The sequence below is a fragment of the Pleurodeles waltl genome, chromosome 4_1, assembly GCF_031143425.1.
Source record: "Pleurodeles waltl isolate 20211129_DDA chromosome 4_1, aPleWal1.hap1.20221129, whole genome shotgun sequence".
Classification (NCBI taxonomy): Eukaryota; Metazoa; Chordata; class Amphibia; order Caudata; family Salamandridae; genus Pleurodeles; species Pleurodeles waltl.
The window spans coordinates 638,831,823-639,374,639 of record NC_090442.1 but is presented as its reverse complement, the minus strand read 5'-3'; the positions used below and the strand labels follow the sequence as shown (position 1 = coordinate 639,374,639).

Sequence of the window (542,817 nt, the reverse complement as noted above, 5' to 3'; positions counted from 1 at the left end):
AATTAAATAATATAAAGAGATTAGGTTCTCAGCTTTAAGTAATGACTCAGAGGGGGGTCCCCAGATTCCAATAATGATTCAGCGGGGTCCCCGGGTTTCAGTAATGATAAAGTGGGGGTCCACAGAAGTCAAAAGGTTGGGAACCACTGGTCTAGAGAATTGTCACTCCTGAGTGATAATGTTTAGTTTATTTCTTATTGTAGGATTTCAAGAAACGTATTCACTTTAGATGGTTTATCATGTTATTGTGAAGTGATGAAGACCAATGTCTGCTAATTCCATTTTTGTGGATTTACTTCTGTCAATCAATCAAAGCATTTGTAAAGCGCGCTACTGACCCGTGAGGGTCTCAAGGCACTGAGGGGGGGAGGAGAGGGGTTGCTAGTGCTCGAACAGCCAAGTCTTGAGGTGTCTCCTGAAGGTAAGTAGGTCCTGTGTCTGTTGCAGGTGAGTGGGAAGAGTGTTCCACGTCTAGGTGGTGAGGTTGGAGAACGATCTGCCACCAGCGGTCATTCTGTGGATGCGTGGGATGGTGGTGAGGGCACTGTCTGAACTTCAAAGTTTGTGGAGTCCTTTCTCATTTTTTAAAAATAATGTTGAGATTTGAAACACTCCTATAGAGGTGGAGTTTGTTGATTTTTAGTACTCTCATTTTCTCTGGTACTACACCTGACAGTCAGAAGGTTCCTCTTTGATACTTGTCCTTAATTATTTTCAGGAAGGCTGCCTAATGTATATAACGCCATTGTTGTTCAGTAAGTTTGCTAAACATGAAAAGATTTGAAAGAACAATGACAAAAAAAGCACAACTCACAGTCCAGGAGGGGACATTTTTCTCAGCGGAAGCTACATGTCCTATGTGCCAGCAGGATATCTTTACAAAGGCATTTTTTTTGTTATAAGCTGAGTTTCTTTTTCATTCAATGTTTCAGTAATGTGCCGGCCTCTTTAGACTTGCATTTCTGAGATCCACCTGCAGTAAAGAACTCTGCCCTTGTAAGGAAGCATGTTAACGGAAAGAACATTCACATTCACATTCACATTTGCAGACTGGTTCCTGCGTGCTATTTTAAACCCCAGTGGCTCCCTTGGCTGGGAAGGCACTGTGCTAGGCCCATTCACTTCACCACCATTCCCATTCTTTTTGTTAAAGCTCCCTTTGTTACTTACAACATTCATCAACCTCCATCAACAACATTGAAAACCCCGCTTTGAAGAGATATTCTTCCTTACATTCCTTGGTCACACGCTTGAGATTTCACACTTTTCCATTGCTCACTCTGTTATTCAATATTTCTATTACTTCCTCCGGTTCATAAAATTAATTCTGTCCTTTTATCACCTTAGCTGTTTTCTTAACACAAATCCAATCCCCAACTACAATGTTGGTTGGTTTAACCCTGAGAAGCTCATCATAACGTTTTTTTTCATTTCAGAATGCTTTTCTTACATCCTGTCCTGAACTGATTCCAGAGACCACTGTACTATATTAGGCTGATGAAACCAATTTAGATTGTACTTGGTCCTGGGTTCCCGTCCCCTCATTATTACAAATGGTGACAACTCAGTCACCTGTTTCCTCTATATGCCCATACTGCCTTGTGCAATTGCACCTCCCAATCCATACCACTAGCAAAAGCCGATTGAATAACTCCCTTTAGCACCCTGTTGAATCTTTCCACCATGCCGTTGCAACTAGGATTATAAAGGGATATGGTTTTATGTTGCCCACCAATCCTTTTAAAGTAGTCTTTAGATGCTTTGGACAAGAATTGAACCCCATTGTCACTTAACACTGCCTTGGGTAAACCTTCAGACACAAAGACCTTATCCAAAAATTCCAAAACACATTTTGTGTCTGCCTTTTCCACAATTTCTAAAACAGGTCATCTAGAAAACAAATCCATCCTAACAATTACATATTTTTGTTCTTCACCTGTTGGTCCAACAAAGTCTCGCTACTAATTCCCACGGTTGTCTTGGTAAAAACTGTTCACACAGTGGTGGTCTTAAAGTTTGTAATGTTTTATCATCATTAGAACACTTAAAACAATCTCTCATGTACCTTTCAACCTCAACAACCACATTTGGCCACCAGAATAAACTCCTTGCTACACCTTTTGTTTTTACTATGTCAAAATGTCCTTCATGGCATAACTCCACAATCATTTTCCTTAAACATTTAGGAGGAACAATCTGTTCACCCCTCATAATTGTACCATTCTCCACAGACCACTGCAGCCTTACTTCCCAAAAAGGCTTAACTTCCTCCTACAATTTACATTTATCTGATCAATTTCCTTGCCTGAATTTCTTAAATACTGTCAGTACTTCGTCCTTGTCATATTCAGACATCCACTCTTCCTTGCATACAGCATGACTTCTATCTGCATGTACAAAAACTACTTGAAAATTATTCCAACTTTCATCCTCAAATTCTTCCAACTTGGTAGGCATTCTAGGTAGACAGTCTGCTACTTGATTGTCTTTGCCAGGTAAATATACCAGTTTATGTACATAGTTCTGCATCCTTATTGACAGTCTGGCAATCCCTGCTAAGGCATTTACCGAACCTTCTGTTGTCAATAATTTCACTAGTGGCTTATGGTGGCAAAAAATTGTTAGATGTTTACCCCATACAAAAGCTGTGAAGTGATCCAAAGCCCAAGCACATGCTAACGCCTCCCTCTCAATTATGGGATACCTTTCCTCGGTTGACGACAAGGCTCTGGAGGCAAAATATATTGTAAATTCTCTTCCTTCCTTGTCTTTCTGGCTTAGCATCGCACCCAACCCTTTACTGCTGGCATCGGTTGTGATACAGCTATCCAAATTCGGGTCATAACATTGCAATTTCATCAATTTCTGAAGTGATGCTTGCAAATTCCTCTTGGTACTCCTTAGAACTTTCAAATTTAACTTTGTTTTTAAACAGTTGCCTCAAATGAAAACGTTTGTCAGCAAACCATGGAATAAATTTAGCGCAGTGTTCGACTAATCCCAAGAAAAGTCTGACATCATCCTTAGAACTCGGAGATGGGGTTTCCTTAATAGCGTTCACAAGAGATGTTTTTGGACTGACTCGTTGAGCCCCTATGTCATGTCCCAAATAAGTGACACTGTCCCTAGCAAATTTGCATTTTGAGATTCCCACTGTTAATCCACTGCTTTCCAATATCTTCATCACATCTTTCAAACTTGAATCATATTCCATTTTGTTTTCTCCATAAATCAGGATGTGTTCCTGGAAAATTTTGATACCAGTTTTATTTCCAAACAACTGAAACATAAGTCTTTGGAAAACTGTGGCAGCGTAAGCCAACCCAAAAGGCATCCTGTTAAACTGGAAACACCAAAAAGGTGTAATGAATGCTGTGTACTTTGTGGAGTCAGGTGTAAAAGAAATCTGATGGTAAGCAGCTGACAAATCTATTGTAGAGATTATTTTTGCACCTTTGAGAGACATCACCATTTCATTTATCGTTGGTAGAGGAAAATGGTCAATAACAATATTATTGTTCAAATGACGCAAATCCACACGCAGTCGGATCTTACCATTACTGCGTCTGGCAACCACCAATAGAGATATCCATTCCGAAGCTTCAATTGATTCTATCACTCCCAACGTTACTAACTTATCCAGCTCCTTTGACACTTCGACCCATATTTATACTTTTTTTGCGCCGCATTTGCATAATTTTTGTGACGCAAAAGCTGTGCAAACGTACAAAATATAATTGTATTATGTAAGTTTGCAACGCTTTTTGGTAAAAAAATTAGGCAAATGCGGCGCAAAAAAAGTATAAATATGGGCCTTCATCTCTAATCATAATTGGAACGTTCCTAAACTTGTGTACCTTTGGAACAGCATTGTTTTTCAAAATTATACAGTGTTTAAATCCTTTCAAAGTACCCAAGCTTGTATTTAAAACAGATGGAAAATTGCACATCTCTTTAGCAACATCCAACTCCTCCTCCACAACTTTGACTTGTTCATCACTGCTAGAATCAAGAATAATGTGCAATTTTCCCTGATCAATCCAACCTAGTACTGGTGGCCCTTTCTTACTTATGTATAATTTGGCCCGTGTACACCTATTTTTAAATCTAAAGGTTAACCATCTATAACACAACATGTCAGTCTTCTCTCCACTATACCCTTGCGGTTGTATATCTGGCTCACATAGCTCCTCACCAATTTTTTTACAAATTTATCCCTCCACATTTCTTCATTTACTATAGTATATGGAGAACCAGAATAAACTAAATTTTCATTTGAACTCCACCAATGCTTATTCGACATTCTGGTTTATTTTTTATATTCTATTCATTAATATTTAGAATCAATTTATTTGAAGAGCCCACAATGTTATCAATCCCATTCTCATCACACTCTCCATCCTTTGCATATACCTGCTCGGTGTTTTCAAATATACACTTAACATTACTTTGTTTTTTCTTACAAACTTTTGCAAAATGACCGATTAAACCACAGTTACTAGGGCCCATATTTATGCTGGGTTTGCGCTGAATTAGCGTAATTTATTTTTTAACGCTAATTCAGCGCAAACCTAACTCCATATTTATACTTTGGCGCTAGACATGTCTAGCACCAAAGTAATGGAGTTTACCTCATTTTCTAGAAATGGAAACCTACCTTGCGTCAATGAGATGCAAGGTAAGCGTTCCTGTGCAGAAAATGACGATATGGCCTTAGCGCCATATTTACCCCCGTGCTAAAATCTAGCACGGGGGAGGGACGCCTTAAAAAATGGGGCTAAGCTTGCTTAGCGCCATTATTTAACACCTGGGTCAGGGCAGGCATTAGGGGACCTGTGGGCCTTTTTCCAAGGTCAGAGATCATGGAAAGAGCCTACAGGTGCCCATCCCTGGCCCCAGGGACATCCTCACCCACACCAGGAAGACACCTAAGGATGGGGGGGACCCCATCCCAGGTAAGAGGAGGTAGGTATGGGTGAGTATTAATTTTTATTTTACGAAGTGCTATAAGCCTAACTTGGGCCCCCCTACATGGCATTGGGACCTAAGTCTCCTGGGCATGGCCATTGGGCTTGGGGGCATGACTCCTGTCTTAACTCAGACAGGAGTCATGTCCATGGGGTTCTAACATCAGAAAATGACGCTAGTCTGGACAGAGGCATTTTGTTTTTGCCTGTGCCCATACTAGCGTCATCCTCTGAAGCTAAACCCCCTGTTCCCCCCTATGCCTCCCCCACCTGGCTAGTGTCCTTTTCTATGACGCTAGCCGGGCATTACTGCCGGCTAGCGCCATACCATAAATATGACGCTGGGCGTCTTGGTATGGCGCTAGCCGGCGGTAAACTTTTTGATGCTGAACTACGTTACTGCAGTTCAGTATCAAAAAGTATAAATATGGGCCTAAATTTCCTTTGAAATGCTGGGCAAATCTTGCTATACGCAAGGTGATCTTTGCTATCGAACTTGTAACATTTATTTTTATCTTTAGAAGAAAGCTTTAATTGGGCATTGAAAGTCTTACTTATAGGTTTGGAATTCACTTTCCAGACTATTTCAGTTCCTTTATCCTTTGACAATAACTCCTTGGCTCATCTACCAGAAACCTCTGCTTTACGTACAATATTCACAACATCCTCAAGTGGTGAATCACCGTTTACCCATTAATGTTCTTGAATACTCTGGTTATGGACATGGGTTATTAATTGGTCCCTAATTAATTCATTCTGTAATGCCCCAAACCTACAATCAGTAGCTATTTTTTTAAGTTCAGCTACATAATTGTTCACTGATTCACATCCTCATTTTGCTTACGTTGGAAACATTTCTATCTAGTAATGCCAATACAATCCTTTGGTGTAAAGTAAGTGTCAAGATCTTTTAATGCCGCCTCAAAGACATTTAAATCTCCTACTACTGGGCCCTTTAACATTTGATTATACACTTTTAACGCATAAGGACCCAAGGAAAGTAACAAAATTATTTTCTTCTGTTCAGCTGACATGGTGCCAGAATCATCACAGTTGCTATGTAATTAACAAAATACTCCTTCCACTTCATCCATTTAATAATAGTAAGTTCAGTACCTGTTGGCCAAAATGCATGTGGTGGACATATGCTGAAATTCTGTGTTGCCATTACACTGGTCTTCCTTCTAAAACTTATGCTCAAAACAATAGTGCTTGAAATGTGTTCCATTGAAAAAACGATCCTTCCAATGCTGTAGGTAATTATTATTATTGTTTATGCTCCCCGTAACAGAACGGAGCCAGACAACTACTTAAACACCATTGTTTCTATGATGGTCTATGTGAATTATCCCAAAGAATAAAGATGGCTGCCTTATGACGAGAGACATTGATTTCTAAAGGAATTAGACCTTGTAACATCAATGTGAGGAACAAAGCTTCAATTTGTTTCCAAGGGCATTAGAAGTAGAACAGTTACGTGAAACACTGCGCTTGGTAGTCTCATAATACTTGCGCATCGCTGAGTTGCCGCATGTGTTTTCACTGTTGATTGAAATCGGCATTAGCAGGTCAAAAAAACACTCCTATAACGGTGAAGATTTTCCACAACGTAATATTCCTTTTTCTTACGTTTGCTGCGCAAAAGTTGTCCAATAGATTTTTATGAAATACTGTTTTACGTTGCAAATGGGTCTCTATGTCCTCGGCTTCAAAGCAATGACTTCGAATACCAAATCTCCGGTTCACATGGATTCTTGGCTCCACGCGCTTTTCGCCAAATTGTTGTGTTAATGAATTCACGCAACAATTTGTAAAGTACACAGCTTTATTGTCTGGAATCTGCGCATGCACATCCTCTCCAGTCTCTACCCGAGTGTTCCATACAGTGCAAGGTAATGGTAGAACACATTTCATTATAAACACTACATACACTTACAACAATCCAAGACTATTGGCTTTGTCAATAGTTGTTAGTTGAATAAGATAAACAGGCAACAACAATGGCTTTGGTGTATAAAGTGTTGAAAATGCTTCAGTTCTGAAATGGTGAGAATGTGAAATAACTATAACGAGTCCCCTTGAAGTTACATCAAAGGCAGAGCAGGCTGGTACTGCTATATAGAGTTAAGATTTGTTTTCCTATAGGGACCCATCTTAGTACCTGCTTTTTAGAACTGCTGGTGCTGAGCACCATCCAGAACGCCGCTGCCGGACTCATTTTGGACCTCCCCTGTCGAGAACACATCTCCCAACACCTGAGGACCCTCCACTGGCTACCATTCGAGAACCGAATCACCTTCAAGCTTCTCACCCACACGTACAAGGCCATACACAACGCAGGACCAGCCTACCTGAACCACTGCGTCTCCTCCCACACACCCGCCAGATCCCTCCGTTCCACACAGATGGCCATGGCCACCATCCCTTGTATCCGCAAACCACTTCCGGAGGACGATCCTTCACCTACACTGCAGCAAAGAGCTGGAACAACCTCCCCCTGCACCTCAGACAAAGTCCGTTACTCACTATCTTCAGGAATAACCTCAAGACGTGGCTCTTTGGATGAGGCCCCTCCCCCAGTGCCTTGAGACCCTCACGGTGAGTAGCCGTGCTTTACAAAAATTGATTGATTCATTCATTGACCAGCAGGACCCAACCCACTTAAAGCCCTGAATAAAGCCATTACTTTGAAGGAGCAATCCAGTGCAGAGAAACCATTTCCTATTCCTTTCCCAGTCCTGCTTCTCTATCAATAAGCTTTCCAGAATGCTCGTTTGTTTCATGATGTCAGCTTGGGTTTTGAGGTCTATTGTGGTGTCATCCACTTGAAGGCCTGTTTAAAGGCAACACCATTTGAAACCATTAGAGCCACATTAGATGTAAAGCACAAGAACCCAGCATAAGATTCCTCTTGTATCGTTACTGTGTTCCCCCTATAACTTGAAGTGGTGTCTCTTCCAGTGAAGAAAACACCCTTGCACCAGCCATGCCCATGAAGTGACTCCAAAAGCCACAGTGCTTCGCTAGAACGAGCTTGCAACTAGACAGTTCCTTACAACTTCGCATTGCTTACAGTTTATTTAAATGCGGTCATGGTTCGCATTTTCACTGAGCGACATTGCAGTCAACTTCCGATCTTAATCCCTCTTTCTCAGATTCCATTTTGTTCTTCAGCGATCAGGAGCAAAAGTAGAGTCTCTGAAGCAATGTAAATAAAAAAATAAAACACATGGTACAATTCATTAGTTGACAGTGAAATAGTGTGACCAGACTCCCCGGAGTATTGGGGCAGTCGTGGTTTTCAGAGGACTATTGCAGTGTTCTAACACTTTTCTTAATTTCAAATACATATCCCGGTTTTGAGACAAAGGTCAAGTCAGCCTGCAAAGGACAATTGAAAGGTATACTACCATTAAGAAATTTCAATCAATAAACTCAAATTACGAATAGTGCAACATCCATTAAGAAACTACCATTAAGAAATTTTAATCAATTAACTCAAATTACGAATATTGCAACATCTTTGTGCCATTCAAAAGAATGATATGACGTATGCAATGGCTAAGCATATATGGGATAATCATGAAGGAAAGAGTATGGGTTTGTGTTATTATGGGATACATCATGTAAAGAAAGCTCCTAGAGGTGGAGATCGAGAATGTGCATTACGACAGTCAGAATCAAGATAGATCATACTGATAAATACAGAGCTGCCCTGGGCCTTGAATTCAGATGCAGAATTACATGTATTTTTTCGTTACAGACTGTTTTGACTGATTATTAGACAGTGTATTGGATTATAACATATAGGTTTTAGGAAAAAAATACCCTGTACTATCAGTATACTGAGCTACAAGCATTAGGTGTAGCATAGTGATGTCAACCATTAAAGGATTTATATTTGTTGAGATTGTTTAGGACTGTGAGTGATACTCTAAAATTTCCATCCCTTCTCGGGTTTATACACAACAAAAAATGAGGAATAGCTGTCAACCTTGAAAGGATTACTGTTACCCTTAAAATGGATTACAACATATGACAATTTCCAGGAGTAGAATGAATCACCCTAACAAGTATTTTTGTATAACTTTTCCTCTGATGAGAGTGAGTTCTGCCAACAAACTTTTCTTTTTGGTAAGAAGGATGTTAAGGTGCATGAAAGTATATACTTGGCTAAATTACAAGTGATCAATGTCAGACAGTAGCCTAAAATTGGAGAACTATCTCCTAAATAAGTATTTCTAGCACCTTGCACTTTTTTCATATTCTATGGTCCTTAGGACCTATGTTAATTGAATCTCTTTAAATTCGGTCAATATAAAGACCTGGGAGTATTTCTACTGTTATGAGAACTTGTTTGCCATTTAGGAATTTATTGGCAATGATAATCAGATTATTGAGTGTAAAAATGTTAGGATTGCCATTGTTGGTTGTAGGCATCAGTTATTCCATCAGTATTGTGTATTCTGTGACTGTTGTACATGTTGGTTCAGGAGCACTTACATTTTCATGAGCATCATTTTAACACTTGAGGAAATTATGGGCAGTAGTATCATATTATTAAGTGCAAAATTATAAGGATTGCTTATGTAGGTGCTAGACAACGTATGAGCATTGTACATCCCACTATTGCTTTATATGATTACTCAAGAGTACTTTGACTGCTATGAGTGTCTGTTAGACAGAGGTGAATGCTGTATTCCGACAGATTCATGTTAAGTGCAGTATTACCAACATTGACAATGATTTAGGTGGGCACTGGTCACTTTATTATATTTGTGAAGGTAGAACTATGTTATTAAGTATAACATCATCAATACTGTTACTGGACTATGTTGGCACCATTTTCTTTATCACATCTTTGCTATGAGCGTCTGTTTGACAGAGGTGAATATCATAGTCTGATAGAATCATGTTATCAGGTGCAATACTACTAGCACTGACAATGATTTACATAGGCAGTAGTCACTTTATATTTAAGTGCAATACTAGCAGCACTAACAATGGTTTACGTAGGCACTAGTCACTTAATTATATTTGTGCAGATGGAATTATGTGAAGTGCAAAATCATCAGTACTGTTACTGGATCACATAGGCACTAGTCACCTTATTACATCTGTGCATTTCTGTAATGCTTAACATGATGACTTAAAGGCACTCTTCCTTTTATGGGCATCTGTTTGACATTTGTAACTACTTTTTGTAGTCATGAGGATGACACTACAGTAGTCATGAACATGATAGTTATTAGTACTTTTATTGATTTTCATAGGCACTTGTCACTTTATTAATATTTTGCACGACTATCGCCCTAGAAGAAAACTTAATAGTACTTTAACTATGGCTTGGCAAGTCCATGAGGAGGAGCAATCATAACTTCTGGACGGATATAACTAAACTTGTGACAATGCTTTTATTGAAGATTTAAGAGCATTTCTAATATGAGTAACACTATTGAAAATCGTAGTGATGTTACTAAATGCAATATTTGCTTTGTTATCAGCTTTTACAGGCATCAATTGCTTGTGTCACGTTAGGATGCAGATAGCTCATTAATGTTTGCCACTGTTACCTCACTTTATATGCACTCTCAAAACAGAGAAGCAACACATAATATTAACCATGCTCTGATGTGTCATGGGAGGGGCAGTCAGCCTCTTTTGAACACAGTTGCACATAATCAGTTTCATGGCCAGTTGAAGGCTATGGCTCAAACGTGTCACCATCAGTGGTGGCTGTCACTGAATGGGGGCGGCGGGCGGGACAGGGTGGGACGGGTTAAAAAAATAAAATAAAAAAAAAACACCTTAGAAGGGAGATGCGTTCGTCTCCCCTCCGTTTTTGTCCTCTTCCTGTTCCCGGGTGCACACAGGCTCCCAGCCAATCACGACACTGTTGTCACCAGCATGACAGCAGCGTCGTGATTGGTCTCAATGGCCTGCTTCGCCGCTCAGACTGGGAGTTGGGAGCCTGTGCTTGTTCTCCATTAGGCTGTGCAATGCACTCGGGTAGAGAATGTGCAAAGTGCGCAAGTCTGTTTGGCCGGCCCAACATGGCCGACCAAACATACATGCACACATTGTGGTGCATAGCCCTTCTCCGGCACCCTCCCTCCAGCCCAGCCCTTTATGCCCAGGAAAAATAAAATGATAATAACGTAGCGTACGTTATTATCATTTTCTTTATTCAAAAATCCAGGAGGGTGACGCTCCTCCGCCTTAGCGGAGGAGCTTCCCTTGGTTGCCATGTGTTTTTGGATGGCACCACTCACACAATTTCGTAAGAAAGAATAAAATGATTAAAACTGCACCTGACTGTGCTGCTTTTTCTCTTCTAAGTTGTCCTGGGCCCGTGGAGTATGGATGGGCCAGAGAGTAATGACTGAAGGAGGAAGACTAATTATATATATCTAGCTATCTATCAGAAGCAATACAGTCTTGAAAGCGGAGCACTCTGGCTGCTGGTGCTGGTGTTAGGGTTAAGACCACGACCCTCATTATATCATCACCAAAGAAAAGAGACACGAACTCCAAAAGATTAAGCTGACAGGTTGATGTAATGACAGGCATCAACGCTCAGGCAATATTCATTAGACACCACAACGCGTTTCAACATTTCGTATTTTTCAAGTGGCTTTAAGTCTGTCTCCATGCTGTTGTTGGTTGCCTGCCTTTTCAGTGCACAGAGGCATTCTGGGATTTATACTCTCATGTCCCACTCCTGGGAACTTCTTCATCCTGTGAGCATTCTCAATTACATAACAGGCAGCACGAGTCACGTTGATGCATTATAAGTGGATGAGTGCACATATCACACTATTAATCTTCACGATGCCAGTAAAAATATTAGTCATTTAGATGATTTAAACTCACTGCATTCAAACGTTTGTGTGTATAGTTCAAGTGGGATCACCCACTCGAGAGACTGTGGCCTTGCACTCCCCAGGACCAAGTACAGGGCATGTTGCCCCCTCCAGAGCATGGGGGCAAGTCACCCAGTCGAGGGACTGTGGCCTTGCACTTCCCAGGAACAAGCACAGGGCATGTTGCCCCTCCAGAGCATGTGGGCAAGTCACCCACTCGAGAGACTGTGGCCTTGCACTCCCCAGGACCAAGCACAGGGCATGTTGAACCCCCTCCAGGACCAATGGTGTTGTTCATCTGTCGGCTGAGGTGCCCCCCCCGTTCCCCATCCCCCTGAGCTGCCTGCCTATTTTCCAACTGATGCCCCTGCAGTGTTCTCTCTGTGTTGTAGGAGTCAGGTGGGGCCTTGGACTTTGTGATGTGGCCCTGTGGCCCACGAACATTGAAGACTGGGCAGTTTCCCTTGATTTGTAAATATGTATATACTTTTAGGTTGGATGCACGTATTACTACTTTATTTATCTTATTACTCTCACTTTTATCTATTCGTGTTGTCCTTGCATTTTCCCTGAGGGGTAAGGAGTGTATATGTTTTATTACTGCACCTGCTTGTGTGTATGGTGTGTGGGGTCTGTGTTGTGTGTGTGTGTGTGTCACTCTTTTTCCTCCCCCCTCCCCTGTATGCTAGGCGGCTGTACTCACTGTCGTCGTCTTCGCCGTTGTTGGTGTGGCAGCGTGAGGATGGGGCTCCTTCCTGCAAATAAACAATCTAACCCCTCAACGCCTCGCACTATGGTGCAAGGATGTCTGCGTTGGTGTAGGCAGCTTAATTCAGCACTGGGGGAAACGCAGAGGTGCACCGTATTCCTGTAAATACGGCGCATCCCTGTGTTTCAAAAGTCACGCAGCGCTGCTATTTTTGGCGCAGCACCGCGCTGCACCACTTTTGAATAAATCAGGGCCAAAGTTTTCAATGTTATACCTCCCAGAATTAGGCTCAACAACTGGTGCATGATGACTTGAGTCGCACCAGACAATCATTGAGCACACACACAAAGGATTCCAATTCCGTGCCTCCATGGAATGAGACACAATGTCTGGTGTGTGATGACTTGATTTGCACCAGACGATCCGGCCACACACACAAAAGACGCAAGTTCAGCAGGGCTGCACAAGGTAGGATCCGGCACTGCTCTTGGGATGCCCACACATCTGAGGGTTACCACCTATCAAGTGGACACCACACACAATGAGCATGCAGTCAGGAGTCGCCTGAGAGAAATGCGACACACTTGAGAAAGGCGGGTCACGGGGGGGTCTGCACAGGTGAATTTGCTTACAACAAACATGCCGCTTATGCATGTCATGGCCCCATGATGAAGGGCCACACTCCTTGAAATGTGGGCAATACTTTGAAGGAACCGCACCAGGCAAATCCTGTCTCCAAATAGTATACTTGCTTCAGCGCTCTCATAGCTGCTGCCTGATGAAGTCCAGCCGACTATGCAAATCCTTATGAGGGCACCACTTTCCAGATGACTTTGTTAGAAGGTGTAGCTCCCTCACGGGAGGCCTTTGATGTCCCTGAGACCTCCACAAGAGAACAAGGGGCACGCCGTTGTACCCTTGGAGAGCACACTTCAGAGTGCCACACTGTAGCAACCAGTATTCCCAGGCCAACCACAGTGTTGGAACTGTGGGCGGTCTCTTCCTGGGGGGGCAGTAAATACTCCTTGTGCACAACAGATTCCTTTGGCAGTGTGCACCACACCATCCAGTATCTCCATCCATCGTTCCTGCAAGCGTAGCCCTAAGTTGCGAAGTGTGATACCACAAGATATACTGAAGTGTGCCTTTGAAGTTGGGGAAGGTTCAGAGGGTTCCCCTTTGAACCACAGATGTCTCCCCTAAATTTCAGTCCTGTCTCCCAAAGGGACATGGAATGCTAATTATTATCTTTAGTGGGGCCATGATCTGGCTCCAAGAGGCCAAATGTCAAAACCTCTCCCTCCAGTCTACCCAGCCAGGCCCTCAACTGGCAGAGGCCTGTCATTTTGGGTGCTCAAGTTTTATGGCTGTTGCTGGGGAATGCACAGATGTGCTTTCCCCACCCTTCAGTGAAATGGATTGAAAGGAAACCAAAAAGAGGTTTTAGAACATAGAAATGTCCACTTCTTAGAAGTGGCATTTCTAGAGCATTACTGACAAAACTGCCTTTACTATAGGAAGGGGTGTGTCCTTGTGAATCCAATGATAGTAAACACCATGAGGCTCTCCACTGCAAACCACTGTTGTAGTTCAGGACCAATTGTAAACTATTCCCATGTTAACCTACGGGCAGAGCAGCTGTCGTGTAGTAAAAACACACATGGGTATTCTTTTACTATGTGGGCACATGTGCCCTGATGGACGTACAAGCCTGCAGGAGCAGGTTGGATACAAGTTTAAGGACATCACACAGGTGCAAGTGTGCCCATTCAGGCGTGCTGTGACAGGTTAAGTACATAGGGACACACCAGTATACATATGTGCTCATACTGGTCAGCACCACTTTCCTGGCATAGGTAGGATGGCGCGCATGCTTTCATACTGAATTCAAAGTGGGAAAGTGCCTAGGGCCCCAAAGGCACTTTAAACATCAGTGTGCAACTGCACACTCACTGACCTGCTGTGTCATGATCAGTGTACATTTAAACACCATTGTGCAAGTGTTCACTAACTGGTAACCAATGGCAGACCCAGTCCCTTATTGGACACCATGGGACACGTGCGCACATACAGACCTGCCAGGCCAGGTTCAGCACATGCCAGAATACCATTGCTAGTGTGCCCACTCTGGCCCTCAGTGGCACGTCCAGTACACACTGTTTAGTGCCACTTCCCATCATGTGTGGAAAGGGTGCTTGCACTTCCACACTGTACTCACAGTGGTACAGTGCCCGGGCCTGAGGCCACTCACAGGGGATCAGGAAACCAGTTGGAGGGGCTGACCCTCTAGGTAGGGAAAACCCACATGGGTGTTCTTCCTTCCCTGGGCAGGGAACACCCTGGTGTCCCTGCCCTATGCCTACCACCCTTTCCTTCCTTCAGGGGTCGCCATAGGGGTAGCATATGGCGTGCTCAGGGTTGGTCGAAGTATGAGAGGTGTCACCCTGGGCGCAGATGCACCTGCGCCTCCACAGACCTACACTGTCAGACCTGATACATGTGGGGCACGCTATTCTGGTGGATGGCACACTTAGTGCAGCTCCCCACTAGTAGCCAGGTCTGTACTGGCCCTGGGTATGTTGTGTACCTTTTTACAGGGCACTCCTGGGCACAGCACCCCAACCACCCACGTAGCGCCTCTTCCTGGCATATGTAGGAAGAACACATGCACTTTCTCACTGCAGTATGGTGAGAAGGTGCACAGAGTCCTAAGGCTACACCTAGAGAGTCAGCAAAAAGCCTAGATGAAAAAGCAAAATGTTTCAGGGAAATCCCCCTAACAAGGCCTTGTCCAACAACTATGTTTACTCTGAAACAGAAATGTGACTACTAACATGTTGTAACACATATGGCTTTCCCATTCTTCTGTCATTACTTTTACCAGAACCAATATTATCTTCCCAACACACCACAACAGAATTGGTGAACCTACAGGATTGTGCATCATTGCTAGTAAGTTTAGCCTGTTCCTCCAGCCAAGCAAACATTATTTATTTTTCCAGAAGCCTTTAGCAGCAATCAACACTGGTGAACCAGAAATCTCAAAAGTGATAGTTTTTGAAAACTTTGATTTCCCTTTTTGTCATCTTATTAAGGGATTTAATGAGAACCCAATCATCAACACTAATCTGAATGTACTGTACGCACTATGTTTGATACAGAGCTGCCTTTCACAAGTTCCTTTAATCATAGAATGTTCAGATGAATCTGCTAACCACCCAGAACACAATATAGTTAGAGTATATATTTTCCTCAATAAACTGAAATGTGGAACTCCTATGGTGTGGCGGTATAGTTCCAAACTTTTTGTTTGAATATTCATCCAACTGATGACCACTTGCTTAAGCAGTTTGCACCCCCCTCTTTCAAGAAATGGCTGGCCCTTTCCACAAGACCATTATATGATAGACTATGCAATGCTACTTGGAATTGTTTGTCATTTAAAATCAACAACCTTTGCATTTGTTTCTATACAAAATGTGTTCCTTTGTCTGAGGCATTCTCTTTTGGTGCCCCTTACATTGGGAAAAAAAAACATCAAAAGTGTAAACCAGGTTATCAATATTGGCTATTTCAACAATTGAAAAATATATCTACTTAGAACAGTAGTCTGTAAAGACCATGCTATACTTTGAATTCACCAACAAGAGATTAAAAGGACCAGCAAAATCGAATGTAACATTTTCCATGGGGCTCCAGGAACTATGCCGGGTGTAGAGACCTTTCAGAAATATTCCAGCATTCATCTAATACTAGGCAATCTGGGCGACTCTTGATCCACTGTATCACTTATCCAACGAAGGCTACCAATGAACTGTACCAGTTTCTTGCAAGTTTAAATGAAATCTAAATGTCCTTCATATTCTATTTTAATTAGCTAGTCTATTAACAGTAACGGTGGAATTAAAAGATCTTGTCTCATGAGACCACTACGTACAATAGAAAGATGAGGAGTGATCTGAGCATAGTCTAATAAAAAGGCAGGGAGGAGAGGCAGCTCTGACATTCTTACCACCCAGTAAGTATTTAGTAATAAAGTTGTATTCCTGCAACTTTGATAAAAGCTTTACCAGTCTTGCAGAAGCTTTTCCCACACTCTTTCCATCCAACCAATTGTGATCTGTGAAAATGTCAAAATGTACACTACATATCTACTTCTTGAATTTTTCAATTGCACAAGAACAGGTTAATGCTACCCACTCAATTGTACCATAGTTAGTTTCGGGTTGTCTCAATACCCACAAGGCAAAGGTGATCTTGTCGATCAACAGTTTGACTTAAGACCACATTTACTGTAATGTTGCACTGTTTCCCAACCATAAAATAGGAAAATGGCCAGTGCTTCTACTCTCATTTGCTTTACTTTTAAAAAACATTTTCTACCTCTGGGGTCTGAACAAACTTGGATACTTTTTTTTAACAGTATTCTCAAGGTCTACACAATACCAGCATAATTGTGATTAGAACACACTCAGCCCCAAGAAACTCCTCAAAGCATGTTTATCTACTGGATGTTTCACATCACCTCTGGTTTGAGTGAGACTAAATGTGGGCCTGATACAGAAACTTTATGCCCCATTAATCTAGTTCTTGATTGAAAAAATACAGTTTATCTTCCCTAAGTGTCAGACTTCTATCTTTAAGAGTTACCAAGACTATTTCCAGAATGCTGCTGGAAAATGCTTGATCCTGAAGCAAGTCCAAAAGGCAACTGCACATATTAAATTGCACCATAGGGTGTGACAAAGATCGTTTATGTTTGAGATTCAGATGACAAAGCAACCTGGTGGTATGCAGAATGTCAAACCATTGTAAAAAAGTTACTTGGCACTGCCAACATTGGCTAGTAAGTCTTGAATTCAAGGTAATGGATGACAATCCACTAAAATGTTACTGCTAAAGGTCCGTAAATCAGCATTTAAACTAATTTCACCTGACTTTTTTCTGTGTTATGACCACAGGAGAAACCCAGTCAGATGAATTGTAAAATATCCTCTACACAAAATTTGTCTAACAAAACTTTCAACTCTCCTCTAATACTCAAGAGAATTGGTCTAACTGTATGAACAGTAAGGATGCCCTCACCTGTGAGTTTTATATGGTGCTCAAGCCCTGCACCTTTACCCACATGTTTGTCAAAAACCTGTAGAAATATTTTTGCGTCCTTGCATGATCACTATTCAAATCACAGTTCATGCTGGCAATAGGTATGTCTCCAAAAACAACAGGGTTGTCAGCACCAGGTTTTTAAAAAAAATCCCATTTTGGCTAAATCCTACATCCTACAATGTCTATACTGTTCAAGGCCACATAAATTATAGTATTGATTTTTCTACCCAGACTTTCAAGTGAATTAAGACTTTTTAATCTGAAAGAACTGTAGTAGGTGATTCAGAGTCCTTCATGAGTTAAAGTTGTATTTCATCCATCTTTACTTGATACAAATGATCCTTAGATGTCCTACCCACTACATAGACATACACTTGTATGGGGAAAAATGAAGTTATCTAACTTTGCACAACACGCACCTTCCCGTAAATCAATTTTGTTGACTTATATGAGGTACTGTACTCCTCTTACTGAGGAAAATGGCAAATTTAGTTTTTCATATGTTATAACGTATTCCTTGAACAGGACAAGATGGATTGTTGCCCATAGGCGATTTAGAGCCACATCATTAGCACACTCCCCAAATCTTTCTATTATGACTACTGATCATTTCATCCTTATTATTAACAGCACATAGAGTAGCATTATCATTAATACCCCCAACAGGAGAGCTACCAGCTTCTGATGCAAGTACTTTTGATGAAAACAGTGAATGTTCGGCACCATGAGCTAGACTGAAGGTTTCCAAAAAAGTAGGGTTCCTAAAGCTTAACGACCCTTCTTGAATCCTTCTTGAAAAACAATTAAACACAAATTGCTCATGTATATACAAGCATTGGCATTATCCTCAAAACAAACAGCAAGTTGCAGCCACAATATGTAAAGTTGCCATGTGCTCTTCTGCACTTTAGTCACACTTTTTTGTTTTCTTTTGAATAAATGATGACAGCCCAGGAAAACACTAGGTTCATCCGAATACTATTTTTTATAAACTTTCTTAGGCTTCTTGGTACTCATCCTGTATCCCAAACTGTCCCGAAGGAGCAGCTTCTGGTAAATTATCAAGATTGAATAGGAGTGCTGTTTTCCCACGAACATAATATTTAGGATAATCTATGGCAACTAGGTAGTTTTAAAAAACTGTGATCCACTGTTTCCATTTAAAGGGCTGCCTTCCTGTTCCCTCTGAAAATGGAGGTGGCTGAATACCCATTTGGGAAGAAGTTGTAAAGAATGTTACATAATAGCAAATGTACCAAAGGTCACAATAACTAATGCAAACAGGTCTGTCACCACATCTCAGACTTGTGGAGTTTTTTGCCTCAGTCAGTAGTTAGATTGAAAGTTAGTGCTTCCACTAGTCTAATAAAACTTCCTCAAAAAGCAATCTTATCCTTTAGTGGTAAGACTTGTGACCACTTACTTTGAAAAAATGTAAGAAATAAACTTTTTGTTAGTGAATTGCTGCACAGAATATTGGAGCTTCAGGTGATCCCTTTCACGTATGTTATATTATGTGTTACAGTTGCCCAAAATATGGCCGCCAGTGCTAATGCCAAGTGTGCACACGTGTGAAAGGCCTTGTGGGGGCAAGGTGCGTATGATTAGAGAAGCATGTGGATTCTAGCTGCAGATATTGTCCACTTAAAATACAATGCGATATGCATACGGAGATCCACAGTACAAATTCAAATGCTACCTCTCAGTGAAGATGGTATTCTCCACCATCCAAAATTCCAGACACACCTCGATCTCATTGGCAAGGGAGCACTCTGTCATGAGAGCACCACCACAGGATCCGGAACTGACAAGGAGCTCGACACAGATCCTGTAAGGATTGAATCAGGACCAACTGAGATGTTGGTGGGTCCAAGAGAAAGCAGTGCAACTATCAACAATATGTTAAGTGGAGTAATGACGCAGACACCAGGAAACTGACTCCAAAATAGTGTATTCTTCAAGTAGGACCGATGACATGAAAGCCCTCTGATATGAGAAAACTGTCATTGTCAGCTCTTGCAGGAAGAACTCCAAGACCGAGGCTTCAACGTAAATCACGCTGCATTTGATGATAGAGCACAATCATAGATAGAATTTACATAACAAATAATCAAAGCAACTTACCACAATGACATTCTTGATTTATCTATAGTCGTAAAATTATTATTGTAGTGTCTAAAATTTGGACTGGTACATATCACAAAGAATACCTCCTTCGCTGGTGTCCAACAAGTGCAGTGGTTTAACAAGAATTATGACTATGCTCTTAACTGCTGTTTGCCAGGTCTCTGCACGAAGAGGACATCTAATGCAGGTTTATTTCTCTGAAATCTGGGCTTGTAGGTGTGGTTTTATAAAGCAACTAAACAAACCTACAACTCCCAGAATTCAAAGAAAAAAACTCGACTGCAGCACTGATCCCACATGGGCCTGGAAATCTGGGAGGGCTGAATGCTGGACATGGAAACAAAAAACTTCAGAAATCCACAAACTATCATCAAGGGTTTGTTTTCATGTAATGTGGTGCAGTAAGTTAATGGGTTTGTGGCAGATATCCTCACCGTCAAAAACCTATACTGTTTTATCATGCACAGATAACTGTCATTACACACACAGCCACCCACAAACCCTACCACAGAAAACACAAAGCCCTGCATGTTCTGTACCGAGAGTGAGAGAAAAGTCTTAAACACTTTCAGATCATAATTTATCTGTTCTCAACTTGTGAAGTGTCACTGTGAAAATGACTTTGTTTTTCCTGGTTGGGTGGTGAGTTTAGTAACAAAGTGCCAGCGTTCATTATGTGCACCATTTGACCTACAACATCTGCTTCCTGCCAGGACACGGTTCAGATGAAAGAAATTGATTGAGCAAGGCTGTGCTAAAGATGAAAACAGCGCCCCGTGAATTGTATGCTGCAGCTAAAAACGCATACAAAGTGTGAGATTGCCAATGCATGTCTCCCAATGTTGACACATTGCACAATCAAGGCAATATACCGGTCCAACCTGGAAGCTAGTTTCCGCTGAAAAGTAGCTGCTAGAATGAGAAGCCTGCTGCTTCCTGCTCGATTCTAGTGCTGTTTATGATGGATTACCAGCAACGTCAATATATTTCACTGCTGGAGCTAGTATCCATTACATTTATCCACACAGTCACACAACCTCACTCTGTCCTCCATTTACACACAGCAGTCTGAAAGCTATCATCCAGAATCAAGACTATTGCCGGTAGGTCACAGGAACAGATGGTATGAGCCAATCTCTGCTGACACTGAAGCCTACTTAATTTAAACATAGGTGCAAGCAGGCTTAGTGGACCTGGATGCAGTGCTCTATAACTAGAGAACATGTAGGCAGAGCCTAAATAGATGACTGTACCCTTGAAGGACCCTCCCGCAGGACACATTGCATTGTATTTTAGCATCTATGCTGTGCTTTCCTACCGCTTAAAAGATCACAATGTGCTTTCTGGCCAGCGACTAACTTGCTACTCTGTATTGCACATGGCCAGAAGAGTGTTATTATGTGTGACCTACAAATAATGTTTTGGCGTTGTGCATGAGGCTTTGAGTTGTGCTACAAACTTGCTGTGGTGGTATGTAGTAGCGTCTTAAGTCTGAAGAAATACAAAAAGAGCGTTAAGGATCAATTCACAGATTGAGCACATGGTACACCACCAGCACCAGTGGATGAATTATTGTGATACAACAATATTGTGGCTTATATACTGAGTACCAAAATATTGTGAAGGTAAGTATTCATAAGTAAATATGTTTCCTATTCTTACTGATATATATGTAAGTAGACAATATAATGGTCTTCAAGCTATTTGAATTTAAGATAAGCACATCTATATTTGCAATCCATCCTATACAGTAGTTACATTCATAATATTTTGTTTTTAGTATTGTCGCCAAGATATTTTTTGTTTGACAGTATTTCTGCCCTCAATAGTCTGACATAAAACCATACGTACAACCACTTATACATTTTATCCTGAAGCCATTGACTTCAGGAAATTATGACTTGGGGAACAGCTATGTATTTATTGCTTTGGTAAATTCTAGGTGGAATATAATAGCCCTCATTCTCTTTGAGATTGTGTCCCAGATGTGGCAAGTCTGTACAGCGAAAGAGTTTCCAGCACTGAAGGATTTCTTGAATGAAGGATTGGTGCTTTGAATGTACACTGTTAGTTTTAAACTGTTAAAAGGTCGGTCCTGTTCTGTGGCTAGCCAGTGAACAATGCATAGGACTCTCACGCAGACCGTAAATGCAAGGTAAACTAGTCAATGGGAAACACAGTCTTTTACATTACGACACCCCAGACAGCCAAATAAATGAATCTTCATTGGTGCAGTGGGGAATAGTGGCTTGTGTATTTATAGTGCTGTGATGTCCCACCTGTACCAAAAACACTATGAGTATCTTATTTTAAAATTGTGTTACACACTCACTGATTAAGGGGCATAATTATTGGAGCTTTGCGTCATACTTGCACCAAGCAATGTGGTACATGCGTAACGCAAACCTCTAGGTCAGTCTTTTGAAGCCACGCAAAGGCCCTTTGTGTGGCTTAAAAATATGGATTAATGCAAAGCAGCGCAAATCGCTGAGTTGCATTACTATGCGCAAAGGGAGGTGTTCCATGGGCATTGTGTGGGTGTTCCCATGCAAAACTCATGGTTTTTGATGCATTCCTAGATTTACCAAACTAGTAAAGCTGGGAATGCGCCACAAAGATACAACTCCCAGGAGAAGCATAACAAGGAGAAATATCTTTATTTTGCAGCACACATTGAGGAATATGCCTCTAAGGATTGTTTGAGAGCAGGAAAGTGCCCCTTCCTGCACAAACACAATCCTGTGCAGGGGAAAAGGACAGGAATGTGCTGTATGCCTTAAATATGGCACATTCCTGCCTTCTCCCAGTGATGCAGTGCAGCGCAGCAAAGTGAAATAGAAGTGTCAAATTGCCATTAGAATTTGTTTATGTGCAGGAAGGAGCACCTTCCTGCACATAAACAATCTGTTCCCTCAACACTATGGTGCAAGGATGCCTGCTTTGGTGCAGGCAGCTTAATTCAGTGCCGGCGCAGGGTGAAACGCAGGGGTGTGCCGTATTCCTGTAAATACAATCCATCCCTGCGCTTCCAAAGTGGCACAGCTGCGCTCCTGTTTTTGGCCCAGCACTGTGCTGCATCACTTTGGCAGAAATCAGGGCTTCAGTGTTGAAGCTAAAACAAGTGTTTTCAATGTGTACATTTTAGTCATAGGTAAGCTATATAGGTCAAACATGTTTTGCTGTCCAGAACTCAGCTGATAACAACCTTAATTTTTTTTCTCACAAATAATAAACCTTTGTCACCATAAACACTCAGGTAACTCCATTGATTAAAGCCTAGCCTGGCTCCAAAGCAGCCTTTGCATTTGGTGATTAGCCAGATACACACATTTACATTTCCTTCCGGTAGCAGGCACCCTTGTGAGAATGCCTGATACTTCCTCAGCTGCTTCTTCTCCATAACACAGGAGACCCCAGACACGCTTTTCACTTTCACCCAGAGGCATCTCAAGGTCTGCATTAACTACTGAGGGAGATTTTTTTAAACAAAAAGAATGGAAACTGTTTTTGTACAGTTAAAAAAGCATGATCGGGTCGGTCCCCATAGATTCCGCCCATTTTGACCTCTGTCCAGATGTCCTTTCAGGTGAGTCAATGGGGACGACACCAAGAAGGAGTACAGCAGGGTCTCATTCACGCTCAGAGCCCTGATAATCTGGACCCTTCTGGCCTCTTAGTAATGTCCCAGGAGAAAGAGGACAAGAGCAAGATCACTTCACCTTTGCATCGCAGGGAACAAGGCCCAAGTAACAGGAGACGAAATGTGGCGGTTTTTTCCCCACATTTGTTTTTACACAGAGGAGCAGGTCGCCTGCTTTGGGCCTAATGCCTAGGCGAAATGGCCCAGTCAAATGGCCTCAGGGAGGGGGTAAAGCAAGATGAGGGTACTAGCCTTTAACAAATGGCAGAAGAGATTGCCCACTTGGCAAAGTAAGATCTGTCATTAGTGGAGTAGGTGCAGTGGCACTGGTGTCCAGGGATTGAGAGGCCCACTGTATTACTGTACAAAGGAGCACAGAGTCTCATTTACATGCTAGCATTAAGGTAAAGGGCACTTTGACTGCAAAGAGGGGACAAGATCTTTATTTTTCTTCTTAATGGGGGAGAGAGCAAATTTCAAGATTGGAGTGATGGACAGGTACGGTGGGGAAGAGGTGAAAGAAAAAGAGGAGACAACCTGCTACTCAGAGTTGCAGCTATTATTAGTGCAACAGTTGTTGTTGCACTGCAGCCAAGTGGGCTCACAACACCCTAGTTATGGGCAGGATTTTTTTGGTAAATTTTTTTGTTCTTTTTGTTTGCTCTTTTAAAAATCTCACATTTAGTATGGATTATGAGCTATAGAAAGGGTTCCCCTGAAATGATATTTTAAGACCCATTCCCTGCGCTCATATCTGACTCTCACACTCCTCCAATTCAATTCTTGACATAAACTTTTAGGGGGGGCAACTTAAACACTTTACTTAGGGGGCTCAGAGCAAAAAAGTTTGACGACCTCTGGCCTATTGCCCTGAGACAGTCATTGAGGCCAGTGGTGTCCTGATTGGAGAGCTTTGCCAGTTTTAAGATAACCTCTGTATCATTTTTTTTTTTAAACCAGATTTTATTAGGAGTTTTACCTAGTCATTACTTCTCATACATATGTTCCCTCTCTGAGGAAGTTCTTATTAACAATTTATCAGTAGAACAATTCTATCATACATTCTGGCATGGCATTATCTAGGTATTGAAATAAGATTAATACTAATATCAGTACAAACAATCCCCCCTCCCAGTCCTTCCCTATACCTCCCTTCCGAGAACCCTTGTTCAGATGTTGGTATTGCTCTCGAAGTGTCCCATGTAATGCTTAAGTGTGGTTTGATATATTGGGTTGGGAGTGGTATACTACTCCTCCGTCTTAGTTTTTGGATATGAGTTCCGGGCTCTAATTAATGGGTGATTGCTATGACCCCTTTCGCCGTGTGTTATCCTACCGGTGGTATTACCATCTGTGGGAACCTTAGGTTGTGGTATCTGCTCTAAGTGAGTCCATAATTACTTCCCAACCCTCTGCCACTCCGGGGGGTATAATCCCTCTCCTGGATTCAAGCTGGAGAAGTATTCCCTCCGAATTTGCCCATTTAAGTAGTTCATTCTTCGATGTTGGTTCCCTGGGGCCCCTGGGATTTTTCAAATTAGATGCGATCTCCCTTTTAGCCAGGGATAAGGCCAAGTCCTGGAATCTATCTGTGATTTTGTGTTTAGCCGAGTGAGTAAAGGCGTGTAAGAGACAATTAGCCATGGAGCAGGTTACTTCCTTACTCAGGAGATGCGCCAAGGTCTGGCACACCTCCGACCAAAAGGGTTCTAGCGTGGGACATTCCCAGAACATGTGGCTGAACTCAGAGCCGATCAACCCGCATCTCGGGCAACACTCTGTTACCTTACCAAAGTATTTGTTTATGCGGGCTGGGGTCAGGTAAGCTTAGTGCAGCACGTAAAAGTTTATAAGTTTAAACCTAGCGTTTCGAGTCGCTTTGGGGAGGTTCCTCAAGATGCGTCCCCATTCTTCTTCGGGGATATCCCGGTTGAGATCTTTTTCCCATTATTGCTTGAGGGAGGTCAAAGGCGTTATACTGTCCGTTCTCATCAGCCCATAAAGTATTGAAACTACCTTAGATTTGTCATCTGGGGAAGTCAGATATGTCCAGATCGCCTGAGAGGGGGGCTCTGTCCCCTTCCCTCGCCAGTGCTTTCGTATGTTGGCCTTTAATGCCCCATACATTAAGAAGTGTCCCGCTGGGATGTCAAATTCCGTCCTAAGGGTCTTGAAGGACATCAGTTTGCTATCCCTAAAGAGGGTGCCCACCGTGTTAATCCTGGCTTCTATCCATTCCCCAAGATCAATCCGAGTGCCCCCCTGTGGTATTGCATGTAAAGATAGAAGGCGAAGCTCTGTAGAGGAAGGAGTCTCCACCTTGATCCTGCGTAAAAAAGTCTTTCAACACTGATTCAAGATCTTTAATTCTGGAGAGTCCAGTTTCCCGTCAAAGTATCTCAAACAGCCTACTTTCCTGTGGGGTGGTTGCCCTCGCATTCGTTTTTGCATTTAATTTGTCTGAGAACCATTGCGCCAACCACTGAAGTTGTGCCGCTAAGTAGTAGGTCTCGAAGTCAGGAACTGCCATGCCTCCATCTGTGGGTTGTCTTTGGAGCTTTGTCAGGGCAACCCTCCTCCTACCTCTTCCTCATATGAATGAAATTACCATGGTGTCCAGTTCCTTAAAGATGGTCCTAGGAATCCAGATCGGCAGCACTGAGAAATGGTATAGCAACCTCGGCAGTACAATCATTTTGAGGATCGCTATTCGCCCAGCTACCGATAACGGCAGTGTCTGCCAGAATGCCATACAGGTTTTTATGGAGCGCATTGTGCTCCCGATATTACCATCTAGGATGTCCTGGGAGTCGTGGTAAACTTTCACTCCCAAGTAGGGGAGTCCATTCGGCACCCATCTGACCAAACCCAAGTTCAGAGATGATGACTGCTGTCCCTTCAATGGAAACAGACCTGTTTTATCCCAATTCATTTTTAATCCCGAGTGGCCCTCAAATCAGGAAAGCATTAGTTGTACTAGGGGTAAATCTCTCTGGATGTATTCCAAGAATATTAAAAGATCGTCTGCATAGAGGGCTATATGGTGTCTCTCGCCTACTGCCAGTATACCCGGGCCCCTCCCTCCCGCCCTGGCTGCAGCAGCCAGTGGCTCCATTGCCAAGGCAAACAGAAGAGGGGACAGAGGGCAGCCCTATCTCGTTCCACGCTGAACCCCCATATCTGTTGGATATTGTGTGTCCTGTGCGGACTCTGGCCGTGGGATTGGCATAGAGTAATTTCACCCAAGAGGAGTACTCGGGTCCAAGTCCGAGTTTGGACATTATTGTATAAAGGAATTCCCAATCCAAGCTATCAAAAGCTTTTTCTATGTCCACTGCTAAGACACCTGAAGCCGTGGCATTGGGGGCCAGGTCTCTCATGATGGCTATTAGTCGACGGATGTTTCCAGCTGTACTTCGCCCTGGAATGAACCCTGCCTGGTCTGGGTATATCAAGGAGGACATCAGTGGGAGGAGTCTGGTTGCCAGGATCTTACTAAGGATTTTATAGTCAAGGTTCAGCATGGATAGAGGTCTATAGGCTCCTACCTTTGTTGGGTCCTTGCCCAGTTTGAGAAGGGGAACTATAACTGCCTCGCGGGTGGATTCAGGCAGTAAGCCCTGGTCTTTAGAGATTTTATATATATTTTCTAACCTCGGGGAAAGTATATCTGCAAAGGTAGCATAAAATTCGATGGGGAACCCATCTGTGCCAGGCTATTTTCCTCTGGCCATTCCCTTCATGGCCTCACTGATTTCGGCTAGTGTGATGTTCCCTTCTAATGGTTCTGTAAGTTCAGGTTCCAATGATTTTAAATGCAGTTCCGTTAAATAGTCTTCAGTTTGTTCTCCAATGTGAATGAATCTTTTTTTATATAAACCCTCATAAAATGACATAAACAGAACATTTGTTCTGGTTCGTATAGGTGGGTCCCTAGGTCCGTGGTCAAGTCCATAATGGGGGGGGATCTAACGGATTGTGAAACCACCCATGCGAGTAGACGGCCTGCCTTATCCCTCTCTCCATGTGCCCGGGTGAGGTAATTTTTGTAATCAAAGCATCGAAGGCGTTCAAGGCAATGAGTTACCTCAGTCCTAAGGTCTTGCACTGTGTTTTGTAATTGAGGATTTCCAGGCCTGTTTTTCTCCGCCTCCCGTAGTTTGTCTTCAGCCCGTTCCGTGTCTCCCAGTAGTGTTGTAATTTCGTAGCGATTAGATTAAGCATTAGCAGAAGACATCTTGTATTTAGCAACTATTGTCAACATTTCACGGAATCCATTTGTATTCATGGCAGCCATTTTCTCTGCCACATGCTGCCATGTGCTCGCCATGTGCTCTATCCTACCTTCCTGTTAACTACTCTTGAAAATGTGTCTAGTGACAAGTTATATTTAGCATCTCCCACTTTGCACATGCCCAGTAAGGTCTGCAGCTGTTAGTAATTAGTAACCGACAGTAATGTGTCTACTAGTCCTTGAAAACTGTTAGCCCCTCCTACCTGTCGACTGTGCGTTTCCATATGACCTTATATGTATATAAGTCTTGCTTCTATAATTGTACCACCTTCTTTTAGCCCCTGCATGGGTATAAAAGGACCATGCTCTCTTAGATCAGTGTGCTACTTCAAACATTACCGAAGGGTGCTGTTTGAACTGTGGTACCACCTCATGAGGTTTAATAAACTTGGGGCCGTATTTATACTTTTTTAGCGCCGTTTACAATGGTATTTTGCAAGTTTGCGCCGTTTTTGCGTCATAAAACGACGCAAATGCGGCGCAAAAAAGTATAAATACGGGCCTTTGTCTTTTATTTCAGTTTCTGTGACAACTTCTTCCTATATGGTCTGAGGACTTTGTGCAGAGAAGGGCGAACCCCTTGCACTAGTAGGCCTTGCTGAGGCTTACTTTGACAAATTGGCGCCCAAACAGGGACTCATTGGCGACTCGGACGCCCGACGGATTGGTTGCGACGAAGGATTGGGATCTCGCTGCGGACGATCAATGCCTGAGGAGACCCGAGTCTTGGCAACCACGGCGTTTTTCCCTTCTTTCTGATTTGACCATCCAGGTGGCGCCGGCCCTCGACTGAGATCCTTTTTGTTCATTCGTCGTGCAGTGACCATTTGGTCGATTTTAGAACTTGGCAGTTGGAACCTGGACGCCCTGTGATTGGTAAGAGCCGTTTTACGGCACTTGCTGTGGGTTTTGATGCCTTTGTTTCACCACTTACTGTGGCTCTCATGTTTTGGGTGACTAGTCAATTTGTGTCCTTTGAATTGATATATTAATTGCAATTTATATAGGCAGGTAATGAGGAGAATTTTCCCCAATTTAATTTTGATTTGAACGTCACCTTAAGTGTTACTTTGATTATAATACTGCATATTCTGCACTATTTTTGGCATGCTTGTTTTTAGCGCACTTCGTAGGATGTGTTGCTTTTGTAATGCTACCAATTTGAGACTGGAAAAATCGCAACCGCCACCCCCAGAGGGGACGCCCAATAGAGATATGTATGTTAAACATGGTCTTTCTTCTATAATGTACAGCACATTATGGAATAAATACACTAGTGCGGATCCTGAGTTATGTTGGCCTATGCATGGGTCATTTGATTTGCAAAAGATTGAGTATGTGGAACAATGTATGTGTAAGCGAAGGTCTAGGCAAGATATGTTTGACTGTGTACGAATGTGGGAGAAAGAAGTGCGTGGATGAGTGAAGCGTGAGCATGCCTTGCTTGAGAAAGAGCAGCGGAAGAATGTATATGTGAAAGCATTGGAAATGAGAAAGAAAGAAATAAACGATTTAAAGGAGATAGAAGAGAAAGAACGTAAATTACAGGTAACTGGCCAATACACTGTTCGGCAACCTCTCTATCCTATCCTTAATAAACCGCACGATGATTTTTTGTTACTAGATCGCCCTCCACCTCCGTATGTCATTCCTTCTGCCCCTCATGAGTTAGCTGAGGTCTTCTATAATGTACCGCACATTATGGAATAAATACACTAGTGCGGATCTTGAGTTATGTTGGCCTATGCATGGGTCATTTACTTTGCGAAAGATTGAGTATGTGGAACAATGTATTTGTAAGCGAAGGTCTAGGCAAGATATGTTTGACTGTGTACGAATGTGGGAGAAAGAAGTGCGTGGACGAGTGAAGCGTGAGCAAGCTTTGCCTGAGAAAGAGCAGCAGAAGAATGTATATGTGAAAGCATTGGAAATGAGAAAGAAAGAAATAAACGATTTAAAGGAGACAGAAGAGAAAGAACGAAAATTACAGGTAACTGGCCAATACACTGTTCGGCAACCTCTCTATCCTATCCTTAATAAACCGCACAATGATGTTTTTGTTACTAGATCGCCCTCCACCTCCGTATGTCGCTCCTTCTGCCCCTCATGAGTTAGCTGAGGTCTCCAGTACGGAGCAACAGAAGATACGAGACAGTCGCTCTATGTTGCCTGCTGACCGTGCGTCTGAGCTTAGACTACTGCTCGTAAAACAATTTGTAGCATTGTCTCTGCTTCTGAACTTTTAGACAACATGAAAGGGTGGAGCAGCTATATTTTACTGAGGCATTTGGCACAGAAGTTATTGAACTATTTCGGAAATATTCTGATGAGTTGGAGCCCGATGATGTAGCAGCTGATCATAAGCAAATGCATGATGGTCTTTTTGTTTTCTCCCAGGTGGCTGATGCAATCAGGCGTTTGGTGAAATTATGTGTTACGGCAGTCCGTCTGCAAGAGGAGAAAAGGGCCGTGGACGTAGTTGCACGGACATCTCAGACCAGCGGGGTGCAAGCTTCCATCTTTGGAACAGATAAGACTATGATAGTTCACGCGAAACCAATGCGGGAGGCCGCGCCTTTGTACGTTCCTCCTAAAGGATCGGGTACAAGTGATGATAAAACCTCTGCTGATGCTAAGGGTTATTTTATTTATAATTGGGTGTATACTCCTTGGAATAGGGCAGATGTAATGGCACTTAAAACAGCATTACCTGACCCGCGGAAAAATCCAGCCGCCTTTTATGAGGAAGTTGAGGGAGCAATTAGTTCTTGTACTATGACTTTGGCTGACATTGATTTATTTTTCGGATTGATATTACCGCCAGATATGTGGAGAACTGTTCGTAAAGTTGATGATCGTGTAGTTTTTGGGGCGTCATGGAAAGAATTAGAACAGATGGACGGGGATAGGGAACCTGCGAAAAAGCTGTATCAGTTTATTCTAGATCTTCCCGCAGCCATATTAGTTAAGTTAAAAACAATTATTCCCCCTAAAAAGATAGATTGGACTGTTTTAGCGTCTTGTAAGCAAAAGGCAGATGAATCGGTCTCTGATTTCTTTACAGGCTTTGAAGAAGCATTTCATGATTTTAGCAGCCAGTTATTGTCAGATGATACGGGCAGACATTTTTTTGTCGATAAATATGTCGCAAATCTGTTACCAGGAATAGCTAGTCGTCTAAAATCTAGTGAAAGTTCATGGACTACCTCTACTCCGGTTTCTTTTTTGACTATGGCTCAGTATTATGAACATCAGGAATTAGAAGCAAAAGGTAGCAAGGATAAAAAGATTAAAGAATTAAAGGGGAAGGTTATGTTGGCTCAAGCTTATGGTCCGCTTTTTAGAGGTAGTGATAGAGGTGGACGTGGATCTTATGGTTCTTCTTACACTCGTTCAAATTTGTCTGTTGATCAGTGTGCATATTGTAAGAAATTTGGGCATTGGGCTGCCGATTGTCCAGCACTACGTGTTCAGCAGTGTTCACGTGGTCGGGGACAAATGAGAAATCGCTCACGATATTCAGGGCCTAGAAGAAGCACGAATGATCATGCTAGGGTTGATGCTAATGTACGAGGGCAGGATGGGTTTAACACTTTTGATAGACTGAACCAATACCAGATGTCTAACTATGTGCAGCCTGATTTCCAAGATTCTGCTGATGCATAGGATTGCCTAGGATGGGGTAAGGAATCAGTTGAAGTTCCAGTAGATCAGAGGGGTCCCTTCGTTAAAGCACATGTTTTGGGTTCTACTGATCAGTTTCTGGTTGATACAGGAGCTACTCATGGCGCCTTGTCTAAACAATTGGTTCCAAGGGCTCCCCTGTCTGGCCTAACCATTACATTGATAGGCTTCGATGGAACACCTTCCCCTAGCCAATTGTCACAACCACTTGCATTTCATGTTTATAAATTTACTGCTCCATGTCCGCTTTTGCTTTCTCCAAATACACCAGACAATATTGTGGGTCTTGATATGCACAAGTATTTCAGGGCTACAATACGATGCTCTCTTGAAGGGGTGCGTGTTATTTTGAATGATAATCATCCTGTGATGGAAAGAGTTTGACTTGTTAAAGAGGATATTGCATTAGCTTCACTCCCTAGTACTTTGTGGGCTACTTCACATACTGATGTGGGACAAATGATTATTCCACCGGTACATATTAGTGTCAAGGAGGGAGCTGTATTGCCACGTTTGCCTCAATGCAAAATTTCACAGGAGGGTGAAGAAGCACTCACATGAATTGTGCATGATCTTATTGCAGTTGGAGTTGTTGAGGAAGTTCTGTATAATGTTTGTAACAGTCCGATTCTTCCTATTCTGAAAAAGGATACTGATACTAGGATTTAAAAATTCATTATTGATTTACGAGAAGTGAATAAGATTGTGGTACCACAATATCCTGTGGTATCTGACATCACAACACTTCTTACTTTGGTTCCCCAGACAGCAACTACGTTCTCTGTGATAGACTTGAAGAATGCTTTCTTTTCGATTCCTATTCATCCTGACAGTCGATATTTGTATGGTTTTACTTTGAATAAACAATCATATAGATTTTGCAGAGTTCCTCAAGGCTATACTGAGAGTCCTAGTATTTATAGTCAAGCGTTAAAATGACAACTTGATTCTTTTGTTTTGCCTGAAGGTGTGGCTCTCATAAAATATGTAGATGATTTTTTGTTGGCAGCTGATACCCCTGAGCAATGTGAAAAGTGCACTTTGTCCTTACTTTATTTTCTTGCTTCACACCATCAAAAAGTGACACGAAAGAAATTGCAATATTGTAGACCAAAGGTAACCTATTTAGGTCACCTTTTGTCTAAGGAGGGCCGTCCACTTACATCAGATCATATTAAAGCAATTTTAGACACACCAGTACCCTCTACTCAGAAAGATGTTCATGCATTCCTTGGTCTTACTTCTTTTTGTAGGCAATGGATATTAGGGTTTTCACACATTGTCAAACCTTTGCTAGCACTTTTGACTAAAGATACTCCAATGCCCCTCCCATGGACAGATGAATGTGAGACTGTTTTCTGGCAGCTACGACAAGCCCTTTGTTCAGCAGCAATGTTAGGTACTCCAGATTACATGAAGCCTTTTGCACTTTACGTACATGAGAAAGATGGATGTGCATTGTCAGTTTTAGTACAGACACATGGCGATAAGCAGCGTCCTGTGCATATTTTTCAGCAGTACTTGATCCTGTCGCTCGAGCGTTGCCTGGTTTTCATTCAGTTGCGGCAACAGCTGTGTCAATACGTCAGAGTGAAGGGATTGTTTTGTCACATAAGCTGTTGGTGTTAGTACCCCATGCATTTGATGCTCTTTTAAATCAAACAAAGACGCAACATTTAACTAGCGCTCGCCTGGTAGGATATGAATTGACATTACTGGCTCCTCACATTACACTGAAGAGATGTGCAACACTAAACCCAGCCACTTTGTTGCCATATCCGGTGACTCAGCCTCAGTCACAAGAAACACATGATTGTATATTCCTTACCGAAGAACAGACAAAGGGTCGTATTGATTTGCAAGATACGCCCCTTCCAGATGTAGATGGGGAATTGTGGGTTGATGGGTCTTGTTTGAAGTTGCCAGACGGTACGACCTCAGCTGCATATGTAATCACCACAATACACATGGTAGTGGAGACAGCTCGTATACCACAGAAGTCAGCTCAAGCAGCTGAACTAATAGCTTTGACACGAGCATGTGAACTTAGTATTGACTTATGTGTGAACATTTATACAGACAGCCGCTATGCTTTTGGAGTGGCTCATGATTTTGGTTTGCTTTGGAAGGAGAGAGGCTTTCTCACATCCCACGGGATGCAGATAATGCACGGAGAATTAGTTCATAACCTCTTGACTGCATTGACATATCCAAAGAAAATAGCTATTGTGAAATGTAGTACACACAAGAAAGTGTCCGATAAGATGGGGCAAGGTAATGCTCTTGCGGACTGCGTAGCACGTGAGACTGCGATGCAGCAAAGTACTACTTCTATGTATGTAGTGAAGTCACAAGCTGAACGTTGGCATAATGCTAGACAAGACGTATTAGATATACAGAAATCTGCTTCTGTGAAAGAACGTGAGCAATGGTCTGAAGAAGGAGAATTGGATGACGAGGGCTGTTGGCGGAATAAGCAGATGGATAAATGTAAATTGCCTATAGCTTTTGTAAAACCTATGGTTCAGATGGCACATGGGCTGGCACATGTTGGAGCTTCAACAATAACAAAGTTGCTTATGCAAGTTTTGAGCATCCAGAAATTTCCAGTACAGCTAAGAGAGTAGTACAGTCTTGTTTGATCTGTTTACAATACAATCCTGGAAAAGGGACACGAACTCCTGCGGGAGGGTTTGCTACACCAACTGCACCTTTCGAAGTTCTACAAATGGATTATATTCAGCTTGAACGCTGCAACAATTTAAAGTATGTCTTGGTGGTGGTATGTGCCTTTAGTAAATGGATAGAGGCGTACCCCACAAAGGATAATACTGCCATTACCACAGCAAAGGTGCTTTTGAAAGAATTTTTCCCTAGGTTTGGTGTTTGCAGACTTTTATGGAATGATAACGGACCTCATTTTGTTGGGGAAGTTATTAAGTATGTCCTGAAAGGATTAGGGATCAAACAGAAGTTCCATGCGGTTTTCTACCCACAATCAGCAGGGTTGGTGGAAAGGTATAATGCTACTTTGAAGCTGAAGTTAGCGAAGATACAGGCTTCCACATCTTTAACTTGGCCGGATGCATTGCCGTTGGCATTATTGTCCATTAGGTCAATGCCAAACTCTCGAACAGGCCTTACCCCCTATGAAATAGTATTTGGAAGGCCAATGAACATTTGGGGAGTTCCTAAGCCAAATTCTGTATATGATGTACCTTGTGTCCTGATGAATGATTATTTGGCACAGTTAACCAACAATGTGGTTTCTATTCATCAACAGGTTTGAGAAGCACTTCCTGACAGATCTACAGGTGAAGGCCATGAACTCCAACCTGGTGACCAGGTGATGATTAAGTCCTTTGAAAGATCAAGCAGCTTGGAACCAAGGTGGCGAGGCCTAGAGCAGGTGCTCCTTGCGACAAGGACAGCAGTTCGAGTGACGAACCGAAAGAATTGGGTCCATAGTACTCACTGCAAGAGAGTGCTACCTACCATGGTGGAACCTGCTGTGCTGACCGATCATCGAGAGATTTTGACTACGGAGAAAGGCCATGCTATATCATCTGACGAATCTGCAGAGTTCTTCCCGGACCATACAATTTCTGGAGTATCGCAATATAATTTGAGACCGAGGAAAGACCCCGTAGTGCTGGAGAAAACTGGTTGAGCTACAGTCCTGGGTTAGTGAAACGGAGAGCCAATGTGGCTGGGGGGGGTATCAGCCATGCATTAGAGTAGTGACACCGGTCTTGGCCCGTGGTGAAGAAATCAGCGGCTGCCCAGGGATAAGAGCTCCAACGATTGTTTTTAATTAATTTCTGAAAGGGTCGATTATCACTGTTGCTAAAATGAATAACAAAGTGATCATTAGTACTATGGGGTTTGTTGTTGTTTTGGTGGTTACAGCAATAATCACCTGGTTTGTTGAAAAGATGGCTCCTGCTCGTGAGTTTTTTGTTGCCACTACTCCAGTACCAGAGGATCACTATTACTTTACGCTTCTCTATCAGGAGCAGAAGCACAGTCAATCGTACTTCAATAATACTTTCATTCAGATGTTGCATCATACTCATAATACTACAAATACTACTAACTGTTGGGTATGTGGAATGATACCTGCGCATCAAAAGAAAGGAGGAACACCTTTCATTTCTCTTCCTTTTTCACACAATGGTTCTTGTCAAGCTTAGTATATGCTTTTGTTTGCATCTGGAAAACGTACAGAGGGTGGACTTCTTTTTCGCCTTAATAAACTATGCTACCAAGACAAAGATGGGTATCCCCAAGCCAAAGGAACTAAATGGGAATGGGAAGAGTATCAACTGGACAATGTTTCAATACCATATGTCTTAACAAATATAAGAGACTCTGACAAGAAAGAACAATTTGTGATTTCTGTTACAAAAACTAAAGCAGATTTATGTATATGTAGCATTGGGCGAATTCCAGTGGGGACAAACGACTGTACCTTGATTTTAACCATTGAGGGTGTAAATAATAGTAGTTTTACAGCTTCACATAATACACATTTTGTTTGTGGTAACTATGGATATTACCAACTACCTGTTGGGTGGGCAGGTATGTGTTATGTATCTTTTCTATTACCCCCTCTGTTTTTGGCCCCTGCATCATATCACCGAGATTTTAAACTGTTCAATGACATCATTAAAAATAGATATAAAAGGACAATAAGTACAAATGAGGTAGACCAAACGGACACTAGCCTGCAACAATATGTTGATTTTAATTTAGGGTTGTTCTCCTTTGTGGGTGCTGCGTTAAACAGTAGGAAAGTGAGACGATTGACTAGGGTTGTGGAATCTGTTACCAATCAGGCAGCTCCGACACTTGGGAATATTACCAAGGAGCTCCAAATTGCGAGGAATGTTGCGCTCCAAAATCGTATGGTACTAGATGTGATGTTAGCTGATCGAGGTGGTGCATGTCGCATCAATGGTAGTAGTTGCTGCGTTTTCATTCCAGATCACTCACCTTCAGTATTTGATGCAATATCTAAATTGCATAAAATTGCTGCTGAAATTCACACAGAGACTAGTACTTGGACTTTTTCTGGATGGTTTTGGGCTCTTGCTTCCGCTTGGGGCTGGAAACTAGTGACTATCCTGTGTGTAATGATTGCAATATTTTTCACACGCTGTATCTGTATTCAGTATGGTCCAATGTTCTGCTCCATGTGTATTACTGCTTGTATGCCTACCAAAAGAAATATTACAGAAATGAAAGCACAACACATGTTAGATAAGGAAATAGCTGAAATGATGAGCATAAATATATAAGATGAATATTTAGATTATCCCAGAAAGACGAATGTCTTCAGCTAATGCTGAAAGGGTCGTCTGTTGTAATTTAGTAGCGATTAGATTAAGTATTAGCAGAGGACATCTTGTATTTAGCAACTATTGTGAACATTTCGCTGAATCCATTTGTATTCATGGCAGCCATTTTCTCTGTCACATGCTGCTATGTGCTCGGCGTGTGCTCTGTCCTACCTTCCTATTAACTACTCTTGAAAATCTGTCTAGTGACAATTTATATTTAGCATCTCCCACTTTGCACATGCCCAGTAAGGTCTGCAGCTGTTAGTAATTAGTAACCGACAGTAATGTGTCTACTAGTCCTTGAAAACTGTTAGCCCCTACTACCTGTCGACTGTGCATTTCCATATGACCTTACATGTATATAAGTCTTGCTTCTATAATTGTACCACCTTCTTTTAGCCCTTGCGTGGGTATAAAAGGACCATGCTCTCTTAGTTCAGTGTGCTACTTCAAACATTACCGAAGGGTGCTGTTTGAACTGTGGTACCACCTCATGAGGTTTAATATACTTTGTCTTTTATTTCAGTTTCTGTGCCAACTTCTTCCTATATGGTCTGAGGACTTTGTGCATAGAAGGGCAAACCCCTTGCGCTAGTAGGCCTTGCTGAGGCTTACTTCGACAGTAGTGTCCTGCGCACACCCACCGTGTCCACTATACATCTCCTGCGCATTACCACCTTAAAGGCATCCCACTCCACCAGAGGGCTATTAGTGGTTGCATCGTTGTCCTCAAAGCACTGCTTTGGCGAAGCCCAGCACGAAAGGGGACATCCTCTAAGAGTTCGGGTTTGAGCCTCCACGTGGGGATACGAGGAACAATGGACCCTCATTTCAGGGTCAGCAAAAGAGGGTTGTGATCAGAAATTGTGCGGGACAGATATTCCGTGTCCGGAACTTACGAGTATATATATGGCGAGCAGAGGAATGCGTCCAATCTAATGTGTAGTTCATGTAGGTGCGAGAAAAAAGAGTAGTCTCTAATAGTGGGGTGCAATCTACGCCAGGCATCAACTAGACCCCAATTTGCTTGCCATGTAGTGAATTGTCGAGCCGTTCTCACTAGGGGGGAGCTGTGTAAAGGAGGGTGGGATCTCTCCATATTAGAGTCTCCCACACAATTGAAATCCCCTCCCAGTATCACTGAGGATTGTAGGTATGGGGCTAGTAAAGTAGTTAGTCGTGCCAGAAACTCTCCCTGATCAGTGTTGGGTGCGTATACATTAATCAAAGCCAAATCCCTGCCCTCTAATCTGCCCCTGACTGCCACAAATCGCCCTTCGAGATCTATAAAGTTGTCTTTCATTTGGAAAGGGACTCCCGCTCGGATTCAAATCAGGGCGCCTCTCGAGTATGCGGAATAGGAGGTATAATATGCCTGCCCTCTCCATCTTTTCTGGAGAGCTCTACCCTCTGTCTGTGTTAAATGGGTTTCTGGGAGCAAGGCTATCTGAATTCCCCTCCTCTGTAGGTATGAACAAACTTTATATCTCTTAACCATTGAGTGCATGCCCCTGATGTTCCACGTGAGGAACTTGTAGGATTTTAGCATTGTCATGTTGGAAATTTCCCCCCCGGTTTCGGGCGAGCCCCAGGAGGTAGAGGCTCACATATCTCGCCATCATGTTATTGGTTTCCATGGGTAACTCGGGAACTTATTTAAACCTATAACAAACACCCAAACTGTGGTTACCCAACTTCCCAACCCCAGGACAAAAGTAGAAACCTCTCTCGCCCAAACTAGTGAAGAAACTTTAACCAGTCCATCAATGTGGGGGGTGCTCTGTGGTGGATCCGAGAGCATAGTGTGGTGTCCTCTCCCAGTCCATCGGGAGTCTATCTGACGGAGATTTCATAGCCCCAAATCTGTATTATGTTCAGTTAGATTCAGACTGTTGGATTACACCGCAGGGATGTCAGCGTTCATTGACTTGGTTACAGGCCAGGCACGTTTTTCTCCTCAGGTTCCCGTGCCCCCACGGCTGTGATTATCTGACATTCCCTCAGATTATGTTATCCAAGGTCCCCGGTGTCAAATCTGGACCCTGTTTATCTGATGTGTGTGAGAGTTCCAATTCTTGCTCTGATTCAGAATGTTCTAGGTCGTCCTGGGATTGTTTGGGGGATCCATGATCTGACCAGTTTAGGGAAGCAGCTGCTTCCATAGCTTTTTGTCTTTCTTTCAGAATTTCTTGTGGGGACGGGCTGTTCAGTCTACTGGATTTATTCTGTTTGTTTTTCCCCTTGCGGTCCGAGCGGAGATTATCAGGACTATGGTCTCTGTCCCCTGTCGTCTGTGCATCGATCCAACGCCAGGTCTCCTCTGCTGTGATGAAGAATTGTGCGCCAGATTTGGTTATTATTCTTAACCTGGCTGGGAATATCATCCCATATTGGACCCCCATTTTACAGAGTTTTTGTTTGGCTTCCCTAAAAGAGGCTCTCTGCTTCTGCACTTCTTTAGAGAAATCAGGGAAGATACGGATCACGTGGTTGTCAAGCATACAGTCTCCTTTCTTCCTACTTTGACTTAGTAGGTAGTCCCTGTCTCTGTAGTGAAGCAATCTGGCTATTACTGGTCTAGGGGGGGCTCCTGGTGGGGGTGAGCACGCCGGGACCCTGTGAGCTCTTTCGATTGCAAAGAATAAGCCGTCATCCGCTAATTTTCAAGAAAATCCACCAAGTTGGATCCTTCATTTTGTTCTGGTAGCCCTATGACACGGATATTGTTTCTCTGTGATCTATTTTCGGCATCCTAAGCCCGTAGTTCTAGTTCTCTGATTCGTTTCTCCATTTGGTGTGTTAATTTAGTATTGTCTTTTATTTCAGGCCGCAGTTCCTCCAATTGCTTGTCCATGGTGTTCACTTTTTCTGCAAGGGGAAAATGGTCGTCCCTGAGCACCGTTAGGTCAGTTGCCAAAGCATCTATTTTCCCTTCCAGGGCAACTCTGGAGGCTGTCATGGCTTGCAGCACATCTTGGAGGGGGGGATCTTCTTTTTCTTTCTCCCCCTCCCGATCAGTCATCGCCTTGGTGGGAAGGCCAGTACTGCAATCTGTGTTGCGGCGTCAGCCCGTTTTGCCCATTTTGCGGAGCCGTAGGTGTGCCCAATGTGGGCGGTTTCTCTGCAGGTCGCTGTTATTTGCCCAAGAGATGGGGAAAGGTTTGGAGTTACTTTCAAAGCCCACAAGCCACAGTTGGGGTCGGAAATAAACTGGGTGGGTTACTTTGGCTCTTATTTGGTCCCGGTGCCCCCCTCTTTGCGCAGAGTTTTGGAAGTAGACCCCTCTGGGATCTGAATCGCTTTATTTCCCCTAGGTGGTTTTCAGTGCTGGGGGTGTTTCTCTTTATTACCGGGGGCTTCACCCAGGTGTCACGTTTGAATTGCCTTATTTTCAGGAGTCCCCAATGAAGTTCTGCTGGATCCACGAACGGGGGCCCTCAGAGTCTATTTTCCAGGGACCCCTGGTCAGGGGGCCCGACAGCTTCATTCCCGGCTCCCCGCGGGGAGCTAGAGGCACGCGCAGCTCACCTCGGCGTGGCAGGGTCAGTCGGTTCTGGTCCTTCTCGGGGGCCCCCCTCTTTGCGGAGAGTTTTGGAAATAATACCCGCTGGGATCTGGATCGCTTTATTTCCCCTAGGTGGTTTTCAGTGCTGGGGGTATTTCTCTTTATTGCCAGTGGCTTCACCCTGGTGTCACGCTTGTACTGCCTTATTTTCAAGTGCCCCCAATGGTGTTCTGCTGGGTCCACAAACGGGGGCCCTCAGAGTCTATTTTCCAGGGGCCCCAGGTCGGGGGCCCCGCCAGCTTCGTTCCCGGGCCCCCCGATCCGGTCGCCGGCGCTCCGCTCTCCTTCCCCCAGCGGGGAGCCAGAGGCACGCGTAGCTCACCTCGGTGCGGCGGGGCAGCCGGTTCTGGTCCTCCTCGGGGGCCCATCTACCTTACGGGCTTCGTGGTTCCTGGATGATGACTCCAGCGCGGAAGGCTGGAGATGCGCCGGAGCTCTAGCACCGAGCGCGGTGCTGGCCTCTCTTTCCCCTCGCTCTATGCTTGCGACGGGATTGCAAGAAAGATCGCGGCCGCCATCTTACGTTCTGCCATGAAACCGCCTCTCACCAATTCGGGGCTCACAAATTAGATTCCCGGATGCCGGATCTCATGTTGAAGCGGCCGGGGGGGGGGGGGTCTCTACACCTTCCGCGCCTAGCTGTTTCAATTTGGGGCAGATTTTTACGACGCAATCCAGAGGACGAGGAGAGTAGAGCAGGAGCCTCACGAAGAGGCTGCAACCGCCATGGCGTCAGGCCACGCCCCCTCATAACCTCTGTATCATATGCATATTTGTTGGAGGTGAGGGAGCGTAGCACCTATACTCAAAATTAACATGAAATGTTTAGGAACTAATGCATAATAATGCCGCATAGAAAATGTATTAATGTGTTATTGCTAAAAACACGCTTGAAATGTGCCCACGGGGAGTGGCCACCAATGTATACAATGATTAATGAAGCTGACTAATAATGAAATAATAATATGTTTAATGTATGATTTTACACTGATATTAAGAGTTATATGTTAAAGTTCTGCTAATAAATCATTAGGCCTTAGTTAGCATGAGCCGAGGCCTAGCTGCCCGGTTTTCATATTAAATGTGTTTTTCTAACGTGCAGTGTGTTGACTTGCTGAAGGACATGTACCCGTACTTTTCCAAAGCTAAAAGATGAGTGTAACTGTAGTAGATCCGTTCTCATGAAATTCGACTTGCTCAAGGAAACATTTTTGCCGAATGCAACACTGTAGACTAGTTACAGGTACAAGGTCGCCTGAACTGGTACAGACAATGGACCTCCTGACTGAAGATGCGAGAGGACCACAAGAGTATGAAATCATACCGAACATTCTGCCCGCTGGAGACGTCAATCACAAGAACCAATAAACTACGTGAGAACTGTTATGGGGTGACAAAATTTTATACTAACACTGTAAACCCATTGGATGGAGATAGTGGGGTGCCAATCCTAACCAATCAGGAATTAGGGGACTGTACAACGGAAAAGGGATAAAAACCTTTGACACGAGGAGCCATTAGGCCCAGACACTTTGTCACTCTGCATAGAGACTTTGCTGTTTGATTCTTCAAACCATCCTTGCCTTTATCTTGCCCGTCCTATACTTTTCCTCCTTATGAGGGAAGTGTCCCTTCTTACCCATCTTGCTGAATTCCCTGGCTGATGGCGAATCAACTGATGTCCTGAGGACGAAGACTGAATCTGTATGCTGACCCATTACGAAGGGTAACTATATGATGATGAAATTGTGATTGTCCGATTGCCTTTCCTTTCTAGGTACCAACTGCTTCTTTTGACAGAGACCATAGTCAGATGTTTTCCAAATTAGTGTTACCAAATTGTTTTGCATGAAGCCCAACATGCCAATGCTAATTCGAGGTTAGTTAAGGGGTTCACTAAAACAGACGCAAATAGACAAATGACTGGTTCAATGCTTTGTTGAATAATGCGCTAATGATACTCTGCTAAGGTTAACCTATGTTGACGTCATGCTATGTTCTAATGTTCGTGATCTTTGCTTTGATGAAATCTTATTCGAGTTGCCATATTATGACAATGCTGATGTGTTTCATGGTTTTGAGACTAATAAACTTGCTAGTAGAATTGTAATCAATAGGGAATAAACATCACAAAATCTTGCTAAACTGGTGTGGTTATTCATGACTGAAAGGTCATGGTGGTTTCTGAGTCTAATTGATGACGTTATTGACTTGTTGATTGACATGTTGATCAGTTATCTCGTCCTAAGGTGTCTTCAATCAGGGTCAAAAGATTAATTGGCCTAAAACGAGTCCCAGAGTGAATAAATTAACTAAATTGGGATGCGTTAACAGTTCTGGGAGCAGAGCGACGGTTTCGGCCCTTTGGGGCCCTAGGACGAGGGACCATTGTTTAAAAGTGTTTTTCGAAATAATGCAAATTGGGGGTATGATGTGTCTCTAAATTCCCCATGACTCTCCCCGAATCTCGGAGCTTGCCTAAGTGAGTTGGGTATGTTCTCAGCGTTTTAGTATGCATGGTGTAGGATTTGCGCTTGCTCAGCTTATGCATATTGCAGGTGATTTGTGAAGTTTGTATGAAATTAGGCCAGGTAATGTTGTTTTAGTAGGAGTGGGCGTACTCCACGGTATGAGAGTAGGGAAGTCGGCGAACTTCATGTGAGTGTGGCGCTTTGTGCTCAAAATTGTCCACGTACTTGTTGGTAATGTACGGACCCGGCGTGGTCTAAGACTCCGGAGTATATTGACAAGTGTAGGAGACCCTTGGTTTATGTTGTAATTTGTGCGGTTTAATAGGTCAATCGGGCGTGGTTGACAAGTCGAGTTTGAGTCAAATTGTGTGAGTGAAACCTTCGATGGAGATTTGGTAAGCTCTAAAGTGCACTAGAATTAACCATTGACAAGTCGCGAGTAGGATTTGCAGGTCGAATTCTGCTTGCGAGTGCGGGAGCTGAGAAGGAGAGAGTAGCGGCCGAGGCTTCAAGTGAAATCTCTGTAAAGTTATGAAGCGATTGTGTTACCCTTCCTGTAGTAAACCGGCAAATTTGGGTTTTTGTTGTTAAAGGTGCTCGCAATACATTGCATTAGTTTTGTGTGAGGAGGACAAGCCGCAAGACTTTGTCAGCCGCAGTGTGTGTGAGTGTGACGTCATTGGAGCCGCGCTGGGATAGGTCAGTTGCTGAGAGGGGTCGTGCACGGATTGGCAGCCGTCCGTAAAAGGCAATTGGTTGAGAAGGTAGGCGAAGTGTTCTGGGGATTAAAGTCACTTCCTGATTAGATTCTAAACAAAATAAAAGACGCAAAAATTAGGTTTTTCAAGGCTCTAAAGTGTGCTTTGAGGGGAGATACATACATTACAGCGAGTGTGGGGGAGCCTACACCGCCTGAGGGTACTCCAGCTTATATCGTAATGGAGGAGTCGCGCCTTGTCTTTGGTTAAAGCAGTGGTGCAAATTGACAGAGAAGGAGGCATGTTTGGTGTTTCCAGAACACGGAACGTTTAATATAAGAATTTTGGAAAATTTGCGATTGATGTTAAGTGTACAAAAACCGCCCCCAAGACCAGCTCAGTATGAGGCATTATCGGTCTGGGATTTAATGGCCATACAACAGAGGCAGCAGAAATTTATGAGGAGAATGAAAAGAGCAGAAAATACTTTAGCGGAAGCTAAATGGGATAATGAGGCCAAAATGTGGAGAAGGGGAATAGTTGACGGAATTAAGATGTTTCCAGCAATAACCCAAGAAGATGAGACACAGGGAAAGAAAGCCACTTGTAAGACAGACAAGGGCTCTAGTAAGCCGAAGGAAACTCAGAGGTCTTGGGCAGATGTAGATGATTGAGACGATGAAGAGTTTCTTAATCAGTTGTTACATGATCGCCCGCCACTATATGCCATAAATGATAATGTACAGAGCACTAGTGTGGATTCTGAAGACCTGGCACAAAATAAGGGAATCACGAGTACAGTGCAGACAAGTGATACAGTTTTGATACAGAATGGTGTCAGTGTACCCACTGCGCCAGATACTCAGATACAGTTGCAGCCACCACAGATTCAGAGGCTTTATCCTGATGTTCCAGTATTAGAAACAACTACGAGTTTGATGGTGCCGCCTGATCCAGTATACACGAAATCAAAGTTAGTGCAGATTGAGCCAACTCCGCAATTGCTGTCCCAGCCGCAGCAACAGGTGGTTCCGAATTACACTTCTGTTGCAGGACCACAGTCAGTAGCTACAGCACCCATGATGAATCAAGCTATGGGAGTTAAGGCTCCACAGGGTTTGGGAATTGGACAGCCACCAGCTGCTATATCATTGCCAATTACTGTTGGTCCACCAGTACCGCTGTATGCGCAAGGTAAGCCTGGCGTATGTGACCAGGGAGTAATGACCCAAGAGGCAATAAGAGGAGGGTCTACCGGAAATTTGCAGGGAATGACACAGGGAGGACAGACAACTGAAAGGTCTAGATCCTTGTTGGACTTTAGTCCGATTGGGGTTCCTTTGGAGACGATGAGGCAAGCAGGGTTGGGAACACTAACCCCACAGGTAATTAGTACAAATACAACACAGATACCATTGATGCAGTCTGAAAATGTCTCGTTGCAAGGCTTAACAGCGCAACAATTGAACAAGTGGTTAGATAAGCTCAACACTCCACAGACTACTACAGTGACCGCAGAGAGGTCAGAAAGGGAAGAATACCTGAATTTTGTGAGACTGGGTGTAGAAGCCACGGAACTAGTGGAAGGAACAATGGGGGTGAACAGATTAGAATCATACACGGAAGCAGAATTGAGGTATCTGTGCCCCAAAATAACAAAGAAGTGAGCAGGGTGCATCAGAGGTTGGCAAACCTAGCAGACAAATACGGCATAGACATAGAGAATACTAAGCACTTGAAAAGGAGCTATAGGTTAGACTTTGAGCCTAAAGATTTCGATCATATGAGATCTACTGGAATGAAGGCACATCTCAAAGGGATACTGCAGAGTGCTCAAATTTGGGGAGCATTAGAGAAATGGGAAGGCAGATGGGCAAAGAAGAGAGATAAAGAGAAAGGTGATGGCCCGGAACCAAAGCAGGCGAAAGCTGCACCTGACACGGGGACAATAAAAATGTTACCAATGAGAGAGACAGCTGGAGGGGTTCTAGTCCATGTACTGTGGTCCAGGGGTGACATCCTGTCATTCACAAATGATTATCCCAGGTTGAGGGAGAAGCCGATAGAATGGTACCAGCAGACGGACAGGTTTGTGAAGCTTGCGAAATGTCTCTGGGAGGATTTGAATACCCTGTTTGAGATTATAGTTCCCGCTGACTTATGGCTTGAGTGCAAGAGGGGTGTGGATTGGCTGACAGAGGAACCGGCCAGGGACAAGGTTACTGGAGCACCGTCTTCTGAAGTGATGAGGTATTATCATAAAGTGATTGAGTTTTTGAAGCAGAAAGTGTCACCGAAAGTGAGTAATTGGCAGAAAATTGATCGAACATTCCAGGAGGGCAAAGAGGAAAAACGCGCTTATTATGAGAGGTTGTTGAAGGCATTCAAACATTACAGTGGCACTGAGGTCATAGAACCGAAAGATATGAATCACCTTGTCTTCAGGTTTGTTGAAGGGCTGAGACCAGAAATTAGCCAGATGTTGGCAAGCGAAGCCGATTGATGAGGTGTTGCAGTATGCGAAATACTGTAGTGACGAGATTGAATTGAAGCAGAGAAAGTTGAAGGAGAAGGTGATGGTGATGCAAATTAAGGCAGCGCAAGCAGGGATGCAGGGAAATGGGACACAGCAGATGGTACAGCAGCAACCGCAGGGAACTGGAGTGTTTCAGGCACAACCAAGAGGTCGAGGAGGTTTTGTGAACCGTGGTTCAGATATTAATACTGTTGTGGTTCAAAATGATTTTCGAGGGATGAAAAAGGTGTCACCATGTCACACGTGCGGGGTGTGGGGCAGTGGAAACGGGAATGACCAATGGTGGTGCAGGATGGTGTTGTTCAACAAAGTAATGATATCGGTACATTTTAAAATGTGAGGGGTCCAAAAGTGAGTGGCCAAAATCCAAATTTCCAGAATAACATGGTGCAGATGCAGGGTCTCCAACCCATGCAACAAATGCAAATGCCACGTGTTCAACCAGCACAAATGCAGCTGGCACAACAGCAGATTCCCATGGTACCTAGACAGCAAATGCAGATACCATTAGCTCCAATGGGACAGCAACAGATGATGCTTCCTCAACAGGTCACAGGTCAAGCAATAAGTCAAAATAACACAGTACAGCAGTTCCCATTGCGTGGTGAGGATGAAATAAACGATGAATGGTTGGATGATTGTTCAGATAGTGAGGAGTGCAGGCTTGCAGCGTCTGTAGAAGTAGATCAGAGGGGACCTTATGTAGAAGGAAAGGTGATGGGTCATAAGGTTTCATTCCTAGTTGATACAGGAGCTACATGCTCTACAGTCAGAAGTGCAGAGGTTCTGAAATTGCCACTTTCAGGGCGTACCATAAGGGTGGTTGGAGTAGCAAATCAGTTCCTGACAAATGCGATTACAGATCCAGTCCAAGTCGAGATTGGTACTTTCCAGGGATTACATAGATTTGTAGTCTGTGACTTGAGTCCCGTATCCCTACTGGGAAGAGACTTAGGGCCAGATGTAGCAAAGGGTTTTACCCATTCTGTGTCTATGGGAAAATGTGTTCGTACATATGGCCCTTACAGTGTAAAACAAGGTGTTTGATTACCTGTTCCAATGAAGGGATTGAGGTGCAGACAAACAGTGATGATGAAGGGGACGATGGTCAGATCTCAGAGTTAGAGATGGAGACCGCAAATGAAGAGTACCCTTTGATAACCCTATTCCCGATGTTCACAGTGACTGACTTACCAGCCGAATTACAGGGAACAGTGACAGAAAAGGTGTGGGACCTGACAGGAAAAGAAGTGCGACTAATAAAAGGAGCAGAACTGGTCAAAGTAGAGGTAAAGCCAAATGCAGTGTTTCCCCAGGTACCGCAGTACCACATGGCACAAGATGTCCTTATACAGGTGACGCAGATAATTGCAGACTTTATAAAGCAAGGTGTTCTAAAGGAAGTGATGAGCAGCCCGTGTAATTCACCAATAATGGGTCTGAAAAAGCCTTGTGGGAAAGTTCGAATTGTTCAAGACTTGAGGAAAATAAATGAGATTGTGGTAAAACGTTGCTCCATAGTGCCAAATCCAGCCGTGATCATGTTTCAGGTTCCGTGTGATGCAGAGTGGTTCACAGTTGTGGACCTGTCTCAATCATTCTTTTCGGTGCCTCTTCATGAGGACAGCCAATTTTTTTTCAGTTTCAAATTCCTGGACAAGGTTTAAAGTTGGTGGAGAATTCCTCAAGGGTTTTCTGAATCACCCTCCATCTTCAATCAGATTTTGAAGAAGGACTTGGAAGCATTAGAATTGCCTTTCAGTTCGACTCTAGTACAGTATGTTGATGATTTGTTAATTGCGTCCAAAACAAAAGATGACTGCAGGTATGACACGATTGCCTTACTGAACCATTTGGGAAAGAATGGACATAAAGTGTCCCCAAAGAAGCTGCAATACTGTCAGAGAGAGGTGAAGTACTTAGGTCACCTGATTGAGAAAGGGTCGAGAAAAATATCCAAAGAAAGGGTGACAGCCATATTACAGATGAATCCACCAACAACTAAAAGAGACGTTAGGATGTTTTTGGGAATGGTGGGCTACTGTCGTCAGTGAATTCCCAACTTCTCGATTATCTCTAAACCTTTGGTGAGATTGACTGTTAAGGAAATTCAGGATGGCCCGGGTGCCATAACCATGTCCGAGAAAGAGATGAAGGCATTCATGGAACTGAGGGAAAGCATGTGCAGGGCACCAACTTTAGGTATGCCTGATTACACAAAGGCTTTTGTACTGTTTTGTCATGAACGTGATGCTTGTTCTTTGTCTGTCCTGATACAGGTCCATGGAGGTGCAAACCGCCCAGTAGCATATTTTTCAGCTACTTTGGACCCAGTCGCAGCAGCCTTACCTGGTTGTTTGCGTGCAGTTGCAGCAGTTGGTCAAAGCCTCACTCAGTGTGGAGGTATAGTGATGGGACATCCTTTAACAGTAATGGTCCCACGTTCAGTTGAAATTCTGTTGACCCGAACCAAGACGCAGCATATGACAAATGCGAGACTTACTAAGTACGAAACAATTGTACTGGGATCACCGAATATGTCACTAAAAAGGTGCACTGTGTTGAGCCCGGCAACTTTACTTCCTATTGAAAATGCAGACATTGATGATGCTGAGGAGGTGGAACATGATTGTCTTGAGGTAACAGATCTATGCACCAAACCGAGACCTGATATTAAAGATACCCAACTGGAAGAAAATGATTACATTATCTTTGTTGATGGTTCATGCCTGAGAGACGCAGTCGGAGTACTGAGGGCTGGATATGCCGTGTGTACAATCACTGGTATCTTAGAAGCATCCTGGCTCGAAAGAGTATACTCTGCTCAAGTGGCTGAATTAATTGCTCTTACTAGAGCATGCCACGCAGCTGAAAACCTGAAAGTCACTATTTATACTGACAGCAGATACGGATTCGGAATTGTACATGATTTTGGCCAGTTGTGGTCACAGAGGGGTTTCCTGACCTCTTCTGGTTCACCCGTGAAAAATGGCGAGAAAATTAAGGACTTGTTGCATGCGCTTCAGATACCTCTTGAAATTGCCGTGGTGAAATGCAATGCTCATGTTAAGTCACAAGACTTTGCATCAATGGGAAATGGATATGCAGATCAAGTCGCAAGGTTCTGTGCATTGAACTGTATATCGTTTCAAGACCAATGGGAATTTACACCTGAAACTGAAAATGAAACATGCTCAGGGTATGCATTAAGGGTGGTTGACACACTGGATGAGCTAAAATCATTGCAGGGACGTGCCAGTAAAGAGGAGAAATGTTCCTGGCAGAGAATGCAATGCGTACAGAGATCTGATGACTTATGGGTTTCAGAGGAGGGGAAAATGTTTTTGCCAAACAGTCTTTTGTCACAATTTGCGAGGTTTTACCATGGTCAAGCACATGCTGGGAGAGACACAATGATCAGGTTATTCAAAATCGATTGGTTCAATCCAAAATTCAGACAAGCTGCAGAAGTCATCTGTCACCGGTGCATCATCTGTCAGCAGATGAATGCTGGGAAAGGGACTGTGGTGAATTTGAGCCACGTTGGGAGAGCAGGAGGTCGATTTAGCAGAATGCAGATGGATTTTATTGAGATGCCTGTGTGTGGAGGTCTGAGATACGTGTTGGTGATTGTGTGCATTTTCAGTCACTGGATTGAAGCTTACCCTACACGTAGGAATGACAGTCTCACAGTAGCGAAGCTGCTGCTTAGGGAGTTAATACCACGTTTCAGGTTTCCGATCTCTTTAGAATCAGATAGGGGAAGACACTTCGAGAATGAGGTGATTAAGCTCTTGTGTGCTGCATTAAACATTGAACAGAAGTTGCATTGTAGCTATCCCCCTGAAGCATCAGGACTAGTGCAGCAGATGAATGGTACCTTGAAGTCGAGAATGGCAAAAAAAAGTGCGCAGCTACCAATTTGAAATGGCCAGATGCATTATCCTTAGTGCTGATGTCAATGAGAAACACACCCGACAAGAAAACAGGACTGTCTCCTCATGAGATTCTTATGGGTCGCGCTGTGAGATTGCCCGCAGTGCCTGCAAATGTTCTTGTGAATATCACGGATTATATGGTGTTGGACTACTGCAAGGGTCTGGCTGACGTGGTCCGCTCTTTCTCTCACCAGGTGGAAGCTACCACATTGCCACCGATAAGTGATCCAGGTCACACCCTGAAAGCCGGTGATTGGGTTGTTGACAAGAAACACGTGAGGAAGTCATGTTTGGAGCCACGTTGGAAGGGTCCATAACAAGTAATACTGACAACTACTACTGCTGTGAAACGTGCAGGTCTTCCAAATTGGATACATGCCAGTCACACAAAGAAGGTGATGTGTCCAACTGATGAGGAACTTGAAGTGTCCAAAACAACAGCTGCAGAGAAGGAAGTCTCAGGGCCGGAGAGTAAATCAAGGGGAACTGAGACTGAAGGAGAGCTCGCTGAGGACGGCCTAATCACTCAAACAGTAAACGAGATGGGTGACAGTGAGCCTATCTCAGCTGAGGTAACACGGGAACCGGCACAAAGAGAGGTTCTCCCAGAAGCAGACGGATACAGGTTTAAAGTTGAGCCCATAACTGGCGAAGGAGGTGAGGTGGAAGGAGGTCAGAGTGTTCAGACTCCTCCTGAGCCACTTGCAGACCCATCAAGAGAAAACACCATAGTACAAGAGGAGGGCAGTGTTCAACGTCCTGAAGGACCGAGCGGAAAGAAAACACTTAAAGGAGATAACTGCCCGGAGCCACAAGCTGCAAAGGAGAGAGTGATTCCTAACGAAACAATAGAGGAAGAAGTTGACACAACCAGGAAAGAAGATCTCAGTGAAGGAGAGTTACAGGGTGATCGCAGACTGAAAAGAAAGAGAGTTGCAAACAGAAGATACGCAGGTCCTGAATGGGCGTATGCAACATCAGTCGAATGGCAACAAGAATTTTTGGCATTCTGTTTTGATCGAGAAATTCCAGGTCAATACTATGTCACCTGAATTCAACCATAGAAAAAGACTGTGTTAAAATTTGAAAATTGAATAAAGAAAGAAATCTGAGAAAAGAGACTGATAAATTACCGGATGTGACACTGATAACCTGAATTGACTCTGAAAAACCGATTATGACAAGCTGCTAACCTGATTTGACAAAGGGTCCTGGGAGTGAGTGAAGCGCTGTAAATACTTGCTAAGCGAAAGAGACTTTGCACAAAGAAAAAAAAATAGCTTTTGGTCTACCTCAAAGTTGATTGTTTGTTTTATCCTATTCTGCTCTCTGATTCTTTATAGATCATGAGTAACACTAGAGATAATGATAGGGGTAAGATGTGTGGTTGGTTGAGTGCTATTTTGGGTATTGCGTGCCTAATAGTAATTATAGGTGTGATTGTGGGAATGCCTTTGGTGGATCAGAGTGCGATTAACAATGCTTCAACTCCTGAGACTGCTACACTAACACCATGGGAGAGGTTTGAGCAGGATACAAAGTACTTGCATGAGGGAACTAATTCAAAAAGGGAACTATCTACTAATGTCTTCTATCGCTTGTTGAATGAGTATGTTGACACAATGGATGCAAAGAATTGCTATGTGTGCACAAAGATTCCTTCGTCAGTACAAGAAGGGGTTACTTACCATAGTCTGCCACTTACATATGGAATAAGCTGTAGTTTGCTATTAACGAGATTCTATGATCAAGAACATGTTCAATACTTCTACTCTAATCTAGATGTAGTGTTTTCTTTTGTGCCTGTAATTGAGTTTCTAAATAAATTAGCTAAAGAACATAATATAAAAATAGTTAGGGGTTTCTTTGAACCGACACTGACATTTGGGACAGCTTATGCGCACCGCAATAATCTAACCTGCTTACTAACACTTGTAGAAAAGAGCTTCTTAGATCACACTGATGATAGAAGAAAAGCATTAAAGGAAAGGCTAGAAAAGGGATTAGAGAAACGAACGTTTGCAATTGATTATGCTTATAGTGCAATAAAGACACAGGGAAAATTAGCTATAGATGCATTAAACGTAGGAAGGCTTTGTATATGTAGGCCAAAATCTGATCATGACACTTTATTTGTGGGAACGAGTGAATGCAGGCATGTGTTTTTGTTTCAGAGTAAATGGACATTCATGTTAAATGGACAGGATCCATTGATCCCTGGGATCTATTATATATGTGGACTTAATGCTTATTACCGTCTTCCAAAGGGATGGTATGGGACATGTTACTTGGGAATAGTTTTCCCAAAGATCTACCAAATTGATGACTTAAAGCAACTTCCTAAAATGTCTGAATTACAATATACTAGACAAAAGAGAGAGACAGCAGCTGCTGTCGTAGGTGACATATTTGGAGCCATAATTCCTTCAGTGGGGGTTATCTTAAACTCCATAAAGATTCAAAAGTTGTCTACTATTGTGGATAACATGCTGACAATCTTCACAGGGGCTATACTCCTGATGGATACTGAACTTGCTGCCGAGAGGGCTATGACTCTTCAAAATCGGCTTGCTTTAGACATTCTTTTAGCGAAGAGTGTCGGAGTCTGCAAGATGCTTAATGAGCGCCACTGTTGTGCAGTCAATCCTGATAATAGTAATAAGATTAGAGGTATGCTTAGTAACCTAACAAGAGATAATGCAGATTTGAAGGAGCTGAAGGAACCTGGGCCCATATTTATACTTTTTGACGCTAAAGTGCGCTAACGCAGTTTAGCGTCAAAAAATTTAGCGCCGTCTAACGCCATTCTGAAGCGCCATGCGGGCGCCGTATTTATGGAATGGCGTTAGCCGGCGCTAAGCAGACCGGCGCTGCCTGGTGTGCGTGGAAAAAAACCACGTACACCAGGCAGCGCCGGCGTAGGGGGAAAATGGCGTTAGGGCGTCTTAAAATGGGGCAAGTCAGGTTGAGGCAAAAAAATCGCCTCAACCCGATTTGCGCCATTTTTTTCGACGCCCAGACGCCATTTAAATGACTCCTGTCTTAGTAAAGACAGGAGTCATGCCCCCTTGCCCAATGGCCATGCCCAGGGGACTTATGTCCCCTGGGCATGGACATTGGGCATAGTGGCATGTAGGGGGGCACAAATAAGGCCCCCCTATGCCACCAATTTTTTTTTAAAAATATAAAAAATTATACTTACCTGAACTTACCTGAATGTCCCTGGGGTGGGTCCCTCCATCCTTGGGTGTCCTCCTGGGGTGGGCAGGGGTGGCAGGGGGGGTCCCTGGGTGCAGGGGAGGGCACCTGTGGGCTCATTTTGAGCCCACAGGCCCCTTAACGCCTACCCTGACCCAGGCGTTAAAAAGTGGCGCAAATGTGGGGTTTTTTGACCCGACCACTCCCGGGCGTGATTTTTGCCCGGGAGTATAAATACGACGCATTTGCGTCGCCGTCATTTTTTTAGACGGGAACGCCTTCCTTGAATCTCATTAACGCAAGGAAGGCGTTCACGCAAAAAAATGACGCTATTTGCCCATACTTTGGCGCTAGACGCGTCTAACGCCAAAGTATAAATATGGCGTTAGTTTTGCGCCGAATTTGCGTCGAAAAAAACGACGCTAATTCGGCTCAAACGGAGTATAAATACGGGCCCTGGAGTTTGGGAAAAGGTTGGAAAAGGAATTACTAAAGTAGGGAATTGGTTTAGTAGTATTTGGAATGGGGTACTTGCAAAAATATTAGGGGGTACATTGATTGTTCTAACTTGTTTATTTGGACTATGGTTATCATGCAAAATTAAAAAAAGAATTAAAAGAAAATTGGTAAAACGCAATAAAAGAAAAGAGGAAAGGAAAAAGGAGAAAATGTTCAAAGAAATTTGGGAGAAATCACACAGGGGGGAAGAAATTGAAATGCATGGCCTAAGAAAGTGAAAAGTTGTGAAGGGAAAGGTTTTGTGTGATGACAAGTGTCATCAGAGGTGGGACTGAGGGAGCGTAGCATCTATACTCAAAATTAACATGAAATGTTTATGAACTAATACATATAATGCCGCATAGAAAATGTATTAATGTGTTATTGCTAAAAACGCGCTTGAAATGTGCCCATGGGGAGTGGCCAACAATGTATACAATGATTAATGAAGCTGACTAATAATGAAATAATAATACGTTTAATGTATGATTTTACACTGATATTAAGAGTTATATGTTAAAGTTCTGCTAATAAATCATTAGGCCTTAGTTAGCATGAGCCGAGGCCTAGCTGCCTGGTTTTCATATTAAATGTGTTTTTCTAACGTGCAGTGTGCTGACTTGCTGAAAGACATGCACCCGTACTTTTCCAAAGCTAAAAGATGAGTGTAACTGTAGTAGATCCGTTCTCATGAAATTCGACTTGCTCAAGGAAACATTTTTGCCGAATGCAACACTGTAGACTAGTTACAGGTACAAGGTCGCCTGAACCGGTACAGACAATGGGCCTACTGACTGAAGATGCGAGAGGACCACAAGAGTATGAAATCATACTGAACATTCTGCCCGCTGGAGACATCAATCATAAGAACCAATAAACTACGTGAGAACTGTTATGGGGTGACAAAATTTGATACTAACACTGTAAACCCATTGGATGGAGATAGTGGAGTGCCAATCCTAACCAATCAGGAATTAGGGGACTGTACAACGGAAAAGGGATTAAAACCTTTGACACGAGGAGCCATTAGGGAGATGCCATTGCGAACTTTTGTTATGACCCAGACACTTTGTTACTCTGCATAGAGACTTTGCTGTTTGGTTCTTCAAACCATCTTTGCCTTTATCTTGCCCGTCCTATACTTTTCCTCCTTATGAGGGAAGTGTCCCTTCTTACCCATCTTGCTGAATTCCCTGGCTGATGGCGGATCAACTGATGTCCTGAGAACGAAGACTGAATCTGTATGCTGACCCATTACGGAGGGTAACTATATGATGATGAAATTGTAATTGTCCGATTGCCTTTGCTTTCTAGGTACCAACTGCTTCTTTTGACAGAGACCATAGTCAGATGTTTTCCAAATTAGGGTTACCAAATTGTTTTGCATGAAGCCCAACATGCCAATGCTAATTCGAGGTTAGTTAAGGGGTTCACTAAAACGGACAAATAGACAAATGACTGGTTCAATGCTTTGTTGAATAATGCACTAATGATACTCTGCTAAGGTTAATCTATGTTGACGTCGTGCTATGTTCTAATGTTCGTTATCTTTGCTTTGATGAAATCTTATTCGAGTTGCCTTATTATTACAACGCTGATGTGTTTCATGGTTTTGAGACTAATAAACTTGCTAGTAGAATTGTAATCAATAGGGAATAAACATCACAAAATCTTACTAAACTGGTGTGGTTATTCATGACTGAAATGTCATGGTGGGTTATGAGTCTAAGTGATGACGTTATTGACTTGTTGATTGACATGTTGATCAGTTATCTCGTCCTGAGGTGTCTTCAATCAGGGTCAAAAGATTAATTGGCCTAAAACGAGTCCCAGAGTAAATAAATTAACTAAATTGGGACGTGTTAACAGAGGTAACCTTAAAAGAGCTTATGAGAACCTGAAGTGGCGTCTCTTCATCCAAACCAGACTTTTTAGTAAGTATGTCAGTACAGGCTGGGGCTTGTAGTTTTGAACTTCCTCTTCAAAGAATATTCTTACAAGCTGCAGCTTGCAAAGTACTGGTGGCAAAATTCAATAGGTGGCCAAAAGTCAAATGTGACATGGGGCCAGGTGGTAATTACTGTGATCTTGGAAGTCACATAATGTTCTTGTCTAAATGAGAGCCCACCTGGTGGACATAAGCATCTGTCGCAGCAATTTGTGTTCCTTTTGGAGGTCATGGTTCAAATCCTAGTAAGATAGCTTGGACGAATGTGTTCTTGTCGCATAGAGTTGCATGTGTAACATGGATCTCACAATCATTAAATAGGGGAGCAGGTTAGTGTACCGCAGCATTTATCTGTGTGTAAACTGATTTGAATCCAACAAATAATGCTTTTGTGCACAAAATTATAGGATGGAGCATGCCAAAAAAGGACCACGCCTGTTGCATCAAAATATCTAAGAGGCAATTGCATGTTTAATTATGCATAAATGACCCGTCATACCAGTTTATAAGGAAGTTCAAGCATGTACCACTGGAATGAAGTCCAGAGAAGCAAATGGGGCCCAACATCTGCTGGGTTCACCTGCTGAGGAGAGTTTTAAAAACCAAGCAAAGTAATGGCAAAAAGCAATAGGCCTTCAGTGGTAACTTCAGTCTATATATACACGAATGTTTTATGATTTGTGTTACATTGACCTCATAGCTCATTCGATGCTTTAACGTTCTTGTACTGCATGCATATTGCTGATGTTCATTTGTGGCACAGTTGCTGGGGAGCTCCATGACCTCTATTAGCAGTCTTTACTTTTTCTTTATCTGCAAAGAACCATTAGTTGGAAGGCTACCTTCAACAGCGTGGACTCTGTCCTCTCACCTTGCTGGTGGGTCGCTTTAATTGGAGGCTCCAGAAAATGTTGAAATATAGCATCCAAATAGCACAAATTAAAGACTCCTTCAGACCCTCCCTGGCAACCCTATAACCCCCAAGCGTGGGAAAACGGGGCCCTTCGAACCTAGCACCTCTGTGACCTCAGGGAATGAACAGAGTAGCTGGACATTCCAAGAGGAGCTTCTTTGAAGGCAGGTGTGTCCTATGAAGGTACAGGAGGGCCTGACTGGGCCTGACTGATGTCATATTTGCAGAATATCCGCATATGGTAAATTTGCATACAATGAATCCCAAAGAAACTAATTTGTACATGCATTGTTTATCATAAAAAGCTCGTATGTCAACAAACATGAAACCTTATTTTGTAATAATTCGCACTACCACAAAGTTCTGTGGCCTCTTCTGACCAAAGCAGAAGTTGCTGCGTGAAACTCTTTTAAATTGACCACAGCGGCTATGGCTTAATGACCGTTACATTTACCTCTCTTCTTGGCACAGAAAGCCATGTCTCACTGTGGTCTCGAACAGAGAAATGCTCTTGCTTCTTGAAAGTGTCCTACTCTCATGTAGAAGTCCACTGAAGGAGGAAGATAGATCTATTGTAAGGAAAATGAAACTGTAAAGGACCCATGGAAGCCCAGCACACCTAAATATGTATCAGAACTGGGGACCTGTAAATATGAGTAAAGGGCAGTCTTAAGCGTGTAGATCTGTGTGACAAAGTGACAAAGTAATAGCTGGACAACCGAGAGGCAGTTTAAATAAGTAAACTGTGTAGAGAAATGGCCCTTGTTGCAGCTAGCCCCCTCCCACCACTTTTTTGCCTGATATTAATGCTGACTTGACTGGGAGTGTGCTGGGTCCCTGCTAACCAGGTCCCAGCACCAGTGTTCTTTCACTAAAAATGTACCATTGTTTCCAAAATTGGCACACCCCTGGCACACAGATAAGTCCCTTGTAAAAGGTACCAGTGGTACCAAGGGCCCTGTTACCAGAGAAGGTCCCTGAGGGCTGCACCATGTGTTGTGCCACCCTAAGGGACCCCTCACCTAACACATGCACACTCCATTGCAGATTGTATATGTTGGTGGGGAGAAAAAGGCAAAGTCGACATGGCATCCCCCTCAGGGTGCCATGCACACAAAACACTGCCTTTGGCATAGGTAAGTCACCCCTCTAGCAGCCTTTAGGCCCTAAGGCAGGGTGCACTATACCACAGGTGAGGGCACAGCTGCATGAGCAATATGCCCCTACAGTGTCTAAGTCCATTCTTAGACATTGTAAGTACATAGTGGCCATATTAAGTATATGGTCTGGGAGTTTGTCAAAACGAACTCCACAGGTCCATAATGGCTACACTGAATATTGGGAAGCTTGGTATAAAACTTCTCATAATAATAAACCCACACTGATGCCAGTGTTGGATTTATTAAAAGATGCACACAGAGGGCATCTTAGAGATGCCCCCTGTATTTTACCCAATCCTTCAGTGCAGGACTGACTGGTTTGTGCCAGCCTGCCAATGTGAGAAGAGTTTCTGACCCCCTGGGGTGAGAGCCTTTTTGCTCTCTGGGGCCAGAAACAAAGCCTGCACTGGGTGGAGGTGCTTCACCCCCCCCCCGCATGAACTGTAACACCTAGCGGTAAGCCTCAAAGGCTCAGGCTTCATGTTACAATGCCGCAGGGCACTCCAGCTATTGGAGATGCCCAGCCCCCGGACAAAGCCCCACTTTTGGTGGCAAGTCCAGAGGGATAATTAGGAAAAATAAGGAGGAGTCACCACCTCAGCCAGGACCACCCCTAAGGTGTCCAGAGCTGAAGTGACCCCACTCTTTGCATTGCAGAATCCTCCATCTTGGTTTGGATGGTCAGGGCCAATAGGGATAGGAATGTGCCCCCCTCCCCAAACGGACTGGGCACAGGAAGGGTGTAGCCAGTGCTTAATTTGTAAATAAAAACGTGCCGGTGCCCAAAGCCCTCCTCCTAAACATGCAGTTACTGCAATTAAATCTGCGAGCACGGAATACTGAGACGGCGTAATCCTGAAGCCACCCATGGCCTCTTCAATCCATATAAAGCCACTTCCTGCCCCTTCAGCTCACTCTTGCAGCTTTCTGCTCTCTCCCTTTGTGACGCTTTTTCATTTTTCCCTTCCTCCATCTTTCCCATATGTCTCTTTTGCTCGCAGTAAATGCTTGAGGCAGAAGAATAAGCCCTGGCCCTCAAAAATAATTGCTGGTGCTCAGTACCGGAAACAACAAGCACAAATTAAGCACTGGGTGTAGCCACCCTCAGAGACAGTAGCTATTGACTACTGCGCTCTGATCCCTAAAAACGCCCTTAAATCTTGTATTTAAGGGCTCCCTGAATCAAGCTAGTCAGATTCCTGATGACCTCACAAAAAGAAGAAGGACTGCTTAGCGGAAACCCCAGCAGAGAAGGAAAGGAGACAACAACTGACTTGGCCCCAGCCCCTACCGGCCTGTCTCCTGCTTCAAAGAACCTGCAGAAGAAAAGTGACGCATCCTGCACGTCCAGCAACTTCTGAAAATCCTCCAGGGGACTGCCTGCACACAGAGGATCAAGAACTCCTGTGGACAGCGGCCCTGTCCAAAGAAGAACAGAAGAAACAACCTCTCCTGAAGGACTACCACCTCACTCCAGAAGCGTGAGTCCTAACCACTCTGCACCAGACTCCACGGCCCAGGTCCAGGCGGCCCAACTGACCAGAGAGGACCCCCAGGCAACGGTGACCAAGTGCCCTCCCTGGGTTGACCTCTCCACCCCTCGACGACGACGCCTGCAGAGGGAATCCCGAGGACCCCCCTGACCGCGACTGCCCTGGACGAAGATAACCGACGCCAAAGGACCCATAGCACCCACGGTCCCCAGGCCTTGGAGAAATCGACACCTGGTGCAGCAACGATCAACAGGTGGCCCTCTTCCCTGTCCGACCGCTGGTGTGCCCAAGACACCCTCTGGACCTCGCCTGCAGCGCCTGAGTGACCCCCGGGCTCCCCTCATAGAGTTTTATTGGAAACCCGACGCCCTGTTTGCTCCCTGCACCCGTTCGCCCCAGTGCCGCTGAGGGTGTGGGATTGGTGCATACTTGGGACACCTCCAGTGCTCCTCCAATCCTCCCTGGTTTGCCCTCTGAGCCGCGGGTGCTTACCTGCTGGCAGACTGAATTCTGAGTACCCCCTGTCTCCATGGGATCCCACGTTAAAATTGCTCAACTTTGACCTCTACACCCGGCCGGCCTCGTGTTGCTGGTGGTAGGTGTTTGGGGTTGACTTGAACCACCAACGGTGGACTACCTATAACCTGGAGACTGGAACTGTAAGTTGTGTACTTACCTCTAAAACTGTACTTCATTTTTTTCCCCCAGAACTGTTCTGAAAATGCAGTGTCCACTTTTAAAATAGATATTCTCTGTTTTCTTAAAAACTGTTTACTTGACAAAAGTGAAACACAATTACATTGATGTCTATGCTAGGTACTTACCTGCAACAGTATTTACTTCTGAACTGAGTCCTGTGGTTCTAATAATAAAGTAACAAAGATATTTTTCTATATAAACTCCTATTGGTCTGGAGTTAAGTCATTGAGAGTGTGTTTCTTCTATTGCTTGTGTGTGTACAACAATGCTTAACACTACCCTCTGATAAGCCTAACTGCTCGACCACACTACCACAAATAGAGCATTAGTATTATCTATTATTCCCTCTGTCAAGCCTCTTGGGGAACCCCTGGACTCTGTGCACAATATATCTCATTTTGATATAGTGGAATCAGAGCCAGCTTCCTACAAACTGCATGTGTGGTAGGGCAACATACACAAGAAGAAAACAGAAAGTAACCAAGCAGGAGCACTTCTGGGATCAGGTAGCTCAGTCCAAGTAGGGTGCATAAATTAAGGTTATTGAGTCCAGTAAGAATCAGGGAGAAAGGGAAGCAACAACTATATCCCAGCTTTGAGCTAGGTTTTACAAATCAAGAGGAAGCAACGCGATACAGCGACAGAGAAGGCACTGAGTGCCTCATTACATGGGTGCCAGCATTCCTTTCAGGTTACATTAAAGGTGTCATCTCACCCATTAACACCTAGAGGAAAACATGGGTGAAGAGAAAGAACCTTGCGGCAACAAGAGGATTTTGTGGCAGTGCCTGCGCCTAAATCAGGGTTTGACAATTTCACCATCAAGCATTCAGAACCGTCTGCTCCACAAATGCCAGAAAAAGATTTAGAAATTGCAGTTTAAGAGAAAGGCCTTAAAAAAATCCATGTCAGTTCTCATCATAGCACCAAGATGGGAAAGACACCAACAGATTTATTTTCTAAACCAGATACAGGTTCAGAAGTGGTAGGTTGTGCTAGTATCCAAAACTATATGCAGTCACAAGAAATATCTACTCAATAGCTCCAAACCACACAATAATGATCCATATCAGTGATGGGACTTGAAGGAGATCAAAGTACCGTACAAAAGTATAAAGCGGGTATAAGAAGGTGAAAGAAGTAGACTAGACACAATTATAAAAAAAGCCTATCATAGCACCATCACTGGAAATGTGAATTATGGTGAATTTTTGAACAAATGCAATAGCTTGCAACATGGTTGTGTTTTACAGCAACATATCACAGGCACCCAAGCTTTGATTTATCAGGGCATAGGACTCTCAATTTTTTAACAGCATGGCTTACTGACAATCTATCAAACCAACATCAGGTATACAACATAACCATATTTGAGGCACTTGGTGGTTTTCTCTGATCGTTATGTGGAAATTCTGGGAAAATCAAAACTAGTGTAGCATACATCGTTTTGGAAAGTATGGTGCAGATTGTTCAAAGAGGGCATGTTAACTTCTTAACACCATTATAATACTTGTTCAGCGCATGTTCAGCCCACCTGATTGAATGGACAACCCTCACCAGAAACAACACAGCGGCAGTCATGCAGACCATCCACACAGGGGCACAATGGACCAATGCTTCCACCAGATCTACAACCTGGGAACATCACCAATCAGCACCAACTTGACCATCATAAACACTTCCATCATGTCAATCACTTTCCCGAATTAATGGAAACTTGCAGAAATCAATGCCCTCCTCAAACAGCCCACAGTTAACCCTAATCAATGAAGCAACTTCTGACCAATCTCTCTGCTCCTCTAGCCAGCCAAAGTGATTGAGAAGGCTATTAACAAGCAACTCACAACCCACCTTGAACTTCACCATCCTTTAGACACACAGGATTCAGAAAGACAAAAGTGTCAACACTCCACTGACCTGGTGCCCTGGATCTGCAGGAGCAAGAATAGTCTTTTCAGTACCTTCAAGGGATCAGCCCCGGCACATGATAATAACAAGTGCCAACGGTTCTACCCAAGGACAACAAGAGATTAAGAGAAAGGATGGGAAGGAGAGGAAGATAGCACTACCATTGTCGAAACCACCACAGACACAAATCAATCCGAGGTTTGAATCTCCATATGACTGGATTTCCATAAAGAGGATACAGGGACACAATTAGGTGTTGCCCAACAGAAGACAAATGCATTTTACCTAAGTCCTGCTTCACCCTTCTCCCTGTGGCAAAGGCTCAGCTAAGAAAGATAAGCAAATCGCTCCAAAAGTCTTCAAGCCATAAGTTGCAAACATTTGGAAGTCATAAAAGGTAATAGTACAGCTTTTCCTCCAACTGGCCACACACCTGAGGTGACAAGGGTATAAGTCCATAGTTTGTTCTTTTTATCCAGAGACTGAGTTATCAATGCGTTATGATCATAACGTTTGAATGTCTTGCTGAATGTCTTTTATTTGTGTGGTTATTGTAATGCATTAATTGTTGGAGCGGCAGGCTCGGTGCACTGACCTGTTTAGTGATGTTTGTTGTTGCTTTCTTCTAGGTGGTATATATTTTGCACATGAGATGCCAAAGATGGAGGAACCCAGGCGCTGGGAAGAGGAGCCATCCTCAGGAGTTGGAAGGAAGGTAAGTATCACCAAGAGGAAGCTGCCACAGTAACAAACACTGTATGCAAGGAGCAGGGCACTAGAATCTCAGTGCAGGAGTTGAAAACAGGGAGGGGAGCAACTGGACAGGGAAACAAAAAACACTTTGGTTGGGTGCAGAAGAGAGGAGCGTAGTCTCCCATACACTGGTTTGAAGCCAAGCATAGGATGCAGCATGTGAAGGCGCTGCGCCCAAGATGGCTGCCTGATTACGCCTGTTGCGATGTCTCTCGCACGATCTCTACACACATCCAGGAAGTGACTGGGGGTGGAAAGGAATGCATATGGGGTGACCCCCTCAGAGGTACAGGGTATAGTAATGTTCATTTGGGGAGTAGTAGGGGCCAAAAGGGACACCCAATGCAGAACCAAGTTACCTCATGACAGAGCGCTATGACCCTCGCATCACGGAGTTGCAGGTCATGCGTGGTGCATCACAAAGCACAGACAAAGCAATCATTGTGGCCACCAATGACATTCAAAACATCCTGGACTGAGGAAAAACAGCGGCCCTCATCTTCCTCATCTTACTTGACCTCTCCATGGCCTTTAACAGTCTCCCACAGAACCCTCATTAGAAGGCTCCATGTTATTGGCATACCAGGAACTGCTTTCAAATGGATCAGATCTGCTTTCAAATGGATCAGTTGTTTCCTCACAGGAAGAACCCAAAGAGTCAAGCTGCCACCCTTCGCTTCAGAGACCAAGAAATAGATATGTGGAGTCCCACAGGGATCGTCCCCCCACTGTTTTCAACATACACATGACACTGCTGGTCAACATCATTAGTTTGCAAGACATCACTGTCTTCTACGCCGATGGCATCCAACTCATCCTCTCCCTAACGGACAAGATAAACACTAGGAGAGTCATCTTCATCAGATGCATGACCATGTTACCAGAATGGATGCAAACCAACTGCCTGAAGCTCAACTGGTCTCCGGCAACAAGACCTCTCCATGAGATCCCACCTGGTGGCCGTCGGAGTTAGACCCAACACCCACTCCCACAGACCATGCAAGAAATCTAGGGATCATGCTAGATAACAAGCTCAACATGATGGCTCAAGTCAATGCAGTGTGCACCTCCTGCTTCCACAGCCTACGCATGCTGCGAAGGAGCTTCATATGGTTGACCCAGAACCCTACACGGACCTTCACATAAGCACTCAACACCAGAAAGTTGCACTACGGCAACACACTCTATGTCACAATCTCCAAACAACTCCTACACAGACTCCAGACCTTCCAGACTCATACTCAACCTCCAATGACATACATTGATAAGGGTCCAAAGCACATCTTAACAAAACAGAAGCAATTCACTGAAAATCTTTCTAAAAAGGGAAGTCATGATTATTTCCTCACATCACAAAATGAGTTGTAAAACACAAACTTAATTTATGAGACATTAATGTTAAACTTCAGAAGCTAAAATACCTAGAAATTCACCAGTAGTTATCATGAGCTTCGATTCCAACTTTTTGGGAGGGAAACCTCAGATGTTTCTGGCAGATAGCCTCTAACGTGCAAGTCTCCAAAGCTTGTGCAACATAATTTGAAATGACATTTATTTTGTACTAGGTTTTACCACAAGGACATTGTTCTAAAGTTAAAATCAAATTACTAAACTCACCATACTTGTCAATTGCGTTGATAGATTATCAAATTATATACTTATCTACATCAAATTGATTGTGTTTCCTGACTTAAAAAATATCTTGCTGCTTTCTCAGAGCAAAACATATTTCCGGCCACTTCTGTGGTATGTTACACCTTAAAATAAATCTCATAAGGGCTTAATTTTTGTATTTGACTCAGCAACGCAGAGATGTAAAGGAAAAAAGGGTGGACGAGAAAAAAGACAACATACAAACAAGTTGTAATTATTCAAGTAATGTTTGTGTTACATATATTAATAACTTAACTTTCTTCACAGCACTTGTGCATTGTATAAGTTGAAATAATATTCGTTATAAACTCAAAGGCAGATTCACTTATTTAATACAAATCAATAACCAGAAGTCAAAATAGGATATCAGAGGGTTTGTGCTTAACAATATTATTATTGTGACTTCTAATTATCAAAGTCCTACCTTCTCATACTATTTCATTTTTTGCAATATTCATATATTGTTATAAGTGAAAGGGATACTATACAGAATATAAGTACACTTACATCATGGTGATACGTATCTTAGCATATGACCTGTCCCAAAGTACTTTGTATATCCTGGAAAACATGGAGTGTGGCATAACCTATACAGGTTATTGTTTCCAGGGAATATCAACAATGCATGCCACTGATAGTAAACCACTAAACCAGTAAAACAATCAAGAAACATTTAGCATTTAGAACTGCATGCTCTAATTGTGAAGGAGTGCATCGGGAAATGAGATTAAGAAGGGATCTAGAACAGTGGGGGAGGTCGGAGGAGGAAAATGGGGTAGCCGGGGAGGGAGATGAATCGGGGTGATATAGAAAGAGTGGGGAAGAAGTTGAGTGGTAGGACCTCTCGAACAAATGGAGGCATCAGCAGTACTCTATTATATTCTGCACTGAATGACTACAAGCTGGGTTTCGAGGAAAGGCTAACAGTCGTATCATTGTTCCAGGAGCAAACGAACTAACAATACAAGAATAGTAAACAATAACAAACATTTTGTAGACAACCATGTAAATCAGTGCGTACCCATGGTTACGAGGATTAATCTTAAATCGTGTATCATGGAACTTGTGATCCATGAGACTAAATCATGGGAATGGCAATGGCTTTAGCCGAATGATGCTGCTCAGGGGAAATAAAAGAGAGGGAATTATTACCGGTCATGTGTGTGAGGAGACAGCATGAGGACATGGGGGGGGACTCATGGGGTAGGTAATAAAATATTTAGGGTGGGGTGAGCATTCCCATCTTCCATATGTTCGTTGTGTAAAGCTGCATCCTGTTAGTGGTGGAATCAATGCTGCATGTGTATTATTTCAGCAGTACTGCCATGTGTCCCTGTCTTGTTTGTCTAAGAAAGTTGACCATGGCATATCAAACACTTACACTTTGTCATTCAATTTGTATGATATTGTATTGCAGTGTGTGATCCTATACATTTTGGTCAACCATTTGTGGGTTGAAGCTTTATGTAAATGGTACAAGATGCAGAGTTTGGCTGCAGCTAGAGCGTCAGACGTGCCACGCAATGTAGCTAAACATGGAGACACGTGTATGTCAATCATACTGGGTGTCTGTACTTGGCCTCAGATGTCCTTCCATTATTACCCCAGGGCAGGCCCATAAAACGTGATGCAAGTCACAACGTTCTGCTTTGCATTCCATCCGTGGTCATGAGCCAGTAGGCTTTCCCTCTTCAATCTATAGGGGGCCCAGAACCTGTAATTTGAGACTGTCAAGAAATAGAACTTCACTTTTGTCTCCCTGAGCATTCCATCTTGGTCTGCAAGTAGTCTCTCCAGGTGTAAAAGTCTGGTTGAGTTAAGGGTAGGTCATGTCATGAGTTCCTTTTAGAGCCTAGAATGGGCACCTTTATTTTAGCTTTAGGCCCATAGCCTGTGCCTTTAAATACACATACACGTTTTATTCACTTTTATTAATTCTGTTATATTTTAGCACAGCTTGTTTTTCAGCTTGTTGTTTTTATTTTATCAGCTGCCTTTCTGAGACAACATAGTTGTTCATGTTTCACATTTATTTGTCCTTTGCATGCATTTCACTCTGTGCTCTGCACAAGGCTGTCATATATGTACACAATAGTTTACCCAGTATTGCCACTCAAAGAGTTATGGAGTTATCACTGAAAACATAGACATATCATGAAGTCAGGCCTGTTGTTAGAACACGTTTTGTAATCTAAACAACACACAGGCCAAAGTTGGAAAGAGGGCATTCCAGCCATAGCCAACGGTTGCTGTGCATCGTTTTTATTGACAGCTTTGCTGATCCTGGCCTTGGCTTTCCAGCCAACTGGGAGGATTGCCTGCAGAACAACAGGCAGACCCTTGCCGTCTTTCAGGTATGGGGTCAGGGCTTCTTCCATAGACTGGGACAGGTAGAAGGGCTAACACTGCTACGCTCTCAAGTTTCAACATTAGGGTGGAGGTATGAATCACTAGATTCATGATTATGTCAGGATGTGGGGACTGTTTATATCTTTTATTCGAATGGTCTCAGTCATCTGTATATTACTTTCCATTTACCTCATAATTACAGCTCATGTTTTTTATCATTGGATGCAATTGCTTCTATAAATATATTGAAATTCTCTCTTTTTCTGCCTCATCATGTGTGACATTTTATGTAACTGAGAGGGAGGGGTATGATCTGTTCCACCACGACTTCCCTGCAAAGTCAGAGTGTCATGTTTTTAGGCTGCCACAAATCACCTTTACTTTCTAGGTTTGCGTGAGGTGCTGCTAGCTAGCCGACGAGGTCAGGCTGACAGCTTCAAGTCACGGTAGGACTGACTCAGTCACCCACACATGGTGGGTGCTGTCGCCCTAAACAAAGCAACAGTCTAGAGTTTAGAGAATTTAATGATGATCCCATATAATCCTGAAACCATTCTCCTATAATCGGCCCCATATTTTTAAGTATTGATTTATTGGTGATGGTTCAAGAACTATTGGGGGTCCCAAAGCCTAGAACAGAGGCAGTGTGCTAGCTGTCAGTATTTCCAGTGGTGCAAATCTTGCAGGTTGAATTCCATTTTTAATTCAGTAAATGGCTTGACACAGCTTCACTTAGGAGATGGCCAGTTATCTTTAGGCACCCCGCATGCCCATTTGGCCAAATAATTGTTTGGCCACTATCTGTATGGAGGAGATATGCTGCACTGTTGCTGTTTTGCTGGTCAAGTACAGTACTCTAAGCAGGTTGTATAATGTTTTCCAGCCAGTTGTAGTCACTTTAAGGAAAGGGCTAGTCACCACCATCAAAGGTGTACTACCCAGATTAACTGGGGATGCTAGGCCATGCCTATCCAGATGGCAGCATTCTAAGGGCACCCAGAGCAGTGCCTCCTTGGTCTCAGGTGTAATAGCTTTACTGGGGTGTGGTGAAAAACTAGTCTGTATGAGAACATATGAGGCAAGCTCAATCCACCCTCTGTGCTGTCAGCCTATAATCTAGTCTCCTTCATTTTGTCTTGCGCCCACTCCAAACATAAAACCCGATGTCAGCATGAATGTCTACAATAGACTCTTGGGGCTTTGTATGGGTGACATATCAAAAACATAGCTAAAGCATGGACTATGGTTTTTTTGAGCGAGTGCCTCCCACCCCACAGTGATACATCCAGATATTTTTCCATTTTACATAGTATTTGTTTGGTGTGGGCAATCCAGGTTATGAGATTGTCTTTGATCATTATTCTGTTTACTCAGATTCCAGAATAACAAAGAATAGCTAAGACCCTCTGGGATCCATCTCATATTGTAGCTGGGTTGGCTAGCCTTCACCAAAAAAATGGGACATCAAGAGGCCTCATACTTGCCCCAAAATGTATCTTGTACCCAGAAAATTGTATGAATTGGCCAAGAATGGACATGACAGCTGGAATAGATTCCCTGGCATTGTTAAGTGGAAGAGGATTTTGTCTGCACATAGAAATGCTTTGACCTCCTCTGCAGCAGTGTGGATACCCTGAGCATCTCAGGAGCCTCTGATCACTGCCGAGAGTGATGCATGAAAAGAAGAGGTGGGCATCCCAGCCTAGTGCCTCTACCTATCCCGATTGTCCTGGATAATTAGCGCCTACAAATGTCATCTGCTGTGGGTGAAGTGCACAGAAGACATACTTTATTAAAGAAATCCAGTTGAGAACGTCAAAGAGATACCATTCCACTTGGTCAAACACCTTCTTGTTTTCAAGTGAGATGGATAAGGATTCACCAGGGTTGTTTTTGGCCTGCCATAGCATATGTGCCAGTCATTGGAGACAGTTATAAGAGGAGCGGTTGATATAAAACCCACTGTGATCCATGGACCAAATGAGTAATACATTTTTACAAATGTCTCCCCAAACATTTGGCTAATATCTTAATGTCCACATTAACAATGATATGGGGTGGACAATGAAACAATCCAGTGGGTCTTTTCCTTCCTTGGCAAGAAGAGTGATTGTCAGTTTATTAGGAATGCCCCACAGAGCCATCCTATACTATTTCATATAATAAAGGTCACTTGAGGGGGACCCATTATATTTTTATCAAAGATTTAGTTGTGAACAAATCCTGTTAGGTAAAATTACCTCTGTTGTTAATTATTCAAAGGTACTTTTTCTCACAGAACTATAATCAGGTATTCAAATAGTTAGGATATCTATAGATATTACAAATACAGTTTTTATGATATTGTGCAACTTTCATTAAGTATCTTTTGTTCTTAAATCAAATAAAAATGGTTGCCTAAGTTTGACCACATCCCACCGGGTTTGCAATTGGAATATTATTTCAGGCTACCGCATCAGTAAGCAGTCAGTGAAAGTTCCTGTTAGAACTGTGTGAATTAAGAAATTGTTTTTGGTTTAATAAAAAATCACATGTTGGATTGATTTAATAACATTTTTTAATACCAGAAAGTGTGTTGAGTCCCACCTTCAAATGTCTGGTAGGTTAGCTTTAAACACCATGTATCTCATCAGATGTGTTATTTATGTGGCCAGTTTATATACAAGTCGCCATCTTGTTGTCAGCACTGGGTGCCAACGGTTTCCGAAGACTCTGTGGTCTCATCAGCAGATTAAAAGCCTCATGAGATACGTTTATGCATTCAGCTATTGAATTGAATGTGATAATACAGAGGCTAATAGCTCTGTAATAATGTGTGTTACAATATTACCTATATTTTTAAAAAAAGCGTCATAGTATAAATCAATGGACAGACTAGCATAGAGACTGCTCAGAATGGCAGAAGAGTCCAAGTGTAAATCATACAGACTGACATAGAGTCTGTTCCCAAAGAAGATCCAGAAAGAACTCACTCTTAGTCCAAAATAAAACAACTTGTGTAGTATTTCAGGCTACAAAAGAAACTTACATGGTGTGATAGGACAAAACAGGATTGGACTAGCAATGTTGTAAACAAATCAATATATTAGTAAACAACACACTTCTGGATGGATTGGTAAAGACATACATAACTAATTAGGGAAACAAATTGACAATTTATATTACACAGCAAAGAAATGGTATATTCAGCTAATGAATGGTAACACAGAACATCGGCAGCCAACCTTAGAAAATTTCAAACGAAAGAAACATCCTGAGCATTGTGTCCTCCAGAGAACACACATATTACATTTTATACTCGTATATACACCACAGATGAGGTTTAATTTTGGATGACTGAAAATGAAAATCACTCAAGCACAGACAGAAAAAAGGATTAGTAATATGAAATAAACATACATTCATACTCTGCAAATATGAATAGCTGGCAAACCAAACTGACTGCTGCTTAGTCATGATAACTCTGGCACGTTTAAATTTGGAATTATTTTCAAATTTGTAAAACGGAGGTCTTCGAACTATGGGCTGTGCTCACTTGGGGTCTGTGGCTGTGTTCCTAGGGGGCACAAATGCTTCTATAATGACTTGTAAATGAAGGTGGCCTGGAAGTGCAACTTTATTTATCGTGCTTCCAGGCTGTCTTCATTTGCATCCAATGGTTAAAATGCATAAAAAAGTATGGCAACTTTTATTCAGAGTGCTGTGGTGGAAAGGTTAAAAATGTGGCTAAAAATAACAAATCATTCTAAAAGTATTGTGTTGTTTTTTTCATCTTTCTTCAGCTGCATACGAATGAATGCAAAACCCTAAATGAAAAATAAATGCAAGTTAAACTAATTATTGGGAATACTTTATTTTATGGGATGAAACCTCCAGTGGCTAATGTGATCACTGCAGATGTATGCTTATGAGACCAAAAAGTGACAGAATTGATTCCTGGTTGGAATAGTGTGGAATAGTGACTTGTGTATTTATATGCTATGAAGTCAGAACCTGAAATATAAAGCACTGTGAATAGGCAAGAGTGAATTATGCAGCAACAAAAGGCAAAATATGTGACTTAATGTGGCACTTTTTGTGATAGTATTACTTCATAATTCTTCCAGTTTTGCACATGCTAACACTGTATGGGCAAAGGTTTAATTTCATTAATATCACTTTAACTCCACAATGCAGCAATAATCAACAGAAAGGTGACAAATAAACCTTTGTGATGGGCCTTCCCTTGCGCAGCGACATGCCATTGCAGTTTTAGTAACTTATTAATTGTTTGAGTTAGTCAAGTTTTTTTGTTGAATTCTACAGATTGTGCAGCACATGATGGAATATGTAGCAAATCCATAACTATGTGGAAAATGCAGCAGCAAAATCACATAATTCCAATGGTCCTGTGTATAAGATAAGCTGCCACACAATGATATAGTGTTTAAGATAAAACAAGTGCTTTCAAAGAATACGTTTTAGTAATAGGTAATGATACTGTACATAGTCCAAACATTTTTATGTCAATTAAAATTATGCTTTCCAAATCTCAACACCGTTGAATTACATCTTAACAATATTACATCATCACCATTGAGTTTCAGTAACTCCATAAATTAAACCCTATACTCGCTTCCCATCAACCTTTACATTTCGTGAATAACCAACTGCACACATTTACATTTCTTTTGGGTAGCAGGTAAACTGGTGAGAGGACATTTTCTCCTATAGCTCTCTGTCCCTCCATCGGCTTCACTTTAGACGACCTTTCACATTCACCCAGGGACACCTCATAAACCCCATTAACCATTCAGGGATGGTTGTTTTTATCACAAAGTATGAGAATATGGGAACTGTTTTTGTGAAATTAAGACCTATGTCCCCACACCCTTTGCCGACGTAGACCTGTCTTTACATGCAGATATCTTCTCAGGTGAGTTGAGAAGTGGCAGGGAGGAGGACAGCAGGTTAGAATTCAAGCACAGAGCCCTGATTATTCAAACCTCAAAGGCCTCAGCGTAGTAATGGAACTGGAAAAAAAGGAAAGGAGTGACATCGACGGATCCAGCGTTAAAGAGATGACCCAGAGGAGGGGACACTATGTGGGGCTGATTTTTTTCATTTACAAATGGACTGTGCCAACATCCTCATAGAGATGCCCAGAGGAATGTGGAGAGAGGTGTGGGTTTATTTTTCTTAAATGACCATTACCTCCATTAGTGCAGCAGATTCAGTAGCACTTCGGGCAATGGTATGGGTGTATGCAGAAAAGTGATGGATGCAATGCTTGAATTAATCTCATTTATCAGTAATTATTGGGCCCGCATCCCAGTCCATTGTTATTTTGCACATCATTCCACCTAAGTTGAGAGCTAGCCGTGTGCAAATTAGACTTGACCAGGCTCCAATGGAAACAGTCCAGTCCAAACTGCCAGGCCAGTACCAACCTGAACCGGAACACAAGCAACCAAGGACCAGTTTCACCATTGTTAGGGCTCATCAGTTGGTAAAGCTTGGTTCTAGAAGCGCAGTGCACAAAGGACCCACATATGAGCATACGAGTTCCACCTATGCTGTTGCAGTAAAGTGTCCAAAAATAGTGATGGGTGGAATGATTAAATTAATCTCAGCCACTAGTAATTACTCGGGCTGCATCCCAGCCCACTGCTGTTTTGCACATCACTTCAGCCTTATGCACATCCATCTTGACCCTCCTCTAGTAAGAACAGTCCAGTCCGAAATGCCAGGCCCTCTCTGAACCAGAACACACAACCCAGAACCGGTTTCACCATTATTAGAGCTTATCATTCAGTACAGCTTTGTTCCAGTAGCACAGTGTACACAGGACTCACATCTGAGCATACCTGTCTTATCTAGGGCTTCGCATTGAAGTGTACAAATGGTGATGGATGGAATGCTTGAGGTAACCTCAACTATTTGTAAGTACTTGGGGTTGCGCCCCAATCCGTTATTATTTTAAATACCATGCCACCTCAGCTTAGACCTAGCCAAATGCAAAACAATCTTCATCCTGCCCCAGTATGAATAGTCCTGTCCAAACTGCCAGGTCAGGTTCTCCATGAACTAGAACACAAGCAAATCAAGACCGGTTTTGCCCACATTAAGGCTCATCAGTCAGGTGTAGCGTGGTGCAGTGGCACATTGTGCACGGGACCCATGTCTAGGTATGACTGTTCCACCTACAGCATTGTACTGAAATATACAAAAAAGTGACAGATAGAAAGTTTCAAATAGACTAAGCTACTGGTAATTACTCGGTCCGCATCCTAGTCCATTGTTATTTTGCATGCCATGCAACTTCAGTTTGGACACCGCAATACTGCCATGGTATGAGAGACCACAGCATCCTAATTATAGCTGTGTTACTAGCAAAAAGGTGAGTGGGGGGGCATTTTCCTTGTTAGTGTTAGGGAGCAGGTCAACCATGCCGCATAGGGAACAGGTCCCAAGTAACAGGGTGGTGAGATGTGGGAAATGTTCCCCCTTTTCATGCAAATGGGCAGACAGCATGTTTGGGCCTCAGGCCTTGAAATGATGGCCCAGTGGAGTGGGCAGAGGAGTAGGTGTCAATTATGCTTCGTATGCAGTGGCACAGAGGCTTAGGGATGTGAGGCACCAACTAAACCCCAATTAGTGGTGTTTTACTATCCTTCATTGCTTAGGGTACAGTGCACCATTGCTGTGCAAGTGTTGCTTTGGGCCTCCAACCAATGCCACAAGAGAGAGACAATTGAGGCAGAGAAGACACTTCAACGTATTTCTCGCACATATGGTAGAGTCGGTGATAGGGCAAGACGGAGGCCCATGTTTTCAACAAGGGGCAGAATAGACTGCCAGCCTAGCAAGGTAGTCATTCTCATTTGTGAAGCAGGTGCAGTTGCACTGGGGCCCAGGAGCACGAGGGGACCACTGCATCACAATTATGATGGTCTTACATTACAAAGGAGGTATTATTTTCTCAGAGGTTAATTTTCCTATCGTTAGGACCAGTGCTTTAAACGGGCAGGTACTGTTCGGTATGGAGTACCTGCACTTCTTTAAATTGAAAGGTAGAGTACCTGCACTTTACAGCATTGCTGCAATACATTTAATGGAAGAGTGCCAGCACTTCTCAGGAGCAAACAGGTGCTCTAAATAGTGAGTACCTGCACTTCTTTATTTCCATTTAAAACACTGATTAGGGCTGAGGGCATCCTTACTGCAAAGATAAGAGCAACACAGAGCTCTTTTTGTTCTGAAAGGGATAAAGAATATGTTTCTAGATTGGAGTGATGGCCGTGCATTGTGGGAAAGGGGTAAAATAGACATGGCATGCTACGCAGGGCCGCAGCTACAATTACTGAAGCAGGTGCAGTTGCACTGGGTCACAGCAGTGTGAGGGTCTGAAAACACCACAATTGTAATCCCTGAGATTATCTCATAAGCTCTGCCCCTGCACTCAGTTTTTCCCCTTCTGCTCTCCCATATAGTGCCAGAAAGTTTGGAGGGGGCCGGCATCAAAACATTTTGCTTAGGGGGGCTTACAGCAAAAATGCTTGAAGACATCTGATGTAAAATCTCACCCACGCTTTCTATGCCATATGTCCCCCCATATACATAACAATATGTATAAATGTGCACTGTTGCTGATAACAGAATTGAGTTTTGTATTTTCTACCTATACTGTATGACATTACAACTCATTCATTCATTCACATTCCAGTGTCTTGTGCACTGTCAAAGTGGTTATTCATTGTGGTGAGGACACTGGTGGACTCTTGGAGGTCAGCAACATTGGGTTACTGGATTCAACATAGCACGTGTGCTGAATATACTGACATGTTAGTCCTTTACTTCAGCCTTCCCAGTGCTTTAAATGGACAGGTACTGTCCGTTACTGAGTACTTGCACTTCTTTAATCTGGAAAGGAGAGCTCCTGCACTTCTTATCATTTCTGCAGTACATTTAATGGGAGTGTACTGTCACTTCTCAGGTGCAACCAGGTACTCTAAGTAGTGAGTACCTGCACTTCTGTATTTCTAGTTAAAACACTGAGGCCCTCATTACAACCCTGGTGGTAAATGCCACCTACCGCCATGCTGACTGCCGCCAACATACCGTGACCGCGGCGATATTTCGCTACGGGTATTATGACAAACACCAAGAAATCTGCCACTATACAGACACCCACACAAGTCGGTCCGACCAAAGGTCAGTGATAAACTGGCAATAGCAAAACCCACACCGTTACGCCAACTGGAATACACCCACAGTATCACGACCCACGAATCCTTGCGGCGATCTTTCAACCGCGGTAAACCATTGGCGGTACACACCGCTGTGCTCAAAATACACACACACTAACAAAACTGCACCATATTGGACAATTCAAACTATACACACCTGACACACACACACCACACCCACACACCCACAACACTATAAAACACACACCCACGTTACCCACAACCCCTTACAGCGGAAAAAAAAGATAGCAAGCAGAGAGAGACAAGGCAGGAGCACCCACTCAATCAGAGGCAAAATACATCATCACCCATACACCATCCACGCACCTCACATTACAACACCCCACACATCACCCCACACATCCTCACACATACCACTCACACCACATCCATGGCACCCCAAAGACACCCCAGGTTTTCAGAGGAGGAGCTAAGTGTCATGGTGGAGGAAATTATCCGGGTAGAGCAACAGCTGTTCGGATCACAGGTGCAGCAGACGTCCATTGCAAGGAAGATGGAGCTATGGGGGAGGATCATGGACAGGGTCAATGCCGTGGGACAGCACCCAAGAACAAGGGTTGACATCAGGAAGAGGTGGAACGACCTATGGGGGAAGGTGCGTTCCGTGGTTGCAAGACACCAGATAGCTGTACAGAGGACTGGCGGTGGATCCCTCCCCCACAACTAACAACATGGGAGGAGCAAGCCTTGGCAATCCTGCATCCTGGGGGCCTGGCAGGAGTAGCAGGAGGATTGGACTCTGGTAAGTCAAATCTTTACTACTTTCACCCCCCTCCCTGCATGCCATCACATACCCCCACCCTCACCCTCACTCCCATCACGCCACCACCTGCCAAACACCCCACCATCACAATCCACCCATCCCAGTACCCAGCACTGCATGCACCACCAATGCATGGACACCACTCACAGACCTGCATGGACACCCGTCACTACAGCATGCACACTAGAGAGAGTCACCTAGCCCACAAAATAACTATTCACACAAGGCAAAGCTCACAGGGCACTCACAACCATACAGGGCAACACACCCATGCACAAGATGTCACACGCAGAAACAATAGAACTACATTTACATTTCCACAGGTCCAACACCCAACATCACCGGAGAGGAGGTACCAGCAACATCCAGTCCCCCCACCGAAGAGGCCCACAGTGATGACAGGGAGAGCCTCCCCCTTCAGGAAACACCAGCACAGCACCCACTCAGCAGGCTCATACCTCTGTCCGCCGGACACGTCAATCAGCAGTGTGTCCACCACTACAGGGACCCCAGGCAACCCCACAATTAAAGGACGATCAGGAACCTAGGGTCAGTGGCAGTGGGCACGCGGTTCAGGGGACAGAGGCACATGACAACAGGGAAGCTGGGAGGACTGCTGTGTGACAGGGGGAGGACAAACCCAGGGAACCGACTCTCCACGAGGCACTCACCAACATCCTGAGAGCATACCACCATTCCCAGGAGACAATGGGCCAGATACTTGTCAAGCTGCAGGAGACCCAGCGGCTGCAGGAGGGACAGTACCTGGGCATCAGGAAGGACCTGAGGGACATCCACACCACCCTTGTCACCATTGCAGGGGTGCTGGCAGACATGGCCAACACCATGAGGGAGGCAGTGGCACACCAACGAGCCCCTGACACTAGCCACACCGATGAACAGCCCTCCACCACTGCTGACTCTAGTGGACAGGAGGCCCCGCCACAGGAACAACAGGCCACCAGCACCCCTTCCCCTGCAGAAGGAGAACCACCACGCAAAAGGTCCCAGCGATCCAGGCAGAAGCCAGTGAACATTGCCAAGCCCCCCGCCAGGAAATAAGACTCCCCTGAATGTCACCCTTGTGTCCCACTATGTCACCCTGTCCACCTTGAACTGCCATTGCTCCACTTCCTATGCCCCCTTGGACAATGCACCTGTGATACGTATAGACTGGACTCTATCCTGGACATTCCTCCACCATCACCCCAGCCCATTGCAATACCTCCTACACTTATTATCACAGAAATAAACACCCTTGGAACTAATACAAGCATGGAGTCTGTCAATTGATTGAAAAATGTATTACTTTACAAGCTGTAAACATTGCAATTCAAATGTACAGATATATATACATAGGTATGACCTGTAGTGGGCAGCAGTAAACACACCAGGAGCCAGAGTGGGGCACATATATCTGAAAGTAGAGATGCCAAAAGGTACAGTGAGTGGCCATAGATATAGGGAAATCAGGCTGTCATGTACAATGTCCAACAGAAAACTGAAAAGTAAAGTGAAGTTACAGTCTCTTACCTGTGTGTCACTGGAGGTACTGCTGTATTATATTGCTTCTGTTGTCAACATCTACTTCCTCTTCCTCACTGTCCACAGGCTCCACCGCTGCCACAAGACCATCTCCAGGCACATCCTCCTGCAGAAAAGGCACCTGGCGTCTCAAGGCCAGGTTGTGCAACATGCAACATGCAACATGCAACCATGATCTGGCACACCTTCTTGGGTGAGTAGTACAGGGATCCATCAGTCAGATGGAGGCACCGGAACCTGGCCTTCAGGAGGCCAAAGGTCCTTTCAATAATCCTCCTTGTACGCCCATGTGCCTCATTGTAAATTTCCTCTGCCCTTGTCCTGGCATTCCTCACTGGGGTCAGTAGCCATGAGAAGTTGGGGTAACCAGAGTCACCTGCAAATATCGAGGGACAACTGTTAGACACACACTAACCCTTACGAGGGACAACCCCATACCCAGACACCTACTTATACTGTGTGGGGTCCTTGGGCTCACCTATTAGCCACACCCGGTGCCTCTGGAGTTAGCCCATCAATTATGGGATGCTGCTATTCCTCAAGATAAAGGCGTCATGCACAGAGCCAGGATATTTGGCATTCACATGGGAGATGTACTGGTCCGGCAAACACAACATCTGCACATTCATAGAGTGACACCTTTTTCTGTTCCTGAAAACGTGTTCACTTCTCCGGGGGGGAGGAGAGGGAGACAAATGCCACATGTGTACCATCATTGGCACCAATGATGTTGGGGATATGTCCCAGGGAAAGTCAGCTTTCACTGTGGCCAAATCCTCCACCTGGGGGAATACGATGTAGCTGCGCATGTATTTCAGCAGGGCTGACAACACTCTGGTCAACACGTTGGAAAACATTGGCTGAGACATCCCAGATGCCATGGCCACTGTTGTTTGGAAGGAACCACTTGCCAGGAAATGGAGCACTGACAGGACCTGCACTAGAAGGGGGATACCTGTGGGCTGGTGGATATTGGGCACACAGTTCTTGGATTGTGGCACGATCAAATCTGTAGGTTATGATAATGTGTCTGTCCTCCATTGTCGCAAGGTCCACCAGGGGTCTGTACACCGGAGGATGCCACCATCTCATATTCAGCATCAGCGGTTGAAGCCTATGGAAGAAAACGGTGAGTAGATGGTCATATTCACACACTATTGCACTAATGATGATTTTTTTTCCTTTACAGAACCAGTATGTGAATCCGACAATCTGTTGCTGTGCCAATGCCTGCTGTGACGCAGTTAGGTGCCATGCCCTGTGCCCCCCTGAAATGGCGGCTGCCTGACCTGTGAGTAGGGACAAGTGGAAATGAGGTAATTCTGCTGGTGCTGTGAGCCGTTGCGGTAGGCAGTCGAAGACTGCCGCGCAACTTCGCATTGGTTATCGTTGGGCCCTATGGGTTCCAGGAGCCAATGGCGATGTACGCCGGCGGTGACGGTACTCACCGCCGCGGACATGACCGCCATTTTCTATCTGTTCACTCACTTGCTACCTGACCTTCAACAGGAGAGGATCTCTACTGCAAGTGCTGCTGTGACCTGTGTCTGGAAGGGACAATGGCTCATGTGTCTGGGGAAAGGGCCCCTGCCTTCACTGTGGAGGAGTTGGAGAAACTGGTGGATGGGGTCCAACCCCAGTACACGTTACTCTACTGTCCTCCAGACAAACAGGTGAGTACACTGTGAGCATGATGCATGGGCCATGAATGTATGGAGTGCGGTGTGTGTAAGCCACATGTAGGGGGGGCAGAGGCGTCCTGGACAGAGTGCTGCATGTAAGGTGGTCAATGTATGTGGGTCAGGGGATGGGAGGGATCTGGTGGGCCATGAGTGTGACGGTCTGGACGGTTGACTAATTCACTTTTCTGCTATCTTTTCCATGCAGGTCAGCACCCACCAGAAAAAGGGTATTTGGCGTGCCATCGCCAAGGAGGTGCGGACCCTGGGAGTCTTTGACAGGCGGAGCACCCACTGCCACAAAAGGTGGGAGGATCTGCGCCGCTGGGCAAAGAATACGGCGGAGGTCCAGCTGGGGCTGGCCTCCCAACGAGGAAGAATTGCCCGTCACACCGTGACCCCCCCTGATGTTGCGCATCCTGGCGGTGGCCTATTTGGAGTTGGATGGGCGTTTGAGGGCATCACAGCAGCCACAAGGGGGTGAGTACAGATTCAGAATCCTGACTTTGCGCACGTTAAGAGTTACCTGGGTGGGGGATGTGGGCTATGGATGCCCCTAGGCCAGGGCAAAGATGGCAGGGTAGGTCCCTTGTTGGGCAGGCTCTGAAGCACTCCTACTCCAATAGTGTTAGTGAGCATCTACTACTGGGCAGGGTCCTGTGGGTTTCAGGTGTGCAGCTAATGGCGGTAGGCATTGTACCCCATGGACTGGTGACTATCTTAGAACTGGTAGTGCATGGCCTAGTGCATAGGGCTGCTCCCTGTGTGTTGTGTACCCCAACGGTAGTGTTGTTGCTGGCATTGTCCAAGTGTATCTTCTGTCTCTCCCCCCCCTTTTTGTTTTGTCACCCTGTCCTTGTGTGCATTAGCATCATCTGGAGGAGGAGCAGAGGCACCGGCGATGGAGGGAGATGCATCCCACATGGGCCTGGAGGCCGAATCCACCGAGGGTGAGAGCACCAGTGGGACGGAGGGCGAGGGGAGCACCACGACAGGTACAGGAGGGGAGACCACAGACAGCGGCGACTCCTCCGATGGAAGCTCCCTGGGGGTGGCGGACACCTCTGTGCCCACCCCAACAACAGGTACAGCCGCCACCCCGTACCAGCACTGCCCTCCCAGCAGTCCCTCAGCGTGTTTCCCGTGCCCACTCACCCAGCAGGGCGGGTATCTCCTTTGCCCCAGGCACCTTAGGCCCTGCCCCAGTCAGCCCTGCTGCCCTCATTGAGGAGGCTATTGACCTCCTGAGATCCCTCACTGTTGGGCAGTCAACCATACGGAATGCCATCCAGGGTGTCGAGAGGCATTTGCAACAAACAAATGCATACCTGGAGGGCATTCACTCTGGCGTGGCGGCCCAACAGAGAGCATTCCAGGCTCTGGCCTCAGCACTGATGGCAGCCCTTGTACCTGTCTCTAGCCTCCCCCCTCCAACTTCCTCTACCTAGACCCAATCCCCTCAACCCCAGCCTATCCCAAGCACACCTTCAGACCAGCATTCACCCAAATCAACACCCAGAAGTGTCTCAGACAAACACAAGCACACACTTCATCTCACAGGCACTCACACAAGCACCATCCCCATGCAGACCCACCAACATCCACTGCCTCCACTGTGTCCCCCTCCTCTTCCTCGTCCACCTCCCTCCCAGTAGCGTCTCCACTCACACCTGCATGCACTACATCCTCATCCACTACCTCCATCACCAGCACGCCCATCACAACACACCCCTCACTAGCAGTCACCACCCCAACATCCATTCACACATCCCCTGTGTCCTCTCCCAGTGTGTCTGTGACCCCTCCTCCCAAAGTGCACAAACACAAGCACCCACCCACCCAACAGGCATCCACCTCACAACAACATCCAGCCCATGCACCTTCACCCAAACTCAGCAGACAGACACCTCCTACAACCACTCCCTCTTCCTCCACTCCCAAACCCACTCCCTCTTCCTGCCCCAGTGTCTCTAAGAAGATTTTCCTGGCAAGCATTGACCTCTTCCCTACCCCTCCCCCGTCCTTCCTCTCAGGCCAGGGTGTCCAGAACCCAGGCCAGCACCTCAGCCACCAAGTCTACGTCCGCTGTGGTACCTGCAACTCACAGAGGCTCAAAGGGAGCACCCATCAGGCCAGCGAGTGTGCCACCAACCCCTGCAAAGGACAAAACCATTCTGCCACATGCCAAGGTGAAGAAGGGGACAGCATGCAGCAAGGAGCATGAACCACCCAGAAAGGCCTCCTCAACAACTCCAGCTGCCAGACCCAAGGTCACACCACCATCTGCCACGGTGAGGAAGGGGCAGAAAACACCAGGCAAGGCACTTCAGCCGTTGGAGGCTGCAGGTGAAGACCTGGTGGCTACCAGCACAACCGCCAGCCCCGCCACCTGCACCACGGCCAGCAGCCCCACCGCAAGCACCGCCACCTGCACCGCCACAAGCACCGCCGCTAGCACCACTACTGTCAGCAGCAATAGCCTCAGTGGGCAGCCGTCCGAGGCTGCAGGAGAAGGGCTGGAGCCTCCCTCCACCACTGGCAGCACCGGCACCTGCACCACGGCCAGCACCGCCACCTGCACTGCTGCTAGCACCGCCGCAACTGCTGCCACCTGCACCGCTGACAGTAGGACCACTACCAGCAGCAGCAGCCCCAATGGGCAGCCGTCCGAGGCTGCAGGAGGAGGGCTGGAGCCTCCCACTACCACTGGCAGCACCCCCACCAGCACCGGTACTACCACCAGTTTGCAGCCTTAGCCGCCGCAGGATGGAGTCTAGCCCTGCCTCAATGGACTAGCGTGCAACCTGTTCCCTGCTAATCACGTGCCACAGACACCCAGGTGAGGGAATGTGAACTGCCACACCCCAAGTGTTGCTTCACTGGGCACAAGGCCACCTCCAGAACCAGTGGAAGAAAACATACACTTTAGAGACTGTGGCTTTGCACTCCCCAGGACCAAGCAGTGGGCAAACCACCCACTTGAGGTACTGTGGCTTTGCACTCCCCAGGACATCGCTGTGGGCATGGATCCCCCTCCAGGAGCAGTGGCGTTATTCCATCTTCCGGTTGAGTTGCCCCCCATTCCCTGTCCCCCTGTGGTGCCTGTGTGTTTTTGACCTGATGCCCCTGCAGTGTTCTCTCCGTATTGAGGCAGGAGGGAAGTGTGGGCTTGGCCCATGATTTTTGGCCCAGTGGCCCACGGACATTTGGAAGGGACAATGTACGGCCTTAGGATCATATTGTATATTTTTGTAAATACTGTTTTTCTATTCATTACTTATATACATATTGTATATTTATGTAAATACTGTTTTTTTATTCATTACTGATATCTGCCTATTTCTAAAATATCACTAATTTAACTCAATTCCTTTTGTCCTTGGGTTCTTCCAGGGGGTTACGGGGTGTAAATGTAATGTTGATGCATGTGTTTGTGTGTATGGTGTTGTGGGTGGGGGTGTTGCGTGTGTGTGTCACTTTCTTTTTCCTCCCCCTTCCCCTATGTGCTAGGTGCAGTACTCACCGTGGTCGTTGACGCCACCTTTCGTATTCCTGGTGGATGCTGAGATAGACCAGCATGGGCAGGACCTGTAGCTCAGGCTCCATGGCATCCTGGTTCTTCGTTGAGTGTCAAGAGGTGAGTGGTTTCTCTTCCAAGTCCTGTTTCTGCCGTGCTTTCGATGGCGTTGGTACCGCCCTGGAAAAGCTGGCAGATAGGCGGGTTGTGATGGGGTGGGCGGTACATTGTTTTCCGCCTGTCTGTTGGTGGTGACCGCCGCGGGGTTTGTTGCTAGCGCCGTGGCGGTCGGAGTGTTAAAGTGGCTGTCTGTGTTGGCGGTTTCCGCCGTGGTCGAGATCCCATTTATTTTACCGCTGGCCTGTTGGTGGCATTACTGCCGCTTTAACACTGACCACCAGGGTTGTAATGAGGGCCTGAGTCTTCCTATACCAGTACATTTTTCCAATATCCAACCAATACCATTAAATTATTGAGAAGCAGGTAATTTCAAATGTTGGTATTTTAATATTTTTTTTTCAATAACAAAAAATAAAATACAAACCAAGCGGTGTTGCCCTAAACTCTCATTAACCTGTAATATAACTGAAAAGACAAGTTTCGAAATTATCAGGTTCTCTTGGGACATACTCTGCAAAAAAGAAATTGGGCGCGTTCAAGAGTGCACTCCTATTTCTATGACTCAAAGGTGTCATGGGATCCAGGGTAAGAGCATACCCGACTCTACCTCCCCTGATCGCCATACCAAAACATGCTTTACTTTAGTGCAAGTAATTATGTGCTGTGCTTAATGGATCAGCCCAGCCACACTCCCATGGCTATAAACCTCTTCATCACATTGGAGTCTCTACTTTTTTTCAGTCACATCAGCCAGATCTGGGAAAGTAGCACCTTTTGACAATGATATTGCAGGTCTCTCTTGGTTTATGCAGGTGTCAGAATGCTCTCCCTACACCAGCAGTCCCTTGAAGTGAAGTATCAATGTGAGCCGACACCTAACAGATCTGTTTCTGACACACTTTTCCACACATATTGGGTCTTCTGTCACTTTCAGTTCTGGTACCCATGTTAATCAGTACGTATTTGTTTGCCAATAATTCTTTATTGTAATGTTCAAGTCAAACACAGCATACCCACAAAAAATGGTAAAAACATGAAAAGAAGACGAATAACACTGCATTAACCCCTTTGCTGCCAAGCCTTTTTTTGGCTATTTGGGGTAGTTCACGCTTAGGCACTCATAACTTTTAGTCAACATAAGCTATCCACGCCAAATTTGTGTCCTTTTTCCAACATCCTAGGGATTCTAAAGATATCCAGAGTTTGTGGGTTTCCCTGGAGGAGACCAATAAAGTAGCCAAAATACAGCAAAAATGTGTTTTGTTTTGGGAAAAATGGGAAAAAAGTGCTTTTTTCTCTGCAAATGACATCAACAAAGCGTTTGTGGTGCTAAAGTCACCATCTTCCCAGCTTTCAGGAACAGGCAGACTTGAATCAGAAAACCACATTTTCAACAAAATGTGGGCATTTTACTGGGACATACTGCATTTTTACAATTGTTTGTGCTTTTAGCCTCCTTCCAGTTAGTGACAGAAATGGGTGTAAAACCAGTGGTGGATCCTGGGCAGCTAAATATTTCTGTAAAGTAGACAAAATTATGAATTCAGCAAGGGGTCATTTGTGTAAATCCTTCAAGGTTTTCCTACAGAAAGTAACAGCTGAAATAAAGAAATATTGAAATTGAGTTGAAAAAACCCAGCCATTTCTGTCTACGTTATCTTCTGTAACGTTTTCCATCTAATGCAGATTTTTAAAAGCAATATACCATTACGTTTGCTGGACTCTTTTGTTTGCGAGCATATATAGGGCTTGTAGGTTTATCAAGAGCCTTAGGTGCCCAGAGCCAATAAATGAGCTGCACCTTGCAATGGGTTTTCATTGTATACCTGGTATACAGCAATTCATTTGGTGAAATATAAAGAGTGAAAAATAGGTATCAAGGAAAGCTTTGTATTTCCAAAATGGGCACAAGATAAGGTGTTGAGAAGCAGTGGATATTTGCACATCTCTGAATTCGGGGGACTCCATACTAGCATGTGAATTACAGAGCATTTCTCAAATAGACTTCTTTCTTCAACACTGTCTTACATTTGGAAGGAAAAAATATAGAGAAAGACAATGGGCAATAACACTTGTTCTTCTATTCTGTGTGCCCCCAAGTCTCCCAATAAAAATGGTACCTCACTTGTGTGGGTAGACCGAGTGCCCGTGACAGGAGACGCCCCAAAACGCAACATGGACACATCACATTTTTACATTGAAATCTGACATGTTGTTTGGAAAGTGCCTAGCTGTGGATTTTGGCCTCTAGCTCAGCTGAGGAAATAGGAAATGCCCCAAAACACAATGTGGACACTTCACATTTTCACAAACAAAAAAACAAACGTTTTTTGCATAGTGCCTAGCTGTGGATTTTGGCCTCTAGCTCAGCTGGCACATAGGGAAACCTAGCAAACCTATACATTTTCTAAAACTAGACACCTTGAAGAATCCAGAATGGGGTGACTTGTGGGGCGCTCACCAGGTTCTGGCACCCAGAATCCTTTGCAAACCTCACGATTTGTCTGAAAAACACTTTTCCCTCACATTTCGGTGCTGCAAAGTTCTGGAATCAGAGGGAAGCCACAAACTTCCTTACCCACAGCATTCCCCCAAGTCTCCCACTAAAAATGGTACCTCACTTGTGTGGGTAGGCCTAGTGCCTGCAATAGGGAAGAAGGGTCCAAAACACAACATGGACACATCAAAATTATCTATTACAATACTACCTGTTTTTGCAAGTGGGGCATCTGTGTTGTTGGTTCTGGGCTCAGCAGCCATCTAGGGAAACGTACCAACCCCAGACATTTCTGAAAACTAGACACCCAGGAGAGTCCAAGGAGGTGGGACTTGTGTGGATCCCCCAGTGTTTTCTAACCCAGAATCCTCAGCAGACCTCAAATTTAGCCAAATAAAATGTTGAAATTGAGAGGGAACCAAAGCGGGTTAAAAAGGGCAGTTTGAAAAAAAACCTTTTTAGGCTGACAAGTGGGGCAGACTTTTTATCAGTATAGATGTGACTATGTTGGATGGTAGGAATTTTGTGGTTCCATCACAAAAATGTAGGGAAAATGTGTGATTTCAAGCAAAGTTGGAGGTTTGCAGGGCATTGTGGGTAAGAAAATGGTGTGGGGTGCATGTGAAGCACACCACCCTGGACTCACCCAGATGTTTAGTTTTTCAGATGTGTCTACGTCTGGTAGATTTTGCTAGGCGGCAGCATCCCAAAGCCCAAAAAGCTCTCTTAGCCAAAATGTAAAATCAAACCCCAAAATAATCAAATGTCCTCTTGCTTACCGTTGGGATAAAATCCTTTAGGTTGCAAGGGGGACTGAAAGCCTGTTACTCCTTTCAGTTGGGGTGGGGGACATAACCATGCCCATACTGGTTGGCAGCCCAAACACCTCTATTTTTTTTTATTCCCTGGCATCTAGCAGGCTTTCTGACCCCACCGGTGGGCAGAACAAAATTGTCCCCATTTATTTGGGGTGGAGGTATGGCCATTCCCCCACCCTCTATTTTTAAAATAAAATTATTTGTAGTGGGCTTTCTTCCCCCCTTGGAGCAGAGGGGCCTTACAAAAATAGGCTGATCTGCCCCCAAGAGGGACAGAAATGGGCAACAGTTATTTGCCCCCTTGGGGGGTGACCCTAGCCCAAGGGACTGCCCCCCCACACAACAAAAAACTGAAAACAAAACAATCTGTGGTGCCTTCATGGATTCTGCCCCCCCCTCCCCTTGTGGGCAGATGGGCGTAAAAAATATGCCTCTGCCAACCACCACCTAGGGGAAGGACTCACCAAAAACAAGTCCTTCTTTGACGTGCTCAAAGCAAATGCTTCCAGCGCATCCTTGGCAGCATCTGATGACATTGGCGTGTCACCAGATCGCCGAGGGGGGGGGGTTGGGTGTCAGGGGAAGCGCTTCTCCTGCCATCCTTGACCGGGGAGTGTGGGTGGGTGACCCAAGGGGGAAGCATTAGCGCTCCCCTTGTGGACCGATTGCAGGGCAAGCCGGACTTGTCCTCGGCACACGAGCACCGTAGCCGGGGACAAGACCGGCTCGTCCCCAGCACCCAGGGGGCTAAACAGATCGCATACTACATCAGAAAGGCAAGACGCAACAGTCATAGAAAATACCCTGAGTCCAAAGAGTGGGACGAAGGGAAATGCAAAACAAACTGTAGGCCATCTAGGTAGGTAGGTTTTGAAATAAGTATGGAAAATCACAATAGAAAACGATTTAAACAATGCAGCATCATAAGCATGGAACGATCTAACCTGAGCAGTGGAATGCTGCTGCCTGAGGTCCTGGGGTATCAGCAGATCGGGTCAAGACAACATGCCCTTTGGAGGGTGAAAGGGAGAGTGGAGGTTGGGAATCTAAATGAGGGGAGAGAAGTAGAAGGGGCATTCCAGAGAAAGGGGACCATATGTCCACGAAAATGTCCAGCTGGTCTTGGAAGCGATAAATGGTTTGTTTGTGGGATTCAGCTACCACCATGTCGCACATCCAATCTGTATGCGTTGGAGGTAAGTGTTGCTTCCAACATCTCAGGATGGGTATGGTGGCTACTACAAAAATGACAAAACTCCAACATACACAAGTAAAGATACAATTTTTCAAAGATTAAATCTTAGTATAACACTTAGAAACACAATAGGTTCAACTGGGGCTATCACTGCGTCTTGACGGAATCATTCATACAGTCCAAAGCCACGCATGAGGGAGTGCGGGCCGGTCATGTAGTCACATGGCCTCTAGGTACAGCACCTTGGAAAACAATGAGGAAACAAAGACTTTGTCTGGAGTCAGAGAGGTGAGGTGTCACAGGATTTAGTGCAACATCTGTTCCTTACTGCTTTTGGGGAGGTGAGGTGTTGGTTCCTTACTGCTAGACAGAGAAGGTGAGGCGTTGGTGCCTTACGGTTGCAGGGGAGTTGATGCTGCATCAGTGGCGAGGCATTGGTTTCTTATGATCCAACGGGGTCAATGAAGCCAGCAGGTGAAGACGCGAGGTGTCAACTCGCACCATGGGACTACAGGTACTGTGCAGAGTCGGAGCCGGGTGCCATGGACGTCGGGAACATGGCGCTCTGGAATCACACTATGGCCGGACTTTGGAGGCACTGTGGTTCACATCAGTCACAGTCGCTGCACTCAGCTGGGACCATGGTTCTGGTGCAGGCAGCGGCATGGAGTCAGACATCGGCGGTGGTTCTGAAGTCGCTCCGGAGTCGATGTGCTTGGTTTCTTCCTGATTGTACCAAAACTCACTCCTAAGGGCCCAGGAACTGGATGTGGCACTACTTGGCAAGATAGGACTCTCAACAAGAGAGCCCAGGTCCTGGCACATGAAGTCTTTGATGTCCCTAAAACTTCTTAACAGGAGGCAAGCTCAGTCTAAGCCCTTAGAGAACCTTTGGATGCAGGATTTAGAAAGCAAAGTCCAGTCCTTTCACTCCCAGGACATAAGCAGCAAGCAGCAGGCCAGCACAGCAAAACAAGAGGCAGTGTGGCAGTCCCTCTTACTGCATCTATCAGTTCTTCCTGGCAGAATGTCCTCAGTCCAGAAGGATTCTAACTTTGCGGGGTCAGAGGTTCAATACTCATATCCATTTCTGTCTTTGAAGTAGGCAAAGTTAATAGAAAAGTCTTTGTAGTGCACAAGACCCTGCCTTTCCTCCCCTGTCCCCAGACACACCCAATGGGGACTGGAGACTGCTTTGTGTACGGACAGACACAGCCCTTGTCAAGTGCAGGTGTCAGCTCCTCCCACCACTCTAGCTCAGGAAGACCCATCAGGATATGTGGGGCACACCTCAGCTCCTGACCCAGACATGTATTCCACAGACAGACAGAGGCACACAATGGTTAAGCAAAAAAATGCCCACTTTCTAAAAGTGGCTTTTTCAATTTACCATTTAAAAAACACCTTCAACAAGAGATGTAGTTTTAAATTGTGAGTTCAAAGACCCCAAACTCCAGATCTCTATCTGCTACCAATGGGAAATTACACTTGAAAGATATTTCAAGGCAATCCCCATGTTACCCTATGGGAGAAATCTGCCTTGCAATAGTAAAAAACAGATTTAGCAGGATTTCACTATCAGGACATGTAAAACACACCAGTACATGTCCTACCTTTTAAATACACTGCACCCTGCCCATGGGGCTGCCTTTGGGCTACTTTAGGGGTGACTTACATGTAGTAAAAGGGAAGGTTTGGGCCTGGCAAGTGGCTGCACTTGCCAGGTTGACATGGTAGTGCAGAACTGCACCCACAGGCACTGCAGTGCCAGGCCTGATGCAGTTGTGCAGGGCTACTCATGCAGGCCCATTAGTAGCATTTGATTTACAGGCCCTGGGCACACCTGGTGCACTATATTAGAGACTTACTAGTAAATCAGACATGGAAATCATGGATAAACCAATCACCAATACAATTTAGACAGAGAGCACCGGCACTCTAGCACAAAACTGCACAATATTGCTTTCCTCGATAGACTATGTGTAGTTTCGGGGTATGGCAAAATGACCAAGACAGGAGACGGTTGAGAAGAGACTGGAGTAATTTATTTATAAAGTCCAAAAAGTGAATACCCGCGGGCAAGACCAGCTGATTGAGTGAAAGGTCAGAAGAAACTGCTGTTTTACCTAGCAACTGAAGAAGGAGTGCTACAAGAATGTAGAGCATAGTTAAACATTCTGAACATAGATAAAGCAACAGTAATACACAATAGTAAAGCAACACATTTTAACACTATAATAGATAAGGTAAGTATCTGTGTAACATACTACACCATGCCACACCCATTCACCTCAAATGTGCGAACACGGCCTCCTAAAAACGACATAGATTGTCTTTATACAACAGCGTCTGGGACCAACCCAAAAATGCTGATCTACTAACCTCTTATAAACCCCATTGTACACTTTTTAGGAAAACGTACAAGATGTGGCCATATAATCCGCTAGGCAAAAAAAATATTAAGCCCATTGGTTTTCACAAACTGTACTTTTAAATTTGCTACAGCTAAAAATTACCCAAAATAGTAATAAATGTACTCCAGCTCAGAGTACCATACATGACTAATCACTGGTACTGCAACACCTGGTTATAGACAATAATGGAGGAAGGGACTTGAAATAGAACCCCATCGGAAACAATGTTAAAAAGGGTTGATTTATTTTGACTTTTTAAAAATATATATAAATGTAATAAAAGTGGTAAATTTACTACAAAGAGTACAAGTAAGTTCACATTTGTAGATTTACTCATGCATCAATTGAACTTTGTGGATAGGCCTTGATGTTTTTGCAAAGTAAGAAGTTTATACGGCCATATCTTGTAAGTGTTTGTATACTGTGTACTATGGGGTTTATACAGAGGTTAGTAGACCAGCATTTTTGGATTGCCCCTCCCCCTCAGACCAATGTCATTCATTAGGTAAGCCATATTTGCCCATTTGAGATTAATGCGCGTAGCATGGTCTCTAGTGAAGCAAGGCGGCCAAGCTCCGCCCCTCCTCTTCTCCTTCTGAAGGGCCATTGTTTTCTGATAATCCAAACACTTTGCCCTTGCACTACACACAACTGAGATTCCCACAGTAACGGCGAACAATTCCTCAGATTCGCACACCTAAATTGTAGAGGAAAGGGTTAACATTCAGTTCTATTTGTTTAGTTGCCAGTCAGGAGCCCCACCATCATGCCTCCGTGTGCCTGAGTCCTCCCTGATCCAAGAGCATGTCACAGGATACCATGTGAATAATTAAAGAATCCCTCCTCTTTCCCTGAGCATCTCCTACAAAAGCAGCAGAGCTGCTCCAAACAAATACTTTCAGGGTAGAACTCTTTTGCAGTCTCAGTCCAGTGACCTCTCAGTGGTGACCCCACTGCCAAGCAAACACACCAGAGTGGGCCACTCAAGTTTACATATATTAAACCAATTCACAAACCTTTGAGCTAATATTCATTTCATTTGAATCCCCTACCTGTCAGGTGCAAAATGTACTGAAATTTACTGTGCAATTTGCAAAGAGGCCCCAGATATGTTCAGTAAATTGCTACAACCTGACATGTCCAACAAATGAAAGATTACGTTCACTGGATGAACTGAATTCATGAATAGAAAACAATTTATTCCTTTGATGGAGCTAAGAAGCAACCTTTGGAACAGTCCCAAATCCAAGAATTATGTGACCTAAAAAGCTGTGTAGGTAAGAAATCCTCCTATCAGGATCCCAGTTTACCCAGTCTCCAGCAGACAGAAGGGCCATAAAAAAATCTTCAAGATAGCTTTCTCAGAAAGCTCAAACGGAGTTGCTTATAGGCCAGACAGAAGAGAGAATAGTCCTAAGAATGAACACCCACTCACAAATTTAGACGTCTTTGGGAAAATTCCCAGAGAAGACATGAAACAAAGGATTCCACAGCCTGGGAAGGTTCTCATAATTCTTGAATAGCAACCTACTGTACTGTGTTGGTGAAGATGGAGCCAAGTGCTGACTAAAACCTTCCTCAAGTAACTGCTGAACTGGAACAGGATAATGATATCTAGGGTACATTTTTTCTTTTGGTTATTTGACTGAAAATACTCCCAAACTGTATTATATGATCCCAAGGTGGATTACCAGTGAGATGCCTGTGCTCCACACACCAGACCACTGGAACCACAAATTGCTCTGGACCCAATGATTTAACATTAAACCAAGTGATGCAGATTTCTCAGCATGGTTGAGTCATGGCATGGGATGGCTTAGTAGGGAAGATGACAGGAGAACAACTCATTACCTAGCCACCATTACCATTCATTTAAAGGAGAACTATGATGTTTGTTTCAAACAAGGACCACAACCTCCACCAGGGTGCTATGCCTCTTTACTCAACCCAGAAACTAAGGAGTCAAAAAAACTCATACATACATTTTGAGGTCAGTTACAAAGAAAGGCATCATCCCCCAGATACTCTCCACTTGGAGCCTGGAAGAGAACCTTAGACATGCAGTACTTCAGGGGTGAAAGAAAATACCTGGTGAGTCCATTCACCACCACACAAACATTTTTCTCTTGGTGATTTAAGTATATCTTTGGCATCTGTATTCCTGACTTATACCAACACCCGCTTGCCCTTCCAGATTTGGCTGTTGAAGGGTCATGAGGACCACGAGTATAGTTGAAAGTTCCTTCCACCTTGAATAGCGGAAATTCTAATTTTCTTACCACAGACAGAGGATTGACAGAAGACTGTGGCTGCCACCCATCTGTAACCAAACTCATTCAGAATTCAGTTTTTAAGGGGCAGAAACCCGACATAAGGCGCACTTATTGCAGTGACATCTTGATTTTGCCTAGCAGTAGAAGCGGTCATTCAAAGAGCCAGGATGAAGGCACCACCAGTGCAAGTTATGCCTCACCAATGGACCCATGTAAAATGAGAGGAAGGAGGTGGGAAATCAGTGATCAGATCAGTAATCATATCTTAGACTTCTGCTGGGACATTGCCCTTCCACCAGAGAGCTGACAGTCCTCATGTGGAGATTTGCCATATTGCCAGTGAAATTCAGCCAAAACCTGGCTGACACATTCTGTCTTGCTGATAGGCAGCATCTCAGTGTGTCTGACTGGATCACTTACAGGGTCATTACCCTTCCCATTGGCAACAAGTACCTATGTAATTTAACTATAGTACCTAGAAAAGAGACATAACTTCAGATTGATGGGAACCTATTAGGAAGCCAGAGAATTGCACACATTCAAGGAACAGAGATAAAAGACTCTGTTTCTTTAAATCTGACAGTATTTGACTGGTGTACCGGGGGTGCCATCAGGCAGTCCCTAAACCTGCCCGCTAGGTAGCCCCTCCCCTATCTCCCACTCTGCTACGTGCTTTGGGATGGCATGCAGCTGTGTGGATACTGTGGTCAAGGAAGAACGGCTTGGCTCAGTGTTTTGTACTGTCGCTTATTGAACTGCCGCTTGGTTTTCGTCGGTTACGCCAGATTTAAATACATACATTGTTTAAAACTTTAACCTCTGCAAATTGTGTAGGACAGAGGTTCCCAATCTGTGCGCCGCAGCACCCTGGTGCGCCTCCAAAACTACCCAGCGGCGTCGTGACGTAATGCCTCAATATTCCCAATGCAATTTCTTTCATTTTTCAAGCTGACTTTTGAAAATATGTTTTGCTAAGATGAAACTCCCTCTAATACCACTAGATGGCATTGCGACATGCAAAATAGCACAGGAATTGATCCTATCTGTCAGATAAGTTAACACAAACTATGAGCAAATGCAGAGATATAACACAGGCACGTGTTGGAGTTAAGTATGTACGATGTCACTTTTAAGGAAATTGTGGTATTTTTTTAATAATATATTTTATTTAATCCTGAAGGGCACTGTTTTAGTCTTGTTTATGTTAGTTGGTGGGAAGACTTTTTTAATCTTTTGTAGTGTATGAATAAGTTCTTATAACTATGATAGTATGCATAACCGTGTTTTAATTTTTTGCTATGGTGTTATGTGGCCCTCCATCGGAATTTTGTACTATAATAAGAACTGAAATGACATGAACTCTGACACACGACTATAGTGAGAAGGAATCAGAGACTGCAGACAAATACTGAGGTCTGAGACAGGAGAGTGCAATGACTTCATCAGACACTAGAAGAGACAGAAGCAGAGTTAAGATGATGGTGGCTGCTGGAACATTTAGTAAAGTACTTTAGTTAAGTACTTGAAAATGAAATAAAGTAGAGCTGATTAGTGGAGCTGCATTCTTATATGTCAAAATTGGCTCCTTGACAACTAGAATGACCTGAAGGAGAGCTCCCTGTGCTGGAGGCAATTGTTAAGGAACAAAACATAGTTTTAAAGAAAATCCATATGCAGACCACAGTGCTGAAAAGCACTGTTTCTGTTTAACCAATGAAAGGTTTTTGTTTATTAAACAACTGTTAATTTTTTTTATTTTGCTACATCTATGATTATAATACCTTCATAGTTCATACCAAGTAGGGAATAAGATGGAAGAACTCCAGAGGCTGGGCTTACAAGCCCCCCCTCACCTTCTCCCCACTCGCCCAAAAAAAATAACACAGTGGGGAACCGCAACCAACTGCCAATAGGTCAAGGACGCCACGAGTCGAAAAAGTTTGGGAACCACTGGTGTAGGAGTCGGCAAAGGTCACTAGGGGAGTGATGGAAGGATGGAAGAGAAGGCTAATGTGGGGGCTGACACCCTCCCTCACCCAGCCAATCCCCTGAGGCTTCTCGCAAACTCTTTCAAACAGCTGGGATAGCAGAAGAAGCTGCAAGAGTTTGTGCCTACACACTACCTGGCTGAGTGCCTGGAGAGCCTACAATTCCTGGGGGAGTAGGTAGAGGCCAATGCTGTAATTCCTATTTTCCTGATATTGGCATCAGGTCTGGCACAACAAAAGGCAGTCCCATGACTAAAACACTGCTTGCTTTCATGTTGCTATTCATGCTGCTCTCTTGCTCGCAAGTAACATACTGGCTGTTTTCATTCACAGACTCTGCTCCCTTTAACTTCCACCACCCAACTCCTGAGGCCATTTGTGACATTGGGAGCTAGGTCTATCTCTTCAATATGCAATTAATGCCTGGTAATGGAATGTATTAGTTATGCGCTATCTGAGGTGTTGTGCATGGACTTTCAGTTCATCAGAAGTAAAGTCAACTGAAGAAGAAATTGTGGGTGAAACTAAATGGTAAAATCCCTGCTGAATAAAGTTCCTCACAGTAACAAAAATATGGCCACAGCCTTACAGAAGAGGAAAAGATGAGGAATCCAGGGAAAGTTCTGGAGAAAGCAATCTGCAGCAAAAGGTGAAAAACCATCCCCAGTTGGCCTCCTGAAAACTGCCTTAATTAGAGTAAATCTCTTTGGGAGCAGCTAAGTACGGAAAGCGACACAAACCCAATTGATTCTTACCCCCTTTCCTTTACAGAAGAGTTAGGGGGTCATTACAACATTGGCGGTAAAAGGCGCTTACCGTCGTGCAGAAGACTGCAGGTAGACCGCCACAGCTATTATGACACAAATCTCAAAATCCGCCGAAATTCAGACACCCACACAACACCGCCACACCAAAGGTCAGTGATAAACTGGCAGAAACAAATCCTCCACCTCCACGGCAACAGAAACACGCCCATGCTATTACGACCCACAAATCCACGTGGCGGTCTTTCAACCGCGGTATTCCATTGGCGGTACACACCGCCGCGCTCAAAATACACACACATCTACAAAACACCGCCACATTGGAGAATTACAAATACACACACCTGATACACATACAAACAACACTCCCACACACCCAATACAATATAAAATACACACCCACATCACCCACAAACCCCTACGACCAGAAATTCTGAATGAAGGCCAGAGAGACAGCCCAGCAATTGACAACCCCATCACACAGAGGCACACAACACCATCACCCACACAACATCCACGCACAAAACACCACAAACCACTACACTCACCACAGCCATCACCACATACACCACCCCACACCTCACCCACACCACCCCATGGCACGCCAAAGACACCCCCGCTTCTCTGAGGAGGAGCTCAGGGTCATGGTGGAGGAAATCGTCCGGGTAGAGCCACAGCTATTCGGATCACAGGTACAGCACACATCAATAGCCAGGAAGATGGAGTTATGGCGCAGAATAGTGGACAGGGTGAACGCCGTGGGACAGCACCCAAGAAATAGGGAGGACATCAGGAAGAGGTGGAACGACCTACGGGGGAAGGTGCGTTCCATGGTCTCCAGGCACAACATCGCGGTGCAGCGGACTGGCGGCGGACCCCCACCTCCTCCCCCACAACTAACAACATGGGAGGAGCAAGTCTTGACCATCTTGCATCCTGAGGGCCTCGGAGGAGTCGGTGGAGGATGGGACACTGGTAAGTCAAATCTCAACTATCATATCCCCCACCCTACCTGCATGCTATCACACACCCCCTACCTCACACCCTCCCCTATCACTCAAAATCCTCACTAATCTAGCCATAACACTAACCACCCATCCCAACACCAAGCCCTGCATGACATAACTAAGCATGGACACCCCTCACTAAAGCATGCTCACTGCACATACCCAGAACAACCCCCCAACCATCATCACACAAGCCCCCACACAGGAATGCTTGCACTGGGGTACACAAACACCCACCCATTGCACACCATTACACACACACATGCAATAATCCCTGCAGGAACCCAAAGGACCGTTACCACACCAGAGGGTCCAGACAACACCACTCCACCCACAGAAGTGGCCCACAGTGACGAGAGCAGCTCTGCCCTACTGGATCTTGATGACCAGCCCGGACCATCGTGGGCCTCAGGACAGTCGGTTCCCCTTGCACAGGCACAGCCCAACACCGACCTTCCACCCTCTGGTAACACCAGCACAGCACCCACTAAGCGGGCCCAAACCTCCCTACCCAGGACAGGTCAATCAGCGGTGTGTCCACCACTACAGGGCACCCAGGGTAACCCACCACCCCAACAACAACAGGGACCTGGGGGCAGTGGTAGTGGGAACACGGTCCAGGGGACGGAGGCACAGGAACATAGGGGAACTGGGAGGGCTGCTGTGCGACAGGGGGCGGACAGGCCAAGGGAACCCACTCTCCACGAGGCCCTATCATCCATCATGGGAGCATACCACCACTCCCAGGAGACGATGGCCACGGTCCTGGACAAGTTGCAGGAGACTCTGCGCCTGCAGGAGGAGCAGTATATGGGGTTCAGGGAAGAGCTCAGGACCATCAGCTCCACCCTGGGCACCATCGTAGGGGTGCTGAAGGACATACAGCAGACTTTGAGGGACACCGTGGCACTCCAGGGGGCCCCTGACACTAGCCATGACGATGAACTGCCCACCACCTCCGCCGGTGCTAGTGGACAGGACGCCCGCCACAGGACCACCACACCAGCACCCCATCCCCTGCAGACGGACAACCACCACGCAAGCGGTCCCTGAGATCCAGGAACAGGACAGAGCAAGATGGCAAGACCCCCGCCAGGAAATAAGACCACCATGATTGTCCTCCCACTGTCCCACTTTGTGACCCTGTCCATAATCGAACTGCCCCAGCTCCACTTCCAATGCCCAGATGGGCAGTGCACCTGTGAGACTAATAGACTGGACTCTGCCATGGACATTCCTCCACCATCCCCCATCACCATTTTACAATCCCCCTTCATTGTTTTGAGCACTTAAATAAACACCCTTGAAACACAAAACAATCTGGAGTCAGTCTATGATTTGGTACTTTGTATTATCAATGACAGTGTCATAATGGCTGTACCATTGTAAGGCTAACATACCTATGTCACACATCACAAGCCCATGAAGGATGCAAACAGTTGACATGTAGGTTACCACACCTGTGAAACTGAAATTGAAGGGTACAACTCAGTTAGCAAATAGTGATTGAAATGGAGGAACAGGATAGAGGTAGACGTGTGAAAGTTAATGTAATGTTAAACCTGAAAATGTTCTCACCTGTGTGTCACTGGAAATATTGCTGTATGACTGACTCCCTGTTGTCGTTTTCTTCTTCCTCAGCTTCATCCTCATCACTGTCCACAGGCTCCACGGGCTCAACAGCTGCTACAACACCATCATCTGGATCATCCTCCTGCCGAAAAGGTACCTGGCGCGCAATGCCAAAATATGGAGCATGGAGCAGGCGATGATGATGTTGCACACCTTCTTCGGTGAGTAGAATAGGGATCCACCTGTCATATGGAGGCACCTGAACCTGGCCTTCAGGAGGCCGAAGGTGCGTTCGATCACCCTCCTAGTCCGCCCATGGGCCTCATTGTACCGTTCCTCTGCCCTGGTCCTGGGATTCCTCACTGGGGTCAATAGCCAGGAAAGGTTGGGGTAACCAGAGTCCCCCAATAGCCATACACGGTGCCTCTGGAGTTGACCCATCATATCAGGGATGCTGCTATTCCGCAGGATGTAGGCGTCATGCACAGAGCCAGGAAACATAGCAGTTACCTGGGAGATGTACTGGTCTGCCAAACAGACCATATGGACATTCATCGAATGATAATTCTTCCTGTTCCTGTACACTTGTTCACTCCTGTGGGGGGGGACCAGAGCTACATGGGTACCATCAATAGCACCTATGACGTTGGGGATATGTCCAAGGGCATAGAAGTCAGCTTTCACTGTAGCCAAATCCTCCACTTCAGGGAAAATGATGTATCTCCTCACGTGTTTCAGCAGGGCAGACAACACTCTGGACAACACGTTGGAAAACATAGGCTGGGACATCCCTGATGCCATGGCCACAGTAGTCTGAAATGACCCACTTGCAAGGAAATGGAGCAATGACAGCACCTGCACGTCAGGGGCGATTCCAGTCGGATGGCGGATTGGTGACATCAGGTCTGGCTCCAACTGGGTACACAGTTCCTGGATTCTGGCACGGTCAAACCGGTAGGTGACGATGACATGTCTTTCTTCCATTGTCAACAGGTCCACCAGCGGTCGGTACACCAGAGGATTCCGCCATCTTCTTATATGTCCCAGCTGACGGTGCCTACGAAGGACAACAGCGAAGAACCAGTCACTATTCCTCCAGGTATGTACCCACAGTTACACACAAGACTACACCAGACACAAAACCCTTCCTGTATGTGTGTTGAGTGTAGGCCTAGCTATGTGTGACGCAGAAGTTAATGAAGCCATGTGTGCCCCTGAAATGGCGGCTGCCTGACCTCTAAAGTGGGACAATGGGATTGTGGGGTAACTGCGCTGGCGTTGCACACCGTCGCGGTAGGCGGTCGTAGACCACGGCGCAATGCTGCATTGGTTAACATTGGACCCTATGGGTCCCAGGAGCCAATGAACAGGTGCCCTGGCGGTGATGATGCGCACCGCCGCGGACGTCACCGCCGCGGACGTCACCCCCATTTTCTATCTGTTCAATCACTAGACACCTGACCTTCGACAGGAGAGGACCTACACTGCTAGTGCTGCTGTGACCTCGGTCTGGAAGCGACGATGGCTGCTGCGTCTGGGGAATGGGCCCTTGCCTTCACTGCACAGGAGTTGGAGAAACTTGTGGATGGGGTCCTCCCCCAGTACACGCTACTCTACGGTCCTCCAGACCAACAGGTCAGTACACAGCGAGCACGTTGTATGGGCTAGGCCTGGGTGGAGAGGGCTGGGTGGAAGAGGGAAGGGGGCAGAGTTCATAGAACATTAATGCATGGGAATGAATGGGCCACATGGCCAGAGTAGGGAGGAGGCCACTCACAACGACGGTGCAGTTGGTAATGACTGTTCCTCTTCCCTTGTGCATGTCAAGTAGGTCAGCGCCCACCAGAAGAGGGACATTTGGCGTGCCATCGCCAAGGAGGTCTGGACCCTGGGGGCCCACCAGAGACGGGGCACCCACTGCCGGAAGAGATGGGAGGACATTTGCCGCTGCAGCAAGAAGACGGCGGAGGCTCAGCTGGGGATGGCCTCCCAACGTGGGAGGGGTGCCCGTCGCACCATGACCCCCCTGATGTTCCGGATCCTGGCGGTGGCCTACCCGGAGTTGGATGGGCGCTTGAGGGCATCACAGCAGACACAAGGGGGTGAGTACAACCTCATTCTGCGGACTTGTCTGCTGTGCAGTGTAGGTGTATGGGTGGGGGAGGTGTATTCTGTAGGTGTCCCTAGGCCAGGGCGAGTTAGGTTGTCAAGGCCCCTCCGTAATGTAGGCCATGTGGCACTCAACCCCACCTCAGCAGAGTGCCAAGTCGAGGTATAGTTGCCCCTGTGGCATCCATGTGCGCAGATGTCCACCATTGCCATGTAGGCCATGACCCAAAAATTGCATGTGCAGAGTGCAGGCGCACGGCGTTATGCAGGGGGCTGCTGCGTCTGTCTTGTCCGCCAACGGTAGCGGAATGCCATGCACTAAAACTCTCTTTCTTCTGTCTCCTCCCCCTTTTCCTGCTCTCTCTGTCCTTTTGTACATCAGCATCAACAGGCGGAGGTACAGTGGCACCGGAGCACGAGGGAGCTGCATCCCACATGGCCATGGAGGGCCACACCACGGACTCTGAATGCACCAGTGGGACGGAGGGCAAGGGGAGCTTCACGTCGGCCACCGAATCACCAACCAGCGGCACGGACTCGTCCGCCGATGGGAGCTCCCCTGTGGTGGTGGCACCATCTGTACCCCCCACTTCAACAGCTACAGCCTCCACCTCCCCTACCAGCACTGCCCTCCCAGCAGCCCCTCAGCGTTCGCCCCGTGCCCGCTCACCCAGGAGGGTGGGCATCACCTTCGCCCTAGGCACCTCAGGCCCTGCCCCAGTCACCCCTGCTGCCCTCAGTGAGGAGGCCATTGACCTCCTCAGGTCACTAACTGTTGGGCAGTCTACCATTGTGAATGCCATCCAGGGTGTAGAACGAGAGTTGCAACACAGTAATGTATTCCTGGAGGGCATTCGTTCTGGTCAGGCTGTCCTTCAGCGAACCCTCCAATCTCTGGCCTCAGCACTGATGGCAGCCATTGTCCCTGTGTCTAGCCTCCCCCCTCCAACTTCCTCCACCCAGACCCAATCCCCTGTACCCTAGCCCATCCCAAGCACACCTACAGACCAGCATGCACACAAAAGTATCTCAAGCAAACATAGGCACCACACATCCCACAGGCACTCACACAAGCATCACACCCATACAGACACAGCAACATCCACTGTCTCCACTGTGTCCCCCTCCTCCTCTTCTCCCTCCCAGTCTTGTCTACACACACACCTGCATGCACCACATCTACCATGCACCATGAGTCGCACAAGGAGACCCAGCACCCCATGCCGCTCACCTGCACTCACCACCCCCACTGCCATTTACACGTCCCCTGTGTCCTCTCCCAGTGTGTCTGTGACGCCCCCTCCCAAAGTACACAAACGCCAGCAATCACTCACTCAACATCCATCCACCTCACAACAGCCTCCAGTACCCGCACCTGCACCCAAAACAGCTAAAGTGACACCTCCTACAACCACCTCCTCTTCCTCCACTCCCAGACCCCCTCCAGCTACCCATCCCAGTGTTCGTCAGAAACTGTCCCTCTGTAAAATTGACCTTTTTGCCCCCACCACCCCTCCAATTCATCAGTCCCGTCGTAGCGCCTCAGCCAAAAAGCCTCCAATACCAGTGGTGCGTGTTCAAGGCTTGTGGAGTGCACCGGCCACTAGGGCAGGCAGTAAGACCCATAGCCAAGGCACTGGCAGCCCACCCCCTGTAAAGGCTCTCAAATTGGAGAGTGGACGACGGGACCGTGTTAAGACTCCTGGTGGGAAAACAACTGACATGGGTTCGAAGGGGATTGGTGAGTCAGCTGTGACTCCAACAAAGGTGGGGAAGGTCCAGAGGAAGTCTGCCCAGCCTCTTGTGAGTGTAACTGCGGAGGAGTGCGCCATCATTTCCGGCGGACCAGACACAACCGCCAGCACTGTCATCACTGGTCCAGAGACCACCGCCAGAGTCACAGCCCAGGAGGGCCCAAGTATCGTCACTGGTCCAGAGACCACCGCCGGAGTCACAGCCCAGGAGGGCCCAAGTATCATCACTGGTCCAGAGACCACCGCCAGAGTCACAGCCCAGGAGGGGCCAGGATGCCACAGCCCCGCTGGGCAATGAAGGAACGTCATGCCACACACCAATGCCCAGTGTAGAGAACATAATGCCACACACCAATGCCCAGTGTAGAGAACGTCATGCCACACACCAATGTCCGTATCAGAACCGCCATGTCAAAGCACCGCCGAACAGGGCAAAGACCACCATGGCAAAGCACCGCTGAACAGGACAAAGACCGCCATGTCAAAGCACCGCTGAACAGTCCTGAACCGCCATGGCAAAGCACCGCTGAACAGTCCTGAACCGCCATGTCAAAGCACCGCTGAACAGTCCTGAACCGCCATGGCAAAGCACTGCTGAACAGGGCAAAGACGCGCCATGGCAAAGCACCGCTGAACAGGGCAAAGACTGCCATGGCAAAGCACCGCTGAACAGGGCACAGACCGCCATGGCAAAGCACCGCTGAACAGGGCAAAGACCGCCATGGCAAAGCACCGCTGAACAGGGCACAGACCGCCATGGCAAAGCACTGCTGAACAGGGCAAAGACCGCCATGGCAAAGCACCGCTGAACAGTCCTGAACCGCCATGGCAAAGCACCGCTGAACAGTCCTGAACCGCCATGTCAAAGCACCGCTGAACAGTCCTGAACCGCCATGGCAAAGCACCGCTGAACAGGGCAAAGACCGCCATGGCAAAGCACAGCTGAACAGTCCTGAACCGCCATGGCAAAGCACCGCTGAACAGGGCAAAGACCGCCATGGCAAAGCACCGCTGAACAGGACAAAGACCGTGTAGGAATGAAAAGGCCGCCACATCAGGCATCCTTATCCCAAGTGCAGCTGGGACAGTGACAGGACATGAACTTTCACGGGGAGACTCATCCAGTCTGGGCACCAGTCCCACACAGTACCAGTAGAGAACTGCATCTACTTGAGAGACTGTGGCTTTGCACTTCCCAGGATGGCACAGTGGCCAACCCACCCACTGTAGAGACTTGTGAGACTGTGGCTTTGCACTCCCCAGGATGGCACAGTGGGCAACCCACCCACTGTAGAGACTTGTGAGACTGTGGCTTTGCACTCCCCAGGATGGCACAGTGGGCACTCCCCAGGATACCTCAATGGGCATGGAGCACCGTCGTGGATCTGGCTTCGCATTCATCTGGTTGAGGTGCCCCCCCTTCCCTTCCCCCTGAGGTGCCTGTAGTATTTCGATCTGATGCCCCGGCAGTGTTCTCTCCAATAGTGGTCAGGTATCGTTTGTGGGCCTCGCCCATGCATTTTTGGACTGTTGGTGCACGGACATTGTTGTGTACATATCTGCACTACTTCTCGTATTGTATCTATAATTATGAGTGAATTTGAAATATAGATCTGTATATTTTTGTATGACATGTATATTGGCACATTACATTGTTTGACCGAATTTCGCATTGTCTATTCATTCTTCCGGGGGAATTGTGGGTTATTACTGTGATTTTTTGTGAATGCATTGGTGTGTATGTTGTAATATGCGAGGGTGGGGGTGTTTGGTGGGTGTCCCCCTAACTTTTGCCTCCCCTATGTCGTAGGTGCAGTACTCACCGGTGTCTTCGGTGCCTACGTAGCTGTTGGTCGTAGAGGAGCAGAAAGACAAGGGCAGGAAGTATTTGTAATTCCGGCTCCATGGTGTCCTCCTTCCTCGTGGGATGTGTTGAGGTGAGCGTTTTCCCATAGCAAAAGCTGTTTCCGCCGTGTTTTTATCCACGGTGAATCCGCCCCGGAAAAGGTGGCGGATTAGTAGGTTGTAATACTGTGGGCGGTACATTGTCTCCCGCCTGTCTGTTGGCGGTGACCGCCACGCTGTTTGTCTGTACCGCCGTGGCGGGCGGTGTGTTAAAGTGGCTGTCTTTGCTGGTGGTTTCCGCCAGGGTCATAATTCCCTTTTTTTGTCCGCCGGCCTGTTTGCGGTATTACCGCCGCTATAACACCGTCCGCCAGGGTTGTAATGACCCCCTTAATTCAACTGATGAACTAATGGCTTTGCCTATGGGTGGACATATGGTCGAAGGAGACGGACAAGAGCTGGGTTAAGATAAAGCCCCCCCAAGGTGTTTCAACATTGGATGCTCCAGTAAAATAATGCAAAAGTCAGGACCTCATAAGACAGAACCCTCAGACAGAAAACTGACATAAATACGGCTGCATTAAGTAAAGAGGGCAGCATAACAGAGTATCCCCTCTTTTCAAAATCATCAAGATCAGCTGAAGAGTAAATTCAGCTGGAGGAGAGCCATACATCTGACTCCTGCAAATAAGTAAACAACAGTGCCACGAAGAAGCTGGGGTCCAAGTCTTGCACTTTGCTCAAATGTGCCTGAGTCTCAACCTGAAGGTTACCAGTATACACTAACCACAAATGCCCGGGTAGGTGGGGATTCGGGGGAGAACAAGTGTCAGGTTGAGTGCAAGCTCAGATACAGGTTTAGGATCTAAAGGGCCTAAATCCATGACAGATTTACTGGAAAGCATTCTTAATGAGATAAGAGAAATAAAGAAAGTACAGAGGGAGGAAATTGCCACTCTGGGTCTCTGACTTACGAAAATTGAAGACACCTTGACTCAACTTCTTGGGATACTTTGGGAGGCTGAACAAAGATTTTTTATGTTGGAAGATGAGATGCAAGCACAGGTAGCTGACTTAACAATAGCTCAGAAAGAAATCTGTTAGCTGTCAATCAAGATAGAAGATCTTGAAAATCGTAGTAAGCATTTCAACTTATGCTTCCTGGGGGTCCCAGAGGGAGAGGAGACTTCTGACAGCCACTCTGATCCAATACAGCTATTGTAAAAGCTGATGAGAACGAACATTCTATCAGGCTTTGATAAGGACTTGATATTTATAAGGGCGCATCGAGTATTGGCTCAACGTACCCCCAACATGAAATTTTCACAAACCACCTTAGTGAATTTTAATTATTATAAGATTAAACATCAGATCCTGGCAGCCACCATTAAACATAAAGAATTATCTCTGCAAATCTGTGTATTTTAGGATATGTTGTACCAGTTCAACAATTTAAGTAGACACAACCCAGCTTGGTACTGATTTAATTCAGAAGAGTTTGGCAATATTTGTTTGTATGAGTTTCCTCAGAAAGTGGTGCAGAATTTTGAGCCCACGTTCAGCCCTCCATTGTATCCAGCCAGTTAACCAGGAGTTAATCTTGTCACAGGGTTCTGTTTTCCTGTGGTGTAGTTTTGAATCTGGTAGGAATGAAACCACATTATGATCACTTGAAAGTGATCTCACTCAATGCTAATGGCTTGAATAATAAATGTAAAGCCAGAGCAATTGAAGACTGGGTGAAAGGATATTTACCAGACATTGGGGGTCATTCTGACCATGGCGGTAATTACCGCCATGGCGGAGGTCGGCGGTAGCACCGCCAACAGGCTGGCGGTGCACCGCTGGGCATTCTGACCGCGGCGGTTCAGCCGCGGCCAGAAACGGAAAGTCGGCGGTCTACCGCCGACTTTCCGCTGCCCGTCTGAATCCTCCATGGCGGCGGAGTGCGCTCCGCCGCCATGGGGATTCTGACACCCCCTACCGCCATCCTGTTCATGGCGGCTCTCCCGCCATGAACAGGATGGCGGTAGGGGGTGCCGCGGGGCCCCTGGGGGCCCCTGCTGTGCCCATGCCAATGGCATGGGCACAGCAGGGGCCCCCGTAAGAGGGCCCCAAAAAGTATTTCAGTGTCTGCCCAGCAGACACTGAAATACGCGACGGGTGCAACTGCACCCGTCGCACCTTCCCACTCCGCCGGCTCAATTCTGAGCCGGCATCCTAGTGGGAAGGGTGATTTGCCCTGGGCTGGCGGGCGGTCTTTTGGCGGCCGCCCGCCAGCCCAGGGCAAATGTCAGAATCACCGCCGCGGTCTTTCGACCGCGGTGCGGTGTTCTGACGGCGGTACCTTGGCGGACGGCGTCAGAATGACCCCCATTGTGTTAATTCAGGAAACACATTTTCAGGAAAAAAGGGAGCTGAATTATACAATGTTTAAGCAGTGGGCGGGGTACAAATGTGTTTCAAATGTGAAGGCAGCTTACAGAGGAGTTGCAATTTAAATAAATAGACATCTTCAATATCATATTAGCTTTTCCAAACAGACAATGATGGGAGGTGGGCCTTGACAGTGGCTTAATTAACAATGCTAGAATAATTGTTGCTACCATTTATTCTCCAGTTCTAGATGACCCAGTTTCAAGGTCGAGCTTGTCAGCCACTTTTAACTATTTTGGGGAAATTGATTTTGAGCTGGGATTTAAATTTTCTTTTAAATCCAGAACTTGATTCCTCATCAAATACCCATAAACAGAACAAGCCCCGAGTGGCCAGAGCCATGTCGGAATATATGAAGACTAAATTTGGCTTATCTATAGCCACTAAAATTCCCAGCCAGGAGCGAGTATTTTTGCATTTTGGAAAGGTATAAATTTGCAGCAAGATTAGATTATCTTTGCTTATCATCTGACCTGAGCTTAAGCAGTTAAAGTCATGTCGCAAACAGGTTTTCAGATCACTCCTTGGTAGAGATGGAAGTGACAGGGATGAAATTAGTTAGACAAACTGGTAGATGGACTTTCAGCCAAGTGAAATTGCAAGACGATACTTGGTGCAGTGAGAAGCAAAATGAGATTTGAAACTACTGTGTGGACAATGTATGGGAAGTGTTTAAAGCCACCATCCGTGCCTGCATAACCTCTAGTGGTATTATGGAAACAAGATGCCTAGGCGAGCGCAGTGCAGGGTTAAAATCAGCTTTACACTAGGCTAATGCGAAATTTTAAAGAATTAAGGGCCAGATGTAGCAAAATTTTGCGAGTCACAAATGGCCCGAATCGCAATTTGCGACCCCGCAAAATCGGAAATGGGATGCAAAAATCCCATTTCCGTAGTGCAAATTGCGATGCGAGCCATTACCGACTCGCAAAAATTGCGACCTGATTTTGCGACCCGCAAATAGGAAGTCGCAATTTGCGAGTCGCAAACCATATGCAAAAGCCACTCGCAATTTGCGGCTAGTCGCAAAAAGCCCATTTTGCACACCCAAATTACCACTAAGTCAGAGCAGGTGGTAACCAGAACCAAAGTATAAAAGGAGACCCAGAAGGCATCTGGGTTACTCAAAATGGCTAAAATATATGTGATAGCACGGAGGAGGAGAGTCCACGCCGCCCAGCAGACGAGGAGGAGGAGGAGCCAGAGACAGGAGAGGATATACAGAACCAGGCAGACACTTTTCCAACAAACTGAGGAGGAGATTTATGACAAATACAGACTCAGCAGTGCAGCAACATCAGAATTAATTGAACTACTCAATCCGCAGCTTCAACGCCAGACTATGCGCGGCAGCGCCATCCCCACACATGTGCAAGTGCTATGCTCACTGCACCTCTTGGCTTCGTGTAGCTATCAGGGGGTGATTGCTGTGGCAGGTGGGGTATCTCAAAGTGCACTCTCACGTTTCTTCAGATGTTTCCTAGATGCCATACTTACACACATGTCCAGATACATATACCTACCCAGGAATGAGGCAGAAATTAATAGCACCAAGTTGGAATTCTACAGAATTGCCATCTTCCCCCATGTAATAGGGTGTGTGGACAGGACACATATGCAAATTTGCCCTCCTGCAAATCTGGAATATCTGTTCCACAATTGGAAATGTACCCACTCACTGAACATCCAGGTGGTATGTGACGCCCATTATGTCATCACTGACATGGTAGCCAAATTTCCAGGGAGTACACATGACTCTTACATTTTCAGGCACAGTGGGATACACCAACGCCTAGAACGTGGGGAGGTTGGAGACGGATATCTCTTAGGTATTGCTGAAGAAACCCTGAAGCCATACACACAGGTCACTGTAGAAACCATCCGTGCCCTGCTAACATTGCTTATTTTTGCCAAACAGGTGACAGTGCATATGCGCTACGACCATGGATACTAACCCCGAACCTAACACCCAGCAATGAGAATGAGAGGCGATATAACAGTGCACATAGGCGGACCAGAAATGTCATAGAGAGGACCTTTGGACTGTTAAAGGCAAGATTCCGATGCCTCCACAGAAGTGGAGGTGCGCCCCAGTATGCCCCAATAACAGCATTCAAGATAGTTGGTGCATGCGCAATACTGCACAACATTGCCACCAGACGTGGGCTACATCTCACCCCTGCAGACCCAGATTCGGAGGATGACGAGCAAGAGCTACCACATCGGCAGCCTGGAGATAGAAGCTTTGCAAATCAAGGCAGACAGAGACGGGACCACATTGCAAACCAATACTTTGGAAGGTACGTGGCAACAGACACCACACTCACCAATGTCACACACAAAGAGCCCAGTTGTGTAGTGGATCAAACAAAACATTTTAATTAGTGAACCTAATAACAAAAGAACATAACTCTCCGTAAGGGGCTGCACATGTCCACCCTTAATGAGGACACATTAACTGCATGTGCCTCATGAATCCTGCTGTGTTTGTGCCTAACTCCTCCTCCTGGTTCACCCAGCATGGCTCGTGCCAGGTGGGTCAGCAGACCCCTGACGTGCACTGCCACTCCGCAGTACACGTGTATCTGTGGCAGATACACTGCTGATAGTGGACCCCTCCTCACTGTCCTGAGGGTTCTCACCCGTGCCACTTGCCACCTGCCTGGCCTCCAACATGTCCACAGCGTGGCTAATGCGGCCCAGTCCCCGCACCACATCCCCTGCACAGTGGCCCAGTTACACCTGCAGACTCACGGTCCGTCTTGACAGGCCTGTGGTGTTCATGGCAAGACGGACAATGGACGCTGGCATGCGGTCAAATCTTTGAACTAATTGGCGCTCACGGCGCCTTGCGCTTTATCTCTCAGCCACCAGTTCCGTCACCAGTTGGCGGATTGATAATGGAAGGTCACTGACATTGTCATTCAGTCTTGTGAACTGTGTATTCACATCAGCCAAGCCATGTGTGAAATTGTGTTCCATTCTCTGCATTGCACCTGAGATAATCCTCAATTGCCTTGTTTGCAGGCGCTGACCGGAAAGGAGGGTTGCGTCAACTGCAGACCTGGATGCCTCCCCTATATCCTCCTGGGCCACCGCTTGGACTTGGACTCTGCGTCTGCGACGCGGTGGTGCTTCTGGCTCTTGCTGTCTCACAGTGTGGCTGGGACCAGGTGTTGTGTCTCCTTCCTCCATGTCCTGTACTTCATCTGGAGGGGACTGTGGTGGTGTCGTGCTGGGCCCTGTATTGGCTGCTGCAGCTACCTGTGGCCTGCTGTCTTCACCCAGGATGGTGTTGCTGGTGGGGGTGTCTTGTGGGAGACCTGTCGGACATAGGGAACACACTGTCAGTTTTTAACATCTGTTGTATGCCTCATAATAAACATTTGCCTATATGCTGCCTACTGTACTACATTGCCCATAATGCACCATTCTGGTGGTTGCTAGTCTGGAATGGAGCTAGTCTGGTTGTGCATGCTGCTGTGTACTGGGTGAGTGTGGATATAGCATTTATAGGTGTATATGCATGTTTCATGGTATTCACTTTTGGATGTCCCTGGCGCTGACGTGTCCAATGCTCCCATTCCTGACACAGCCTCAGGCTCTAGTGTCTGCTCCACCAATTCGTCCATGGCTGTGGGGGGTGGGATGGTGGATGGGCCTCCTCCTGTGCCCCTCATCTCCCTGAGGCGCTCTGCCACCCTCTCCTTTGTCCTGGAGCACGGGCCGTACCACCTTTTTTTTATTTCATCAATGCTTCGGTGGCTCACCCCAATGGCATTGATCCTCTCCTGGATTTCCTGCCAGATCCTCCTCTTCTCAGTGTCTGGGACACTCAAGGCTGCCTTGCCAAACAGCTGGTCATGGTGCTGGCAGCATTCTTCTGTCAGCACCTCAAGTTCTTTGTCTGAGAATTTTAATTTCCTCTTCCTTCCTGCACGGCTTGTGTCTTCCATGGTAGCAGCTGTTCCTCCAGGTAGTTGCTTAGCAGTTTGAAAAGGGTGTGGTCCTCCCTCCTCCCAGGTGTATTTGATGTCTTCCTGGCTCTGATGTCATCAGCAAGAGCCAGGAAGTATTTTTCCAACTGTTTTGCTGCACCTGCATGCAATTTGCGGGCCAGTCGCAATTTGCGACACCTGACTCGCAAATTGCGAGTTCACTTTTAGCGAGGTCGCAAAAAACGACCTCACTAACAGTGGACTCGCAATCTGCGGTGCAACATCATTTGCGAGTCGCAAATTGATGTCGCTTTTTTTTGTTGGATCCCATTTTGCGAGTCGGAAATTGCCAGTCGCAATGACTTGCAATTTCTGACTCGCTAATTTTTACCTTCCTACATCTGGCACTAGCCTCCATGTAAATAAATTAGAGCTTAGAAAAGCTAAACAGCAAATGCAGAGTTATGACAAAATTCACAAAACTGGCAAAGTCCTCATAACTACCACTCCTATCACAGAAATAAATTAAAGTATCTCTTTTGGTACAAAGGGATCTGGGAGGTTTACCAGCCCACCCTCCCAACATCAGTATCCATAAAACAGGGAACTTATCACAATAAATTGTTCTTATGCATTTTGAAAAGATTTTTCATTAGTCCTTCAAATTTTAAAAAGCAATATCCTTTGAATCCTGTAATCATTCTTATTCACAAATATGTTTTGTAGCCTGCAGCCGACGCATTTCGTTCTATGTAAACTTCATCAGGGCTTAATGTTCTAGACAGGCTTTCGCAATCCAATGTTTCAAGTATCTGAATGTGGTATGATCACCATAATATCTCCCATCCACTGGCGTTTCGCTGCCCCGAATGGGCACCATGTGTGGAGTGCCTTTTAACACGTTTCATTCTTTGTGTACTTCATCAGAGATACAAGAATATACACACCATTAACCAATCTTATTAAAAACTATTTTCACCTAACAAATTAGTTCTACTACAATTAAAACCATCAAATACGTTTGTACACCCTACTCCCCCATTATAACCAATTTCTCCATTAAGCCCACAGTTTCACCAATTCACTGGTGATCAACGTACAGCAATAAATCACAATTTCTCACAAGTTCCTCATAGTTCCCCATTTACATACTTATTCCTTTGCATAAGCCTTTGTTTAATAATTCAACTGTCCAAAATATCGTTATGTACGAGGTTCCATTCCAAATATGCGCTGTCTAAGCAAAAGGCTGCAACATAGATCAACACAACAATAAGATTTTCAATACAATTTTAATTCTACCTTAATGTCCCAGAACGGATTTTGCAATCCAGTGTTTCAAGTATCTGAATGTAGCATGGTCACTATAATGTCTCTGTAATTATAAAATATATTAATTAGTGTATGTCATATAATTGTTTTGCTGCTATACTTTCTAGTCTTGTAATGTCAGCTTTTATCAATCTTTGTTCACAATACACATTCCAATTCCACCCGGTCTTCCATATATTATTCTGTATGTATAATGTCTCTTTTTTTTTTTAATAAATTTTTTACAAAAGCAGATAAACAGATACAGTATACAATTAGACCTTCTTCGATTGGGGGGATCAATACATTTCCTCCATGTGTCCCTACACAGGAAATCATAACAAAAGGGAATATCACTTTAGTACATCAATCATTAACCATGAGCCAGTTCCGAAATTGGCCCCAGACCATGTTCCCTTTTCTTCTGGTCAGTCTTCCCTTCCGCTCATACAGGGAGATCTCCAAATAATATACTGATATTAACCTGCCCAGCCACTGTTGCCAAGATGGTGGTAACCTGCTCAACCATACAGAGGAAATACATAAACGATACACTGCCATAGCAAGAAAGATGAAAGCCCTCTGTCGTCCCCTTGTTTGTTCTGCCGTCGCTAGAACCAGAATTTCTGGGGTAAGGGCCACCTCGTACCCTACAATTTCTTTTATTACAAGTTACATCCCATCTATCAGTGCCTTTAATTCTCTACAGGTGGCGAACATATGTAATACATCTGTTGCGTGATCCCCACGCCTTGGGCAATTGATTCCTCGTGATCCCCCCACTTAGCAAGGTGGGCTGGTGTATAATACAAGTTAAACGCAGTTTTATAATGTTTGCCTGTAGAGACGAGGATAACTCAAGTTAATTAAAAAAATTGACGCTTCCATCGGCCAATTTTCCGCTCCACCGTTCGCTATGCTTCTCCAGATCGTCAAGTTGCTCTGCCATTAACAAGGAGTAAATTACTTTGATAGTTAGATTCGATTCTCCCAGGATGTGTTCCAACAGTTGGTTACTTTTAAACCCCTGTGACCCACCCGTCTTCCTACTCAGAAAGTCTCGTACCTGTAAGAATTTTAAAAAGTCCCTTTGTTCTAAAGCAAACCGTTCTTGGAGACTCGTGAATGTTTTGATTCCAGCATCATCAAAAAAATCCCCTAACCTCACTATCCCTTTGGAAGCCCATTTTGTCATATAGCCGTCTTTAAAGATGTCGGGAGTGACGGGTTATTCTTGATTAAAGTATAGTAGTTAAATCTCCCAAGCCCATTCTTTGTTCGCTAAGGCCGCCAGCATTTGAAAACCGCCTCTAGTACCTTGTACCGTGTTTTCTTATAGTACCCTGGCTCGTGAAAAGTTAGCAAGCACCCCTTTGAATCGGAGCCTACAAGTAGTTTGTATATATTAGGGATGTAAGGGGTACTTTCCCCCTTACTCTCCCCTGGTCTTTCCCCCCATAGTGGGCGCATGTATTGGAAAGCAGCTGCCCATTGGTATAGCTTCAAGTTAGGCAAAGCCCACCCCCCCTTTCGCGAGGTAAGGACATAAGTTTGGCCGACCTTCTGCACTTGCCATATGCCCAGATAAATCTCATGATCATCCGTTCTAGGTCTTCAAAGCAAGCTTTTGTAAAGATCAGAGGTATGGTCCGGAATAAGTATAATAACTTGGGGAGAAGAATCATTTTGACCATATTACATCTCCCTATTATGGTCATGTGCAAGTTGTTCCATCTGTGCATATCGTTTCTAGCTTTAACCATTATTGGATCCAAATTCATGCTAACAATTTCTCCTACCCTTGGTGAAATACTAATACCGAGGTATATTGCCTGCTCCACCCTCCGATTATCCTGTGATTTCGTAAATTGATTAGCCAATAGCTGGGTTTTGGTCCTATTTAAAAAATACCCAGAGAATGATCCAAACTTAGTAGTAATCTCTTCAATTTCTTTCAGTGCTGTATCTGGATTGGAAGTTATAATGGCAATATCATCTGCATAGGCCAGGACTTTTGTGTCCCACCCATATCTTTGTACCGGAATAATCTGCCTATTTTCTTCAAGCTGTCTGAGCAGAGGGTCTATATATAGGGCCAACAGCAGCGGAGAACAAGGGCATCCCTGCCTAGTGCCTCTCCCCATTTGGATGCAATCGGACTGCCCTCCCATTAGTTGGATTCTTACTCCCGGTGACTTATACATGGCCTTTATTGCCACTATAAATTGATCTCTGAAGCCATATTTCCCCATAACCTCCCAGAGGTATCTCCAACTAACTTGGTCAAATGCTTTCTCTGCGTCAAGTAGGGCCACCGCCATAGGTTCCTCCGCTACTCCTGTTGCATCAAACAGCGCAATAAGTCTTTGAATATGCTCTGCCGTATCTCTACCAGGGACAAATCCGTGTTGCTGGGGCGTTACCAATTTCCTAATTACTAAAGATAAACGTGCAGCCAATATTTTAGAATATAATTTGGCATCACTATTAATTAATGTTATCGGCCGGTAAGAAGCCGGATTCTGCGGGGCCTTCCATTTCTTAAGGAAGACTACTATATTAGCCATTCCCCAAGAGGGCGGAGTCTTCCCACCACTCTGTACCTGAATAAACAGCTTGAGCATCAGTGCGTGTAACTCTAATTTGAACGTTTTGTATAACTCTAATGGGATAGCATCGGGACCGGATGCTTTGCCGGCGGCTAGATCACTAAGTGCCTTATCTATTTCTAAGCTGCCAATCTGACCCTCCAGTTGCGAGTTATCTTCTTCTGAGACTGTGTTAAACCTGATGGGGTGGAGAAATTCCAGCATCTCTGTAGCCGAGAATCCAGCTGTATGCTTATATAGATCGGTATAATACCCCTGGAACACTTTCCTAATACCTTCATTATCTATCACTGTTTGTCCCTGTTGGTCTAGAATCTCTCGGATCGCCCCTGCTGTGGCCTTATGACTTGCCCTTACTGCCAGAAGGTGACCAGTTCTTTCACCATACTCGTACCTCTCAGATCGTTGCGCGAGATATTTCCCGGCTACTCTATCTGCATTACCCTCGTTTATTGCTGCTCTTGCTATAACAATTCGCTCCTGAATATTCTTCGTGTCTTCCCCCCTCTCTATGACTGTAATCAGTTGCATTTCTAGATCTCTAAGCTTCAGATGAGAATCTCTAATTTTCCTTTGGGCCTTTCCTTGTTTACTCAGACTGAAACTTAGGGTTGCTCCCCGTACCCCTGCTTTCAAAGTATCCCATACTATTTCTATGGGAGCAGAGCCTCTATTAAACTCAAGAAATTCCACTAACCAATTCCTCATATATTCCAGATATTCAGAGTCACTGAGAAGCCCCCTTTCAAAGGTCCATCTCCTGGTTTTATGTTCTAGACCATCTAACTCCAAGTCCAATACTAATGGATTATGATCCGACATGACTCGTGGATATAACTCCATGCTAGCCTGCGATAACCATTCAGATGATATCAGAAAAAAGTCTAATCGGGCCAGTTTCACATGGGAGGCGGAGAAATAAGTATACCCCGGATCTGGATCGCACATCTTGGCCCAAGCATCCACCAGTCCTAGCTCTTTTTGCAGTCCTATCATAGCCTTAAGAACACGAGGCTTCCGCCCCTGATATCTCTTCGCTACGGGCACTGAGAGATCCTGTAGCCCGCCCCAAGACCCATTGAAGTTAAAGTCTCCGCATAGAATATATGGGGTCGGCCAGCCAGTTAATTCTATGGCCATAGTGTTAATTACCGTTGGATCGTCTAATACTGCCCCATATATAGAGCACAACGTAAAGCTACCTTCCCTATATAGACATTCTACAATTACCCATCTTCCATTCTTGTCCACCTTCTGCCTCGCAAATTTCACTTTATTGCTCTGGTCCAATATCGCCACCCCTTTAGTTTTCACCTCTTGTGTTGAACATGCTATCACCCTCATGCCAAGTGATCCTAGTATCCCTCGATTCCTATATTCTACATGCGTTTCCTGCAAGCAGAAGATATCTGCCCTGAGAGTTTTTAGCTCTTCCATATTTCTCCTTCTTTTCCTGGGATCGTTTAGACCACAGATATTGATAGAAGCAATACGGAGTCTGGTCAATTTAAGTTCTTTCTACCCTCCCCCCACCTTCTCCACCTCCCAGTCTTCCTATTTGGCCTTTTACTCCAATTGTATATATTCTTGCGTAGACCTTACTTTCTCTGCTCTCTCTGGTCCTTTTATTCTGTTTCTGTTCCAATCTTTTCGTCCCTCCCTTCCCCTTCCCCCCCTCCTTCCCACCTCTCATCCCCTCCAGGCCCCCCACCCCACCACACACCCGTCTGCCCCCCTCCCTCCCCTCAAGGGGTGGCTGGGGGCCCTCCCTCTCAGCCAGCCCCCACCTTTCTTGTAGAGCAATCGAGCCTCTAGGCTCGAGTGTTGGCGAAGTGTAGATGCAGAGTGCTCCGCCCACCACCAAGACCTTTTATATCTAAAAAAAAGAACATCATTATTTCAACTCCGTCAGGTATTCCTTTGCCTGAATCTCTGACGTAAACCATCTCACTTTCCCATTAACCACCGTTTTCAGCCGAGAAGGGGAAATCAAGTAAGCCTCTCCTCCCTTATCAAAAAAGGGCTTGATCAGCTGTCGGAGCCGCCATCTCCGCTCCACAGTTGTATGACAGAAGTCTGGTCGCGTCAAAAAGGTAACCCCTTCTACTTGTCGCGGGGTATTAGGGCGTGCTTTATCAAAAACTGCCTGACGCAGTAAAAAATTCCCAAAAAACACCAAAATGGCTCTAGGATATTTTGAAGGAACTGGGTGCGCCCCCTCCCTCCTGGTCGGGGGAAATCTATGTGCCCGCTGTATCTCATTGTTCCAATCCCAGTGGTTCAGATCGGGAAAGGCTCTCTGCAAAAGCTTGATCATGTAGTCCCGAATGTCATTTCTTTCCAGCCCTTCCTCTATGCCCAGGAAGCGTAGATTATTCCTTCTATGCCGGTTCTCCAAATCTTCCAGTTTCCACATCACGTCAGTCATTTGGCTTTCTTGCGTGGCATTCTGTTTCAACAAATCAACATCCTCTTCGACTGCTACTATCCTCTCTTCCATTGTGCATAGCTTAGTTTCTATCTCAATACATGATTTGGCCACCTTACGCACTGATCCTTGCAGCCGTTTTGTAGCCATTCTTTCTCGGCGACTTTCTACCCGAGTTTCCGTTTGGAATTCTTTAATTGAGTTAAATATTGATTGTAGCATCCCAGAGTCTGTGTTCGCTGCGCATATATCGCTCTTTGCAGCCTTGATATTATCTCCTCTGTCGTTATTCGTTGGCGACTGCTGATCGCTCATATTTGGTTTATTCGTTGTGCAAGCTACATCTGTTAGATTGATACTGGAGTAATCCCACTTCATAGTCCTGCTCCCGCTAGAGGCGGAGAATTCAGTACCCTTCTGTAGATCTGACCTCATTTTGATGCACTTACTCTGGCGGTGCCTCTGCCGCACTGTGAGTTCATTATTCGATGAAGCATTCCCCTCCTCCGAGGATATGCTGCTGCCAGAGTCATTAAGGCTGTGCCCCTCAGTACTACTGAGTTCTGATTCCTCTGTTAATGAATACATTTTATCCCCAGTATCTTTTGACCAGTCCAAGTTCTTAATCTCCTTCCCATTGCTCTTATCACTTTCTCCTAAACTCTGTGGCCTGCCTTGCTCTTCTGCGCTGCCCCGTGTTTGCTTTATATTACTCAAGTCCTTTCCTTGTATTTCGGGCACATGCTGCAGCGTCAAGGGAGTCTCCTGCCATTTCTCCATTGTGCCACTGTCAGACCTTATAGTTCCCGGTTGGGATAATCTTTCCTTTCCGGATTTTTCGCTGGAGGCCCCCTCATATGTTCTTTCTGTAGATATTTGTTCCCCTCCCAGCATGGGGGTTAGCAGGGTAGTTTCATTTTCTTGTGCCCCTCCTGCCAAGAAAGAAGTGATAGTGGCCTGAGTTTTGCTCTTCCCCCTATTTTCCGCAGGGGGAGTTATGTTATCGCTCAATTTAAGATTGTTACTTTGGCCAGTTGTACTTCTCCCAAGTTGCCTCCCCACAATTGAGGTGGGCTGTCTGTTTGCCCCAGCCAGGTCCCCTTTGTCTTTTCCTGAACACAATGATTTAGCATTGTCAGTCTTATCTCCAGGGTTCCGATGTATTTTAGGCGCCATCCTTACTTTTAAAAAATGGGGGAATAGTTTCACCAAGCTGGTTAACCCTACTATTGCTGCTATCAAATCATGTGCTATCCCATATATCGCACTTCTAATAATGCTCTTAGTAGTCCAGGGATAAGTACATGAGTGAATAGTATCCGCCTCCGTGATTAATAACATTGGGGAAGCCCTGGTTTGCAGATGCGGCTCACCATAGACCCTCTGCCATCCAGATTTACAATCATAAATACCTTAAGATCTAATAAAGTTATCTCCCCATTCCTCTTTTTTTTTTTTTTTTTAAGTTTAAGACGGGGAGTGTGTTTCAACTAACGTGTTTTCTGGAATTTCAGTCAATCATCGGACCACTTTCCCCCCCTTAGCTTACTTGAAATTACTTGGGGTTACTGCTCCTCCATCTTGCAGAGTCCATAGTTGAAAGCGCAGAGCAGGCAGGCAAAATGGAAGACTGCTTCCTCCTTTCTTTTCCTAGGTATTTTTTCCTTTACCTAGGTATGTAGCATGTCGTAAAACTGCAGGGAGCGATTAGATGGAGGTAGCCGTCAGGACTGCTTCCATATGTCTCCCCCTGCTTTTCCAAACATTTCCTGGGGGAGGCCGATGCTTCCCCCCCACGTTGTTCTCACTTAGCACGCTTGGTTAAATCCGTGACCAAAGCCAGCAGCTGAGAAAAGAAACGTCCTTCGGTTCCAGTAATGCCCTCGGGGGCCGCCCCCGGAGTGCTCGTCTCGGCCGTCCCAGGCTGCGACATAGCCTGGAAGTACATAGAAAGGGGGCCTCCCCTCTCATTGCTTCCGCGCTCGTAGACTCGTCCTCACTCCTCGGCGTCCGGAGTTGGGGTGGGCGTGGCCGCAAGGCTGCGTCCGCTCTACGGCTCCGCCATCTTGCTCCCCGCCGACCTAAGGGTCCTGTATGTATAATGTCTCATTGGTTAGCTACGGGCAAACATCCTTATATACGAGCACCACTTTAAATGGGTACCAACTCCCAATTGAATCCACCATTATGGTGTGGTTTGCCAGTATTATATCAGAGTCCACATTTCTTAAGATCCCGAAGCATAACGTCCAACCCAACAATACATGCAATTATTTATGCGCGGTAAAATACTCCAGAATCCGAAAACGTGGAGCAGCCTAATTATATAGATGCAGATGCAATCCTGAATACGTAGTGTCACTTGCCCTATAAAATTAAGCATACATTCAATTGTGAAAAAGAGCCTGCAGTCGCAACATCCCCAAGGGCAAGCAGATGCCTGTCTGAGAATCTTACACACCACACTCAATGTACATTATAGATATTACAGGTTCTATTTCACTATAGTTTATTTTAAACATGCTGGGCATACTGCGCACAGTTATTCACAAGTCTATCCAACGATTCCCATACCATCTTACTTATGGGAGCACAATTGATCTCTGCCACATTTAAATAACCACTATTCCCTACAGCCATATACTTACCTACTTCTCCACCACTTGCAATCTGTATCAAAAGAGGACTTCGTTATAGGCTGAATCCTTCCTTTAAACCAAAACTGTTACTTCCAATCTAGTATTCTATGGAAATATTAGGGTGTACTCTACATGCTACCTCTGTCATACCTTATTTATGCTTAGTAAATGATTTTGTCTGAAATGACAAAATATACCATAGTGACACCTACGCTATATCTGGATTGCTTCCAATCCAAATTTCTATGGACATATTAAAATTGAATCCACATGATATTTATGTCATGCCATATTTCTTTACAGACTGATATTTGGGCAGATCGTATATGTACAGGCTGATTGTAATATATCATCATAACCAGTACACTAATTTCATATGTCTCACATAATTTTACACTTTTAATGTCTCTTCTTTATCAGGGAAGTGGCCATTTCAAACTACTTACTCTATAGACAATGCTTGCTGTTGACTAGGGCAAAGTCATTCTTATACGAAATACTCTCAAGCTTACCCCAAACCTCCTAACCGGTGGCATAGGCGGTATAGCACAATGAGAAAAGATAAACTTTTTTGTGCAACCTATGCCCAGACAAATCAAATTAGGCCAGCCATTACTTGTAAGGGCCATTTATACTAATATATCCTGGCAACAGACTCACTCTATTGCTTCGATCCATTTACATTTCCCACTAGGCAATGTATCCTTCATCCGGAAAATCATTCCTTTACAACCATTGTACTCAATGATGGTGTTCGCAGTTGGGTAGACCCATCTCGTTCTTTTAGAAAATATCATCTGTCTCAAAGTCAAATCCTGCCCCATGCTTAACGACATGAGTCCAACTACACAAATGGAATACTCAAAACTCCTACTGTGCGACATCCACTAGGACACATCCAATACAATTCAATGCATTGTATCTCCTAAATTGTTCAATTACTTCTGTCACACCAGACATCCTATGTGCACCTGGATAGGTCATATTTCTCAATTATCCGCCTGTGTCAAATGCTACCTAACTCCCAGAAACCCATTCCAGGTCATACCCAGAAGCATCTGCATATCCCATATAATGAACTCCTTAATGGTGTTATGTCCAAACTCCACACTACTGAGCCATGTTATCCACCTTGCTTCTGTCTGTCTTACCAAGAGTTCTTGATTCCCACTCACAGTTTTGAACCTGTTCTAACAAATGAAACGAAATTGTGTGTTCCCCCACAAGTTTCTCCTTCTAATGCAAAGACAGGGGGCAGTCGATACTACCATTGTTGATTACTGTAATGTGCTCTTGCATGTGGAGCTTCAAAGGCCTTATACTGCTTCCCCCATATATGTGTTTATCACACAGACCATGAAGGTTGTATCACAGTTCATGAACTCCTGTATCATATAAGATCTCTTGGTCTTATATGAGGACATCTGTATCTTGTTTTTACTAAACTGGCACACATTGCAGGCACAGACAAAACAAACCTGGGTTTGTTTGTAAACCATCCCATTGCCTTATTGTCATTCGATTCACTTCTCATATAACTGGGGCATAGGTGGCTTTTGATCATACTACTTTTACAGCACAAAACACAGGGTTAAGGTGAAATGACATCCTTCTGCAAATAAATTGTATGTAATTGGTCCCAATGTTTTCCTAGGATGTTGTAAAAATGTGCACTATATTGGTTATATTGGGTGACAAACCTCATTAACTGTTCATCCCCTATCCCCACGTTCTTCCATTTACCTGTCTTCCCAATTTTAAAGCCCTCTTTTCTGCCCTTTTCAAGCAATACCAAGAATGGACTCTTTTTTAAGATGAAGCTTCGTCTCATCAATTATTTTATGGAAATCCATGTCCAGACTGCAATTGAGGTGTGCCCGCACCATCTCCCCGTACAGAATAGCTTAGAAGATGGTCTTTGGAATGCAGACTCACCACATGCAATAAGCTGTTGCAAGCTGCCTCCTTCCCATACATATCACTGTGTATAGTTTTGCCTTCCACATAAAGCCAAAGGTCTAAGTATTCAATCTTGGTAGTGTCATATTTCAAGGTCAATTTCACATTACAGCTGTTATTGTTCAAATCGGTGAAAAAGTCAGACAGCTCTATTGTTGTTCCTTCCAGACGACCAGGATGTTATCTATAACTCTTGTCCAGAAGATAATATTGCTCATCCAAGTTTGTGTGCCTGGGCCTCAGACATGCTGCTGTTCGTACAAACCCATAAACAGGTTTGCATATGGGGGAGCTAACCTGGAACCCATTACAGCCTCGCGCTTATGGGGGTACCAAACCCTATCATGTCAAGATAATATTTGCCATTCCTAGAAGTATCTCTGTATGTTCAAAGTAACTTCTGCTTCTAGTGAATAGAAATGCTTAAATGCCAACATACCAATATCATGTTCTATGACAGGCTTGTGACATCAAGCATGGCAAACATCATATGGTCATCATCCCTGAAAATTAATTTACATAATGCATGCCTGGCAGGTCCCACACCAAAGGATGTAAGTACACAATCACAAATTGTGACATATTCTCCGTGGGCATAATACTATGTGTATTTGACCACTGACTCCATCTTCACCAGTGACGACTCCATTTTGTGCTTAGCTTCAGGTGCTGTCACAGTGGCAACACAGGGTTTTTCCACACTGAGCTTGTTTTCCACACAGAATGGGGGATGCGGATACAATGAGAGAGTATTAGGCTGGGAATGTTTTCATCAGGGAAAAGTAGAGCTCTGGAATGGGCATTGGGGCCTGGCCAGTTCTTTTGCGTGTTTTTGACACAAACCAGGTACAGACAGCATTTGAATTCCATACCAGATGGGGGGTGGTTACTAGAATCTTTCCCTTGTGTTAGTTTAAGGTATATAAGTTGGGGAAACTTGGTGCTAAAGCAGGAACTCACCTGTGGAGTGGATGCACTGCCCAGGAAATCCCATTTGGGGAAGGTCTCCTTCCTCAGCTGTTTGAGGGTTCCCCGACTTGGCGCTGCCAAGAATGATGGATTTAACCCTCATGATGATGCATTTTAATTCTTAATTATTTAGCTTATGTATATATTAACTGATGATGTAGTGCACATTTTTGCCTGTGATAGTTTAACTGCTGTGATTATTCTGGCATATACATGTGTTTCACTTCATTTGAGTTAAATGCTCATGTTCATATATTACTGTGCTTTTATTTGATATCTAGGAAGTGCCTTAACAAATGAATTACTCAGACTAAGAGTGCTGCATTCTTTGGTATTGTTGCCTCTTAGTTTAAACAAAAGCAACACAGTGGGTGACCCATTGCCATTGATAATGAGTCTACCCAGAGAAAGGCTCCATCTTTATGGATTTTGGGCAGAATGCAGATACATGGATATCTAGGATCACATACTTTCAAAAAAGCATATTCCGTCTCCGAAATGAGTTCACATTCCTTCCACTCACATAATCTGGCATTAATACTCCTTACAATGGAAGGAATATGATTTTCCTCAATACTTTATAGGTGTCCGCCTCCTGTAACTGTCACATTATTTTGTCCATGTAATCCCTCCTATTCATAACCACGATGTTGCCACCTTTACCTGCCTCACGTATGACAATGGATGGGTCATTTTGTAAGCTCTTCAAAACTGCTTGCTCCTTTCTAGTAATATTATAATTGTGTATGCAGTTGTTCTTACAGGATTGTGAGTCATCTAGTTTGTATAGATCTAGGGTGACTTTATGAGAAAATTCTATTTTGGTATGTATCTACCCTGGTGGCACAGGTTTTAAGCTTCATTCCACTATCAATAGTGGGGCCCTCCTTAATTCCTATATCCACTGCTATCTGCTTCATATCATTCACATGCTCAGTTTCATCCAATGACAACAGAGTGTCTAACCTCCAAACATCCGTAATAGACAGACTAGATGGACATTTACTTTGAATTGGTGGCACATTACACAACCTGTCAGTTTTGAAATATTCCTTTCATCTCAGTTTTCTCAGAAATTTGTATAGTTCTACATGTATTTCCACAAAATCAACAGGAGCAGTAACACAAAAATTCAAACCCTTTATCCTAACCGGAGTTTCATCATCCTGTAACGTTCGTGAGGATAAATTAACAACATTAAATTCCTTAATCGAAAGATCATTCATTGTGCCTATACCCTTATCATCCCTTTGGAGGGTGATTTCACTGTTTCTCAATATTTTGTCTGTCTCTTCCTTGTCTGCTGCCTTGTTTGTAAGCCCAATTGTGTGCTTTTGTCCTCCGCTTCTTGCCCTACTTTACTTTTTTTCTAGATTTTTCCTCTTGTTTTCAATCCTGTACCTTTGCACTTCCTCTAAAAAAGTAGATGGTGCTTTGTTTAAAGATCCATTTGCATTAGTGCCCTCTACAGGGTTACTATCAATGGATGAGAGCAAGGTACTGCTGGATGATATTATAGTATTTGTTTTCCGGATGTCTGTTCCCCTATGTTAATATTGATGTCATCATATTTACTAGCAAAGGTGAAGATTCTTCCCTTTTCATAATCCTGTCCGACTCTCTGTATTTTCTGCAATTTCAATTTGTTCTCTTTAAGATATAACTGATAACCTGGTAGCTTATTTTCCAACATCTCATAGTTCTTGGTTGTGGGATTCACCAAATTCAGGACCTTCATTTCTTTCTCTAGAGCAGCAATTTCCTCTTTCAATTTTGTAACCTTCTGCTCACAATTCTTAATCAGAATCCCCATCATCGTATACAAAGTCCTTCCTCCCATTCTTCCAGTAAGTCCCTGTCCAGGTCTTTGAAATTTGGAAAGATTCAAATTCTCAAGCCTCTGGGGATCCTTTTGTTTTCTATGTATTTTTTAAGGTGGCCCCGTCCCACCAACTAGCAAGCTCCTGTGTTTTTTGAGCGTCTCCAGCCTAATTCATGTATCCTTCAAACCCTCCATCCTTCCAATTGCAGCTTGCTCAGTATGAGAGTTCGTATTCGTTTTTGGAAACAGGTCCCCCATCAATGTGTCTCTATCATCATCAAGATTCATCCTGAGTTTTTGGGGTGATTGAGCTGTCAAAGCCTGTATAAGCACAATTAATAATTCTCAAAACTGGCAAAGGCTGTGTGACTGTCACTCCTGTCACAGAAATAAATTAAAGATCTTTTTTGGTGCAAAGAGATCTGGGAGGTTCGCCAGCCCACCCTCCCCACAGGAAAACTCCCATTTAATACACGTCTCAAAATAGATCCAGCACTCCCAACATCAGTATCCATAAAACAGAGAACACATCACAATAGACTGGCATTATGTATTTTGAAAAGATTCTTCATTAGTCCTTCAAATTTTAAAAGGCAATGTCCTTATTGATTGAAGATTTTTCATAACATGAATCCTGTGATAATTCTTATTCACAGATATGTTTTGTAGCTTGCAGCCAACGCGAGCCAGGCCCATCATGTCTTTCAGGCAACTTTTAGGATCAGGTTTTGATGCATCTTAATCTGCCTAGTCAAAAACTGACAATGCCAGCCTTGTCTCAAGACATTGTTGACAAGAATTAATTGAATCATAAAAGTCTATGACAGCTCCTCCTGGAGTAAGCCGCACCTCTCCTTCACACATGAAAGCGTACTCATCAGTGCGTTTTGACCTAAGAGACACCGTACCTCTGTCCCAAATTCCAGTAATTAGGGCAAGGTTCGGAGAAAAGTCTGAGAATTACCACAGTTATAGGATTAATACTTACTCGTCTAATGCCTGAAGGTTTGAAAAAATAGTTATACCAGGCAGTCTTGGCACCCACTGTCACATTTAAGCACTCCCTGTGAACAAGTGAGGGAGTAATTCTCCTGATAGTGCAAGCCCGTCAGATGTTCACTCACTCGCAAGAAGAAAATTATAGCCTAAGTATGCCAGTCCATTCAGCAGTACCTTTTGAACCCCCTCTACTCTTTCTCCGTTTTTTCTGCCAGACGATTCCCTTAATTGTCCATGGACCCTAGATTCCCTTATAGATATTCCACTCCACCTCATTGCTCTGTTGGGAACACCAACAGCTTCCTTCAAAAACGCCCAGCAGGTCCTAGGGAAGGGTCTCCATATGATACCCTGAGGGTCCTTCACACCTCAGAGGCCTGGTTAAACATGCAGTCCACCTATGATCATAAGTGGCTCCCCACTTCGCTTCAGCCTCCGTTCCTTCTATGGGTCATAAGGTAGGAATAAAGTAACAAGCATTTGCAATGCAATGGGTCTCGCTTTTGTTCAAGTTAGAGCTATTAGCGTTATAAATTCATAACTGAACTTTTCCTGCCACATAAAATAAAAATGAAAAGTAAAACAGTTGACATAAGCGAGCCGATTCAAAGCGCCATGGTCGCCATGAGTGCGGAGAGACACAAATGGAAAAAGAAATAAGCTTGCAGTCAAATGTTTAGGCAAACGTGCGATTATCCATGTAGCAGGGTTGATGGCCACGGCGGTAACAAAAGTGCCACAAAGAGGGACAAATGTAAAGCATTTACAAGTGATAACAAAGGACTTTGGAAAGGCAAGCTCAAGAACACGTGAGAGTGATGGGCATTCGGTGGGCGTGGTTAAAAGCCCACAGATAGATTATAACAGGTCAGAGCGCTTGCCCTAAAAACGGCAAAACAAGAGAGAGTAAAAGATGGGCTACTTTTAGATCCTTTCTGAGGTCTGTGAATTTTAATAGAAATTATGAATTTAATAGGTTGTCAGAAGAAGGCTTGCCTGAGGGGGTGGATAAGCCTCAAACTAGTGGGGACAAAGACGAGAAAGGCGATGAGGTATTGAATGAATGAATAAGCCATTCATACAGCCCGCAGCTGCCAAAAATACGTCCCCGGCGATGAAATAGCTAGAAAGGGTAAGTTATGAAAGGCTGCTGAATATTAAGTATTGTTTAATTATACTATAAATGGCAGTGGTTCTGGAACAATTTTCAGAGAAGTGTGATGGCTATCATCATCATCATTAACATTTATAAAGCGCGCTACTCACCCGTGCGGGTCTCAAGGCGCTATGGACAACACCTGCCTTAAGTACCTTGGCCGTACCTTCCGAGTCGCTGGCATATATTTTTGTAAAGCCAGCACTTGTCAGTATTAACAAATGCGTCACAAAACTTCCTGAGTACTGTATCTTTCTCCTTCCTCTTGAGTCTCCTGCAAGGGTATCACTGGTTAAGTCGACAAAAGGCCATAGGTGCGCATTCGTGCAACGTGCTGTTAAAACAATTGGCAGCACTTCACGAAAATGCCTGCCACGATACAGTTCCTAATTTGTTCCAGTGTTTGCCGGTGCTTGCTATGGGCATTTATTTCTCGTAACTCATTCCTGACAGTTACCACATGGCGGAGCTGTCTATCCATTTTTTACAGAATATATGTAATGATTACAAATTCAATACGTATTATGCTCTAAATAATATTACTCCGAGTAGGCCATTATTACAGCTTTGTGTGACACAGAGCATATGGACACTAAAGGCAGAGTGAGATGGTTGGTAGGCAACCGTGGCACTGGCATTTGGCAGCTGCTGGTGCAATGGAAGCGGTGAAATACCCTGAACTCTGGCACTTATTTTATTTGATAAATTAAGCATTGACTTGAACATACAGTAAGTGCTTGAAAACTAAGAAATAAATTAATCTTCATTGCTAAATCTCATCTAAACTCCGTTAAGGATATTTGTGGGCGTTGTATGTTGCATTTCATGCACTTCTGCTTTCAGCACCGCTGACAACTTGAGAGTAGTGAGTGAAGGGGCGGGAAGTACTAGCGCAAGCTGGATAAATGCAGTAAAATAGATTGGTCAGAGATCAGAGACTATTTATTATCTCTGCTTTCCAGATTGTGCTTCGTAGTCAAACTAGATGCTGTGCGAGGAGAATACATGTGCGGCGTACGCATGCAGAAAGAAACATGCATTCATGAGGCTTTTAAGTTCTTCATAGCTCAGTACAGTGGCTGTGGTCTGCTCCCTGTTCTTGCATTACGTTGGCGCCATCTTGTGGCCATAAAACATGAAATCTAGGTCTTCAAAAAAATTGTATTATTGTAGTAGAGCAGTGGTTCCCAAAATTTTTTGACCCACGCCTCCCTTGACCTATTGACTATTGGCCACGGCTCCCCATTATGCTATTTTTTTTGGGGGGGGGGGGCAGTGGGGGGATGTGAGCCGGGCCTCAGGAGTACTTACATTTTTAACGCTGAAAATAATTGGGATAACGCCAATGAAGGTATTATAATCATAGATGTAACAACATAAAAATATAACAGTTGTTTAATTAAAAAAATATATAATTGGTTAAGTCAGAAACAATATAAACTATGCTTAGAAATCTGTACTAAGGGGAATGTCTCCAGTACTAATCCTATGCTAGACAGCATATGCTCTCCTCTGCACTCTGGTGTTTGACTGTGCGTCGCACAAAGCAGCCTATTTGTGTGCTAGATCTGGGAGTGACACCAGCAGCATGCAAAGTTTTGCATAAATGGTGCTGCACTCTGTTTTCTCTTTAATGCAACAATGCACAGCAAAATTTGAAGTTTAATCACATTGTGTGAAATCTTAGTAAACTTGAGCCTGCAGGTTTTTGTGAATAGAACTAGTGTGTACTATAATTACTACCACTAGATGGTGTTTGAGGATTAAACTTCAAGGCCCTTCCTTGCTGTATTTCAATTTCTCACTCGAAATTCCACAATCACGAGCTGTGCACTCTAAACAAGGAAAACGGCTTCTGACTTTTTTTAATGGAGGGGATTATCTAAATTCTAATATGCAGCTGCAGAATTAGGTCACTGCTATCGGTAATGATGCAGCTCATGGCGCCCCTGTCTTGTTTTGATGGCGCACCTGGGCGCCGTGGCGCACAGTTTGGGAACCACTGGTAGTAGAGGGTTTGAGAAGATTAAGTACAATATGTTGGTACAGATTACAAAAGGAAATGTTGTTTAAAAGTTGAAACTGATGTGACCTTTTGGGTGTGCGTCGATACAGTTTTACAGATCCTTGAAATAGGATTGTTTCAAGGTGGAAGAGTTTTTGAATCTGCAGCTGTCTTTCTCGAGTAAATCGTAGTTTGAGAGAGCTCCTGGGATTATTGCCCTGAGGGAAACACACATTAGTTGAGCTTGTCACTTCTGAGCGAAGCATCCTACAAGGTATAGCCCACTATGTGTACTGCTCAAATCAATTCACTATACAAGGGATAAAGTACCCGCTGCGGTACATTATACGGATATTGCTAGTCACCCAGGAGTTCCATAATGATATAGAGGAACGACGCTGAGGGCCTTAGGTCACGGTCGGACTGTCACCAATCAGGCAATCCAACCACCACATTACGACCACGGCGGTAGTGCTGCAGTCAGACAGCCAGTTTTTCCTCTGCAGGACAGTCTGGCAGTGCTGGTGGTCCTAATCCATCACGACCCCCCTCTCTGCCAGCGGTTTCATGGAGGTAAGCCCACCATGAAAAAGCTGGCGGAGACGGGGTGCAGGGTGCCCCGGGGGGGCCCCATCCCAAAGTTCACTGTCTGCTATGTTTCCCCCTGCTGACCCAGTGGGAAACTTGTAATGAGGCCATCGGGGAGGTGGCTGCACTGGCGGACCTACCCATCAGGACTTTGTCAGACAGGCTTTTCCATCCGCCGAAGTTGTAATGACCCCGAGTCCCTTTATAAGGTTGTGGAACTCCGAGGTGAACTGCAATATTCTTATTATGTACTCTAGGGGGTACTTTATCTCGTATAATACAAGGTCACACCATCACCTTTGCCACAAATCACTTAAAACCTTGGTACCTGTCTCTTTGATATGATCGAGCGACCATGTTTGCAAACATGAAGAATAAAAATAAAACCTTGTCAGTTATTTGTTGCAAACAGATATTAGAAATAGTTCAATAGAAGTCACTTAAAAAATAATTAAGTACTACTTTCTAATGGATTAGCCTTAAAAGAGATGTGTATAATCCATCTATTATACACGGGAGTCTGTAATCTATGTCACAAGTCGCCCATTATAAAGAAATATACAGCCTGGTGTTTATGCATAGATTACAGACTCCCGTGTATAATAGATGGATTATACACATCTCTTTTAAGGCTAATCCATTAGTCAACTAATACAATCAATCTAAAGTAACTCAATAAATATAGGAACAGTCTTGTAGTGTGCTGGATCAAACTCAACACACTGAGTAATTTTCATTGGAAAGTAGGGCCAAACACAGAAGAAAAAACACCTGCTTATTCTGTACACTGGTCCTATACTTTGACACAGTGCCACATCCAAACCCAAGCGACCTTTTTGAAAATAAAATAGGAGGAATTACCTATTGCCTCAAAACTAAAACAATAACATTTCTAAAATTAACATTAGCCAACTTTTCTTGTAAAAACAAACCATTCTAATATGAAACACTAGTAAGCTCTGGGACAGGCTAACCCTGTTGGGCGTGGATCCCCACATTGTGGAGCTGCTTCGTTATCTCCACTCAGAAACCAATGCAAATGTGAGGGTTGGGCAGCAGGGGGAAAGAACGGAATTGTTTGAACTAAACAGGGGCATGCGACAGGGGTGTGTTTTGGCCCCTATCCTTTTTTTGTTATATACTAATGGGTTGTATGATTTTGTTAGCTGAAAGATGTAAGGACGCTCCTAAAATCAATGGAAAAAGAATCCCTGTACTGAGTTACGAGGACAATGCTGTTCTTATGGCCCACACTATGAATGGATTACGTAAGGCAGTTAGAGATGAGGAAATATTTATGTCAGCCCTAGACTTAGAGATTAATTGCAGCAAATCACATTTCATGGTTTTTGGTAAGCCATTGAGTAGGGTGGGTGCGCTGTGAATAAAGGAGCAGGTAATTGATATAGTACGATTTCCAGTATTTAGGGGTAAACTTTGAGGACAAGAGCTCCTGAAAACCTTGTATCTCTAAGAGAGGGAGGCTCTTTAACTCCACTGTAGGTGCCATGTTTGAGTTTGCGGCCAGGGAGGGCAACAAACCTATTAAGCCCTTGCTTGAGGTCTATAGGCATAAATACCTGCCAGTTTTGATGTATGGGGCCCCACTCTGGGGCTATACGGATAACAGGGCCCCTGTGATTGAGGAAAATCGGTTTTGTAGAAGACTACTAGGGGTGGGCCAAAATATTCTTGGGTTTCGCTTGCATGTTGATTGGATTTTATAGAAGATGCCATTAAAATAGCTTCCCTTCTATTGTGGATTTCAATCTGGACTAATGAGTTTGCGCCCCTCAACAGGGAAATCCTGCAGGATTGTCTGTTATGTGATCACGCAAAGGAAATTCCCTGGCTGGCTTATGTAAGAAAGGCAGCCAGTGCACTGGGGTGCGCAGATATTTTTGATGCTCCAGAGGGTCTAACCTGTGCGGACAAACGGTGGTTGAAGGAGAACTTCCTAAAAATTCTTGGGGCTGAAAGGGAGGAGGTAGAGCTAAGGAAACAATCAGTGAGGGATTTAATTTTGATAAAGATGTGGGTGGGCCCAGAGGCCTACCTCCTGGAGGTCACAAATGTGTGGGAAAGGACCCTTATTACGCAATTTCATCTGGGAGCAATTAGAAATAATTTGTGTTTCTGTTAGGGCAGTTTGATCAAAATTCCATAAAACTGTGCCCGTGTGATGGTTTATCCCCACAGACCTTAATTCATTTTACTATGTTTTGTGAGTTTTATGCACCTTTTAGGAAACACTATCTAGTCCCTATCCTGAGGGACAGGGGTTTCGTGCAATATCGCCCATCCTTTATGTGGTTGTGTATGACTTCTGATGCGTTGGTGTGGCAAGGGATATGCTCCTTTTTAAAGGGAGCTATAACCTGGAGGAATAGTGTAAATTTTGTTAATTTCGTTTAGTGCTTATATAATTTTCTTTTTTTTTATGGTTGCAGCAAATGAGTATTGTAATTTTGAATGTAATTGTCTTTTTAACTGTTTTTTATGTGCTGTTTATTTATATGTTCTTATGGTTGAAATGTTTTTAACTGAATAAAGTGAGTTGATGATGATGAAACACTTGCCAAATTATTTGCTCCCAAAATAGATTGAAATAAGGACACTGTGAAGGGTTTAAGAATTGGGGCAAAGGGTACAAGGTGTAGAGGTTAAGATTTTGGTGTTTGCCTTAGAAATATAGGGTTAAAGGTATGGGGGTAAGGGTTGGTGGTACAAGGTTAAGGACATAGAATTAAGGATTTAGGGAACAGAGCACATAGTATAGGAACATTTAGTTAGGAATTAAGGGTGACAGTTTATGTGTATATGGTTAAGAGTTTTTGATGTAGGATTAAGAACTTGTTTCATAGAATTAAGGGTGTGGAGTTAGAAGTGTAGGATTAAAGGTTACCTTACATAGGATAAAGGGCATGGTGATAAAGATTTGAGGTACAAGTCTTATTTGTAAGGATTAATGGTTAGTGGTATAGGGTGGGTATATAGGTCATAGTGGTTAGGGGTATGGTTGGGGTTAAGAAACTTGGATTTAGGGTTAAAGGTCTGTTATGTAGTGTTCTCGGTGTGGGGTAAATGTTTGAGGTAATGTGGTTTAGGTGTTAAGGGTATAGGATGAAATTTAAATGACAGTATAGGAGTTTTGTTATAGGGTAACAACAAAGAGTTAAGGATATAGGGTTAAGGGTTTGATGTATAGTGTTAAGGGTTGGAGTAAAGGGTTAACCATTATGATTACATTTGTTTAGTGACAGCATTGGAAAGGCGTACAAGGTGTGTTAATGATTGTTACAATAATTTTTATAACAGTTCAAAATAAAAAATGAAAGTGTTGCTTTTTATAGTAAAACTGCACCAATTTCGTGTCAGTTAAAGACACTACAATTTCACAGTGATGCATTTAGAAGTGTTAACAACATAATTGATGACATTTCTCAGTAAAAATAAACTAACAACATGCAGGTAGGAATTTCTTCATCAGAGAGAAGTAGATCATTATTCACAATTTTGAGAAATAATATTAATTGCTGTAATCCACACGATTACCTGATTAGAAGTTGCCTAGGAGAGGATTGTTACTGGTGTACTCTAGCTGCCACGGTACACATCTTTCAATAATCTTTGAAAGAATAGGGAGGTTTGAGACTGGCTTGCAGTTTTTGATCTGTGTTTACATTTGATTTTGTAAGCAGGGGATGAACATGCCCTAATTAGGGAGGAGTTGATCATTTGGAGCCAGGAGTGAAAGGGCATCAGAGTGATCTTTGGCAAGAGGACGTTTTAAATCTTTGACAAACTTCAATGGCTTTGTATTTGCAAATGGTAGTTTTCAGCATATCTGGAATAATCAGTGGTGAGGACATTCCAGGTGGCCATGGGATTTTTCTTGATGACACCTGGCTTTTCTGTGTCAGAAAAAGGTGATTGGTATTATCTCTAACCTTAATGATTGTGCTTGAAGATTGTTCTAGTGTGAGGCTAGATCATTTAATGTGGATTTTGTAATGTGAGGTCCGGCTTCCTCTGTTTGTTGCTGGTTATGCGGAATAAAGTTTTCTGCAGTAGTTTGAAACATGTCTGAGAGTAGATCTTTAGAAGGAATATTTCACATGGTTTGTTGTACGTTTATTATATTTGTTGTTCATCTGAGTTTAAGGCGATGGACAGAAATGCAAGATTTTATTCTATCTCCTTTTCTGTTTCTATAGTTTTTTTGTATCTTGTTCACCTCATCATTATACTACTTAAAATTTTGGTTGGAGTTAATTTTTTGGTGGGGCTACATTGTTTGGTAGGGGCTAGATTGTTTGGCGAGAGCAAAATTGTCTATGAGAGGAAGAATCTCACATTTGTATTCTGCACTAGCAGTGAGCTCTGCTGGTAGTTTGACTGGGTGGATCTGGCAATCAAGGACATTCCTGTGGGTGTGGTTGAGATCTCCAGAGTTTCCCCAATCTTCCCACTCTGGTTTCAGGTTTCGCATGCAGGGGAAAATTTGAGGTGGAGATTAAGAAAGGAATGAGAAGATGATCTGCTCGTGCAGTTGAAGGGAGAGTGCAGCAACAAGTAGGTGCTTCTCAGCAAAGTTTAGGTCCAAGGTGACCCCATTTGGGAATTTTAGAGATGCAGCACTGGAACAGGTTGTCAGGTAAGAATGACTTTAATGTAGATGAGTAAGAGGCATTATCATTTCCCCATTGCGGGGTGAAGTCTCCAAGGAAAAAGTGGTCACATAAAAAGATGAGTTGGCAATGCTGCATTAAAGAAAATCTTCTGCAAAGCCTTGCTTCTTCCCAGAGGGTGGTAAAGGATATTCAGCCTTGGCAACCATGAGGCACTGGACAAGGGAGGAATGTGGTGAACTTGCTACTTTGAATTTGAAAGGTACTTTGTGTATGAGGAGGCCGCCTTCCCTCTTCATTCTCCATTCTGTCAACGTGGATAATGTTGAGGCCTGAAAGTACTAGGATATCAAATAACCATGAGGAATATGGGGTGAAATCATGGTTCAGGATGAGAGCAGATATGTATGTGGCATTTGAAACAACAGATCTACAGTTTAGGAGGAGAATAATGATGTGATGAGTGGGTGCAGTACAAGAGTGTCTGATGTTCTTGAGATTGCTTGAGCAAACAGATCTTGATTTCTACATTGATCACCTGGTTCACAGGGTGGTAGTAATGTTACATGCGGGGTGATAATTGAATTTCTGTAATACTGTGAAGTGGTGCGTTTACTTGAATGGAAGGATGTACAGAAGAACTGAGGTGGGCGCATATAAATAGGCTTAAAATTTGGTGGGTTTGACAAGCCAATTGGGGAGGGATCTAGGAGTCTTTTTGAGAGAGAGAGAGAGAGCATATATGGTTTGGAGGTCTTACATTTTTTCAGTTAGATGATCCATCTAAGGGGATATAATATTAAGTTCACTGGAGTGAAATGAGAGTAGATGTGTATTAGGGTTGATAGCAGGTGTTTGTAGTGTAGTAGCCGGTGATAAGGCACATTTCACATGGGAATCACGGCCCGCATGGTGAAGACCTCTAGCGGGGAGTCCCTCTCAGTACTGCTTCCTTGGCTTAACCTTGATGAGTTAAGGGGCGGGTTGGTAGGAGGTGGTGAAGGATGGAGTTATGGGAGATACAAGAACTCTATGACTTGGGGCAGTAAAGTCATTGAGGACAGCTATCTCCAAGTCTGTTGAGAGGAGACTGTTAATGGGAACATTTCCTGATGTCTATCAGTGCAATGATAGTTTTAGGTTTTGGTGCGGAGATGCTGGTCACACACCATACGGGCAAATAAGTGAAGGTGAAGGGGTCACGGGATGGTAGACTCTGAGGTGGTATTATCACAGACAACACAGGATGTGTTGGGACTGTTCTCCTTGTGTTATTCCTAGTTCCTGACAGAAGCTTTAAAACACCTTGAAAATGTCAAATAGTGTAGTGCAGATGGGCAGGTTTATGGACTTAATTGTGATCTTCCCATTTTTATTTAATTTTACATGAAGGTTACATACTCGATTTTGGTAACTAGTAATGGTCAGTTAGTTTCCTGTAGGAATTTTACTATTTTGTGACACAGAGAGGAAAGAGCAGAGAGTACCTGTCCAGAAGGGTATGTTGTTTCGGGGTTTACGGTCAGGGTTGGTGTTTGTGTTATTTCATAGTGTTATTAAGACATGTAGGGAAGAGAATCTCTGAGGTATTATTTCCAACAGTCTGAACTGATAGGACAGTCTATTCGTTTTTTGTTGATGTGGCATATATAAATTTATTGTGGGGTACAAAAATTACTAAAGAGAGAAGAAGCACACTGAGAGTAGATCACATGAAGCAAAATGATATGGAGAACATCACACAGAGTAAATGACATGGAATAATACACAACAAAAGTTAATGGTGCAAAATGATGCAGTGAACAATGCATGAGGCAAATCACATGCAGCAAATTATTATGGATCAAATCACAAAGAAAAATGAAATGAATCAAATCACATAGGGAAATTATATTTGAGAGCAACAATATAAACACCTCCTAAAACAGACACACAAACACAGACGTCTTTCTTGACCACGCCTAATTGTGCAGTAGTAATGCCGAACTGTGACAAATAACAAATGAATATTTTAAAATAAACTTTATTTAAACGATAATAAATATAAAGCAATATAAACATATAGAAATGTTCCAAAATTCGTTTCACTGTGGAATTTGTTGACACAGTTCACATTATTTTACAAACAAATTATGAAAAGTTGATTACATTTTTTCCTAATACATATAATAAAGTCAGGGTACATTTTGTATTCCAGAAGGATGAAGAGTGCTGTATATTGACCTCTACAACATAAAAGTTATAAGTCATGCTTTAAAAATGGTGATAAAAATGATCAAACTTTCAAGAAGAATGTAAACATGAAGGTTTTCATACCATTTTTATGTTTGAACATAATTTTGATCAACACGTTGTAGATATAGTGGTTTATACAGTGGCTTTATTTAAAATAGTTAAAATGTAATTAAAAATGCAAATAGTGAAGCTCAAATATACCACAGATATTAGGTATACCACGTTATTTACCACATTATTTACCACAGTACAAGGTTGCATCGTCCAGTGCTAGAGAGCTGTATGAATGGCGGAAAATCAAGTGGGCAAGTGAGCCAGAACCTAACTGAGGGGCATGAGCTTGAAAGAAAGAGACAGTGAATTCTCAGCAAGAATAAATGGAGTTTTTGAAAAATCATTATGCATATGTGAATGACCGAACAGATGTTAAAGCTCGTAGGTAACAGATTTCGCAGTGTTTAGCAAGCGGTTTCTTATAAAACTTTTATAGAACACTTTATGGTCCAAACCAGTACATTTTGCATATATTCTTTTCTATTAGCATGATACAACATAGTTCACTTACTGTACGAAATATCAGCATTCTGTTAAGTTATATTGTCTGGTTTGATTGCATTAAAACATCTCCATGGATATAAAAAAAACAGTCAACAGTTCCTGGATTACTGTGTGCGAGGTTAAGGGGTTCTGTGGCAGGACCCCATGGACAGACTGTGTAGAGGATGAAAGGAAAGTATCCCACTCACACGCCCGATTGATTTTTTAGGGGTTTTCACCGTTTCTCTAATAATGCTTATCTTTGTAGCTGCGCCCCCCAGTAAAGAGAATGGTTGAAGGATGTGAACTCCACAGGCTGCCTCAGCTCTAGCACCTTCCAGAGGGGTGTGCTCGATGTGTGACAAATAAACCATTCAGCTCTGGTCTCCTTCCTGAAGGGCACCTGTCACAGGTCAGCTGTCAGAGTGAGGTTGCAATCAAAGGTTTGATGACGTTCTAGACACTGACTGTGTGCAATAACCTATTTCAGACCCTGTAGCAACAACATTAACTACATGTATCACACACAGGGGCATCTATACAATGGAAATACTCAGATTCTGCTGATTTACATGAGAACATTAAATGTAGTGCTAAATAGACACCTGCGACAGTGCTTTTTATATATATATATATATATGCATACATATATATGTATATGTGTAAATATAAACTTATACATACATACAAATGCATGTATTTAATATTGTATGATTGTATGAACAAAGCATCTAAATACATTTAACAAGTAAGGCAAGAAAGGCAATTATTATTGGCACAGAATTACACTATTTGGTTCAATGTGAATGCTGGGATTAGAAGGCCGGTCTCCTGTTCCAAAGCCAACGATTAAGCCATTGGACAGCATCTCATGTAATGCCTTAGAATATAGGTTGGCACTGTCCTTACAAATCCCTATTTTTAAGTAGGCACTGTCCTTACAAATCCCTATTTTTAATTTGATTCTACCAATAAATGCTACTTTCAACTTATTAAAATAGTGGGAATGCCTAAGCGGCAAGAAGCATGTCAGCATAGGTGGTCCCTTTCATCACTTCTCTCCCATATATTATTCATTCCGCCCCTTTCAGGCAGTTGTCACAGCCAGCTGGATTCAAGTGCACAGTTATGAGTGGTAACAGAAGAGAGGGAATGTGCCTTGAGGACCCTTTTCTATAGTTTGCTATAAGCCACCGGTAAGAGCTTTTCAATGTATTTGGCAACACCAATAATACTTTCTTTCCAAAATTGTCCTTTCAACCAGTAGCCTTGGTTGAAAAGAAAATACAGTATTTCTAATGATGAGCATTGCAAATTGCAAAATTGTATAGTACTGTTAGATTCAGCATTATATTGGTTCCTTCATCTGCAGACTGATTTTCTGTACTGTAACCTGTCCAATTGTAAGGCTTGAGATTAAAGAGCACTGTGATTTACAATATATAAGAGAAAAATATAATTGGCAGAGCAATGGAAGATCTTCCGCATATAATTCTTGCATTGTGATACATCTTTAGATCCATATGTTCAAATGACTTGACGGCACATTTCTATCAATTTGGTAGAATTCTGAGCTAATCAAGAACTTTCAGGTTAACTTGAAGAAACATGAACAAGGAAAATATATTCCTCAAAGCAGATCCAGTCTAGAAGTCTGTGGTGTTCCATGTGATGGGGTCCTTTCTCTGCTTTTGGAATATATGGCGAGAAAATAGTTTACTGTAGTTAAATGTATGTTTCAAAGGCCATTGGTGTGCACTTTGATTCTGAAATGTTTTCATTGGGATCACATTTTGAACGTTCTGAGTCCAATTGAGCTGTCAGCTCCTAATAATTCTAGTCACACTTTTGTCGTGATGTGTCACCAACTCCTTTCAAGATTCTGTCAGCTACCTTTCCCATCTTATTTTTCATGATTGTAAGATGACTCTCATGCAAGAGTTTTTGCCTCAGGTACTTCTCTCTCTTGATCTTGTCTTTGGTTTCCTTGGAGGTGTCTGGAATGATGTAGGCGATGATGAACTTCACAGAATATACAACATGCTGACAAAATTAAAGAAGAGATTCTAATTAGTCACTGAGTAATAAGATACAATAATTAAGACACAAGTGAAGTGCATCGTAAATCAGAACTATGCAACATGGAATTGGTTAACCTGGCTGATAGGCTCCCATCCGGAGTGAGACATTTGGTGCTATTGTGGAGCTCACGTCCAATGACTCATGCATGGCTGGCCAGGTAAATCCTGTTTCGTTAGATGCTGGTCTGATTGTATATTCCCATGACTGCATAGTTTTCATGTCTTGAGGGGTGCACAAGGGAAACGTTTGGATGGGTAGGACTGAATCTCAGTCTTGTTTCTTAGATTCCATAGAATGGCACGATGCATGGACAGCAGTAACAGAATTACAGATTGTGAGGAGTCTGAATTTGGTGAAGAAGGAAAACCTGTGTCATCCTAAGTATTAGGGAGGCCAAACAACTATTACACATGTGCTTTGTTGGAATAATGTGTGGTTTAGGGATTGAAAAGGCCTGACACTTGTATACCTATAGGAATGCACCGAGTGTGGCAGCACATACCAGCAGATGTAAACATATGAGGAGTCCAGAGATCTGCCCTGGTTTGGAGTGTAGGGACCTTTTCCAGATAAAGTAAGAGAGATTGCACAGAGTTTCCAGGGAGACGAGGTCTCCTACCTCAATAAATTTGCATTAGAATACAGTGCACCTGCACACCTGCACTGCCAGTGCTGCCACAGCCAGTGTGGTCAGTACTGATAGGTTAAACACAGAGATTAGTTTCAGTCACTAATTACTCTGGGTCACATTCCATCCTATCAGTTTGTAGCTCATCTATCCTACTGGAGGCAGGGACCAATCACATGCAAATCAATCTTCGACCTGCAGCAGAAGGGATAGTCCAGCCTGAACGGATAGAGATGGACGTAACCTACTAGGAAGGAAGGATGAATGTTGTCCTCGCCCATGCGTGAGCACGAAGTGACAGCACTTTCCAGTGCACGTGAGTTGGTGAGAGAGGTGAAAGTGTTCTTTCAGAACCTAGAGGATTTCTCTAAGATTGATGCTAGAGTTCAAAGCTTGTATGCGTGCCGCTCTGAGGGCCTCCCTGCAGGGGTCTGGTTGGTTCTAGAACTCCTGGCATTGGGCCAAGAAAGGGAAGGTCTTAGCATCAAGTGGTATGTTTTGGAAGGTGGACAGAACTTATGGGGACACATGTAAGTATTGTAAGGTCTATCACTAGGCAAGATCAGAGGCAAGAGTGGACAACATTACTAAAAGATATTGACAAAGCCAATAGCCCTTGCATTTCCAAGACTGACTGGCTTTGCCAAAGTTGCTTTAATATCCTTCTGCTCAACTTCAGCCTCTTCACACAGTTTGACTGTAATGTGCACCCTTAGTAAGAACCACTATTGTCGAGGTTGTGTTAGTTTTTTTATTTTCCTCTCACAGATGGAATGTGATGCACACAGACTTTACAGAAGGCGGGGGCCTGGATGGATCTGTCACTCTGCTGTGTGTTTGTAAGGGTATTCTTGTCTCACAGTCTGTGGTTACTCTGTTGGCAGCAGTTGTGACTCCTTCAGTCTCCCACCTTTTTATGTGGTATGAAACAAAGGTCTGTAGAAGGAGGTGTGCCCATCACACCCAGACTACAGACAGCTATCACCCCACCTCCCTTACCAGACTTTTGGATTTGAGGGTCACCATTAGACTTCGATGAGAGGCTTGCTTAGTTTTAGAAGGGCGCCGTTACACCTCCAACTAAGAGTAGTGCTCTTACTGTCAAGTAGGAAGTGCCTGTGAAGTTCTAGCATGGGTATCAGCGACAAGGCTTGTTAAGAGAATAATTGTTTTCTACACTGCTTTAAACACTACCGCAAACAATAAGATCTAGGGCCAAAACAAGGACAGCAGACAAATTAAGTGGTTCTTTTTAACATCTGAACCATAAGTATGGGACTCTAAACCTGAACTGACGGAGGTTAAACTGCATATTTTATCAATTTATAAGGAGAGCTCTTTGCTGGAATTTTCCAAGTTCTGCTTTAGGGCTCTGTTTATAACCTGACATACACCTCATATTGAAACAAGCAGTGGCAAAGCTAAAACGATGCACCTTTATGAACTACTGACTTTTGTTTATTCTGTGCAGCATGCGCATTACTAAGTAATGACGTACAATTTCTTAAATTAATCAATTCGGATTGGTGAACAAAAATAAAATGAAATTGAAGCAGCACAGAAGTGTTTCAACGCAGGGGAGAGGAATGCAATTGGCTGGTTGGCCTTCAAAAAATATATATTAAAAAAGACAATGGGGTGCAGGGACAACAGAAGAGCAGATGGGGGACCAATCAAATACAAATACAGCTGGGTGGAGTGGAAAAGCAGCAACTGAGGAAGAGAACAACACGGGTGGGGGAAGAAGCACATGATGGTGGCAGCAACATAGTGGACATGTAGAGAAGTACTTGAGGGAGAGAGCGATGTGTGGTATGGGGAGTCTGGTTGGGGAGCAGCACACAAGCAAGAGAAAAAGATGGATCAGGGGGAGAAGAACAGGAGAGAGAGCAGAAAAAGACATACACCCTCATAGAGTACTTAACCAAAAAAAAACAAAGGTGGTTTCCTAAAAGTGAGCAGGGAAAGTATACAAGTCGGTCAAGCAAAAGGATGGTAAAGAGGCTATGCCTCAGGGAGTGGACAAGCACAAGTAGAGGATAGCAAGCCAACAAATAAGAAGCAAGCAAATGAGAGAGACAATGAAACCAACCATTGGTGAGCAGTTAGTGGCCTGTAAGACCACCATACATTCTTGGTAAGCACACAATAGGTATTTTTCAACCAGACAGCTTGCTCTATCTGGTAAGGGAGACTTACAACAAAGTAGTTCACTGATTGTAAGAAATGGAAAGAATACCAATCCAATAAAAAAACATGGCAAAACCGCTACGCTACAGGGGAGAGATGAACACAGGAAGAGGAACGGACGTAGCTGAAGAAGAATCAAGCAAATGAGATTGCCAAGAAACTCGAACCAGTGATAAGCAATGGGCTGACCCAAAACCCACTTTAAATATTCAGACAATACACAAGTGCTAAGGTTGTCTGTAGGTGAGACATAAAAAGCAACTACCAATCCCTAAATTCACAGTGCTTTTGGATGCCAAAGCCAGGACTGTCTAAAGATGTCACATGTTGTCTTCCATTTATCACATGTTTGTACACTTCAGTGCAATGCCCTAAATTGAATGGGATATGCCCACAAATGGGTCCTGTGCACAATGTGCCACTGGAACCAAGCTACACTCAACTGATAAGGGTGTAAGTTATCTTGGGTTTCTTATGTTATGGTTTAGGGAGGAATTAATGTTGCAGTTTCGACTGGACCTTTTGGAGCAATGACATGAATGATTTGCATATGGATGGGTCCAAACTGAGGTGGCATGGGGTACAAGATAATGATGGACTGGGATGTTAACTGAGTAATTACTAGTGGCTGAGATTAAATCAATCATTCTATCAATTACTTTTTTCATACTTGAGTCCGACACCCTAAGTGAAAGTGATAGGCCCAGATGTGGACACCGAGCACCCTGTGCCACTGAAACCAAGCTATACCTGATACCTGCCTGATATGAACCCTAATAATGACAAAATTGGTTTGGGGTTTCCTGTGTTCCAGTTCAGGAAGGACCTAGCTGGCAGTTTGGGTAGGCTGTCCCTATTGGAAGAATACTGGTGGGTGCAAACTGAGGTGACATGGTGTGCAAAATAAGGATGGGCTGGGATGCAACTCCCTGGTATTTACCAGTGGATAAGAATAATTCAAGCATTACATCCTTCACTTTTTTGTATACTTCTGAAGGGGGACACTGAAGCACCTGCCTCACATTTTTTCGGGTAATCTCAGATTGGAGCTACAGTGTGGGCCAACACACATATGGGCACACTGAGCATCATAGATCCATCCCAAATGTACCTTATGCACTAAAATAGGGGCAGCCAATGTAGTCCACATAGCTATTATCTGGTTCCAGGTTAAAACGCTTTCAGCAAATGCTTTATCTTTCTGCTGACATTTACCAAGCAGGGACTTGTAGATACACTTTTTCAATGAAAAGTCATGATCTACAGGTTTAAGCATGTTTAGAGCCGTTGTGTGCAAAAGGGCAGACTGGTAGTTGCCTCTGGCATGTCTTTCATTTAAATTGTTCTTCTCTATTTGCACGATGTTCATGTCAGTATATGAGTCATTATAATGCACTTACCTATCAGAGGAAATTGTCTTATTTTTCTGAACTCTAGTGACAGCAGAAGACCCAGTTTCCTTGTGCATCCAACAGAACTATCACAAATCATTACAACAGTAGACCTTTAATTGATTCTACCATGATAACACAAAGGATTGATTAGTACGGGTTCCCTTTAACTGTATGCTTAATGTTTAAAGCTGCGAATCCTATCTGGTGTAGAACTCAGGAATAATTAACCTTCTCAAGCCTATTGTCGGGGATTAGACAACCTTCAGCTTTTAAGGTATGAGCTGGATCAAGGCAAGTGATAAGAAGGTCTCCTTGGAGCCGATTACTCCACAGAAATTATTGCAATTCCTCGAGATGAGTGGAAAACATCATCTGAGAGCAATGGAGTGCCTGATAGCACACCCCAGTAGGTAATACTGGCATTAAAAAGGGCGATTCCCAACTTCTTTTAAGTAAAATGTGCAAAGGTTCTGGAGAAGAAATATACATCTGTAGTAACTAGTTATTTGGTTTACCATAAGGACTCAGTTATCCCTTTAATAAAAAGTGCTGTTATCACCAATCCTTTTTAACTGTACTCATTTTACCACACATAAACAGAAGAAAAGTGGAGTAAATCATACCAAGCTGTGCACTTGCAACCGTTCTGCAGGATGTACCACGTACTATGCTTTCTGTGCGAGACCTAATGATGACCTTCCCTAGCAGTCAACTAATAAAGACTTTAAACAAAAAATAGAAAGCAATTAGAATGTAATTAATATTTTTAGAATGCTGTAAGAGTTCCTGCGGATTTAAGGAGACAGCTGAAGTAACTGATTTTGTTCCTCTTGGACAACTGTTCAAGAAGTCTTTGTCATTTCATCCCACTGATAAAGATAAAAGGAGTAACAGTCTGTATGGTCCCAACACTCTATATGTTTGGTAAGTTGGCGGCACATATCACCAGAAATTACTATAACATCTTCCACTGCACATAACTATTTCCCTTACTCAAGACACTGGAGGCGGATCTTACTTTCGCGGAGGTACAGACAGCAGTCTCCAAACTTAACTCGGGGAAAACACCGGTACCCAGTGGTCTACCAGTGAAAGTTTACAAAAAGCAGGCTGACATTCTGGCTCCCAACCTATTAAAATTATTCCAAACAGCCCGAAAGGAAGGGATTCTTCCTCCAGAACTATGTAAAGTTGTTATATACAAAACAGGTAAGGAACCTACTGAATGTAGCTCTTATCGGCCGATCTCTTTGCTCAATAGAGAAATAAAAGTGCTAGCCACTATCTTAGTCACTCAGCTCCTGCATGTTTACTCCCCCGTGGTCCATAAAGACCAATCAGGTTTCATGCCCAAGCGATTCACCAGGGGGTAACCTCCGCAGGCTCCATAACTGGATGTCAGAGGTCCAGTGTTTGTTTCTCTTGATGCCGAAAAGGCCTTTGATGCGGTACACTGGCCTTTCATGACGCAAACACTGAAGAGTATGGGGTCTGGTCCGCAGTTCCTGTCCTGGGTTAACTTGCTTTATAATGAGCCCATAGCGGAGGCAACAGTCAATGGCATCCAATCTGCAAAGTTTCCTATAAAGAGGGGAACTCAATAAGGCTGCGCCCTGACTCCCCTCCTGTTCACCTTGACCCTGGAACCACTGGCATGCTTGGTGTGCTCACACCCAGACATAAAAGGATTTCATGTACGTGGTTCCCCGATTCCGGAAGAAAAAATATCCTTTTATGCGGATGATATCCTCTGGTATTTGACCCAACCAGAGCTATTGCTTCAGACGGTCTTCCAGGGTATACGATAAACTGGAGTAAATCAGTTCTCTTCCCCACCAGGGGTTTTCATGACCAGACAGGGCTCCCAGGGCAACTACGGGTAATGCAAGGTTGATTTCAGTATTTGGGAATATATCCTAAGCTCGAACAAGGAAAATCCATTGACTAGGAAAGTACTGGCAGGCTTCCATACAGATTCTGACCATTGGACAATGCTCCTCCTTACCATACTAGGTAGGGCTGCGCTATTCAAAATGATCACCCTTCTGAAACTCCTATATTCTCTACAAAATACCTGCTACCAAATTCTGGACGACATTTTTGTCAAAATTGATGATACACTTGTGGAATACTGCCCACCCTAGGATAGCCCTGCATATATTACAGCACAATTCCTGTAACAATGGGATAGCCCTCCCAGATCTCCGGGCCTAACATTGGACCTCCCACTTGATTGCAATAAATGAATGGAGCCACCTAGGAGGAGACCATCCCACTTATGCATTATAATACACACAATTCCAGGTACGCCTGTATCATCAGTATCTCTATGGAGGGAAGGGAACAAGCAACTTGCTCCCAGCCACTAAAGTAGCTATCGAGGCATGGCGTAAGACCACTAAATGTCTGGGATGGGCACACAGGGTCACTCAGGAAGCCCCATTGTGGATGGGAGGGTTCCTCAAGGAAATTGGGAAACAGAGTATTTGCAGCCTGGGACTGTATTGGCATTTCCAAGGTAGGGGACCTCCTTGAAGGTGGAACGCTGATGCCTTTCTGATCCCTCCAGAGATAGTTCCAACTTAGTGAAACAAAGCACAACTCACTTATGCCTAGACAGAGGAAAATATTCCCATAGCTCCTCCAAAATATTCCCCACTAGAGGGTAGACTTCAAATGGAGGAAATAATGGGAAAAGCTGTCTACGTTGTTTAGAAAACCACTAACAATAATATTCCTGACACGCTCCTGAAACTTAGAAACAGGTGGGTGACTGAAGTAGGTGTATTTGATGATCTGGACCTGGGATGCTGCACTAATATTCCTGTGGAAGGCGGTGATAAAATCCAGGCTGAGACTTATCAGTATAAAATTTTACACTGGATCTATTATGACAGAACTCGGATTCACATAATGGGCAGGGTGACTTCCCCAAAATGTCTGAGATTCAGAGAGCCGTGCGGTGATTTTTTCCATACGGTGTGGACATGTCCCTTCATACACACATACTGGCATAAAATATTACTAGAAGTTTGTACTCGTAGGCATACCTAATGACAGACTTCCCGCGGATGAAACTAATATTCTGTAACCTGGGCCTAGTGATTGTGAAGTGAGATCTGGTTAAACACTGAAGGGCCCCTAACACACCTACAATGTCTGAATGGAAAACAGGCATGGACCTTTACATGGTTGTAGAAAGAGTTACCTACAAGAGTAGGGGATGCCCCCATAAGTTCCGCAAAGTATGGGGTAGTTGGATTGATTACTATGGTCTGGATGTGCAATATGTTGTTGATGATATGCCTTTTTTTCAGGATCATTAATCCAAACTGTCTGACTCATTGTATAGGTCGATTTAATGCAGCATTATTATTATCTCTTCTATTCACTGTATTAATGCATGACAAATTATTTGGTGTGATGATGGACTTCCGTTTTGTGTCCTTTATTGATGTTGAGCACTGGTTAGTGTCCCTGTTGTTCTATTTCATAAAATCAAATAAAAATATTTAAAAAGAAAAGCATTTCCCTTACTGGTGTGTTGGCATTTCATATTTTTATAAAAACCTACCTTGCAGATACAAAAGGCAGGAGTAACAATATTTCTCTATAAACTCTGAAATAGCAAATCACTTGTGTGAGGAGGTTGCAACTTGGGTTAGTTGCATGTAATAAAAGGAGTACACCTTTCCTCTAAGAAAATATATATTATGATATGCACAGATCTGTTTACATTGAATAGCAAATGATGCAGTGTATATGAATACAAAAGATGCATGAAAAGTTGCATTGTCTTTGGACTGTGTGAAGTGCAGCTTTTCAATATCATCACTGGCAGAGTTTCATGGACGTGTGACTATAGGGACTACACCTATACTGTAAGCAAGGTGCTGGTATTATATGGCAGGGGCGGACCAAATTATGTGGCAGCGTTGACTAAATTATGCAACAAGAAAAGGAAAATTATGCGGCATAAGGCTGTACATTTTGAAATACTATTACTTCAATATTTTGTCATTTTTACACATTATCACTGTCCGAGCAAAGGTTTCACATCATTAGCATCAGTTTGACATCGAAATACAGCAATAAACAAAAGAAAGGTAACCATTCATCATTCTGAAGGGCATTCCACTGTGTGCCAACACATGTAACTGCTTTCTATGGTCTGAGAGAGCACCTGTCGCCTAGCAATTATGGGACTCCCCAGGAAAGGGGTTTTGATGCGCCTGCATGTTGGTAGTCAGGAGTACATGTTTTAATTGGGCAGACCTTGTGTGCCTCCACAAAAAAAGTTCTTACCCCATACACAGCTGTGATCCTTTGTTTTATTTATCGAGCTGTCTGTGCTTGATTTTTCAGGGGCACACATATGCCTTTTTAATGCTTTTAAAGTGTTTTATATAACTAGATAAATTATGTTGTTTTTCTCTGGCAGCAGCACAGATGGGAGAAGGGCAGTCATTAAAGTATATGGATTGTTAGGTCTTGCTTGACAGTGCATTCATGAGCCGGACCTATGGGCATTATGAATGCTTGTTTAATAACATTTGATGCGTTCGAGCCATAAACCATTTTTTGTGTTGAAATCTGCAGATTTTGCAGCAGATGATGGAATGTGTGGCAAATACGTAAAATCTATACTTATGTAGAAAACCCTGCAGCTGCGTAATTGCATCATTCCAGTGGACTGGCTTTAAGCACTTCCCAACACACTTTGAGATTTTTCTCAGGGTATAAAAGATCATCAAAAGTTCAGGACTACCAATCCGAAGCTTGTTTTAATTGTTGATCAGAAAATGAGGAGATTTAAGATCTAACCCCAGTGTTGCTGAATAAGGCATGGCCAAGGTAAGTCTCTCCTTAAGTAGGCGGAGCTATAGTGCTGTTGTCTAATAGTGCAATTGTCCAAAGAGAAGGTCATTCTTACATATTATCTCTCGGATACCAAATATTTGACAACTCCGGCTTCCCTACTTATTAAAAACGTGTGATCCTGGTTGCATCTCTTAATTTTGAGTCTTAGCACTCTTATCTGGCAACATAGTGAGCTTTGTCACACAGACGGAGCTCCACTAAGCATTTATTGTTAAACAAATTGTGCAATAGTTGGAGTGCTTAGTTTGGAGTGTTGTGATTAAATATGTCCTCCCTCATTTCTTATCCTGTTCTTTTCTCTGCAACAATACTGAGAATCATTTTTTAAAAGGGACAGTCAAAATTAAACAAACCACTTGTGTTCTCCCAGAAAGTCTGAACTCTGTGCATATGTAGTCACAAAATAACAGTCCCTTAATTGTATCTCTTCACGGTGTTGTCTGGTGGGTGCCTTACAATGTGTTTGACACGTTTTGGCCAGTTTGCTCTAGGCCTCTTCAGGACTGAGGAAGGGTATGCACATTAACTAATGTTTTTGCTCATTTTAACAAGGTCTTGTTTGTGTGACAGAAGCTCTCATGAGCACTAAATGGTGCAAACAAGGGATGCACCTATGGTCAAGCTTGTAAGAGACTGGCGACCAGCCTGCTAAATCTTCTGGCAAGGGGTAATATATCCCGTTGAAGTAACAGCTCAGCCAAACAGGCTGCATCTTCGTGTTGCTGGTAACAATAGAAAGGTTACTACTGGGTGACTTATGTGCTGAATCTGTCCTGCTAAAGCCATTTGAATTTTATATGTTTTGTATGTAGACTAAGCTCTAGAATGGTATATGGGCTCAACCCTACTATACTTTAGTTAATGTCAAAATGGTCATCAGATTTAAAAAAAAAATAAGTTGGCGCACTAGGAGCACAGTAAAAATAATAGAATTGCCCGGCTACACTTAGCTGCTGCTGGCCAAAGGAAAGGAATACATAAAATGAGAGGAGAGAAAAGCAGCTGGGACTGCATTATAGATCCTTTCGGGCAATTGCAGTTTCAAGAGTTCCCGTCTGAGAAAGGAAAAGCAGCAAAATAAACAAAAGCATTCTATAAATAAAATATATTGAAAAAATGCAACTACATTAAAGTACAATTAAAAACGTTTTTAAAAAGGATTACTTTTTAATGTAGTCTACATGCGCAAAATGCAATGTCAGCTGATGGACAACTCTATCAACCAATGATGAAAGCTCAACAGTGGGCAATGGCTGAAAAAGGGACTGTCTAGAGCTATATATATGTACTATGCATGTATTTAGGTGTATGCTGTATGATGACACAAGGCTCTCACCAGACAGCTAAAGTATTACCCCCTTTTCTGATTTCATTAAAGGACCCTGCCCTTCTACATGCCCCTCTCCTATAGAAGCATAACAGGATGGGACGGAGTGGGGATTCATGTACAATTTTTTAATGTCTGTAACAACTGGTATTTCTATATGTGTACTGGCAATTCCAACCACACCCCGTTCTTTTTACATGCATTATCAGAGCAAGGAAAAACAAGTTACTTTTATAGCTTTATAAAAGTGGAACAGATCAGTGGTGGCAGGGCGTCATGCTCTGATTAACTGAAGAAATACAACAGTTTAAAATGATTATAACAGTGCATGCAAGATGGCAATCATGGTGGGTTTTACCCTCCTGCCACAAATTACCCTCTTGAGATTATTTCCTGAGACATTTGGTAACCTATTACAACAGAAAAAGGTCCCTTACCTCAACAACAATAAGAAAAGACAGTTTAGCTGCGATCACGTGCCAGTAATACATATTGTGCTCATATTCATACTGGTGTCCAGGAGGGTAACGGAAATCGCGGTACCTGAAAAGAATCAGAACTAGAGTAGTCAGTATGTATACATCACTAAGTGATTTCCAGTAAAGAGCGGCGGCTGGCATGCATGCGGGGGGGGGCAAATGTGGTGTTGGTGAGTGCACGCATGCAAGGTGATGGGTGTGTGCAAATAAAAAGAAATAACACTTCCCTTGCTTGCTGCACGATGTCCCCCGTAATCCTCGCTCCAGTCTCAAGCAAATTCCCTTAAGCAATCCTGGCGCTGCTTTCATGCTGGTAACCAGTATGAAAGAAGCATCAGGATTGGAGAGAGCGGCCTCTCAGCACTTTTAAGAGCACTGGAGGCCTGTGCTTTCTCTAACCTAGCTGCCTTCATGCAGCTAGGTTAGAGAAGTTTAAAGTCTGCATTTTGGGCTGGTCGTCGCAAGACTGCCGGCCAAAAAGACATGCACACTTTAAACTGTGCACAGCTCAATGCTGCCGCTGAGCGCAGTGTCCATGCCTCGCCTTAAACTCGGTTCAGGACGGGAGGTTGGAAAATAAAATGGTAATACATTAACTTAATTACCATTTTATTTATCCCGGGAGCGGGGACAATTTAGACATAGGGGTGATTCTCCTCTGCCCTAAAGGAGGAGCTGCCGATGCCAGTAAATAACACTTTTATGGAATATCAGCAGCCTGAGCCATTGAAATTGCTTTGCGGTATAGATTTTGAATTGCAGGCACACAAGTTTTAATCCCTGCAGCACCAATTCAGCAGCCCATCCTCATGATGTCAGTAACTAATTACCATTACATTTGGTAATAATAATAATTGTTGTGTAGAGAGCACTTGAAAAGGTAATGGTAACAAGGGGAACCTGAGTAGCACTAGGGACCTGAGGCAATACACAATGCTATGTAATACAATATATATATATGAACATAGATATTCGGAAGGTGCCAGTGACAAAAAACGTGCTTGGTGCTCACTTTAGTGCAATACACACTAGTGAATAAAGTGATCAAAATGTGTATCATATAAACAAGAACACTGCCCGTTTGATTCAAATGCAAAAATGTTAATAGGGTCCCTATTATAAGTCTTAATCACATGTTGACCTTAAGAAGAGCATTGTCGTTACGTTTATGATCTCACGTATTAGGGACGTTGTGGTTCTATACACAACACATGGAAAGGCAGAAATGTAGTATGCAGAACCATATAAAAAAAAATATTACCATTAACAGCTGCAGCAGTACTTATAAATCTTTTTTAGAAACTTATTGATTACGTATTGATTAAAGTAAATCAAACACATTTCACATAGTTTCCCTAGGCAGAAATGACCACAAAGATACACAGTGTCTGCGTGAAATGATGCCATTAAAGCAACTTGCCTGCAAGTAGTGACATCGCCCAACCAGAGAGGAATCGTCGCTGGTCTGCTTTGGCTCTTGAAGTCCGATACATTGAAGACTGAAAGTGTGTTGTTTATGTACCCCTGCATGGTATAGCTGCTATGGTTCCCATATGGAGGGACGGAAAATGACCAGTAATACACCAGTCTGGGGATCATATCAGAAGTAAATGCAATTATCATAGCCTAAAGAAAATTGTAAAAAAACATGTTAATAAATCTTCAGTGCAAAAAAGATGGCATACAACTACAGAGTTTTTCCACAAATCACAATAGATCTTCTGTTACGATTGTAAATCCTGCACCATGAGATGATAGTAGAACGCTTTATTTAGGTGGGAAGATGGATTTGGTGAAGGAAGAACAGGCAGTCACTATGCTAATAGGCTATATTTTTGTTGTGAAAGGTTTTTGAGTGAGCATACAAAAATACAGCACGTGGCTTTGTAACACTGAGGGGGTCATTAAGAGTTTGGCGGCAGAGGCCACCCGCCAAACTCTTTCCACCCTCAGACCGCCTGTGTGGCCTGAACCCCATCGGCCCTAATAGGACTTCACCGCAGGGCTGATGGGCGGAAACAGTGTTTCCGCCCGCCGGCCCTGCAGTGAACAGGGCCTTAATATTGACGCCGGCTCCATTGACGGTGCAGGTGGGTCCCCTGAGTCCTCCATTCTGCCAGCCTTTCCATGGCGGTGTCTCGAAAGGCTGGCGGATAGGGGCTCCTAATCCCCAGGGCAGCGCTGCAGGCAGCGCTGCCCTGGAGGATGAGAAACCACTGGGACCACCAGGCTGCCGGCTTGCGGTCCGTTGGCAGTGGGGCCGCCACTGCGAGTATGGCAGTTATGCGGCCGCCAGACTCAGGATGACCACCTGAGTGTTTGAAAAAGGCCTCCATGCTTGAATGAAGTTGTTTTGCCATTTGGTACAGAGGGATAGTGCTTATTCAGAGCATGATTTTAGTTTCTGAAGACCTACGAGTGACATATTCCTTTGGTGAAAGGGATGGTGGACTCTCATGAGTATATTAGGTTGGTAAAGAGGGGCAGTGCACATGATATGACTGCGAGACTTCCTTGGTTTAGCAAGGCTGCTGGGTCCTAAGACTGTGGTATTGTTTTGTTGAAGAAGTGTGGTGCACTTGCTATGAAGGTTATATTAGCTTGTGGAAGGTTAGCACACTGGCTATGAGTGTGATATATGTTTTAGCTTAGGGCAGCAGCAGTGGCTCCAGAGGATGGTTGCTAGCACAGCCTCTCTACATCTTTTGAACTGAACCATGGACTATTGCTTCTTGTGTGAGGTGCCTCCTTGGGAAAGAGAGTGCAGCTGTTGCAAAGCAGCACTGTTTTCACCGTAAGGGAATGGCAATTTTCACCAGTGAGAGAATAACATGGACACACCACCACTGGCAAAGGAAGTACCTGTAGGCTTTTACATTTAAGCTGCACATACTCTACTCCTGTTTAGTACACCGATTCCAAAACAGAGGTGTTGCTTTAGTAGCCCATATCTTGTGTTTCATAAAAATCTTAGTTGACTGCCTTCTCCTGGCCAATACACTTATTAGTCACTATTTATAAATGCACTTGTTCTCACCAGGGGCGGGTCCTCCATTAGGGTGGAGGAGAATCGCCCCCTGCCCCCCGCCAGCAGCAGAAGTTGCAAAACATTTACAAGAAAATGATAATGAACTATGTTTATTATCGTTTTCTTGTAAAGGGCTGGGCCACGGGGGTAACGAGCAGTGAGGGGGAGTGCAAAGCACTCCCCCTCAATGTGCATGGATGTTTGGGCAGCTGTCTTGGACCGGCCAAACACACATGCACAGTAGGCTCTCTCCGGCCTGGCACTGTGTTACCAGGCTGGAGAGAGCATGCACAGGCTCCCAATCTGCCTGGGAGTGCCCTGGCAGGGCTCTCCCAGCCTATCCTGACACTGCTCCGAGCAGCGTCAGGATTGGCTGCAGGACATGCTGGGAGCCTGTGCCTGCAGCAGAGGAGTGGCATGGTGTCAGCGGCGGTGATCGAGGTAAGTGTTTTTTTTTATTAATTTAATGTTTATTCCCCCCTACTCCCTCGCACCACACCGTCCCTTCCGCACGCCGTGTCTGGTACTCACATTTGTCACCACAGCAAGAATCGCTATTCCTTGCATGATGGGCTGCCATGCTCCTATGTCTTGGGCCTTCTCTGGGGTTACTCGTCTGAACTGCGTGACAAGTTTCCAGGCATCCACTCGTATTTCCAACAAATTGTTCACAAGGGCAAGCAGGGGTGCCAGTGGGAATGATGCCACAAACAAGGTAACAAATCCAAACTGAATCACTGGTAAAAAAAAATATATATATATATATCCATGTCATTGTGAAATTTCACAGTCCTTATCTTATACAGTATGTGTCACCAATTTATTATTGTATCCAATGAAATTACCAAGGCTCCACTGTCTTTTGGCTAGGTTTGAGCTGCACTGCAGAACTACAATATACATATGCTTTCTTTGTATTGACACATTCATATATGAACCTAGATGGGAAGCAGTGGAGCACTTAGGCGAATGATTTACCTATCAAGAAAGGAACAGACATTTGGTAGACTCTTCAAATACAACAGACAAAATGAGCAGCAGGGTTCCTCAATTATGGGGGAAGGTAGCAGCAGGAGCGTCATTTCTTCTGACTGCCAGGTGTAATGTAGTAGCTTACACCTGTCTGTATGCTGTCTCATTCCCTCACTGTGTGTTTCCGCTCCTCCACAAGAGGAAAGAAGAACACTGTCTTCTTTAGATGCGCTCACAAAGCAACAGAGGCAAGAATGAGTGCGCCTAATGTGGGCCAAGATGCTATTCCATATCCTACATACTGTCAGAAGATTTGTCTTCTGACTCTTTCTTCTTCACACCACTTGATTTCATTCTGACAATGTCAAGGCTTTGTATGCTGCATCTTTGAGGTAATTCACTATCTCAGAACGAACTGAGTGTGAACCAAATTGGCCTGAAGCCTGTGCTATAAGGCTGGTTGCCTACTTCAAAATGAGGGGAATTCAACTTTTATCATTAGACTTGGATTCTAGGGACAGGATTTAATTAATATTAGCCACTCAAACTATTGGAGAAACTCTTTTAAAGTATAACTACAGAAATCTTGGCTGTTTAAGAGCTCATGTCATCTACTTTTCAAAGTAAGTAAGTAGTACAGATATAAAGTGGGCTTTGGGTCTGCCCCTCTAAGCCATTCTTAGATCTTACCACATTTTCTTTAGTCTTTTTCTATTAAGAAACACGATGGTCAAGTTGACAGGCTTTCAGCTGATTTACTTTTAATGCTTGCTTCAATCTGAGCTTAATTGTTTTTACAATTGTTACCACCTGCAACCAGCTCAACCGTTCACTGTTTATCTGCGGCTCTATGTTCTGCAATTTCACTTCTTATTTGAACTTCCTGAAATACAAAAAATTGCAACAAAGAGCCTCTTGCAGTATGTCAATATGGCTACACTGATATTAGTGCCAGAAAAAGATAAGCAACGGGAACTCAATCCTGGTATATATGCATTATTGTGCTCATAGCATGCAGTTACCACATTATTTCATTCACTGTTTTAGCAATGGGCAGTAGTTTAAACAAATTATTATATATATAGCTGTGTTTGCCTTTTAAGTTCACCACTGGCACAAACATCATCTACTGACTAATTTTAACACTCTTCAGTGTGGGTACAGCTTAACGCCACTAAGGCATTCCGCTCAGCAAAGGGGCCCTATTCCCAAGATGTTACTTCATTATAAAATGTCCTTTGTAGGACAGGTGGGTGCTCCAAAGACCTCTTCTAAAAATAAGTCAGACCTATTGGGTTTGCACAGAGCTTGTTTAAATTGTGATATTTTATCTGATAGTGGAGTGGATTTCTTTTTTAATTGGATTTCTTTTTAAATTACCAGTGTTTAATTATTGCTGCCAAGTTCCTTACTGTTATATCTTTCTACGAATCACCAGAATATATGTACTAGAAATTAGAAGGGAGAAGGTTACTGGCATGAAATAGAAAAATATGCAGATGATATGGAATAATAAACATAAAATATGTAAAAACAAAAAAACGTTGTTTCCATATTTCCACAAATCAACTAACCGTGGCAGTTGATAATGTGTTATAGACACAGGAACTATATAGCATTGTGATTTAAGATTAAACTAGCCTGACAATATTAGCATGTAGTCAACTAAATAATGACAAATAATGACAAACAATAGGTAGAAAAAGTAATCACAATTTTACATATATATCTATACAATATATATATGTATGGAAAATGTCACTTACCCAGAGTACATCTGTTCGTGGCATGTTCCGCTGCAGATTCACATGCTGTGCACTGTTCCTGCCATCTAGTGTTGGGCTCGGAGTGTTACAAGTTGTTTTTCTTCAAAGAAGTCTTTTCGAGTCACAGGACCGAGTGACTCCTCCCTTTTGGCTCCACTGCGCATGAGCGTCAACTCCATCTTAGATTGTTTTCGCCGCATAGGGTGAGGTAGGCGTGGTAGAATGAGGATACTAAAGATGCCCATGCAATGGAGTAGATATGTATGTACATAGTTTGTGGTAAAGGAATATTTATTTACATTTATACAATTTAAATGCAACTAAAACGGCTACAGGCTCCCGGGGAGGTGGGAGGGCGCATGTGAATCTGTAGCGCAACATGCCACGAACAGATGTACACTGAGTAAGTGACTTTTTCCGTTCGATGGCATGTGTAGCTGCAGATACACATGCTGTGCATAGACTACAAAGCAGTAATCCTCCTGAAAGCGGTGGTCAGCCTGTAGGAGTTGAAGTTAATGTTCTTAATACAGCCTGTCCTACTGTGGCTTGTTGTGTTGCTAACACATCTACACAGTAATGTTTAGTAAAGGTATGAGGTGTAGACCAAGTGGCTGCTTTACAAATCTCTGTCATTTGGTATATTACCTAGAAAGGCCATTGTTGCTCCTTTCTTTCTAGTGGAGTGTGCCTTTGGTGTAATGGGTAATTCTCTTTTAGCTGTGAGGTAACAGGTCTGAATACATTTGACTATCCATCTGGCTATGCCCTGTTTGGTTATAGGGTTACTAGCATTGGGTATTTGGAAAACAACGAACAATTGTTTAGTTTTATGAAATGCTTTTGTTCTGTCTATGTAATACATTAGCGCTCTCTTTATGTCTAATGTATGCAGTGCTCTTTCTGCTACTGAGTCTGGTTGTGGGAAGAAGACTGGGAACTCAACTGTTTGGTTTAGATGAAACAGTGATATGACTTTTAGTAAAAAATTTGGATTTGTACGGAGAACCACTTTGTGTTTGTGTATTTGTATGAAGGGTTCTTCGATAGTAAACGCCTGTATTTCGCTAACTCTTCGTAGTGAAGTGATGGCTATTAGAAAAGCTACCTTCCAAGTTAAGAATTGGATTTGACAAGAATGCATGGGTACAAACGGTGGACCCATGAGTCGTGTAAGTACAATATTAAGATTCCACGAGGGTACTGGTGGGGTTCTTGGAGGTATGATCCTTTTTAGTCCTTCATAAAGGCTTTAATAACTGGGATTCTTAAAAAGTGACTTTGTATGTTTAATCTGCAGGTAAGCAGAGATTGCAGTGAGATGAATTTTGATGGAAGAAAAGCGAAATTAGCTTTTTGTAAGTGTAGTAAGTAACTCACAATATTTTGTATGGAGGCCTCTAACGGCGTGATTTGATTTGCTTGGCAGTAGAAAACAAACCTTTTCAATTTATTAGCATAACAATGCCTTGTTGTCGGTTTCTTTGCCTGTTTAATGACTTCCATACACTCATTTGAAAGGTTTAGATAGCCAAATTCCTAGACTTCAGGAGCCAGATTGCTAGGTTGAGCGATGCTGGGTTGGGGTGTCTGATCTGTTGTTTGTGTTATGTTAACAGATCTGGTCTGTTTGGGAGTTTGATGTGAGGTACTACTGAGAAGTCCAACAGTGTGGTGTACCACGGTTGGCAAGCCCACGTTGGCGCTATGAGTATTAGTTTGAGTTTGTTTTAACTCAGTTTGTTGACTAGGAAAGGAATGAGCGGGAGAGGGGAAAAGCGTAAGCAAATATCCCTGACCAACTGATCCATAGAGCATTGCCCTTGGACTGAGGGTGTGGGTACCTGGATGCAAAGTTTTGGCATTTTGCGTTTTGTTTTGTTGCAAACAGCTCTATGTCTGGTGTCCCCGAGCGGTAGAGGTAATCTTGTAGAATCTGGGGATGTATTTCCCACTCGTGTGTTTGCTGGTTATCTCAACTGAGATTGTCAGCTAACTGATTGTGAATGCCTGGTATATATTGTGCTATCAGGCGAATGCTGTTGTGAATTGCCCAGTGCCAAATTTTTTGTGCTAGGAGACACAGTTGTGATGAGTGTGTCCCCCCTTGTTTGTTTAAATAGTACATTGTGGTCAAATTGTCTGTTATGACAAGAATGTGTTTGTGGACTAGATGGGGTTGAAAGGCTTTTAGTGCTAGAAAGACTGCTAGTAGTTCTAAGAGATTTATGTGAAGTTGTTTTTGTTGACTGTCCCATTGACCTTGTATACTGTGATTGTTGAGGTGTGCTCCCCACCCAATCATGGAAGCGTCTGTTGTGATAATGGCGTGAGGCACTGGGTCTTGAAATGGCCGCCCTTTGTTTAAGTTTACAGGGTTCCACCATTGAAGCGAAGAGTGTGTTTGGCTGTCTATCAACACTAGATCTTGAAGTTGACCCTGTGCCTGCGTCCATTGTTTTGCTAGGCACTGTTGTAAGGGCCGCATGTGTAGCCGTGCATTTGGGACAATAGCGATGCATGAGGACATCATGCCTAGTAGTTTCATTACAAACCTGACCGTGTATTGTTGGTTTGGTTGCATGCTTGACCTTATATTTTGAAACGATTGAACTCTTTGTGGACTTGGAGTGGCAATTGCTTTTTGCATGTTGAGTGTGGCTCCCAAGTATTGTTGTATTTGGGATGGTTGCAAGTGAGATTTCTGGTAATTTATAGAAAACCCTAGTTTGTGTAGAGTATCTATTACATACTGCGTGTGACTTTGACACCGGTTTTGAGTGTTGGCCTTTATTAGCCAATCGTCTAGATACGGGAATACGTGCATGTGATGTTTCCTTACATGAGCTGCTACTACAGCTAGGCATTTTGTGAATACTCTGGGTGATGTTGTTATCCTGAAGGGCAATACTTTGAATTGGTAATAATTGCCCTGTATTACAAATCTGAGGTACTTCCTGTGAGATGGATGAATGGGTATGTGAAAATATGCATCCTTTAGATCCAGTGTTGCCATGTATTCTCCCTGTTTTAGTAAGGGAACTACATCCTGTAGTGTGACCATGTGGAAATGATCTGATCTGATGAAGAGATTTAACGTTCTGAGATCTAGAATTGGCCTTAATGTTTTGTCTTTTTTGGGAATAAGGAAATATAGGGAGTAAACTCCCGTTCCTTTTTGATGATGGGGTACCAGTTCTTTGGCTTGTTTTGCTAGTAGTACTTGCACCTCTATTTGTAGTAGGTCTAGATGTTGTGTCGACAGTTTGTGCGTCCTTGGGGAAACATCTGGAGGGATTTGGGTGAACTCTATGCAGTAACCATGTTGGATAATTGATAGAACCCATATGTCCGTGGTAATGTCTGACCAATTGTTGTGGTATTTTGTTAATCTCCCCCCCCACTGGCGATGTGTGTTGGGGGAGTGTGACATTGAAGTCACTGTTTGCTACTAGGGGTCTGCTTGGCAGGCTGAAATTTTCCCCTTGCTCTTGGGTACTGTCCCCTGTAGGAACCACAAAACCCCCCTCTCTGGTACTGAGACTGGTAAGTGGGTTTTGTTTGGGAGGTGGATGGCTCTGAGGGTTGGTGTCTAAACCCTCCCCTAAACTGTGGCTCCCTAAATGTACCCCTATACTGGGAAGAATAGAGCGTGCACATGGCTTTGGCCGTGTCTGTGTCCTTCTTCATTTTCTCTATTGCGGTGTCCACCTCCGGCCCAAATAGTTGGTGTTGGTTGAACGGCATATTTAATACCGCCTACTGTATTTCTGGCTTAAAACCAGAACTTCGTAGCCATGCATGCCTCCTGATGGTAACTTCTGTATTGACAGTCTGTGCTGCTGTATCAGCAGAGTCCAGTGCAGAGCGGATCTGGTTGTTGGTGATGGCCTTTCCCTCCTCCACCACCTGTTGAGCACGGTTCTGATGTTCCTTTGGTAAATGTTGGATAATATCCTGCATCTCGTCCCAATGTGCTCTGTTGTAACGGGTGAGGAGGGCTTGTGAATTGGCGATATACACCACTGGTTGCCCGCTTGCGATGCCACTCTTTTTCCCGCCGCATCGAACTTACGGCTTTTTTTATCAGGGAGTGGCGCATCCCCTGACGATTGAGAATTTGCCCGCTTTCTTGCAGCCCCCACTACAACTGAGTCCGTAGGGAGCTGTTGTGTAATAAACACAGGGTCTGACGGGGGAGGTTTATATTTTTTCTCTACCCTTGGTGTAATGGCCCTTCCTTTCACTGGTTCCTGAAAGACCTGTTGTGCATGCTTAAGCATGCCCGGTAACATTGGCAGGCTTTGATACGAAGCATGTGTGGATGCCAGTGTGTTAAAAAGAAAGTCATCCTCCACTGGTTCTGAGTACATAGTGACATTATGAAATGTCGCTGCTCTGGCCAATACTTGTGTGTAAGATGTGCTATCCTCTGGAGGTGAAGGCTTTGACGGATAACACTCAGGACTGTTGTCCGAAACTGGTGGGTCGTATAGATCCCAGGGATCTGTATTGTCGTGTGTCATCCCAGTATGTGTGGGTGACTGTACCATTGGTGTGCCCACCGGTGACCTTGTCTGTTGTGGCGAGTGAGGTGGGGACGTTTGTGGTGAGAAATGTGGGAGTGGTGACCTTTCTCTAACCACTTTGGCTTTTGGTTGCTCAGGCTCAGTCTCATGAAAAGCCAGTTTTCTTTTAAACTTGAGCGGAGGGATGGTTTGAATTTTCCCTGTGTCCTTTTGGATTTGTAGTCTTGGTTGAGCCTGATCAAGCTCTTCCAAATCCAGTTCCTGCTCAAACCTGTGCCTCTACTTGAGTTGTTGAGAGAGCCCATGTTCTTCCGTATAGGAAGTCTTTTTCGGCTCCGAAGCCGGTTTTTTCGGTACCGAAACCCCCATGGATACTGTCAGTCTCGGCTCCGAGAGGCTCTTTCGAGGCTTGCTCGATTCGACCAATCGATGTCTGCTCTTTTCGGTGCCGGTTTCTCGACCCGAGTCGGAAGACTTCGACACTATCTTGGCCTTTTTCAGTGCCGAAGATGGTATTTGGTCACTGCTTTTCTTGTGGGTCGAGCCATGGCCTTCCGGGGCCTTCTGTTTCTTTAGTTGACTTTGTGGCTGGGTCAGGGCAGGTGTACTCACTTTTTGTACCGCCGACAGTGGCTGGCCCCCATTGGAGTCATCCGATTCCGAACCTTGGATCGAAATTCCCATTTCTTCCTCCTCGACGTCGAGGTGTTGTGTTGACTTTGATGCCATCTGCAAACGTCTTGCGCGTCGATCTCTTAAGGTCTTCTTGGATCGAAAAGCTTTGCAGGCCTCACAAGTATCCTCTCTGTGTTCTGGCGACAAACACAGATTACAGACCCAATGCTGGTCTGTATAAGTTTACTTGGCGTGACACGTCAGACAGAAATGGAAGGGGGTCTGGTCCATGAGTCTTCGAAGACGGGTGTGGTCAGGCCGACCAGGCCTCGGTTAAGTGCGGAAGCGCCGCCGAAGCGGTTATGTCATCGGTGCCAATGTATCTATACTAAACCGGTCCCGAACGCAAACAATACAGACGGATTTCGATGTTTTTCTAAGTTTTCCCGATTCGAATTACGGAGTGAAGAGGAACACGTCCGAACACGATGGCGGAAAGAAAACAATCTAAGATGGAGTAGATGCCCATGCACAATGGAGCCGAAAGGGAGGAGACACTCGGTCCGTGACTCGAAAAGACTTCTTCGAAGAAAAACAACCTGTAACACTCTGAGCCCAACACTAGATGGCAGGAACAGTGCACAGCATGTGTATTTGCAGCTACCCATGCCATTGAACATATATATATATATATATATATATATATATATATATATACATACACACACACAAACACACCTTCCCTCCTTTTGGGCATGTATCCGGCGCTCTTCCATGTCCATTTTGCGTGGTGGTGCCGGTCCACGGCCAGGCAAGCTGTTAAACTTTCAAAATATACGATACCCCATTCCCGGGGAGGAAAAGATTGCACTCAAAGCAGGCTGTGCAATCCTGTTAATTTCCAATGAAAATCAGCAACAAAGTCTAACGCGTTTCGGTCTGCAAGACCTTGATCACGGGCTAACATTTGAAAAGTCCTACCTTTATGTTTATATTCCACATTAACATATTTTAAAAAGATATATTTATGCATTCCAATGCGTTCCTTTCTGTTTCTCAAGTTATTCACTCTGTCCGTCACATAATTATTCATGGCATAGCATGTTACCATATATTTTACTATTTCTCCCACATGTTAACACTGATTCGATGTAAGCACTTGCTGATGCATTCTGGTACTCGTAGTGTGCAGTGATCCACTTCATATTCACTCACTTTTTTTTACTTTTCTTTTTTTTTTTTTTTACTTTGCATGTGCCTGTAGACTGTCCTTTGCATGCATTCTCATAGATTCCAATGATTCCATGCTTTTCAATATTCAAATGCTCAAATTCCCCTGCTTTAAAAAATGGTACGGTTCGAACCAGTTTCTCTCCACCATGAGCCTCATCTTCCATTCATACTCCAGCCATGTGCAACCATAGCATTATGGTTCAGGTAGTGTCCGTAACACGAGGTATGACCTGAAAATCCCTAGATGACCACATTCAATGGGTGAGCCTGTGACCTTTATATTCCTTTTTTACTGATCACTCCTATTAAGGCACACATTTGAAAATTCTTTCTATTGTTTCTCCCCTTTGCGTACCATATTCTGACTGAATCACTCTTATCCTGCCTCTTTGTATGCAAAATAATACACACCAACTCAACTTCACACTCACGCACCAATCAACCAATTGCGGGCCCCAGTGCCTTTTTATGGTCCCAAGCAAACAGGCAACCTTAATCGCTTTCTCATGGCCCTCACCACAGAAAAGTTCATCCAGTGAATGCTAAAAATCATTGTTCCAGGACCTCCAACATGCATTCAGTCTAAATCCACCTTTATACCTAATTCAAAACCCCAAGTAATCAGGTATCCATCACACTCCTCCAATAGTTCTGGGCTCTAGTGTCCTAATCAGCTCTTCCATCCCACTGTGTGTACTAACTCCCCTCATTAACAATACATCTATGCCTGAAATGCAAGGCAAAACGCTCTATCTAGCCAAATAAATTAAAATAGCTCCCCTACAATACTCCAACTTAAAACAAGGTTTGACAACCTACCACCAGACAGGCCCACCTATACATGACATTTAAAAAAATGTTTGTAAACAATTATACTCAAACATGTGAAGACCCCAAACACTCCCTCTTGATTACGTCCTCAATTAGAAACAATGGCCACCCCCATTTTGTTGTTCCACATCATTACACAACACGTCTATTCAGCACTCAAAGAAGTGCTCCCTCTCATAAATGTACGTGCAGTTCTTCGTCCAGATTCAAACCCTGAGGGGCTAGGGAGTGCATCTCCAAAATATATCTGGATTAGTTTTGACTCAATATTTTCTCCCCGTCTCCTCCACGCTTTGATTTACGCACATGGTCAATGGCATATTTCATTTGCTGCCAGTTGCTCTTATGTGCCCCCTCCATATGTTTGGCTACAGCATAGCTCCTATCGCAGCTAACCGTCACGCTTATGTGTTCCAATATCTGTTTTTTGGTTTCACACACTGTGCTTACAACATATTTCAGACTGCACAACATTCTATTATGCAGATCATGAACCTACTTCTGCATGTGATGTGTTGTTTAATTTTCCTGCACTGGCCATTGGCAGTTTCATAGTCCATTTTATTTATGCCAATTTTTGACGCTTTACAGCTTGTGTACTTCCAAAAGCCTGGTTTCTGCAGCCATGTCTGCTTCTGGCTGCTATAATGACTCTTCACCAATTTATGCCTCAGACTGGATGCTCTTCTAAAAGTAATTTGAGGCTGGTCGCCCATCAAATGTCCAACTATGGGATAAATTTTTAATACTGTCCAATGTTTAGACATTATTTTCCGCAACACAGTAGATTCCCTTCGAGAACGTCGTAATAAATTGGATTTTTGAATCTCCTTGTGCAATTTCCCTTTGTTTATAAACCAAAGATGACCTGTCAGTGCTGGGTATTTTTGCCAGTGTCTTCTTTATACATTGAGGGGGATATTTGCATGTTTCAAATCTCCTTGGTGACTCCTGCAAGTTATTTGTTAATTCATTGGGCTCTGAACAAATTATTTAAATTCTAATGAACTCACCCTACAGGATGATCTGTTTGGTACATCTTGGATGAAAACTCTGCATGAAATACTGAGTTTGTGGCAGTATTTTTTCTACGAAGGGTGCTCTGGACATGATTCTCACTGATGTAAACTTCTGTATCTGTTGTTTAGTATCTGAAAATATTCTTTAAATTCTCCTTCAGTACTATACCAAATCACAAAGAGATCATCTATAAATCTCTGCCAGGAAATCACTTGTTGTACATACTTATCTTTGTCAGTAGACCATGCTATTCTCTGTTCGAACCAAGCCATGGTAAGATTTGCAATGCTAAATTTGGAGAAAATGAAAAGCCCATGGCAGTGTCCTTTACTTCCTGGTACAGTAGGTTATTGAACAAAAAAAAGTTGTTCTGAAGGCGCATTTGGATCATTTCTATTAACACTGTATCATGTTGTTGGTATTGGACGTTGCATTGTTGTAGAAAATATTCACATGCCTGCATTCCAATTATGTGCTCAATGCTTGTATAGAGAGCAACTATGTCCATGGTTATCAACTTGTATGAGCTTTGCCAAGGAATTCCCTCCAAATGTTGAAGAAAATCCCCTGTATCACGTAGATATGAGGTCAGAGCTCTATCCAATGGGGCCAGAAATAAATCAATATAATTTGACAATGGTTCCATCAGAAAGCCCTTAGCTGAAACAATCGGTCTGCTGGGGGGCGTTTAATGCACTTTTATGCATTTTCGGTAGGAAGTACAATGTCAGAGTTCTTGGATGTTTCACCGTCATATATTTGACTTCATCAGAGTCTATTAGCACCAACTCTTAACATTGTGTAAGCCGCTGTTATATTATTTCCTGCATACCCTCCAGGGGATTTGACTCCATTTTCAAATAAAAGGTTTCTTCAGATAATTGCCGAGCTGCTTCGCTCTCATAGTCTCTTTTGTTGAGGATAACTGTGTTACCCCTTTTGTCAGCCGGTTTGAACTCTACCGTTGTATCTAGCTGTAGATTTTTTAACACTTTTCTCTCCTCTATTGATAAATTGTCCTGTCATTTCCTTCGTTGCAGATCATCCGCTGCCAATTCTGCATACTGATCAACTTTGCTACCTGGTGGTAGTATGGGATAGTATACTGATTTGTTTTTTTTCCCTGTTAAGCTGGCTCCTTGGTAAGTGATCATATCCTCCTCTCTCAAATCATTGTCCACCATCCTTTCTTCACTCAAGTTAACCAGAGTCATAAAAGCCTCCTTGTCTATAACCGTGAGGTCATACACTGGTTGTGATCTGCTAGGTTGGTCTCTTTGTTGATTTTCTGACTCTGCAAATACTTTGGCCAGCTTAATTTTTAGAATGTATTTTTACAAATCAATTCTGGTTTGAGCCGCATCTGAATGTATTATTGGACAGAAATTCAATCCTTTCATCAAAAAGGAGCATTCCACCGCCATCATTTCTTTACCGGATAAACTGATCACATTTAGTTCCTGGCAGTTGTTCTCCCTTGTGCCTTTGTCCTTTCTGGTCTTGCCTCTTTGTACCCTTCTTGTACTTCTCTTCTCTTCTTGCGCCTCGCACTCTGCCTCTTCCCCTTCCCCTTGTGGCAGTGCTGCTCTTGTCTTTATGTTGCTGGAGGATCGCGAGGTGCATCTCTTTTAACAGCGTGAGGTTTCTTAATCCTGACTGCATTTTAGCCGTTCCTTCTCCTTCCTTTAGATCTCTGTCTGTTTATAATGATTAATTGCTGGACTTCACTGATGTTCATGTATCTATTTGAGCCTCTTGTCTCAAGGTATTATATCTTCTTGCAAATGAGAAAATGCGTCCCTCCTCATAATTCTACCTATCACACTGAAACTTAAATTGTTTTCGTGCCTTCACTGTTTCTTCATGTTTTCAATTTTAGCATTGATTTCCCTTTTCAGAAAGCGTTAGTCCTTCTAATTCATCTTCCAAAATTTTCAACTGACCCTGAATCTGCACTAAAGCAATTTCTGCATGCTTGATTAAAATCACTACCAGGCCCATCAAACTGTCTTCTGATGACTACGCATTATGGATATTCGTAATCCTCTTGGCACCCTTTTCACTTCAACATACTTTTTGAGGGAATGCACTTTCCACCATTTATTTATTTCCTTGCACGACAGTCTTTTCCAGTCTCTCAATTTACTTCTGATGTCCATTTTTTTTTTACATGTTTGAGGGTCCCTATTATCACTTGTTGAGTTCCGAACATTTTCTGACTCCATGAAAACACTTGCCAGCATGGTATTCGGCTACATATATATTTATCCACGCACACACACACACACACACACACACACAAAGGAGCACTCATGGGAAAGCAGTTTGAATAATTTTAATAGAGCTGTAGAGAAGGCACATTTCAGGAGAATGGACTTTGTCAAGGGTAACAACCCCCCAACTTCCCACAGAAAGTTAAGCAAACATTGAAGTGCAAAGACATAATAAATAGCCCACATTATGGTTGATAATCCATGTCATGTGTTAATTGATCAGTGAGCCTAAAGTTCCTAAAATAATGGAAATGCAGAAACAAATCTTCACAAGATACATGATTAACATCACAGCATGGATTAAAAAAAGAGAAGTACTAGCACTAAAATGTAAATGTAGCCTATATACATACACTTACATGTGTAAATAGTAGCCAGCCACTAGTCTACTTTTCCTCTCTACCCCAAAAAGCCTGAAAAACTTCTAAATTAGGCAAAGCTTTTTATGCTCCCTAAAAAATAAAGGTGTGTCCTGGAGCATCATGGCCTTGCATTGAGTCTATTACCATGTGTAATAACATTTAACAACTAAATGATTTTATTAAGGCCTCTGATACTTCTTGTTGAAATACAGTACAAAACCACAGGAGACACAGAGATGGAAATCTACGTGACCAACTAATGTAGTAAAAGTGCATTTTTCACGACAAGCTTAACAGCATTCTTGAGTCCATTTCCAAATACCAATGACCATTTCATTAATACAACGCAATGGGCTAGATGTATCATTTTATCCAATAGCGATTACCCAATTGAAATTTTTTGCGAATCGCAATTAGGTAATTGCTATTGGAATGTATGAAACTCCAGGAGTTTCATACTGCAATTCGCAAGGGCTTGCAAATGGACCTACCTCATTAATATTCATGAGGTAGGTCGCAATTTGCGAGCCATTGCGAATGGCTACAATCACAGGGATGGTGGCCTGCTGGGCTCAGTAGACCACAATGTCTGTGAATGCTTTTCAATAAAGCAATTTTTTTTTTTTTTTAAATGCAGCCCGTTTTCCTCAAAGGAAAACGGGATACATTTAAAAAGGGAACGCTGCCTGCTCTTAAAAAATGTTTTTGCATGCATTCACAAAGGGGAAGTGGTCCCTTGTGGACCACTTCCCCTTTGCGCATGGGTTACCACCAATTTGAAATTGGTGGTAACTGTGATTGTTTGGCGACTGCATTCACGGTCACAAGACAATCATACAAACCTCTGCGATTCGGTATTAGGAAGGGACGCCCTTGACATGCCCCTTCCGAATACCAAATTGGTATGTAAACGCAATTCCAATATGCGATTCGGTAACAAGTTACCGAATCGCAAATTGGATTTGTTACATACTAAAAAGCAGTTTTTGCGATCGCTAACGGCCCTTTGGCAAAGCACTTTGATACATCTGCCCAAATGTTTCTTTCTAGCCACCCCTTCCTACTCACATGCCCCCAGCTTTCAATGAGTCAAATCTCTATCACAAAATCATGCCCAGCAATACTTCTGCACTAGAGGAATCAAGGATACAATGGAAAATAACAAAGCAACACATCCTTAGCGTGGTATAAGAACAAGGATTAACGTACTGATATTACATCATGTAATAATTAGTAAGAATGATGAGTGACTATAATACAGTGATGGAGAATTACTTTAAGTATGGCATTTTGAGTTAATTAATCCTATCAAGCAGCAATGTTTCAAAAGTAGCATGTCAATGTGAAGGAAAGTCACTGAATCAGAAGTCCCAGTCGAATGTGAGGGAGAGGGATCTCCCCCAGCACCTTCGGAAACTGAGCTGGTGGACTGGAGTTCTGTGATATAGCAGAGTCCCACGCTTCCAATAGGTCAGTAAAAACCCAATCTTGCCATATAGTGCTATTCTACCCTTGAGTTTGGGGAAGGTGTGGAGGGGTGCTGAGGGATGTAGCATGACATATGCCACCCTCCTGCATGGCATGAAAAAAATCTTTTATTTCAGGACTGTAAATCTAAAGTGTGAGCACAGATACACCCTGGTGTTCTAAAAGTCCACCTTCCCATCTAGTGAGTACCTTTCAAAATGGCATCTCATACCCTGCAATGTAAGAGTTTTGCAAAGAAGGGAGCACGAGGGAAGTGAGGTTAGGTCCTAGGAACATGAGGCCAGTGACTTTGTTGGATCATGTAGGATGGTCCAATAGCACCTGCACCAGATAATTTCCCACTCATCCCTCCTCAACCATGTTTCTTGACCTCAGTATGTGTATATTAGTGTCTAGAATGGTTCTCCACATCAGTCTTTGATTGAAATATGGACCCACAAATAGGGAATTACCTACTCAAGCTGGTAATTGAATCCTCGTGTTGGGGATAAACGGACCATTGCAATAGAAAGCAAGCTTGGAATTTACACGTTTCAACAGTAAGCCACCCATTATGCAAGGGATCAATGCCATGGTCTCAGCTTACACTTTTTAAAATCTCTCTATTCTCATTTTGGGACTGTTTTTACATTTGGTGACACACTTGCTGGTGAATGCAGGGCTCATAACAGGCTCCTGGACATAATCACTCAAAGCTCCCTTTTTATGCAGTGAATACTGCCAGCTTTATTCCTGTGTGCAAAATGAACTGATTGGGTCAAAGCTGGCTTTGAATGTAGATGTTTTCTATCACATACGTAGGAAAATCTTTTTATCCAAATATATTATTTGGTATTGTTCATGGAATTTCAGCCACGGTTTGTTTAATTTAAATGTGCACAGATTCTGAGACGGGTGAGCAGTGGGAGTAACAGGCATTAAGCTGTTTTTAACAAAATTATATTTCTAGTTCTATCCACAGCTTATGAAAGTTGCAAGCTATTGCACCCAAATCCATGAAACTCACCCCAAAAGAGGTCAAAGTAGAGAGATGCCTGTTATGAGGATCTAGAAACATTTAGTTGTACCTCATAGCCGTGTTGTCTCTCCTACACTATCTGGCAGAAACAAACCCTTGGTCTCAGTGAACTGGGATCACACTGTTGCCTTATGTTCGGTTTATGATAAACATTATGTAATGCCTTCCTAACAACAGATCATTGATCTGATTCACGTACACAAGTCAGTCTGGAACGTTTTGTTACTGTTCTCCAGCAAATGTGAGGTTCGTCTAAAACGAGGTATTAATTCCAATTAGTTTCTTACCCATTTCAAGGTACTCATAAAACAATCCCAACTTTCCCATGGGTTGTAGATGGTAGTCCTGCTCCCATCGAGGGATAATCTTCTCGGACCCTACAGCTGTGCATCTTCCAATGAGATTTTTAATCCAACTGAAAAAAGAAACATTGTGTGTTATACCATATATGACAAAACAGAAAAAAAATAAAAGTTTGTTTGACCATATTTGACATAACTGAAAAAAGCAATGTGTGTTTTACAATAAGTGACATGCCTGCAAAGGTTTTATTTTATTGCTATATCCTTGTTCTGAATATACTGATGTAGATCACTGCCTTCGAGGAGCCGCTTCAAGGGTGAAATGTGATATCACATTATACTCTCTAGATCCTAGATTTCTGCTGTGACAGTAGAAACCAGCTCAACAGAACAGGTCGGAACCCACAAACACAGTTTTACATAAACGCTGGGCATTTGGCTCAGCTTTCATTCAATTTCTACAATCCGCAATTCATTTCCAGCACTTTTATTTGTGTGTATGCATATTTTTTTTCTAATGTTACAATATACGTCATGTGTCCACAACCCATGATTATGCATCAACTGATGCATGGGGGTGAAGGGAGGGTACACCATCCTCCTCTGGTTGTCAGAAGTTTATTGTTAAAAATAAAATAAAGATGGAAGCCTAAAAAATAATGATTCTCTTACAATGTTAATGTAGGGTTCTCAAACTTTTCATTGGCATTAACTATTGATCTTTAGTAACCTTTAGTAACCCAAGGTTGAAGTGTTTAAGTCCTGCTTGCTCCATTTTCAACATTACTTTGTTGTTTAAAGATTTAATTTGATAGATCTGGGCCCATCAGTCACACATTCCCAGTTATTAATAATAAAAAATCACTACCAGTATTCCACCTTGCTGGTTTGATAAAACCCCGGTATGCATTTGTGTATTGGCTAACCAAGTAGTAATAATAACCTGATGTTTTTTATATCACAATCAGTGTTTTCCATCTGGCCGACACTGTATACCCTCTAATGTTATCAATGTTTACTATTTCTAATGAAACGTTACCTTACCGCCAGACAGGAATGCTCTTTAATCACAATGCACATTTTCTTAATAGGAACCACAGACTTTGAAGCAAACTGCCCGAGAAACAATGCTTTCAATGATCCAGCAAAAATAAGCAATAGTTAATTTATAAACACAAAACAGCCAATATAGAATGAGAAAGGGCAACTACAATTCTAATATACTGAACTCCAGTATGTAGGCTTCTCAGCAGCAATTATAGACAAATGCCAGCAAAAGGCGGGTAACAAAATGAGTAGATCAGCAGTGTTAGAAAAATACCTTCAATCATGAGAACTGCTCCTAGTGTTAGACCTTTTCACATTCTGCGCATTGTCCATTATCACATTTTAACCATATATATTTTCATAGTGCAGGACACCCTTTAGAGGGCCTGAGCAAAATACACCTTAATGTCTTAAAATAATAATTTTGAGATAACCACTTACGGCACAAGTACTTCTTGAACGTTATTCCAGATTGCCTTGCCTCCCATTATAATCATTAACTGAGTGGTAAGTTCCAGGAGGCAGCCACCTGGATCACACTTTAGAGGGGAGATAAAAAATTGTTAGAATGTTTGTCTCATGCTTTGGACAAGGGTCTTGCCCATATCAAAACACAATGTGCTGTATAACAAAATATGTAACACGTTAGGACACTATAAAACAATCTTTAGAAACAAATGTTAGAATAATCTTTTTTTCTATACCTCTTCATTTCTGTATCTCCCCAGCCAATAAACTGGATCTCCAGGATAGCCAACAAATTTGCCTTTAAAAAAGGCAATATAGAAGCAAGCCGAATAGTAGTTGACAAACTGGAAAAGGAACATCTTCATTGTCAGACTGTTCTCATAATCGGATTTGGTCCTTTGTAGCTCTAAAGAGGGATAGAAAATGGACATGTTTGCACCTTATTTCACTCCAGTGGCCTTCACAGAAAACACATGCCAGAACAATGAGGTTTTAATATAAAACTTTTCTAAATCTGGCTTTGATATCTAGCAAACACGTTTGTGGATTGTAATGAGTATTAACATTTATTTACGGTTTGGATGAAAATAGCTGAGATCGTTAGACTGTTTGTTTTGGTAGTGAACCAGTCCAAATGTTTATTCATTCTGTGGTAGGTAAAACCACACTGACGTTTACAACAATGATGATGTGCTTTTTAAGTACTGGAAAGGTGTTCCTTATTGATTGTGCTCTTTAGAACTCCACTGTCTTGAAAAAACACAACACCACAAGGCAATTTTTCTCACAGCGCAATGGAGGTTGTTCTACACTTAAATTGGCAAAAACATTATTTAGGTTGGGGGAGGGTACAAAAAGTATTTTAGTGAAAGATGTTGAATATATTTATGAATTAGTTTCCTTTTGTAACCATGCACTGCTGCTACCCTAATCAGTGCATAAAAAGTACATTGTGGAAAGTATGTAAAGGATAATTATCTGCAAGATTAGGCATGCTTTTTAACAATGATGGCCTCCAATAGTATATTCCAGCCCCCCCCCCCACTCACCAAGTAAGATGTTTCTTCTGTAGATTGGTAATTTAACTGGTTACCTTCAAGCTACATAGTGTTAGATTGAATCACACCAAGTAATAAAGGATGAAACTATGAACTTCCTTTAAATATGGCTAAATTGTGCGTTTGGTTAGGCTAAGGAACTGCTGAAATTGTGTAAAGGCCTTTGCACTGCATTGGGTGTATACCTCTAAAATCCACTGACAGCAGGAGCCTGGCTAGAGCAACTGAAGACAGCCTTTTCTACTGGTTCGGTGATCAGAATCAAAAGACTGCCTTGGTTTGTGTATCCTCCGATGGAGAGGTGTGGACTACATAAATGAGCCACAACTATTTATGTAAACCTAGTGTGCGGATTGGTGACACACATGGTCTGCCTCTGTGTTGGAGGTAGGAACGCTAATGGATAAAGAATCACTATGCTGGCCATCTCTTTTCTTGAAGGAATTCTGAATTACAGACTACTGATGGTTTTTAGTTTAGTGTGACAGCTTGAAAAAGCTGCTACAGGGCTCCCCGATTATGCATATTGTGGGCCTTATGTCGCAGTCACCTGATTAGGGTGATAGGAAAATGTGTGAGATAGGGGTCTATGGCATGTTTTCTGAATCATTTGGAAATGAGTATGTGACAATACACACATTCTGGATGCATAAGGACATAAGCCATCAAAGGTGCTTATGTGCTGATTTTCCAGGTGATGGAGATTTAGGATAAGTTGGGATGGGAATGTCTTCTTTATTGTGTAGAGTTGTGACCACTGTCCTGGGTGCCCAATTGCAAGTATTTGGTATCCTGGTTTTCAGATTTTGGCCCCAGCCACTCACCCAAGCTTGTGAATAAAGGCCTAGGCCTGTCCGTGACTTACAAGTGTTCTAGGGCCTGTCCTGGACCTGGAGGGATACACCAAATCAACTTTCAGTAGCAATAAGAGGACTACTGTCCATGTCACAGGTTCATGTGTGTGACATGGTGACATACGTCTTTCGTAGTGACAATAATAAGCCAATGCCTTTTTATTTGTGCCATTGTTAACGATGAGCCCAGAATTCTAGCACTGACATTCAATATGGCTGAGTGAGTGCATGGATGCTAGTGGAGTTTGATATGTGTTGCATGATGGCCTGAGTGCACCAGATTGACACAGGCCTGTGAGTTCAGTGTTGAAAGCCCTTGGCATGTTTTTTGTTTGTTTTGTTTTTACATGAGAAGAAGGTGAGTTTGCTTTCGCAGACAGCAGGAGTATATTGCTGACATGCCTTACTGAAGCGGCGATAGAGGAGACAGGCCTTCCATTAGATATTTAATTAGGTCCTTTCTGATATAGTGGACTGCTGATTAGTCTTCCCAAGATCGCCACTTGATGGCTGGTAGGGGTGAGGGATGGGACTGCAGTTTGTGTGTCAAAGTGTGAAGGGTCCTATAGAATGGCAGCCACCCTTTGTCTCTCTTCCCAATCACAATCAAGGGTAGCTGGTGGTAGTCAGGTTTGGACTGCTCACATCTATTTTGTGCCTCTGACATGGGTGCTCCAACCTGTAGGCTACCTCACTGTGAAGATCTTGACTCAAGAAAAAGTATGAAGCTAGAGGATAGACTGAATAGGACACATGGAAAGGGAACTGACTTAACTGGTTCAACAAAGAGAGATAGAAAATCCACATTCCTTGTCCGCTAACTCTGTATAGATGTCAGAGCAGCTGATCCAATTATTATTCCAGTGCCAAGTTTTCTCTGACTAAGGAGAGGGTGCTTCACAGAGTACCCAGGGGATTACTGTGTCACCAGGGCTAGTGCCTGCCTGACCGCCAACTTTTCACAGTTAAGGGGACATCACTTGGGAGTTCAATCTGACTCGTCCTATGAACTAAATGAGCTGTGCTTGAGCAAAGGGGAAGGCGTGAGCCTAACCTGCAGCAGGAGCTGAACATCGGATGGGGGCTAGAAGCAATTGTCCCTTGTGTAGGCATCTGTCCCACCAGAGACTTGCTGACTGTGTGACTGTCATGATCAATGTTGCAGATCAATCCCACAAATCCTCGAAGAAACTGTAACACTTCTGAAGTGTGCCCAAGTGGCCTTTCATGTCATCCCAGTCATACACTTGTTTCATTGTAGCATTAGTGGCAGTAAAGTTCTGGAGCCTTATAGACATCAAAGTAGAAGAACATTAAATAAAGGACATCAATGAACCTGCAGTGTGACCAAGCAAAGAATGAAAAGGCTGGTTTTCCTAGAACTATAAACAGTACCTCTTCTTGATAAAAATGCAGACCTAGAAGTCCAATCTAACTGGGAAATATTAGGTCAAAGGAAGTTACAATAAGTGATAAGGCAACAATCCCAATCTATTTTTTGCCAAATATGGTTGAACAGAGCTCACAGAGTGGGGGCAGTTGAGAGAAAAAACTGAAAATCACACAATAATTATTGTAAACATGAACTCTGGCTTATCTCTTTAATGGTGTGGATGTAAACATGACTCCAGGCATTTCCTAAATCATATTACAAAAGAGAAAATGAAATCAGCGACAAAGACTTCAAAGGTAGGTGATACCTCACATTTAAGAAAATGTGCACATACAAGGCTAACATACACAAAAGAGAATACCTGACCAGGGGCCTGATTTATATACTGGTGGAGAGGATACGCCATAGCAACGTAGTTCCTTCCCTATTAATATAGTTGTCTGCTCGCCAAATTTAATTGTGGGTGAACCTTAAGTCTGACCACAGTGGAGACTACTTTGTCTCCGCTGTTGCCAAACTTCTCTGATGGCCCTTGGAAGTAAGGGCTTTCGGAGAGATGGCTACATATCCGCCTGCCTAATTTAGATGGCAGACATGTAGTAATTTTTTAGTTTCTTATCACCAGGTAAAACATGATGGTAAGGAACAGTAAAAAAAAATTATAATATTGGTTCCCCACTATGGGAGAAGACTACCATGGCTAGGGAGCATTGTATTATATTTTTTCTTTACTAAAAGAAATCCCATTTCAAAAATTTCTATTTGTAGAGAAAAAACAACTACTGTGTGCTACAAGGTCATGGTCTGCTGATGCAGCCTTGTAGCACCGATTTATATGCCTTGACAGCAACTACCATGAAGGCGGCTGCTGGCAATGTTTTTTTTTTATTTTTTGTAAATCACTGGATGCTTGGCGTTCATCTATAAATTGGTTGGTCAGCCTCTCCACTGTGTGGGCAAAGTAATTTACTCTCTCCCCATGGCGAGAGGAGGGTAGTTGACCTAGAAATAAATCAGGCCCGAATTATCAAATCAAACAGTGCTCTGCTCTCACAATTTCACTGTATATTACGGGAATCTCTAATAGACACTCACTTCTTTGAGTGTTTTTTTCTTATTTACATAGTCTATTTCTTCATTGTCTCACATACTGCTTCAACTACTTCATACCACTTAGTAATATCACTCCAAATCAGATTACGGATGATGAAATTCCAGTGATCAAATACAGCCAGTTTTCCTCTTAAATCAATTGTGATCCACTCATAAAAATCAGACATGTCAAAAAATAAGGGAACACATGCATTAAGACACATCCTTTACCTAGAATTCTATGTTAAAAGAAAACTGGCACCATATGAGAAAGACCTTACTTCATCTTGGACTTGGGTCCTTTGATACCATTCTATGGATAGACCTCCATCTTGGAAGCAGAATATTGTAAAGTTAGACCAACGCCATCAGTCTGGAAATCATGGTGTTTGAATAGTAAGTGTAGAAGAAGCCTAAGTTTGAGATCTTTCACCAAGCACTGTATTCCGTGATTCCACTGTTGACATTTATGGCTGTACTTCAGATAACTTGGTGAAGTACATTCTGGGTGGCCGTGAGCATAGAAGCACCAGGGCTGTCCTAGAAACACGAATGATCAGCCATGCGCTGAGCGTGCAACATATCAGAACACTTTGCCTAACAAGACGAATAATGCTCCTTCCTAATTTGCCAGCACTAGGCCCTCTCAGTTCCATTCTAGGCAAACTGTAACAACGGGTTCACAAATGTTTTGGGGAATAAAAAAGAGAATTTTGGCCAACACATTCATCTTTACAGTGTTAATTTGTGTCCAAAGGCTTAGACTGAATGTAAGCCACTGATCAAAGTCGGAGATCACATTTCTTATAAGATTTTCAATGTTTATTGTTTTAATATGATTTACCTCTCTTGGGATTGATTATGTCAATGTGCATAAATAGTTTTACCTCCCACTGTAATGGCCAATTGACATATTCTTATTGTTGACCGGTTTTGGCATTATGGTTCATTTAGTTCATTTTGTAAATTGAACAGGAGTGTAAGATCTCACCAAATTAGGTGACCCTGCCACTAAATTCTCATGGGAAAAAACATAAATTGCTCATTACTTGAAAACATTTATGTTTGTCTTGAACAATTTTGCCTTGTCTCTTTGTGCAGGTTGATCATTCTAGATCATTACAACTCAAATATTTTCCCAGAGGCAACAAAGTTTGGTCTGTGATGTGGCGGAGAGACGCATTGATGCAATCAGGGTGGAGGTCAGGGTTTGGGGGACTGCAGGAAAGTGGGTGTAGGGGAAGCCAAGCATATACATCTAGTGTCTGAATTGCTCCTAAAACGGGATTAATCCCGGCTTCTCCACCTAACTAAATTTTGTGATCCTAGGCTCCTTTTTCAGTATCACATATGAGGATCTTGAAATACATGACTTCAGAATGTGTGCTGTACTAGCACTTTTTTAAAAATACTTCTCAATGCACTTATATAATCTGATGTACTAAGGTTAAACAGTTCTACATGTAAATGATATACACTTTTTGAATTTTAAGCAGACTTTGTCATATATTTACACTTTAGCTGCATAATGTCTTTAAAAATAAAGGTGTTTCTAAATTTAGGCTGTGCAGAGCACCCTAGTTACTTCCTTTCTTTAACTTAAATTAACTTTTAATTAAATGCTTGTCAATTTATTTAACCTCTTTTTAATGTTAAACAGTGCTGAGTTGATTCCGATGCTGCTGTTGATCAAGATATGCCGAGACGTGAGTCCCGTGCTCACTGCGCCACTGGATTCAAGCTAGACTGGCTGATGAAGGGTGATACCCTGAAACCGGTCCTAGTATGCTTGATCCGGTCCAGGGAGGACCTGGCTTTACAGTTCGGGCTGGACTATTCCCATGGGGAACAGGGACAAGACTGATTTGCATATGTCTAGGTCCAAACTGGGGTGGCGTGGTGACCAAAAAAACGATGGATTAAACCCAGATCTTTGTGACGGGGGTGAATGTTTGCATTGTTCAGTATTCCGTCCATCATCTGTTCTTTTTGCTGTTGACCAGGAGGCCACATGTAAAGGTCGAGAGGCCTGCATGCGGCCCCCAGGCCGTACTTTGAGTATCACTGTTCTAGATAATGTTAATGCTAAACCAAAATGGCATAAATATCTACAGGATCCTACAAAAGAAAGCATTAATCTACAAAATGTTTTGTTGCAAAAAACAAATTAATTCGGTGATGGGTCTATTGTACACCTCAGAAACCGGAAAAGCCTGGTGTTCTGGAAGTGGAAAGTGTTGGAGATGCCTAACAAAACATGCAGATTATACCCATATGTTTTTTTTTCACTGCCCCGTCATTCCAGTCTAGTGGAAAGTGGTAAATGTTAAAATGAGCATGTTTTTTAAACAGAAGCACAGAGCTGTCAGGCAGCAAATGCCATAGCAAACTGGTCACACTTGGGATCATGGCAACAATTGTGATTACTACCCTGAACGATGATAGCTAAAAAATAAAAAGTGTTAAAAATGGGAAATCTATCAGTAAATTGCACGATGACACATGGATTTTCAACATGTGAAATCTGTCACAACTGGAAACATTTAATTTAATCTCAAAGGTCAAGCTGAGAGTTAAAATTATATTTAAAGATTTTCTGGATCTATGTAATTTCCACATAACGTTATCTGTATGATACTGAAACTATCTCCCAAACATAACATATTTTGGATGGGCAATTACTTATTACAGTTAAGATCTGTCACCTGTGTTTGACAATTGAATTGAAGTCATGGCTGAGCTGTATTTAATAGATGATTTTTTTCATCCGGAACATAATTCGAATCGAGTTTTACAATTGTTACTGTTACTACCCACATTTCCTCGCAGTGGACATTTTATACATGTTTGTGAAGACCATTTCACCTATATTAAATGTAAAAGCCTGTGCAAGATTTATTTGCTTTGGGCTGAATATGTTTTTGAGAAGTTCCACATGTCGGAGGTCCACAAAAAAGTTCCATTGATGTTGGTTTTACTGGCATTTGTATTAAGTAGCAAGTGATTATTATTTTCAGTGATTGCACAATATCAATGGCCAAATTATTTATAATAATTGTATTGATATTAGTGGAATGCAAATGTGGTAATAGTTGTCCTAACAAAGATTGGTTCTCTATATATACCTGCTTGGAAATTGGCCTGGCCAGATAAAAGAGCTCATTACGGGGGGGGGACACCAGTACTGTAGTAGAATGGAGGCAGTACCCAGCAGTTTAGTGTAGTTGTCATGCAAAGCAGTCTGGCACCATAACCCTAAACATGAAGCAGGAAAAAACCTACTCCATTCATATATTTTTGTATTGTTCTTGTATTCATTTTTTTGCAGAACATAAATTTACATGTGTTGTTTACGCGATGGTACTCACTTAAGTTGTTTTAAAAAAAATGTTTTTAACCAGGACTGATTTCACAAAGATAGTTGTTTAGCAAGTGGCCCAGCAAGTTTAGCTCCCGTTGCATAGCTCAATGTGTCATGTGCCGGTTACAGGCCCGAATCCTAATAAAGATCTAACACTGAGTTCTTTATAACAGCATTAATAAAGAATGCACCAAGTAACAGTTAATTTTGCCATGTGCAATATACAACTAGTAAACTGTAAACTTCGTACTTGTATAGCGCACTACTCACCCGTTAGGGTCTCAAGGCGCTGTATGCATACCGCTGTGGAACCCCTCCTGGCTTTTCCCTGTGAGGTGCCCACTCCTGGGCAACCTCCAAGGTGAAGCCAGGCATCCCAGCGATGTTGGGGCCGTTGTGGAGATTAAGCAAGCTATTGCCCAGAGTTACAGAGTGGGACCCATGAATTAGATTAGGCACCGATGCGAGAATTATCAGGTCCGAGGAAATTGAGCCCAAGACCCGCCGAGGCGGGAATTGAACCCTGGTCCCGGGCCAGATTTCTGCATCAGGGTCTGCCGCTGTAACCATTGAGCCACACTACTCCACAACTAGTCATATTTTATCCACTTAATCACGTTAACACAAAAAAGCTTACCAAAGTCTGTTATCCAGATGGCCACTCTTTCATAAACCATGTTCAAAATCATGATTATCACAAAATTAATGATGGAGGCGGTCACTGTGGTAGCGGTCTGTGGCGTCAGGTACTTCTGGATTGCTTCCGTTCCGTTGATGTGGCGCGGTAATGTTGACGAAAACACCAGGAAGACAGAAAGTCGGTAGACGATGATCCCAACTACAGAGGCGATAATCAAGAAAACCTGAAAAAGAAAGCGATAAAATGCATGTCACCCTTCTCCTATTCTCCTACAGGTCAATGCATTATTCATCGTGAGACTGAGATGCTACGTTAAATATCTGTATATTTGTACATTAAAAATTGTTTTTTTTTGTGGTGTAGGACAAGGTGGTAGGATTAATGTGATAATATCGTACACAATTCTACAATCAAAGAAAATCTCATAATAAGCCAAACCATTAAAAGATTGTATGCAATCCTTTCTGTTCTTGAACTTTAAAAAAAAAAGTCCTGATAAACTGCTTTTATTCTGTGTTTTAACTCTTTATCAGCTCTTCTTCCTCCTCCCAATGACCCTTTTTCCCCCTGCTGCCACACCAGCACCCCCAAAAACAAACAACTTGGCAGCAGTGAGTGACTCGGGTGAATTGGAGGTGGGCGGTAGGGCGTTTGCGTTCTGAGGCCAGTCACTGCTCGGATGTGATCTTTCAGGGACTGGCATCTGGAAAACAAACGGGGCCTCCGGCTGCATCATTTTATTCATCAACAGCAGCGGCCAAGGGACCAAATGTCTTTCTGTGCAGGGAGAAACCAGAGCAAGGGCCGGCTCAGTCTACTGAAGACGTGGGGCATGAAGAGGTCATATCCTGTCCCAACCAGCGAGCAGTAGGGAAGGGACACACTTGATCCCACCCAAACAATTATGAAAAGGGATAGAATAAAATCGATGTAAAAATGCTGATTTAAATTAACAATTACTTTTTCTTTATATTTGTCATAGACCAGTTAACATGCTGTTTTTCTATGTGAACTCTCAGGTCAGGCTGTTATGCTAAAGGACAACTAGCTGTCAAGTCAGTTATTGCAAATAATAATATGTCCTTTATTCATATCATGTGTGCTATAAAAGGCACTTAGTGTGATAGTTTGCAATCAGCTGTTGTAATAAACAAGTCACAGGCCATTATAAAAACAAAAGTAGCTTTACCCAGAACAAAACAGCACTCGTGCAGAAGGTCATCCTCAGGCACTTTCCGCAGGTGGTGTATGGCACGTGCTCTTCTTGCTGTGAGGCGGCAAAACGTAGGGATTGAGCCATGACATATATGGTATTTGTCAATAACTCTGAAAACGTCGACAGTTTAAACACAAAAAACAATAAGAGAACATGGTAAATTGGTGAACCGTTGTAGAGGCCTCTAAATGAACCCCTTGTCTTTGGCGCGTACTCTCAAGGCTCAGATCTGTGGAGCCTTAAGTTGCTTGCAGAGTGGACATTCAAGCCCTAGTTACATTTAGAGAGAGGCCTTTTAAGCAGGAGGGGACTCTCGCGCCAGTAGCATTGACCCACGTCTGGAGCAGGAGGTGAAGAGTTCAGTCGTGGCAGGAGGAGACGCCATGGGCAACACAAGGGATTATTGTTTCGCACAATGCATTGTGAATTCATAAAGCTGCTCAGACAGCAACACAACTAAAGAGGCTTGACAGAGGCACGGCCAAGCGTGTGCAATTGGCGGGATAGCATTAAGCTGGAGGTACACAAAGCTTTAAGGAAAACATAAGAAAGCTGCTCGAAAAAGTGGGTTCTTCCAGGTGTCCACATTTTATCGATATTACCTGATTCCCATTGTTGCCTTAGAAGGAGTGTCATTACTTTGCGTTTTTAGGCTGCTGTTGTTGTGTTTGGCTCTTGAATTTTCAATAAATGGGGATGTATAAATTACTAAACATAAATACTTCTTCCTTGGGTTAAGCGGAGGATTAACACTACACCAACATGCCATGTGAACTCCACGTAGGATTCACGCTCATCAAATTATGAGGGCACCATCCTGAGGTCCTCTGAGCTGCTTGGGCAGCGGGGTGTCCTGACTCGCATGCCTTTAGGCACACGGAAACAAATGATCCAGGAATAAGCGCACACTCCACACTCCAAAATCACTGAAACACCACTTGTCGATTCATGTTTTGCACTGCTGAAAAGTACAAGGTAATTAACAAATTGTTCGGAAGCTGAGTGAGGTTAAACTCTGAATTAAAGTTTATTCTTACTAAAAATAGGAGCCCACAGCGTAACAACCTCTTCCTGTGCCCTCCGAGTGAAAACTGTCAATTTCACATTCGGAACGCACAGGGAGTTAAACACCACGAGCCAGAACACATATTCAAACAATTACAAACATGAAAGATAACAACAGGAAATTCTTAACATGCACGTGCATGTGTACATGACCTCATACGAACCTTGACTGTGTATTACATTACATCTTCTTTCCCTTTTGCAAACAAAACATTCTGTTTTATAGCACATTAGTACAGAAAGAAATCTTTGTATCTTGACGGTACAGAAACATTACGTGATGTCCTGCAAGCTTCATCATGAGGGTGAATACTTTCTTTGGCAACCTGTGAAGACTCTGCAACAGAGCGATTAAATTCTGAATCACAAGAACTTGAGTCTAAAATTTCTACACCATGCTCTAATGAATGAAAAGCTTCCGAACCATTCAGTACATCAACACCTTGCTTATGATTAAAAAACAGATGAGATGTATCTTGTAAACCATCTTCCTGGATGTTTTTGTTATCCAAAATCTTTCTTGCTTGTTCATAAGACAGTTTAACTACACATCTTTTACTCCACCACCCCTTTTTATCCAATAATAAGGACCCTTTAGATACCTTCAATATGCGTACTGGTGAAGAATAAATAGAAGATCCTTTTTTAACTCTAACAGGACTTTTGATTAAAACCCAATCACCCACTGTAAAACTCTGTTCTTTTACACGATGCGTGGCATCAAAATGACTTTTCTGCAAATTTTGTTTGGTTGTTGCATTAATTCTCATTCTATTTGAATCTAAACAAGAATAACATTTTGGTTGCCCTGCTAAGTTTTTAATCCAATCAGGACAGAGTACAGTCCTAGGATCCCTTTTCCGTAACAGCCTAAACGGAGAAACCCCTGTAGTGGAATGCGGGGTGATCAAATAATACCAAACCTTTTTATTCAGAAAATTTTCCACTGAAGTATTAATAGCAAGCGCAGTTTGTATCCCCTCCTTCAAAAATCTGTTCATTCTTTCTACCAAACCATTTGAAGAAGGGGAATACAATGCAACTCTGAGATGTTTAATGTTATGTGAATCTAAAAAGTTTTTCATTTGAGTTGAAGTGAAATGTGAGCCATTATCAGTAACCAATTCTTTTGGTGCCCCTTCAATATTAAAAATCCTGTGTAAAAACTTTATCACAGAGGCTGTGTTGGGCGTATAAGTGAACTCAAAATAAACCCATTTAGAATAGTAGTCAACCATTACCATAAGAAATCTTTGTTCATGGGGTAACAAATCAAAAGGACCTGCAATATCCAATGCAATTTTGTTCCAAGACTCAACAGGGACCGGAACGCAATGTAATGGTGTCTGTGAAGTTTTCCAGTGTTTATCAGATAACAAGAAAGTTTCACATTTGTCAATCCATTGAGACACCATCTTATCCATTGAAGGCCACCAAAAATATTCTTTTAAGATTCTACAAGTTCCTCCAATACCTAGGTGCCCTTGATGAGCAGACTCAATTAAACTACTGCGTAAAGATGCTGGTGGAATACAAAGGTCTGCACGCATCAAAACTCCTTCTACTAATGAAAGTTCAGCTGAAATTTGGGCAAAGGGTTTTAAAGAGTCAGGCAAAGAGTGTTCTTTTGGCCACCCTTCTCTTACATAACTTATTGCTTTCTGCAAAACTGCATCCTTTTGAGATGCATCCATCCAATCTTTATATTGAATACTACCCACAGAGTCCAAAACATCCTCAATGATTGCCACAACTGCTTCTGTTTCATCATTATCATCATCTAAACCAACACTTTGTAGTGGCATTCGGGACAGGCAGTCCGCCCTGACATTTCGACCTCCAGAAATATACTTAATTTCAAAATTGAACTCTTGTAGCCGAGAAAGTAACCTAACCAATCTGGAAGACGCTTTACCAGTTCCATTTCCATTTAACAAATGTAATAACGGTTTATGGTCTGTAAAGATTTCAAATCGAGTACCCCAAATAAAAGTTTTGAACTTTTCAACAGCCCAAGAACACGCAAGAGCTTCTCTTTCAATTGTACTGTAGTGAGATTCTGCCAGCTTTAAACTCCTGGAAGCAAATCCAATGGTACGTTCCTGCCATGACACCCACTGACAAAGAACAGCACCCAACCCTTTTTGACTAGCATCAACAGTGATGGTACATTTATGACCCGAAATATATGATGATAAGACTGGTGCCTTTATAATCAATTGTTTGATATCATTGAAAGCTTGATCGCAAGAACTGTCCCAAACAAAAGATATGCCCTTTTTAAGCAAAGACCGTAGAGGTTGTACTACTTGAGCATACCCTGGAACAAATCGTGAATAATATTCTGTCATGCCCAGAAACGACCTAAGTGTATCTTTATCTTTTGGAGGGTCAACTTCAGTGATGGCTTGAGTAAGTGATACTTTAGGTTTGATGCCTTCTGAAGAAATGGAATGACCTAGATAATACAACTCATTAGTTAGAAATTTACACTTTTCAAGTCCTAAAGTGATACCAACTTTTTGGAACAAGTTCAAAACTTTTCTTAGAATGACAAAATGTTCAGCAACAGAGTTTTAAAAAATGAGTACATCATCTTGGTAAGCCTGCACTCCCTCAATTCCTTTCAATATGTAATCCATACATTTTTGAAAGACACTGGCAGCAGAAGCCAACCCAAAAGGCAATCTCAAAAACGTATATGCTCCAAATGGAGTCACAAACGTAGTGAGATCAGTTGACTCTGGTGCTAAAGGTATTTGGTGATATGCTGATTTAAGATCCAATAAACTAAAATATTTTGCAGTACCAATATTTGTAAGAAGATCTTGAATCTTTGGTAAAGGGTGACAATCAACTAAAATATTCTTGTTAAGAGATCTCAGGTCAGCGCACAAACGAATCTCGCCACCCTTTTTGCGCACAAGAACAATAGGACTGACCCACTCAGAAGCATCAGTGGTAGTAATTATACCTTCACGGATCAAATCATCCAAATTTTTTTTTAGATCCTCTCTCACACTTAACGGAACAGCTCTGACCTTATGAGCTACAGGAATAACATTCTGCTTCAATTTTATCACATGCTCAAACTTGTCTATTTTTCCAATTTTAGAGTTAAAAACATCTTGAAAATCATCTAGCAGTGATTTTAAAGCACAATCATCAATAGTATCACCAATGTAAGAAATCTGAGTGTCATTGACTTGTACAGGTTTCTCAGAACCGGGAACAAGTTTCAAACCCATCTTAGCTAGGTCTTGCCAGCCCAAAATATTTTTGCCTTTGACAGCTACATAAATTTTAGACGTAATTTGTCTACCCAAACATGACAAGGTTTCAATGAAAAATCCTAACATATCGATATCATTGTCCCCATATGCCTTTGGAGAAATATCAGTTTTATGCAAGTGAAACTTATCAGACCATTGAGCGTAATAAAGCTGATCCGAGATAATAGAGACTGGTGCACCAGAATCAGCCATCATACTCAATGTGTAGCAATTAGCAATGATAACTTCACAAAAAGGACCTTTATACTTGAAACCTGGTTGAATAGAAACAGCAGACTCAATGGTTAAAATCATCTTATCAAAATCATTTTGCAGAGTGACGATGTCATCATGCATTTGAACACTACTAACTTGAAGTACACTCTTACCTCTACACACAGATTGAAAATGACCTATTTTGTGACACTTAATACATTTTTTTTCCTAAAGCCGGACATTTAGGACTGTTGCCTACATGCGAAGTAGAACCACATCTGAAACATATTAAATTTGTTTTTTTATATACCGGTTTGACAAAGTTATTTTTGAGCACAAGCGCATTAATTGAATCAGAACCTTGGATGGAATTAATCACACAGTTACTAGAAGACACAGAAGAAATACATTTTGATGAAACCATTGCTCTTTCAATGCTTTTCGCCATATCAATTACTTCAGAAAGAAGAGGATCCCTGCAACTTAAAATCCTCTCTTGTATTTTCTTAGAGAAACAACTGTACACAAATTGATCTCTGATGTAGGTATCTAGCGCTGAACCAAAATTACAATTTGCAGCCAAATTTCTCAGAGCTGAAATGTACTCCTCCACAGTCTCGTCCACTTCTTGTTTCCTTTTCATGAAATTGAAACGCTCCAGCATCACGTTTGGCTCTTCCAGAATTTTTTTATTTAACCTTTCTACTGCTTCCGTATACACAGACCAATTATCTCCATCTCCAGATGTAGGTGTCACAACAGGTAAGTTATCAAAAATTTGTTGACCTTCTGTGCCAAGATAACCAAACAATACTGCCAGTTTTCTTTTAGGAGTATAATTTTCAGCATCAATAGCAATTAAATAATTTTCAAATGAGCGATACCAAATTCTCCATGGTATTTTAGGTTTCCCAGGTAGAGGTAAAAATGAAGGAAGTTGAATAACTTGTTGAGAAGAAGCCATAACTACAACTATATAAATATTTATAAAATCTGGTTTAAAAAAAATGTAATGACTTCTTTAAAAAAAAAAAAAAAAAAATAATAATTGAAACTTCTTCTTAATACTGGATCCAATGTAAAATGGCAATAAACATAAGCGTCACAAAAAAAAAACGCTTAAAAATGGAACAAACTCGCATTTGCTGATTCCTTGACATTTAAAATCAGTCTAAACCACTTCACCAAATGAATACTCCCTCATCCAATATGGCCGCTAAAGTTGCCTCACGATGCAGAGAGGAGTAAATCCCTTAATCCAGACAAATATATTGAAAATCACCTCACTTGAGTCCGCAATAGATCAACCGAAGCACAGGCTCCAACAAAGGTGGACAAAATCCTTGAAGCAAATGAAGTGAATCAACACCGTAGAGGAAAGAAGGGCTGGTGGGCTCCTGAACATTACCAAGTACCTCGCTCGTCACCAGATGAAAAGTACAAGGTAATTAACAAATTGTTCGGAAGCTGAGTGAGGTTAAACTCTGAATTAAAGTTTATTCTTACTAAAAATAGGAGCCCACAGCGTAACAACCTCTTCCTGTGCCCTCCGAGTGAAAACTGTCAATTTCACATTCGGAACGCACAGGGAGTTAAACACCACGAGCCAGAACACATATTCAAACAATTACAAACATGAAAGATAACAACAGGAAATTCTTAACATGCACGTGCATGTGTACATGACCTCATACGAACCTTGACTGTGTATTACATTACAACTGCGTAATGCAAGCAACAAGCATGCGACACCCAATCTGCCCTCCCACAAACCTGGAAAGCGAGCATCAAGTCATTAAACGGCAACTCAGCCAATGACGTCACTTCTCTATTGGTAAGGCTGTCATCACTTTATCTTAGTGTCCTTCCAAGCATTATTGCTGAGGATAAACTTAGCAATTAGTATTATATATGCACATAAATATATGATTTACAACAATAACCACACATTCAAATCCACCTTCCCACAAAAACCTATATTTAAAAAAATAAACACGCATCATTAAACAGTCTGTCATCCCTGCCATAAAATAAAATACAAGCTGGAGAAAGAAAATATCGCTCTCAGAAGATATGCACGGTTCTCATCCTCCAAGTTATGAACTCATCAAGAAATATCAGGTTGTTGCAGGTGGGGCTTATCGGCACTGACTTCTGGGGACCAGCACTTATTTTTCACAGTAAGAAAAAAAAACACAAACAGAGGAAAGCAGGTGGAAGAAGGAAAAACAGTGACAACGGGAGAAAGTGGGGATGAAAAAGATCTTATAAAAGTGAAATAAAAAGGCAGGAAGAGGATGGGGTGGAAGGAATGAGATTAAATCAAGACTACGCAGCTTTGGTAACTGACAATACCAAAGTTTGTTGGTGCTGGCCGCAGGGGGTGTGTGAAAAACTTTAGACACTAGCACTACTTATTTCACCACTTAGCACTGCTTATTACGTCAAATGTGCATATTTGTAACACTAAACTGAACGTGTGCTTTGGCACATGAGTAAGGCTTAACACGATCCCAGACATTTTGATCATGTTTATTGTCATAAATCGAAATATTAATTTAACATTTATTTCACCTTTTCTAAATCACAGGCATATTTTTTACGTTAATAGAAACTCGAACGTATAACTCCCTCAAAATGACATTTTTATACAAATGAGAGTAGATTTTGTTGGATCATGCAAATGGCACATTTTTACAAGTACAAGAAATAGAACAAGCATTTGCAATGCAACCGGTCTTGCGTTTGCTTGAGCTTGAGCAATTAGCATTGTAAACTTCTAACCGGACTTTTCTTGCCACATAAATTGAAAATGAAAATAAAACAGTTTCACATAACTAACTGGACTTTTCTTCCCATATAAACTGAAAAGTAAAAGTTTCACATAAACGAGCTGACAGCCGCCATCAGTGCAAAGCAGACACACAAACGCAAATAAAAGTTCACTTGCAGTGAAACCTATCGGCAAAAGTGCAATTATCCATGTAACCGGCAAAAGTTTAATTATGTACGTAACCAGCAGAAGTGCAATTAACTATGTTACACAGTAAGCGCACAACTTCTGCCCAGCGAGATTGCACTGCGAAAAAACCCAGAAAAAGTAGTCCAGAAACCGGATGGAAAACAGCGAGCCTCGTATGTTTTCAGTACTTGGTCGCTGCGCTCGAGGAGGGCTAACCACCGGAAAAGGCATGACGTATGCATGCCTTCCACTAATGAAAGCAAGCAAATTTTAAAAGGCAAGCCCACGAACCAATGAAAGACACTGATGTGACATGGGTGTGGTTTGAAGCCCAAAGAGAGATAGCAACATGGGACGGAGCGCTTTGGGCTCGACTGTAAAAAGGAAAGAATGAAAGAAGCAGTGACAGATAAAGTTGAACAAACAGCCACCCCACTGCCCACCTAAAATTAAAAGTAAACTGCAATGGCCCGTTGCCCACCCCAAAAGAAAATGAAAACTGCCATGGCTCTTCTCAGCGAAAGCTCCCATCACCCCTGCAATTGTAGACACTATGGGGGTCATTCTGACCATGGCGGTAATTACCGCCATGGCGGAGGTCGGCGGTAGCACCGCCAACAGGCTGGTGGTGCACCGCTGGGCATTCTGACCGCGGCGGTTCAGCCGCGGCCAGAAACGGAAAGTCGGCGGTGTACCGCCGACTTTCTGCTTCCCGTCTGAATCCTCCATGGCGGCGGAGCGCGCTCCGCCGCCATGGGGATTCTGACACCCCCTACCGCCATCCTGTTCATGGCGGCTCTCCCGCCATGAACAGGATGGCGGTAGGGGGTGCCGCGGGGCCCCTGGGGGCCCCAAAAAGTATTTCAGTGTCTGCCCAGCAGACACTGAAATACGCGACGGGTGCAACTGCACCCGTCGCACCTTCCCACTCCGCCGGCTCAATTCTGAGCCGGCATCCTAGAGGGAAGGGTGATTTGCCCTGGGCTGGCGGGCGGTCTTTTGGCGGCCGCCCGCCAGCCCAGGGCAAATGTCAGAATCACCGCCGCGGTCTTTCGACCGCGGTGCGGTGTTCTGACGGCGGTACCTTGGCGGACGGCCTCCGCCGTCCGCCAAGGTCAGAATGACCCCCTATATTTGCAGTGCTGCTCCATCCACAGTTCCAGAGTAGACTGCCCCCCCTGGATTTAGATATAGCCTGATGTGCAGGCTCACAGTGCACAGTAACACTACAGCTGCTTTGGTGTTAGGCTGCCTGCACTAGCACAGTCGCAGTCCCCGTTAAAATTATGCCCCCCCCCCTGAAAACATGTCTGCGAATGCCCATGGATATTGATGGCAAGATGTGAAGAGTAGGCTGTCTCAGGCCAACAGGAGATATTCAAACCAATGAAAGGTGAGAGAGTGAAACCAGTAAGTGACAACAGTCCCGTGCCTTATCAGGAAAAAAATAGCAGCCTTTAGAATGCAGAAGCATGAAAGACACTCAGTCCAAACTCCTGTAAAAAAGAAGACTCTAGCTGTAGAACAATTCAAGCTTGTGTCAGACACCCAGTTGACTATGGAGACCTCAAAGAAACAAGGACCTCCAGAAGGGGACCTCCAGAAAAAAAGGGAGGAGTTTGCATAGAAAACATCAGCAATACAGAAACCTCCTGTAAAAAAAGAAGAAGCTAGCTGTGGAACAAATTCAAGCTTTTCTCATACACCCAGTTTACTATGGAGACCTCAAAGAAACAAAGACCTTCAGAAAAAAAAGTGAGACGTTTGCATAGAAAACAGCAGCAATACATAAACCACGCAATAGGAGAACTATAATTAAGGATTACTTTATGAACTGCTGTGACAGACATGCACGCTCATTGAATTCCACCCAAAGGAACATCAGGGGAGTGGAAGAACAGCTGCAGAACATGAAAGTGGAGGCCACATAGACAAACAAGCTTGAATTTGCTGCAGTTAAACCTTGGAGCAAGTGCTTGCCAAGGAGCCCCTTCCACTCACCTGACAGTCTGCAAGGAGAACATTTGAAAGTGTTACAAGAAAGGCTGCAGTGGGCTGTGGAGAATGGGAAGCAGTGGGAGCATCCCGGTGCTGAATAGAATAAAGGCGGACCCCCGATGGGAGTACAGAAGGGAGTCTGTTGACAGACAGTCACAAACAGGGGAGTTGTGGTTTGAGGTGCTCTGGGTATATATTGGCTGGAATGGGGGTCAAACCACCAACAGTGAGAATTCAGGGCTGCTTTTAGGTCGCAGCCTATCAGTCAGTGCAGTTGTCTGGTTTGCTAAAGACATCTTGGGGACATTCAGAAAGGTGACCTAGGAATGTGTTCTGCCTTCTGCTTGCCACTGGCTTTGTGGTTTGCAACACTCATTTTCTTGCTTTCTATTTGCTGGCTTTATTTGTTTTAAGCTGTCTAGCTTGATTTCTTACCTTCCCTTGCCCAAACGTACTGACAGTATCCTTCCTAGTGCTCCTTTCTGTAAACAGACCTATAAATCTTGTTCTTATCTCATCACATTTGTTGTGCATTCAAAGGCTGAGGTCCAGTGTCAGATGTTGTCTTCCAAGGGTGCTCGTTTACTTTACTTTTCTTTTTCTGACCTCATAGTGAGAGGATTTATGTGACAATTTTGCTGGATACTCACGGTAGGAAAGAGTTTTTGTTACAGCACACATCATCATTTAAATTAATTGTGTAGGTATTTCAGAATATATCAGAATTAGGAAAAAAAATGAAGCATATTTTGTGTTATTTCTGGAGTGTAGTGGAAACATATACTTTAATATGATCAAAACAAATCATTACATTAGGTGATGCAATTTCTATACAATTTCGATTGTGCACTGTATAGTGTTTTTAGCAAAAAATGTATGTCTGTACAAATGTAGTGGTCATTTCAATTGAAAATGCATTGTCTGTAATGGCAGTGTGTAATCACAACTGAATAATTCACTCTACGCCACTCCACTTTATTCTGCACCATTCTACTTTACACCATTCCATGCCACTGCACTCTACCCCACTTCACACTATGCTTCTCTATTTTACCCTGTACAACTCTACTCTATGCCAATGTACTCTACGCCACAGTACTTTACACCATTGCACTCTTTGCCACTGCACTCTAGAGCACTCCAGTCTAGGCCACACCAATCTACTCTGCACAAATCCACTCTACTCTTTGCCACTGCACTCTGTGCCAATATATTCTACACCAATGCACTTTACCCTGTACCACTGAACTCTATGCCCATGCACTCTAAGCCAATCCACTGTATACCACTCTAATATACTCTGAACCACTGCACTTTATCCCACTGAACTCTGCACCACTTTACGTCATGCCACTCTATGCCACTCTACGCAAATGCACTCTCTCCTGCACCACTCCACTCTATTCAAACCATCTACTCTACACCACACTAGTCCACTCCTCTCTATGCCATTGCACTCTACACCACTCTACTCTTAGCCACTGCAGTCCACGCCACTGAACTCTACTCTGTCTCACTGCACTTTATGCCACTGCTCTGTCGCCACTCTACACCACTGCAATCTGACACTCAACTCTGCAACACTGCACTCTTTGCCATTGAACTCTAATCCACTCCACTCTATGCCACTGCACTCTACGGCACCATAGTTTACTCTGCACTACTCTTTATTTCTCTACTCTGAACCACTCTATGCCGCTGCACTCTATGCCACTCAGCTCCTTCCCACTGCGCTCTATGCTACTTGACTCTACTGTGTGCCACTACCCTATCACTCAACTCTGCACCACTGCCTTTCGCATCACTCAACTCTACGCCACTCCACTCTGCACCACTCTACGCCACTCTACTATACACCACTCGAATCCTCACCACTGCATTCTACGATGTTGCACTGTACGCCGCTGAATTCAATGCAACTGCGCTCAATCTCACTGCACTCTATGCCACTATACTCCGCAACACTCTACTCCAATGTGCTCAACACTAGTCCAATCTACTCTATGCCACTGCCGTGTATGCCACTCTATGCAACTCCACAATATGCCTCTCCAACACACCACACTTTCTGGCACCCCACTTTACAACACTCTACTCCACTCTTTGCCACTGTGCTCCACGACACTCCATGCCACTTTCCTCTGGGACACAATTTTTTTTTAGCAATGCTGAAAAGCAGCCACCCTGGTGTACAACTTGGCTAAAACACATTGATAAAGCCAATAGCTCTCGCATAGGCGAGACCTATTGGCTTTGCTATTGCTTGTTTTTTTTTAGGTGAGTGGTGGGGTGCCTGTCTGGGAGATGCACATACCTCAGTTAAGTAAGGACGGGACAATGAAGTGGATAGAGACGTAAGGTACGATTTATTATCATTATATGGTGCAGAGGGCCATACCTCACTTGACCCTGTATCCCTCACTTACTAGTAAGCATTTGGATGATATTTCACTGCTTACATTGCACACATGAATAAGTGAGGATTTCTGAATGAAATACTATACTTCACTGCTTCCCAGAAAAGCAGATCAGTTTTGGTCACATTTGTTTTGCTTCTGTTTTTAGGTAAAACCCTGGACCCTAGTATGTTAGAAATAGCAGTGCATCTCATGGCTTATCTCATAGCGTTTTTGAATTCATTGATTTTTGTTGCAGTGCATGGAAGATGTATTTGGCATTTAATTAAGACTGTACATATGTTGATAGTAGCACAGTGCTGTAAGTGGGATGAAAATGATGGGTGGGGGGTTGTCTAAAAGTGGCATGGCCAAAGAAGCATTAACTATCAATCCTTTCCAATAAATTTGTCTGTGTAATTAAAGGTGTAGCTTGAAAATCCTGTGCTTCACACTGAGTGCCACCTGACTAGTATTTGTAGCTATGGTACGTTTTTAATACTGCATCCAGACTTCAAACAGCTGAGTACCTCTTTCACACTCTTCTGCTTAGAAATACAATTACAAGTGGCACATATGAGACCATCTCTCTGTGCACTCTGCAGAGAGGCCAAAGACTGGATGTGCTTGTAGTCTAAAGAACTTTATGACCCACTGACAAGCACTGTGAAAAACGGGCACTGCTCCCAGCCTCAGCTGCAAATCATGCCGTCATAAACAACCACTCTCACCCGGGACTCACCCCAAAACATGGAGGTGACTCAGTTCATCACATCCATTATTTAAGAGTCATATGTTGCATGAAAAAACTACAGAAACAGAACATCTAATGAAAGCAAATACTCTTAGATAAAGCAAGATGAAGTAAAACTCATGAAAAGTAAAAAGTAACTATGTGGCTGACATGAATTACCTTATGAGTTTTTTTTCCTGTCATTGTTGAGAAATTAGTCCAAATGTTTGCCTATAAAGTTAAGGACATGAATGCATGGGTCGCTACGGACTAGTTTCAAACAGTTTTTAACTACTGCGGAATCTGAGCCTTGGAAGGTCTTGCTCCACTTTAATTCCTGTATTGGATCATTGCTATCTGCATTAAGTTGAGGGTTTGGATCAATGAGTCAGGTTTAGGTGAGGGCCAGCTGGAGTTAAGAATTATTTATGGACACAACTTTGGTTGTTGGGGTATTTCTTCAATACTGGATTGGCTGGTAAGGAGAGCTCCAATGGAAAGATAGTGAGAATCTTTAATTTTGGGTTATATGTGGAGAGCCTTTGATCTATGGGATGCAAAATACGTCTGAATGGTGGTCTTAGTCAATATGGCTGGGCACGGGTATGTTGAAGTGCCAAGTCTTAAGGTTATCAAATTGCTGTGACCAGCTTTGGTGAGGGTCAGCCCATGTCAATATGAGGATTGTTATATTGAGTGACTGGAATCATTGTTCAAAAGCAGCCTTATTGTGGTGATTGCCTAATGCCATTTATTTTGCCACTGGTGTACATGTTTAGTTTCAGGAATGTATTCTTGCCCCCAAGTCAATGAGATGTCAAGCGCCAACCTCCTTGAATAAAAGTATATAAACATCTGAAAGACACTGATTCGAGAGAGTGTTCTGAGCATGATGTGCAGTTTCCAAACAGAGGGTTGTGTTAAATAGATTGTTCCTAGTGATCCACCAGGGGGGTTTCTGGGTACACTCTGAGAATGTCTATCTTGAACTATTTTTCTGTCTCTTTGTAGACGCATAATTTACAAGTTGCAAACCTTTCTTGCAAGGGCTGATGGGGTGATCTGGGGATGGATCGCAGCCTTGATTAAAATAATACATAATAATACAAATGTATCATTTATGAAACGCTTCATAATGGATTCCTGCCTTTTGTGAGTGATGTAAATATCAGTTGACAATTTATTTCCCAATTTTTGCTTAATTTTAACAGATTGTTGCAGGAAGTGCTTGAGAAGTGGGCGGATTGGGAAAGGGTGCATGGACAGTGGTAACCAGAAATGCCTGCACAGTGTCCAGAAAGAGAATCATGGGGGACTGTTCAATGGGGGTTAGAAGCAGACTGCAACTAGGATGAGAGCAGCCATAAATGCTTTGTCTCTCCGAGGGACTTCCCTTCAATCTCACTTATTGCTGCTAGCATGTCATCAGTTCTCACTAACTCTAATCACTTTCCCACCTCATCACATTCATACTCAGTAATCCATTCGACTGTCTGGTCCCTCTATTCGGGGCGTAGCTTTGTCAGTAACATTGGGGGAGTGTGACCTTCATATTTTCTAACAATCACATTGGTTAAGATACATTATATGAGATGCAGGGCATGGGGGGTGGCTTAAGGAGCAGTGGAAAGGGAGAGGAGTGCGGATTATTTGGGGTATCTAAAACTCAATAAGACGTTTAAATAGAGACAATAGTGTGTGTGTATGTGTGGTTTTCTCTGTGTGTGTATGGGTAAAATCTCAAGAGAAAATCAACAAACACCTCACCATACCGACCTAAAGCACCTGTCCAAACTATTTACTGGAGAATACATTTATTTGAGGGTGTAACACCCGAAACACCAAGCACCCCTCCTGAAGTTACGCTCTATTGTTCTTTCCTTTAATAAGGCAGCCTTTCAGAATCTCATTTTGTATCATCAATATTGAAAGTGAAGATTCATCTCCTATAACACAATATATTGGCTAACCCGCACAATATGCCTGGAACATTTGTCTAGTATTCTCTCCTGTCAAAAGACAAAATTATTCTGTGCTTCCGGCAAACACGGAAGTGTTGCTGGGTGCCACTGTTGAGCTATCTCACCCTGCACCTGAGCCGCGCTTCCCTCGCGTGTTAACATTATGCAGAGGAGAGGTGGGAAGGAAGTCACTGACCTCTTCCCCCTCCTTCCTCATTCTTGTATAAAGGCATTGTGCCCTGAATGCAGATTTCAATTTCGAGGCGTACATAAAGGAAGGAAGGGTGTGGAGAGGGCGGGTTCTTTGCTGGCCGGAAACCTCTTATCTGGAAGAGGTACATCTAAACTAATGACCCTGCAGATGTCCCATGGGGTTCTGAAAGGTATTGCTATTTATTTATTTTTTATTAAACAGTGAGGCTTCCACTCTGAGCTCTACAGAGAATAAAGTTTGTGGTGAGCGAAATACAACTGATCAACACATAGTATAGTAGGACACGATCGCATAGAGCATCTCATTTTTATTTTTGAGTTAATGTGTTTCTTAAAAAAATAAATAAAAAAAAACATAGAGGGGACAGTGTATCTTCGGGAGCATAAGGAAAGTTACACGAGCTGAATGATACTACTACTAATCACAATAATATTAATAACAATAATGTGTTTCCAAGAAGCAGCTGTTACTAATACCCAGTTTAGGCTACGACCATGATGGAGTCACACCTTGTGGGTGCAAATTAGGGTTTCCCACCTCGGAATGATGAATGATGAGTCAATATCGTTACTCTCCATTTTAGGTGCATTCACAGGGCGTGTGTGCTATTTGTCCAATTGATTCTCTGCAGGTTTCACCTGCTGCAAGTCACAGAAGCAAACATCTGCGATCTGAACCCACACTGCACTCCTCTTATGGGCATGAGCAAGAGTTTGTACCCAACACAGGATTACCTCAACCATGATGGTTGGAGCCTGTGCAGTTAGTAGTCAGAGTGCACTTCTCTACTGTTCCGGTGCGCAAGAGGGCTGAATAAACCTAAGAGGTCTGCGCTGAGGTTCAATTCATGTGCCACAAGCCTCACATGCCACTCACCTGTGTGATTGGATTCACCACCACATGGGTGCATTTTGCTTCATATTCTGGGAGAGGTTGTTCTTCTTGATCCAGGAACTCAACAGTGTCCCATTCGTACTCCAGCTCTGCCTGTCTCCGTTTCCAAAACTCCAAAAACAGAGTAACTGAGGAGGGAAAAACCAAACAAGGGGTAAATTGGTGTGAACAATTGAAACCTCACCTGTTAGGAAGATATCATTTTAAAGAATGTACTTTACTCCAAATATTACTAGAATGATATTATAAAAATCAGGGTAGTTTGGTAGATTTATGTATCTGTTACAGAGACATGTCTGTAACTTGTAGGTCGCTGGTTTGAATCCTGGTATGTTTCCCTTTATCACTCTAAGGTTGATAAAAACAGTATTAAGAAGGTTAATTTCCAACTTTGTAAGGTGAGAGATACTCTGGAAGGCTACTGTTCGCTATATAACTTCAAAGATATCAGTCATTGTTTCCCTCTTCTTGCATCAGTTGTAGCAGAAGTAATGGTTTTATAAAGTAGTAGTGTTATCTATTCATGTTACTAATAAATACAAATACTAATATTCTTCCCGATACAATAATAGTGAAACTAAAATACAGCAGAGTGGAAGATCTTACAACTGTAACTGTAATATAGCTAGCACTACTTAAAAACGTTAGCTAAGAAGCAGAGGCAGGAAGTACAGAAAGGCATATTAAAGAGTCGCAGCCAACACAAGTGTCAAGAATTACAAATGCCATCTTACCCCATATCCCCATGAATACTGCAAACACTAGAGTTCCAAAGCTGTCAAATATACAGAGTTTCTGAAAGACATAAGTACATTTTTATGAGGAACAGCCAAGTGACTTCATATCAAAAAAATTCACATTTCCATTGGCTCTGACACTTTTTATAAGGGGGTTGATATATGGAGACAAAAGCCTATCAGTAATTTTCTCGTACAGAGCTTGGTCAGCACTCAGAGGCAACTGGTTGTATTGAGACAACTTTTGTAAGTTTATCATAAAAAAATATATTTTTACGTGCGTATATATGTTATTTTGATAGGTAAGTAAGCCCTACTTTTTTTTAAGCTAGTGTTTCGTGTTAGTGGGTGAATGGAAGTTTGTATCTTTATCTGCTAGTGGTAGTAGTAAGGTAAAAAAAAATCAAATTGAATCTATGGTGACACCGTGTAAAATGCCTCTCTGATTGGAATGGTGGAGCACTGGCCCAACTTTCTGCACACTCGAGTAGCGTAGGACATGTTTATTTTATTTGGAGTCTTTATGCATTAGCTCACAGTGGTTAAAAGCTACTTCAGAGCGCTAACTGTGCTGGTGTGAGATGCAAGGATGAGAGGAAGGAAGACACCCTTGAGGTCATTGTGATTAGGATGGATGCTAAAACGAAAGTTGAATACATGAGCTTTTCGCTTCTTTGACAACAGGCATTTGGTAGGGAATAGGATCCAGAGTGCTTTGCCTTGTATATGGAGGGATGTTTTTACAAAGCATATGTTTTCAGCTGGACAGATCAGTGATAGCTGTGAGAGGCAGAACAAGCTAACCAAGGCATCACGTCCTACATGAGGTGGACCATGATAATGGCTTGCCATAGTGGGTAACAAAATATTTGGCATCACAACTTTTCCATTACTTGAAATCCAAACGCCATCCTCATCTTGTTTGACACATCCTGATCTCATCCAACCCTTCTGTTCATCTTCTGACACATCTTTCTGTAACCTCTTCAGCTCTTCCCATGTATCTGCAGCAGTTAACAATAGATTGTAATTTGTCTCATCGGAACCTTTATTACAATATTCATCACTGAACACTCTGGAATTTAAGGCAGAGTATCCAGCCACCTCATCAGCATAATTAATGCCAACAGTGACATAATCATTACCTTTGCAGTGGGCCGGACACTTAATACTGGCAATTTGTGCTGACAATTGTAATGTATTCAGTAAATTATAGACTATGTCTCCATTTCTAATCGGAGATCCAGAAGAGGTCATAAAACCTCTCTGGGACCACAACTGTCCAAAGTCGTGAACCACACCAAAGCTGTACTATCAGTGAAAATTCACCTTCAGCTGGTCTGAAACACAGTATGCTGTTGTAAGGACAATCAGTTCAGCCACTTTTGCAGAAAAGACTCCTTGAAGCCACAAGGCTTCGACCACACCTGAGACAGAACAGACTACGTAGACAGCTCTCAGGTTTCCTTCATGACCTCTCAAACATGAGCCTTCAGCAAACATCACATGATCTGGTTCAGCAAGTGGTGTAGCTTGTGTATCAGGTCTCGGCTTAGTGCACAGTTTAGTGACATCTAGACAGTCATGCTCAATTTCGTCATCATCATTCATTTCCACATTTAAATATCCAGGTGGGGGCAACAGATTAGCATGATTCAATGTGGTACACCTACAAATGTTTAAATTGGGTGCAGCCAAAATGGTCTGCTCATATTTAGTTAACCTCCTGCTGATAAGATACTGAGTCTTGGTACAGGTTAACAATATCTCAACCGAATGGAGGACAAAAGCATTCAAAGGATGACCCATAACTGTGTCTTTGCACTAATCAATGCTGACACCTACAGCACCGAAAGCCAGGCAATGCTGTAGCCACTAGGTCAAGTATGGCAGAAAAGTATGCAACAGGTCTGTGTGTGTCAGCACTGAGAAGGCAAACCCCTCCCCCTCACCTCAATACACAGTTAAACATTTGCTCCCAGAGCAGGGGCACAGCAGAGACTTTCTCTCAGCTCTGTGAAGGCATGTATGCAGTTTTTTGTCAACACCAGGGCAGTGCGCGCTCTATTGGTGACTAGAATGCAACAACCCAGCACTCTCAAAACAATGTAATTTATGCATTGTGCTGATATGTTGTTGTTTAACCTTTTGCATTGCAGAGTTTAAACCTGAAGACTTATTTTTAATGTGTTTACAAATACTGTTAATTTGCAATGTATTGCTGCAGGCTTTCAGAGTGTGTTAGGGTGTGTTCCCTTTCCAGGGCCTTCCGGAGACTTTTCCTGCAGCATGCCTGGCTGTGGTTGTGGGCTGGGCCAAGACTCTATAAAAGGGAGCCAGCCCAGCTCCAAGTGCTCACTATTCAGAGGTCCCGGTGCAGAGCAGCAGCTACTTCCTGAGCTCCTGTCCCGGTGGCCTATTTGATCTTCCAGGCCTCTGCCCTTCATTCTTCATTGGTGATCCTTGCCCTTCATTCTTCATTGGTGATCCTTGTTCTGGGCGGTAAGACAGTGGTTGGGCTCACCTCCCGACGCCGTTATCGAGAACTTTCATATTCTTGGCCTAATTCTTTAATGATTAACAGATTACTTTGCGCGTTTCTTGACATTTGCATGGTGGCTTGCGAATCGGCAAGACGCGCGATTCGTTTCATGCTGATTTGATCTTGTTATTCATTGCGCGCTACCATTTCTTGACATTTATATGGTGGCTTGCGAATCGGAAAGACGCACGATTCGTTTTCATGATGATTTGGCTTTGTTATTCATTGCATGCTACCATTTCTTGACATTTACATGGTGACTTACGAATCGGTAAGACGCACGATTCGTTTCATGATGATTTAACTTTGTTGTTCATTGCGCGCTACCATTTCTTGACATTTACATGGTGGCTTAAGAATCGGCAAAAGACGCGCAATTAGTTTCATGGTGCTTTAATCTTGTTATTCATTGCGTGCTGTTATTTCTTGGCATTTACATCGTGATTTACGAATCGGCAAGACGCACGATTCGTTTAATGGTGATTTAACCTTGATATTCATTGCGTGCTACCATTTCTTGACATTTTACATGGTGGCACTCGAATCGGCAAGACGCACGATTCTCTCATCGAGCTTAATTCATGTTGTTCATTGTATGCCACTATTCTAAGACATTTATGAGGGAATATTCGAGTTGACAAGTTGTGTGATTTGTTTCCTGAATCCATATTGTGTTATTCATGGTGCACAATCCTTTTAAGGTGTTTACTATATATATGAAAATCTGCAATGTGCGCAATTCGTGTTGAAATATTTCAAGAGAATACAGAAGGCCAGAGTTTCTAGATGCAATATTGCATGGTCCTAGTATGCATTCTCAAAAAAAAAAAGGATTCATATGACTGGTTTAGAACTTATTCAGAATGTTTTCCTGATTCTCATGTAAAGGAAAGTACTTGAATTTGAAAGTTTCATTTAATCCATCTTGATTCCCTTACAGGTATCCGGCCATCTTGAAACTTAGTCATTTTAAGCCTAATTCTTAGATTGTTCATGTTTTCAGAATGACTAGGCTTAGAGTCACAGTCTAGTATTGATTTCATGAGATGTAATTTTCATATTGTGTGTTTTATCCTTTTTCTTACTACAGGTCTCCTTCCCAGCTGTTCCCTTCCTAATCCCCTCTTCCCCTCTTGAACTCTCTTAGCCTCTGTGATTTATCTATCAGAGTCTTGGAGATGTTCAGTGGTGAACGTGTTGGGAACGTGCGCAGACCCCGAGGATCTGGTGACTCTTACAGTTTTTATCCAGTGGTACCGGATCAGACACATTCTTGTGTGTCAGCGTCTGTAAAGGCTTGGCCAAAAGGGAAACGTTTAGAATCCACTGACAACAGTAGCCCACCATTCCCAAGAACATCCTGACTTCTTTCTGAGTTGTTGTGGGATTCATTTTCAGAATTGGTGAGATTCTCTTGTGACACCTTCCTTGCACCTTTCTCAATGTGATGTCCAAGGTATATGATATCTCTCTTACAATACTGATAGTTGGTCCGGGATACTTCATGTCCATTCTCAGCTAAATGGTTCAACAGAGCAATTGTGTCATACTTGCAAGCTTCCTGAGTATTTGACATCACCAGTAGGTCGTCAATATACTGTATCAAGACTGAATGAAATGGCATCTCTAGAGACTCAAGATTCTTCTTCAGAATGAATGACTGAAGATGGAAGGGCTCTCCATATACCCTTGTGGGACTCGGCCCCATGCCAAAACACAACTGCCAAACCAAAACTCAAAGAGAAACTGTCTCTCCTGACGCAACGATATGGAGAAAACTACTTGGCATAAGTCAATCATAGTGAACCACTTGGCTTCACATTGAATCTGAAACAAAATCACTCCTGGATCCAGTACCAAAGGAAAACAAGGAATCATAATTTTGTTTATTTTTCAGAGATCCTGGACTATGTGCTACTTTCCATTGGGCTATCGCACTCTCATAATGTAAGAGTTACATGGACTCACTATTATCTCTTTCAATACTTTCAATATCCCTTTCTCAATCATGGACTCAATTACTGGGGTAATTCCTGCCATCATTTCAGGAGTCAAATTGTATTGTGGGGTTCTTGAATTTAGAGCATTTAGTTGAACTGATATCCTTACAGGCTCAACACCTTTATTGAGACCCTTATCTTTTTCCAGAAAAGTCCCATACATAGGATAACACAATTTCTTCCAAATCTGTGGGCAAGTTTTCACATGTCATCATGGGATATAATGTGGCATTTGGGGTTTGATTTACCATTTGAAATGCAACTTCTTTGTCATGCTTCTGTATCTCTATGCCTCTTGGAATACAACAGATGGAACAAATTTAACTTACACAGTAAGTCACATTCAAGCAGACTCACAGGACTCGAATCGCACACCACAAACTGGTGTTCATCTTCAAAGGATCCTATTTTCAAAGTTGTAGCTTCTGTGACTGGGCTTGTTAACTGTTTGTTTGCAACACCTACAACTTGAATTTGTTTTCCAGAGAAAGGCAGGTTGGAAGTCTCTGTTGTTCTCAAAGTAGAGTGGGTAGCTCCAGTGCCAATCAGAAATGACACATGGTGGTCATTAATGTCACCATGAAGGTATGGTCCACTTTGGTCTACCTCTAAGGATTTACCAGGCATGCATTCCTCCTGCCCCCGGGAACCATTATTGTGATGAATCCGAGAAGTACTCATCATCCACTAAGATCATGGGGTACTGATAAACAAAGACATTGGTATTTGCATTTGAAACTTACTTTTAATTGGGTCTGGGGACATTTGCTCTTGGCTGTGGTATCGGGGCTTGTGTAACTTGCATTGTCTGTTTCTGAGGTACATTAAAGTTTTGCATTCTCTGTCCCTGCTGGGTTTGAATCTGATTATTTCCCTGTGTCTGCATAAGCCCACCATTATACCTCTGATGACAATTAGGATTAAGGGGACACTCCCTCTTCCAATGGCCCTATTTGCCACACACGTGGCATGGGTTAGTTTTCTTCAAGGTCATTACATCCATACCTGTCCTCAGGTCATGGGGAACACCACATCCTCTATCATATTGCAGAAATCCATTACCTTCCTGCATCATCTGAACTGCCTTTTGAAAAACTCCCTGCATTCCACCAACATTCCTTCCAAACTGTGGATTCTGACTCCTCTGTGCAGTCTTCATCTGCATTATAATCAGCTTCTCCTTTAACTTTTTCTACTTCAATTCCAGTTCATTGCTGCAGAACATTGCATACCACAGGATCTCATCAATCTGTTTGTTCTGCCAGCAAATCAGATGCTGCTGGATCATATTATTTATTTCTGGCTTCAATCCATGTACAAATCTGAACACAAAATGTCCCATACCCTTTACCTCAATAGTCTCTCTACACCTGTAATGTTTGAAAGCCTGCAACAATCTCTCATAATAGGCATGTATCGACTCATTAGATTCTTGAGTCAGTCTGACAATTTTCAGCCAATCAATATCTTTAGGGGACCACCTTTCTTTAAAAAATGCAATCACCTTATGATACTTTGTCATTGCAACTGGAGACGGAGCCTTTGTCAATGGATTTGTCAAAGACTCTTTGTCAGGCCAATCAACAACCAATATGCACTTGGCCCAAAAATCACTTGGAACAATGTCAAACTATGTATTCAAATCTTCCCACAACACATTCAAATGTTTCACAAATCTCCCAGTCTCTATATACCATTCCTCAGGTTTCTCTGTCAATTTTGGAAAATCGTTTGTGAATGACAGAATGTTACCTCTACTCCAGGGTACATGAACAAATCCTCCACTAGGAACTTCTCTCATAGGAAGCATGCCTCACTCTCCACTGTGCCAGTTAGAGGCACTTCTATCCTTACCTTCTGTTGATCCTTCTTGTTTGCCCATCTTCCTTCCCACTTATCTAATTCACTTCATTGTTTAATGCAACCAAGTAATTCCTTAATTTGTAATTTAATTCCTGGGGCTCTCATGCTTGCAATGTCTCTGTCTGTGAACTGAAGGTGATAATTTTTCTGTGATACTTTTGACTTTTCTAAATCAATTTCATTTTCTTGACTAAACCAGCTAATCTCTCATGAACCTGTCCTACAAGTTTTGTAATGACTGTGCATGCAAACTGTAGCTCGTCCTCAGTGTGTCTAATTGTTCTAAATCAAGTGTTCCTAGTATCATTTCATTCAATTCTAATTTCAATCAGGACATATCCAGCTTCCTCTCCTTCTCTGGGTCTTGAGATGTTCTTCTGCTGAGTCCTGAGCTTCTTGCTTCATCTTGCACTTTTAGATTTCTAAGCCAATAGTCTAATTCTTGCGAACTAAAACCACGTATTTCTGCTGGTGTGTTAAGTATTAACTCCCCTCTAGAAGAGTTTGAATTCACATGATATGAGGTATTTGCAATAGACATTTCTGAATCTGACAAATCCATGGGTAACCTTCTGATACGGGTAATACAGCCAGCATTTGGGGTAGTAATTGTAGGAAGTTGGCCTGGTGTGTGGTGGACACCTATGGTGTTTGCACCTTATACCAGGTACAGGCAACCCCTATTATTTAGTGAGACAGAGTCTAGGAAGCCAGGACTCTCTAGTGGTAGATGTGGTGAGCAGCCAAGACTCCAGGAGAAGCACTTGCAATACCGCAATAGTCACACAATAACTTATCTCACATAAAAGGAAACACACAGTGTTGCAAAAAATAAAGGTACTTTATTACAAACTGAACTAGATGACTTATAGGCAGCCCCACAACTGGAGGTAAGTACACAATATATATATATACACAGTGAGTGTTAGTTATAAGCATACAAAAATAACAAGCATTGGCAAGAAATAGCAGAAAATTGTTAGGTCCCTATAAAGGGGTTGGGGGGAGACCATATACTAAAATAGTAGAATGTGAAGTTAGGTGCCCCACTCACATCCTTGGGTGGAGCACCTAACTTCACATTCAACTATTTTAGTTAGAAAGGAGCTGGAAGAACTCGGGACCCCAAGAGGTGAGTACCTAGATGACCCCCAGTGACCAGGAGAGCAGAGGTAAGATACCTGGTCTTCCCAAAGACTAACAAGGGGACTTCAAAAGGAACTTTGCAAGAATAGGACCAGTCAAGTGGAAACCAATGGCAGATTCCCAAATAAGAGGACATGGAAAAGAAAGTGACAGAGTCCAATCCATGCAGGAGTGTCCAGGTGGGGCAGGAGCCACTGCCCTCCCTTCTGTGGGTGAAGATCTGGGCCGATTGTGGAAGATGAAGATTAGTTGTGGAGTCCGGGAGCTGCAGAGAGGTCCCTGAAGTTGTGCAGAAGATGTCCCTCGCCAGTCGCAGATGGGTCAGTGGTCAGGAGGACTACCAACAAGCCTTGGCAAGTGCAAATCTGGTCAGAAGGGGATATGCAGAGAAGAAGAGGACCAGCAAGGTCCAGGGGACTCGACCCTTGGGGGGTAGTCTGGGCTGACCCTCAGCAATTGGGAGAGCCAGCAGAAGCAGTCATAACCCCCACAGCAACCCACTGACAGCAGCCACAGTAAGTTGCAGTGAGGCCTAGTGAGAACAATTGGAGAGGAGTCCCACATCGCTGGAGCAGCTGAGGGGAGACTGTCCTTGCAAGGACGAAGTGCTGGAGACTGGGACTGCTTGGATACTGAATATCCATTGGAGTAAGAGTCAACAAGTCTTGGTTGCTGCAAGAGTCACAGTGCAGAGGGGTTCTGTCCTGCGAGGGGAGGCGAGGGCTCACCGTCTCCCAAGTTAGATAGAAGGCAGAGAGGACCAAGGGGACCACTCTGAACCACCGCCTGTGTTGAGGATCCAGGCAGTTCCTGTGGAGAGCGGATCCCAGCAGCCGGATGTCAGTGCCTTAGGTGCCTGCGAATGCAGGGGAGTGACTCCTTTACTCCAAGGAAGATTACTCCTTGCTTCTTTGGTGCAGCTGATGTCTTGATGACCCCAGAGGACGCACAGCTTGGGGAATATTGCAATTGCTGGAAGGAGCCGGAATAACAATGTTACAAAGCAAAGTCGTGTCAGGAGTTGCAGGCTTGTTTAGTTCCTGTGAAGTCCAGCAGCGGTTCCGGGGGCAAGGAGCAGAAGAGGTCGATGCAGAGGAGTCTTGGTGGAGTGTTGCCTGCTGAATCTAGGGACCCACTCGCAAGGGCATCCCTAAATAGCCCTAAAAGGGGGCTTTGTCACTCTGCAGGGTGACCACCTATCAGAGGGGGTAACTGACGTCAGATACAAGTCCTGACCAATCAGATGCTCCCAGGGGCCTCTGCACATCTTGTTTCCAAGATGACAGAACCAAGTGGTCACCTAGAAGAGCTCTGGGCACCACCCCTGGGTGGTGATGGACAGAGGAGTGGTCACTCCCCTTTTCTTTGTGTGGTATCAGGCCAGAGCAGGAACCAAAGGTCAGTGGACTGGTGCAAAGCAGATTATGCAAGGAGGGCACCGAAAGTGCCATTCAAAGTAAGCCAGTGGTTGGGGAGACTATCCCTCCCCAGCCTTGTAACACCTATGTCCAAGAGAGAGGGTGTTGCATACTCTCTCCCACAGGAAATCCTTTGTTCTACCTTCCCCTGCTTTAGCTGGTCAAGTAGCAGGAGGGCAGAAACCTATCTGAGGGGCTCCAGAAGCGTGGGCTGCTCGCAAACCCTGGAAGACTGGTAGGAACAATACTAGGGGTCCTCTAAGGAGCCCCCAGAGTTCATGAAAATATGCCACCAATACTGGCATTAATATTGGGGTGTGATTCCGACATGTTTGATATCAAATATGCCTGGGTTCGGAATTACCATTATGTAGCTGGACCAAAGGTATGTGGCCAGTACACAGGTAAAATGGCTTCCCCGCACTTACGAAGTCCAGTGCATTGGAACTGGTGTTCGTAGGGGCACCTCTGCTCATGCAGGGGTGCCCTCACACACAGGAACCTGCACCCCACCCTTTAGGCTGAAAGGGCCTACCATAGGAGTGACTTACAGTGACCTGGTGTAGTGACTAGCAGAGAAAGGGTGCATGCACCTTTCCACACAGGCTGCAATGGCAGGCATGCAGACACAGTTTACATGGACTCCCATGGGTGGCATAATACATGCTTCCGCCTTTGGGGACCCCTGGCACCCCAATGCCCTGGGTAGCTAAGTACCATATACTAGAGGACTTACAGGGGTACACCAGTATGCCAATTGTAGGGTGTAAGGTGTACCAAAGCCACCAAAGTTAGAGGGATCCCACCAAGAACAGTCAAAACATACTGATAACAGGCAAAAAGTGGGGGTAACCATGCCAAAAAGAGTGACTTTATCTTGGGGCAAGAACAATGTAGGAAATCCCTTAGGAAATCCTGCATTGAGAGAAAATCCTATTTGACTTGTAATCTGGTTTGCATTCAAAGTGTATCTGTCTCGGGACCGAAGAAAGTGCTCTGATAGCTTAGTCATTTGGATTAATCTGGCTAACTGGGGTATTGTTTCCCATGGGAACAGTTGGACCTGCTAATGAATGTGTATTATTTCCTGTCATTCCAGGACCATACAATGGAACAATGGGACCTATTGTCACTGGAACTGTCAGTGCATCTGGAGTGGGCAAAACATTAGATTTTTGAGGAACAGGCATCCCTATATTCTGTCCTCTCCGATTTGCATTTGGTTCTACTGGTGTGGAAGGCATGCCAAAAGTCTAGTTTTCCCTTGCCTCAGTTGGCTCTGCTGTTGGGACAGCATTATGTGGTGGTGGATGATTCAGCAGTAGCTGATTTATGAAAACATCCTCTGAATCACTCTCACAATTTTCACCCCTTTTTGTCCCTTTTCGACCAATTGTGGTCCCTTTTTCTTTGGTCTGGGCTTTCTCTCATCTTTCTTGGTTAAAACAGGTCTGGAATGTGGTTTCATCTCATGTAAAATGAATCTTAAATTTTCAATAATTCTCAAATTAAATGTTCCATAGTGTGGAAATGCTAGTGCACCCTCTTTCTCTGTAACTTTATGCCATTGTTCAAGCCACAAACATGCATGAAGACCTACGTTTTGCCGACATGTTGACCTGGCGTAACTTTGGGTGGAGTCTCCACTCCCTCTCCAATGGGAATAAATGCGTAACCTTTCATTAAGCTTTCTAAGGCCTTAAAGATTTTCATTTTTCAATCAATAAACCAAAATTTACCTTTTGTTTACAAATCAGGAAGTAATTTTCCACCCAATTCTCTGCTCGATGTTCACAACCAATCCCATCTTAACACTCTGTGACGTAATCTACTAATACCGGCGTGGCTTTACACCAACCAACCTGTACCAGCGTGGCACAATATGACGTCAATCTCACTCCTTGAAGCAGCTCACTCTACTTTACAATTTCACTCACAACCACACTCTCACTCAAACCTAAAAGCAAAAATATAAAAGGCAAGCATTTTCAACAACAACAACCTTGTCTGCTCTACTAAAGATTCAAGACACTCATTCACTTTGAAACAGTATGGAGCTACACTTTCTGACCTATTTTCACATTCACTCACTTTCAAATGAGACAAGACCAGCGGACCTCACTTGGATTGATACAGTTCCTCCATGTCCACTCAGGATTCAATTATACCAACCTCTCACACAAAATAAATTTTCTTATTTCGCCGCAAGCAATGCAAAGCACAACCCTGTTAATATTCACACATCTGCTGTATTAGAACAACAATATAACTCCATTAATCCTCCGAACAAACCATGGGCTTAGAATTTGGGTGGGACTAGGCAAATTCTCCAATGGGGCACACCTAAATTCCATCTCTCTATCTCCCTGAGAACCAAACAGTACCTCTGCTACCAGTTTTGATGGACCATTAACCTGTTATGCTGTTAAACAAGGTTGACAAACCTTTTGATCCCTATAACGGGAGGCTCGAAATAGGGAAAATCATTCAACATTAAATTTTAGACAGTGTAGCCAATGTGGCCACACACTGAAAACCTAAGTCTGAAATAAAGTTAAAGGGTTTTATTACAAATGAATACTAATTTTAATGTAGACAAATCTCAAGTACGTACTATAAAGATTCAAAATAGCAATTGGGTACCCAAACCTCCTGAAGTAATAAAGACGAATCGACATAAGACATACAAGAAATTCCGAAATTGCAGCACAAAATGATAGTAAAAAGATCTGGTGCTCAGAAAACAAACGCTCATGCAATCTAATGTACATAGGTGCAACATATTGTAATCTAACTAAATTAGCTACAGACCATCAGGATTCTACGAAAGGAACCTAAAGAATGCATATGTCGAAATCTGAAGGACACAAGAACAAAGAGCAGAAAGCCAAAATAGGACAAACATAATTTCGAAAAATGTAATTGGGGCAAAAGCAAAACAACAAATTAAGGCATAAATTGAGAATAAAGTGAAGGTGTCAGCATATCAGAAGTTGAGTCAAGAGTCTTCTTTGAGGGTCAAGTGCTAGTCTTAGCCACACTCAGCAAGCAAGGGGAACGGGGAAGCCAGAGGTGTGTTCCTCTCAAAGTCCAAGGGAATCTGCGCTAACATCAGATAGTGAAAATCCTAGTTAAAACAACAGTTCCAATCAGGAAAGTTCCAGTTCCATCCTCTCACAGGGTAATTTGCAACAAGTTCATTCCTTCCCAAGACCGTCCTGTAAAGGTATCTGTCCTTGGCCTTCTGTATGACTTTGCAACATGGATGAAAAGAGGCAGTCACATTTTCTCCCAGTCTCTCTTTGTACCTTTCCAAGGCTATGTTCTCAGGCTCTCAATGAATAAGTCAATAACATATCTAACATTTCTCTGCACGAAATGCCTAGAAGAAATGACATGTTTGCAGAAAATGGAAAACAGTTTCACATGTTATAGAAAAAGCAGGCCTAGTCATGCTAAGTGTAGAAATAATTCAAATGCACATTTAATTCATATTAGTTTCAAATGTATTGAATTTCAAAATGACAGTTATATTTTGTCAGTATTAACTCCATGTTACAGTTAAATGCAAAACGAAATAAATTGTTGACACATGTAAATGAGTATGATAGGGAATTACATTTCTTCAACGTTAATCAATGACATTTAGTATAAATGCAGAATAAGCGGTTATCGTTTTAGGGGCAAACACTTTCAAGCCAGAAAATGATGGTTTCAGAACTACCTAAAATGAATACATTTCAAGTTATAAAGTTATACCACACGGTTTTCATCACCATCACTACAGTGAATGCACCTCCTAAAGACATTGGGCCTGATTCTAACTTTGGAGGACGGTGTTAAACCGTCCCAAAAGTGGCGGATATACCACCGACCGTATTACGAGTCCATTATATCCTATGGAACTCGTAATACGGTAGGTGGTATATCTGCCACTTTTGGGACGGTTTAACACCGTCCTCCAAAGTTAGAATCAGGCCCATTGTGACAACAGGGGTGATAGCAATGTACGTCATTCCACTATGATTAACATTATCAGACACAGCTATGGGTAGAGTAAGGTATATTTTGGTATTTGAATTTGAGGTACTTACTTATAGAGAGAGTCGAGCCCTGAAGGTGAAGAGCCTCACGAGTCAAACACAGGGCTTTAAAAAATATCTGTTTCTGCACCGGCAGCCAGTGAAGGGATCTCAAACCTTTTCTGACAGCACATAATTGTGGCCAAGCCAAAACAAGGCATGGAGCCGCATTCTGAATAGTTTGGAGCTTGTTCAGTGAGAGCTTACTGATGTTAAGATATAAGGCATAACAATAATCAAGGCAGGGCGTGATCAGTACAATGACAACTACTATCCTGAGCTCTTTGGGGAGGCAAAGCAAGATTTATTTTCAAGGGCTTATTAGTCCAGAAGCAGGAGGTAATTGTCTTGTTAACCTGGGTGTCGAAGGTTAGCTTATCATCAAAGATCACACCCAAATTTTTGACTGCGGACAACGGAACAGGTCTCCCATCACAGGTATCAGGCCGCCAGCAGCTGGACCAAATTGCACTGTCCATTCCGAAGACCAAAATCTCTGTTTTCTCTCCATTTATCTTCTAACAGTTATCTTTCATCCATCTACTGACTTCTATCATGCACATCCTGAATCTGTCTGCCACCTCTCTCCAGCCATTGTCGATGGACACAATGATCTGGGTATCATCTGCACAAGAGGACACTTGGAACATTAAAGAGCACACCAGTTTTGCTAGAGGGGGCCCCATAAGAAATAATGGGATTTATATTTTAGCGGACGGAATATCGGTCACCATTGCGATGGAGTAACCCATCCGCCAATATCTAAATAAGGCCCTTTATTTTTTGCCTAAGAAGCTAGCAATCACCAGTCTTGCTACTGTACATCACCTTCCATTTTCCTAAGCTGTATCAATATGTTAGAAAGGAATATCCTCTCCATTTCCCCATTCCGCCTCTGAGGTCTCTTTTCCGTATTTTTTTCTCCCACATTGTTCTTTACAAGAACATTCAATCTGGTAGCAATAGAAATAATAACTTGTACAATGTGCAATTAAGAGATCAATACTTCAGATCCAGTCAGGCACCTTATCCCCTTTTCAGTCAATGCCCTTGTCATGCTTTACTTAACATTGAAGTCGAGCACTGTCTGCCTGACACCTTTTATTTCTATATGGCCCTCAAAAGGTCTAACAGAGTCCTTACCAAACAAGTCATTTTATAACCTCTCTTGTATAATCAGGTAACCATTACTCCATTCCTAATCTGGTGTGAATCCCGGATTCATCAAAATTAAAGCTGTTGGATATGTAGTCCTCCACTCTTTAGTTGTCGCCACAACCCAAGTAACCCTGAAGAGTTTAATTATAGGATTAATAGAAACTGCATAGTGTCCAAATTATTTATGCAACTAAACCACATCCTACACAGGCTGTCCTACTAGAGACTTTTCCATTAATAACCATCTATTTTTAGAGGCCTCTCGTACCCAGAAAACGTAATTTCTAATTGCGTTGCTTGAGAATTATGTTTCAGCATCCCACGCCATTCTTTTTTGGGCCATAAGTGGCATCTAACTCGTCCTTGCTCGTCCTCCCACCAGATTAAGGTTGTTAATGCTTTCTGTATTCTGTGCAGTTTTTTTTTTGCAAGCACAAAAAGCAGGGGTGAAAATTGACACCCATCTCATTTCTGTCTGGAGCTGGAATAAGTCTGTAAGGGCTTCATTGATCAGTACTCTAGCTCTCTCTGCGTGCTGTATAATTGGCCAATATCACTTACCTCCTGCCTGCAAATAGTCCCAATTTATCCTGTATGGTGTTTTTTTTCCACATTCAGGTAGAGTGCTGGCCTCCCTTTTAACTTAGTTTGGTAAAGCAGGTGCTCTACTTTTCTTGGTGTTTTCACATGCCCGATACGTTTGAAGGAACCGCACTTGGTCAGGTTCGTCCAGACATGGCAAGACCTTGTTGAGTCTCATTGTCAAGGTTTTAGTAAACAGTTTAGTGTCCACAACAATTACAACAACATGCCTACAACAAGTGCAACCTTTTAGATCTTCCCCTGGTTTGGGAAGAACTGTTATGCCTTTTTTTTGCCACTTTCCCCATTTCTAAAAATGAGTTAAAAAGTTTTTCCAGTGGTGTAATCAACATCTGAGAGATTGTTTTCTCAAATCAGACCCCTGTAATCATCCAGCCATGTTGTCTTGTCGCTCTTTTATGATTTTGATTGCTTGCAATTTTTTCCTCCTTTATTCACGCCCCATTTGGTAAAGAACCTAAGTACCATATTACTGAATCTTAACAGAAGTGAGATGGAAATCTATGTCACTGAATTAAAATCAATGCGGTCAACATTTTTTACTGGGCTTCAGAAATAGCAATTTGAAGGAAGATGTTTTTCATTCAACTTCTATGCATATGTTCTCAATCTGCTTGTACTGAGCTGTATGTGTTGATTTGTGTACTGGACCGCTGTGCTGCACCAAAGCCATAAATGCAAGCTTGGGGCTCTGTTGCAACATGGTAAACATGCCGATTTGCTAAGGCCCATTTCATAACCATCCTTTCTTTGCTGTTAAATTACGAAAAACACAATTATATTCATGATAACAAAAGCAACCTTTCTGAATGTATCTTCAATACAATTCTGTAATTCGTCTGTACATCAGATTCAATTAGCCAAAATGTTTCCGTAAGAACAGGACTAGGATGCAGAAAAGACAACCACTTTTCCCAGGCTAGGAAAAACCGTCCCTATCATGCACAAAGCTGGTTAATGACATTGCCAAGTTTGGACTCAGGGAAATGTTACTGAAATACATACTCAACCAATCTCTTTGCTGCTCTTTAATGACAAACTGCCCAGCATTGGTGGCTGTGGTCTCTACCACCTTAGTCCTAAAATATGGAATGCTCTTCCTCATGACGTGCACAAGCAAATTAACTGCTTTCTATTCCGGAAAGCACATGTCTTCTCTTAGCATTCTTTTTCCTCTCCCTTGCAGTTCTTCACAGGCTTTTTCCCTTCAGTGCCATGATGCTCCTGGGGTTCTCAGGAGCTTTATTATTACAGAAATAAACAAATATGGCCTGGAAAACGCTATTTTCAGAACTAAAAATATTGTTTAATTCACCAATATATTTTATGGCATGATAACAAAATGTGTGGAAATGTTATTTTAAGATCACACTAGTTATAAAGCAACGGCAAAGCAAATAGGGTTGAAGTTTGTATGGTATATTATTGGCTTTGCTATTGCTTGTTTGTATACTGCAGTGTGAGTGCAGACAAAAGTTTTGGAAAAATGGATGCTACAGAAACAAGCAAAATCCGTAGACCTGGTATCAATGAGCCAACACATGTAAACAAAAGCATTTTCAAGTGCTGTTTACCTGTGTTGAATGCAACAATACTGTTTATCACATGGAAGTCTGGACTGATGACTGCCAAAGCAGAGAAAAAGTTGCAAAGTGCAAAAAAGGATTGCCTTCTGTATGGAATTCATAGGTGATAAAGAAATAAATATAACAAATAGAGAGAAGATTGGGTGTACTTTTCAGATGTAAAATCGTGCCTTTTACATTCCAATGGAAGCACAATAATGCACCAAATAGCTAGTAGCATGAGGTGAGAAAGCAATATATCTCTTGGTGTAGCCAAAGCTCACTATGTGTATATTAAAAGAATGTCAACAATATTTCCTAGAGCTGTGCTGTCAAGCCAGACCTAAAAAGGGTTGCATTATTTTCTGTAGCATCAGTTGTTCAGATGTTTACTTCAGCATTAGCTCTCTTGTGCAACTGGGTCACTTGTAGATGTGTTGAGTGAATGTTGGATTTGTAAAGTGAAAGATAACGCACCAATCTATAGCTCTTAGATTGATGCGGTAACCTATTTAAAGCAAATTTATGTAAGTCACTTTCAAAATTGGCTTAGGTTTAGAAGGTGTGCTAAGCTAAGGATAGATGATAACAGTATTTTTAGTGAAAGAAAAAAACAACTATTCCGTTGTTGAACTGGCAGGCAATTTTTTTGCCCAGCAAGCTGCTTTTCACATCTCACACTTTTTTTTAGATATCTCTAAGGAATGGCAAAACACTGAATCTGAAGATGCTTTTTTATTGCTTTCATTATGTACAGCTATGTATTACATGTGTTTAATTGTGTTTTATATCATATTTTTTATAAAGTACTGCTCTAACAGAAGGTGGCAAATTGCTGCACATGTCAACAATTGAGATTTCGGGAATCCCTTATAGAGAACTGTCAAATTTAGAAAAACAACAAACAAACAAGAAAAAGATCATAGATATCCCCATCTTCAAGACAGACGGGATTACAGAACTGTTTAAACTCCGTGTGCTGGTGAGGTAAGATAGACATAAAGGCAAGGGAAGAAAAGTATAATCTCAAAACTGACAGTACAGGAAATAGTGATTAGCATGCAATAGGTAGAGAATGGAGGTTAGGTGGTATGGACTGGGTGGGAGAGAAATTACAGTAAGCGTTGACAAATTCAATCCAGTGAGGCAGTCTAGGTGACAGGTGAAATATGTACAAAGACAGTATGGAGGAATGGGGGTGAGTGACAAGAATACTCAAGTAGAGGAAGAGCAAAGACCACCAGAAACGTGGGACAAATGACAAATTAAATGGATGCTGAACCTATTGCAGGTAAAGTTTAAGGCAGTGCATTTTCTGCCTTTTGCAGAATGGAAGCAAAACCGTTGAATGTTTCAGGTCAACTGGGAGAGTTAGATCCAAAGAGCACAGGCTTTATCATTTGCAGACTTTTGAGCTATAAATTTGTTGGTTCCAAGATTAAAATTTCAGATTCTCCTCGAGTTTTTTTTGCTACTTAAGAATTTGATGGACGCACTTCAGATGTTGAAGGTGAAGAGCTTTAAAAGTAATGCATGCCAGCTTTATTCTGTTCTGGGTTCCACATTTGTCTGTACAGTATGCAAATAGCTCACTAAGATTTCAACTATTTGGGGGCGTGGTCACGAAGCCAAAGATGGCGCACGCTTGATCCGTCTGCTCCGGAGGGGCCTAAACTTCTCCTGTTATCCTGGGCCTCCCCCCGGGGCAAATTGACGGGGAGCGAGTGCGGGGACCCGTGTGGGCGACCCGAGCACCGGTGGAGCCCAGAACGAGCCCGTCGGAGGCGGCCGGCAAGCCCCTCGGCCTTGGGTCTGTCCCCGCGTTTATGTCGGGAGCCGGACTGAGCGAGTGAGCGGACACGCAGCTAGGCGTGGGACCGCGCGCCATTTGAGGGGGAGCCAGCCGACCGCGGCTGGGGAGACGGGGCGGCCCCCCTCCTGCCTGGGGGTTGCTGCAGGGCTGTTCGTGGAAAGCCTTGTGTTCCCGAGACCGCGGAGAACGGTGTGACGGCGACTGGAGGTGCGTGCGGGCCCTCCGGCCCCACCCTTGCAAGTAAGGAGAAACGACCGGAGCCCCTGGGCCTGACGGGGGGCCCGGCTGCCGGGAGCCTTGCTGTGGCGCCGCTCCTGCATGCGGCACGCTGTGTCTGGCGGAAGGGGCCTCTGGTGTAGCGGACACCCACTTTGAGCACCGGCACACTCCTGCGGAACGTGCCGGGCCCCGGGAGGGCCGCCCTTGAGGAAAATACCGGACCCTCGGCCGAGCGAGACGATCTGCAGATAGGGGGACCCCCTGTTGGATGGTCGTGCCCGTGGTGGCCTACTGCGCGTATGGGGCGCTGGCCCCTGAACTTAGAACTAGCATGGAGGGCCCCGGGCCACAGAGCATGAAGGATCGCCCAGCTGCATCTGGGGAGATGAGAATCCCGGGGTGACCCCGACTGGAGCATGCCAATCGAGGAACTGAGTAACGGCGGACGGCCGATGGCCCGGGGGTAAGGCACAGAGAAGCTGTGCTTTTCAGCACCTCCTTAAGAGTGGATGAACTGCCTGGCAGGGCTCGCCTGCCGAAACGGGTTGGGAGCGGTCCGCGGTACTCCGCGCGGTGGCCCACCGCGGGGGATGGTCGATAGTGGGCGCCCTGCCTGACCGGACCGGCCCGGCCCCTGAAGTGGCGACTACTGTGATCGAACTGGTGTGGTGCCTCGTGTCCTGGTGCAACGCGCCCCGAGTCCACGGGGATCCAGAGCGAGAAAGCTCGGGTCTCTGGTGCTGATGAGATTCTGCCTGGCGGCCCCTGCAGGCCTTGAACTGCGCTTGAGACGGAAGTCCTAGATGGGGGATCCCCTGAGCTAACGCACTGTGGTCGGATTCGCCACTGGGGGGGGGACGATCTCCTACGTAATCGATGTCCCCTAAGAACCGCCACAGGGCTAAAGTCATGGACGGCACAGCGGCCCCCGGGCGCAGGGGGGGGGGACGTGCGGGGTCCATCGCAGGTCGATGTACAGGACACCCTGGACAAAATATTGGGTGCGATAGAAGACACTAAGTTAACACTGCAACACGACATCAATCAGGTCGCGGTTGAACTGGGCCTCTTGAGGGCTGACCATCACAAATTATCGGACAGAGTCAAAGAGACAGAAACCACACTGGCCGACATCGCACCAAAACAAAAAGACCTGCAGGCCGAAATGTTGCATCTCAGAGATAGAGTGATGTGACTAGAGCGAAGAGCTGAGGACGCAGAGGGGAGAAGCCGGCGGAATAACGTGCGAGTGGTGGGCCTCCCGGAGGGGGCAGAAGGATCAAATATGGTAGAATTCCTGGAAAAATGGTTGAGCACGGTAGTGGCACCGGGCCGGCTGACTTCATTCTACACTCTGGAGAGAGTGCACCGCGTGCCTGCGAGGCCCCTGGCGCCGGGCAGGCCCCCCCGAGTGGTGATCGCAAGATTACTGCACTATAGAGACAGGGACATCTTGCTACAAAGGGCGCGTGAAGAGGGCCCATTTAAGGTAGCAAATGGCGAAGTCACGCTGTTCCCGGACTTTACAGTAGAGGTACAGAGTAAGCGTGCCTCATACATGGCAGTCAAAAGGGCCCTAAGGGACGAAGGTATACAATATTCGTTGCTGTACCCGGCTAAGCTGAAAGTAATGCTTGACAGTAAAACAACATTTCTTCAATCCCCGGAGGAGGCATGGGAATGGCTGGAAACTCATGGGACCCAGACGGAGCGGCTCAGGAGGGGGGGCCCGACCGGGGGTGGACCGCGCCGGCCCCCCAGGGGAAGACGGACCCGAAGTCGCCCACTTTTGGCGCCATCCCGGAACCAAAAAGAAAGTGGCAGAAGAGCAGCTCTGGAGGCAGCGGCCCGTGTGAACGGAGAGGGGACCCCCCGGGAGGACTCTGGCGGTGAATCTGACGAGACTGTGATGTCATCGGCGGGGGGCTCGAGCAGCTCGGTGCAGGCCCCGGTAGTGACCCCACAAACTGCAGATGACCTCTGAGGCCCAGAGGCTTACCGGATACCCCGGGGCGGGCGCAAATGGTGCACTAATAGCCCCTCCGTGCAGGGCCACCCCCCTACTGGAATCTCGCCTGTACAGGTGGACTGGCGAGAACTGCAACTAAAAGATGAAACATGCTGCACTGTTGCACGGGTGTTTTTTCTGTTTTTGGGCAGCCTACTGTTTGAGAGGTGCCCTGGGGAGGGGGAGTTGGGATAAGCAGTTACAAGTTAGGATGGCAAGGGGTGGTGAATGGTTGCGTAACAACAGTGCTTCACTAAGGATCAGGGGACAGCAGACGGTAAAAGTAGCAAAGAGTAGCCAATGTAAATTTAAAAATCACCAACATGGCAGAATACAATTTCTTAACGTGGAACGTTAGAGGGATGGGGTCACCGGCCAAGCGACACAAAATACTGGCTTATTTAAAAAGGAGGAATATACAGGTAGCAATGCTACAGGAGACCCACCTGGCGGCTGGTGAACCTGAGAGATTGAGACGTAGGTGGAGGGAGCGGGTGTTCGCAACAGAGTACTCAGCGTACGCAAGGGGAGTAATGATCTGGATCCGTGCAGGGGTTCCCCTAGAGATAGAAGCTTCCAACATAGATCGTGAGGGGAGGTTCGTGATTCTGGAGGGGCGGCTATCCGGCACACCGATTGTCATGTGCTGCATGTATGCCCCAAATCAAGACCAGATCCCCTTTTTGACGAAATTATCGAGCCACCTCACCCGCCAGAGGAGAGGAGAGCTTTTGGTTGGAGGGGACTTCAATAGTATATTAGATGTAGACTTGGATAGATCCTCCCCCCCACTACAGGGTGCAATGTCAAGTAAGATAGCTGGGAAACTTAGTGAATGGATGAGCTACTGGGGGCTAGTGGATATATGGCGGGAACAACACTTACACGACAGGGATTACTCATATTATTCGGGCCTTCATCGACTCCACACCAGAATCGACAGGGTGGGGAGTACGGCTGACCTTGCACATGGGATGGTTCACTCAGAATATCTGGGCCGTACACTGTCCGACCACAGCCCCTTATTGGTAACATGGAGGGCAGCAGAGATTAGGCCCCCCATTCCGGCCTGGAGATTGTCCCCTACAGCACTTGAGGACCCAGCATATAGAGACGCCCTGAGACAGCACCTGACTGACCATATTCAATTTAACAGTGGATCCACCACCTCTAGATCTACGGAATGGGAGGCCCTCAAGGTGGTGACAAGGGGTTTTTGTCTTGGACAATCGGCCGGAGTGAGACGCACACTTGAAAGGGAGCTGACTACGCTAGAGAAGATAATACATGAGGGAGAACTTACTCAGGGGACTGGCACACTAGTAAATGAGAAATATACTCAGGCAAAGAGGGACCATTCCCAGATTGAAGAACAACTTAGATGTCACAGCACACAAAAATACTTTGCCTCCCTACAATCTGAAGAGGGTAGGTCTGGGAAAATGTTAGCCTGGTTGGTGAGGCCGGGTGGAGAGGCTGAGCCCATCACAAATGTGCTGGATAAGGAAGGGTCATGCAGAAGTAGACCAGGCCCTGTAAATGATGCATTCAAGGAATATTACACCTTTTTATATGGAAAACCGGCTGAAATCAGTACGGAGGTCTTTGATAATTACCTACAACATATACCTATAACGAGCCTGATGGCTGGAGACAAGGATAGGCTGGGGGGCCCAGTGACGGTGGCGGAGGTCAGTGAAGCTATAGCTCAATTAGCCTCAGGGAAGACCCCGGGAACAGACGGCCTCCCCATGGACTTTTATAAAAAATTCGAGAAGCAACTGACCCCCCAGTTGGTAGAGATGTATACAGAATCGCTACAGAATGGGATAATGCCGTGCACCATGAGAGAGGCAATGGTAGTCCCACTCCCTAAGACAAAATCTAGGCAACCTTCGGTGACTGACTTCCGCCCCCTGTCAATGCTAAACAGTGATTTTAAAATACTAAGCAAGATCTTGGCCAACCGTCTACTCCCTCTTGTACCAACTCTGGTACATGTAGACCAGAATGGTTTCGTCCCGAATCGCAGCACCTCCTTAAACCTGAGACGTCTCTTTGCGATCCTGAATATGCCTAGCGACATGAAACCTGCAGCAGGGGTGTTGCTCGCGGTGGATTTTGAGAAGTCATTTGACTCGATCAGATGGGACTACTTGAGAGCAGTGATGCTCCGTATGGGAATGGGTGAAGATTGGGTCAAATGGGTGGACTTGTTGTACACGTCACCGCTGGCAAGAGTGAGAACAGGTAAAACAGTATCCGGAACTTACCCAATTCACAGGGGAACCAGACAAGGTTGCCCATTGTCCCCACTTTTATTCGCCCTGGCCATCGAGCCGCTGGCGTCCCAGATGCGGCGGGAGGGCGTGGGTAGAGGAGTGGAATGGGGACACCAAGAACATATCATCTCGCTATATGCTGATGATATACTTGTCTACCTTAGGGACGGAGAGAAGGATCTCCCATGGGCGCTGGGAGTGCTGGAGAACTATGGGAACATATCTGGACTTTGCCTCAACCGTAGCAAGACTTGCGTGTTCCCTATGGCTCCGGGCGGCGAACGCCCGACGACATGCCCTGGGGATATGATTTGGGCCCCTCGAACCTTTAAGTATTTGGGCATACAGGTGTTTCACGACAGGGCAGACTTGCGCGAGGGTAACCTGGGCAGAGCTCTACGATCTCTAAAGTCCTCGGTGGGGTTCTGGCGGTCGCTGAAATTAACGATAATGGCCAGAGTAGCATTGTCCAAAATGGTCATGCTGCCCCGGCTTCTATACTACTTCGCTAACCTGCCCCTTCTGATTCCAACAGCGTGGTTTCGTGAACTAAACACCCTACTCAGGGAACTTATATGGGATGATGGCCGTAGACGCACCTCGCTCCAGATACTATGCAGGCCAACTAACAAGGGGGGTCTAGGAGCACCAGATTTTGAAGCCTACTACCTGGCATCCCAGCTGCAATGGGTTGCCGGGTGGCTCACAGGTAAGGGTCACCTGGAGAGATACGCCGACCAAGTAGTGGAGGACATAAATCAGTTCATTGCTCGAATGACAAATAGGAAGCTTAATCCCCACATGCACAGCCTGATGACAAAAGTGGCGTCAGCATGTTGGAAGAGGTGCGTGAAAAGGGATGGCACTGTCCCCCCGTACTCTCTGGCCCTACCCCTGGCGGTACTTACGATCGAGGCTGGTGAGAGGAACCTGGGAGGCATGAGCCTCGGAACCTGGAGAAGAGCAGGAATAGAAAGGGTGGGAGACCTGTTTCAGGAGGGAGTGTTGAGGTCTTTCACTAATCTTGTTGACAGTGGAGTCTCCCCGGGTCAGTTCCTTATGTATCATAAACTGATACATGTGCTGAAAACGCACTGGATCACGGTCAATGCGGAACCACCTACCCACAGGGTGCTGCATCTCCTATTGACATCAGGAGACGAGTCCCATCTGATATCTAAATTATACCGAGTTCAAGTTGAGGATGCACTAGATTCCCTGCGGCCACTGAGAGAGAGATGGGGGAGGACAGTCGGTAGGGAACCGTCAGATGCGGAATGGAACAGAGCTTTGGCTTACCCCCGGACCGTAGCTCGCAGCACGCGCCTGAGATATATACAATATAATTACCTCCACAGAACGTACCTCACCCCACATCGGCTAACAGTAATCTATGGGGGAGTTCCTAGGGTGTGCCCCAGATGTAAAAATGTAGACGCAAATTTTGACCACATGGTATGGACCTGTCCAGAAATCCAACTGGGGTGGGAAGAGGTGATGTCCGACCTATCGAGACTCCTTAATATGAACCTGACTCCGACCCCTGACAGATGTTTGATGGGCTTTGGGAATGGGTTGCCGCGGGGAAGAGTGGAGAACCGATTTCTGAGTCTGGCACTGGTATTATATAGGAGACAGATCACAAAGAACTGGAAGGCACAGTTTCGGCCCCCCCGGGGTGGGTGGAGACAAGACGTTACAACATGGGCTAGAGCCGAACTCCAGGTCCTGAAGAGCGAGGAGGGGAGGGGACTGCGTCGCCACCCTATAGCACAGAAATGGGAAGTAGCAATGACAAGCTGGGACAATATATTGAGAACAGCGGACGCAGACACTCCAACAGGAGTGGAGACTGGATAAACATAGGAAGGGAGGAAATGTTGCCTCGCCCTCTAGGACATGATAAGGGAAGACACGATAAGGCCGAGATTGAACAAAAGGCGGACAACAGGGGACCGAGCCCATGACATTGATTAACAGACAGGCTGAACCCGGTAGACGCCCCACCCACCTGAAACCAAACAAGTCTATGAGTAATGACACCATACATACTGGAAAAGCCAAGAAATGGCATCCCCCTGCATTAGCAGCCTCCACCCCCTACTTTGCCTTCGTGTTTAAGTTTAAGTTAATTAATGTTTGAAATGAGTTATAGGGGTTGTATAATAGCTAGCAAAACATGACTCTGCTACACTAGGCCAATTGGGCAACCCATACGAGAAGAAGCGCCACTATTGTTCTATTCTTGCATACGTTTAAAGTATAAAGGTTATCGAATAATTAATGAAGTAGAACATTCAAACAATGTAGACAGTAGTGATATTAACACTGTTATGCACTAACACGAAGCAAACAAGATGGTGCTGTAAATATAATACTGTTTATTGAATGATAAAATGTTAATAAAAAAATATTTTTTAAAAAAAAGATTTCAACTATTTCAATCTTCTAACATTGTAAATGTTATCTCCCTTCTATTTTTAATCTGGTAGCCTGAGCTGCCTGCAGCTTATGCCTATGAACCCGTAATCAGTAGAGTGTACACAAGGTCTATCTATGTGCTTTTATTTTTAGAGCATAATAATGACAAGCATTATGGAGTTTCAAAGCAACAGGATTCTTAGGATCCCCTCCTTCATTTAGCATGGACAGACATCCATTTACTTTGACCGTAACAGTGGTTTGGTAAAGCCAGTTGTAAATATAGCATTATAGATCATGGCTGAGGTATATATCGGTTGTTAATGCTCATGGACCCTTGGCTCAGGCCGAGGAAGGGGACCTTTAGTAACTGTTATAGACCAAGGCAAAATGGCTGTATTGCTATTAGAAGATTCCATCTGCTGAGGGTAGAATATTCTAAATTAAAACATTGAAATGCTAGAGGAGATGACTCTTACCAGAAGGCTTATGCCAGACATTATTGGTCTGAGCCACACCACTGACAAAGCTGTCAACATTCCAGAGTTCTAAAATAGCCTTATAGCCTTCTGTTGCAGGCTATACCAGCCATTAAAGGCCTGCTCCAGTGTTAAGAGAAAGGGCCTTTGTTAGCCGGTATAATCTGCTATGGCAGGCTATAATGCATTAGAACATTCCACCCCACAAGGGCAGAATGTCCTAATTAAAAATCAAAGGCCTCCTGGAGACTGAGTAGGTGGAAATCCTCTGCAGCTCCAAAGCTTTGCTTCACAACTGTTGCTGTCAATGTTCAACCGTTAACAGCTGGATGCAGCGCCACTGTTGTGTGGGAGCAAAATTGTACACAAAATATACAGACCTCAAAAACGTACCTAGATCAAAACTCCCACATTTACCAGATCGGAGTTGGTGTTGAACCTCAAATTCACAAGTCAATATGTCCCCTCATTAAGGCACCCCCTCACCCCAATCATCAAATTAACAGAGTAAAACAGCTCAATAAATAATAGGTTAAACAAATTGAATGGTCCCTACTCAATAACTGAGTTCTAGGTGACTGAAAAGTTAAAGGATATTAATACAAACATTCAAAGTAAGTAGTACAGAGTCAATCTCATTAAGGCTTTAAGATGCAAAGTTATACAGAGGAGGCAAAAATCTGAAAATAGCCAAAGTTCGAATGGGCAGCAAAATCATTAGAACATCTGGTACCATCCCTAGAAGCATAGGAAAGCTCAGGAAAATCTCTTAGTCATCCCCAAAATCAAGAAGTTTTCATGCACAATTATAGCACATGAAATCAACAGTTCTTCAGTTTTATTGTTGTGTGAAATTTATAATTTCTTCAAGAAATAAGAGCACATAGAGAATAAACATAATAATGCCTTAGCACCCAAGCACCAATTGATTGCTTAATAATTATTCAGCACCCTCTATGCTAATATCATCCACAAAATAGGCAACATTGGCAATAAGGCTTTCTTCTGTGACTAGTATCGAATGAAGAAACAGAAGATGTGGTTATGTGTAACAATTTATTTCTGCAATATGGAAAGGTAATTGTGAGCAAAACAATATAGCAATGAAAATAAACTAATATGAATCTCAGCCTGAATGTATGCTGCGGAGTCTGTGGGGAGAGCATGTGCGTGGAGGGGTGTTGGGGGGCATGAGTGACAGGAATGGCATCCATTTTGTACAAGATGGAAAATTTACAAAGAAATGTGGTATAACTAAAGCACATTCTTAAACACACTTCTACACATCATTGGAAGCTACGCAATTACACACTAAGGGTAAGTAGATGTAAAATTGTGTGTGAAAAATGCACATTACACATTGTTAATGATAAACAAAATCTAAAGCTGTTAACTGTTGAACATTCACAGCAATAGCTGTAAATAGAGGCTGAAGTCAGCCCCTAGTTCTCCTTGTGCTCGGCTAAACTGCTTTTCCTCATTCAGTCGAGGCAGGGAGACTCCAGAGACACTGTGAGCTACGGGAAGAGGGAGGGGTGAGATGGGATGGGGTAAGGCTCCCTTGCTTTCCCCTGCCAATCCATACATTTAGGAGCAGCAGGGGAAAAGGAAAGGTAGAGGCTGTGTATTGGGACATTAGAGGCTGTGTATTTGGACTTTCAGGTGTTATAGCACGCTGCTGCTTCAATGTGTTTAATGGAGATGTCGACATTTAAAGTGTTAATTCTGAATATGTAATTTAGGCATTAAACAGTAAAGAGTCCACTACGTGAAAACATATCACTACCTACACAAAGCCTGCTCTAATCAGTGTTGGACAACAAAACAGATATATATATATATTTAGGGTTTATAAATTACATCATATGCTTGCACCAGATGCAATAAGGAAGAGAGTTCTTTTGTCATGTATTTTACATTCCCTTTACATCAGTTTATATTACAAGTCTGTCAAAGACTGAACCATTTCTAATATAAACACATTACAAATATTGCAGTGTCGATTTTCAGAAAATAATCTCTGCCAACAAAATAGATGAAATAAGTTACCTTTGATGAACTACATGTAATGGTGAGATTCCAATAAGTGCATTCTTGATCACACTGGGGACACATAATAATGTTGCCTCCGATTTTGGGATCACAAACTTCTTTGCTTAAAAATAATAGAAATCGTCTAAAGGTTATGTGCTTTTCTTTACACATTTTTATTTTTTATTTCCTAACACATTTTCTTTTCTGATATCCAGTTCTACTTCCCCTGTCATAAAACAAACCGTTCTTCATAGTAGGAGCAAATCAGTCCTAAACCTGGACAATGTGCATGTATATTTATGTGCTTCTACAGTTAATCCACCCCTCAGGCCAGGTTCAGGGAGCATGTAAGGGATTGCTTTTACAGGAGCACAAGGTGAAAATCAAGGTGCGGCGCAAAGATGCACTGGGACAACACCCTGCTGCTTGGCAGTCCGACAAGTGGAAATGGTGGGGTTTTATTTGTGTACTCTAGGAGGGATTGTACTTTGTGAAAGGGAGGGTATTCAACCAAGTGAACCTTGTACAGTTAATCCTTAGTCACCAAATCTCTACATTTTTTGTTGTGACAACTAGCTGAAAGTTAGCTTTCTGCAGACAGGAGGGCCCCTCTTAATGCCAGTGTGCGTGTCTTTTTCAGAAAAGAAGTTTGGCCCTTCTTCCAAACAGCCCTGTGGGTAAAATATCGAGCCTTGAACTCAATGGCAGTGGAGAACAGGAGAGAGAGAAGGTTCTTACTGGAAGTAAGATGCATGCCCACTGGCAGCGTGTGAGCATGTATGTAGAGTTCTGTGTAAAGTGTGAGTGCTGGGGACTGGAACATTTATGTGAGATTCCTGAGGGCTGAATGGATTTGAACCTGTAGGTAGGGTTCGATGTAAAGGTATAGGGCTGCCAGTACGTCAGTTGGTATGCGAGGCATTACGGACGGTTCTTAAAGGTTGGCTGAAAATTTACTTTTAACTAACGCTCTTGAGGCCACGCTGTATGCCTGCTTGTGGGCAAGTGGTTGAGGGCTGGTTGTGTGTCTACTATGTTTGAAAGATTCTTGTTCATTTACTGTTTGTGTACTTGTAGGTAAGCTTTATGTAAGGCACTTGAGGGTCTGAACTATACAACACTATATAGTATTTTATCAATCTACTATATGATATTTTATCAATCTACTGATTATCTAACAGGTACGGTTTACAACACTCTTATCACCACTGTGGATGTAAATATTCACTAGCCAAGTGACGTCAAAGAAGAAGGTACACAAGTCAGAAACCACATCTTAGATTAGAGTCAATTTATCATCCGTGACAGGGTTGGACACTCCAAATTCTCTAGATCATTAGAAGACTTTTGTTTGTTGTGTGAACTGATTTTTCACAATCTACAAAACACCTAACTCAAGCATGTCCCATAGAACAAAGGATTGTAGAAAAGATAGGAACATCATCTAACAGTTCCCTGGCCAATGTGTAATCTATAATTCACATTTGTTCCCTGAAATCTGAACAAAACTACATTATAAAAATGCTCATGCAAGGAGACATGCAAGGTTCCCATGGCTTATATATCAATGTTGCTAATGTACGTATGATCCTAAACAAGGTTGATATCTCCGGTCAAAATACAATTAAACCCTAAGCCACACTCCACTTCATTTATCTTTGCTATCTCTGCATTCATTTTAAATTACAGTGCTCATAAGATGACAGATATAAATATTTGCTAAACCTGTTTTAAATGGTATAATGCATAATATCAGCATGCAAGAATGCAACTGTACAGTTTGTACGATACCTCCATGTGCAGGTTTCCTGAGATTTGTATCCATAAAGAAAACAGGCAAGTCCCACGACTGCTGCAAGGACCAACATCCTTGTGTAAAAACCAAGCCAAGCAAAATAAATTCCAATTTTTTCGCCGTAATATTTCCTGTGTGAAGTAAAAGCTTGTGTCAAGCACTGCACTATTTACTTTTTTACAATATAACCATGTAAACATTCATATGGTGTTTTAGGGTAGTTTTATTGTAGGGTGGAAACATTTGGGGACCATGAAAAAAAGGGTATTCATTTATGTATGATTCACTTGACTACTTTGATATTACATTTACCAATATGTTATATGAAAAACGTCTGGGACATATTATCGCCAGAGCTGAAGCTATGCTTTCAATAACAGTGGATGCAATCTAATGTGTTTGTTCTTAGCTTTTTGACTTCTGCTGAGACCTACATAATCATTACTGAAACCATAGGACCTCCACTGAATCATTATTGGTATCCATGGCCCCCGCTGAATCATTACTGAAAGCCAGGGTCCCCGGCCTCAGCTTTTTTGATGATCTGAGCTGCAAAGCAATACATTAAAACACAGAAACAAGCTTTCACCAAACAAATATACAAATAAGGAAATATTTTATTTATTCACAAACAAATATAAACAAGAGTCAACATTTTACTTTTAATGGGATGGTTGGAGCTTTTCTAAATTCAATTGAAGCCACTCATTGCCCATACTATATTATGTTTGATGCATGTGTACTGTCCCCATGAATCAATCTTAGGATAGTGGCTAATTTTAGGTCTCCAATTTCAAATTAATTCACATTTATAGAATGTTTTATAATTTTCAATTGTGATCCTTTATTTATATACACTGTATTAATCTGTTAAGATTACTTAATTTTCTAAGATGTTGCAGGCCCCCTGATTAGGCACCGAAGGCCCTCAGGTGTCTCCAGACCATAGGTTAAGAACCAATGATCTAGTAGTTAAGCTCTTAGTTAAAAACCAGATGTGCTGTGTTTTTTTCACCATAACACTTCCCCCAGTTTTTGCCGAGCTAGCGCTCCTACTACATCACATCGTTTCATCAAACCAATTTAGGACATTCCAAGAGAAGAGCTACAGGAAGAATCAACTGTCATATACATCTATAATCCACTACTGTGCCCATGGGATTGTGGCTGGAGGCCTCAGTGTTTGCTGTAGAGTCTCTCATTTCACTTTCACTCAACACGTAAGCTCTTTTAATAGTCTCAGGAGGTAACATCCCAAACCAAATGAAAGATAGTCCATCTTATCTACTGGCCAAATTCATCTTCTCCCTTATAAAACGTCTGCAAAGAGGTTGGCCTGCATAATGTATAAAGAGAGATTCTCTCTTCCTTAGCAATTCATAATATGCCTACGATCAAAATCAGGTAACATCTCCCTCCCTCACTGACATACTCCAAGAGAATATCTCAACACCCTACTAAGGGACATCCGTTACAATCTCAATAGTAAGAATTTAGCTTCTCCATCAACTGTGGTTTGCATAATTGCAGATCTGCAAATGCAATCCACACATTAATCACAGATAAAAATCGAAAAGCTCAATGTAGATTTCCTAGTTTTCACTGATACAAGTTTAAACACTCTAAATCCATCACTTGGTTTTTCAGCACCTTAACAGATCAGGACAAATGCCTTTTAGGAGTGTGATGTTAGCCATAATACTTCAGAACAAGTAAATACAAGTGCCCATACATACATTTGAATCTTTAAAACTAACCAGGAAACTAAAACAAAATGGAACTCTAACAAAAGATTCCTGTGTGACTTACAGGATGCCAGGAAATAAATACAATCAAGAAATCACTACCCCAAATACCTCGTCATTTCAAAACAAAATCCAGAACTCACTAAACAAACTAAAAGAACTATTAGAAATAGTTAACAACCTGAAACCATGCCCCAGGTCCTACCCAGTACACACCAAATTCTAAATGTGAAGAGTTACAATAATTCTTCGTCAGCAAAATCAGTTCAAGGTGGATTTTAATCTGGATCACATCCAACAGAAAAACATCCTGTACTGTGTTCATAAAAATACTGTATAATGAATGGGCTGAATTAAATTTAATCCCTGAAGACAACCAATACAAAATCATCAACCAACTAAACCCAACCACTTATAATGAAGATACCACCCCAGCCAAAATCCTAAAAAAAAACTTGGGTCACATCATCAGACAAATTGCAAGGGCATCAAATTTCCTCAGACTCAACTCTAAGAAAACCAAATTCTTCTAACAACACAACAACAAATTCAATACAGAATGGTTAAAGTTTCAACCCCCTCCTATGATCTGAAGTAAAACCCTTATTCAACTAGATTTATCACTTCCTGTTAATGACCTCACACATCAGCCACACATCATAGTTAGCCAAACTGACACTACTCTTACCAAAAAAAAACCTTCATATCACCAACAAATGTCCTTCTTGTTGCCCCATCCCTGCTAATCTCTCAAGGTAATTATCAACGTGCTTCTGTCACCAGAGTTCCCATTCTCCACTTCCCCTGAAGGCCATCATCCACTCAGAGGCTCACTTAGTCTATGGAACTTGAAAAATGCATCTACATCACCACATTACTTAGGTAACTGTGCTTGATCGTCATTTTAAATTTGCTATCATACGTTTCAAAGATATTACCCCAGCAAAGCCATATTAGCAATGTCAAGAGGAAATAAACATCCAAGAAACAAGACATCCTGACACTTGAATCTAAAAACCTGAAAACACATGCCAGCTGTTGACAATCCTTCCCTGGAGATGCACCATACCTCTGAGCTCTCTTCTAGAAGAAATGGGATACCAAGAAGACCTCTTAACTGTCTGCATGATACTGAAACCTTTACATTCAATTGCTTGAATTGATTGTCTCCTCACAGACACCCCCTGACATTCATCTGCCACTCCAGCCTTGGCTTTCCTCCATTGGCTTCCGATTGAACAACGCATTATTTTTAAAGCTGTGTGTTTTATTCACTGAGCCCTTCGAAACAAGGGTCAAGTCTTCCTCAGACGAATGATCACTCCCTCTACACCCCCGGAGAATACTCAGATGTTCTTCAGCATTTTTAATTAACTCCTTTCATGCCAAGAAAGTTAGATGGGGGGGTAGATGCTTCGCCTGTAGAGCAGCTAAGATCTGGAACTCCCTCCCCTTGTAACTTCGTCATGACATGTCAGAATCGTCTTTTCGTAGAAAATTGAAAACTGTACTGTTCCCTGTTTAGGTCTGTTTCTCTTACCTAGTGATCCTCCTCAGCACTGGGATGCCTTTGGGTAGCCATGCGCACTACAAATCCTCGAAACTAAACTAAACTAAACTAAACCAAACTAAACCCTGAAATAATTTATCCTGCAAAGTGATTGTTAGACCACACAATGCCTTCCCTTATCTTTATGTACACAACTCTCTAACTACCGCTGTACTTTACTAAGTTTTGCTGCTTCTCCTCTAATCAACTTCATTTCCTCCCAACTCACTCAATTTATATGATTCTACACATGAATGCTGTATTTTGTTTTAGTTCTGCTCTTTATGTGCATATGTTTCATGTAGTTTGAAACAATTGTGTTCCATGTTATGTTGCACTGTAATGTGCACTGACAGCTGCCCCGAGTAGAGTGGTACGATGGATACATTTCAAATAAAACAAATAATTCTGTATTCTTTCTTGATCAGAATTATTAGGCAAGTTGTATTTTTGAGGATTAATTTTATTATTGAACAACAACCATGTTCTCAATGAACCCAAAAAACTCATTAATATCAAAGCTGAATATTTTTGGAAGTAGTTTTTAGTTTGTTTTTAGTTTTAGCTATGTTAGGGGGATATCTGTGTGTGCAGGTGACTATCACTGTGCATAATTATTAGGCAACTTAAAAAAAATATATATATACCCATTTCAATTATTTATTATTACCAGTGAAACCAATATAACATCTCAACATTCACAAATATACATTTCTGAAATTCAAAAACAAAACAAAAACAAATCAGTGACCAATATAGCCACCTTTCTTTGCAAGGACACTCAAAAGCCTGCCATCCATGGATTCTGTCAGTGTTTTGATCTGTTCACCATCAACATTGCGTGCAGCAGCAACCACAGCCTCCCAGACACTGTTCAGAGAGGTGTACTGTTTTCCCTCCTTGTAAATCTCACATTTGATGATGGACCACAGGTTCTCAATGGGGTTCAGATCAGGTGAACAAGGAGGCCATGTCATTAGATTTCCTTCTTTTATACCCTTTCTTGCCAGCCACGCTGTGGAGTACTTGGACGCGTGTGATGGAGCATTGTCCTGCATGAAAATCATGTTTTTCTTGAAGGATGCAGACTTCTTCCTGTACCACTGCTTGAAGAAGGTGTCTTCCAGGAACTGGCAGTAGGACTGGGAGTTGAGCTTGACTCCATCCTCAACCCGAAAAGGCCCCACAAGCTCATCTTTGATGATACCAGCCCAAACCAGTACTCCACCTCCACCTTGCTGGCGTCTGAGTCGGACTGGAGCTCTCTGCCCTTTACCAATCCAGCCACGGGCCCATCCATCTGGCCCATCAAGACTCACTCTCATTTCATCAGTCCATAAAACCTTAGAAAAATCAGTCTTGAGATATTTCTTGGCCCAGTCTTGACGTTTCAGCTTGTGTGTCTTGTTCAGTGGTGGTCGTCTTTCAGCCTTTCTCACCTTGGCCATGTCTCTGAGTATTGCACACCTTGTGCTTTTGGGCACTCCAGTGATGTTGCAGCTCTGAAATATGGCCAAACTGGTGGCAAGTGGCATCGTGGCAGCTGCACGCTTGACTTTTCTCAGTTCATGGGCAGTTATTTTGCGCCTTGGTTTTTCCACACGCTTCTTGCGACCCTGTTGACTATTTTGAATGAAACGCTTGATTGTTCGATGATCACGCTTCAGAAGCTTTGCAATTTTAAGAGTGCTGCATCCCTCTGCAAGATATCTCACTATTTTTGACTTTTCTGAGCCTGTCAAGTCCTTCTTTTGACCCATTTTGCCAAAGGAAAGGAAGTTGCCTAATAATTATGCACACCTGATATAGGGTGTTGATGTCATTAGACCACACCCCTTCTCATTACAGAGATGCACATCACCTAATATGCTTAATTGGTAGTAGGCTTTCGAGCCTATACAGCTTGGAGTAAGACAACATGCATAAAGAGGATGATGTGGTCAAAATACTCATTTGCCTAATAATTCTGCACTCCCTGTATAATCCTGGGCAAATCATTATTAGCCAATGCTTCAGTTCCATTTTATGGAAACATGGGCAGAGCAATGAGCTAGAGGTAAATGAAACACTTACATATATTGTTCAAGCTAGGATACCCGTCATGATGGCTCTCAATCTCCTGGCCTTTTCCTTGGTCATACGGCAGTACACAGTTTTACAAACCATGGGTCTTTCAATATACTAGAGCCAAACATTATCAATGAATTAATTAGAGTGTGTAGGAAATCAGGTTACTGTCTGCGGGTTTAGGCGGGGGCTCTACTCAAGCAGCAACCACAATTCCTGTCAGGGTGAAATCACAAGCAAACCCCAAATTAACCTGTGCCCAGCTCTTTGGTAGCTAGGCATAAAAGCAGCCAGGCTTCACTTAGAGGCAATGTGTAAATTATTTACTATAAACAGTAATAAAGTGAAAACACAACACAAGAAAAACCCCAAACCAATTTAGGAAAATTGAGTAAAATTGAATAAACACCAAACCAGCAATAATCAAATCAGTATAACTGGAGATTTGCAATTAAAGAATTAAGTGAGAATAGTACTAGAAGAACAAAGCACTAACTGTGGTTATCTGGTCACTCTGGACCAGGGCAAAGTCACAAGTTCAGACCAACATCGATGGAGAGTGCGTAGGATGCATCCTGCCAACACCTAGTTTCCCTTTGTCCTGCTGTTGAGGAGCAATATACAAAGACCAGCTGCCAGCTACATCTAGTCATGTGACCCAGGATACAGTCTGCAGGCACAAAATAGTTAGGACAAGAAAATGCCAACTTCTAAAAGTGGCAGTTTCAGAATTATGACTTAAAATCCAATTTTACCAATAAAGAAGGATTTAAATTACAATTCTTGGACACCAAGTCCGGCATTTGCTCCCAATTGAACATTATCACTTATTAAATGCAATAAGGTAACCCAGTGTTATTCTATGGGAGAGGTAGGCCTTGCACTAGTTAAAAATTAGTTTAAGAGTTTTTCTCTACCAGGACATGTAAAACTTAAAAGTACATGTCTAATTTTTTTTTAATACACTATACCCAGCCCAATGGGTATTTTTCCGTATGGGGTGACCTATATATACATTAAAAATGAAGGTTTAGGCATGGCAAAAGGTTTATTTTGCCAGGCCGAAGTGGCACTGTAAAACCGCACACACAAGCTGTGATGACAAGCTTGAGGCATGTTGAAAAAGGCTAACAAAGTCGGCACAATCAGTGCTTCAGGCCCACTTGTAGCATTTAATTTTAAGGTCCCAAGTACATGTAGTACCATTATACTAGGGACTTACAAGTAAAATAAATGTGCACAAGCATCTTAGCACTGGTTAGCAGTGGTAAAGTGTGCCAAGTACTAAGGTCTTCAAAAAACAGGAGGGTTGAAGGCAAAAAGTTGGGGGAAACCCACACCAAGGATGTGAGGTCCAATATAGTGGTTTCTTTTACTCACATACAGATAGCTGATGGTTATGAAGGACACTTCTGACTGCCAAATCTTTTGACTGGTAACCTCAAGTCATTTTTATGCACAACATCTATTTACATCACAAATATCATGTCTCAGGCATATTTTTGGTTGTAAATTGTCTTAATCCATGTAGAAAATAAACAGGCAGAAATTCTGGTTCACTTGTTATAAATGTTTTTACTGGCTCTAGTTACACCATCTGAGGTTTCAAACATTGGATTATATGTGTCATTCAGAAAATAATTGAGAAATGTTAGGAAAGTTTTAAATCTTAAATAAAAATACCAACTGTAACCAATAGACACCAAAATCTAGTACCAGGAAACATTTGTGCCCCGATATTTTGTTAGTGGTCTTCGAACTTTTGCAAATATTTCTGTTTCTACCAGTTGAAACGCGTACTGAAATCTACGTCTGGGTATAATTCCTATCTATTTTCACTGATGTCAAGGGAGTTTAGTACCTTGTCAGTCACTTTGGTGTTAATCTTCATCTCCAATTAGGAGCTACAAAACTGTCAAGGATGTTTTTTACCTTTTGTGTTTCCTACTTCCTAAATGTGACACTCAGAGGAGTCACTCTCTCCTTGGCCACTCAGTCATTGACAGCAATTCATGAGCAGGTTATGACTGTGTACGTGTAGGTTTCCCTTCACAACTCTGTCCACCACAAACATTCAAGAAACTTCAATCTATGGCCACTCAAAAAACCAGTAATGAGCATCATCAAGAATTCCCTATTTTAAGGCACCTTGCATGCAGAACTCAAGATATCTTACATACAACAACTGATCAAGAGGAATAATCTTAACTCAGCAGTCCTGGGTAACTGCAAAGAACGTTCAAAGTGCCTATTTATTGGAAAGCTGATAAAAAAGAGCAACCTTCTCTGAGATCTGCAAGTTCCTTAAAGAAAATAAGCTGGTATTGTACCAACACACTCCATATCCTACCTTGTTCATACAACTCTCAGCCAGGGAATTTGTTAAATCTGTGCTGAAAGTAGAGCCAGGAGCAGTACCGAGAGCCCACTAGAGGCAGCATGTCTTCTGAAAAGAATGGAGGGCTCCATGTGGTACTTGATAGCATGTAGTTGGACGCCATACTTGTCACATGACTTGGCTTCTTTGCCATGTCAACTGGTTGGTATCTCCCTGCTGACAATCATCAGGAGGGGTCTTCTGTGAGCTGCCTAGAAAGAAATGAATGAAAGGCGGTGGCAGGACTGCAGTATCCAGCACAGTGTGAAGGATGTCAAACATCGACTGCTTTATTTGCCAAATGATTGCCATGAATTCCAGGAAAAGCATAGATTAACCTTCAAAGCAGCCATTTTGAAGGTGGTGGTCTGCCCACAGGATGTTAGCTAAAGTTCCTAATCAAGAATGAATTACAGCCTTTTCTTGTCAGACCCAGTATGAATCATATGTATTGCAGTCAATGACAAGAGGGAGATGTGTCACAACCTGCTTGTGCACTGATTTTAATTCGAGTTCTTCATCCATTTTCTAATTGTATTCTTAATGACTGCTTCTAGCAGTTGGAACTTCTACTGGATTCTATTTCTGGATGCTATGCTTGGCACTTTTTTCCTTCCCTGATATCAGAGGGAATTTGGTACCATCCTAATCACATAGGTTTACTCGTCATTTCTAATTTAAAAAAACTACACAACTGCCAACAAGGGTTTTACTCCTATCTTGGACCCTCTTAAGAAGACTTGTGGCACCTTTCTTTGGTGATGCTGTCAAAAGTGGGAGGAACTACCTTTTCCACTGGAAATCAAGAAGGGGAATCTAGTCTTTGACAGCATTCAATGATGTGGTCACAGCCAGTGTAAGCTTGCGTTTAGAATCCTGCCCACCACAAACCTTCAAGAACATCTTGCTATCTAAGGCTACTGCAACACTAGCAATGATCATCATCAAAAACTTCCTATGTTTAGGGAACATCTATGCATAACTCAAAATATCTTAAATACAGCACCTCATCAAGAAGAGCAAGCTGCACCAAGCAGTTGTAGAACAGCTATAGAACAATCTTAAATGGCCTACATCTTGGAAAACTGATGTAAAAATAGCAAGCTTCTCTCAGATTTGCAACTTCTTTGGTTGGTATAGCACCAGAAAACTTGCTAAGCTATCGGCCCAAAATATCCCACATCATCACAGAAACACCATCACCAAATTTTCATGACTGTACTGGAACAAAATGTCAGAGTATTCTGGTCTTCAGAACTCCTACACCACGGACCTCAACACAGCAATAACCTTCCTGATTCTATTTCCAACTTCAATGCTTGGATCACTGCCTACCCAGATACCCTGGCTCCTCTCAAAGCCAACAAAGCCACAAGAACCAGACAGCAAGCAAGCTGGTACATGGAAAAGCTCAGGCTCACCAACTGCCAGTGCAAGCAACTTGAAAGGAGATGGAGACAAAGTCAGAACAACACCAACAAGAGCACTAACAAATCTACCCTCAGATGCTACCATCAGCAAAATTGGAGTCATCAAACGATCTACGCTCACTAAATGAATGGAAAGTGACACCAACAGCGTAAGGAAATCTTTGAATAGTGAAAGACGTCACCTTTTCAGCAGCAAGCTCCACCAGCGTAATCCCCTATCAGGGCCTCTGCACCCACCTGTCCCTATTCTTCAACAACAAGATTACCAGCATCTACGAAAACTTTGAGCCCCAACCGGACACTTTCACTCTTGCTGCCCTCCCTACACATCTCTGCCAACACCCACAGAACAACCTTAACCACCAAAGGCCACCGTCCACACGCAAAAAGCTGCAACAGCCATGCAATCTATTCCCTCCGGTGCACTCTTGAATTCTTTCCCTCACCACATCCCCAAGAAACCCTCAGCAGACCCAAAGACACTAACCAACTAATAGCCTATATCCCTGCTATGGCACCTGGCAAAAGTCATAGGAAAAGATGATAAAAAAAGCCTGTTCACCCACCTCACTGACAACTTGCTCATCTACACCACTCATTCCGGGTTAAGGCCCATCCACAGTGCAGAGACCATCCTCATCATCGCCATCAACAACACCTGGATGACCATGGACAGAGGTGACACTGTGGCCCTCGTCCTACAGGATCTTTCCACACCCAGTGACAGTTGCCCACCCCATGCTTATTCAATGACTGCACAAAGTTGGCATCCAAGGTCCTGCACTTTATTGGATTTGCTCCTTCTTGGCTGGCCACACCCAGTCGGTCAGCCTGGCCCCCTTCACCTCACATGCAGTCAACCTCATCTGTGGAGTTCCACAAGGATCCTCACTCAGCCTCACTCTGTTCAACACCTCCATGACACCACTTGCCAGCATCATTCACGACCACAGAATCAACATCGTATCTTATGCTGATGACACCCAGCTCATACTCTCCTTCTCTGAGAAGACACCAAACACCAGGATCAATTTCTCCACCTGTATGACTGAAATCACCTGATGGGTGAAAATCAACTGCTTCAACCTCAACACAAACGAGACAAAAGTAGTTGTTTTCTGCAAAGACATCTCACTCCGGGACTCCAATTGGTGGTAAGCTGAACTCACCTCCTGGCAACCCATGCAAAGACCCTTGCAATAAGTAATAAACAACTATCTCACCATGACATGCCAAGTGAATGCAGTCACCATCTCCAGCTTCCCCGCACTTAAGATGCACAAAAACATCTTCAATTGGCTCCCCACCAACACTCGCAGAACAGTCTCCCAAGCCCTCATCATGAGCAAGCTGGACCAAGGCAACACACTTTATGATGGAATCAACCCTCAAATGACCAGAAGACTCAAGATCATCCAAACCTCAGGAGCCAGGCTCACCCTAAACCTCCCACCTTGCACCCAAATCACCCCACACCCCAAAGAGTTCTACTGGCTCCTAATCTATAAAAGAGCACTCATCACACTCCTCACACTCACATACACACACATACAAAGCCTTACACAACATTAACCCCACTTACTTCAACAACTGCATAAACTTTCACGAACCTACCAGACACCTCTGCTCAGCGGCATTCCTAGTCGGACCCTAGGCTCTCACCTAACCCCACACATGCAGAATCAAATCCTCTAGCCGGGCTTTCTCCTGCCCCTCTCCTAAATCCTGAAACAACCTGCCCCTGTGCACAAGAGCCTCCTCCTCAGTTCTTGAATTCCTCAAGAAACTGAAGAATTGGCTCTTCACCCAGCCCAGAACCTGGCTTGACCCAAACAGCTCCTGCTCCAGCACCAGGATACCCTGCAGGGTCCACTGTGCACTGTATAATTGCACATACCAAAAGTGTTACATCTTGAATAGTCTGAAAACCACTGGGGATAGGAATGTTGTTGCACCGCTTCTAGTGGACTTGTCAACAGCTTTCAACAATGTTCACCACCACACCGTCCTAAAGAGGGTGATCTTGATAGTTCAAGACTAGACCACTGTCTCCAGACACTTGACCAGGGGATAACTAATCATGTTAACCTCACCATTTCCAAAACCAGGATTTTCACAAATGGAGACTTCAGACTCTGATAGTCTGGCCTTGGGAACTTGGAAAACCTTCAGTGCCAGTAACAGTGTGACTAACGTAATAGTGACCATACATTCCAGCCTTTCCCTGGCTCACAAGTGAAGTCATGAGGAGTACATTTTCCACCATGCAGGCACCAAAACAAATCCTAACTCATCTAGGATTCCCAAAGGTGATCATTTCCCTATCATATCATAGTTTGACTATCCATCCCTGCTTCAACCCACCTGTCATATCTAGAATTGTCTGCTAATCATTTTTTACAATTGGTGCTTATTCCAAAACGCCAGGAGCTCTTTCACCAAAATCAAACAATGCGAGCAGTTTCATTGCATCATGAGGGGCACCATTTTTCTATTTCCAAAGGAAAACCCTAAGAAGGTTTTCTTTTTGGAAAATAAAAAATTAATACCACCGGACCATTGAGATCTTTCTCTCCATGCTTAGAGGACATTGTTGGCTTTTTGCTGTCTTGTAGCAACATGTTATTAATGTCAGAAGAGGACAGGAAAAATATAGATGGCACGTCATTCGAAGACTAAGCCTAAAAACCTTTAAATTCAAGAGCACATGTGACACACTTTTAATAAGGTCATGTGGAAAGGGAATTACCTAGATAATGGAGACCCTGATGTCTTTGTTATCTCTGTGTAGCAAAGACCCAGGAATTACAAAATAATTTTGAGGCAGGATCCCAGGAAACATTAGACGTTGTAGTTCTGCTGCCTTCCCTTTGGCCTTTCCTCCGCCCCTTGGTGTGTCACCAAACAACCACAGACATTTCCCTCATCATCTACCTGGATCATATGGTCCTGATACATCACTCTGCAGCCACTCTCTTTCGACATTTAGAATTGACAGTCTACCGCCACCAAAGTCTAAGCTTCTTGGTCAACTTAAAAAAAAAAGTCTTGCATTCCATTTGAGAAAACAGATTTTCTGGATTGTTTAGTGGACACAGTCACCTGAACGCTCAAACCTTTTGGCAAAAACTAGGTCCTCATCAGACAGGAACTGAAAGCTGCCTTGGCAGTCTGCCTCTTTCCTCTGATGTACTTGACTCACCTCATCGGCCCCTTAAGATCCTCTATCCAACCAGTCTTTCCAGCCCCACTGCACTATCAAGCCCTTCAATGCTGGAAAACTCATGTTTTTCGAGGTGGGCTCTCTTACATGGACCTCATCCTTCTGGATGATGAATCTTGCATGGCAATACATTGGTGGCTTTTAAATATGAAAAACAGGAATGACTGGAGCTTCTCCGGTTCTTCCCGAGACTTGTTCGCCAATTCAGATGCCAGCAATCTAGGATGGGGTGCCAGCTCCGAATCTGTGTCAACTGGGCGCCTCTGGTTCACAACCAAAAAGAGGCTCCACATCAGTGCTCTGGAGCTAATCACAGGCATCTTTGCAGTAAAAAGCTCACCAAAAACAGGTCCAACTATTTCATTCTGCTCCACATGGACAATATGTCAGTAGTACGGGATGACAACAAATTGGGAGGTGTAAGATCAAAGGCCCTACCAGACCTTTCCCGAGATCTTTGGGAAAATCATATCCTCAACAATCAGTGACTACAAAACATCTTTCAGGTCTTTTAAACTGTATTGCAGACAGGTTCGCCATCCACCTGAGGGACTCCAGAGACTGGAAACTAGATCCAGCAATTTGTCCATCTCTGACGTTTCCCTGGATATAGACTGCTCACCTCACACTTGAATCTCCGGCCTTCATGAGCTGGTGCCCTGATCTAGAGACTTGTGTGGTGGATGTCTTTCTTCAGGACTAGATACAACTTCGTCTTTCCAAAGTTAGCTCTTCTGCCCAGGATTGTTCTATTCACAAGATGGCTCCTATGTCCATTATCACCCCTCATTGGCTTTCTAAAGCACATTTGTCCAGGTCCTGGATCTGGCCATAGGTGTCCCTTGACTTTGCCTCTCCTTTAAACTCCCTTCTTCTGAACCCAGAAGGCCAACCTCATGAGCTAATCCTTCAAGGTCTTCTTCTGGCATGGGAAAATTGAGGAACCTTGAGTTGTCCAGACCATTCAAGATTGCTGTAGACCTGGTTGATGAATCCTGCACCCCGGGCACTCATTGAGCCTACAATACTGGCAGGACGGTCTGGCTTTGTTGGTGCTTGTGATGGAACTTGGATCCCCTTGCTTCCTTTGCCACTGACCTTGTCCAACTTACTTGTGACACTTTTATCCAAAGGCCTTTCATACAGGGCTATTTATGTCTACCATTTTGCACTGTGGCTCACCTTCCTCCGCATTATACTTTCTCTTTGGGAAAAGATTCCCTTGCCTGCCGTCTTATGAAGGACATTTGCCTTAAGAGTTTTACTTCACTGTGTTATTCCTCTGCCAGGTGTTCGTCCCTCATTTTTTCCTTTCTTTCCTCTAAATTCCCAAATTTCTCCATCTCCTAGAAAATCCCATCTCTTATAGTGCTATGCCTCAAAAGTGTTTCTGATGTCAGAGCTCTCTCCGTGTCAGGCCTGGACTTCACCTCAGTTGGAACGATGTTTTAAATCTTGGCTCATAGCAACACTGCCTCTACATCTGCCCTTTGCTTTGCTGCCTTCCCTGCTACTTGTGTAGTCTCTTGCCTTCAGGAATACACCTCTCACAAATCATGTCACAATCCAGTTTCATGTGCTACTTTCGCCCACTGGGTCAGGTTAGCCATCATTGCAGTGGGCATTGAAGCCAATTCCACTTGCAGAGCTAAGGTCCCTAAAGCCTTTTGTCGCTGGCTTGACTACATCCTTAGAGCATCCGATTGTTCGTTCTCAGGCTGCACCCTTTAGGGCATTTTACCTTAAGTCTCTAGATCATATTGCAATCCAAAACCTCTCCAACTTGCACACTGTCTTATGATAAAATATGGATTTTCCTACCTTCAGTGAAGAGTAAATCTATGATTTTATTAAAGACAGTGCAGAATAAATAATATCATACCCTTCTGCTGTAGGATAAGGTTTATGTTTAATGCTTCTACATTATTATTTATATGTTTTTTGCCTTTTATAAATTCATGCATGGTGTTACTGGCTTCTCATGCATCTTCTCTTTTAGGCTGTGCTTGAACCTAATACTTCCCAAGACCAGCTGTTCTGTTTCACCTCCAGCCGAGGTCTGGTGGAATCCTTCCACCCTGTCCCTGCAGTATCAGTTTCCTACCTTTTCAACTTCATACTGTTGTCTGGTAAAGTCATTTAATAAGAGAGAGGAATGACTCTTGCACAGGCTCCAATACAGGGTTATATAGTATGAGTATAGCATATTGTCAACTTTCATTGGTGTAGCTAGGACAGTGATTAAAGAAATATTGTATATGTCACATGCTTCATTGTCTTTAGCATAATCTTACATTTCCTCCTCATTGAAGATAGGAAAATAAGAAAATCCCCTTTGGCCTACCAATAGAACTAACATAGATAAATGGGCAAGATTCTGCAAGATGCAGCACTGGCTTTTCAACTAAATAATATCTTTATTCTCCATAGCTTTCTGTGATAATTGCATGCTCCTTACCACACTCAAATTACTTATCCCTAATTAGGTAGCAGGAGAAGGAATGGGGTGTTTTAAGGTGCATGAGGGGCTTTGTTATCTCTCACTTCACACCCCATGGAACTTTAAATCCTATAAAAGAGGATCTAAACATGGTAAGCCCTAATGTATGGTACACTTCTATAAGAACCCTTCAGCTTACACCTGATACATAATGGCATATGCTTAAAAGAAAGGTCTCTAAATTCTCAAACAGGTCTCCTGGTGTCTTTAGGAAAATATATTGGCTATTCACCAAAGTAGCTACCTTTTTTGTATAACCACAATCCTCTTGGGACTTTCCTGGGACTAGAAAGAATTTCTGGAAGTCAAATGACCCTTAAAAAAAACAAAGCGCAAGAAACACAGATTTATGTAATTTGGGATAAGTGGAAGTAGTAGTATAAAATATTTATTTGGTTGTGGAACCATAAAAGCAGACTGAAAAAATCATTGTATCCAAAAGAAAATCAAATTTATATATGTAATTAAAGATGAACAAATCAGCATTTGACAGAACAATTCACCAATTCTGTGAACAGTCTCAGCACATAATATCATACATATGGGGACATACCAATGCCAGGTATAGCAAAGTGGTAGCGATGGAGTAAAGTGCATATGTGCAATAAAACTAGTACTGTCCACTGTGTATATGTATAGCATGCCCCCAAATCTATGCACTATAAGATACTGTAACCCTAGTCAGAGACTAATACATACAGGTACTTGTGGCTCCACAAAAGGGCCGTAAAAAAACAAGCACAACAAATTAAAATGGCAGTAAACAGAAAAACAAAGTGCAGCATAAAGTAAAACTGATATCCCAGTCATGTGGTTCACGTTCCACTGTAACTACATAAAGTTATGTTCAGGTTCCACTGACGCTACATACAGTTATGGGCCGCAAATAACATTCTTTAAAGGTATAATATTCAAGTAAGGCTCAAAGGGGTACAACAGTGTCAGAAGTAAACTAGAGTGCATCTACCATCAGACTGCAAGCAAATGTACATCATTCACCATCAGTAAAAGGCAGAACATTCAAAATAGCCACTGCCAAAGGAACCAGTTTACATTTGATAATTATTACTCCCCCACAATTTTGAGCAGCATAACAGAGGATGAAATTAACCTTTAAAATGTATGTGATACCAGATTCCAAGCAAAGAGGCCAGTATGGGTTTCGTTAGATCGTCCTATAAATCACAAAAAAAGACAAAATGCAGCTGTGATTGGGTCGTTTTTAGAGTCACAAAGTGAGACTGTGATATCTTTGTCACAGTAGGCGTGCGATGAATAGGAGACCAAGAGATGGTCCATACTTAGGTGACATCTTAGCAAGTAATAACTCTCTTTCCTAGGAATGATGAGCAGATAGGGTTCTATACAATGGTTTCTCTCAATGGGGCGTAAGCCTCCACAAGTCTTTTGTCACGCTCCCGCACCTCTCTACTGGCTGCCATAAGAGCTAGCAGTTCCCTTTCAATGAGTGCTTTAGAATGACTCGGTAAGGTCTGAGGGCTTGCAAAAAAATCTTGGTGACCAATTGAATATAGCTATGACTTTACATTCTATAACCACTGAAAATGGAATGCCTTATCTAGGGCCAGGCAGTCTGTAATCACTGCTTTGAGTGTGGTTTCTGGTCTGCACCAGATAGAAATCCAAAGGAATGTCAGGGCTGTCTTGATGGGATAAATACTTTATTCCATAGAAAAGTCTTTGTTTGCTTCAGCTATTAATGAGCTCAGAAGAGGAATGGATTTTTAAATGTGTATGCTGAGGAGACTTCTGAATCACTAATATCATCTGAGATGATGTCTGATATAAATAATGAAATAAATAGATGCCTATGTCAGATGGCTCACAGCAATGTATTTACACAACTAGGCATTTTGTTACGTGTAGAGGATTTAATCCTTCCCAGTTCAAATCAGAAGCAACTTGGGATCTGTGCCATCATTGCTCGCTACGAGAGTATTTTTCTTTTTATTACTTGCCATTAATCAAGTCAATTTTCCTTGTCCTTTGGGAGGGTCCACTTTTCTGTTCTGTTGGTTTTTCAGGGGTTCAGTGACTCCATTCTAGACTGAATTAACTGAGGCATGTTGATTCGATTACGTGGTACTCAAGTGCCACATTACTGGGCATGGGAACAGGCTTGCTCATAGCTCAGTTACTGCAAAGAGCAGAAATGATCTTCCTTGATGCAGTAAAAACAAAAACCCTATAGCTTAAATTGACAAGTCACACTGTGGATGCTGGTCCACTGAAACAAAAACAAGCATTTACAATGCAATGGGTCTCGCGTTTGCTCGAGTTAAAGGTGTTAACGTTGTAAATTCCTAACTGGACTTTTCTTGCCACTTAAATTTAAAAAATGAAAAGTAAAAAAGTTGACATATTAAAGCCGATTCAAAGCGCCATGGCCGCCAAAAGCGTGAGCGTGAAGGAGAGACACAAAAGGAAAAAGAAGTTCACTCGCAGTCAAACGTATCGGCATTGTGCAATTATCCATGTAACAGGGTTGGTGTCCAAGGCGGTAACAAAACCGCCCCAAGGAGGGACAAACGTAAAGCATTTACCAATGATAACAAATAATTTTTGAAAGGCAAGCTCACAAACGAGTAATAGTGATTGGCTTGCGGTGGGCGTGATTAAAAACCCAGATAGAATACAGCTGGTCAGACAGCTCGACCTAAAAAGTGTGCACTGTCATTTTGATCCCTCACACTGAGTAGTTTACAGAGCAATAACTCTGGGTTATTTGTTTGATTATTTCTATATTTTGTGTGGATCTAATTCTATTGTTAATGGTTATGTAGCAGTGCTTCTTGAAAGCTTTCCAGTTATCTTTTGCTTTTTCCACCGGACATTTCTAAAACCTGTGCATTCCATGAATTCTTGAAAATGTATGTTAATTCCGTGTTTGTTTATTATTACAATTGCCATTCACCACTGATGGAGTAGATATTCTAATTGAAGATCTTTCTAATGATTAATGTGTGCTTATTATTGAGAAAAACGTGTAGAGAAATTAATATTAGAAAATAACGTGTATAATCGAAAATGTGCCCACGGAGAGTGGTCACCATGTGTATTAACAGATGCTAAATAATGAGATCTATATAAAACGTATTAATATATTATAACTGAATGTATAACCTATGTTTTATGTTAATTCATGTTCTTAATTTAGCCGGACTAAAGGCCTGCTTTTGCTGGGCCCTGCTTGCTCATAACGTGGAGACTTCGAAAAGCTTTTTCGAGGACTGGTAACTGGAAGAAAGGACCTTTAACTGTTCAGAGTTCAGACAGCTCAGCTAGAACATTCTGCAATGTACCAGCCGACAGGAGATGATATAGAAAATTTGATACAATTATGTGTAGTGTAGGCTAAATGTACTTTCCCAGGGCTCGAACAATAGAGGCACTGACTAAAGACTATTTATGCAACAATTTTGTTACCTGAAGAGCTGGATGATCACAAGAAGGACCAATCAAATTTATGGGGCCTGAAGCCTATGCAGAAGTAGAGATTTGATAAATAAAAACTATAGGTTAGAGTCATAACTTCCGATAGACGGACCAATTAGCAATTAGTGGGATGGACTGGGTGACCCTAATAAAAAGTCATGACATGGGGAGCGAAATCAGAACTGCGAGGGGAAAGTTGATGATGTCAGGAGATGCTGTCGGAAGTGCTGATAATTTGGCTTATACTCTGTGAGCCTGATACTTAGCTGACTACTGATGACCTGGGGACGAAGACTGACTCGTTGCTGATCCATCCTGGATAGGTAGCTATGAAAATGTGACTGACAAATGTGCCTTTTCTTCTAGATGCCAACTGCGCTGTTTCTGAATAGATTTTCTCTCTTAGGTAGATTTTTCCAAAATAAAGTTTTTCCCCCAAATTGTTTTTGCATGAAGACTCCCATGCTAATGTTAATCTTGGTTAGGTAGGCTGTTAGGGGTGACGTGGACAGTGACAAATGACTGACGAACTTTATTGCTGAATTACATTATTAATGCTGATATTCATAGCTTATGGTGTTGCTTTGCCGCATATGTTTTCTTTCAAGAAATAATGGGCCTGATTCCAATTCTGGCGGGCGGCGGAGGCCGCCCGCCAGAATTCCGCCCCCATAATACCGCTCCGCGGTCAGAAGACCGCGGAGGGTATTATGAGTTTTTCCCTGGGCTGGCGGGCGGTCTCCAAAAGACCGCCCGCCAGCCCAGGGAAAAACTCCCTTCCCACGAGGATGCCGGCTCGTAATCGAGCCGGCGGAGTGGGAAGGTGCGACGGGTGCAGTAGCACCCGTTGCGTATTCCAGTGTCTGCAAGGCAGACACTGAAATACCTTGCGGGGCCCTCTTACGGGGGCCCCTGCTGTGCCCATGCCATTGGCATGGGCACGGGCACAGCAGGGGCCCCCAGGGGCCCCGCGACCCCCCCTACCGCCATCCTGTTCATGGCGGCTTTCCCGCCATGAACAGGATGGCGGTAGGGGGGGTCAGAATCCCCCATGGCGGCGCAGCAAGCTGCGCCGCCATGGGGGATTCTGAGGGCAGCGGTAAACCGGCGGGAGACCGCCGGTTTACCCTTTCTGACAGCGGCCAAAGCGCCGCGGTCAGAATGCCCTGCGGGGCACCGCCGGCCTGTCGGCGGTGCTCCCGCCGACCCTCGCCCCGGCGGTCGAAGACCGCCGGGGTTAGAATCAGGCCCAATGTCTTTTCACTGATGAATTAATAAAGAACTGATTTGAATAAATTTTGAACTAACAGATGATTAGAATTGTAAGCAATAGGGAATAAAACTTGTTAACCCTTTTCCTGAGTAGTGGTTATTCTTGAGTATTATGGTTTAAGGTTGTTTTCATAGGATGTATCTTAATTGATGATGTCAACTACCATTGCGGTGGTCACTACATGGCTAGGATACTCCATGCAATTCAAAAGGTTCATCGACCTATACTCGTCCCCTTGTAAGTTTATTTACTAAGGACCGGGCGCACTAGCACCACCATATTCAAAGAGTTCTGTAAACAGCGCTTTTGAGTTTTCTCTGCAATGCTAGTATAATATATTTACTTTATTTGCCAAACTATTAATCGTGCCACATTTTTCTTACCCCTCAACTCTTATTATTGTGATTGTGCTCTGATAATGAGCCTGCTCTTTCCTTCCTTCAGCTAGTATCTGACTGCCTTCATCAATAAAAAGGCATGTCTCTTTCAATGTAAACGTTGCTTTGTTCATCCCTTTTACCACGGTTTGCATAGTACGAACTGTAGGTTTATTTTCTCCAGATATGTTTGATCCCACCACAGCTTGCTGATGCTGTACATCAGCACCAAAAGGCATCAACAAAGCCAGATAGTCCCAAAGGCGACGTCTATAAGATTTGTCAATGTTTATGTTTATTAAAAACAAAAAGTAACAAAATTGGTCAAAGAAGTCAGAGTGTATTTTGTGCATACGGAAAATATTTTAGCTCTATGTCTAGAATTGGACTTTACCCTTACTCAGCAGAAAAAAAGAATCACTAATAGTTTCTGATTTGAGCTGATGAAGCTATCGAACCCACCCATTAATAACCGCTCTCTTCTTTAAATAAAATTGCCATTGTGAATCAGATCCTTAATACTCTGGGTATAATTCACAAGACTATTTAGGAGATGTGTTTTTCATGGTACTACTTAAGATGAAAATCCACTTTTTTCCAGTTTCAAGTTAATGCTGATAAAATCAAATGCTGATTAAACATTAAGTCCATGATTTAAAGTTTGGTGGACAGTTTCCTTCATGACAAATGCGACAGAGTACCATGTCCATCAAACTCTCAGTAAGCCTACCCCATTAGAGATAGGCTGACCCTTAAGGTTTCCATCAATGGAGCTAACGGGGGCTTCCTCTGATGAAGTAGGGGCTGTTGGAGAAAGGGCATTACACTGCTTGGCCTATTCAGGGTGGACAGTATAATGTCATTTTTTCTATTCATTACTACTAGGTAGAATTGGATGATGGAGGACAGAAAAAAAATAACCCCTACACCCTGAGAGAGAACTCCCGGGATGCAAGACATTCTTTTTGGTATTTTCAGAAATGAACTCCAGCTTTGGGAATTTATTTCTGATGAACAAAAAAAAGTTCAAACGTTTAGCAGATGGCAGTCAAAACTGACAGTGGCCATCCACAAAATGTTTTGTACCTTGAAGAACAACGCCATGATGGCAGCTCCTTTCAAGGTACAGAGGTGAATGTTGGGCTGCTGGTCATCTCTACATTTGGTAGAAGGTACTTCATCAAGGAGATGGAAGTAATGTCCTCTGCCACCCCGATGGATGGAGTACCAACTGTTAAACCTTAAATCACACCCTAAGTCTCTATTGAAATGGTTTAGAGTGAATGACAATCTGCAAGGGTTTACCAATAACCTAAACATTTCAAGTTTTTAAATAACTATGAAATGTTAATATCACCTTCCAAATACAATTTAATTGAGAGTTCGCCCTTACTGAACAGACATGGTTCAATGTGTCATTTGAATCCACTGTGTTCAGTCTTCGCAGATACGTTTAATCTATTAAGGGTGTAGGGCACTATCTTTGGGGAGGCCTGTCTCAGTCTGTGGCTATGATTCCCTATGGAGGATATGTAATTTCCAATTTTAGCTAAGGAATTGTGTTCTTAACCAATGCTGGGAAGGAAATGTGGAATCATCAATGTACATGGATGCAGGTACTAGACAACGTGTTAGTGGAGGGCAAGGGAGTATGATTTAAGAGACTGGGTAACCTGGACACAGAAACAAGAGAAGAGGGAAAGGTAGTATGAGGTAAGACTTGATACACTGGACATAGAAACAATAAATACTGCAAAGGGGCCAGGCAGAAGAGGAGGGATTGAAGTCTAGTTAAAGTTAAACATTGTCTTGAAAGATTTAATGCTTGCTGAGAATAGGGGACAGGTGTTGCTCCCCTAGTGACACACCAAGTGAGAATCTTTAGGTTACTTGGTTACATCATACTCTTCATCTCTAGCTACTAACTGCAAACAGAAAGTGTGGAGTAGGAGTTTTCATTGACTGAGCACTAGATTACTTACACAATTTAACCTGGCATCAGTAAAGAGGCTACCACTGTAGTGGGGGGCTGCCTGAGTAGGGACCCCCTGAGTATAAATCTAGGGCCTGATTTAGAGTTTGGCAGACAGGGACTCTGCCCCAGAGGTGACAGTATATCCTGTAGCCAAACCTCTCTGTCTGCCTGCCTCATTTAGAGATGGTAGGACCTTACGTTTTCTGTCAACTAAAAGCTTTTTCCAAGTGCCCCTGACAAGTATGGCTCATCAGAGGAAGCATACTCCACTGCCTGCACTATTTATGGTTGATGGTGTAATGTCATTTTTCCTGTCTGTCACTGCCGGGAAAACCCTGGTGGCAAGGGACAAGTAAGAAAATGACAGACAGTAGTGTGTCAGCATGGAAATGTAATGCAGTACCACCTGTCAAACCAGGCCCCTACTTTCCAGTCTATGTTCAGCTGTCTTCTTCCTCTCATTTATTCACCGTTTGGCCAACATGTGAGCTCAGCACAGATGTGGGGAACTCCATGAAGACTTTTTGCTATTTTGAAAACCAGGTCACACTCACTAACAATGCATTCCTTAATCATGTCCAGTTTGGAAACACATTGATTATAACGATTAATGTGCTTTTTTGGCCACCAGAAACCGAAAAATATGTCTGAGTCACACAAATGCCATATTATTCTTCAATTTAGTAAATGGTATGCTCTGCCCACCTAACAAGATCCAATGGCTGGAGTTTTAAACCGCTGCGAGGGTGAGCCCACTCTCTGTATAGAAGATAGCGTTCATTGGGACAGTTAGAGTCTTCAGAGATGTAATTAAATCTGCACTGGGAAACAAAAACAAAATATGTTCTTTGACTCTCATGGTATTGGTTTCATAATTGATATTGTATATGATACATAATGTCCAAGAATAAGTCATTTATTCAATCTAGAGTGACATTTATTTTTCCCTAAAGTCAGTATGCAGTTCAGTCAACCTTTATAGGGAAATGAGCCAAGCATTCTCTTATACTCACGTCATGAAGAGGAAAAGCTGCCTTGTAGACCCCTGAGTCAAGCAATTTGTTGATCCCAAATTTTTTCACATTGTCCCGAATGGCATATTCAACACGAGACAGAATAAAATGAACCTGGAAGATCAAAACATTCATTTAAAGCTAGTTCATGTTGATCAAAATGAGGAAAACAAATCTCTGGGGATCATATCAGTCCTTAAGTAACTAATAATTTCTATGAATGAGCTCCCACAGTTTCACCACCTTGGTCAAATCGGTGGTACCACAGAACAGCTGAACCCGATTCAGGAGCAGACACTGCAAGAAGCATTACTGCTGCTACAATTGGCAGGTACACCAAACAGGACCAAACCCTGAAATGAAAGACAGGAGTAGATTCTAAAATAAAATATCTACTTAAACTTGGAAACACTGGCAGCTCGCGCAGAGCACTGATACTTGAATAATACAAAGTAATCGTCCGGGGGCCCGATTCACAAAGGGACTTACGACTCCTAAGGTTACGAGAGAGGAGTATCTGCAGTCGGGTTGGAACACACTGTAATGTATGGCTTTTTGTTGTTTATTTAGCAATCACTCTAGCTTAAATCTATTCGTACTGATAGGCATTCCCAATGTTAATAAATTGCAGAACATCGTTATTTTTATATTCAGAAACATTCCTCTCAAGAGAGTATCATTTCAAGTTAAATTCAATTAGCCTACTTAAAATACTATTCTGTGAGATATGGAAATTACAAAAAAAGCTTTAGATTTTTTGCAAAACATTTTTTAACTGGATTTTAGAACCATTATAACTTTAGGATTCTCAATAATTCTAGTTAGTTTTGGGAGTCTCCATCTATCTTGGTATCACTGATATAAAGTTCATGGACATACATTGTAAGACCTAACTACACTGGTCACAATGATTGAAAACAGTGTGCCAAGGGGATTTAAATTCAGCTTTCTACAGATTTGTAACAACTATATACACGCACTCAGGAGTGTCTGTTTATGGAGAAGGTATTTCCAACAATCCCAAATATGGCTTTAAGTTATGTAAAGATTCAGAAACAAAGTCAGAAATTTCTTATAGATCACCTGAAAATGTTTTTACTCTTAATTGGTCGTTGGTTAGTATCCCAGCAATTGCCAGTAGAGAAATGTATATAGTGATTTTAATGATAACAATGCGTTTTACTCCTATATTATCCTATTACTCCTCAAACACACCTCTTATCATAAACTGACAAACAAATAATTTGGAGCAAGAACAGATTTTAATATGTGCTTTAGGGCCGAATGTAGCAAAGGGTTTTACCCATTCTGTGTCTATGGGAAAATTCATTGGTACGTATGGCCCTTAGTTCTGTACCCTGCATCCAGAGCCCTGTGTTATAGTTCTATCTTCTGCACTTGACAAATCTTGTTTGATTTTATAATCATTACATTAGCTCTCAGAGTCTAAAACTGCAAACAAGTAATGTAACATTCAGGTTTGCAAATATATAATGCAGTAAAAAAAAACGGTTCACTATCTCATTCAGTCCCAAGAACATGTTAGTTCTAATCATAGTTTAGGTATCAAAATACATAGTGCATTTCTATGTACATCACCTTGTGTCTGCGCAGCTATTACTGCAATATAAATATTTTCTCAAAAATACTGCACTGCTTCGAGGAGCTAAGTAAGCAATATATATATCAAATACCTAAAAGATGCATTCATGCATACTGACTGCTAATGAGGAAAACTATTTCTAATTTGATTTAGGCCATTCTCCTCCGGATGACTCTAGCTTCTTTTTAGCAGCTTGAATTTATATGTATACTGTAACCGTCACTGTTTAGTACTACAGGGCTTGTTATATATGGAACATCAACATACTTTGAAGAGGATGTGTAATCCTACATGTGGCACAATTAATAGTCCTCTATAAACAAGAAGGTATTTTAGTATTCTGCACGAGGTTGTCTCACTGTTGTTAGGAACTTGTTGGCACTAATAAAAGGATTAGAGAACCCAATGTTTGGGGCACTGTGGATGCATTAAAGAAGGAAAACACTTGCCAGTTACACAGCATATTAGAATGAATCTTCAAGTTCTCGAAAAAGTTTATCAACTGCTAGTAGAACATAACCAGAAACTATCCACAATACTGGTGGACTGACTGTCTTGGAGAGCGCCCAGTTTAGTTTCTGATCTACAGTAAATTCAATATACACCCCATTTTTGGACATTAAATGCATACTGTGCAGCCTTAAAGCTACCAATGTATACCAAAACAATGATGGGTGGAACACTTTAATTAATCTGAGCCACTTGTAAATACTCGGGCCACATGCCAGTCCATCGTTATTTTGCACACCATACCTCCTCAGTTTGGACCGAATCATATGCAAATCATTTTTGAATCAGTCTTGACCCTGCTCCAATAGGAACGTTCCATCCTGAACTGCCAGACCTAGTCCTTGCTGAACTGGAACACAAGCAATCCAAGACTGACTGGGGCTTTTCATTCAGATGCAGCTTTGTTCCAGCAGCACAATGATCACAGGAAACTAGAGTATACTAAAGTATAGAGAAATAAATGATGGGTGGGTGATTGACTAGGATGCACCCTGAGTAATTACAGTTAAATACCAGTAGCAGAGAGAAATTCTAGCAATCCACCCATCACTTTTTGTATACTCTAGTGTGTCACCCTAAGTGAGATGGGTATGCCCAGACGTGGGTCCCATGCACACTATCTCACTGGACCCAAGCTATACCTGGCTGATAAGCCCTAACTGGAGTGAAATAGGTCGTAGGTTGCTTGTGTTATGGTTCAGTGAGGGCCTGGCCTGGCATTTCAGGCTGGACTGTTTACACTGAAGTAGGACCAAGACTGATTTGCATACGGCTGGGTCTAAACTGAGGTGGCAGGTGAAAAATAACGATGAACTGGGATGCGGTCCAGAGTAAGAACGAGTGGCTGAGATTAATTCAAGCATTCATCCATTACTTTTTGTATACTTATACTTCATTATGTCAAAGCCATTAGATAGCTGTCACCGGTGTTTCTCCTTTTCATCTGCAGAAGGATGTGAAACTACAGAGATAGTATGATATCTTTTGTATTTTCGTTGATAAATACAGGATCAGCTGATAAAATCGGACACTTCCGAGTGTCATTCCAAGGTAAAAATGCCAGTTTGGGCTCCTTTGGTAACAAAGGTAATTCTAGCAGCTGCTTTTAATCATTCCACCCAATTTTAGAATTGTGATTCTAAAAATAAAGGCCGGATTATGCCACATTCCAAAACACTGTAAGTCAGGTTTACCATAGAATGAAACAGGAATATTGTCCTTCTTCGCCTTTAAAAACGTCCAGTTAAAATGTGCAAATCCTCAACTTCTTATTTCACCCGCAAGTTGCCCAATGTCTGTATCTTTGATAATTTGTGTCCATATACCACCTACTCGATTTGTAAATCTTTGATAAATGTTTTTCTTTTGATTTGTGTCTATTTCAAGGTAAATTAAACCGAAGTCACTCCGTGATGCAGTGGAGTGTAAGACAATTTTTTGATATGAATATTTTTGTGATCCAAAATGAAGACAATGAGATTACATGAAATCCATTTCAGAAAATATAAATTAAAATCACTGTTTTTAGGCCAGTCACCTTTACACACATATCCATTTGAGTTTTTGGTTGTAGCTGCATGAGACTACATCAGCGGCAAATTTAGGCCTCCACAAAAAAATCCCAAGTTTATAGTACATTATAATTTCTGTAAAATGAACAAGAGAAACTACACATATACTGGTGTGGGTTACATAATTATGTATAGGTATGTAACAAAAACATCAGCATGAGCATTTACAGACTTCAAATTTGATTTGGTTCATAGTAAAGTTTAACTAACTGTCTTTCACATAACAACCTGCAATGAGTTTTCTAGACTTTAAACACAGGTACTCCCTCTGGCTTATCCCACTATAAGGACATAACACACGGGCTATCAAAATAAAAACTTACAATTCGACTTCTCGTTGATGGGTTAAAAAACTGCTCTCTGTCAGGAATGTAGAAGTCCTGTAGTCGGTCTTTCTCAAATGGAGCAGTGAAAAAATCTTGCTCTGGCTTGATAATATCTGCGCTGACTTTGAAAATGTTTGTGAACCAACTGAAGGGTGAGTCGGGTACTTTTAAATCATTTGGTTGTAAAGGGAGCTTGATGTGCATAACCTCAGCATACGTACAGAGGACTTCCCAAGGAGCATGTACTTTTACAAATATCAGCTTCTCATCTACAACCTGCAAAAGAAGAATGCATATTGTCATGAAAACTAGTTTTATATTTTATTTTAGCGTCTTCAGAATAATAGGTACTTTTCATATTGTATAAATTGTTGCAAAGTAAACTTTCATGAAATATATAAGATATGATCATTATGATTTTTTTAAAGCGTTTCCAATTTTGAATTGAATAGTGTGCTCAAGTAACAGTATTTAGCCCCGTCAATATAAACCTCCCATAGATGTAATCAAAATCTGTAAATTGTGATACTTTTTCAAAACTATAAAAGTGCATTTTATTATTTAGGACAGGAACCTGTTTCAGGGCTTTTTACTACTTTAGGAAAGCTGTGTGGTCGAACTCGATTTTTATGGACTCTATCTTTTTGCTGGTTATAGAATGATGTTCATTTTACCCCTGCTAACCAGTAGTAAAGGTCCTGTGCTCCTCCTTTAACCATAATTAATTGTATTTATTCCTTATTTGATTATTTAACTTGCCTGTAGGTCCCCAGTATATGGTGTAAAATGTACACCCAGGCCCTCAAACTTAATGCATCTTGTGGACTGCAACACCTATTATTCAATCCACTATACTAGAATTGGAAACACTAATATTTTGCCTGCCTGCCGTGTGTAGTCTGACTGTTGCAGTGTAAACCTGCAGTATGACCCATTAAAATAACCCCTTCTGACAGATAGAACCCTCCATTTTAAATATTAGTCAGTCTCCCCATGTAGGCCTTGTAGCCCACAATGTAGGGTGCATTGAATTTAAAAATGAACATGTAGAAAATTAATGTTAATATTTCCCTTCATTGACAAGACCCTAAGAGCTATTTGCACTGTGGCAGGCATAGCAAGTATAGACCCAGAGTATAGATTAAAATATAAATAGTGTATCTCATGAATGGGGCCAGCTAGAAAAATATTTAAACCACTATTTCTATTCAATTCCATTGTGAAGGAGGATTTTTAATAAATATTAAGGAAAAGTTACATTTAGAACGTTTCCCTTACCTGACTGAACTTTCAGCCTTTGCTCAGCCTTCAATAAGTGTGAAATGCCTCAAAGAAGCAAACAAGAGGCTGCCCTGAATAGGCAAAAATGACTCATCTGTGCTCCACAGAATATGTAGGGTGGTGGCTGTGTCCTTCTTTCAAACAGCATAAAGTGAAATCCTGTTTTTGCTACCTGACCTTTGTCTCTGGGTTTTTTGTATTAGATGTGAGAGAACATCTTGGGATTACCACAGTACAGACCCCACATACTCTCAGTCAAAAGGTGTAAGCTGAGCATGTGCTGGTAATCAAATTTAAGGAATCTCCAGTTGGTATAATCCAAATTAATGAGTCCCTGTATCCTGTAGTAATAGGCATGTCTCAAGTGATAGATGAGACAAATTCCGGACCATGACAAGTCCTGTATCAGCGAGTAACAAGTTCTACTTCGTGTAAAAGCCATGGCTTTCACTGGCATATGTTAACCTTACACTTTTTGGGCTCACTCGAGCACCTTTGATTACTGGTACATGTTCACCTTACATATTTTGGGCTTCCTCATGCACCTTTGAGAGGATTACAGATTGTTAACTTTGTGGCTCCTTTTGGACTCTTGGACTCTTCATGTTTCAATTGAAGATTGATTCTCTACGTGATACTAGCCTTGAAAAAGTCACTGTCATGATAAAACACGTGTCGGCTGTTGTGTAGGAAAATGGAAGATTTGATTACGATATATATAATAAAAAGTTTTTACTTCTTTTGGCATCTACATATCCTTACCACAGAGAGTTTTGATACGTTATTGGACTCTGGTGTGCACTTGGTATCTTTTGGACACCTTTGTTTATGTGCACTAATCAGAACGTTGGTGAAAAAGTAGCAAATCTGCACCCAAACACAGACGCATAGCTACTTGTGCACATTTAGTTTTTTATGTTGAAGAGTCCTTTGTTTCCCCCCTCCATATCCAATGTGAAGGTTCAAGTAAGAAGCTAAACCTTTTCTTTTTGATGTATGCATTTGATGCAGTTCTAGTCATCACGCCAGATGGGCCACTTTGACAGCTATTAGCTTTGCGTAATATAGAATAAAGCAGATTGAAATTCAGTTTCCAATGTCTCCTGTCTTTACAACTACATCTTCGGTTTTAGAAGGTTGGGGGCACATTACAATGGTTTGTGTTAAACAACTATTATCAACACAATGGAAAGGTGCTCAGGTTTAAAAGCTACTTTCAAATGCTGATGGTTGATGTACCTGTAAACAGGACTTGTTTTTCTGATACTTTTTAATGATAGTATCAGATTTGAAGGGAAATGTATCGTCTTCCTATCTTCTTAGCTTTCAGGAAACATGTTTGGTTTCTGTTTACCTCTGAGGGAACAAGGGGCATTACAGAGGCCTAGCTAATGCGGAATTGCTCACATTGTGCTGTTGCTTGCAAGCCCTGTAGGTGCTTTGCTATCCGTCCTTTTTAACCAATGTTACTGATATTTTTTAAGCAACCATATATTTACTTTTTCTTTGCTTTCATAGCTGCTGTTCTTGTCCATGTTCAGTCTCTGTTCCATACCACTGGCGCCACTTGCCAGTATGACATTCAACATGGGCACCAGCGCTTCAAGGGAATTGCATGTTTGACTTAACTGGGTTGTGTGGACCAGGCCAAGGGCCATAATTCCTTGGATACTCTCATTTGCAATTTATCACATGTTAATTATGACTTCTACGTGTTTCTGCCTAGCAATTCCCTCACTCCCCCATTTCACGTTGCTACCCTGTCCCTCACCTCTGTGCCATTCAAAGTTGTTTTTCCTTATATTTTACAGCACGTTCACACTTGCACTCTTTTCCATTTGGATCTCTTTTTTCTCTGCATCATTGGAACTTGGATTCCTCCATGTAGTGTCAATACTTCTGCTTCTCTCTTCTTTATCTGCTTTGTCCTCCCACTTTTGGCCTGGAGACATTAATAGTATTCTCCTATTTTCCTAGCTTGATACCTGATTTACACACCATGTTCTCCTATTATCCTTCCCTATCCTTAACGCATGTTAGCTTTACTTTCATTGCCTTTATTCCAATTCCTTTCCCTTATCAACTGACCCCTGGTCCACTAGACACTTACTGTGAAAATCGTAACCTTCAGGTCAGTTCCTTCTCCTGTCAAGCTTCCTTTCTCCAAGGTGAATTTATTCTATAATGCTTGACACTTCACCTCTCAGCCACACCCCCCCATTGCAGCTACATATCCTCACTAACTCACATCTTCTCCAATTAACTCTGCACCAGTGTATTTGCAACTCCTTCTCCAAATGTTGATTACAGCCTCATCCTTTCTCCCACTCCTTATCAATCCTTATTCCTCCTAGCCATTTTTGTGGACTCCCTGCTCTTTCATCAGTTGCCTTGCTGCTGAAGTTTGTATTCATTTCTTCAAATATCTTTGTTTTATGTAACGGTAGGGACCATTCTGGCTCTGCTTCTTCAATTCTTATTCACACTTATTTTCAATGTTATTTCTTGAATATCTTCATTCCACCTTTCAAACACTCCATCAAGCGGATAGAACCTGAACACGATCCCAATTCACATCAGGACTTTCATTATGCAATTAACTTAGACTTCCGTATCTACTGTACGACCTATCAAGTAATTCTGCAATTTTGGACAGAGTAGCTCTGAGCTCCGTCCGAAGTTTGCCCAAACCAGTAAAGTACTCTGCTAAGTAGGGCCAAATAGATGGCTCTTATTTGTGTGGGTGAATCCCCCCCAATGCAATTGTGACTCACCCTCTTTTTCTGGCAGATTTGTACTGTAAACTGGCACTACAGACCTGGTAGAGAAATGGAGAGGGACAGTCAGAATAAGAGTGCCCATTTTCCATTCTTACTTCGGTTTTCTAGAGAGGGGCTACCCTCTTTATGGCCAGATGATTTTCCTGTGCCTGCCTCAGTCCATAAAGAGTTGCTTTTGGAATGCAGTATCCAAGCTCCTATCCAGAACCCGTTCACTGACCTGCATCACTTCAGTGCTTTGAACATTATATTGGTCCATTGTGAAATGTGTACTAAAGATTGGGCTCAATGCTATGTCCATCAGAACTCTACAGCTGGAAGTTTGTTTTCTTTGTACTAAATGACGCATTAATGAACGTGCTAGCAAGCTCGATTTTCAGGGAGATCTGGACAAGTTCTTGAATCTGCTGTTTAAGTATCCGTCCATACGTCATCTGGAAGACCTCATGTGGAATAGCTTTCCATTCCATTCCCAGAAATAATGGCAATTTTTTCTACTTCGGAAGAGGGGGGGAGATTGTGAGCCTTGATAAGGTCATATGTCCTGCCATAGACAGGAACAAATTTACATAGTTGTACAGGTGGGAAATTACCTGCAAACTCTCACTGCCAGAACAAGCTAATTTGCAAGTTATTGTTGAAGAAGATACAAGGGATCCACAAGGGACTGGATTATGCTTCACCCACATTGATGAAGGTAAAGCTCTCTTCACCAGGCTACGAGGTATCACCGAAATTTCAACAACAATTTCCATGCTGCAACCCCACCACAGATTAAGAGACTGCAATGACTCCCTCTCCTAAAAAGAATCCAGCGTAAATGTCTGTACATAACATACTACAGAGCACAAACAGCCAGAATACCTTGTGGACAAGGTTTCAATACCTAGCAGACCAGAACTGAGAACAGAAAATTGTTCCATATTCCCAAGGGCTTTATCAATGCACTTCTAATATTTAATGTTCAGAAAGAACCTATACCGCAGTGGTTTTCAAAATATAGGGCAGGACATGCCTTGGCGGATGCAAGAAGAAGAGGAAGAAGGGCTTGTCTGAACTATTTCACAAGACATCAGTAGTACTTTATCAATGTGATCGACAAAATGTGCTTCTGGAAAGGGAAGCCCAACACCATAGCACTTTATAGTGTTGGATGTTAAATGTGTTATCATGAGAAACGAAAAGGTAGAAATGATCATTGATTGTTGCCAAAAGTTCTTGGAAGAGTTCTCACCCCTCGAACCATTCATGAAATGGTTGTCTTGACTTCAACATTTCGCATTGCATATTTTTATTAAGATAAATTAGTATTTTTTGGCTTGCTCAATAGATTCATATTCTGCATATTATTTGTTAGAAAATGTTAGCTGTAACGTCATTTAAGGGGGCTCAAACAAATTATTTTAATTTCAAGAGATGCTTTGTCACTGAGGACAACAGCAACATCACGATTTATTAGTAACTGATGACACCAAATTCTACATCATTTTATCATTGGAATACCTGATCCCTCATCAAGATCCTTCCACAGCCTCATCAGATTCTGAGTGTCTTCACTACACCGCACACTAAACCCAAAAACGTCAATTTGTTCTTTTGAGTGGGAGAACTCACACAAAAGCAAGGATAATGCTTTCAAATAATGCTTCAGAGACACCCACTCTTACTATAGAAAATTCATAAATTTTTATATGGATTTTGATCTCTTGTTCTAAAAATCTTCATAGCCAGGAAAGTCCAGACTGCCTTGTACTGGTTGTGACTACGATCATCTTTTGCATGCCAGTGGTGCCTTTGCACTTTTCTATGTATGATCAACTAAATAGGCTACTAAATTTCACCCGTATCACTGAGGAGGAAGCCCTCCACACTGCTGCAAGATATGCATGCTAAATCACTCATAAGAGGTAGTTTTACCTAATCACTCCCATCTAAAAAGCTGCACAGTTTCTCCCTTCCAGCAGAGATCAACATCAATATTTAGATGATCTACAGTGACTTTCGCACTAGTACACCAGCCTACCGATCTAGTGATTTCTAGCAGCCAGAAAGTAACTGAGAGCCTGACAGACCCCCAAGTGAAAATAAAAAAGTCAGCAAAGAATGCACTTGAAAACAAGCATTTTCGGGCTACGCACCCAATCTCTGGAATGGGCTGTCTTTGCATATAAGACTTTCCTCATACAATTCAGGAAAGAACTACCAATTCTAGTTCTTGATATTTTGGTGCACTAGGTTACCTGCCACAGGTTGCTCTTGGGACCCCCATTATAATATCCACTCTGGCGACTCCTGTTGCCTCGACTGAATGACTGAAGTGGAAACTTGAGTATCAGTGAGAATTTCTGTGACCTATGTAAATGTGTGAAGTGTTCATCCTAATCTCGCTTGCTTTGTAAATACATTTAACAGCAAGCATTAGTTTTCTTTGTGATTTGACATGTTCTTTTTTTGGAGGAAAGCTGTACAAAATGTGCAGTAGATGTTACTCTTCTAGTGGCATGCAATAAGAAAGATGCTAAATGGGAGGGTTCATCTGTCATATCTCTCTTTACTATCTGCGCATAAAGCGTTTTACCCATGTGTAACACTGGCCCACTTTAAGGTAACAAAAGAATAACCTTACTGAAAACTATTCTGTCACATAACTTTCAGTGGGTATTGTTTTAACACACTATTTTCTACAGATACAGGCAACATGTTAGGTGCAAGCTTCAATAAACTCACTAAATAACAAGACATAAAAGGCAAAAATAGGCAAAAAACATCCAAAGATGTTACTTACAGATCTTGTTGCTTCCAACTGCAAACCATTACTAATCAGGTTTGATTCATATGCTTGCCGTTTTTTCTGCAAAATACATTAACAAAACAACTGAATTAACACACAATACCACAAAGTAGTACAAATTGTGATGCAAGTAGGGGAAGGTTTTACAATGGAACGTTCAATTAGTAAATGCTCTAATCTTCACCAACGTTTGCAAATTGTGTCCTTCACATTTCGTGGCTATCAGGGCAATAGGAAATTTTCAGCTTCTTTATTCACATATCTTGCAAATTCTCCAAACCGTTGTCCAAGAGGAGACTGATTGGAAAGATTGAGTGAGAGTTCTTACAGGATTACCTGTAGTGGAATTAATATTATGAATTTCAAATATACCTTTCATACTCATATGATAATAATGAGTGAGGAAATGTTGGATGACATTGGGATAATGATTAGTGATTTTCTACCATAAAACCATACTGTAAGATGGTGTCCACGGAAATCGTTTCAATCAAGGCTCTGCGTATGGTGAACGCAGTAGTATAACAATGGGAAAGGTTTCAAGCAGATAAAATAACGATTAGTGAATATATTCGTATTTCAAGATGGGGTTTGTATCAACTTAAGCGTTGTGGATAGGATAGTTTATTTACTTGAGTAATGTTAACAGGAAAGATTTGCAAGGAAAAGTTGACTGTATGTTCAGTCCAATAGAGTAAACGCTTCGCTGTGGAAAAGTTTGATTTATCTAAGACAATGATTTGTGATTATGCATCATAAAAACATGTTCCAGGGCAGCGCCTGAGGGTTTGTATTAACTTAAGCCTTGTGGGCAGAATGGACTATTCACCTGTATAATGTGTATTTGGAAAGATTGGCCAAGAAAACTTGACTGTATGGCAGGGTCTTCATACTGGCTCAAATGACCTCAGGATCTGGTCAAAAGAAGCATTATGCTGATAACAGGGCTTTGTTTTAAGCTGCACCAAACCGCTCTGTAATGAGCCACCACTAACATTTCTTGTCATTTATATCCAAGCTGCGAGTAAGTGTCAAAAGGGAAGGGACTCCAAATACTATTCACCCCCCACCCAATAATCACACTGTGGATACTTTTACATGGTAGCAAGGCCTGCCTGAGTCTAAGGGAGTAAACATTGCCTTTATGATCGGTATGAGATTGATATAAAAGGCACAGGTTGGGTGTTAGGATGTAACAATAATTAAGTATTCGACTCATAGATAAAATAACTAGAAGTCACCTACAACACACTTGGCCTGGTTTGATAATATATAATGACAGCTAAGTAATTGGAGGGATTAGATCAAAGATGATTGGGTTTTGCATTTTGATGATCCATAAAGCATATGAGAATGTGTGGTTAGTATAAATGGAGTAAGTATATGTTCCAAAATGGTGCCTATCGAGAACACAATTGGGCGGGCTGCACAAAAAGGTTGGGTTAAGTGACGCCATGGGTGATGTCTCTAAAAGGAGGAATGTGAGTGCTATTGTCGGTGGAATGTGCGAAAGGTTTTCTAGTGCCGAACGATTATCCTGCAAACGGGTAAGAAGCACTTAGTTAGGTAACGGAGCCCTGTGTTAATATTGGTGTGAAGAATATAGGCAGGAGGACTTGCTCAATTAAAGTTAGCCGTGTTGCTTGGGAGAGACCCTGTGTACTATTGGGTGCATAGAGTGGGAGTTTGGTGATGTTTAGGATGGAATTCAAGTGAGCATTCTGTGCTATGGCTGACTGCTGTGATTGCTTTGCCTTAAGTAACGGCATAATGTGGTGAGGGGAGATGCTGTTAGAACCAAGTAAGTGTTGAAGCTTTGTAGCGGAACTGTTTTTTCTAACTGTTATGCATTTAAAACTTGGCTTATTCCCTTGTAGTTATTTTGGTGTGTGCACTATGGTGGTTAAAGATGAATTTACCAGATACTGTTAATTTATTTGATGTGTGATCTTCTGAACCATATTGCAAGTACATAAAATAACTGCTTTTGATTTGAAAGATCTATATTAATGATGATCCGTAACAATGATTAGAAGGCTATGACTGTTGATGATTTATACAACTAAGAGGATTTGTGTTCTCTTTCACTGATTATGACGACTATGGAAATAGACTTAATGGTTGACTCACACATATGTGATTGATTTGGCTTATTAACTTTTCATTGTAATATTTACATTTAGGTGTTTTCAGAAATGTATGTGATAAAGTAAAGGTATGTTTTTTATCAACAGTTTCAATATGCATTGACACATGATGATGTGATGTGACAATTGATGAATGTGATTATGACCATACTTGTTGTAAGCAGTGCTTGACAATGTTGTGATATTCTCTATGAAATGTACCATTTTCAATCCAGGATGTAATGTTATATTTGAGACATGACGTGTTAACAATGCTGACTAAAAAGCCAATTATATTTTTTCATGGAGGTGTAGAAGGATGTTCAAAGGGGCATTTAAGTATTACTGCAGTAATAGTAATGGCATCCGTTTGATTAATTACGTTGGGAGTTGAATTTGTTTTTAATGTTTTTAGTGTCAATATAATTATTTTTGATTATATGTATGCATATATTTTTATAGGCCCTTTGGAGAATTTGCAAGATATAAGAATATAATAGGATATGTGAATAAAGAAGCTGAAAAGTACCTGTGCTTGGACATTTTATTCTTTTGCAAACTGCTTTACTGAATGACTCCTGACCATCCTATTTCGATAAGTTACTTTAGAATCACATATTGCCCTCCCTTTCTAGAGGTTTGATAACTTAATGTTGTTAGAGGTTTCATGGAAGTCGGACCTCGGGGAGTGTGCTTATTGAGGAATAAAATGAGGTACCGACTAGTGCGGTGCATTGGTACCACAACTGCCTTTGACGTTGAGGAATTCAACAGCTTTGATGCACCTGAGATTTCAACTATCAGGAAAATATTCAAGTTACCTTTAAGCCCAGAGTACAGAATCGCAAGTGCACCACACCCATTGCAATCTAGGCCTGTGTACTCTACACTGCAAGGGGAAGACACATGCCGCCTAGTTGCAGGTCTGGCATTGGAAGCCATACTAGCTCTAATGTGAGTCAGGCTGTTAACGAAAAATTAAAATAATCTGTCTTTCTTAAAACTACCATAATTGCAGATGTCACTTTAAATATCCTGCTAACGTGTATTATCCCATAACACTGTGTTATGTGCAAAGTCTTGCAAAATCTCATTGCCATGTTGGCAGTGGGAAGCGTGAAACCTGAAACAGTTACTCACTTCATGTTTTTATTCTTGTAACATTTTGGAGGCCAATACAGCCCCTCTTTACTTTGCTTCCTCCTCTCCAGAGAGGGGATACTCATTCAGAACTGTGGCACATAATGTTTAAATGTATACTTACAAATTAAGTTAATAATTAACGTAGCAATACTAATGCTCATAAAAGAAGGCAACGCTCTGTCACTCTATTCTGAAAAGTCACAAAATAATAAAACATGTCAGACTTCTCATGGCCCTTTTCCTTCAAAAAGGGGACTATCCTGCGTCCATTACAATACGGAGGAAAACAACTTGGCCACGTTTTCATACTGTTTTTTTTTCTGGGGTTAATACCTTGATTTAAAGGATTTTCTGACCTTGCGGGCCTTAAAGTATAGAGATCTTCATTGGTTACTGGGAAGCCAGCAGAAGGATTTCACTCTTGTTGACTATTGTGATTTTTTTCACAGCTGGTGCCATGGAAAGGCTTGACATGGTCAGTGCTTAGGTTACCAGATGGAAGCGCCAGATGCCCCTCCAAAAAATATCAAATAGTGCCCCCTTGCGGGAGATAGGTGACAAATGTTGACCTCTGGCCAGAGCATCATAATCCGCAAACCATCATCAAATTATTTGGTTTTGTGAGAGAACTGATTAAAAAACAAAAACAATATTATAATGAAAAAGGCATGAAAATCAATTAAAAACTCCCAATTGTAAAATGTAACTGTTCAGATAATAGGACTGTAAAACAAATTTCATTTCTACTATCTGACAAATCAACAACCTCTTTTGGAGATCAACAACTAGCCCTGATTTATAGAAAATAATCTTTGCCTATTGAGCCCAAAAGATAATTTCAGTAAGTCATTCTATTTTCTCCCAACAGACGTCAACTATTGCAGCTGGTAGATTTGTAAGGGGAAATCTGTACTTGGTGGCTTCTTAAAGCTATTTGTTTTCATCTGCTGCAAGTGCTTAATCAAGGAATATATTGCAGGCACCTATATCACGCAGTTTATCAATGCGCACCTTCTCAGACTTTTCTACTTAGAAGCACATGATGTATAGTCCATTCCAGGTCACAAAAGGGTTATTACTTTGGACTACTGTAGTTCTTAGGTAAGCAACTTCTCTTTATCTTTATAGATTCACTCAAATAAAATGCTAAGAGCTATTCAGTGGGAAGATGGGACAGAGGCAAATTTCTTTTTGAAAAACAAAAATGAAATACATCATGTACTACATAAATATTGGTGAAGGTAACGCTATTTGCCAAAAGTGTGAAGAGAAGATCAAGGTTTGGTCTTACAGCTGTCTACTGAAAGGAGGATCTTCAGAATAACACCGAAGTCCCCTGGAACTCCTCAGAACTGGTCAGACAACAGGCCACTTGGCTAGGCAGCATTTCAGTGACACGCTGATGCTTACATAGGAATTCTGACTTTTTGCACCAATGAGGGATCAATGAGAGCAAAATTGGTCTCTTTTGGAGTGGTCCATGCTGCAGTATAAAGGTGCAAGAAGCCATAATACTGAGCACCCTCTGGGCATTATGCAGTGCTGGTGAGGTGTGGGAGGCCATAAAGCTGACCATCCTGGGTATTGCAGTGGTCTTTTCCTTGAAGTAACCAATCTTTGCCCACAAAGTTGACGGTCTCTCCGGAGAATGTAGGAAATGTCCCACATGGTTATACGTTTAACATATTCTATCTACTTTGAGAAACATCACAGGTTACTCTCAGATAAGAGAAAGCTTAAATAGAATAGCACTCTTGTCAAATGAGCGGCATTGGTCCCTCTCGAGGACTGGCCCAAGAACTAATGAGTGGAACTGATCCCTCTCATGGACTGGCCCAAGAACAAATGAGTTGAACTGATCCCTCACGTGGACTGGCCCAAGAATAACCAACTATCCAGGGAGATATGGACGTGTAGCCACTGATCTCTCAGAGACTCCACCTTCTTCCATGACTAGGGCACATGTTCTTGGAAAGGCTTCTATGTTTAGGCAGATACCTCACCACTTGAAGCGTTGGGAGATAACTGACTACACATGTGCAAAAGATAACTTATAAAACTGCAAAGTGTACCGGAAACCCAGCACCAATACTAGGCCTGAAACATGCATCCCTAAAGCCTGCACCCATGCCGAGAGGCAGGATACTCTGGTAATTCATTGCTAACAGAAAATAATCAGAATTTGACAGAGCTGAGTCTAAAGGGGAAAATTTAAATAATTTAAGTAACGCTGACGAAATTGAAATTTCAGAGAACAGAACATGGCTGAGGCTGTAGTTAGAGGCAGAACTTTACATTACAGAGCAATCCAAACATTGGCAGAGTTTGTGAGTTCATCTGTCATAACATGTTTAATTTGTTTTTGAAACACACCCCATACCAGTGATTATTTAAATTGGATTATGGAAGCCTTCGAACAATAGAGCGAAACCTTTATTTAGCAAGTGATTTAACTGGTGACAAATATTGGACTAATTATCGGGGCATAGCTTGGTCAGTAGGGTGGGGGGAGTGGGGGTGGGGTGTAGATTTAGATTCAGATTTCCCACCAATCAAGCTGGTTGAAATACATTATACGAGAGGCAGGGCGTGAGGGTGGCTTAAGGAGCACTAGGAAGGGAGAGAAATGCGGATTGTGAGGGGAACTTATAACGGAATATTTTATAAAATAATCATTCTTCAGACCATTAAGACATAGACAAGTGTGTGTGTGTGTTTCGTCTGCATGTGTAAGTAAAAACTCCAAATTAAACCTGACAAACGCCTCAGACTTAAAGCACCTGTACTCAACTATTTACTACAGAATACATCATGGGGGTGTAACACCCCAAACATCACAACCCGAAGCCACGTCCCTGCTAATCATATTAAGTCTTTGGCCCGTCTATCTTAAGCGTCCGACTCCTCGGAAACAATTCGTACCAAAGTAAGTACATATCCCTGAACATGCCAAGCCCACAAGGCACAAGTGCTTTTCAAAACTACATTTTTTTTGTTTGTGATGTTAAATGACCATTGCTTTAATGCAACCATTCTTGGTGTTCAATTCAATTACACATATTCAGAAAAAAATGCACATTGACAATTTTAATTTCCGTATCTAAAACCAGAAAATACTCCGTTTTAAAAATGCAGCAGTGGATTGAAGAGTTGTGGAGCAGCTAAGATGGCCACTCGATAGCAACTCTCCCGAGCTGCCGAGGACGTTTTTATATTGGAGGGAGACGTTTTTGACAGCTGGCTGCTTTTTTTCCCCAGAATTGGATGTTGGAACAAGCATTGAGCAGTATGGTGAGTTTTTTCTCTTTTAAAACTCTGGTGTTTTACAGAGTTTAATCTTTTTAACCTACTGCTCCCTTTCTGACAGGAATGCGGCCGCCATTTTGAGAGGATTTTTTTTTTCCTAACAAATATTTTCTTTTTTTGTCTTTTGGCTACTCGAATTAATGTGGAGATCTTAATACTTTTTGGACACTCTTGGATGCCACTCTTGAAGCTGTTAAAGTCATTTTATTCTGGATTTTCTTCTAAACATTTTAACATTTGTCCTCTGAGGTGACTTAATTGGCGTTACAGGAACATTAACTAAACTATCGTACCAAATATATACTGTGTGGCTGAAATGGAAGCCCCTCATACTTCCAAATTATCTGTATCCTCTGTCTCTAACTCTAATGGTCGTAAAGACTCCAGGGGCCACAAAAGAGTTAAAAAAGACCCATCCTCTACTAACTAAGAGGGTCATTCTGACCCTGGCGGCCGGTGGCCGCCAGGGCCACCGACCACGGGAGCACCGCCAACAGGCTGGTGGTGCTCCAATGAGCATTCTGACCGCGGCGGTTCAGCCGCGGTCAGAAGCGGAAAGTCAGCGGTCTCCCGCTGACTTTCCGCTGCTCATTGGAATCCTCCATGGCTGCGGAGCGCGCTCCGCAGCCATGAGGATTCTGACCCCCCCCTACCGCCATCCAGTTCATGGCGGGAAAGCCGCCATGAACAGGATGGCGGTAGGGGGGGGTCGCGGGGCCCCCGTAAGAGGGCCCCAAAATGTATTTCACTGTCTGCCTCGCACCTTCCCACTCCGCCGGCTCGATTACGAGCCGGCATCCTCGTGGGAAGGTCGTTTTCCCCTGGGCTGGCGGGCGGTTTAACTGGAACCGCCCGCCAGCCCAGGGGAAAACTCGTAATACCCGCCGCGGTCTTTTGACCGCGGCGCGGTAATTTGGAGGGCGGGATCCTGGCGGGCGGCCTCCGCCGCCCGCCAGGGTCATAATGAGGCCCTAAGTCTCCATTGCCCCTCACATTGGATGACATTATGGATGAGCTCAAGCTAATAAAGCCTTTTGTTATGGAGACGAATATTGCGCTACAGCGAATTGAGGAGAAATGGTCACGTCTGGATTCTAGACTTTCTGAGGTGGAACAGAGGATTAGTGACATATAAGATACTACTACTAAAGTTGATACCTTGACTAAGGAAGTCGAACTACTTAAAAAACAGACAGAAGATTTGGAAAATCGCAGAAAATCAGCGGAATAATCTTCACATTTATGGCATTCCGGAAGGTTCAGGAGGCCAAGATTTTATAACATTCTTGCAAACTCATATTCCAAAGATTGTTGGTCTTCAGAATACTACTGCTCTCAACATCCAGAGAGCCCATCGTGTTGGTCCCTCTTCTCCATCAAAACCGAGAGGAATTATCGCCTACTTCCCACAGTACTCAGATTTAATGACTATTTTGACTGCCGCCAAACAACGTAAACAACTGTAGTGGTCGGGCCAAAAGATTTTCTTTAGCCAGGATGTGGCCACGGCGACCGCCAAGCGAAGGAAGGAATTTCAGGATCTCCGACCAGCCTTAAGATCTATGAATGCTAGATTTGGCCTAATTCACCCTTGCTTTTTTAGGGTCACCTTCAGGGACAGAACAACTACTTTTGAAAATCCCTATGATCTGAAACAGTTTATATATACTCACAAAGGGGAGGCGATGGAACTCTTGACTTGATCGGTTAATGTGAAATTCTTAAATTATTTATTTCTTCTTTACAGATATTGGAACCATTGAAATCTCAGGTTGAGAAAGTCCCCTTTCCGATTGTGTCTATATTCCTGTATATCTCGACATCATAGTGTTCTTTCCCTTGTTGGTAAGTCATGTCGTCAGTTGTTCATATTGTAATGTATTTATTTTGTTTCCTCGTCTCTCTTCTCTCTTGTTATACAATCATTGTAGTTCCTCAGGGGTACTGTTGCTGATTGGCATCTATTTCTTTTCTTACTCCTCCCTTTCTCCCATGCAAAGTATTTTTCTTGTCTTTAAGACAATTATGACTGAAGTTTCTTGGCTTCTTGTCATCTTTTCTTTCTTTTATCAATGGGGTGCTTTTGCTACCCTTTTCTTTTTCTCTTTTTCTGTCTTTTTCTCTTTCTACTTTTCTTTCTACCTTTATTATTTCCTACGTCCTACAATGCAAGATTGGCATCAACACGCAATCTTATTTAGATATATGTTCATATGTTTCCTTTCCACCTTCTTCTATGATTCCCATGTTATTTGTCTCTTGGGTTTTGGTAAGGCTTTGTTGTCTAAATGTCTTCTACTAGTTAAATGAGCAGTCTTCGAATCATCTCATGGAATGTTAAAGGTTTACATAATCCAGTTAAGAAACAAAGAGTGCTCCAGCATCTCTCTAAATTGAATTGTCAAGTGGCTCTTGTACAAGAGACCCATCATAAAGAGCAGGATTTTAAAAGTTTGAATAGAAATTGGGTTGGTCATGTTTTTGGCTCCACTGCAGCTAATAATAAGAATGGGCTAATAATATTGTTTCATAGATCTTTACAAGTACAAGTTGTAGAGGAGACTAAAGATGATATAGGAAGATGGATTTTATTGACAGTTAAGATTTGTGGTTTGCTGTTTTCCATTTGCAATGTTTATGGTCCAACTGGAGTAGAGCCTCAATTTTGGGTGAATTTTTCTTCTTTATTGTTATCTTGCAACTCTGAAAATCTTGTGGTAGGAGGTGATTGCAATCAACTTATGGATCCTTTTATAGAGCATTGCTCCCAAACTCGTTATATCCCTAATAAAATGCAAAAACATTTTATCAAGCAATCTCCTCCAGAGGTCTACGTGATGTATGGAGAATTGCTCACCCAGATGTACTAGAATTCACGTTTTATTCTCCAGTACATCACTCATATTCTAGAATAGATTATATATTTGCTACACAAAATGTTACACAAACAATTTCACATGCTGATATTGGGTCTATTCTCTTATCAGATCACGCCCCAGTAGTAATTGATATGAGCCTTCCAGGAAATTCCTCCTTTTCTAATCGCTGGAGGTTTAATAACACCTTATTGCAAGATCATTTATTTATTGAACAATTTACAATGTTTTCTAAAGAATTTTTTATGCTCAATTTACCTTCAGAAACTCAGATTAATTTTATATGGGATGCATTTAAAGCTACTCCTCGAGGCTTTATTATAGATTATGTTGCCATTAAAAAGAAAGAAAAATCTAAAGTTTCCTCTCTACTGCTCACACAAATAAAATGTCTTGAGCATGAATATTTCTCATCTAACAAACCAGACACCTTATCCAGGTTGATTGATGCTAAACTACAATACAATAAGCATTCCTTGGAAAGTGCATGTGGAACTCTACTCAAAATAAATTCCAAATTTTACGGGGGAAAAAATAAAGCGGGTAAACTATTGGCAAATTATTTAAAGATCAAAAAACAAAAGTCTAAAATTACTGTTATCACAGACACATTTGGAAATAGACACACTAAAGATTCAGAAATCCTGGAATGCTTTACTGACTACTATACCACATTATATACTCCCGAAAATACTCCTAATATGACTGAAGTGGATGCCTTCTTCCACTCTATTCCTTCGAAACAAAAAGTAGATTTGTCACCATTAGACTATGACATATCTGAAGCAGAAATTAAAAATGCCATGACCAAGCTTCCTAAAGATAAGGCTCCTGGCCCAGATGGCTTTTCAACAGAATTGTACTCAACCTTTGCATCTATTTTAGTTCCTAAGCTATTAACACTTATACAATATTTCATATCAAAAGATCAAGCAGAGGGCACTTTTTCTGAAGCTATGTTGTGTTTGATTCCTAAAAAAGATAAGGATTTATCCAAATGTGGTAATTACAGACCTATATCCCTTATTAATGTTGATTGTAAAATCTTTGCAAAAGTCCTAGCCTTACGGATTAATCATTTTATCCCTGACCTAATAGACATTCATCAGTCAGGTTTTGTTAAGGGGCGATACATATCAGATAATTCTAGAACTTTTCTCAATATTATCCATCTTGCCTTTAAGTCCAGGGATCCTATAGCTGCCATAACTCTAGATGCTGAAAAAGCCTTTGATCAAGTTTGTTGGGATTTTATGTTTGGAGCATTAAAATGGCACGGTTGTAGTCCTCATTTTATTAAAATTATTAGACTTTTATACTCTTCACCCTCTACATCAATTTTAGTCAATGGTAAACAATCTCATTACTTCCCTCTACACAGAGGTACTAGACAAGGTTGTCCTCTATCACCTTTGTTATTTATATCAGCCCTTGAGCCCCTTCTAGAGAAAATACGTAGGTCATCTGATTTTTATGGTTTTAAGCACAAATATACTGAGATTAAATTCACAGTTTATGCTGATGATATTTGACTTTTTATCTCTAATCCTCACAAGACTATTCCGGATTTTTTTTAAATTATTACAAGAATACTCAAGTGTCTCAGGTTATAAGCTTAATGTAGATAAATCAGAGGTTTTGCCATTAAATGCTTACTGTCTACCAGACATGTTTAAAGATACTGGGTTTAAGTGGAACTCTAAGCATATCAAATGCCTGGGCATATCCTATTCCAACTCTCTTAAAGACACTATTCAAACTAATTTCAAAGAGGTAGAGTCAAGGATTGTGAAATTACTTGATAGATGGTATCCTCTTTATTTAACTTGGGGGGACGAATGGCCACGATTAAAATGATGTTGTTGCCCATATTAAATTTTTATTTATCTATGCTTCCCGTTAAACTTCCTTCTAATTTTTTTAAAATTATAAATGTATTATTTATGAAATTTTTATGGAACAAACGAAAATCTTGTATATCTCTAGTCAAATTGCAGGAACCTAGAGACAATGGAGGTGTAAATTTTCCATGCCTTAGAAGATATCACTCTGCATTTGCTTTAAAACAAATATGGTGGTCCCTCTCCCCCACTTTTCATAAAGGGACCTCTCTATGGAGTCAATTGGAACACTCACAAATTACACCATTTACATTTAGAGATGCAGTTCGGCTTTCAAAAAACCCTAAATCTCTTTTCTCTCTGATAATAACTCAGTCTATTTCTATTGCCAGGCCATTATTTCTTGCCTCTCACTCCTCATATGAGAACCTTAGGCAAACTCCTATATGGTACAATAATGATATTAAATTTCATAACAGAACTTTGGTATGGAAAGAGTGGATGCACAAAGGCATTATAACTTTAGATCAGTTCATTCTAGATAATGCTGTACTTGAATTTCAAGATATTCAACGGACATTTCATATCTCCACTTATTACGCTGTGAAATATCAAACTCTCTAAGCTATCCTCTATAACTTATTGTCTCAATCTTTGGAGGCTCCCTCTTCTACACAGCCTAATTCCCAACCTTATAATTTTTCCTCACAAGTCCCGGCGTCTTTTATATACAGAACCCTTACACATACCACTCTTCTGAGACCAAAATCTAAAATAGAATTAGCATGGGAGCAGGATTTCAATCAAAGCATTTCTATATCTACATGGAAAAAAATATGGTCAAAACTCCATACAGCATCCTGTTCAGCATCTACAACCCAAACGTTATTTTATTTTTACAATAGGTTGTACTATACTCCTGTAGACCTTTATAAATTTAAACTTACTACAGATAGCAAGTGTTGGTCGTGTTCTAAACAAAACAGTCATTATATGCACATGTTTTTTGAGTGCCCTGCAGTTCATACTTTTTGGGAACAAGTTTGGGATAAAGTTAAACAGATTTTCTCCATCAATGTACCTTTCAATCTATTACATGTGTTTTTGGGTAGTACTTCATCTATTTGGTATTCCCAACCACTGCTTGGTAAATTGGCTGATTTGCTCATTGCTGGTGCACTGCAAATTATAACTTCTAATTGGAAAGATACTATGAAAATATCTGTTGTAACTTGGTGGAATCTGAGCTGTTATAATCACAGAATGGATCGAGCAAATGCTAATACTACTCAATTGTTAATTAAAAGGGACATGCTTTGGTTTCCCCTCACCTCTTTCCTTTCGCAACACAAGACTTTACATACTACTGTTTATACTTAATGGTTGCTTTATTGTAACTATGTGATTTTTGACTTGCATTGTTTTACTTTTTCTTTCTTTCCTTTCTCTCTTCTCTTTCTTTCTTTACTAAAACATAACAAAAAATGATATTATTCTACGGTACAATATTACAGTCTGGTTGTGTATACAAATTGTTTCCTATAGATATAATTATCTTTATGATTATGATTAATCCTCTTTTTTTTTTTATTGTTTTTTCTTCTGGTTGCAAATGTATTTTTTCTACTGTACCAGTGTATGCTAACTTATTCAATATAGCATTATTAAACTAAAAAAAAAAATGCGGAAGTGACTAGGCCAGTTTTATTTATTTTTTATCGATCGGAGTGCACGAAAGTCTGGAACATAAAAAATTTCAACAAACTTAATGCAACACAAAGAAAAATTCTTACAGGCCATTTGTCTAATTAATCAATCGCTTAAATTCTGCTCAATGTATTTACTTATTTGATGGATTTCCATAGCTCATTCCTAATTTCAGAAATGAAAGAGTTGCTGTGACTGCATTTTGTTACCAGGAAGAGTAGTTTTATTCATAAGTATAGCTTTCCTAAATGAATATTCTATTTTGGGGCCATGAGTGCATTGTGGGTGACTCGCAGGATAAATGGTGCGGAGAGATGCTCATGGGTGGAATGCATACGTTTACTATGTACCCATCTAAATTACCCTTGTTCTCAATCCCACTTCAGTGTCACACAGTATGTGTATGTATGTATTTATTATATATACAACACATACCTAGCCAAAAGAGGCAGTGGAGTGCTGTGCAATACTAAAGGCAAGCATAAAAGCTAAGAGTGCTAGGAGAGGTAGCAGGCTATTGGACTGTAGCTGCCTTGTGATGTAATTTTAAGTGCATTTATATTTAGTGCTTATTACCCCTGACAATGGGTTGGAGCACTTTACATCAGGCAGCAGGCTGCTCCAGAACCCATGGATAGTGGGTAGTCCAGTATTATTGGTTATTGTAGACTATTAGGATTAACCTTGTGTGATCACACAAACCATTCCATGCACTCACTCTAGTTTCTTTGTGGTGGATTAAATGAACAATAGTTTTTTGTGATCATAAGTCGGGACGGTGGGTATGTGACACATGAATACTGTTGGTGGTATTAATAGATAAACTATAGGAGGTTAGGCATTGTTAGGTTGCAAGTGTTTGGCTTACGGAAGAGAGGATGTGATCTTGTACATGAGCTATGGGTAATAAGCAGAAATATGATAATAGAGATTAAGGCAAACATGCACAATACTGACATCACTTGGGCCCCTCTGCTGGTCTTTTTAGGAGTACACATTGAATGAACAAGGGGAATACAGAGTGTGAGAGCAGGTGTATCTGTCCTGGGGTTGTCAAGATTTTGCATGAGTACTTTTTTGTATCACGCAAACATTCCAATTGCAGAGGTTTGTGTGAATTGTGTTGTACTGGTGGTGTTGAGGTGGTGGTGTGTTGCCATGGCAGTTTTTTTTGTTGTGTTTCAGACGTGTCAAATGTTTTGCACTTGGGTATGTCGCATCTTGTACATTTTCTGGCTTTGATGGGCATGGTATAGCCTTTAGGTTTGCTGACTCAGTGTGAACCTAGTCTCCATATTTGTAACATGTGAACTGTGGCACAATATGCTATGAGGGGACACCGACTGTCTGTCTGTTGGGTGAGGTGTCAATAATTGTGGTAAGGTGTGCAGTGGTATATATTGTGGGACACCACTCTGTGATTGGTGTTATCTTATTTTTCTGTTTTGGTTGCATGCAGATGCAGTGCGAGAAGTTATACACATATTAAAGACCTAGAGTATGGCTAACAAATTGAAGGTAGTCACACAAAGACTAGTTTACTGTTCACTACTGCACTGATTTGTTTGAGTTGTGTTCTGTGTGTCTAGTACATATGTATGAAGTGTGCAATTAAAATATCTATGCATTCTGATATCTTATTTTGGTTGTATACATGGCTAGGTACCTGGCGTTGGAGCCATGCAAGTTCAGTGTGTTTGCATGTTGGGTGGGTTTCATGCATGTTTAGGTTCAGCTTTATTGGTAGATTGGTAGATGTGTGCAATGGTGCAGCTGGCAGGAGACCAAGTAATTATTTTTCTGTTTTTTTCTGTGTGGATGGAGAAGTTTGGAGAGGGTGGTGGGCTAGTTTGCAGGAGCCAGTTTTTTTTTTCTTATGTGACTGGGGGAGTGAATCTGGTGGAGGGAGGAGAGTGTTTTCAGAGAGTGGTGGGGATAGGTGACAGGAGGTTAGAATTCTTTAAACTTTATTTTATTTGTTACTTAGAACTCCGATTACGCCGCTGCCCCTGCGTATATTTTGGAAGCAGGGGCAGATGATTTGGTTGGGGGTGGCATATACAACATAAAGTTATAGTTGGATTAATATGAATAATGGGGATTTTTTTAACCTCTGGGTTCTGAGTGACATCTCAGACAACTTGAGCTCTCCTCTTGTCTTCATGATGTCACGCATGCAGGAAATTGTGATTTTATACAAAAGTTTTGCATAATCTTCAGTAGCAGGGCAGAAAGAAGCAGAGAAATTACTCTAATGGTGTTGCTAAGGGGGGTGGTGCAGGTGGGGCCGATGCCACATCTGTACCTGCTGTGCCCCCCAGCCTCACCGCTACCATGTCTTCCGCCCCTGTACCTCATGACCAGATACTGCCCTCTCAGCCTGGGAACAGTAATGCTTTTTATGTTTACATTTCATGTTTTACTTACTCTTGAACTACATGAAAGTATTTGTGTTTTTCCAGGTTGTTGTGTTTCTGAAGTTTTTTCATCTAACATATTATTCATATACGATGTACACTGTGAAAATATTTGCCTCTTTGTACCTGTGGGCCAGATGTACATAGGTTTTTTTTAGGTTGCAAATGGCCGTATTCACAGAATTTGGCCTTTTGCGACTGAAAAAAAGTATTTATGAATGCACAAAACCCTATTTTGCAATTCGGTAACCTATTACTACATCGCAAAATGGGTTTGTGATTCGGTATTAGGAAAGGCCATGTTAAAGGGGTCCCTTCCCAACAGCAACTCTCAGTGGTATGTGTGAATGTTTTGAAACTGAAGTGCGGTCGCAAAGCATTCAAATTTTACTGACTCCTTAAAGAAGGTGGTAACCCAGTCGCAGATGGGAAGGGGCCCCTACGGGACCCCTTCCTCTTTGTGAACGTGGGAAAAAACAGTTGTAAAGAGCAGACTGCTTGCTCTTAAAAAATGAAAAGAAAACGTTTTTATTTTTTAAACGCAACCCATTTTTAACCTATGCCGTGCGGGCAGTGGACTTGAGTGTCGGATGACTCCCATTCAACGTAGCACCTACCTGTTGGGGCAACACTGGGGCTCCCTCTGTGGGCTGCCCCTTCCCGTAAGGATTGCTGTGGAAGCGCTTCCGCTGCTAACCCCGCAGCATCTGGTGATGTCAGTGCGCACTGCACAGTGACATTATTAGAAGTCACGCTGGACGCCATTTACTTCCAGCGTCGAGAGAAACAGGTACGTTTCTCCTGGGGAGGGTTTTTTTCTTTCCAATAAAGAGCCATCGGGGGAAAGGAAAGGGTTTTCCTTTCCTTCAATGTCTGAGCATTCGCGATCGTGCAGCAGGAATGCCCACTAGACACAAGGTATTTGTTAGGTTACTGTAGGGGAGTGGCCCCTTGGGCTGGGGTCACTCCCCTTTGGGGGTATGTTATTTTGGCAGTTTCTGCCCCCTGTGGGGCCAGATTGGCCTCTTAATTTCAGGCCAATCCGCCCCCAAGGGGGCAGAAACCACTATACTTCAGGGATTATCTACAGCACATTATTTGTTTGTGTGGGGGAGCAGCCCGTGGGCAAGGGTCACTCCCCTTTGGGGGAAATGTATTTTGGCAATTTCTGCCCCCCTTGGGGGAAGATAGGCCTCTATTTTACACCCACCTGCCCCCAAAGGGGGGGCAGAAACCACTAGACACCAGGGATTGTGTTTGTGTATAGTAGGGGAGCAGCCCCCTGCGCAAGGGTCGCTCCCTTTTGGGGGAGATGCATTTTGGCCGATTCTGCCCTCCTTGGGGGGCATATCGCCCTCTTTTTTTGGGCCCCATAAACGACTAGTCCCCAGGGATTTCAATAGGAGCATTATTTTTGTGTTTTGGGAGTGGCCCCTTGAGGAAGGGTTGTTCTCCTTTGGGGAGCACTTATTTTGGCCATTTCTGCATTAGTAATTTTTTTTAGGCCCATCTGCCCCCAAGAGGTGAAGAATACCACTAGACATCAGGGAATGTTTCTGAATGTTAGGTGGTGGGGGCTTGTGGACTGGCACACTATTTGCATTTGTGATCATAATGGTTTATTTCTCCTTTTTATTCTAGATCAACAAAGCTGTTGACTTCTTTGCTTGCGGTTTTGGCATTGGTAAACCTGCAGTTTGCGTAGTTGCATGTGTTTGGTAAGAAAAACATTTTGTACTGTTTATTCCAAATGAGTATCATTGCCATGCATAAATGAGTTTTTTTGTAAACGGTGTAATAATAGCAGCATATTTAGCTTATGTTTTATTGTGTGTGAAATTGTTCTTCGATTTGTGCACAATGTGTATGTACTGTGTTCTCTTATGTGTAATTTTATTTTGCTCCTCCTTTTTAGTGGGATATTGTTGGTGCTTGCTGTGTCTGTGCAGAATAGGTGCTGGTGAGTCAAGCTGTATCTGGCAAGTGAGTGGTATTGTTTTGGAGTATCTAGGTCTTTGTGAACAAGCCACACTTTGTTTATTTCTTTTTGTTTTTCTTACACAGTGTTGGTTGTTGTTGACATACTTGTCAAGTTACTTTTATTAGTAAGGATCATAGCTAGCCACAGGATTACTGCTCAGCAGGTTGTTGGTATGCTTTTTTAATCGTCCTCTGACCATGATAATGAGACTCACTCTGCATCTGAGGCAGAGCAGGAAGCGCAGGATTCTGGTAGTGAATTTTCTGTCTGAGAAGAATCACCTGATGATGAAGCCTTTCTCAGTGTAGATGAAGCGCCTGTTTTTGAGAAGGACACTGATGTGCTGATAGTGCAACAAGAAGCATCTGGTTTGCAGCCTGGGGCTGCGAGGCTTCCCATTAGAAGAGCTGAACTCTGGGTTGCCCCAAACATGGTGCAGCCAGCTTTGCCTGCCTTTACTGGTGACGCAGGGTGTAGAGTGAATACAGAAAAATGTTTGCCTACAAATTTCTTTCAGTTGTTCATGGGCGATGTATTTTTGTGTGAAATTGTTGAACAGACTAATTTGTATGCTGAACAGTATTTGATGGACAACAGTGCCAGACTTAAGCCCCGATCTAGTAACCAGTGGACTCCCACAAATCTGAAAAAGTTGAAAGAGTTTTCGGGTTTAACTCTTTTGATGGGCTTGATAAGGAAGCCATTGCTGTCTTCCTATTTCATCAGTCCCTGGATGGCAACGGCTATATTTCCTACAATCATGAGTCGTGATTGGTATTTGCTTCTGCTTCGGATGCTGCATTTTGTTGATAATGCTTTAACTTTGCCACAAGATCACCCTGAATGTGACCGTCTTTTTAGGATTCGGCCTGTCCTTCATCACTTTGTAGTTCAATTTTCAGAGATCTAGGTTCCAGGGAAAGAAATCCCGGTGGATAAGCCGTTGGTCCTGTTCCAGGGCAGTTTGGTTTTTAGGCAGTACATTCCTAGCAAGAGGGCACCTTATGGAATTCAGTCGAATATGCTGTCTGAGAATAGTATAGCATATGTCTATAATTTCAACGTGTACACTGGTAGGGATTCCACTATTGACCCCTGTGGTTGACCGCCCACTTTCGGAGTTAGTGAGAAAACTGTGTGGGAATTTGGTAGAGGACGTTTTAACAAAGGTCACCATTTGTACCTAGAAAACTTCTACCTTGGCGTGCAATTGTTTAGGTAATTGTTCAAAGTGAACAGTGTTGCATGTGGCACAGTCCACTCTTAACTGTAAAGGTTATCCAAAGGAGTTTGTGTGTAAAAAAACTTGAGAGGGGACAGTGCAGTGCCTTGCGTAGTGATGAACTGCTAGCTGTGAAATTTGCAGACAGGAGTGATGTCTACATGCTGACTACCATCCATGATGAAAGTACTTCACCTATGTCTGTTTGGGGTCAGGTTGTTGAAGTGTGCATTTTAGACTGCAATAAGCACATGGGTCGTGTAGATAAAGTAGATCAGAGGTTGGAACTTTACAATGCTGTTCATAAGGCTTACATTTGGTATAAGATGTTGGCTATCCATTTGTTTAATATAGCAACCTTCAATGCTTTTCTTGTATTCAAAGATTGTTCTCCAGAGTCAAAGCTGACCTCTGTTCAGTTTCAGGAGTCTGTGATAGGCAGCCTTGTTGTAGTGGAACAGGCAAGTGTTCCTGGAGTTGGAGTGGTGAAGGATGTGGCTAGATTTAAAGATCGCCACTTTGCTGATCACATTCCTCCCACTCCCAAAAACAATCCCCATAAGAGATGCAGAGTCTGTATGTGAAGAAGCAAGCTGAAGGAGAGTTGTATGCACTGTGCTGATTGTCCTTCTAAACTGGGCTGTGCATGTCTGCTTGTTTTCCAATTTATACCACACATAAAACATTTTTAGGAGCACTTGTGAGCGCAGCCTGGTCTATATCATTTTATATTTTTTGTTACGTTTCACGGTTGGCATTATTATGATGTATTTAGTTAGAGCTGGTATGGTTGTAGTTTTTTTTATTTACTTACAGTTGGTATGTGTTTTCTTTTTTGTTAAAAAAATGTGATGGCAGTGTGCGTGGACTTTCGCTTGGCTGGCAGTGTGCGTGGACTGGGGCTTGGCTGGTGGTGTGTGTGGGCTTGCCCTTGCCTGGCAGTGTAAGTGAGCTGGTGCTTGGCTAGCGGTGTGTGCGAGCTGGTACTTGGTTGGTGGTATGTGTGGGCTGGCACTTGGCTGGCAGTGCGTGTGAGGTGGCGCTTGTCTGGTGGTGTGTGAGTAGTGACTTGCCACTGGTCACTACACACACTACTAGCCAAACGCCACTCCACACACTCTGTCAGTCAGTGTGATTGTTTTGTCAGGCAAATGGGTGTATGAAAGTGATGGGCCCTTTGATGGTGCTTGAAAGTGATAGGCCCTTGAATGGCGTTGTCTGTTGATGTGAATTCTGTAATGTGATGGGCCCACGGCTGAATGTGTGTATGATCTTGTGTGTCACCTATGAAAGAAGTGTGAATGGCCTGTAAAGCAGTTGGTGCCTTGCCGTGGCTTTACAGCTCACGAGCTGTGAGTCATTGGTTCAGTTTTTTGACCTATCAATAATTAAGAGTGCATTTCATTTATGTGAAATCTTTTGTTAATCCAATTTGGTCTATTGAACCATCACTCACCCTCGTCCCAAATCCAATCAGTACGTATGCATACCAGTGAAGAGAGTGAGAAGAGAGAGCTTGCTCATCTTCTCAAATCTCACCTTCCCAAATTACTATCAACAGCCACAAGAAGTGGGCACGCTAACAAGTTTCTTACTTCTGTAATGTCCCAAACACTCAAATTATGAAAATCATTGTTTTTAACCTTTGCCCAAGTTTACCACAACTAAAAGCACACCATATTGGTGGGTAATTACAAAGACAATTTCATTGCACTTCTCCTCTCAGTTGGGAATTCAACTCACACAAAAAATCAGCTTACTGTAATCAGACGTCGAAGCACACCCCTGATACGCTAGGTGGGTGAGGGATCTTTTTAACAAAACCTAAGGGCTTTTTTTTCACAATTTGACTGTTTGGGACATCACAGAAGTAAGAGACTTGGTATCGTGCTCGCCTCTTGTCTAGAAGAAATCTACCAACGCTAGATATGTTTGAAAAAAAGACACCCAGGGGAGTACAGGGTGGTGTGCCTCTCATGGATTCCAAAAAGCTTTCTTACCCACAATGCCCTGCAAACCTCAAAATGTGACAAAAATCATATTTTCCTTGCATTTCTGTGCCATATTCTTCCAGGAACAGAAATAAATCAGAAAATTCCTACCATCAAGCGCTCTCCTCGGTCTTCTGATAAAAATGCAACCTCATCTGTGTGGGTGGGCCAAGTGCCCGCAACAGAGAAGGGCCCAAAACATGTTGTGGAGATATCAAAATTATCTATCACAAAACAACCTGCTTTTGCAAGGGGGAACCTGCATTTTTGGTCCAGGGCTCAGTGGCCATGTAAGGAAACCTACCAAACCCAGACATTTCTGACATTTCTATGTGGGATCACCACACCGGCACACATTTCCTTCCGCCTAGCATTGCCCCAGACTCCCAATAAAAACGATACCGTATTTGTGTGGATGCCCAAAGCAGAGTCACCCTAAAGATGTATTAAAAAAAACTGAACATGCTTTGGTGCCCCCTCAACCTCTACATGTTTTTGGCTCTTCTCTGTCACATTCAATTGGCTCACCCACACAAGTGCAAAAACATGTTGTTTTGTGATAGATGATTTTGATGTGTCCATGTTGCGTTTTGGGCCGTTCCCTGTGGTGGTAACTTGGCCCACCCACACAATTTAGCTAGCATTTTTACTGAGGGAATGCTGGGTGGAAGGAAATTTGTGGCTCCCTCAGATTCCAGAACTTTGCATCACCGAAATTTGAGGAGAATGTGTTTTTCAGACAAATTTTGAGGTGTGCAAAGGACTCTGGGCAACAGAACCTGGTGAGAGCACCACAAGTCACCCAATCCTGGATTCCTCTAGGTGTCTAGTTTTCAAAAGTGTACAGGTTTGTTGCATTTTGGGGCGTTTCCTGTCACGGGCACTAGGCCTACCCACACAAGTGAGGCACCATTTTTATCGGGAGACTTGGGGTGAATGCTGGGTGGAATGAGGTTTGTGGCTCCCCTCAGATTCCAGAACTTTGCATCACAGACATTTGAGGAAAATATGGTTTTAGACAAGTTTTGAGATTTTTAAGGGATTCTGGGTAGGCAAATGTTATAGAAGCCACACAAGTCACCCCATCCTGGATTCCCCTAGGTATCTAGTTTTCAAAAAAGGTACAGTTTTGCTAGGCTTCCTGAGGTGCCGGCTGAGCTAGAGCCCAAAATCCACAGCTAATCACCTTGCAAAAAAAAGTCAGTTTTCAGTGGAAAAATGTGATGTGTCCATGTTGCATTTTGGGGCATTTCCTGTCATGGGCGCTAGGCCTACCCACACAAGTGAGGAACCATTTTTAATGGGAGACTTGGGAGAATGCTGGGTTGAAGGAAGCTTGTGACTCCCCTCAGACTGCAGAATTTTGCATCACCAAAATCTGAGGAAAATGTGTTGTTCAGATAAATGGTAAGGTTTGCAAAGGATTGTGGGTGACAGAGCCTGGGGTGAGCCCCACAAGTCATCCCATCCTGGCTTCCACTAGGTGTCTTGTTTGCAAAAATGTACAGGTTTGCTAGGTTTCCTTAGGTGCCGGCTGAGCTAGAGCCCAAAATCCACAGCTAGGCACTTTGATAAAAACGCATCCGTTTTCATTGGAAAAATGTGAAGTGTCCACGTTGTGTTTTGGGGCGTTTCCTGTCACAGGCACTAGACTTACCCACACAAGTGAAGTACCATTTCTATCGGGAGACTAGGGGAACACAGAATAGGAGAACAAGTGTTATTACCAATTGTCTTTCGCTGAATTTGCGCCTTCTGAATGTAAGATAGTGTGTAAGAAAGAAGTCATTTTGAGTAATGCCCTCTACTTTACATGCTAGTATACGTACCCACAAATTCAGAGATGTGCAAATAAACGCTGCTTCTAAACTCCATACATTGTGCCCATTTCGGAAATACTTAGATTTCCTTGATACCTTTTTTTCACTCTTTATAGTTTACCAAATGAATTGCTGTATACCTGTTACACAATGAAAACCCATTGCAAGGTGCAGCTCAGTCATTGGCTCTGGGTAGGTTGGGTTCTTGGAGAACCTACAAATCCTATATATCCCTGCAACCAGAAGGGTCCAGGGGAAGAAAGGGTAGATTGCTTTTGAAAATCTTCCATAGTTAGAAGTTACAGATGAAAATGTAGACAGAAATTGCGTTTTTTCCAACTCAATTTCAATATTTCTTCATTTCAACTGTTACTTTCTATAGAAAACCTTGAATGATCTACACAAATGACCCCTTTTCTGAATTCAGAATTTTGTCTAATTTTCGGAATTGTATAGCTTTCTGGGATCCACCATTGGTTTCATACCCATTTGTGCCACTAACTGGAAGGAGGTTTGAAAGCACACAAAAAAGGAAAAATGGAGTATGTCCCAGTCAAATACCAAAACTGTGTTGAAAATTTGTTTTTCTGATTCTAGTCTTCCTGTTCCTGAAAACTGGAAAGATGGTGACTTAGCACCACAAATCCTTTATTGATGCCATTTGTAGGGGAAAAAAACAGATGCTTTCTTCTGCAGCACTTTTTTCCCATTTTTCCCCAAACCCTAACTTTTAGCTGTATTTTGGCTAATCCTCGGTTAGGGTAATCCACAAACCCTGGGTACCTTTAGAATTCCTAGGATGTTGGGAAAGAAAGGATGCAAATTTGGTGTGGATAGCTTATATGGCCAAAAAGTTATGGGGGCCTAAGCGCGCACTACCCCATATAGCCAAAAAAAGGCTTAAGACGGGAGGAGGAAAAGGCTTAGCAGCAAAGGGGTTAAAGAAAATGGGCTGCATGTTTAAAAATATGCTTTATTGAAATAGCAATCACAGTCGTGGTCGTCTGCTGACCCCAGCAGGCCACCATTCATTCCTGTGATTTTTTGCCATTCTCAAGGAGTTGCCAAGCAAGACCTACCTCATGAAAATTAATGAGGTAGGTCTATTTGTGACCCAGTGGGAAACGCAAAATGTGTTTAAAACACATTTTTACATGGGTGTTTGCGATTTCCTAATAGCGAATTGCAAAAATTCACAATTAGGAAATCGCAAACACATTTTTTCATGCATCTGGCCCTATGTGAGTTCAGCTTGTAGCACGGTGTTTATAACGGGTGTTCATTGAGAGCTGTAAAGTACAGGCCGAAAGCAGTACAAATTTGTGACAGTGCCAGCCAAGGGTTAAAAAAGAGATTCAGAATCATCAAATCCTTGGCTTCTCTGGGACGCGCACAGAGCAATGACCAGGTGTTACAATTTTGATTTTATTCAAAGTTGTGTGAAGGAGGTACACATCTGTTGAAATATTGACAGAGGAAAAGAAAGAAAGCAAATGCAGTGTTTACAAGCGAGTAGATGAAATGACTGCGTGGGAATGGATGAAGTAAAGGAGATGGAATTAAGGACATGCAGAAGAGGGTGAAAAGAGAGTGCTGAAGAGGAAAGAAATTAGTTTTGAGATATCCAGATAAAGAGTTTTTGAAACATAGGTGGAGCAAAAGACTGAAAGCGTCTGAGAGACTGTGGAAGAAAGTGGTGTGAAGAGGCGCACGGGAGAGATTGAGACACTCCCAGGGCCGCTACCCCTTCCCCTTCCATTGATTTTAGTAATGTTTCATCAATAGTCTGCTTAAAATGTTTAAATGACTTTGGGGCCTCTTTAGACTGTGGAGGATGGTCTATACTGTGTCACGGCAACTGAGTTAAATATTTCATCACCCTGATGGAGTACCTGTCTTCCGAATCTACACAACTTCTACATTGGCAGGAACGTCTGTCATTGCGGTTCCTGTCTACGTATTAAATATTTGACTGACAAATCAGTCAACATGACGGTAACATCCATCAAACCTTTAGCCCATTTTTTTATTTTCAAAAACAAAAAGGACAGCAGCATTTTGTTTTGCAAACATTAAAAAAAAAACTAATGATCCCCACACCACGGGAGTTGTCTCCCTCCCTGACCTACTGTGCTACCACTGTGCCTGTGCTGCTGCTGCCTCATCTCCCTCCACCCGGCTCCCCATTTTCCATGAGCTTGCACTTGGTTCTCTTTTCTTTCCTGGTCTGTTGTGCTGCCACGGCCCTTGTGCTGAGACTGTCCTCTGTTGCTGCCCCTGCCATTTTGCCCCCTCGATCTACATGTGCATGCTCCTGCCAGCTCCCAGTGCAGATCACTTTTCCCTGTGGAAGCCTAGAGAGCACACACTTGACTACGCCTTGGTGAAGAACAAGATTTAGGATTGTTTTGACATTTACAGAAGTGGCGCTCCAACTGGGATGTTTATGGTTTGTAAGCGTTTCCGGTTGAGGTTTAATTTCTGTGAATTAAGCATCTGTGCCACAATGGAAACTTGCCTGTATTTACTTATCGAAGAAGAGTCAACAATTCTGCATCACATGACCACCCAACAGGAGTTCTTCACCTTTTTTAGAGAAAGTATTTGCGGTACCGGCATTGATACCCTGGTACCACTTGGGCTGCCCTAGATACTGTGGTACCAGCTGTTTGGTACTGTTGTACCCTTCACCCAAAATATTTTTTTTCTCTTAGGAACAAACACCCTCTCCACGGTCAGGGTGTCCCTCTCTGCCAGATATGGGCTTTTTACAAAAACAAATTCAATACTCCGGTACTGAGTCCTCGAGCTTAGGCTAACCAGGTTCAGGCTAGGTCACCCTGTATACAACAAACAAAAGTACAATAAGTGTGCCTAGTTCTGCATGTTTGAAATTAAAAAGTAAAAAAGGGTACTGATAGTCAGTGTATCTCAATTTCCACTTCGGATACAGGCCAAAGAGGGCCTTGGGTAGCTTGAGAGTGAAAGGAAGAGACCCACACTTGGGCACACAGTAGGGTTGTTAACACATCGCAGAAGAAGCCCCACACCCACAGGACTGTTAACATGCATGCAACGTACATACAGACATAGGTTTATGGACATGGAGCAACAGCGATTAAAGAAACACAAAATTCTGGCATGCTGCACTGAATTTAATATCGGTGTACATACGAAAAGCTCGAAAGTGGCAGCCATGCGGGATCCAGGGGCCCCACCACATTGACCCTCGCAAAATCAATTAAAGGCTGCAGGCACTTCCGGCGCCTCAACTGAAGAGTCATTCCAAACAGTCATTGGCGAAGCCAATAGGTCTTGCAGTGGGTTTGCTTTTTTTTCATTTTATGTACAAATCGAAGAAGAATTGATTAAAAAAAATGTAGCACAAAAGATTTTTTACCCCAGTGGCAGTAACTCACGTGGGGAGAAGCAACACGAAGGATGCGGGTGGGGAATGAAGCATAACAGGTGTGAAGTAACAGGGAGGGCAGGGGGCAGAAGCATCATTAAAGGCACAGGGGGAAGCACTGCGACAATATAATTATGCAGTGACTCTGAGGCTCACCCCAGATATCTAAAACCACCATTTTCAGATGGAATCTGACAGCCACAGAACAGATTATGTTCCAGTTAACTCTCAACTAAGTGCTCATGTGAAGCCATAATGGAGAGTGTGACATGGGGCGTATATCATTCGAATGGGGAAATATTTAAGGTCTTTAGGCGGATAGGTCTTCTGAATTTACCATGCTCCAGTTGGGCTAGAGCTTTGTACAGTACAGTGTATCAATGGCATCTAGTGTTATAAGCAAGTTGTCTGTGGCAAAGAAAGTAAACATGTTTATGCCTGTTGCTCGAAAAAGTACCCTCTTGAGAAGGACTTCACTAAACATAAGCGAGAGTAACGAGGGCCGACCATGTCAGAATGTCCTTTTGAATGTAACGTAACATATATTCCTCCATGCAGCGAAATCAGAGAACAGTGTGTGTAGGCAACGGCGAGAGACTCTAATTTTCAAACTCTAGAAAATGTAAGAGGTTTAACCAAAAATACTTCACTATTTGTGGAAGCTTTGTATTACTGACATCAGTTTTATTGTTTATCAACTGCTTGTCTGTTCAGTTAATAAGGGTAAGTCTAAAACCCACATGTCACAGCTGGATCCAGTCAAAAGCACTACATTTTAGAGAGACTTAAGGTACTGCAACTAAATCTTGTCTTCCCCATTTGAACACATAGGGTGCTGTTGCACAAATCACTGTATCTCACTGTACCTCAGTCCTTTTAGCAACAAACGATTTGGAGCAACAAGTGAGGGCTCACTTCGCAGTGTGCAAGAAAATAAATTCATTCACAAGTGTTCGACTGCAAATTCTCCTATGGAACACACTGGTTTTAGGAGCAGGCGCACACCCTACTGGTATATTTTGCAAGCAGTTGTAACGTGAAAGCGCCAGCATAAAAGTCATCTTATTACCTTTGTCCAGCAGAAATTTCACACTCCCAAAGTCCACAGTGCCAGCCCATCCGAGAACTAAGCCAATTCTGCCTGAGGACATGTTGTTGGGCAACCAACAGCAGCAGCAAGTGACTGGGCAGCAGGATGATCAAGCGCTAAGCTAAATGTGCAATACATGCCATTTAGTACCGGGTTGGTCGTTTGTCTGTGGCTTCCAAACAGATGTCTCTACAGCCCCATGAACCCATGACCCAAGCACCGCCTCCACTGCTGGACCACACCTCCATTTTGGGCCAGGATCCGCCAGCCCAGCAATCGGCATCCCATTTGGGGCTAGTCTGGCATTGCTGCTGCTGCTCCCTGCTGACAATTCCTCTGCTCCCTGAAGCAGCAGCCTTGCAGCATGAGCAAGCTCCCTCTGCCCTAGGGTGTGTGCGCGCATAGAGCAGGCCAAGAGAGCCACCTCTGCTTCCTGCTGCTGGGGCCCCACAGCTGTCTCCTGCAGCTTTCCCTAGATGAGCCCCCGCTGAATGCTCAAAATGGCAGCAGCACTGCTACCTGTGCAGCACAGAAAGAGAGCAGTGACTGGCATCATAAAAACATCACAGAGGAGGGAAGGTCCCCAGTCTGGAGACCGGAGGAGAGCCCCAGCCTGGAGATCGGTTGATAAATAAGCAACGATGAGGGTTGGCGGGCTAATGACGATTGGGTGCAAGCAAGGATGGTGCGTAGGGGTGGGGAGATGTGGGAAATGAAATACAATCAACAGAGAAGCACAAGAGTCTGTGATGTTCAGAGAGGAGTGCAGCAAGAACATACACTCCCATCATGCAAGCAGGAGATGGCTGGACAACAGTTAAACAAGCAACAACAAACAGGAGCAGGAAACCAAGAAAAAAGTAATCCCCAATACGAACACAAACACAGGAGTTTAATGATACCAGTAATTGGGTTGTGCTCCACGAGAGGAAACAAAACACAACAAGCATTTGCAATACAATGGGTCTTGCATTTACTTGAGTTAGAACTATTAGCGTTGTAAATTCCTAACTGGACTTTTCTTGCCACATAAATTGAAAATGAAAAGTAAAACAGTTGACAAAAGCAAGCCAATTCTTAGTGCCACGGTTGCCGTGAGCACGAAGGAGAGACACAAAAGGAAAAAGAAGTTTGCTCGCAGTCAAACGTATCGGCAAATGTGCAATTATCTACATAACAGGGACGATGTCCAAGGTGCTAACAAAACTGTCGCAAGGAGGGACAAACGTAAAGCATTTACCGATGACAACAAAGGCGTTTTGAAAGGCAAGCCCATGAACAAGTGATAGTGATGGGTGTGCGTGGTTAAAAGCCCACAGATAGATTACAACACGTCCGAGCGCTTGCACGCTCTACCTAAAAAGGATGGACAAAGAGGGAGAATTCACCAATAGCAAGTAAGCATTTTTAAATGACAATGGAAGGGATGAATAAAAATGCAATGGGCAGGATATAAGCTCACAAACTATATACAACATGTCTTAAAAGAGGCAGCGTAAGCACTGTCTAGGCTCGACCTGAAAATAAGGTGGGGCATGCCTAGTGTACATTAGATGAAACAGCCTTTCCTTATTTGCCATTTACATGATTAAACCATTAATATGTGATGAAATGTTTAATGAATACTATCAATCAGCAATCCAATCATGGTACTTGCCGTAACTGATAAGTAGCTTGTTAGGAGGTTTACTACTGTTAATGAGACGACAGCAAAACGTTGTGAATATTTATTATGCTTGTTAAGATCATGCCGTTGATGGTACAAGTAAATAGCTGATTGATTGCTAGGTGTGGGGCATTGCTGCCCAGGGCGTATTGTGTTACCATGACTTGTTGTTCTAGCAGAACTTGGGGGATGGGGAGTTTTTTTCTTGGTGGATTAACATTTTCATTGCCAAGGTTTAGTGTTTTTGTGACATCACATGTTTATAACCATGTATCCATTCTCTATTTTGGTTTACTTTTAAATAGCAGTCTGGTGGTCGTACCTGCAGCTGAATAGCACAGCATTTCACCAGTTTGAATGTCTGCACTGGTTGTTAAATGTATTATAATTATGATGTTTTAATACTGCCACATAGGTCACCAAACACACCTTGCATATCAGTTTTTCTGACCATGCAGTCTGGCATTTTAATATTCAAATTGTGATTGTACGTTGCTGCACAGCATAATTTAGCACACTTTGTTTTCGATTAGATGGATTTACAAAGGTTTCCATATGGCTTCCGCTGTGAAAGTGGAATTTTCTTGATTAGCTCCAACGTTTTGCTTGAAACAAAGGGGTCTAATTGGGGATGAGGAAAAAAGTCTGAGGCTGTTTATTTACTCACAATAAGCAAAAGTATCTGGGATGCTGGCGTCACGATCTCCGGGCCACCCTAGTCTTTAAGGCGTAGGCCCCAAGACAGGAACTCTCGACGTCACAGAACGGTTGAGGGACCAAGTGACCCTCACTTTACCAGGGGCTCCCAAAGCACGAGCTGGCCATTCCTTTCTTCCTTTTATCACACGGATGCAGCAAATGCAACAGCAGGGCAGCGGCGAGTCACGTGAGAACTTATATAGCACCTGCATTAACAACAGAAGCTTTCCTCCGTGAGCTTTTCCGAGTTTTCCTCTAAAATTATTCAAAGGGCTACACAATGTGACATGACTGCAGAGAGGGCAAGAGGAGGAAAAGGAAGGCGTCTCTGTTATCAGGCATAAATTGTAATCACTGGTAACGTCTCCAAACCAATAACTGGTTTAAACTTTAGTCACGGTATTCATGTGTCATAACTTCTCAACCACAAGCTGCCTCTCTGTTTGGAGTTTGTCATTCGGGGTTTGTGTTTACAGTGAGGTGTTTACTTCAAGTTGCAGAGCACCTCCTTTGGAGCTAGATGTCACTCCCTTCAGCTTGCAATACCACCACACTCACTATGAAATGTACCGATGCTCTCTGCACGAGGCTTACTTGCTGCACTTGGTCCTGCTTTGGTGTACTTGGAGATGCACGTGTCTAACGTGCAGTGGCCGTGCTCATGGTGAGAAGCCAAACGTCATTAGAGTTCCTCCTTTGCCTTTAGGTGTTACCGTCTTTAACTAGAGGTGCCACACCTATCACTTTGATATGTATATACGTTTGCAGTGTTGGCACAATGTGGTAAAGGTAAACACCACACTGTGAAAGTGTATGCATGAAATATCCCCACCCATTACGGCATATTAATTGTTCCACCTAACCACCGCTATACATCATCAAGCCACCAAACTGATGGGCACACGTCAGCTTTGACAAGGCGCTGGAAGCCTCTAACAGGCATAAAACGTCTGACCCTCACATACCATGTTGCTTCTGCTACTCTCCTGTACACACTGTTGGGAGGGATTTAAATCATTTTAACAGCTGTTGGGTTTATGACAAAAACACATTCATGTTTTATGCACGGGGAGATTAAGGGAAATGTTCAGAATCACAGGATGTTCAGCCGAGACTCGAACCTACTTCCCCAGTTCCAAAGTCTGCTGCTGTGCCCGTAATCACATCTGCCTGCTTCCCCCTTTGAAGCAAAGCCCTTAGGACAGTTTTACAGGTAGCAACATATGCTGTTTTATGTCTCCTTTGAGCCAAACCAAATACCTGTTAAAGTAAATGAACCACTTTTTATAACAGCCATTCTGCAAGCTACTAACAATACCACTTAGAATAACTTCAGCATCACTGATAACTATCCAAAACACCGCACTGCTACTTTCACGTACATGTAAAAGAAGGATGGTGTCTTCGTTTAAAAGCAAAGTTACACACTTAAAAGAAATTGGCAAAGGCAGTAACTCTTGCATAGACAAGATCTAATGGCTTTGCCAAGGCCTGTTTAAAAAATGGTTCTGTGGGACCTACTGATCAGATATCACTATCTTTTCAAATCCTTCATGACCACCTTAGCACCTGTTTAAATGCATATTTCTCAGGATTTACACGAAATAATGAACAACGCACTTTCTGAGTAAAGTTGTAACTTCTGGTCAAATTTGGTGTAATTTCGTTCAGTGGTTTTCTTCTGTATCACTCCCCAAACCTTCTTATAGGAATTAATATGGGTCATCAATATTTTGAGAGCCTTTGCCTTTTTCATTGCCCCTGCTTGACTGACCGTCATGTAACCTTCCATATAGGAACTTAAGTGAATGAACTTTTCTCATTAAAATTATTAACGAAACAAAAATACTCTTACTATCAAAACTCTGACCGAACTATAACTCCACAGTGGTGACAGGCACTGTGTAAAATATATACTTTGTTTTAATTACACACATGCATAATCTGCACGATTGCCCATTGTGGTTGGCCCCACAAGTTTTTATCTGTAATTCTTCTAACCCCCCTCTAACAATCACTTCTATAGATCTCAATGAATGGCTCAAACCCATACTTGGGCTTTGGGGAGCTCACATGGGGAAATTAAAAAGTTGAGACGGCTAGGTACACCAATTTTGCACCGAGACAGTGTCCCAAAGTTTCACGGGTAGAGTGTAGGGAAATAACGGGTTATCTGCTTAATTCCAAAAACATTATGGTCACTGGTTTGTATTCATCATGCCACTCATATTTATAAGATAATTCATAATTTTTTTAAGATTTGTTTCGGGCAGAGTAGCGTAAGAACAGGGAACTTTACAAAAGGGCAATTGCTCCATTGTTTGTGTCATTCACTATATATCATGTACTGTACATGCCTACTAGAATCTAACACTCACCCTGGGGTACACAGTCATAAGAGATTATGAGCAAGCAGAACCCACCTTTACACACTTGTTAGGGACACCAAAACGTTTTTTTGTTTTTTTTTAAACATGACATCTGTAATGAATGTAGTTAAAGCTTACCCTCTGCTTCAAAATCGTGCTGCTTTTGGTGCCTTTAGTCTGAGCCTTCTTGGTCTCATCTTCGTACACAAGGACATAATCGATCCTTCGCTGACCATCATTAAAGAACAAAGAATCTGGATTATGATCAAACTCCACCTGTAGAACAACAACATCATATTTCATGGTTTTGTTAGTGACTCCCCTTAGGAAATACATACTGTGCTGACCAGCATTTCAGCCAGACTACACTGAGATATCTGTTCAGAAGCACGTCACATATTACTCTTCCTTCACATACTAGGTCATAAGGTGTGTTTTTAATCCAAACCATCCCTTCCACATTGAAGGAATCTACCCTTCACCAGGGTGACTCTAAATTACTCATTGAATTTCTAGATCTAGCTTTGCACCTCAGATATAAACATATAGCACATAAGGAATTGGAAAAGGCAATCGTTAGGGAGGCAAACCTTATAACAGGCCCGCAGCAGATCCCATCAAAAAAGTGGATACATTAGGATTCAGTTCAGCTGCTAGAAGCCAGACACATGAAGAGGATCACACACAACATAATATAATACCCATACCACTGCAACATCTGAAATAATATCTCATCTCAAATTTTGACACATAATTCCATTCCTCACATTAGGCTCAAGGAAAAACATCTCTTAACCGAGATGCCTCTAAAAGATAAGTGAAACGTCAATTGTAGTTCAATTCAAAGCAAAGGGGCACATATCAAGAACCGAAAACAACCCTGGTAGCATCACCTATACAGTGGACCAACATGACCAACCTGAACAACACTTCTGTGGCCAAATGCCTCCTCCCAGATGAACTGAAACATATAGTCATTTTCTACTTGAGAGGAGACCTTGGGTGTATTCTCTCATACTCATGATCTACTAAACAATTTCCTATACTCCAGCAAAATCCAGGAAAGACTGATCACAAAAAGATTATTTACCGCAAAAGAAAATTATTCGACCCCTCCCCCACACTTTGGGGCAGGTGGTGGTGGGAGACGCGGGAAACAAACTGAATCGACTCTGGCAAACATTATTGAGGGTCTACTCTGGAACAAAGTTAACAAACACCCAATCCTTATTGATCCCTATGCAGGATATGACACTGAAGAAGAAGATATTATTCTGTCCAGGCTAAAGGAGTAAGCAGGTCTATTCAACAAAGCTTTAGATTGAATCTACGTATTCCTTTGTGACCACAGCCAAGAGCTCTGGATCTGATCTACTGGGTTTTCCATGAAAAAAGTGTCATACGGTGTGCCTCAGATGTCCTCCATTTCTGCCGTTTTTCTTACGAGCTATTTGAACTCTTCTGAAGAATAATAAAAAAATAGCAAGTGCATTTCCAGAAAAATATGCAAAACCTCCATAGCCATCGAGAGAATGAAAAAGGGAGTCAGGCTAACATCAACAGTCTATCCCTGGATAACAGACGGCTCCTGTGCCTGAATGGAGCCAAATGTTTTTACTTGGCCGTACAGACTAAGGCCTTCAACCACTACATCACAGAAAGGTAGAAATAATATTTGATTCAAATCTCACTTGTACTCATCAAACCAATGTTGTGGTGCTTAAAAATGCAAGTATCTATTTTGAGAAAAATTAATTCTTACACTCTTGAAATTTGCTTACATTTTACACCTGCTGAGATGGTTACGTATGCGGCCCATAGGCTACTCTGATGTGGTAAACACTGGCATTACAAAATATTTGACAGGCAAGCAGCAAAAACGTGAATGTATTTAACCATTATATGAAAGTTAGCATTGATTAAAGAGACTTCGTGGGCAGTAGATTAATCGAGGTAGCACCATTGAAACAATGACCAAAGAATATTGGATAGGTGATCTCCTTCACATTCAAATGGATTCTAACTATCCTATAACAATTAGTTACCAATTTCCCCTCTTTATTGTCTTTTTTTAGCTCATTTATATACTGAAGCATTTGAATATCACTATACGTATACAGAAAGCACAGGTACAAAAACACACAGCTGTTGAAAGGTTACATAATAATAGTCAATCGATGTAAGGTTGTCGCCCTGAAACTACTAACACATCATAAATGAAGAATTTATTTAAAAGCAAAATAAGGTTAACACACAGTTGTTAAATTAACTGAAGAAATGCAAACATAAAAACTAAAGGAAGCTGTCAGATAACCCTAGGCATGGTATTAGAACTGTCATACGCAAAGAAGTCCAAGTGACCCATGACTGTGCCTTGTAATGCTGAATCTCTCTGAATTAAAATTTTAGGAAAGGTGGGCACAAAGAAGCTCCCAGTGGTGTTTATCACATTGTTCAACCTGACCAATCAAGTTTGATGCCCTGTCGCTTTACCGGGCCGAACCTTAGTGAGATTACGTAACCTGCGGGGCAGACAAGAGAGTATGGAGGAGCCCTTAGCTATCGTTTCCTGAAAGTTTTTTTAGTTGCTTATTAATTAATCATATTTAAATAGCTCCGGCACAATCACATGTACTGCGAAGCACTTTACATTTAAGAAGAAATGCAACAAAAACAAACGTTGATCATCCTAACTGTATTGTAGCATAGAAATCCTAACAAAGAGGACCAATCAATGTAGCGGAGGAGAAAGGCAGTGGGGTTAAAGTAATGAGAGTTCATGGAGGTGGGATTATAGTCTTAACAATAAGAGTTGAAGAGGGAGGTCTCCAGGTTTCTTCTTAAAGAAAGCAGGGATTCATTGAATGATTTCTTCGGGAAAACTGTTGCAGAGTCTAGGCCAGACAAGAAAAGACATTATTCAGTCTTTTAATTTGCCTTATTCTTTGGATCGCCAACATCACTAAAGATTTGTTTCTGGTATTTCCTTTCTCATATGGTGAACAGAAATTTTTAAGAATGGTAAATTGGATTCGGACATCCATGGCAAGTCAGTGGAGGTCTCTCAAGAAAGAGATTTATATGGTCCAATTTGTTTACACCTATGACAAGCCATGCAAATTCATGTAGGAAGGCTCTGAGTGGGCTTAAACATTTTTAGATAATCCCTGATAATGCATTGTCCCCATCTTGGTGTGAGAATACCAGTGCTTCAGCAGGATACATGGTTTGTTTCCTTAGCCTAAACTGGGCCGTTTTGACCACATTGAAATAGTGTGGTCATGGTGATATTCTAATCTGCATGAAAATCCAGAGATTTTGCTGAAGGGAAATATTTGGAGTGAAGCTCATGACTTTTAGATTTAGATTTGTAACCCAAAAGATCCAGAGAGAGAGAGTGTGTGCGGTAGTATAGTATTGATCAGTATAACTTCCTTAAAGTACGTTGAAGAGTCATAAAAGTACTTTAAACCTGCCCTATATGAAGGGAATTTTTATCATAACCAGAAGGGACTTCTGGCACTAATCGTCTGACGTTTCTGTAAAATTTTGCCTGGTTGCTTGTAAGAAGGTTTCAAACCTCTCACCCAAGTAAGTGGCAGGTTTCATTATAGGTGTTCACTCCTCACTAACAATAGAAGTTGCAAGGTGGACTCTCCACTAGCTGTTTTGCTTGCATTTCTGTCCCTCCACCCTGCTCCTGTTGGCACTGCACATTCAGCCATAAGTGTTCTGGATTAGAGTGGACCCCTTAGTAAAAAAGGGATTTAAATAGTGAATTGTGGTTGATGACAAAATATCATTGTATGTGAGCAATATCCTCCTCTATAGCAGATAATATCACTAGACAATACCAAAGCTTCTAATTATTTTTCAAAGATTTTAGGAAATATTCCAGCTGTAGGATTAAATGGTGAAAGCCCATGCTCCTTCTGACTCACTTCTGGAACATAAATCTCTTTTGCATGTTTGATTGCAAGCATATCGATTTAATGCATATTGTGACTGAGGTTACAATTGGAACAGGTGAAGTTTTGGGAGGATAACTTTGATTTTGTCTTGGTTGGCTTCAGAGAGAATGTGGAACACTGGTGTGAAACTTCCTCTCTTGTTGCTGGGAAAAACAGTCATCTTCAAAATTATATCTCTGCCCATTTTCCTTTATAAACTACAAAACATTCAGTATTATGTTATGTGGAAGATACCTTCTTCTGACGGCTCATAAAGAAATTCCAATCCCTTCTGTGGCACAGCAGCCATTTACAGGACAGTCTATAATGGAGGCATAGCACTGCCCAAAGTCCAGAATGAATACTAGGATTTTCCTTTTATACTGGGCATATGTGCCATTTGTCGAACCATCAGCCAGACTGAAAAGTAACTCATGCACATAAAATTTACGATGGATGGGGTGAGAGAGTGTCCCTTAATACATTAGCTGGCGTGACCAAGGTGTAGAATTGCCATGATGGCACTTGGGTTGAATGGAAGACTGATTGAGGTGGCCCTCCATATGGGAAGGATAGGCAATGGAGAAAGTGACCCAGTTGAAGGGACTCTGGAATGGCATTTCTGCTCTGTTGACATAGTTTGAGTGGACGATGTAAAATAGTTTGCCCAGGTGCAAACACATCTTTTGTCAGTAAATACCTCCGATATGCAAAACTTTGTCATGCAAATTTGGCTCATTCTTTGGACTGATGCAAAATACCTAGCACTGTACCACTGAAAAAATGGGTGTTTCTGGAAGAGTTGTAATAGTATCCATAACGAATGGGACTCTCTGTAATAACAGACCAAATGGACTGCTTAAGCTCAGTTTGAGTTAGAAGGGTTTTAGGTTTGGAGATCCCTGTGTTGCCACATCCTATACATGATGACCACCAACAAGAAGAAGACCTCCTACAGTTCTGGAAAAATTAAAAAATCTACCTCTTTAGACCTCATCCTGGTCTATAACTTCATTTTCATGGCTGTCCTGCCCCTCTTCCTCACTGGTACATCGTAGCACCTAATAGAAATGGAATCTTTACCCTCTGGGGCATGGGAGGATGCATGAGCAAACTAGACCTCCATTACGGTTGCCTCCATACACCGGCTGCACCTCAGCCAAGGGAGATCAATGCAAAGGGGCACAACATAAAGACAATACTCCAGAATTCCTATGGCAGAGATAAACTGAGACCGAACTGGACACAGAGCACATACACAGATAGAGGTCCTGTTGTTGTAGTAATTGTCATTATATTGATTCAGTTGCGCTGCGCGTTCGGCTCAGGGTGCGGTTGCAGTTCATGTTTCTGGTGGCCGGGTGTGGCACGCCCCTTCTGTTTTGTATTTCCTCGCAAGAGGCCCCAAAGTGGGCATGGGGCCTCAGCGAGTTCTGGGCGCAGCGGGCCTCGACATCAGGCATGGGCACCCACTCCCCCAACCCCTCACTTATCTGGTGCAGCCTGTTCCTTTCTTCTTTTTCTCGTTTCTCCTTTTCTTCTTTCTTTCCTTGTTTTTACACTTAGCATCCATGTTCTTCTTTATCCCAGCATGCCTTTCTTTTTCCCTGCATGCTTTAGAACCCTTTTCCAAAATGGCGCCTTTCTCTATATTCTCCTATGGTTCTTTCCCAATCCAATATGGTGTCTTGTTTCTTCCTGTTGGTCACTTCCTGTTTTAGGGTAAATAAGGAGTGATTCTTGTCCTCCTTGCGCTGCAACACTTACTTTGGTGTTGATCTTCGCTCTGGTTGTTTTTTCTCCAGTTTTTTCCTCACTTGTTCCAGTTTCTTCCAGTATTGTTTTCTTGTTGGAACACTTACCTTTTTGCACATTTTTGTTCCAGGGAGTTCCTGCTATAGAGGTTTTTCTCTTTGGGTTTTTTTTCTCTGGGACTCCTTCTGGAGGGCACGGACTGCATTTGGCGTTCCATCGTCAGCAGCACTGTGTCAACCAGAAAGGCCCGCCCTTACCTTGGTCAAGGCAGAACCTACAAGGATCAAGACCACTCTGCAGTTCCAGTTGGCGAGAGTCATAAACGACGAGTAGCCCATGACAGATTCTTCCACTGGGTGTATTTGTCAAATATATATTTATGTTTTACTTCAATCGAGTAATGAGCAGATTAATCTTCATTGCCAACATATTTCATTGGCTAACATCATTGTTTCATAAAACTATGCAATATGTGACATAACATGGCCTTTGGCTTCTCAGCAAACACTCTTAAACAGAGGGATACCTTGATTCACAACATGGCTTTAAATATTACATGATATTGTGCAAGAAGCTGAGGAATTTATGCAAAGTGGTTTTGTCCGAGGTTTTACAGTTGTCAATCTGCTAAATTTTGTAGACAATTTAAATGTAAAGGTGTAACTCTTTAAGACCCCAATGTGAACCAATCAGAAGGCCACAAGACGTTTTGGTGACTAAACATGCATTCCAGTTTACAATGAGGTCCGAATCCAAAGATATATTTATGATTACTGTTAATATTTATGAAAAGATATTGGCCCTGATGACGAGGTAGTTTCATGTATGTGCAGAGACACTATGTTTTAAGCAGGTGGTAAATGTGGGGATTGGGAGGTGAAGAAATGGGGAAGCTTTAGGAAAAAGCAGAGGCTCTGGTTGGCAAAGGAGAGCTTTCCATGCTGCCCTGTGCCATGGGGAGGGGTTTGGCAGGGGATCTGGGCTGAGGCCATGCTGCACTTGCTGCCCGAATCAAATTTGAATTTACTGGTTGGATTTTCCAGGTGTTAAACTCTGGTCCCTTGTCACCGAGCTGATTCAATTTTTGCACAGTAGTAACTACCCGGTAATACAACTCCTCCAATTTTATAATCTGCAACCATTGGACTTGAATGATACTTCCCATGAAAACATCTATTTTTATAGCTTCATCTGTTGTTGATCTCTTTAATGGCTAGACTTCTCTAGCGTCTGCCAAAACTATTGCTTCAGTTACTTAGACATGGAGTAGTTGCCGTTGTAAATGGCAATATCTTTTACCCTTTCACATTTTTTTGACGTTTGACTTTTCAGTGCTGCTTCCCTTTCTAAACAGATATATTGGGAGACTGGTATAAGAGCAGAGTGCTGAGAGAATACAGTACCGCTCTAGTGCGGTCGGCTTCCCTTACTTGAGATTGGGTGCCATGTGGGAGGACCTTGTCATTTATGTGGCTTTTGCTTCAGAAGTTCACTAAACTGTAGCTTCTTACACCATTTCTTGATAATGCTGTTTTGGTTAGTGTACCAACATGGCTTCACCGGCCCTTTATGTGCAGATTATTTTCCACCACTGATTGTTTTTTATGTCTTATCTATAAAGTGCAGAAGTAAAAGCAGTCTATTGGTCCTGTAGACTAAAGCATCTTCTCTATTAATCCATGTAGAATCTCGTCAGGTCACTCAGCTGTCATCTGCCTGAGGATGATACAATGAGTGCCACTGGGCATGGTAATTGTAAACACCAATTTGTCAGTAGCTACAAAAGACCCCCTTAAGGGGGGTGGAGGTTTAACTGCGCCCCACAACCCTATGATGATTGATGTTAGAAGCGCTTTGGGTAGTGTCTGCACAGCAAGTTTTTTGTGCGCAAGTGGATATTTAGCTAGACAGAGCTGCGGTGTCAATCCCAGGATTCCATTCTTCTTCGTCATAATTTAGAGCATTCCCTCACTTGATGATGTAGCAAAGTTCGCTGAAGCGTTACTTCCAAATACATGTGCAGTGCTCGCAATTGACACTGCAGCCAGACTGTAAATGTCAGAATTTCTGTGTATGTGCCACTAGAGGCCAAATATTTACAGTGTATGTATCCTCTAATTACCCATCCAGTCTACTGCTGCTGGTTCTCCCTACGGGCGCCGTATGCCGCTCTCACACTTATGTGTTCCTTGATATCCTCCCTTACGCCGGTTCCAACACCCCGTGGGTCCTTGGTTCCCGTGGTTACTACCGGAGCACATTACATCAGAATCCTTCTCTTTCATATTCCCATTGAGAAATATCTGTGGCTGGAAGGGAGAAGTAGAAGGGATGCCTGGCAGCTTGCGAAACAAAACCAAAACCAGAAAGGAGGAGAGAGGACGCTGAAACAGGAGGAAGCATTAACGTACTGTAATGGCCAACAAAAATGTTCTCTTAGTGAAATCACCTGAGAGGGAATTAAGCACACAAAGAAGGGACATTTAGAAAAATGCACCAATAGAAAGGAAGCATTTAAGACAAGCACAACAAAGAAAGAATGGCAAGAGTGGGCGTGGTTAAAGCTCATAGAGCAAATACAGCATGTCTTGCAGACAGCCCTACTGGCATCCTAGGTTCAACCTAAAACGATGCCCATAACCTGAGAGAAACATCCCAGAGTGTCAGAATCATTTGTATTTGGTTGCCACAAATAAATTCCTAGTTTGGGTGTTTTGATTTGCAGACATTAAAATTGCAGAGTGGCTGCATGAACATGGCTGCCTCAGCAAAATTTAATTGCCTTCCGAGAAGACTGGCTTCCCACCAAACTATAAATCAGGCCATTCATTCTTACTTCATAAAGTTCCTGTGATCTCCAATTAAACCCCACATGTGCTTATGACACATGCCTCTATCTCCCCAAGAACACACAGTTTTCCCCCAGCAAATACGTTTCCTGAAGAAGAACCAGGCCCACCCCATACCTCACCTCTGGAGGATCTGAGATACAATACCTCTTTTCATCCTTCTCTCCAACCCATCAAAAACATTCCAGGGGAGGACTTTATTTGGTCTTTCTGCTTCTGTATGTCAGTCCTCCACTGAGCAAAGAAAACCATGGATTTCTTATTGATACCCCAGCTCCACTCCAATGTGAGGAGACTAAAACTCTCCACCCCTTTAACTATCCCTAAAGACCCCAGCCCCCTTTTCCCCCACACTGTTCTATACAATAGCTTCTCAATCGCCAACATAAATAAGGAATTTTTGATCCTAAATTTATGAACATGCTCCATCTATAGCTAGGAGTTGACGAATTCTGCATTAAGTGCAAAATACTACTTAAAATGTCTATATTATGCAATAGAGCAGTCTGTCCTATTATTCAAAATGTTATAGCAGTCCCATTTATCAACTATTTATAACAACTTGTCCCACGCCTTGCCAAAATGCATTATACATTGGAAAACATATCTAAGACATCTGGTAATTATGTGGCGACCCTGGTTCAGATTTGTTCAAATAATAGGAATACTATGGACTGTAACAGTAGATATGCTTAGCACATTTTCTCAGCCCTCTTCTGTATAACAGAGACACTGCAGTCTTTATACAAAATAACAGCATGTTTTTATCAGATAAAGAGTGCACAAATATACTCTTCAAAGAATATCCTGCAGGGCAGACAGAGGTCGTTTGTGATTTTTATTATTCATTACATTTGTGAATCGTTAACTCATAAATGTTCCTTATGCATATTTCTAGGGTGTTCAGTTATACAGCTCACTTATGAAGGTTTTATATGATTGCACATTTGCCACCAACAACTCTACTACAGCTGTGCTCTTCTGTTTATGTGGGGTCTGCTACTACAACTGTGCTCTTTTGTGTCGGTGGGTTCTGCTAGGACGTTTCATAACATGTACGTCGCTTTGAACAAATATACACCACAGTGGGATCTACTGTGATTGCTGCAGATAGCTTTGTTCAACCTAGAGGTAAAAAAATTCACATCCTGACCGCTCTAAGTATCCCTCTATCATTTGAATATTGATAAAAAGTATCACTATTTTAATGTGTTATTTACAGAGTTACAAGATTATAAGCTGCATGACTGTTTGCAGTGCCGAACGCAAGTCCGTCTGCACCTGAACCGCACTCAGAGCCAGAAACCAGGGTCCTCCTCCCACCCAATAACCCTACAGCATTGCACCACCCACCAGACACAACATTGCCACCAACCTGCAACACACACTGTCCAGGGAACATTCTGCTGTGCCTCCTGAATATGCTCATGCACACACCCGACCAACATCCATCACAACCGCACACACTACTCATAACACACTCAGATCCACACACTTCCACTCACTCACTTGCGTGCTCCTCAAAGACAGATCACTTGCCAAACACCACAGAAGTATGGGACCTGCTACACAAACACTCCCTGGATGTGCTCTTCCTCACAGAATACTGGCCGAGCACCACTGCAGCACCATTCATTGCAACCACCTTATTCCCTCACCCTCTGGCTTCAAGATCGTGAGACAGGACAGGCAACACAAACCCAGGTGAGGAGTAGCCATTATATATAAAGACAACCTGAGCTGCACCAGCTCGACAGAAACCACATTTAAGTACATGGAACATCTCTCTTTCAAACTTCATATTACAGCCAACTTCACATTTCACGGCACTCTCATATACAGACCTCCAGCACCTTGTATCAATTTCCATAACGATGTAACAGACTTCATCGCACCCCCTCATCATCAACGCCACTATATACATTCTCTCTAGAGATCTTAACTTCCACACCGTATACCTCACTAACCCTAACTTGACAGCCACTGAACCAACAAGTAAAAACTGGAAAAGAATCACTGAAGCAGACTGGATATCTGTTGTCTCCCCACACCAACCTCACCACAACAACCACCTGCGGAATGACATAAAAAACAACTGGATCACCGATTGAGACAGCATGCTGGCCCCCTGAAACGGAACACCACAAAGAGATCCCAACCACATGCTACCTAGCATATGGAAGAACTCAGACTGACTAAGAGTTACTGCAAACAACTTGAACTTAAATGGAGAACCACCTTAAACATTACAGACAAAACACCTTTAAGTCTGCACTAAGACACTACCACCAGGTGATCCAAAGCACCCAACGCTCAAAGACTGCAAACAGCATTCATGCCTGTGTGAACATTAAGGAAAGCTTCACTATTGCCAAGGACTTCACCTCTCCCTCAGCTGCCGCAAGCAACATCATTCCCTCACAAGACCTCTGCAACAGAATCTGTGTTCTTCAGTGACAAAATCACCACCATCTTTGACCAACCAACTATGACCCTCAACTAGACAAACAAATCATAACAATTTGGTGCCCCATCACCACATACTAGACCGCATAAAATCCACCAATTGGGTGGCCCCAGGCAAACACTATCCACACCACATCTTCAACTTCACAAGATCAGTGAAGTGCTGACACCGATACTCAACACTTTCATAACTCATACTCAAGACACCATCTGTGGATCCCTTAGAAAGTTACCTTTTCCCTGTCTAACGTTTTCCTGTCTAAAGTTACCTTTTCCCTGTCTAATGTTCCTTGTGGCTACAGTTGCATTTGTTGTCCCGCTTCTGCCAGCCAGTAATTAGCATTTCAATAGGTGTATAAAACATGCTGAGTGCCTTCCAGGAGCAAACAACAGGCTGACCTGAATGGAAATGTCATGGGAGCCACTTAGCAGTTTCCACTGCTCCTCCTACAGGGGTTTTCCTGGCTGGTGATGTGCAGTGAAAACTGATCTGTCATTCCGCCCACCTATACTAGGTGGGCGGAATGACAGGCCAGCGTCCGATGGGCAGTGCTTAATTTGTGCCAGTGTTTTCCGGTGCTTGGCATGGCACTTATTTCTGAACACCGGCACTTATTATGGGCTTTCATCACATGGTGGCACTGCATGTTAATTCTTCAGCTGAAGTCACCAGTACTGCGTTTCTTTAAAAAATTGTAAAGCTAGCACATAGGCAATTGTAATACTTGTATCCTGCAGCAGTGGCAGGGCTGTAGGTGGTGCCAGCTGGAGTGGACCCCTATGAAGTGCCTTGGGCCCCAGCACCTAATTGTTTTAAAAATTATATATTTTTTAAAACAAATTAAGCACTGCCGACAGGTCTAACTCCACAGGGCCTTTGAAGAAATTTAGCCACGCCGGAGAAAGAAGTCTCCACCATGGCCAAACTTAAGGTCCGCCCACTTATAAATCTGGCAGACAGACTACTAAATTGGGAGGGCGGGAACTCCGTTACTGTTGCAACAGAATTCCCTTCTCGACAACATATAAATCTGGCCCAAAGTTAGAAGGCGAAATCTTTGACTAGGAGGAACCTTGTTGATGTATCCAATCGCCGCTTCATTGTATTCAGCATCAAATTGTTTCTAGGTTCCAGACTACAGAAATCATTGACTATCAGAGGCATTTTATGCTTCTTGGCACCATTCTGTTTCCTAAAGGTTACTCCTCCTTTTTTACAATTCAGTTTGGGATTTTTATTGTGTTACATTTTTACTTTATTACTTCGTGTATAATATACACATTGCCCTACGCTAAGTCTGTCAGCTCTGTGCCATACATACCAGGGCACTGAGCTCAGGTTAATCAGGTAACAATAGGGTTCACCATGACCAGAGTTGTGATTATTCCTTGGGATGGGTAGTCACCACCCAACCGAAATAACAATCAAACTTCTTACAGACACGATTCCATAATACTCCTGTAGTTAGAGTTTTTTCACTAGTTTTGGAACACCAGTAACAAGTGGCAGAGCCCAATTACACAAGGAAACATGATATTTCCTCAGCAGATGCAAAATGGGCCTAGGTGGCATAGTTCTTAGTTTTTTGGATAATTTAGTGATAAGCGAGGTTAAGATCAATGTAAATGGCAGCTAAAATGACAAAAAAGCAAGATGAGTTAAAATCTGGGATAGTCAAAGTAATGAAGACTTTACTTTAATCCCTCATTGCTCCTCTAAATTGGTGTGCCTTGGGTAAGGTCACAGAGGGGATGGCAGGGTGGAGGAGGACTTAGTTTGGATAGGATTGGGGCATGGGTCCTGCTTCAGAGAAAGCAATTTGGGCTCTTATTGGGGCTAAGCTTTTTGGGTCATCTATGTGTTTCCTCCAAAGTTTCTCCTAGTCTATTTCAAGGCAGAGCAAGTCACTGAGGCACTTAGTTAATGACTGCACTTGGCTGGCTAATATGTTTAACGCTTGCATCCCTTGCCATTGGCTGCAGTGACTGTACAGACAAACCCAAACAAGCTAGAGGCGTAGGAGCCACCCGATAACCACGAAACAATGGTCTTGGAAATGACCGTTTCTGGGAAAACGTAAATTGCGATAAAATCCTCTAGTCATAGTTGAGTTCGTATGAAATCCATGCATCTAACGAAAAGGCTTTCATCCTCAAACAAACAAACTATTGCCTTCACTCCTCTTTGAAACAAGCATTTGCAAAGCCAATAGGTTTGGTACTGCAGCCTTTTCGGATTTGTCAAAGCTTGTTTTGTGACATTTTTTGTGAAACATTAATTTCTCGGGAGATGTTGGGGCCTCACCGCTCTAAAAACAAAAATATTTATGGGCTCAAAAAGTGCACATTGTTATAATAGTCAGTCGCAATCAAGGGCATAACTTTCTGCGTGCTCCATGGGAAAGGGCTGAATGTATTCATTCACAGTGATATAAACCAATAACTGAATTGGGGTGACCCACTCTCCCATGCTGTAGTGGGTAGAAGAACAATGTATGACATCTACAGACCAATGGATGAAGAGGGGTGGTTGAAAGCCCCTGCAAGTAAGTATATTAAATGCCAAATTTGAAAAAAAAATCAAACGGTCTTGGCTAATGCCATACCGAGAAAGGTTGCTTTGGATAGCCTGGGATTACATAGGAACAGCATAAAGAAATGCTTGAGTCCCATTTTTTTTCATGTGCTCAGAAACAGTCCGTTCAAACCTTCATGCATGTTGTTTGTGCTGATGAGGTTCTTTGATGTGCATCCTGAGTGGTAGTGATGGACTGATTTTAGTTTTATAATTGTTCTGAGATATACATTTTAGTGCCCATTCTATGCTGGATGAAGAAAAACTTTCAAGCAAATAGTTTGTAAGCTCTCTTCTCTGGCAGACATCATACCTACAGTCGCGGCTCGCGACAACCACAAGGGGCGGGGCAGCGCACGCAGGTGGAGGGGGGATAAATAACAAATACATTTTTAAACCACTTACCTCCTCCACCGCGTGCCGCTCTGCTCCTTCGTCTCCTCGCTGCAGGCACAGGCTCCCAGCCTGTGCTGCGGCCAAACCTGACACTGCTCAAAGCAGTGTCAGGATTGGCTGGAAGCGCCCAGTCAGGGCGCTCCCAGGCAGACTGGGAGCCTGTGTAGGCTCTCTCGAGCCCGGCAACTGTGTTGCTGGGCTGCAGAGAGCCTACTGGGCATGTGATCGCCAGCCCGGGACAGCCAGCCAAACACACATGCGCTCTGAGGGGAGTGCTCTGTGCACTCCCCTCAAGTGCTCGTCACCCCCAATGCCCCACCCCTTTTCAAGAAAACGATAATAAACACAGGTTATTATCGTTTTCTTGAAAAGGTTTTGCGGCTGCCGCTGCTGGCGGGGGGGCAATTCTCCTCCGCCCTAATGGAGGAGCCGCCCCTGCATATCTATCTTTCAATAGTCTTTTGTCAAACTGCCCCTTTGACTCACTTTTATTAGTTTTTCTTTTGTACTGGGTTATGTATATCTAATTTGTTTATATTTTATTTGCTCCGTTAATAAAAATCATTACAATACGACTGTTGACCTTGAAAATGTAAGCAAATTGTATTTGTTTTTATCTCTTTTTAGTCAATACACTCTAAGTGGGTGATTCACAATGGTATTTATCAATTTTGAAGTAGTACTGTAGAAATACTCTTTATTGTACTCCTACTTGCCATGACTCGGTCCGAAACGTCCACCACCATGTTAGAAAAAGTGTAAAGAGAGCACACTGCTTGTACGAATATTATTTTATTTACATTTTTGAATTCTTCGGGCCAATCCACAAAGGCATGTAAGAGTATGTGAAAAAAGTAGAACACAAGTTCTACTTTGCGTACTGCAAAATGCCTTTGTGAATGGGTTCCTGTAAGTCATATGCAGCCCATATGCATTTAATAGAACAAAACATGTTGCAATTCAATTGCATTTTGTGTTATTCGTATACAAAATGACATTAAAAGTTACTGAAGAGTGGCAATTATCTAAATGACTCTCTGAAAAGCAGCTGGCATTATTTCAGCAAAAATAATTTTTACCATCAACAGCATTTGTAACACTTGGCTCCTATTCAATATCCTCATCCAAATTGTCCTTGAAAGTGAAAGTGAAAACCCAGAATTTCTTGGAGTGGGTTTGATAAACCAAAAACCTTTGTGACTATTCTGGAAGATATATATCTATATACAGATATATATTCTGGAAGATATATACTTTTTTAACTGTTCAAACATTTTAATGTAGAGTTTTAAATGGCTTAACTTTGTATACATAAATACAGTAGGCATGAATAAAAAGATGGTTGAATTAATACATAAAAGAAAATAACAGAATGTATTGATTATATATTATGACAACTGCATACTGCAAATAATTTCATGCATTCACTATGACTTGTACATAGTGATTATTGAACTCTGTTAAACCATACATAAGTCTGCCAACTTAGTTATAATGATTACTGAAACTAAAGTGGTGAGCAACGGAAAATGTCCTCCCACTCTGTATGAGGTAAACCAAAGACTATCTTCCAGCCAGGAGAATGCTTCACAAAGGGAGTCTTCAAGACATGTACATCTACTTCAGAATGATTACTCTTAAGTTCGGAGTATATGTCTGCCCTTTATGGGATTCACAGAGAATCCCCAGAGTACTCTGAGACTCAACAATAGTTGTAGATTTGGTATCCAACTGATACATAGTTCCGAAACCTTACATGTAAACAATATGTATCTGAAATGTTACCTACCAACTCTGCAGTGCGATAGCTGTCCTGTAGTTGCACAGATCCATAGGTCGGAACAATCCTTTGTTCCATACAGTCCAGCACTGAAAAGCAGTACAAAAGTAAACATGTAAAATCCTTGACTTGACTTGTAAAGCAATTATATGATCATATGTCAGGTTCTTAGCATCATCAGGCTCTCAGTTCATGCGCTCCTGATTTATTTTTCACGTCCTTTTGGCCACCTCAGAATCGACCATGAATGAGACACCATTCCAAACGCACATCAGAGTGGTACAATAGATTCGTACTTTGCAGACGAGAAATACAAAGAAAACAAGTAACGACTTATCTAAGTGAAATGTATGACTTGCAGACTATAGCTGGCCCGGTATGTAAAAAGCATGACTATGAAATATTGAAACACAGAAATGTGAGTTAAAAAAACTCCTTGCAAGAGTAGCGATCCTAAGCACTTATATCATATGCAGTTTGATAGACGCATACCACATAATCCCAGTGGTGAAGTCCTTGATATAAAATAGACAAGTCATCTGCCCTGGGCAGTACAAGTTGGGGGAGATTCTGGATACTAAGGCAATCTTCTAAAATCTCAGACCCTGTTCACCTTAGCTTTGACCAAATGGTTTCGAAATAGGCTGAAAAGCAATATTTGTTTTTCAGCACCCATATTTACTTCTCAGCACAGAAGCTTTTTCACGACAACAGCACTTCCGGTCATGACACGCCATGCACTAAGATCTGACAAAAGACATTGAACAGAATTCCTAACATATATCAAGCAAGGCCCAGACACAGCATATCGTTGTCTATCACAGTACCAAATAGAACTCACCGCCAAGAAATGCCCCACACGAGCCCCTCTCCCTCTTATGGGCAGTAAGCCTGTCTACTGACCTAGAAGACAGCTAAGCAACTGCCAAAAACCTGTAGCATTAACTTTTAAACAAGATTTTATAACCGCACTACAAAGAATAAGACAGAGCCACTTAACCAAGAATAAAATAAAAACATTGCGTGAAACATATCATCTCAAGCTGAATCAAATTCCAATTGGCAGTGCTAACTCCAAAATCGTGGACAGTTGTTGTACTGCGAAACATGTTCCTATACAACTGACTATAACATAAAATAACATTATCATAAATTTAACATTAGCTACCATATCCTAACCACCTTTTGGAAAGGACATCATATTTTTTCAAATCTATTCTATTTCTATTCATTCACTGATAAGCCCTCAGAGGGTGCTGGATATCTTAACAACTTCTGTACTCCTTCAGGTTTTCCCAATGAGGGTCATTGAACATTGTGTATCTTCTGGAATCATTAATCACAATGAACTCAGACTTTTTTTAAAAAACAAATTGACTTCCGACAAGAGTGTAAAAGAGACAGTGCTGCTCAATGATGTAATTGAATCATCTTGTATTCCTGACAATGAAGATATGTGTCTACTTTTTTCTCTTTGTTCTATCTCCTACCTTCCACACAGCTTTCCTTATTAACATCCTGATAGACTTTATGGGCATTGATGGTTTAGCCATAAACTGGTTTGAATTATACCAGAACAGCACTCACAGCTGGTGAGGAACTGAGTGTGCCTTTTCAAGTCCTGCCAACCTATGTCAAGTGTGCTACAAAGTTCTGTGTGGCTCCATCGCCACAATGCTATCACAATCACTGAATGATGTGATGGTCAGTTATGTCATCAATGATGTCACTTGTTATCCGTAATGTTATTTAACATGCCATGAAAGATCATATGCAGTGCAAGACGGGGGCAAAAGTTATAGTTAGCTTAGTTAACTATAACTTGTGAATTTAAATATTATCTTGCCTTTCAAATGTTCATTGTTATCTCATTTTGTCTCCTAACTATAAAGTCACTTAAACCTTTGTTTGTTTCAGTGAATGTCTGGCAGGTATTAACTTAAGCAAAGATCTTTTTACCATACCTAACTAGAATGTTGGGGAGGGGGTTAGCTGCAGGGCCTGTCATCCGACTAGGCCCGGTGGAAAACCCCACTGTGGGTGGCCAAACCCCTGCTGTGCACTGCCAACCTATAGCCAACACCCCTACTGTGCATGGCAAAAGCATGGAGTTCATCACAGAGACTAGCCTCTGGCAAGGTTCTGAACCTAACCTGTACAGCCTTTGACCAGGCCCTGTGCCCAACTCACCCTCCTCCCCTTTTCAGGCACTCAACCCTCTACTGTGCACAGCCTTGAGCTGTGTGCAGCTGTGGGTTTACTTGTCGCAGAACAGACTGCAGGTGGCCAACCCCCACTGTGCACGGTCCATGGCCTATACAAGAATATTTTTGTATTTGCCTTAAAAGAGGGCGGGGGCCTTTGGGACCATCTCAGCCTTTTGCTGCCAGGGTCAGGGTGTCAGAGTGTTGCAACTCCATTATGGGCTTTTTACATTTTTTTCAGTACTCGGTGACCAAGTTCCTGAGTCCTATAATGGAGGCAACAACATTTTCTTCAGAGTTGTGGCCAGCCAATCAGATCACTCAGTGCTGGCACGGGTGCTGCAGTACTGAAATGGCAGACAGGAGTAAAAGCTCCCTTGGTCAATCAGAAAGCTGTATCTTTTTGAATTTTTCCCATTCACTGGACCCCCGGCGGTCCTGTGGGACCAACTATCCAGATTTTCCTCATACTTGTTCTGTGTCCTTCATGCCCAACTCAAGCCCCTCGTTAACTTCTAATTTCTCAAAAATGGCTGAATGGATTTATAACAAATCACAAAAAGCATGTTTTGAGTGCAGTTCTAACTTTATGACAAATGTAATGTACTTCTGAACAGCCGTTTTATCGGTAACAGGCAGCAAAGGTTCCTATAGGAATTAGCATGGGGTGAGAATTAACATGGAAAATTGTACTTTTGTGCCCCCCCTCCTTTTTTTAGCCACCATATAACAGATCTATGCAAAACGTTCAGTGATAGAGCTATGATGGATGACCCTTCTTTGGGAAAGTTTCCTGCAGATTCGTTCAATGACACCAAGATTATTAGCAAACCGAAAACACAATTTTATGTCATCAACATTTCATGAGTGATGTCATATGTGATTTAATAAGCAATGCATGGTGGAGACACAAGTTATAGTTGGCGCGGTAAACTATAATTGATGAATTTCAGTTATTTTCCTTTTCAAACAGTTTTTATGTTATTTGAATAGTTCATTATAATGTCACTTGAACCTTTTCTATTGACTTTATATATACACATACACACACACGTTGGGTATATTTACTTTTTTAAGTTACTAGTACTTACCTGCAAAATTGTGATTACCAATGTAATTGTAGCAAAATTTACCTGCGATGCAGACTACCGGCGTTCAGTGGCGGCTGCCACTCAATGGGGGTGGCGAGCCGGGGGGGGGGGAGAGGGTGACTTTTTTTTAAAAAGCTTACCTCTGGAGGGAGACACTTTCGTGTCCCCTCCGTCCTTGTCCTCTTCCTGTTCCCAGGCTCCCAGCCAATCACGATGCTGCTGTCACCGGCAAGAGCAGCGTCGTGACTCGTCTGAGTGGCCTGCTTTGCCGCTAAGGCTAGGAATGGGATCCTGGGCATGATCTCCACTCAGCTGTGCTATACAGCCGGGTAGAGACAATGCAAAGTGTGCATGTCTGTTTGGCCAGCCCAATACGGCAGGCCAAACAGACGTGCATTTTGTGTGCACATACCCCTCCTCTGGACTCCTCCCTCCAGCCCCGCCCCGCCCCTTCTCCAAGGAAAAATAAAATGATAATAATGTAATGTTATTATCATTTTATTTTTTCTTTCCCCACAATCCAGTGAGGCAAAGCTCCTCCGCCTTAGTGGAGGAGCTGCCCCTGCTGGCGTGCTGAATGTAATCTAATGACTCCTATTACAACTATCATGTAAAAAAGTAATAAATACACCGTCTCGAGTAGTTTTGCTGCATAAAGAGTAAAATGTTTGATATCTGCAATTGTTTGATGATTTGCCAAATTTAAAGCCAGATTGCCTACTGTGAAGCGTAATGATCCCCTCGACAATATACACATTATGCTCTGGGAAAAAAAGTTAAAATATAAACGTACGCTTATGTATTGTCTTAGCTTTTAGCACTTGCGACTGCATGCGACCATCTGCCACAGCCTACTCGATCATAATGTTACATATGTAAGCTGAGCGTGCATTCAAGAGCAGAGCAATGTAATTAGAAATTACTACTGAAATTCAAAAAGCTAATGCAATGCATTGCACTTTGGTGCCCTGCTTCGCATTTGATCTTAATTCAATCTTGGGAGCGGGTAGAAAGCCGATTTATTTACATATCTGTCTCTTGCTACACAATGTAATAATTGCTAATACATTCGAATACACGTTCTCCTTTCCCTGTCTCAGTTTTTGCGCCCTTGTGTTTTTCCTTCTCCTCCTCCAACAGCCAACAAGATTTAAACGCAACTTGCAGTATCCATTGATAGAACCTCGGGGAACATGGTTTGCGGGAGAGACAGGAAATGTGTGAACAAAAGCTCTGTGCAGGAAGGAAATCGTTCAATCTTATTTAGAGAGAACAAACTGCTCAGCCTGGTGACCAATTGAAAAGCATTTGTGTAACGCAATGCACTGGAAAACGACCTCATGCTTGATGAATCGGAAACAAAATTAAACAAACTATCCATAATATCACAGCTTATTATATCAGTGGAAACATAATGTAATCAGTCTCCCTGAAAGCTCAGGTTTGGTAGTATCCAATACATTTTTTTTGTTTAGTTTTTCCATTTACGGAGCATGAGAAAAATGTCAATATAGTTTCAATACTTTTTTTTTTTTACATTTTCATTGGTAGATATAGGGCTATAAAATTATAATGTCTGAGGACATTGTAAATACATTGTGAGGGTTCAGAGCTTCTATGAAGATTGTCTCTCTGAGTTATATAAAGGTTGTGTGTCATTATCTTCAGTTTGACGGAATAAAGAGTGAATTGCCTATCCACGTGTGACCCTCCTTGAATGTTTGCTATATAAACGTGGTTGTCTGTGATGAATCAAGGTATGACTGGACAGTGTCTATCAATTACCTGTGTGCTGCTTTGTCTATAGGAGAGTGGAAAAATGGAAGATCAGTTATAGTTAGTTGTTGTATAGCTATTTTAGCCATATTTTAGACAGGTTAATTTAGCAAACGAGGCCTGCCGTTGTGCACTTTAGCGCAGTTACATTTTATTCAGCATCTAATTAATTTTTTTAGCAATAGCCACATTTGTGGTTTTGTTTTATTTCTCTCTATCTAATTGTTCTTTCGCCTAGGAAAACATTACATTTTCAGCAGGACATTCATTTCACTTTGTGCTTTCTTCAAGGCTGCAGTCAGCTAGGGTTGCCGGCAAAAGTGGTACGGTGTGTCTCCAACATTCACAGAAATATACACACTCATACATGGGAACCATTTCTTGGAATGTCTACATGAGGACGGTGTCTTTCTAGACTGCAGGCTTCCTTACTCAGGTATGAGGAATGGTGTTTTCACAGGGGGAAACCTGAAGGGTGGATGAGGCTTATTATGCTGTGCTCTAACATAGCGTAGGTAGGAGAACTATATATCACTCCAATCAATCAATCAGTATTTGTAAAGCGTGGCTATTTGCCAGTGAGGGTCTCGAGGCATGGGGGGGGGATGGGGGGGTGGGCCTCATCCGAAGAGCCACGTCTTGAGGTCCTTCCTGAAGATGGTGAGCGACGGGCTTTGTCTGAGGTGCAGGGGAAGGTTGTTCCGGCTCTCCGCTGGAGTGTAGGTAAAAGATCGTCCTTCGGCTGTGGTTTTGTGGATGCGAGGAACGGTGGCCAGGGCCATCTGGGCGGAGCGGAGGGATCTTGTGGGGGTGTGCAAGAAGATGTGGTGGTTCAGGTAGGTTGCTCATGCGTTGTGTATGGCCTTGTACGTGTGGGTGAGAAGCTTGAAGGTCACTCCTAGTGACAGCATGGTGGGACTGTTTTTATGTTTCACTCGACTTGTCACACTCTTGCTTTTATTGTGTTTTATCCTAGTTATTGCAATACATGACATTTTATCTAAGATGCAGTTACTTCAATAAACCCTTACTGAACTATATTCTGCCTCTGTTGTCTTTGCCTGTGTGAGACTAATGTAACTGAGGGAAAGGGATGAGATCTGATCGACCACGATTCCCCTGAGTCTTCCTTGTCATTCACCAGGTTGCCACAATCATCCCTGCTCTTGGGTAGAGATGAGGCGCTGCTAGTTAGCGGGCAACACGGATTAGGCCAACAGGCATCACATGGTGTGGAACTGTACTTAGTACCCCACAATCTATGTGATTCTGCCACCCAAATCCAGTAGCCTCATTAGGATAATGAGAACCTACACGACATAGTCACATGGGGACTGAGAAGCCAGTGGTATTCTTGATTCAGAGTCTCTGAGAAGATGTCTGTATGTAGGGATAGTTGTGTCACAGTTCCGAGAAGCTTCAGAAACTGACGAATAGAGCCTGCTGACATTTCTTGTGGTTTTGTGTTTGCTTTCTGTTTCAGCTTGCACTTTGCTGGATTCTCAAGGTCTAGGAAATATCAATCGTCTTTTACAACCCAAGCCTGACGTTTTATTTGGTCAGTTCAAAGGTAGTGAACTTGTGTACCCTTCCTGCAATCTACAGGTGAGGTTAAATGAAGCTGCTGACCAGTGAGGTGATGGCTAGATCTGAAGCAACATCTTGAGGAGCAGGGTTTCCTCTATCAATCCTTAATGAAAATTGTATTCTATATCAAATGTATACTACACCTTTGGGGGGCTTTCTATTGCAGCTACCCCTAAATCATGGACTGCTTTATACTACTCATTCTCTCAGTAGACAGGGTGGAAGAGTGTCAATACAGGGGAGGTCACAGTTTGTTCTGTTCCCTATGATGGAGTGGACCTACTTTTCATTTTTATAAATAATACCCGCTAAGTAGAATTCCACTTGTAGAATTTTCTTTTCATATTACAGTGAATCTCCTTGATATGTCAACACACCACACCACACCAGAGTCTATGGCCATATGGAAGTCTGTATTCTTTGTAGTATGGTCTATCGGGAATAGCACCATTAGTGGTAGAAGCACATACACCAATCCCAAAGAGCTCAAGAGCTTCCTCATCACTGGAGTAAGAGAACCTTGTTCTCTTTCCAAATACCAGATAGTGGCACACCAAAACAAAAGAGATGCAATAGAAGGAAAATCATTAGTCCATCCCCTAAAATCTAGGCACCAACTACAACAGATGGTAAACTGTTTAAAATAGATCTAAAATATAACAGAAGGTAAAATCATATTTAACTATTCACTTTCTGCATAAGAGTAGCATTTACCAAACGTAAACTTCTTATACAGGAATTATGAGGCTTGGGCGACTCATGAGCAATACTACTTATTGGCTCAAGTTCAATGAGTGACGCAATGGGTTGCAGGGAAACACCTCCCACACACAGGGCAATCATACATATATAGATGACTCAGAGGTTGAACTCTCTCGCAAACCAATAAAGGAGACGAGAACGCTGGGTGTAGGCCTGATACTACTTCTTACAGTGCTGAAGTGTTGGAACAGAAGTAAAATACTGGCCAAACATGAACCATTTTATGCACCCCCTCTCTTACAAACACCCAAGATCACTTTAAACTAAACAACTAGAGCAATGGATTTCAGTGTGCATAGCAAAAGTAGAAGAGAAAGATGACACATCAGCGGTCTAATTTGTAAAATGTAGATTGCTTGTTAGAGCAATATAAACACAATGGAGAATGGGTAAGGAAGAGACACAAAAACCACAAGCTACTGAACACAATTCTACACATTGGGACAGTGGACACCTAGACACCTGGCTTTCAATAGCAATATGGTCTATGACCAAAAGAAGCATAATAGACCTGAAACATAAATGGAAATGATATGTAGAAAAGGATTTAACTGACAAAATTCATCCACAGATACCCGACTCAAATATATTCAATTTAATTATACACAGAAATTATCTAACCTCTAAATGACTAATTCATATCCACAGGAAGGCAACCTTGTTGTCCTATGTAATTGTGTAGGACTGTCTCATCATCAATAGCTACTGCAAAGGCTTCACAAATACTCCTGAAGACTCTCTAGAACACAACAACCTGCTCACACCCACACAGTTTACTGGGGTTGTTTAAATGTCCCATACCCCAAAAATCTGTTAAAAGATGTCTAGCATTAGTACCATTCATAGTGAACAGAGCAATAGCAATGCTTTGGTGTTCGGCATTGGCTTCATCACTTAGCCATTGGCGTAAGGAGGGCAACAACTGGGCCATAAGCTAAATCAATGCATTGCATAGCGAGGAAAAGAGTACTCAGAAAAAAAGGCATATAGTACATCTCTGGGATGAACTATTAGTAGCTTTCAAATCTATTCCCATTGGAAGAGGCACTACAAATATGATTTTTTTAAATGACCTAAAATCAATACAGAGTAACATTGGAACATGCAACAAATTATTGTAAACAATTAGGTAAATATCATGAGCTCAAGCCCTGAACAAAGATCATAAATCCTAAGTGGAATAAACTGATCATCTACACATGGAAATCGATATCAGAACCATTATTCACTTATACAGTAGGAAAGCGTACTGGACCCTACAACACTTCAGTGCACACACCCATTTGAGGTCACCCAGAAAATTGGCCTGCGACCCATATTGGTTTTGTTGTTGTGTTTACTACCCAGTAAGTGTTATGACTGACAGTTTGCATTCCAAACATTACAAATGTTGCTTCAGCCACTAGAAGCCAATGAACCGAACAATATCAATTAATCACTAAAATCATACATAAACTATTGTTCTATATGTAAATGTTCAGGAAATACAACGTTGTTGGAATGAGTCTGTAATGTATGTTAAAAAGTACGAATGCCAATGAAAAATCGTTTATAAAAATAAATATTCTTAATTTAATTAGGAACCCCCCCATTGAACACTCAATTACCTAAAGACACAGTTATGGGTTCAAATCCCCCACAATGTTTATGATGAATTGGCCTGAGGAAGGGTAAAACTTGCATTAACGAGCTGCACACTTCGGTCTGGGATCAGCCATGTTAGATGCAGGACATCCTTGCTGCAGCGATGGCACTTCTAATTAAATGGATATGGAGTTGGTTTAGAGTACATCAGTCCAACCCTCCCTTTAGATTTACTGTGTAAGCCTTAGGCCTTCTTTCACTAATATTGTCCAGGTGCGGCTCGCAGGAGGGAGAGGCAGGGAGGGTGGGGGGCATCAAATAAAAAATATATATATATATATATAAAAAAATAGAGAAAAAGAGTAAAACTTACCTTTATCCGACTGCGCCGCTCCATTCGCTCTCCTCCGTCGCTGCAGGCACAGGCTCTCAGCCTGCCCTGCAGCCAGTCCTGACGCTGCTCGAAGCAGCATCAGGATTGGCTGGGAGCGCCCAGCCAGGACGCTCCCAGGCAGACTGGGAGCCTCTGCCTGGTCTCTCCAACCCAGCAATGCAGTGCCGGGTTGGAGAGACCCTACTGCGCATGTATGTTTGGCCGGCCCGAGACAGCCAGCCAAACATACAAGCACATTGAGGGGGAGGGCTGTGCACTCCCCCTCTGTCCCCGTCACGCCCGTGGCCCCACCCACTTTTATAGTAAAAACATAATAAACAAGGTTTATTATGTTTTTACTATAAAAGTTTTGCAGCTCCTGCTGCTAGCGGAAGGGCAATGCTCCACCGCCCTAGCGGAGGAGCTGCCCCTGATGTTGCCTACATACTGTCTGCCATTCCTAGGATCTTATTTCCATTACATGTTAAGTTGCTGGCAAACTCTGACGTCACCTTTGCCTTGGCATCTGTCAGTTCCACATATTATTTGTGCATACTTTTTAATATACAGGAGAGGTGAAGAATTGTATTTATACCGAAAGCAAAGATGTCTTGGAACTGGTAATAAAAACAGCAGAAAATCTTTACGGATGCAAAATTGGGTGAAGACGGGGAACTTTGAAAACAGTGCAAATTGCAACATTTGTCAAATTTCCCCAGCTGTGAAGATGAAGTTAGGAACCTGGTCCACACATAGATATTGGATTTAAAATATACTGATAATAAATCTGTAGCCAGCAAGCTTTCTTTTCAGATTGTTTTACTGTTGATCTGAGAGATTTGATGCATGCTTTTATCAGTTGCTGTGGCATTTTTTTTAAACTACCTTTTGCCCATGAACACAATTTTCTAAAGTGCACGGGCTAGCGGAATAGCACTTGAAGAAAGGAACCCGCATCTCATCATGAAAGAAGGAAAATGACTTCATTGTATCTATTTGTGAATTGGTTAATATGACCATGCTGTAGGTCTGTAGTACACAATACATGTTAAGGGTGTTGCAATTTATTTTATGGTCTTAAACTTTCTACTCGATGAGGCTGCATCGTAAACAGTTGGGAAGTTCCTGTTAACTGCTGGTGCTGTGTCTCAAAAAACAGAGGACTACATTTTCAGTTTTTTTTTTATAGACAACGCACAATTATGCTCTTATTGCGGTCAGGTATGTCTGTAGGCCTTGCTAACCCACAGCTATAACTACACCACTCAGAAAACATGCTGACATGGATTCCAGAGCAAGCTGTTAGACAAAGGCGTCTACGCAGACCATGTTGGGATGTCTGTAGTTCTTCTGGTTTACTTCTTCTCTACATCGCCTCCTAAAAGTTTTAAATTGAAGGTGTAAGGTGCTCTTGTAACACAAAATACTATAATTCCATATTTCAACTGTGACTCTGCTGTAATGCCGTCGGCAGAAAAGAACCCCACATGCTTCTCAGTCTGTTTATCAGTTATGCACGAGAACTAGTCTCAGGTTTTGATTGACTCTTCAAACACTCCTTTCCTTAAGAAACGGGCTTCGAGGGCAGTATTTGAATCTACACATGTATAGTTTCTCACTAGGAGCAAGTGTACAATTCAGACGTCAGAGCTCAGACAACTAAAATGCTTGGGACTTTTCTGTGCTTGAGTGCCCTCTTGTAGTAAGTCCTTCTTATGCCTGCGTCTCACACTTAGACAAGTAAAATGCTTGAGATTTTTCCTTACTTGAGTGCCCTCTTGAAATAGCTTCTTTTTATGACTGTGGTGACACATGAATTCGCAGGAATAAAAACCCGAAAAGGTTTCGTGAAAAAGAAGAAGTCGTTATTTCCAGCAGTTTTGAAGCACATTTAAACGCAGGGTTTTTTCATGCTGCAGGCACAAGCCCTTCCCGTTTCATATAATGGGGGCATTATTAAAAGTGAATGAGGAGCAATTTGGTCTTCAGTGCTGGAGAGGCTTATGCTTAATTGTTTTCCTTTAAAGTAGGATAGATAGGAATGCTTTCTGTCTAATGTGAATCTCAGGTTTTAGCTCACCATCTAGAGATGACTGTAGCTGTCTGTTGGTGAAAACCTATTGTCTGCTATATACTACAGATAGTGGGCTTGGGGCAGCCTCCTTCTCATGACTGGGTGGCTTCCTTGTCTATCTCAGTTCCTTGTTCCTTATTCGTTGGCTTTCATCGAATTGCTTGTGTTGGTCCCACTACTGGACACTTCTATTTACCATTTTTTTCTGATTGGCTATTTTGTATCCTTCCACTTCTGAATGAGGAGCCATAGCAGTTCACCAGGATGGGCAGCCAAGGCACTAATTGGCGCAACAAGCAGATGCGTTGTACTCTGGACAGTTAACTGTAACCAACAAACTGTCAGCAGCACAGCCCTCTAACTCACAGATTAATCTTTTTTTTGATCTAGCAAATCAGGGGAGTGGGAACAAAGGCTATGCTAAAATCTAAAAAAGTATTTTATGTGAGCTAGGGAAGCATTAAACCAAACCTCTTAAGGCCTGGGAATGCCAAACCAAACAAAAGTGGGTGGGTGATCCAGCTATTGGGAAGATTAGGATGTGTACTCCCTAAGCCTTGAACATGCACCAGTCAGCTTAGGAAAACTTCCTAGACAATGTCATGTTGGTTCAACAAACTCGGTTGTTCCCATAAAAGCCTCGGAGAGGAAGGTGCCCTGATTCACAGGAGAATATGTATAAGAGCTGATCTCACTTGCACTACTTTCCTCCCTGAAGCCTGAGCAGTGTACCTGGTAGTTGTGGAATCTAGAAGGAATAATGGAGTCAAGAGAACCAACAGAAGTAGTACGAAGAAGCTTTGGAGATGTGTTTTCAAAGCTCTCCTTCTAAGTGACTGTGAAGTTCATGCAGTGAGTTAGACAAATAACTAGAACCTACTCAAGTTTATGCTCCTTTCGGAAAAGAAGTGGTCTTGGATGCATTCCAGTTCAGCATGTCAGTGTTCGCTGCACCATGTTAAGACCGGGGTCTTCTGTTTGTCCAAGTCACTCCTGTGCCTTGTTCCGACGAGACCTGGTAAGAGGTCCTTTAGGTTATCAGGCAGCACAGAGCGTGGAAATTATAATGCCTCCAGATTGCTGTATGGCATATGGAATGTAAAACTTAGACTTCTTTGTGGATCACTAACACACGAGTTACCATTTCAGGGTGTAATGCTTCCAATCCAAAATGGTGGTCTGAACTGCCCAATCTAAGTTGTGTCAGAGTCTCTTACCCAGAGGTCAGTTCCTGCTTTTGGCATAAAAAGGAAGCACTTGGAAAGGGTCGATGTGTTGCAACACATTTCGTTCCCTGTTTTTTCATTGTACTCATCTTTGTTTTGGTGTACATTTTAATGCATGGTTTTCTCAGCAGATTTGGATCTTTCATTGTGTATTTTTAGGTGCAGGCGCCGCTTTTCTGATGTGTTGGTATGTGTCTGGGCTTTTAACCACGCCCACCCCATACACCCATCACTATCACTCGTTCCTGGGCTTGCCTTTCAAAATTCCTTTGTTTTCATTGGTAACTGCTTTACGTTTGTCCCTCCTTAAGGCAGTTTTGTTACCGCCTTAGCCATCGCCCCTGTTACATGGATAATTGCACTTTTGTCGATAACTTTGACTGGGAGCGAACTTCTTTCTCCTTGTGTCTCTTTCTCCACGCTCACAGCGGCACTTTGAATCCTCTCGCTTATGTCAACTGTTTTTTTTCCATTTTTTGTGGCAAGAAAACTCCGGTTAGGAATTTTTCTATTTTGTTACCGGTCTAGTTTTTGCTATTTCTGCTATTTTCCTCTAAATATTATTGGATCAACTTAGTTGTAAATCATAAGAGACTTGACCTATTATCCCCCTTAGCCCTTTTCTCACTTCTGATATTGTGGTAGTTTTGGTGTCTTGATTACTGCCACCAGTGCAATCTACATAATCAATCAAGAGCTACATAGTTTTCTGAAGAAGGTGTTTTTCTTGTGTGTTTTTTTCCTAGCTCTGCCCCTCTCAGGCAGGCACCTACCACAGTTGGTGTATGTCCTTCAGTGCATGGTAGCACTCTGACTACTGGGAGCAGTCACCCTTTCTTTGGACATTCTAAAAGAGCATTAAACAGATCCGTATCACGTCCAGTCTTTTACACTGACCCACAAGAAGTCTGATTTGGTGTTAAGACAACTAGTCAAAGGAAAACCCTAAACAGATCCCCTCCAATTTAGGGATTCTTTTTTAACATTATAAATCTGTGGAAACTCCAGTTTCATTATTACAACACCACAGACCATGAAGTAGACCAAGCCTCCATGCCTACAGTACTGTTTCATTCAACATCACTGCCACTGAGTCCCATTCAGTGATGTTTGCTCAACTCAAAGACTCTTCACTGGGTGTTCCGGCACGCTTGTTTCAATGTCATGAAAATCATGGTGGCATCTGCCAGCAGCTATCATCTAAAGAAGAGATCTAAACTTCAAGAATTCTGAAACAAAATAACTGACCAAGCAAATCTTCCCATCGTTTCTGACAACCCCATGTCTGGTCTCAGCCGCCTAAGGTGTGCTTTAGTTCTCAGAACTTTTCTTGACTGAAAAGATTCTTCACTGTAGCTGTTTGACCCACCAGACACAGCCCTGGGATGATGGGTTCTGAAGAGAATAGAGCTGCAACACAAACCTTCATTTATGCCTTCATTTATGCCTTTATAATTTATTTCAGATTTTTGTCATTTAAAAAGTACAGGAGATTAAGCATTTTCAATGTCTTAAGTACAGGGACGTACAATTACTTGGCAGCTTAGTTATGTCTTGTGTAGAGGATTGGTACAACTCCATACATTTAGACATACATAATTAACAGTTAAATAACTCAGTATTACACAGCAGGTTAATTTTGGATTTGTACAGTCAACCCCTAATCGAACTCTATATAACCTGAACATATGACGATGCAACCGCCCTGTAATTATGACCTTGCAAATGCTTGATGCCCTCCGCCGTCCTTGTGATTGGTCGTCGAGTAGGCGGAACAGCAATGTCGCCTAACATTTAGAGGTTACAGGGAACGTCTCTAGCGTTAGTCATCTTTATGTTTACTTTATGAACTTTACCTGTTGCTAGGGCTTTTTTTGAAGTAACATCCCTTTACATTATTTCAAAAGCCAGGGACAGCCAACCTTTTCCGACAGGGTGTCCATTTAGTGACCAGGAATTCATTAGACACATTCTACTTAAAGGTCTCAGTGTGGGCAGAGCGTGACAACCACAGGAACAAGTCCATTTGCACTGGGTGTTTTGTCTCTTTCTAGGGGCGCCCATGAAGTGCTGACTTCATTTCATTGCATGCTGTCGCCAATTAATCCTCTGGAATCACATCAATAATTCTTTAAACAACAGCAACAAAATATCAAGGCCTAGTTTCATAGAAAAATTTGAGATTTATACACGGCCATAATAACAAAAATGGGGTCATGGTTGTCATTGGTGAAGCAGGTGAAGGGGCATTGGAGACCGAGGGGTCCACCAACCTGAATATCACTAGGCGGGGGGAGGCCATTTACTGAGCTCCATTAGGGTTCGTGGCACCTTTGCTACTCTACCAAAAACCAAAACCCTCCTATCAAAGCTCCGCATATCTAAATTGAGAAATGTATAGTGGAAATGTGGCTTGTCCACAAAACAGGGCAAAGGAAGTAGAGGGAAGTATTCAATTTTCCCTTACCATTCTACATGTATCAGTATAACGTCTTTACTGAAAAAAGCAATTAATTGTGACAAAAGACAGAAGAGAGCAGTCCTAGCTTCATAGGAGAGGGCTCGCATTATAACAGCACATATTTGAAACTAAATTTAAGTTGCACCTAAACCACAAGAAACAGGAACAGCAACTCAAACCACCAGCTCAGGCAAAAAAAAAAAAAAAGCTGTGCTAGTCAACCGAGACTGAGAAATCTGGCTGAAAAGCTGGTTTTATGTTTGTTTTTGAAGTATATCATGAAGGGATGTGGGGGCCTTCTTCTCGAGTCTGTTATTAAGGGATGTTGGTGCCTGCTTCTTAAGTGTATTTTTAAGGGATGTGGGTGCCTCAGAGGCACAGGGCCTCCGCCTAAAATGCACAAAAACTTGCTGAATGTGGTTTGAAATTCAGGGCACATGTTTGCTATCCACAGTGACGTGATGCACTAGTTATTTTCAATGTGCATTCGGCTTCTTTCGAGCTTTTCATGCAAAGTAGAGTATAGTCAAAATAAGTTAAGATCTGGTCCGATGGACTTGTAAGCTTTTGAAACTCACATGAATATGCATCCTGTCTGTAAAATTTCCAACACATTTTACATTTCATTAATTTTTATTTCACCACAATATCTTATACATGCCAAATACCTGAGCAAAGGTCAAGCTGCGGCCTTCACTCAAGTTTCGCAATCCCTTTAATGATATTTCTTGATCGCTTTATTTAACAAAAACAGTCTCAAGTGTGCTCTCAATTTTAAATGCAGGTTTGATAAGCAGAAGATGAGAATAATTTTGGGCCACATGTACGTACAATTTTGCACGTCGCAAACGGCGAATTGGGCCGTTTGCGACGTGCAAAATGCACTGTCCCATGTACCAAACCATTTTTGCGATTCTGTAAACATTTTACCGAATCGCAAAAAAGGATTGTGACTCGCAATTAGGAAGGGGTGTTCCCTTCCTAATTGCGACTCGCAGTCCCATGTATGATTGTTTTTGTCACAAAACAATCACAGTTAGCACCAGTGTCACACTGGTGCTAACCTATTCGCAAACGGAAAGGGGTCCCAATGGGACACCTTCCTCTTTGAGAATGTCAGTCAAAACATTTTGAAATATTAAACGAAAACGTTTAATTTTTTGCTTTTGAAATGCATCTCGTTTTCCTTTACGGAAAACGTGCTGCATTTTAAAAAGAAAAAAAAACTGCTTTATTTAAAAGCAGTCACAGACATGGTGGTCTGCTGTCTCCAGCAGGCCACCATCCCTGTGAGGGCCGCCATTTCCAAGGGGGTCGCAAATTGCGACCTACATCATGAATAGTCATGAGGTAGGCATTTGCGACCCCCTTGCAAGTCACAAATAGTGTCATTGACACTATACAACATTCAGTTTTGCGATTCGCAAATTGGGAGTCGCAAAACCATAAGGTTGATACATGTAGCCCTTTATCTTTTACTTTGATGCACTTTGCATCTTAAAATCAAACCTTGCATCGGATTCCCTCCAGATGTCCATTGCTTGTGGGACGCAGTAATGAGGTTTATCACTGTAGATGGCGAAATGGTGTGCAGAGAGACACACCTTTATGTACCACTTGTGGTGTCCACGGGGATTTTATTTATCTGTCTTCGGGCAAGAGATCCCATATCAGGAACGTGTTACAATGCAAAGTGGTGGATACCAGGCACAGAAGTTATAGTGGTGTATGCTACATGGGGCCAGTTATGTCTGTTTACACCCTGTTCCAGAGAGAGAGTATCAGGTACAAGGCAAACTAATATTGGCTGGCTACGGGGATTAATCTCATTGTGATGTTAAACTGGTAAACTCTATTGCCATCCTTTCACCTACACTAGCGTCTCCCTCTCTGTACTCGAGCTCAACACACACACACAAATATCTATTTTGTTACACGAGTACCAGATCAGAAATGTCAAGGAAACAATGCCAGGAAAATGTACTGCTATTTCCGTAACTGCCTAGTCTTGGCAAGAGCGTGCACAGCTACAAACCTCTTTGACTCCGGAATGTGCTGTGCGAAACTTTTCAGGCTGTTTATTTTTTTTCCCCAAGGGGGTGAGGCAAATGATTTGAAAAAGAAACAGTTGGATACCAGCCAACTAAGATGTAAACCTATAAATGTTTACAGTGTTGATCAACTCATGTGAGGAAAAAGATAGCGAGTGCTCCCCGGGAAGAAAAGTAACTTTTTATCCATGGTGTTCACGTGAGAACACTGCTGAATAGTCTCCCTTCTCGGTCCTTCCCCTGACCCTTTGCCTGGCTTGATGCCATGTACAAGACATCAGTCAGGAGCAGCTCAGTGAAGCGGGGGTGGGGCCTGCTATTATCGCGAGCAGCGGCCATCATGTGGAAGGAATTATCCCGATCCTTGCTTTTCTTTCGAAATTCACAAGGCTATATCAGAGCAGGAGAAAAGGACTGTGCCGAGAATGTAAACACTAAATCATGATGCAACTGTCTGAGCTGCTTCCTTCTAAATACTCCCAGCAGAGGGCAGCATGTAAGGACCACCAGGATTCACTCAAGAAATGGAAATCTACCTACTTCATGTGGTCTACAGGCTGCTAGAGATTTTAATAAAAATACAATCTATTTAATAACCTGTGTGAGTGAACTATAGACCTAACTAAATGCTGCATTTTTAACATGCAAGTTCCTTTCTAAACTCTGCATGACCCACATTTGCTTGATTTGCTCGACTTGCCAATGATAATTCCAAACTGCTTTCCCTCAGCAGAAATGTTTATTTTGTGACTTTTGCACCGCTTTCCATGACACAAACTTCCTATGCTAACAAAGAAAGTTATATATTCTTATTCATTAATAACCGTTTTGCCTGCATTGGAATCTAAAAATTAGCTAAACTAATCTTAAAACATGTTTCTTTATTAATAGACTTCTATTGTGAATATCGTGAGAAAGGAGATGACTTAATATGATCATACCTATAACTTACATAAATGTTCTTTCTTTCGGAAACCCAAGTGGCTGAAAAAATAGTGCAATATTTCACTGTAGGTACAATTTTTACAAATGTATCGTGTGTTTAGTGCACTCTTTGTTAGAACTTACCATCTCGACGGAAACTGTTCCTGGTCTCAGGGACTTCTAGCTTTTTTTGTGGATGTTCCTGCATATTATCTAAAGAATTGATAAACTTTTGTGGCATTACGCTATGCATAAGACTTGTCCCAGAGAAAGAAAAAGTAATAATGATAGATTTAAATTCCACTCAGATAGGTTCAGACATGCTTTACACAGCTTTGTGAAGCCTCAAACTATTCTCTCTTTCTTGCTTCAGAGGCTGGTATTTTTCCTCTTTATGAGTTCTGATAGCTTCAGTGGGTAGACAGTCTCTCAGATGCTTGTTCCTTTTTGCTATTTTTAGGTTGAGCGTGAGTGTACAACCTCTTGAATACTTTTAAGTATAATTCTTCTATGGGCTTACAGCTATTTTATTTGTTAGTTTCAGTGTCATTTAAAAATCCTGTTTGCTAGTGGTGAGTCATGCCTCTTTGTCCCTCCTTCTTCTGTGTGGGAGCAGGGGCCAACTACTATATAATTATGCTTTGTCCTGTTTATCTGGTCTGTAGGGGACTTTTTTTAACTGTGTTTCCTGCTCCTGTCTAGGGAAGTTTCCCTTTTCACTTGCAGAGCATTCTTGCTTTGAGCTTAGCTGTAAACAATGCTATAAATCAGGCTGTTACCTTGATCACATTTGGTCTTTGTGGGCTCTCTGCACCCTCTCTCAGCTGCCTGGCTCACGCCCTTCCTTGGCTTGGATTTTCTTTACCAGGTGTGCCTGCCTGTGGGGTGCTAAGCGCAAGGCCGGAGGATCACTTGTAATTGCTTATAGTCTAGGCACCCAGCTCTACCAGGGCTCCGCAATCCTTTGAGACAGTGACCCCTTCTGTTCCATACTGGGATCCCACTCGCAGCTCCATCAGTGCAACTCAGTTCACACACTCCAAGCCCTCAACCGTGCCAGTGACAGGAACCCCACATGCACTATCTGACAGAGCCCCTCAATTCTTCCAGTCAGTACACTCTGCTGCTCCAGTAGTGGGGCCTTGGGCGCAGCTCCATCAGAAAACCTCAGTTCACACACTCCAAGCCCTCAGCCGTGCCAGTGCCAGGAACACCATATGCGCTGTCTGCCACAGCACCTCAGTTCTTCCAGTCAGTACACTCTGCTGCTCCAGCACTGGGACCTCAGGCACAGTCCATCAGTGCACCTGAGTTCATACTATCCAAGCCCTCAGCCATGCCAGTGCCAGGAACCCCACATGCGCTGTCCACCACAGCACCTCAGTTCTTTCAATCAGTACACTCTGCTGCTGCTCCAGTACTGGGACCTCGGGTGCAGCTCCATCAGTGCACTTCATTTCACACACTCCAAGCCCTCAGGTGTGCCTGTGCCAGTGTCAGGAACCCCACATGCTCTGTCTGCCACAGCACCTCATTTTTTCCTGTCAGTACACTCTGCTGCTCCAGTACTGGGGCCTCGGCGCAGCTCCATCAGTGCACCTCAGTTCACACACTCCAAGACCTCAGCCGTGGCAGTGCCAGGAACCCCACATGAGCTGTCTGCCAGAGCACCTCAGTTCTTGCAGTCAGTACACACTGCTGCTCCAGTACTGGGACCTCGGGTGCAGTTCCATCAGTGCACCTCAGTTCATACACCCAAAGCCCCTCAGTTGTACCCGTTCCAGAGTCCCACTGCCAAGCCAATACTGGACCCAAAAGAGCAAAACACAGCTCAGCCAGTGCACCTCAAGTCTAACATCCATCGCCACTGTTGATGGAAACCTTCCCAGCACCGCCAGAATCCATCATTTCTAACATTCAGTGCACATTTCTTCTCAATACACTGATAAACCCTCTTACAAACCTACTAGATGCATTCCTTAATATTGCTCACACACAAGAGCTGAGAGGATGCACCCTTAATATTGCATTTACACACTGATTGCCTAGGAGCCCAATAATAAACACCTGCCCACTTTTAGTTTATGACGTAAACCCGAATTACGTTTGGCAAATGCTGCTTGCTTTTGGTGCGTTCATACAAATAACTGCATTACGATGTGTTGCTTATGTTTTATGTATTATGATACTTTGTTTTTAGTTCCTATTTTCAGTCCATATAATGTGTACTGTTGTAGCTTATGCCTAGTGGTTTAAAATGTAGACTACTATAGATAAGAAGTACCAGGTGATTATTTTCACTTTACATCACAAATCACTAGTTCACTTTCTCATGAGAACCTGTGAAACACTACAACTAATGTGTCTTAAGATCTCTGAGACAGAGAGGTGCATTTCCAGTATTCAGGGACCATGTTTCTCCACCTTCAAGAACACAGACTGATAACAAGCTGGTTCATACAGACAAAGTTGGCCTTGCACGCCTCTGGCAGCCTGCCTACTATAAAAGGTATGTGATGATGCACTGTTGCCCTCTTGAAGGCAGACTATTCATTGCTATGTTTCATTAGCAAGGACTTAGGGGGTCATTGTGAGTTTGGTGGGTGGCACCCGTCGCACATTTTACTGCCTGTAATTCAGGCAGAGAAATGCACACCGGGGCTGTGCATGGGGGCCCCTGCACTGCCCATGCCAAGTGTGTTGGCAGTGCAGGGGTCCCCAAGGGGGCCCAAGTCACCCATTCCGCCAACCTTTCCCTGGCTGTGTAAACCGCCCAGAAAAGGCTGACGGAATGGGGCTCATAATCCGCAGGGAAGCGCTGCTTGCAGCGTTGCCCTGTCGGATTAGAAATGCTGAGTCCGCCAGGCTGCCTGGTGGCGGCAGCCTAGCGGTGGCGGTGTTTCCACCATGGCGTCCCCGCCACGGTCATAATATGGCGGACAGATTGCCACTACAGTTGCGGTCCACCCACCACCCTGAGTCTGGCGGTCCATGGACCGGCAGACTTATAATGAGGCCCTTAGAAGGAAAGCTAACTATATTGGCTAACAAGTTTTATTTACTTTCTGCTCATTCTTCCTTACCACATTTCTTGTGATGTTTGCTGCTATATTTTTGATCTATTCTGCATTAGCTTGGTTTCAAATAAAGCCTTCTAATATATTGTCTGGATTTCTTGTGTCTGCTGACTTTGGGGAAAGGGGAAAAGGAACCCGTAATAAAATCTGTATCTCTGGAAGTTAATGTTCGTCCCTCATGTGCGTTCCTTCCAGGTAAGTGTGGGGGAGATTCATGGGACACCAACTAGATATTCTCTCTGCTTCATATGGTAAGCTGGTATAATTGTACTACCTTGGGGCCAGTTCTAGCCTAGTCTGCAACAATTTCACATTTGTAGAACAATAGGCACTCAAAGCTATGGTGTTTCTTTGTTGAACAAGTAAGAACAAACAGAAGCAGTGGACACTGAAAAACTAAGTGTGTGTAATGGCCTACATCACATTATTAATTAGTGATAAACATACACGCATTTTCGTACACATCGCCTCTGTTAACTGTAAAAAAAAAATGATCATACTATTGTTTTTAATTTCGACTATACATAGCCCATATTCTAAGTTTTCTGACAATTACATGTTTGTGATATCAGGAATTCTGATTGTTCCTCCCCATGATATGGCAATAATGTTGCAAGATGACAATACAGAAATATGTGTTGGTGTTTAGCCATTATTCATAATAATGAATACTAGAAAACAGTAGTTTAGAGATTACCTCCATCTAAGACCAGTTGAATGATACATTGGCACAGATGTCAATGATTTGACACTGAAGGGTTTTTATTAAATACATTAGTGTTCAGAATGGCTTTTGGCTTAAATTAAAGAAGACAGTCTATGATGAAAGTACACTGCAGGGGGGCTTAGTTTTCATCCTCTATGGTTGATGAGTATCCACACACTGGGATCATTCCAAGGAACATTTTACAGTCTACTCCAAATAGGAGTATACCTTAAGCCATTAGTGATCTGCTCTTTTGGAATATGTTTCCACCACTAGGTATAAGAAAGACTGATGCACAACATCACGGCTTGCAGACATGGATGCACCACTGTAACTTTGGTATTCATTGAGAGACCACTTAAAGGTTGATTTATAACGGCACCTCAAAGATTTTCTTAATTAGTTTTACAAACAAACTTCTTAAATCAAACTTATGGGAAATATCTAGTATAAATACAAAATAAGTTATTTACTGTATTGGAGCAAAATGACCTGTTTTCATCATTCAACTAACCAGGATACAATCTCCTGTTGCAATATGGTTAGTAAGTATGACTTGCTGATGCTAACAAATAAGGGCACAATATTATTTTTGCATGCAATAAAAAAGTTAGTAATGGATGCTAACGCAATCAAACTGAAATGATACATCAGCTGCATTATATAGGCATTTTCGTGTGACTCCTGAAAGTACAGGTAAACAATTTTGGAATTAGCATCCTGCCACTACCATATTTTTAGTTACAGTGATGCTCTTTATTGTGTGCAACACTAACAGAATTAAAGAATGTTCTCTGTCACTCTGTTCCACACACTTTTGTCAAGCACCTGCTCTTTTCAAACACACTATTTTCTATCTAAATCTCTTCTTTTCTTTTTATTAAGAGTGATGTCGGATGGACAAGAATGAAATTCCCCAAATCTGCACAAACTAATTTCCTCTTGAGTAAGTGATGCAAGGATCGTGTCTTCCAGCGCAGTTACCTCTTTTTCATTTCAGTCTGAAGATGTGTTATTCAACATGTAGCAAATGATGAATTGCTGTTGCATCAAATGCATGCTTCTAGCATGTGCTTTTATTCTGTAAATGTATAAATAATATCTCTGATAAGCAAGATCAATCAAGAAAACATTCAGTGATAATATAGTTACTACTTAGCTTACAAATTATTCTGTGAATGCCATACAGTTTATGACTGTTTCCCTCCTTAATTCTATTATTTTATCTATTTTAACCACTTGCTTTTAGGTTTCTTTCTTTTAGTTTTATGTTCCTAAACACATATAAGACAGGTTCAATTTTAGCTAAAAGCTCCATTTTAGTTAGCCTGTCCAACTTGTTTATACCTTTGGTATAAACACTGCTAACAGTAATGTCGTCCGCCCTTATCATCCTTATCATGCATAGAACAGAGAGAGTGTCAAGACATTCAGATAACAACCTAAAAATAACACTTGATGCAACACCTAGTCTGGGACAAGTGTTCACCAAACATAGGGGGTCATTCTAACCCTGGCGGTCCAAGACCGCCAGGGCTAAAATGACGGGGGCACCGCCAACAGGCTGGCGGTGCCCCGCTGGGCATTCTGACCGCGGCGGTTCGGCCGCGGTCAGAAGTGGAAAACCGGCGGTCTCCCGCCGGTTTTCCGCTTGTTTTCCGCTGCCCAAATGAATCCTCCATGGCGGCGCAGCTTGCCATCCTGTTCCTGGCGGTTCTCCCGCCAGGAACAGGATGGCGGTATGGGGTGTCGCGGGCCCCTGCAGTGCCCATGCCAGTGGAGGCCCCAAAAAGAATTTCAGTGTCTGCTTTGCAGACACTGAAATTCGCGACGGGTGCAACTGCACCCGTCGCACCTTCCCACTCCGCCGGCTCAATTCTGAGCCGGCGTCCTCGTGGGAAGGGTGTTTTGCACTGGGCTGGCGGGCGGCCTTTTGGTGGTCGCCCGCCAGCCCAGTGCAAAACCCAAAATACCCTCAGCGGTCTTTCGACCGCGGAGCGGTATTTTGGAGGGGGAAGTCTGGCGGGCGGCCTCCGCCGCCCGCCAGACTTAGAATCACCCCCATAGTGTCAAGGCCATCAAAAGAACATCCATAGATAAATCATCAAAAAGATGTAGTCTGAATAGACATCCCTTCATTTCCCATTTTCTGAAAGATGTGTCTTAAACACTTTTCCTGGTTCCCGCAATCTGTACCCAACATTCCTGAAACTATGTCAAAGGTTTTCATCCCTGATAATAATTTAGTATTTAAAAACCATTGCTTGTCCCCCTAAGCAGAGAGACACTTTGCTCAGATCACAGACGCAGATCAAGGTGAGCACAGCACCAGATTCCATCTCAACATAGGAAGCCTCCATCAAGACTCCCTGGGGTTCTGTGAAGCACTCCATTCTGCCTTCACGAACTGGTGCCAAGATTGTTTTTTACCACAAACACAATTTCCTATCTCTTGGCCTTGTGCTTGAAATAGCTGACAAGCCATTCCAAACAGACAACAACCCTGTTGTCCAGGCATGGGCACTAGCTCCTAAACTCAGGCGTATAATGAATTCATTTGCTAGAACTAGCATAGTGCTTAGAGACAGCACAGTGAGAATGTAAGGACTATGAATTGTGTGTTATGATTTTGCCTATTTTCACGGTTATTGGAAAGCTTAGCTGCTTTTAAAAAAAAATATATATCTTCTGTGATGTTACCCACATTATGTGTACTAGATCTCAGCATTGATCTTGAGTGCGTAAATCATTAATGTATGATTGTTTGGATTACCACTGCTCCCTATTAGTAACCCAGTAGCATTGGCTCTACCTCATTTGCGTATTAATGGGGCTCAGGGGGGCTACAATAACCTGCTTTTCGCATTCAGCACTGGTGGACTGAACTAAGTTCACTAGGTCACCCTGGGTGTGAAAACAAACCCTGTAGAGCTGAGCTAAAGACTCAGTTTACAGAACATAAGGGTTATCTTAGAACTGAGTTAACTAGTAGTTTGTCACTTGTTCCATAGTGCTGCTTATAATCAACAACTGACACCTGATAACTGGTGGCAAGTTGGCTCCAGGAGATAAGCTCTCACCATTTTCATCTTGTATGACCCGACAGCCAAAAGTTTGATATCACAGAAACATAGGACCTTATTAAGAGTCTGGTGTTCCAAGCACCACCGGACTCAGGGTGGCGGTCAGACCGCTGCACTCTAGACGGTCTGACTGCCACATTACGACCCTGGCGGTCGGACTGCTGGGAACATAGTTCCCGACTGGCTGATGGTGGTCAGCCATGGCGGCGCTGAAGTCAGCGCCACCGTGCTGATTTCTACTCCTGTTTCCACCAGCCTTTCCATGGCGGGGACCCTGCCATGGAAAGGCTGGCAGAAACACACTGCTGGGAGCCACAGGGGGGCCCCTGCACTGCCCTTGGCCCCTCTGCCCAGCACCCCAGCTTTGCAAACAGTGCAACAGTATTGGCCTTGGCTCCCTTAAGGGAGCCGATCAATACCGTAGCACTGTTCCCGACAGGTTGACCAGCGGGAACATCGTAATACAATGTTCCGGCCGGTCAACCTGGTGGAAACATTGTAATATAGCAGGGGTGAGGGAGTCGGGGTGATGGCTGCCTCATCCCTGTAAGTTTGGCAGTCGGATCGTCTGACCCCCAAATTAGTGATGGCCCCTTAGACTTTTATTTTTCCACCCTCAATTAACAGAATACTGCTTAGTTGCCATATGTAGCATTAAGAAATGGTAAAAACATTGGTGATATGTAGTCTATATAAAACAAGGTAATATTATTACTAATGTGTCCATTTGTTTGTCCACATTAAAGATTTGACTTTTCCCTCATACAAAAGTAATGTTGTCATAAATAAAGTGCTAGTAAAGCTGCTATGTTCAGATTTGCTCTAACATGGTCAAGGTTTTTAATGTTAATCGCTTGTATACCCTTTTTTCAGTTCTGGCCTAGGGAAAGTTTTAGCTGTCTCACCAGCTTCATGCATTAAAATACAGATACATAGAGGGTTTTTTGGTCAGCCCTCTTCATCCTTTGGTCTGTTAGACTGCCATTCATATTCTGCTTCTGCCCACTAATGCATATGGGGCAGTCAACTATAGCCATTGACTCTCTTGCAATGTGAGTAACAGCATTTCATGTGATCACATGTTTACATCCGCCTAAAATGTAGTTCCTTTCATGGCCAATGCTGTTGGGGCAATCTCTTTAATTTTTTTATGTACCTTTTTGATTTTAAACTTGTAATCTTTATTGCATATGCTCGCAAAATTAAATAGGTAAATGAATTGCATGCATGCAAAGGGCAGACCATTAACTTTACCAGTACTTATTTATCCTGTGATCACGTTACAGAAACTGCATCAAAACCGCATTAAACGATCCATTTTTAAATATGACATCAGCCAAGACCTTTTTATTTTACTAAGATTAATTTTATAATATACTTACTCATAGTGTCTTTCAGCACGCTCCCTTTATCAATAGGTCAGTTATTGCATCATTCATATTTTTCTTCTGCCCACTACAGCATAGTGCATTGGGCAGTGAGCCAGCCTACTTCAGCATTGACAGTGCCCAATTTGTAAAAAAAATAAGCACCAGGGCTCTCGTTAGGAGGCCACAGAAGCTTGCATCACACATTAACCCTGCCATGCTGCCAATGATAGCAACAACGCAACTACTAACCATCACTCTCCAACAAGTGTTACTACTCCAGGCCCCCAAAGCTATAAGAATGGCTTGGGTGACAGGTAATAGTTATTTTTAATGAATATTGAATTCATAATTAACTGCTGTCATGGTCATCTCTAAATCAGACAGTGCAACCTTGTGACAGACTGTCATAAGCGCCAGTGTTGACAATTAAGTGCTGATGCCAGGCACCGGAAACCATGGCTCAAATTAAGCACTGGCCATTGGCTAAATTCACTGTGAGTGACGGTTTTCTATCTTTTCACAAAAAGCACAGCTATACACAAAGTAGTTCCTTTAGTGCCAGGGACTACTATGGCAACGTATGGTTTTGGAGACCAAACAAAAGTTGTGCACTTAGCTATTTCTTTTAGACTGATGAATCCCGAAATCTTCCCCTACAATAACGTTTTAGAACAACAATGACAAAACAATATAAGTATTGACAAAGCGAAAAGGCTGCCTCTCCCCCACCCCGCCAACACCAGACTGATTCCTTTTGCAATCCTTGTTTTAATGTGTGGTGATCTGAGTAGTGTATACCAGTGAATCTTAACTTTGTGACTTCTGTTGACCCCCTACTTAGTCTTTACTGGGACACGTAGACTCTACACTGAATGATTATTTGAATCCCAGGACCCCCACTTAGTCATTACTGGAAGCCAGGTGCCCCCAATCTAAGCATTCTCTCAAATCTGAATCACAAAACAATCCACACAAAAATACAGAAACAAACATTCATCAAAGAAATATACAAATAATGTAATTTTTATTTCACAAACTAATATAAAAAATATATACAAATTTTAATGGGAAGGTTGGATCTTTAATAAATTCAGTTGACGCCACTCATCGTCTATATTCTTTTGGATGCACGTAAACTGCTCCAATAAGTCAATCTGAGGATAATAACTTAATTTTTAGCCTCAAAGTTCAAATTACTTCAAATTTACAGAAAACTTCAAAATGCTCAACGTTACATTTTGCTTCTTTGTTTAGATGTAATTTATTAGTCTATTTATATTACTTCATTTTGTAAGTAGGACCCCCTAAGTTGGCTTCGTGGACCCCCACGGATCCCCAGACCACAGGAGTATCAAATGATGTTTGTGTGATAAAGAACACTGGCTGTATAACTCAAGCCTACATCACCTCAATTTTTAATATAACCATAAACGGGACAAATAAATACAATGTGTTAGATAATAAATCTTCAAATGGGCTATGTAATGTAGATATTGTTCTTTGTTTCACATACTTTTTAGAAATCTAACAGAACAAATAAGAACCTGTGCCCTGTTCAAATATTAAAAGTCTAAAAATATTTTCCCTAGCTGCAGGGATTTTTTAAAACATATTTTCAACTTTTCGACTACAATAAGAAGACCGTAGAATACATATTTTTCGCAAGGATATTATTTGCACATGCCATGTGATGGTGAATCGGTGTCTATAGATATGCAGGAAATAGGCACATTCCTCCCCAATTTATGAATACGGGGGCTAATCAAAAATGGGTGGACTACCATGGTATGAGTATTAATGTAGTGTTTACTACCCATGTCTAGGTGCTGAAGTGCTTTTTCGGATAGGAAGCACGCTAGTCGTGGGAGTCCAGTGTTTAGTTATATGATTATCTGGTTGTAGATTAATGCAATTGTGCATTGTGTTTTCAGGCCCTGCAGATGTATTAGAGTTGTATGGGAGCTTCACTCTACCAGCAACATTGTCATGCAGCTGGGTGTAACAGCTGTCATGCGGTTTGTTGTCTAGTCCTCATAATATCTGTCAACAAATTGTTATGCAGGTTAATGAGCAGGACCTAAAGGCTTATGGTTAGAGAGGTAGGGAAAGAAAGGCATGCATTTAGTTTGTGGTTCATGCTTAGTCATGCTAGGAGTGTATTCTGTGAAACAGACATTAAGAGTCAAGCAGAGTCCCTTAATCTGGTAAAGACTTACAAATACACGGTTGGCTTCTGATTGGTACTGTTCATACATTAAAATGCTTTGACTCAGTTGTATTAGCAGTCATCCCGCAAACAATGTGTACCTTTTTATGAACCAAGGACGACAGCAGTCTGCTCAGCACTGCGAAACGGTGCACATTTATAGTGTCAATGTCTGCTGTGCTTCAATAATTGCTTCCAAAACGACTGCTTTTAAAGGTATACATAGGATGATCAGAAATTTAGGATACGTGCTGAGGTTTTTGGTGGATGGACCACAGAACATTAAAAGAGATTTCAAATCTAAGATGGAGTTGAGTCTTTTCCTGCAGTGTTGGTTCCTGCTTTCATAAATGAGGGAGGGAGTCACAAGTGGAAGATGCACACACAGTGCATTAGTTTCATATATGCTTGGTCATATTCTTTGCTTCCTTGCTGCTATTTTTGTTCCAAATTTTTTCTTTTAGAAAATGGATGGTCTTCTGTATTTCTTTACTTGGATTATTCTTGTTTCTTTCTTCCTCCTGATGTCAGGGGGAGTTTAGTTCCTTGCCCATTTCTTCACTTCTAATCTTCATCTTCCATCAAAAGCCTTGACCCTGTACAGCACCCTGCTGTCTTTTGGCTTGGTTCGCACTACAGAAATACCAAATATGCAACCATACAGAGTTATGAGAGTGTCAAGGAGGTTTTTTCCCTTTCATGGCTTGTCCTCCACAGGTCGGCCTCCTAAGGAAACGGTTGACCCTTACATCTATACTGTTGTGCGCAGAGTGCCATCCTGGATACTGGGAGAAATTGCCCTTTCATGAGGCAATCAAGAAAGTGACTCAACAGACCTTTTCAGTGTTCAGCCCTTGTCAGGCTTGCATTTTGAGTGCTAAATAAAACAGTAAAGAAAAGCCTGCACAAAAGAAAACAAATGTAAACATTGTTTTCTGTATTCAGTGCATCCATAATGTGTGATGATTCAGTGTACTTTTCAGATGTAAAATAGTTAACCTTGCATTGTAATGCAAACTCTCCACATGAGGAGGAATAATTCACAAAAGAGCTAGGAAACTGAGGTTAGAGATGATCCTCCTCTGAGTGGCGACAAAGCCCATGAAATACATATTTTAAAGCACTGGTAACAATGGGCCTTTTAGACAACTTCCCTGTAAACTAGAGCTAAAATCATTATGAAGTTTAATTTCAGAACTTGTGTCACAGTATCAAGGAATTTCTTAAATTTCAGGGAAAGGAAAGGAAACTACACTTCTAGTGAATGATCGGGAAAAACACAATTGCAACCAGAAAAGCAAACAACAATCTATCTTTGTTGCATGCTGTGCTGTAGAACTAATTATAGCCATTGTGAGAAGGTAAGCTGAAACCATGCTGGTCGTACGAGTGTTTCATTGGCTCAGGTGTCCTGGACAGTCATATTTCTGTAACTGACGTTTGTGGGTGTTTATTTATTTGATACACCTGTAAATGTGTTTTTAATTTATTATTTCTTTGTCACTTTTTTGGCTCCTGGATACTTAGTAGTCCTATTTTCTATTGCTCAGGCTTACTTGATAGTCCTACTTCCTAGCTCAAAAAGTCTATCAGTGCTATTTCAGTGGCTCTTGGATGCTTGCTAACACTGGGCTTCTCAATGTGTTTAAGTCTTAAATCACTGGATTTGTGTTTCATAGTTTTTGTCCCATTGCTAGAAAGACAGGCTTCTTATTCCCTGCCACTTTTTATACAATTAGCTTTGCTAGCTTGCCCCTTTCTACCTTATCTCAAGCATACATTATTCTTTCCAACATTCGATCATGCTCCCCCATCCAAATAAATTTCACTAGGACGGTCAGTGTTCTTTGTTAATTTAGGTTAACTAGAGATGTTGTTAGGGGCATGCAAAGAATTTATTACCTGAGCAAAGCCCTTTAAGTTTCCGATTATTGGCAGACCAGTAGGTTAGGGAGCTTGACACTTTTCCTATATTTATGCCCTCATAGTATTCTCTTGAGAGTGTTAGTTGGCACCAGTCACTTGCTAACATTTGTGTATGTGAGTGCTTACCTTGCTTAGCTTTTTCTTGTGAGCAAACCATGTCAAGCCTGTAACTCGAGAGCATTTATGGTGTGACTGCACAACTTGCTTAGGTTTTTTCTCAAGATAACTGAAATCGTGTAGCGATGGTAACTTTCAAACATTGTGGATATAAGCGCATACCTTGCTTATGTTTCTCTGGTGTAACCCAACACAAAGTATACCAGCATACAAAATGCTTGCGAAGGTTCTGATTTTCACATGAAAATACCACTCATGTAGTTCTTCATTATCTTCACATATTTTCTCTGAGTTTATGAGTAATTTACAGAGTTTGCAGGGAAAAAACACATAGCAACTCCATAAGCACACAGTCGATTTTACAAGGGATCTGCCAGATAAAGTTGTTCTCTATGCTGCATTAAAAATGCATCCGGGAAAAGCCAAATAAAAACATTAAAAGAGGCAACGTACATTCTTACTCGTTTTACTTATGTGCTCTTTTCCAGTGCTTTTCTGTGTGGCCTTGGCGCTCACCGTGCGAACAGGCATAACAGCGTGAACTCAATTGGCGGTTTTGGAGTGCTGGTCACATTGTTCACAGTTACCTAATCAGAGTCATTTCTTGTGGTTCTCCCTTTAAAACACTTGAAACTGGTAAATGCTTTAGATAAAACAGAAATCCTCAAAGTGAAAGAGGGTCTTCCCAGCACTTCAGGAGAGCCGATACAACAATATTCACTGCACTCAGGAAACTTGCCCCATAATGCTTTGCAGGACATTATTTTCACAAAACATTTTCGCTCATAACTCAACATGTGGTGGTCCTAGCACAACAGGACCACCACCAAAACGTTCAGCACAACACACTCTTTCTGACTAGGTCATCTCTGGGTGCCCACACTAGGTTGGTGGGGACCCCCACATAATACACCCTTCCACCATTCAGTGTCTTTTTAGGTGCTCTCATGGCTGAAACATTTGTTGTAAGTTATATATATTCATCTAAGAAAATAAAGCTCTCTCAGCTTTCAGAAACAAAGGAGAATATTTTTTAAAGTACCAAATCTGTCCTCCGTAATACACAAATGGTTCAAGCAGACACCTTCCAACAGCATAGTTGTTCCTCAGGATGTGCAAGTGACAAGTATTAAGTACTCAGCTGGAGGTACATGAATGCTGGCAGTCTTCTAGTAATCACTGTGAGTGTATCAGGTTATTACTCAAACATGAGGACTCTGAAAATATTCTAGTTGTCCTAAATCTATAAAAGATCAGCTTGTTCTGATCTGTTGAAGAATTTCATTAACGTCATGTCTCATTTCACTTAGGCACTCTTCTGCTAGGCACTGTTCCACGATAGACATAAGTGCCAGGGTGAGGCTGAGGAGCAGGATACTTGGTATAGTGGGCTGTTTTACATTTTAATATTATTCAAATATGACAGATTTCTTGCATCAAAGGCAATTAGAATGATAGACTTGCATGATGCCATTCTCCAGATCTCACATGGTAACTGACAAGATTCTCATCTTCCACCCTTAGATCATCTTTTGTCATACACTTTGCATTAGAGATGCACATCAGTGTGAATCTCGAATTACCTTTAAAAAGGCTCATTTGTCTGCAATTCAGATGTCAAGTTAATTGTTGATTTATTTCCTGTTTCAGTGTTTTTAAAAAAAAAAATTATTGCAACCATATGGTGGCCACATTTGGGTGCTGGTCTGTTTTCTTTTCTTTTTTAGGGCATATGCGTGTAATAAAAATATAAAGTAAAATACCTTTACAGTTGCGGCAGCATGCCAAGGCTTTGCTTATGCTTGTTTGTGTTTACTATCACTCGCTAGTTATTGGCACACTTCGCATTGTGATTTCAGTTAGTAGAAAATAAATGGATGGAATATTGATTGTTTAGTGATCGTGCAGCTGTGTCATACTTATTACCATTTCTTCTTTGCAGTGATATGTCTCTGTAAGTTTAAGGCAGTGCTGCTGAAAGTCTGTGCGTGAGGGCACGAAGAAGCACATCACAACCAACATCCGTCTTGTGGGGGGTCTCATGATGCCAGCCTTGATTTTTAACCTTTGCCCTCTATTCACCCAGAAAGCAATCAGGGCACGAGCATAATCACAGCATGATTCTTGCCAAGAGCAAGTGGGTCAGCACCGCTTATGGAGTGACCTTCCCTACTGCCTGGTGGGCCTACCCTTCACGCCACCTACTTAACCTCTCCTCCCAGGGTGTCCAGGCAGGGGATCCTGGGAAAGGGTTGTGAGCTTATAGGTGTTTTCTGTTTTAGCCCCTTTAGCTCAAATGCCATAACCCCTGCTTTTCTCCCCACTCCTATACTTCCCTGCATGTGACCAACATAATAACCATTTTCGTTGTTTAACATTGCCTCCAGTTGGATGATTACTCACTCTAGATAATACTCACTGTCTGCTTAACAGTGCTTCTAAAGGGGATGGTCCTCTGTCACTCCTGAGTTGATTCCATATTTTGTTTAACAGTGCATCCAGACGTTTGGGACTTTGGCACCATATACTCTAGAGGACCCCATCTACATACATTGCTGAATATAATACTGTCCACTATGAAAATGGTAGGCACCTGATGCATGAATGTGCCTATCTCACACATTCCACAATACCTCATGCACAGTAACATTCAACACACTGTGCTCCCACAGTGTCGTCAAATGTCATGCATCCAGCCCAATGTGTTCCATATTGATCAAATCACAAGCAACCTCACAACTACACACTACTCATTGGAGCCTATCATTTCCGCACAAGAGATATGGAGTTCTATATAAATAATACAATCCGACCACCCAGAAAGCACTTTCGATCATGGAAGGGATATGGAATTGCTACATAAATAATTATACAATACAATTACTTTTGGGAAGTGGCTAGTGTCATCTGCAGGCTAAAACTAGCTGGTTGATAAATAGTTGGAGTAATATTGAAAATAAAGTGCATTTTAAATTAAAAAAGAAGCAATAAGACAAAAAGTCAGCATAATGATAGGTAAAATTGGGATATGAAAAGGAATGTAATTTCATCTTCTGGCTTAGCATCTTTAGGTAGGGGATACATTTTAGCATGTGCATTTACGGTAATTAATGGACTTCTTGAGTCATCCTGTACTAGTATAATGTTCTTTCCTCCTACTTGCATGAGTTGGTCCCCCTGATCCTTGCATCATTTCTCAAATAGTTATTATTCCTGCAGTTTTTGTAACTTTTCTCTGGCCTCTGGTTTCATGAGAACATTAACATGGGTTTATTAGTCTAGCAGTCATCTTATTGTGTTTGAAGGTACTGGTGAAGACACCTTACACTAGCTGCAGGGCCCCATTTGTTGGCAGGCAGCCTTTTGTACTGGATCTGGCGTGGCACTTTCTTCATCTGGTTATCTAGGTGGAACAATTTTGAAATCAAGCAGTGCCCTGTGAAGGGTGTAGGCACAGACTTAGGCTCTGATTACAACTTTGGTGGAGGGTATTACTCCATCACAAATCCCACCCGCTGTATTACAAGTTCCATCATATCTTATGGAACTTGTAATATGGTGGATGGGATACCCGTCATGCTTGTGACAGAGTAATCCCCTCCGCCAAGGTCGTAATCAGGCCCTTAGTAAAGTAGAGGTTATTAACTATGTAGGGGAAACCTTCGTAGTTGATTTTGTGTTCTCTGAACTTATCTGCAAGTAGGAAATACCCTAAGTTTTATGGTGATTCTTAGAAAACGGTTTCTTCACGGGTAAAATATCTTACCTGTGGAGACAAAAGGAAGGAAAAGTTGAATGTGCAAAGGCACATTTTATCTTGGCCAAGATTTACTTATGCAGATATTCCTTTCGGTTAAAAATCTGCCAGAATAAATGTTGGGTACTAGGAGAACTTGCATAAATGCTTGTAAATTTCCAGAAATTCTGCTCTGGATGTTTGTGTACCCTCATAAAGTCAAAAATTTACTTCAAGTGTAAAATCAAATATACAAGATTAAAATTTGGACTTTTTTGTGGAGCTTTGTGAATCAGGACCATTATGTTTCCTTAGGTATAAAGTCCATATTCCTTTTTAAATGCATTCAGCTGAGAGAATTATGAAGGATAACTAAGAACAAATCAAATAAATGGACCAATTCTGTGTCTCAAGACCAGGACCGGCCCACTAGTGATGGCTGGCAAGGGGAAATAAAGGCCTACACCAGAGCCTGTCCTCCACCTTGAGCGGCATTAAAAAAAGGCCAATCCAAAAGCAGTAATATTCATAGGTACATGTCACAGAACTACATTCCTGCTTTAAGTGCAGAATCTGTTCTGTACAAGAGCTAGCTGATCACAGAAAAGGTCAACATTTAGTCTGCTGATCCTAAAGCTGCTAGCTCCAAGTCCCACCGATCTCCAGTCCTTGGTCTGCAGGGTGAGAATTATCCAGAAAAATAAAATATATAAAAGTACAATTCAGATAATATTAACGGATGTGTTGAGAATAAAAGATTGGAAGTCTAGGATGAGGGAGGAATAAGAGATTAGATACTGGACTGATGAAATTCCAACATTTTTCCACCTCTACATTAGTATACTTGTGCTCTGGCCAGTGATGGTTGTGTTGATGCAAGGAGAAATGTTCGAAAAGCCATATTTGTTTAGTTGCAGTATGAAATAAGTACATTTTGATAAATTCACAGAGTGCTTCAGCCACAATAGAGGTCGCATGGGGATCGAATGAATGTTAGCAATGTCACTGTTGTTGGTTTCAGAATAATTTTGCAAATGTGAGTGATGCTGCAAAATGGTGCCCATATTTCAAAACCATATGTCTGCCTCTTTTTACCAAATGTTACCAACATTTTGAGAGGTTTTTCACGAGCAAAAATGCTCTTCGTAGGTTTAGCATTCACCCATCCCCTACCATAGAGAATGAAACCATACTCCTCCTTATCACAGTTGTGTATCAATATTTCACGTAGAACAACGAGGTAAACCATATGTGACATTGACAAGGAGTGGATCTTTAAAGTACAATTACCACCAGGAACCAAGGCACGCCTGCTTCCATGGAGTGAGGCCTCAACAGCAGCATTATCTTCAGTTCTCAGAGGAGAGCCTTTATCAACTCTCTGCAATATTCCCTCACTTCTACAGTGCGACAATGCAAGTGCAGGGTGTGGACCTGTGCCTAAACAACAAGGTGCAATGTGTGTAGTATAGATAACAAACATAAGTTGGGTTCACAAAGCTGTAAGCTAAGTATAATCAACGAGGGCGAGATGTGCCAACTGGCTTAATACGTACACTAACAATGTAAACAGTGGTAAGTCATCATGGGCACTGATGTCTGCAAATATTGACCAGCATTCTGAATGGCACCATTGAATCAAGCCAACCAAAACACACAGACATATTCTCATAGGAAAAAAGCATAATTCATTTGCACAAGGCAAATTGTAGCCATGGCTGCTGCTCAAAGTAGGTAGCCTTTGTAATCCATGCTGGTAACAACACACACGACTAGCCTGATTGCTATGTGGGGGGCAAAACTATAGGGGAGAATGGAATCAGACACACGTCAAAGGAGCTGAACAGTAAATGTAATTACAATGCCCATGGTCATTTCATTCATATAGCTACAACTTGAAAGATAACCATTAATAATCGTCATGCACTTTCTGATCACTAGTAATGGCTGATAGCCCATGTGATGCAGAATACCTGATCGATAAGTAACTACTACGACCCATTACTAAACAAAGCCCGGTACGGATTGATATTCATTCATAAGTACAAGGACAACAAAACAACTGACACCGATAGAAGAAACATGTCGAACCCTTTGCAGTGTGTTAATTCTGTGAAAATGATGTGGGTCACACAAACGGTAGAAGTGACTATAACATTACAGTTGTTTTCCTATTAACCTGAGACATTTATTTTTCCGGGTTTATAGAGCGAGCAAACGCCACAAGGGTGGGAAGCGATGCATAGCTGTTTTATGCTAGTGTGGGGCTGTTTTATCGTTTTATAACGTTATATTGCTATTCAATAATGTTTCCTTTGAATAGAGGAACCAAAAAATATTTTTTTTTATTGAGCAGCTTGAAAATAATTGTGTTAAAAGACGGGCAACGAACAGTGTGGAACAAGTGCAAGGGCTGTCAGCATTTTTAAAAGAAATGCAAGAGTGTACACGCCTAAATTAGCCCCAGCCCTACAGACTGAAACTCGGTGTAAAACCCGCGCAGCACATGCCTTGCATATCCAGAATTATGTCAAAGGAAAACGTACATTTATTAGCGAGAGACCAGTTCTTCCAGTTGGGCTCTCCTGCCGACAATCTCGTAGTTTTCGGGGTGCGCAGAATGCATCTTCCTATCCGCAGGCTCCTGTTTTGTACACACGCACCCCAGATTGCATAAAACAGGGCCGGACAAGCCTTTGCTAATGCTTTTCAGGTGGATGTGCTGGCCTGGGAACAAGGTTTCGCTCGTGCATTCACAAAGTATGCGCCCCGTTTCTTCACGTAGATTTGCTAAAGGGACCTCCGGGGTCATGATGAGATGGGAGTGCATTGTGCCAGTCGTGAGCGATGTCGCCAGAACTTTACTCGCAATCTCTTTTATGTAACTGGGAAAACATATTTTGCAATGCAAGCTTGGCAGAATGCATTCGCCCAACGGACAAAGGTGTGACATCAACTCAAACTTGCCTCGACGCAAGGGTCTGTCTAAGCCAGCTGCCAATGGCATGGGATGGTTTTGTGACAACTCATCACAGGGATCGTTCATTCGTTTCCCTTTTGTTTGCCCAGGTGGCACAGAGTGAAAGAAAGGACTTGGCATAGGACGAAACTACATGGTCTGACAGGGAACCCATTCAGGTACAGGTACAAATGTTCCATCCAGCCCACACTGCACCGTGCGTTTCAGTGTAGCAGGGAACCTGGCCCTTGTCAAGTCAGTTGGGGGAATTCTGCAAAGAATGTTTATTTGAGTGGGTCCAAAGGCTTTATTTTACTGCACAGTATTTGTATCGCACTGGCCAAAAGAACTAGAATTCACAAACACTTCTGACGAGAAACCTGTGAAACATGTCAACACTTGCGAAATTACAGTATCCCAGAGCAATAATTATTCAATGAAAAAAATCACATGCAAGTCTATAAAGAAATGATGTGCCAGGTTAAACAAGCATTTGCAATGCAACGGGTCTCGCGTTTGCTCATGTTCGAGCTGATAGTGTTGTAAACTCCTAACCCGACTTTTCACCTATCGGCAAAAGTGTATTTATGTACGTAACCCGAAAAGGTGCAATTAACTGTGTAAAGCGTTCGACTTCTGCCAAGTGAAATCGCGCTAGTAAAATAGAGAAAAAGTAGTCCACGAGCCGGACAGAAAACAGCGAGCCTCGCATGTTTTCTGTACTTGGTCGATGCGCTGGAGGAGGTCTAGCCACCGGAAAAGGCATGACGTGTGCATGCCTTCGACTAATGAAAGAAAACGGATTTTAATAGGCAAGCCCACGAACCAATGAAAAACAGTGACTTGATGTCGACAGGGCTCCAAGCCCTTTTCTAATAACTAAAGCGTCTCGCTGCGATACGCATGCGCAAGCGCATGCAACGCAGGCTCGACCCTAAAAACGGGGTAAACAGCAGACCTTTGCACCATAGCCGATGCAGTGCCTCTCTGATACAGGATGTGCTTCTGAATACATACAGATACAGAATTATATGCGGAGGTAAATAGACCCAGTGTACATTCTCAGGTATTCCAGAGCCCTTCGGTCAGGAGCGACAATCGTTGCACAGCACCACGCCAGTGACCTCTTCGAGGAGGCAGGGTGGTTGTTCAAGGCACTAGGATTGGTGCAGGTTATTTACTACTACGTTAACACCTCAGACATTAGACCCATCCATCAGGTTACAGGTATTGTTATGATGCCAACATAAATCTCACTACGGTTTGAAACCAAAATGCTACAATGGCATGTTCAACAGTGGCCTAGCACGCAACACTCCTGCTTGAAGATAAAATATGTTAAACACCACTGCCATTCCATAACCCACATTGCTGGTGCACGTAATGCAGAAACTATTATATCATAATATGCTCTGCCACGGTGTCGTAACACAATTGCCATCCACAAACTACAATGCCTCAAAATAAAACACAGTACCGAAATGTAAGCATCCCCACGCTGTGGTTGCTGCAGCACCACTGGCAATGAAGTAGAATCTAAAATTCCCAGGCACATACATAGTTGTCATAACAGAATCAACATCACATGCCATGATCATTGCAAATACCTAATTGCTCTTACTCAGTGAAAGCACCATTGCCGACATGCTACCCACCCCAACTTCTTTTTCACCTTTTCTTGCCTCCTTTCAACACTGTTCTCTGACAGGAGCAAGAGCTGCAATGAGTTGGGTGTAGTTGCAGCTTCATCCATTTAGCATGGAGGCGGCTGTCCACCCATGAACGTGTGAGTGCTAGGTGATTAATACACTGCTGCAGAGGTGCGCAGAAGATCATACTTCCTTTTTCCTCCACTGTACTTCTATTTTCACTCCATCTGGGAGGGAGTTTACATTGTTGGGTATGTCCTCTATACGATAGTCATCTCCTGACAAAACACTCTCACAGAAACATTCTCGTGGTCAACTGGAAGTGTGCATTGCAAGCTGCACGGAGCACGATGGGTGACAAGGCAGTGGCTGGAGGGTGGAGTTCAGAGGTGGGCAAAGCATGTCAAACTTGGGCTTCTTCATTTGCCAAAGCAATACAAGGAGTTTCAAGAAAGGGGCATGGACAAACCTTATAAAATGCAATTTCCAAGATGATGGTCTGCCCAGAGTATTCTCTCCAAGGGTTCCATTGCAAGATACAGTAGAGTCTTTTATGTGCAGTAGAGTTTCTGTTTGAATCAAATATAAAAAAGCATTTACAAGCAATGGTTGTGTTGCAATGCATTGATTCCCTTGTTTTTGATCACATTCTTCACCGCTTTGCTGCTATTTCTGCCCCTGATTTTTAGGCTGCAGTCTACCAGACAGCACAGCTGTGTGGTATGCAAAAGACATCTTGTGGAGTTTCAGAAAGCTGACCTGAGAATGCTTTCTGCCTGTTGCTGGCCATTGGCTTTGTGGTTGGTAACTCATGTTTTTTGGGTTTTTATTTGCTGGCTTTATTTGCTTTAGTCTTCCCAACTCAAGTTCATACCTCCCCATGCCAAAGCTGTGTTTACAGTATCCTTCCATAAACATGTTCTCTGTAATTAACACGCTTGTAAATCTTATTTCACCACATCTGCTAGACATTGAAGGCTGAGGTCAAATGTCAAGTTATGTTTTTGAGGGAGCCTGGTGTTTATTTTTCTTTCAGCTGACTTCAAATTGAGTGTTTACAGGAAAGAGGAATGCAGCGTACTTTTTCCATGGAGCCTGCTTGTACCTTTTTTTGTTTTTTTTTTAGGTCTCACCTAGGTAGCGCATGCACTGCCTCTTTGAGATATGCTGTATCTACTCTGTGGGTTTATAGCCCACCCATCACTTTTAATTTGTTGCTTTGCATGTCCTTTGAAAAGGGTTGTTTTTCTGTGGTCAATGTTGGTTATGTGTCCCTTCTTTTTCTGTGTCAACCCCTCCCATGTAGCATATCCCTATTGCTTGTAGGCTTGCCCTTTTGTGCATGTAGGTTTGCTTAAATGTACAATTTTGCTTTGTTTCTGACCATGTTTTTGCAATGTTGACTTTTCTTCCTGTACATGATCGCCGCACAGGAGTTCAGTACTGATTGCGTTAGTGCTAATGAACTTATAGATCAGCATTTCTCATTTTGTTTCCGTTCCATATTTTGTTTCCAAACAGTGCTTTTTTGGGTTGGGCCACTGATTTAATTTTTTATTTTTCGATCAGCATGTCTCGGCATTGTTTTCTTCTGTAGGCATGGGGAGAGCTGATGCAGAGACTCAAAACTGGTTCCCCAGTTCTAAAGTCGGCACCTCTGGCAGTTACGCCACATGCTCTCTCCAAATCAATCGACATTATTTGTGTTTTAGCCATTGTTTCAAGTTCCTCGTGGCAGCTTAAACCACATCTGAATCCCCTTTGTATTTTTTTTTTTTACATTTGAATGTGAGCGTGTTTGCAAAGCATTTTTAAAAAAGATTTATTTCCTATCGATTACCATCTCCTTGAAGCTGCCTTCACCCTTCCTCCCCCTTCCACCACCTCCCTGTTTTATCTCCCACCCTGTCCCTGTTCCAGCCACCCTCATGACTGTTTTTTCTCCCCTCCTATCCACTCGTGCCCTTTTCTTGTTATTTTTTCTGTTGGAGTTTTTATATGCCGCCTATCCCGCTTTTAGCCGCACACTAGCACTATACTTTCGAGTTTATTAATGTAGCGTGGAATTGAAAATTACATATGGTGTACCAGCTCTTAACTGCCAAGATCTAGTTTGTCGTGCAATATAGCCGTTATCCAACAAGGTGCATGTATATATCTTTCTCAGTTGTGTTGCACACTGTGTGGTGTTCTTGCGGCTATCCTTTGACAATGGTGTGTGCATTTATTATTTTTAAGTATGATTCGTATGAATCAGTTTTCTAATTAGGAAGATTTTTCCTATGCTGGCAGCAGTGCGCTTTACATTCTGCTTGGGTTATTGCTGCTTCAATGCAAATTCATGCATCACAACGTGGCCTTTAAGATGCAGGCAAAAGATTAACTTGAAATCTAATGCAACAAATTGCCCCCTTCTCCCCAATCAAACTGCATTAAATGTGTCTTGCAATGCAGTAAGTTCTCAAAGGGCTAAATTCATAGACTACTGTTATCAGCATGGTCTGATGCAGTGAGATGTGATTTGAACAGCAGGTCTATGATGTGTGTCTATGGGCGGCATCTGGGTGTAGGTATGAGTGTTAAGTATTACAGGGTGAAAGGAACAAGCTTTCTTTGTATGCTATGAACATTTATATAGTGCTTGGAAAGGCGCTGAAGTACTTTGTGGATGGGCAGCATGTTACTCTGTGTTGTCTGATCTTCTTCCTCCTTTCCTCTCACAAATGTGGGCTTTGTTTTGTTGTTGTCAAAGGTAAGAGTACATTGTGCTGTCACCCTGCCTTGGAACATAAGATGTTACCTCCTGCCAGTTTCAGAACTAATGTCTTCCTTTTCTGGAACGTTGTAAGAATTCTTAGAAAACATGCTTTAATTTGTATCTCTATACATAAGAGATGAAAAGAGGGTACTGAAACCAGCAAGATAGGAATCTGATGCAAAATGTGAAGTTTAGAACTTATGTGAAGTTTGTGGTGCTGGGATAGCTCAGTGGGTTTAGTGACACTGCAAAGAGCCTGTAGGCCATTTTTTGTGTAATCTGTTAAGAAAAAAATTGAAATATTTCATCTCTCACTAAAGTCAACCAGATAAGCTTCCTGGCAGCCATTAATAAAGGTTGTTTTGAGGAGCATTGTGCACAGGATCAAAGACAACACAGTTAAACAGGTAACTAACCACGAATCGGAGGCTAATCCTAGTGCTCAAGTAACCACATTATGCGATCTGGGGGGAATTACTGATATGCCCATGGGGTTGGTTTGACGTATTTGCCAGATCATTAGAGTTAAGAGACCAATAATTTGCTTGATTATGGCTTATAAATTGATTTGAAATCTGCAAAAGTAATAGTCCTAACACTGCTGGCTAGCATCAAGTTTCTATTAGTTCTTAATAGAGGGGTGGGGGTTGGTGAGTGTTAGGGTGGGGTGATGGTGACTTATCCCAAAGGCAAGACCTATTGTCTATGCCAATGCTTGTTTAAATTTTATTTAGATATAACTATCTCAAAAGGTATTGCATTCTTCAGCTGCACAAAACAGTTGCCTTTCGTTAGTGGGGTAAGAAGTTAACCATTGGCATTGTAAGGGTGGGTGCAAGCATGAACGTTTCTAAAATCATGTTTGAAAACTCTTACTTACAAAAAAAAAAAACACAATGATTTAGTCCGATTTACTACTGCTAGTAAGATGAAATAGTTCTGCATGTAAATAAAATACTTTTTTGGATTTTTTGCAGAGACTTTTTCATATTTAACAAATTCGTTTTGCAAAATTCTTCTTCTTTGTTGAGTCCATTTCAGTTTCAGCCTAACATATTGTGCTCTTGGGCAATTTACACTGTTTTTTGGGCATTCACTGTCAAGCACAGGATAAGATTTTTTCACATGAAAGAGCCAGCCATATTGTAACACAATTTAACAGTGCTTGTTTTTCACTTTGATGTGTAAAGCATATGCTTTATTCTTGACATCTGTGGCAACTCGTTTTGGACAGTTGGACATATTTAAAAGGCACTTTTTAATGACAGCTTTTGTGTTTATGTTTAGCTACACAATAATTACGTATTCTGTCTGCAACTTTTTATTTTTTATTTTTTTAAGAACACTTGTATTACTGAATGTAAACAATTTCCTCATTTGTCATTGCAGGCACTAGGGTCATGGTTTGAATGGTGCAGCAGGTGCATTGGCACAGGGGCCAAAAGCTCTAGGAAACCCACCAAACACTGATGCTCTGCATCCTCATGTTCCCCAGTATGCAAATTTTATGGCAACTGGGGACTTCAATCTACATTTTGACAATGCAGGGTGCTTGGCAGCTGTAGCTTTGCTGGCTGACCCTGAGGTCTACAGCTTACCCAGTTAGTCACGACCCTGACCCATAGACTTGGCCATATCTTAGACCCTATTTTTACTAATCTGGCTAAGTTAGCAGCCAGCCCGCCGACTCTGCTTGCCTGATCGGACCACCTGGCCATCCCTTTTAGGGACCCATATCCAGCATCTTCAGTTAAACGTCCTTGTGCCCTGTCAGCTCGAGTACACCAGTGGTTTAAGTTTCGGACTTCTCCAAACCACTGAATGATAGTCAACCGAGTCTGGATGGAGGGGTAGAAGAGGACAATGTACAACTAGAAACCTAGATTACAGGGGCCCTTGACCAAGTATTCCCACTGACCCACCGGTCATTCCAGAGACTAAAGTCATCTGAGGATAGGATTGAGGGCTAAAAATGGAGTATTAGTGCCTGAAACGCCTTCAGCGTAGGGCCTATGACCCAGCCTTTAAAATGAATTATTTGATGCCCCTTAAGCAGTATCATGGCTCCATTAGTCTTATCTTATCCGCCGACACTATTATTCTAACAAAATTCTCACTGCACAAAAATCCACAGGGGAAGTGTTTGAGATTTTCTCTGTCCCTAGTCTCAGCATCCCTCGTGCCCTCAGAAGAGGGCTGCAATGCCCTCGCTCAGTTTTTTGTCAGACAAGGTGGAAAAGATTTATCATTCTTTTCCCATGGAGGCAGAAGTGCTTCCTTGTCTGGACTCGTGGTTTGCACCTAAGGAGGATCGAGTGGGGTTGCAACTTTTTAAGCCTATTGAGTGGGAGGAGGTGCCCGCATTGTTTAGTGCTGTCAAATCCGGCTCACCTCTAGATCCAGCGCCTCCATCTATTTTAGCATGAGAAGAGGAAGTGCTGTTGCCATTGATACATGAGCTACTGAATAACTCCCTGGCCTCTGGCCTGGTACCAACAAAGTGGAAGAAAGCAGTGGTAGTTCCTCTGCTCAAAAAGCCTCTTCCAGACCCATCCAACTTTGCAAACTACTGTCCTGTCTCACAGTTACCATTGCTGGCCTCAGTTAAGGTGAAGCATGAAAATCACCAGCTTTCTCAGTATACGAAGACCAATGACATCCTCTATAGGTCACAGTCGAGTTTTCAACATTCCTACAGCACTGAGTCGACCCTGCGGTTAGCCTCAGAATCGCTGCACCAGGTCTTAGAAGCAAGAGGTACAGCTGCTCTTTATATGCCTTAACTTAGTGCAACTTTCAATACCATTCACACATTTTGCAGGGTTGGTTACCTGGCGCTATGACGGATTGCATTCATTTTACGGTGTGCCAAAACCCATATTATGCTAAAGAATTTAAGTTGCAGCAGGGTGTACCTCACGGCTTGTACCCGAGTCCAACTTTATTTAACATTTATATGCTCTCACTGGCTAAGACCATCGAACAGCATGGGTTTACAGTTGTTATCTAAGCAGATGACACCCAGTTGATCGTGACCCTCTCCCAAGAAGTGGCAAACACGGGCACGTCATTAAGATTGTGTCTGGAGGAGGTTACCAGGGGGATGTAGTTGAATTGTTTTAAACTAAACACTGGAAATCCAAGGAGTTAATTTTGGGGAATCAACCTGACACCTGTTCAGCCTCCTGGTGGCCACTGACTTTTGGCCATGTACCCAAGCTTAAGGTCAAAAATCTCGGCACCTGGTTTGACCAGAAGCTATCTTCCGACAGCCAAATCACAGCACTGGCAGGTACATGTTTCGTAATCCTCAACCCCTTGAAAAAGATTCTGGACTTGATTCCAGAGTCTGCAAGGAAAACAGTGGTTCAGGCCATGATTACTTCAAGGCTGGACTACTGCAAAGTACTGTACCAGGGAGTTCCCCAGACACGGATTCTGCAACTGCAATAAGTGCAGAATGCAGAGGCCCAGATACGCTGGTTGCTGGTGAAGCAGAGAATCTCATTTAAAGCGCTGTGCTATTGTTACAAAGCCTTGGCAAATAGTGATCCTCTGTATCTTCAGCCTTTGATTTAATCATGCATACCTCTTAGGAGTTTAAAATCGTTGGGGTCCAGCAGGGTGTATGTTCCTAAAATTAAAAGAGTGGCAGCTCTTTCGGTTCTCTAACTTCAAAGCTTTGAAACTCACTGCAGCCCTCTGTTCCCTTTGGAGCTAATTTTTAGGGCTTTGAGACCTGGGTCTAGAGTGTTGGGACACTTCATCTCGAAGTAGCTGTGCACTTTATAAGTTGAGGTATTATTATATTTTAATACTAAACAAGAAGTCACAAATGCAGTTACCTTGCAGGCACTAGAGCCATGAGTTGAATGGTGCAACAGGTGCAGTGGCACACGGGCCAAAAGCTGTAGGAAACACACCGTACACTGGTTATTGCTATATTTTACTAATAACCAAGCCGTCACAAGTGCAGTTACTTTGCTGGCATAGGGCCACAATTTGAAGGGTGAAGCAGGTGCAGTGGCACAGGGGTCAAGAACTCTAGGAAACCCACCAAACTGCAGTTATTGCTATATTTTACTACTGAACAAGCAGTCACAAGGGCACTTATCCTGCAGGCAGTAGGGCCATGATTTCAATGGTGCTTCAGGTGCAGTGGCACAGGGGTCAAAAGTTCTAGGAAACCCACTGAACATCCATTATTGCTATATTTTAGTACTTAACAAGCAGTCACAAGTGCAGTTACCTTGCAGGCACTAGAGCCATGAGTTGAACGTTGCAACAAGTGCAGTGGCACAGGGGCCAAATGCCCTAGGAAACCCACTGAACACAGATTATTGCTATATTTTACTACTACTCCCACCTCAGAACCAGCTATGGCAGATATGCCCCACTCCCTATTAACCATCTGCTGTCCCAGTGCTCCCTATGGAGCAGTACAAGTGTCACCTCCTCCACCGCCGTGCTTCCTCACCCTCCTTCTCTCCCCTTACGGGTTTCCTCCCTCAAAGGCTTCCTCTTCTCACTTAGGGCACTGGCACACCTTAAATCTGTATCAATCACCTTTTTGCACAGTACAGGCAGCTTTTATAAAAAGCACTGAAAAGTTCTATAAAGTATTTCAGCCCTTTATAACAGCCCCAGTTATATTGCACAAAGACACTTCTTTATGGCACTGGGGAGACTACATGATTTTGCCAGGGTCACAGAGTATTGAGCCGATGCCGAGACTCGAACCTGATTCCCCAAGTCGGAAGCTCTTTCCGTTATTTCACATCTTTATTATGGCCATCTGCAACATGTACAAAAAACGTTGACAAAGACACTATATTTCGCATAGGCAAAGGCTATTGGCTTTGCCAATACTTGTTCATTTTTTATTAAATATAATGTGATCTTGAAATACAAACCTTCAGGATGTGCGCTGTACGAAAACTTCTCCAACATTTGGTTTTACTAAAATGTTGATTAGCAACCCAGGCCACCCAAAGGGTCCACATTACTGACTTGCCTCTTAGGTCATTATTGGCATTGTCAGAGTGGGCAGAAGCTTGAACGTTTCAAAACTCATGTTTGAAAACAATTCCTTGGAAGAAAAAAAACACCTGCACTGATTTAGTCTGATGTACTACTACTACTACTACTACTACGATGAAAGAGTTCTGCATGTGAATAAAATACATTTTTGGAATTTTGAAAATACTTTTCATATTTTACACGTTTGTTGCAAAATGCCTTTAAAAAGGAAGGTGGTCCAAAAGTTAACTGTTAAGGACACTCTAGTTACTTGCTTTCTTTCACGTTGATTAACTTGTAAAATAAATGCTTGCCATTTTGAAAAGGAGGTCGCATGCAAAGGTCAGGAGTGCACTTGTGTCACCCAGACTATAGATCTACAGGGACGTTATAGAATAGATTATACAGAAGTGCTAGCTTCAGTACAGCATAGCTGCAAGTAAAAAACAAAAAAAACACTATAACGCAGACAACGCTGGCTGTGTCATAAAGCTTTTTATCTTTACAGCCAGACATTTACAATATGGTTAAAAACATTGGCAAAACCATTAGATCTTACATAGACAAGACCTATTAGCTTTGCCAATGTTTGTTGCATGTTGCATTTAGAGGTCTACTGGAAGCAACTCTGGATGTCCTAGTTTGGCTCTTCCCTCTTCTCTGTGAGGGGAGGTTTTGGTGCCTAGCTATTAACGTCTCTAGTAATCTTCAATACATTAAAGAACTACAAGGTTGCCAATTAAATTTGGTTTCCTTTTTGTGTTTTTTTTCTAACCGGGACTCCACTGAACAGACACTTTTTACCTTTCATATGTACTGTTATGTTTAGGGTGGCACTGTGGCTACAGGGATGAGTCATCCTTTCCTCGGACAATCAAGAACGAAATTGAGCACAACTTCTGTGTCCAGTCCTTGACATCACCCCTCAATAAATCAGCATCTGGCCTGCAGCCAACCAACGTCAATAGTATGAAAGCACATGGCGCAGGGGTCTTGGTGACACATATTCTTTTGCCACAAAATGCCTATTATCTTGGCTATGGGCTTCCTATACTCTCATTAAGATGGGCTCTGCTTTACCTATTTAATTGCAAATTAAGGGATTTTGTAAAACAAAATGGGATGCTTTGAATGTAAAAAACAGTCATAAGTGTGACCGCTATTTTTTATGTGCTAAATAATGGTTAGTACAGTAGATTCAAACAAGCCTTGACAAAATCAACAGGACTCTCCTTTTAGAACTATTTGCTTTGCCAATGGTTTTTAGGGATCTATGATGCTGTGCAGCATGGCTAAAGATTACACACAAAAAAGGTGTTGTAGTGCATACGCTCACCTCCTTTTAAAGGCGTGTGCAACATGAATACTCACACACTGTAAGGAAATGCCTCCTTGGCATGGTTGCCCCCTGACTTTTTGCCTTTGCTGATGCTATGTTTACAATTGAAAGTGTGCTGAGGCCTGCTAACCAGGCCCCTGCACCAGTGTTCTTTCCCTAACCTGTACTTTTGTATCCACAATTGGCAGACCCTGGCATCCAGATAAGTCCCTTGTAACTGGTACTTCTAGTACCAAGGGCCCTGATGCCAAGGAAGGTCTCTAAGGGCTGCAGCATGTCTTATGCCACCCTGGAGACCTCTCACTCAGCACAGACACACTGCTTGCCAGCTTGTGCGTGCTGGTGAGAACCAAACGAGTAAGTCGACATGGCACTCCCCTCAGGGTGCCATGCCAGCCTCTCACTGCCTATGCAAGTATAGGTCAGTCACCCCTCTAGCAGGCCTTACAGCCCTAAGGCAGGGTGCACTATACCATAGGTGAGGGTACCAGTGCATGAGCATGGTACCCCTACAGTGTCTAAACAAAACCTTAGACATTGTAAGTGCAGGGTAGCCATAAGAGTATATGGTCTGGGAGTTTGTCAAACACGAACTCCACAGCACCATAATGGCTACACTGAAAACTGGGAAGTTTGGTATCAAACTTCTCAGCACAATAAATGCACACTGATGCCAGTGTACATTTTATTGCAAAATACACCCCAGAGGGCACCTTAGAGGTGCCCCCTGAAACTTAACCGACTGTCTGTGTAGGCTGACTAGTTCCAGCAGCCTGCCACACTAGAGACATGTTGCTGGCCTCATGGGGAGAGTGCCTTTGTCACTCTGAGGCCAGTAACAAAGCCTGCACTGGGTGGAGATGCTAACACCTCCCCCAGGCAGGAGCTGTGACACCTGGCGGTGAGCCTCAAAGGCTCACCCCTTTGTCACAGCCCAGCAGGGCACTCCAGCTTAGTGGAGTTGACCGCCCCCTCCGGCCACGGCCCCCACTTTTGGCGGCAAGGCTGGAGGGAACAAAGAAAGCAACAAGGAGGAGTCACTGGCCAGTCAGGACAGCCCCTAAGGTGTCCTGAGCTGAAGTGACTCTAACTTTTAGAAATCCTCCATCTTGCAGATGGAGGATTCCCCCAATAGGGTTAGGATTGTGACCCCCTCCCCTTGGGAGGAGGCACAAAGAGGGTGTACCCACCCACAGGGCTAGTAGCCATTGGCTACTAACCCCCCAGACCTAAACACGCCCTTAAATTTAGTATTTAAGGGCTACCCTGAACACTAGAAAATTTGATTCTTGCAACAACAAGAAGAAGGACTGCCTAGCTGAAAACCCCTGCAGAGGAAGACCAGAAGACAACAACTGCCTTGGCTCCAGAAACTCACCGGCCTGTCTCCTGCCTTCCAAAGAACTCTGCTCCAGCGACGCCTTCCAAAGGGACCAGCGACCTCTGACTCCTCTGAGGACTGCCCTGCTTCGACGACGACAAGAACCTACCCAGGACAGCGGACCTGCTCCAAAAAGACTGCAACTTTGTTTCAAGAAGCAGCTTTAAAGAACCCTGCAACTCCCCGCAAGAAGCGTGAGACTTGCAACACTGCACCCGGCGACCCCGACTCGGCTGGTGGAGAACCAACACCTCAGGGAGGACCCCCGGACTACTCTACGACTGTGAGTACCAAAACCTGTCCCCCCTGAGCCCCCACAGCGCCGCCTGCAGAGGGAATCCCGAGGCTTCCCCTGACCGCGACTCCTGGAAAAGACCCTGCACCCGCAGCCCCCAGGACCTGAAGGACCGGACTTTCACTGCAGAAGTGACCCCCAGGAGTCCCTCTCCCTTGCCCAAGTGGAGGTTTCCCCGAGGAAGCCCCCCCTTGCCTGCCTGCAGCGCTGAAGAGATCCCTTGATCTCTCATTGACTTACATTGCGAACCCAACGCTTGTTCTAACACTGCACCCGGCCGCCCCCGCGCCGCTGAGGGTGAAATTTCTGTGTGGGCTTGTGTCCCCCCCGGTGCCCTACAAAACCCCCCTGGTCTGCCCTCCGAAGACGCGGGTACTTACCTGCAAGCAGACCGGAACCGGGGCACCCCCTTCTCTCCATTATAGCCTATGCGTTTGGGCACCACTTTGAACTCTGCACCTGACCGGCCCTGAGCTGCTGGTGTGGTAACTTTGGGGTTGCTCTGAACCCCCAACGGTGGGCTACCTTGGACCAAGAACTGAACCCTGTAAGTGTCTTACTTACCTGGTAAAACTAACAAAAACTTACCTCCCCCAGGAACTGTGAAAATTGCACTGTGTCCACTTTTGAAATAGCTATTTGTGAATAACTTGAAAAGTATACATGCAATTGAAATGATTCAAAGTTCCTAATGTACTTACCTGCAATACCTTTCAAACAAGATATTACATGTTAAATTTGAACCTGTGGTTCTTAAAATAAACTAAGAAAAGATATTTTTCTATAACAAAACCTATTGGCTGGATTTGTCTCTGAGTGTGTGTACCTCATTTATTGTCTATGTGTATGTACAACAAATGCTTAACACTACTCCTTGGATAAGCCTACTGCTCGACCACACTACCACAAAATAGAGCATTAGTATTATCTATTTTTACCACTATTTTACCTCTAAGGGGAACCCTTGGACTCTGTGCATGCTATTCCTTACTTTGAAATAGCACATACAGAGCCAACTTCCTACATTGGTGGATCAGCGGTGGGGTACAAGACTTTGCATTTGCTGGACTACTCAGCCAATACCTGATCACACGACAAATTCCAAAATTGTCATTAGAAATTGATTTTTGCAATTTGAAAAGTTTTCTAAATTCTTAAAAGACCTGCTAGGGCCTTGTGTTAGATCCTGTTTAGCATTTCTTTTAGAGTTTAAAAGTTTGTAAAAGTTTGAATTAGATTCTAGAACCAGTTTTAGATTCTTAAAAAGTATTCCAACTTTTAGAAGCAAAATGTCTAGCACAGATGTGGCTGTGGTGGAACTCGACACCACACCTTACCTCCATCTACAGATGAGAGAGCTAAGGTCACTCTGTAAACTAAAGAAAATAGCAATGGGCCCCAAACCTACCAAAGTACAGCTCCAGGAGCTTTTGGCAGAGTTTGAAAAGGCCAACCCCTCTGAGGATGGCAACTCAGAGGATGAAGATAGTGACTTGGAGGGAAATTCCCCCCCTCCAGTCCTACTTAGGGAGAGCAGGGCTTCTCCAGCCCTGACTCCACAAATAATAGTCAGAGATGCTGGTTCCCTCACAGGAGGGACCAACAACTCTGAAATCACTGAGGATAACCCCAGTGAAGAGGACATCCAGTTAGTCAGGATGGCCAAAAGATTGGCTTTGGAAAGACAGATCCTAGCCATAGAGAGGGAAAGACAAGAGATGGGCCTAGGACCCATCAATGGTGGCAGCAACATAAATAGGGTCAGAGATTCTCCTGACATGTTGAAAATCCCTAAAGGGATTGTAACTAAATATGAAGATGGTGATGACATCACCAAATGGTTCACAGCTTTTGAGAGGGCTTGTGTAACCAGAAAAGTGAACAGATCTCACTGGGGTGCTCTCCTTTGGGAAATGTTCACAGGAAAATGTAGGGATAAACTCCTCACACTCTCTGGAAAAGATGCAGAATCTTATGACCTCATGAAGGGTACCCTGATTGAGGGCTTTGGATTCTCCACTGAGGAGTATAGGATTAGATTCAGGGGGGCTCAAAAATCCTCGAGCCAGACCTGGGTTGACTTTGTAGACTACTCAGTAAAAACACTAGATGGTTGGATTCAAGGCAGTGGTGTAAGTAATTATGATGGGCTGTACAATTTATTTGTGAAAGAACACCTGTTAAGTAATTGTTTCAATGATAAACTGCATCAGCATCTGGTAGACCTAGGACCAATTTCTCCCCAAGAATTGGGAAAGAAGGCGGACCATTGGGTCAAGACTAGGGTGTCCAAAACTTCCACAGGGGGTGACCAAAAGAAAGGGGTCACAAAACCTCCCCAGGGGAAAGGTGGTGAGACAGCCAAAACTAAAAATAGTAAAGAGTCTTCTACAGGCCCCCAAAAACCTGCACAGGAGGGTGGGCCCAGAGCCTCTTCACAAAACAATCCTGGGTACAAGGGTAAAAACTTTGATCCCAAAAAGGCCTGGTGTCGAAACTGTAGTCAGTCTGGACACCAAACTGGAGACAAGGCCTGTCCCAAGAAAAGTTCCACTCCAAACTCCAATCCAGGTAACACTGGAATGGCTAGTCTCCAAGTGGGATCAACAGTGTGCCCAGAGCAAATCAGGGTCCACACTGAAGCTACTCTGGTCTCTGAGGGTGGGTGGATTTAGCCACACTAGCTGCCTGGCCGCCTAACATGCAAAAATACAGGCAGCAGATATTTATTAATGGGACAAGTGTAGAGGGCCTGAGGGATACAGGTGCCAGTGTCACCATGGTGACAGAGAAACTGGTTTCCCCTGGCCAATACCTGACTGGAAAAACGTATACAGTCACCAATGCTGACAATCAGACTAAAGCACATCCCATGGCAATGGTAACTTTAGAATGGGGAGGGGTCAATGGCCTGAAACAGGTGGTGGTCTCCTCAAACATTCCAGTAGACTGTCTGCTTGGAAATGACCTGGAGTCCTCAGCATGGGCTGAGGTAGAACTAAAAACCCATGCAGCCATGCTGGGTATCCCTGAACTGGTGTGTGTAAAAACAAGAGCACAATGCAAGGCACAGGGTGAAAAAGTAGAGCTGGAGTCTGGAAAAATGGCCCAGCCTACCAAGAGAAAAGGAAAGTCAGTTGGGAAACCAACTGCAACACAGTCAGAAAAAGAGAACCTTTCTTCTCAGGAAGAAGTTCTGCCCTCTGAGGGAACTGAGCCTTTGGAGCTTGAACCTTATCAGGTTGAGCTCTTAGGCCCAGGGGGACCCTCAAGGGAAGAGCTGTGTAAGGGACAAGAAACCTGTCCCTCTCTTGAAGGCCTTAGGCAGCAAGCTGCTGAAGAGTCCAAGGGCAAGAAAAATGGAACACATAGGGTCTATTGGGAAGATGGACTCCTGTACACTGAGGCCAGAGACCCCAAACCTGGTGCCACTAGGAGAGTGGTAGTGCCTCAGTCGTTCAGAGAGTTTATTCTGACCTTAGCCCATGATATTCCCCTTGCTGGGCATTTGGGACAAACCAAGACGTGGGAGAGGTTAGTCAACCACTTCTACTGGCCCAATATGTCCCAGAAGGTTAAGGAGTTTTGCCTCTCCTGCCCCACCTGTCAATCCAGTGGTAAGACAGGTGGGCACCCAAAGGCCCCCCTCATTCCACTTCCAGTGGTGGGGGTCCCCTTTGAAAGAGTGGGTGTGGACATAGTTGGTCCACTAGAACCTCCCACAGCCTCAGGAAATATGTACATCCTAGTAGTAGTGGATCATGCTACTAGGTATCCTGAAGCTATTCCCCTTAGGTCGACTACTGCCCCTGCAGTAGCCAAGGCCCTCATTGGTATCTTTACCAGAGTGGGTTTCCCTAAGGAGGTGGTGTCTGACAGAGGTACCAACTTCATGTCAGCATACCTAAAACACATGTGGAATGAGTGTGGAGTGACTTACAAATTCACTACACCATACCATCCACAAACTAATGGCTTAGTTGAGAGATTCAACAAGACATTAAAAGGCATGATCATGGGGCTCCCAGAAAAACTCAAAAGGAGATGGGATGTCCTCTTGCCATGTCTGCTTTTTGCTTACAGAGAGGTGCCACAGAAGGGAGTAGGATTCTCACCCTTTGAACTTCTGTTTGGTCACCCTGTAAGGGGACCACTTGCTCTTGTTAAAGAAGGCTGGGAGAGACCTCTTCATGAGCCTAAACAAGACATAGTGGACTATGTACTTGGCCTTCGCTCTAGAATGGCAGAGTACATGGAAAAGGCAACCAAAAACCTTGAGGCCAGCCAACAGCTCCAGAAGTTTTGGTATGACCAAAAGGCTGCACTGGTTGAGTTCCAACCAGGGCAGAAAGTCTGGGTTCTGGAGCCTGTGGCTCCCAGGGCACTCCAGGACAAATGGAGTGGCCCTTACCAAGTGCTAGAAAGGAAGAGTCAGGTCACCTACCTGGTGGACCTGGGCACAAGCAGGAGCCCCAAGAGGGTGATCCATGTGAACCGCCTTAAGCTCTTCCATGACAGGGCTGATGTGAATCTGTTGATGGTAACAGATGAGGATCAGGAGGCAGAGAGTGAACCTCTCCCTGATCTTCTGTCATCAGACCCAAAAGATGGCTCAGTAGATGGAGTGATCTACTCAGACACCCTCTCTGGCCAACAGCAAGCTGATTGTAGGAGAGTCCTACAACAGTTTACTGAACTCTTCTCCTTAACCCCTGGTCAGACACACCTGTGTACCCATGATGTGGACACAGGAGACAGCATGCCTGTCAAAAACAAATTTTTTAGACAGTCTGACCATGTTAAGGAAAGCATCAAGGTGGAAGTCCACAAGATGCTGGAATTGGGAGTAATTGAGCGCTCTGACAGCCCCTGGGCTAGCCCAGTGGTCTTAGTCCCCAAACCTCACACCAAAGATGGAAAGAAAGAGATGAGGTTTTGTGTGGACTACAGAGGGCTCAATTCTGTCACCAAAACAGATGCTCATCCAATTCCTAGAGCTGATGAGCTCATAGATAAATTAGGTGCTGCCAAATTCTTAAGTACCTTTGACTTGACAGCAGGGTACTGGCAAATAAAAATGGCACCTGGAGCAAAAGAGAAAACAGCATTCTCCACACCTGATGGGCATTATCAGTTTACTGTTATGCCCTTTGGTTTAAAGAATGCCCCTGCCACCTTCCAAAGGTTGGTGAATCAAGTCCTTGCTGGCTTGGAGTCCTTTAGCACAGCTTATCTTGATGATATTGCTGTCTTTAGCTCCACCTGGCAGGATCACCTGGTCCACCTGAAGAAGGTTTTGAAGGCCCTGCAATCTGCAGGCCTCTCTATCAAGGCATCCAAATGCCAGATAGGGCAGGGAACTGTGGTTTACTTGGGCCACCTTGTAGGTGGAGGCCAAGTTCAGCCACTCCAACCCAAGATCCAGACTATTCTGGACTGGGTAGCTCCAAAAACCCAGACTCAAGTCAGGGCATTCCTTGGCTTGACTGGGTATTACAGGAGGTTTGTGAAGGGATATGGATCCATTGTGACAGCCCTCACTGAACTCACCTCCAAGAAAATGCCCAAGAAAGTGAACTGGACTGTGGAATGCCAACAGGCCTTTGACACCCTGAAACAAGCAATGTGCTCAGCACCAGTTCTAAAAGCTCCAGATTATTCTAAGCAGTTCATTGTGCAGACAGATGCCTCTGAACATGGGATAGGGGCAGTTTTGTCCCAAACAAACGATGATGGCCTTGACCAGCCTGTTGCTTTCATTAGCAGGAGGTTACTCCCCAGGGAGCAGCGTTGGAGTGCCATTGAGAGGGAGGCCTTTGCTGTGGTTTGGTCCCTGAAGAAGCTGAGACCATACCTCTTTGGGACTCACTTCCTAGTTCAAACTGACCACAGACCTCTCAAATGGCTGATGCAAATGAAAGGTGAAAATCCTAAACTGTTGAGGTGGTCCATCTCCCTACAGGGAATGGACTTTATAGTGGAACACAGACCTGGGACTGCCCATGCCAATGCAGATGGCCTTTCCAGGTTCTTCCACTTAGAAAATGAAGACTCTCTTGGGAAAGGTTAGTCTCATCCTCTTTCGTTTGGGGGGGGGGTTGTGTAAGGAAATGCCTCCTTGGCATGGTTGCCCCCTGACTTTTTGCCTTTGCTGATGCTATGTTTACAATTGAAAGTGTGCTGAGGCCTGCTAACCAGGCCCCAGCACCAGTGTTCTTTCCCTAACCTGTACTTTTGTATCCACAATTGGCAGACCCTGGCATCCAGATAAGTCCCTTGTAACTGGTACTTCTAGTACCAAGGGCCCTGATGCCAAGGAAGGTCTCTAAGGGCTGCAGCATGTCTTATGCCACCCTGGAGACCTCTCACTCAGCACAGACACACTGCTTGCCAGCTTGTGCGTGCTGGTGAGAACCAAACGAGTAAGTCGACATGGCACTCCCCTCAGGGTGCCATGCCAGCCTCTCACTGCCTATGCAAGTATAGGTCAGTCACCCCTCTAGCAGGCCTTACAGCCCTAAGGCAGGGTGCACTATACCATAGGTGAGGGTACCAGTGCATGAGCATGGTACCCCTACAGTGTCTAAACAAAACCTTAGACATTGTAAGTGCAGGGTAGCCATAAGAGTATATGGTCTGGGAGTTTGTCAAACGAACTCCACAGCACCATAATGGCTACACTGAAAACTGGGAAGTTTGGTATCAAACTTCTCAGCACAATAAATGCACACTGATGCCAGTGTACATTTTATTGCAAAATACACCCCAGAGGGCACCTTAGAGGTGCCCCCTGAAACTTAACCGACTGTCTGTGTAGGCTGACTAGTTCCAGCAGCCTGCCACACTAGAGACATGTTGCTGGCCTCATGGGGAGAGTGCCTTTGTCACTCTGAGGCCAGTAACAAAGCCTGCACTGGGTGGAGATGCTAACACCTCCCCCAGGCAGGAGCTGTGACACCTGGCGGTGAGCCTCAAAGGCTCACCCCTTTGTCACAGCCCAGCAGGGCACTCCAGCTTAGTGGAGTTGCCCGCCCCCTCCGGCCACGGCCCCCACTTTTGGCGGCAAGGCTGGAGGGAACAAAGAAAGCAACAAGGAGGAGTCACTGGCCAGTCAGGACAGCCCCTAAGGTGTCCTGAGCTGAAGTGACTCTAACTTTTAGAAATCCTCCATCTTGCAGATGGAGGATTCCCCCAATAGGGTTAGGATTGTGACCCCCTCCCCTTGGGAGGAGGCACAAAGAGGGTGTACCCACCCACAGGGCTAGTAGCCATTGGCTACTAACCCCCCAGACCTAAACACGCCCTTAAATTTAGTATTTAAGGGCTACCCTGAACCCTAGAAAATTAGATTCCTGCAACAACAAGAAGAAGGACTGCCTAGCTGAAAACCCCTGCAGAGGAAGACCAGAAGACAACAACTGCCTTGGCTCCAGAAACTCACCGGCCTGTCTCCTGCCTTCCAAAGAACTCTGCTCCAGCGACGCCTTCCAAAGGGACCAGCGACCTCTGACTCCTCTGAGGACTGCCCTGCTTCGACGACGACAAGAACCTCCCGAGGACAGCGGACCTGCTCCAAAAAGACTGCAACTTTGTTTCAAGAAGCAGCTTTAAAGAACCCTGCAACTCCCCGCAAGAAGCGTGAGACTTGCAACACTGCACCCGGCGACCCCGACTCGGCTGGTGGAGAACCAACACCTCAGGGAGGACCCCCGGACTACTCTACGACTGTGAGTACCAAAACCTGTCCCCCCTGAGCCCCCACAGCGCCGCCTGCAGAGGGAATCCCGAGGCTTCCCCTGACCACGACTCTCTTAAACCTAAGTCCCGACGCCTGGAAAAGACCCTGCACCCGCAGCCCCCAGGACCTGAAGGACCGGACTTTCACTGCAGAAGTGACCCCCAGGAGTCCTTCTCCCTTGCCCAAGTGGAGGTTTCCCCGAGGAAGCCCCCCCTTGACTGCCTGCAGCGCTGAAGAGATCCCTTGATCTCTCATTGACTTACATTGCGAACCCGACGCTTGTTCTAACACTGCACCCGGCCGCCCCCGCGCCGCTGAGGGTGAAATTTCTGTGTGGGCTTGTGTCCCCCCTGGTGCCCTACAAAACCCCCCTGGTCTGCCCTCCGAAGACGCGGGTACTTACCTGCAAGCAGACCGGAACCGGGGCACCCCCTTCTCTCCATTATAGCCTATGCGTTTGGGCACCACTTTGAACTCTGCACCTGACCGGCCCTGAGCTGCTGGTGTGGTAACTTTGGGGTTGCTCTGAACCCCCAACGGTGGGCTACCTTGGACCAAGAACTGAACCCTGTAAGTGTCTTACTTACCTGGTAAAACTAACAAAAACTTACCTCCCCCAGGAACTGTGAAAATTGCACTGTGTCCACTTTTGAAATAGCTATTTGTGAATAACTTGAAAAGTATACATGCAATTGAAATGATTCAAAGTTCCTAATGTACTTACCTGCAATACCTTTCAAACAAGATATTACATGTTAAATTTGAACCTGTGGTTCTTAAAATAAACTAAGAAAAGATATTTTTCTATAACAAAACCTATTGGCTGGATTTGTCTCTGAGTGTGTGTACCTCATTTATTGTCTATGTGTATGTACAACAAATGCTTAACACTACTCCTTGGATAAGCCTACTGCTCGACCACACTACCACAAAATAGAGCATTAGTATTATCTATTTTTACCACTATTTTACCTCTAAGGGGAACCCTTGGACTCTGTGCATGCTATTCCTTACTTTGAAATAGCACATACAGAGCCAACTTCCTACACACACACAAACTAAAGTGGGTGCTTTTTTCCCCTTTTTATTTACTGGGCTGGGTTGGACCGGCAAATAAGCGCAAATGCATTTTTCTGTTTTTTTTAGATGTGGGTAGGGGGAAATACCACCAAGGGTGTGGGTTTGGGGAAGCAACATAGAGGGAGCAGGTGGGGGGAAGCAACGTGAAGAGTGCGGGTTGGGAAGGAAGCAATACAAGGCAGAAGCAACATGGAGTGTGGATCAGTGCTCAGAAACAACACAAAGGGCAAGGATGGGGAAGGAAATATGGAGGATAGGAAATATAAGAACATGGACCTGTTTGGGGGAAGCACGTGTGTGAGAAATCAATGCAGGTCGAGAAGCACACAAGAGCAAGCTCATCATGGGGGGCAAGGAAGAACCACATGGGCGAGTGTGCAACATGGAGCACAGCAGAAGGGAGAAGAGCAGTACACAAGTGGCAGCTGGAAAACACAAGTACTCTCATAGGGTGCTTAAAGAAAAATATAAAGCTAGAGCTTCAAAAGTGAGCCGTGGAAGGACACAGGTAAGGCGTCCATGCTCCAGGAACAGGAAAAAAACAAGATTAAGTAAGTTCAGACAAGCTGATGAATAAAAGCTAGCAAACAAGAGTGACGATAAAGTCAACCACTCATAAGCAATTGGCAGTTTGTAAATCCACTGTAAGTGGACAAGCATGCACTGTCTAGTAGGCAAAACCTAAACACATAGACTAAATTATGAAGAAAAACAGCGGAAGCATGCATGGAGTTAGAGAACTGCTCCAGCAAAACGAGTAGCACTATATAGATGACGTTAAATCTACCTAAATTTACCTCAACATATGCTACGTATGCGTTGTTATAGAGCAGTGGATAGAACATGCTCTGTCATTATTAGGCATCACAACATTAACAGTGTTTGGGCCCCTTCACATCCTGGTCTTGAAGATTCCATTACAGACTGAAATCTGAATTCAGGGCGTTGGTGGTGAAATACAGCAGTGAGGGATTGTTTAATATACTGCTTACGCGCGAGTGTACTGTGCTACGTTGGTTAGTAGTGTTTGGTGTGTGTTTCCAGAGGTATTTACCAAAATGGTTGCTTGACACTTGGGCGGAATGGTATGTGCACCACTCAGCTAGAAGCGTGTGCCTGAGGCAACTGGTAAATGGTGTCTTGTGAGGGTCCAAAGTACCCCTTTAAACAAAGTAACTGTGGGGTCTTAGGGTTGTCTCAAATGCATTTGGAATGGACTTCTGAAAACTGCTCTTTTTGACTGAGAGCTCTGAGCCTGTTTTCAGAGAATCAGATCTCAAAGTCACCTTTCCAGTTCTGTGAGTACGGGAGCTACATTCCTCTCCTGGTCATGGAAAGGTTTCCCGCCTCCGCAGTGCCCACGCTGTGTTTTAAGAGAGAGTGCAGAGTTGAGTCGAGTTGCAGTTGTCGATGAACGCAAGCGGGCGGATGTATACTATTTGTGACGCATTTCCTGTGCCCGCCTCAGCAGAAGACCGGCTGCGCTGTGCAAGTTTGCATCTTTGTTTTTCGCTTCCTCGATACTTTCCGTAGCTAACAGATAGGCCATTGTTTGTGAGTGACTCCTCCACAAGGCCTTTCTGTACTCAATGCCTACGCTGCAACTTCACTAGAAATGCCGACAGGAACTCGATAACAATTATAAAACAATGTAGGGAATTAGTATCATCATGTACTATACCCCTAGCTTCACGATGATAATATCTGGGTTAAAGGCAGGGCCACGAGATATTATGCAGAAGTGGAGGAACAAATTATGAGGCAGAGTTGACTAAATTATGCAGCAGGAAAAGGCAATCTACGAGGTACAATGCGGCACACTTTGGGACAATATGACTTCAATTTTTTAGTCGTTCTTACACAAAGAAACATTGTCTAGGGAAAGATTTCACCTTATTAATACCAGTTTAACAGTCAAATACAGCAAGAAGCAACCGAAAGATGACCAGACAGACATTACCAGCACCTTCCACTGCGCAGGAACATGTCACCATGCTTTCAGTAACTTTTGCTCTGTTTTAATTGGAAACATGTTTTTGTTAATGCACCATCTGCTTCACAATCTGCAGCTTTTATGTGGTAAATGCATCAGATTCATAATTATGCAGAAAACGCTGCAGCATCACACAATTCCAGTGGTCCTGATTAAAGTACAACAATCATAAGTAGCAAAGGGTCGTACCTTACTCTGATATTAAAATGGCAGTTATTTTGTGATTGTATTCCCCTTGATCAAAATTGATCTCAGCACAATTCTGGCCTCCATGATGCGAGCTGTCAATGTTCCCTGGTTCCTAGGACAGCCACCTTTTGTTTGTACTTGTGTCAAGGTGACCGTTAGATTAAAACACATTTGGTACCCTCTAGACATTTTACTCACTCATTCACCACCCTACACTCACAACCACCTCACTTGCATTTATCATCACAGCATCTTGCATTAAAGATTGCCAGCAAAGAGCCCCCATTGAGGGGCCCATTGAGTATTGCAGCACAAGGATGAAGCATGACACCCATATGGGGGTGTGGGAGCCACTGCTTATGATCAGTCAGATCCCCTGAACCGGCTGTTCTGCCCTTATTCCCACGAACAGCTTCCTCTCTCTCTCTCCCATTTTTCATGAAGAATAGCATACTTTTGTGGTAACAAGTTATATTTAAGGAGCATGTGTGCTGGACCTTACAGTTAGCTCCTTGCCCCTCCGCTCTTTATGTGATCTAGAGACCTCATGTGGACCATACCAAAACTAGGACATAGGTCCGGTGCATTGCTTACCATTGGTAGGTTTTCTTCTCCCTCTCATTTACTGGCTTCTCATTCAATTGATTTTCTTTCTCTTCTTGCGTTTATCAATTCTCTACAGCATCGCTTCTTTACCATCGTTTTGATTGAATGGTTTGTGTTCTTCCACTTCTCGTAAGCAGATTAACTATTTTTTTCTTTCAGCACTCCACAACAGCATATGTAGTTTCTTGCTTTCTCCCTGGTGTGCTGCTTCATTCCTTAAATACGGACCCACCTGCTCCATGTTGCTCCCTTCCCTCCTCATCCTTTGCTCATCTATTACTTCTCCGCCCCTTTTTCTTTTTATTCTCCCCTGCCTCATGCTTCTCTGTTGCTCTCTCACCCAATCACTGTTGCTCCATAGCCTAAGTGGACTTTTACCCCTTTGTCCTGCTTTTGAAAACGACTTTTGCACAAATTCTAATTCATTTGTTTACCTACATCTCTAAGTGATGGAGTCCTTCCTCTTCGAATAGTAAATAAAAAATAAGCAAAATGACAGCTGTGCCGTGCCACATTCATGCACAATGACACATGCAAGTGCATAGGTCATCATGCTGAATCACACTTGCATCATCACACTTTATTTTTCATTCTTTCTGTGTTATTAAAACGCTTTTTGCAGCATCAGGGAAAAAAAATTTGTTGATGCTGCACAGCACCGGAAAAAAACACCAAATCCCATAGGTGAAAAAGAAAGGACCTATGGCTTTACCATAGCTTTTGTTAAAAGGTATGCAGGCTTTCACGTCCACATTGCAAATATCCCCTCTACTCTTACGTCATGATGCTTTGCTTGATTGTATACATGTAATCGTTTTTCTCCTGACAGGTCTTATTGAGCCATGTAAACAATTTAGAGAGCTGGCTCATATTGTGTTTGCAGCCAATTTTCAAAAAAAATATTTATCAATGTATTTATTTTTATTACAATAGTAGCAGCATGAACATTCTTCATCATTAAATCACAACCATGGACCTGGGAACAAGAGGGCAATATTATATTATAAATAACACATTACATCAGAACAGTATCCCAGTAATTCAGCAAGCATCCTATGTTACTTGGGTTCCAAGCAGTGAGGACGTCAAAAGTGACATGCGCATACACTTTGGACAACCTCTATCTTAATTAGGCCAGCAATAAAATGCATGCATTCTTAATTTTTACAGTGATCCACCCGAACCCAGACCTTAAGTCCATCTGAATGACTTTTATTTGTTGCACTAATCTTTAAGAAGTGTATCATGGGAGTTTCATAGATGTATGAGCGTGGCATCATCATCCAGTGCTTTCTAATAGTCGCTGAATACGAGGCACCTGAGATTTGATGCCAACCAAGTTATTGAGTCCGTTTGCCATTCACCAACCCCTGGTCCATACTTTTCACAGTAGTGAGCCAGAGATTCAGTCTTACCAAATGAAAGTAACCTGTTTTAACCAAAACAAAAACCTAAAGCATGAAATTGTTGCTGCGGTCGAGTATTTTTCTTCCCTGGAAGTATTACCAAAAAAATAAGTTCAGGGTATTGATCAGCTAATAAACCCACGAATGTCAAGAAATAATGCACTATCAGCAGCCAATTCATGCCACACTCCTACGATCTGAAGTTAATGAAACAAACAATTGGTGTTGCAAGAACTACACAAAAAAGTAAAACAATGAATTAAAGCATGTCAAAAGAAGAATCCTTTCCGAGTAACAAATTCAAAATAAATCTCATGTTCATAGCCAAGATCTCCAATAAAAAATATAATATGAACATGTATTTTCATGTATTGATTTAAAAAATATTATTGGACAGCCCTTAGTAAACGTTATTGGTACTCATTGCCACGGGTATCTGAGCTATCTCCTTTTTTTAGATTTACCTGGCTCAGGAGAGGCCTGTTACTCACGTTAGGCCAAATGTACTAAAAGACGGGTCACAAAAAGTGGCCATAAACCTACATCAACTTTTTGTGGCCAGCCTTTAATTTTGTGATGTGACCTATGTAGTATTACGTTGCATTTTAAAATCTTGTTCGCAGGAGGTCGCAGAACGACCTGCCAAATAGATATTAATTAGGTAGGTTGCTCTATGAGATTACCTGTGATTGGCTACAAACAACAGGGGTGGTAGCCTGCAAAGAAAAGCAGACCACCATCAGTGTTTGTACTTTCTAATGGGAAACTTATTTTTGTTCAAGACAGCCTCTATTCCTTAAAGGAACCGGTGCTGCTATTAAAAAATGCTTCTTGTTCGGCAAAACATCGGAGAGCAAGCAGCAGTTCCCTGGGCTACTGACTACTGCACCCGATGCTGCCCCCAATATTATTCACATTTTCCGCTTTGAGAATCAGTTACTGCCTCCTTTAAGGTGTTGGTAACTGATCAATAGTTTGAGACCAAATATTTACCTACAAACTATTGATACACGACGTCCTGTCCTGAGATTCATCCCTTAGCAAGTCAAAAAAGCTTTACTGACTTTCAAAATGACTTCATAATATATCAAAAATGCATCTTGTGATCAGAAACCCCGTGATTTGGCAAATTACAGAGTTTGTGATCACAAAATGGCTTTGTACATCTGGCCCCAGGTTCTGTAATGCGCAATGTCTGAAACGTGTATTTAAAAAATGTCCATGTGCAATATATAAAAGATATGATAAAGACTCTCTGAATTTTGTATTTCAATCCACATAGAATTTTGCTGGTATGTTGCAGTGGGGGTGTAGGGGCAGGATCATCCGATGATATCTATCTTGCGGACTGTAGCTCATGTTTGCTTCCGGTTCCAGTGTTAAAGGACTCTGGACTACGGATTTTGATTTTTCTTTGGACATTTTGTGATATTTTCTTTCATCTATACAGGGGCGGCTCCTCCGTTAGAGCAGAGCAGCACTGCCCCACTAGTTAAAATGGCCCAGATGAAAACTAAAATGGTAATGAACATTATTACCATTTTACTTTTCAGTAACGCCTCGACAAACACACGTCCCCAGCCGAGTGTCGGGACGGGTGGGTCTGCTGCTGAGTGGTAGCAGCAGAGAAGATTAGTGAGTTGGGCACTTTAAGTTTAAAGTTTTCATGTCTTTTTGGCCGGCTGTCTTGCGGCGACCAGCCAGACGCTCACTTTAAACCTCTCAACCCAGCTGTCTTGGACAGCTGGCTTTAGAGCAGCACAGGCCTCCAGTGCCCTTTGGAGCGCTGAGGAAGCCTCTCCATCCAATCCTGGTGCTGCTCTCATGCTATGAGAGCAGCACCAAGATTGGATAGGGGACTTGGCTGTAGAAGAGAAGAACTCTGGGATTGGAGCAAGGAATTGCAGGAAGGTAAGATAAGTGCCTTTTATGTACTTTTATTAAAATATATTTTGTCTTTAACTGTATTTATGCCCTTAATCGCCAACATGCATTATATTACGATTTTAAACTGATAATGTAACACATGTCGGCATTAATGTAGTGAACATTATGTAGTGCACGCCCGTTTGCCCGCCCCACCCCCTCTATAGCTGGCAGCCGCCACAGCGCCTGGACGTAAGGGTGTCATGCTGGGGTGAGTGATGCAGGGGTGAACAGCTGCATCACTGTAGGGAGAGGATACATTGCAGGGCTAGGCGCCGAGGCAGCCCCCGAGTCCGATCAACAGGGCAAATGAAATGTTCCAGTTAGTAATCGGTGGTGGGTAGAATGAGTAGGCACTACTCTTTCACCTCCGATGGGAGCTCTTTCATGGTTAGATCATTTTAAATAATACTATTCCCGTGCCCAGTGTGCACATGTTATTAATTGCAACCCTTGAGTGATTGCCTCTGCTTGGAATTGCATCTTATGTTACTGCTACCTTTTTTCTACATTTGTAAAAACAAAAATAGGCAGTCTATAATAAATAAAATAACATTTTCAGAGAAGGGCATCCTGCCTAGTAAGGCAAACACAAAATGTATGTATTGTGTTCAACACATTCTCCACGCCGAAATTAAAAATCAAACACCTTTGGTCTTAAGCTCACTCGAGAATGTACCAGGGGCGCTGGTATAGAGAGGAGCACCTCGTCTGGAAACAGCACTCGGCGCCATCTTTGCAACCATTCTGGAGGGAAAACGATGTTCACGTGGCTCTAACCATTCACTCTGGCAAATAAAATGTAGAATTAAAAACCTGTGGCTTGCTCGGGCCTTCCCAAGATAGAAAGAAAAGAGCAGAGAGCTGTGACAGGACCAGGACACACCCCTAGCAGAGATGGAAGACGCCGGCGCTGGCAGAAAAACCACCGAGATTCAATAAGCAATGATTGGGAAGAGAGGCGATCAATCACCGGCAGAGGCTGGCAGTGCTCTTACATCACTGATCGCATTTCACTGGCTCCCACTGATGCCAGACGTGCCCTCAAAACAGAACGTCTACACATTACAGTTTACTGAGCCAAGGGTCACAAAAACAGAGAGCTGCTCCCAGCATCAACCAGTCCAGTGCAATAAAATCATAAAAATACCCCTCTTCAGGAATATTAGCACCACCTAAGCAAGTACATTTCAGTATGTTTTCAGCAGATTGTGCGAAACATCATACAATTTTGCATTTGCATTGTCTCAGGAAAGGCACCTGCTGTAAATATAACTTTTTAGGGATCTGCGGGCTTTGGTCCAGTCCCATAACTGTTTACAGCAGCTTACACCCTAAAGGGCATGGTTGACGCTCAATAAAAAAATAAAAAAAAGTAGGTGAATAAATAACTTCATTGGCTATCATTATTTAGTTTTTGCATGAGAATAAATGGTCTGCCGTGTACATACCTAGCGGGAGGGGCATGGGGCTTTAGCAGTTCAAGCCAGCACTTCGAAGAAAAGCAAGACTACTTCAGAAAACTAAAGTTATTCACCGTAAAATCTTGGAAACGCTTTCGACATTGTAGGAAGAAATAGTGTCGAAAATTCAAGAGAGAGGGTGCACAGAAGAGATATGAGCTGCATTTCGCCACATTATGTGGTTACGTGACCAATGCTAAGGTGGAGTTACAAAGTGAACAAAATGAAAAATGATCACTGCAATGTGTAGCTAAACAGTCGTGTGTATCCGTTACCTAAAAATGATCAGTAAAATTGCAATTGATATTTTGCTTCCGCCCACCATAGCATACTGCATTTAAATAGCAGCTATTTATTTTACCTACACCTCAGGTGCCCCTTGAGATTGTGTTTTTTCTGTCTTCTTTTTTTTTAAAGTTTCTGTTATAAAGTATTTCAGTGACATTGTAACACTGTAACTGCATTTACATTTTTGGCTAGGTAGTGGCTGATTCTTGCCTCCTTCAGTAACAATTTAGCTCTATAGCCCACTGCCGAGGGCTATACTGGATGTTAAAGGCCCTCAAACCCGAGTTATAGGCCTAAACCGCAGGTGAGGGCCTATAACAAGGAAGAGGGCCTTTAACAACCAGTCTAGCCCGATGCAGAAGGGCTATAATGTTATTAGAGCATTCCACCCACTAAAGGTAGAATGTTCTAAATCAAAAAGGGAGGAATATGAAGACAAACATTAGAATGTTGGAGTTCCGGGCTTATACCAGCCATTACAAGCCTGAGCTAATCCACTGACTTCAAAGGAGGTAACAACATTCAAATATTCTAATAATATACATATGGCACAACTTTTTACTTAAGAAACAAAACTAGTAACAATCACATTAGGTGAATTCTTTACTATTTTTCAATGCAAACATATGGTGGTAACTTGTTTCGGTGGCTACATTTGTTTTACCTATTTATCTTTATGGAATATGCATGCAGTAAAAAAAAAAAAAAAAAAAAAAAAAAGCATTGCACCAGCCTGCCAAAGCTGGCTCTGTTGATTTGTCCAATGGTTGTTATTATTGTTATTTGTGTTATTATTAAAACAATAATAACTTGCTTTTATGTAGCATGTCACACTACTGTCCCTGACGTTTCTCAGCTCCGTACACAACAGGCATTACTATATATGTGTTTGATATTTTTGGAAAGGGTTGAACCCCTTGGCCTATTATAATGAGGTTCCCTAATTCTATCTGCAAAGCCACACCAGCTATGATCTCTGTAGGAAGTGACCCTTCATGCTTTTAAGCAGAGGCTTTCACTGCAGCCCTCATTTTATTTTCAAATAGAATTCGGCATGGATTGGTAGTGGACGGTGCTGCGGGTTTAGCACTAACATGTATTTAATCCTACACAGTTCCTTCACAGAAAATATTTCATTTTTCAGGGAAAGTCGCAAGAAAGTTATACGACATTCCAAATGCCCGCGACCTCTTTGGAAAGCAGCCTGGGATTGGGTAGTGAATGGGGTGTGGTCCTCTGCAGGTGGATTCCCTGCTCTGCGGAGCAGCCTGGGATTGGGTAGTGAATGGGGAGTGGTCCCCTGCAGGTGGATTCCCTGCTCTGCGGAGCAGCCTGGGATTGGGTAGTGAATGGGGTGTGGTCCTCTGCAGGTGTATTCCCTGCTCTTCGGGGCAGCCTGGGATTGGGTAGTGAATGGGGTGTGGTCCTCTGCAGGTGCATTTCCTGCTCTGCAGAGTAGCCTGGGATTGGGTAGTGAATGGGGTGTGGTCCTCTGCAGGTGCATTTCCTGCTCTGCAGAGTAGCCTGGGATTGGGTAGTGAATGGGGTGTGGTCCTCTGCAGGTGCATTTCCTGCTCTGCAGAGTTGCCTGGGATTGGCTAGTGAATGGGGTGTGGTCCTCTGCAGGTGGATTCTCTGCTCTGCAGAGCATCTCGAGACGCGGAGACATTAAACACCACTTCCTCCCAGAACGATAGTTCTCTTCTTCACATTTTTTACTTATTATTTATCGAAGAGTTTGCTGTGGGAGTAGTGAATTATGAAAACAGCGAATCTACAAGACAGGTGTGAATTCTGCCAATTCCATGGGGTTGGCAAAGATCTACAACAATATGACCACTGTGAGACACCTGGAAGTCACAATAAGAAGCACACGCTAGCGTGGAAACACTGGCAAAGGTAATTTGCAGCAATTCTACTACTACTGCTAAAATATTAATAACTAACACTCAATGCATTGCCACTGTCTGAAATTCTGCCAAAGTCCTGAGAGCAAACAACGTTTTTCATTTCTAAATGGTTCTCGGAGTTCATCACGTCACTCAGCACCCATTTAGATGAGCGCTGTTGCTTCTGTGCTGCTCGATACCTTCAGACTTTGCATGAAGCTTTGCAGCGGAGCCAAGGTACGAACATGGCGCGGACAAATGAGCTGCTGTACAGCACAGGTGTAGCTGGAGGTGGGATTAATGACTGACAGCACATCCCCGACAGAATGAAGGCAATGTCAGCGGTAGAGTAGGATTTCGTCACAGTGTGCAGCTGTATTCTGTCATTTGCGTCATACAGTGCTAAAGTACAAGGTATCCAGGCACTTGGTTCTCCCAGTCGTTTAGAGATATATTTATTTTAATTACTTTTTTCTTTAAACTTTCAACACAAAATTAATTGACTCTAGGCGCCAGAATCAGTAGAAAATAAAAAAATCTCATGGCACTCCAAGGTGAAAAAAAGAACCATGAAACACTCACGCTACGATCTATGAAGTACTAGCAAATCTCTGGCCTCCGTTCCATTGAAGTTTGGTTGTGGTAAACTGTAGGGGCCTAAACCAATTAACAATAGCGTGCGCACGTGCAGATATTAGAGACCCTTGATTCCGACTGTACGAGGGCACTTACCTTAAAAACCATACAAGCGACTTTAAAAATAATACTATTCACTGGATGGTACAATATTAACCCTGCTGACTTATGCCCATACATTTCCTTAATTGCGGCCATATTTGACTTAATGCAGTTTTGAGTTAATTAAAGAAACACAATGATTTCATATTAACTTAATAGTTTAGAAGGCCTTACTGTATTGGTGTCCATGTGTGAACTTTTCAGAGGATAACTGCTGGGGTTTCCCTACGAGTTGCCCAAAATTTAGTGTGGTAATATATTATATTACTACACCATCCTTCGTTTTTCGGTTGAGCCCAGGCAGGAGACAGCTCGACATGCTGTAATCTACTTCTGTGGGCATTCACCACGCCCATCACTTTAATTCGTTCCATGGCCTGCCTTTCAAAATTCCTTTGATTTGTTAGGTAAATGCTTTAGGTTTGTCCCGCCTTGAAGCTGTTTTGTTCCCGCCCTGGATATTGACCCTGTTACATGGATTATTGCACGATGGGCCATATATCTTAGCGTCAACACACTACTTTTTTTTCTTTTGCCTCCCCGCTTCATGCTCCTGGCAATATGTTGTTTCTTCCTCTGGCATCTCGTTGTTTCTTTGCGGCAAAGGCTGCAAGCTGGAGGGCGGATTATTTTTTATTTATGTAATGTGAACTCCACAGAATATAGGAGTCCTTTACATGAGCACCAGTTAAATTCCGAGCCCCAATCCGAAATTATTCCCAAATTAAGCTGTAGAAAAAAAAACCCAGCACCTTTTAAATAGAAAAATCACAAGGGAAACCCTCAAAATGCTCTCTGGCTATCCCAAGCACAGCGGGAGAGCTGATACTATAATATTCACTGCACTCACTCAGGAAACTCACCCCATAATGCATTCCTTTTACAGCACATTTTTGCCAATAACTCAGCGCGTGGTTGTCCTAGCACAATGGGACCACCACCAAAACGTTCAGCATGATGTGCTCGTTCTGTACAGCTGAAATGGGGGTCCTGGTTGACTAGGGTTGGAACCTAAGCCAGGCAGGAACTGCCACTCTAGTCAGGGCAAGAGAGCTACACATCTAAGAGAACCGCTGCTCACCCCCTTGGTAGCTTGGCAAGAGCAGTCAAGCTTATCCCAGAGGCAATGTGTAAAGCGTTTGCACAACACACACAACCCAGTCACACAATAAATACACCACAAAAGAGACTTCACAATAAGTTATATAAAAATAAACTATATTGCATAAACACAAAACATCACAGACAAAAACAAGATAAATCAATAATACTCTGCTAAGCAAGCAGTTGTCAGGTCATCGTCATTATAAGTGCACAAAGAGAGACAATGCATAAGTCGTATAAAACATTACCCATCCTCCCACTGTAGACTAGACAGATCCTGCAATTATGCACATCACCCCAATCATGGCAGCGCGACATACACCCTCGTTCAGGTCTGAACAGGTAATATATTAGCAACACTGAGGGAGAAACTGAACACAAACACGCAATATAGGTCACATGGTAATCACCAACAAGGCTGATTATATGAGGGTGATCACGCACCTGTGCTCCTTTAGTAGATTATCTAGTGGATCCCTGTCCACTATGTCGGGACCAGGAGCTCCTGTGCTCCGGTTACATTAGGGCTGCAAAATGACCCTGAGCGGGATGGGGCCTCCTGTGAGGTTTCCGTCCCATTTCGCGGAACTCAGCCCAAAACAAGCAAGGCCCCACAATCCAAAGTAATTCCACCGTTGGGGGGGAGGCGGGGAGGAGGAAGGGAGAAGGGCACACGCGGTTCACCCAAAAGCGGGGAGACCTCTCTGAGTCCCCCACACAGAAACAAACACCCAGCAAACCTTCCAGCCAGCCGTCCACTGCCTGGATCACACACCCTCTGGTGCTCCTGCCAGAAGGTGGCCCGACCCGGCCACAGTGAAGGGGACAAGGTCTTCCCTCCGGTTGGGCTCCATCCATCAGAGAAAAACAGTCCGACCTGGCGTGTTTGGTCCCTCTGAGCTGGCAGGACACACAGCAATGGTGGTATCCCTCTGTCACTGCAGAGATGGGGCCCAACTAAGGGGGATCTTCGATAGGCGATGTTGCTGTTCCCTGGTAGCCTGGGGCATTGTTGTTGACATTGCTGGATTTCTTGTGGTGAAAATAACCCAATGTGCATTCTTCCACGCACAAGTTATAGTCCTAAGTTGTGTGAGAAGAGTTTGAATTACAAAGGAGACTCGGAACAAGTGCAGCTTCGCCCTGCACGTCGCCACCCCCCCCCACTCTCCGAGAGAAAATGGGACACAAATGGGGGTCATGTGAACACCGCAAAAGGTTGAGCTTGCACCCCTTTCGCAGCGAGCCACAATCCGGCAAAGTAATGGGAAGTCCAGAGGTGGTGGACAAGGAGCACTCCAGTGCAGCTCCTCACCTCTGTCCACACGTTCAGGACAGAGAGGGCTTTCCTCGCGTTGTCATCAGAATTCCACGCCGGGTTCCTCACACGGGTGGTCCTCCTCACCCAGTACATCGCTTCTCCAAGTGCTACAAGTAGAAAACAGGGATGGAGGGGGGAACACCACAGAGCCCCCTGGAGACCACTGAGGAAGGGCCAAAGAAGAAGAAGTGCAGCAAGTATTGGGCCAGCACACCAGGGTCCTTGGGCAAAGCAACAGTTCTTCTTGTGACCCAGCAGGCCACAGGTCAGTGAAACCAGCAGGTCAGTTCTGATGGCTGTTCCTCAAAGCAGCCTAACAGGTCCCACTGGCAGGTCCACGCAGTGTCCATCAGTGCCCCAACTGGGACAAAGTCAGGGAACATGCTGGCACTAGAGCAACAAGCAGAAAAGCAATCCAGAGGAGTCCTTTGGGCCAACCAGGAGACACCAGGCAGCAGGGCAACAAAAGAGCAGTCCATATGAGTCCATTTTGCAGTCCAAAAGTACCTCTGGCAGACATTCAGTCCCAGCTCTAAAAGTGCTCTGCAATCAGGGGAAGAGACCCTCTACTTATACTCAAAAATGCATTTGTTCAGGGGGTAACTTCAAAAGAGCCCTATCAAGTGAAGCACAACACCCTTTCAACCCAGCCCTGTCCCCAGACGTCAGTAGGGGGTAATCAGTCCATTGTGTGAGGGCAGGACACAGCCTATTTACATGTAAGGTGTGAACAACCCTCCCTCTTCCCAGCCCAGGAAGACTATCAGTATGCTGATGCCTCTTCTGTCACACCCAGCCCGTACTATGAGATGGCTTTCTGAAAAGTATGCACCAAGTGAAGCTGTCACTCAGTACCAGAAATTGATTGGAGTCAGGCTGCCAAGCTCTAGTTATAAGCACAGAGAAACGTCTACTTTCTAAAAGTGGCATTTCTACAATGGTAATAAAAATCCATCTACACCAATAAGCAGGATTTCTCACTGCCATTCAAACATACCAAACATGCCCACGCTGCTCCTGACGATCAGAAAATACTACTTAAGACATATGCAAGGGCATTTCCTAATGCAACCCTATGAGAGAGGAAGCACTCACAGCAGTGAGAAACCAAATAGGCTATATGTCACTACCAGGACATGCCACACAATAAGGCAGCTGCCCTACCTTTTACCTACACAGCAGCCTTCCCACAGGGCTACCTAGGACCTACCTTAGGGCTGACCTATATGTAGTAAAGGGGGAGGTCAAGGCCTGGCAAGTAAATGTAGATGCAAAGCCAATGTGGCAGTAAACTGCACACGCAGGCCCCGCAGTGGCAGGCCTGAGACAGGTCTGAAAGGCTACTTCTGTGGGTGGCGCAAGCTTTACTGCAGGCCCACCAGCAGCATTTAACTTACAGGCCCTGTGTATAAGGGGCACCTCTGTACAAAGGACTTACAGGTACATTAAATGTGCCAATCAGGTGTAAGCCAATCATACCAAGTTTAGAAATGAGAGCACATGTACTTTAGTACTGATCGGCAGTGATAAAGTGCCCAGAGCCCTAGAGCCAACAAAAGGAGTTCAGAAAAAACAGGAGGAGGAAGGCAAAACATTTGGGGGTGACCCTGCAAAAAGGGCCAGGTCCAACAGGCCCCAAACACAGTTTATTTCTGATAAAGGTTTAATGTGCTGCATGGCTAAATACTTACAAGCTCCCAAAGGCAAGACCTATTGGCAATGCCAATACGTGTTCTGCTTCGAATCAGTCATAATGTTTATGTTCTGCATCTTGCACACCGGTTACATCATATTTTTCATCTTTCAAAGCAGTATTTATTGTGGACACTGCTGGATTTCTTGTGGTGAAAATGACACAATGTACATTCTTCCACACACAATTTCTAGCCCCAAGCTGTGTGGGAAGAGTTTGAATTACAGAGGAGACTCAGAACAAGTAGGAAAGCTGCATGCAATGCAATGATGTTTTTGATTTTTTCATTAATTTGGGGAGAGCCAAATTCCAAGTCCTGCTACAGTGCATTCATGGTCCTGCATAATTGTCTTCAGGGTCGGATTGGGATAAAAAATAGGTCCGGGCACCACAAAAATAGTGGCCCACATTTGTGAATCACAGCCTTTCGTTAGCTCTTTATTCACTGTCAGCTTAGTATCAAGAGACTAATTTTTGCATATATGTGTGGTAAACTAATCATTTTAAAGCTTATAGGAGACAGCTGCATTGGCTTAGACTAGAAACACTGCAGCTTTTAAAACTGCTTACTCTGCAGTGTCAATGCCTTGCACAACAAAGTAAGATCCTCTGTCCCAACCATCTACGTCCTGGGCTATGATTAGCACAGGAAACTAGCCCAAAGCCAAGTTGGAAGAGTAGGTCAGCCTGCGTTGGCCAGTCCTCAGTGGAGGCGAGTGGGGTTGAAAGATGACTTAGATGGATCTCTGGAGTTTGTGCTCTGGCCCTGTGATTCTCCTGGTTTGGCAGAGTTACAAAAAACAAAGGTCTGGGTGACCCTGGGTGGTTTTAGATAGGAGGGTTGTGACCTGCCTTCTGCCTGGGCCTCAAGAGTTAGACTGGGCCACTGAAGACCTTGGTCCAAGGCAGGACACGACATGGCTTGGGCATAAGGAGATTAAGAAGAAGTCCAAGTTACGGATAGTGAAAAGCACGGCGGGTGCAGTTGCACCCGACGCACCACAACATTGCCACCGGCTCTATTACAAGCCAGCGTCAATGTTGTGGTGTGTTTCCCGCTAGGCCGGCGGGCCAGCAGGAAACTGGTAATAGGTACTGCGGAGGGATGGCCGCATATGAGGTCATCCCTACGCAGGACTTTGCCAAAATCATAATGAGGACCTTAGTTTCTTTGGGGAAGCCTTGAGGGATCCAAATATGACCACTTGCGGAATTTGGAATTTTGTCCTCTTTACAGAAATATATAGCTTTCTTGAATCACCCATGGGTTTCACACAAGTTTACACCACAAACTGGTGGTAGGTTAAAAGCACAAAAAATGGGAAAAATGGTCTACTTCTTTAAAAAATGCCAAAACTGTGGTAAAAAAAATAGTTTTTTAGATTCAGCTCAGTTCTGCATCTTCCTGAATCCTGGGAAGATGACGACTTTAGCACAGCAAACCGTTTGCTGGTGCCATTTTTATGAGAAAAAAAACCAGACACTTTTATCCAGAGAATTTTCTTTTCCTGTTTATCCCCAAAACTCAAAATTTAGCTATATTTTGGCTATTTTCTCTGTCCCCTCTAAGGGCATCTTTAGAACACTCAGGATGTTGGGAAAAAGGTGCACAAATTTGCAGTGGACACCTTATGTGGAAAAAAAGCTATGGAGGCCGAAGCACGAACTACCCCCTTTAGCAAAACGAGCCTCAGCATTGGAAGGTGGGAGGGGATGCCCTGTAGCTAAGGAGTTAAATAAGAAAGGGCAAAAAAAGTGGTCGAGAAGTTAACAGTACTATTGAGTGAACATTTAGGATTTAGAAGACTTCTGGAAGTACTGCTACTTTAAAAAGAATACAAATCACATGAAATCATTTGAAAAACTGCATGCTTCCCATAACATCTCAACTTCCAAACGTTCCCAATACTATGTGCATGCTGGCTTCTCTGCACGCTGTAAGAATAAGCCTACAAGACTGGGCCTAAATGCAATGTCCATCAAAAAATCATAGGAGTGGAAAGCCCCACACCTCACGAGCCATTTGCCAGTCAAGAATACGTTATTAGCTACTTGCAGTGCTAAGACCCATTTTAAAACCTAAAGTTACAAGACGAGACCAATTCTTCTTAAGAGTCATCTGTGAAAAAATTTCATCTCGATAAACCGAATGCGAAGAGAGAGAACTTTGTAGGAAAACATCCTCTATAAGGCTCTTGCTTTATTACGGATAACACAACACAGATGTTTCAAGCTAGAATCACTGAGACAAAAATGACCAGAGCAGCTGAAAAACGAAACATACTTTGCAAGAGAGTTTTGGCAACACTTCGTACTTTCTGTGCCAACAAAAGTCTTCAATTAAAGTCCCATAATGGGTGTGCTGCAGCACCAAACTGGGGGCAGAGAACTCTGCAAGTACACAACTCTGCCATGCCGCTCTGTGGTAAACAGAGAAGGACGGGCCATAGCGAGGTTACACATTTCACAACAGGATACAGCACTACAAATTACAAATTGGATTAATGTTTAATTTAAATATATTGAAGGAAATAAAAACATTTTGAGTGGTTTAAATAAGAAATAAATTCCCATCTGAAGTAAAGAAAATTATTTTGTATGAATTATTGAAAGTGATATACACAATAAGTGTAATTTAATTATATTTTAATAAAATGCAATGTTGCATTGACATACAAATAAGAGGCCAAAATATTTTATAACTAAATAGATTTTATTTTGAGATATCTTAATTAACATTGAAATATATGTATTTATGTTTAACTGCTTTGTATAATTTTATTTTAAATAATAGTATTTCCTAGAGTGTTTTATGTTAAGTCCCAACTCCATTATTTTCTACATGAGGCAGTTACAGTACCATTGGTTGACATGTGAAGCTGGGCTTGATTTACTACTTTTTGAGTCCCTTTTTAGTTTAATTTTAAAAGTGCAGTTTGCGAATAACAATACGCTTACGTTTCAGTAGGTGGGTGCATACCCCTCTCTAAACCCCCCTCCAACTGTTCCAAAACCCAACCTTACTCCCTCCTAAACCATTCCCATTTACTAGCAACACCAAACCTATGCCTTTTATATCATATGGAAACATAGGTATGAAGAAACAAGTAATCAGAGAACTCAACAGTTTTATCGCTGAGGATACTACATTAAAAAACACACTGTCACCATACCATCATAGCTCGACACTGAATGAATATCAGATTATACCAATCTCATTAAGATGAGCAGGATAGCCCACAATGCTAACAAAGCAAGCTGTGAAGAAGAATCAATTTAAGTCTGATATTGATCTAACCCTGAAGTACAAAAATGCAAACTATAGATTACTTTTTTTATACTATGACCTGGATGTTAGCCTAAACCTGCAAACTAAAAAATATTTTCTTGGGTTTTGTCTTCATTATGTTCTTCTTTTGTACTTTGAAGGATCAGGGGGTACCGCAATAAAGAAAGAATCCTTATGCCAACTATGTCTTTCCCAAAGAGATCATAGAACATATTCTATGCATATGTCCTAAATTATGTGATGTCCTTAAGAAATATTTGAGACAAATCTTCAATATCCATGGTAATAGAATGATAAGAGAAGTTACTACCTTGTGCCTCAAGGGTTGGACAGGAAACCTTATTAGATGCACTAGAAGGGTAACACACGTAATTCAGTGTAGCATTTTCATGCAGAATTAGCTGAGAATTCCTCAAGGCAGTGCATAATTACGTAATTAATTAATTAAGCATTATTTCTTCATGCAAAAATACCCCCTCGCAACCAAAATGGGTGTGAGAATGCACTTTGAGCTAAGAAATCATGCTAAATGCAATAGAACACGAACAGCCTGCAGGAGAACCTGCTCATGCTGGCTTACTGTGCTCTCGGGTAGGTTTTTCCCCCAACTTACTCCTATCATTCAGAGCTATTTTATTAGCGCAAAATGCACGTTCTCATCCAAAATGGACGGGAGGATGCATTTTGCTGCAACAAATAGCACTAAAGGTGGAACTTGAAAAGTGAACCTGAGCGGGTGCTAATGCTGGCTAAATGTGCTCTCGCAGTAGGATTCCACCCCCACCCCCAATTACACTTAATTATGCAAGCACAAGTAATTGTATTTTTATTGGTAACTCTGAATCAAAATGTAACTCAGATTTACTAAGATTACTCCCATTACTCCTGTGTAATTGAAATTCCGCACATGCCTAATGTACTATGAAGTTTCTGTCAATAACGGACAAGAGCATATTAAAGTCCTTAAGTTGGCAAAGACTGTGTTGCTTTTGGCGAAACCTGAGAATAAGTTGATCTCTCATGCAGCGTGGCACCAGAAATAAGGTTGCAGTATGCTAGGCCAAGACAAATTATTTAAAGAAATTACTATGATAACTGCTGTTGATCGTATTTTGTATTTTATGAGTTTTAATATTCATATATAATGTATATTAAATTAAATCGGTGTTGTAGATGTTGCATAGTTACATTAATTTAAAAATACCTTTTAATTTATTGCATTCGAATCTCTGTTATTGTGAAAGGTTTTAAAAAAGCAATACAATAAAGAATTGTATTAACATGTGTGAAGATCTCCCCGTAGAAAAGCTAGAAAAAGAAGATGTGGAGTTAGAGGTTTGTGAATAGCGTTTTGTATTACTTCAGTAGTATTCTTGTTGTACTACTACAGTACTACAGAATGCAGTTTGTAAATAGGCCTGCTGTATTTAAATTACATGAATTCATACTTTTTATGTGATTGTCACAAAGGGAGTACTGTGATTGCTTGCCCACTAGTCATAAATGGATGGAAAAATATGAAAGGTAGCAGAGGAGCGAGTCTGTGCATATTTGAATGTGTGTGTCTGTGTGTGGATCTCTCCCCTTCCCTGGTTTCGAAGTCTGCACCGTCCACTGGACTGCAGCACGATGAAGGATCTGTACTAGTGCAATGTCCGTGCTATAGTACCCCAGAGGAGTGAACGTCATAGAGCTTACTAGCAGTTATGCAGGACACCTGCAGAGTGATATTTCTATCAGCAGTGTGAGCTTCCCCCCGGGTGAATGGCCAGTGCTGGAGTGCTTCAGTGGCATCCTTATCTCTGTAGCAGTATAGAGCTCAAAATAAGAAGCATTATGAGTTTTGATTTAGCAGTGTCCCGTCAGGGCCACAGCTTGTGCAACTCAAGAACAGATAAAGTGCCTACTTTCAAACATCCATTATTCAATCATGTTCTTCATAGTGGCACTTAATGAAGAAATAAAATGCATTTAACTCAGAAAGGAGACGGTCTGTGGTTATTAAATATAAGCATGATGTTTCTCTTTTAGCTGAACCTGCGGTGCTCTTACGGCCACACTGCCAGTGGCACAGATGTGGGTGTTAATTCCTACCTTCACACAGAGTTAAAAAAATACCTTGGGCACTGTTTACTCCAGGGATGCAAAATTAACAGGGGTTCGGAGTTGAACCCAGAAACCCCTTGAGGAATGTAGCAATTATGGGGTGAATCAATAATTCTGGGTCTAATTCCTCAATTTCCCGGTGTGTTTTGCTTAAAGATTTCCGCTGCTTGCAGCAGCTTAAATCTCTGGGTGAAACATAAACATGACAGATCTGCAGTGTGTCCACAAATCATAATTGTGGAGGGTCCAATAACTGCATTGATGGTCTCACTGGAGTCTCTGGGCAATCAAGAACTGAACAGTCTCAACTGAGAGGGAGCAATTAGTAATTTAAATTGGGAGTGACCAAAGCTTCCACGGCCTAATTACACCACTGTCAGCAAATTAGGAGATTATGCAGACATTAGAATACTGGGTGCAAAAGCGCTTCTAAGGACGCCACATTTGTATCGGGTGATAGCTTTTCCACCAGATATACACTTTTGTGGTTATGATGGATCATAAATGCTGAATACTGTATCAGCACTCAGTTTTAATAACACCTTCTATACTCAGGCACATCCCATCCTGAAGGGGACCCCCCTCAACTTTTTGCAGACATGAAGTGTCTGCCAGGTTGAGCAATGGTCAGCCTACCAGACATTCTTTATGTTCAGGCTAAGCAGCCAGCCAGGTACTACACATGCACTAAATTTTTAGGTGCCTGGCTGCCTGAGCTGAACTTTGCCAGGATGAGCATTTAACAGCACTGTGGGTGTGACCTCCTCAGCTGACAAAGCACATCGAGGTCCGCCCCCTCATGACGAGAGGGTGCGTCACAGATAAACTCTAAATTGGGCACTTCAGTTTCAGGTCCTGAAGTGCCCAGGGCTGAATGTCAATCAGTGACACCTCATCACAGAATGGGATGGAGTCAGCAAATTTCACTAACTCCAACCCACTCTGTGATGAATAAGACTACCACCTCCTCTTGATGGCTGAGATGAGGTGGAGGCAGTAGTCCAAACCATCCAAGAACCTCAGATACTTCCTTTACCCCACCTGTGATCATTGCTGCAGCCCGGTCCATTTTTCTTTTAAAAAAATGTTTGGTGCATGCATGTGTGTATTCATTAGTGTATGTACTTTAGTGTGTGCATGCTGTGAATGGGTGCGTGTGTGTGCATGTGAATGGTGGGTGAATGTGTGCGTGCTTTTGAATGTATGTGTGTGTGTGTGTATGTGGGTAGGTGAGTGTGATTATGGATGTGTGCGCATGTGACCGCCCATCTCTGTGCTTGCTCAAAATACCAGCCACCACTGGTTATAAATGGTGAGAACAGAGGGAACAGAAACATAGCACAACTACCACTCAACTCCTAATCAGCACAGCAGAATAATAGGTGCATAAACCGTTTGTAGATGTTACTAGAACTGTCCGAACCCCCACACGATGCCATGCTGATTGGGACATACAGGCCTAAAGCCCGAAGGGACGGTTTCAGATGTGGATAAATTTGGAGGACATTTATCCTTCTTTCCGATGACGTCCAGTACAGGAATAAAATCAAAGCACTATGGAACCAAAGAAGAGCTTAATCAATTATATTACCAGAGGACAATGAAGCCATATCTACAAAAGATTTATGTTACCAAAAGAAACATATATCTTGGGCATATTAGATTCATGCAAAATATCAAAATGAAAACAAGCCATTTGTTGAGTACACATGGACTGCGCAATCTCAGTCACTTTTACTCGGAACGATGCAACAGAATAGTAATGTTTTTGCAATGGATTTTTAAATGAATTATCTTTAGGAATTAATCCGCCAGCAGATCCATTTACTGACATATCTCCTCTGATAAGCTAACATTTCCTAAATTGAAGGCCAAAGCACTTTTATAACATGCACTCTTCATATACATTTGAGAGAGTATGTTCTGCACCAGGCAACTCCCGCAAATCTGTGTTGTTTCTAGGCCTTAATATACATGGTTCATCATTTTCCACTTATATATATACTACTAAATGTGTTCATTGATAATTGTTTTTCGTCACTGGAAGATGCAGTCAGCTCAATTTTGGTCACTTTTCAGTAGAAGCACAGAACTTTGGTCTTAGCGGAGAATACATGGTTTGAACCTAATCCCTCTCGAAGTAGGATTCTGATAGCTCTAGTTTGTTGATCCCATAAGGTATGGAAAAAGCAGCGCTGTCAAGTCAGACCCAAAAGTGAGCTGAGAAGACTATTCAGCAAAAGTGAACCGGGATGTGCAGTGACAACAGAGAATTCACGAAGAAATTGACTATGACTGCTCACTGAAAAAGTCTGCTTTCACCTAGACCAATGTCAAGTTGGAGCCAACAAAAGCACGCATCTAACAAGTGTAAATACTGATCCATGTTTATTTAAGGAAGACAAAAAGTTTTGGGTGGCGTGCTTTAATTAATCTTAGTCACTGGTAATTAATCTGGGCCCCAATCCAGTCCATCATTATATGCTGACCATGCCATAAAAGACAGGAAGCAGCCATATGCAAAGTTGCCGTGGTCCTGCTCCCACAGAAACAGTCCGGTCCAAAAAGCCAGTTCTACCATCATGTCTATCAGCAGCCAACTGTGACGTTGCATTCATTTACATATCATAACAATGGTTTATTTGAGCCCGGCCAGTAGTCTCTATTCTAAGGATTTTGATCTTTTGTCCAGATGGGCCGGAACAGCCAAGGAATACTGCAATATCCACATGCACTTAAGACTGCTGCACACCCATCACTGGGCTCATCCTCCTAGAGCTCTCTTTGGCATTTGAGACACTCAATCATAACAGCTCATAACAAATTAAATTAGGTAGCTCACTATTAAATGCTTCCCCAGTAAGACATGGAGTACCACATGGTTCGACCATCTCCCTCACACTCTTCAACCTCTATATGAAGCAACTGCCAGAAATCCTCAAACAATAAAACCTTGTGTATCACATGTATGTGGATGATACACAGCTATTCATACAGATATCCTCCCTGGAAGAGGTCATATGACTCAACAACATTCTAGTGAAAAACAAACCTGGCTGCCTCGAAACCACCTCAAGCAAAACTCTCTGAAAACAAAATTCTTACTCATCTCCTCACCCATCCACGAATGGATTAACCACCTAGATGCCCTGAACTAAAAACGTGTCATTATAGAATCAACTAAATCCCTCAGAATAGCCCTGGATAAAAATCTCAAAATTCAAGCGCATATTACTGCAACCATGTGCAGTGCGTAATTCCAACTCAACCTCCTGAGGAAGGTAAAACCGCTCTTGCCACGGCCAGACTTTAAGTAAGCAGTAAAATCCCTATTTGTCTCCACACTTAAATATCGCTGTGTGACATTAAATGGTATTTCTAAATCAAGAGTGGCTCCACTTAAGGCGACCCTCAATGCAGCAGCAAGACTGATAACAGGCAAAAGACGTTTTAACCACATTGTCCCTTGTCTAAGGTCTCTCAACCGGCCTTTTAAAGCTAGAGCTCAGCTTGAAATAATTTGCCTTGCACACAAAGCCTTGCACTACGATGAACCCAGATACCTAGCAGAATAGATTAAAATATCAGGGGACAGTTGCTCCATCAGGAGCGCAAACTCCCTCCCGCTGGAACTCCCCAGATTCAGGAAACAAAAGACCTACACAAACTCTTTCCCAGGATCCACCACAGGATATGGAACTCTCTATCACCAGAAATATGGGCAAACTGACCAACCTCCTTTAAAAAAAAAACAAACAAAAAAAAAAAAAAGGTGAAAAGGTTCCTAATAAACAAGATTCCTCACATAATGTTAGCAGCCAACGCCGTCCCAGTCAGCCACCTCGACGATAATCTGACTACTCATCTGGTGAGAATGCAACTCCCAGCAGAATGTCCCGGAACATTCAAGTTGCTATGAACCCAATCAACTCAGGCCCTGAAGGTCATCTTTAGAGAATCACTTAATGTTTCATAACTGGCTTACGGTTACTTGGTGAATATTTGTAATGTAACAAATCATAATTTTGTGTATGAGTTACTTCTGTTCTAGACTATGTAAAACACTCTGATACTCTAGCGTCATGTTCATGCTTTATAAAACTCTTTAAATAAAGGAAAACAAAATAAAGTACCTCGGTCACAGTGCGAGTACAGACAGACACTAAAGGGTGTACTTGGTCCATGCCCCATACAAAGAAATAGAAGTGACACAGGAAGTGGTGCCTGGGACCCACAGCTGAATTAGACTGTAGTGAAGAAGAGTGACAATGATGCCAACAAATGGTAAGTAATGGGCAGGGTAAAAGTCCCTTTTTGTGTGGGTTCTTTTTATTATACACAATAGATCATCGCCAAGCGACAGCAATGTAAGCTGTTTACAGATGAGACCTAAAAAGTTCTAACCTCCAACCTGACCAGCAGAAAACTCCTTCCCTCTATAGAGGAAAATGTTATTAGTAAATAGAGGAGAGTCATTTTATCTCGTGTGTTCTACAGTAACTAAGATGTTATGGAAAGCTTAAATATCTGCTATGCAGGAAACAGCCTGCTTAGTAACATTCAACTGTTATGTAAATGAGACCATAAATATGTGCTTACCAAGAAGCATCTTCAAGTACCAGGATATTCAGTCAGTTTGGATTCCACCAAAATATCCATGTGGCCCCTCTAGACTTCCCTTGGTTTGTGTAGCTCACCATTTCTACATGCACAAGGTGGGCCTAACCAAGGGCATCTTGCAACTTATAGTGGAATTCTACTGCAGCTGCCAGACAACCCCCTAGAAGAATTTATATTGTTTGAGGTGAACATCCTCAAATATCACTGAGGAGCCCAAATCTAACAAGGTTCTCCAGATGGCAGATTCCTGAAAATCAAAATTCACTCTGCTTACAGGGAAGCACATTGAAGCATCATGTGATAATGTCTTGATAATCTTAGCCAAGAACGTCTTCTTTACCCCTTCTATTGAGAGTTCTTTGACCTTATGGTAACATTGATGGAGGGTACTCATCATCCTTCTGGCATCACTTCACTTGCCTTCCACCAGTGGTCGCCAGAAAAGACAGCCAGCAACATGATATCAAAGCATTGGTCGTTTGGGACAACCTGTAGCCTCTGAACGCCAAGATGCCAATATGGGCCCTGTTTACTTTTTGCAAAAATAATTTGAGGTTTCTTGTAGCGAGTGTGAAGATAATTCTGCTGTGGATAAATGTGAAGAACATTAACGTTTCTCTGGAGCCCTAATGTATCAAAATGATATGTAGTATAATGCATGTTGATTTAAATCCTGATGACTACCAAGGATTAGAATTATGTTCCCCTAATGCAAGATATAAACTGTTTAGGTAGGTTACAAAGAACGTTGGTGCAGCAACATTCTTGTCAAAGTCAAACTCCTCCATCGCAAGGTATAGCATTATGAATGGAATCAGACCATTTAATTATAAGTCAGACCTTGTATACTTATACGATGTGCTTAAAATATTTGAGCAGTCTAGTCTAAGGTTTGTGCTGCCACATTCCCTGTCTATTGATACCTACTCACCATCCACACAGAACTTACTATATTTATTTTATTTCAATTTGTTTTAGAACTCAAACTGAAAATCACCATATCATAGTGCTTGAGTAAGGCATAAGAAAAGAGGAAGACAATGGATCAACCCTACCATGGTTACATTAAATGGTGGGAGAAGTAATATCAAACAAGCAAATGTATAAATGTCTGCAAACGTTGAAAAGCCTTGAAGAAGAACAAAACATTGAAAGAAAACAAGTTGTGGATGTCTAACTCTGCCTTCTGCTAAAACAGGATCATCATTTCACCATACACATTAATAAGTCACTGTAATCTTGGTAGAAGCAGCTTTACCCTCTTAGACATTAAACATATATGAAATACATTAATCTATTCTTCACATGCCGCATGACCCAAACTTCTTCAATGGAATGACTGTTAGCTGCATTAAAGGGAATAACAAAAGTGGCAAGAATGAGGATATGAGATGCAGTCTTAATGTAAAGTGGATAATCAATATCAACTAATCTCATACCCTCTCTAGTAAGGCAACCAGAAGATGAGCTCCATGGAATTTATTGGCTTGACAGGCAAAGTCAGTTGTAACTGTGCATGAATAGCTAATTGGTCATCCAGGTTTATTAAAGATATCTCATTAAAACAAGAAAATCAGGGATCCTATATTTTTGCCAGACCCATAAATGTTTCACTGTAATTTTTAATTTGTGTCATTATAGTGTTTGCTTTCTTTCAAAGTAAATGTTTCTAAAAACTTTCTGGTTCATTGGCCGACACTCTATCATTAAGTAGAGATGGTAGATGCACATTTCAGCTGAGCTACAAATATTAATATTAACATTACTGGGACCTTGACTACTGCATCAGTCTGTCCATTTGCTTTGTGTACTAGTGTTTTTTTCACTAGATTTCACATTGAACTTTTGTTTTTCTTTTCCATATTCTTGTTTACACTGCAAGGCACAGCTTTCCTCATGGCTAGTCATATTATTGATTGTTTTTTCTTCGTAGGTAGTTGGACCTTTGTTTCTAATTACTTCAGTGTGGTAGCAACAGCCTGGAATATCCCTAATTCAGAATGGAATCTGTTGGAAATGACCATCTTTTGATTGGTATTGTCTTTATCACCACATTGTTCCTTACTCAACTGTTTTTGTTGGCATTATGACTCTGTGCACTTTACCTCTGTGCTTGTGATCTCTGTTCCATAAATGGTAAAATTGGTATACCCCCTAATTAGCACATTTAATTTACTTATAAGTCCTAGCAGATGGTGCTACATGTATCAGAGTTTCTAATTTAAAAGCTGCAAATGGACTGCAGCACTGATTGTGCCACCCACTAAAGTAGCACTGTAAAACATGTATCAGGCCTGCCATTGCAGTCTGCCTGTGCAATTTAAAACTGCCAGTTTGACCTGGCAGAATAGCCAATTTTTCTGGATTAATCCTTCCTTTTCAATACTTACAAGTCACCCTTAAGTTAGGCCCTAAAGGCTCACAGGCTAGGGTGTACAGTATTTAAAAAGTAGGATGTGTACTTAAGTTTTACATATCCTGGCCATGGGTGTGGGGAAGGTTGTTCCTCTCTTGAGCAGGATGGCCTTGTACTCAGCTGTCTTGGACTTCAAAGAGAAGCTCTAGACTTAGCCTGCTTGACTTGAACCCAGGACTCCAAGGGGGACTTGGCTGACCTTCTCTTTGATCTACAAGGACATAAACTTTCAGTGTTTTTTCTCTGCAACTTCCCAATTGACCAGTAACAAATGTACCAGCTTGAACCCTGCTGCTGGCCTCTACTGGAGTAAGCCCCCAAACCCCAATTCCCAGATCCTGGACCCTTTACTGGTTTTAGAATGTACTCCCCCAACTTCAAAACTACAAGAACTGGTCTCCAAGTGAAAATACCAAGAATTTGGGCTCTTCGCATCGAACAGAAGAGCCCCCAGTTTCCCTGCGAACGCAAGCCGACTTTACAGAGGCCAGGGGGAACCCAAATTTAACTACCCACAAGACCTTCTCAGTTACAGACTTTGCTGCCCAGAGCTCTTTGCGTCACCAACAACCATCCCACGTTTTTCAGAACTTAAAAGTTTTGATCATCAACCAGCTCTTTGTGACAATGCGAGGTGAGCCATTAGCTTTTTTTGTGAACTTTTCAAGCCTGATGAATGGGTGCTATTGTTCCATATCTTTGGCGTATAGCAGGAGAGTTCTTAAATCATAGTCTTTTTGCATTTAAGACCAAGCCAGGCAGTGTGTTAGCTATACACCCTTCTCGTCCTAGCCCTAAACCAAATCCTGAACACAACCCAAACCCCTCCTCCTACCCCAATCCTTAACCCATCCCCACGTCAATCCTAACCATGCCACCTTCACTGACACCATACCTTACTCTATTCCTAACCTCTTAACTAACTCAGTTCCTAGCCCATGCACTTTTTGCTATGCAGTAATTCTTTGCACAGGGGAGTCTGTTGTCTGGTTCTTTCCTTTCCTAGTGTCAGGAAGCCTGTGGGTAGCTGATGTGCTACAAAAATTCATTTGATTCATTAACAACAATTGCTTCGATATTTTCTTGTATATTTCAAATTTTTTGTAATCTATATGCCTTCTTGAAGCTTTTCCTTTCATGATGAGCCAGAGAAAACCCTAGAGAAAGAGAAAGATGTGATCATATTTCTTTTCCAAATACTTGTTTTTTTTCATATTGAAGACACTGGTTGTTTTAAAGACGCCTGTGAGGCAAGCACTATGTAATCTAGTCTGGACAGGGAAGGTGTATGTATTATTGTGGGGAGCATGAAAGGAACAGGAAGTTCTTATCTTTGTGGAGGAAGGACATTTGGAATTTCATGGTAGAGAACTTTGCAACACGTTTTCTTGACAGGTAGCGCTGATGAATTTGAGGGCTCAGTATCTTTACTGACATGTTGAGAGAGGTCAGAGCGACTAATAATTTTTGTTGCTTATCACTAGAGAAATGTCATGCCTGCTTTCCAAGTGAGGACAGGATTAGTGATAGAATATATATGTGCAGTTAATGTTTGGGTGTTTTTTATTGCGAAAAAAGCAGTGGTACAAAACCTATTTCTCATAGGGAATCGTGAAATATGGGAAATTGTTTGCGTCTGTCTGTGAAATAATGATTTCATTATCATAATGACAGTACCCAAACTAGTTTGCAGAGCTTAACCACTGTCATAGCTATCAGGATTGTGTGGCAAGGCTATCTACATTATGCAGAAAGGTCATTTAAACTATGTGGCAAAAGAGGCAAATTAAGCAGCACATTGAATTGCAGTATTATGTCCATCCATTTGAGCTAGAAACACATTTTTTGTGAAATCTGCAAATGATGTACATTATAAGGCAAAATATCTGGGAAATATCATAAATCCGTAATTCTCAGGTAAAAGGCTGCAGTCATAGAACGGCATACTTCCAATAGTTCTCACCATTGTTTTATCATTAATTTATTTATGAAGGGTCAACCAAAACATTTAAATTCCATTCACGACCTATTGTTAGATCATCTGTGAATAAATCAGCTTTTTCAAGCTAACTCCCCCAAAATAAACAAGCAATACAAAACAATACATGACTGGTAACGTGTAATATGTTCCTATATTTCATCTGAGTATTCTCTTGAAATGTACAAAGCACTCTGCTTTCGGCCTCATGCTTTATGATGTGACCAGAACAATTCAATGACAATTGTTGACCATCTTGCAGTTGCCAGTAGGTATCCTCGATACATACTTCACACACAAACCCCCCACCCTCTCCCTGCCGTTGGGGAAATACAACCAGGACGCTGACAGAAGACCTACGGGTCGGGCTTGCTCTACCAGAAGTACTGCTTTGGTGCAGCCTTTCAGGAATTAGTAAAGAGCATTGTTGAAGTAAGTCAGCTTCCGGCTAAGCCTATACAGTTCCAGACACTCAATACATTAAATGTTTTATTTAATTTGTGCCAAGCGTTCGTTGCACAGTAAGGTCATATATACATATGCACAAAGCACTTTACTGCCAAGTAAAATCAATAGTGCCCCAATACCAGTTAATACAAAATCTCCTACAAAAGCATAGAGCAGGGAGAGCAGCATAGGGACCAAGGTGTAACAAATGAACTCTCAAAACTGCACAGATAACACCTGTGCATACAAATCACACAGTAGAGGCAAACCCTTGAGTGCCTGAGGGATAGCAGGCACCATTGTGCACTCAAAGCACCACAGCCAGTACTGCAGCAAAAGCGATTAATACTGCAGAAGCATACTGTAGGATCATGGCAAATACTTATGCTCTAAAAGCATTGCTACCCTTACTTGAGCAAGCAGTTCATACTGCAGTAGTAAAGATGTGCAAGCATGACAGCAGCAAGTGCAGCAAAAAAACTAGTATGCCTGATGCACGGCATCAAATGCTCGTGCTCCCAAAGCAAAGCACTCAATGCTTGTGAACACAAATCTTGTATGACTACACTTGCATAAGCAAATTAGACAAAGTACACAATTAGTAGAAGGGGTACTCAATTTTCCAATTAATGAATCAAAGTAGGTCGGGATATTAAGGGGGGGTTTCTTATTAAAGCGCCAGCTCAGCTGCAGCCTGTGATCTATCTGCTTCCTAAAGACCCAATGCGCACAGTAATAATGGACAGTGTAACGCACAGAAAATGTATCAAGGTGTGCAGAAGACAGGTTTACAATAACCTGTTCAGAATTATTTTGCAGGACCGTGCTCCACCATGTTCTTTGTAAACTCACTATCAGAAAAAAACATAAGAAGCATTGGAAAAGCCAAGAGGTCTCGCAAATCTAAGAGCTATCGGCTTTGCAAATGTATTTTAACCATGTTGTACACCAGTGTAGCTGCTGTTCAACATCGCTAAAAGTTAGTAATGCAGAGAAGAGTGGCGTGGTGTGAAGAGGCACGGAGTGCTGTGGAGTGTTGTAGACTTGAGTGTTGCAGATTGGTGTATCGTAGAGCATAGTGTGTAGGGTGCAGTGGCATTTAATGGTGTAGAGTGGAGTGTTGTGGAGGGAGTAAAGTGGAAGGGCGCAGAGTGGAGAGGCATAAAGTAGAGTAGATTTGTGTACACTGGAGTGGCATAGAGTAGAGTGGCATACAGTGTCGTAAAGAGGTGAATGGCAGGCATAGAGCGGAGTAGAGTGGAGTGGCATAGAGTGAAGTAAAGTGGCATGGAGTGACTTAGAGGGAGTTGCGTACAGTGGAGTAGAGTGTTGTGGCATAGAGTAAAATAGATTGTCATAGAGTGGTTTGGTATAGAGTGGAGTAGAGTGTCATAAAATGAAGTTGCCCAGAGTGGCATGGAGCGACAGAGTGAAGTAGAGTACAGTACAGTAGAGTTGAGTGGCATATCATAGAGGAAGTGGAGTGGAGTAGGGCAATGAGTGGAGTAGATTGTCAGAATGAAGTGGCAGAGAGTGTAGTGGAGTGTTGTAGAGTGGAGTGGTGTAGAGTGGAGTAAAGTAGCATGGAGTGGGGTAGGAGTTGTGTACAGTGGAGTAGGTTGTCATGGCGTAGAGTGGAGTAGATTGTTCTAGAGTAGAGTGGCATAGAGTGGACCACAGTACCTTAGAATAGAGTGACCAAGTATTATGGAGTGTTGTGAAGGGAGTAGAGTGTCAGAGAGTAGAGTGTACAGGAGTTGAGGGGCTTAAAGCTGAGGGAAATAGAGTGGAGTAGAGTGTTGTGGAGTGGCACGAGTGGCGTGTAGTACAGTGGAGCGGCATAGAGTGGAGTAGATTGTCAGAGTGGGATGGCATAGAGGGGAGGAGAATGTGGAGTGGCACAGATTGGAGAGTCAAAGAGTGGAGTGTTGTATAATAGTGTGGAGTGGAGTGTCAAAGTACAGCGGCATACAGTGGAACAGAGTGGAGTTGGGTAGAGTGGCACAGTAGTGTATTGTGTCAGAGTAGACATAGAGCGAGTTGCATAGAGTGGAGTAGAGTGGCATGGAGTGGAGTAAAGCGTCAGAGTGGAGTGGACTAGAGTGTCAGAGTTGAGTGTCTGAGAGTGGAGTAGAGTGTCAGAGTGCCAGGTCATAGAGTGTCATGGCATAGAGTGTTGTGTTTTAGAATGGAGGAGTGTTGAGTGGAGGGGCACAGAGTGGACAGATGTGGCATACAATAGGGTGGCATATCAAAAAGTGGCATAGAGCAGAGTGGCATAGAGTGTAGTTGCGTTTCATAGATTAGTGTGGTGCTGCATGTCCTAGAATGGCGTGGCCTACTGTGTCCTAGAGTGGAGTGACATGGAGGGGCATTTCGTAGAGTAGAGTGGTGTGTCGTAGAGTGGAATACCGTAGTTTGGAGTGATGTGGAGTGAAGCGTACTAAAGTGGAGTAGCGTGCTGCGGAGTGGAGTGTCATAGAATGGAGTGGAGTGTTGTGGTGTGTCGAGGAATGGTACAGAGTAGAACGGCATAGAGTGGAGTAGAGGGTTGTACAGTGGAGTGGTGTATAGTGGAGTGGCGTATTGTGGAGTATGCATGATATGGCAGTGCACTGCCATTACAGAAAACATAGTTTCAATTGAAATGACCATTACATTTGCACATATACAGTTTTACTTATAAGAGTATACAGTGCAAAACGATGTGTGGATTGATTCGATTGTACAAAAACATTTGTTTCCACAACATTTGAGAATTATAAAAAAAATGGGTTTCATTTGTGCTTTCCTAATTCTGATATATTCCGAACTTTCTGCAAAGTTCAATTACAGGCACTTAGATTTTGATGTTTGCTAAAAGAAAAAAAAAGCCTTTCCTTTCACAGTGAGATTGTCACATGAATTGTCTCACTTTGAAGGCAGAGAAAGAAAAGTGAACACCATTCTCCTTTGGAAAACATAGCCTGATCTTTGACCATTGGCTTTGGTTTAAAGGCTTGTTTACTTTTTCTGGGATGCGGAACAGGGGTAGGTTATCCACCCGGTGGCCACACGAGCGGGTTGACCATACAAGCCTGGACAACTGATGCTTATCGCTATCCCGATGGGGCCCATCCTTTAATACAAGGAGGTTGACTATACAAGCCTGGACCACTGATGCTTATCGCTATCCCGATGGGGCCCATCCTTTAATACAAGGAGGGTTTTTGTGGTACGAAGAAATCCCGTATTGGGTTATAACATGGGGATTAGGTACGTTTTTTGGTCCTGACGAATCGCACCGATCTTAACAGACATTTTTTGCGAGAAACCTTTTGACCCCGATGATAGAAGTATAGTTAGTTCTGTACTCTAACTCTCCACATTCCCCTAATTCAGGGACTGACAGTTTTTTTGTTTCTGAGGGTGGACTAGACATTACTTCTAATCCTTACCCACACTCTGCTTTTAATCATGACAGGGGTCTGGGTTGATTAAATACGATATTTCCAGACCTCTAGCCATTTTTATTTTCACATACCCATATACCAATCCCACATACTAGCACTCAGCTACCGGCATTCTTTACACTCAAAAGATCTCCGGCAAAGAGCCCCCACGAGGGGCCCGTCAGGCGTTTCAGTGCCAGCCTGACGAGGAGCAAAAGCCCAATGATGAAGCATGTCACCATTTGGTGAGTGAGGGCTCTTGTTCTAATAAGAGCAGACTCATAGACTCTATTACTTACTGTTTACATTTGTACTAGTCTATTGGCTGGAACTGTGTACTTTTGGTTTTTTGGTATTATGATGGGAGTACCGTACACAGGACCAACTTTTCTCTAAACACTCCCGACATATTAGCCCTTCTTTGTTTGTATTCAATTGTTTACAGAAAGCCTGTACTCATGGAAGAGTACAGTAAATAAGCTATGCTCCATCAGAGGGACAAATTAAAGCTGGACAGCCTAAAACAAATAAAACCAGCAAATAGAAAACAAGCAAATGTAATTACAGAAGCTTTCAGAATGTCCCCAAGAAGCTGTTAGCAAACCAGACAGCTATACTGTCTGGTAGGTTTTGACGTAAAAAATATAAGTAAAATAAACTTCGATATATACAGCATAGAAGGGCTTCCGATCAACCCTCTTTGCTTTTGCTATGTTCAACTGCCATTCACATTTTACTTCTGTCCACCATAACATTAAGTAGAGAGCAATGGGCTGGACCATTTCAACCATTGTATCGCTTGCACTACAAGTAATGGTATGTTCCACATCTGCTGAAAAAAGAGCACTTAATTGGCAAGGCTAATAGGTCAATATTTCAAAGGGCAATGCTTTTTTTCCTCTTTTTTCGTGCTTTTTTGATCATACTTGTGTGTTTAAAGTATGTCTTCATGTTACTATGAGTCTAAATCAATAGTACCTTTCATGTGCATCAATATGACTCAGGATTTCCGTTGAGTACTATTAATACTTAAAGGGCTCTTGCACCTGTTCTCAGTAAGCCTGCCTACTAGGAGCATACCCTTACGATTCTATTACAATTATGAAATGGCTACATTTGAAAAAAATCATATTTTTACTGCAATGTTGAGGCAACTGGCTGTTTTTTTTGCATATGCTGGCAATTAAAGTAAATGTTACCATCACATCAGCTTGCTACAGCCAGACGTATTGAATTTGCCAATGCTTTTCTTTCCATGCTGGTACTGGGAAAACTGGATTTATAACAGAATTATCAGATTGCAAAGAAAATAAACTTGCCAGATAAACTACTTATGTATGGAACCAGGAAATTTGAGAGTTGTGATGAGGATGAAGGTTGGTAGGAGAAAGGGGTTCAGGCCAAGTTTTAAAAGAGCTCACTAAAATGTAGGGACTCAACTTTTCCCATTATAAGAGTTAGCCTACACGTCCTAGCATCCTCCGTCTAATGGATGAGTTAACAGGACATGCTGAAAGTGACAAAGGCCAGTTGACATCTGTTTACAGAAGGTCAGTCACATGAAGGAGGGGAAGGAAAGGAAGCATCTGTCAGAGCGTGACCTGACAAGTTGGAGCAGGTGAGTGGTGAGCAATCAGTGACATAGTGTGTCTGCTTCAAAGAGATGTTAGAGAAAGGACTTGCTCCGCCCAGTGTGCACCTTGAGGTGTTGCACCCTTCAAAAACAAACCCCGGTTATTTACTGTCCCGCAGCTGCTTCTTCACCTCCCCTATGTACCAGGCTCCACTGTTTCTCTGCGTTGCCATCTTGAACAGGAGAGTCTACTCCAGCGATATTCAAAGTACGGCCTGGGGTCCGCATGCGGTCCCCCTGACCTTTACATGCAGCCCCCTAGTCAACACCACACTGCGCTGCTGTTTACTCGACTCAGCACTATGATTAAGAAAATGCAAAAATTAACAGCTAATCCTTCATTCAAACGTTAATTGAACGGTTTGTCATGTACATTTACTTTTAGGAACACCTTCATTTTTAAAGACATATTGCATCAAAAGTGTAAAATTTTATACTGACTCTTTAGAAATAATTCTCATAAAGTGAATGTCAATAACATGCAGATATTTCACCTTATAACATCATAATATATCAGTGCGTTGAGAAGTATTTTCTTTTTAAGTGATAGTTTTCAAACATAATTCAGAAACATTCACTCTTCCTTCCACTGTGAAAACAATGCCAATAGTGAACTAAGAGGCAAGTCAGTTATGTGTACTTTTTGAGTGGCCTGGGTTCCTATTATACATGAACATTATAGTTGATTTAATGAAACACAGTGGGTTTTGTACATTGCAAATCCTGAAGCCATGTATTTTGAGATTTTCTTACATGCAATAATGCAGTAAAAGGAAGGAAAGTGATATAAAACAATCGTCTACGATCTCACAATTTGGTAGTGGGGAAACCAGGATTAATCCCATGTTTTCTGGTTTCACATTGTGCAGTTCAGCCACTAGGTGTCCATGCTTTGCTTCTTCCACACCCACCGTACTGGCACCAACTCCTCCAGCACTCTTCCAACAGCCCCACCCCCATTTCCACCCCCTCTGTGGCATGCTGGTACGTCAATGTGGCCCTCTGTCACATCACTAACCAAACTTTGTGGCCCCTTGGAAAATGTTTTCGTGTATCCATGGCCTACTCGGTCACAAAACGACTTTCTGCAATTGGCGCCCTTGCAACTATGGAAACGGAGTACGGACCAATTACGGCATGACATACCAACAGGTGAAAAGTATGTTTCATGCATTGCTGCACCATCTACGTTTGCCCCGCTAAGACTAGTTTATGTCGGAACGAGCAGCCATATGAGCCTCTACAGGGAGGCTATTATAATAAAAATGCATTATTTGTCTGAGCTTCTAAACTTAATGCATTAATCGCCTGTCTTGCACATTTCTTAGAGAAAGTATGTTTTCTTGAGTTCAGATTTTAAGTGTTCTTGAATATTGAGTGGGAATGAGGGAAAGAGCTGTCGACCCTGGAACTGGGGAATGGTTTGAGTTGCAGCTTCAGCTCAATAGAGTGTGATTCTGGGAAAACCACCTACTGTCCCAGTGGGTGAAACAGTGCAATGTAATCTAGTGCTCATGTGACGCGCTCTAATGCCCTAGGGCCATGTTCAGGCTATGTAACAAGTGCCATCTGACCTGGTCTTTGAATGCCCAGCAAACGTGATGAGATCAGAAAAGCTTTACTACGGAGGAGGAGTTTGTGGAAGGATTCTGTAAGCACGGCTTTAACGTGGGGGGTGGAAATAACTCGAGCTGGGGAGTCTAATAAGCAAATGGGAAGCCAGAAAACATGAGTTACAAACCACAAAGCCAATGACAAGCGACAGGCAGAATGCATCCCCAGGTCAACTTTCTGAAACTCCACACAGCAAGTAGGCTGCGACCTAAAAAGTAACCATAAAAAGAAGACTTTTTCCCTTTAAAGGCAGAAGAGGTGTCTTCATACTAGATGCCTCACTCTACCTCAGATCTCGGGCAAGCCTTGTTTTTGTGGGATTACAGCTGTTCCATGGAATGATTTACTCATGCCATCAGCCTGAGGAGGATGGGAATCCACTTTGACTTTTATAACTTTTTGCACTCTTCCCAGTGACCACCCAAACTGACTCCTACTCCAGGTTCGAACACTGCTGTTACACGAGATCGGGGTTATTCCTGATTCAGACCTCAGACCCGGCTCACCCACCTCATCGCTTTGCCCCATGAAGTCAGCATTACATTCCACCTAGCAATCAATTTGATCACTCTATGCAAATGTTTAGCAACCTTCAGTATTTAGCCCCACAATTTAAGGTTTTGTTGGCAGCTCCCTAGGTCAGCAGAGTGGCGTTTGTCATGGGTCAACCAGCATATCTAGCAGGCATAATATTGGTAGTGCAGTAGGTGCATTAGCACTGCGAGAAGTCCAATGGGTATGTTTTACTGTCCATGCAGAGGGGCAGGGGTGCCATACACTGATATTTGGCCAACTAATCCACATCACTGGTCATTTAGCGATAAGCAGGCTGTTCTTTTGCTGTCATAATCCTTTTACCGGAATCTCCCGGTTATTCTCTTCCACGGTTTCTTTTCTTCCAACATTTCTTTACTGAACAATTAGGACAGCCATGTATATACAAACATATGTAGTGAGGAACAAGGAAAAGTAATTTCCGCATCAATGTAATGAAACCCATCCGGTGGCATGCTCTGCACAAACCAAACCTACAAAAGCTGAGAGCACTAAGAGGTCATGAATGGGGAGAAAACAGAAAATCCTGTTGCCAGAGAAACTAAAAGGGGATGAAGAGGTGAGCCAGGAAAGAAAAGAATGGGGTGGAAGAAGGATATAAAAAAAACAAGGGACAAACAGAAAGGGAGCCTCTGGTGGACAGTAGGCAGCAGTCCTAGACACAACATGCAAGACAAGGCAACAAAATAATATTTAAAAATATGCAAATGCATTCACTGAACCATATGATTATAATTGTAGGATATTAAAGCATGAGCAAGCATCAATGTCTTTAACCAGGAGGGTTGGGGGCCTATGAGAAATTCAACAAAATAGCTGCCGAGGCATTAACATTCAGTCTAGTGTGGTCTACCTCTGGCCAAGGTTAGCCTAAACCACGGGGTGAGAGAAAGCTGCATAATGGACAAAGCTGCTGACTTTAGAACTGAGGAACCAGGTTCAAGTCGGGACATCTGCTCAACATCCATCTTATTCTGGGCTAATCTCTTATTCTTCCTGTGCTTAACAAATGATTTGCGTTCTTTTGGAATTCAACGGGCACTCATGTGAATGGCTCTAAAACCTTTGGGTTGAGCTCGAGCTATATACAATTGCAAAAAAAAAAGCCCTACAAAAAAAGATCACCATCCCAGCCACAGCTTTCTTCTCCCGGGCCGTCTGCAGCTCACAAGAGAGCACAGAAACATGATGCACTGTGCGCGTGAGGGCGATCACTAAACTGAGAACATAAAGGTGCTTAACTGTGACTTGAGTGCTGCTGAGGCCATTTCCTGCCACTATGGAGCACAGGTGGGCAGAGAGACGGCATGGTCATAAAGAGGGTGTGGGGAACTGAGGGAGAGAAACGTGGCGTCACGGCAAGGCACAGTCAATAATAATGAGGAACAATTAACCCTACAGGGAAAGAAGATGAAAGTATATTCAGTGTGCCACCTAGTAGCTGGAGGCATGTCAGTAATAAGGAAACAAAAAAGCTACGAGGAAGTGAAACCTGAGCAGTGTTCTCCTCAGATGCGAGAAACGCACCACAAACCCTCTCAAATACGTCTAGTTTATTGTTTATTAGGTCGAGCGTGCAAGCGCTTTGACCTGTTTTAAGTGTTGGGGGCTTTTAACCACACCCATGTCACACCCATCACTTTCACTCATTTGTGGGCTTCCCTTTCAAGAATCACTTAATGTCATTGGTAATTGCTTTACATTTGTCTCGCCTTGAAGCTGTTTTTGTCAACGCCTTGCAGATTGCCCCTGTTACATGGGTTATTGCACGATTGCCAATATACTTCAGCATGGGCAAACTATTTTTTTGTCTCCCCCCTTCATGCTGCATGGCGGCCAAGGCGCTCACAGCGCAAACAGGCATAACAATGTGAACTCTATCGGCGTTAATGAAGCACTGGTCATATTGTTCATAGTTACCTAATCAGAGTAATTTCTTGTGGCTCTCCCCTTAAAACACTTGAAATTGGTAAATGCTTTACATAAAACAGAAATTCTCCAAGTGAAAGCAACTCTCCTGGCACAGTGGGAAAGCCGATATTACAATATTCACTGAACTTGTGAAAACTGGACCCATAACGCTTTGCAAGCATTCTTTTCCACAACATTTTTGCCCATTAATCAGCCTATGGTGGTTACAGGACAATGGGACCGCCACCAAAACGTTGAGCATGACACACTCTTTCTATGTCATCTCTGGGTCACCACACTAGGTTAGTGGGGAGCCAAAAATAATAACCCCTCCCACCATTCAGTTACTTTTTAAGCATTCTCATGGCTGGAACTATTGTTTTCTAGCTGGGAATGGCTTGTGTTTTAAGGGCTTTGTTTGTAACATTGCTATAGGCCTCCTACCCCTAAAAATATATAATGCACTATGCCCTCTAGGGACTACATATATGGTTGCTGTGCATTCTTTATTGCCATTTTCTTTTTGTGTTGTGATGCCATCTAGAGGCTAACTATATAGTTACATGACTATGTTTCTTACAAAGCTATTTTCATTGTGGTATCCTATATGGGCTGTTCTAAGCATTACAGTTGTATCAACTTATTAAAATATTAATGGAACGGAAATTTCCCCCATAACGCTTTGCAGGGTATTACGCTTACAAAACATTTTTGCTCATAACTCAGCCTGTGGTGGTCCTAGGACAATGGGGCCACCTTCAAAACATTGACCACAATGTTCTCTGTCTACACAATCTCTGGGTCCCCAGACTAGGTTAGTTGGGTCTCCAAAATGATAACCCCTCCCACCATTCAATGTCTTTTAACCTTTCTCATGGCTAGAACGTGTGTTTTACAGATAGGATAAGTTTTGTTTTAAATGCCTTGTTTGTAATAACATTGCAGTAGGGCTGCTAGCCCTAAAATTGCCCTCTAGGGGCTAAGTATATGGTTATACTGCATTACTTTCTCCTGTTTTTTTCATGGGGTTATGCCCTATAGGAGCTAACAATATGGTTACATGACCATGTTTCTTATAAATGATATTTTTGTTATGTTGCCCCCTAAGGCTGTTTTGAACATTACGGTCTAACGCCAAAAGTTTGTTTCTGATAAAGGTTTAAATGATAAATGTATATGTTTTAATAATCTCTTCTTATTACAATTATGGCCATAATTCAGGTCAACTTAACATCCTTATTACAGTATGACTGTTTGAACACTCTTGATATGTTTGGGTGACCCTTCTAGTTTATTTCTCCTATGCAGCTGTCTTGTGTCTTTTTTGGTGAATGGTGTTACCCAACCAACAACTCTGATGGTGGGGTGATGAAAGTGGTGTTCTATTGGAATTAGCATGGCAGATTTAAACTAGGATACTAAATGACAACATTTTCATTTTTTGCTGCAGATAGAGGAAGAAGGTAAATGGAAGTGCTTTAGTTATATGCAGGGCCACTGGAATTATATGGCAGGAAAAGACTAAATTATGAGGCAGGGTTGACCAATTTATGTGGCAAGAAAAGTCCATTAATGAATTTACAATGCCAATAGCTTTAACTCAGCGAGACCTATTGCATTGCAAATGCTTGTTTTCTGTGTGGCGCATTTGTGTGTTCCTACTCTATATAATTCAATGCACACCATTCTTGACCAGTAGAAGAGGCTGTTTGGCATCAGTGGCGTAGGATGCACATTTTGGCCACCACGAGGCAGGTGACTAACCACGTATGGGTATGACAGTCGTGTTCCAAAGTTTCTGATCTGGGTTTTTCTAGTGTCATTGTCATTCTGTTGAGCAAATTCATGTCACCAAATAGTAGGTCCTCATTTTTGCAAGACTATAAAAACCTATTTTTTTTAGGCAAGCATTCTCATCATGTTGTTAGTCCGGATGTGTTGCATGCTGGTTTGGGGAAATCGTGAAGTGATGTTACCATCTTCATTGGAGTTATTTTGAGCTCTAAGAATTTCTACTTCACTGGTTATTTTATTTTTCTTTTCCGTTTTCTTCCTAATCTATTTCTGCCATTTTTCATCACTGCTTCAATGCTGTGAAATGCTCCAAACAAAAATCCTAACCGTCTGCTACTCACGCAGCGATTGAGGTACTATTTTTTCTTCCCTCCTTCCACAACCAATCTGCCGCTTCTTACTCCCTCCCTCGTTTCATGTTCCACACCCCCTCCTCCTTCTGCTCCCAGTTAGTCCTGTGCAAAATGTTTTCAAATATTGGCAAAACCAATAGATCTCGCATAGTCGAGAACTATTGGCCTTAATAAAGCTTGTTTGAGTAGGACATGTCTCCGGTTACACTGTCTGAACCTTTGAGGTAAAAAAAAAAAACTGAGGAAAACTTTTGACGAGATTTATAATGAGTTCTCAAAATAAGAACATTTAAAAATTGACCTATGATACCAACATGATAATCAGCTAAAGGAGTTTGTTGCAGCGCTTCTAAAGCAACTTTATTTCATTAATTACTGTTGATTTCTTTTCATTGTATTTCTAATAAGTGATTCCAAATCCTCAGTTGAACAAAACAACTACAGGAATCGGGGCTGGCAGGCCTAGGAGCAAATACCACTTTTCTTTTTTTCCAGAGGAGCACGCATTTTTTTCATTATATTAATATTTCTGACTCCTAGCGTCATGCCTGTTTATGAAAAAGACTATGTAGGGTTCTCGAACAAAATAATATAAACATACTACAAACCTGGCCTTCGAAAGTGTTCTGCCTGATATTATGTTCTTGGTTTCTACTCCTCGGGTATTGGGGACATAGAAATAAGCTGCGAGCGAGCTGTGCGACTACCGGTTCACTTCCAAGGATTGAGAGGAGGGGGGCATTGTGACATCCTTACAAATAAACGGTGACAAAAGAAGCAGCTATCCAATGCTATTTACAGCTGGAAGACGGCAATACGCCCTCACCACACCCCTACCTTCTCTCAGTCAGGGCACCCCTGATTCCAGCTGAGAAGGTCCTTACCAGCACTCTCAGACTCGGCCTCTGGCACTCTGGCCGCCAGGCTGGTTTCCTCTTGATTCTCATCCTCGTCCATTCTCACCGTGTCACAACTCCGCCACATCTTCTGTGGCACGTTAAGGCTCCTCGATGGCACTCCAGAAAACTCAGCAATGATTGGCTGTGGCCCTTCTTTGCTCTACCCCATCAGGACCACGCCATTTCCACTGCCACTGGGGTCAGTCCCCAGTATCACCTCCTTGCCCCTTTGAATCTTCACTCCTGCAGCCCTTGTGGGCCCCTATCCCGCTCCCAGCTCAGGACCAGAGTGTCCAGAGAAGCAGGCGCAACCTGCCGGTCCTTCGTCCAAACATACTGCCCGGACTGGTCCTGCTCCCACACTTCCGACACGCCGGGCCCGTCCCACTTGCGGTGGCAACCTAACTCGCCTTCTCTGGGTTAGCACTGAGGGGAATGCAAACACATATGCAAACAGCGAGTGCTGTGGGGCACCTTGGGAGTCTTGGCAACAGAGCGCCCTGGAAGGACTGGTCTGAGCACTTACTCCAAGCCACGTTCGGCAGACTGCTGTTCTCATAAATACCAGGTGTGAGGCACTTAGCCCACAGAAGGGGAAAGGGCTCGTCTCAGAGTAAGGAGACAGTTGGTTTGTATTTTGTGGTGAAGAAATCTCGTAGGGGTTGGTTGCTTCATGCACCTGTCACTGAAACTCACCAGAAAAGGATTCAGTGTCAAATTCCTTAGTTCTGCCTTCAATGCAAAATGTTTTTGGTAACACAGTTGGGGTTAAAAGAGGCATTGTGGGAAGGAGTCTTTGCAAACAAAATGTATTGAGGGCCCACCCTACTCTGGTGCTGTGGACAAAGAACATTGGAATGCTAATGCTCTGGGTTTTTACCAGCCAGTAAAAGCCCAGAGCTGCCATGGTCTCTAATGGAGCCCCCAGCATTCCAATGTTCTAATACATATTTATGCATTACACTTACATCCACCTCACTCTACTCCACACCAATCCACCCCACCTCGCCCAACACAAATCCACCCCACTCAATACAATCCACCCCACTCAATACAATCAACCCCAGGCCAATCCAGTCCACCCCCTCCAATCCACTCACCCAATCAATTCTACTCCAATTCACCACACTCAAATCCTCCCAACCCAACCCATTCCAATCCAGCCCACATCAATCCAAAATAAATCTGCCCCACTTCAATCCAAAACGATTTGCCCCATTCCAATCCACTCTCACTCCAATGTGCCCCCACTCCAACCCAAAACAATCGGCCCCACTCCAACCCAAAACAATCGGCCCCACTCCAATCTGCCCCATCCCAATCTAAAACAATATGACCCACTCCAATCCACAAGAGCATGCTCCAATCCAATCTCCCAACTCCAGTCCAAAACAATCTGCCCCACGTAATCTGCCTCACACCAATCCAAAAACAATCTGCCCCAATCCAAAACAGTCACCCCCACCCCAATCTACCCCACTCCAGTAGAGCCCAATCCAATCTACCCAACTCCAATCTAGTTCACCTCACCCCAAACCAATTCACCCACTCCAATCCACCATAACACCCCCACTCAATCTAAAACAATGTTCCCCACTCCAATCCAAAACAATCTGCCCCACTCCAAACCTAAACAATCTGCACGACTCCATTCCGCCCCTCTCCAATCCAAAACAATAGGACCACTCCAAACCACAAAAGTCTGCTCCAATCCAATCTCCCAACCCCAATTCAAAACAATCACCCCCACTCCAATCTGCCCCACTCCAATACAGCCCAATTCAATCTACCCCACTCCAATCTAGTCCATCTCACCCCAAACCAGTTCCGCCACTCCACCCCACTCCAATCCTCCATAATTCTCCCTACACCAATCCAAAACAGTCTGCCCCACTCCAATCCAAAACAATTCACCCACTCCAAACCAAAACAATCTGCCCCACACCAAACCATCCGATCCACCCCTCTCCAATCCGCCCCATTCCAATCCAAAACAATATGACCCACTCCAATCCACAACAATCTGCTCCAATCAAATCTCCCCACTCCAATCCAAAACTATCTGCCCCACTGCACTCTGCCCCACCCCAAACTGCCCACCTCAATCCAAAACCAATCTGTGCCACTCCAATTCAAAACAATCTGCCCCACTCCAATCTGCCCCACCCCAATCCAAAACCAATCTGTCCAACTCCAATCCTAAACAACCACCCCCACTCCCATCTGCCCCACACCAATACAGCCCAATCCAATCTACCCCAATACAATCTAACCCACCTCACCCCAAACCAATTCACCCACTCCACCCCACCCCAATCAACCATATACCCCCCACTCCAATCCAAAACAATTGTCCCTACTCCAATCTGCCCCACCCCAATCCACCTCACTCCAATCCAAAACAATCACCCCCACTCTCCAATCTGTCCCAATCCAATCTACCCCACTCCAGTCTAATCCACCTCACCCCAAACCAATTCACCCACTCCACCCCACTCCAATCCAATCCAAAACAATCAACTCAACTCCAATCCACCCCACACCAATCTGCCCCACACCAATCCACAACAATTCGCCCCACTCCAATCTACAACAATCTGTCCCACTCCAATCCACAACAATCTGCCCCAATCCAGTCTGCCCACTCCAATCTACAATCTGCCTCAATCCAGTCCGCCCACTCCGGTCCACAATCTGCCCACATCCATTCTGCCCATTACAATCAGCAACAATCTTCCCCACTCCAATCAGCAACAATCCGTCCCCACTCCAATCAGCAACAATCCGCACCAACTCCAATCAGCAACAATCCGCACCCACTCCAATCAGCAACAATCCGCACCCATTCCAATCCGCACCCACTCCAATCAGCAACAATTCGCACCCACTCCAATCAGCAACAATCCGCACCCACTCCAATCAGCAGCAATCCGCACCCACTCCAATCAGCAGCAATCCGCACCCACTCCAATCAGCAGCAATCCGCACCCACTCCAATCAGCAGCAATCCGCACCCACTCCAATCAGCAGCAATCCGCACCCACTCCAATCAGCAGCAATCCGCCCCACTCCAATCAACAGCAATCCCACTCCAATCAGCAACAATCCGCACCCACTCCAATCAGCAACAATCCGCACCCACTCCTATCAGCAACAATCTGCACCCACTCCAATCAACAGCAATCCGCCCCACTCCAATCAACAGCAATCCGCCCCACTCCAATCAACAGCAATCCGCCCCACTCCAATCAACAGCAATCCGCCCCACTCCAATCAACAGCAATCCGCCCCACTCCAAACAACAGCAATCCGCCCCACTCCAAACAACAGCTATCCGCCCCACTCCAAGCTACAACAATCAACCCCATTCCAATCCGCCCCACAACAATCCAGGTCCCCTAATCCTATCCCACCCATTCCATTCCATTCCAATTCACCCCAGTCCAATCCACCACAATCCACTCTAATCCAATCTACCCAACTTCAATCCAATCCACTTTAGCCCAGTCCACCTCATCCCAATCCAATCGACTCGCTCAAATCCAGTCCACCAGAATCTACCCCACTCCAATCCAAAACAGTCTGCCCTACTCCAATCCCAAACAATCCACCCCACTCCAGTCTGCCCCACTCCAATCCAAAACAATCCGCCTCACTCCAATTTACCCTGATCTAATCTAGTCCCCCTCACCCCAATTAACCCACTCTATCCCAATTCACCCCACTCCAATTTACTGCAATCCAATCAACTCCACACCAAACCAATTCATCCTGATACAGCACAATCCAATGTACCTCACTCCAATCCAATCCACCTCACCCCAGTCCAACCCATCCCAATACTCACCACTCCAGTCCAAAACAATCTGCCTTACTCCAATCTGCAACAATCTGTCCCACTCCAGTCTGCAACAATCTGCCTTACTCCAATCTGCAACAATCTGTCCCACTCCAGTCTGCAACAATCTGCCTTACTCCAATCTGCAACAATCTGCCTTACTCCAATCTGCAAGAATCTGCCTCACTCCAATCCAAAACAATCTACTCCAATCTGCAGCAATCTGCCTCACTCCAATCCAAAACAATCTACTCCAATCTGCAGCAATCTGCCTCACTCCAATCCAAAACATTCTACTCTAATCCAAAACATTCTACACCAATCCAAAACATTCTACACCAATCCAAAACAATCTACACCAATCCAAAACATTCTACACCAATCCAAAACAATCTACACCAATCCAAAACATTCTACACCAATCCAAAACATTCTACACCAATCCAAAACATTCTACACCAATCCAAAACATTCTACACCAATCCAAAACAATCTACACCAATCCAAAACAATCTACACCAATCCAAAACAATCTACACCAATCCAAAACAATCTACACCAATCCAAAACAATCTACACCAATCCAAAACAATCTACACCAATCCAAAACAATCTGCCCCACTCCAATCCAAAACAATCTGCCCCACTCCAATCCAAAACAATCTGCCCCACTCCAATCCAAAACAATCTGCCCCACTCCAATCCAAAACAATCTGCCCCACTCCAATCCAAAACAATCTGCCCCACTCCAATCCAAAACAATCTGCCCCACTCCAATCCAAAACACTCTGCCCCACTCCAATCCAAAACACTCTGCCCCACTCCAATCCAAAACACTCTGCCCCACTCCAATCCAAAACACTCTGCCCCACTCCAATCCAAAACACTCTGCCCCACTCCAATCCAAAACACTCTGCCCCACTCCAATCCAAAACACTCTGCCCCACTCCAATCCAAAACACTCTGCCCCACTCCAATCCAAAACACTCTGCCCCACTCCAATCCAAAACACTCTGCCCCACTCCAATCCAAAACACACTGCCCCACTCCAATCCAAAACACTCTGCCCCACTCCAATCCAAAACACTCTGCCCCACTCCAATCCAAAACACTCTGCCCCACTCCAATCCAAAACACTCTGCCCCACTCCAATCCAAAACACTCTGCCCCACTCCAATCCAAAACACTCTGCCCCACTCCAATCCAAAACACTCTGCCCCACTCCAATCCAAAACACTCTGCCCCACTCCAATCCAAAACACTCTGCCCCACTCCAATCCAAAACACTCTGCCCCACTCCAATCCAAAACACTCTGCCCCACTCCAATCCAAAACACTCTGCCCCACTCCAATCCAAAACACTCTGCCCCACTCCAATCCAAAACACTCTGCCCCACTCCAATCCAAAACACTCTGCCCCACTCCAATCCAAAACACTCTGCCCCACTCCAATCCGCCCCACTCCAATCCGCCCCACTCCAATCCGCCCCACTCCAATCCGCCCCACTCCAATCCGCCCCACTCCAATCCGCCCCACTCCAATCCGCCCCACTCCAATCCGCCCCACTCCAATCCGCCCCACTCCAATCCGCCCCACTCCAATCCGCCCCACTCCAATCCGCCCCACTCCAATCCGCCCCACTCCAATCCGCCCCACTCCAATCCGCCCCACTCCAATCCGCCCCACTCCAATCCGCCCCACTCCAATCCGCCCCACTCCAATCCGCCCCACTCCAATCCGCCCCACTCCAATCCGCCCCACTCCAATCCGCCCCACTCCAATCCGCCCCACTCCAATCCGCCCCACTCCAATCCGCCCCACTCCAATCCGCCCCACTCCAATCCGCCCCACTCCAATCCGCCCCACTTCAATCCGCCCCACTTCATCACATTCCACCCACTCCATTCCAATTCAATCCAGTCCAATCCACCACTATCCACTCCAATCCAATCCAATCTACCCAACTTCAATCCAATCCACTTTATCCCAGTCCACTTCATCTCAAACCAATTGACTCACTCCAATCCAGCCCACCAGAATTCACCCCATTCCAATCCAAAACAGTCCGCCCCACACAAATCCAAAACAGTCCGCCCCACTCCCATCCACAACAGTCCGCCCCACTCCCATCCACAACAGTCCGCCCCACTCCCATCCACAACAGTCCGCCCCACTCCCATCCACAACAGTCCGCCCCACTCCCATCCACAACAGTCCGCCCCACTCCCATCCACAACAGTCCGCCCCACTCCCATCCACAACAGTCCGCCCCACTCCCATCCACAACAGTCCGCCCCACTCCCATCCACAACAGTCCGCCCCACTCCCATCCACAACAGTCCGCCCCACTCCCATCCACAACAGTCCGCCCCACTCCCATCCACAACAGTCCGCCCCACTCCCATCCACAACAGTCCGCCCCACTCCCATCCACAACAGTCCGCCCCACTCCCATCCACAACAGTCCGCCCCACTCCCATCCACAACAGTCCGCCCCACTCCCACCCACAACAGTCCGCCCCACTCCCACCCACAACAGTCCGCCCCACTCCCACCCACAACAGTCCGCCCCACTCCCACCCACAACAGTCCGCCCCACTCCCACCCACAACAGCCGGCCCCACTCCCACCCACAACAGCCGGCCCCACTCCCACCCACAACAGCCTGCCCCACTCCCACCCACAACAGCCGGCCCCACTCCCATCCACAACAGCCGGCCCCACTCCCATCCACAACAGCCGGCCCCACTCCCATCCACAACAGCCGGCCCCACTCCATCCACAACAGACGGCCCCACTCCCATCCACAACAGACGGCCCCACTCCCATCCACAACAGTCGGCCCCACTCCAATCCACAACAGTCGGCCCCACTCCAATCTGCTCTACTCCAATCCAGAACAGTCGGCCCAACTCCAATCTGCCCTACTCCAATCCAAAACAATTCACCCCACTTCAATCCATCCTGATCTAATACAATCCACCTCATCCCAATCCACCCACTCTATCCCAATTCACCCCACTCCAATTTACCACAATCAACCTAACTCCAATCTAACCCACACCGAACCAATCTACCCCAATAAAGCACAATCCAATGTACCTCACTCCAATCCAATCCAACCCACCTCACCCCAATCCAACCCACCCCGATCTTCCCCATTCTAATCCACCATAATTCATACCACTCCAGTCCAAAACAAACACCCCAATCCAATCTGCCCCACACCAATCCAAAACAATTTGCCCCACTCCAATCCAAAACAATCCGCCCCACTCCAAAATAATCTGCCCACTCCAATGTGCTTCACTTCAAACCAAATAAATCTGCCCACTCCAAACTAAAACAATCCACCCACTCCAATCCACCCCACTTCTATCCAAAACAATCCACCCCACTCCAATCAGGCCCACTCCAATCCACCCCACTACAATCTGCCTCACCCCAATTCAATCCACCCCACTTCTATCCAAAACAATCCACCCCACTCCAATCAGGCCCACTCCAATCCATCCCACTACAATCCGCCTCACTCCAATCCAATCCACCCCACTCCAGCCAAATCCAATCTACCCTATTCCAGTGCACCCCACCCCAATCCAATTCACCTCAATCCAATCTACCCCACCCCAATTCAGTCCAACAACCCCAATCCAATCCACCCCAATCCACCTTAGTCCACCCCCACTCAATCCAATCCACTTCACTCCAATCCACTCCAATGTAATCCAATCTAATTCTCTTAAATATACCCCATCCCGTCCCAACCCATGCCAATGCAATCCATCCCACTCCAGTCCACCCTACTCTAGTACATCCCACTAAACCCATTTCACCCCACTCCAGTCTACTCCAAGTCAATGCAATCCACTCCACTCCTATTTACCCCATTCCATTCCACTCTACCCACCCCAAACCAAGACACCCCATTCCACTCCAATCCAACCCCTTAAATCCATCCTAATTCAATCTACCCCACTCCAACCTAATCCACCTCATCCAGTACACCCCACTTCAGTCCACCCTAATCCAATCCACCCCAATCTAATCAACCCACCTAAATTCAGTCCACCCCATTTAGTCCAATCCATATAGCTCACTCAAATTCAATCCACCCCAATCCAGTCCACCCAACTCGTCTACTCCTCAATGCAAACCAATCCACCTCAATCCACCCAAGCCAATCGACCCCATTCCAGTCCACACCACCTCAATCTACCCCACCCCATTCCAACCTAGTCCCCCCATCCAGCTCACCCCACTTCAATCCACCCCGCTTTACCCCAATCCAATCCACCCCAGAGGCCCCCGACTCAATCCAATCCATCTAGCCCAATCCAATTCACCCCACTCTAATCCAATTGACCCCACACCTATCCAACTCATGCCAATCCAATCCATTCCAGTCTACCCCACTCCAGTCCAATTCTCCCACTGCAGCCCAAGTCAGTCCATCCCACTCCAACTCACCCTTATCCAATTCATTCCACCCCAATCCACCCCCTCCAGTCAGTCCAATCCATCCCACCCCAGTCCTATCACTTCAATCCAATCCACCCTCCCCAAACCAATGTAATCCACCCCAACCCAATCTACCTCACACCATTTCAATCCACTCCAATCCAAGCCACCCATTCAATGCTTGCAATCCAACCCACCCCATTCCAGTCCAACTCACGACAACCCTATCCAATCCACCCCACTCCAATCCAATCCAATCTACCCACTGCAGCCCAATCCTGCCCACTTCCAACCGGCCCTAATCCAATCCATTCCACCCTATTTCAATCCACCTCCTCCAGTCAGTCCAATCCCCCCTCCACTCCAATCCACCCTAGTCCAGTCCAGTCTAATCCAACCCACTCCACCCCATTCCAAACCACCCCATTCGAATCCAATCCACCCTAGTCCTATCCTCCAATCCAATCCACCCAACCCAAACCAATCTAATTCACCCAATCCACCCCAGTCCAATCCAATCCACCAATTTAGCTCTTGCCTACACAGCGCATGAGTTGTGCTTCAAGACTTATTGATTACATTTCAGTGGGCTTACAACCCACCCACAGTATACCATTCATTGTTTTAGTTGTCACTTTCACATGCAATCTTTCGAATGCTTAGCTCGCATAGGCTTCCTATCCTTTTTTCCCATTAGCTCGTCCTTGGTGCATGGACAAGAACATGTGTTCATCCTTGTCTTTTTGCAATACACTTTTTATTTTATTTTAAAAGAGTTTCATATCATTCCTGGACAGGCACAAATGCCGCTTTCACCCTATGTGCCTTCTCTATTAAGACATTAGTTACTTGCACCCACACCTATACTATGCCACTCTACTCTATGCCACTCTCTTCCACTCTATACCACTCCCCTCTAATCTGTGCCAGTCCACTGTACTCCACCCCACTTTATGCCATTCTAAATACACTCTATGGCACAATATGCCATTCTGATTCACTATTGCAATGCCACTATACTCTATGCCACTCAACTCTACTCTATGCCATGCCACTCTAGTGAAAGCCTAGAAACTCTACTGTATGACACTCCAAGTCACTCTACCCTATACCACTCTACTCATCACCACTCTATGCCACTTTGCTCTACGCCACTCCACACCACTCTAATCCAAACCACTCCACTCCACACAATGCCCGTCTACAGCATCTCTATGCCGCTTCACTCTACACCACTCCACAACACCCCACTGTTTTCTATGCCATTCTACTGAAGTCTACTCTATGCCACTCTTCTCCATGCCGCTCTATACCACACTACTCTTCTGTATGTCACTCCACTTTATGACACTTTACTCTATGCCACTCCACTTTACTCTACCTCACTTTATGCGCTCTATGTCACTCCACTCCACTCTGTGCAACTATACACCATTCCACTCTACGCCAATCCACTTTACACCAATCTAATTCATGCTGCCCCATGCAACTTCACTCTGTGCTGCTTCTCTGTACGCACTCCACAGCACTCCATGCCACTCTGACTTATGCCATCTGCCCTATATTACTCTACTCTATGCCACTTTGTCACTCCACACCACTATACTCCACTCTCCTCTATGCTTCTAACTTTTAGCCATGCTGAACAGCAGCCAGGATATGTACAATATGGGCAAAAGACATTGGCAAAGCCAATAGCTCTCACAAAGGCGAGACCTATTGGCTTTGGCAACGGTTGTTTACAAATCAGTCCTGTTTATGTAGTAGTTCTTTCAGGGGATGCTAGTCATTACAGAATTCTGTGAATCACTGTAAGGATTAATATCGCCTCTTCCAGTAATGGTTTTCTTTATTTCATTTGTTATGGCTTGTGAAAGCTGTTTGAGGCTTTTCAACATGGCAATCAAATCAAACAAGCTCCTCTGGCCTTGCGTATAACGGAAACATTCAGGAATCCATTACCTATCAAGATGCAGGAGTTACATGTATGGCTGAGTAGGTAGGCTTGCAATCACAGTACCCTGTTCTCAAAAGGATTTTATAGTGTCTAGTTGGTCTTCTGAGAGAACAAAGCCAACCAAATTCTCCTGGAAGGATCGGAGACATTATAGTATTCGTTTTTTTATTTACTCTCAGTGGATCGTGGGTGAGAAGTGAAGGCTTCCATTGTTTAGGGCCACCCAGCACCCATCTCAATTTGAAATATGCTCTGGTGATTGACTATGTCGTAAATTAAACAGTTGCAGGGGGATACACGAAGGCTATCAGTCTTTTTCCCTTGATTATATGAATGAGTTCATGTAGGTTTCGCATTTCCAGCCAGTAATACGTTCTCACTGTCTGGACACTGCACATCCTTGCTTTTGTTTACATTCAGGATATTTGCACAGCATACATTGTTAAGTAATGAGTCATCAAAGGCAAATAATCTTCACAAACCAGGTGCCACATAGAAAATACATCTTTTATCTGGAGGATTTGAGGAAGAGCAGATATGTGTTGGCTGATGTACAAAGTGATCTTAGCGGGTTATTCCACTGTATTTTATCCTCCAGTTATAAAGGGGGCCTTTCGATGCAAAAGGAGGTCCCGAGGGGATTGCCGAGTTACGAGGCTTCCCCCTCCCCGGGGTGTTTGGGGAAGTGGTTTAGCCTAGGGCACCGTTTCGGCGCTTTTGGGCTATGGCAGGTGTTATTTATAGGGGGCCATTTTGTGCCCCTGTTGCCATTTTAGTGAAGCCCCGGGTAGGTTCGAAGCGTAGCTTTTCTGGGTCTGTATTAGTAGTGCCAGTAGTCGGTGATATTAGTCAGTGTTCAGGTAGGCATTTGGGTGTGTGTTACTTAGTGAATCATTTCTCTCAGTCTCTGTAGACATCGTAATAAAAAAAAATAAAAAAAAAATCCTTCTACGTACCTCTTCTGGTGGGTACCTTTGCCAGTAGAGTAGCGGGCACCTGGTGCGCGGAGGTGGGGCGGGGGTGTGCTGTCTGAAGCTATTATATCCACCGAGCGGGGTCGAGCAGAGTCATGGCAGCAGAAGAGAAAGTCCAAAAAGCGCTCCGCTTATTGAAGGCGGCGACCGCTTGGATTTGGTGCGCGCGGAGGCAGCAGGGCTCCCCGGCCAGCGAGGAGTGTGGCGAGAGGAGTGGCGGCAGCCGCTTTGGCATGTTCGCCGCTGCGCAGCAGTCAATGTGAAGGCGGTGAATATTTGGAAAAAGGGGAAGGTGCGGGCGCTCGGCAGGCAGCACAAGGGGAGGGGATGTGGAAAGGGGGTAGCTGCGCGCCCTTGGCATGTTCGGCCCGCGTTAATTAAAAAAGCGGAGGTGTGGCCGAAGGGAGAGGGGGACTCGTGCATCAGTGGGTTGGCGCTGACAGAAAAATGTGAGGAGCAGGCCTCCCAAGGGGAGGAGAGCCCACTGGAAGGATGAGTGGTGCAGGGGGAAGGGAGAAAGGGGGACCGTTTGAAGGGACTGGGTGTGTCGCCCGGTAGTGGCCCCGGGGCTGGGGTGGAGGGGCCACAATTGCCAGAGTCGGATGAGGAAGGGCAGGAGGGAGGATCTTGGGCAAGCTCTTTAGATAGAGGGGAGGCAGCAGTAGGCATGGGTGGGGATGATTCAAGAACCTAATTTCTTTGGGAGTGGAGTGATGAGGGCGAGGAGGTTGAGGTAGAGGAGGACGGTATTACCTTAAAAGTACGCCCCTCTCGCCCCACTTACAGGCGGGCAAAGGGCCCAGAGTCCCAGGTAGATAGGGAGGTGTTTCCAGAAGGGCTAAGGGGGAAAATGGAGTGGAGGGCCCAGGCAGGTATGGGGGGGGGACATATGATAGGTGACGTGGTATTAACCGGATCCACGGGCATTTCATAGCAGGGCAGCAAGATAGGACAGCGGGACCTGGGACGGGCATGGGTGGCCCATTGACCCCAGGAGGAAGAGAAGGCGGGGCCCCGAGCGGCTAGATGGATGGCAGTGCAGAAAAGATCGGAGGAAGAGGTCGGCGAGGTTATGGTTGTTCCACGGGGAGGGCGTAGCAGAGTGGGTATTGCGCCCCCTGCTGTAGCGGCCTCTGTGGAGCGGCGACCTAACCTGGCGCAACCGGAGCGGGTAGGACCCTCACAGGGTAAGGTGGCGGTGCACCCCGGAGGTAAGACGTGCGACGCACAGGCAAGGGATCTGGGGGGCGCCCTGCCTGCAGAGAGTTTGGCACAGATGGAGGACCTTGACTATGAGGAGGATAGCATGGAAGAGGGGGAGCTGAAGGAAGGGGTGGAGGATGACTGGTGGTGCGTGCAGGGAGGGTGTCTAATGTTGTTGTTCAGTCGTTGCAGGGGGCAACAGCGATGGGTGACGGATGTCAATGGACAAGGCGAGTGGCTCAGGAGCAGCCCCGGTCCTTGATGACAGGTAAGAGGCCCGCCACGTCAGTTTCGGGGGCGGTGGAGGCAAAAGTGGATGTGGTCAAGGAGCGCCTGCATAAAGGAGTTTATGTGGCTGATGTAGGTGTTGGGCTGGAAGAGGCGGGGGTCCTGGGAGCACCACTGCGGGGACAGGAAAACAAAAAGGTGGAACCAGGTACTGTGATGGGGGGGAAAAAGGAAAAAAGCTTCCCTACAAGGGAACGGCGAAGCCACTGGGTTCCCATTTGATGTTAACCGCGAAAGAAAAGATGTTGAAATTACTACATAGAGAAGTGAGGTCTAAGGAAGGTTCCAAAGAGGAAGAGTATGAGCTGGCTAAGCGGCCCAGGGTCCCCTTTACTATTGAAAATTGGACGGCGGCATTTCTAATTTACGCCAGTGTTTAATGCGAGCGCTTCCCAGAGAGGGCAGTAGCGCTCTTGAAATACATGGATGTGATCAGGAAAGCATCGCTGAATTATGGGGGGTACGCCTGGGTTCAGTACGACGAGGAATTCCGGGCGTGTTTGGCGGTAGATGACTCAGTTGTGTGGGGAGAAATTGACGCGGACTTATGGCAGCATACCATGGGTCCTGCAAAATTTGGGAAAACGGTCTTTACAGCTAGCGGCTTACCCATTACGTATCGGCCCTTTCGGGACCACCCCACCCAGGGTGGAGCAGGAACCACAGCAAAAGGCACGTCGGGAGCAAGTGGGTCAGGGACTGTCAAGTCGGGGGCGTGTTGGGACTACAACAAGGCTTTGTGCACTCGAGAATACTGCAAATTCCGGGATGAATGCTCACGCTGTGCTGGGAAGCATGCAGTCCTTCACTGTTACGCTTCCGGGAATTCTGGAACGTCAGGATCAGGTCAGGGCACAGCCTCCGGTGGTACTAGTACGGGGAATCAGGGAGCCAATAGGTACAGAGGTGGACAGGGTGCGCTGGGAAAGAGCTCGTACGCCGGTTAGGCTGGACAATTTGCGATTTTGGCTGGATCAATATGAAGATAGGGAAGCGGCGCGATTGTTTTTTCGTGGTTTTTCAGAGGGTTTTTGGATAGAGTATACGGGTCCGCGGGTGCGTCGGTGGGCAGACAATCTCAAGTCGATAACGCGAGGCAACTGTACAACAGAAGCTTGACAAAGAAATAGCAGAAGGTAGGATGGAGGGTCCTTTTGTAGATTGGCCATTAGATAATCTCATTGTCTCTCCTACTGGAGTTGTCCCAAAAAAGGAAGCAGGCCAGTTTAGGCTCATATACCACCTCTCTGCCCAGAGGGGGTATCGGTCAATGACTACATTCCGGAACACCTGACCAAGGTATCGTATGCATCGGTGGACGTCGCAATTGACATGGTGGAAGTGGAGAATGGGAGAAGGCCTTGATGGCTAAAACGGACATAAAGTCTGTTTTTCGCCTCCTACCGGTGCATCCTGATGATTTTGAGTTGCTAGGCATTCAGTTTCAGGGGCGCATTATCTGGACGACTTCTTTTTTGTGGCTCCGGCGGATTCAGACCATTGTGTGGTCATTCTCCGGCAGTTTCAAGACATTATGGGGGACCTGGGTGTGCCCCTGCCCCCTGAAAAGACTGTGGGACCATCCACAGCACAGACCTTTTTAGGGATTGAGTTACATACAGATCTGATGGTCGCTAAGTTGCCTTTAGAGAAACAGAGGACCATGATTGTGGCAATTACGGACATGGTGAAGAAAAACAAAGTCACTGTGAGAGAGGTCCAGGTATTGCTTGGGCATCTGAATTTTGCTTGTCGAGTGGGGAGAGCGGGATGAACTTTTTGCAGACGTTTGGCACTTTCGCTGGCGGAGAGACAGTTACCGCACCATCATGTTCGACTACGGGTGGGCGTGAAGGAGAACTTACGGATGTGGTGCGTATTTCTAGAGCAGTTCAATGGGATTCCCTTACAGTCCTGGCAGACATTTGATTGGGATGTGCAGATTTTTTGGGATGCGGCAGGGGCTTCAGGTTTTGGCTTGTATTGGCAGGGGAGGTTTTGCGCTGCATCTTGGCCGGCGTCTTGGACCAGAGGGGGGGAGGTGCATAGCATTCTTAGAATTGTTCCCGTTGGTAGTTGCGGTGGTCATCTGGGGACAATTACTGGAGCACCAGAAAGTACTCTTTAGAGTTGACAACCTAGCAGTGGTTCAAGTGGTGAACAGGCAATCGGCTCGCGATCCGCAGGTGCTGCAGGTGCTGCAGCTGCTGCGCGTTTTTGTGTTACACTGTTTGCGCCATGATATCCAATTTAGGGCAAGACACGTACCAGGAGTGAACAATGACATTGCCGATGCTTTGTCTCGTTCACAGTGGGAGTGATTCCATGGGCTCGTTGCGGGTGAGCCCTTGTCCAGGACGCGGATGCCAGTAGCCTTATGGTCAGTGGGAGAGAGTGGATGTTCAGGTTGGTGTTGAATTCTCTGGCTCCCTCTACATGACAGGCTTACGTTTGGGCTTGGCAGGAGTTCAGGCAATCAGGGGCAAGGTGGCACCCAGATGAGAAAGGAAGAGTGGAGGATGTTTTGCGTTTTATTACGGCACTGGTGGAGAGACGCCAGTCGCGTATTACCATTGCAGTTAAATTAGTGGGATTGCCTTTTGGGGAAAATTCTTCTGGGGGTATGCCCCATCCGTTGGTGAATTAGGTCAGCGGATTCTAGATGGATGGACCAAAGAGGAGGGGAAGAGAGGCATGGGGAGACAGCCCATGTCATTGGGATTGTTAAAGGATGTGATGAACAGTCCGGGGACTGTATGTTATAATTCGAGGTAAAGTTTACTCTTGAAGACGCTAATGTTTCGGATGTTTTTCGGGGAGTTCAGGGTGTCGGAACGTCTGGGGTTCAGGAACAAGCCGGGGTTGCGATGGGATGGCGTGGTTTTTTGGGGGTCATCGGTGATTCTGGGACTTAATAGTTCCAAGACAGATCAGCAGGGGTTGGGGATGCATGTGGTGCTGGCGAAGTATCCTGTGTCTGCATTGTGCCCGGTAAGGATGGGTAAGGCGCTGCAACATGAGGGGACATGAGCGAAGAGTTATTTCAACATAACAACCGGGCAAAGGTAACTGCTCAGCAGCTGTTAGCAGTGCTTCCAGTGAGTCTGGATTATGTGGGGCAGGATGCATCTCGCTTTGGCACGCACTCATTTCGCATAGGCATGGCGACAGAGGCTGGATTGCGGGGCTGGAGTTCAGGACAGATAATGCGGATGGGGAAGTGGAGTTCGGATGCATAGAAGCGTTATGTGAGACGGGGGGGTTCCGGAGTGGCGGAATGAACATTAACATCTTTTTCTCCTGCTGCAGGTTTGGTGTCGGGTCCAGCGACGCAATTCCTCTCCATATGGCTCGTCGGACATTCTTTTGTCAAATGGGCCTACAGACAAGCAGGGCACACAGCCATTGTAGTTAACTTGAGTTTAGATAAAGAAAGAAATAGAGTTTGATGGGTGGGAAAAGGGGGAATGCAATGGGAGCAGTTGTTGGCATTGCAGGCGGAGAAGGGGCGCAGCTCTTGTCCTGATGTTTTATTGCTACACTTAGGTGAGAATGACTTAGTGAAGAAGACAGGACTGTATGTGATCAAGGCCATGAAGGCGGACTTGTTGGAGATTCGGAGACAATGGTATGGATGTCACTTAATATGGATGGCCTTTGTGCCGCGTAGGATTTGGAGAGGGGTGCAGAAACCGGGGGCTATTGAGAGGGCTAGGTGAAAAATCAATAAAGAGATGAGGGTGTTTTGAGGGAATTATGGTATTTCAGTATTGGAGTACGAGGATCTTTGTTTTGAGGATCGGGAATATTTTAGGGGCGACGGAGTACACCTGTCCTTCATGGGCATGGAGTTGTACCTGTTCCAGGTGAAGGAGGTCTTGAAAGCCTTCTTAGGTGAAAGGTAAGATCGAGGTCGGTCTGCGGATGCGCCCTCCTATCGGAGAGGGGTGCAGAAAAAGGAGAGAGCTCCTTTTTCTGGTGGCGGGAACTGAGACAGTGCACAGGGCTATGAGAACGGGGGGCGGCAGAACCGACAAGGCATTGACAGGTGGGAAAGGAGTGGACGGCAGCAGGACAACTCAGACAAGAATAGGTGGACATTCAGGGGTTTGGGGGATTTGCACGTTCAAGGGGTAGGAAGCAGCAGGAGACTATTAACATGACAATGGGTTTCAGCAACGAATCAATACAATGTAAGGGATAATAAGAGGCCCTGTGGTAAGAGAAAGGGAGGGGAAGGGTAGGGGAGGGGGAGGTATGATAGGATAACTCAATACATAGTGAGGTGTTAGTTTTGTGAGGTGTTTAGGCCAAGGGCATATTATGGTTGTAAGTGCACCTGTTTCCAATAAAGCGGCCCTTTACACACAATAAGGCGGTGTGGCGTCCTTCTTCCCCAAATGTGTATGTCCAGAAAAGATATTAAAAGTACACTACGTGAGATTTATTATAGTCGAAGAGCAGCGGGAGCCTTGTGGCATTTTAAATGTTTTGGAGGCAAGACTAGTAAAGAAAGTATTCAGCTGTGTGTACAACAGTTCACCAATGTCCCTCACCACACAATACAATTCTGTCTAAAGCAGAAAGACAAACACAGTGCCTAATGCAGTTTAAGGGTATTTTGTCAAGAAACCATTTTGTTGCCATTCAGCTTCAGACAGGTTTTGCTCATTGACTTACTTATGAATTGATCCTGACGACCTTATTTAATTGGTTCAGTTTACCTACAACCTTAACTTGGAAACTGCCACTGGTGCATCTGGGTTCTATGAATTCCAAGTTATTTCACCTTCAGATCCTTCCCCTCACAGTCTCAGTTTTTTTTTCCATGATCTGAAATTTTATAGAAGGCCTACAACTGTGCCTGTCCTGAATGTGGTGAGTGAATCTTGATATTACATTCATCAACAAGGTCATCCCTCTGTTGCCCTGGTAATTTCCTTGATGGCACACAATATGGATCTGGTTAACTTGCTGGAATACCTCATTCCATTGAGGCTTTTCATAACAAGACCTGATTATATCCTGAGGGTGGGAATGAGTAGGAAGGTTAGGGGTATGTCCAGTTAGAGGGTCCTTCATCCAATGGTGAAGAATCTTGGATAACAACCTGCAAACTTAATGTTTCCGCTAACCTTTCCCTTGATTTGTGGCTGGTCATAGTGGCTCATTCCAAAACGTTGATAACTTCCCTGGCCCTAGGAAGCCCCCTGCCTTGTTTCAGAACCATAGCCCCACAGAGAATGCATTCAGTCATTTTCCTAAATGGCCTTGCTTTTGTGGCATTATCCCAGAAGACATTTTTTGAATCATTTTTTGTTATACGTTTTAGATTTGTAATTTGTGAATCAATCAAGCCAACTCAACTGGTGAATATCATTTACGTAGAAAGAAAAGGTTCTTAAATGTCCCACACGGTGAGTGACTTAGATTGCCTTCTGACATTGGGAGAATAAATTGATTTGGCAGGGGAACATACATGCTAAAGCACTTAATATCTAATTAGAGTTAATGTCACTTGCCCTACTGTAATTATCTGTTGATACCCTTTAGAACTGTTGCAACAATTCTTGTGGTTAGGTTTCTAGATTCAGTTTATACATATATTTTTTACAAAATTATTTTGGCGATATTTCAAAGGGCTTCTAATTAGATGTCTATGTGCTCTCAAAGCTGCTACAAGATGGCAGCACTTTCTACATTTGATTCACTTTTTCTGTCCATGATTCACTTCCGGGTACATGCTGTTATAGCCTCAGTGTTGTTTGTATGCACTTTCTTTCGAATGCCACAAAGATGGTGGACTTCGACACTGCTGCTGATGGGTAGGTTTATACTCCTAGCTACTCCCGCTATGCTCATTTTTACATAGTCAGGTGCAGTAGTCTGTATCTATATTATATAGCTATTTGTAGGTATGTTTTTTGCCATGAATAATTCCTGAAGCTGTGGGCTCCCCACTCATATATTAACTGCAGTATCTGTACTCAAATTCAACACTACCAAATAAGGTATTAGTTTACTTCTTGGTAAGCCCCCCCACCAATGCATACACCTGTGCACATATTGGTTTAGAAACATTTTCCTATTTCACAGATTTAAATTGTGAAACATTGGACTTGTAGGTACTGTCTACATGGACGTCCCTATTCACTAGATAGGAGTGGATTATATACAATACAGTTCACCACTGTGATCTGAAATGCAATTTACCACTGTTGGGCTTTCCAAAAATCCCATTTTGCATTAATGAACTGTAGCTATGTACTGGATGCAAGCACAATATGCGTGTAGGTAGATTTACAGATGTGGGAACACCTATAGCTGGTTAGACACTTGCTTACCACCCTTAATACAATAACTGCTTTGAAAAGCATTCAGAGGTGCATGACCTTTTGCGGCACCTCATGATGTGGGTTGCCGTGACACACATACACACTGTTTGGGCATTGTTTTTCTGTGCACTGATTTTGAGAAATCTTGATTAAATGGTTGTTAAATTTCTCTTTTTAAGGATCCTTCTAAACAAATATAGTCCTGAAGATTGTCTCATGGATGTTAACCGTTTAACTGAAACTCCGACACCTTAAACACATCAGCCTACATAAAGTAGAAGTATTTGCATTGCAAATCATTGCATCTTTACTCTTAAGAGCTTGGTTCTTAGGCTTAGTTGTATGGTTCACCACATAGGACCTTTTGTGATTTCAAATATATCACTCAATTGTGAGTTTTATCTGGTGGATTTTTGTATGTGACCTTTCATTTTGTATGCATTCAGATAGATATATATTCCTTGTGATTATTAGAACTATTGGTTTCCCATACGGTGGCACAGAATACTTACTGAACTCTTTTCTATGCCCTCAGAAGATTCTTTCTACATAAACGATTTTCATTAATTGAGATTAATAGACAGTAGGGCAGATTCCAATACCACCTTATCCATCTTCTTGGTCCCAGTCCTTACTGAAAGAGAAAATGATTGCCAGTGCCAGACACGGTTTACCTCGCAAAACATACAAAAATGGTTTCTATCCCCTTTTTGTTCCAGCGTTTTAAAGGGGAAGGAACGATAAGTCATTCATACGTCTGCCTGTAGGAAGCATTGTGTCATTCAGTAAGGACTGGGTAATGAAGATTACCAGTAAGTAATCGAGTCACCTGTGGATGTGTGCATGGACCTATTGAAATTCAGAACTCCATTGGATTCCAAAACACTGTCCAAAGTTTTCTAATTGTTTCCTTGCACGAGTTAGACAGTGCAACCTTGATCTTTGGCTTGGCAGAGAGCATATCTGCCTATTTCTGCATGTGAGTAAAAAGCATATGGATCTTTAACAGAAAACTGAATGAAAGTAATGATTTTATGCTGCCCAAAACACCCTTTCTCAGAAATGTTGTTAATCTGATCCCATTGAATGGTGCTTGTTATCAACTCCAGAAGAAGGTGAGCCTTCCCAAAATGTCATCCTTTGATCAAGTGGTTGCCCATCGATCTCAGCAGCAGGCACAGTACCATATCGATATACTTTACCAGCTGCTTTTCTTTGCTGGGTCTGACCCTTGTCCTACAGCATTGATGCTCAATATTCTGTAGCACTACTGATGTTTTAGATGAGCTACTTGCTATTAGATGCGTAATTGGGTGTGGGAGGGCAAGCAATCACCTAATACCCAACCGGTCACCTAATACCACCCTTTGTTGATGTAGTGGTTCCTGTGACCATTTACAGTACAAATATCTCTCAATTTATTATTAAATTGAGCACCTACTTGTTCTTTCCCCTTTCCGACGTTCGATTTCTCAGTGCTATTGGTATGAAGGAGGGTTAGAATTAGCCTCCGTTGTAGCCGCTTTTGTTATGATGGCGTGTTGAGAATAGGCTCCATTGCAGCCTCCGCCTGTGTCTTGCCTGAGCGGCCGCCATAGACTTCAAGCGCCCCCTCCCAATCTTCCTTCAGCTTACTCTGATGCCACACTGCTTCTCCAAGCAGCCGGGCAGATACGGAGCATTCAGATATTCATGCCATTACCACTGAAGCCTGCCGGACGGGTCTTGGCCTCGGACGTGTCAGACAGAGCCTGACGACTAAAGGAATGTGTTGGGCAACAGCGTGAAGCAGACCCAATCCGAGATTTGAACACCATCTTGCTTTGGGCTTAGTCCTATTGTTACATATTAGTTTCAGGCTGCTGTTTTTCGAGATCTGTAACGTGTCACAATGACAGTTGACAGTTACAGTAGCTTTATCAAGCAGCTGAGCGGTTTTGTTGCCCTTTAGGTGGAGAGTTGTTTAATTGGGTTTCTCCCTAATTTGCCCCCCAAAAAGTTGTATACTCTTGATTTTATCTTTAAATTGAAATTAGATAAATACTTTAGTCCTCTTTAATGAGGTTATCAGTCTCTAATTTACCAATATGTCAGACAAAGACAGAGAATCTCCTGAGATCCTGAAAGTAAAAATTAACAAGGAGATTATCAAAAAGCTGATTCAGCCTGACATGTGGGCCTGTGTTAGGGAGACCATTGATAATATCATGCAAAAGAGAAAAAGTAAGAGGGGATCAGACAAACAGTTAATTACCACGCTAATTTGAGTAGTACCGCTGCCTTCTGCCCTGATCAATCCTTTTGCAACAAATTGACTATCTTTTTTCAGTCTAAAATGAAACAGATTTTTCAAGTTTTCACCGTAGGCCAGAAAGGACCTCCTTTGTGTTCCCTTAGGCAAGATACCTCTTTCACAAGGCAGGAAGTTAATATAAATGTTCTCCTCCCATAGTATTAACCACCCTAGAAGTGTGAAATGGTGCCCTTACAACATGCAGCCAATTTTATTAAGAAGTGGATTAGGAATCCACTTGAAAAGGAGGTGAGGAATGTGCTTAAAGCCGAATGCTCGAAGAACAGTTATTCATGATAAGGTCTGCCTTACCCTGAATCTAGATCCCAAGCTAATCACCTTTCTATTCAAGATGGGCAGGGATGCCAGGACGGGACTAGAAAGATCCCTCAAACAATGCCAGGACTGGCTACTTGATGTAGTTGGCCCATTGGCAATAATCATTGATATGATTGAAGAGGCACAACATTGAGGGTCTTCCTTTGGATCTAGACCTCCTGAGATGGTGAAGCCATCACGCTATGGTTCTTCTGGGAAATGCTAATGCAGGACTTAACGCTGAAAGACGCATGGTGGTTCTGGTGAAGATAAACCCCAAACTAGGAGATTTAGCTGGCAAAGAAGCCACAGAGAATGCAAAGGGCATGTTATTCGGAGAATACATGGTCAAAAGCATGGGTAAATACAGGGCTACCTTCACAGCCGTCAACAAAGCTCACAACAGTATGTGCAGAGTCTTCAGAGGAGGTGTTTTTGGACGGGCCAGCAGAAGGGGACTTTCTGCTGGCCACAGGTTCCAGATGTCCCAATTCACCAACATCAAGCAGAGAGGCTATGGTAGAGGCTATCAAGCCTGTGCTGCCCCTTCCTTCTACCCCCAAAGGGCCGCTATCAGTGAGCGGGAGGGAGTAAGCCCTGAGGCCAGGGGTCCTCTGGGTACCAGTGTGAGTATAGCAACTTTTGCTTCTTCTGTACAGGAAAGATGTAGGTGGTCGCCTAAAGTATTTTACCCATGTATGGGAAGCTATTATTCAAGATCCACAGGTTTTTTAAACTGTTCAAAGTTTCAGAATAGATTTCACAGATTTCACATAAACCCCCTTTAACATGCCCCTCCACTGGAGTTGATTTTGAAATCAGACCTGCAGAACTTATGAGGACAAAGATATAATGTTTATGTTGAGAAAAGGGGCTATTGTATACGTGAGAAAGTAAGACAGAATTTTTGTAAGTACTCTCTTCCTGATAAAGAAAAAGGAAAAAGGGTGGAGACCCATTATAAACGTAAGGGATTTAAACAGATTCCTTGATTGAAGGGATCCATCTCTTAAGAGACATGTTGTTGAAGGACGACTAGTTAGTAATGTGACCGGATGATAAAGGGATCTGAAAGATGCTTACTTAGCAATCCCCATTGATGAGGACAGCCAGCCTTATCTTCAATTCAAATGACAGAACTGACTTTACCCATTTTGTTTCCTTCCATTTGGCCTATCTTCAGCATCATGGTGCTTCACACAAGGTGATGAGGGCAGTAACTTCCTACTGAGAAAGAGAAAGAGAGAAAGAGAGAAAGAGAAAGAGAAAGAGAAAGAGAGAAAGAGAAAGAGAAAGAGAAAGAGAAAGAGAGAAAGAGAAAGAGAGAGAGAGAGAGAGAAAGAGAGAGAGAGATGGAGAGAGAGAAAGAGAGAGAGAGAGAGAGAGAGAGAGAGAGAGAGAGAGAGAGAGAGAGAGAGAGAGAGCGCACGGGGTAGTCGTATGATCAGGAAAACATTCTTATTATGTCCCAATGTCAGGGTCAAATCCTCAAAGAGTTAGAAATGTCAAACCCTACTGGAAAGGCTGGGATTTATTGTGAAATCCATCCCTTCACACAATCTAGCATTTTAGGCTTCATGATAGACACAGTCAACGTGGTTTTGTTATTTAGTATTGCCCAAAAAGAAAGTGACCGAGATAAGGAAAGAAATAAGCTATGTACTCAAAAAGGAGTTGTTGACTCTAAGGGAGTTGGCGAGACTAATAGGTCTATTATTCTCTTCAATTCAGGTGGTATTCCCTAGTCATTACAAAACGTAAAGACGAGAGCCCTCCAGGCATGCTTATGGTATGGAGACAAGATAACCGCAAATCAAGAGGAGAAGTTGGAATTGTTTTCGTGGTTAGCGAATTTATAGATGCTTGAAGTGGGCATGCAATTTTTGGATGTTCTCCAGACATCATTTTGGAGTCAGATGTGAGTCTAACTGGCTGGGATGCACGCTTGGGTGTACAGGAGACTAGTGGATTGTGGTCAAACACAATAAATTATTTGGAAATTGACAGCAGGTCTTTATGCTCTCATTAGTTTCAGACATTGCTTGCAAGGCAGAGCAGTATTGTTGAAATTGGACAATGCTTCTGCAGTGGCCTATACAAATCGATTTGGAAGCAGAAGATCCCTTGATCTATAAGATTCAGTGAAGTAGCTCTGGTTGTTTTGCTTAGAACACAAAATCAGTTTGAGGGCTCAGTATTTGTCTGGTACGGCAAATGTAACTGTGGATGGGAATTCAAGATTCTTAAAAGATTGCAGCGATTGGAAATTGAACCAGGAGTGTTTCTGGAAAATAGATCGGTTTTGGGCCCCTCTGGAGATAGGCCCTTTTCTGAGCAGACTGACATTTCAACTTAAGAATTATTAGAGTTGTAGATGCATTCCTACAGATTTGGAGGGCAGAGAACACTTATGAGTGTCTTCCATTCGCAATGATTCAGAGGGTTCTGCAGAAAATGAGACGAGAAAAGTGTACTCCCATGCTGGTAACTCCATTCTGTGTCTCACAAGCATGGTTTCCAATGCTTTTGAAGCTTGCTTGCGAAATTCCATTTTATTTCCCTGCTATGGAGGGCCCGTTAAAAGACAGACAGGAACATCCTCTAGTTCAGATAAGAACTTTGAACTTTCTTGCTTGGAAAGTATTAGGATATCCTTTCCCGAAATGTCAGGCCTTTCAGGAAAAGCTGAGGAACTACTTGAGGAATCCTGGTCTCCAGGAACCTGGCGTAGATGTAAGGGAATTAGGATATTTTTGATACATTGGTGCGTGTGAAGGAACTTGGATCCTGATGAGGCTCCTCTAGTAGGGGTAGTTAACTTCCTGGCGGACCAGTTTGATAAGGACCTTAGTTATAGAACTATTGCCTGCTACAGACCAGCAGTCTATGCTGGTCACAGTCATATTAATGGCAAAAGTGTAGGTAAAAATGTTTTGGTTTGTAGAGTTCTTAAGATCATCAGAATACGGAGGCCTTCTAGACCAAGATATGAGGTCTTGTGAGATGTCAATTTGTTTCAGACTTTGTTTTCTTGAATGGCTAGGTAATAGATATTTAGATTTGAAAAGGCTAACTGTTAAACTAGCCTCTTTGTTTTGCCTAATTTCTTGTCATAGTTTCTGATGTCAAGGCATCGGAGGTAAGTTACAGGGTTTATGACTCCTTTGGTGTAACATTTGATATTACCAAGAGACACAAAATTGTGTCGATACTATCTTTTATCCAAGATTTGATGTGTGTAAGACACTGGGTGTAGTGGATTGTATGAGAGAATATGATCCACAAATTGATAAATTTCACCCTGGCACAGTAAGTCAATTAATGATTTCCTTTGTAAAACATTTTAAAGCAGTTACCACAGCCACTATTGCAAGATGGGTGAAATGTACCAGGCAGCAAACAGGTGTTGTGTTGATTTACAGAAATTTCATGCTCATTCTATTAGAGGTACTATGGCTAGCAAACATTTTTGAAAGGTGGGAGAGTAGAAGATATTATGAGAGCAGCTGATTGGTTGAATGCTTTTATTTTTGCTAAACATTATTATAAATCAATTCAACACATGTCAGACATAGTATTAGAGGGCTACCATCATGCATAATGGTAGCCTTCGGTCTTGTAATGAGAAAGCGATTCACCAAATACAGTGCCAAGAGAATCTGTATTTCCTTAAAGACACGGAGGCTAAAATTATCCCGCCTTCCCTTCCCTGTTTAATGGAAATATTAGTTTGGATACATAAAAAAAGAAGAAGAAAAAATTAAATGTTGTTATATAGAGATTGTCTTATTTGCTCTTCTGACCCTATCATATTCTTGAATTCCTCTTTGAATATATTATGGTGTCATACTAGTATTGGTAAGTTCCTTGTGTGGTTCACAATGTGTATTAGGACTTGGACATTTTGATTGGATGTCAGTACCCCATTTATTGTCTTATTTTCACAGATTAACTCATTGTTACAAGACATTTCGAATCGCATTTGGATGCCTTATGTTGTATTCAGGCTATATATGGGCATGACTCCATTTCTTGTGACTTGAATTTTATGGAGATATTTTTTGCTCACAGATTCTTGTTGACTGGTGCTTTAGTTGATTTCAGATGTCACTAGGTAATCTTGGCATTTTCAGGGTCAAGCACGCAAGCGCTCTACCCTGTAGTAATCTCTCTGTGGGCTTCTAACCATGCCCACTCTTGCTATTCATTCTTTATTGGGCTGGTCTTAAATGTTCCATTTTTATTGGTGCATTTTTTTTACATGTCCCTTCTTTTTGTGCTGAGTTCCCCTCCCGAGGCATTTTAACTAAGTGAACATTTCTGTTGACCATCACAATACATCTTGCTTCCTTCTGTCACAGCGTGTGAAGGCCCCTCCTCCGGTTTCGGTTTGTCTTTCATCCCAGCCACGATCCTTTCTGGACATTCACGCAAGGAGCCAATAACTCTTGCGCTCACATTCATGGTGGCGCTTTCGATCTGCTTTCTTCATGAGGCAAGAAAAGTCCAGTTAGGGATTTACAACGCTAATAGGTCTAAATCAAGCAAATGCAAGACCCACTGCATTGCAAATGCTTGTTTGTAACGTTGTATTATTTCCTTCATTTTCACCATTGGGGCTCTTCTCTGCTTTATTCACATGCAGGGATGCACAAGTTCCTTTTTGAATGCTCGCTTGTCTCCTCACTTGTTTACTAGTGTATAAGCACCTTTCTTTATGAACACTGGAATTTCACTTGGATTATACACACTTCCTTTATAGAGACTGAGAATCTTAATTTTAGGAGATGTTTTTAGTCTGAATTAATTGTTTTCCTTTTCTCTCCCACCCTTCTTTCCTCCCTCTTTTCTTTGCTTTTCCTTTTTCTTCTTTTTTTTTTATTCTTCTTCTAGCAGACATATATTTACAATTGTCCATCTCGGGCTCATCTTTCTTGTCCTGATGATGACCCCGTCCATTTAGGTCTGGGGATAGAAACATTACATAAACAACTGTACCTTGACTCACAATATAGTCTTTTGTGTATGAGTATAGGTACCATTTATTGACACATAATTTTGTTTTATATTCTGTTTTTGTTCAACAGTCTGAGTCATTGGACCGTGTTGGACCATGTTGTAATCACTGTTGTCGCTGTCTATTATGAAAAATAATGTCCTTATGCAAAGCTATTTGGATGATATGATATGGCTTTTATGAAAAATAGCCTGCTTGTAAATTACACTTTTCTGTTTTGATTGACTTGTATCTTAAATGAAATGCATATGTAAACTCTCTGTTCAAAATAAATTATTATTATTTTGTTCACACATAGTATTTATTTTAATTCAATGGAACTATTGTCAGAATATTCTTTTGTAAGGGACCACCGTCTTTTTTTTTTTTTTTTTTTTTTTACAAATTGATACCCCTGGCTCCTTTAGATCGTGGGTTCCCTTGTTTACTGAAGAATTACATTGGGTTGTCATTTAATAACTATATTGGCTATAAGTAAATTAAGGACAAAATTAAAGATTGTGTGGACTCTGGTGAAAATTAGAAGTACAAGATTGATTATTTTAATACTTGCAGCATAAAATATTGCATTGTTTTAATAATTTTTTTGTATGGACTTCAAAATGTTGCTCTCCGATGCATAAACATAAATAAAGAAGAAAATACAGTTGAGAGCACTGAAAAAAGGATATCAGATATCCAGTAGTTAGCCATATGTTGCAAAAATGTTCTTCTAAGAAAGTAGAAAAATTTGCATTGAGAATATAAAATGTTATACAAGTGGATGAAATTTGGAATTAAGATGAATATCAAGAGATATTTTGAATCACCAATTTATACACCGTTAACCTCGATTCAGATAGAGAACTACACACTTTCCTTTATTCGCCTTCCAACACTTTGCTGTATATTAGTAAACTGCTGACAGTTCATTTTGTTTATAACTGAATTTACTTATTGACCTTAGATGATCCTCTGTAACTGGAAATGTTATCGCTTGGAGCTGAATTAGGTCTTCTCTGGTTATATTAATTGGAAAGTTTTCAAGTGGTACAGTTGCCGTTCTTATGGACCCTTTATGATAAGGGTTAATGTATGATCATATTTATCACCCAAAAATACATTTGAGAAAATCTCATAAATTAAAAAATGATTGCACTCATTAAACGTTATGTACGTTGTAGGATATTACTGTTCTGACTTGTTACATACAAGCTAATTCCGTTTAGTTTTAAGCACTGAGCTCTTCCTTTAAAATGTACAAATTACCTTACAAGAAAGGAAAAAACATTCCCCTAAGACATCATTTTACCTTTATTCCCAATAGTTCACTCATATTTACCTTGTTTTTCTAGAACTAGAGATTGGAGTAATATTGTGAGTTTTAAATATCTCTTGAGACCAAAAATATATTTTTGTTTTCTATTTTTTGCCACTATTATTTTTTTTTTACTCCAGAATTTGTTTTGATCAAATTACCTCATGCAATGCTACTTAGTGGACTCAAAAATATAGCTCAGTTTACCTCAGAACTGAAGAGTTTCTAACTATCTCCAAAGTCTGTTACCCCGTTTAAATTGCAAGCCATCTTTGAGTAACAAATAACTTCCTCATTCCTGTTAGACCGCATGGGCTCCCTTAGGCAGAAAACTGAGCTCTATAAATAGCTTCACAAAATGTTACTAGCAATTTCATCGCATTCAAACCACATGCAAGCTGTGTCCATTAACAGCAGGTAAGGGAGGCTCCCGCCTTCTTGGAACATAATAGAAATTCTGACTACTGAAGTCGAATTAATGTACATTCCATTACTTTTTAGTATCATTAACATGGGATTTAATCAACCAATTGATGAGATCCTAAATTATACCTTTAAACCAGGGTAACTCAGAATTTCCTAAGACCTCGAAAACCAACAATTACTAGGTAAGGGAAACCTTTTCAACATCACTTGCTGTTTGTATGAATACCTCAAAATATATTTTGTGAACTGTTAATATTGTTTTTTCATTTAGAAAAAAGCAACACTCTACTGAAATAAATATAAATGGTAAAAGTGCTTGATAACTGTATAAGATTTAGGTTAAGTGTCCATGCTACGTATGTATATTTTTTTCAGTCTGTAACCCAGTAAGACAAACTATATATTACTTTGGAGAAATGAAATAACTGAAACAAAATCCAGAAATGTTGTTATAACTCATATAATGAGCTTGCATTTATTATGCCCGTTTCTTAGTTGGTGGGAGAAAAGTGAGTAACATTTATCACAAGAACAATGTTATACTAAATGAAGATGATTCACAGCACTGAATTTGTCATAAGTCAGCTGGTTACATTAGCAAGCTTAGCACTATTATTGAAAACAACTCAATTAGTTTGTTTATACTTCATTTATATCTGTAAATTGTGCTGTAGAGCAATATTCTTAATAGCCAGACGGATTTAGATTGTATATGGCGGCTACAGTAAAAGAACAATATCTAGAACATCATGATTTCAAATATTTATATTTGTGCATTAATGTTTATTTTTTTTATCTGGTCACAACATGCTGCAGGAAACAAGCTAAATACAGAAATACATCCATGCTTTGTGTCACGTTCTTAATGAGTTTTTAATACTTCATGGTCAGAGATTGGAGCATCAGCCTCTTAAGCCAAATTTGATATCTTTTTTAGTGCTGCTTAAATACAGTATTTGGTAAATATGTAGGCTGATGGATTATTACTCTTTCTTGATATCGTTGTGGTATAGATTGTATGTCATCTGTCATTTTTTTCTGATTTAAGTTGATTTATCTTTGAATGATGCTTCAATGTAAACTAAAGCAAGCACAGTCCCTCCTAATTACACAGACCATGGCTTCTACATCTTCGGACATGCCTCCAAATAAATAGCCTGCCACGGCTCTTTAGCCTCCCACCCCCTTCGCTTTCTATCCCACTTACAGAGCCGCACATGAGTAACCAGATCACAATGGACTTCTGCTGGCAGCCTTTTTCAGGTATCGAATTAACCACTGCATGGAGTGAACACCTTAAGCCCCACGTGTAACCACCGTTATGGTGCAGGATCAATGTGTGGTGTACAAGTGAGACCTCTAGAAGCCTGTGTTTGCTGCCATCTCTAGAGTGCAGGCACAATCAAGGATGCACGGCCCTGATGCTCTACAAGTCCCTAGGCATAGCCATGTCTATACTGCGAGCTGAGCCTCTTAAGAACGCAAGACTCCCCAGAAACCTCTGGGTATCATCACTTCTAAAGTGCAAGCACTTCGTCTTGTGCACGAGTATTCCACCCCAAAAAAGCCTGTGTAGGCAATAGAATGACAGACCTTGTCATCATGGTCACTATTTCCAGTCCTGGGCTTTCAACCCACAAATCAGCACATGCATGCCTGTTCGTCTAATTTGTTCCTTGCAGCATACAAAGAGTGGAGCGCCAAGAATGCATTATTTTATCACATGAAAAAACAGACTTAGAGACAGTATCTCTGATGATTTGGAGGAAGATGGTCACCTCGGGGCAGCAGTGGGCATGTCGGACAAAGGAGGTCAGGTTTAGTTTTTTAACTCCAGTTACAGAATATCTGGGTGGAAAACAAAGTTGTTCCACATATTCTAGAAGGCTTATTTACCGTTCCGACTCCAGCTCTTGAATGTTTTGGGGAAAAGTTATTAATCCCCCAAGCGTTTTGGGAAAGCTTGATAATTAGTAGTTTTGATTTGCATAATGTGCTGCTCTGAGGGCGCAGCTCAAGGCAACAAACTAGGAATGCCCGACCCTAGAATGAAACCTGTGAGGGCCGCCTACCCCCGGTGTGTGCCACCGCAAACCTCGATGGCAGCAATGCCAGTATGCCGGCTAAATGGGCAGATCCGCCAGGTCACTTGTACAGTGTAAAAATCAGCCTTAGCAATTAAATTATCATCATTCGTAGTGTGACCCCCGGTTGGATTAGATAGCGCGTGTTTCAAAACTACCGCCCTGTAGTCAAACGAGGGCTAAACCTGCTGCCTCTATCTGTAGCACCAGTTACAACTATGCTGGCGGGTAATCAGCAGGATGGCGCGCCCCTTCCTTCCGAACTTTTTCCATGGACCACATTACATCATGTGCGCGTGCTCTGAACCTGCCGGATGTGCAGGTTGTGGGAAGTGCACGCTGCTCTGTGGTGGTGTGAAACACAAGCTCAAAATGAAATGCGTGGCACACAAAAGAGCACGTTTTTTAGTTCCCTGGTTGTCTTTGCCGGAGAAAGAAAAAAAACATAACGCATACCCGGGAAGTGGCGCATATTTTTTTGTCGGAGAAAATGAAAAGAATGCTAAAAGTATTACATTAATTTCGATACCTCATGTGTCGCGGCCTGACGTACCAAAAGGGCACAGAGAGGAAGGCGATAAAGGAAACCACTGGGAGGCTTAAAAAACAAGTTAAACTCCCACTGAAGTCCCTTAGATGATTTATCTGGTGTCTGCAGGCCACCCACGGTAAACGAGGCGCACCACCCTTCCTCTGCCGGAGTGGAGGGGGCCCGTGTCGTGTGACGCCTTCCGTCAGTCCAGGATGTCCACTGCACGTTGGGAGTGGTGTAGGAGAGTAACTGTACAACGACAGATCCCATGATGCAAAGTGCTGTGAGCTTGAATGCTAGGCCTGGTTTAGATGTTCTACATGGCACTCGGACATTTGGCAGCATTACACCTGAACAGGGACAGGCAGAGTCACGGTGGGCACCTCATTAACTGTGATCAAATATACTGTTTCCATGCGGGGCTTTTAGCTTGCAGATCGTTGCTTTCTGGTGTCTTACTTGAATTAGTCCTCTAGAAGCAAACCAAGGAGTAAACGCCCAGACTGCACTAGGCCAGCACATGAGAGCCCAGAGCCGTCAAGACTGTCCGCACTGACTGATGGTCACTCTCGACAGGACATGTGCAGCCATAGTGGCCTGAATGGGCACCTCACTGGAATGTCATGTCCCATGTGGGAGGTAACATTTTAAGGAGATAAAAAGCAAATTTACCCGAAGCACACTAGTTTCCTACTGTTAGTGTTGTATACAACGGTTCATTCATTCTTGCTATTCAGTAAATCCAATTTTACTTTGCCCCCACCTATCAAACGGCAGGACTACAGTGCCCAGCACCACTGGCGGGGTAGCATCTGTGCTGTGCTTGCTTGAGGTGGGGTGCTGCGACCACGCCCTCTAAATCACCCAAACCTCGGAAGATGGGCTGGAGAAAAGTAGGGGAGGGATAGTCATTACTTTCCCTTTCTCCTTGTCTCTAGGCACTTGTAATTTGCTGATGCTCTTCACATTGTTCTGATAAACCCGTTAAGCGACCTGATTTTCCGAGGAGTATTACTGCTAGCCCATTAACAGGAGATGCTGGCATTCACATCTGAAGGGGTTTCCCTGCCTCTTCACCCACTTAGCTGCTTACCCCCTGACTGCCTATAGGAAAAGAGGCAGAAAGGCAGGAACCACTTTTTATCTTGCATTTTAAAACGCTGTGCTTTGGCACTATGACATAGGATACTATCAGTTATTTATTTGTATCCAACAGCATGTTGAATTGTGGGCTTGTAGTTTTGCTTTTGACAGTTTCATTATGGGATCAAAACCCCATCGTGCAAAGTGCTGGTGGATGCCATGACAAAATTGGCTGGATGTTATACATGCCATGGAACCACTTAACAGCTTTGTTTTAAAATTTTACAAAATCACCTACTCCATTTAAAAAAAAAAACATTTATTTCACATAATACCAGAAGTAAACTCTGCTCAGATATTTTGTGAGAGTTTACTCTTTCACTCACATCATGCAGTAAAACAAGCTTTGGTCATGGGGATACATTTTTTCTTATGTGAAGTGGAATGATTTACACTGAGATTCATAAAGCAATAATGGTACAACATGGAAATCTGTAGCGTAACCTTCGCTAACATAAGTAAGAAGCTAAGGACAGGTGGCATCAGCAGAAACAACATCACACAAATCTCTCACACATACAGGACAGGTACAGCTCAGGTTGCTAATGCACTAGAGTGAGTGAAAGGCATTCAAGGACTGTTGCATTATGTTCGAAAAATAGACACATACATACAGAAAGTACACATTTCCAGCACGACAGATACAAACTCCAAATGACTATACCCTACCTCTTGAAGTATACTTAAACAGTGGGGTTCATGTCTTGCACTGAGATGGATTTGACAGTACTGCTGTACACTGCTTGTACAGTCTCCTGGTTATTGCGGTCTCTAGTTTGGGCGAGGTTATGTCAACATTTATTTTCTCTCGTTGTTAAACTGTTAGACCTATATTAAAATTCTAGGAGGGGGAGCGCAAAATGTTTTTTTCACTAGTGCCTCCCTACTACAAGATTAGCAACAGATGGGACAGGCAACAAACACTTCTTTTTTTCCATCAACTTATTTTGGTGCTTGAATATTGCCCCTGTGGGATTGTCTTCCCCAGGAATAGAGGTATCTTACATGAAACGCTGTAAAACAATCTTTTGTTCATAAGGCATGCTCACCGGCCTCAGAAGGGGAAAAGGATGAGGCAGGCCTTGCAGCAGACTTTTGGAGTGGTTTGTCAGTATGCAGCCTGTTCCTCCAAGGCGAGTCATTATAATTGCAGCCTGACGATGAAACAGACCATGCCAATTCTGCCAAGCCACACTCGCAACTGACTGGGTGTGGGCAGAGGGAGTGCATACACCTTAAGATCATGAACTAAACACCCAACACCAAAGCATCTCTTGCCTCGCCGCGAGCAATAGTAGGGTAGTGGTGGTGAGGCAGTGACTGCCGGGCCTATAATTCTCCGCAGCCCCATATGCGCTGCATCTCGTCTCGAAAAGCAGTGCAGTGGAGGCTGAAGAGAACAGCACTTGGCTCAGCCTGGGCCTCCAGCTCTTCTTAAAATGACATGGACTGCCAGTTTATTTATAACCGAGGTATGAACTTTTACACAAAAAATGTATTTTGGATGGTTTTACTTTAGCACCTTGGATTATATCACTGCTCCGAGTGGTCTTTATGAAAATTAGCGACCCACACTCTTTCTGCTGGGACAATCTTATTAATGAGTTAAGGGGCAAGTCAGCTGTTTTGTTTCCTCTTGTATAGGCCTTTTATTTTTATGGATGGAGCAACAGTATGGTCTATTAAACCATGCACAAGAGAGGTTGTTGTACAGTGTGCATCATGAACTATTTCACGGTGCTCTTAAATATGGTGATCATGGAAAAGGAATGGAGCAAAGTAATTGCCTAGTGTCACACTATTTGGTTAAGCTTGGAAGCTGGAATGGAAACCAGGTTTCCTGATTCAATACTGTGGAATTTAGTCCATGGGTGGATATCACATTCTTTCTCCCTTCTGTCCTGATGAAACTTTTATTAGTGAACCAAGAGGCAAGATGGTCGTCTTATAAAAGGCTTTTACTGATGTCATAAATGGAGCAACATTATGGTCTAATAAGCATACTGAGAATGTTTTTGTACAGTGCACATCCAGAACTAAGTTATTTCAAGTTGCTCTCACATGTGATGATAATTGAAAAGGAGGCAGAAGGAAGAAAAGTATTTCGCCTTTGTCACACAGTTTGTTGAAGCTGGGAAGCTGTAATTGAAACCAGGGACTCTGGACCAGGGCCCGCAGCTAGTGTGCCCTGAGTCCAATAAAGATTTCTGACTGGCCTTGGCATGTTATGCAAGGGCATTCAAATGATCCTTTATGTCTTTATATTATAGAATGGGTAAACAGCAGTGAAAACACCTCTCTTCATAAAGCAGCTACACGTTGGGTAGAAACGATGCAAGCATCCCTCCTTCAGAGGACAGGTACACCTAAGATCCCACCCGCACAAGCAGGTACAAATTGGGAAACAGCAATGCAAGGTTTAGTTCCTCACAGAATAGGGACAGCATGGCAATAGCAAAGCATGCTTTCCTTCCTCACGGAAAGAAATATGTGCAACCTTCCATTTTTTTTTTTTAGAAGAGATCCAGTATTGCAGAGTTGTACAAAGTTTCATTGGTCACAGAACATGAACGGTTAAGGCATGCGTAACAAGGAGGTTACAGACAGTTATCTACAGTAAGTGCTTAACTCACTAAGAGAAATGTATTGGTGGGTGAGTGAGCGAATATGCAAGTTCTGACACCATTTTCACTCGGGGGATATTCCTAGTCAGCCCTCTGAAAGTCCAGCTGCTGTCACTGAGATCTGTTTTTATTGATTCTTTATTTATCCAGGTATTAAGAAACTGCAGTAACTCAGAAGGGCATTGTTATTTGGAGTACCCTCACCACAGCCAAAGTAACTATGCTCCAGACAGGCACACAGGTGTCAATCTCCATGAAAAGGTTTTCATTTTGCGTGCATCAGTCTGTGCACTCCCAGCCTCAGTGCTGCATATGTTGGCGGCCACCAGTGCCCGGAATGCAAAGCCAAAATAAGGAACAACTAAGTCATCATAACTAATGTGGCAACTTAAGAGGTTTGGCGACAGCACCCTTGAAAGCAACAAACACGAGCCGGCCATATGAGAAAGCGAGAGAGGCGTCCACTCTGCCCTGGTCGAAATTAGTGGGGATACTTTTTCCGTTACAAATGCAAAACCACAAGTCCTAGGGTGCAGCGAGAGCACTCGATGAGCTACTTATTCGCGAGTTGGGACAACTCAAATCTCGGGATTAGCAAGAGACAGCATGGACGGGTGCAATGTATGGAGATCCATCCATCACTGTGGTAAGGCTCTGGTTAATTCATAATGAATGGCCCAGCATGCCCTTCATAGCAGTTAGATTTATGCTGGCACTCGCATGATTATAAACTAACAAAGACCTCTTGAATAAAGTTTATATCCAGTTCTAAGTTCAAAATAAGACGCTCTCTGTAGCATTATCTCCATCCGCTACACGTGGCGTTGTTTGTCTGTGACGGGGTGGGGGCGGAGGGACTACCTGGCCCAAACCATGGGACTGAGATGTCCCATCGCAGAGCAGTGCGGCCGCTAAAGGGGTGGACACACCATGCGCGAGGTGTCATTATTTACTTTTTGGTATAAAATCAATGAGCTTGCATATGTTATAATTGCCATCTATGAAAGCGTTGGCTAAGATTCAGGAACAGCTGCTTGCTGGTAGGAAAAAGGCACATGTAGGGAGAATGTTTTTCTTCTTAGATATTTAGAATCAACCAGAGATATCAAAATAAAACAAATGCACCTCAAGAACTGGTTCTGGGTGTGCCACTGCCGCAGGTTTCACCATTTCGTGCCATTGTAAATACCCACCGGTTCCACCAATTAGGTCAGTGGCGCTCATTTTATCAACTGAAGAGAGATGAAAGGCTGAGAAACATAACCTACATTTTAACATGCTATTTACCCTCTGGTCTGCACGGTTTGGGGAGTTGCCCGCTTAAATGTTTTAGCTGCGATGGAGCCTGCGGCCGTAAGGTTTAGCGGACACATTTGTATCAGGCGCACGAGCCCACACATGTATTTTACAGGGGGTTGGGCTGGGAACTTTCACAACGCACATATCTATGCAGTGGGCGTTTCACGCCTCTGAACTACACAGATGATTTTTTTCTAAGGAGGCTTTGCATATAAATAGTGAAAACCATGCCAGTTCCTCGGAAAGGACACATCCCTCCCATGATGAGAGTTCTGGAGCGCATGGTCTGTGCCCGTAACTCCTTGGGCGTTCCCACCATACAGTGCATACAAAAAATAAAAGTGCGATGGGGAACATTCCAAAGTTTCAGGCTCTGTTTTGCACAGAAAAGTTTGGCGCGGTGTTGGCGTCACTGTAGATTGCAAACATAGGGACACTACTTTCAGTGAAACCAACAGGGGATGAAAGACCGACGGGCTTTCCAAGTGCTACTGACGCCCTTCTTCGGCGTCAGTGCATCGTAGAAGACACCGGTGGTGTTCACGAGTACTCACCGATCTCCCCGTCCACGTCCGCCTCCCCGTCCTCGGACACCCCCTCCAGCTCCAGCAGGACATTCTCGTTGTCCACGTTCATGGCTGCTCCCTGCAGAGGAATCCTCCCCTCTTCTCTACCAAGACTGGCAAAGCGCAACAGTCTGCTCACAGCTGGAGGGGGAGGTGCCCTGGGTGGGGAGGAAGAGGCTCGCAGGGAGGTGGGAGGGGGAGCTGCCGAAGCGGGAGGAGACTGTCGGGGCCGGGGCGAAGCCGGACTCCGGTGGAAGAGAGGAGGCAGTCAGTGGGGAGGACTGAGTGACTCGACTGCATATGAGGCAGCCGGGGCGGAGGAGATGATGGGGCAGCCTGCCGTGAAGAGAATGAGAGAGGAGTGAGTCCGTACTCAGTATCCGCCAGAAATGCCGACTTCGGAGCTGGGAAACGAACGAGGTTCGAGTCTCGGCGTCAACTCAACAGATTTTGGACAAACCATTTGATCTCCTAGTGTTTCCAAAAAAATGAACGTGTAACCTTGTGTAAAGTAACTGGTACTCATGTAAAGCACTCCAAAACCTTTGGGTCGTGCTCTCGCTATATAAAAAGTAAAAAATGATGTGTGAAATCATCAGGTAGTGCTGGATGTATGGCCACAGGACTTTAGGTGCTGACGTTTGTGAGATAATACTTGTCATTGCCGTTAGCACATAGATTAGACAGGCTGAAGGTGTCACATATGAGCAGGGCCACTGGAATTATGTGATTTTAGCGGCCACGGCGATTTTCGCATGTTTATGGATTTACTGCATTTGCCACACTATCCATCATATACAGCATAATTTGCTGCTTTTAGAAAAAAAATGTTTCTCGTGCAAATGGTTCGAATGTTACAAAAAAATATGGCGGCATGGATTCCAGCGCAAGAGAGGGCTTTTTCCAAAGCTCAACTAGTCCTCTTTTTCAGTTACTTATTGCTATATCTGGGTGTTAAAATGGTACTAATGAAGGAGTACTCTTTCCCCAGTCACTGTTAAAAAGTGTAACAAGCATTGGCAAAGACATTACATAACCTCGTGTCGCAGGTGTCGCACTCTGCCACATAATTTGGCCCTCTTCTGCCACATAATTCCAGTAGCCCTGCACATGGGACTCTCCCACAAGGTGCTTCTCATTGCAATCTACTTGAATGCTTGTAAGACAACTCAATCAATCAGGAACTTGTAAAGCACGCTACTCACCCGTTAGGGTCTCAAGGTGCTGAGGTAGGGGTGGGGGAGTTGCTGCTACTGCTCAAACATCCAGGTCTTGAAAAGTTTCCTGAAGGTAAGGAGGTATTTGGTCTGACGCAGGTGGGTGGGAAGAGTATTCCACTTCTTGGCGCCGAGGTGCGTGAATGATCTGCCACTGGTTGTAGTTCTACGGATGCGTGAGACGGTTGCAAGGGCCTGGTCGGCGGAGCGGAGATGCCGGGTCGGGGTGTAGAAGGAGAGACGTCTGTTGAGGTATTCTGGTCCGGTGTTGTGCAGTGCTTTGTGAGCGTGGGTGAGGAGTTTGAAGGTGATTCTCTTGTTGATTGGAAGCCAGTGCAGGTCTCTCAGATGGCCTGTGATGTGGCAGTGGCGGGGGATGTCCAGGATAAGGTGTGCAGAGGCGTTCTGGTTGCTTTGCAGCCTCTTCTGGAGTTTGGCCTTGGTTCCTGCGCAGAGGGCATTGCTGTAGTCCAGTTTGCTGCTTACGAGGGCTTGGGTGACTGTTCTTCTGGTTTCGGTGGGGATCCATTTGTTGATCTTTCAGAGCATGCAGAGGGTGTTGAAGCAGGAGGAGGAGATCGCGTTGACTTGCTGGGTCATAGATCATGAGGAATACAAGATGAATCCTAGGTTGCGTGTGTGGTCAGTGGGAGTTGGAGCAGCTCCGAGAGAGGCAGGCCGCCAGGAGTCATCCAATGCGGAGGGGATGGAGCCGAAGATGAGGACTTCCATCTTGTCGGAATTGAGCTTGAGGCAGCTGTTTTTCATCTATTCGGCGATGGCCTTCATTCCTTCGTGGAGGTTGGTCTTGGCGGAGTCCTTGGTGAGGGAGAGGATCAGGTGGGTGTCGTCGGTGTATGAGATGATGTTGAGGTTGTAGGATCAGGCGGTGTTAGCGAGCGGGGCCATGTAGACGCTGAAGAGGGTCAGGCTGAGGGACTAACCCTAGGGTACGCCGCAGATGATTTTGGTGGCCTCCGAGCGGAATGGGGGGAGGCAGACTCTCTGGGTTCTGCCAGTGAGAAAGGAGGTGACAACTGGCCAGGCCCTAATGAAAACATGGCTATCAAGCTGTTGCCATGCCACGTAAGAAAATCCACTTCTGCTTGTATTCTGGTTCTTTTAGTGTGAGTTATCCCAAAGTGCAGACAGGGCTACAAGTCCCAGCATACAAAGTAATAGCGTGGTTGATGAGTTGATCGTGCCAGATGCAGTACACAATGAGATAGTCGCGGGCAACACCGCAGGAAATGAATATTGCAGGGCTATGGGAAAGAGCAGATGTGTGATGAACAATAACTGTTGGAGGGACTATTAAACCTGTGTTTTAAAGATTCACTGCCACGTACTGAAGATCCATCCTTGTACAAAGATTTCTAAGTAAGGCTGACTTTGTGTAATAGGAACCAGCCTTTATTTTGAGCTTAGCTATTCACCTATTCAAGGGCTAATGGCTTTGCCAATGTATTTTAGCCATGAAGTTCACGAGTGTGCCTGTTGTTTAGTATGGCTAAAAGTTAATGGCCTAGAGGAGAGTGGGGTGGAGGGCCTTGGAGTGGAATGGCATAGAGTGGAGTAGAGTTGTAAATTTGAATGGCACAAACTGTAGTGTATTGGCATAGTGTGGAGTCCTGTAGAGTGGCATACACTGGAGACGCCCAGAGTAGAGTGGACTGCTGTAAAGTGCATTGGCTTTGAGAGTTGCAGAGTGTAGTGGAGTACAGTGTAGTGGCATTGAATTCATCTGCGTACAATGCAGCGCTGTAGAATGCGGTGGCATAGATAGCAGAGGGCTGTGGCACAGAAAAGAGTGGGGCAGGATAGAGTGATACAGAGTAGGGTAGAGAGGTGTAGAGTGAAGTGATGTAGAATGCAGTGGGGTGGAGTGGTGAAAAGTAGAGTGGTGCAGAGTAGAGTACATTGGGGGTAGAGTGGTGCAGAGCTCAGTGGAGTGGTGAAAAGAAGAGTGGGGCAGAGTAGAGTGGAGTGGAGTATTCATGGTGTGATAGCACACTGTTGTTACAGATAACGCATTTTCAATTGAAATGACCATTACATTTTCACAGACATAATAAAACTCTACAGTGCACAGATGAAAATGTGTGGAAGTTACATTACATCACCTTGTGTAATGATTTGTTTAATCATATTAAAGTATTTGTTTCCAACATTTTAGAAATAACAAAGAATGTGATGCATTTGTGTGTCTAATTCTGATGTATTCTGAAATACTTACACAGTACATTTAAATATTGTGGTGTGCTAGAAAAAAAACCTTTCCTACCCCCAGTATCCAGCAAGATTGTCACATAAATCTCACTTTGAAGCCAGAGAAAAAAAAAGTAAAAAAGCGTCCTGAGATAAGAACAAGATTTGCAGGCCTGTTTACAGAAAGGGAGGACTCGGAAGGGTACTATAATTAGGGTTTTGGCAGGGGAAAGTACAAACTCAAGCTGGACAGCCTAAAACAAATAACACCAGTAAATGGAAAGGAAGCAAATGTGAGTTACAAACCATGAAGCCAATGGAAATTACAGGAAGAATGTATTCGTAGGTCAACTTTCTGAATGTCTCCAAGATCTCTTTAGCAAACCAAGCAGCTGTGCTGTCTGCGACCTAAAAATGACAAAATGCGCTGCACTGTGCCACATAATTTACCTTTTTGTTGCAGCACAATTTAGTCCACTCTGTCACATAATTTGGCCCTCTTCTGCCACAAATTCCAGTAGCCCTGCAAATGAGACTCTCCCACAAGGTGCTTCTCATTGCAATCTACTTGAATGCTTGTAAGACAACTCAATCAATCAGGAATTTGTAAAGCGCACTACTCACCCGTTAGGGTCTCAAGGTGCTGAGGTAGGGGTGGGGGAGTTGCTGCTACTGCTCGAACAGCCAGGTCTTGAAAAGTTTCCTGAAGGTAAGAAGGTCTTTGGTCTGACCCAGGTGGGTGGGAAGAGTGTTCCACGTCTTGGCGGCGAAATGCATGAAGGATCTGCCACCAGTTGTAGTTCTACGGATGCGTGGGACGGTTGCAAGGGTGAGGTCGGCGGAGCGGAGATGCCGGGTCGGGGTGTAGAAGGAGAGCCGTCTGTTGAGATGTTCCGGTCTGGTGTTGTGCAGTGCTTTGTGAACGTGGGTGAGGAGTTTGAAGGTGATTCTCTTGTTGATTGGAAGCCAGTGCAGGTCTCTCAGATGGCCTGTGATGCGGCAGTGGCGGGGGATGTCCAGGATGAGGTGTGCGGAGGCGTTCTGGTTGCGTTGCAGCCTCTTCTGGAGTTTGGCCTTGGTTCCTGCGTAGAGGACATTGCCGTTGTCCAGTTTGCTGCTTACGAGGGCTTGGATGACTGTTCTTCTGGTTTCGGTGGGGATCCATTTGTGGATCTTTCAGAGCATGCAGAGGGTGTTGAAGCAGGAGGAGGAGATCGCGTTGACTTGCTTGGTCATAGATAATGAGGAATCCAAGATGAATCCTAGGTTGCATGTGTGGTCAGTGGGAGTTGGAGCAGCTCCGAGAGAGGCAGGCCGCCAGGAGTCATCCCCTACGGAGGGGATGGAGCCGAAGATGAGGACTTCCATCGTGTCGAAATTGAGCTTGAGGCAGCTGTTTTTCATCCATTCGGCGATGGCCTTCATTCCTTCGTGGAGGTTGGTCTTGGTGGAGTCCTTGGTGAGGGAGAGGATCAGGTGGGTGTCGTCGGCGTATGAGATGATGTTGAGGTTGTAGGATCGGGCTGTTTTAGCGAGCGGGGCAATGTAGACGTTGAAGAGGGTCGGGCTGAGGGACAAACCCTAGGGTACGCCGCAGATGATTTTGGTGGCCTCCGAGCGGAATGGGGGGAGGCAGACTCTCTGGGTTCTGCCAGTGAGAAAGGAGGTGACAATTGGCCAGGCCCTAATGAAAACATGGCTATCAAGCTGTTGCCATGCCACATAAGAAAATCCAGTTCTGCTTGTATTCTGGTTCTTGTAGTGTGAGTTATGCCAAAACGCAGACAGGGCTACAAGTCCCAGCATACAAAGTAATAGCGTGGTTGATGAGTTGATCGTGCCAGATGCAGTACACAATGAGATAATCGCGGGCAACACCGCAGGAAATGAATATTGCAGGGCTATGGGAAAGAGCAGATGTGTGATGAACAATAACTGTTGGAGGGACTATTAAACCTGTGTTTTAAAGATTCACTGCCACGTACTGAAGATCCATCCTTGTACAAAGATTTCTAAGTAAGGCTGACTTTGTGTAATAGGAACCAGTCTTTATTTTGAGCTTAGCTAATAAAATACTTGAAATTACCTTTAAAAAAAAGTCAAATACCTCTTCTGTCTTGGAGTGTGTGAGGAAACTCCCTTTTTGCAGGCTTACCCCTACTTTTTGCTAGCTTTAGTGCTAGTTTACTGACTAAACACTGGGGCACTGATGTTAAGTGCCCAGTGTATGTGCTCTGACCCATAAAGTATAAATGCAATTGGTTAATACCTGTTTGGCATATTTAACTAACGCATACGTTTCTAGTATACCATACTCTACGGGCCAGATGTATCATCACGGCCCTTTGCGATTCGGTTATAGCGATTTTTAAGAAATAGCTATTTCCGACTGGCAAAGTGCCATGTATCACATTTGCGATTCGGTAATAGCGATTTCTTAAAAATCGCAAATGCTACTACCGAATCGCAGATTGCGATACCGGCCCCATTCGCATCTATGGGCCTATTGGCCCATAGCTGCAAATTTTTTGCATTTCCAAAATTGCGATTTCTGAACCAGAAATCGCAATTTTGGAAATGCAAATGGGCAGGGTGCTGGGGGCCTAAGGCCCCCTCTGCTGCACCCTAAAAATGTTTTGGGGGACATGTAAGGTGCACACATTCCAAAAGGGCATGTGTGCTTTACATGTTCAATTTAAAAATGCATTTAAAATGCATTTTTAAATTTTGCACCAGGTTACCACCTGGTTTCATGCCATGGTATTTTGCATGTGCAAAATGCCATTCTGCGAAAAATCGCAATTTGCGATTTTTTGCAGCATCGCCCTGCGACCTGAAATTTGCGACTCGCAATTTCCAGGTCGCAACGCAAGAAATCACAATTTTTGCGATTTCTTATTTGTGGTCTGCGAATGCCTTTCATGCATCGCAGACCACTTTTTTGCACTCGCAAACGGCCGAATTTAGCGATTCGCACCGTTTGCGAGTGCAAACATTTTTCATACATCTGGCTCCAAGTGTCGTAAGTGGGATTCAGCACTTATTGTGCCACCACTAAAGTGACAAGTGAAAACATGACCTCTGCAGCGTAGCTGGGCAGTTTTAAAACTGCAAATTTGACATGGCAAAATAAAAGTTTTCCCAGGCCTAAACCTTTTTTTTAAATACTCATAAGTCACCCCTAAAACAGGCCCAAAGTGGCCACAGGGTATTTAAAAATTAGGACATATGTACTTAAGTTTAAATGGCCTGGCAGTGAAACTTTTCCATGGTCATGTTTTGACTGTAGCAAGGCTGTCTCTCTCCCCAGAAAAGCAGTAGGTTACATTAGAACAGTGTAATGCATAACTCCAGTTTCGAAATAGCTAGAACCATTATTCAAGGACTTAATTAATAGAAATTTAAAATCCAATCTGGTGGTATAGTCGGTTTTTAAATTACTATTTTGAAAATGCTACTTTTAGAGAACTGGAATATCCCTGCCTAAAGATGCTATTTTACCAAAAAAAGTCATGGATGGAATGCTTGAATTCATTTCAGCCACTGGTAATTACACGGGACCAGAACACAAGCAACACAGAACCGGAACATTGCATACTTTAGTGTGTTGCCTTAAGTGGGACGAGTATGCGCAGACATGGGTCCCATGAACACTGTCACTGAAACCGTGCTATACCTGGCTGATGACCCCAGCTTGAAGTGGAACCGGTCCTGGGTTGTTTCTGTTCCTATTCAGGGAGGACCTGGCCTGGCAGTTCAAACTAGACTATTCCCATTGGAGAAAGGTAAAGAGGGATCTGCACTTGGCTGGGTCCAGACTGAGGTAGCATGGTGTACAAAATAATAATGAACTGGGATGAGACCCAAGTGATGACCATTGGCTGAAATTAATTGAAACATTCCATCCATCATTATATTTGTATACTTCAGCGTTTTGCCCTAAAGCCTCTAGTAGCACTTTCTGAGATAACTCCCAACTGTCACCCTGCTATGAGGTGTGAATTACTCCCAGGAAAGGGAACAAAAAACCCTTGGCTAGGAGAGGTGTGACCTCCTCATGACATGATGGCCTGGGGTATGTGCCCACCAATTGTACAAACTTCAAATGGGCAGCCCCTGTCATTGGAAGCTATACATCAGACTTGGGACTGCCCCTGCCATTGTCCCATTAGCCAGAGTGACATCAGTCCCAGGGGGTGGGGGTGGAGGGGAATGGGGGGAGGAGGGCAAACTGTTGAAGAACTGGTTTTGAAGGGGAAGTTCTTGATTTTTAGAAAGAGGGCTGCACCTATTATAATCTATAGAGGACACCCCAAGAGCTGGACCTGCTCTCATTTGAACCTGTGACAGAAGAGTGGACTCCAAGGGCTAGTTGGCTAGCCTCCTGCTAAGCTACAGGTTCACAAAAAGCTACAAGAATTCTATCTTCCTGAAGAGCCCAGCTGACCAGTTGGAATCGGACGTGTCATGGACACTGCTGGAGGCTTTTTCTAGAAGTGAATCCACACCCCCAAGTGATGTCCCTGAGGTCCTGGGGCCCTTGGGTAAGTGTCAGAGTTTTACTCCTCCTACCTAACCCTAAAATCTGACTTAGAAACTTTCTCAAGGATTTTTTTGCAGAAGAATTAGTGTCTACCACCGAACCATTGCCGAGCTATAGGCGCTGACCTCACATTGCTGGTCAGAGTCAACTTGGTGGTTTGCCCCCTTAAAGAAGATTTTCAACAAAGTTTCTAAGTCTAAAGGTAGAGATCTTCATTGAGAGAAGACGCTGGAAGTATCTGGCCAGTGAGGGACTCTCCCTGGGTGCAAAGGTTACATTTCTCCCACTCAGAGCTTTTCCATCAAAAGTCAACGGCTTCACTAGGACCTTACCCAACAGCAATCCAGCCTCATGGAACTCAGCTTCCTACCTTGCCCTGCTGAGGGCCGTCGACTTCCCCAACAGTTTTAAAGTCAGATGGTAACATTTTTCAACAGGATGAACCCTATCTATTTATCTGATCCACGCTCCGTTGTGATTAGCCTTTTGACTTTGAACCAGTCTAGTATGACCAGATATCTTTGGTTGGAGCTTTGCACCTTTTGGTGCAAGACAACTTCTAAAATCATGAAACTTATAAATCAGATCAGGAGATATGATTTTTAGGTCATTTTGGTGTCTGTTTGTTTATTAACTGTATTCTATTTCTATATATTGGAGTGGGATTTTTATTGTGTTATGTTTTTGATTTATTGACTCTTTTGGTCGTGATACATGCTTTACCCTTGTTCCTTTGAGTTCAGCCAGACTGCATAGTGCCACAACTACCCAGGATTGAGCTAAGGTTTAAATGAAAGTAACCTAACTGGATCTGAAAGAGAATAGTGCCTTTATTACTTGGTGAGATCACACAACCAGCCCAACTAATAATCCACATTCTCACAGAGTGACTGACCGCTAAATAGGCACCACTTTGTGAGATGCACTTGACTGCTTTTCTTTAAATTCATTCAAAATATAGAGAATGCATTTAAGTAGCAAATTGTCTTTGATCTAACTTTTTAAACTCAAAATGTCCCGTCATGTTACTTTTCAGTGACTTAGGGTCACAACTAAGACACATAGAAAATCATGGCTCCCACCCTGTCAGATACATGTGCCTCAGACCTAGAGCTCGTGATCTAGCATCACAATCAAAGAAAATTGCTCGATGGCATGGGTCTTCAACAAGTAGTTTGAGAGTCACTGCAAGCCCACCTTTTACCTAGAAGTAGCATATGGAAGTAAAGCCAAGCCTCCAGGTCTATGCTGAGCCTGGGCACAACAAAGGAGGGAGTTCTGTTAGTCCACAACCCATGGAGTCACAGCCAACCAACCCAATGAATGGCAGGGCCCAGAGTTAACACAAAAAGACATACTGTGACAATCAGGGCAGTGCATGGGCATGCAGCCTGGTGGCCATGCAACATAACTACTCGTCTCTCAATCTAGCAAGGTTGTTTGGAGATTGATTGTGTTGCAGACCCAGCTCTAGCAATCGCAGTGTGTGAGTGAACATTCGACCAGGAAAGAAGGATGATAGTAGTAGCCAATGTAGAGTAGCATGAGCGCTGAACTGCAAGGGGTGCTTGCTCTTTGTCATTCTACATAGTGGAGTCATAATTTTAATCTTACTGGACATGGTCAATATTATAACAGTGATCATTTCGATGAGTAGCTAACAATCATTTTCATTGATCAGAAATAGCACTCCTTACAGAAAAGATTGGCGGCCCCTGCTTTAGAGTAGCATCTGAAGCTTGTTAACCGAACCAGACATTTTATTAATTACAAAACGAGGGTAAAGACACAGTCACAGTGGGAGGTTTGGGGGAGGGATGGGTGGCACCACATTTGAAGGAGAGATTAAGGTAATTAGAACTTGTTGCTAAAATAAATTTAATAATAACTTTCACAAACAGCTCTGATGGTGTCTGCCCCCATTCATCGAAGGACGATCCCGGTGTTCAGCCCAATACTAGACTGAACCCCTTCTAGAAGCTGGTTGTAAATCATTGAGAGAGGCTATTAAACCATATACCGGATTGGTAGATAAGGACAAGATTGGTCCATTAGAACCAACCTTTTCCAGGAAGAAGGGTCCACTTTACACAACACATTTACCTTGATAAATCCTGACAAAAAGGCCCTGAGCACAGGTCCACTGTGTGGTACTGGACATATATAGATTTGAGCCCTGATACACATTGGGTGGGGCGTGGTCTACTTTTTAAAAACCTGTTGCCATGGTGCACCTCTCTGGTCTTCTCTGGATTCGGATAGAAAGGCATAGTCCATAGTGATAGACGCTGGAGGGGAGCTGTGGAAAAATGGTAAACTAACTAATCGAATTGCAATTCTATTGGTGACTCTCCGCTCTAATTTTCCTCCTACAAACCGCACTTCAATGCCATATGTTTCCAGTAATGCTGGTGGCATGCCTTAGGTGCTTTGGTGTATGCGGATGACACTCCTGCTTATTAATCACATGATTAGGCCATCAAGGCTAACAGGATAGGCTTTCTATGTTTTTCTGCAAATGTTGGGCCTGATTTAAAGTTTGGCGGTGGGGGTTACTCCATCACAAATGTGACGGAAATCCTGTCCGCCATATTACAATTCCCTTATAGCCTATGGAACTTGTAATACAGGGGATAGGATATCCATCACGTTTGTGACGGGTAACCCCGCCGCCAAACTCTAAATCAGGCCCTTTGTCTTAATGATCCACAGAAAATCAAAGACATCGTCTTTGAGTAGCCACCCACAGGCTTCACATGGGCGTTTAGGTTGATTCCTTGGTAAATAGTTGATACCTAATGGTATTTGGATTTGTTTCTGGATTAGCTAAGGTGGAAGGATCAATTGGACTCAGGTGAAATGAGAGCATTTTGCAGGATCAAAGATCTTTGAACGTGTAATATCAACTATGTAGCTCTCACTCTGGCAAATTTCCTTAAAACTCCTAAGGTAAATAGCTGTCTTTGACTTTTGGGGCTGAAATGTAGTTCCTTGATTCTAGAGTAGCTGAAAGGCCTTGAACGTCTGCTTTTAGAAAAAGATGCTAGTGTTTGCCCAGCAATCTGTATTGAGATAAGCCTGGTGTCAAATCAAGCCACACTTGGTGACCTGACCAAAACACCAGTTAATTCCCACCTTTGGTAGTTAATAGGCATATTGCAAGGAGAAACTTGTGTATGAGAGCAGTTGGCTCACCTATATCTACTTCTGAGTTTGGAAAGCCATAAAAAGACGAAACTGGCATTAAGGGGGTCATTCTGAGTTTGGCGGGCGGCGGTCGCCACCCGCCAAACTTACTCCCCCGAATGACCGCTCTGCGGTCATAAGACCACGGGGGCCATTCAGACTTTCCCGCCGGTCCAGCGGGAAAGGCCCTGCAACACAGAAGCCGGCTCCGAATGGAGCCGGCGGTGTTGCAGGGGTGCGACGGGTGCAGTTGCACCCGTCGCGATTTTCACTGTCTGCATAGCAGAAAGTGAAAATCATGCAGGGGCCCCCAGGGGCCCCACAACAACCGTTGTCGCCATCCTGTTCCTGGCGGTAAAAACCGCCAGAAACAGGGTGGCGGGAAGGGGGTCGGAATCTCCATGGCGGCGCTGCTTGCAGCGCCGCCATGGAGATTCAGCCCAGCCAGGGGAAATCCGGCGGGAAACCGCCGGATCCCCTTTTCTGACCGCGGCTTTACCGCTGCGGTCAGAATGGGCACTGAAGCACCGCCAGCCTGTTGGCGGTGCTTCCGTTGCCCGTGGCCCTGGTGGTTTAGGACCGCCAGGGTCAGAATGAGGCCCTAAGTGTTTGTTACAAGTGAATTTTCAGTCAACGGAGCATCTATCTCCAGGGGATACATATGCCCCACTGTTTTGGATCATTGTGGTATGTGGTTTCCAGTTTGTATAAACTCGTTTGACTGCGTTTTGATGAGCATGTTAATTTTAGATTTAAGTACAACAGTCTGCTTTGGAGAGTAGGGGCAGGGATCTATCACCAGAGCCTCCTTTGCAAAAACAGTGTTATAGAAACAATTAGTCACATTGTGTAGATGTGTGATGAACTGATTATGTAATGTAGGCTATAATTTGCAAGACCTCACTGTAGAGACTCATGTTAGTGGTCTCAATGCAACCTTGCATAAACATTGTGAAGTTTGTAAGAGACTTTAAACAGATTTTCCAGGAATGTAGATTTCTTGAAGAATTGTTATTATAATAATGGATATTCTTTTTGTAATCGTTCAATAAAAATCGTTGAACTGAGATGGTATGCCATTTTAATATTTTGTAGCGTTTTGTGGTCGATATCTCCGAAATATAATATCCCAAGTCGACTCATTGCAGATGCTACATTTCGATTTTCGGCTAAAATTGGGAGCATTTAAAATAATTCTGGCAATGACTTTACCTATTACATAAAAAGATTGGACAGTTTACTTTTAACAGTAAGTGCATTTTTTAATTTATCACATTTATCTGCATGCACAATATTATTTTCTGGTTTTGTATCCTACTTTCAAGGAAAGGCACAACGTACTTCAAAGAAAAGGCATGTAGGTCTTCTTCTCTGAGGCATTATATATCTACATGTCATGATGACATGCTCTTTCTAGTGCATCTTGGGCTGAGGTGCATAACCATTTGGGAAAAAAAGGGGGGTTGGCGGAACTTTAGGAACAGCTGGTATAGGAAAGTGCCCTTGTTGACATGGTTACCCCCACCCCACACTTTTTTGCCTGATATTGATGCTACATTTGACTGAGTGTGTGATGGGCTCCTGCTAACCAGGCCCCAGCACCAGTGTTCTTTCCCAAAACTCAGACCTTTGTTTTCAAAATTGGCACACCCCTGACACACAGTTAATTCCCTTGAAAAAGGTAGCCATGGTACCAAGGGCCCCGTGGCCAGGGAAGGTCCCCAAAGGCCGCAGCATGTATTATTCCACCCTGCCTTTGCAGCTTATGTGTGCTGGTGGGGAGAAAAAGGCAAAATCGACATGTCACCTCCTCAGGGTGCCATGCCCACAAACCACTGCCTGTGGCATAGGTAAGTCCTCCCTTTAGCAGGCCTTAACCTGTGTGCACTATACCACAGTCGAGGGCATAGCTGCATGATCAATATGCCCCTACAGTGTCTAAAGCCATTCTTAGACATGATAAGGTCAGTGTAGCTACATTGAGTATATGATCTGGGAGTCTGTCAGTACGAACTTCACAGCTCCATAATGGCTTTAATGAATACTGAGAAGTTGGGTATCAAACATCTCAGCACAATAAACCCACACTGACGCCAGTGTGGGATTTAATGAAAAATGCACCCATAGGGCATTTTAGAGATGCCCCCTGTATGTTAGCCAAACTGCTAGTGCAGGACTGACCATTCTGTGCCAGCCTTCCACTTTCAGACAAGTTTCTGACCACATGGGGTAAGAGACTTTGTGCTCTCGGTGGCCAGAAACAAAGCCTGTCCTGGGAGGAGGTGCTTCACAACTCCCCACTGCAGGAACTGTAACACCTGGCAGTGATCCTCAAAGGCTCAAGCCTCTTGTGGAAGTGTCCCAGGGCACTCCAGCTAGTGGAGTTGCCTGTCCCCCGGGCAAAGCCCCACTTTTGATGGCAACTCTGGAGGGAAAATTAGGGAAAGCAGGGAAGAGTGACCACCCCAGCTGGGACCACCGCTAAGGTGTCCAGAGCTGAGGTGACCCCCTCCCTGCAGAATCCTCCATCTTAGTTTGGAGGACAGGGACCAGTAGGGTTAGGTTTGCATCCCCTTCCCCAAAGGGAGTGGACACAGGAAGGTTATAGCCACCCTCAGGGATAGTATCCAAAGGCTACTGCCCTCTGACCCCTGAAACGCCCCTAAGTCCAGGAGTTAAGGGTTCCTATGAACCCAGCTCATCAGATTCCTGGCGACCTCACAAGAAATAAGAAGGACTGATAAGCTGAAACCCCAGCAGAGAAGAAGGAAGACAAAAATGGACTTGGCCCCAGCCCTACCAGCCTTGTCTCCTGCTTCAAAGAGCCTTGCAAAAGAATGCGACGCATCCTGCGGGTCCTGCAACCTCTGCCAAGTCTCCAGAGGACTGCCTGCATCACAGAGGACCAAGAACTCCTGTGGACAGTGGCCCTGTCCAAAAAGAAACTACAACTAAGGACTCCAGAGCCTACTCGGATCTGCAAGTCCTGACCACTCTGCACCCAACGCTCCTGGCCCGTGTCCAGGTGGCCCAACCAACTAGAGATGATTTCCAGACGATTCCGAGTAAATGCCCACCCTGGGTTGACCTTTCCTGCCCTCCACAATGACATGTGCAGTGTGAATCCAGAGTACCCCCTGCCTGCGACAGCAACGGATGAAGATACCCGTTGACAAAAGTTACACTGCACCCGCAGCCCCCTGGCCTTGGGGAACCCAACCCTGGGACTCTGTACACAATATACCTAATTTGATACAGTATATACAGAGCCAGCTTCCTACAGCTGGAATGGCCCTATCCTTACTTTCATCATAGATTTTAGTTGTAAATGTTTGTTTTTTTATAAATCCATTTCCCAGAGCTTTTGTTGTATTGCTTGTATCTTTGAACTCGATGTTGACTGTGCTTGTTCACATCTGAATTCACTGCATCAATATTAGATTCAGGAGATCATTCAGACCCTAGTGAGTGGTCTGCAAGTTCTAGAGGGAGAGGAGGTAATGGTAGACAGCCCAACCTGAGATCCCTGCTTGCCTACCAGAGATCTCTGTGCTGTGAAGGGGGAAAGTGCTGAGGCAACATAACTCATAGCACTGCAAGTTTGCTGAGCAGGCGACATGCTTACAGCACCCACTTGGCTAACATTTTTGTTAAGAGAAAATAAACTCCCAAATAATGTTTTATTTCAGTAAACAAACAACAAAAGGCCCCATGCATTAAAAAAAATTCTCCCAGCTTGTTTGGGTCAATGCTACTTCTCATATCCGCATACCTCACTTTGCGGACATGGGCAGGAAAAGTCAGTGATGGTTGGCCCCACTCTCAATAAGTTGAAGCAGTAGTCATTATGACTTGTAATTTAATCATGGAAGGACGTTGGCTCAGGAGTCACCACTGGCCTAGCTGACTGAGGCTCTACTAAAGCAACTGTTTCCTCACCTTTAAATGGGACAGGTGAACTGTGGAATTCACATTCTGCCAAACCTTAAATGAGGCCCAAAGTCTATTTTTTGGCACGTTTTCGAGTAGCACCTGGGTCTTCTTTGTAGTTGCCCTTTGAAACACTGGCAACTCCTTCAGAGTTGTTAATGTGCTGGATGTTGGAGCTAGTGCTGAGAACGAGTGTTGTATATCTGTGGACACCTTCCAAATCCTACTATATCATAAAAGATGCCCCGGCCCACCTAAAAAGCTGTCCAAGCCTCATGAAAAGTTGAAAAATTCTCATTCACATATAGATCCCCCCTTGTTAGACATCACCAGATGTTCATCTTGACATATCCATATCAATGGCACATATGGCTTTTTTACCTTATGTTATTTTTTGTCTGTATCTGCTGCCATCGCCCTGCTTTGGAAGGGGAAGGGAGTGGTTTTGCATCCCATTCTCAGGGCAAATGCGTGTCTTGAGAGATCTGTAGCCAGTCCTGAGCCAAGTACCAACTTCTGAAGCCCTTTTGTTACTCTAGCCATAATAATCATATACCATGTGGCTTCTGCATGTGTTATCTGAACCCATAAATACTTAAATATTTTCACACGATGCGGATCCATTCTTGGACTTTCTGATTTAGTGGAAATAGTGTTTATTTTACTGTGTTGATCTGCAAATCAGACATGCTCGAATTTTGTGCAAAATCAACAGTAATGATTTAACCATTTGTCTGTGAGTTTCTTATATGTACTGACATCTTCTTTGCATTAAGCAAGCCCACATGATCCTTTGTATCTATTATCAATGGGAGTAACACTTGAGAAGAGATCCATAGCCATAAAAGACAAGGACGGGAAGACAAAACCCACTCAATGTCATGATGATAGGAATGATGTACTAACCTTCCAAAATACAGTCCAAAAGCCAAAGGATATGGAGAACAAAGCTGCATGCTAAAACAAGACAGCACGCACGGAGAGAAATGAAGACAGACAGAAAGAACTTCAATTACCAGGGAATACACCAGTAAGCAGGGCTACACAGGCCTGGCTTCTGCAGATACGTTTTGGCTATTTCTGGTATGAGTACTCACACAAGAATCCCCAGATAGCTCTCTTGGCAGCATTTCTAGTCACCAAAACAGGCAAAGTCCAGCTTTTGAGAATTAGATTCAAATTAGGGCTCAATTGTGATCGGACAGGACAGTCAAAAAACGAAGGCCTCATTACGACCCTGGCAGCGGGCGGTAAGCTGGTGGTAACACCGCCAACAGGCTGGCGGTTTCTTGGCAGCTATTATGACTGTGGCGCAATAGCCACGATCATACCGCCGGCCCCTCCAACAATACACCACGCTTCCGCCTGGCATTCATAATCCCCAGGGCAGCGGTGCTTGCACCGCTGCCCTGGGGATTATGAGTCCCCAACCGCCAGCCTGTCCACGGCGGTAAACACTGCCATGGAAAGGCTGGCAGTAAGGTGGACTTGGGGTGCCCCTGGGGGCCCCTGCACTGCCCATGCACTTGGCATAGGCAGTGCAGGGGCCCCCAGGCACAGACCCATTGTGAAATTCACTGCCCGAATTTCGGGCAGTGAAATGTGTGACGGGTGCTACTGCACCCGCTGCACATCAACATTGCCGCCGGCTCTATTACGAGCCAGCTGCAATGTTGGTGTGACTTTTCTGCTGGGCCAGCGGACAGAAACACTGTTACCGTCTGCTGGCCCAGCAGAAAAGTCATAATAGGGAGCCAGATATACCGCCAGCACTGGCGGTATACTGGCGCCCGCAGCTTCGGCGGTCTTGGAGAAAGACCACCGAAGTTGTAATGAGGGCCTAAGTGTCAATCAGAAATATGCTAACAGTAAGCCACTGGTTTAGGAAGAGTGAACTGGGTCCCTTAGCTCCCCTTTTTGGCTAAAAAAAATCAGACACAATAGTGGTGTAGTAGGCCGTTTGTAACTCTATACCATGATGCCACTGCATTATGAGGCATCTTGGTGCATGATGCACTAGTGATAACTATGCCCTACTGCATGGCTAACAGGCTCAAATTTTTATTTTTGTAAACTGATTTTGCCATGCCAGACAAACACCAAACACTTTCACTTTCTGTTCTGTCCTTATCTACTTTAGCCTCTGTCTTTAAACATGCTATGGACTGCCACAACCAGTCAGCCCTCATGATATTTATGTATATGTGAGAATTTGGGTGTATTTTATGGTATAATTGTGTGACCTTACCTTGTAATAAGCTTGCAAAAACTGTCTTGGGTTCAGTCAGACTCCTTTGCTAAAGCTCTGGCTCCAATCTTTTCTGTGACAAGAGCTACTTATGTTCAATGAAAATCATCGGGAACTACTAATGTTAGTAATATAGTATTGACCACACCATCCAAGATTGTCAGCAGTGATCACATAAGCGCATTAGGTGGAGTTTCCAGCAATAAATTAAAAAAGTATTCTCAATTTGGAATGTCGCTAAATGGGTAATACATAACAGACATAGCTGCAATGCTCATGGCACCAAGTCAATAATGTGAGTAATAAATCGCTCCAACTCAAATAAGAGTTTTAAATACATTTTGAGTATTCAACCATTTTTCTCCAAAAAAAACCTTATGATTACTGACAATACACACATTAACATTTTCAATTTATGCTTTTTAAATTGTTTACACATATAATACTTCAACCAAAGGTTTCTATAGTAATAGCCTGAGCTGTACACAGGAGAGCTAATCACAGGGCACTGGAGAGCTACTGGTAGCTCATGAGTGACTTGTAGGAGACACCTGCTCTAGCTCAACCCTGGGTATAAATCATTTAACAGCACCAAACAATGGGATAATAAAGTCACACAACACAAAAAAGTAAAATTTATAAAAATAGATTATAATTTTATGAATTTTCAGCATCCAAGATGAACAAAACCCACCAGAGGGTTCCAGAGATATAGATTTTTAAAGAAAATGTGAATCTCGGTTCAACTGCAAGTAAGCATTGGTAATTGTAACGTTTGGTAACTTTTGGAAAGTGGATCGACTGGGGTGACCAAATCCAACAGGGATAATGTTGGGGGAAGGGGCACTAGGAGTATTTGGACAGTTACCTGACCACCAAAGCATTTTCCAGTCCAGTTCTGAACTTTACACCATGAGTGCTATAGACTTCAATGGAGTGGTCCTCATGCTGTGGATGCAGGAAATGGAGGATGCTCTAGATGTAGTGCGGTTGACAGGGATGTCCTTGCGGTTACTTTTTAGTCCATGGGTCAGGCAGGATGACTTTGTCAGGGTCTCTCAAAGTCCTCTTCGAGCCAGCAGAAGGTCAACTGCGGCTGGGCTATCTGTCTCCATTCATAGTAATCCCAGTGGTATTCTTTGGTGGAGGCTGGTGCCCCTCTTGGGCGACTAGTCTGGACTCAGACAACACACCTGGGTCCGGCAGGCTTGGGTGCAACTTTTGGCTATCAAGGATCGGTCTCTTGGGAAACCCAGCAGCAGTGATTCTCCAGAAATAGTTACTGACTTGGGCTATTTCAGCTTTGATGGCCTTGGTACTAGTTCGAGTGGGTCAGCTGACTGACCCTTGGAGTCACTTCTTTGGTATGGGGTTTGGGGGCGACTTTTTCTCAAGCCAGTAGCCACACGCACAGTCCTCTCTGTACTAGTCCAAGGTGCAGCAGGTGCAGACCAGCAGATTGTGCGGCCTCTCTTTGCCAACTCCAGGAGTCCGCAGGGCAGTTCTTCTCTGGTCCTTCCTCCCGTTTCATCATGATATGAGGTTCAGGGTTCCAGGGGTGCCATATTTATGCTCAGAAAGGGCCCTGGAGGGACTATGCGGTCACTAGCCAATGGGCTACTATGATCTATTCCACTCTGTGGAAGCCCGACATATGGCTATGTGTGGCATCTAACTATATGAGAGTGCACTGGTCTGCCCACTCTCAAGATATCTGAACCCTTCCTTGAGTGGTAGGAGCTTGGTAGCCCACCCTAGAGGTGCGGCTACCTACAGGCTGCATACCCACAGAAAAACAGGTTTGGCCACTGTTTTCCCCTCTCTGTTCCCGCTGCTCACCTCTCTAGCTGAACAAAAGGGGAACCTTTCAGGAGTGTGATTACCATTTGCCCAACAAAGACAGCTTTCCCTTTGAAGCATGTCTTTTGGGCCTATACCCTGAGTGGTTTCCCATAAGGGGGAGGTAACATCTCTCCCTGTAGCAGAGTTCTATTGTTCCTGAGCCTGGCCGGGAGTCATTCAAACCACTCCACAGGAGGGCAGAAAGCTGTCTGTTGGCTAGTGACTGTGTGAGGCTATAGAAAAGTGCCTTTCTTGACATAGTCACCACCCCCCACTTTTTGCCTGGTTTCTGGTAAACAGGTCCCCAGTGCCAGAGCTCTTTCCCTAAAACTGCACAGTTGTTATTGCCAATTGGCAAACCTTTAGCTACCACTATAAGGCCCTAATAAATGGTACACCTGGTACCTGAGGCATCGGGTACTAAAGGAAGGCCCCTGAGGGCTGCAGCACGAGTTGTGCCACCCTCAGGGGCCACTTCACTAAGTGCACACAGTGCTGCTGTTGCAGGCTGCGTGTCTTGTTGCAGACCTAAAATGAAAACACAACATGGCACACAACCTGTGTGCCCTATCCCCTTTGCACTGCATGCAATATATGTAAGTCACCTCTCTAGCAGGCCTTCCAGCCTTAAGGCAGGGTGCATTGAATAGCATGTGAGGTCATATCTGCCTGGGCAGATATGCCCCTGCTATGTCCTTGTTGATTGTCAGACACAGTAAGTGAACAGTGAAGTCATTTTAGTACATGTAATGGACACTGATGATTACGAGTCCCCTAACTACATGATGGCTTCACTGACAATAGAGATGTTTGGTATCAGACATCTCATAATAATAAACCCCCACTGAATTCAGTGATGGATTTATTAATGCATGCACTCAGAGGGCACGTTAGAGGTGCCTCCTGAAAAACCTACCAATTCCTAGTGTGGACTCTGACTGGTCAAAACCAGTACAGCCACCTTAAGACAATATTTTGGCCCCTATAGATGAGAGTCAATGCTCTTGAGGGCTCATAACAAAGGCCTGCTCTGGGCAGAGGTGTGACCCCCTCTCTCAGGCAGGATGGACATTCCAGGTGAGGGAGCTTCAAAGACCTTGCCATCTTTGAAATGCGACCCAGGCCTCTCCAAATGGTGGAGGAGGCCCACTCCCAGTTCCTGACCCCACTTTTGGCAGCAGGACTGGCGGGAAAATTAGGTAAATTAGGAGGACTTCACAGTCCATTTCAGTTCCACCCCTAGGGTAGAAGAGCTGGAGTGGACACTACTTTTTAAATTCCTCCATTCTGCATGGAAGGAATTAGGCCAATAGGGTGAGGGCTATGCCCACTTCCCAAAGAAGTGGTCATAGGAAGAGTGGAGTCACCCTAAAGGTGAGTAGCCCATTGGCTACCACCTGGCACTCCCTGTAACGCCACAAACTTCAGTATTTAGGTGGCCCCCTGAACCCTAGAAACAGATTCCTGTCGACTTAAGAAGAGCCAGTCAGAACAGTAGTTGCCCAGAGGAGAAGACTGAAGACAACTGACTTGGCCCCAGCCCTACTGGCCTGTCTGCAGCCTTCAAAGAACCTGCGCCCAGAAGATGACTTTTCCTGTAGCCCAACAACCTCCAGAGCCTGGGGAGGACTACTTGCCTCTGATAGAGACCAAGAACTCCAGTGGGCAGCAGACCTGTCCAAAAGAAACCATCTCCAAAGAAGAAGTAGTCTGCCTGAGGTACCGCAAACCCCCCGCCTGGAACCACCTCTGCACCCGACACCCCCGGTCCAAGTCCAAGTGGCCTACCAGTCCAGTGATGATTTCCCAGTGCTTCTGACCAAGAGTCCTAGGCTAAATCTGAGGGCTCTCCCTGACCGTGACCTGCCTGGTAAGCAATTTCCGATGCCAAAAGACACCCCTGCACCCAGAGCCCCGGGGCATTGGGGAGCTGAACCATCAGTGTCCCTACGACTCCTGGCATCCCAGCTTACCTGGGCAGCTGTGGATTGACCTCTCCCAGCCTCCTGGCCAAAGCCTGCAGTCCGTTTCTGAAAGTCATCTCCATTGAATAACATTGGACGCCCAACGCTGTGTTCACACTCTGGAGCCGGCTGCCCCCATGCCACTGAGGGTGTAAGTTTGGTGCTACCTTGTGGCCCCCCCTTGTGCTTACCTCAGCTCCAGGAGATCGACCCTTGACCCTGCTTTACTCACCTGTAAGCAACGCTTCAGCAGATACACCATGTCTCCATTGGATAGCATCTGACCCCTGACGCTGTGTTAGCACTCTGCGCCCAGATGCACCTGTGCTGCTGAGAGTGTAAATTTGGTGCTGCCTTGTGGCCTCCCGGTGCTCACTCAATCCCCAGAGACCAACCTCTGACACTGCTTGTATTTACCTGGGAGCAGTCTTCATTGATCAGCACTGGGCACGGACTCCTACTTTGACTTCTGCACCCAGCTGCCCCGTGCCGCTGTAGGTCCACTCTCGGTGCCAACCTAAACCTTGCCCAGTGCTAGTCTAAAACCCTGAAGACTGAGGCTCTATGTCCTGTACTTACCTGTGAAACTGCGCTCTTGTTTTTCTCCTACAGATTAACATTGAAGACACTGAAAATTGCAGTGTTGATTTTTGAAACAGCAAAGTATTTTTTATTTAAAAATGTGCTTACCTTATAACTGAGTTATTTGATTCAAAGCATATATAAAGGCAACTGTTATTTTTCTCATTTGGTTTCTAATGTATTCTTTGAGTGTGTGTCTCATTTATTGCCTCTGTGAGTACATCAACTGCTTAACATGTCTCCTTGATAAGCCTAACTGCTCACCTGCAATACCACAAAAAGAGCACTAGACATATATTTCTACCTCTGCAAAATTAGGGAATCCACTGGATTCTCTGCACAGTATACTTCATTTTAGTGCACTATATACAGAGCTAGCTTCCTACATTGGTGAAACAGCAGTGTGGTCTGCAACTTTAGATTTACTTGTGGCATCACTTATTGACCAAGTGGTATCAGCAAATGCAGACATTGCCTTTAGTTAAATTGCATTTTTTTAATTGGGTATTTTACAAAATTCCTAAAAATAACTGTTAGGGCCTTGGTTAGATCCTTCTAGCTTAACAGTAGAACTTAAACATTCAGTTAGGACTCCAAAAACTTGTGTTAGGATTCTTTTTCTAACTCAAAAAAGGTCCCCACTTTAGTAAAATATTGAGTACCTCAGAGGACAGGGTTGTGGACCTCAACTTCAACTCTTACCTTCAGCTTCCCCTCAAGCAGTTAAGGGCCCTGTGTAAAGGGTACAGATTAAAAACAGGCTCAAACCCTACCAGTGTAAGGCTCCAATAGCTACTGGCATAGTATGACCAGACCAATCCTTCTGATGATGCCACTGATCGTGGAACTCAGGATCAGGACAACTCAGGTGAGGAGAAAGAAAGGGACCCTCCTCAACTAGAACTAGAGGTACATGTACTCCAGGTGTCTAGGACACCTTCCTTTAGTGAGGATGGTTCAGGTTCCTCAAGCTCCATATAAAATCTCTGAGAAAGATGCACTTTTAGAGAGGCTAGCTAAGAGACTGGACCTGGAGCACATGATCTTAGCTATAGAGAGGGAAGGAGCAGACATGGTTTTAGCACCCATGAATGGTGGCGGCAATATAAATAGGGGCAGAGTAGAAAACTATGACCTTAAAATCCCGAAAACAATTGTCCCCAAATATGAGGAAGGTGATGACATCACCAAGTGGTTCACAACCAATTAGAGGGTCAGTGTTTCCAGAAACTTAAGAAAGAGTATTGGGGAACTCTCCTTTGGGAACTGTTCTCAGGAAAGTGTAGGGATAGACTCTTTACACTGAATGAGGCAGATGCAACCTCATATGATCTCAAGAAGGCTTCCCTGATTCAGGGATTTGGGTTGACTCCTGAGGAGTACAGAATCAAATTCAGGGAGACTATAAAAACCCAGAGTCAGTCCTCGGTTTATTTTGGGGCTTCTCAGTGAAAACTCTAGGTGGCTGATTAAAAGGTAACAATGTGCATGATTATGAGGGGGCTTTACAATCTACTGATGGAAGAGCATCTGTTGAGCAATTGTGTTCAAGAAATGTTGCACCAGTACCTGGTAGACTTAGGTCCACTGTCTCCTCAAGAGTTTGGGAAGAAGGCAGACCACTGGGTCAAAGCAAGTGGGGACCAAGACCTCCACCGGTGGGGGCATAAGAAAGAGGCCAAAAAGCCCCCAAAAGGGAAAGAGGGTAACCAAAATAAGGACAAAAACAAAGAGTCTTCTAAAGGCCCCCAAAAATCTGCACAGGGGGGTGGGCCCTGAGACTCTTCCTAGCCCAAGGGTGGGTACAAAGGGAAAATCGGGATCTCAGAAAGGCTTGGTGCCATAACTTCAAGGCCAATGGAGACCAAACTGGAGATCCTAACTGTCCTAACAAAAAGAATTCCCATAGTGCACCTGCAATAAATGCAGTGGTAAGTCTCTATATGGGATTCCAAGTAGGCCCGGACCATATTAGTGAGCCTACTGAGGCAACTTTAGTCTCAGAGGGTGGGGTGGATGTAGCTACCCTGGTTGTCTAGCCCAGTAGTCTGGAGAAGTACAGACAACAGTCTCATATAAAAGAGATTCAAGTTAAAGCACAGAGAGACACTGGGACCAGTGTCACCATGGTGACTGAGGACCTGGTATCCTCATGTCAGTATCTTCCTGGAGAGACATATACTGTCCTTAATGCTGACAATCAGACTAAGTTCCATCCCAGACAATGGTGTCTTTAGCAGGTGGTGGTATGTCCTGCTATACCTGCCCAGTGTCTGCTAGGAAAGGATCTGGAGTCCTCAGCCTGGGCTGTGGTAGAAGGAAAAACCCATGCAGCTATGCTGGGTATCACTGAGTGGGTGTGCATCAAAACCCCAACACAGAACAGAGCACAGGGCGAACACATAGAGTTGGAGCCTGGGATAATGGCCCAACCTACCAAGAGAAAAGGCAAGACGACTGGGGGCCAGCTTCCAAACAGGTCACAGTGTATGGTCTCTCTCCTCAGGGAGAAGACCTAAAGGCCCCAGAGAGAACTGAGCCTCAGGAGCTTGGGCCTTACATGGCAGAGCTCCTAGGACCAGGGGGACCCTCTAGGGAAGATCTAAGGCAGGGACAATAAACCTGTCACACTCTTGATGGCCTGAGGCAGCAGGCTGTTGCTCAGGAAAAAGGTGATGTTAGTGATACCCACAGGACCTATTGAGAGGAGGGGCTCCTGTATACTGAGGCCAGAGACCTTACACCTGGTGCCACCAGAAGACTGCTAGTGCCTCAGAAATGCAGAGAGTTTCTCTCAACTTTGGCATATGACATCCCCTTAGCTGGGCAGCTTGGTCAGACAAAAACATGCAGTCAGTTCGTCAACAACTTCTACTTGCCAGGTATGTCCCAGAAAGTAAAGGAGTTTTGCAACTCCTGTGTCACTGACCATGCCAATGGCAAGACAGGTGGACAACCACACACCCCTTAATTCAACTTCCAGTGGTTGGATTTCCCTTTGAAAGTGTGGATATTGACCCTGATGGTCCCCTGAGCCTCCAACAGCATCAGGGAACAGATTTATACCGGTGGCCACCAGGTACCCTGAAGAAATCCCCCTAAGCACCACTACTGCCCCTGCAGTAGCTAGGGCCCTAATTGGTATTTTTACCAGAGTGGGTTTTCCTAAGGAGGTGGTGTCAGACAGAGATACAACTTCGTGTCTGGATATTTGAAGCACATGTGGGCTGAATGTGGTGTGACCTACAAGTTCACCACCCCAAATCATCCCCAGTACAATGGTCTTGTTGAGAGATTTAACATGACTCTTAAAGGCATGATTTGTGGGCTACCTGAAAAACTCAGAAGGAGATAGGATGTCCTACTTCCTTGCCTGCTTTGTGCCTTCAGGGAAATGCCACAGAAGGGAGTAGGGTTCTCCCCATTTGAACTTTTGTTTGGGCATCCTGTTAGGGGACCACTTTGCCTTGTGAAGAAAGGATGAAGAGACCTCCCAAGGAGCCCATGCAGGACATAGTGGATTGTGTTATTGGCCTTTGTTCATGAATGGCTAAGTACATTAAAAAGGCAAAAAAAATCCTGAGGCCCGCCAAGAGCTCCAGAAGCTCAGGTTTGACCAACCTGGGCAGAAGGTATGGGTGTTGGAGCCTGTAGCCCCTAGGACCTTCCAAGAGAAGTGGAATGGACCCTACCCCATCCTAGAAAGGAAGGGAAGTCACCTATCTGGTAGATTTTGGCAGTTGCAGGAATCCCAAGTGGGTAATTCATGTAAACCGCCTGAACCCCTGCCATGACAGAGCTGAGCTGACCGTGCTCATGGTCACAGATGACGGACAGGAACTTGAGAGTAAGTCTCTCCCTGATCTCCTCACCAGCAATCCCAAAGATGACTCAGTTGAGGGAGTAGTCTTTTCAGACACCCTTTCTGACCAGCAGCAGACTGACTGCAGGCAGGTCTTGCACCAGTTTGCTGAACTCTGTTTCCTGACCCCTGGCAGAACTATCTGGTGTACCAACGATGTGGACACTGGAGACAGTTTACTGTCAAAAATAAAATATACAAACAATCTGACCATGTCAATGAGAGCATCAAAGCTGAGATCAGTAAAATGCTGGAATTGGGAGTCACTGAGCACTCAGAGAGCCCCTGGGCCAGCCAAGTGGTGCTTGTCCCCAAACCTCATTCCCAAGGTAGAAAGAAAGAGATGAGGTCCTGTGTGGACTATTGGGGTCTCAATGAAGTGACTAAGACAGATGCCCACCCAATTCCAAGAGCAGATGAACTTATTGACAGATTGGGAGCAGCCAAATATCTGAGTACCTTTGATCTCACATCAGGGTACTGGCAGATAGACCTGACTCCAGGAGCAAAAGAAAGATCTACATTCTTCACTCTGGGTAGACATTATCAGTTCACTCTTATGCCCTTTGGTCTGAAGAATGCCCCTGCCACCTTCCAGAGGTTGGTGAATAAAGTCCTTGCTGGGTTAGAAGACTTTAATACAGCATATCTAGATGATATTGCTGTCTTTAGCTCTACCTGGCAGGATCACCTGATCCTCCTCAGAAAGGCTCTTGAGGCTCTGAATAGTGCAAGCCTCACTATCAAGGCAAGCAAGTGCCAGATAGAGCAGAGTCATGTTGTATACTTGGGACACCTGGTAGGTGGAAGCCAAGTTCAACCACTCCAACCCAAGATCCATACTATTCTGGACTGGGAAACCCCAACAACCCAGACCCAAGTCAGGGCATTCCTTGGCTTGATTGGGTATTACAGAAAGAGTCGTGAAGGGCCATGGCACCATTGTGGCACCCCTCACAGAACTCATATCCTAAAAGATGCTCAAAAAGGTAAACTGTACAGTCAGCTGCCAACAGTCCTTTGACACTCTGAAAGAAGCAATGTGCTCAGCACCTCTTTTAAAAGCTCCAGATTACTCTAAGCAGTTCATGTGCAGACCGATGCCTCTGAACATGGGATAGGAACAGTCCTGTCACAAATCAATGATTATGGCCATTACCAACCTGTTGTTTTCATTAGCAGGAGGTTACTCCCCAGAGAGCAGTGTTGGAGTGTCATTGAGAGGGAAGCATTTGCTGTGGTTTATTCCCTGAACAAGCTGAGACCATACCTGTTTGGTTCTCACTTTCTAGTTCAAACTGACCACAGACCTCTCAGATGGCTAATGCAAATGAAAGGTTAAAACCCCAAACTCTTAAGGTGGTCCATCTCCCTACAAGAAATGGACTTTACATTCTGGGAAGGGTTAGCTTTATCCTCTTTCGTTTGGGAGGGGGTCATGTAGGAAAGTGCCTCTTTTGACACGGTTAATCCCCCCACACTTTTCTGGGGTGATTTTGACTGAAAGTGCCTGGGTCATTGCTAAACCATTTCGCAGTGCCAAATTTCTTTCCCTAAAACTGTTGCTTTTCCCAATTGGCAAACCTTTAGCTACTACTATAAGTCCCTATTAAATGATACCCCTGGTACCTATGGCATTGGGTACTAAAGGAAGGCCCCTGAGGGCTGCAGCACAAATTGTGGCACCATCAGGGCACCCAAAACTAAGTGCACACAGTGCTGCTTTTGCAGGCTGCGTTTCCTGGTGCAGACCTGAAATGAAAACATGACATGGCACACAGCCTGTGTGCCCTGTCCCCTTTGCACTGAATGCAATATTTGTAAGTCACCGCTCTAGCAGGTCTTCCACCCCTTAAGACAGGGTGCATTATATTACACGTGAGAGGATACCTGCATGAGCCAATGTGCCCCTGCTGTGTCTTTGTTGATTCTCAGACACAGTAATTGAACAGTAAAGCCATTTTAGTACATGTGCTGGGCACAGGTCATTACGAGTTCCCCAACTACATGATGGCTTCACTAACAACAGGTATATTTGGTATCAAACAGCTCATATGAATAAACCCTCATGGAATCCAGTGATGGATTTATTAATACATTCACTCAAAGGGCACCTTAGAGGTGCCCCCTGAAAACGTACCAACTCCTAGTGTGGGCTCTGACTGGTCAAAACCAGTACAGCCACCTTAAAACGGAGTTCTGGCCCCATGAGGTGAGAGCCAATGCTCTTGAGGGCTCAGAACAAAGGCCTGCTCTGGGCAGAGGTGTGTCCTCCTCTCCCAGGCAGGATTGACATTCCAGGACGGTAGCTCTGAAGGCCTTGCTGCCTTTGAAATGCAATCCAGGCCTCTCCAAATGGTGGTGGAGGCCCACCCCTCGTTCCTGACCCTGTGTTTGGCAGCAGGACTGGTGGGAATATTAGGTAAATTAGGGGGAGTGTCCACTTCATGCCAGTCCCACCCTTTAGGGTGGACAAGCTGAAGTGGACACTACTTTTTAAATTCCTCTATCTTGCATGGAAGGAATTAGGCCAATAGGGTTAGGGCTATGCCCACTTCCCAAAATAAGTGGTCATAGGAAGAGTGTAGTCACCCTAAAGGTGATTAGCCCATTGGCTACCACCTGGTACTCCATGTAATGCCACAAAATTCAGTATTCAGGTGGTCCCCTGAACCCTAAAATCAGATTCCTCTTGACCTAAGAAGAGCTGGTCAGAAGAGTAGTTGCCCATCAGAGAAGACTGAAAACAACTGACTTGGCCACAGCCTTACCGGCCTGTCTGCAGCCTTCAAAGAACCTGTGCCCAGAAGATGACTTTTCCTGCAGCCCAGCAACCTCCATAGTCTGGGGGGGACTGCCTGCCTTCGATAAAGACCAAGAACTCCAGTGGACAGCAGACCTGTCAAAAAGAAACCATCTCCAAAGAAGAAGAAGTCTGCCTGAGGTACCGCGAAACCCCCGCCTGGAACCACCTCTGCACCGACACCCCTGGTCTGAGTTCAAGTGGTCTATCAGTCCAGTGAAGGTTCCTCAGTGCTTCTGACCAAGACTCCATCATGGGCTGACCCCTGCCAGACTCCACAGCGACGCCTGCAGCCTAAATATGAGGGCTCCACCTGACCGTGACCTGCCTGGTAAGCTGTTTCTGACGCAAAAAGACACCCATGCACCCAGAGTCCCTGGGCCTTGGGGAGCTGAACCATCAGTGTCTCTACGACCCCTGGCATCCCAACTTACCTGGGCAGCTTTGGGTTGACCTCTCCCGGCCTCCTGGACAAAGCCTGTAGGCCGTTTCTGAAAATCATCTCCATTTAGTAATATTGGGCGCCTGGCGCTGTATTGGCACTCTGCAGCCGGCAGCCCCCATGTAGCTGAGGGTATACATTTGGTGCTCCCTTGTGGCCCCCCCCTTGTACTTACCTCAGCTCCAGGAGATTGACTCTTGACCCTGCTTTACTCACCTGTAAGCAGAGCTTCAGCAGATACACCCTGTCTCCATTGAATAGCATTGGGCACCTGACGCTGTGTTAGCACTCTGCACCCGGATGCCCCTGTGTCGCTGCGGGTGTAAGTTTGGTGCTGCCTTGTGGATTCCCGGTGCTTTCCTCACCCCCAGAGACCAACCTCTGATACTGCTTGTACTTACCTGGGAACAGCACGCCAACATGCTTCTCTCCCCTCCCTCACAAGTCTCTATTGATTAACATTGGGCACAGACTCTGACTTTGACCTCTGCACCCTGCCGCCCCCGTTCCACAGTGGGTGCAATCTTGGTACCAACCTGAACCTTGCCCGGTGCTAGTCTAAATCCCTCAAGCCTGTGGTTGTACGTCATGTACTTAACTGTGAAACTGCACTCTTGTTTTCCTCCTATAGGTTAGCATTGAAGACTCTGAAAATTGTAGTGTCGATTTTTAAAACAGGAAAGTATTTTTCATTTAAAAACACCTTACCTTGTAACAAAGATCTTTGGGTCCAAGTATAGTATATATAAAAGCAACTTTTATGTTTCTAAATTGGTCTCGGATTTATTTTTTGAGTGTGTGTCTCATTTATTGCCTCTGTGACTACAACAAATGCTTAACACGACTCCTTGATAAGCCTAACTGCTTGCCCACAATACCACAAAAAGAGCAGTAGACCTATCTATATACCCTGCAAACCTTTGGTGTTCCCCTTTACTCTCTGCACAGTGTACTTTATTTTAGTACACTATATAGAGAGCCAGCTTCCTACTGAGGCCACTGGACAAACTGAGGCACAGAGTGGCAACTTTCTAAATGTTTCCATTCAGAAGTTAATCAGGCTGAGTGGTCAGCCGGTAATTCTGTGTTAGCCAATAGGTCTACCAACTCTTCCAATTTGGAAGCTTTGCTGTTATGTTGTGTATATATATATATATATATATATATATTTATATTTTTTTTTTTCATTTAAAAAACCAAAGGTTACACCTGTTATAGTTATTTCAAGTAACTATAACTAGTGCCCTATGGTAACTATAACTTACGCCTCTGGCATGCACAGTTATCTCATCAATAATTTTATTGCAAATGTTACAGTGTCATTATCAATGATGTTGGCAAATATGTCAGGCTATATATATATATATATATATATATATATATATATATATATATATATATAGAGAGAGAGAGAGAGAGAGATCACCGAATAATATTCAGCTCCCTCTCATCGGGCTCGATAAGCCTTCCTTAGGGAGAATTACATATATTGTAAAGGTAAGTTGAGGCTTTGCCATTGGTTTAAATGCAAAGTCCAACAAAAGTCAAACCCAAAAGGGGCAAGAGCGGGGGTAAATTTCAAACATCATTGTCCACTGCTCGCAGTGCCCCTAAATTTGGTCTGAGCAGCATTAATGAATTTGGTCAATAAAATGTTCAACATTGAATTCACAGGATCCAAAAACCTAATAATAGCCTGCTGACAAGAGCGAATCCTCAACTCATTCCACTTACTCCGATGCAGAGATATCTGCTCCCTGAGCAGGGCTGGATACAAACAAATCACGTACAAGGGTTTCTTTCCAACATCCACAACCCCTACACATCACACCCTCCTCTGGAGTTGACCGCCATGGGGGTAGATGTTTTGGAAAAACCCAATCGCCCATCCTTGAAGCCAAAAATGCCTCTTTCAAATGAAACCCAAATGAGCAAGAAAGATAGCCAGCTGGAGTACCTGGCTTAAATGAGTTAATTACTGACCAGGCATGCTTACGTTTGGCAAGGAGGGATCTATCCGAGTGATGCAAGCATAGTTGTATGATCTTTTTGACTCCCAGTTTAAAAAGAGGATGGGTGAGGTTACTTGTCCAGAGGACCTCAGCTTTCAATCGCCATATGCAGTCAGCCAGAAAGTGGAAGTGAGACCCCTTCGCTTCAGACGCACTAATTTCCAGCCACAGAACTAACTCCAAACTGCCTTCCTTGGCCCTGCGTAACTTATGACAAAGCTTCAGGAAGGCACCAGCACCTACTGCCTGCTGATCTAAAAGCCAAAATTCCAACCGCACCTGCGCAAGATGCAAGATGCAGTACATGAAAGACCCTCTTGTAAATCTTGTTGACCAGCCTATTTAACAAACATGAGCCTTTACCCAGCAAAATTTCCTGACCGTAAAACAATGAAGGGATATTCTTTGCTCTAATAACTTCTATTAGTGGGAGGAGATTCGGCTCGTTAAGAGCTTTAAATAATTTAGAAAAAGCCACGTGCAGAGCCACAGCTTTAAGTTCAATCTCCTTCCTATGCCTTACAAAACTGCCTCTAGAATCAAGATGCACCCCTAGATATTTATAAGACTGGTCTAAAACAAGTTTATTACTCTTATATTACCAGCTGATTCCCAAGTGCTTTTTCCTGCTGAAGGAGATCACTTTGGTTTTGAGCAGATTAACTTCTAACAGATTCTCAAGTGTATAAGGTGCAAGTTGGTTAAGCACTCGTTGAAGGCCAATCTTGGTATAGCTAAACATTGCCAGGTCATCAGCATAGAGCAAGTGGGGTGAGAATTAACAGCATCCAGAGCCGATGACAAATCTGCAATAAACAGATTAAAAAGCAGGGGGGCAAGCATGCAACCCTGCTTCACACCATGACCTTTGGAAATTTTCCTGGAAACGGAACAGCCATCTCCTAATTTAATACAGACCCTGGTATCTGTGTGTAATTCTATAATGACACCCAAGAGCACTAATGGAATTCCCCAGTTTTGTAATTTAGCCCCCAGGGCGCTCCTGGGAATCCAATCAAATGCTGCCTTAAAATCAACAAAACAGCAATGCAACACAGAGCCTGATAGAATTTCCCTGTCCATCAAAATTGATAGGGCTAATAGGTTCGTGGTTGTACCTGAAGCAGCAGAGAATCCTGTTTGAACAATGGGGATTAATCCGTTCAATCCTGCCCAGGCACGAAGATCTTGCAACAAATGACTAGCATAAAACTTGGCCTCGTTATCAAGCAAGGCTATCAACCTGAAATTAGCTGGATCCGACCTTGAACCACTTTTATATAACAGATGAAGTATGGCACCACGCCAGGACTCAGGAATTCTTGAAGTCAAAAGACAATACTCAAACAGATGCGCAAGATGAACTGCCCAAAAGGACATTGTCCTGTTTGAACAGCATCTGCAGGAGACCGTTAGGACCTGAGGCTCCATCTCACTTTGCCCTGGAAATTATACGAAGGAGACAAGGCTGTGAAAAGGTCTTCTCTTCAGGAGGAGAAAACACAGACACAGCAGGCTGAGAAAGAAGCTTGACCGTTACTGCTGTGGTGGAGTAAGCCCCTTCGCTCAACAGATTCCCATCGAACTCGCTTGCTGAGAAATGTCTAATTAAATAGGACGTCCAGTCATGTTCAGAGATACTAACAGTACCAAGACCCCTCTGATTGTTTGTTAAATTGTTAATAAGGAACCAACATTTTCTAGAATTTGGATCCTTACTCGCACTTATAGGTTTAGCCCAAAACCGATTAAAATGTCTCTGATGGTCATCCTAAACAGTCTTCCTATAATCTTTCTGCAGTTCCTTGTATCTGATTAGTAGACCCTCAGAGTCAGGGCTCTTCCTAAATGCCCTAGCTAGTCTGTTACAAACTTTCTTTGAACTCCGAGTTTCCCTAGAAATAGCAAAGGGCAGAAGTGAGGTGGAATTACGTGCGGGTTGGTGAAACCTTGACCATAAAAAGGACGGAAATTTATCCCATAACTTAAGGGGACACACAACCAGATCCTTCAGAACAGGTAGGAACGTCGTTCTGCGAACGGCCATTCAGAACTTTGAAACCCATACTATTTAAATGCATTACTACGTACTCTCCCAGTGGACAGTGCGGGCAACCCGGGGTCTCAGCTGTTCAGGAACTATTTGACGATTACAAAGATCAGGGCCTTCAAGAGCTTTGGAAGTATCCTGAGACAAGTTCATGTTAAAATCCCCAGTTATAAGGTAATCAGCATGCAGATGTTCCCCAGCTAGGTCGCCCAAAATCTGCATCAGTCAGGACAGCCTCCCTCTTTTTTCCTTTGTTCCAGGAGCAATATAAACATTAATCACAATAAGGCAGTGGTTCCCAAACTTTTTCGATCCCCGGCTCCTTTGACCTATTGGCCGTGTTGGCCACGGCTCCCCATTATGTTACTTTTTTTTGGCGGGTGGGAGAACGTAATCCCAGCCTGTACCTGTACCTACACTATTTACAGTTTGACTTCTTAATTCTCTCGTTCAGGTTCCTGAAAACCATTTATTTTAAACAATTTATTTTCTTTTGTCATAGGGATATTATTAATGGTACTCTGGCGCCCTCCGCTGGTCACAATAATTAATGCAGGGGGTTTTGTTTCCAAAACCACGGTGAAAAGCTACCGATTAAAAGCACCTCCGAGTGGTTTCCAGACTGTGTGCGGCGCCCCTGGCTAATTTTGACGGCGCACAAAGGAGCCGCGGCGCACAGTTTGGGAACCACTGCAATAAGGGTTTACTGCGAGCTCCAGTTCCTAATCACAATCCCCTGGATCCAATTGTCTTCCCAAGCCAGTTTGACAGTGACATAAATGGCCAGCCCACCCCTAGCACAGCCATTCTTGCTCTTTATATGGGTGGGTTTCCATATTTCTAAATACCCCAACAGCGGGCAGCTGATCTCGGCCCATGTTTCCTGCAGGGTGATCATCATAACTATTTAGAAATTATATTAAATCAACCGAATCAAACTTATGCACAACCCCATTAATATTCCACGAGCATAAGGACAGACGTTCAAACATTGGCACCAAGGTCCCCACCCTCAGGGATCATTGAGGTCACCCATGTAGAAGAGCGGAGGGCAGCCAGTCCCAGTTAATCCCCCACTGGCAGCTGGCACCTGTGCTACTAGTGCTGTTGAAGATAGTGGTGCTGCCCTGAGCACCTTTCAAAATCGAAACCGGCTTTGATGCTATAGGAACCTTTGGACTTTGGGATTCAGATAACAGCACAGGGTAGCCCGAATTCTTATGAGGAATAATTGTAATACCCCCAGGAATGGAACATATCTTTCTTAGCGTGAATGGACTGGGCTAAAGAAGCAGAGATCAATGAGACCAAAGTGAATTCCCCAAATTGAAAGCCCCTTGGGGCGAGAAATTCAATAGAGGCAATATTGCCGGATCCATTGTTACTCAGTTCCAAGATGGCCTTAAAGAGTCTTAAAATGTTCCCTCTATTCAAGATATTGTGGGCGCCCCCTTGAGCGGTATTCTGATGTAAACTCAAGTTTGGCAGTTGCACATTCCGATGGAGCCTTTAGGGGGCACAAAAAAGGCCTTGGGTGGACAGGCCCAGAAGAACCTCACTCCTGATTCCCAGGGTGTCGATAAAGGAGGCTTGGTGGCAAGATGCCAGGGCAGGGGGCTGGCTCCCTTGACTTTCAGAAGGCAACTTGAAGGGAATAAAGAGACCTGGGCCCGTGGCCTCACCATCAGTAATTTTATGGACTGATTTGGGATTTGATAAGGTTACTGCGATACTGACGGGCCCAAAATTCCCACCTACCCCTCAGCCCCCCTATCCCCTGCTTGTAACAATGGGAGCGGCCAGACTGCCGGTTTTGCCTTCCTCAGCAGGGATCAGAAGTTCCTTAGGAGGAGATCCGACTTCCTTCGCAATACTACTAACCAAAGGGCCCTGCATAGGCTTGCTGGATGGTAAAAAACCACCCGGTTTGACCATCAGAGAATTAGTCAGTGAGATCACATTGGACACCTTCTGCAACTGCTGCACATCAAATTGGACCAGTTGTTGGCCATTATTTGGGGTCCCTAGAGGAGGCAGGCTCTGCCTTTTGTTCCGTTGTTTCTGAGCCTTTTTTTCCCCTCTTGCTCAGCGGGTACTGAACTCTACGGTCAGCTCATGGTAGCAATGGTTGTAATAAATCAGTTTGTGGTGCGGTGCAGGAATGAAGAGAATGAACTGAATCCATAGGTTCAGCTCCAGGCGTATGAGAGTTCCTATAAACACGGTTGGCCAAAGTACCTTTCTCAGGAACTCCGGTAACAGCAGGCTGGGTTGAATTGCTGATTGTTGAGCTCTTTACTGGAAGAAAATAGTTGTCCAATGTTTTTAATTTGGTTAGTTTCCGAGCCGGGTCTGAATGAGACCTCAACTTCTGCGTTATCGCCAGAGGCACAGGTGCTGCAGAGAGCCTCTTAATTTCAATTAAAACAGAACTTAAAAATTTAGGCAGAGATGATAAACTTTCAATAATTGGAGAGCAACAGCAGGTTACTTGAACTAAGTTGGAACTTGTTTGCGCTGCAGTAATTAACTGATTTGGATTTTCTATTTTATGATAAATCCCAGCTACATAGGTGGCCAATGTATTTAACATATCAACTTGGACATCCAGCTTATCAGAGTGATAGTTCTGGGCTAGCACAGTGGATTGAAGGGTTTGAAGAAACTGTGGCCAAACAGAACCACTTACAGTAATCTTGGAATTGGGCACAGAATTAGATTTCACTTCAGCACCACCAATATATTCAGATTGAAGACAGGATAGATCCAAAAATTATTGATCATTGAGCTCGCCCTTGTTGAACTCAATTTGAGAGCTGCTGTCACCGACCCCAATTGATGACCTTGTGGGTAGCATAGGGAGAATGCTGCCAGTTGGACTACGGGTCCATTGTGCGGACGGAGGGCGATACTGCAGTTCTGCTGGCAGTCTTGACAGTTTGTGGCTGCCCATTCTGCCGAAAAGAGGCTTCTGAAGAAATAACCCACCCCCTGCCATCAAAGGAGTGGTCACTTGAGATAACAATTGGGGAGTGCTCATGCTTTGGTGGGATCACAGCCAGATTGCCCTCCTGTGATGCTGATGGACTCCCTTCGCCTTGAGAGGCTAACTGAGTAAAAGTGAAGACCCCTTCCTCTAGGGGAATTAATGAGCCCTGGGAGATCACAAAGGTAACTGGCGAAGTATGTTGATAAATTAATGCAGCTGTTGTCAAGGGTCCCGAAAGCTGTTGGTGAAGCCTCCGTAGCTGCAGACGCCAACGTTTTACCCAGACCCGTCGTGGGCTTGGTATCCCCGCATTTACCATTAGTGTCCACCTTAGGTTTCTTTTTAAAATAGGCTAGAAGAGAGGGTTCACAAAGCTTCAAAGAACTTAAATGAGGCCGATTGGCGGCAAGATGTTGAGAGCTCAAAACTACAGAGTTAAACGATTCAGCGACTTGTGAAACCATTAAAGGAGATGCCGCCATAGTGGTATAAGCAGAAAAAGGGTTGGCCCGCTCATCATGAGCCGGTTCGTCAGGAGCAAGTGAGATGTACCATTGCACACAGCGTCATCCCAGCGGCATTTCTTACGTTTTTGAGAAATGGGATGCTCCTTTCTTACTTTGCCAGACCTCATGGCACAAACAGTTCCAACACTCCTTCCTTCAAATTAAAGAAATTTTAGGCGGAAAGTAGTAAAAGTCGGTGTGAGTAGATTCCTTAGTGTAGTGTTATGCGGCTCTTATGCGGTACTTATGCAGTAATGTCAAAACGCTGCGTGAAAACATGTGAAGTCTTTAAACAGCATATAGATGAAGAAGCTTATAGATGAGAAGGGTTGGAGGAGACCAAAACTGAGGTGGGGGGACAAGACGACGCAGAACAGCACAGCTCTGACAAGCCGCACTGGCCTAATGCCAGTTGCCTCCGCCAAAGACTGGTTGCCTGCAGCCTAAACTTCTGTCCACCTCCAGCCCCACTTGGCCCAACTTGTGTTGCAGCTTGCCATTTGCCTTAGGCCCAGGTTGGGGCTTCCAACAGCTTTGGCTCGTCACGCTGCCCCAGGCTGGATGGTTCACGCAGTGCCTGACCAATGCACTCTGCACGACAGGAGGCACCCCCGTGGGTCAGGGCTCATGTCCCGGTGCTCCAACTGTGCTAAAACCAAAACCAATTCTCCAGCAGCCCCTCTGGGGGCCCTCTGTGGCAACATCAGGGCCCCAGGATCCAAATTCAGGATCAGAATAAAGAGTCAGGGTCAGGAGACAGGGAATCAAATCCAGTGACTGGGGGTCGGGGGACCAGAGGCCAGGGGTTGGGGGTCCAAATCTAAAGGTATAGCCCTCCCGACTGCTCACCACAGCCTGCTACAGCCCGCCACACTAACGCGAGCCGAGCTGCAACACTCTGAATGCCGCACACCGCGACTCCGCCCCCCCACTCTCCACTCCATGTAGCGTAACGTAGCATCAGAGGCCAAGAAAGCTTCCTTTCTTGGTGCGGAAGACTGGTTTTTATACATATTATTTTAGTAAAATCAAAAGGTCTTTGTTGACACCAGACCTAAAAATGCACTCATTGCAACTTTTATATTACAAATATACAAAAATGCTAAATTACATGTAATTTGCCCAAAACAAACATTTTGGTTCAAATCACTTGACAGCCCAATTTGAGTTTAATTCACTAAGATTTGTTTTATACAATTAAATTCACAGTCCAGGTTAGATTGAATTTACAGCCAACACCTCTTTTGTTGTAATTCCACTTCTTCAAGGATTGTGTTTCTGAACCTTCACATAAATTTGTCTTCACTAGTTTTAAGTGAAACAGTTTGTCTACATCAAATAAAATCAGGGTTTATAAAGTGCAGCTACTCACCCGTTAGGGTCTCAATGTGCTAGGGGCGGGTTAGTCCTCTGAGCTTCAGTTGAAGAGCCAGGTTTTAAGGTCCTTCCTAAATTGAGTCAGCAATTGTGATTGCCTGAAGTGTAGGGGCAGGGTGTTCCAGCTCTTTGCTGCGAGGTAGGCAAAGGATCTTCCACCAGTTGAGGCCTTCCGTATGTGGGGTATAGTGGCTAGTGCTTGTTGAGTGGAGGGGTCTGTTGGGGTAGTAGGAGCTGATGCGGTGGTTGATGTAGGCGGATCCTATGTCGTGGAGGGCTTTGAAAGCGTGGAAGAGGAGCTTAAAGCTAATTATTTCCTCAATAGGAAGCCAGTGGAGGTTTCTTAGGTGGTTGGTGATATGTTTGCGGAGGGGAATGTCCAGGATGAGTCTGGCGAAGGCGTTTTGGATGTGCTGTAATTTCTTCAGATTCTTCTAGTTCTACATAGAACCATCCCTTCTGCACTCTTGTTTTTAGGAGTTTATTATATCAACTTATCCTATGTAACACATACATACCACTGTATGTTAAAGTAACCAAAGACTTGAAATGATCCAAAATAGCTCTGCAGAATTATCTCCCTAAAGCAGCCCTGATTCTCTTCAATAGAAAACTAATTTTTGGCAAGTACTTAAATGTGAATTTTGTTTGCTCAGAATTGTCCAAACTAAGAAACAAATATAGGCAGCTAACCACTCTTTTACACACATTATAAGGCCTCCCCTGTCCCTCTCCCTCTGTACCCATTGTACCCCAGTGAGACACAAGCAAAGGTGGAAATTAGGAAGGACTTTTGTCATGTCATGTCATGTCACTGCAAAATTTAGTGTGGTTTGAATTGCTAAGACATCACAAGGCACAACTGCAACCTGGATTGCTACGCCATCACAAGACACCAGCGTGACTTGAATTGCTAAGACATCACCAGACTCCAGACTTAACAGAAGCTTCCCCCTGTGACCCCTAGCACCATTATTCCGTGGCAGCCCTCCATAGCTTAGAGCTATTCTTAGGTTGAAGGAAATAAATTACAGCACAAAAAGTCAAAGTTGGAGTGTTTTTTCAGAGACTTTAAGAAACGTTGCTGCTGAGAGACCCCCACATTTGATATTAAAGGTATCAGTGTTTCCCCTGCTCTTCTTTCACATATCCTTTGAGTCTTCCACCGTAAATGATTTTCAAAAAGCAAACTCAGATACTCTTAGGTATCAACTATTTACAAAGGAATCAACGCCAATATCCAAGCAAGCATGTAGGTGCCTTTTAAAAGGTGATCATTTTTTTGCTATGGTGTATTAAGATAGACTTTGCCTGAGACACCGAGGAAGCCTATCCAGGGGGCCTTGATGGCCACCCAGTGGAATATCATGCAGGAATACCATCTGCGTACCACATAACACCTGTACTCATGTAGCCAGCATTGGTGGAAATATAGGGTCTTGCTTAATAAACTAAGGGAAAAATAGTACATGTAGCCCAAGAAAGTAGAGGAGAGGGAAAGTAACTGCTCGTCATGGATCAAACTGTTATTTTACAATATAACTTACTATTTTTCCCAACACAACTAACACCCAGGTATTGTAATCTATTTCTATCAGAATTTGTTGAAGACCCAAGCGATGCGCTTTAATAATAGCTTTTTTCACTATGGGCCACCTTCAACCCAAACAAAACCATTGCTAAAATCTATATATTCACAGTAATACAGGACAGTTCTGTGTTCAAGGGCCTGCTTGTCAGGACATTTCAAGGTACATGTGTTGTATAAACTGGACCCACTCTTCCTGGAACTGGCTGGTTCAAATGGAGGATCCCTTCCGTATCTATCAATCCCTGTAGTATGCTTGGTAGCCTTTTGCCAAATATTTCTGGGTGGCACACTAGAATTACCATTCTGGTAAAACGGGACAGAAGTCATCAGAGTTCTTTGAGAAAGTGAACATAAAATGTGTGTCACAAAGAGTATTGATGACTAAGGCCCTCATTATGACCCTGGAGGACGGCATTATTTTGGAGAAAGGTACTGCCAACAGGCTGGCAGTACCTTTCCCCAAAATATGACATTGGTGTTTGGCTCAAGCCAAACCGCAAATGTACCATACCGTCCGCCAGGGCGGTAACAGCCGCCTGGCTTTAGACTTCAGTCTCCAGCCTGGCGGCTGTCGCAATCCCACCCTTGGGATCATGACCCCGCCTACCGCCATGATTTCCGTGGCTTTTTTACCACCACAAAAACCATGGCGGTAGGCACTATCAGTGCCAGGGAATTCCTTGATACGCTCGGCGGCGTTCTACTGGCGTGGCTCTGCTGCTGGCAGCAGCGCCACCTTACTGCCATCCGCCGCCATGACCGTAGCTGGAATTCCAGCTACGGTCATAATATGGTGGACGGTAGGTAGCCACGGAGACGGTCTTTTGGAGGCCGTTGCTGTGGCGGTAGGTGGGATTTACCGCCAATGTTCTAATGAGGGCCTAAATCCTTAATTGGTGGGTAGTGCAGCCCCAACCCTTAACCCTCCCCACCCCAAAGCATCCAGCTGACTCTGAAGTTACCCTCGTTTTCCACGGAGTGTAATACCAAACTGAGTTGATGAGCTTCACGAAATGCTACTCTCGTGCAGTTAGCTCTTTTTTGTACCAAAGATCATTTGAAAACCTTCATCCCTAGGCACTTCTCGGCAAATTGACACTCTTAAGTAAGGCCATCACTGAAACCAAACCATTGCAATACTTTCCCTCCCACCATGAACGAAGAACACAAAGATGCCCGTACACATTTTAATTTCTTTAATTCTTCATTCGAAATAGTAGTGTACCCAGTACTCTTGAAATCTGTCAATTATGAGCACCAATCAAGAAGGTATATGCGAACCGAATAAAAACAGAAAACGTCAAACCAGTTACTGGCAAACAGTGTGCAAAAATGCATGGCCGGTAAACTCAATCAGCATATCTCTGACACCAAACGCCTAGGTCCTTCTCAATCTTTATTTGATTAGGGTACATCACTGACCAACAAATGTGATTACTACTCCCTGCAACACATTGATAAAACAAACATTCAACTCCTAGTGCTACTTCACCTCTCCACCACCTTAAACACACTTGACCGGAAAATCTTTCTCACTCTTCCATCAGAACATATGTGTTTCAAAGGCACTGTTTTAAAATCATGCGAATGTTTCTTAACAAGCAGATTTTAAGATACAGTTTGTCAACTCTTAGGCAAAACAGCTGAACAAATGTGCATCACACCAAAATTCAGCACTGCCTCTAAAATACAGTCTATACTCCGACATAAATGCTTTTGCAAAGGTACCAAACAGCATCTCAGAATCCTTCAGAATATTGCTGAAGCGGATGTCTTAATTAGAAATTATTAATAATGAATAATTTAGAAAAAAATGTGCACGTTTGAAATTTGACCTCGAAGAATGGCCACCAGTGTTCACGAAATGTACTAATTGATGATTAATACTTACGAAATATTGAAAATATATTAGATTAATGTAGTAATATGTCATATTAAGGGTTATGAAGTATTCTTTAGCTTAATAATTGTAGGCTTTAACTTTCGTCTTGGCCTAGTTTGCCAGGCCTCATGCAGAAGCTGTATTTCTTAACGTTTAATAGAAAATGCTGATAGAGTGAACTAACTGTGAAATGTTCATAGTTTAATAAAATGCTTAGAAGAAGCTTTCCATGACAACCAACTAACAGGAAACAGTGTCCTTAAAATGAATCAAGCTGTATGTAATGTGTGCTAGAAGTACTTTCCCAGGACGCGAACAATGAAGACGCTGACTGGAGAAGAAGATGCAACAAATTCGATAGCTGACTAGCCGGATGTTTTGAACATCGTAAAGCAGACCAATCAACAACTTGTGAAGGATGAAATATTAGAATTCATAGATTTGCTATACAAAGTTTATTAGGCAGAGTAATAACGTACGATTAACTGACCAATTGGGAATTAGGGGATAGTTTGGGTGACTTTGATATAACAATGTGACAGAGGAGAAAGATTCAAATTTTAGGGAATTACTGCGATATTGAGAAGAAGAGACTCAAGATTCTGTCAATGGGCTCATTACTGAGAGCCTGATGTGTTGCTGATCGATTGACAACCTGAGGACGAAGACTGATTCTGTTTGCTGACCCATATCGTGGATAGGTAGATATGACAATATGACTGAATTGTATTTTTATGCCTTTCCTTTCTAGGTGCCAACTGCGCAGTTTTATTAGTTTTCCTTAGCTAGATGTTTCCTAAATTTGAGTTCTAAATTGTTTTGCATGGAGCCCCACATGCCAATGCTAATCTGGATTAGTTGAGGTTATCTACATCACGATTGGCAAATTGCAAAGGCAAATGGTTGGCAAACTACTAGTTTGCTGAACTCTATGGATTATGTTGCACTATTAAAGTTGACTTTGCTAAGGCTTTGCACTGATTCTTTAGAATGCATTGTGATTCAAGCTTTAATTAGGTTGTGTTTCTTGCGTCTTTTTGGGTAATCAATATTATTCTTATATGTGTTTTGATTTGATTTTGAGATTAATCTACATGATCTTAGCATTGTCAATATAAGGGAAATAAACTTACTAAACGTTTACTAAAGGTGTGGTTATTCATGGCTGAAAAGTCATTGTGTGCGAAAATTACTGGCTCCATTGATTATTGATTGTTGACTTGATTATTGATCATTGAATATTGTTATGTATTGATTATTGTTCCTTTTCTGGAGCTATGGTAAGAACATCTTAAACGAGTCAAAAGGTTCATCGACCTATACACGTCCCCTTGTAAGTTTACTTATTAAGGACCGACGCGCTAACAATATCAAACACTTCCTACCAACAGACGACTTGAAAAACCTTGTCCAAGTTATGGTAATGTCCAGAATTGACATTTGCAAAACCCTATTCACTAGCCCACCCAAAACCTGTCTTGAAATGTTAACAATAGTCCTACACTCTGCCGTCCGACAGAACTCGAGGATAAGGAAATTCAATCACATCACTGCTGTAGTGGCATCATTGAACTAGATGGCCCTCGATAGAGAATATCCTCAATGCTCTACATATGAACGCGTCAAACTACCTGGAAATCAATGTGTCCTTACATGGTGGAAGCAGATACTTAAGATCAAGTCCTAAAATGTTGTGACCTTCCCAATTAAAAAAAAAATGGTGCCATGAAATATACTTTCGCTGTCAATGCTCATAGGATCTAAAGCTCCCTCCCAACTAATATCCGTCCTGCTCTTCATAAACAGTCTTAAAAAACACTTACTGATCAACTGTTGACATCTTGCTTATGATGCTTGCATCAAAGTCTGGTAATGTACCTAGAGTTATGCTTCTCTGTACTACTATTGCATCCATATTTCCTCGTGTTTTCTTGCTTTTTGTCTTTTGAACATGAAAAGTGCAGTGGCACTCTAGTATAGGGTCAACATTGTGCTCTCCAAAATCCTATCAATAATAAAGTAATCAGGAACCCTGTTTTATGTCACAGCAGGGAACACCAGATCCTCATACTGTAACTCACAATCATTGCTGTTTTACATGCATTCTGAATTTGTCTCTAGGAGCACAGCTCGTGTTCACTTATCAATAAACGTTGGTGGAATTGATTTGCTGCAACATCTGGATTGTCATCTCTGCCTCTCCCAAGCATTATCCGGATGCCATGAATGTGTGTGCAGAACCTGAAGCCATTGAGGTCGTATTTACTGAGCCAGGGTTATAACATACACTCGGAATAGGACGGATGACAACGAAGTGTCGAGTGACCCACACAATTGCAGTGTAACCTTGATAACAAAAGAGAAATGGAAACAACCCCCATCTGATTTTCAAAGAGGAAGCACACAACAAGACAGGTTAACCCAGTTTACTGTCATGACGAAGGCTAACACTGATGGAATATTCCAACATATCGAAAGTAATCTGGGCTTGGGCACCACCACTGAAGGCCACCATACAGGTACTAGTTGGCCTACAGCACTGATTGTGCCACATACTTTAGTAGCCACATAAGCATGTCTCAGGCCTGGCACTGCGGAGCCTGTGTGTGCAGTTTCACTGCCACTTCGACTTGGCATTTAAAACCTCTTGCCAAGTTTTGAACTCCCCTTTTATTATATATAAGTCACCCCTAAGGTAGGCCCTAAGTAACCCTAAGGGCAGGGTGCTATGTAAGAAAAAGGCATGACATGTACTTTTAGATTTTGCATGTCCTGGTAGTGAGAAACTCCCAAAGTCGTTTTTCAGTACTGTGAGGCCTACTCCTCTCATAGACCAGCATTGGGAATTCCTTAATATTCTTTTAAGCTGTAATTCCTGATCAGAAAGGAGTAGCTACATCAAGTTGAGTATTGTTGGAATGGTAATGATACATTCTCTAAATTCGGATTTAACATTACTATTTTAGAAATGCAACTTCTAGAAAGTGGGCATTTCTCGGCCCTTATTGCTCTGTGTGCCTTGCAGCCTGTCTCCAATACACGTCTGGGCTAGGTGACAGCTACACTTTGTGCACTCCCTCTATGCATCCACAAACACAGGAATGGTGGGTGTAACAAAGGACTCATCTGCATTCTGATGGGCCTTCCTGGGCAGGAAGGATGGAGGGGAGATGAAACTTACACTTCAATAGGGAAGTGCCTGTCCACACACAAAGGGTTGATTGCCCCTTTCTGGTTGTCTGGGGCAAGGACTAGGAAGAAAGGATCTCTGTGTACTTCAAAGAACCTTCTTTGAAGTTGCCCCCACTTCAAAGGCACATTTGAGAATAATTACTGGGTCTCTGACCCTACCAAATCAGTACACTATTAGATCAAGGAATAGCTCTGCTAGAGTAATGGACTGGTATGCTACAAAGCTTAACACTCTGCTTGACTGACTGTTCTGAGGAACTGCTTTGCTGAGCTGTCCCTCCTGATCTCTGTCATGATGGAGGCAAGGACTGGACCTATCTCACTTGAACCCAGAGTGACTCCAATGGCTTGCTTGCTTGCTCCCTGTTCTTCTACAGTCTCAGGGATATCAAAGACTGCCTGCAACTCTCCTGGTGCTCCTGGACTCTGCCATATGGGAGTCCTACCCGTGCCTGAGGTGCCCTTCTCCAGTATTGGGCCTTGGATGTGGGTTTTGTAGCTGCTTTCTGCTATTCAAATCAAGATTTTCGGCTCTTCATGAACACAAACTGGCCCGTTTGCACCAAAATCACGCCTCTCACACAAAGGATGAGTGCAAGTGGGTGCACTTTCATCTCTTCGCACAGCAGCATTGCCAGTCCGTCCGCAATGCCTGATGGCTCTTTATGACCGAGAATGGACTTTTTGCACCAAATGAAGAAGGTAAAACTTCAACGGGACTTACCTGAAACTGCATCTGACCTGGGCTCCATCACAGTCAGCATGAACTTTGAATTTGCCCTGCTCTAGCACGACCTCAAGTAACCTTTTAGCACTATTGACTTCTGAACAATGTTTTTAGATTTCATCTTTAAAAAATCATATCTCGACTTCTACTTAATGGATTTTTGTTATTTTGGTCTCAGTTTTCTCAGATGAATATTCTCTATTTTTCTAAACCTGCATGTGGTGTTTTCATTGTGATACTGTGTGTGTGTATGTGTTGCACAAATACTTCACACATTGTCTCTTTGGATAACCCTGACTGCTCGGTGCCAAGCTACCAGAGGGTGAACACAGGTTATCTTTTAGTGTGTATCTGACTTACCCTGACTAGAAAAGACTATAAAACCATAGAAATTCAGCAATTATAGTTATATTTATGTTAAGAAACTATAACGTGTGGCCCAAAGTTATTTAACAACATGAGTTATAGTTTCTTCAGGTAAGTATAACTATAACTGATGAATTTCTATGGTTTTGTATGGGTAAAACGTCAACCTAAGCATAACATACCAGTAACTTTTGTTTTTTTCAGTGAATTTGCATGTTTTTTTTTATGCAAAGTAATGTATATTTCCTCTATGTTAATACAACCATCACTGTGCCTTTGGCTGTGTACGGCGAGGTTGGCCTGCAGCCAGGTCTGGTGGTCAACCCCCCTGCATGCACCCAGCCCTACGCTACGCACAGGCTTTGGCCATGTGCAGCAGGTTTTGGTGTGTGAGTGGGTTATTTTCTTCATTAGATTTTGGACCCACGGACCAAACCGAATTTACACTAAAGGGTTGCAATGAGTACCATGGTGGAACCACAAATTAGCCCAAAAGAAATAGAAAAAAAGCTTTGGGGGCACTTTTTTCCCAGGTGGGGTCACTTGGAGACCCCTCCATCTGCCCTCCGAGGACAGGATACCTGTACCTGACCCTGTATGTCAGTTTCTGATTGTTCCCCCCTCAGGGACGATGCAAGAAGCAAAATGGCGCCTGCAATTTTCTTCTCAGGTTGCGGCCAGCTAATGAGGGCCTTGCTTTTTCCCCGGATCTGCAGATACCCTTCAAGTGGATCCACGAAGTAGCCGCATCCCTAGATATCTTTATTTCTTTTTACTTTAATATCTTCAAAACTACTGAATAGATTTACATAAAAGTACAAAAAGCATTTTTTCTGGACCAAGATCTAGCTTTCTGCCAAATTTGGTGTAATTTCGTCCAGTGGTTCGGGCTATAGTCGTGTCTAAAATCCAAACAGGAAATTCCATGGGGAAAAAACATTTTTGGACCCCCTGTTATTCTCAGCCCCCCTTGACGAATCACCCCGAAAGTTTCCAACCAACAGCAGAAATGAGTGGCAAAATAGTTTTGAAAAATTTGTGACGATTCGTCAAACGGCTCTAAAGTTATAGGCAAAACAAAAATGCTTTTCCTATGGAAACTAGGTCCTAGCTTTACCTACTTGTTATCGCTGGTAGGTAGGTAGATAGGTAGATAGAGAGATATACACTCAGTGAAAAAACCTAAGGTTACAGAGATGTTATAGTTAGGCTCACGTTTTAAATGTACAAAACCTTAGAAATTTGGCAGTTATAGTTATCTCAACTAACTATAGCCCTAAGGCAACTGTAGCTCGCGCCCTCGTGATGCACTGGTAATTACCCCAAAATTATGGCACTTATGACATCTTTGATTACATCATTGATAACATCAATGTAATATTTGCAGTAACATTATTGACGAAAAAACTGTGCATGGCAGGGGCCTTCGCAATGCGCGACAGTGGTTGGCCACAGGGCCTGTAGCCAAACCCCTATAACCACCTAACCTTACACCGTGCACGACCTTCGTCCATGTGCAGCGGAGGTTGCCCGCAACACCTGGCCTCCAGGCAAACCCTGCATCCAACATCCCTAATCACCCAAACCCATACTGCACATTGCCCTTATGCCATGTGTGACGGGAGTTGTCTGCGGCCTCTCTCGGTGTGAGAATAGGTGTGAAAGGGCGTATCTGGGGGTAAGAGTGGCTGTCAGATTGTCTGGGTGTGAGAGTGCGTACATCAGGGTTTTAGTGGATGCGTCAGTGTGTGCATTGGTCTGTGAGTGGGCGCATAAGGGTGTCAGTAGGTCTGTGAGTGGGTGTGTGACAGTCTGAGTGGGTGTGTGAGTGGGTGCATAACTATCTGAGTGGGTCTGAGTGGATGCGTGAGGTTCTGACTTGGGCTCTGAGTGAGTGCATGAGGCTCTGAGTGGGTCTGTGAGTGGGTGAATTGATTGAAATAGAGAGAGAAAGAAAGTGAGAGGGAGAGATAGAGTTTTTAGGCTTTGATGTCTGAGATACATAAAATGAGATATTTATATCCAAATTAAAATAAAAAAATTATACATTTAAAAAAAATATATAATCTGTTTTTAATTAAACAAAACAATTATAATGAGTTCAGCTGAACTTGAACCCCCACAGCTCAGTGGAAAGGTCTTTGACCTTCCACTGAGCTACAGGGGTTTTGTTAAAAAAAAAACAGTTTTTTTAGCTCTTCATGGGGTATCTGGGACCGCGAGGGAGCCCTCAAGCAGCTTTGTGCTGAAGCATTTCATCTCTGTTTCCTGCATGCGTGCAGGGGACAGAGATGAAAGCTCTGCTATTTGACAGTGGAACCTGCTTTAAAGGTCCTGCTGTCAAACAGCAAAGTGTTTGAGGTGGCTTGGCTGCAGCTGTAGCACTGCAGCCAATTCACAGCAAACAGCTATGTCCCAGGGGTTGGCACCCCCGGGACATAGCAGGAGCTGGCCCCGGTGGGTGGCGGTCCCCAGGGACATCAGTGGCTCCAAGAGGGGTACCGCACAGCCCCCCTCAAATGTAGACATTGCACCAGGGAAGAATTGCTCCAGGTGGTGGTGGTCCCCAGGGCAGGGGGGTGGGGCCGTGTGCCCCCCTAACAATCACATAGCCCCAGAGGTTGGTAGTCCCTGGGGCTTGGGGGTCCCAACTTTTTTAAATAATTTGTTCTTGGGAGGTGGTGTCCCCCCGGGGCAGCAGGTGTGCCACGCAGGCGGCAGGAGCCCTCCTGCTCTTATTTGGACATTTGCCCCGGGGAGGTGGTGGTCCCTGGCGCTTATTAAAGCCCAAGGAGGGGAGCCCTGTGCCCCCCCTCCTCTATGATGCCCCTGGAACCTGGCCCACCCGGGGGCAAAGAAAAAAAAAGTACGGGAGGCCACGTTTTTTCTTTTTCTTATAACATGAATGGCTCTGCAGATTTTTACGATGTTTGTTTTACAAAAATACAGCAGGGCTAGGGGGTCGGGTGACTCTACCCTGGCCCATTTTCTTATTTTTTGTCTTTTTTTCCTGGGACTCATCTGAGGCTGAGTCCCAAGGTGGCTCCAAACACTTCCTTGCTGAAGTGTTCTGAGCCAATCAGATATCAGCACGGGGACAGTAGGATCAGTGGAGGATCCGAGTCCCTATAGATCTATATTTTATGGCCTTAACTTTCTCAAAAGCTACTTAACGGATTTGCACCAAATCACAAAAAGCATGATCTGCTGAACAGGGTCTAGCTTTGTGCCAAACTTAGTTTTAATTATGTCTAGTGGTTAGGGCTGTAGGCATGACTAAAGGACCTTTGGAAAAATGAATGGAGAAAGCGCATTTTGGGACCACCCTTTTTCTCGGCCCCCGCTTGACAGATCACCCCAAAACGTTCAAGACAGAAGCTGATCTTAGCTAAGTATAAGTTTTGAAAATGTTGTGAAGATTCGTCAAGCGGCGCCAAAGTTATAGGCAAAACAAAAAACGCTCTTTCTATAGAAACTAGGTCCTACCTACAACCACATAGTGGTGACTGCCACCAGGTTATATATATATATATATATATATATATATATATATATATATATATATATATATATACTAGGTAGTTATAGTTAGGACCATTCATGAAATCTTTGGGAAAACTGCACTGGTAATTCTTGTTGCACACAGAAAGTTTCGAGGTGATCCGTAAAGCAGGGGCCGAGAAAATGGGGAGGGTCAAAAAAGTTATGTTTCCATGTTAATTCCCATTGAACCTTTAGACACGACTACAGCCCAAACTACTGGATGGAATTAAACCAAATTTGGTCGAAAGCTAGCTTTCCATATGCAGATTGTGCTTTCGGTTATTTGGCGTAAATCCGTTCAGTAGTTTTGGAAATACTTAAGGGAAAAAATATTTGTATATCTCTGGCAGCAACGACTTCACGAAAAAAGACAAGCTCGTGCAGGGAAATGCACAGCTCTGATTAGCTGCCAACACTTCAAGCCAGGAAGTGCTGACAGCCATTTTTTTATTTTCACTGCAGTTCATGGTGGATCCACAGATCCGGCTAAATGTTTTTAAAAAACTAAGCGCAGGCTCTCGCGCTTCTTTATTCTGAAGCCCCTGGATGGGCCAAATCCCTGGAGCATTGCTAATTTAATGCAGGGGGTTGCCCACCCCACCCCGCAGCTTCAGAGACCACGACCTCCCTCTGGCTTTTATCATATTGAGTGCAGGGGGGCCGTGCCCCCCCTCCAGCCCCAGGGATCACCACCTCCCTGGGGTTTTAAAGAAATATGGTGCACAGGCCAGGCCCCCCCCTGCAGCCCCAGGGACCACCACCTGCCTGGGGCACTAATTATAAATAGAGCAGGGGCCACGTGGCCTCCCCAAACAGCCTCAGGGACCACCACCTCTCTAGGGCAGTAATTATAAATAGTTCAGGAGGCTGGCCAGCATCCCAGCAGCCCAAGGGACCACCAGCTCCCTGGGACTAGAAACAAAAAAGGGCCACAGCCCCTAAGGTTACCACCTCCCCGGGGCTATACTCATTGGAGGGGGGCCTTGTGACCCCCTTTGAGGAGCCACTGATGGCCCTGGGGACGACCCCCCGGACCAGCTCCTGCTATGTTCCAGGGTGCACACACTAGCTGTTTGCTTTTGCTTGGTGGGAGCTGATAGCCCCCACCAAACAAAAGCAAACAAAGTCTGCTTTCTGACAGTGTCAAACAGCTCCCACTGTCAGAAAGCAAAGTTTTCATCTGTCTTCCCTGCACGCAAATATGCGTGCAGGGAAGACTGATGAAAACATTGATCCCACAAGCAGGGAGCTATTTAAAGCAGCTCATGCTTCTGGGAGACATGCCCGCTGTTGCAGGGCATGGGGGCCAGCCAGGACCACAAGGACCTTCAGGCTCCCCCCGCGGTCCTGCCACTCTCGCTCTCTTCCTTCCCATAATGGGATGGAAGAGAGAGAGATTGTCACTGCAATGGTCTCTCCATGCAGTGACTTCAAATAATAAGACTAGCAACATGTTTGGTACAAATGTTATAGTTACATTTGGCTGCAGAGCTGAACAGAGTCACTGCTGGCCTAATACTGTACTGTCACTCAGTAGGCTGAAGGTTCAAATCCGAGTATCGCTTGGCATTGTGTTTGTTACTTACTAATATTTTGACTGTCAAACCTTCATAGTAACGGAACATTCACTTTTCTTTCCTCTCACATGTGTGGGTTGTATGTCATAGGTATGTCTGGAAACAATCCAACAAGGAGTCACCTGTGGCCTAATAGTTAAGGTCACAGACCCTCACACTGACAGTTGAGGGTTCTACTCCAAGCATGTCCGTGATCATTTCTCTCCTTTAATTTATTTTAAACTTCAAAAGTTTAAGGTTCATACTGAAAGGCAATCTCACTCTTTTTAATTGACAAATACATTTTTCTTTTTAATTTGTCCAGAAATATGTCAATCTAAAGAGATCATCCATCAAAGCCTAAAAGACTCTATCTGTCTCCCTTTCTTTCTCTTTCAATCTCTTTCTCCCACTCAAACACCCACTCAGACCCTTACACACCCACTCACAGACCCACTTGAACACTCATGCCCCCACTCTTAGACCCCTGTGCACCCACTCACCGCCTCACTCAGACCCTCACGCACCCACTCAGTCGGTTGTATGACAGAACCGTGCATACCGGAACAATGCATGCCTTAACAACACGGTCGGAACCATGACCGTGTCTTTTCCACGCATGCCTTTACAACGAATTTAATTGTAAAAGCATGCTCAGTAAAGGCATATGTGGAAATGGCATGTGTAGTTCTGTCATACAACCGTCCTCTTAACTTAAAAAAGTACCCCAATCCCCCTCCCGCCCTGAGGCCCAAAACTACCCCCCACCTAATAAGTAATAAACTACCCAGACACCCCCACCTGTCCTGAGCCCTAAAGCCTTCCTCCACCCCAATAAGTAAACTACCCCAACCCCCACCCACTCTTAGCCCTAAAAAAAAGAAACAGACCCCTACCCACCCCTAAAAACTAAACTACGCTGTCACCTCCAACCTGCCCTGAGCCCTAAAACCCTCCCCACCGGTAAAAGGATTAAACTACCCTGACCCCCTCCACTCCCGCCCCAAATAAATAAACTACCCGGACCCCCCTCCCAACCTAAGCCCTAATTCCCCCCACTGCAAAAAACTACCCCCAAACCCTGCCTCAACCCCACTTACCTCACTGCGTCCTCTCCTGATCCCTCCTCCTCTTCTTTCCTCCCTCCTCCTGCCCTTCCTTAAACTTTCCCCACCCCTAAAAAATAAACTACACTGCCTCCTCACCCTGCCCCTAAAAAAGAAACTACCCGACCCCCATCCACCGTAAACCCTAAAAAAAAAAAACCTATCCCTACTCCCCCTCACGCACCCCTAAAAAATAAACTACCCAGTCCCCCACCCACCATAAGCCCTAAAAACAAAACTTCCCCAAATCCCCACACTCCACCCCTAAAAAAAAAGTCTGACAGTCCCCGCCCTTCCTAAACCCTTAATCCACCCCCACGCCTAAAAACTAACCCCCAACCCTGCACCAGCCCCACTTACCTCACCACGTCCTCTCCTGATCCACTAGACTGCTCTCTGCCTTTTTCTCTGCCTTAACCACGCATATGCGTAGTTTGGCACATTCGTGGTTAAGGTAGAGAAAAAGGCAGTTGTTGTTCCGGCAAGTGTTGTTACGCTTGCGTGGTAAACATCCATGTTGTTCACAACGCGTTGTTTAGGACGTTTCCCCACTCGGGTATATGACAGAACCATGCATACCAAAACAACGCATGCCTTAAAAACGCAGTGGGAACCACAACCGCATCTTTTCCACGCATGCCTTTACCACGCATACCATTACAATGAATTTAGTTGTAAAAGCATGCTTAGTAAAGGCACATGTGGAAAGGGCATGCGTGGTTCTGACCCCCTTAACCTAAAAAAGTACCCCAACCCTCCCCCACCCGCCTTGAAGCCCAAAACTACCCCCACCCTGAATAAGTAAACTACCCAGACACCCCCCCCACCCGCCCTGAGCCCTAAAACACTCACAGACCCACTGACACCCTCATGCACCCACTCACAGACCTGTGCAGACACTCAAGCACCTACTAAGAGACTGATTTATGTCCTCTCACACCCAGACAGAGACTCTCACAGCCACTCTCATCCCCAGATACACCCTCTCACTCCTATTCTCAGTCCCAGAGAGACAGGCTGGGGCCAACTCCCGCCAGGCACGGCCAAAGGGCTGTGTGCAGTGTAGGGTTGGTGGTTAGGGGAGTTGGCCACAGGGACTGGCTGCAGGCCAGGCCTCGTGGGCAACCCCTACCATGCACGGGAGAAGGCCATGCATGGTGAAAGGTTAGGTGCTCACAGGGGGTTGGCCTCAGGGCCTGGCCCCAGGCCAGACCATGTGACCAAATGCCGGTGTGTACAGCCAAAGGCTGTGCGTGGTGGAGGTTTGATTAACGTATAGTAATGAAACTTACTAAACGTTAAAAAAAACATAGATATTCACTGAAAAAGCCAAAGGTTACAGGGACATTATAGTTCAGAAACAGAATTGAAAAAAACATAAAAATTCACTGAAAAAAGCTAAGTTTACAGGGACATGACAGTTAGGCTCATATTTTAAAGGTACAAAACCATAAAAATTCACGTGGTATAGTTGGAGATGTCTCAAGTAACTGTAACTTGCACCCTTGTGAAATCGGCAGCCTTTTTTCTAGGATGGAGGACAACTTCCCACAGGACCCTCCAGTGCATTTCACGCTGATTTTGATGGTGCGTCCTCGATGCCAAGGAGCATAAGGACATCTCCACAAAACAAAGAAGCACTTAGTTCATGTAGATTAGAGGAAGCACCCTGGCTTGGTGGAGATTTACGTCTCTGTAGTCTCATAGGCCTCTCTACAGGAACAATCATGTTGTGAAAACGCATACAAGGTCACTGATGACATTTCCCAGTGCTCCATTACACAGCTGTAGTGTAGAATTCATACTGGACATTTACCCAAGGAGGCAGAAAGAACTCCACTTAGGTGCAAAGCTGTAAACTCTTGTTGGATAAAAGGGCAGGTGAGGTGCCAATGTGGCAGAGTCACTCAAACAGCCACTCAGACACTCACTTGGACACTCATGCACCCACTCACAGACCCACTCAGAGATCCACGCACCCACTCTCAGACCCACACAGACAGACTCACACACCCAACTCACAGGCCACTCAGACACTCACTCAGACACTCATGCACCCCCTCACAGACCCACTCAGTCACACACCCACTCACAGGCCACTCAGAGGCTCATGCACCCAGTTATAGACCCACCCAGTCACACACCCACTCACAGGCCACTCTAAGACTCATGCACCCACTCACAGACCCACTCAGACACTCATGTACCCACTCACAGACCCACTCAGAATCACAAACTCACTCAGAGACCCACTTAGACACGCAAACACCCACTCAGACACTTATGCAACCACTCACAGACTCACTCAGAATCACACACTTACTCACAGACCCACTTAGACACTCACACACCCACTCAGACACTTATGCAACCACTCACAGACCCACTTAGACACTCATGCTTCCCCTCACAGACCCACTCAGGCATTCACGCACCCACTCACAGACCCACTCAGACTCCCATACATACACTCAAAGACCCACAAGAACACACACACACACACTCTCACACCCACTGTCACACGCTACTACATCTACTCAGACCGACACTCTGACATTCACAAAGACACTCTCAAACCCAACATCACACCCAGAAAGACACTCTCACACCCATTTATTTTCACACCCAGAGACACCCTCTCACACCCAGAGAGACAGGCCCTGCTGCCAACTCCCACCGCACACGGCCAAAGGGGTTTGGGTGGTTAGGGGAGTTAGCTGCAGGGACTGGCCACAGACACTCATGCACCCACTCACATGCCTACTCAGAGACTCATGCACCCACTCACAGACCCATTCAGACACTCACATACCCACTCACAGACCCACTTACACACTCATGCACCCACTCACAGTCCCACTCAAAGATTCACGCACCCACTCAGAGACCCACTTAGAGGCTTGCACTCCCACTTAGAGACCCACACACCCATGAACAGACCCACTCACACTCACACACTCACTCACAGACCCACTTAGACACTCATGCACCCATACACAGAATCACTCAGACATTCATGCACCCACTCACAGACCCACACAGACTCTCATATATACACTCACAGAACCACAGACACTCACAAACCCACTGTCACACCCAGAGACACCCTCTTACACCTACTCTCACACCCAGACAGACCCTTTCACACCCACTCTCATACCCACTCTTACACCCAGAGACACCCTCTCACACCTATTCTCACACCCAAAGAGACAGGCCCTGCGGCCAACTCCTGCCACACATGGCCAAAGACTATGCGCAATGCAAAGTTGTAGAGATTGGGGGTCGGCCACAGGGGCTGGCCGGGGACCAGGCCCCGTGGCCAATGCCGACTGCACACGGCCGAAGGCTGTGCGAAGCGCTGGGTGGATAAATGTTTCGTTATGAAAATTGCTTTACCTTAAAAAAACATAGAAATTCACTTTAAAAAACAAAGCTTACAGGAACGTTATAGTTTGGTTCTGAATTTACTCATACAAAACCTGAGAAATTCAGCAGTTATAGTGTTATTTCAAGTAACTATAACTTGCAGCCTAAAGTAACTATAACTCACACCCTTGTTATGCACTGCTAATTACCCCAGATATTACAGCCCTCATGACAACTTTTATAAAGTCAATAGAAATATCAATGAAACATTAGAAGTCAAATTATTGAAGAAAAACTGTGCATGGTGAGGGAGTGAGTTATAGTTACCTAAGGCTGTGAGTTATTGTTACTTGAAATCAGTGCTTGAAATTGATAAATCGAAGTGCAGGTACTCTGAACCAGAGTACCTACTCATTTCTGAGACTTGCCGGTCCTCTCCAATTAAAAGTATTACGTTTTTCTTGAGAAGTGCAGGTACTCTCTCTCTAAAAAAACAAAATTGTGCTGGTTCTCCGTACCGGACAGTACCAGCCCATTCAAAGCACTGCTTGAAATAATTCTAACTATAACTGCTGAATTTCTCTGGTTTTGTGCTAGTAAATTCAGGTCCTAACTATAACTTCCATGTAGCCTTTGGTTTTCTAAGTGTGTGTGTATATATATACACACACACTTACAGTTTGATAGAAAAAAATGGAAGTGAGCTGTTTTAGAGTGTTGGCAGTGTTGTAGAATGCTACACATGACGGAACTACCAATTGTTCTTTACTTATTTCATTTTTGCATATTTATGCAGCTCTCTAAGCCTAAAATGATATTGTCTTGACTCTAATGAGAGCAAAACCCATGCGTCAGAGATTGCTTTTATTGCTTCCAGGTTGGCTTGGATGGTATTTTACTAATCCAAAGCTATAATACTGTACCTGGAGTGGTAAAAGACTTTAGTTATTTTTCAGTTTGGCAAGGGTACCACTAGCTAATCCTATGTTTGAAGACTTAGCTGCAAAAATCGGATTTAGATTTCGGCGGACAGGATATCTGTCACCATTGTGACGGAGTAACCCCTCCGCCAACAACCAAATCATGCCCTTTGACACTTTTCTAGCTCTGCATGGATGGCACTGTGCTAATCCTATTCTTAAAATCTCTGCTAGAAAAACAGGCATCTGAGGTGAGCAATTTTAGTGTGTTGGTGGTGTTGTAGTTCTCTGTATGAAAGAGCTGCTCTCAACCTAAAGTTTGTGAACTATACAGGATTCCTTACTTCCTTTTTTGCATAATGTAAGCGGTGCTCTAAGCCTGAAGAGGTACTGCTTTAACTTATACTGGATGCTTTGGATCACAATGCCTGCTGCCAGAGCCAGCGGCAAGGGGGAAGGGCGGGTTCGGGAGCATAATTTCAGCTGCAATTTAAGCAAGGAAATTTGGAACTGGGTTTTTCTACTTAACCGCTTTTCTAAAAAGAAAAAGTGAGCAGAAGAAAGGATATATTTAGGACAAAATGTTCATTTTTTCAATGCTATGCCATTGTTGGAATTGTAGAACTGATTCTGATACCTTTTTGCAACAAGTTACTAACTGCATTTTGGTTTGATTCTTTTCACAATATAAATTCTGCTTTTGTACTTCTACTCAATAGTGGACATTAAAGAGCAAGACACATGGGATTTAAGGGGAAGGGGGATGGTATGACCATGTAGTATAAGGAACAAAATATTCTATGCCATACATTAAAAAGTTATTGCAAGTTGCCTCAGAGTTCCATGACTTTATAAAGGAACTTAGCCTGTGATCTTATTACTTTTTATGGTCATGGAACTCCTTGATAAAATGCAATATCCTTATAATGTACATATATAAAAGCCTGCTTCTAATCTCCTTAATAAATTTGAATTGTGACGTCTTTAGTCACCTGTAATAAGAGAATGTTGTAGCTGCTAAACTGTAGTTAATGCAGCTGAGTTTGGATGTCATTACAACTGTTGCTAAAACCAAGGTGAAAGGCTGGTCACAGGAACTGGCTGATTTTTCTGATGTGTTATTCTAAAATGTACAGATATCAGCAGAATGGAGATATTTATGATAACTTTTATTTTTTCTATGCTATAGGTTATTATAGCAAAGATAAAATCACTGCATGTTTCCACGCATTCTGAGCTATACCATTTTTAAACTGCTTGTAGGAAGCTGTCCTGGGTGTGGTGGTTACCTATGGTACTTACACCTTCTACCATGTCCAGGTATCCCCTCTTGGTGAAGTGTAGGCAGTGTCTAGAAGCCAGGCTCTCTAGAGGTAGCTGTGAATGAGCAGCCAAGGCCTATCTAGGAGACATTCAAAGCTCATGCAATTCCACTGTAGTCACACAGCACTTACACGCATGAAAGAAAACACTCAGTTGTACAAACATAAAGTTACTTTATTTTTGGAACAAGTCACCACAAAATACTAGACAGGTAACCCACCCTTAGGAGGTAAGTAATACACTACATATATACACTAGTAATTAGAAAAAGGCATAGAAAAGGTTAGAAAACAGTGCAAATAGCACCCAATAGGGGAGACCTAGGGGGAGCACAAACCATATACTAACAAAATGGAATGTGAACAAGGTACCCCCACCTAGGTACGTAAAATGTGTAGAGGAGAGCTGGGGTATCAGAGAACCCCAAAGATAAGTAACACAGTACTCCCCAGCAGCCAGGAATGCAGGAGTAAAACACCGGATTTTCCCCAAACCACCCAAAAGGAGGAAAAGAAGAAAAACAAGACACCCAGAAAAGACTGCAAGAAAACCAGCAGTGGATACCTGAAGAAAGAAGACCTGTGGAGAGAGGGGACCAAGTCCAAGAGTCACAGTGGAGTCCAGGAGGGATAAGAGCTATTACCCACCCAGCTGTGGATGCAGGAGTTGGTCGATGGTGATGAAGAACAGGTCAGCACTGCAGCCCTGGATTGGGAGAAGAGTTCCTGATGGATGCAGATGAAGCCCCACACTGGAAGGAAGATTGCAGACAGGGGTCGGTGCAAGAATTCCACCAACAAGCCTTAGCAAAGGCAAACTCGTGGTTAGTGGAAAAGAGGTGCTGATGGGGACCAGCAAGGCCCAGGAGAACTCAACAGAGGACCCTCAGTGTTGCAAAGAGTCAACAGGAGCACAGGCAGTACCCACAGGAGCCCCACAGGACGGGGACACCAGACTCATAAAAGGAGCCCACGCAGCACTACAAAAGTGGATCCAATGCCACAGGAGAACCACGCAGGAGGCTGTGCTTTGCAGGATGGAGTGCTGGGGCTGGAGCCTGAAGATCCCTTGGAAGAGATGCAAACAAGCCTTGGCAGCTGCAAAAGACGTGATGCACGGCGGTACTGTCCTGCGTGGGAAGGCAAAAGCTTACCTCCACCAAATTTGGCTAACTGGCAGAGAGGACCAAAAGGACTACTTCCGACCACCACCTGTGATGCAGGCTCAACGCATCTCAGCAGTAGAGGGGATCCACGCAGCTGGTCGTTGCTTGTTGTAGTGTCTGCGGTTGCAAGGAAGTGATTCCTTCACTCCAAGGGAGATTCCTTCTCCTTCTTGTGCAGGCTGAAAAGCTGCAGTCTTCTGAGGATGCACGGCAAGGGAAATGTTGCAAATTTGGCAGGAGCCCTAGAAACAATGTTGCTGAAGAGTCCTTTCTTCTTGGAAGCAGCTTGTTGGGTCCTGGAGGTCCCAGTCACAGTTCTGGAGGCCAGAAGTCAAAGCAGAGGTTGCAGAAGAGTCCTGCTGGAATCCTGCAATCCGAATGTGAGGACCCACCCAAGAGAGAGACCCTAAATAGCCCTGAAAGGGAGATTGGTTAACTAACCGGTAAGCACCTATCAGGAGGGGGCTCTGATGTCACCTGCCTTGCCTGACCACTCAGAGGCTCCCAGAGTTCCCTGCCTACCTTGGAAACAAGATGGCCGAACCCAGGGACCCTCTAGAGGAGCTCTGGGCACCACCCCTGGGGTAGTGATGGACAGGAGAGTGGTCACTCCCTTTTTCATTGTCCAGTTTCAAGCCATGGCAGTGACTGGGGGTCCCTTAACCGGTGTGGACTGGTTTATGCATGGAGTGCACCAAATGTGCCCTTCAAAGCAAACCAGTGGCTTGGGAAGGCTACCCACCCAAACCAGTCACAACTATTTCCAAAGGGAGAGGGTGTTACCTCCCTCTCCCAAAGTAAATCCTTTGTTCTGCCTTCCTGGGCTTGATCAGATTAAGCAGCAGGAGGGTGGAAACCTGTCTGAGGGGTAGCAGCAGCTGGGCTGCCCGGAAAAACCTGTAAGACTGGTGGTAGCAATGCTGGGGGTCCTCTAACGACCCCCCAGAGTGCATGGAATCATACGTCCAATACTTGCTACAGTATTGGGGTATGATTCCAATATGTTTAATACCAAACATGCCCCGGTTTGGAGTTACTATTATGCAGCTGGACATAGGTAGTGACCTATGTCCAGTACACGCATAAAATGGTGTGCTTGCACTCACAAAGTCCAGAAAATGTATCTGGAGTTTGTGGGGGCACCTCTGCTAGTGATGGGGTGCCCTCACACACAGGTACCTGCACCCTGCACTCTGGGCTGAGAGGACCTACTATAAAGGTGACTTATAGAGACCTGGTGTAGTTACTTGTAGTGAAAACAGGTGCATGCACCCTTTTCACGCAGACTGCAATGGCAGGTTTGCAGAACTCTTTGCATGGGCTCCCAATGGGTGGCAGAATAACTGCTGCAGCCCATAGGGACCACCTGGGACCCAAATGCCCTGGGTACCTAGGTACCATTGACTAGGGAGTTACATTGGGGGACCAGGTTGCCAATTGTGGGAAGGAAAAGGTACAATTTAGAGGAGAGAGCAAAACTACTGGGGTCCTGGTTAGCAGGAACCCAGTAGACACAGTCAAACATACTGACAACAGGTAGGAAATGGGGGTAACCATGCCAAGAAAGAGGGTACTTTCCTAAACTGTTTTAAACTGATTCTAATATATTTTTGCAGCAAATTACTAACTGCTTTTCGGTGTATTGAATTTCAGACTACATATTCTACCCTTATTCTTTGTGTATAAAAACAAGCTATTACTTTCATATGAAACAGCAAGACAACAAGGATTTAAGCAGTTTTTGGGAAGGAGGAGGATGTGAAAGGAACAAAGGAACAAAATACCCTTTGTTATATATTATATATATGATATAGCAAACCACTTCAGAGTTCCATGAGCTTATAAAGGAACTCAGCCCTCAGCCTCGATCCTCTGTATGTTCACAAAGCTCCTCTGTGGTTTGCAATATCATTATAATGTACAGCAGAGGGTACTCTATTCCGGACATCAAAAAATAATATAACATCACTGTACACAAATAAGCAAATGCATAAGATACATAATACTTGAAGTTGCACTCCTCCAAAACTAAACTTCAGGCATACACACATTTTGCTTTGTCAAAAGCACAGCTGTCTGTCTCTGTTCCCTCTCCTTGAGACTTAAGCATAATGTAACTAACAGAAATAATACAAACTGTGATTTGCATATTACCCTTCACTAAAAGAATTGTCTCCATACACGCGAATAACAAGCGTTATAATGATAATTCAATTCAATAGTACTCATCTGATCGAACGCAAATGGATGGAAGGCTAAGTGAGCCTCGTGGGGATTCCAGCCTGTGATGGATTTGTAGATGACAAACTTCAGCAGTGAACATTCAAGGTACTGTCTTCTAATGAGGAGATGTCATGTTTTTGCATGTCACGGACACTTACCCATCACCAGTGTTTTAAAGGAGAGCAGGTACCATCCCATTAAATGTATTTTCACAGCCCCAAGAAGTGCAGGTACTCTCACTTACAAATTGAAGAAGTGCAGGCACTCAGTACAGGACAGCACCTGTCCATTTAAATCATTGCCTAACAGTGCCTATCACGTGTTTGTCCTTTCAACTGTGCTTTTATTTCTTCATTTATGGTAGGACACAAAACTGGGGCGTGTGTCAGAGTGTCAAGGATGAGGCATGACTGGGCGAACAACTCTCTGAATGACACGAGACTCCCAGAGGGGCGTAGGTTGGTTAGTAAAATTGGGGGGGCGGGGAGAACGGGGGAGGGGATGTATGCTCCATACATAATGATATCTATATATTATACATTATGAGAAACAAGACACGAGTGGGGGCTTTAGAAGCAGTTGAAAGAGAGAGGAGAGCAGATTGTCAGGGGTACTTAAAACAATAGTTTTAAACCTAACCAAGCTTTAAGGCAGAAGCGAGAGAGAGTAGGGTGTGTGTTTTGTCTGTGTATGCAAGTAAAACTCCAGGGTGAAATCCAACAGGCACTTCACCCACTGAAAGCATCTTTTTTTACGGGGGTGTAACATTGCAACACCTCACCCACCTCTACATCGCTGGGCCCAGGAGACTTTTGCAGTCGTTTTCGTTGCTCAGAGCTTACTATGATAAAGTGGTCATACACGTCCCAGAATGCAACATGTTTTTGGCTAAAAATCCAGACAGGCTGAATGTGTCGCAAATACATCTGCACTTCTTAGCAGATATGATGAATGCACATTCCCTTTGATCATTGATAATTTAATTAGTACTTGTATAGAGCAGTCTGTCGGTATGTAGTATTGTATCGCCTTCCATAGTCTGAGGCACGACGTTCCATGTTTCCATTGATCCAGGTCGTGTTTTCCTTGTATTCAAATACCCGTCGTCCTAAATTTCTAATGGACACGTGGTTCCGCGTGTTCTGAATGCCAAGAAAAATAAACACAATTGGCTGAGCCACTTAAACAAGGACGTGGGAAAATTGAAAACACTAGATGACGTCTGAGGTACAAACATGTGTTTTATGCTATTTATTTATTTATGTATTTAGTTATTAATGTCAAAGTTATACAGTTTCCCAGGTCCTCGGGTGAGTAGCTGAACCAGTCTAGTGTTTTTCTTTGCATTCTGAGTTTTGTAGCTCTGTTTATCATGTTATAAAACCAGGATCACACTATTTAGAACAATCTTGGAGTTAGCGGCGTACTCGGGCAAGAAAGAAAGGAGCGTATCTATTGTTACCCAGAGCTGTTGACGACTGAACTGAGGAAGCGATTTCGAGTCTCGGCATCGGCTCAAAAACCTGTGATTCTGGGAATATCACCTACTCTCCCCGTGCCTAAAAAATGAATGTGACTTTTTCTAATGTATCTGGTGCTCATGTAAAGCTTTCAGATAGTTTCGGGTCGAGTTCGTTTTATATAAAAGCACACAAGCAAAAACAAAACAAAAAAATACTGGGAAACTTGAAGAGCTCTTTAATTTATTTAGCCCGATCAAACCCCGGGTTGTCAAAACGCTTTATAAAACGGGACCGCTATACTTTGTTCTATATTGAGATGGTTCACCTCTGAGAGCGGTACAATAAAATAACAGGTTTTTTCTGCAGCTGGCAAATCAAACAGGAAATTCCCCTTTACATACCAAAGAATGCGAACCGCGCTGCCTGCAGTGTTTGCGGTTTAATGTCACGGCTGAAGAACCTGTTTGTGAGTCATCGGCCTCCCCGAAGGCTGGCGGCAGGAGGTGGAAACCTTTCGCTTCTGTGGGTATGATCTTCACATAGAAGAGTAATAGAGTGGAAGAACTGCATTTTATATTGCTCAAATCAGTGCTTTTGCATAATATTCTTTCAAAACAGTGGAGCTTTAGTGGGCACGCCTCAGGCCCTTGAGGATTAAAAGAAATGCCAAAAAGATTAGGCCTTCTGAATTTGAACTTTCAGAGACCTCAGATCAGATGGGTGGGGCCCCCATAATTGTAAACCTGCAGTGGGAGGAAACTGCTGCAGGCAGGGCTTTAAGTGGGATGAAAAAGTGTATGTGGGGAGTTTGAAAGGGGCGGGGTCTCTACAAATAAGGAGTGGATTAAACATATACAAAAATTCATGCAGTGCCACCTTATCCACACACTTGTATAGAATAACAACTTCATCTGGCATATGTGATCATTGCTCTGAGCACTTTGGAGAGAGTTCAAGTGTTGGATGACCATGTATTCTTAACACTTTTTGTCCCTGGCAGGCACTGAGAGACACTCGCACTCCCTTGACCATTCTGTTATGTTGTAGTTATTATTTCTGCACACTAAGGTCGTTGGGGCTAACGCCCGGAAATAAACACACTCACAACTGTTGCCGATATTATTGGAGCACGTGGTCTTTAAGGGCCCTTTTAGAGCAGCCTCGTGTGCCCCGGGGTCGCTGCTATTCCGTCCACACGCCGCAGCCACTGACCCCCTAGACCACACCCTCCGTTTATTTATAGTACCGCTCTCTAACCCGAGAGCAAACCATTTCACTATAAACGAGAGGTGGAGTACACCTCATTACATCCGGGGCTCACCAACTCCTAATGAGTTGGAGTCGCCCGCAATCAGGCTGACCGGTGTCACGTGGGCTGTTACCTCACAGCCCGGCGACACCACATTCCTCCAAAAAGACAACAAACAAACAACAGTGCATGTAAAGTCACACATCGACTAAATGGTCACGGAGACGAATTGAAGTGCAAGGATTACTGCGAAGATTATATCGGGTAGATTCAGCCCTACCCACTGCCAGAATAGGCTCCCCCGAAATACTTGGGGGAACCACTGTCTCTTCGGTGACTAACCAGTCACCGGAACAGGATGACCCTCACCGCTCGTGGAGGGAACTGACGACGGGAGGTCATCTCGGAGGTCGCCCAGTCCATCAGGAAGTCCGTCCCCCGATGGGAGGAATCGTTTAAAAAGAGACACATTCCTCGTGATCACCTCTCCATCTCGCCGGGCCACCACAGTTGATCCATTGCAGTGGATGACCACCCAAGGGGTGGGGCTGTATGTCATGCGGAACTTACTTCCAGTGGAATGGTTCTTTAACAGCACAGCATCACCCACAGCGAGATCCGAAGGAGCTGACTGCCGGTGCACGCTGACACGCTGGTTGGAGGCCAATCATCTTTCCTGAGCCTGATCCGGATTGGGAGGTAGAGGCACCCAAGATGGGTGATGAGGAATCAGATCGGTCGACACTCTCCCAAATGCCATATGACTCGGAGACCGGTTAGTCGTAGAATGAGGTATCTGCCGGTAATTTAGCAGAAAAGAGTATATGGCATAATCCATTGTTTGGTGGTTGGCATGAGCGATGCGAATCACCTTGTTCAGAGTCCTCATGAACCTTTCCACCTCACCGTTGGCCTGGGGCCACCTTGGGGTGATCCTCCTATGCCTTGTACCAACGTTGGCTAGATATTCTAAAAACTCACGACTTTGGAAGGGAGGACCATTGTCTGTCTTGATCTCTGAGATGATGCCATGGGTGGCCATTACTTTTTCCAGACTTGAGATCACTACATCAGCCGTGAGGGAGGAGATAATCTCCACTTCAGGATACTTTGAAAAATCGTCAATGATGACCAGGGTGTGCCTATCATCCGGCAGACTGCCAAAGTCCAGACTGGCCGACACCCACGGACCCTTTGGTGCGGGCTCAGTCTCGATGGGCACAGGCCTTGGCGATTCTCCTGTGGCTTGACACCATATGCATGATCTCACCACTCTCTCCACCTGTTCATCCATGATAGGAAACCACACTTTGGAGCGCAATCGACTTTTGGTCTTGACCATACCCTGATGACCATTGTGGGCCAGTTCTACTGCCTTGCCTGTGAGGCTCGATGGAAGAACTAAGCGAGTACCACATAGCAAACATCCTTCTTCATCCATTGTGAGTTTGTCTCTCACATGAAATAAACTCTTTAGAATGCGCTGGGACTCGGAGTCCAGGAGAGGTGCTTGCTTCATAACAGAGTGCCATTTGTTGTGTCGCACCGCCATCAGTGCTTTTTGCAAACACTCATCTTCATTGGTGGCTTGAACGGTGTCAGCCATCGACATCGGGAGTGGTCGTGACCGGTCAATAACATATCTGACATATTCTTCAGTCTCTAGTGCGTCCGACATCTCTACCTCGGAAGCAGTTCTAGGATGACGAGACAAGTAGTCTGCGGGATTTTCCGCCCCTGGGTGATAATCCAGCCTGCACCAATAGTCCTGCAGCTGTAGCATCCATTTTTCAATCCTCGGTGGCGGTTTCGAGGCGGTGCCATTGAACAGAGGTAACAGGGGTTTATGGTCTGTGGTCACAACAAAAGGGCGGCCATATACGTAGATGTGATAATGTTTACAACCCCAGTGCACCGCAATGGCCTCCTTTTCTATTTGGGAGTATCGTTGCTCCGTGTCAGTAAGAGATCGGCTGGCATACGCGAAAGGGGACCACACTCCTCCCAACTGTTCTTGGAGCAATACGGCCCCTAAACCCTTCGGTCCCGCGTCGACTGCGATCGAAATACCTCAGCGTTGTCTCACTGGATAGTGCCTCATTGAAGGCCTCAAATGCCTTTTGTTCATCTGGCCCCCAGTCCCACGATTCAGAGGCTTTGGTTAACCTCCGAAGAGGTTGGGTAAGATTCTACAGATCTTTAATAAACCGGTCACAAAAATTCACCATCCCCAGAAAGCTTCTGACTTCGGTGACACTGTTGGGAGGTGGGGCAGTTCTGATGTCATTCACCTTGGCCGGATCCGGGGCAACGCCGTTGGCAGAAAAGATGTATCCAAAGAATTGAATCCTGTCTTTCAGGAATTCACATTTGCGGCGGTGCAAAGTGAGTTCTGAATCTCGTATGCGCTGAAGTACACTTTGAAGGCGAACGTGGTGTTCGGCAATTGTGGGGGCATTAATGAGAATGTCATCGCTAACGTTAATGGTTCCCGGTAAGTCAGCCAACAGTTCCTGAATGACATTCTGGAACACCTCGGCAGTGCTGGATACCCCGAAACTCAGCCGTTTGTACCTCCTCAGCCCTACGTGAGTGGAGAATGTCGTGATGTACCTCGATTCCTTGGCTAGTACTAGCTGATGATACCCTAATCGAAGGTCGAGCTTGGAAAACCAACGCGACTCGCTGAGTTCGCCCAGGATGTCGTCAATGGTGGGAGTTAAATGCCGCTCCCTTTTGATGGCGGCATTGGGGAGGCGCATGTCCACGCATATGCGGACCTCTCCCGGCTGTTTGGGTTTTCGTGCTACCACGATCGGTGACACCCAAGGTGTAGGCCCTGATACCTTCTCGATGATGCCTGCTTTTTCCAGTTGATCTAGCTCCTTCTCCACCTGTGGCCGTAGGTGGAAGGCCACCCTCCGGTGGCGGAGAGCGACCGGTTGGACAGTTTTGTCAATGTGTAATTTTATCTCACGGCCCTTAAGGCACCCAATCCCTTCGAACACTTCCTTGTATCTGGCCAACAGGTCCGCCACCGATTCTTGATGAATGCTGAATGCGAAAGTAACTATTCCTAGTTCTTCTGCCGCCTTACAACCAAGCAACATTCCTTGTCCCTCCTCCGTTACGTACACTCTGGCTGGGATGGATTGTGAGCCATGAGTGATGCTGGTCTGAAATGCCCCTAATAGGGCCAGAGGCTGACAGTGTCCGTAGGCATAGACCCTTACTTTGGCTTTGGGCAGTGTCGGGCTGGTACCATTCGCCGATAGTCTTCTGCCGCGAGGAGGTTAATTGACGCCCCTGTGTCTACCACCGCAACAGTCTCGTGGGCGCCAACCTGGACTTGACACCTTGGGAGCTTCGCCTTCATGCTGTCAGTGTTTCCTACTGTGAATATGGTATGTACCACATGCACGACATTATCATCCTCATCCATGTCGCTGCCATGTTCTGACTTGCTTGAGGCTGTGTTGATGTGGGCGCTACCTGATCTTGCCTTCTTTGATCAACACACCTTCGCAAAGTGGTTTGTCTTTGCGCAGTTTGAGCACGTTTTGCCTCTCGCCGGGCACTCAAACGGTTTGTGTGTTCCCCCACAATATTCACAGTGCCTCCCTTGCGGGCTGATTGGCTTCGTCCTTTGTCTGTTTGCGGGCGCCACAACTGCATTGGCGGCCTCTTCCTTGATGGGGTGTTGCAGGGCTGCCTCCATGTGGGACGCCCGAGCTTTCGAGAGTTCCTTTGTTCTCCCCATTTGCAGGATATTAGGTAGTGACTTTCCTGATTCTTCCAGTATGCGTTCCCTGAGTTTCAACGACGAGCACCCTTGTATTATTTGTCCTCTCACCTCCTCCGTTTCATCAGTGAACCTGCATGAACTCGCTAGGTCATTGAGCCGCAGATGAAATGCATCCAGTGATTCCTCTGCTCTCTGTCTGGCCTGTCGGAATATGAACCTTTCGTAGTCTGTGTTGGCCATGGGTTCGAAATGCCTGTTCAGTGTGGCAATGAGCGTGGCATGTGTTTTCGGGGTGTCCTCAACCAGGTTCTTGGATATTTTGTAGATGTCCCTTCCCGCTATGGAGTAACATGGATCGTTTCTCCGCGTTTCCAACCTTCGTTGCTTCAAAATAGAGAAGTACTCTCTCTACCCATTCTTTCCATTTGGGTGCCTGCGCTGAGGGGGCACTTCAACTACGAATGGCTTTACTGGCGGTATGGCTGACATGGTGGTTTGGCGTTCTCACCGGTGGCTCCGACACTGTTCACATCCGGGGAGGTATATGACTTGCCTGCCCTGTGACATCCGGGGAGGTATGTGACTTGCCTGCCCTGTGACTACCTTTCTGTGTCACCTGCGTTACTTTGTGCGCAACTTGTTCGCACTAGGGTGACTTATGTTGTCCCTCATGTAATGTTCTCACATTGGAACCCTTGCCCAACTTACTGGGCGGGTGATAGTGCTGGCTGTGTTCTTTATTTGTGGCTCAGCCGTTGGGTGTCATTTATCTGGTGTCCCCTATTGCTTAGCAGTATGCTGCGGGCGGAATATTGTATTCGTAGTGGCAGTCCTCACACCCGAACGGCACGAGCACCACTTGATGAGTGGCCGCTGTTCTAGGTGTAGCATTTCGCCATCCAGTGAAGCACCGCGTTTATTTTTTTTCACGTGGCATGAGCACCACGTGTCCAGTGGCCGCCTTGTGTTGTGCGCGAAGAGCGCTGTAGAACGCACTCTCCGCCGAGCGCTGCTCACCGTTATGTCGTATGTGGAACAGGCTGATCTACTGGAGCCGCAGCGTGGCTCCATCCGCCTTCGTCGCCAATGTTATGTTGTAGTTATTATTTCTGCACACTAAGGTCGTTGGGGCTAACGCCCGGAAATAAACTCCCAACTGTTGCCGATATTATTGGAGCACGCAGTCTTTAAGGGCCCTTTTAGAGCAGCCTCGTGTGCCCCGGGGACGCTGCTATTCCGTCCACACGCTGCAGCCACTGACCCCCTAGACCACGCCCTTCGTTTATTTATAGTACCGCTCTCTAACCCGAGAGCAAACCATTTTACTATAAACGAGAGGTGGAGTACACCTCATTACATCCGGGGCTCACCAACTCCTAATGAGTTGGAGTCGCCCGCAATCAGGCTGACCGGTGTCACGTGGGCTGTTACCTCACAGCCCGGCGACACCACACATTCCTCAGTTGCACCCTGTTAAAAAATACCTGGGTGCGACTCAATTCAAATTATGCACTAGATAAGAGTTATATATGGCCTGAAAAAAATAGGTAACACAACATCCTGGAAAAAAAGCACTCCTAGGGAATGCAAAATTAAGTAAAGTATGTGAAATATAAGCAGGAACAACACGGATTCTGTTAGAAATTGGGGTTCTGGTTGCCAGACAATGCATCCTATGCAAGGAGGAACCACAGTCCTACTCAGGTTAAGTCAGATACACACTAAAAGATGAACTGTGCTCACACTCCGGTTGCCTGGCACAGAGCAGTCCGGCTTATCTAAAGAAGCAAAGTGTGAAGTATTTGTGCAGCACGCACACAGTAGCACAATGAAAACACCAGAAAAATACTCCACACAGGTTTAGAGAAATAGACAATACTCTTATATATAAATCAAGACCAAAGTGACAAAAATCCAACAAGTATAAGTCAAGTTATACATTTTAGAAAAATAAAAGTTCTAGCGCTTAGAAACAAATAGTGCTCTCGGGTTACTTTGGGTTGCGTCCTCGATGGAGCACAGGCTAGTTACAGCATCCACACAGGTCCCAGTGAACAAAATACCTTTCCTGGTTGCAATAGCGAGATGCAGGGTGAGATGTGCCGATTAGGTCCTCGCAGGGATGGTGATGCGTTGATCTGTCCCAGGCAGTGATGGTGATGCGTCAGTTCTAAAGACAAGTGCTGTGGCTGCGATGCATTAGTTCTGAAGTGCGTTGAACCAGGGTTCTGTAAACATTCGTTGCTCTCCGTAGACTGCTGTGGTTGTGAAGGATGGCTCGACGCGTCGGACTCTCAAGGCAAAGCATTGGTTCTGAGAGAGAAGGGTGGATTCTACTCCCGCAACTGAGTCAATGCTCCAGTTCTTCTACACGCAGAAAGGAGATACATCTTTTTGTGGTATAAGAATCTGGGTCCATTTCAAATGAACCAGGCACAGGAGCAGGGGCAGAAACTTTAATATTCCTGCATCTCAAGCAACAGGATGCAAGCCAACAAGTCCTTGGAGCACACTTCAGGTAGAAGGCAAAGTCCAGCCCTCCTTCAGCAGAGTCAGAGTCCAGCAGTCCAACAGATGAGTCCTTTAAGCAGCACAGCAGTTCACTGATAGAGTCCATTTGTAGGTCCAGAGGTGTCTGATTTGGTGGGGTCAGACACCCAGTACTTATACCAAAATGTTCCTTTGAAATGGGAGTGACTTCAAAAAAGGGTCTTTGAAGTGCACACGTATCCTTACTTCCTCAGTCCTGGCTCCAGACTATCAGCATGGGGTAATCAGCCCTTTGTGTGGGGACAGACACTGCCTATTCAGGTGTAAGTGTCATGCTCCTCCCACTCTTCCTGCCCAGGAAGATCCATCAGAATGCAGATGAATACAGATGATTATTCAGACACACCTAACCTTACTGTGTTTGTGGCTGTCCAGAGAGAATACACAAAGTGTAGCTGTCACTTCACTCCCAGACATGTATTGGAGACAGGCAGCACACACACAGAGCTCTAGGAGCAGAGAAATATCTATTTTCTAAAAGTGGCCTTGTTAAATCCGACTTTATCAGTGAAGAGGATTTAGCATTACCATTCCAAAGACATGCATCATGAAACAGCTTCTCCTTTCTAATCAGGAATTACAGCTTAAAAGTGTATTATGGAATTCCAATGTTAACCTACGAGAGGAGAAGGCCTCACAGTAGTGAAAAATTACTTTGTAAGTTGTTCACTACCAGGATATGTAAAGTAAATGTCCTACCTTTTAGTTACACAGCACCCTGTCCAATGAGCTACTCTGGGCCTACCCTATGGATGACTTATATGTAATAAAAGGGAAGTTTAAGGCTTGTCAACTGATTTTAAGTGCCAAGTTGAAGTGGTAGTCAGACTACACACACAGGCTCTGCAGTGGCAGGCCTGAGACATATTTAAAGGGCTACTTAAGTGAGTGACACAATTAGTGCTGCAAGCCCACTAATAGCATTTAATTTACAGGCCCTGGGTATATGCTATGTGTTATAAGGTTAAAGTTTTATTAGTATTAATTATCTAAAGTTTTATTAATATTCATTATCTACAGTTTTTTTATTAACGTGAACGCTTTCTTAGGTCATCTTATTCCTCACCCTTTTTCCCTGATGACACATTTCTTCAGCTAGATGTGCTGTTTACATTAAAATGTTATGGGACTGAAGGTTTGAGTCTGTGAGGAGAAAGAGTATGAATTGATCGTGGAGAGAGGAGACATAGAATAAAGAGCTGAAACTTCTCTTCAGATGTGTGCCATCCTTACAACACTGGCGATGAAATGATCTGCGAAACGGGGCAAACGCCGTATACCACTTTACAAGGGACTTACAAAAATATTAAATATGCCAAATATTTATCCACCAATGTTACCATATTTAGGGGAGAAGCACATGCAATTTAGCTCTGGTCAGCAGTGGTATAGCGCTTAGAGTCCTAAGGCCAACAAAAAGGATCAGCAAAAATATAAGGCAAGTGGGCAAAAGGTTTGGGGGAAGGCTACCCTTTAGCTGATGGGTCTAACAGTTACCTTAACATTTTTTTACACCCATTGTTCAGAAATTGATAAGTGTTTCTGCATGAAAAGTTAAGGACATGACTACAGGGCCTGAAAGGGACCTGCTTCAATGTCTGTTGTAGAATACTACTGGGTCTGTGGCCCGACGCATTTAAGGCCCTGGAAATAAGGGTAGCTTCTTCACTTTGGATAAGCTCATAAGGTGGGTTAGAGGTTTCATTCGCTGTACGTCCCTTGACCCACTCATAAACCTTTGAGTTTGTCACTCAATCTCAGGACAGGAAACAAAACAGGAAATGATACCTGTAAGGAAATGCCTCATTGGCATTGTTACCCCCTAGCTTTTTGCCTTTGCTGATGCTAAGTTATGATTTGAAAGTGTGCTGGGACCCTGCCTACCAGGCCCCAGCACCAGTGTTCTTTCCCTAAACTGTACCTTCGTCTCCACAATTGGCACAACCCTGGCACTCGGGTAAGTCCCTTGTAACTGGTACCAAGGGCCCTGATGCCAGGGAATGTCTCTAAGGGCTGCAGCATGTCTTTTGCCACCCTATGGACCCCTCACTCAGCACATGCACCCTGCCTCACAGCTTGTGTCTGCTGGTGGGGAGAAAATGACTAAGTCGACATGGCACTCCCTTCAGAGTGCCATGCCAACCTCACACTGCCTGTGGCATAGGTAAGTCACCCCTCTAGCAGGCCTTACAGCCCTAAGGCAGGGTGCACTATACCAGAGGTGAGGTCATCTGTGCATGAGCACTATGCCCCTACAGTGTCTAAGCAAAACCTTAGACATTGTAAGTTCAGGGTAGCCATAAGAGTATATGGTCTGGGAGTTTGTCAAACACAAACTCCACAATTCCATAATAGCTACACTGAAAACTGGAAAGTTTGGTATCAAACTTCTCAGCACAATAAATGCACACTGATGCCAGTGTGCAATTTATTGTAAAATACACCCAGAGGGCATCTTAGAGATGCTCCCTGAATACCTACCCGACTTCTAGTGTAGGCTGACCAGTTCCTGCCAGCCTGCAACACACCAGACATGTTGCTGGCCACATGGTGAAAGTGCTTTTGTCACTCTGTGGCCAGGAACAAAGCCTGTACTGGGTGGAGGTGCTTCTCATCTCCCCTGCAGGAACTGTAACACCTGGGGGTGGGCCTTTGAGGCTCAGTCCCTTGGTTGCAGCACCCCAGGGCATCCTAGCTAGTGGAGATGCCCGCCCCTCCGGCCACTGCCCCCACTTTTGGCGGCAAGGCTGGAGGAGATAATGAGAAAAACAAAGAGGAGTCACCCACCAGTCAGGACAGCCCCTAAGATATCCTGAGCTTAGGTGACCCCTGCCTTGACAAATCCTCCATCTTGAGTTTGGAGGATTCCCCCAATAGGATTAGGGATGTGCCCCCCTCCCCACAGGGGGGAGGAGGCAGAAATAGGGTGTAGCCAACCTCAAGGACAGTAGCCATTGGCTTCTCCCCTCCCAGACCTAAACACATCCCTAAATTCAGTATTTAGGGGTTCCCCAGATCCCAGGAAATCAGATTCCTGCAATCTGAAGAAAGAAGAAGGACTGCTGACCTACAAGCCTGCAGAGAAGGAGGAAGACGATAACTGATTTGGCCCCAGCCCTACCGGCCTGTCTCCAACTTCAAAAACCTGCTCCAGCGACGCATCCGACAGGGACCAGCGACCTCTGAAGCCTCAGAGGACTGACCTGGACTACAGGACCAAGGAACTCCCGTGAACAGCAGCCCTGTTCAAAACCAGCTACTTCTTTGCAACAAAGAAGCAACTTTCAAAGACTGCACGTTTCCCGCCGGAAGCGTGAGACTTCACACTCTGCACCCGACGCCCCCGGCTCAAACTGCAGAAAACAAGCACCTCATGGAGGCCTCTCCGGTGACTGCGAGCTGTGAGTAACCAGAGATGACCCCCCCCCCGAGCCCTCACAGTGACACCTGCAGAGAGAATCCAGAGGCTCCCCCTGACCGCGACTGCCTGTAACAAGGGACCCGACACCTGGAACCAACACTGCACCCGCAGCCCCCAGGTCCTGAAGGAACCAAACTTCAGTGCAAGAGCGACCCCCAGGTGACCCTCTGCTTATCCCGGGTGGTGGCTGTCCTGAGAAGCCCTCCTTGTGCCTGCCTGCAACGCTAGAGAGACCCCCGGATCCCTCCATTGTTTTCAATCTAAAACCCAACGCCTGCTTTGCTCACTGCACCTGGCCGCCCCTGTGCTGCTGAGGGTGTACTTTGTGTGCCTTCTCTTTGAGCCCCCAACGGTGTGCTGCCTATGCCCCAAACTTGAGACTTGTAAGTGTTTTTTATACCTTCAAAACTAACCTTTACTTACCTCCCCCAGGAACTGTTGATTTTTGCAGTGTCCACTTTGAAAATAGCTTATTGCCATTTTTACAAAGACTGTACATGATATTGTTTTCATTCAAAGTTCCTAAAGTATCTAAGTGAAGTACCTTACATTTAAAGTATTAACTGTAATTCTTGAACTTGTGGTTCTTAAAATAAACTAAGAAAATATATTTTTCAATATAAAAACCTATTGGCCTTGAGTAAGTCTTTGAGTGTGTGTTCTTCATGTATTGCCTGTGTGTGTACAACAAATGCTTAACACTACCCTCTGATAAGCCTACTGCTCGACCACACTACCACAAAATAGAGCATTAGAATGATCTACTTTTGCCACTGTCTTAAACTTCCTGCAATACCTAACCCCACCCACCTTGAGCTGGATACTACAAGAGAGTTTCATTGTTCTGGCATTTCCTCTTTTGTTTCCTGTCCTGCAGACAAGAGGCAGAGAATGCTAAAGTCTTTGCCGGGCATTGACTTCTATTGATGTAGGGACAGATTTGTTTTCCCTGCTGAGCTTGGAGAACAAATCCTTAACCAAATTGGAGCTACCCTTATGGTAAGAGTTGGATTAGATCCAGAGAAACCAAGTTTGCATGGGTATGCACGTACGTATAGGAAGAGGCTCACTCAGATACAGCCTGTTGTTGCCTCTTTAGGTTCGTATGTGTGGCTGAGGTGGAACATGCTTTTCTGAAAACATTGATATTTTATATATATTTCCTGCTAACTCTCTGTTCTGGACTTTGCAAAGCCATGAATTGCTATTTAACATACCAGGCGGTGGTTCTCCAGTCGTGTGGAAGTTCCGGCACATACACTATTGAGATTTCATATCATTCTTCGCGGATGCACATTAGATCAGGGTTGTCTTTCTCCCACTCATGTGCGCTGGAGTCTCTGTAGTTTTTCTGTTTCTACTCATAAGCGGTACAATTATTTGGGGCTCTTCAAGGTCATTTCATTCAGAAGCTTGATATTTTCTTTTTAAACCCTTCGAGAGCCGGAGGTGAGTACACTTTGGGGTGTATTGTTTTACTTCTGATTGCTGTTATGAGTGTTAGCATTATGGGAAAATACTGTCATAAGAAGAGAAATTTATTACATTCTCCGAGGGCTCTTTCCAGCATATCAGTGTTTTCTTCTCCTCCTAGAAAGAAGAGCAGATATTCTCCTGAAGATGAGGAAATTTACTATGGAGAGCTTGATTTTTCTTTTTTCACCCTATCACTGCCAGGCCTTTTCCCCTCCTGTGCCGAGCCTTTTTTTTTTGGCTATTTGGGGGCAGTTTGTGCTTAGGCCCTCATAACGTTTTGTTCACATAAGCTACCCATGCCAAATTTGTGTCCTTTTTTTCCCAACATCCTAGGAATTCTAGAGGTACCCAGACTTTGTGCGTTACCCTGAAGGAGACCAAGAAATTAGCCAAAATACAGCGAAAAGTTAGTTTTTTTTCCAATAAATTGGAAAAAAAGGGCTGCAGAAGAAGGCTTGTGTTTTTTCCCCTGAAAATGGCTTCAACAAAGAGTTTGCGGTGCTACAATCACCATTTTCCCAGCTTTCGGGAACAGTCAGAGTTGAATCAGAAAACCCAATTTTTCAAAACAAGTTTGGCATTTTACTGGGACATACCCCATTTTTACTATTTTTTGTCCTTTCAGCCTCCTTCCAGTTAGTGATGGTAATGGGTATGAAACCAATGCTGGATCCTAGAAAGCTAAATATTTCTGAGAAGTAGACAACATTCTGAATTCAGCAAGGGGTAATTTGTGTAGATCCTACAAGTGTTTTTCCTACTGAAAATAACTGCTGAAATAAAAAAATATTGAAATTGAGGTAAACAAACAGCCATTTTTCTGCACGTTTTACTCTGTAACTTTTTCCTGCGATGTCAGAGTGTTGAACGCAATATACCATAATGTCTGCTGGACTCTTCTGGTTGCGGGGGTATATAGGGCTTGTAGGTTCATCAAGAACCCTAGGTACCCAGAGCCAACAAATGAGCTGCACCTTGCAATGGGTTTTCATTCTATACTGGGTATACAGCAATTAATTTAGTGAAATATAAAAAGTGAAAAATAGGTATCAAGAAAACCTTTGCATTTCCAAAGTAGGCACAAGATAAGGTGATGTGAAGCAGTGGTTATTTGCACATCTCTGAATTCCAGGGTGCCCATACTAGCATGTGAATTACAGGGCATTTCTCAAATAGACGTCTTTTTTACACACTGTCTTACATTTAGAAGGAAAAAGTGTTGAGAAAGACAAGGGGCAATAACACTTGTTTAGCTATTCTGTGTTCCCCCACGTCTCCCAATAAAAATGGTACCTCACGTGCATGGGTAGGCCTAATGCTCACGACAGGAAACAACATGGACACATCACATTTTTACATTGAAATCTGACATGCTTTTTGCAAAGTGCCTAGCTGTAGATTTTGGCCTCTAGCTCAGCCAGCACCTAGGGAAACCTACCAAATCTGTGCATTTTTTAAAACTAGACACCTAGGGGAACCCAAGTGGGGCTCTGACCAGGTTTTGTTACCTAGAATCCTTGGCAAACCTCAAAATATGACCAAAAAACACTTTTTCCTCTCATTTCGGTGACAGAAAGTTCTGGAATCGGAGAGGTGCCACAAATTTCCTTCCACCCAGTATTCCCCCATGTCTCCCGATAAAAATGGTACCTCACTTGTGTGGGTAGGCCTAGCCCCTGCGACAGGAAAGGCCCCAACACACAACGTGGACACATCACATTTTCCCAAAGAAAACAGAGCTGTTTTTTGCAAAGTGCCTACCTGTGGATTTTGGCCTCTAGCTCAGCCGGCACCTAGGCAAACCTACCAAACCTGTGCATTTTTTAAAACTAGACACCTAAGGGGAATCCGAGATAGGGTGACTAGTGGGGCTCTTACCAGGTTCTGTTACCCAGAATCCTTTGCAAATCTCACAATTTGGCCCAAAAAACACGTTTTCCTCTCATTTCGGTGACAGAAGGTTCTGGACTCTGAGAGGAGCCACAAATTTCGTTCCACCCAGCATCCCCCCAAGTTTCCCGATAAAAACGGTACCTCACTTTGTGGATAGGCCTAGCGCCTGTGACAGGAAATGCCCCAAAACACAACAGGGTCACATCACATTTTCCCAGAGAAAACAGCTGTTTTTTGCAAAGTGCCTAGCTGTGGATTTTGGCATCTACCTCACCTAGGGAAACCTAGCAAACCTGCACATTTTTGAAAACTAGACACCTAGGGGAATCCAATATGGGGTGACTTGTGGGGCTCTCACCAGGTCCTGTTACCCAGAATCCTTTGCAAACCTCAAAATTTGGCCCAAAAAACACTTTTTCCTCTCATTTCAGTAACAGTTCTAGAATCTGAGAGGTGCCACAAATTTACTTCCACCCAGTGTTCCCCCAAGTCTCCTGATAAAAATGGTACCTCACTTGTGTGGTTAGGCCTAGTGCTTGCGAAAGGAAACGCCCCAAAACACTATCTGGACACATCAAAATGATCAAATACAAAACTACCTGTTTTTGCGGGGGGCACCTGCGTTTTTGGTCCTGGGTTCAGCAGCCATCTAGGGAAACCTACCAAACCTAGACATTTCTGAAAACTAGACACCCGAGGGAGTCCAGGGAGGTGTGACTTGCGTGGATCCCCAAATATTTTCTTACCCAGAATCCTCAGCAAACCTCAAATTTAGCTAAAAAACTAATTTTTCCCACAATTCTGTGTGGGATCAGTGCACCGGGACATATTCCCTACCACCCAACACCCCCCTCAGTCTCCCGTAAAAATGATACCGCACTTGTGTACGTGGGCCAAGTGCCTGTGACAGGGAAGAGCCAAAAACATGTCGAAATTGAGGGGAACCAAAGCGGGTCCAAAAAGTTTGGAAAAAAACATTTTTAGGCTGACAAGTTCAGCCTAAAAATATTTTGCCTCCCCGGGGAGCCGCCTTCGCCCAAGTGGCCGCTCCCCTGATGCGTTAGTATAAAAAAAAAAAATCCCTGGTGCCTAGTGGCTTCTGCCCCCCCTGTGGGCAGATCGGCCTAATATAATTAGTCCGATTTGCCCCCGGGGGGGGGGCAGAAATGGCCTAAAAATAAGTTGACCCCCCCCGGGGAGCGACCCTTGCCTAAGGGGTCGGTCCCCACATATAAGAATAAATAAATAAACAAAAAAAATGTATCCCTGGTGTCTAGGGGTTTTCTGCCCCCCCGAGGGCAGATTGGCCTAATTATATTAGGCCGATCTGCCTAAAAATAATTTGCCCCCCCAGGGAGAGACCCATGCCTAGGGGGTCACTCCCCACATAAAAAAAAAAAAAATAAACACAACAAAATGTATCCCTGGTGTCTAGGGGTTTTCTGCCCCCCCCCGGGGGCAGATCAGCATAATATAATTAGTCTGTTCTGCCCCCGGGGGGGGCAGAAAAGGCCTAAAAATAATTTGCCCCCCTGGGGAGTGACCCTTCCCTAAGGGGTCACTCCCCACATAAAAAAAATAAATAAACACAACAAAATGTATCCCTGGTGTCTAGGGGTTTTCTGCCCCCCCCCCCGGGGGCAGATCAGCATAATATAATTAGTCCGATCTGCCCCCGGGGGGGGGGGGCAGAAAAGGCCTAAAAATTATTTGGCCCCCTGGGGAGTGACCCTTGCCTAAGGGGTCACTCCCCACATATAAAAAAAATAATTAACAAAAAAAAAATGTATCCCTGGTGTCTAGGGGTTTTCTTCCCCCACCCCTGGGGGCAGCAATGGCCTAAAAATATTTTGCCCCCCCACCCCCCGGGGAGCGAGCCTTGCCCAAGGAGCCGCTCCCTCTATGCGTTATGCGTAAGTATAAAAAAAAAAATCCCTGGTGTCTAGTGGTTTCTGGCCCCCCTGGGGGCAGAAATGGCCCCGGGGAGCGACCCTTGCCTAAGGGGTTGCTCCCCTTATGCGTAAATATAAAAAAAAAAAAATCCCTGGTGTCTAGTGGTTTCTGCCCCCCCTGGGGGCAGAAATGGCCCCGGGGAGCGACCCTTGCCTAAGGGGTTGCTCCCCACATAAAAAAACAAAAAAAACTAAACAAAAAATTCCCTACTGTCTAGTGGGCATTTCTGCTGCCCGATTGCATCGAGATCAGGTAGCAGAAATGCTTGCAGAGACATGAAAGGAAAGGAAAGGCCTTTCCTTTCCTTTCATGCCTCTGCTGGCCCCCTCCTCCTGAGTGGAAGAGAAATTCTGAGCATTTCTCTTCCGCATCGCCCTGGAAGTATGCTATCAGCGTGATGGGAGGTGACCTCTGATGTCATCAGATGTCACTGGGGGGGTCGGGGGTTGGGGGTGAAGGGGAAGCGATGCCCCTTCCAGCCCTGCCATGGGGGGGTTGGGGAGAAGCCCACAGAGGGAGCCCTAGCGCTTCCGCTCTGGTGCCAGGATGTAATGGTTACGTCCCCGACACAGGAACACTGTGCCGGCGGACATAACCATCACGTCCCCGGCACAGAACAGGTTAAGAAAAGGAAGGATGTTGGTGACAATGCGGGTCATTAAAGTATTTATTCCGACCTTTTGGATTCTGACCTGTCTGATGGTTCCTCTCCTCCTCCACCATATCACAAAGGGAAGTACATTTCCAAGAATAATCTGCTTGAATTACTGTCACATATTAAAGACAATATGGGGGTTCCTAGCTGAAGAAGTGGCTTAAACCTCAAAAGACACGGTTCTGAGACAGTTTTAGAAGCCTGTTAGCACTGGAGTGCCAATTCATCACTAAGATCTTGATGTCATTCTAAATAAGCGGACGAACCCTGATAAGATCAATAGCCCTAAGTTCATTTCCAGACTTTATCAACTGGAGGAAATGGAGGAGAAATTGCCAGACTCTGTCCAAGTGGATCTTGCAGTGGGTAGGTCATGAATGCCAGAAGAGAATATCTTTAAGGATTCAGCAGACAAGAAAGTTGATGCATCTCTGAAAAAGGTTTATGCAGGATCTCATTTGTTTTTTTGTTGTGGGATTTAGGGCGCCTATACTGCTTAGTCGTTGTTATCAGATTTAAAAAAACTTTTTTAATCTATGCAAAAGAGTTCTCAGTGCCCGGAGTTGCTGGAAAATATGGAGAAGCAGTTTGAGTTCTTGGTAGACATCTCCTTTGATGCTGTCCAGGCTTCTGCATTATCTTGTAGAACTTCTGTAGCTGCTTGACGGAATCGCTTCCTGAAGGATTGGAGCACTGATATGGCACAATAATCTACTACCATGAGAATGCCTTTTAAAGGAGCTAGGCTTTTTGGTGTGGAGCTGGAGGACAGATTGCATAAAATCTTCAAGGACGGAAAACAGTTTACCAGAGCCAGAGGCTTGGGGGGTGGGGCGGGAGGGGGTGAACGCACTGAACTTTAAATGGCCCAAAACATTCCCTTACAAAAGCTACTGTGCAAGATTCAACAAAATAAAGTTTGGGTGGTAGTAGTCGTTCCTTTCTGCCCCAGAAGGACTAGTTTCCTCTTCTGAAATGAATGGCATGTCAACCTCTGTGGATTCTTCCTCTGTCTCCCTCTCCTCTGAGGTATGGCAGCCTTTGCCTGCTTCTTTCATCTTACCCTCTTGGTTTGGAAGTTGAGGATGAATTTGGGGTACTTCTATGAGGTGTTCTATTTCTTCAATCATTCCATTTCTCTTTATAGATGTTTTTAATACAGAGCTCTCCCTATCTACTTTGAAATCTCAATGGTATGCCATTAGGGCATTTTATGTTAAAACTTGTGTGATTGAAGAAGCAATACCCTTGGTGCCCAGAATAATCAAGAGTTCTTATATTTCTAGACCCAGTTTTCAGTTTTCAGTTCCTTCTTGAGATTTACCTTTTGGTTTTGAGAGCTTTACAAAAGCCTCCCTTTGAACCTCCAATCACAGGGGTCTCAAGTGTATCTTTCAGAGTTCTATTTTTAGTAGCTATTACTTCTGCTAGACAGTTGGGGGAACTCTCTGCTTTACTGTGCCATCCCCTTTCCATGTCTGTTCTGGATGACACAATGGTTCTAAGACCAGATATTTCCTTTCATCCTAAGGTTAATTCTAAGTTTCACTCTTGCTGATTCTTCCTGCTTTCTATCCTTCACCTACTTTTGAGGAGGAACAGAAGTTTTATTTATTGGATGTTAAGTGTTAGACCTGGCAGCTCTTGGCATGGTTCCTTTTTACGTTTTGCTTCTGACCTCCTGTTTTTGGACCCTGTTCTCCAATTATTTTTGGCTGGTTTTGATACTCTGGACACTTTACCACTGCTAACCAGTGCTAAAGTGCAAGTGCTCTCTGTTTAAATTGTCTTGGTGATTGGTTATCCATGATTGAAATTTTTGATGTACTAATAAGTCCCTAGTAAAGTGCACCAGAGGTGCCCAGGACATGTAAATCAAATGCTACTAGTGGGCCTACAGCACTGATTGTGCCACCCACCCGTCAACGCATTGCTTGCTTTTCTGACGCACTGTCGCCCTTTCGTCTTTATTTTTGACGCATACCAGGTACTTTGTGCTAAAATAACGCATCCATTGATTTCTATGAATTAAGACTCTTTTTATTTTAAAACTTCATATCTTTGCTTGTGTAAGTTGGATATTTGTCATTTGGGTCTTGTTTGTTATATATAAATATTAGCTATTTTTTTTACTGGTGTGGAATCCTTTTGTGGTGTTTTCACTGTGTTACTGTGTGTGTTTTGTACAAACACTTTATACATTGCCTGTGTAACTCCCTTACCCTGACTAGATTGAGGGTCCCTGCTTGGACAGAGTGCAAAATGACTGCCAACCAGAGACCACATTTCTAACATTAAGCATGCGTTATCAGTTTATCTCGACAGATCCAGTGATTTCAGGAAATTCTGTTCTCTGTTATTTGTGGCATGGCAGGGAAGGACAGGAAGGCATCCAAAAGTACGTTGAGTCGATGGATCAAAGAGTCTATCGCTTTGGCCTATTTTAGTTTGGATCTCCTTAGGCCTCTGGGATTGTGGGCCAATCATCAAGAGGAGTAGCCGCCTCTTCGGTGGAGTTGAGAGTTGTGGCTCTGGAAGAAATTTGCAGAGCTGGGACTTGGGGCCTCAGAGAACATCTTTATAAGACATTACAGATTGCATGGAGTGTTGTATGACCAAAATAATTTTGGACCAGGAGTGTTGCAATCAGTGTTACCAATTATCATATCTGTGTTTTTGTTGCAGTGGATCAGGATGTTTGCAAATAAATCACCATGGTGTTGCATTTTATCTTGATCTTTACTGATCTTTTTTCGTATCAAAGTCTGTGGTAACAGCTTTGGTATACGTCATAGGTTAATGACTGGGTCGAAGTCCAGGGATGTAGAGGCAATGCCCTGATTGCCTAACAGTAATTCTGTACTCATTTTCCAACTCTTCTTTGACCCAGTCATCACATCCCACCCTCCCCAGGTTCTTGGCCTTTAAAAAGAGGCCTGGTATTACAGGAAGCGCTGGGAGCATGCTACTATCTTGTAGTATTCAGTTCTGGGTGGGTGGGGTTATGTGTCATTTTCTGTTTTGTTTCCTGTCCTGGGATTGGATAACAACCTCATCAGTTAATGACTGGGTCGAGGATGAGTAGGACGACAATAATGAAGATTACCGGTAAGTAATGTGGCCATTCGCAGTGGCATCCAATGTCGGTCCAGAATGGCAAACAAAACAGATTTACATACAATTAACCTAACTTGAACTGATTTACACAGTGGTTATTCTGAAAACATGCATGAATTCGGCTCTCCTGGACCTATATTGGATACTCCAGAATGAAGGAAAACAATCACACGTTTTGTAGGTCCTAAATAATATGTTTAATTTCTGTGCTCTAGAAGTGTGGTGGCACAAAAAAGACCAAGGCGACCCACCAATAAGATGACATATATTAAAACTTTAACCACCCCTTAATTTAATTAAAGTGTTTAAATATTTAATAACAGAACTTAATAGCTCATCTCAGAGATGGATATAGGTTTGTGTATATTTGTTATGAAATACAGGGTATGCTATCAAGACACCTACAAGAGGGGACTTGCAAAGCAGAAAAATGTCCAACAAAGCTAGGAACAACAATGGTGCAAGTCACTGAAAGAAGTGGACAAAACCAGCTAAAAGATACTTTGGAGAGGCTAATACAATGCCACGAACAGAGACAATGACATTCACTTTGTTAATCGCATACAAAGCTTCAGAACAAAATAAGAAACTGTCCAGAGCAGATGCAAGAAACAACAAGAGTATTTCTCAACAACACTATGAAAACAAGTATTTGTAGTCTGAAAATAGCAAAATCTTTGAAAAAATCATAAATGCCCTTGGGCTCCCTCTTTACCTTCCCATTCATTACACCTCCTACATTACAATTCATCATCACCTCTTTCAGTCTTTGGAAGCTGTTGAGGTTCTAAACTATATCAAGCAGCTCTTGCCCCTTATTGCTGTAGAGATAACTAACATTAACAATTCCTCCCATCTCTGAAATTATTCTTGGCCCTCTAAAAAAACACTATTATTACCACCCTCAAGAAAAAATACACCTGTCTACATGAGATGTCTAGCCCAACTAACCTGGCATCTCCAAGCCCTACTTTAGCAGAAGTAATTTAAAGGGTGGTGATGAGACAACTCCAAGAAAATGTGGAATTAAACCACCTCCTAAGTAACAAAAAAGCCAGGATAGTGAGCAGCAGGTGGTGCCAAAACTGCTTTGGTCAAAATGAGGGCAATGCTGTCTTTTAATGAGGACCACAAAACTTCTCATATACTCCTTGACCTATCTGCCACTTAGGACATTTTGGACCATGAAATTCTGCAAGAAAGGCTTGAACTTTGTGCAGGTATATCTGGACCTGTGCTGAAAGGGGTCCAATCATTTCTCACCAATCACAGTCAAAAAACTCTGGGCTGGACTAAATCTGTCAAATTGTCCACACTCTTATGCCTTGCTTTCAGTTCTGATACCTGTGCTAACAAGAGTCTGCACAAGGTTTGAAAGTCAAAGTTTATCAAGGCGAAATGGCCAGAAAAAAAGCAAAAAGTGCAATTCCTGAGATAATTACTCTTATGTGTTTGTTACTATACCATGTTCACAAGATAAACGCCACTCCTATTCTGACCAACACACAATATGGGTCATAACATGTTGTGGCCTTTCTCGAGGGTTGTGCCTCTTCTGTCTTTTCATTATCTACTTACACCTCCACCACAGTTCCTTAACCAATACCAGATACATTTCTTAATGAATGCTGAAGACATGCACATTTAAGGTTTCTTGTAATACAACTCTGAGAAGCCAATGGCCACTATTTCGTGCTTGAACCATGTGTTCATATGGATGAAGGAGAGCATCTAGTGCATGAATGGTACCAAGAATGAGATTTCAGTAATCAATGTCACTAAGCTCAACTTTATACCTTTTGACTAGCTCCCAGGCCCTGAAGACCTACTGTTATCTCACCAAAAGTCTGATGACTGTTTTTGGTGCCGAACTCACTTTCACTCTCCAAGTCAATGCTGTGGCAAAGGGTGTGAATTGAAATACTCTCTTCTAAAAAATCTGCCAATGACCAAAGCTCTTGAGATATTGAGAAAACTTGTCCTGTCAAGCATTAAGTACTGTAATACGACCTAACTGGGTCTTCCCACAAAACTCATTGCATTACTCCAAAGACTCAAGTGCCCAGTAGCTAGAATACACCTTGACCTCTGGGAGCAGGAGCATATCAGTCTCACCCCTAAAGCTGCTAGGAGATACTAGGATTACACTGAAGGTCCTGTAAACCTGTCAACCATCCATAATGCACACTGGAGAACCAATCCTATACACCTGCATAAAACAACACCCCACATTACTTTCCAACAAGAGACCTCTACCAAAGACTTCTTGATCTGATTAGACAATGGTTCTTCAAAAAGAAGAAACACAGAAGCAGATCTTTGAGGGATGAAAACCCATACACTGAAGCATGCTTAAGCCCAACTGGACATTTGAACCTAGCAATGTGTAATTGAGGAAACGTTTGAAAACTGAACTATGAAAAGTTGCCTTAACATAAAAGAGTGGTCATGATTGACTGACCAGATTCTAGCTGTCCCTTCCTATCATTACGCTGTACTTTGATTTCCTTTGCTCAGAAATATTGAAAAGAAAATGCACAGTTCTATTTAGTAATGCATGGGCTAAAAATCTATTCAATAGACATTTATTGGTTTGCTTATACATTTTTAGGAGCGGCTCACAGTGCAAACGAGGGGCGGGGTGGCGCACACGCAGGTGGGGGGGAATTAATTAAAAACAATATTACCTGAATCATCGCTGCCACCACCACAGTGCTACTCTCCTGCACACAGGCTACAGACTCACAGCCTGCCCTGAGGCCAATCCTGACGCTGCTCAGAGCAGCTTCAGGATTGGCTGTGAGCACCCAGCCCAGGCACTCTCAGGCAGACTGATAAGTTTTCTCATTATGTCCAATTGCCCTCGTGTGCTCCAGTACTCGCCTCTTGGCTGTGTGGGTGGCACTGCAGATGTAAAATTTATTACAAGGGCAAATTAATGTATAGACACAATAATCCGAGATGCATGACAAATGTTTTCTGATAACAAAAGGTTTTAAACTAGTGGGAAAATCCACTGTTTTAGTGTTATTACTGTATCTACAAGCTTTACATTTGCCACAAATATAGAACCCTTGAACTGGGTTGCTCACTTGTGCTTGTGGTATAAGACACTCACTCAAGGAATCCTTCAGAGAAATACTTCTTCTGAAGGTAAAATGTGTCTATTTATACAATCTTTTAGCAAATGTCTCATCAGTTTTTAAAGCGGGACAACATTTCTTAAAAATCTTTCTTAGCTCATTGATACTACTATGGTACCTTGAAATGAACCTGATAGGTTGCTTGTCTTGCTGAGTTATATTTTTCATAATCAGTCATTCTTGTCTGTTAACCTGAGATACTTTGTTATGGCTTTATCAATTACGCATTTAATATATCCTCTTTGGATGAATCTTTTATCCTTTATATCCTTTTTGATAGCCCACTTGGGCTGGATTGTTTAATAATAATTATTAATATTTTTTGCCTTTCATGGTTTTGGGATTTTGAAATCTGAATCGATATACCAGTTTTATGTAATTTGCCCATTTGGGCTTCATTTTTGTGACTAAAATATCTAGGCACTAATTTGTTTTTTGTTGTTCGTACTGGACATGTTTCCGATGATTAACTCGTATTTGAATTTTGATCTACTGCATAATTTGATTTAATTAGATTTAATCAATGATAGACATATATTGTCTTCTGAGTTTTCTCATTTATTAAATCATAATACTGTGCTTTGTAAATCGAGTTTCTTAAAATAGTCTTTTAAAGATGGCCGACACTGTTTTGTCAAAACTGGTTCTTTTTGACCTATAGTCAGTTTTCAATGTAAATTGTTTTGTTTGCACTTAGTATTTAAAAATGAAAGAGTTGATGAGTCAATTACCTGTGAACAAAGGCAACTTTGTTTCCGAAACGCATTCGGTTTCCTGGATGCCCATTAAATTCTTCACTTCAGCAATGATTCTGTGACTGAGACTCATTATTGACATCCTTGGTGAGATGTGACCATTCGTCTGGCCGGATTGATGTGTTATTTTGATATATAAACAATATAGTACTCAGTGGCAGTCACTACTGGGTAGTTATAGTTAGGACATTTTTTATTTTGCCTATAATTTTTACACAGTTTGACGAATCTTCAGAAAACATTCTCCCAAAAAAGTTGATCTACTTCAGCTCCTTCCTGGAAAAGTGATCCCTCAAGCAGGGGCTCAGTAAAAGAAGGTGTCCGAAAATGCATTTTCTTAATGCAATTTTCTATGGGAAAATTGAACACCAATACAACAAAAAAATAAAAGCTGAATGAAATTACACCTACCTTTGCAGAAAGGCAGATCTGGATACAGAAAGCATGCTTTTGTGGTTTGATGTAAATCCATACAGCAGTTTTTGAGAAATTAAGGTTCAGAATGTATATATATCAGGCTGTGGAGGATCAGCAGGTCTGACAGATCTAAAGATAATACCTGATTGGCTACCACATGAACAAATTGTGGTGGCGGCCATTTTAGGACTCGGGGACTCAGTCCCCTGTCCTGTAAAAAAATAAAAAAAACATATAGGGGGCAGGGTAGGGATACCCCAGCCCCCTAGGCCTGGTGGAGGACTCCCACTCCTACTCCCAGGCCAAAAACTGTACTTTGTTTTTTAGCGGGACTCCAGATTCAAGGAGAATCTACGGATCCACAGTACAAATAAAAAATGAAATGGCTCGCTCCCGTCGTTTTCTATTTTATACTCGGGTGGCAGCACAGCCATTGTCTTTGGGGATGAGGGTATGCAATACCCCTGCTCAAGCCATTTTTAGGTCCTAGTGACTTTTGGGGGATGGGTACAGGTGGCCCCATTTCCCGAGCCATATTTAGGCCCTAGGGCCCCCACACCAGGGCCAAAAGTATTTTCTTAAATGTGTGCGGGGCTTGAGGCCCCTCTCCCTGAGCTATCGTAAGGCCTGGGGAACCCATGCCTTGGGCCTAATGGCAGCAGTGTTGTGGGGACCCCATCTCCTGGGACACTGCTGTTTCCAAACCAGGAGAGTACTGGCAGGGAATACACATTTAATTCCCTGCCACATTCTCCAGGGCAGGGAACACAACTTTGTTCCCACCTGTCCAGAGAATAGAAATAGGCTGCAATATAATGCAGCTGGCTTCCACCGGCACCGAAGATGAACACTGGCTTGTGAGCCGGCTGGGGTGTGGGGGGTCTGGTGCTCCCCTCATGACTCTTAATGATTGCTTATGCTGTAGGTGCTCGAAGTGGGTCCCGGGGCACCCAAGGAAAAATAATGGCTGACTCCTGCCGGCGCCCACTGTGAGTATTTGCTAATGAGCCAGCAGGGGCTGTGGGGGCCCTGGGGCTCCCACCGTGGCCCCAAAAACTAATTTAAAATGCAGGTGTCCCTGGTGTGACCGGGACCCCCCAAAAAACAAACAGCCTATTATAATTAGGCCCATCTGCCCCCAGGGGGTGCAGCAACCACTAGACATCAGGGATAATTTTTTTCCCCCTGTTTTTATGTATGCGGTGAGCGACCCCTTAGGCAAGGGTCGCTCCCTTGGGGGCAAATTTACTTTTTAGGCCATTTCTGACCCCCTTGGGGGCAGATCAGCCTATTTTTATTAGGCCAATCTGCTCCCAAGGGGGGCAGAAACCACTAGACACCAGGGAATTTGTGTTGTTTTTGTGTATGTCATAAGGGAAGCGCCCCCTTGGGCAAGAGCTGCTCCCCAGGGGGGCAATTTATTTTTAGGCCATTTCTGTCCCCCTTCCCCAGGAGCAGATTGGCCTATTATAATGTTTTTTGTTTCATGTATGTGGGGAGCGACTCCTTAGGCAAGGATCGCTCCCTGGGGGGGGGAGAGGGGGGGCAAATTGTATTTAGGCCATTTCTGCCCCCCTTGGGGACAGATCGGCCTATTTTTATTAGGCCAATGGGGCAGAAACCACTAGACTCCAGGGATTTTTTTTGTTTATTAAATTTTTTTATATGTGGGGAGCGACCCCTTAGGCAAGGGTCGCTCTCCTGGGGGGGGGGTGGAATTGTCTTTAGGCCACTTCTATCCCACTTGGGGGCAGATTGGCCTATTTCTGTTAGGCCAATCTGCCCCCAAGAGGGAAAAAAAAACTAGACATCAGGGATTTTTATTTTTTTGGATCTATTTCACGCAAGGGGGACGACCCCTTAGGTAAGGGTCGTTCCCCTGGGGGGCAAGTTTATTTTAGTCGGTCTATATTTATTAGGCCGAACTGTCCCCAAGGGGGGCAGAAACCACTTAGGCACCAGAGATTGGTATGTGTGTGTTTTGTTTGGGGGCAGCCCCTTGGGCAAGGGTCACTCCACATGGAGGGCACATTACTGTTGGCCATATCTGCCCCCCCCTGGGGGCAGATCAGCCTATTTTTGGAAGGCCCATCTGTCCCCAAGGGGGGCAGAAAGCCCACTAGAGACCAGGGAAGATTTTTTTTCCAACATAAGAGGGTGGGAGTATGGCCATACCCCAAATAAATGGGGCCAAAGGTGTTCTGCCCATCAGTGGGCAGATGGGGCAATTACCCCGGATCCGCTCCCCTGGGGGAGGGGTCAGAAAGCATACTAGGTGCCAGGGAATTTTTTAAAAAACAAGATAGTGGGGTGGTGGCTACCAACCAGTAATGACCTGGTTATTCCCCCACCCCAACTGAAGGGGGTAACAGTCTTTCAGCTCTCCCCTCGCACCCTGAAACATCTTATTCCACAGCGAGCAAGAGGACATTTGATTATTTGGGGTTTTTGTTTTACATTTGGGCCATGAGAGATTGGCTTACTCTCAAAATCGTCCCACCTGGAATGGTGAGGGCTGCACTTTTTGGACTTTGGGACGCTGCCATGTAGAAAAATCCACAAGACCTAGACACATCTGAAAACCAAACATCTGGGTGATTCTAGGGTGGTGTGCTTCACATGTACCCCGCACCATTTTCTTGCCCACAGTGCCCTGCAAACCTCCAACTTTGCTGGAAATCACACATTATTACCAACTTTTTGTGATGGAACCTTCCGGAATCTGCAGGAATCCACAAAATTCCTGCCACCCAACATTGTCTCATCTATAGCGATAACAATTCTGCTTGTCAGGCCGAAAATGTTTTTCTTTCAAACTGCCCTTTTGGACCTGCTTTGGTTCCTCCTCAATTTCAACATTTGTTTGGCTCTTCCCTGTCACAGGCACTTGGCCCACCTACACAAGTGAGGTATAATTTTTAAGGGGAGGCTGAGGGGAATGTTGGGTGGTAGAAAATTTGTCCTGGTGAGTGATCACACTCAGAAATGTGGGAAAAACTTGATTTGTTTTAGCTAAATTTGAGGTTTGCTGAGGATTCTGGGTAAGAAAATACTGGGGGATCCACGCAAGTCACACCTCCTTGGACTCCCTTGGGTGCCTAGTTTTCAGAAATGTCTGGGTTTGGTAGGTTTTCCTAGATGGCTGCTGAGCCCAGGACCAAAAACGCAGGTGCCCCCCATCCCCCCACAAAAACAGGTAGTTTTGTATTTTTGATGTGTCCAGATAGTGTTTTGGGGCGTTTCCTGTCGCGGGCGCTAGGCCTACCCACACAAGTGAGGTACCATTTTTTATCGGGCAACTTAGGGGAAAACTGGGTGGCAGGAAATTAGTGGCTCCTCTCAGATTCCAGAACTTTGTGTCACTGAAACATGAGGAAAAAGTGTTTTTTAGCCAAATTTTGAGATTTGCGAAGGATTCTGGGTAACAGAACATGGTGAGAGCCCAACAAATCACTCCATCTTGGATTCCCCTAGGTGTTTAGTTTTAAAAAATGTGCAGGCTTGGTAGGTTTCCTTAGGTGCCGGCTGAGCTGGAGGCCAAAATCCACTGCTAGGCACTTTCTAAAAAACAGCTCTGTTTTCTTTATGAAAATGTGATGTGTCCATGTTGTGTTTTGGGGCATTTCCTTTCACGGGTGCTAGGCCTACCGACACAAGTGAGGTACCATTTTTATCGAGAGACTTGGTAGAACGCTAGGTGAAAGGAAATTTGTGGCTCTTCTTAGATTCCAGAACTTTCTGTCACCAAAATGAGAGGGAAAAGTGTTTTTTTGGCCAAATTGTGAGGTTTTCAAAGGATTCTAGGTAACAGAACCTGGTGAGAGCCCCACAAGTTCCCCCATCTTGGATTCCCCAAGGTGTCTAGTTTAAAAAAATGTGCAGGTTTGGTAGGTTTCCCTAGGTGCCGGCTGAGCTAGAGGCCAAAATCTACAGCTAGGCACTTTGCAAAAAACACGTCAGATTTCAATGTAAAAATGTGATGTGTCCATGTTGTGTTTCCTGTCGCGAGCATTAGGCCTACCCAAGTGAGATACCATTTTTATTGGGAGACTTGGGGGAGCACAGAATAGAAAAACAAGTGTTATTTCCCCTTGTCTTTCTCTAAATTTTTTCCTTCCAAATGTAAGACATTGTGTAAAAAAAAGAAGTCTATTTGAGAAATGCCCTGTAATTCACATGCTATTATGGGCACCCCGGAATTTAGAGATGTGCAAATAAGCACTGCTTCTCAACATCTTATCTTGTGCCCTTTTTGGAAATACAAAGGTTTTCTTTATCCGTATTTTTCACTTTTTTATAGTTCAACAAATGAATTGCTGCATACCTGGTATAGAATGAAAACTCATTGCAAGGTGCAGCTCATTTATTGGCTCTGGGTACCTAGGGTTCTTGATGAACTTACAAGCCCTATATATCCCCACAACCAGAAGCATCCAGCAGACATAACGGTATTGCTTTAAAAAATCTGACATTGCAGGAAAAAGTTACAGAGTAAAACGTTGAGAAAAATGCCTGTTTTTTTAACCCCAATTTCAATATTTTTTTATTTCAGCTGTTATTTTCTGTAGGAAAACCTTGGGGGATCTACACAAATCACCCTTTGCTGAATTCAGAATTTTGTCTACTTTTCAGAAATGTTTAGCTTTCTGGGAACCAGCATTGGTTTTATACCCATTTCTGTCACTAACTGGAAGGAGGCTGAAAGCACAAAAAATAGTCAAAATTGGTTATGTCCCAGTAAAATACCAAAATTGTGTTGAAAAATTGGGTTTTCTGATTCAAGTCTGCCTGTTCCTGAAAGCTGGGAAGCCGGTGATTTTAGCACTGCAAACCCTTTGTTGATGCCATTTTCAGGGAAAACACCACAAGCCTACTTCTGCTGCCCTTTTTTCCCATTTGTTTAAAAAAAAATATATATATTTGCTGTATTTTGGCTGATTTCCTGATCTCCTTCCGGGGAACCCACAAAGTCTGGGTACCTCTAGAATCCCTAGGATGTTGGAAAACGCAAATTTGGTGTGGACAAAAGGTTATGAGGGCCTAAGCACAAACTGCCCCAAATAGCCAAAAAAAAGGCCTGGCACCTGAGGGGAAAAGGCCTGGCAGCGAAGGGGTTAACTACTCCAAACAAGGAGCACCCCTTAATGCCCTGCAAGGACTCTTTAATTGCATTTCTTGATCCAGATGGTGCTCTTAAAGGAGGTAAGGCACCACCAAGCATTTTTGTAAATGTTGTGGAGAGCTGCAGGCAGTACTGTAGTGCCCTATCACCATTAAAACAGTAGTCTCCTGGGTCATTGAATTTATGACCCTAAGAGAGCGTACCATATTGTTTTAAAGAACTCTGAGCTAGAAATGGATGTTCTTCAGGTGGAGTACAGGGACCCCTTGTGGTTGGTTCTGTGGCTGTGCTATGTTGCCTGGAAAATGTTTTTAAAAATTAAAGACATTTTTGTTAAAATGCTTTAATGACAATATTACAACAGTTGCTATTATTAAACATTACAAAATGTGTATTTTTGAAATATATAATTATAGTTATTGGTGACTTTTTGACAAAGCAATAGGTCTGCTATAACTTGTGCCCTAAAGTAACTATAACTTGAGCCTTCGTCATTCACTGCTAATTTCCTCCCATATTATAGATATATATGTGTATGTATATTACATGCTCTGACATCATTGATAACATCACTGCAACATCTGAAATGACATTGTTGATGACAACATTGTGCACAGCAGGGGAATGAGCTAGAGATAACTATAAATGGTGAATTTCAGTGGTTTTGATTGTTAGTAAGGCATTTTCTCCTAACTATAATGTCCCTTTAACCTTTGACTTTTGTCAGTGACTGTTATATATATATTAAATAGTGGCAGCACACTATGTAGTTATAGTTAGGATTCCAAGAGATAGGATTCCTTGGAGTTTTGATTGGTAATAACTTTGCCACCGTTTGACGAATCTCCATAAAACCTTCCAGACATATTCCTTTTTCTACATTGGATGATGATGCAAAGTTTCAGGGTGATTGATTAAGGAGGTGCAAAGAAAAAATTGGGTCCCAAAACAGGTTTTTCCACTAATGCATTTTTTATAGACTTTTTAAACAGATGCAATGGCAAAATGGCTGAACAGACATGATTACATTTAGAAATAATATACATTATGGTGTGTAAAGGGCCCTTCCTGGTAGTAGATGGAAATTGGTTAACTAGTTTTTAAGAAATAAGGGACAAAATCTTAGTGATATATCGGGCCGCTGTATACCGCGGTTTCTGGTGATGATGAAGCACAAAATGATTAGTTGAATGAATCCTTTGCAAAATGAAAAGGCAGCCATATTGTTTACATCACACTTTGGCTTTCTTGTGTTTTTTTATTGTGAAATATAGGTTGTTACTCTTTTATTTTAATGTTGATGAAGAAATGAGGCAGTTTAGCAAGCTCTGTAGAGGTAGGGAAAAGTAGTTTTATTAATTTTATAAATATTATAAAAATGTTTACGGAATATAATGGTACTCTCACGAAAGTATCTAGAAAGTAGCACGGTCCCTAATGAAATAAAAAAAAAAAATATATATATATATGTATATATATATATATATATATATCTTTGAGACGCCACTACACTCCAGTCTGCAATACGCCACACCTCTGTACTTCACGACACGTCACTCCACTGTATACATTACAATCTAATTTACAACATGCCACTCCACTCTATGCCACAACAGCCTATGCCATGACACACTATGCCACACCACTCTATGCCCCTCCACTCTGACACTCTACTCCACTCTATGCCCCTCCACTCTACAATACTCTACTTCACTCTGTGGCACTCTACAGCACTGTACTTCTCTCCATGCCACTCTGCAACACTGTATTCCAATATACAACACTCTAGGCATCTCCCTCTGTACCACTCCATGCTGCCTTACTACACTCTACTGTTTGACACACTACTCTACTCTATTCTACTCTACTCCACTACTTCACTGTATGACACTCAATTCCACTCTATTACATGCCATCCCACTCTACAACACACCGCTCCACTCTACTCTGACACTCCATGCCACTCTATTCTTAAACACGCCACACCTATGTAGAACATGCCACTCCACTCTATGCCCTTCCACTCAAACACACTCTACAACACACCAAACTATGACACACCACTCCATTATAGTCTACCACACGACACTCCATTCTATGCCACTCCAGTCTACTGTACGGCATGCCATTCCTCTCTACTCCACTCTACTTCACAACACTCTACGCCCAGACACTGTAAGCCACAACACTGTATGACATGGCTCTATGACACTCAAGTCTGTGCCACAGCGCAGTATGCCCCGCCACTCTACTGTATGACTCTATTCCACTTTACAACACTCTACTCCACTCTATGCTACTCTACAACATTCTACTCCACTCTACGACACTGTACGCCATTCAGACTACGCAAATGCCTCTATGCCACTCCACAACACTTTACTGCAATCTACTTTGAAACACTACTGCATTCCACTCCACACCACTCCACGCCACTCTCGATATACCTCTCTACTCTACGACACTCTATGCCACTCCACTGTACCACACTTCTCTCTGTAACACTCCTCTCTATGCACTCCACTCTATGACACTGCACTTTATGGCACTCTTCCCATTCTACTCTATGAAACTCCACTTGACGACACTCAACTCAACGACATTCCACTCTACAACACTATTCCACCCTGGAAATCAGCACAGATCTCACCTATTCAAAAGAAGGGCAATGTTGACCCCATAATTTAACAAACTATTGGCCTATCGTGCTGCTTCTGGGCAAGCTCCTGGAAGGCCTAATAACAAACACCTTTCAGCCTATCTTGTGGAGAACAAGATCCTAGATGCTTCACAATCAAGGTTTAGACCTTTAACACAGAGACTGCCTTGGTTGATGCAGGTACTCAATCAATGCTGGACCTGTCTGCAGCTTTTGACACTCTGTCCCACTCCAGGCTGCTTCATAGACTTCATGAAATAGACATCTGTGGGACAGCTCTACAGTGGTTCAAAGATTTCCTTTAAAGTAGAACACAAACTGTCTCTCTTGGCACATTTACGTCTTGCACCATGCTGATTGACAAGAGGGTCCCATAGGGCTTTAAGCCCCACTCTGTTTAATATATATGTGGTTGCCCTCGCAAGATCATAAAATCCTTTGGATTTGAAATGCTACCTCATGTAGATGGCCCTCAGCTTGTCATTTCCTTTGATGAAGACCTGGACAAAGTTAAAGAATGTTTCTACAAAGGTATGATCACAGTTGCAGAATGGATGACCACAAACTGCTCACAGTTAAATGCTGACAAAACAGAGATCATACTGTTTGGAAAGGCCCAACAACTCTGGTCCTCTTACTGGTGGACTCCAGGTTTAAGCATATCTTCTTCTCCCAGGTGGGTAGTTAAGAATATGGGTGTTATAATGGATTAATCACTATCTGTGAAAGAAGACCTTATATTCACTACTAGTACCTGCTTTAATACAATGCTCCTGCTAAGGAAAGCATTTCCTTTTCTTCCTCTCTCTGTTAGGAAAACTCTAGTCCAGGCACTAATTATTGGAAGACTAGATTATGGAAATGCACTATTTGCTTCAGCAAATGAGACATTAATGTCCAAATTGAAAGTAGTACAACAAAAACTGCAGCACAACTCGTTTGTAACCTTCCTTCTAGCTCTGGCTGTCCTTCTGCACCTCCTCTGAGAGCCTTATACTGGCTTCCAGTCAGGAAAACAATCATCTTTAAAAGCTGTTGCTTCACGCACAAATCCTTAATGAGGAAAGGTCCCAGCTACTTACATCAGAAGCTCAAATAATACTACCCAGTCAGGAATTTGAGATCTATAGACAGATCTTTACTCACCATCCCATGTATCTGATTGACACGATGCGGAGGAAGCTCTTTCTCTTACCGTTCCCTTTGCTATTATAATAACTTACCTTGCAACATCTGCACTGACCATATCAATTTCTGGAAAATGCTCATTGACGTCATTTAGTGGTCACCAGGGGTCGCAGCTGCAACCCCTGGCTTGCCCCTTGCGACCCATAGCACTGTCCTTGAAACCCCTGGCTCTAGAGGTGGCAAAATCAGTGGCAGCTCGTCCTTATGGATGTCAATTAGGATGCAACTGTCTTTGTTATCTCACAGTTGTTTTATTTCATGGATAGTGAGTAATGAGATATTATTCACTAATAGTGTAATTTACAAATTGAGAGAAACAAAGAGTGGAGCTCTAACCTTTGTCCATTTTTTTATTACACCAATAGTGAATAATGTTTCATTTTTCAATATTATTTTAATAAAAAATTGAGTACAATTAGCTAGAATATGACCTGCCCGGGCAGCTGAAGTAGACAAAAAATGGTTTTAAATACACATTGTGTGCCTGCTTAGGTGTGTGTGTTTACATGAGATAGAGAGTGTGTTTATGCATGAATGTGTTCATGTGTAAGCATGTGTATGTGAGTGAAACTGGCGGTCAAAGGGCATGTGATGTCACTTCTGCTAGCCCCTGGCAATTTGGTGAATTGACGTTCATGAAACTGCTTAAGATAGTCTTAATTTAATTTAGCATTTTATTTCTGCCTCTGTCTGTCCACAGCACCGCGATACCCCTCTGGGGGCGATTTGTACGGTATATTAAATTAACATTAACATTAATATTCTATGCCACTCCAGTCTACAGCACTCTACTCCACGGCTCTCTATTTGCCGACACTCCGCTCAACAACACTCTATTCAATGACACTCCACTCGACAACATTTCACAGTACAACATGCCACTCAACAACACTCCACTCCACTCTATGCCTCACTGTTCTATAACACACCACTCTACACCGCTCCATGCCACACAACACTCTACCCCATTGTATGCCCATCCACTCTACGCTCTTCTACTATAATCTACATCACACCACTCTACACCACTGTAAGAAACTCAACTCCACCCTACAACATGCCACTCCACTCTACGACACGCCACTACACTCTTTGTCACTCCACTACACTCTATGACATACCAGTCCACTCTACACTCTATACCCCTCCACTCAAGCACACTCTACGGCATGCCACTCTATGACACAACACTCCACTCTACGACATGCCACTCCACTCTATGCGACTCCAGTCCTCTCGATGCCACCCCAGTCTACTTTATGGCACGTCACTCCACTCTATGCCACAAACACTATGCCACAACACTCTACGACAATCTGTGCCACCCCACTCTACTCCACTGTACTACACTGTACAACACTCTATGCTCCTCCATGCTATGACACTCTACTTCACACTGTCACTCCACTCTTCAGTACTCTACTGCACTCTATGCCACTCTTTCACACTCTGCTCCACTCTGGCACTCTATGACACTCTACTCCACTATACACAACTCCCTCTATGCTACTCCAAGCCACTTTACTCCACTCTGCTCTATTACACACTACTCCACTGTATTCCACACTACGTCATTCTACACCACTCAATGCCACTCCACTCTATGACTCTCTATGCCACTGCACTGTACAACACTCTACTCCACTCTACGACACTCCACTCCACTCTACAATACTCCACTGTATGGCACTCCACTCTACTACACGCCACTCTGACACTACACACTATGGAACTATACTCTATGACACTCCCCTACTGTACTCTGAGACATACCACTTGATGAAACTCTACACCACTACAACACTACTCTACTTTATGCTGCTCAACGACACTCCACTCAATGACACTCCACCCAACACTGCTCCACTCAACGACACTCCACGCAACGACACACCATTCTACGAGTTGAAACACATTTTTATATTAAAAATTAAATATTAGAAATTTGAGGAAAAAACAAAGGTTAAAGCTTAGTTATAGTTTGCGAAATGTATTATTTCTATACAAAACCAACTTAAACTACACAAACATTAGATATTCAAAAGTTGTAGTAATAACTTTATAGTTCTAAATTAGTTATTATTTGTGCCCTGCCCAAATCTCACTATATCTTGCACACCTCTGTACAGAGTGTTGTCAACTCACTAGCCAGACTAAATTAATTATAACTCGGCTCCCTACCATGCATGCTCTTCTCATAAATGATGTCATTTGAGGTCTCATGGATATTGTTATGAATGCATTAATTTAACATGCCATAAATGTTGTAGTATGATAGGGTGTAAGCAGTACATGGGGAAGGTGCAAGTTATAACCCCACAAGATAAGTTCAGGGTCACAGTGGAACCCCAAACCCTCTTTCGTTAATGAATCAATGATGGCACGATGAAACCGGATAAGTATTTTAAAATGATTATTTGTAAATCATAACCTAGCACATACAATATGAATGGTAAACTTACAGAATACGAAATGTAATGCTGCAAAACATGTAATGAAAAACTCAGACAACAAGGAAAACTCTAACATTACATTTGAGTTGCACTGCCTAATACCCTCCAGCCAAATCTAATCACTACACTAGTTTTTAGTTGAAGCAGTAAAGAGAAAGCCTTTTCTCGAGATTCTGAGATGGTTCACACAGCATACCTCTGTTTTCATTATAAACAAGCAAACCAGTCATTTCCAATTTCAGCTTGTTTTAGGCTTGAACATAAACAGTGAATCGTTGAAGGCCACTTCTTCCGGCTGTCACCTCAATAGAAAGTGGATCCTGCAAACTGACGAGACCTCTCCCCCAGTAACCCCTGCAAAAAGTCAGTTAATAAAATGTGTTCTGATGCCTGAGGCCCTCATTATGACCTTGGCGGTCTTTTGACCGCTGGGGTTAATGTGGAGGTATCACTGCCAACAGGCTGGCAGTGTATACCGCCTCATTATGAGTGTGGCGGGTTGGCCGCTGCCAACCCGCTGCATCTCCATTCATACTGTCATGGCGGTATGAACCTCGGGGCCGGAGATGTACATCTCCGACCCTGCCGTCCACAGCAGACCAGTGGCGGCATTATCAGTTGACCCACTGCCATGGTTTCCGCAGCAGTAGCACCGCCACGAAAACCATGGCGGTAGGGCTAACGGTGACAAGGAATTCCTTCCTTGCCACCGGTAGAAGGCTCCTCCACCCCCCAGCAGGCACCTGCCCCCTCTACTGTAACAGCCCCCCTCACTCCCCACACACAGTGCCACCCTACTGTCACAGCGTCCCCAAACCCCTCGCCGCATTCATGCACACATACACCCATTCACTGACACTTTCATACACGCATTCACTCACACTTTCATACATGCATCCACTCACACTCATCCATACACACATTCACTCACAAATACTCACACGCATTTACTCACACATACTCACATGCATTCAGGCACGCATACACACAAACACCCAAACGCATACTCACACACATACACACTGACATGCAGACATGCAGTCACTTCAACATTCATACACACATTCAATCACACACTAACGACCAGGCATACACCATCACAGTCGCATGCACACACACATTCATACACACAAGCAGACACAACACACTCACACACAACACCCCCCACTATCCCAACCCCTTTCCGTTGGACGCCCGACTTACCTTGTTCGGCGAGGAGGTCGTCTGGCAGGGAACAGGTAGGGGTGCTGCTACCACTGGCAGCACCCTGCCAGCAGGACACTGGCAAGCCGTATTAATGGTCGTAATACATCTGGTGGCATCCTTCTGGAGGGGCGGTGCAGATGATGGCAGGTGGTGCACCGCAGTCCACCAGCATGGCTACTGTCGGATTTCTGCCCAAAGTGTGTCGGAAATCCAGCAGTAACCATATTATGGCGGGTGGAAGACCACCAGCACTGGCAGTCTTCTGGCGCCCGTGGCTTTGACGGTCTTGGTTAGAGACCGCCAAAGTCATAATGAGGGCCTGAGTATTTATAGTATCTGATTTGCTATCTTAATCTAGATTTTTAAATAAACTGGCAATAACACAAAACAATCATGGCAACAAAAGTGTCAACTTGAATATTACAGTGATAAAAGCAGGCATAGCTTTTTAGCATTTCTACACATGTTTAAGACTTTACACTTTCTATTAAATAAATAGAAGGGTCTGACTAAGGAAAGGAGTAGAAATAGTAAAGTCTGACACAAAAAAATGTTAAAAATTGAAAAGTCTTTACAGGAACACTTAAAATACAGTCTTCATTCTTTACTAGTATAGCACAGGGCTTTGCCTCTAGCCACGTTCTGGGCCTAGTAATCCCCATGGTCATTAGGCATGGATGTATAGCAGTAGGTTATGTGTTCCATCTTTCCAAGAATCCCCCTAAGATATTTTCAGTGGCAAATATGTATTATTTTTTTATTTGTTACACATGGACAAACATACAGACAATTCACAAAATGTGTTTTTCTAGGGAGGCCCATTGTATGATTAAGGGCCTGATTAAGATCTCGGCGGAGGGGTTACTCCATCGCAACAGTAACAGATATCCACTCCACCGAAATCTAAATACCATTGTTTTCTATGGTATTCTAGATTTCGGCAGATGGGATAGCCGTCATTGTTGCGACGGAGTAACCCCTCTGCCGAGATCTAAATCAGGCCCTAAGTATCAATACAAAATGGTGATAGGGCACGGAGGGCTAAAGCCTCATGCAGCACGTGGGATGACAGTGCAGGCTTCATGTGATGGTCAGGGCCAGAGATATAGGGGATAGGATCATTCATGTTGTCACAACCTAAGTTCAGTAAAAAGTGAAACAAATGTAT

General features: G+C 43.6%; 1 protein-coding gene across 2 annotated transcripts; it reads right to left on the bottom strand.

The window, feature by feature from the left end:
• Window positions 1–134,121: 134,121 nt before the first annotated feature.
• ANO6 (anoctamin 6) lies at window positions 134,122–442,609 on the bottom strand. Of its 2 annotated transcripts, none has more exons than XM_069229080.1 (20): window positions 442,449–442,609; window positions 305,600–305,679; window positions 289,958–290,095; window positions 258,151–258,216; window positions 251,302–251,580; window positions 247,295–247,408; window positions 246,987–247,102; window positions 224,306–224,440; window positions 222,530–222,635; window positions 194,879–194,939; window positions 194,127–194,272; window positions 178,407–178,484; window positions 177,215–177,440; window positions 169,056–169,225; window positions 168,793–168,890; window positions 167,290–167,417; window positions 151,427–151,632; window positions 149,288–149,493; window positions 147,826–147,931; window positions 134,122–136,929 (listed from the first exon to the last, which is right to left on the bottom strand). In XM_069229080.1, exons 1-20 carry the CDS (start codon window positions 442,528–442,530, stop codon window positions 136,723–136,725), a joined length of 2,748 nt encoding a protein of 915 aa, XP_069085181.1. In that variant the 5' UTR covers window positions 442,531–442,609; the 3' UTR covers window positions 134,122–136,722. The 2 variants fall into 2 exon arrangements, with proteins under 2 accessions (XP_069085181.1, XP_069085180.1); XM_069229079.1 differs by lacking the exon at window positions 442,449–442,609 and adding an exon at window positions 405,790–406,014.
• Between the last annotated feature and the right edge of the window lie 100,208 nt (window positions 442,610–542,817).

Excerpts from the sequence above, each read along its gene's own strand:
- ANO6 (XM_069229079.1), bottom strand. The coding sequence starts at position 405,889 with ATGTGGCGGAGTTGTGACACGGTGAGAATGGACGAGGATGAGAATCAA. Across the intron at positions 251,581-258,150 it reads AGTTGGAAGCAACAAGATCT|GTTGTAGATGAGAAGCTGAT; the intron begins GTAAGTAACATC and ends CTTCTTTTGCAG. Across the intron at positions 177,441-178,406 it reads CGAGTGCTGTTTTGTTCTGG|GTTTTCTTGATTATCGCCTC; the intron begins GTAAAGCTACTT and ends TTTCTTTTTCAG.